The sequence below is a fragment of the Schistocerca nitens genome, chromosome 5 (assembly GCF_023898315.1).
Source record: "Schistocerca nitens isolate TAMUIC-IGC-003100 chromosome 5, iqSchNite1.1, whole genome shotgun sequence".
Taxonomy (NCBI): Eukaryota; Metazoa; Arthropoda; class Insecta; order Orthoptera; family Acrididae; genus Schistocerca; species Schistocerca nitens.
The window spans coordinates 357,922,679-358,491,431 of NC_064618.1; the positions used below are offsets into that span (position 1 = coordinate 357,922,679).

The 568,753-nt window shown below is 42.4% G+C and overlaps 1 protein-coding gene across 1 annotated transcript; it reads left to right on the forward strand.

The window, feature by feature from the left end:
- Window positions 1-306: 306 nt before the first annotated feature.
- LOC126260907 (uncharacterized) lies at window positions 307-472,741 on the forward strand (the record flags this gene model as incomplete). The annotated part of the gene is made up of 7 exons (XM_049958364.1): window positions 307-421; window positions 288,972-289,046; window positions 313,338-313,396; window positions 387,103-387,195; window positions 431,362-431,506; window positions 452,853-453,085; window positions 466,182-472,741. Coding segments are annotated over 7 exons (4,779 nt in total), but the record flags the coding sequence as incomplete, so codon positions are not given.
- Between the last annotated feature and the right edge of the window lie 96,012 nt (window positions 472,742-568,753).

Genomic DNA, 568,753 nt, shown 5'->3' on the forward strand with positions numbered 1-568,753 from the left:
AAACCCAGCGAGGCGCAGTACGATGTGTATAATGACAGAGGCGGAGGTCGGAGGGAAGGGGGAAGAGCATTCCGGCCCGTGGCTGCGAGAGGGCGCAGCGCAGCGGCAGCAAGGTGGGAGCGGCAGCGGCAGGTAGGGCGACCTTGGGCCGCGGCCCGGCCCGGCGCGCTCAGTGCGGCCCCAGCGCCCGTGCCATGAGTAGCTGCTAGCAGACGCTCGCCCGCTATGCGCTCGCCTCTTCCCGCCGCGGCCGCGCCGCTGCTTCTGCTGCTGCAGGCTGCCCGCGCGCAGGACGCCGCCGACGCCAGCTGCTCGTGTGGCGCCAGCGCGGCCGGCGCCGCCGTGGGCACGCTGGTGGCCGCTCTGGTCGTGGCCGGCGTCGCCCTCCTGCTCTGGAGGCTCTACTGGCGTGGCCGCCGCGGTGAGTCCGCGCCGCCGCTCTGTTTGTCAACACCCCCCACTGGCGGGGCGGCGGATACGCCCACGTCCCGCCCGCCTCACCTCGGGGGTTGCCCTCAGTCGCAGCTACGACCGACGGCAACCTCGAACGAACCGCGCCAGATGCGACTGACGTCATCACCCGCCTACTCTGTGCTAATTTTTACCGCGGCAAAAGACAATAATACTCTCAGTGAATCGGCAGTTATTCTTCTTTGTTCGTGGAGTTCGAAAGGAAGTGCGCAATGGGCGAGTAGTCGTTTCGAACGACCGCAGGTTGCTGTTGGCCACTACCAGCCACCGCCTTTCCCACTTACGAGGAGACCACCCGGCAATAGGATTTTTGTAATGTTTTGTATTTGTTAACATCAAGTATAGATTTAAGTGTCAGGAAGTCGTTTCTGAAAGTGTTTTTATGGAGTGTAACCATGTATGGAAGTGAAACGTGGACGATAAATGGTTTGGACAAGAAGAGAATAGAAGCTTTCGAAATGTGGTGCTACAGAAGAATGCTGAAGATTAGATAGGTAGATCACGTAACTAATGAGGAGGTACTGAATAGAATAGGGGAGAAGAGGAGTTTGTGGCACAACTTGACAAGAAGGGACCGGTTCGTAGGGCATGTTCTGAGGCATCAAGGGATCACAAATTTAGCATTGGAGGGCAGAGTGGAGGGTAAAAATCGTAGAGGGAGACCAAGAGATGAATACACCAAGCAGATTCAGAAGGATGTAGGTTGCAGTAAGTACTGGGAGATGAAGAAGCTTGCACAGGATAGAGTAGCATGGAGAGCTGCATCAAACCAGTCTCAGGACTATAGACCACAACAACAACAACAACAACAACAACATTGTATTTGTGGTACGTGAACTGAAATAACAATTAGTCTAAGCACTTCGATACAACTCTAAAAAAATCTCGAGAAAGTGACTTTGAAGATGAGTAACAGTTCACAAAAGTTAAGGCAATTTTGACGACTGGCCGGGCTTCTCGTTCAGTAACGTTGGAGAGCTGCAATCGGGTGCTCAATAGATCACTGGGTCGAGTCTCACTATGATCTTTTTTCCATTTTATTTTATTTTACTTTATTTTTTTCGTTCAGTTCAAATACCTGCATCATTTAAACATAAAATTGATCAATTGTATCCTAATTAACGCATACTTCATCATTATTTATGAAAATGCGTGTCTTCTTGAGAGGCCGAGCCGTTCTAGGTGCTTCAGTCTGGAACCGCGCGACCGCTACGGTCGCAGGTTCGAATCCTGATTAGGGCACGGATGTGTGTGATGTTAGGTTTAAGTAGTTCTAGGGGACTGATGACCTCAGATGTTAGTACCATAGTGCTCAGAGCCATTTGAAGCATGTCTTCTTGTTTCTGATTACATATTGCACACGAAGTTGCAAACACAAATCCTTCATTGCCGATATTTTATAAAATAATGTTAACAAATTTGTAATTTTTTTTAATTCAGACAGTCTTTATTAACAATCTTTTGTAAAATAGGGATAATTAAGAATTTTTTATTTGCACAGTGTGTGATATGTAATTAGGAACAAGACATGCGGTTTTCATGGATAATTATAATTAAATATGTCTTAGTTAGCATATATCTGACGAAAGCGAGTTTTGAACCAGCATTCCATAGATTACCCGAATAGCTTTCTCTGACGCTACCGAGTGACCAACAGTGCCCAATGGGAAAAATCTTCTTAACTTCTGTAAATTAAAGTTCCTCGCAAATCTTCGAAGTCGGTTTTCTTGAGAATTTTTGAGGGTTGCATCAAAATCCTTTGACTGATTGATATTTTATTTCCGAACTTCACGTATTATAATCATAAAACATTACAAAATTACGATTCTGGGTGGTTTCGTTTACAGCCAACACTTTTTGTCACTCACGGCACGGCAGTCTGTAGGAGGATGTGAAGTTGAAGTATAGTATTTTGCTGGCAGGCTGCTTTCACTGCTCTGTCAGCTTCGTCGTTCTCCTAGATTCCCACGTGTGCAGGGACTCCAGCAGAAGGCCACCTCTTTCGAAGGATGGAAGTGATCCTCTCTCGCCATCGTATCGGATACTGCACAGTGACGTAGGCATATCTCCTGCGCCAAGAAGACCCGCCGGAGTGCAGTGTCTGTGGCGTTACTCTCATGATCCACCGTGTTTTAATGTCCTGTGTCTTGTATGGTGACAAGAGGGAAGCCTTTGGCATACTGAGGGACTTCCCCCCGCCCCCTCCCCCGCCCCCGCCCCCATCTTATGTGCCTACGAAACAACAGCACGAAAATTGTTGCCGTTTTGTGTGACGCCGAGACTCCTGCCCAATTTAATTGAACGCAGGTTTTAATGAGTTTTCAGTGGCTGGATCATGCTTTTAGTTCCGCGATTCGTCCTTACTAACTTCCACTGTTTTATTAATTATTTTAACATATGACAATTGTACTACTAGATCTGTAAGAAATCGTATGTGACTTTCATATTGCAGCAACTATCGTTAAATAGTGTTTGCTTTTCGTTATAACAAGGTAATACTTACTTACCAGTATCACGATTTTTGAAAGGGTGCTCATGACCAAGCTGTTTAGCTCTCGACAGTTTTAAATCCAACCATCCATTCTTTATTCGTAAACAGTTTTTGTACGGTTTCGCAGTATTTACACGATTCAGAGTACAAGTAAGCGACTACACTTTACCGTAATAAAGTAACATTCCTTCCACATTTCGCATGATACGTGTTGTGTAAGAGAAACACCAGTAGCAAACGCAGGCACTCCTTGCAGGGAGGGAGCAGTGACCATTTAAGTTAACGTACAGATAAACAGCCATACGTCGCGTTTTATATGAATTATTGATTACTTTCACTCCTCGGACATGAGCATCGTCACATATTCATTGCCTCAATGGCAATTAGAGATTTAATCCGTTAAGAGATACTGCTAAATAAATATACCGTTGGAACTACAATGTAAGTTCTTTTTCTCCTCATTAATTAGAATGAATACTTACCTCCCCTTACCTCTCGGTGAACTTAGGAATAAATAAGAAATTAACCAGTTTTATTAGTTATTATTCACAAAGACTACATGCAGACAGGTAGTTACGCTGGCAAAAACATTGTGATTTAAAGGATTGAGTCACAATATGTAGTGTTGTTGATGATGATGATTATGATGATGGCTCTGAGCACTATGGGACTTAACTTCTGAGGTCATCAGTCACCTAGAACTTAGAGCTACTTAAACCTAACTAACCTAAGGACGTCACAAACATCCATGCCCGAGGCAGGATTCGAACCTGCGACTGTAGCGGTCGCACAGTTCCAGAACCGCTCGGCCACTTCGGCCGATGATGATGATGATGATGATGATGATCGGTGCCTTAAAGCTCTAACGTGTTGCCAGCAAGGCAATGAATATCTAACGATGCTCGCGTCTGGCTCGCGAAAGTAATCAATAAATCACATAATATTGTGGTTATTAAAATTCTCCGTGAATACTGTACCAGGAATCCGGTGGGGTTCAGTAGACGGTCTGGAAAAAGCTGCAAAAAGAAGTTAGCTGTCAAAAAATGGCAACTGCTTTCAGATAACACAAATTATTTATAGTAAAAAATCACTTTCTAAATACAGTAAACTTAGGCATAATAGCAGTGTAATCAAACCTCAATGTCTTTCTGGCGCAGAAACTTTAATTTGAAATAGAAAGAGGGATACTGAAGAAATTCTAAAGAAACAAAGAAAGATTATTAGGAATATATTAGGCCTCAAAATTACTGCTAGAGAAATTTATAGGCTAAGAAGTAGTAAGGAAATAGAATAATACACAGACATACATGGGGACGTGAGAAAACGAAGACTTAAAATTTTATGGGTACATTAAAGAATGGAAACCACTAGGTTGACAAAACAAATAGTAGAATTATACGAGAACAGAAGCAATGCCAGAACTGAGGCAATTAAATGGATCGTTGTGATTCAGGAGACTCTTAAAGTAGCCGATATAACTCAGGCAGACGTTACAGACAGAAAAACATCCAGACAAAAGATATTTGATTGGAACGTCGGTCAGGAGGAAATTGGAAAACGGATTGGAACACCGTGGTCTGATGAAAGAAAGAGATTCCATTCTGAAAGGATGAAACATATTCGGACACAAGGGAAGGCCAATCGTCAAAAGCGTTATTGATTTATTGTACCTCGCGTGGTCCTATTGGACCCATACTCGAATAAAAAAGAGTCGTGTGAAAAAAATCGCAATAGACGACCTGTGACTGTTTTATTTTAATGTTAAAAAAACTTGTAACTTTCCTAACAAACGTTTCCATATGAAGATGAGCTTCATAGGCTGAAAGCCCTTAATGGGAGGACTAATGAAACTAATTAGTGATTGCTGAGTTACATTAAACTAACGCAACCATCCTGTTTACTTTCATGACGATGGTGGAAAGTGACAGTTTTATGTGTGTGTGCTTATTCTATCTGAACTGCGAGAACGTAGCTAATGCCGTTATACGAATGGTTGTTACGCTAATTGATTCTTCCATTTCCACTTCGTAAAACAACTTCGCAGCTATAATGAAAAGCACAAAATTGTGCACGTGCTACAATATCAATTTATTCGGTTAATCGCTTTTTAGCTTTCAAGGTCATCATCCGATTATGATCGACAATCTTCATCAAAAGAGGATACAGAGTTTCATGACGACAACATTTATCATATAATGATGACCTTGTCATGCGAAAACTTTTTAACCAAATAAACTGATTCCGTAGAACATCCACATTTTCATGCTTTTCATTTATAACTAATGGTCGTTGTTTCTACCGGAACACTCCACTACACCGGTAGTTCAAAAATACCGCTGCTGCCTCAGAAGACCTCGTGATGGAATTGCGAAATGGAGTGAGTTTATGCAAGACAACTCGATAAAGTTGTGTTATCCATAGACAAGCCGGAACATTGTCCAGAAACTACGTCAGGTGCAATTTGTTTCTCCTACTTACGTATTTCATCTCCAGGAAGGAGAATAATGTGTACCTCTCAGGCCGCCCATCGTGTCCTTCTCATGTGTCGTATGTACATTAATAGCTCCACGTGTTCCTCCAAACCACAACGGAACACTGTGATGCCCTTATAATCGCGGACACTGGTCACGCTATACTCGGGAGTACTCCTGTTTATTTGTTTGCATCGGCAGCACTACAGAGCGAGACAGCGCCGCGCGGCTTCACTTGTTTGGGAGGGGAGGGTTCTCAGGATAGATAGCGGAGTGGTCCTATATGAGGATGACCGTGGACCTCTCATCGACGTTTCGTGTGTTGTGTCACTGACATAAGTGAAATTGCTTTTTTGTTTGCAGTGGCGGTGGAGACGTCTCTTGGAACTTTACTTTTGTATCTTGAAGCGGCTACCAACTCGGACATGTTTCACTAATTCAGATTGCTGCCATATAAGTCAACATTCATTTTATAATAGAACGGTGAATCTACTTGTACGTTTGATGTCTGCTGCAGATCTATGTAGCTCATGGCACAGGGTGCCTTTCAGGTGGAGGACTGGGAAAAGAAAAAGAGGGGGGGGGGGATGGAGGAGGAAATACCCGGGTTTGATGCGGCGATAATCGAAGAATTGCCACTGGCATCAGACGTCCACAGAAGTGATTGCAAACAGAGTGACATTTGTGCCAAGAATACCATTGGTGTCAATGACTCATATACTTATGAAGGGAGTAATATCCATTCGACTGTTTCTTAACCAACAGTGTTGCTTACGAACTCGAAATATAAAAGCATCGGAACATGTCTTCGATTCAGTGATTGGAACTGATAAGTAGTTGGTAACTGCAGAGTATAACTTGCTGTGATTCTAGGAGATTTGAGTAAGTTTGTAGTTACCTTGAGACGATTTGCCTCACTAGTTTTTACTATTACTGCCAAGAAAACATTTTAAAAAAACCTCAACGGTTTTTTGTACATAAGCATTTACTTAGTCAGAGTAGTGGCATCTTCGGTCACTGCTTGATGATAAAATTCATTTTTAAGGTTGCAAATCAAACTTTGTTTCGTTCCACTAATATTTATTACGAATCGTTTTCCGATGTGTTAGGTAATCACTAGCTAGCAATTGATGAACGTCCACAAAAGACTCTAGTATTCAAGAAACCGATCGTGGTCACTAAATGGAAACTAAACAGATGCACATACTCCTTGCTCATGACATTTGATAGGAAATATCAAATCTAGTGCTCATAACTTCTCATGTATCAAATATAACACAATACTTACGGGCTTAGTGTTTGCAACATTATCGGAAAGATGTTGCATTTCAGTATAAATATCAAATGAACTCTGATTCCTAATTTACATACGCATTGGCACAGAATTATTAGTCTGACTAGTGGCTAAACACCAATGATAATATTTCTGTATCACTGCGTATGTATTATTAGCAATTAGTCCACACGTGACATTTGCAGTGAAACGTGTCTCTTGTTCAGTGGCATATATTTACAATGCAACTTATGGACTCTAAACTTTTGCACATAGCTAAGCCATTATTGTAGCATATTTCATCCATAACATGAGTGATCAGCACTATGAACTCTATTTGACGTTTCTTACCTAGTGGTCGGCCGCGGTGGCCGTGCGGTTCTAGGCGCTGCAGTTCGGAACCGCGGGACTGCTACGGTCGCAGGTTCGAATCCTTCCTCGGGCATGGATGTGTGTGATGTCCTTAGGTTAGTTAGGTTTAAGTGGTTCTAAGTTCTAGGGGACTGATGACCACAGAAGTTAAGTCCCATAGTGTCAGAGCCATTTGAACCATTTTGAACCTTACCTAATGTCATGATCAAATATTATTTGTATTGCTAATATCATAGCGATCCAAGGTCTGCTTTCTTCTACACTGGTGCCTCTGGGGGTCAGTTGTTAACCGCTAATGACCTAGTTTCAGAAACAAGTTTTAGTGTAACAAAACGCAATTTGGTTGCTTTTCACCTTAAAAAATTTACTTACAATTCATAGCTGATTTCCAGTCTATGCCAATACTATATGGTGCTACACATTATTGCACTGCATTATTTAAAAGCAATGTTTATTAAAATTGCCATGCAGGTAACCAGTGTTTCACGAAGTTTAATGTGAACGCTGCTAGTTTTGTGCAATATTGTTAAAACATGATTTGCAGCTTACACTGCAATTAAAACAAATGTAAGGGAAAGAACGCACACTACCATAGGAATTCGGTAATGAATACGTTAGGGAACTGTATGTAGCATGGGAGCTAGAGGTGGGGTTGGATGTAGACGAGTTATGACTACACAGTATACAAAAATTTGGCGCCCCTTCTTCCGTTATTTATTTCATGTTAGAAATTCATGGAGTCTTAACTGTGAATGTTTTATGTTAGGCTTGACCATGACCTTTATTAATGTATATCTGAAAGCGCAAACTGCTATAACCAGTTACAAATATTGTGGTATTTTTCGCTAAGTATTTAGGAAGATTATGCAGCCGTCATCAGTGTATTTAGATCAGTTATTATGGCATGGATGAACTACATGTAAGTCTTTTGGATAACTTGATACTGTCTGGCAGCTGACGACAAAAGTTATTTTACTACAAAGTGTTATGGGTGGTCTGATTGCATATGTGAACAACCTTTCAGTGCTTGCAACTTTGTAATAAAATAGGCTATGCCATCTGCTGCCAAATAACGCCACACGTTGCCCGAAAGTCGCACATACAATAAATCCGAGCCTTGCTGTTCATAACTGATATAAATTCAGCTGTTGATCAAGGCAATCTTCCGAAACATGTTATGAAAAGACTAATAAATGTGAATGGTTACAGTAACTTGTAGTTTCAATTAAACCATGGAATTCATCTGAACCAATTGGCGAGAAAATATTGTTCAAAGACTATGGACATAAAGAGCGTAAGAGTATTAATGTAGATGCAACTACTACGAATGATGTTCAAATGTGTGTGAAATCTTATGGGACTTAACTGCTAAGGTCATCAGTCCCTGCGCTTACACACTACTTAACCTAAATTATCCTAAGGACAAACAGACACACTCATGCCCGAGGGAGGACTCGAACCTCCACCGGGACCAGCCGCACAGTCCATGACTGCAGTGCCCTAGACCGCCCGGCTTACCCCGCGCGGCCTACGAATGACGCTTCAGGGTGAACGTGAGGGTATTAATCGTATAAGCGCTACTACTGCGAATTATGCTTCAAGAACGCCGAAACCGACCAAGAAAGGGAACTATCCGGTGGTGGTTTCCTGCCGGAGCAGCCATGAAGCAGAGGCTCGGTACTGCTTGCTACAGGTGTGTGTAGGGACTGTGGGGCGCCCTTGTGATGGAATCGCGCCGGCCCGTGGCACGGGGTGCAGGCGGGGGTGGGGGTGGCGTGGTCGGCGTAGCGTGTCGCTGCACCTGCTGGTGCCTCCGTGGTCAGCGCTGTGGGAACAGCCCCGCGCTGCTCGCTTCCAAGTCTCCCACCTTCCTCTGTTAGGTATCTCGTCGCACAGCACTCCGCACACATATCCAAATTACACACCAATATCCTTAACGTCGGGAGCTGCAGAATTTGGCAGCACCCTCACGGACTGTTTTAAGTGGCACTAGGGTACACTATGTGATCAAAAGTATCCTTACACCCCCCCCCCAAAAAAAAAAACATACGTTTTTCATTTTAGGCGCATTGTGCTGCCACCTACCGCCAGGTACTCCATATCAGCGACCTCAGTAGTTATTAGACATCGTGAGAGAGTAGTATGGGGCGCTCCGCGGAACTCGCGGTTTTCGAACGTGCTCAGGTGATTGGCTGTCACTTGTGTCATACGTCTGGACGAGAGATTTCCACACTCCTAAAGATCCATAGGTTCACTGCTTTCGATGTGATAGTGAAGCGGAAATGTGAAGGGACACGTACAAAACAAAAACGTACAGGCCGACCCCGTTTGTTGACTGACAAGAGACCGCTAGCAGTTGAAGAGGGTCGTAATGTGTAATAGGCAGACATCTATCCAGACCATCACACAGGAATTCCAAACTGCATTAGGATCCACTGCAAGTACTACGACATTTAGGCGGGAGGTGAGAAAACTTGGATTTCATGGTCGAGCGGCTGCTCATAAGCCACACATCACACCGCAAAATGCCAAACGACGCCTCGCTTGGTGTAAGGAGCGTGAACATTGGACAATTGAACAGTGGAAAACGTAGTGTGGAGTGACGAATCACGGTACACAATGTGGCGATCCGATGGCAGGGTGTGGGTATGGCGAATGCCCGGTGAACGTCATCTGCCAGCGTGTGTAGTGCCAACAGTAAAATTCGGAGGCAGTAGTGTTGTGGTGTGGTTGTGTTTTTAATGGAGGCGGCTTTCACCCCTTGTTTTTTTGCTTGACACTATCACAGCAGAGACCTACATTGATTTTTTAAGCGAGTTTTCTTTTCCATATTCCTTTTCTTTTACATATTTCTTAGCAAAAGAACATGGTATTACCAGACTGGAGACTGCAATATACTACTAGAGAATGGATCGTGTTTGACACTGTGGAAGTGTGTGTGTAATAAATGCTAACAAACAGTATTTATAATGTGCCCCTCTGTACCCTGTGGCATTTTCTTGTAGGCGGTATAAATCATTGGACAGTTTGCAGGACAGTTATTGTGCTTTGTGTAACAGTGTTCTTCAGTTCGTTTTTTGGGGCAACAATAATTCATAAAAACTGACTGATGCACAACTTCCCGACAATCAAGTTTGAGAAAAGACCACAAATTATGTTCTGTCTGCATAGTTTTAATTTTTCACCTGTAAATTATTTGGAAATTCTTAACCCAGACGCTAACTAAGACAACATAAGTATTATACATAAGTGCTGAAGAGAATTCGGGAATGGCGATTGCATCTTTCAACACGATCGAGCACCTGTTCATAACGCACGGCCTATGGCGCAGTGCTTAGACGTCAAATAACATCCCTGTAACGGACTGGCCTGCAGAGTCCTAATGTAAATCCTATAGAGCACCTTTGGGATGTTTTGGAAAACCAACTTCGTGCCAGGCCTCACCGACCGACACCGATACCTCTCCTCAGTGCAGCACTCCATAAAGAATGGGCCGTCATTCCCCACGAAACCTTACAGCACTTGATTGAACGTATGCCTGCGAGAGTTGAAGGTGTCACCAAGGCTAAGGGCGGGCCAACACCATACTGAATTCCAGCTTTACCGATGGAGGTCGCCACGAACTTGTAATTTTCAGCCAGGTGTCGGCATACTTTGATCACATAGTGTATGTGCGCACTGAGGGGTTGTAGTGTTAGTGGTTCAATTGTCACGGTCAGCGGCGATCAGATGGTGCTCAGGAGATCGGTCTGTGCACCATCTGTGTTGACTTTGTAGGCAGTAACAGTCCTCAGTTTAGAGGTGACAGTGTTTGTAACAATCTTTCTAGGGTCCAAACATGCCCCGTCGACGAATACATTCTCCTGTAGAACAGCTTCAACCATTTTGTCGGGGTCGTACTATGGGCTTGCGGAAAGCTGGATGGGCGTATCGACGGGGCTGCTCCACATGCTGGGCACAGTGCATCGGTGGTTTGTCGTTGCTTTCAAACTGCGGTCTGCGGGACATTCCCACACCTGTGGAGCAGGTCCTAGACGTCCAGGCAGTACAGACAAACCTCGAGATCGATGCATTGTGCGAGCGGCAGTAACCGACCGAGTATCATACAGGGACAAAATGTTGCACCTGCTGTGTCGTCAGAGACTGTTGGGAGCCGTCTGCTTGCAGCAGGATTGGAAACACCTGTCTCTCTGGCCAGGCTGCCACTGACACCACGACACTACCAAGCACGACTACTCTGGTATCGTGTAAGTGTGTGAAAACTCAATTTCAAATCCCAACAAACTGTTGTACGCAGGTATTTGTACGACGATATTGTCAAATGTGGCTTAGGTATTGTAGTCATAGGAACAGAAATACAAAGATAAGGGTTTAACGTATCATCGATGACGAGGTACACAGATAGGAGAAGGATGGGGAATGAAATAGATCTTGTGCTTATCAAAGGAACCTCCCTGGTATTTCCTTAATCAGATTTGGGAAATCATGGGAAACGAAACTCTAGACGGTCGTTCTCCCGGATATGAGCTGTAACCTTGCTATCCCTTCAGTATTCTTGCGAGAGACCGTAATTAAATATACCTAATTATAGCAAATAGCTTGAATTCCCAAGAATATAAAGAAAAAGAACGTAGCAGAGTCTACAGCTAATCGTTATGATGATAAGCAAATGTGATGCTCTAACAACTACGGTATACAAATTTATGTAAATTTAAAAATTAATTTTGATTACAGAATGAGATTTTCACTCTGCAGCGGAGTGTGCGCTGATTTGAAACTTCCTGGCAGAATAAAACTGTGTGCCGGACCTAGACTCGAAGTCGGGACCTTTCCCTTTCGCGGGCAAGTGCTCTACCGTCTGAGCTACCCAAGCACGACTCACGCCCCGTCCTCACAACTTTACTTCTGCCAGTACCTCGTCTCCTAGAGCACTTGCCCGCGAAAGGCAAAGGTCCCGAGTTCGAGTCTCGGTCTGGCACACAGTTTTAATCTGCCAGGAAATTTCAAAATTTTGATTACTTAGCCGAGTTTCCTACTAATTATGAAACTGAAATTTTGTGAAATTTTTCTTATTGAGTGGAAATAATACTGTGACCAGACTACACAGTGGACACTCGTTTCTATATTGACTGATTTAGATTGAATCTGAAATTACATAACAATTAATGATACATGAGTGGTTGACAATGGTAGTTACATACGCTGGAGCTCAACTGAATATGCAGGCTATCACTGAACTGATATATTCATTTCGTATTATGTTCAGTACTTCAGAATTATTTAAAAACAAAATTCGCTGACTTATTGCCTCAGGCGACCCGCTAATGATTAATAAGCATGACCTCAGTATAATATTCGCTGCCACTGACTCAAGTAACAACTCTTCCATATGATGAAAACTGATTACCAAAAAACACAGTAATTAAGTGTAAAAGACTTCACAATCAGCAGCAACACATAAGACAACGCTGAAAGGATGAAAAGGAATATTCGATACTAGTTGTCGGATTTGATAAATATTGTGGGAAACATGCAACAATCGTTGGAAACAACGTGGGGATTATAACGGCATATCAATGGCGATTTTTTTCAAACGGGTTAAGTAACATATGAGTCTTTCACCACAACCAGATCTTTTTTGCTTTCACATTCGTTGGCTTCGCGAACTAAAATTAAAACTGTGGAAATACGCACCAGGTGACGTCACCACAGCCATTACCATTACGTCACTATACAACGCCGACGACTGTAGCCCGATTGAGGGCCGACTGCTGTTGGATCGCGCAGCTCGACGGACGGACGGGGAGTGTATTGTTGCCAGCTCCACACGATAGTTGGGGTATGCGCTTCTAAGGGCTACCCGCTTGATGAAATCATCACCCTCAGCGATAACAACTTGCAAAAACCAGAGCGCTCAGAGTACTAACTGAGTGCTCATTGGTTGTCGGAGAATGCGTGACGTGGTGCGCAGAACGAGCCTAAACTAGACATCCATTTTTCGTGACTTCATCTATAGTGCTTAATATTTCTCTTGACCCCGTCGAAATACGATAGTGAGGATCGATACAAAAAATTACTTAACATACGAAGTCGAATAATATGTCTGGTTTGGAGATTGGCATGTGCTATACCTATTCCAGATTCACTGCTTGTAGTAGTTCATTAACATGCCCTTTTTAAAAGAATCCTTAATATTGTCATAGTATCAAATTCATTAAAAGATTTGATTAACCAGCAATATTTCTTTATGAAAGTAAGAGAAAATTTTTACTTTACTTTATAGCAGATTTAATACTTTAATATGAAAATCTTTCTTTCTGTTTACAGTGTGACAGTTATTATGATGACAGGGTGTGGACCCAGCTTATGATAATGATGAGTTAGGTAAATAATTAACGTATTATTAATATTAAAGTTGTACACGTACGATATATTGTCCCATGAATTTTAGAGTCTAATTGTTTGAGACCTTACAGCCTGGGGTAAGGTAAAGCTGCTGGGGAGATGTAATAGTTCGGCGGCAACAATTACTTTAGCGCAGGCCCATTATTCCAGTTGTGGATAAGTTTCAATATGTTGTGATGCAGTTTGCTGGCCACACAGTATACTTAAGTTTTGTTGAAACTTCTTCATTAATTAACAGTGTGCTGTGGCCAATAAACTGCCTCACATTAAAACCTTACTACATGCATTGCCACCACTTCGCTACATATACACTCACAGAACACAAAAATATCATAAGTGCAAGGTCCGTGTTACGACACGAAAACAGCGAACGACACTAGCGCTTCAAGTGACCTAGCAATGAACTTTGAATACGAGAAATATGGTGGGAAAAATCCGTATTTTTAATTCGAAATACGCGGTTTAGATGACAATATCTTTTTTATTTATTCATCATCGATAGGCCTCGTAGTCTAGTAATCTTCCTGGGAACAGGAAGGATTTTTTGGCCTTGCAAAGTTATATATTCGAGCTATATGAATAAAAACGAAGATAATTTTGTAAATAACATTATGGTCACCTTCTGACGGTAAAATTATTTATTTGTAAAACCTGATAATTCACTTTCGACTGTGTGATAATTATCAAGTGAAAATAATTGAACTTTAGCACATGCAAAAACCTAAAAGTTATCTGACGTAACATGACGCAGAAACTGTTTCACCTCATTGTGTTCCTGATACTGCTACTTGTTTGTACTGCCCTCTTTGAACTTCATTGTAAAAGTGTTGCTCGTATTCTGCTAGATTATTACTCGCATTGGATGGAGTAAAGGATTCCATATTTATGACGATAGTAACTGTTCCCGAAAGAACAGATACCATTGATGACCCTGCAGCTTCTCTAGAATAAATGATAATTAATTGAAACCCTCAGCTGTCGACAGGTGTTGTTGATATACCTCGACGGGGACAGCTAAATATGTATGCCACGACCGGGACTTGAACCCGGTATCTCCTGCTTACAGGCAGACGCGCTATTCATCTGTGTCCACTGTGGCTCAGATGGATAGAGCGTCTGCCATGTAAGCAGGACATCCAAGGAGAATTCCATGGCAACAGCTTTGGGCAGAATTGGTATTCAGTTTTATTACGGTACATCTAGCCGCGGAATAAGTATGTAATTCTGCTTTGAATGGTGTTGCTTCTTACAACTGAGCATGCTTTGTAGTGTTAGTGGCTAGATCATTCTTCCTTGCTGATGCTAAAAATATTGTAATAGTTATGCGAAGTGTGTTCATATATTGTTAAGAGGTATTATAAACAATAAATTTTAGCAGAAACCATCCTCCCAATGGATATTTCAAAACAAATAATCTCTCATGACTAGTATGGAATTACGTTCACACTATACCTATACCATACAGTTCTATGTACCAGTTGACATCGCAGCAGCTGAGAAGAGTGCTCCACCTACCATCTTCGAAGGATGCCATGGGTCTGACGATGGTCATGTGATATGACCGAAACCGGTCACCTATGTTCTTGTAGCATACGTGGTGCGATCAAGACTGAATTTTCAAAATAAAAAATTTTTTGATGAAATAAATGTTTAACGATTTCTGAGTGCGTGATTAGGCAGGACCTAAGAGTATAACTTGAACGGCTGCCAGTGAAACGAGGAACAATAACATTCATGTTATTACTTGTCATAAATATTTCGCTGTTTATTTCCGAAAACGCGACGATTTCGGAGTATGTGGTTAGGACACCTTTAATTGTTGCGACTAAAACAAGCAGCAATAAAATTAATATTCTGCGTTTCCACTAATACCGGTAATACTTCTTGGTCGTTAAATTTTCAGCTTTCAACTCGAATGCACAACTTTTTTAATATTCACGTTTGCAAATAAAAAGCTTACCTACGTTTTCTTTGCTAGTCCATAAACGTGTACAATGAGGAGAGCCGCTAGGCATGCTATCGTACAGGTATCTTACGCATGTCAAACAAAGAAAACGGCTACTGAAATGTCAAAGAAATAGAACTGCATAGAGGCGTACCTCCATGCAGAATGGAGTTTGTGTTTTCTTAGCTTGCCAGTACATTAGTTTCATTGTAGTTTACTCATCTTCTCGCTTTCAAATCTTACCTATGATGCGTCATTCAGTGAGTGACCAATAGCAACAATTTACAGGGTAAAAAAAATATAATTTTTAAACATGTTTTTTTTTTTTAGTAATGATAGCCTAACCTGTGTACCATTTAGGCCTACCTTTCCAACAGTAGCCTGTTTACTTCTTTTCTCGGAATATTTCTCGTCAGTAATTCTGTCAGTTTTTCAGGAATAACAAAGCATATCATCACTGGAATGTACGTCTACTTTAATCATCTGCTTCATTTTACTTTCGAATTTCATTTTTAAGTTTTGAAAGTATAGAAGCCTATACCATGCTTTGAGGTATACCAATAGTGAGTTAGTTATTTTCATGTTCCACGTATCATTTGCACGATAACTCTTAATAATGTGGAACGAGTCATTTTAACATAAATTTATTGTAAATATGTCTCCATGCTGATCATTTATTAGTTTTTCTGTTTTTAAGTAATTAAAGATATTAATCAGTAATTCCTAGTCAACACCATTTACACGTTACAATAATAGTATTGTGGAGAATTGGAGGAGTTGTCAAAGAGAAATGTTTTCAGTTTAGTTTCAGATTTTGCTTTTGTATCTGTCAGGCATTTTATGTCATTGTGCAAATGATAAAAACTTTTGGTTGCAGCTTTGTGAACCCCTTTTTGTGCTGCAGACAGCCTTAATGTGGCGTAATGAAAGTCAATGCGCACTCGCGCATTCATACAATCATATACACATGACCGCTATCTCCAGCTGTTCTAGCCAGAATCTTCTTTAAAGAGGGGGAAAATGTGAACAATAAATAACTATAGGCGGGAGAAATCAGGGCATGAGATGCTGCACCAGCAAACTGAGCGGTCATTTAGCTGTGAGTTGTGCAGGGACAAGACCTCGACACAGTGTGGCTCGGACGTCGGAAGGTTGCCTGTTTGGAAGGCAATGAAAAACACAGGAAAGAATAAACGTAATCAGCGGAACCATGATTCGTGCACAGAAAAGAAAATATTGCTTGAACGCCTCCATTTACGAATGAAATGTGATTCCCTTAAGCTTTACATTGCATACGCAAGCTGGCATTTTTGACGAAACAACAACGTCTCCACACAACGAAAGCACCGGGTGCTATTTGGGATACGACCATAAAAGTCGATAGAAATCCGCAACGGTCGAAACTGGGAGCAGACACGTCAGAGTGACGTCACGGGGAAGTATCACCGCGGAGAACAATGGAGGCATAAATGCGGAGAACCTAACGTTTTGGGCTCTGCAAGGTGGCGGACGTCGGCATCAAGTTTGTGACGTAATGACAGCTCCTATCTTCTTTTCTTGCTTGCATGGAATATCTCCATAAAAGTTTGACCCCTGTGCACAGATTTATTTTCGCTCACTTTTCTCTCAGTCAAGAGGTGTCCAATCTGCATCAAAGCAAACTTCAGATTCTATTACCACACGAACTATATCTTTGATTTTATACAAAGCAAGATCCCTGACATTGAGAACGTGTCTATTTTAGAACACTTATAAAATCGTATTCAGTCACTAATAGGAAAGTTATTTGACAATGTCAATTCTGATTGTCGTTAACGAAGAAATGAAAGGAGATGTTTGCATTCATGATTGATTAACAATGAAACATACAAGATAAATATAACGTCTCAAAATGTGAAATAGTGTGTTCTAGTGTTACTTAGAGAGTCTTGCTACCGCACAACCTTACTCGTTTGTGGTGACTGAAGACTACGTTTTCGCGTTTTGTGAATTGTACAGTTTCACATTTCTGGTGTCTGTTCGAGATTACGATTTACATTACTGGCCATTAAAATTGCTACACCAAGAAGAAATGCAAATGATAAACGGGTATTCATTGGACAAATGCATTATACTGGACCTGACACGTGATTACATTTTCACGCAATTTGGGTGCATAGTTCCTGAGAAATCAGCATCCAGAACAACCACCTCTGGCCGTAATAACGGCCCTGATACGTCTGGGCATTGAGACAAACAGAGCTTGGATGGCGTGTATCGGTACAGCTGCCCATGCAGCTTCAACACGATACCACAGTTCATCAAGAGTAGTGACTGGCGTATTGTCACGAGCCAGTTGCTCGGCCACCATTGGCCAGACGTTTTCAATTGGTGAGAGATCTGGAGAATGTGCTAGCCAGGGCAGCAGACGAACATTTTCTGTATCCAGAAAGGCCCGTACAGGACCTGCAACATGCGGTCGTGCATTATCCTGGCGAAATGTAGGGTTTCGCAGGGATCGAATGAAGGGTAGAGCGTCGGGTCGTAACGCATCTGAAATGTAACGTCCACTGTTCTAAGTGCCGTCAATGCGAACAAGAGGTGACCGAGACGTGTAACCAATGGCACCCCATACCATCAAGCCGGGTGATAAGCCAGTATGGCGATGACGAATACATGCTTCCAATGTGCGTTCACCGTGATGTCGCCAAACACGGATGCGACCATAATGATGCTGTAAACACAACCTGGATTCATCCGAAAAAATGACGTTTCGCCATTCGTGCACCCAGGTTCGTCGTTGAGTACACCATCGCAGGCACTCCTTTCTGTGATGCAGCGTCGAGGGTAACCGCAGCCATGGTCTCCGATCTGATAGTCCATGCTGCTGCAAACGTCGTCGAACTGTTTGTGCAGATGGTTGTTGTCTTGCAAACGTCCTCATCTGTTGACTCAGGGATCGAGACGAGGCTGCACGATCCGTTACAGCCATGCGGATAAGATGCCTGTCATCTCGACTGCTAGTGATACGAGGCCGTTGGGATCCAGCACGGCGTTCCGTATGACCCTCCTGAACCCACCGATTCCATATTCTGCTAACAGTCATTGGATCTCGACCAACGCGAGCAGCAATGTCGCGATACGATAAACCGCAATCGCGATAGGCTACAATCCGACCTTTACCAAAGTCGGAAACGTGATGGTACGCATTTCTCCTCCTTACACGAGGCATCACAACAATGTTTCACCAGGCAACGCCGGTCAACTGCTCTTTGTGTATGAGAAATCGGTTGGAAACTTTCCTCATGTCAGTACGTTATAGGTGTCACCACCAGCGCCAACCTTGTGTGAATGCTCTGAAAAGCTAATCATTTGCATATCACAGCATCTTCCTCCTGTAGGTGAAATTTCGGGTCTGTAGCACGTCATCTTCGTGGTGTAGCAATTTTAATGGCCAGTAGTGTATAAGACCAGAAATGCTGCAGTTGACACATCTCTGCCTACAGCTCAACGCTTTGTTGTGAAGGTCATGTTCAGCAGTCGCTGACTCCTTTGAACGTTTTTTTTAATGACTGAAGGACTGTGCCATCTTCAATTACTTAGACTCATTTATTTGTGTAGTGATTGACTAGCTACTTAATGTGAAGTTTGCCTCTGTGTACTGCGTGTGGGAAGTTTTATGCTTGTGTTCCATCGAAATTCGCTCAGGAAAGAGACTGTGTAGCGTGGAGCCACGCGCGTCTGTCGGAATAATGTACGTGGGCGCCGCGGCGCGCCAGCGGCGTGCTGTACAGAGCCAACACCGACTCAAAGCAAGGCCTCGGCGCTTGTTCGTGACGTCACGTGAGCTAGGCACGGCGAACGCCAGGTCTGTTGCAGGCATCTCGTAATGGTGGTGTCTCCCTCTCTGACACAGGAAAACGTGAAACTATGGGCGGTAGTTGACCAACACACATTGTTCTGAGAGATTTCTGCAATCAATTAATTGTGCAATTCATTACACTTCTTAACAAATAGTGTACTCCTGAACTTAGATTTCCACCTGTTTTAAGGATTGACATACAAAAACAACTTCATGGACCAGCAGCAACAGAATTCGTGCTTCTTTACCTTATTTGTAAATCTGAGTTAGTTACGTTTGTACTGCGTTGCTTTTACAAGAAACTGTGAACATATTGGTGCTCTTCTTTCGGTATCTTGGTTGACTATGGGGTGCAGAACATGAATGTTAATGAAATATCTTGCGATTGTACACGTTGGGGGAGGGGGTGGTAGACAGAAGAAGAGGCAAAAGGGAGATACTTGTTTTACCAAATAAACTTTTTTATCTTGTTAAGTTTCTCCTTTCAGTTGCAAGAGGGGAATATTTATCTTTTCTAATGTGCATGTTTAAAAAACTTTAACCTCAGCAGTATTTTCGATGTATGAAGCTATTTTGTTTCCTGTTTAGAATTCCTTTCGTTGAAAACGACTGTAATCTAATGACTGGCAACAGTTGGACATTTACACATGTAAATTAGTTCACATTTCCAGTAACGATGTAAAACGAAAATAAATAAATAAAAGAAACGAGTTCATTGTAAGGTGGTTGGGTTAAGTTTCGATAACAAAATGGATCAAGTAAATATAGTTACTTGAATGTAAAATTTCCGAGTTTTGCAATGGGGCAAAGCATCTTCTCATATTGATCTACGTTGGTTTCGACAGGATTCAGTAATACAGAACTATGATCTTCATTTGTAGCTTTACGATAGTAAGAATATTTTTCATCTATATAAAACTGCAGAATCCAAAACAGTACCAAACATTTTGTCCAAAAATAGGAGATTTATAGTGATATGCACGCCCAGGCGTTTCTGCCTGCAACAGACCTGGCGTTCGCCGTGCCTAACTGACGTGACGTCACCAACAAGCGCCGAGGCCTTCCTTTGAGTCGATGTTGACAGAGCGCAGCAACGACGTGGGATCACAGCCACAGCCTCAGCCAGGCCGCCGTGCTGCGTAGCGCGCCTGCCGCCGCCGCCGCCGCCGTCGGTTTCTCCTTGACTGGCCGACTTCCGCGTCACGGACGAACCACCGTGCCCTTGTCAGGAGAAGGAGAAAAAAAAAGCTAAGGAAGCAGACCTGTAATATGCAAGTGTATCATTAGTCTCGAGCTCGATCCCGGCTGTCGTGCACCGAAGGACTTATTCGTAGCTTTCTGTGCGTGGTGTCGACTGCATGACGTGGTTAACCCTTGCATTATAGAATACATATGGCAGCTGACGAAGGCTCTATGTCGGAGCAGCTGTTTTCAGCGGTGAACTCAAACGAGGCAAATGGCTTTATCTACGCATATACCTATTCAGTATTTGATATACGCCGGCCGGTATGGCCGTGCGGTTCTAGGCGCTTTAGTCTGGAACCGCGTGACCGCTACGGTCGCAGGTTCGAATCCTGCCTCGGGCATGGATGTGTGTGATGTCCTTAGGTTAGTTAGGTTTAAGTAGTTCTAAGTTCTAGGGGACTGATGACCACAGATGTCAAGTCCCATAGTGCTCAGAGCCATTTGAACCATTTTTGAACTTGATATACAATGACTTTGTCCCTGGAACGGGCATTTGTCATTCTGGATGGAATTGCTTGAACGGTATAGTCTACTAAAATACGGTTTTTATCTAGCTGATTGTCTTCAAGTTGTCTCTGTTGTCTTCTTATAGAGGTATGATAATACCGCGGCTCCATTTTGTGCAAAGAACCATCACTGATACTACGATTTTGAAAATCTGTTGAATCTGTATCTATGAAACAAAAAAAGATCTGCACTTTGAATATTTGTATTTTAACTCTTTAAACATCGGAACAACAAAGCCTACAGTAATTTGCTTCCATGAGCTGCTTCCTACCTCATCACGCACACATGTCTCCATTTAACACTTCCCACCAGGTCTTCACAACGAAAAGGTACAAAGAGAATCTCTAAAAAAGTACAAAGACACTCTCTGGGCTAAAAAAGTTAACTCGTTTTCAAAGACCTTAACCGATAAATACCAAAACTTGGTAAATTTAGATTTACAGATTTTATCTTCAGTCTTCAAAATTTATTCTCAGTGCATTATATATTAATAGTTGTGCATAAGATAACGAATCTCAGCGGGTAAAGTTTTATATGAATATTTCGATTTATATAGTGAAATTATCTGTACCCGACGGTATCGAAACGGTAAGATTATATCTCAGGCTTGGTTACATCACAGCTACTGCTGTAAGTTACTGCTCTTCTGTGATTCAACGCCGACTCGTGTGGCCGAGCGGTTCTAGGCGCTTCAGTCTGGAACCGAGTGACCGCTACGGTCGCAGGTTCGAATCCTGCTTCGGGAATGGATGTGTGTGATGTCCTTAGGTTAGTTAGGTTTAAGTAGTTCTAAGTTCTAGGGGACTGATGACATATATTAAGTCCCATAGTGCTGAGAGCCATTTGAACCATTTGTGATTCAACCGTTTTTTAATTACCTTGATATTCTATAAACGTAGCTTGTAAGTTCAAGTAGTGGCTGTCTAAGTAAATTTGATGTATCTATATTCGACGTTATACAGGATGCGTCATAATTAATAGCAAAACTGACACGCTTGAAAGTACAGAATAGTAGAAGCAAAAAAGCTCCAGTAAACGTGGATCCGCAAGTGAACCGTTTACGAGATAATTGCGAATCGTGTGGTCACGAACAGCTACTTACTTCGCTACGAAATAACTGTCCTAGTCAGTACAAATGTTTTTGAAGTGTAAACTTTTTGATTAAGTGCTCGTGCGATTCGGCTCAAATTTAGGCCACGGTTTACCTTAAGAAGAAATGTAGCACGTTACATGTAACAGTTTATTGTACAGTCGCATATCTTAAATGAGGTGTTCCTCATGTCGTCCCTACATTTCAATGCGTAGTGCATTCGTCCCTGCAGTGTGATAGAATTCTTTCAGGCAACCCCTGTTCATCTCGTGAATCTTGAAACGACTGCAGTTTGCTGATACACTTCTTCAACCATTTCGACGGTAGAGTTGTACACTTCGCCTCTTAGTTGACAGCACACATGAAACTGGAAGGGCTTGAGGTCAAGTTGGCTGGGAAGCCAGTGTACAATCACTGCTCGACCAACCCATCTTGAACCATACCGGCAAGTTGTACGTCGTCTTACATTAGGACCAAAATCTGCAGTGAGCTATCATGAATCTACCAAACTCCTCAACTTCGTGAGAGGCGAATATCCTGAAGCACTCCTGGAACATCCCACCGCCATCGAGTTTTCTTGTAAGAATGTGTGGTTCAATGGGACGACGTGCTCATAACCACATATTCAATGAAAAATGTTCCTGATGTGGCGACGAACAACGCGTGGGTTTACGTCTAATTTGACTCAAGTTGCCGGCCGCGGTGGTCTAGCGGTTCAGGCGCTCAGTCCGGAACCGCGGGACTGCTACGGTCGCAGGTTCGAATCCTGCCTCGGGCATGGATGTGTGTGATGTCCTTAGGTTAGTTAGGTTTAAGTAGTTCTAAGTCCCATAGTGCTCAGAGCCATTTGAACCATTTTGACTCAAGTTAGATGGGAACTTAATCGAAAAGCTTTCATTTCAAATGTTTTTGTACTAACTACGACAGAATTCCGGATTAGTCCCCACTAGGATTTAGTGATAGTGACGAAAAGAATGAATAACCAACGAAAGGCTGACATTTTGCAAGTCGTAGCGCGGAATGTTAGAAGTCTGAACGTTGTAGGGGAGCTAGAAAATCTGAAAAAGTAAATGTAAGGACTGAGACTAGATAGTGTCAGCGAAGCGAAATGTAGAGAGATAACAAGTTTGTTGTCAGACGGATATACGGCGTTATCAACAGTGAAAAAAATGGTGTAACGGAAGTAGGATTCATTACGAATTGGAAGGCATGGCAGAGAATAAGTTACAGTGAACATCTCAGTGATAGTATTATTCTAACAGCAAACTAGCGCGGTTAACAATAAAACGGGTATACATGCTGACGTCCCAAGCATTAGATGAGGAGATAAAGAACTTATGTATGAGGATATTGAACGTGTAAGTCAGTATGGAAAAGGAGATGATAATCCAATAGTCATGGGAGGACTGGAACGCAGTAGTAGGGGAAGTAGCAGAAGAAAAAGTTGCGGGAGAATATGAGCTTGGTAGCAGGAACGAGAGACGAGAAAATCTAATAGAGTTCTGAAGGGGTTCTTGTTACGCCACGAAACAAAGCGCGATACAATTTAGATCACCGTCTGCAACGTGGGAAGAGATGGCGTGCTTCAGGCACCACGTCACAGGCCACTCCATACATCAAAAGCATAATACCGATAATCTTAAAATGGTTCAAATGGCTCTGAGCACTATGGGACTTAACATATGTGGTCATCAGTCCCCTAGAACTTAGAACTACTTAAACCTAACTAACCTAAGGACATCACACACATCCATGCCCGGGGCAGGATTCGAACCTGCGACCGTAGCAGTCGCGCGGTTCCGGACTGAGCGCCTAGAACCGCTCGGCCACTCCGGCCGGCCCGATAATCTTAAAGCACAGTTGAACTGTTCGGATGATAATAAGGCATGCAACACTACCAGTACAAATATGATTCACGAAATCAAATTTGAGCAAAATCTGGAATAACGGAAATGAATTTGGGATACGCCTCTATATCTGCGAAAAATCAGATTTTGCAGAAGTTAAATATACCTAAACTCGACAGTGAAGCCAGCAAAATTTAATGGTAAGCTATCTGAAGCAAGTCGTTTGAAACTATTAAGCGTATTAGCATGGTTTTGTCGGTGGTGTCACAATATGAAGACCACCACAATAAGATACATATAACCTTCATAAGCTACCGGTAACCTCTGGCCGAAATCTGGCCTAGGAGGAATACATCAGAAAAGCTGAACGACGGCAACATTTTTCCACTTACATTGTGTATTTATTAGGACCTATCCTTAGCTACTCAATAAGTTACAGTTTAAAAACCTATTTTCGAATGTTTACCCACAGCAGGTTGCCTTACACATGAAAATGGCGGGAAACTCAAACGATGTGCTACCTTTCGTTATAATTTAAAAATTATACTCTTCGTGACGGCTCGATAGTCAGCCACGCATTTAAGACAAAATATAACTTGTAAACAGTAACGAAAACTGGTGCACCGCGTAACTTTGCCGCCATTTTCATGTGTATGGCATCTTATTCTGGGTAAACAGTCGAATGTAACTTTCAACCCGAAACTTGTTGCGTATCTAAGAAGAGGTCTAAATGAATAAACAACCTACGAGGAAAAAAATTCGCCTTCATTCATTTTTCTTAGAATCTTTCCCGTTAGTAATTGTGGATATACAGATGCTTGTATTTCTGTGCTTTGAGAGCTGATACTTCCTAGAGTTAGAAGCGATGTTTCGACGTTTATTCTGAAGTTTTTCAGCTTTCCTTATCAGAAGACTTTTATTCGTGCATTATACTCCAAGTTTTACGCTGCAGATTTCATCTTTGGATCCGTGTGCATTGCATGATATCAAAGCAGCTGCACATTAGGGCTAAGCTGGCTGTGGTGCGGGTACCTTATACGAGGAGCTTGATAAATCGCAACGCTGTTATCTACACTCCTGGAAATTGAAATAAGAACACCGTGAATTCATTGTCCCAGGAAGGGGAAACTTTATTGACACATTCCTGGGGTCAGATACATCACATGATCACACTGACAGAACCACAGGCACATAGACACAGGCAACAGAGCATGCACAATGTCGGCACTAGTACAGTGTATATCCACCTTTCGCAGCAATGCAGGCTGCTATTCTCCCATGGAGACGATCGTAGAGATGCTGGATGTAGTCCTGTGGAACGGCTTGCCATGCCATTTCCACCTGGCGCCTCAGTTGGACCAGCGTTCGTGCTGGACGTGCAGACCGCGTGAGACGACGCTTCATCCAGTCCCAAACATGCTCAATGGGGGACAGATCCGGAGATCTTGCTGGCCAGGGTAGTTGACTTACACCTTCTAGAGCACGTTGGGTGGCACGGGATACATGCGGACGTGCATTGTCCTGTTGAAACAGCAAGTTCCCTTGCCGGTCTAGGAATGGTAGAACGATGGGTTCGATGACGGTTTGGATGTACCGTGCACTATTCAGTGTCCCCTCGACGATCACCAGTGGTGTACGGCCAGTGTAGGAGATCGCTCCCCACACCATGATGCCGGGTGTTGGCCCTGTGTGCCTCGGTCGTATGCAGTCCTGATTGTGGCGCTCACCTGCACGGCGCCAGACACGCATACGCCCATCATTGGCACCAAGGCAGAAGCGACTCTCATCGCTGAAGGCGACACGTCTCCATTCGTCCCTCCATTCACGCCTGTCGCGACACCACTGGAGGCGAGCTGCACGATGTTGGGGCGTGAGCGGAAGACGGCCTAACGGTGTGCGGGACCGTAGCCCAGCTTCATGGAGACGGTTGCGAATGGTCCTCGCCGATACCCCAGGAGCAACAGTGTCCCTAATTTGCTGGGAAGTGGCGGTGCGGTCCCCTACGGCACTGCGTAGGATCCTACGGTCTTGGCGTGCATCCGTGCGTCGCTGCGGTCCGGTCCCAGGTCGACGGGCACGTGCACCTTCCGCCGACCACTGGCGACAACATCGATGTACTGTGGAGACCTCACGCCCCACGTGTTGAGCAATTCGGCGGTACGTCCACCCGGCCTCCCGCATGCCCACTATACGCCCTCGCTCAAAGTCCGTCAACTGCACATACGGTTCACGTCCACGCTGTCGCGGCATGCTACCAGTGTTAAAGACTGCGATGGAGCTCCGTATGCCACGGCAAACTGGCTGACACTGACGGCGGCGGTGCACAAATGCTGCGCAGCTAGCGCCATTCGACGGCCAACACCGCGGTTCCTGGTGTGTCCGCTGTGCCGTGCGTGTGATCATTGCTTGTACAGCCCTCTCGCAGTGTCCGGAGCAAGTATGGTGGGTCTGACACACCGGTGTCAATGTGTTCTTTTTTGCATTTCCAGGAGTGTATAATTATAATATTGTTGTCGATACGGGGGCCGACAAATGTGTTTATCCTACAATAACTGACTGTACGAGGTTCTTACTAGTACAGATTCGAAGGCAGAATTTGAATAAGTGCCCCGGCTTGTTACGTATGCGCTATGGTGCTTGGAGTCCTGTTTGCTTCCTGCAAGACGTGTCTGAGTTTGACATTACGTCCTTGAGAAATCACATGTACTGTTGGCAGTTTTGAGGGCTCTGAGCGTTAGTAACATGTGTATCATCTAGTGGACGAGTTCTTACGTGTTAGTGAACGGATATCTAAATTTCTTTCGATGTTTTAGACCACATATTCACTGACTTGTCCAAACGAGCTAGCGTTTGGTTTCTGATTACTAATTACTTCAACAAAGACGTCATGCTAAACTTCATAACCTTCATCGGTTGTGCTTGCCAAGTTAAAACGGATTGATGAATAATAGTTCGAATCTTAATACCTGCCGTCCGTGCATAGTGTGCAAGTAATTTCGTAATCCCAGAACCTTGCGTGGAGTGATTCAAAACTTTGACCCAATACAGGATGTAACATCTCTCTCATGGACTAGTCTCTTGACTCCGGCGAAGATAGTAAAGAGCAATGGGAAGACAATGAACCACGGTCCGGTAAGAGACCTAAACTTTGATGCACACATTAAAACAACATATATCTTGCAATGGGTAGGACGATTCGGTATTATGTCTAGCCTATATTTCTTCTTTCTGTCGCTACTAAAAAAGTTGTAAACTCTGCAGCTGATGATTGTAGACTGGAGTCCACCAGCGCTACAGCGCATTTCGTACAACGTCGGCTTTGACAGGAATCGGATGCGGCAGCTGGCACGAAATGGAAAGCGCGCGTCTCGCGGGTCCTGGCTGCTCGGGTGAAAGCTCACAGAGGCCGCCTAGCGCGCGGCCGAGTACTCCCCTCCCACGCCATTCTCCCAGTCAGGCCATTGTGGAATACGACGGGCCGCAGAGGGGACGTCTCCTGAACTCAAACCGTCCCTACGTGATCGCTATCCCAAGGAAGGCATGCGTGCGTCTGCATAAGCATGTGTGTGTTTGTGTTTGTGTGTGTGTGTGTGTGTGTGTGTGTGTGTGTGTGTGTGTGTACAAATGGTTCAAATGGCTCTGAGCACTATGGGACTCAACTGCTGAGGTCATTAGTCCCCTAGAACTTAGAACTAGTTAAACCTAACTAACCTAAGGACATCACAAACATCCATGCCCGAGGCAGGATTCGAACCTGCGACCGTAGTGGTCTTGCGGTTCCAGACTGCAGCGCCTTTAACCGCACGGCCACTTCGGCCAGCTGTGTGTGTACAGCGTAGGCAGCCAGCGAAAATACTAGGCAGTGCTAACACACCTACATAATTATATTCTTTGCCTCAAACATTTAGGGTCAAAGTTTGTACTGAGTGCTTTGACGCTTTGAGACAAGGAACTAACACTCATAAATTAATACTGGGTTTTTAATTGACTTTATAGCAATAACAAAAACTCAAATCAGTTGTCAACTTGATGACCGTTAGTCTGAACGAATGTTTTCAAAATATGCACAAAATTTTGGCAATTATTTGCAAATACGCCTCATGTTTTAATAGACAGGACTCATACGAAACAGTTCTTCTTTAGTTCCAAAAAAGATTTCATGCAGCTACGACTTCAGGTAGCCCTTTAAAAAAAAAAAAGGAACAAAAGAGTGGACCTGCGTCATAGGAATGGGCCGCTAGATGCCACGAAAAGTGGACCCGCAAGTATAGAGGCGGGAAATGTTCTCTTGAGAGTGGAGAAGCAGTAACTGCAAAATGAGAAAGTCAGGAGAGCTCAGTGGTATGGACTAGTCATTGGTTGTCACCTTAGCAACAGATCCATCAGGGATACTTCAACCCTTATAAGGCTTCCCAAGTCGACCGTTGGTAGTGTCATTGTGAGATGGAAACGCGATGGAACCACCAAGGCTAAATAGAGACCAGGCAGATGTCATGGGGTCCTGCGAGCATTGTGAAGGGTGGTGGTAAATATTAGTATGAAATCAGCGGAAGGAATCACCCGAGAGTTCCGAACTATTACCAGCAGGTCAGTTAACCAACGGCTGTGCGCAGGAATTTAAAAAGAATGGGATACAGCGATCTGGAGCAGCTCCACATAAGCAACACATTTTTGTAGTCAGTACTAAGCGAGAGAGAGCGACGCCACTGGACAGTGGATGACTGGAAACGAGTCATTTGCAGTGACGAATGAGGATATAACCTCTCACTATGTGGCAATTGAATGGTAGGATTTGGCTTTGCCGAATGCCTGGACAACGGTACTTTCCATCATGCATAGTGATAACAGTGAAGTATGGAGAGTGGTGCAAGAGATGGAATGCTGCAACAGCAACACATCAAGGTATTCAAGATACTTTCGCCAGTCTACCAGGATTTGATCTAAAGAGAAGTAAGTGGACACGACAAAACAGGGTAAGAAACGGTCACGCTAGGTGCAATGCTGTGATGCACAAGTGGGCTCCGAGACTCTCCAGCCTGCGATTATGGTGATCAAGAACAAACCGTCCAGCATGCTGTCAGCGACTGCCCTCCGAGATAGTACGCAGGACCTTTCAATGATTTTAGGAATGCTGCTCCCGCTGCCATCAACTGGCTACATTCAATAGATATTGAACTCTGATTAAATATATACGTTTTAATTAGGTCCTAATGTTATGTTTAAATGTAATACTTTTAGTATTACCGAATTATTAACTTTAAGAACGTGAACATATTAACTTGGTGCCTAAATGCTTAAACGTTTATTGTAAACTGTGTTTTTTAATATTTGGTGGCGTCGCCATACCATGAATAAAATAGACAAGTACGGAGTAAGCGCTGTTAAGGATACGAGGGTATTTTTCGGGGCTGGGATGCAGTCCACTTACTAAGTTTAAGATAACGCTAAATACAGAAGGATGTGAACATATTTTACAGCATTGTACACTGCGTACAGTACAGGAACAATTCGGAGACAGTGATTGTATTACCATGAAAATTGTACCCTGCCAAAAAGCAGCGACTCTAAGGCAACGGTCTGTGAACAGTTACATTCCTGAAATGAACTAGCCTGCCCAGAATCCAGTGTGCGATTTGCAGGGGGGGGGGATGGGGGGATTTCCCCCACCCCCCTCTGCATCAGACCATCCCCTCCTCTGGCTTTAGTTTATGCATCCCAACCTGGGATGTTTATTTTCCACGCACTGGAGTAAAACTTTACATATAATTTAAATTTGTGGAGCCGAACACTGTTTTTAATACAGTCTTTCTATTAATACTATTAATATGTTTGCTTATTAATTTTGAAAGGTAGTAGTTAAGCATTTCAAAACATTTAGAATTAAATCATCATTCTCATTTTGTCATTGTTGCTTTCGTATAAGGTGCGTCATCCGTTTACTTGCGAGCTTGCGAGGGAAGTAGTGTCGCAGTCATACCGCAGCAGTCGTACCGCAGAGTTGGGTGAGCTGGGGGCTGAAATTCCCACCCCGGGCCCTGACACAGGGTGGTGACCGGCCCGGTACCTGTGCGAACATTTACCGTTAGGCCGCCTTTTGGCAACGGTATGGCGCGGAATAACGCTCCTGGGACGAAAGCACACATTACTAAATAACGCACCATCGTCTGCTTCGTGGACCTTCTTTAAATACTCTTCTCTTCCAGCATCGTTTTCTTTTCCTTTGGTTTTCATTTCCGTTGTTAGCTACATGTGCAAGTACCAATGGCCGCCGCTGCGATACTTTATCATCCTTTATACTGCAAGACCGACACATGTGTGGCACAAATTCTGTTGCTTTGGTATAAATTAACCTGCCGCATGCAACATACGCCGCAAGATGTTGCCTGTTGTAGCATGCTACAAGACGACGCACGCCACATTTCCGTAGCATGCCACAATGTTGCAAGACGTCGCCCCAGAGTAAACGAGGCTTTAGACCCAGGTCTGTATTGTATGTTGAATGTGATGTGTTGCGTACGAAACTAAAACCTGCAATCAGATTCGAAAGTCGTGCAAAACTGTGAAGAGGTGTCATCTTGCAGCAAGATAAAGCTCGCCCATATTCTGCCAAACGGACAGCCGACACAATAAAGAAGTTGAGATTCGAGGTGCTGGAACATCCACCATACAGTACAGACCTGGCTCCAAGTGATTTTCACATGTTTGGCCCTTAACGGAAGCACTACAGGGTTCAAATGGCTCTGAGCACTATGGGACTCAACATCTGAGGTCATTAGTCCCCTACAACTTAGAACTACTTAAACCTAACTAACCTAAGGACCTCACACACATCCATGCCCGAGGCAGGATTCGAACCTGCGACCGTAGCGGTCTCGCGGTTCCAGACTGCAGCGCCTAGAACCGCACGGCCACTTCAGCCGGCGCACTACAGGGAAGAAGATTTGAAAGTGATGAAGACATCATTGCTGTGGCGCAAAATTGGTTACAGATGCAACCGAAAAACGTATTTTCTGATGAAATTTAGAAAAAAGAAAAAAAAGTCGTAAAACGTCGGAAAAACTGCATTGAAGTTCAGGGAGGTTACGTAGAAAAATAACGCATGTTTCAGTTTTCTATCATCGGAATAAGTACAGCTTTTCACAAATGCGTCTTTACTTTTGGAATTCCCGTCGTATACCTGTAAGTAGATGATTTTGTAAATAAGCTTTACCTATAATGTACTTTTAAAGGTATAACAAGGAATGGCTTTTCTGATAGTGCATATGCGTGAATAGTGAGTTTCGGCATTAACATCTATTTATAAATAATTGTTTAACCATGGGTAACGCCATGGTCCAGGCTAGTAACATATGTAATTATACTAACCCCCTAAGACATCCACCCCACTGGCAAAAGCACAAATCGCACCCTGCCAGAATCCCGACCCAACACTAATGGTACACCTTTGGGATGAGTTAGAACATCGACTTCGCTGAAGACCGCAGCGTCGATTATGACTATCTTCTTGCGTTTCAGCTCCTGAGGAAATGGAGCTGTAAATCCTTTCAGACATTCAGACACCCCTCTGAAATTGTCTCCAGTAGTATTCAAGTAGCCAAAGGCGAAGAGTCGGCACACCCCATATTAATGTCCACCAAAATATGTCCGTATACTTTTGATCGGATAGTGCACATTGTACAGGGCCTGCCCTCCCGTTATGATTATGAGGGTGTCAGTTGTTCAGAAGTAAATGACGTCAATGTCGCGGTGGGACAAGGCCACATGTTGAGGCACTCAGACAGGCTGGCAGCAAATAAAAGTCCGTTTATTCTCTCTATTACATGAGCGTCGAAAGTGCGACTGTGGCTAAAATAGCGCACCCCTCATGTTAATCTGTGACCAGGCGCTTTATAATGGGCTGGGTTGTTTAGGGGAAGAGACAAGAGACCAAACTGCGAGGTCATCGGTCTCATAGGATTAGGGAAGGACGGGGAGGAAGTCGACCGTCCCCTTTCAAAAGAACTATCCCGGCATTTGTCTGGAGTGATTTAATGAAATTACGGAAGACCTAAATCTGAATGGCCGGACGCGGGATTCAGCCGTCATCCCTCCAATGAGAGTCCAGTGTGCTAACCACTGCGCCACCTCGCTCGGTTTTATAGTGCTTTAAAAAACTTTACTCTTTCAGTAGCTAGCTTGAGGTCTCCTGAAGGCTCATCTTCAGGTGGTTAGTTTTTACAGTCGTGTCACACTTTATACATGATGTAGCTACCTGCGTCTCCTTGCCAGCTACTAGCTGCATCTGGTATCACGTGTGGCGTGCCTGCAAATGTTAACCACCTGAAGATGAGCCTTCAGTAACTCTAAATCTAGGTAATGGAAGAGCAAATGTTTTAAAATGATTATAAAGTGACTATTTGCAGTGTTAATACAAAGAACCCACTCTATAAGATACTGTTGTCAGTAGAAAATTCGAGACCAGAAGTTGGTAGAAATTCGATACTGGTGATCTTAGACAAGCGCAGAATATCATTCCATAAACGGCTATTTCATTACTTCAAAACGCCATAGAGGTATGAGTTTCCTGCCACAATGAAGATGTGTGCCGGAGCGGGAGTCAAATCTGGGTCCGTTGCCTTTCGCGGGCAAGTGCTCTGCCGACTGAGCTACCTGTATCTACACACGATTCACGACGCGCCCTCACAGCTTTACTTCTGCCTGTACCTTTCTCCAGTCTTGCAAACGGTCCGACACACAGTTTTAAAATTACAGGATGTTTAATGTCAACGCAATTTCCGCTGCATAGAGAAAATTCATTCTGGGACCACAGTGGTAGAAAGGGCACTCATTCTCGAACCATACCAACAGCAGTAAGTTCGGGAGTGCGGTACCGCGCTGCGTAATCCATTGAAAGCATTGAAATCTGGGTTCAAGTCATTTGATCCAAACACTTGCACGCGTCATTTATGGCAGGAGTGTGAAAGCTGCTGCGCCAGTACTGTCCCGCAGCTGTGCGGTCAGCGTATCAGACTGCCATCTTAAATCAAATGGTTCAAATGGCTCTGAGCACTATGGGACTCAACTGCTCAGGTCATTAGTCCCCTAGAACTTAGAACTAGTTAAACCTAACTAACCTAAGGACATCACAAACATCCATGCCCGAGGCAGGATTCGAACCTGCGACCGTAGCGGTCCTGCGGTTCCAGACTGCAGCGCCTTTAACCGCACGGCCACTTCGGCCAGACTGCCATCTTAAATTCACTTCAGTACAGTACAGTTGATGAGGGACCGGAACAACAAACACTCAACAGCATGAAGCCAGCTGAGCAGCTACTTGAACGACAAGTATCGCCTCCAATATCTAGAATTATTTCATATGAATGCGTGGTATCTGTTCCTTCCGAAAGAACAGGCGCCACACATTCATATAATTGATTCACCTAGATGGGCAACGAATCCACCTTTTTCAGTGAAGATGCACAAATACGTCCGACCTCCTGCGGGAATGTCTGGGCAGCGAGCGTGGAGGACACGGGACAGGGTCTGCGGATAGACGGCGCTCGGTGGGAGTGTGTGTCGGCGGGGAGGCGTTCAAGTGGTTCAAATGGCTCTGAGCACTACGGGACTTGACATCTCAGGCCATCAGTCCCCTAGAACTTAGAACTACTTAAACCTAACTAACCTAAGGACATCACACACATCCATGCCCGAGACGGGATTCGAACCTGCGACCGTAGCGGTCTCGCGGTTCCAGACTGAAGCGCCTAGAACCGCTCGGCCACACCAGCCGGCCCGAGGAGGCGTGTCGTGACAGTCTGCTCAGTTGTCTGGGTGGCGCAGTGGTTAACGCACTGTCCAGTAAGCAGGAGATACCGCGTTCGAGTCCCAGTCTGGCACAAGTTTTCAGTCGTCGCCGCTGATTTCGCGTATTGTCACGATGCAACCGATATCACTAATAAGTCTCCCGGTGTACATGCCGCGTCAATTGAGGATAAAACTCCAAGCTTTCGACCACTACCTCCATGGTCGTCGTCAGGGCTGGTCCCTGACGTCGACCAATGGAGGTAGTGGTCGAAAGCTTGGAGTTTTATCCTCAATTGACGCGGCATGTACACCGAGAGACTTTTATTCAAGAAATACGTCGCGAAAGACTTCGTAGCGATATCACTAATACCTTTCCTTTCTCCTCCCCCCCCCCCCCCCCAACTCTCCACCTTCAATTTACATATATCTAGAAATCTGAAAATGTTTGGGAGAGCTGTGTGCTGACCACTAGACCCACCATGCAAATGATGCAGTGTGGCAGAGGATAACACGATGGCCGGTTAACACAGAGTGGTCCAAAAAAATGGTTCAAATGGCTCTGAGCACTATGGGACTTAACAGCTGAGGTCATCAGTCGCCTAGAACTTAGAACTACTTAAACCTAACTAACCTAAGGACATCACACAACACCCCCGCGTGATCCGCTGGTCCTGATAGCGGAGTTACTTAATTGATTTACCAGTACTACCCAGATCGTATTCTGCGAAGTATGCATTTTAAGAGCAAGTTGACGGCGTCTTGATGAATTTTTTCCCGCATAAAACCATCTACTGCGCCAACAATTTAGTTTTCTTTTGTGAACCCTGGCCAGCTCTTTTTGACTTTAACTACACATTTTCACGTAAGATTCTATCCACATCGAGAAGTTTGTTCCAGATGGGACAACACCTATTGCGAAAGATTCCTCTGCATCTTCGTTCGCCAGCCGTGGTGGCCGAACGGTTCTAGGCGCTGCAGTCTGGAACCGCGCGACCGCTACGGTCGCAGGTTCGAATCCTGCCTCAGGTATGGATGTGTGTGATGTCCTTAGGTTAGTTAGGTTTAAGTAGTTCTAAGTTCTAGGGGACTGATGATCTCAGAAGTTAAGTCCCATAGTGCTCAGAGCCATTTGAACCATTTTGAACCACCTTCGTTCATCTTGCTGGGAACTACAGGCTGCAGCGCCATACGTTTAAAGGTGTTTCTACAAGTTTCTGTACCGGAATGCCTCATCTTTTCCAGTCATGAATTGCTAACAATGGTAACTACGTCGTGAAAACATCCCAATACGACTGTTTATTGATTCATTAAGTCGATGTGGCTCGCAGTTGGTTATTCTGGAATGTAAGTAGTTCATAAACAAGCCCCTCGCATGTATGGCTCGTTATATTCTTCGTTTCCCTGAAATATTCATCTCTGACCTATGAATTTTTATCTCAAAATACTCTAGGATCCTTCAGCGCCTGTGTAATTGTGACACTAAAGGTTTGGCTCATTCTGCAAAAATCAATTAGCTGGATCAGTGTCATCGAGACAGTCTAACCGAAGGCATCAGGTTAGAATGCTTGTAGCCACTTTCGCTGCTCGTATATAATCGGCAAGAGAACAGAGGAGAAGTTTCAAATCAAAATACTGTACACTGGTCTTATATGTTAATTCTAACCCCGTCCACAGATTATTGTGGAGGGAGAGTATGTGATACTGCTAAAGGTTACTCCTCTACCGGACTGGGCCACAGAGCTAGAAAAATTTACTCTCTCACTCCGTAATTCAGTGCTAACCAAAACAGCACACCTCAAAAAGACGCGTCATTTATGAGACACTTCGTACTTTCCAAAGATCAAAGAAATTCATCAAATCTTGAAGCGGAAACGGCACGAAATTTACTAAAACGGTTCCAGTAAAACTTGGAAGCATCGCTCAGATATCCAAGCTAAAAAAGCTTGTGAGTTTGTGATGTAAATGAGGAAAAATATTTCAAGCTTAAAATTATTACTTTCTACTGTCTTCAGGCAACTGATACGGATATACCAAATCATCCTTCTTCACCAGCATAACACTCGACAATAGCTTCTGAAAGGGAAGATAAAGAATAAACACCGTTAGATCCTACAGCTAAAAATTTGATTTTCGCACAACATTACTCAAAAAATTTACTCAAATCATTAACATCAAAGAAATTGTTCCGTTCCGAAGGTGTCCTTCGACACATTCAAAAATGACTGCCGAGTGTGATTCATGAGGTAAACGTTTCATTCACAATTGAAGGCCGCTCAGCAGTTAGTTGTTCGTTAACGACGGCATAAAATGCAGCTCTTAAGCTGTCGCACCCTACGACGAAGAATAGGAAGCCTTCAAATGCCGCTAACATGGAAGCCATGACCGACAACATACTGCAGCACAAACATTCTGAAATGCAATTTAGCGACTACTCGGTTCGTGGCCCGCTGTTCGACACACCCCTTAATGTTACGTCTTTACGATTAATATACAGTCTGGAAAAATACAGTGTACACACACAGCCACAAATATCAACCATCTCTTCTGTTGCTTATTTGTGCAACAACACAGTTATAAATGTAAAGCACAATATGCGTGCCCTGCAGGATTAATTTATTTAGTTAGTTGGTTCTCGTGTTACAAGATCATCATCGTCATACTTTTAACGGACTATCGTCGACAAAAAAGTTAAAATGTTTGTAAACGACATTGGAAAAGATGTTACTCATCTAGAGTTAGGCACGAACACAGACTGCCACCTTTGACAGTGTCGTGGCAATACAACTGAAAAGTTAATAGTTGAACAGTAAATAAATACAAAGGAGTAAACCAGAAAAAATATTAACACTTAATTTACAATTTAAATTATATTGACAAAACGAAAAAATAAAATTTTTATTTCACAAAAATAATAAAGAACATATTGAGAAGTTATTACACATGGAAACTGAGAGAGACAGAGCAAAAGATACGTTGACAATTGTAACAACATTATACGTAGAGTACACAGGCAATTACAATAAAATAAATAAATACATGAAAATGAAGGATTAGAAAGGAACGGTCAGTGTGGAAAGGATTCGAAAACTGTGAGGATTTAGTGAAATTTAGAGGAGGGGAAATACTGAGCTTTGTTTGGTTATTTAATAAGGACTGTGGGCCAGATCTTTGTTAATTTCCACGGCTTGACCTACACTTCCAAAGAGCTTTTACCTCCACCTTCAGTTGGGTGTATCTCCTATGGAACGCATTTCCGGCCACATGTACGTAAGAGCTATTTTGCTCCTTATCCCATCACGGATCTTTTCCTGCAGTTTGTCCCCATTTAGCAAAATCATCCTGTGTTTGATGCGGGTATATCATAGGAGTCTACGTGCCTCAAGAACTGGGTGTGGGGCGAGTTTCTGGGCCCATGGACTCAGGTTAGGCCATCCGCGGCCATATGATGCGTTCAGGGAAGTCCCGTCGTAAGGTCAGTAGGGCTTTATGCCACCTCTCCCGTAATGGGATCGTGGTAATCATGGGCCTATACCCAGTTTATCCGGCCTTACGTAAAATCGCCAAGCAAGTCTAAGGCTACTATTCAGTCTCTTGTTGACCAGACTGCTATGGCAGGTGAAGATAGCAAAATGAAAGCAGACGTTTTAAATTCCACATTGTGTGTGTGTGTGTGTGTGTGTGTGTGTGTGTGTGTGTGTGTGAGTGAGTGAGTGAGTGAGTGAGAATTCCCAACGGACCAAACTGCTGCGGTCATCGGTCCCTAGCCTTACACACTATTTAACCTAAGTTAAACTATCTTATGATAAGAAAACACACACACACACACACACACGCACGCCTGAGGGAGGACTCGAACCTCTGATGGGAGTGGCTACGCAATCCGTGACATGGCGCCTCTAACCGAGCAGCAACTCCGCGTGGCAAATTCCACGTTCGAGTAATCGTTCACACAGGAGAATCGCACAAACATACAGTCATTTGGCCATCGGCCAGACTCCCGTATGGACGACATAGTAATAAGCATCCCTGGCATAGGGAAACAACAGAAAGAAAGATTTGAAAGCGATAAATCACTATGTCCGGATAGAATCCCAGTTAGATTTTACAAAGAGAACTCTACGGTGTTGGCCCCTTACCTAGCTTGCATTTATCGCGAATCTCTTGCCCAGGACAAAGTCCCAGCGACTGGAAAATGGCGCAGGCAGAACCGCAAAACTACAGACCAATATCCTCAACTTCCGTTTGCTGCAGAATCCTTGAAGGTATTCTCATTTTGAATATAATAAACTTTCGTGAGACTGAGAAGCTTATGTCTACGAATCAGCATGGTTTTAGAAGGCATCGCTCGTGTGAAACCCAGCTTGCCCTCTTCTCACATGATATACTGCCAGCTGTGGATGAACGGCAACAGGCAGATTCCAAGTTTCTATATTTCCGGAAAGCATTTGACACGATGCCCAACTGCAGTTTGTTAACGAAGGTACGACCGTACGGAATAGGCTCACAGATATGTGAGTGGCTCGAAGACTTCATAACTAATAGAACTCAGTATGTTTTCTTCGATAGCGAGTGTGCACCAGAGACAAGGATATCTTCAGGAGTGCCTCAGGGAAGTGTGATAGGAGCGCTGTTGTTCTCCAAATATATGTAAATGATTTGGTGGACAGCGTGAGCGATTGTTTGCTGATGATGCTGCGGCATATGCTAACGTGCCGAAGTTGAGTGACTGTAGGAAGATGCAAGACGAATTAGACAAAATTTCCCGTTGGTGGCTGCGCAGAGTGGCCGCGCGGTTTGAGGAGCCATGTCACAGATCGCGAGGCCCCTCCCGCCAGAGGTTCGAGTCCTCCCTCGGGCATGGATGTGTGTTTTGTTCTTAGCATAAGTTAGTTTAAGTAGTGTTTAAGTCTAGGGACCGAGGATCTCAGCAGTTTGGTCCCTCAGCAATTCATGCACATTTTCTAGTTGGTGTGATGAATGGCAGCTAGCTCTAAATGTGGAAAAACGTAAGCTATTGCTGACGAGTAGGAAGAAAAAACCTGTAATGTTTAGATACAGTAGTACTAGTGCCCAGCTTGACACAGTCAGGTCGTTTAAATATCTGGAAGTAACGTTTCAAAGTGATGTGAGATGGAACGAGCATGTGAAAATGGTGGTATTGAAGGCAAATGGACGACTTCGGTTTATTGGGAAAATTTTAGGAAAGAGTGCTTCACCTATAAAGGAGACCGCGTATAGGACGCTATTGCGACCTGTTCTTCAGTACTGCTCGAGTGTTTGAGACCCGTACCAGCTCGGATTGAAGGAAGACATCGAAACAATTCAGAGGCGGGCTGCTAGATTTGTTATCGGAGGTTTGAACAACAAGTAAATGTTTCGGAGATGCTTCGCAAACTCAAATGGCAATTCCTGGAGGAAACGTGACTTTTTTTCGAGAAACACTGTTGAGAAAATGTAGAGAACCGGCATTTGAACGTGACAGCCGAACGATTCTGCAGCCGCCAACATATACTACGCGTAAGGACCACGAAGATAAAATACGACAAATTAGGGCTCATATGGAGGCGTATAGATAGTCGTTTTTCCGTCCCTCCATTTGCGTGTGGAGCAGGAAAGGAAATGACTGTTAGTTGTACAGGGTACCCTCTGCCACGTGCCTTACGGCGGCTTGCGGAGTATCGATGCAGATCTGGATGTAGATCATTCCTCAACGAGCAGAAACATGCTGGTTAAGGAAGCACGACTTTACAAAGCTGGAACAAATAATTGGAAGTGTTTGCCAGAATGCGAGGCAAATAAAGAACCTAGCTCTTGAAACATAGCGGACAATGGGAAAGGCGTGTTGCATGGGTTCCTGCCTTCAATCGGAGAATGGTAAAAAATGAATTACTTTCAGCCAACTTGAGGGATAGTATATATCCTGACCGGCCACGGACGCTATCCGATGTATCTGTATCAGATAGTGGAACGGCCAGGACCAATCCGTAAATGTGTGCAGCAATGAGCACCAAGGAGGACATAGTTTTCGAATGCCCAATATACGCAAAAGTTATCTCCAGGGAGAGGCAAACTACTGAGACTCACAATATACACGAAGCTTTACGAGATGTGGACAAATGTAAGATATTTTGTGAACTAACGGGGAAAGTATCAACCCACGTCCTGCGATGTACGAAGTGGAAATACTGCAGCGTGACGAAAGATAGGGGAGAAAAACTATGTCTGCTTCTCAGCACGCATAGGCAGTAGCCAGAAGATACTTTATCCTGACTGTATTTTACGCCAGGGTGGAGTTGGCCGGCCTATGGTTCGGGGCGTTCCCCTCTGTATTGGATATTAAACCAATTGTGACTAGAAGGTTGTAGAGGTAAGGAGTGTTAGTGCTAGTAGACTTCCCCACCTAGCGTAATCTACGGATAGGATAGCGTCTAAAAATGGTGACAAAGTAGACTGTTTGCCTCTTCTAAACCTTCCGAAAAAGACAGATTAACTGCAAGGGCGATTTTGGTACTGGGAACCAGTAATAGTAAGCACCCGTAGCTTAATACGAGGGCAGTTCAATAAGTAATGCAACACATATTTTTCTCGACCAATTTTGGTTGAAAAAACCGGAAATTTCTTGTGGAATATTTTCAAACATTCCCGCTTCGTCTCGTATAGTTTCATTGACTTCCGACAGGTGGCAGCGCTGTACGAAGCTGTTAAAATGGTATCTGTAACGGATGTGCGTTGCAAACAACGGGCAGTGATCGAGTTTCTTTTGGCGGAAAACCAGGGCATCTCAGATATTCATAGGCGCTTGCAGAATGTCTACGGTGATCTGGCAGTGGACAAAAGCACGGTGAGTCGTTGGGCAAAGCGTGTGTCATCATCGCCGCAAGGTCAAGCATGACTGTCTGATCTCCCGCGTGCGGGCCGGCCGTACACAGCTGTGACTCCTGCAATGGCGGAGCGTGCGAACACACTCGTTCGAGATGATCGACGGATCACCATCAAACAACTGAGTGCTCAACTTGACATCTCTGTTGGTAGTGCTGTCACAATTGTTCACCAGTTGGGATATTCAAAGGTTTGTTCCCGCTGGGTCCCTCGTTGTCTAACCGAACACCATAAAGAGCAAAGGAGAACCATCTGTGCGGAATTGCTTGCTCGTCATGTGGCTGAGGGTGACAATTTCTTGTCAAAGATTGTTACAGGCGATGAAACATGGGTTCATCACTTCGAACCTGAAACAAAACGGCAATCAATGGAGTGGCGCCACACCCACTCCCCTACCAAGAAAAAGTTTAAAGCCATACCCTCAGCCGGTAAAGTCATGGTTAAAGTCTTCTGGGACGCTGAAGGGGTTATTCTGTTCGCTGTCCTTCCCCATGGTCAACCGATCAACTCTGAAGTGTATTGTGCTACTCTTCAGAAATTGAAGAAACGACTTCAGCGTGTTCGTAGGCACAAAAATCTGAACGAACTTCTCCTTCTTCATGACAACGCAAGACCTCACACAAGTCTTCGCACCCAAGAGGATCTCACAAAACTTCAGTGGACTGTTCTTCCTCATGCACCCTACAGCCCCGATCTCGCACCGTCGGATTTCCATATGTTTGGCCCAATGAAGGACGCAATCCGTGGGAGGCACTACGCGGATGATGAAGAAGTTATTGATTCAGTACGACGTTGGCTCCGACATTGACCAGTGGAATGGTACCGTGCAGGCATACAGGCCCTCATTACAAGGTGGCGTAAGGCCGTAGCATTGAATGGAGATTACGTTGAAAAATAGTGTTGTGTAGCTAAAAGATTGGGGAATAACCTGGTGTATTTCAATGCTGAATAAAAAAACCCCTGTTTCAGAAAAAAATGTGTTGCATTACTTATTTAACTGCCCTGGTAGCTATCTTTTCTTTTATTGATAAATGGTACTTATTTAATGAGACAGTGGTTTGTGCTAGGTGGTAGAACCCCGCCCACTTCCACGTATTTATGGACGTGTAGTGGCCTCTTTCAAAGGCTTGCCGAGAGGCGGGTCATATAAAGTAGAGATATAACGTCAAAGCAATACTGCTGTAATATTGATTAAAAGTTGTTAAGTGTTACTGTGTAGTATAGTAGTACAGTTGAAGGTCTGTTCCTTGTTTCAGCAGACTAGTACTGTATTGTTTAACGTAAAAACAGGATGTATTTAATTGTCATGGTTATCGCCAATTATGCAACCATAACAGGTCATTCCGCGCTGTACGCTACATTAAATTAAGTTGAGCATCAACTGGAAAACCGTGCATCGAGTGCCCTTCCTTTGGACCTCTTGAGGCAGTACGATATAATTTTGTAGCTTTCTGACTTAACTATAACTAAAGCATCATCCATGAAGAGCCCCGTGGACCTCCCAACGTTATTCACTAAATCATTTATGTATATTGATAACAATAATCTTCCTTGTGTTACTCCGAAAGATACTTTTACGTGAGGAGATTTCTCTCCTGAGAGTGACATTTCCTATTTTTTATTTATTTATTTTTGTCCAGTTTGCTTATTTAGTTTTAGTAGGAATTAGGGAAAAACTACACACACACACACACACACACACACACACACACACACACACATTATACATTATACACTGGTGTCCAAAATTAAAACAACAAACGGATTTTGGAAGGATGCGTTTATTGAGACACAAAACAGTGTAAACGTGTGATAGTAAAGCAGAAACAATGTAAAGAATACAGAACGTAAACAATTACAACATGCACAACACTAGGCAAAAATATTCTTCGTTGTTTTCAACTTAATTGATTTTCGCACACATTCCAACACCCGATTAATGTGCTCAGTATGGGATGCGACCGCCTCTGGCAACAATACAGACCTAGGAACGATGGGGCATGCTGTGAATGATGTCATCAATCTCATTTTGAGGCAATAACGCTCATTCTTCTTGCTGATCTACTCGCAAATCTTGGAGAGCGGTTGGTAGATGCTGACGCAACCTGTCTTCCTAGTGCATCTCAGACATGCTCTATGGCACTAAAATCAGGAGAGCGTGCAGGCTACGTCACGCGTGCAGTATCTTCCGTTTCCAAGAAAACATCAACCACCTGTGCTCTGTGAGGTCAAGCATTATCGTCCATCAATACAAAGTCCAGGCCCACAGTACCGCGCAACAACCGCACATGATGATGTTCCAAGGTTTCCTCACGATACAGGACAGCACAATTTTATAAAGACGTGTTCAAGTGATCATCATAGTCCATACCCACATCATGTTTGAGTTCCGAGATCGCGTTCCACGTTCCATCCAGATGCGAATCCGTCTAGAATAATTCTCCAGACCAAATCGCGACTCCTCTGTGAAACGCACGTTGTCCCACCGTTCGACGGCCCAGGTGGCTTGTTGACAACTCCTCTCTAGACGTTCCCTTCTATGAAGACGCGTCAGAGGTATACATACAGCAGCTCTCCGACAATAAAGGCGCTCCGTACAACGTTTGCCTCGATACAACACGTCCAGTGGGTGCTGCGAGGTCAGATGCCAGTTGCCAAGCAATACTAAGACTGTACCGTCGTGCCCTTGCAGCCAAATAACGGACCTTACATCCAACAGTTTGGTCCTCTCTTTCTGATATCACATGTGCTCGGTCCTGTCCTGATCTTTCGGGATACAGTTCCAGTCTCTGTAAACTGTCGCCACAACCAAGATAGAACAGAACGATGCACATAAGCCATGGGACCACAGTTTGTGACTGTCTTGCTTCCAACCTTCCTAAGGCCTTCCAGCGCAGAGAGTCTGTTAGGCGTCTTCTCTGTGCCACAATGCGCCGTTTGTGACTGTGTACACTGCGATTGTGGATGTGGGACTACACAAAAAACACTACCCAGTTTGATAGGTGCTTAGAAGTCATAGTTGGTGTGGTTGTCCGTTGACCGGGATGCCATCTTCCGTGTAGAAAACGATCTTATGGACGTCAGTTGACTGTTTGTACGATTGTATCGTGAATTAGACACAGGACGGGGTAATAACGGTTTGTTGCTTTAAGTTTGGACCAGGGTGATATTTGTGCTTTTACCAGTGGGGGGGGGGGATGTCTTAGGGGCTTACTATAATTACATATGTTACTAGCTTGGACCGCGGCGTTACCCATGGTTAAACAGTTATTTATAAATAGATGTTAATGCCGAAACTAACTATGCACGCGTATGCACTATCAGAAAAGCCATCCCTAGTTATATCTTTAAAAGTTCATTATAGGTAAATCTTATTTACAAAATCATCTACATACAGGTATACGACGGGAATTCAAAAAGTAAAGGCACATTTGTGAAAAGCTGTACTTAATCTGATGATGATAGAAAACTGAAACATGCGTTATTTTTCTACGTAACCTCCCTGGACTTAATGTAGTTTTCCCGACGTTTTACGAGTTTTTTTTATTATTATTTCATCAGAAAATATGTTTTTCGGTTGCATCTGTAACCAATTTTGCGCCACAGCAATGACGTCTTCATCACTTTCAAATCTTCCGCTAAGGGTCCAAACATGTGAAAATCACTTGGAGCCAGGTCTGTACTATATGGTGGATGTTCCAGCACCTCGAATCTCAACTTCTTTTTGTGTCGGCTGTCCGTTTGGCAGAATGTGGGCGAGCGTTATCTTGCTGCAAGATGACACCTCTTCACAGTTTTCCACGACGTTTGGATCTGATTGCAGGTTTTAGTTTCGTACGCTGCACATGACATCCACCATACAATACAGACCTGGCTCTAAAGCCTCGTTTACGCTGGGGCGACGTCTTGCAACATTGTGGCATGCTACGGAAATGTGGCGTGCGTCGCCTTGTAGGATGCTACAAAAGGCAACATCTTGCGTCGTATGTTGCATGCGGCAGGTTAATTTATACCAAAGCAACAGAATTTGTGCCACACGCGTGTCGGTCTTGCAGTATAAATGACGATAAAGTATCGCAGCGGCGGCCTACTTGGTACTTGCACATGCAGCTAACAACGGAAATGAAAACCAAAGGAAAAGAAAACGATGCTGGAAGAGAAGAGTATTTAAAGAAGGTCCACGAAATAGTATCCTAGGAACTAGAAGCACACGATGGTGCGTTATTTAGTAATATGTGCTTTCGTCCCAGGAGCGTTAGTCCGCGCCATACCGTTGCCAAAAGGTGGCCTAACGGTAAATGTTCGCACGGGCACCGGGCCGGCCACAACCCTGTGTGAGGGCCCGGGGTGGGAATTTCAGCCCCCAGCTCACCCAACTCTGCGGTACGACTGCTGCGGTATGACTGCGACACTACTTCCCTCGCAAGCTCGCAAGTAAACGGATGACGCATCTTAGACGAAAGCAACAATGACAACATGAGAATGGTGCTTTACTTCTAAATGTTTTGAAATGCTTAACTACTACATAACACTTTTTCAAAATTAATAAGCAAACATATTAATAGTATTGATTGCAGCTGTATTGTGTCCGCTACCGGGAGCGGACACAATCGAGCTGTATTAAAAACTTTCAGTGGTCGGCTCCACAAATTTAAATTATATGAGTTTTACTCCAGTGCATGGGAAATAAACATCCCAGGTTGGGATGCATAAACTAAAGCCAGAGGAGGGGATGGTCTTGTGCAGAGGGGGGGAAATCCCCCCCTGCAAATCGCACACTGATTTGGACACTAGTGTTTATAAAACCGATCACTAGGCTTGATGCGTGTACGAAGCAGCGGCGTGCACGCTGCCGCAGCCGTTATCGCACGAGAGACGCAGCCGAGCAGTTCGCCTCAGCTGTTGCAGCGTCGCCCGTGTAGCGACATCTCGTTGACGCTGCCCGCGGCACCAGAAAACGCACGGCTCTCCGCGCAGAGCGCAACCGTAATCATTTCTGGGAAGGCGCTGCGCTGCCAGCGGCCGGTAAGAATTCCTCCGCGTGACGTCGCCCGTCCTGTCGTGAGTGGGCTGACCGCTCGCTACACGTGGCCGCCGCCCGGCCGGCCACAGCTGACGGCCCTGTCGCCGCTTACCACACACCCGGCGCCACACTTCTTTTGTATCTTTACGTCCCTGTCCAAACAGCCTATTTGTGAGGACGTGCAAGCAGCTGGCATACACACAATCGAGATGTGAATGCCTTGTGACTAGAGCCTCCGATCGGGTAGACCGTTCGCCGGGTGCAAGTCTTTCGATTTGACGCCACTTCGGCGACTTGCCAGTCGGGAATCGAACCCGGGCCCTTAGGATTGACATTCTGTCGCGCTGAACACTCCGCTACCGGGAGCGGACACAATCGAGATGGTTGGTGGGAGGCATGTGGGTGAAGGGAGGGGGGCACGGTGAATGAGGAAATACACTGACGGAAAAATACCGCAACATCAAAGCAATAATAAATATAGAGCAATGAAATTTCAGAAACTCATTTCTCTAGTTAAAATATTTACGTGGTTATCACTGCAGTTAATGTAAGCGTGAGATAAGCCACTGCAAATGTGAAATACGTCAGTTACCGGTGTAACCGCCACAACGTTGAATGCAAGCACGCAGACGTGCATGCATTGTGTTGTCTAGGTGCCGGATGTCAGTTTGTGGGGTAGGGTTCCATGCCTGTTGCACTTCATCGGTCAACATATGGACTTTTAATGACGGTTGTGAATGAAGCTGGAGTTGTCGTCCAATGATGCCCCCATATATGCTCGATTGCAGACAGACCTGGTGATCGAGTAGGCGAAGGCAACAAGTAGAGCTGTAGACACTCTGTAGAGCACGTTCGGTTACAACAGCGATATGTGGGTGAGCGTTTTCTTATTGGAAAACACCCCTGGGGTGCTGTTCGTAACGGGTCGAATCACCAGATTTACGTACACACTTTCAGTCAGGGTGCGTGGGGTAACCACGACAGTGCTCCTCTTGTCATACGAAATCGAATACAAGGCCATAACTCGAGGTGAAGGTGGAGTGTGCCTAGTACCCAGACAGGTTGGCTGCAGGTCATCAGCTGGCCTCCTCCTAACTATCACTGGCAACGAGGCGGAACCAGCTTTCATCAGAAAACACAACAGACATCCACCCAGACCTGCAATGAGCCCTCGCGTGACACCACCGAAGTCGCAAGCGGCCGTGATTTCGGGTCAGCAGTGACGTGCAGTGCCTACATTCCTACCAAGTCTTTTTGCCGTATCGCAGAAGGAACGGCCAGCTTCTCATAGCCCTATTACACGACCTCATTCAACCCCAATGAGGTATTGATAATGGCGTCTTAAAGGCGTTCTTGACTAACGTCAACTCACCGCGTTCGATCACAAAGGTAACTAACGCTCACGGCCGTTACAGAATGCATTTAAAGCAAACTTGATTTGCGTCCTCATAGTGGCGCAACTAGCGCCATTCTTCTGCGACTAGTGCGAAATTTGAATAGACGGCAACTTTCAGATGTAGAAACACGCCTACCAGCTTTCTTTTATATTGCAAAACTCCTCCTTCTTGTTGCGATATTTTTCACATCAGTGTAATTTTTCAGGTTTCGTGACAAATGGCACTATGTATTATTAGTCAGTAGCCGTTACATGTTCTGCCTTTCTTTAAAGTGCCTTTTTTTCTCAGGCGTGGAAAGAGGTGTGGATAGGATGGAAGCAGCTGCCCCTCGTTGGATAAGCCTTCGACCATCCCACATAAACTCCACAACTTTTACCTGCATGTTGCGAGTGTAGTATCTGAATGCTACTATTAATTCAGCCCAAAGACTCGCTTCCTGGGTGTGAGTGTTGCTTGGGATTGGGCAACAGGGTTCAGGAGAAAAGGAGATAGTCAACTGATCTAAGTGGGAGGGAGTCTTGACCTACGTTTCTGATGTTCCCTTATTACAAAAGGCAAGACTTGGAGTATATACTGAAATGACAAACACCATGATTGTTTCACAACTTCTGGCTTTATTCAGAAACAGTATTACCTCCTGATATATACTTGCTCTAAGCATTGTACCCAAGAAGAGACCAAGTCTTTACACGGAGGCAGTGACCAACTAGCACCTTCCTATCTACATAAAACGGAACTCTCAGTGCTAATTGAGGCTGGACCCGCGACACGGCATGCAGAAATCCCTAGCTAAACGACTAGGAATCCATTAGCTGCGCTGCAACTACTGCAGATAACTCTGCTCAGCCCTACCTGGCTACTCTCTTTGGCTGCCTCTGCTGCTGCTGCTACTACTACTACTACTACTACCAATTTCCTAATCTGATTGCAATGTACCTCTCATTGCGACTCTTCCGAGTCATACTCAGTTCTCCTCTTCGTTCCCGCCGGTTCCTGACATGGTGGCGTATTGTCGAAGTGTCCTCACCATCTCATTGACTAATTGTGTACTATTCTTTGGAGGCTGAGCGGAGGGAGGAAGGCGTATGTCATTAAATCATGTCTTAGACTGCTATAGCAGGCTGTTCTTGACGTATAGGTGCTCCTTCAAAAGATTCGCTCCCTTTATCCCGCTATTATCCTCGCTCCTTGTCTGTAATTATATCACTCTTGTTTTACAAGTCTATATTGTTATCGCGATAAGTGACCGTTGCTACGCTTTCGCCTCTGGTCAGGACTTTTACCCATTGCATTTATGAGCCTCTGAAAGTTTATATAACTGATCTCCAAGGTTTGGATGTTGTTGCACACAAGTGGTCAGTATCTCGTAACTTTCCCTTTGTTATGTTTCGAATTAACAAGACTTGGCCATTTCCTATGGGTACGAAAAACATCCACGGTAACAGAAAACTGCTATAATTCAAAATGGCTCAAATGGCTCTGAGCACTAAGGGACTTAACATCTATGGTCATCAGTCCCCTAGACTTAGAACTACGTAAACCTAACTAACCTAGGGACATCACACACATCCATGCCCGAGGCAGGATTCGAACCTGCGACCGTAGCAGTCGCGCAGCTCCGGACTGAGCGCCTAGAACCGCTAGACCACCGCGGCCGGCTGCTATAATTCATTAAGGTAGCTATGGCCTGCTTGAAACTTTACACTTCTATGACAGGATGCTCCATAATAGAAATGTGGTACCACAATACGAAATGGCAAATAACATTTATTAAGAGTACAGGGTGATTCAAAAAGAATACCACAACTTTAGGAATTTAAAACTCTGCAACGACAAAAGGCAGAGCTAAGCACTATCTGTCGGCGAATTAAGGGAGCTATAAAGTTTCATTTAGTTGTACATTTGTTCGCTTGAGGCGCTGTTGACTAGGCGTCAGCGTCAGTTGATGCTAAGATGGCGACCGCTCAACAGAAAGCTTTTTGTGTTATTGAGTACGGCAGAAGTGAATCGACGACAGTTGTTCAGCGTGCATTTCGAACGAAGTATGGTGTTAAACCTCCTGATAGGTGGTGTATTAAACGTTGGTATAAACAGTTTACAGAGAATGGGTGTTTGTGCAAAGGGAAAAGTTCTGGACGGCCGAGAACGAGTGATGAAAATGTAGCACGCATCCAGCAAGCAGTAACTGGACTACAGTATCTGGAGATGTTAGAGAATTGGCTGTTCCCTCAGCTCGAACAAGAAGCACAACAATTCATATTTCAGCAGGATGGAGCATCACCACATTGGCACTTATCTGTCCATAACTACCTGAACGTCAACTACCCGAGGCGATGGATCGGCCGCCAGGCAGCCCGTGACAGAGCACTTCATCACTGGCCTCCAAGAAGCCCTGATCTTACCCCCTGCGATTTTTTCTTATGGGGGTATGTTAAGGATATGGTGTTTCGGCCACCTCTCCCAGCCACCATTGATGATTTGAAACGAGAAATAACAGCAGCTATCCAAACTGTTAAGCCTGATATGCTACAGAGAGTGTGGAACGAGTTGGAGTATCGGGTTGATATTGCTCGAGTGTCTGGAGGGGGCCATATTGAACATCTCTGAACTTGTTTTTCAGTGAAAAAAAACCTTTTTAAACACTCTTTGTAATGATGTATAACAGAAGGTTATATTATGTTTCTTTCATTAAATACACATTTTTAAAGTTGTGGTATTCTTTTTGAATCACCCTGTATATTAGAAAATGGTACTTAACTTGGTATAATGTGATGCATGCCACTTTATATCCTAAACCCAATACAATGAAATCTATATAACTTTATTGTCTCTTGGCAGGCTATGGTAAACTGATAGTGATGTTCTTGATAGTCCAGTTTCTCCATAAATAGTGAATGTTAAATCGAAAGGTGGTACTCAGAGTGGGCTCCAGGCATTGAACTGAACGTACTGACTGCTGGTTCATAACTGACTGAGTGGCTGTCGCATATCACGTTCTGGTGTCTGTCTGCGGAAGGATTTCCTTGCCCAACAGTGAAGTAGTCCTCGTTTGACAGCATTCTCTGCTGGAAGTCCACAGTATCGCCAGTTGTACATGACGCACTGCGGAAGGCGGCACAGAAGCAGGAAGAGGTCCAACCGGTAGCTTTAAACCAACGATGAGATTCACGCCGTGCACAAAACACACTTCAAAAGCCGCAGTCTGGTTATTTCACCATATTGTCATTGCACAATTTTCTCTGGGTGAATTCTTGCCTTTCTTTGATTTTCTTGACAGTTTCTGGTACGGAACTAGAGTCAACACTATTTAGTTGACTGTAGTACTTGTACCGTTTTCAAATTACTCACAAGTATGTGAACGTTAACGTGAGCCGATTGAAACAAGGAACTAATATGAGGCTGAAAATTTCCCACACATTTGTCGTCCACCAACGTTCAGAGGATTTGGCTGCCCCAATACCTGTACACGTTCTTCTACATGAATGGCAAATTGTGGAATTCAAATAGGGGAATTAGCGGATTCTTCCTAGACTTCCTTTTTTTACCTTTTTTAGATTGTGGAATTCTAGCAATGCCATCCCCGCCCCCTTCACAACAAGGTGATGTGCGTAAAGAACAGCGCATTTACTTTCCAAACAGACTAGGGTACGCTGTAGCAAAATCGATCCACTTTGATACCCAATGGCTTGGCACAGCCGACAGAAAAGTGTGATGGTCTATCACACCTGTTTCTAAAAGTGCAATTACGTACTGTGATTCCGTCACAGAAATGGAAGTATTAGACGCGAAGTAAACATACAAATACATATTTCTTGTTGATATGATGTATGTTTTGCATATAATTTCACTTTTCCCCGTTGGTCATGGTTTTCCACATAGGTGTCAATAAATTTTTTTTAGTCCTGGATAGGAAATTCATAACATATTAGTACCTCAATCACTTTATTTTCTCTTACTGTATCCCATAGTCTTCTGCCAAAGTCAAACTCTTCGTTCAACTACAAGTGAAAGGCTCATCACCGCCCAATGAGGGCGCTATAATTTTACACTCGAAGAGCTGTAACTGTTCCGTTGTGTATCCTGCACAGAAAATAAACAACAACATGGCATCATTACTTGCCGTTTCTTCCGGATAAAAATGTTCAAATGTGTGTGAAATCTTATGGGACTTAACTGCTAAGGTCATCAGTCCCTAAGCTTACACACTATTTAACCTTAATTATCCTAAGGACAAACACCCATGCCCGAGGGAGGACTCGAACCTCCGCCGGGACCAGCCGGCACAGTGCATGACTGCAGAGCCCTAGACAGCTCGGCTAATCCCGCAAGGCTCTTCCGAATAGCCTGGCACAACTTCTGTAATCGTAACAGTAGTCACATGCACTCATAGTGCATCTTGAGGCACAATTTCAACGAAAAGTACGCCTTTTCCATCTCGAAAATGGTTGTTACGATTTTTGGCGCGAAGCCGAAAGAACTTTTCTAGGGTGAAAACGGAGCACATGGTCGGATTGTGGCAAGGATGGGGAAGGAAATCATCTGTGCCCTTTCAAAGGAACCACCCCAGCATTTGCCAGGAGAAATTTTGGGAAATGACGGAAAACCTAAATCTGGACCGTCGTCCAGTGTGGTAACCACTGCATCACCTCTCTCTGCCAGACTGTGTAATGCACGAACGAAAGACATAGATTAAAAAATATTTTTTCGAACAATACATGTGTATTGTTCGATCAATGACAGAGAAGGTTCAAACAAGACGTGCGTGCTCCGACATAATTCCGTTTACTCAACTTTAATCACATAAACTGTCAAGAAAGAGCAGTGAGAAACAACAAGAAGTATGTTGCCCAACCTCGCTCACAAAATTCCGGCAGACTACGTTCAATAACAAGTCAACAGACACATTAATTGCTCCAAGCTATACATCTCGCAAAGTAATCACGACGACATAAATTAGGGAAATTAGAGTTCATACAGAGAGGTGTACTTCTTCCCACATGGGCTACCATACGCGAATGGAATAGGAAACTAAGTACCCTCCTCCAAACTCTGTACGGGGGCTAATTTTTCGTCTAGATGTAGTTATATAAATTGTGAGCGAGCTTATATTGTAATTTTAATATATGATACATGCGCACTTCGTTGTAACCTTGAAACTTACAAGAAAACGTGGCGTCATGTTTGGCTCTGATCAGAGTTGACTTATGAAGTTCGGAAATTATCAGGATAATACATACTGCAAATGGTGAACTACACTTACCCTATTCAAAAGCAGCCCGTGAATGTTTCTGTTGCTGTAACAGTTTAAAATACAGATCACCGAAAACTCTCGTCACAGATACCTTAAAGCGTAAAACAAAGTTAATGTCGGCGAATGTAGCTTACTTCACGTGTTTTCTACTGGCCTCTAATGGTATTAAAATCAGCTCCTTCCACGGAGAACCTGTGTTCGCCGTAGGCGATTAAAACACATGTTCTGCGAAAATAAAGGCGAGGACCATTTCAAGATATGATCGGCCATCTTCAATACAGGACAGTGACGTGAGCGTATGACGCGTTATGAGGCCATTATTTCTGTGGAGTCTTGAGTAATTCCGTCATTGTCCTTTTCTTTGTCGGTAACTCACTGGTTTAACTCAAGTATCTGCTTGCGAAAGCTAGCACTGGAGGGAAGCGTTCGGGTTGCTAAGTAGCCGGTGGGTGCAGCTGTTAACGTGGCGGCGGCGGCGGCACTGCGCATGCGTGCTGCGGCCAGGCCTGTGGTGCGCCTGTGCGGGGTGACCCTGAGTGTGTGGGGGGGAGGGGGGAGGGGCAGGGCACAGGTGGCAGCGCCGCATTCCTGCACACAGCGCCGCTCCGGCCGCCAGCGCGGTAAACAACGCGCCAGCGCTCTGCCAAATTACTACATACCGGCTGCGAAGCCTTCTACTCTTGTTCCATACACAAGGCGAAATTTGTGATTAGTTCGTGCAGAACTTAATTTTTTTGGGGATATTTAAGACTTAAATGCGGTATTCTCACGTGGTGAAGGAAGGTATCTCTTTTGAACGCTTCTCGTTTGCGTCACCTAATACTGGGATTTAGATATTTGTTTGTAGGATGCTGTCGGTTATTGCCTCCGCGACAACAAGAATGGAAACTATTTAATGTATCACCTTCTACATCTACATGGATACTCTGCAAATCACATTTAAGTGCCTGGCAGAGGGTTCATCGAACCACCTTCACAATTCTCTACTATTCCAATCTCGTATAGCGCGTGGAAAGAATGAACACCTATATCGTTTCGTACGATCTCTGATATCCCTTATTTTATCGTAGTGATCGTTCCGCCCTATGTAGGTCGGTGTCAACAAAATATTTTCGCATTCGGAGGAGAAAGTTGCTGATTGGAATTTCGTGAGAAGATTACGTCGCAACTAAAAACGCCTTTCTTTTAATGATTTCCAGCCCAAATCCTGTATCATTTCTGTGTTACTCTCTCCCATGTTTCGCAATAATACAAAACGTGTTGCCTTTCTTTAAACTTTTTCGATTTACTTCGTCAGTCCTACCTGGTAAGGGTTGGGTTGTTTGTGGGAAGAGATGTTTCTGAGCAATATGGGACTTAACTTCTGAGGTCATCAGTCCCCTAGAACTTAGAACTACTTAAACCTAACTAACCTAAGGACACCACACACATCCATGCCCGAAGCAGGATTCGAACCTGCGACCGTAGCGGTCGCGCGGTTCCAGATTGTAGCGCCTAGAACCGCTCGGCCACCCCGGTCGGCTTTGTGGGAAGAGACCAAACTGCGGGGTCATCGGTCACGTCGGATCAGGGAAGGACGGGGAAGGAAGTCGGCCGTGCCCTTTCAGCGGAACCATCCCGGCATTTGCCTGGAGCGATTTAGAGAAATCACGGAAAACCTAAATCAGGATGGCCGGACGCGGGATTGAACCATTGTCCTCCCAAATGCGAGTCCATTGTGCTACCTGGTAAGGATCCTACACCGCGCAGCAGTATTCTAAAAGAGGACGGACAAACGTAGTGTAGGCAGTCTCCGTCGTAGGTCTGTTACATTTTCTAAGTGTCCTGCCAATAAAATGCATCCTTTGGTTAGCCTTCCCCACAACATTTTCTGTGTTCTTTCCAATATAAGTTCTTCGTAATTGTAATACCTAGGTAGTTAGTTGAATTTAGGGCTTTTAGATTAGACTGATTTATTGTGTAACCAAAGTTAACGAGTTCCGTTTAGCACTCATGTGGATGACCTCACACTTATTTAGGGTCAACCACCATTTTTCGCACCATTCAGATATTTTTTTCTAAATCGTTTTGCAGTTTGTTTTGATCTTCTGATCACTTTATTAGTCGATAAACGGCAACGTTATCTGCAAACAACAGAAGACGGCTGCTCAGATTGCCTCCCACATCGTTTATATAGATAAGGAACAGCAAAGGGCCTATAACACTACCTTGGGGAACGCCAGAAATCACTTCTGTTTTATACGATGACTTTCCGTCAATTACTACGAACTGTGACCTCTCTGACAGGAAATCGCAAATCCAGTCACATAACTGGGACGATATTCCATAAGCATGCAATTTTACTGCGAGGCGCTTGTGTGGTACAGTGTCAAAAGCCTTCCGGAAATTCAGGAAGTGTCAAGCATTGTAAGCTGTGCCGCAAACTTACTCCGGCAATACGGGCGATGATGAGAATATTTACCTCGCAGCTTTCATTTTCATTGTCTGCTGGCCACAGAATTAATAGCTATCCATTATTAACACTGATACAACCATAAATACGCCACCACTCGGCATGCGCCGCACAACTGATGTATACTACAAAGATATTCACTCAAAGATATAACGTTCTTCGTCTGGAAACAGTTATTTCGTTCACCTGTACATAAGACAACATAATATTATGTACACACAAAAGAAAGAACCATTTCCAAAAGAAAAATGTTATAAATTTGAACTGAGGTATTTGTAACACACAGCAGTCGTACGAAACATGCTGGATGCTGGCACTCAATGTTTAAAGCTAATAGTAATTAATTCTACAGCTGATGAACAATGAAAATAGAAGAGCCAGCACCCAGCATTTCGTTACAAACATACATACCTATGTAATTTCTGCACACTACAGCTGAAGATGCACCTGAAAAGGCTCGAAATGCCGGCAGTGCAAGTAAACAAATACTTCATATGTGACTGGTTGCAGCTATCTGTATTTATACTCAGTTAATATAGAGCCAAAGTGTTCTACAGTATCCATAATGAGTAAGCTTGAAACGTTAATGATTCACATAGAACCAATATTATATGGCTGGAAACATCAAAAAGTTGTTCCACCATTTATAGGGGCGTACGTTCGGGAAAGCAACAATTTCTCTAAAAGTTCAAATAAAACTCACTCTTTTTATGTCACCTCACGACGCTTTTCGAGAGGTTATGCTCTCGTCTTCAGATGGAGCAATGATATTATGTTACACATTTACTAGCTGGAGGCTACTAGTTGTTTGTTGTGGTTTCATTTGCCACAAAAACATATAACAGGCATTTGTTAGAGAAATGTGTCGCTAGTTACTTACAATCTGTTCCAGTGCACACAACTCTGCGGTTTGTCATAAATATACATTTTAACTTAATTTTTCACACAGAACAGATCAGTAGCATAAACAAACAAAATGTTATAACGATATAAAGACACAATACACTTTCTCTTACAATATTTTGGCTGTGAACGTTACAGCCGTCTTTTTGGCGAGCCCGTGACAGTTCTGAGTGGCCGGCCGGGATGGCCGAGCGGTTCTAGGGTCTACAGCCCGGGACCGCGCGACCGCTAGGGTCGCAGGTTCGAATCCTGCCTTGGGTATGGATGTGTGTGATGTCCTTAGGTTAGTTAGGTTTAAGTAGTTCTAAATTCTAGGGGACTGATGACCTCAGCAGTTAAGTCTCACAGTGCTCAGAGCCGTTTGAACCAATTGAGTTCTGATTGACTTAGTGTGCCTGTTGAGACTATAAAATGCTAGAGCCTCGTGATACAAATCTATACAGTGCAATAAAATGCGCACAGGTACATGGCGCCCAGCGAAAGGAGTGCCTGATTTCAAAATGAAGTATCTCAAAAACTAAAGTCTATAGACTGTGCAACAAACGGCATGTTCGTTATAAGAGCTATAAGAAATATATATAGAAGTTTCGAAATAGTTCGAAAAGCTTTAATCGCATTACTAGTGCGCATAAATAATGCACTGCGGCTAAGAGCGATCAGTTCCACCCTTTGAAAGGAGGTTAGAATGCCGAAGGGACGGATTTAAATCACGCTTTTCATTGAACAAGTTTTTCTGGTGTTGGAATAACACGGTTTAGAATACAGTCCTACGGCAACAAGCAGCAGTTTTCGAACACGTTTTAATGTTCCAAAACGACGCGATGCGAAAACCATTCGCAAGCTCTTCGCCAAATTCCAACGGACAAGCAGCGTGACTGATCTAGCGGGGAATTTGGCACCAGGCATACTGTAGCTATTTCCGAATATGTCGTCAGGGTTTATGAAATCCATCCGAAAAATTGCAACAGAGACTGGTTTGAAGCGTTCCACCACGCAGAAAATCTACGGCAGAGCCTCGACACGTTTCCATTTAAAATTCAAACCTACTAGGCCATACCTTTACGAGCTGTGCTACGGAGGGCTGGCCATGCGAACCAGATGATTGGTAATGAAGGATTTGACGCTGGCTGCGTTTGGTTCACAGTTGAAGCTCAGTTCCACCCGAATGAAGTCTAGAATAAACATAACTGTAGATTTAGGGGTCCAGAAATCCCTATTGGTGTGTAGCGAAATCACTGTATTCTCTCAAAGTTACTGTTTGGGCTGCAGCATGTAGCAGAGGCATTATTGGCTTTTTTTCATGCGGAAAACTATCACTAGTAAACGCAATTTTAGAGCAATTTGTCGCGACAAAGTGCTTGAGGATCGACCAGGCATAGAGCGGTCATGCAAGCTGGGGCCAGATCACTTCTCACCGAACAGGTGTTTCGCTTTCTTAATGAATACTTCGGGAATAGAATCATTGCGTAGGATTGTTGCAAATTTACTGGCGCAGAGATGGATCGGCCTCAATATTCGCCCGGTCTGACCTCTTGTGACTATTTTTTATGGCGCACATTGAAAGTCACTGTGTATCAGAATCGTCCCACCAAGCTGGACGATCTTGGATTAGCGATTTGTGTGGCCTCGGAATTCATTTCGGCTGAGACGCTAGAGGCAAATTTCGTCGTTCGTCTGAGCACTTCCGTACTACGAGTGGTGGACATTTCGAAAAGATTGTGATGTGACAGCAAAGACTTCTTGCAGAGGATCAGTTTAATTACGCACGCTGATACTGTACGAACTGCACAACGTACAGCGCCATCTGTTAGCAGCTTTTCTATTTCGAGACTTCTTATAACTTCTGTATAAAATTCATGCAGCTTTGACAGTAAATGTACCTTTTGTAGCACTTGTCTGTCGATCTTAATTTTCGTCATATTTAATTCTGAAATCAGGGAATCCTTCACTGGACACCTTGTAACACAGTCAGCACAACAGTGCCAGTAGTACACGAAATTTAAGAGTCAAAAAATGGAAAAGTTCTAAAAACGTACAATAGCACCTAATAACTTGTCAGATCATATTGATAGCCGGGCGGTGTGGCCGTGCGGTCTAGGCTCTTCAGTCTGGAACCGCGTGACCGCTCCGGTCGCAGGTTCGAATCCTGCCTCGGGCATGGATGTGTGTGATGTCCTTAGGTTAGTTAGGTTTAAGTAGTTCTAAGTTCTAGGGGACTGATGACCACAGCAGTTGAGTCCCATAGCGCTCAGAGCCATTTGAACCATTTGATCATATTGATAGACGGTTTTGGAATGCCCTGTTTGTATACAATTCATGAAGATAGCATTCTATTATTTATATTTTTCGCATTCGTGTCACCTTTTCATTTATTTTAAATTCATGGTACATGTGTCTCAGTGTTTTTTATTTATCGTGTAAGTTAATGTTAAATTCTACTGGCTGAAGAGCGGGTACTACTTGTACCGCTGCCAATCCACTCTTCCAACCTCATCTACATGCGGCGAGGTGGAATGAAATAACAATAAATGAAAAAAAGAAGGAATGCAAGCAACGAAGAATGAGAATAAAAACTTCTTTGAGAATTCAGGGGTGTGAGAGGTGGTTTCCATAAAATGGAGGGAGCGGGGGTGGAGGATAAAAGTCTTCGTCTCGGCGGACCGCGGTGGCCACGTGGTTCTAGGCGCTGCAGTCCGGAACCGCGCGACTGCAACGGTCGCAGGCTCGAATCCTGCCTCGGGCATGGATGTGTGTGACGCCCTTAGGTTAGTTAGGTTTAAGTAGTTCTAATTTCTAGGGGGCTGATGACCTCAGATGTTAAATCCCATAGTGCTCACAGCCATTTTTTTTTTCTTCGTCTCGGCTTCCAGTCGTATTTTCACGGCCTCCTCGACCGTTAAAGCCCTATAGAATTAGGTTGTAGGCAAAATCTAACTTTTACTTAATCTGCGAAATGGGCAGTGGAAATAAAATGTTCAGCCACCGCAGATTTATTAGGTTATAGAAATCGAGTATACTGTTGGTGTTCGATGTTCCTTCCTTGTACTGTGAGTGGAATTTGCTCTGTATAACTGAGAAGGAATTTTGTAGCTTGCCGCCTTAAGTAAAAGCACATCATCTTTCGCAGATGCCAAAAACACCTTCGTCTCGGCTGGTGGGACGTTAATTCCTAATCTTCCTTCCTTCCTTCCTTCCTTCCTTTGCTACGGAATGGTTTTGTCGATGACTGACGTCGTAGTGTCAGCAGTGTAATGTGTTACAAATCCGCATTTAACTCCACAATGTATCTTAATATCACGTGGTTTTAGCATTTCAGTGTAAAAACAAGCACGCTTGGACACTCCGAATTAAGTTACCGAGTCACCTTGAAGATAACTGTGAAGATTTTCGAACCAGAAATATCGGTGAGTAAGTAGTTTTCCAGTTCCTGACGCACACCGAGCGAGAGGGCGCAGAGGTTAGCACAATGGACCCGCACTCGTGAGGACGACGGTTCAAACCCACGTCCGGCCATCATGATTTATGTTTTCCGTGATTTCCCTAAATCGCTTTTGGGAAATGCCGGGATGGTTCCTTTGCAAGGACACGGCCGGCTTCCTTCCCTAAGCCTATGGGACCGATGACCTCGCTGTTTGGTCCCTCCTCTCAAGTCAACCAACCAGCCAACTGGATGCACGGTCTAAAATGATGGAATATTCTACCCGCAGGGGAAGCTTTAAAAATCACATCAACAATGTACAGTAATTAGACAAGTCAAGCCCACTTGACTGATGTGGCACAAATGGACACAAGGTAAATTACTGAGAAAACAGAGAAAAAATACGAACTTATAACCGGTTTCACTTTCTGTTAATTGCCACCATTCGTGGTTTTCAGTTAACTTGTAGAATGAAGGCTTTCACGACCGGGTGACATTGCTGTTGATATACTTTCCGGGATGTGAGGTCGTGGTCCAAGAACTTTTCTGCTCCTTACGTTTCGTCCAGGACTGCGCTGGACTTCCTCAGAGGCGCTGCTCCGCTGAGTGTTGCCGACTGACTGGTCGGGTGTCTGAGAGCGACTTATATATTGTGAGAAAGGGGGCGTGGTTCAGGTGACACGTGATGAGCAGTGATAATCCATAGCAAAGATAAGGTTGACTATTGATGACCACCTTGTCAAAGATAAAAATTGTTAGTAATTTTGTAGAGCCACTGTCCATATATCGCTAAGTTTCATAGCCTCCTCTTTCCTATTAAAATTATCGTGATGTTTATAAATTTCAATAGCTTCTCTATATAGCCGTGGATAGTAATTTAACGTTGTAATAGAATTTTGCGTCCAAGGAATAGAAGACCAAAAGATAAGAATGAACCACAACCACAGAAAAATACAGTAGTTCTCCCTTTTACTAAAAAAGTAAAGATCGGATCGGTAAGATTTTACGAAAACATGACATAAAACCTGTCTTTAAACCAACAAAGAAAATAAGTCAAGTACTACGATCTATGAAGGATAAACGCCCTCCCCTGTCGACATGTGGTGTGTATAAAATTCCATGTACCTGTGGTAAATTTTATATTGGTACTACCAAAAGAAGCGTAAACACGCGACTGAAAGAGCATAAAAGTCTTTGTCGACTTGGAAAAATAGAAAAATCAGCTGTAGCGGAACATGCTCTTCAACCAGGCAACCACCAAGTGAAGTTTTCGGATACCGAAGTTTTATCTACAACATCACGATAATTTTAATAGGAAAGAGGAGGCTATGAAACTTTGCGATATATGGACAGTGGCTCTACAAAATTACTAACAATTTTTATCTTTGACAAGGTGGTAATCGATAGTCAACCTTATCTTTGCTATGGACTATCACTGCTCATCACGTGTCACCTGAACCACGCCCCCCTTTCTCACAATATATAAGTCGCTCTCAGACACCCAACCAGTCAGTCGGCAAGACTCAGCGGAGCAGCGCCTCTGAGGAAGTCCAGCGCAGTCCTGGACGAAACGTAAGGAGCAGAAAAGTTTCAGTTAACTGCCTCTTAATTGGAGAGCCAGCGACCGATTCAAAAATAATTTTTATTAGGAACTTACAGTCTTTATAGCAGTTAATGAGGTACTGCTTGCGGTTTCGTTAAATCTCCAGGCGACGGCGTGCTGTCTTCCAACACAGCCTGTGGCGGTAGAATGGTAGGCAACAACAGGATAAATCAAAGATATATCGGCATGACCTTGTGCATCACGAAGACGATATAAACGCGACCGTAACTCTACACATTCGTCCCTTAGTGGCTGTTCCTTTTTCATAGTTGTTTGCTCGCTCACGAAGATGACGACAGTCTCCAGGTCCAATAAAAACAAATCCGTTTTCGAAACAAATGTAATGTGATTTGAATTTCACCACAGTTAAACGTGAAGGACGTGAAACATCACTCAGGTGATCTCCGCGGCTCTTGCGAATGCACAGCGCGCGGCAGCCGGAGGCGCCGGTGAGGTACGCGCTGTGGTGCAATACGACATTCTGGGGCACGCTATCGCCTCGCAGCTGAGCGGAAGGGTCGTGTGTCAATGGGAGAATGGAGGATACAGAGGTGCGGCAGCTGTCAGGCCTAGACGTTCGTCATTCCAGTCACTGTGATAGGAAACGGTCGCATTAACAGGACAAAGGAAAGGGAATTGGCCTACTGGAATTGGACAAACATACTGAAACACCGAAAACAAACCGCAATACAATAAAATACGCTGTAGGAAACCCCGTTGGCATTCAAAACAACATACAATCGTCTCGGAATGGATAAATACAGTCGCTGTATGGTTTTCAAGGTAATGTTTTTTCCATTCTTCCTGCATAAGAGTGGCAAGTTCAGCTATTGCAGGTGTATAACCATCACACACCCTTCTCTCCGTCCGCCACAAAGGCTCAATAATAATGAGGTTTGCTGACTGCGGTGGCCAGGGGAAATGCGAAAATGTATCCGCACGCTCACAGAACTAGTCGTGGACAATGCGACCTGTGTGCATAGGGGCCCTGTCCTCTTGGAGCACGGCATCTCCATTTCTGAACAAACATTGCACCACGGCATGGACCTGACCTGCCAAAATCCTTTGCGGTAGTTTGACCTTTCGGAGTATCCATGGGGCTCACGGAACACCACGACACGGCTGTCCAAATCATCTCCGAACCCACGCCGTGTTTCACTCTTGGGGCGTATACGCGGCCTCAAGTTGGAAACAGTGTGAAACGAGACTCATCCAACCAGGTAACTTTCTTCCGTTGCTCCGCAGTCAAGGTTTCATGGCTTCAGCACCACATTTCCCTGTTACGGGCATTTGCTTCACTGATGAATGGTTCAAATGGCTCTGAGCACTATGGGACTTAACAACTGAGGTCATCAGTCCCCTAGAACTTAGAACTACTTAAACCTAACTAACCTAAGGACATCACACACATCCGTGCCCGAGGCAGGATTCGAACCTGCGACCGTAGCGGTCGCGCGGTTCCAGACTGAAGCGCCTAGAACCGCTCGGCCACACCGGCCGGCACTGATGAATGGTTTTGTAATTCCAGCGCGCCGTGCAATTCCCAGGTTGTGCAGCTCTCTTCATGTTATTTTAGTGTTGCTCACAGCTGACACTTGCAACGTATTAAGAGATTATTTATTTAGCGTATGGCCCTACACACATGGTTTACACTTATTACATTATGAAATTATATGATAAAATACACTATAAAATACATAAGTGAAGGATACATATTCAGATACAATATAATACATAAACACAATAAAAAGTGACATCACAGCAGATATTTTGCGTTACACAAGTCTTCAAATTTTGACGTCCAAATTGGCGATCCATTCGAGGCAGGGCGGTGTGGCGTTGAAGAAGTCAGCCCGACTACCCTGGTAGGCTCTTAATTCACAGTCCTGGGCGATGTGCTGTATTGTTTGATTAAGTGCCCCACAGTCACAGCTAGGGCTGGGAAGTTTTCCCCAGTTGTGTAATTGTGTGAACATAGTCCACGTCCTGTTAGGATTCTGTTTAGGCTTTTCCATAGCTCTCGTGGAAGTTCAAAGCCCTTAGGTTTCTCTTATGGACAGATTTAAGTTCACTGTTGTCAGGAGAGGCACTATCACTCCAGCTCTCGTGCCATTTAGTATCCATGCTGAAGTTGGCAGCTGACAGTTGTTGGGCCATTCTTAAAGGGGGATTTCTGGGGCGGAGTCGTGTTCTTTCCAAAGTTGGGACATCTTCATGGATAGGGAGTAGGGGGTTATTCATTATTTTTGTGTATTCCTTCGTCAGAGCTTCCTGTCTTCGCACGGAGGGTGGAGCTATATGACTAAGTGTTGGAAGCCAATATAATGGGGTAGTCTTTATGCATCCAGTTATGGTTCTCATAGCAGCGTTGAGCTGGGTATCCACCTTGTTTACATGCTTGCTGGTCGAGTGCAGAGGTTCGTAGTGTGTCTGCTGCTGCTCCCCAGTTAGCGCTGCAGAGCCTTTGAATGAGGCTGTTCCGTGAGCTTATTTTATTGGATACATTTTCCAGGTATCTTTTGAAGGATAATGTCCTATCTAGAGTGACCCCCAGTTACTTTGGATATGGCTGATATCGCAGATGACTGTTATTCATATGAAGCTTCAGCTGATATCCCGCTATTAAGAGAACTGCACAGGTGCCGTTCGTGACCAGGTAGAACAGCGGAACCTGAAGGCTTGGCTAGCATCTGCATTCATGCATGCGTTCCTCGAGGTATTTCCGTATTTTTCTCCAACCCCTGTACCTAACTACTTCCTCTAGATGAAGTTTCGCAGCGTTCATATTTTAACTGACAGTCTCGTATATTCCTAAATGAGAACAGAAATACACTTAGGAAGTCGAAGATTATTCCATTGTTTGTCAGAAAGCCACGAACACATAATGGCAATATTTTTGTCATCTGCATGTAGCTCTGTACATGTCTTTTTCTGTTCTGTCACTGCGATTTTATTTCTTTCAGCCAGTCTTTCCTCATATTACAAACAAAAGGACACAGAGGGGAGTAACAGCACAGCCGCGTTTATCGTTACCTTTCATCACTGCACACTAAGGTTCACTGCAAAATGATGCAGTCTTTAGATAAATAACAAAATTATTATTATGACGTATCAAAGTTTTAGAAAATAACTGTCGTGACTGGTCAGACAGCTTGCCTGCATAGCTCAGTGGTCAGCATGTCTGGCTACTATGCGGAGGACCTGGTTCGATTACCAGTATTGCCAAGGATATTTCCTTCGTGAGAGGACTGGAACGAGGTGCTCTCTGCCTTGTGGGGCCTACTGAGGAGCTGCTTGATTCAGAAGTAGCGTGTAAAAGATCGAGAAAGTCAACAACTACCCGGAAAGCGTCTATGCGGCAACCAAATGGCACTATTGACAGAGGATGACACCGTCGTCGCTTGGTCACCATTCGTTCAAGTGGGTCAAATAAAGTCTCAGTAACACTGAACTCATTTCTTAAATAAAACACGTTGGTGAGGGTTACAATACAATGCATGTCGCTCTCATGGTCGTTACAAACAGAACAGACCTGCTCCTTGCTCTGCTGAGCCATTCCCACTCCCACATGCCACGTCTGCCTACCGCAATGGGTAAATTCGCCAGCCAGCTGCAGCTGTGACCAAATTGGTACATTCTATATTTAGAATAAAGTTGTGTTTTGTATTGTCACAGCATCATCACGGTTAAAAAGAACAAATACAGAACACACAAAAATAATTAGAAAAGAAACCTCTTGCAATAAGAAATACGTCAACATCTTCATCTGCATCTATATAGATACTCCGCAAGTCACCGTGCGGCGTGTGGCGGAGCATACCCAGTACCACTAATCACTTCCTTCCCAGTTCCATTCGCAAATAGAGCGAGGGAAAAACGACTATCTATATGCGTCCGTATGAGCCCTAAATTGGCTTAGCTTAAGTACGTGGTCCTTTCGCGCAGTATATGTTGGCGGCAGTAGAATCTTTCGGCGCTCAGCTTCAAATACCGGTTCTCTATCTTCGTCAATAGTGATCCTCGAAAAGAACGTTGCATTCCCTCCAGTGATTTCCATTTGAGTTCCGTAAGCATCTCCGTAACACTTGCGTGTTGTTCAAACCTTCTGGTAGCAAATCTAGCCGCTCGCCTCTGAATTGCTTCGATGTCTTCCTTTATTCAGACTTGGTACGTATCTCAAACACTCGAGCAGTACTCAAGAATGTCACACTAGCGTCTTATAAGAGATCTCCTTTACAAATGAACCACACTCTGCTAGAATTCTCCCGATATATCGAAATCAACCATTGGCCTTTCCTACCACAGTCCCCACTAGCTCGTGCCATTTTATATCGCTTTGCAGCGTTACGTCCAGATATTTAAACGACTTGATAGTGTCAGGCAGTACATTACTGATCCTGTATATGAACATTACAGGTTTGTTTTCCCTACTCATCCGCATTAACTCACATTTTTCTACTTTCAGAGCTACATGTCATTCATCACTCCAACTAGATATTTTGTTTAAGTCGTCTTGTACCCTTTTAGAGTCACCCAACTTCGTCACTATGCTGTACACCACAGCATCGTCAGCTAACAACAGCAGACTCCTGCCCACCCTGTCCGCCAAATCATTTATGTATATGGAGAACCATCAACGGTCCTATCACGCTTTTCTGAGACACTACTGACGATACCACTGCCTCTGATGAACATTCGCCGTCGAGGGCAGCACACGGGGTTCTGTTACTTAAGAAGTCTTCGAGCCACTCACATATCTGTGAACCTACCACCTTTAACAGCCTGCGAAGGGGTGCCGTGTCAAATGCTTTCCGGAAATCGAGATATGTGAAATCTGTCTGATGCCCTCAGCCATAGTTCATATGCGAAAAGGGCAAGTTGAGTTTAGCACGAGCGATGCTTTCTAAAACCACCCTGATTCGTTAACGTGAGCTTCTCGGTCTCAAGAAAATTTATGAATTTCGAACCGAGAACATGTTCAGGAAATCTGCAGCAAACCGAAGTTAGGAACACTGGTCTGTAATTTTGCGGGTCCGTTCTTTTAACCTTCTTATCTACAGGCGTCACCTGCGATTTCTTCCAGCCTCTTGCGACTTTGCACTGGGCGACAGATTCGCGATAAGTTTAAGGTAGGTAAGGGGCCAATGCCTTAGAGTACAGCCCTAGAAAAAGAACTATCAGTGTGATTATAATGGATATCGTTCGCCCTTGTGGTATAGTGATGAACGTATCTCATTCCTCTTGATTATCATACGATTTATGAGTAATGACGCATCTAGTTTTCTTGTAACGATATCTATCCTCGCACCGCTTTATTCCTTTATTTTCCGTATATATCTCATAGATTGGCAGTCAAAACGTGATTCGGTATCTTATGAGGCCGTATTTGTGTTAGTAACAAAACAAATTATTAACCGATAGATTTGCTGTGAAAATTAAATGCGCTTGCACCTCGGGATCATCTACATCACCACCCAGTGGATTCTCCGCATCTGCTATCATCATATTTCAAGAGTAGATTTGGTGAAATTCGTTCCTTATTAGCGTTAGAAATTCGGATGTGTCCTAAAATGTGAAGAAAACCTAAATGCTTGCCACTGATATTTTCGTGATAACCATGCTAATGGTGGAAGACTTCGATTTATTGCGAGAATTGTGTAGAAAAACAGGAAAGAAGATGTCGTACAAATCTCTGTCGATTTATCATGTTTATTACTGCTCGAAAGTTCAAAATCTCTATCAAAAGTACTACAATGAAGAGAGAGGAGGACTTAAAAGACGTGCTGGTAGGTCACCTTCGCCGCGCGGGATTAGCCGAGCGGTCTTGGGCGCTGCAGTCATGGACTGTGCGGCTGGTCCCGGCGGAGGTTCGAGTCCTCCCTCGGGCATGGGTGTGTGTATTTGTCCTTAGGATTATTTACGTTAAGTAGTGTGTAAGCTTAGGGACTGATGACCTTAGCAGTTAAGTCCCATAAGATTTCACACACATTTGAACATTTTAGGTCACCTTCATAAACGTGGTGGCCTACGGCTTTCATTGAAGAAATTATGTTGCCTGCCGAGATGATTCCTAGAAAGAATAAAAAACCTACAGCCAGCCAAATCCTTAAAAATTTAAGGTGTTTTTCTAGATAGGGTATTCTGTCTTTTCTTTTGGCTTTTGTTTTGTCTGCTCTCCCCCTGCCTTCATCTTCTACTGAATTCTTCCAACTCTCTCCTCCATATTTATATGTTCGCCACAATTCTTCCATTATGACCTTTATTATAATCTTTGTCTATTTTTCATCGCCGCTAACTCTGAACAAATTTTAGTGAGAACTTATTGTTAGGTTTTGTATATTTTTTCTTGAAACGCCCATTGATTTTGTAACGTTTATAAATTGCTTTTTCTTCCACTCGTTGGTTTTTCTTTATTTCATTGTGTAGTTACCTGCAATTCGTCAGAAGTACGAGGGCTGTTTCTGTTTTCAGTCTCCGAACTGTCGCGAAATGGAAACCACAGTAAAAATCAAATATATTTTATTTGCAAACATTTAGCTGCATCTTCCAGTTACTTCTCTGCATAGTCGCCGATCCAACTTAGACGTTTTGTCCTAACTTGGTGCCAACTTTCTAATAACCTCGTTATAAAAGGCAATCACCTGTGATTCGCACTAATTCCATACGCTGGTTTGCAGCTCGTTGTCTGTTCCAAAATGCTGTCCTCATAACCTGTGGGTCATGTGAGCGGAAAGATAAAAATCAAAGGGTGCCAAGTCCGGGCTGTATGGTGGATGATCGATCACTTCCCATCGAGAACGAAGTGGGAGTGTCCTCGTTGCACCTGCAGCATGCTGCCAAAGTCTGTCATGAAGAAGAAAACGCATGACAGTTGCGTTATGTGGACTGCATGAAATCAGGCGAAACCGCTCAGCAGGAGGGAGACACTACTTTCTAGGCATCTTAAAGTCCCCACTGCGCGCTCAGAACTGAAAAGAGTGACGTCCGTACGAGAGACACTGCGCAACACATCTGGGCAAAGTTTTACCGGATTTCCACTGTGGTTTTAATTTTGCGAGCAACCGGAGGAAAAAAAGCTATATTGTGTCCTCCGCTACTTCCTAAAGAGTGCGAGTATTCGGTAGTTTCTTTTAATAAGCTTTCAGTTTTCGTGATGATAACATCAGCGACAGTAGGGCGTGAAATACACCCCTCGTTAACGTGGTTTTTCTGTACGAGAGCTCGTCTGTTGTGTTCTTTGTGCGTGTTTCGCTCGGGAGGTATCAAGTTTACAATCTACGTACATAATTCTGCAGAGCGTTAAGTAATGACGCTTACAAACAGCGAGGTAATAAGTACAAAATGTGAACGACGAAAGAATCTCATCTCACTGGTTTGCATTCTACAACACGACTCTTTCTACGCAGTGTAACAGAAAACATGTCATAAAAAAATGGTTCAAATGGTTCTGAGCACTATGGGACTCAACTGCTGAGGTCATTAGTCCCCTAGAACTTAGAACTAGTTAAACCTAACTAACCTAATGACATCACAAACATCCATGCCCGAGGCAGGATTCGAACCTGCGACCGTAGCGGTCTCGCGGTTCCAGGCTGCAGCGCCTTTAACCGCACGGCCACTTCGGTCGGCGAAAAACATGTCATATTTTTTACATCTTTGACCGTGGTGTTGATTACAGTTCTTCCTTTTATTGAATCTTATGCTTACTGATCACATGCCCTAGAAACATACTGTGTGAATTTTGTCTGGTGAACATAAGTGTTTCTTCTTAATGAAACAGTATTTCTGCTTGGGTAATCGTTATTATCTACAGATTGTCTACTCGATTGTGATAGACGAATTAAATCTTTGTATATTAGGATTGTTTCTTTAGATAATTCTAACTTTCTTCATATAGGCTTTCGCTAAGATTTTCGTGTAATCTAGAGCCCAAGTACGTATAAGTAGTCAAAAAATTTAGACATATGTTAAAAAGTAAGTAAATTGTTTATTGCTTCAAAAGCAATTCGTTTCGCATGCTTTTATAATTCGTCAAATATTTTGTCTTATTCAATCCGACATCACGAAAAGTAAAACTACAGGGTAGGGTAAATGAAAGTGGCCCGGACGAACTGAAAGGACTGGAGGGGAGTGTATGCATATAATCACACCTCGTGCCGCGCAGTTACTTCCAACATGATAGGGCAACTGCCCATGCGGAGTACATTTACACAAAACTTCACGCCTGACAGACTCGTCAGCAAATGTCTATCCGGCCGCGGCCCTAACTGTCCACCCAGGTCACCTGATCTGTCAGTGGGCGATTACTTTGTGTGGGGAGCCCCCAAGATGTATCGCAACGATCCTAGTAGTCTTCAAAACCTGCAGCAGAACATTTTTGAGGAGGCTGCAGCAATTCCAGCAGTCCAGTTTCTATCGCCTTCAGCAACATGTTGACCAGACCCCAAAAGCGCCAAGAGTTGAATGGTGGTAACTTTCAACATCTGCTATGGTCAGGTTAGTAATGTATTTCCTTTCCTGTGCTGTGTTCCTCTGTACCCGGAAACACTGTTCTCCAGCCCACTTTTATTTGCCCCACCCTGCACAACATTCATTTCATCACGACGAGTCTGTTCGTAAAACGCTAATCCTGGTGGTGGATGAGATGTTCACTGCCAGTATCTCGCTAGGAAGGGGAGAAAAGGTGGTGGTATAATTTTCCTGATCATCAGCTTTTGCAATAATATCCTGAATTAAATTCCAAACTTCTCTGCAGTGTCTCATGAAGTCATGTGACAATGTTAATGGCGATCCGTCCGAAGTAAGGGGACGCTAATCTCCGAGGCCCCCATGGTGCCATTCGAGAGGAGGCACCTATGTGTCGCTATCGGGTTTCACCTTCTCTTAGCACTATACAACACAAACGCAACACCATACTATACATGCGTCCAATACTCTAACCTATAGGCTTAAAGACGCCAATGTGCGCGAAGGAAGAACACAATTGCCGATAGGCTACTGAACCCTCCCCATGGGATGTCCCAGCTAACGATGCCATACGACATTTAGACATTTTTTACTCTTAAAACCATGTCTTTCACTTATAGTTCGTCCCGTAGCCAAAGTTTTTAACGCACAGTAGTACCGTTGTACTTGTCGGGAAAGACTCCTTGCGAACGCTAATGAAACCATCAGCGGCATATGGTTCAAATGGCTCTAAGCACTATGGGACTTAACATCTGAGGTCATCAGTCTCCTAGACTTAGAACTACTTAAACCTAACTAACCTAAGGACATCACACACATCCATGCCCGAGGCAGGATTCGAACCTGCGACCGTAGTAGCAGCGCGGTTCCGGACTGAAACGTCTAGAACCCCTCGGCCACAGCGGCCGGCAGCGGCATATGGTTCAAATGGCTCTGAGCACTATGGGACTCAACATCTTAGGTCATAAGTCCCCTAGAACTTAGAACTACTTAAACCTAACTAACCTAAGGACATCACACACACCCATGCCCGAGGCAGGATTCGAACCTGCGACCGCAGCAGTCCCGCGGTTCCGGACTGCAGCGCCAGAAGCGGCATATGGTCGGCATGGGATAGTGGGGATGTAAAATTCCTAACTTGGAGTTATAACACCAGTATAGCCAAGTAGAGAGGCGCAGGAGCAGAAAAAGTTTGGTTTAAGGCACTCTCTTGTCCTTGGGGTGGGAAACTGTCGCTAAAGGCGAAAGAATCAGCAATGATCAACGGCATGGAGGATTCAGAAGGCAATGGAAAGCACTGCATTACAGATTCAAATTGTACGTCCACAGGACGTGTGATCTTTAACCGAAAACCATTGGCAAAAGATTCTGGACTTGTCCCCCATTCGGATCTTTCGGAGGTGCTGCCATGGGGAAAGTTACCACGAGAAAAAGAACAACCAACGAAAGGATAATGTTCTTAGAGCCAGGGAGTGGAAGGACAGAAGCTTGAACGTGGTAGGGAAGCTATAAATCTGAAAATGGAAATGCAAAGGCTCAATGTAGATAGAGCATGGATCAGTGAAGTGAAATGGAAAGGAGACAAGGATTTCTGGTGAGATGAGCATAGGGTAATAGCAACAGAAAATGGTATAATGGGAGTAGAATTCTTTATGAATAGGAAGGTAGGGCAGAGAATATGTTACTGTGAACAGTTAAAAAAAAAAATGGCTCTGAGCACTATGGGACTTAACATCGGAGGTCATCAGTCCCCTAGAACTTAGAACTACTTAAACCTAACTAACCTAAGGACATCACACACATCCATGCCCAAGGCAGGATTCGAACCTGCGACCGTAGCGGTCACGCGGTTCCAAACTGAAGCGCTTAGAACCGCACGGCCACACCGGCCGGCTGAACAGTTCAGTGATAGCGTTTTTCTTATCAGAATCTACAGCAAACCAACACCGACAACGATAGTTCAGGTAGACATGCCGACATCGTAAGCTGCAGATGAAGAGAAAGAGAAAATATATGAGGATATTTAAAGGATAATACAGTACGTGAAGGAAGATGAAAATCTAATGGTCATGGGGGACTGGAATGCAGTTGTAGGGAAGGAGTAGAAGAAAAGGTTACATGAGAATATGATCTTGGGACAAGTAATGAGAGAGGAGAAAGGCTAATTGAGTTCTGTAATAAATTTCAGCTGGTAATAGCGAATACTCTACTCAAGAATCACAAGAGGAGAAGGTATACTTGGAAAAAGCTGGGTGATACGGGAAGATTTCAGTTAGACTGCATCATGGACCGACAGAGATTCTGAAGTCAAATACTGAATTGTAAGACTTACCCAGGAGCAGATACAGATTCATATCATAATGTAGTAATGATAGAGAATAGGCTGAAGTTTAAGAGATTAGTCAGAAAGAATCAATACTCAAAGAAGTGGGACACGGAAGTACTAAGGAATGACGAGATACGCTTGAAGTTCTCTAAGGATATAAATACAGTAATAAGGAGTAGCTCAGTAGGCAGTACAATTGAAGAGGAATGGAAATCTCTAAAAAGAGCAATCACATAAGTTGAAAAGGAAAACATAGGTACAAAGAAGGTAACGGCGAAGAAACAGTGGGTAACAGAAAAAAATACTTCAGTTGATCGATGAAAGAAGAAGGTACAAAATTGTTCTTGGAAATTCAGGAATTCAAGTCGCTGAGGAATGAAACAAATAGGAAGTGCAGGGAAGCTAAGATTTCCTGTGCAATTATGTTTTCATAAATCTTCATGTAATGGTAACAGTAGCGCTATTCCCCTGTAATTCTCACAGAGCGCCTTATTACCCTTCTTAAAGATAGCTACAATAAGTGCCTTTCTCCAATTACCACGAATCTTTCCAAATGTCCATCCTGCTCTCATTATTCTATAGACCTATTGAATTAAGATAGGTCCTGCGGCTTTGGCATTTCCGCTGGGATGTTAGCCACTGAAGGAGCTTTGCCATTTTTCATTAATTATCCAGTCGAAGCTATTTCGAATATTTCAGTCAACTGATGTGTCAGTGAAATGTGCCAACCTTTCATATCAAACGTCCCGTTATTGACTCAGTAGATTCTTCAATTCAAGCTATGTGGCGTAAAATCCTCTTGATCCCAGTGGTCTCAGCTACTTTAATGAATCATCTGAGAGTACGCACTTCAGTTCTGAAAGTCTGAAAAAGATAGAAAAAGAATAAATATCTGGTTAGTTATATAGCTTGATACAGTGGATCATTTTGTATCGTTGATTGTGTTGTGTATGCATCTCCGGTAGCACTCTGTCCCGGCGACCGCGAGCTATAATATTGGCGAGTTCGGCGGCAGCGCAGCGCGCGCCAAAGTATTGGTATCACCGGCTGGCTCTTATAAGCTTGAACAGATCCGGCGCCACACCAGCCGCAGACCGCAGAATCGCCACTTCGCGGGGTCCGCGTGTGGCCCGCGGCTAGGGGAAGGAAAAAAGCGCTAATCACCTGCTCGCCGTATCAAATTGCAGCCTACCACTGCTTTTGACTCTGTCAATGGCAGGCCTTCCTTTCCCCATTAAATGCCCGAGGAAACAGCGTAGATTCTTTCTAATTCCTATTCAATCTGTAGTTGTAAACTAACGTTAGGAGTATACTGAACAATGTATATGTTCAGATAACTTACGGGAATAGAGCCGGATGACGTAGTCGACAATCGCCGCTATTTCGACAGGTGACCTGTTATTTTCAAGGCACAACTGCAGCAAGTGAGCGCTGTGGAAGGGAATTTAAAACATCGGTTTTGCAGAGCAATTCCGGAAATATACAATGATGAGCCAAAACATTATGATCACCCACATAGTGGCTTTTCTGTCCGTCTTTGGAAGGAAATACATCACTGATTCTCTGTATCAAGGGTCCTACAGTTCGTTTGTAGGTTTGCAGAGGTGTGTGACATTAAATGTCTACGTACAGGTCATGTAATTAGCATTAATAACCGGTCGCTGGTATGCGTACGCGGTGATTGCTCTCCATAATGATGGGTTCCACAGGATTTACCTCAGTCGAATCTGGTCGCCGAGTCATCAACGTGAGTTCACTGTAATGCTCCTCAAACACTGTAATACGATTCTGGTAGCGAGACACGGACAATTATACTGCTGAAAGATGACACCGCCGTCGGGGAAGACATCAAGCATGAAGGGATGTATCTGGTTCGCAGCTGTCAGCTTATCTTCGATTCTACCACAGGTCCCATTCAAGCGCATGGTAACGTCTCCCATAGCATAATACTGCTTCCACCAGCCTGCGTCCGTGGTGCGCTGCACAGTAGCACGTGAACATTCGATCAACATCCCTGTTTTCGAGATACTCGTTGACTGGCTCTGATTAATAATAATGTGCCATTTGTCGCAGTCGCTTATCTCTCACGGATTTTCCCATTTGCAGGCCGTATCGCCGCTAGGATGATTTCCCGTCCGTGTCTGCTCCGCTTACAAACTTCTGTTACCGTATCTCCTACCCGCAACGGCACCAGATGACATCCAGCAGTGCAGTGGACTGTGGTCATAATGTTTTGGCTTGTTATTGTGTGTGTGTGTGTGTGTGTGTGTGTGTGTGTGTGTGTGTGTGTATGTGTGTGTGTGTGTGTGTGTGTGTGTATGTGTGTGTGTGTATGTACGCACACACAGTATACACTAGCGCCACCCACCACACAACCAAAGATGGCGGACGCCACACGTTATCTATAGTAAAAATTACTTAACTACGACTGCGCTAGCATTAACACCGCATAATTTAAGCAAAAATCTCCATCTGTGTTTGAAAGGTTATTGCTAATGTAATTTCAACTGCTTCTTTAATAACATCACCCCAATTGCTGGGAGCGCATGCCAGAAGCTGTGTTGTTACATTCCATAGGATGAGCGATGCCAGGACAGTTTTCTGCGATAGCCTATTTACCAGGCTGTTGTAAGCTTGTGTGACGCTTGTGCTCAGTACACCGGTCCTCCACGGTCCTGGCAATCTGACCAATATATGACATGCAACAGCTGCAAGAAATATGATAGACAACCGTCTTACGCGAGCCAAAATTATCCTTAACAGAACATAAAAGGACCCTAATCTTAGATAAGGATAGGAAAATACATTTTGCATCATATTTCCGCAAAATAAGACCAGTCTTATTGGAAATAGTCCCTGCGTAGAGCATGAAGTTCGTAGACCTTGACGCCAGCTCGGGATTATCATCACTCACACGGTTTACTGTCGGCAGGTAGCGCAACGCACGTCTGATTTGTGTTTCACTATATCCATTCTGGCGGAAGGTGACCTCATGGTGGGTTAATTCACCTGATAAACTCTCAGGATTTGAAATGACGTGAGCCTTGTGAAACAAGAATTGAAGTACCCTTCACGCTGAATCACATGGTGACAACTATCAGCCCGTAGATAAAAGTGAGTGTGGCTAGGCTTCCTATAACAGCTTGTCGCAACGTTCCATCGTCCTTCCTCCTGACCAAAACATCACAGAAGGGAAGGCAACCATTTTTTTCCACGTTCACGTGGACTGAATTCAGGGCCGGCCGCGGTGATCTCGCGGTTCTAGGCGCGCAGTCGGGAACCGCGCGACTGCTACGGTCGCAGGTTCGAATCCTGCCTCGGGCATGGATGTGTGTGATGTCCTTAGTTTAGTTAGGTTTAAGTAGTTCTAAGTTCTAGGGGACTGATGACCACAGCTGTTAAGTCCCATAGTGCTCAGAGCCATTTGAACCATTTGACTGAATTCAGGTGTTCTATAAAGGCGTTGAAATTCCCACTGGCAAAGGGCCAAACAACAAAAGTACCGTCTACAAAATTTCACATCGGTATTCCATCTGTCTGCTCACGGTACTGATCATTTAATAAAAACTAAGTGGAGGCCAACACTTGTCGAAATAGGTTCGTTAATTCGACACCAAAGCTAACCTCAATTAGCATTAATGAATCAGATAGAGGAACAAGTGTGAAGAGAGAGACCTTATGTGGCATGTCGTAAATTGATCAGACTTTCAGGACAGAGGAAGACTGGTGTACTGAGCATAAGAGTCAAACACGTTTATAATAGCCTAGCAAGTCTGCTATTGCACAACACTGTCTTGGCGCCCGTTATCCTATGGAAGATAACACGGAGATTCTGGCATGCACTTCCAGCTATTGGGATAGTGTTATTACAGAAGTACTGAAATTAAATAAGCAAGTAGCCTTGTATGTTTTTACTTAAAGTCTGCGTGGAATCCTGCTCTCTCCCTTGTCAAAAAGCAGAGCGTTAGGCTTACAAGGGGAGGCCGCCAATTGTGAAATTCAGATTCGATTCATACTGTGCATAATAAAAGCTCATGGCCAGAGGTGCAATGTGGCAAAGCACCAAGATGCACTTCTCAGCCGTTGTCGAGAAAATCGACAGTTAAAAGAAACCGTTGCGGTGAAATACTCTCTACGCTTAACAATTTTCTGCAGCGTCGTGGTGCAGCGGTAAGCGCTCGGGTTCGTAATCCGAAGGTCGCCGGATCGAATCTCGCGCCATGCAATTTTTTTTATTATTTGTTTTTTTTTTGTAACTCAAATGTATACACACACACACACACACACACACACATATATATATATATATATATATATATATATATATATATATATATATATATATATATATATACTTGAAATAAATCCAATCCATCGTCCACCACCAATTGTCTTCTTCGATTTTTGCCGATATGATACGATACGCGTGGTATGCATCAAACCTGACGAACGATAGAACAATTTTTCAGAATGTCAATCAGGTGTGTTTCCCAACAGATAATTTAAAAAACAATTGTTGTTGTAAAAACGCATCGTTTATGAGATGTGCTCGATGTCGTGCTGTTTTCTGCTTTCCATGTTTCAATGATAACTATCACTCTGGTTCGTGCGATACTCCAGCTACTTCTGGTCACTAATTGTTAATTATGTACGAGTGTATACCGAACTTATCAATAAATTGTATCCACTTGTATATTATTTGTGATATTGTGCTTTATTTCAAGTTTTATTTTTCCACGACAAACGACTTTCAACAACTTATTATATGCATAATTGTTGCAACTGATTGCCGGGAATTGTATGTATGTGTGTGTGTGTGTGTATACATTTGAATTACAAAAAAAAAAACAAATAATAAAAAAAGTTGCATGGCGTGGGATTCCATCCGGCGACCTTCAATCACGAACCCGAGCGCTTACCGCTGCGCCATGACGCTGCAGAAAACTATTAATCGTAGAGAGTATTTCACCGCAACGGTTTCTTTTAACTGTCGATTTTCTCGACAACGGCTGAGAAGTGCATCTTGGTGCTTTGCCACATTACACCTCTGGCCATGAGCTTTTATTATGCGCAGTAAGAATCGAATATGAATTTCACAATTGGCGGCGTCCCCTTGTTAGTGCTACATCACTCGTTGTTTAGTAATTCGCGCTAGCGACACCCTCTGGCGTCGGTCGTCTTTGACTATATGGTGGCACGACTGTTTAGAGAGAGACAGAAACAAACAGACAGAGAGAGAGAGAGAGAGAGAGAGAGAGAGAGAGAGAGTCTTACCTTTTCGGAACTGTTCTGCAAACCGATGTTTTACATTGCTTTGTACTGCGCTTATTTGCTGCAGTTTTGCGTTGAATATGATAGGACGCGCTCCTGTCGAAATATCGGCTCCTCTCGATGACCTCACCTGGCTGCGTTCCCGAAAGTTGTTTGAACACTGTATACGCCGCGTGAAACTCAGGTCCACGATGTGTGACGTGTTTGCTACGATCAGTTACGCAGAGAAGTGGCAAGTGACGTAGTAGTCTCTCGGAAAATTCCGGCTTTGCTTATCTGTCAAAAAACCTAAAAGCAACAGCATAAGCTCCCTGTCTTAACGAACTCTGGTGCAGCTGAAGGGGCACAGCGTCCATTAGGAATTAATGTAAGGATAAATGTCCACCTGCTGAGTGTTATTAGCGTTTTTAGCTGCAAGCTTATTGGCCTGCGGTATGAGCCAAAGAAGAACGACGAGAAGGTATCGTATCTCCTGAGAAAGCAATAGCCATATTGACATGTAGAAAGGCGGAAACTGTTCACACTACATGAGCCATGACCGCATTGGACCAAACAATGCAAGCATATATGCTAACTCTGTTACAAAATATCGTTGTCAGCTACTACCGACCCCACTTACACCTTTTGTGTGCGTTCTTTGGTATTCCATTCAACACCGTTCGTATAGATTTTTATATGGAAAAGTCACTCTTTGATAAAATGAAACGAATCTGAGGATGGGAAGGGTAATCATTTAAAAAAAATCAAGATTATAAAAAGTGCTCTATAAGAGCCACCCTCGCGATCTTTAATAAAATCTTTTACGCTAGAGTATGGTGGTGTGTTTGCTTTACTGATGACAACAGAGTTTGTGAAACGCAGGGTCTTCACATAAATTTCTCGAATAGTACTAAGACAGGCGAGTACCAGACAGAAACTTTCACTCTGCAGAGGATTGTGCTCTGATATGGAACTTCCTGACAGGTTAAAACTGTGTGTCGGACCGAGACTCAACTCGGTACTTTTACCTTTTGCTGAGGAGTGCTGTACCGACCGAGATACCCGAGCACGACTCACGCACGACCCTTCCTCACAGCTTTATTTCCGCCAGTACCTCGTCTCATTCCTTCCAGACTTCACAGACGCGAACCTTGCAAGACTAGCACTGCGGAAGAAGTTCGCAGGAGAGCTTCAGTGTCGAGACGAGATGAAACAAAATTATCTGCTCACATGGCTTGAACTCGTAGATTCACCAGTCCTTTACCATTTCATTAACGAATTACATGGCAGAATTATATTTTTTCATAAGAAGTAAATTTTGTAAAGATTGTTGCGAAAGTTAAAAGTGAGTTCCACAGTACAGTTTCTAAATGCTAGTCTTCTATATAACTCGTTAAGTTTAATTTATTTCATCATTCGATCATTAAAGTTTTATTTTGTGACGGTGTGTCACCGCATTGCACTTAGTGCACACAGCTACTCAAAGCTGAAAGTGTGAAGTGTTTACCATAGCTGCTTTTCCTTGCATTGCACTTGAGCGAGGTTTTCTTTAGCTGATTTCCTGCTTCACTGCACTGTAATATTCATCACTTCCGAGTTTCTGTTTTCGTTGAAAGGTGTCACGAAAGTTTGTAAGGACCAGTTTAACATCATTGTTAGGACAAAACAAGGTTATTGACAGCTAAGCATTGCATTTCAAAACTATCATCAGGGCCAGCTCAGTTAAAGTTTAGTTCAGATCTCACTTCTCAGATATTCTTACTCTTTCAGTACAGTGTTACGCGTTCGCATGTGTGTGGTTGAACGTTCAGAATTTTGCTTAGTTTGGGTAGGTAAATTTATAGGCCTTTTTGGGCATTTATTTTTTCAAAGTTAGGTTTGGAATTTTATGCAGGAATTTTAATCCGTTAGTTCTGTGTGTTAGTACTGCAGGACACGTACTGTGACGCGACCCATTGTAACGCTGTTCACTGCACAGCACAGTACAGAATTTCACAGGATAGCTTCTTCAGCATACAGCTTTAAAATTTGTAATTATTTTAGTAAAAGTTAACTGGGGCATGGTTACACAATTTCAAATGGATTTGCCGCCTCGTTTCATCAGATAGGGTATATGTAAGCGTATCACTTGCTATTATGCAAATTAAAGGTGGAAGGGGGAGAAAGGAAAGGAAAGGGAAGGGAAGGTACTAATGACACGAGCTGCATCAGGACTTTATGTGGAATCAGCGGCGAAGAGTGAAAATGTGTGTCGGACATGTCCGAAGGATAGACACCATGCAGTCATACATATCACTTGCACTGTTAGTTGACAAAACCTCTACAATACATACAAACACGAATAGAAGAAAACATTATCTACTCTGTAATAAACGATAGTCCCATATGAAACAAATCAGAGGATGATATCTTAGTGTTCCCTCCCCCCCCCCTCCTTTCCCCTCCTTCAAAGAGCACTCCGGGCGCTTTAGATGGTGTAAAACTAATACTAGACGCCGTGTGACTTTTCACGGCTGTCTTAAAATCACGGCAACACGGTGTACACGTGTCAGTCGGTTCTAAGGAATCAGCGCAGTAACATGTGTCGACGTGACGGTATCGCAGAAAGAAGCTATCGAATTTGAACGTGCGCATGAGCAGTACTTGAATGGAACTGCCTGGTGTGCTGGCGTATCAACACGGACTGTCCAACATGTCTACAAGCAATGGCGTACTCCTACTCAGCTGGCCGTAAAAAGTATACTAACCAACACGAACCGGAGAGGAGTGCTGCGCCTCGACAATGACAACTGACAGGAATTTCTGCAATCAGGGCGTGCCTGTTCGTGTCAACCACTTTCCGAGAGAACATTTCGAAGGAAATTGTACTAATGGATGCCCTGAGGGGGGTATCTCGCAAGAGGCCATTGCTCGCAGCGACAAATAAATTGCACCTCTTCGGAAGGCCAAACAACATAAAAACTGGACGTCAGCTGACCGGAGGCGGGTAATGTAACCATAAGCGTTGATGTTTTTCAGTTGATATAAGGTGCCGATTGGAACGACGGCCAATGAAGCGTTTAACCTGCACTGTATTGAGGGCGGAGCTTTGGTCGGAGGTTGTGCGATATTTTAAGAATGTCTTTCGTGGCACGATTTGGTCCAATAATTCAGGTTACCATAAACAGGACGTTCATCTGAAATTTCTCAATTACGGAATGTCACCCCTTTTTCTACATCTTCATGATATGTGTGCTGTGGACACTCCCATCTTCCAAGGTGACTGCAGCCGTCTACACTGCACACATCCGTCACTGGTTTGACGAACACTCGGGTGCGCTATCTTACTTCGAGTGACTCGCTAAATTGGCCAATCTGAACCCTATAGAAAGTGTCTGGAACTATTTGGAGCAGCCAGCGAAACGTAGCAGTCAGCATCCTTGCAATTTGGTAGCTCTATGGGAAATGATAATGGATCAGAGCGTTCAGCTGGATATATGATAATAACCCGGATGAAACTTGTGGATTGTTTTCCTCGCCGAAGTGAGGCATTATCAAGGCTAGAGGCGATGATATTCGGTAAGTACGTTTCATCTATTGAGAATGACAATTTTTTTGATGAATGTGCCTATTAGGCGTCAAAAAGGACTCGGTAAAGCGACGGAATCGCGAGCGTATTACCTAAAATGGAACCCGCGAGGTGTTTCTCGAAGCTCGGAGAGGACCCCCGGAGGAAGTGGATGCAAACTTACCATGTCCTGCGGGGGCCCACGTGACGCGTGGCAAAGCGAGGAGCTGATACGCTCTTATCTGCGAGAGGCGGCCCTGTGCAACTCCGCATTCCTGGGTCCAAAACACAGGGGGCTTTACCCCTTGTTGTTACTACGTAAACAACACTTGTCCACTTCTGTGCTTACAGTACAATCTTAGCAGCTACGCTGAAGTACAGGATGTTTAAAAAAAGGCATATTTGATTTCACGACACCATATCTTCTACGTGTATGAAGATAGAAACTTGGGGTGAATTTTAACTCGTGCATCAAAACAGAAATTATATCTTGAAGGCTGTTTTAAATTGCTGAACAGCGAGCTTGCCGGTCGGGGCGTCCCCCATGAAGCTGGCTCGCTCATTTATCACCCAATGTGCATCAGGTCGACATGGCGAAAATACAGCAATAAAAGGCACTTTTGTGTTCTGCATTTCATGTAGTGTACTTTAATTGCAACACCTTGGCGTGATTTTGATCGATAGTCTCGCACTGTACCTCCTACAGCACAAAACATTCTATGACAGCACCAGCAGTTTCAAAGACTGCTTGTTTGTGTAAGGATCGCCCCCTATGCTCGTTCAAGGTGTAGAGTAGTTTCAACTGAATTTTTGCACGCAATGTCAGCCGAGAGCTGTCTGACGCATTTAGCGGTGACATTGTGTTTCAAACCCTACAGTTGCTACAATTAAACGTTGCCCCACTGCAGACAGTTTACGAAGGTACGAGCATACGGAATAGGTTCCAGATATGTGACTGGCTCAAAGAGTTCCTAAATAGTAGAACTGAGTAAGTTGTCCTCGGTCCGCAGCTCGTGGTCGTGCGGTAGCGTTCTCGCTTCCCACGCCCGGGTTCCCGGGTTCGATTTCCGGCGGGGTGGGGGATTTTCTCTGCCTCGTGATGACTGGGTGTTGTGTGATGTCCTTAGGTTAGTTAGGTTTAAGTAGTTCTAAGTTCTAGGGGACTGATGACCATAGATGTTAAGTCCCATAGTGCTCAGAGCCATTTTTGAAGTTGTCCTCGACGGCGAGTGTTCACAGACAAGAGTCTCGTCAGGAGTGCCCCAGAGGAATGTGACGGAACGGCTCTTATTCTGTATTACATAAACGATCTGACAGGCAGTGTGAACTGTTTGCTGCTGATGCTGTGATGTACGGGAAGGTGCCGAAGATGAGCTACTATAGGACGATACAAGATGGCTAAAACAAAATTTCTAGTTGGCTTGATGAATTCCGGCTTACTCCAAATGAAGAAAAAATTAAGTTAATGCAGCTGAGTAGGAAAAACAGTCCCGTAACGTTCGAATGCAGCATTGGCAGTATTCTGCTTGGGACATCACGTCTATTACACATCTAGGGGTAACGTTGCAGAGAGATATGAAGTGGAACGAGGACATAAGGGCACTAGTAGCTAACGCGAAATGTCGACGTTAGTTTACTGGAAGAATTCTAGGAAAATGTGGTTCATCTGTAAAGGAGACCGCGTGTAGAAAAGTTGTGCGATTGTTTCTTGAGTACTGCTCGAGTATTGGGGATCCTCGTCAGGTCGGATTAATGGAAGACATCGAATCAATTCAGACGGTTTGTTACCTGTGTATTTGATAAGACGCGAGCATTGCGGGGATGCTTCGTGAATCCAAATGCGAATCCCTGGAGCGAAGACGATGTTCTTTTCCCGAAACACTATTGAGAATATTCAGAGAACCGCCATTTGCGACAGACTACAGAACGAAACTACTGTTGCCAACGTACATTTTGCATAAGAACCACGAAGATAACACAAAACAGGGCTCATGCGGAAGCATGTAGACAGTCGTTTTCCCCTCGGTCTGTAATCGAGTGGAACAGTACAGGAAATGAATAGTAGTGGCACAAGATACCCTCCACCATGTACCATACAGTATCTTGTGAATTATTTATGTACATGTATATGTAGGTATACAAGCCTTTCATGGTACTGATCAACTTGCAGAGCTTTTGTGAAAATAGGAAAGGAGACGGAAGACAGTCTTGTTTCAAATGTTTTTTTATTCCAGTGTTTGATCACAATATCAATTCTTTTGTCAATGACCGGTTTCAGTCAGTAATGACCATCCTCAGATCTTTTCTGGACCATGTTCTAAAGTAATAAGGCCATAATGTAGAAAAGATCTGAAGATGGTCATTACTGACTGAAACTGGTCATCGTCAAAAGAATTGATATTGTGATCAAAGACTGGAATAAAAAAACATTTGACAGTATTGAATCACTGTCCATACACGCGACTATGTCGCAGCTGGTGAGTTTTCTTTCAGATTTAGTATTGAGTGATGAGGATACGTTCTATTTATGTGGAGAAATGAAATGCTACAACTTAAGAATATTGGGACCACAGTCGCCACATACGACAGTCGAGCACGAAGGAAACTTCCCCAAGAAAAGTTTACCGTCCCTTCTTTTTTGTGGAAAAGACTGTTATGCCAATCACTTAGCTGTATATGTTGGAGATCACGTTTTCTTCACAACTGGGACATCATGTCGAAGATTTCAATATTCAGCAGGTGGAGCGTCATCGAACGGGCATCAATTGTAAGCGCATTTGTCAACAACCAGCTGCCTCGACAGTGCATCGTTCGTAATAGCCGCGTGGACTTCGCACTGCACCATTAGACGAGAGATCGCCTGATGCGATGCCTTTCTTTTTTTGTGGTTGTTTGTTAAAGAATCCGTCTTCGCGTCTCCCGATTCGACATTTTTAGATAAACAACATAACAAAACAACAGCGATGAATGCTGTATCTCCAGACATACCCTGAAGGTATGGGATGAGTTTGGCTTCAGTCGTGATCTTTGTAATGCTTCCGGTGGAGAGCACGAACAACATTTTTGAAGGGTCAATGAAACTTTTGATCCCTAGCGTAATCGTAAAACGTAGCCTAAGGTTGTATATGTAAAGCATTAAAAATACAGGCTTGTAATGTCTGACGGGTCCGATGCGTTAGTTCGACTTTCATTAATTGATTCATTGAACATATTGTCTCATTAAACATTCTTATTTTTTATTTTTATTTTTACACACACTTTGCTGTTTGAAGAAAGCGGGTAGGCTTGAGACGAAGAAATTAAGATTAGTGCTTAACATCCCGTCGACAATGTTATTAGAGGCTGACTGGGGAACAAAATCAGCCGTGTGGGCTTTAGAAGGTACCATCTTGACATTTGCTTCAAGTGGTTTTGTGGAATCTACGAGAAACCTAAATCTGGATGATCGAACATGGATGTGGATCACTGTCCCTCCCCTCCCCCCCCCCCCCACCTCTTCAGTGCTGCTCCGTTGTCTTACCAATGCTTTATCATGCTCTGTCGCCTCTAATTGTACGTCGATAGCATCACCCGCATTTCCTTTTTTAACATGGTTGCAATTTCTGAGGTACTAGCTGATCACGTTTTTTTACGAAACTCGTTTATCTTCTGGTGGTATATGTCTCTCTTTGTCGTCCTGTAAATACCTAGATTATCAACGAAACTCAAAAGTGTGGGGGGACTGAAAGAAGAGTGAAATAGCACTACATTTTGAATTTGCTAAGGCCCATTCCCACGGGCCAAAAAATGATAAACGTTTCTTTATTGGTAAAGTAGAAATCTGTCCGGCAATATGTTTTCGAGCATTTGAAGCTGAACAACGTTGCAACAATCCATCCTGAGTTGACGGATATGTACGGCAACAAAGCACCATCTTAAGACACAGCGCAGACGCTCCCAGTGTGGTCAAGCAAGTCTGAATGACGACGAACGAAGTGGCAGACAATCTCTCTATGAAGAACCAGGAATCGCAAGACAAGGGGAGGTCCTGGTGCGCGAAGACCGACGTATCACATTCGTTTCTACCTTCACCACAAAACTAGCAGAGTAAACATGCTTCTTCGCATTCAAGGCGCTACCTCGTGTCCACCACCGAGTGATGTGGCGCAGTGGTTAGCACACTGGACTCGCATTTGGGAGGACAACAGTTCAATCCCGCGTCCAGCCAGCCTGATTTAGGTTTTCCGTGATTTCCCTAAATCACTTCAGGCAAATGCCAGGATGGTCCATTTGAAAGGGCACGACCGACTTCCTTCCCTAATCCGATGGGACCGATGACCTTGCTGTTTGCTCCCTCCCTCCAAATCAACCAACCAACCAACCAACCGTGTCCACTTAAGGGCAACAGAGAACATCGTTACCTTAATGACGCCGACATTATGGGAAACTCCGAAAGAATGGAACATGACACAATTCATCCGTAGTAGAAATTCTTTTCTCCAGTTTGAAATTTTGTGATTTTTTTTCTCAGATGCCTACGATGTGTACAAAATCGTATCCCAAAGACATTCATCTTGATACATGTGCGGTGGCTGACCGTTTTTATCTGCCTTTCGTTGGAAACATTTTTCCTTGCTTGATTGCTTTGTAACAGTTAGCTACTTTTGGACCTTGCAAGTTCTTAAATTAAGAAAAATAAGTTTATGGTGCAGTCAGAGGCCGGCCAGAGTGGTCGAGCGGTTCTAGGCGCTACAGTCTGGAACCGCGCGACCGATACGGTCGTAGGTTCGAATCCTGCCTTGGGCATGGATGTGTGTGATGTCCTTAGGTTAGTTAGGTTTAAGTCGTAAGTCCAGGGGACTGATGACCTCAGCAGTTAAGTCCCATAGTGCTCAGAGCCATTTGAACCATTCTTCAGTCAGAGATGGAACAAAAACACATAATGGAACGTTTACATGGGCCACAGAAATTTCATATTGAGGACAGTATTGGCCGGCAGTGATGGCCGGCAGCTTTGCTGCCCACTCGAGCTGCAGCCATTTGCGTTGGGCTCTGAGCACTATGGGACTCAACTGCTGTGGTCATCTGTCCCCTAGAACTTAGAACTACTTAAACCTAATTAGCCTAAGGACATCACACACATCCATGCCCGAGGCAGGATTCGAACCTGCGACCGTAGCGGTCACACGGTTCCAGACTGAAGCGCCTAGAACAGCACGGCCACACCGGCCGGCCGACGAAGTTAACAAGAAAAAATAAAGCCTGGCTTTGTTGAAACGTTCTTTTTAAGTAAGCAAACTGCAAACCGTATCTCTTAACTATTGAACTGATGCTGGATACACACCTCTCCCAGAATTCTGAAAAACAATTTCGAATTACACTGTGGGAAATACTAAAACCAGTCACAAGTTTTTTCTTAGAAATGATTTCATTGTACAGTTATTATTTTCGGCCCTGAGTCCATCGTCAGACGGTAGCGTTGATTTCTTGACAAGTTTTACATTTGTCTCTTAAAATATTAGAAAATTTTTGTGATTACGTAGTTTACAAAAGATATTAAGTTGTATACGAGCTCTACACACTGTGCTTACTTCGTGAATAGCTGTCCTTCACATTTTATAAGACAGAGATTTGATTCTCTTTTTCGATCCATGCACATTTGTTTACATCGGCTGCTGATTTGATGTGTAAAAAGAACATCATATGTGTACAGATGTAACACACTTCTTGACCTACTGCCAAGATACTTCTTTGTAGTGCAGAACATTTTAAAGCTGTACATTTAATTATTTTGGTTTGAAAGCTGCTATTAATGGCCAATGAAGAATATTCTCTTCATCAATTAATTATTATTTCCTTCACGTTCAAATTATAATAGTAACATCTGAGGTCATTAGTCCCTAGAACTTAGAACTACTTAAACCTAACTAACCTAAGGACATTACACACATCCATGCCCGAGGCAGGATTCGAACCTGCGACCGTAGCAGTCGCACGGTTCCGGACTGAAACGCCTAGAACCGCTTGGCCACAGCGGCCGGCAGTTGTTGATTCAGCATGCAGTAAGGTTTACCGTGAATGTGGCAGTACATTTCTAATTCCTCTAACGAATTCATTTGTATTCTTTTGCCCATAAAATGTAATATTTCTCATTTTTCTTCGGTGCTTATCTTTGAGTTTCCGTGTTGCGCCAAGAGAGCAGCGGAAGTTGATTTATTTAGGTTGTAGTACCTGAGAACGTCTGTGTGTTCTCGGTGTCGCACGTTGAAACGCCTACCAATTCGACCAACGTGAAATTTGTTGCAACAAAAAAAAAAAAAAAAAAAAATGGTTCAAATGGTTCTGAGCACTATGGGACTTTACAGCTATGGTCATCAGTCCCCTAGAAGTTAGAACTACTTAAACCTAACTAACCTAAGGACATCACACAACACCCAGTCATCACGAGGTAGAGAAAATCCCTGACCCCGCCGGGAATCGAACCCGGGAAACCGGGCGCGGGAAGCGAGAACGCTACCGCACGACCACGAGCTGCGGACTGTTGCAACACAACAATTTAGTTTATACATGTTATACATCTTTCTTTAATTTACGAATAATTTTGTCTTTCAGTTTATTGTATGTGGACAAACAAATTTTGATATTTTTAGCACGGAATGAGTTCGCAATCTGATATGACACGTTACTAGAAAATAGTATGCAGCCATATTTCTCAGAGTTTTGAGGAGCTTTTTGGGCAAAAGTATCATTTGATGTGGTCTTAGAGCTACTTTGGTACTGTATTTTTTTAAATTCTGTTTTGAAGTTTATTGATGGTGTCAGAGCTGTAACCATTGTTGTGGCTTAAAAGTTTTGTTGGTCTTAGTTCTTTTACTTTATCTACAGTGCCCAGTGGGATTTCTTCCATTTTCTTGTGAATTGCCCTAAAATAGCCGGCAGCGGTGGTCTCGCGGTTCTAGGCGCGCAGTCCGGAACCGTGCGACTGCTACGGTCGCAGGTTCGAATCCTGCCTCGGGCTTGGATGTGTGTGATGTCCTTAGGTTAGTTAGGTTTAAGTAGTTCTAAGTTCTAGGGGACTGATGACCACAGCAGTTGAGTCCCATAGTGCTCAGAGCCATTTGAACCACTTTTTTGCCCTAAAATATCCCATTTAATGATGTTAATAGTTTTCAGTATATTTTAAATTTATGTTTATTGTTGCATTTTTAAATCAAGAAATTTATGCCAATATCAATTTCATGCTGAACAGTAAATTTTATGTTTTGGTGCAATCTGTTATGCTCTATCAATTTGGTCTAGTGTTCCATCAAACAAGTGTACCATCCATTTAACGTTTGTAATATATAATTTTTTTCTTTATTGTCATATTGACTTTGAAAAAATTAACAGCCGAGATAAACACACGAATCCGCCGCCTTGTTTTGATTTTAGCTCATAGATCAGCATGCATCGTAAAACAGTACCAAACCCCTCTTTTATAACACTTAGAGAAATTTTCGTGAAGTAAGTGCAATATATAGAGCTCATATATAATGTACAACCTTTTCAGAAATATGTGATCACAAAAACGTTACTATAATTTAGGACACAAATGTAAAACTTGTCAACAAGTCAACGGTATCGCCTGACGGTGGGCTCAGGCCCGAAACTAGTAATGGTACAATAAAATCATTTCTAAGAAAACTTGTATCTCCTTTGCAGTATTTTCTACGGTGTAATTTACGAAAACAGCTACGGTGTTCTGAAACCATGATGGATAAAGCGATACAGTTTAGATTATATCGTAAAAGCAATTGTTACGAGAATTGGTAAGACCAATACTAAAGTGAAAGACTGTATACCGCTTTAGAGCCAGATTGTCGATCACCTTTCAGTTTTTGGATGCTGGTGGTTCCTACCAGTTTCATGCACATCTTCAAAGTGCGCTTGCTCATCGATGCGCCTCTTAGTACCAGACATTTTCAACACTTTGATGGGAGGACTGAAGGTATTTATTTAAGTCTGAAGTAATATTCAAACGTTTATGGTAATATTTCATTGTGGTTCATCAGCACAGCGAGAGAATTACCAATTCCATAAATGTGATACATCTCTCATCATAGTTATACCATGAAAGTAATAAAAATAAGAACTGTTGGCAAGTTACCAATGACCACACATGACGAAGCTTAATAAATATGCAGAATGTATTTATACACACATTGCTGCAGGCTACTAAGACGGTAGTAATGAGAGTGTCTTTGTCAGATTGCTGTCTTTGTATTTATTGCTATCTATCTTCTGTAGCTCTGGTCACATCATGTTTATCAAAAGCATGGTTCGCTTGTTTGCCCTCTTCTGAATTCTTACAGGAAAAAAAATGTAGTTCCTCTACGTACGTAAGCAAACTTTCAAACTGAAGCGAAGTAATAACTCTTTGGCTGCTCAGATTACGTCCATGGCGGGCAACACCAGCGAAACCTCGACCATTCCTCGGCAACAAAAAACAATCTCTTCCATCTACAGTGTCGCGAAGTGTTATAGTATTACCGTGTGTTGCAGTAATATTGCAGCAATCATTACAGCCGCTCTATTGCAGCAACACTTTGCTGTTAAATATGACCCATGTAAACGCACCGTAAGTAATCTGTCGAACTTCAAAGGAGCATTAAAGATATATGAAATACTGGATAAAAAGACATGTTAACTGTGCCTCAATAAACACAGGTCTCAAAAAATGTGAAATATGGTGCGGTTTAAATTTCCAGTCTCATAGAACTGTACACAGTGAAGTTATTCTCTTATTCTCCTATTAGTGCATGACTGTTTATTTAGTACCGCTGTAAATATCAAATTACAAAATCTGGAGGTCAAGGGCTGAATCCCAGCTAGTTCTAATAATTGTGTGTCACTTATCACTTCTTTTACTCAGACAGTGGTTTCAGTATAAGAATAACGCCAGCTTCTAACAAAGTCCTGTGTCCAAGTTAGACCAGAGCCCCCCGCCCCAGATAACTGTCAAACAGTCTGAAGGTGCAATACGAGCATGTCTAGGGAACCACTGCGGTGTTCCGACCATTTTTCTGATTGGAGACGACCGTAAATTTTATCAGCCTGCATAGCTCGATGGATAACAGATTTACTGTTTTTATTAGCGATAAGAACTTACGCACTCATCGGCAACTGAGAAGTACGTACCAGTGAAAGAAAATGAATTGCGTTGAATAGATAATAAAGCGTGCCAGTCCACATCATTACAATAAATGGCTTACTTTATGTACCTAAATTGTAGCTGATATGGAGGCGTTTATCTACGAAGAAATCGGTTGCATATAATACCACTGCATTATAACCGATTAACGTAATATTCTTTACATCTAATTTCTGCGTTGAAACGAGCTCTTTGCGTCACACAAAAAAAGGCCTCAAACATAGATTGAAAATAAAGAAGAAAATAGGAATCGTGTGCGTGAATAACATACCAATTAAGCTAGTGTCAACAGTTTAGGCAGATTTTTCTCTTTTTATGTGGTGGGATTAGTTCATATTTGACGACCTGGTATAGACTCTTCGTGATTTCGCTACGTCACTCCGAGGTGCGCGGCAATAATTTACGCAGGCTTGGCGACTAGTTTGTTAGTCAGCTCAGAGTAATTACTTCGGCTTCCGTAGTTTAACTGTCGAGCGGACACTAAACACTGATTTTTGAACGCCAATACGTTAGAAGGGTGTTGAAGAGAATTAAATTGCTTGCTGGACTCTGACTTCAGTCCACCATTTGGTAACAGCCAGCCTTACTGTTTAGTTGAGTTCAACAGGAGGACACCATCAGGAATGATTAAAGTTAAGGCTTACAACATAAATGTAGAAAACTTCTGACACAGCAGTGACTGAAGTTTACTTTCTCTTGGGGAAAAATGGTAATTACTTACACTGAGTTCTAATTGTTTGGAAGCTGTAAAAACAGCAAATTTTTGTGTATAAATTTACACGTTAAGCTACTTTTAGAAATTACGGATAATGTTTTTACGTATATTTTCGTACAAACTTGTAAGTCTTCTAACTCTTGGTAGATGAATTCATGTGCCAGAGTTTTTTGATTTATTTGTTTACAGTGTCTAATCAGTAAGAATTTACTGGAATAGTTTTACGGTTTACGATTCCGTCGACGACCAGGTCACTAGTGACAGAGTACCATCTCGGATTGAAACAGGGAGGAACCAGAAAATCGGCCGTGACATTCTGACACTGCTCTTACGTGAGTTAAAAATCAAAGAAAAACTTAAATATGGACAGTGTGGGGATTTAAAACCCGCTTCTGCAGAGCACGAGACCAGCGCGTGAAGCAGAGTGGCCTCTGTTGGAGGCTAATGCTGTTGCTTTTACTAAACACGGCAATACGTAGCCGTGCTGAAAGTAGTACCTCCGAATTTTTCATGTGAAAACTTTTAAAGCTTTTTAAATAAAGCAAACGTTACTAACTTTCTATGTCTTTATTCTTCATGTCTACATATTTGCAGCTCTCTGCTGATAAAGGGCTCCTTATAACATGGTGTGTAACGTAACTTTGTAGGTGCGTGAAAAAAGCGTGCTGTAATCAAGTTTCGTAGTCAGAGAGTTCGTCCACACATGGAGCATCCTCTCCTTCAGCACGACTATGGCAGACCACACACGAGCGCTGCGACATCTGCAACAATCCGACGCCTTGTATTCATTGTCATCGATCTTCCCCCACGCAGTCACGACTTTGCTCCATCCCATTTTCATCTATCTCCAAAACTTAAATAACACCTTCGACTACGTCACTTTCGTAGTGATGCAGTGGTGCAAGCAGAGATGAGGTTGTGGATCCGTCGGCAAAGACATTCTACAGTGATAGTATCAACAAACTGGTCTCTCGTTGGGAAAAAGGTGTTCGTCGCCATGGTTACTATGTTGAAGAATAAATAGGTAGACACGAAGAATAAAGATGTATAATGATGATAAAGTTTGTTCCATTTAAATGCTTTAAGGGTTTTCACATATAAATTCCGGAGGCGTTACTTTTTAGCACGCCCTCGTAGTTACTTCTTTGGAACGTGCTAGGAGTACTGGTTACGCCATAGCCTTCGAGGTAAAAGAGGAATCGGTAGTGGTGCTTTGGAACAAATTACACTAAAGCATAAAGTCTTAGAGTCTGACAGCCACTTTTATGAAAGGCCCTAAGTGAGAGCTGACCTTGCAGACGTCTTCTGTGAACTGTCTACAAGGTTACTTGAGGGCCGCATACTTGGCCTTTGTTATTGTAACCTGGCACCTACCCCTTCCTTTACATTGTATGGCTTCGTAAATGATACAGTAAAGACGATCCTTGACAGCGTCAATAGGATCAGAAATAAAAAAGAAATACAAATATACTGGCCTGATCTATTTCTAACTTGGCTAAACTAAGGCATGCTTCAGGCACAAATACAGAACTCCAAATGATGTCCGTGACATGAGAGGATTGGGTGGCCTTGTTATCGCTCTGCATTTGCGGAGGAGATCGTGATTCGCATTACATAGCACAACCGAATTAGGTACTGACTACCCATCTTCATTACTTAACAGCCTGATTTTCATTAAATCACATGCTAATCATACTAATTTAAGGCTTCTTTGATTTCCGTTAATCCCTTCCATTAATTCTGAATGTTTCCTTCACATGTCCGTCATTGATTTCTTACAATAAAAGACCTGTTTCGTAGGCTGCTCTGAAATCAGCGTCTCCGGCCGGAAACCTTGGATAAAAACCACTCTAAAACAAGTTAACGGTTTTACAGTGCTTCTCGGTAGCTGCTCTGACAGCGTGGCTGGATGACAGCCGAAGGGGCCAGGGTTCGATTCCCTGCCGTGTCAGGGATTTGCTCGGCTCAGGGACTGGGTGCTGCGTTATCATCATTATCATCATCATCATTTCATCATCAGTGCCAAACAAGTACCCTACACACACACAGAGAGAGAGAGAGAGAGAGAGAGAGAGAGAAAAGGAGAGGGAGAGGGGGAGAGAGAGAGAGAGAGAGAGAGAGAGAGAGAGAGAGAGAGAGAGGGAGGGAGGTTGCACAGAGCCGTACCCTCGCGAATGTTCTCGTAATGCTTTCCAGGGCCGTAAATACCAAGGAAGGCACTCTTGATCAAGTCTATTACGAATCCATCATCATCAGTCATAAGGTTCACGTGTTATGATGATTGTCTCCGTACCATTTCGTGAGACGTTGCTTTATTCATACACGATATGTTGCAGCTAAACATACGAGGGCAGTTCAATAAGTAATGCAACACATTTTTTTTTTCTGAAACAGGGGTTGTTTTATTCAGCATTGAAATACACCAGGTTATTCCCCTATCTTTTAGCTACACAACACTATTTTTCAACGTAATCTCCATTCAATGCTACGGCCTTACGCCACCTTGAAATGAGGGCCTGTATGCCTGCATGGTACCATTCCACTGGTCGATGTCGGAGCCAACGTCGTACTGCATCAATAACTTCTTCATCATCCGCGTAGTGCGTCCCACGGATTGCGTCCTTCATTGGGCCAAACATATGGAAATCCGACGGTGCGAGATCGGGGCTGTAGGGTGCATGAGGAAGAACAGTCCACTGAAGTTTTGTGAGCTCCTCTCGGGTGCGAAGACTTGTGTGAGGTCTTGCGTTGTCATGAAGAAGGAGAAGTTCGTTCTGATTTTTGTGCCTACGAACACGCTGAAGTCGTTTCTTCAATTTCTGAAGAGTAGCACAATACACTTCAGAGTTGATCGTTTGACCATGGGGAAGGACATCGAACAGAATAACCCCTTCAGCGTCCCAGAAGACTGTAACCATGACTTTACCGGCTGAGGGTATGGCTTTAAACTTTTTCTTGGTAGGAGAGTGGGTGTGGCGCCACTCCATTGATTGCCGTTTTGTTTCAGGTTCGAAGTGATGAACCCATGTTTCATCGCCTGTAACAATCTTTGACAAGAAATTGTCACCCTCAGCCACATGACGAGCATGCAATTCCGCGCAGATGGTTCTCCTTTGCTCTTTATGGTGTTCGGTTAGACAACGAGGGACCCAACGGGAACAAACCTTTGAATATCCCAACTGGTGAACAATTGTGACAGCACTACCAACAAAGATGTCAAATTGAGGACTGAGTTGTTTGATGGTGATCCGTCGATCATCTCGAACGAGTGTGTTCGCACGCTCCGCCATTGCAGGAGCCACAGCTGTGCACGGCCGGCCCGCACGCGGGATATCAGACAGTCTTGCTTGACCTTGCGGCGATGATGACACACGCTTTGCCCAACGACTCACCGTGCTTTTGTCCACTGCCAGATCACCGTAGACATTCTGCAAGCGCCTATGAATATCTGAGATGCCCTGGTTTTCCGCCAAAAGAAACTCGATCACTGCCCGTTGTTTGCAACGCACATCCGTTACAGACGCCATTTTAACAGCTCCGTACAGGGCAGCCACCTGTCGGAAGTCAATGAAACTATACGAGACGAAGCGGGAATGTTTGAAAATATTCCACAAGAAATTTCCGGTTTTTTCAACCAAAATTGGCCGAGAAAAAAAATGTGTTGCATTACTTATTGAACTGCCCTCGTATGTACACCGACTTCCTTCGTTTCCTGGCTGTTCTTCTACTGTACACAGTACACGCTTTTTGTAAAATGTGGCATATCCTTTAGGGGTACCACAAGCTAATCACGAATAACACCCCCATACCCTAACAAATCCTCTTCCGTGCTTCAGTGTTAACAGTACAGAGGAAGGCAGGTATGGTTCTGGAGACATTCACCAAACCAAACCCTTCCTTCGATTTGCTACAGGGTATAGCCTGAATAATCACTCCAAATCACTCGTTCCCATTCATCCACTGTCCAGTGGCGACGCTCTTACAGCATCTCAAGCGCCATTTTGCATTAACTACAGAAATTTGTATCCCATCCTTCTTCGCTCTCTACACAGTCACTTTGCTAATCGGACTGCTAGTGCACTCTGGAACTCACGAGAGATTTTATCCACTGATTTCATGTGATTTTTTACAGTGATCGACAGTCCTTGTCCGTGAGTACGTGATGTGCACCTTGCCTTGGTTTAGATTAGATTACGTTGTTTTCGTTCCACAGACCCAAAAAATGAGATGATTCTTGCGGGTGTGGAACATGTCAGAAAGTATAACAAAAACATTTGAATACAATTCTTACTACCCTGATCATTTGTAAGAAGATTGTCGAAATTGGTGAATACAATGCGGTAAACTGGAACAGCTAACATTTACAGAATTAACACCCTATCAGAATCAAACATTGTTGTGCACTATTAATAAATTGATCATACACAAAATACCTAATCTTGACTGTTGTGACCAAGTGCTGTCAAAACTGAAATTTAACAGACATTTTTACTTTAGCTGGCTTAACAGTCTCTGTTAAGATATTCATGTATAGAGTAGGAGGAGTTGCCTATCAAAAAGTCTTTCGGACTCTGTTTAAACCGTGCTTTATCTGATATCAAGTTTTTAATGGCTGCTGGCAATTTATTGAAAATGTGTGTCCCTGAATATTGGACCCCTTTTCGTACCAAGGTATGTGATTTTAGGCCTTTATGTAGATTGTTCTTATTCCTAGTATTGATACTATGTACTGCGCTATTGGTTGGAAATAGAAACGTATTATTTGCAACAAATTTCATTAAGGAATACATACACTGAAAAGCAGTGGTTAGAATACAAAGTTCCTTGAACAGGTTTCTACATGATGTTCTTGAATTTACACCAGAAATGATTCTTATCACACGCTTTTGCACCATAAAAATTTTTGCTCGGTTTGATGAGCTACCCCAGAATGATTCCATATGACAGAATGAAAGTAAGCAAAGTACGCAAGCTTTTTAACATTTATATCTCCTACATTTGACATCATTCTCACTGCAAATACAGACTTGTTTAGGCGCTTAAGCAATTCTGTGGTATGCTCTTCCAAACTGAATTTATTATCGGGTTCCTTTCAGATTACGCTGATACAATAGCTCCCTACTTAGCAATCATATACAACCGTTCGCTCACCGATAGATCTGTACCTACAGATTGGAAAATTGCGCAGGTCGCACCAGTGTTTAAGAAGGGTAGTAGGAGTAATCCATCGAACTACAGACCTATATCATTGACGTCGGTTTGCAGTAGGGTTTTGGAGCATATACTGTGTTCAAACATTATGAATCACCTCGAAGGGAACGATCTATTGATACGTAATCAGCATGGTTTCAGAAAACATCGTTCTTGTGCAACGCAGCTAGCTCTTTATTCGCACGAAGGAATGACCGCTATCGACAGGGGATCTCAAGATGATTCCGTATTTCTAGATTTCCGGAAAGCTTTTGACACCGTTACTCACAAGCGACTTCTAATCAAGCTGCGGGCCTATGGGGTGTCGTCTCAGTTGTGCGACTGGATTCGTGATTTCCTGTCAGGAAGGTCGCAGTTCGTAGTAATAGACGGCAAATCATCGAGTAAAACTGAAGTGATATCATGTGTTCCCCAGGGAAGCGTCCTGGGACCTCTGCTGTTCCTGATCTATATAAATGACCTGGGTGACAATCTGAGCAGTTCTCTTAGGTTGTTCGCAGATAATGCTGTAATTTACCGTCTAGTAAGATCATCCGAAGACCAGTATCAGTTGCATATTTTGTTGAGCCCAACCTACATAGGTAGGAATGATCATCAAAATAAAATAAGAGAAATCAAGGCTCGAACAGAAAGGTTTAGGTGTTCGTTTTTCCCGCGCGCTGTTCGGGAGTGGAATGGTAGTATGATTGTGGTTCGATGAACCCTCTGCCAAGCACTTAAATGTGAATTGCAGAGTAATCATGTTGATGTGGATGTTGTAATCCCAGAAATTTAACACTGTCAACCTCTTCGATCTGCATATCTTCATGTGTTATACACATGCTGGAAGGAAATCTCTTACAGGTTCTGAACTGCACAAACTGGGTCTTCTCAAAGTTTAATGACAGTGAATTAGCTTTAAAACACTTGTTAATGTCAGTGAAAATTTATCAGCTGTTTCTAAATCTCTACTTGACTTTCTAGCCGGCCGGAGTGGCCGAAAGGTTCTAGGCGCTACAGTCTGGAACCGCGCGACCGCTACGGTCGCAGGTTCGAATCCTGCCTCGGGCATGGATGTGTGTGATGTCCTTAGGTTAGTTAGGTTAAAGTAGTTCTAAGTTCTAGGGGACTGATGACCTCAGATGTTAAGTCCCATAGTGCTCAGAGCCATTTTTTGACTTTCTACTTACTGCAATGTTTGTATCGTCTGCAAACAAAATAAACTTAGCATCTGGCACTGTAACACATGAGAGGTCATTAATGTACACAAAAAATGCAGTGGACTGAAGATGGAAACTTGAGGAACACCGCATGTTATTCATTCCCAGTCAGATGAAGACTGACTGCTTACTGCAAAGGTATTTCGCAATGACACGTTTTGTTTCCTGTTAGATAGATAATACTCAAACCATTTTGCAGCATTGTCGGTGACACCATAATATTCTAATTTACTTAAGAGAATTGTGTGGTTCGCACAGTCAAAGGCTTTTTAGAGGTCACAGAAAATGCTAGTAGTCTCTAATTTATTACCTAATGAATTAAATACATTCTCGCTGCAAGTGTAAATAGCTTTCTCTATATCAGAACCCTTAGGAAATCCAAACTGTGACTTGGAAAATATATTACTTGCAGTCAGATACTCTAGGAGACGCTTGAACACAACCTTTTCAAATATTTTTGAGAATGCCGGAAAAAGTGAAAATGGTCGATAGTTTGATGGTATCTCTTTATCCCGCTTTTTGTAAAGAGGCTTAACTTCAGCATATATTTAGCCAGTCTGGAAATGTTCCGCTGATAATAGATTGAGTACACAAATAACTTAAGACAGAACTCAACTCGCATGAGCACTCTTTGATTAACTTCATTGATATGTTATAATACCCACTGGAATACTTAGATTTTAAGGATTTTATGATGGATGCTACTTCTTTGGGAGACGTGAGTCTCATTTCCATTTTACTGGAGTTATTTTTAAGGACTGGTACTCCATTGCACTGTTCACTGAACCTGATAACCCCAAGCTGTCACTAACAGAAATGTTGCTCTTGTTTAAGAGGTTTGCAACAGTACATGCACTTGTTACCAAAGTCTCATTTACTTTTACAGCTGTATATTCCTCTTCGTTTGTGACCACACCTGTCTCTGTCTTCACTATATCCCATACAATTTTTATTTTGTTTCCTGTAATTATCTTTTCTCATAATAAAGCTGCTTCGGTTTCTGGATTACTTGCTTCAATATTTTGCTGTATTCTTTGTAATGCATTACAATTCTAACATCAGGGGTCTTTCTAGATAGTTTTTTCCCACATGATATCTTTATTCCTAGCGTAATCCACTGTTTGTTTTTTCACTTTGTGTGATTCGAGTTACCTTTATGGGAAAACAATTTCCAAAAGAGGAGGTAAATTTATTAATGAATGCTTTATATATTCCATTTGAGTCATAAGTATTGTAAACATCTATCCAGTTCATGTCTTTGGGCAATTTCCTGAACTTCTCAATTTTTAACTTATTTATTATCCTCCTGTACTCAAATTTAATAAATTTTTTATCCTGACAAGTTTCAACATTTAAAACAAGATGCTACATGTCTTGATCAGATAGCTTATTCACTACTGGTTTTGTGATATGACTTTTTTCTGTAGATTTGTCTACAAAGATATTATCAATAGCAGTCTCACAGCATTTACGTATCCTAGCAGCAAAGTTCACAGTAGGAACTAAATTGAATGATAATGTCACTGACTGCAATAACTGTTCACTGACAGAGCTTTTTAATAAATCCACGTTAAAATCACCAGCAACAATTATTTCCTTGTTTTTTTACTACGAGATGGGGCAGCAGAGCTTCCAGATTTTTTATGAAGAGGTTAAAATTTCCTGAAGGTGATCTGTATATACCTACTATTATAAAGGACTTATTATGAAATACTACTTGTGTTGCACAAGCTTCTAAGTGCTGCTTTCAGCAAAATTTATTAGTATCAATATTCTTGAAATCAAAACGGTTTCTGAGAAATGTGGCAACGCATCCATTCTCCATATTTGCTCTACAAATCTAAGAGGCCAACTTGAATCCTGTAAGATTTAACATATCTATACCAGAGTTCACATGATGTTCAGAGAGGCGGATTATATCAACTGTTTGCTCAACTGTAATTCTTCTTGGTTTAGTGGTGATTGTTCCTCCACGTTTCCACTTGAGAATCACATTACCAACCGTCGTCTTGGCAAATTTAGAAGAGTTGACATATCCCTGATGAATTCATTGCTCAGAAGATATCCAATGACTAGTCCACGTTAGAAGTAACAAAGAAGGGAAGGTCACTGTAGTTGTCGTGGAGAACAAAACCACTTTTTTAGTTACTGACTAGAAAGAACAACTCTTTGTAAAGTTGTAGCTGCTGTGCCACAATGGTATTGATAGGAGAGGGAGGAATAGGTGGGGCGGTGGTAGTTTTCCCCTCTCTACAAAAGCACATTGTTTATTTATCGCTCTGCGAGATCCGCAGTAGTCACAAGACGTCAGATGGGTTTGTATTAGCTGTTGCAGTAGATCATTTCTTTGTGTTGTGGCAGTGCGTTTACAGTGTTAGTAAGAGTTTCACCCTGGAAAAGTGAGACAGGTAGTTAAACTGTTGGTGGAGTACTTTGGTAATACAGAAGACGTACCTGTAGGTTATTTATGAACAAATAAAGAAACAGTTGACAGAAGATGATGCCATAATAGCAGAGGTTAATACACTTTTAATAGATGGAGAGGCATCAGATGGAAGAGGCGTAGATGAAGAGGCATCAGATGAAGAAAATGATAGTGCCATGGCAGTGAGGGATGAAGCAATGTCACCAGTAGCGGATTTTCAGGGAAGCAACGGTTCATCTTATCAGCCATCACCTACAAGGAAACCAACGACGTTTGTAGAAGAATCTCTAGCTGATGCGTACAAAATATGGGAAAAATAACCAAGGGGAAAAGATGGAAATATTGATCCTTTCCGTCTGTGTCGTCTTGGATTAGCAACTGATAATAGCGCCACGAGCCAAACGAGGATAATGGAATGTAGTCGAATTAAGTCGGGTGATGCTGAGGGAATTAGATTAGGAAATGAGACACTTAAAGTAGTAAAGGAGTTTTGCTATTTGGGGAGTAAAATAACTGATGATGGTCAAAGTAGAGAGGATATAAAATGTAGACTGGCAATGGCAAGGAAAGCGTTTCTGAAGAAGAGAAATTTCTTAATATCGAGTATAGATTTAAGTGTCAGGAAGTCGTTTCTGAAAGTATTTGTATGGAGTGTAGCCATGTATGGAAGTGAAACATGGACGATAAATAGTTTGGACAAGAAGAGAATAGAAGCTTTTGAAATGTGGTGCTACAGAAAAATGCTGAAGATTAGATGGGTAGATCACATAACTAATGAGGAAGTATTGAATAGGATTGGGGAGAAGAGAAGTTTGTGGCACAACTTGACTAGAAGAAGCGATTGGTTGGTAGGACATGTGTTGAGGCATCAAGGGATCACAAATTTAGCTTTGGAGGGCAGCGTGGAGGGTAATAATCGTAGAGGGAGACCAAGAGATGAATACACCAAGCAGATTCAGAAGGATGTAGGTTGCAGTAGGTACTGGGAGATGAAGGAGCTTGCACAGGATAGATTAGCATGGAGAGCTGCATCAAACCAGTCTCAGGACTGAAGACCACAACAACAACAATAGCGCCACGCCTGAAAATTACAACAGTGTTGGCACAGAAGACAAAAATAAAGGGCAAGACTGTTACAAATCTTTCAAAGCAGGTTAAAACAATTTCGTTCGTCAAACACAAAAATTGTGCATTATATGATAAATCGAGAATTACATGATCATTTTATAGCAGAGAGACAGGAAAACGCCACAATACATAACCACACATTGAGTCTTTGGCACTGAAAATAAAGGAAAGTATTGAACCCGACAATTCACTTCAGTTCAAAGCTTCCATCTCGTGGGTAAAGAAATTTAAATGTAAGACTGCTGCCAAGTAGCACACAAAGTTAGCAAACATTTGGTTGAAGGGGATGACGATACTCAACAAAAATGCTTATCAATTCGTGAGAGAAATCATCTGTTTCACAAAACGTCTCTGACAGGTCTAGTAATTAATGCCGACCACTCAAGATTTCATAAGGAGTTACAATCTGGATGGGCTCATGCAGTGAAGGAAAGTAAGCATGTATTCGGTACGGATGGGTCCATAGCGGCAACCTACACTCTTGCATGATAATGCCTAGGATTTCGATGTATGGTACCCAATCTGTAACATTGTATCGGAGCCCACCGGCCATTTTCCTGCAAATATGATGATAAATTTAGCGAATATCAGGGCGTTAGGTAACGAATCTGCTAGTACGACGAAGAGGGATTTAAAAGTTTTCCTAGAAGAAATAATGTGGTCAGATATACAAGAAAAACTAAATCTCTTCTTTTGGTCGGCTCAAGGACAGCCAACAGAGTGACGAACTAAACAACTCTACAGTTCATGAAGGCGTTGAATTCTTCAAAAAGCTAATTCCAGCAAAGTGCAAAGGCATTGTGCAACCTTCGTACATATAAAAATTTTGTGTATTTTTAACTTATAAAATTATTGTTTCTTCTTGTGTTAATGTGTGTTAAATCTTACGGGACTTAACTGTTAAGGTCATCAGTCCGTAAGCTTACACACTACTTAACCAAAATTATCCTAAGGACAAACACACAAACCCATGCCCGAGAGAGGACTCGAACCTCTCCCGGGACCAGCCGCAAAGTCCATGACTGCAGCGCCTCAGACCGCTCGGCTAATCCCCCGCGGCGTTTCTTCTGATAACAACATTAACATATAGCCTAGAGATCACTTCTTAAGCCTTCAATCGTTTGTGTTTTTCCAGTTCTGAGTGGCATGATTCTCCAAATTAATCAAACTTGCATTTTTTTCAAAGCGGCTACCTCAAAGACTTTCCTGGTGTATTTCAAACATCCTTGGAGTACTGTTTCGAAGGAGGATTAACAGAAGATGTTCCCATAATAACAGTGACCAACCTGCTTTCGTCAAACGTGAGCACTGCGAGAACTGTCTACGCACTGATCATGTTGTTTTTGTTGACTTGCATTTTCTTTTCTTCCGATAGTGTAGTCATATAAGTAACCTCTGTTACATTATTTCATATGATATTATCGACTATTTGTCTCAAATAATCCATTTGTGCAATAAATCATTCATACTTACAGTATCCTCATGGTAATTTATCTCCTTTTCTAATAATCCATAGCAGCTACAACTTTTATGATTTGCTCTATTAACTGCGCTGTGTATTAATGTAATTTTCGTGGCATCATACCGTGACTTTACCTTGCAAGCCGCCCTGACCGACCCATTCTGCTGTTACCGATTCTCTACTGACAACACAATACTCCCTTCTTCCACTTATTTTGGCTGGTCTGCCTCTCCTGACTTGTAGTGATGAATTCCGCGTTACATAGGGGTGTCCTGATACTTTGGATTACATATTGAAGTTGGAAACTGTCTTCTGTAATAGACATCTGACTTTTTAACTACAGGATGTGCTCCACGTAGTTACCAACCCATTCTTTCATGTCCTTCAGCAATCCTCCTCAAAACCCATGAACACTTACAAGGACAACTGGCTGCCGTTCAATTTGGTGAATTGCAGGGGACACTCTCCTGCAACGACTGCATATTGCCGGTGAGTATGGAATACGCCAATAACTTCTGGTCCATAGCCAGAAATAAAGGAGATGAGATTAAAGTCAATTGAACGAAGAGGTCATGTTATTGGAACTTTTTGACCAGTCCACCGCTCATAAACCGTTTTCGTTAGATACTTTCGCACGAAGTGTGGAAAACAGAATGCTGTTCCGTTCATGGCCACAGCCATTGTCTTTCGGCAAGGGCAACTTTTTTCCAATAGCGCAGGTAATTCACACGCAGAAATTGTCAGACAGCATCCGTTAATTTGTCCTGTAGAGTGTATGGCCCTAAGAGCATCTCATAAACAATTCCTGCCCACGCATTGGTATTAAAGCAAACCGGACGCCTTGTTTCCCTGACCGCTCGTGGAAATGCATCTGCCCACATGTGGTTTTTGTGTCAATTTATTCCACTCTGTGTGAATCCAATATCATCCGTAAATAGCATACAGGGTGTAAACTGCAGATCTTCAATTCTCCGTGTTAAAGTCCACTGACAAGCTGCACTCTGGCTCGGTGGCCTTGTGCTGCCTGAGAGCTTGTAAACTTGTTCCAGGACCATCTCGTACCCGCGGCAGCACTCGCTGCTCCGTATCCTGCTTGTGCTCTGGTGAGGTCTACTGCGACCCCTTGTGCTAGTTGTGAATGGCTCTGTGACTGCAAGTCGTTCCAACAACCGGCTGAATTTTTGTTTTCCAGATGGAACACCACGTTAAGGATGTTGTTCGGCGTACGTGGCGCGTGCCTGTCGATTAATGCCGTAGACTAAACTTCATAAGAACACCACTGGCATTTCGCGCGTGGGATAACGTGACTCCACTTCATTGTTGTTGTCGTGTTCTACGGATCACTAGTTGTTGTCATTGTGGTAATTGAATGCTACTATTCATTCAGTCCAAAAACCAACCATAGTTGCAGAAAAATGTTTCTTTACTATAGTTCCTTAAGCCGAGCGATACCACACCAAGGCCTATTCCATTACACGCGTCACCAGCGAGTGGGGGATGGACTTTCTGTCCACATTAAAAAAAATTTTTAAAATCCGTTTAATGTTGTTTAATTATATTACCAACATACTCTTTAAAGAGGTACTGATGTGTGAGCAGGGTCCAGAAAGTGAAAATACACTTTAGAACACTCTTAACAGTATCAACGCACTCTCAATAACGTGTACTACTGACTCAATGACCACCACAAAAATATAAAAAATGTAAATTTCGTTCATTTTTGTTGACTTTCACTCTCAACATACTTTTTAAACATAATTGTTGTGTAAATAGGGCTCTGAACCTGGAAATACTAAATACCACACTCGTTTGGGAAAGCAACATTTACTACTGAGACTTAAATTTTTGGTTAAATTTACAACATATGTGGAATCCAGTAGAAGAATTTATTTAAAAATAATGTTTTTTCTCAAAATTTTACAATATGAAGTAACTGACTAGATTACAATATGTACACTACTGGCCATTAAAATTGCTACAGCACGAATATGTGCTACAGACGCGAAATTTAACCGACGGGAAGATGATGCTGTGATATGTAAATGATTACCTTTACAAAGCATGCACACAAGGTTGGCGCCGGTGGCGACACCTACAACGTGCTGACATGAGGAAAGTTTCCAACCGATTTCTCATACACAAACAGCAGTTGACCGGCGTTGCCTGGTGAAACGTTGTTGTGATGCCTCATGTAAGGAGGAGAAATGCGTACCATCACGTTTCCGACTTTGATAAGAGTCGGATTGTAGCCTATCGCGATTGCGGTTTATCGTATAGCGACATAGCTGCTCGCGTTGGTCGAGATCCAATGACTGTTAGCAGAATATGGAATCGGTGGGTTCAGGAGGGTAATACGGAACGTCGTGCTGGATCCCAACGGCCTCGTATCGCTAGCAGTCGAGATGACAGGCATCTTATCCGCATGGCTGTAACGGATCGTGCAGCTACGTCTCGATCCCTGAGTCAACAGATGGGAACGTTTGCAAGACAACAACCATCTGCACGAACAGTTCGACGACGTTTGCAGCAGCATGGACTATCAGCTCGGAGACCATGGCTGCAGTTATCCTTGACGCTGCATCACAGACAGGAGCGCCTGCGACGGTGTACTCAACGACGAACCTGGGTGCACGAATGGCAAAACGTCATTTTTTTCGAATGAATCCAGGTTCTGTTTACAGCATCATGATGGACGCATCCGTGTTTGGCGACATCGCGGTGAACGCACGTTGGAAGCGTGTATTCGTCATCGCCATACTGGCGTATCACCCGGCGTGATGGTATGGGGTGCCATTGGTTACACGTCTCGGTCACCTCTTGTTCGCATTGACGGCACTTTGAACAGTGGACGTTACATTTCAGATGTGTTACGACCCGTGGCTCTACCCTTCATTCGATCCCTGCGAAACCCTACATTTCAGCATGATAATGTACGAACGGATGTTACAGGTCATGTACGGGCCTTTCTGGATACAGAAAATGTTCGACTGCTGCGCTGGCCAGCACATTCTCGAGATCTCTCACCAATTGAAAACGTCTGGTCAATGGTGGCCGAGCAACTGGCTCGTGACAATACGGCAGTCACTACTCTTGATGAACTGTGGTATCGTGTTGAAGCTGCATGGGCAGCTGTACCTGTACACGCCATCAAAGCTCTGTTTGACTCAATGCCCAGACGTATCTGGGCCGTTATTACGGCCAGAGGTGGTTGTTCTGGGTACTGATTTCTCAGGAACTATGCACCCAAATTGCGTGAAAACGTAATCACATGTCAGTTCTAGTATAATATATTTGTCAAATGAATACCCGTTTATCATCTGCATTTCTTCTTGGTGTAGCAATTTTAATGACCTGTAGTGACATTCACTCCACACTGAATGGTGGTAGCCCTTAGTCCAATCTTCCTAGGTTTCGTATCCCTATCTTGAAATCGGAGAATAAGAGCCTGGCGGTTACTATAGGGCGAGGATCAATCATCATCGCTCAAGTCGTCGACCTAGTCGTTGTAAACGAATCCTGCGTGAGCTGGGAACCATTAAAAGCAGATTCCGTGTGATCTAGCTGCTATGCGCACTGCTCAGATACTGATAAGTGTTCATAATGTGTGAGCGAGCGTTTCACATGACGCGGCTGAGCTGTTGGAGGGCCACCAGGTAGACGGAGGCGGCAGTGGAGAGCTGGGCGGCAGGAGGGGAGCGCCGGAGGCAGGGCCGTTTGGCCCTAATGGCCAGCTCCCAAGGCCGCCCGGCCACGCCGTGTAAACAGCGGCCACAGCGGGAGAGACCAGCAGGGCCCTGCCGCACCACCGCAGGTCACTGCACCCCTACCGGCATTCGGCTCACCCTTCCCGTTGCACTGTCCAAATGTCGATCTGCACGTCTGATTATGATATTGCATTAACATTGTAGCTGATTGAAGGCAATGAATGAGCACAGTTTTAGAAATCCAAAGGTGTAGCGTGTGGGTTGAATAGTAGTAGTCTTTTTATTAATAGTATGGCTCACGTGCAGTTCAAAAATATAGGTATATAACATTAGTGTATGTATATAACAAGAATACGAAAATACAGATATACATATAAAACTAACTAAATGTCATAAGAGTTGGATCATCAGCTTTCATGAGGTCGCTCCAAATCCCCTGATAGGAAAGAAATGGGCATTCATCTCTCATGTGCTTGATTGCCTAGTTCGGAGCCCAACAAGCCGGATTCTCTGTAGCACCTCATTCGTAAGGAGAGTCTGCGCATTGCCCATGTCTAGTGCGAGCTCTTTTCAGTTTGACCCATAGTTTCCTATGGAGTTTTGTGCCACCAGTACCACAGTTACACTTTCGGAACCACTCACGCTCTTCATGATTTTCAGTCAGTTGACAGTCCTGATCCCACAGGTCTCTCACCCTGGTATTACTGACATCTAGCTGTTCTGCTTGTCGTAGTGGTGGGTTTCTTGAACGGACACTATTTCGTCGTAGACTTGGAATGCCTTCCTGTATGGATAACTCCAAGTTCTCCTGTAGCTTGCGGTGTTCCCTAAGCAAGGCCTCACTTCTACGGATAGCGGGTGGACAGATGTTGCACAGCAGCGGAAGCCAATAAATCGGTGTTGGTCGGATTGTCCCAGTTATTAACCGCATAGTGTGGTTCAACTGGACGTCGATCAAGTTGGTGTGGCAGATGTTTAGCCACACCGAGGCAAAATATTCGGCTTCTGAGAAGACCAGCGCAATGGATAATGTGCGCAATGTATCTGCTTAAGCTTCCCATGTCATTTCGCACAATTTTTGAATAATGTTGTTACGAGATTTTATCGTGGCAGCAGTATTTTCAAGATGTTTTCTTTATGAAAGGGTGCGTTCAAGGATGACACCAGGGTACCTAGGGTACTTGTTATGGCAAAGAAAGTTTCCCCTTAAGTTTCACTCTAAGCTGCGCGTTTGCTTGTTTGTTATTCAGATAGAATGTACGAGTACATACTTCAATTTTACTTGTGCTGAGTTTAAGTCGTCAGATATAAAGTAGGAGCTCATAACAGCTAGATCTCCTGTGAGAATTGTCTCCGTTTGTCCGAGATCCTTGGTTCTACAAGCAAGAGCGATATCGTCCGCGTAGCAGAATTTTGTTGACCTGGTAATGGGAAGATCGGAGATATATAGGTTGAATAATAGGAGCGCTAAGACGGAGCCCACTTATAGATCAATGTCTGTTGATTATCATAATGTTGACGTGAGTTACAGTTTTTCGGCATCGGATTGTTTTTAGTAATTTGTATATTTCCTTCCAAAACTCTATCCACTAAGTCCCCTTTACGAACTCCTAGAAGCCTGCAACACGGTTTCTGAAACGCTCTGTATATTCATATACGTATTCTGAGAAGGATGGAACAGGTAATCGGCCATGTCTTTACAATAGGAAATATACCGGCATTTGCCTGAAGCAACTCAGGGACACTACGTAACCAAAATCAAGATAGCCAGTTGGGAGCTAGAGCCTGCATCCTCCCGAATACACGTACAGTCTCTTAAAAAACAGCGCAACCTATTTTTTACAATGCTGTTTTGTTTATACTTTCTTCCTAAGAAATTCTTTCGTTATATAGAAATCTTGTGCTACACTGCGTACGCTACACATAGTGTGAAAAGCTATTGCTGTACTGTTCATTCATTAAGTACTTTATTGCCATTCCTTTACATTACATTTCTTACCAAAATCATACTCGGTATTATGTAAGTAATACGTCATTGAAAAGAATACATTGCTTAACAGGTACATTTTAATTGTTTTTTTTGTAATGAATTCGTTTTAGCAATCTCTTTAAACTTTTTCGGCAGTTAATTCTGCAGTTTTATGCTTTGATTTATTCTTTCTTCGTAATTGTAATTTTAGTCTCTATTGGTTTTCGTGGTTATGGGCAGATCTGTTCGTGCAGTAGTTATCAAGGTTGTCCTACGTTCGAAACTTACTGGTAAATATACTTACACGTTACACCCTGTCAGTCGAAAAAGTTTCGAGACTGGATTAATAAAAAATAGAGAAAAATTAAGATGGTGGTTTTAAGGGTTCAAGTGTTCTACACTGTCTCCCCTCGCTTGAGTAAAACGCACAGGACGTTCATACAACAATGGGAAACTGTCAGAAAAGCCATTTTTTGGAATGTTATTCAACTCGCGCGTCATATTGGCTCGAATGTCTGTTATATCGTCAAAGCATTAACCATTCATGTAATTTTATGCACTTTTTGTGATATGTTCGTTTTAATAACACCACGTCTCGCCACTCTTCATGATTTTTCCAGAAAATATGTCTTCACGTTTTGCATTTCAATCAAGTCGCGGTAGGCGTCCATGGATCATTGCTTTTGCTCTGGAGTCAAGGTGTACCCGACGAACTTTGCACACAATTTTCAAGTCATTCTGGAGACTGTCTTAAACATTTGATTTAGAGACGATGCTCCATTTCAATTTGTGACACAACAACGTTTATATACTACGTCTGCACATCCACTATATTACTCTACATGCTCGCAACTGACTGGTGGAAAGCACATCTCCTGTTTACGTTAGTAAGTTCAAGCTGCCACCTACAGGGCTGAGCCGGCCGGTGTGGCCGTGCGCTTCTAGGCGCTTCAGTCTGGAACCGTGTGACCGCTACGGTCGCAGGTTCGAATCCTGCCTCGGGCATGGATGTGTGTGATGGCCTTAGGTTAGTTAGGTTTAAGTAGTTCTAAGTTAAGGGGACTGATGGCCACAGATGTTAAGTCCCATGGTGCTCAGAGCGAAATACTGGGCTGAAGTCGCTTATACGTCAGGAATAAAATCAATTTCGGTACTTTTTGGACAAGCAGTGTAGGCAAATTCCACAATGTTTTGAACAGATTTGTACAATGAGTCCAATTATTATTTGTGCTTATTATTCTTGTGGACTATTACTGAAGTTTGAAAATTCTCTTTATTTTTTGTGTTTGTCCCCCAGAAAAGAATTCCTTAGCTTAGCGTTGAGTACACATGAGTACAGTAAGTAACCAAATGTCATTGACCGTCCCACACTGATCACAGGACTCTAAGGACATAACAGACATAACATGGTGATAATATGTTCACTCTTAGTCATTCTGTATCTTTTATGCAATCAGTAGAGATGTCACGTACATTTAATGTCACAGTATCATTTTGCTCTTTCAAACTGAATTTCAATGCATTTGTTTTCTTATACGTAAATTTATTGCATACTGTCCAACTATCAACGTACTTGAGGATTTCATTTGCTGTCACTCCATGGAGTTTCCCAGGTTTTTCAGTGCCTGTAATGTTGTCATCAGCAAAGAGAATTTTTCTTAATGACTAAAGCTATTGAGGGAGCTATTGATGTGTGATTGCCATGTTTCTCATCATAGTGGGCAATTCGTTTTTCAATGAATTTGACTAAAAAAGATTGTAGACCGCTCAAATATACGCGTCATGCGTCATGTAAATTTCCAAGAGAGGCTGCTGGTCAGGTGTGGGTCCGAGGGAGGGTAGGGAAAGAGAGTTGTGATCGTGAGGGTCACGGTCCATCCAGAGAAACTTTGGGTAAAAGCTAAATTTTACAGAATAAAGTAGCACGAAAACTAAGAGTCGTGAAAATATCGAGGACTGGAACTTAACACAGGATATTTGGCAGTTGCTTTCCCTGATCAGGGAGCAGTGAGGAAAGTCAGAAAGCGGAAGACCCCCCAGTAGGGAAAAAAGTAACAGAACAACTGACTTCCCGAAACCGGATTACCCTCATTTACACTCTCGAATAGCCAAGGTCTGCAGATTAGTGTTCACAATCGTAGTGAAATATTGACGACTGTGCGTGCACACTTTGATATTACGTATATTGTGTATATTATGATGTTATTAAAGTTGTAAGAGTATGCTCCTATCATACTTCTTCCATTAATAGCGTGATACAAGTATTCTCAAATTTTTGGCCTTTATCTTTCAGAGGCTATATTTTTTTGAATTGCAAAAGAAATGATGTAAACAAATTATTATCAAAGTAAGACATGTTGTATAACAGTGGTACTTAAACAATTAAAACATTTTACATATTTTACTCTTATTAAAGCTGTATGCATATGAGGTAGGCTATAAGTAGGGTGACGGCAAGGTGTCCCCTCCCCCCGAACCTAACGCTGAGCCCGCGCCTACTGGAAGTAGTGGCAGACAGCATAGTTCATGGGTATCTGCAGCCGTAGACCATTAACCGTCAAGCAGAAAATGTATGATCGTAAACTGCAGAGCTATTCTAAACACTGAAGAGCTCTGTATTTCGAGTGGTGCGAGGTGGCCATGTGTACAGGGTGTTTCAATGTCTTTGAATCAATCGTCTAGAGGTTACAGATAACATCATGCGAAACAACTTTTGTTAGAGACAAAATGTTCACTGACACTTCCCGGCAATGCTAGAAGTCCTTTAGTATTCTCTGTCTCTGGGACGACGAGATTTCGCCGAACTACCAGATAGGCTACATACTGTCTACCCCATTTAACTGATGAGCGATTTTCAACAAGAAAATTATAAGAATAGCTTCTCTAAGCAGAGAAAGATACTGTAGAAGCGAATAAGGAGCTATGATTTTGCTCAGCCTACGTCCTTCCACACAAAGCAGATGTCTGTATTTTAGGCAACACATATCTTAAGAGTAAATAGAAGATGTTGTAGGAGGAAAGACTATACGTAAGCTAACCTTCTAAGTCTTTAGAATTCTAGGAATAATGCTAGAAACGATGCAAGGGAACTGTGGCCGTTCTTATTGCAAGATTACTCACACAAAAACTGTGGACTATAGAAGAAACGCGCCATCTCCGATGTGAAAATTTTTGGAGGATTTATAACTTACGAGACAATGTAAGTCACCTAACTGCTCTTTTACTATGACATATTTCGTTGTTCACAGGCATGCGTCATGTTATACGGAGCTGGCCGGTGTGGCCGTGCAGTTCTAGGCGCTTCAGTCTGGAACCGCGTGACCGCTACGGTCGCAGGTTCGAATCCTGCCTCGGGCAAGGATGTGTGTGATGTCCTTAGGTTAGTTAGGTTTAAGTAGTTCTAAGTTCTAGGAGATTGATGACCACAGATGTTAAGTCCCATATTGCTCAGAGCCATTTGAACCATTTGTTATACGGATCTCTCTTTTCGGAGACAGTACTCTCTTTATGGCTTACAATTCAGTGTCGATACTATATTCAGATCGTATAAAAATCTGGATTAAATCGAACTTGCCATATAGTAATTGGTGCTCGTGCAGTACACTGAAGAAAAGGAGAATGTTATTTGAGATACAAGATGTTTCCGTAAGAACGTGCAAAAATGTAACAGGACATAGAGGATGCTCCACTGAACAATTTGAGTTACGGAATCTGGGGTCGGAGAAGCCACCTTAAGGAGATAATAGGAATAAAATCACATTAAAGTGCAAATTTTATTTACAAATACCATCATTGACACACTGAACGTACCGTTTGTACTTATCTTACAAAATGTGCTGAAACTGACGGCCATCAACCTAAATGCAAGCATGACATCGGCGAACAAGATTCTGCCGCACCCTGACAAATATCCCTGGCTTTTTTCGGATCACACCACAGGCAGCTACAATTCTGGCAGCTAGTTCCATCTCCGTAGCCATTGGGATCTCATACACAAGTGACTTTAGATATCCCCATAGGAAGTAATCAAGGGTTTCAGGTCAGGTGACCTCGCAGGACATGGACTAGTATCTCCACTTCCAATTCAGCGAACTGGAAATACAGGATTGAGATGGTTGCTGACACCCATACTGGAGTGAGGCGGTGCACCGTCACGTTGTATCCACAGCCTCTCACGAACACAGCTAAGGGTACGTTCCCCAACAACTCAGGTAGAACTCTTTGCATGAACCTCAAGTACAGGTGGTGGCCATTCAGGCGGCCAAGTAGAACATTTGAGCCAATGAGAGTGTCGCCTACAATGCCGGCCCAGATTTTCACAGCAAAACGTACTTGATAGTGTGACTACTACAGCGTGACGGTTTTTCTCATCCCACACTTGGCTATTCCTGCTTTTAGAAATATCATAGCGATCAAAATGAGACCTCGTCAGTGAACAACACGATTTGGGGGGAAAATGGTCGATCAATCCATTACTGGAGCAACCACTGACACAATGCGACCCTTGTGCAAAGTCAGTCACAAGCATTGCATGGACTCGTTGTGGGTGATAGGGGTGTAATTGTTGTTCGTGGAGTACTCGCCACGGGCTAGTATGTGCAGAGCCCATTTCACGAGCAATACGACGAGTACTTGTAGTGGGGTCCGTTGCAACATGTTCCAGCACAACCTCTTTGAAAGGGGTGTGCGAGCGGTCCTTATGTTGCCAGCTCCCTCGTTTCTTCTTTCCAATGAACCAGTCTCCCGCATTCGTCGATCGATAGAAATAAGCACTCGTCGTGACTGATGATGCCTGTTAGGAAATCGTTCCCTGTACAGCATTTCAGCAGCGAGAGCACTGAAGCGTGCTTCTCGCCACACAAATTGCATCGCAGTGAGCTCTGCGAAATTGAACCGGTACTGCGCCAACGTTTTGTATTGTGCATCTCTGAACAGCACTGAGTAATGAATGGGTCTCTCGTGGGACAATGTAAATACGATACAACAGAGCCACCTTATGGACAAGAAAGTAAATGAAACCTGCATCATGACCTCCTTGTTTCCTTGCAGGAAATAAATAATGTACATGTAAATAAACAGCACAGTGGCAAATGGTTCAAATGGCTCTGAGCACTATGGGACTCAACTGCTGTGGTCATCAGTCCACTAGAACTTAGAACTACTTAAACCTAACTAACCTAAGGACATCACACACATCCATGCCCGAGGCCGGATTCGAACCTGCGACCGTAGCAGTCGCACGGTTCTGGACTGTGCGCCTAGAACCGTGAGACCACCGCGGCCGGCTGCACAGTACGTGTAAACTTGTACACATGCCAGTTGCAAATAAGCTGGGAAACAGTAACGCTAGGCAAGGTGGTAGACAAGTTTGCTTCCATATCTCCTTAAGCTGGCTTCTTGAAGCGAAGTTCCCTGCCTCAAATAGTTCAGTGGGTATTCTCTGTGTCCTGTTACATTTTTGCACGCTTTTATGGAACCACCGTGTACTTTGCAGTACTTTGTTCATCAGTTACGTGTGACAGCTGTGACGTGTACAGTATTCTGCCAGGCGAATGATGGAAATGGTAGTGATGTCAACGACGAATTAAGTGAATTGTAATTGAACTGGAATACTCTACGTGTGCTCAGCCATACAGATTCATACGCCACCGTGCATTCATATTGCAGAGGCCTTCATTAGTTTTCGCAATACCGCGAACGCTTTGTCATCGACAGGAAGTCCGAGATGACTCGTTAAAGAACAATGGAGTTACACGTACTCGCGATGTGTATCTGCTGTGTTTTATTTGGCGTTGCAAACTTCCCGATTGAAAAATTGCGGAAACAATCCAACAAACGTGGAGTATTCCGTTGACTAATGTGGGAGAAAGAAAAGAAAACGTACTACGGAAAATTCTGCCAACGATTTCGAGGACGTATTTTCAGGAAGTAAATATGAATCTGAGAACACGCTAATTGCATCTGCGTACCCCAGCATATAAATCTGAATCTGAGAACTTGCTATTTGCTACATACCTCATCGGCAACAACACAATGAAGAAGTCAGAACATGTAACGGACATGTATAGATGCTCAGACAGCACATTATTTTTATTCTCTGTCTTGAAATGAAAGGTTCTTCAGGAACACACCGTCATAGGAAGAAATTAAGTCGATACTTAATTAACAGCTTTTCCTTTAACAGTGAGCCTTAGGAACGATTTTATCCAAAGTTCATTTAAAGTTTTTCTTGATGGGTCGATATACATCTTTGTAATTACATTATTGGCAGCCGCTAACACTCACAAAAAGCTACGTATTTGAATAAGTAGTTACTGTTACAGGGGCTACAGTCTTCGTCCAAAAAGACATTGATATTTTCAGTTGCGTACCTTAAACCCAGTAAAAAAAAAAGTACGTTTTATAAAGTCCCTACATACCTTGCTGGCTATTCAAACCGCTTTCTTGTGACGTTAGACTAACTGTCTCTGTTCGAACTGTAATCATTTTACCCGTAATGTAGTTGTGAATGCACCGGGGGTGACAGTAGCGTACCGCCATCTAAGAGAGAGTCTTATGGTATTACTCGCTGAGAGATCCTATCCTCGTGTGTAAGAATTGTGCCTAAGTGTTTCTCTTGAGTGTTGGGGACTGTAGTAGCTGTGTGTGTAATATGTTATTTTCGGGTTGCATGATGATTAGAGAAGAGAGCGAAACTCGGTGCTGACACGTAGCCTCCCCCACGCAAATAACACAAAGAGAATCGCCGCTTTTAACATCCCCATTCGACGGACTGATCACCATTAACAGTGAAACATGCCCTCACTCCATGAGACAATACGGAGAGGTTTGTAATTCATTCGACAACCAGGATACGATCCACCTAACTCCGAGGTGAGCGACAGCGCGCAGGCGTGCATTAACGGCCTCGCTTACGGAGGCGGATGCAGTCGCTTTAACGGTCTGAAAGTTAAGAGATTCGTGTTAAGACTTGTTGGAACGCCCACCACTCTTAACATCTGATACTGTCAAACTTCCACCTATTCTCACATATAAAGAACATATGGCTGGTCGGTGGTTCGAATCCACTGGAACGCTCATGACAGCTGCAGACGGATATTTTGTAGAAGTTCCAGAATGGCACAAGGATGGAATATACTCTCAAGAAAAACCTTGGAAAAAGTTTATCGACTTAAAACGGGACTAAAAAGTAAGCCAAACAATGAGTGAATTTTGAACCTGATTACGTAGTACATTATTCGTAATCGGACAGACTTCTTAACCTCGCTCCTAAAGATGAACCACCCGATTTACATGCCTGAAACTATAAGGTAATTTTCAGCCAACAGTAAGATTTGACGATAATCTAGTTTGACGTATTAGGTAGTACAGAGCTGTATCACTTTTCAACATAATCTCCCCCAAGCACAAAGCAAGTCCTCCAGCGCTTAAAAAGTGCATAAATTCCTTTAGAAAAAAATATTTGAATGGTTCTCGTGGCAGTTGACAGTTGATGGCTGGAGTGCTGACACATTATCTGCGAATCCAGTAATGTTGGCAACTGATGGGTTATGCATGGGGATCGTATCAAAACAGCCTGAAGATGACGCAATGAAACGTCGAAACTGGTAGCGACAAAATAAAATAAAATCATAAGGACGGCTCTAGGTGTTTTTATTTCTTGTCACGAAACCAGAGATGTTCGCCGCTGAGGTCTGGGCGCTCTGACTCTCACAGATGTTACTTTATGACAGGGTGCATTGTCATGCTGATACAATCAACGTCTCTGAGCGAACCGCACCCTAACCACGTAAAATTCTCCGATACCATAAAACCATCTCAGTACTTCACTGTTGACACTATACGTTGTGCAAGGTAACGTCCTCCAGACATTCCTCATAGCCGAACCCTTCAACGGACTGCCACAGTGCATGGCGTGATTTATTACCCCACATCACTCGTTTCCAGTCATCTTTGTCCAGTGGAGTCGCTCTTTACATCAGCTTAAGCGCCGCTTAGCACTGACCACAGGAATGTGTCTTTTTATGAGAAGTTAATCGACCACTGCAAAAAGGTGGGAATTCAAGCAGATGGGACCTGGATAAACTGACTAAACCAGACGTTGTACAGAGTTTCAGGGAGAGCGTAAAGGAACAAATGGCAGGAATGGGGGAAAGAAATACAGTACAAGAAGAATGGGTAGCTTTGAGGGAGGAAGTAGTGAAGGCAGCAGACGATCAAGTAGGTAAAAAGACGAGGGCTAGTAGAAATCCTTGGGTAACAGAAGAAATATTGAACTTAATTCATGAAAGGAGAAAATATAAAAATGCAGTAAATGAAGCAGGCAAAAAGGAATACAAACGTCTCAAAAATGAGATCGACAGGAAGTGCAAAATGGCTAAACAGGGATGGCTAGAGGATAAATGTAAGTCTGTTGAGGCTTGTCTCACTAAGGGTAAGATAGATACTGCCTACAGGAAAATTAAAGAGACCTTTGGAGAGAAGAGAACCACTTGTATGAATATCAAGAGCTCAGATGGAAACCCAGTTCTAAGCAAAGAAGGGAAAGCAGAAAGGTGGAAGGAGTATATAGAGGGTCTATACAAGGGCGATGTACTTGAGGACAATATTATGGAAATGGAAGAGGATGTAGATGAAGATGAAATGGGAGATACGATACTGCGTGAAGAGTTTGACAGAGTACTGAAAGACCTGAGTCGAAACAAGGCCCCGGGAGTAGACAACATTCCATTAGAACTACTGACGGCCTTGGGATAGCCTGTCCTGACAAAACTCTACCATCTGGTGAGCAAGATGTATGAGACAGGCGAAATACCCTCAGACTTCAAGAAGAATATAATAATTCCAATCCCAAAGAAAGCAGGTGTTGACAGATGTGAAAATTACCGAACAATCAGTTTAATAAGTCACGGCTGCAAAATACTAATGCGAATTCTTTACAGACGAATGGAAAAACTAGTAGAAGCCGGCCTCGGGGTAGAGCAGTTTGGATTCCGTAGAAATGTTGGAACACGTGAGGCAATACTAACCTTACGACTTATCTTAGAAGAAAGATTAAGAAAAGGCAAACCCACGTTTCTAGCATTTGTAGACTTCGAGAAAGCTTTTGACAACGTTAACTGGAATACTCTCTTTCAAATTCTGAAGGTGGCAGGAGTAAAATACAGGGAGCGAAAGGCTATTTACGATTTGTACAGAAACCAGATGGCAGTTATAAGAGTCGAGGGACATGAAAGGGAAGCAGTGGTTGGGAAAGGAGTGAGACAGGGTTGTAGCCTATCCCCGATGTTATTCAATCCGTATATTGAGCAAGCAGTAAAGGAAACAAAAGAAAAGTTCAGAGTAGGTATTAAAATCCATGGAAAAGAAATAAAAACTTTGAGGTTCGCCGATGACATTGTAATTCTGTCAGAGACAGCAAAGGACTTGGAAGAGCAGTTGAACGGAATGGACAGTGTCTTGAAAGGAGGATATAAGATGAACATCAACAAAAGCAAAACGAGGATAATGGAATGTAGTCAAATTAAATCGGGTGATGCTGAGGGGATTAGATTAGGAAATGAGACACTTAAAGTTGTAAAGGAGTTTTGCTATTTAGGGAGTAAAATAACTGATGATGGTCGAAGTAGAGAGGATATAAAATGTAGACTGGCAATGGGAAGGAAATCGTTTCTGAAGAAGAGAAATTTGTTAACATCGAGTATAGATTTATGTGTCAGGAAGTCGTTTCTGAAAGTATTTGTATGGAGTGTAGCCTTGTATGGAAGTGAAACATGGACGATAACCAGTTTGGACAAGAAGAGAAAAGAAGCTTTCGAAATGTGGTGCTACAGAAGAATGCTGAAGATAAGGTGGGTAGATCACGTAACTAATGAGGAGGTATTGAATAGGATTGGGGAGAAGAGACGTTTGTGGCACAACTTGACTAGATGAAGGGATCGGTTGGTAGGACATGTTTTGAGGCATCAAGGGATCACAAATTTAGCATTGGAGGGCAGCGTGGAGGGTAAAAATCATAGAGGGAGACCAAGAGATGAATACACTAAGCAGATTCAGAAGGATGTAGGTTGCAGTAGGTACTGGGAGATGAAGAAGCTTGCACAGGATAGAGTAGCATGGACAGCTGCATCAAACCAGTCTCAGGACTGAAGACCACAACAACAAAAGTTCGGTAATTTTCACATTTGTCAACACCTGCTTTCTTTGGGATTGGAATTATTATATTCTTCTTGAAGTCTGAGGGTATTTCGCCTGTCTCATACATCTTGCTCACCAGATGGTAGAGTTTTGTCATGACTGGCTCTCCCAAGGCCATCAGTAGTTCTAATGGAATGTTGTCTACTCCCGGGGCCTTGTTTCGACTCAGGTCTTTTAGTGCTCTGTCAAACTCTTCACGCAGTATCTTATCTCCCATTTCATCTTCATCTACATCCTCTTCCATTTCCATAATGTTGTCCTCAAGTACATCGCCCTTGTATAAACCCTCTATATACTCCTTCCACCTTTCTGCCTTCCCTTCTTTGCTTAGAACTGGGTTTCCATCTGAGCTCTTGATATTCATACAAGTGGTTCTCTTCTCTCCAAAGGTCTCTTTAATTTTCCTGTAGGCAGTATCTATCTTACCCCTAGTGAGATAAGCCTTTACATCCTTACATTTGTCCTCTAGCCATCCCTGCTTAGCCATTTTGCACTTCCTGTCAATCTCATTTTTGAGACGTTTGTATTCCTTTTTGCCTGCTTCATTTACTGCATTTTTATATTTTCTCCTTTCATGAATTAAATTCAATATTTCTTCTGTTACCCAAGGATTTCTACTAGCCCTCGTCTTTTTACCTACTTGATCGTCTGCTGCCTTCACTACTTCATCCCTCAGAGCTACCCATTCTTCTTCTAGTGTATTTCTTTCCCCCATTCCTGTCAATTCTTCCCTTATGCTCTCCCTGAAACTCTCTAGAACCTCTGGTTCTTTCAGTTTATGCAGGTCCCATCTACTTAAATTCCCACCTTTTTGCAGTTTCTTGAGTTTCAATCTGCAGTTCATAACCAATAGATTGTGGTCAGAATCCACATCTGCCCCTGGAAATGTCTTACAATTTAAAACCTGGTTCCTAAATCTCTGTCTTACCATTATATAATCTGTCTGATACCTTTTAGTACCTCCAGGATTCTTCCATGTATACAACCTTCTTTTATGATTCTTGAACCAAGTGTTAGCTATGATGAAGTTGTGCTCTGTGCAAAATTCTATCAGGCGGCTTCCTCTTTCATTTCTTCCCCCCAATCCATATTCACCTACTATGTTTCCTTCTTTCCCTTTTCCTACTGACGAATTCCAGTCACCCATGACTATTAAATTTTCGTCTCCCTTTCACTACCTGAATAATTTCTGTTATCTCGTCATACATTTCATCAATTTCTTCATCATCTGCAGAGCTAGTTGGCATATAAACTTGTACTACTGTAGTAGGCATGGGCTTTGTGTCTATCTTGGCCACAATAATGCATTCACTATGCTGTTGGTAGTAGCTTACCCGCACTCCTATTTTTTTATTCATTATTAAACCTACTCCTGCATTACCCCTATTTGATTTTGTATTTATAACCCTGTATTCACCTGACCAAAAGTCTTGTTCCTCCTGCCACCGAACTTCACTAATTCCCACTATATCTAACTTTAACCTATCCATTTCCCTTTTTAAATTTTCTAACCTACCTGCCCGATTAAGGGATCTGACATTCCACGCTCCGATCCGTAGAACGCCAGTTTTCTTTCTCCTGATAACGACGTCCTCTTGAGGAAGCAGTGAAGGAAACAAAAGAAAAATCCGGAATGGGTATTAAAATCCATGGAGAAGAAATAAAAACTTTGAGGTTCGCCGATGACATTGTAATTACGTCAGAGACAGCAAAGGACTTGGAAGAGCATTTGAACGAAATGGCCAGTGTCTTGAAAGGAAAGTATAAGATGAACATCAACAAAAGCAAAACGAGGATAATGGAATGTAGTCGAATTAATTCGGGTGATGCCGAGGAATTAGATTAGGAAATGAGACACTTAAAGTAGTAAAGGAGTTTTGCTATTTGGGGAGTAAAATAACTGATGATGGTCGAAGTAGAGAGGATATAAAATGTAGACTGGCAATGGGAAGGAAAGCGTTTCTGAAGAAGATAAATTTGTTAACATCAAGTATAGATTTAAGTGTCAGGAAGTCGTTTCTGAAAGTATTTGTATGGAGTGTAGCCATGTATGGAAGTGAAACATGGGCGATAAATAGTTTGGACAAGAAGAGAAAAGAAGCTTTCGAAATGTGGTGCTACAGAAGAATGCTGAACATTAGATGGATAGATCACATAACTAATGAGGAGGTGTTGAATAGGATTTGGGAGACGAGAAGTTTGTGGCAAAACTTGACCAGAAGAATGGATCGGTTGGTAGGACATGTTCTGAGGCATCAAGGGATCACAAATTTAGTATTGGAGGGCAGCGTGGAGGGTAAAAATCGTAGAGGGAGACCAAGAGATGAATACACCAAGCAGATTCAGAAGGATGTAGGTTGCAGTAGGTACTGGGAGACGAAGAAGCTTGCACAGGAGAGAGAAGCATGGAGAGCTGCATCAAGCCAGTCTCAGGACTGAAGACCACAACAACAACAATCGAGCATTATACTCCATTTTTCGTAACTCCTTACGTGAAGTCATTGTGATAGCTGGATTGGTGGAAGCACTTCGGAACTCACAAGTGATTCCTTTCACGGATTTCATACGATTTCTTACAAGCACCTTCCGCAGTGCTCGACGGTCCCCGTCCGTCATTACATGGAGTCTGGCCGGTCTTGGTTTACCTGTGGTTCTTCCTTCGAGTTTCCAGTTCAGTCATATCATCAACAGTCTACTTGGGCAGCATAAGTATGGTTGAACCGTTCCTGATGGATGCGTTACTCCGGTGACATCTTTCGAAGTCACTGAACTGCCCTGACCGACCCACTCTGAAGACATCACGATACTCCCCGTCACTTTTCACACTGGCAGATGCTCTTCTTGTGACATCTAGTGATCAATTCCGCAATACATAGAGGTGTCCGTGCACTTTTGGTCACGTAGTACGTCGTTGGCAATCTGTCAAGCTGTGCCTTGCCGACTGTACGATTCAAATGTTCTCGGGGCGCTCTGAGGCGCTCTACAATTATACCTTCCTGCGTCGTGTGCTCTTCTTAGTAATTTAATATCTTTTTAGAGAAACAGTATTGAGAAAATTTAGAGACCCTGCATTTGAAACTCACAGCCGAGCGATTCTATTGCCGCCAACACACATTGCGCGTTAAGGACCAAGGAGATAAGATACGAGACATTAGGGCTCATACAGAGGCACATAGACTTTCGTTTTTCCCTCGCTCTATTTGCAAGTGGAACAGGAAAGGAAATGACAGGTAGTACCGGCCACCACGCACTGTACCGTGGCTTGCGTAGTATCTATGTAGATGTACGCTCATGCTCATAAATTAAGGATAATGCTGATACATAGTGAAACAACGCTCTGGTGGGCGGTTTGCGAGTTTAAATCACCTCGGGGTATGACCATGCTGTGCATCTGACCTGCGGTCATCGCACAGTGGCGCTGGCAGCAGTCCACATACGCAGAGGTGTGTTGGTGCACGTCAGAGTACGGTGCAGCGAGTAAGTGTGCAGACATTTTCAGACGTGCTAAGGGTGACTGTGTGTTGTAAATGGCTCAAAGAACCATATTGATGACGTTACGAGGAGTAGAATACTAGGGCGACTGGAAGCTGGTCAAACCTAGAAGGTCCGTGTGCCACGAAGTGTGATCTCAAGATTATGGCAACGATTCCAGCAGACAGGAAAAGTGCCCAAGCGCTAAAGTACGGGACGTCCACAGTGTACAACGCCACAAGAAGATGTTGTGGGGTGGGATTATGATTGGTGCACGTACACCCCTGCATGTCTTTGACAGAGGAACTGTAACATGTCAGGTTTATCGGGACGTTATTTTGCATCAGTATGTCTGCCTTTTCAGGGGTGCAGTGGGTCCCACCTTCCTCGTGATGGATGATAACGCACGGCCCCACAGTGCTGCCATCGTGGAGGAGTACCTTGAAACAGAAGATATCAGGCGAATGGAGTGGCCTGCCTGTTCGCCAGACCTAAACTCCATCGAGCACGTCTGAGATGCTCTCGGTCGACGTGTCGCTGCAAGTCTTCAAATCACTACGACACTTCAGGAGTTCCGAAAGGCACTGGTGCAAGAATGGGAGGCTATACCCCAACAGCTGCTAGACCACCTGATCCAAAGTATGCCAACCCGTTGTGCGGCCTGTGTACGTGTGCATGGTGATCATATCCCATATTGATGTCGGCGTACATGCGTAGGAAACAGTGGCGTTTTGTGGCACATGTGTTTCGAGACGGTTTTCTGAACTTATCACCAGTACCGTGGACTTACATATCTGTGTCGTGTGTGTTCCCTATGTGCCTGTGCTATTAGCGCCAGTTTTGTGTAGTGCCGCCTTGTGTGGCACCACATTCTGCAGTTATCCTTATGAGCGTGAGTGTAGATGTAGATTGATGGCAAAAGCTTTCAGCAGCAACAGGAGTGAAATCATGTCCTCGTTTTCCCGCGTATTCTACTATACGATTACTAAGACCGTGTGTCAAAACAAATTGCTCTGTCTAAAATTTCTGTCACGCTTTACTCGTAAGTGTTTAGTCCAAATAAGTTGGTTTTCAGTGCTCCGGTCGCTATTTCACGTGACCTGAGGTTCTAAATAAATTCAGTTCTTGACTGTTAGAAGTAAATTTATGTAGAAAATTAAGGAATGTGTAAAAAACAAGCAATGACTTGTGAGATCATAAATGAAACGACACAGTAATTTGGCACAACGTAACCATAGTGTTGCTGCTCAAAACTTCCACGTATGAATCAGCGGCGCTGCAGTAGCTTCCGTCTTCTGTGAATGTTTTTGAGTGCTGCAATAGCTTCCGTCTTCTGTGAATGTTTTTGAGTGGAACAGCAGCTAGCGTTGATAGACTGGGTAGCTGTCTTGATGAAATGGTGCAGAGGTATCATTTAGCTGACGAACCGTAGCAGAAACTGCGGCCCGGACAGACTCGCCATCCAGTAGGTTCAGTCAAGGACGGCGAGCGGCTGTCATGTGCGCTGGTGAGTGATATAAGGTGTTGCTGAATCGGAAGAAAATGACCGCGATCAGCTCCCAATTACGGATTGACCTCGCTGACGCACCGGAAGAGTGTGGTAATCGAGTACTGTGTGTAGATGGCTTCATGAGGGTAGTGTGGTGTCACCGCCAGACACCACACTTGCTAGGTGGTAACTTAAATCGGCCGCGGTCCTGTAGTACATGTCGGACCCGCGTGTCGCCACTGTGTAATCGCAATCCTAGCGCCACCACATGGCAGGTCACAAGACACGGACTAGACCTCGCCCCAGTTGTACGGACGACATTGCTTGCGACCAGAAGTACGACGCCTTCCTCTCATTTGCCGAGAGACAGATAGAATAGCCTTCAGCTTAGTCCATAGCTACTACCTAGCAAGGCGCCATTTGTATCAGTGCTTATAGCTTACTACTATTCAAGAGATGTATTCCAACAAGAGAATAAAAGTTAAGTAACATCTACGTACTTTTCTTCTTATTCATTAATAAGTCTCATGTTCCAGAACTTCAAGCCCGTCTGCGTTAGTTTAGCGTGCACCTAGCTACCTCATTGTGTCTATGCTGTATGAGCGACACAACAGGTAGAGTATAAGGCGAGAGGTGACCAGTCACATTGTCGCCATTCACCGTTCATCCCTCCAGGGGGACGTCTGCAGTGGGCACTGAACATGTACACAGGGCTGCATGTCAGTGGAGACGCGTTCCTTCCAGGCTTTACCACTGGTCTACCTTGCTAGGCAACAGCAGACGTGTTTCGAAGTGGTGTGAGTAGGGAAAACGTTGTCGTACACCGACCTTCTTGAAAGACACGGGCATGTATCTGTGTGAATTAAAATACCTTTAAAGGGATATATGGATATCCATGTCTTAGCACATTGAAATCAGATTGTGGATATCTATAGGACCGACATCTTCGATGCTTTTAGGAAGTGATTTCTTTCTCTAACCGTCTTCCAAGCTCTTGCTGGTCGAAAATAGAAAGTGTGTCTCACTGCTGATTTCTTATTGGTTGTGATGCATCTCTGCTTCGTCTTCTGTGATCCTACGATCAGACGTAATACTTACAACGGTGTCTTACATAATCTATTCCTTACGTATGTTTTTGAAATTGAGCTGGAATCAGAACAAGAGTAACGATTCCGTGGAATGTGAATAAAGCAAATGGCGGGAAACGGCAGACGGGCCTATTGCTATTGTCAGCCACCCGTGGTGTCACTCGACTGGCATGTCTCATCTACGTCTGATGACGTACCCCACTCCACGGTCCATTTTAAAAAATATTAGAGAGGTTGTTTTAGAGAACTGCACAAATGGGATCACTTGCAACACGACAAGGAATCGTGGTAACGGCGCAGTTTTCACAGCAAACATGGAAGAGCCAGTGCTGCGACGAGTAGAAAATGATTGTAAAACAAGTTTCGATGAAATGGAGCAGCTTAAGGCAGAAACTATCCTATTGGGTACTCAGCTCTGCAAAAGCAATTACTTTATACACATCAGGTCTCGGGTCACTGGATTATAGGTTTGTCAATGTAGTCTAGGACGGAGCACTGGAGATTTCACAGCGCGCATTTTTATTTGCACGCGCGCCGGTGTGTGTGTGTGTGTGTGTGTGTGTGTGTGTGTGTGTGTGTTACTTTTTTCCTACTTCAGAGATATTAACATTATCTTAGGAGCATGGAGGTATTAAGGGGAGATGACACTACAGACTAACGCTGCACATTCTTTTGAAGACGGCGCCGCCATGTTAGTATCCCCTAAACATTGGAAGATTACTGTTTACAGCTGCCTCTTGTTCTTAATATCTGTCGTGTCCACGCAACCGTTTTATTAAATAGTAAATATTACAGAGCTTTCGTGAATAACACAGTGTCAGAAAGGCATTTTCAGACGTTTTTCTGGTCTTAAAGGCACATTTGATCCAGTAATACGACGCATTGAAATGAATGTAACTTCATTTTTGATACACATTTCGAATAACTAAGAAGTGAAACATGTGATGTGAAAAGGCTGTTTTCGTGATCCATCATTTTCTTTAATGCGGAATGACGAAACTGATTTTTCGCCTATCCTGATAAGTCAGAACTCTATGACCACCTACCGAACAGTCGGTATGTCCACCTTTGACACGGATAACAGCAGCGTCGCACCAGAGCACGGAAGCAATGAGGCCTTGATAGGTCGCTGGAGGGAGTTGGCAGCACATATGCACTCACAAGTCCCCTAATTACCGCAAATTCCGGTGCCTCTTTCAGTCACATCCCAGAAGCGTTCGATCGGATTCAGATCGGCGTGGCGAGTTGGGGGACCAGCGCATCAGCTGGAACACGCCACTGTGTTCCTCGAACCATTCCATCACACCTGGCCTTGTGACATGGTGCATTATCTTGTTGAAAATGTCACTGCCGTCGGGAAACATGATCGCCATGAAGATATGTTGGAGACAGTCACCACAGCAGTCCTCGAACATACAACGTGTCATGCGGTTTCCGAAATGCATGCGCCGAGCCTCCGGGCCACCACAATCTGCCCTCAGTCAGAGAGACCGCGCGCCTTCCGCATTCTACACACGGGCCCCACGCTCACTGATACTACATGCACCGTGCGTCTGTCTGACTAGCAGTCATTCTCCACCAGGTGACACTGCTATCGCCTGGAAGGGTCTATATCGAGAGTAGGTCGGTAGTCATCATGTTATGGCTGGTCAGTATAGTGCTTACGCCTTCTTCGTGAAAATTCTGTGGACATATTTTACTACATCTGGATTGCAGCTCTCTACGAGTTGTACTTACAGGGAATCTAAAGCCAAATTGAAGAAATCAAACGACAACAGTAAAAGTAACCAGTGTAAGTAACACTCATGTACGGTATGTAAAAGAAAATATCGCTTGAACGAGTCCACTTACGAATGAAGTGATTCCTTTACATTTACGACTACAATCATAACTACTAATACACTTGTAAATGATGCAAGCTGGTGCTTTTTTTTAATCAAAACGCTTCCATCAGGAACTAATTTCTGCCTTATTAACATAGTGGTCGTAGACTTCAAGTTTGTGGTGTCAAGACAACTCCCCTTATTATACCTCCATGGTTAAAACCCTCCCAAAAATCTTAACATAATGTTTGTATCTCTGAAGCAAGGAAAAAAACATGCATAGAGACATATACAGACTCCATTAGCGCACGCGCGTGCACACACACACACACACACACACACACACACACACACACACACACACACAGAGAGAGAGAGAGAGAGAGAGAGAGAGAGAGAGAGAAATAGATAGGAACAATCGTTAGCCTGATATTTACTTACTTCGTTAGGTTGGCAACACCTAAACAGTAAGAAAAAAAGACCCTAAATAGACATGCAATTACGACAGAAATCACTCACAGTTCTTGTGGAAAAAATCTACATTTAGAGCCAAACTAGTGGTGGTGTTCCACTGTAGTTACTTTATGAAATTCTGACATTCCACTCATTTTCACATTCGTCAGACATCAGCAAAAACATCGTGTGAGTGCGTTAGCGTAACTAGAATAAATTAACGGGGTAGGAGTGGACCCTTATTCTACGACAGAGCACATCGTGTTTAGCTGTACAAAATTGGTTTATTTACTGTACTATTGTCAATGAAGCACATTGGTTTACATAGTGTGTGACATGACAATTTCAGGAGAATTGTCAAGACAAAGTGTTACGTCCTGATTAACAGAAATAACACTTAACACAACAACATCAAATTTAAATAGAAGGTTCTCTTAAAAGTTTTTTCTTACATCTAGACAGTGAAGCACTGTCTGAGTTAGCCAAATTACGCCAAATCATCCGATTTCAGGTTCTAAGTTCGATACTGTTAAGGATGACAGTCATATATATGGAAGATAGTTTTTGTGACAAGATATGCAAAAGATTACTCAAGATTGCTCTTGCTCACAGTGGACTGGACACAAGCTGGTGATCCAATATTTTTACACCTCTGCCAGATTTACCTTTAGCTGCGACGTGTTGTCGGCAGCATGGCTGCCATTGCCCTGTGAAAACCCTATAAAAAGCTAATCAAAATCCTTACTGGTTTTATCAGCTGAAACTGCCCATGTTTTTCGTTAGGTGAGAAAACATGCACTTATCACTAGTCTGGAAAATATGGTGATATACACACACGTATAGTTGGAGCAGCGTGTATACTTCAATGCCCTCTCAGTTCTCGCAAGAACAATTAACTACGTGGCTGTTTCGTTTCTCTGCTATCGGAGCTCAACAACTCTTCAGCTAATTTCTAGCTGAATGCCAGCCAGAGTGAATGCAGTGTTCACACAAAATTACTCTTTTTGCACCGTGCAGAGCGTGATGCGCCCTATTATACACTTGACGCTGGTTCAGAAGTGAGTCCCCAAAGTTTTCGGTATTCTGTCTTTCGTAGCAAACTGTCCCCCACCTGTGTCCTCTCGTGGTTCGCGTCACGGCTTTTTTAGACCAATGGAAGCATTTCTTTCATCTCGTGAAAACTGCACCACCAAACGCAAAGGGCACACCTTCAAACTGCGCCGTAATCTCGCCACTTCTACTCCTTCCAAGTTTAGTTCAGCCAATTGGACATTTTGTGCCCGCTCTTGACGCCTAAAAGTTATACATGTACATCACAAGAGCACCATGGACCTTTCACATGATCAGAAATGCGACTCTCTTTAACTGCGTCTTAGGCCTGTTTGCATCCATCTGGAAATTCTCCAACGTATTTTTATAAAGAATTTCTCCATCGCAGACAGCGCTTGGCCGTCACCTGCTTCTTTCGATGTACCGCCTGGTGCGTTCGCAGTCTCCCTCGCCCTGTTAAAAGCCTGTACGCGGGCTGTTGCCAGGTAACCCGAGTCCATCCCAGCAATTTTTTTCACCTTTCGCTCATTGACATGCAGGATTTGGGTTTAGTGTGTTAATACCGTCGAATCGAGTGTCATACCTTTTCCATTACATACTGTACATTTTGATAGGCAACTCTGCTCACTATCACCGAAGTATGTCATGTGACATATCCATCTACTCATTGCGACGTATAGAATCGCATGTAAGGTGTGAAATTAACATTCATTCAAGCTGCCACCTTACAAAATTTTTAACTACAAAACAAAAGTACTGTCACGTGAAAATATGTCTATGTTTTATAAATGAAGTGACAGGGGGAACGCAGATTTCAGTCGGAAAAACGAATAACGGTAAGTAGTAACAATTTTATTACTGCATAATTTAGGAGGTGAACTGTTTTCTAATTTATAAGCGTGGCATATAAAAACAAAACAGTATTATTGTAGATTAAATCCATTGAAGACGCCTAACTGTAAAAGGCGAAACACGTCTGGAACATAAATAAATTAAGATTGCAGCAAGCAAAAGGGTTTCGCATAATAAAACGTGTTATCAGAGTTATCAGCGGCGTACTGTCCACAGCTTTCCATGATATCTCGAGGATTCCGCAGCCAGAGGGTGCCACGTTGGCCCACCAGCAGTTCGCACCGGCTTTGCTGCTGCTTATGTCTCTGGTCCTGTGTCGGTAGCAGATCTCTAAAGAGTCACCTTTAATAGGTTTTGGACAGTAACCATTAACTCGCCGAAAAAAGTCTGTGATGCCCTTTCCAAATTATTCGGTTGCTTAAGTAGTCAGTAATGCTTGGGAACATTGCAGGAAACCCACAGTTCTCCTCTGGTCAAATTTCTAAGGCCTGTGCTTCCTTCGGTTGGGTTACGAAGTGTGGGGTGGGTATCCTCATCGTGTATATGACTTACTGAGGCAAGAAATGACAGAATGTAACATGCAAGCTTCTGTTAGAAATATTCTTTAATAACTTACAATTTCCCAGTGCCTCTAGTCATAAATATAAGAAACGTCCAATAAGTAATACAACACATTTTTTTCTGAAGGCAGTTTAGTTTGATTCAGAATTCCAGTACACCATATTAATTCCCACTCTGTTAGCTACAAAATCCTATTTTTCAACATAATTTCCATTCAATAGGGCGGCCTTACGCATCCTTACTTGGAGGACCTGCATGTCCGCATGGTACGACTCTGCTGTTCGACATCGGTGCCAACGTCTTCCCATCATTCACTTACTGCTTCCTGCGGAGGGAATACTTCATCGAACCAAACAGATGGAAGTCGGAAGGTGCGAGATTTGGGCTGTAGGGTGGATGAGGAGGAACAGTCCAATGAAGTTTTGTGAGCTCGTCTCGGGTGCGCAGACTTGTGTGTGGCCTCGCGTTGTCGTGGATAAGGGGAAGTTTGTCCGCATTTCTGTGGGGACGAACACGCTAAAGTCATTTCTTCGGTTTCCTGAGGGTAGTACGACACGCTTCAGAGTTGATGGTTGCACCACGAGGGAGGACACCAAACAGAACTTTCAGAGTCCCAGTAGAACGTTACCGTGACTTAACCGGCTGAGGGTGCGGCTTTGAACTTTTTCCTTGGAGGAGAGATGGTGTGGCGCCACTCCACGGATTGTCATTTTATTTCTGGTTCGAATCGATGAATCCGTGTTTCATCACCTGCGACGACGTTCGACGAAAAAGTGTTACGATCAGCCTCATCTGCAAGAAATTCCGCGCAGATGGTCCTTCGTTGCTGTTTGTGGTCTTCTGTTAGCCGACCAGGAACTAAGTGGGTACACGCCTTTGAGTATCCCAGCTGGTTGACGAGTGTGTCGGCACTATCAGTAGAGACTTGCAGCTGCGCAACGAGGTGTTTCATTGTGATCCGTCGATCACTTCAAATGAGTGTGTCCACATGTTCCGACACTGCAGGAAATCACAGTTGTGTGCAGCCGGCCTCTTGCATTTGCGAAGGAACATTGCATCGTAATTCTGAACAACACAGGCACTGCAATATCGTATTTATTCGCCGACACAGGGCAAGCGACTTTTAATTAAAATGTCTTCCATGTATAAAACTGTTTTAATCTGCCAGGGAGTTTCATATCAGCGCACACTCCGCTGCAGAGTGAAAATCTCATTTTGGATACGATTACAGGCTGTAGACACATGGCTGACGACATATAGAAGATTCGGTCTGGCCGTGGAGCGTCCTCCTATAGCCTAATTATAAGACAACCGCTCGAGATAAGCTGGAAATCTGGGTTAGAGTCCGGGTCAGGCAAATATTTTCATGGTCGTCATTCCATTATACAGCTGACGGTTGTCAACATTCGCAAGTGCGAATGCATTTCATGTAATAAAATTTACCTGATAATGCTGTTCGTGGCTACGTGCAGTCAGAATAATTTTTGGATCTCCCGAGTGACGGAGGGAGTGGCAGCCAGATCTGCTCTTCCTAACTGCACAGTTCTGTACCTTGCGATCGCGCAGAGGCGCGCCTGCGTGGTCTAGCCGAGTGAGTGTCTGGTAGTCGGAGCGGTGGGCTTCCGCGGCGCAGAAGTCTGCGTGTAATGGTGGCGTTCGCAGTCTACGCACGCGCGCCTCACGGTCGTTCGTCTGTCTATTGTGCTGTCAGGGGCGCGTAGCGGTGCCCCGGGAACGCAGTCGCGAGAAAACACTCATTTCCAGCTCGACGCCGGGAATACCTACGCACTTCTGCGTCGCAACTGCTAGTCATAGGTTCTGAATTCCAGGCAGCCTTCGAACCTGACAAGAAGCTAGTCTCTCTTCGGTTGCTGTTATCTCGGCGTGATTGATTACATCTTAATGCATTTTAAGTCTTCAGTTTCCTTTTTGCACGCAGTGTTTCGACTCTGATTTTTAAGGTGGAATTTGTAGTTCCCGCAGCTTGGGATGGTTCAAATGGCTCTGAGCACTATGGGACTTAACATCTATGGTCATCAGTCCCCTAGAACTTAGAACTACTTATACCTAACTAACCTAAGGACATCATACAACACCCAGTCATCACGAGCTTGGGATGTATAAGAGGTGATAGAAAAGTATTCTTTCTGAGGACATTTCTGCAGCTTATATGCAACGTAGCGCGACTCCGATGCGGTTATACAAGCACCAACATATAGGAAAAGAATTAATGTGGCATTTGTTTCTTTCCGATGTGCGTGCCGTAAATGTAGAAACGTGAACTATGGCGACGTGTTTATCTGATGCGTCTAAACATGGCCAACGAGCTGTTATTCTTTTCTTGGCTGCCGAAGGAGAAACACCGGTAGACATCCATCGGAGAATGAAGAACGAATCTGGAGAAATTACGGCATCCGGAAAAACTGCGGCAACGGGTGCTGCTGCTTAATGATAACGCACCTCCCCATATCGCAGACGTCACAACGCAGAAGTTACACAAATTCAAGTGTGAGACTCTCGAGGAATCCCTCCACCTATGGTCCTGATCTCTCTCCATGCGATTACGAGGTGCATTCAAGTTCTAGGGCCGCCGATTTTTTTTCTCCGGACTGGAAAGAGATAGAAACATGCGCATTGTTTTAAAATGAGGCCGCGTTCATTGTCAATACGTCCCAGAGATGGCAGCACCATACGGCAGATGGAATTTTACCGCCAGCGGCGAGAATGAGAACTGTTTTAAATACTTAAAATGGCGACGTTTTCCTTACTTGAACAGCATGCAATCATTTGTTTTCTGAATTTGCGTGGTGTGAAACCAATTGAAATTCATCGACAGTTGAAGGAGACATGTGGTGATGGAGTTATGGATGTGTCGAAAGTGCGTTCGTGGGTGCGACAGTTTAATGAAGGCAGAACATCGTGTGACAACAAACCGAAACAACCTCGGGCTCGCACAAGCTGGTCTGACGACATGATCGAGAAAGTGGAGAGAATTGTTTTGGGGGATCGCCGAATGACTGTTGAACAGATCGCCTCCAGAGTTGGCACTTCTGTGGGTTCTGTGCACACAATCCTGCATGACGACCTGAAAATGCGAAAAGTGTCATCCAGGTGGGTGCCACCAATGCTGACAGATGACCACATGGCTGCCCGTGTGGCATGTTGCCAAGCAATGTTGACGCGCAACGACAGCATGAATGGGACTTTCTTTTCGTCGGTTGTGACAATGGATGAGACGTGGATGCCATTTTTCAATCCAGAAACAAAGAGCCAGTCAGCTCAATGGAAGCACACAGATTCACCGCCACCAAAAAAATTTCGGGTAACCGCCAGTGCTGAAAAAATGATGGTGTCCATGTTCTGGGACAGCGAGGGCGTAATCCTTACCCATCGCGTTCCAAAGGGCACTACGGTAACAGGGGCATCCTACGAAAATGTTTTGAGGAACAAATTCCTTCCTGCACTGCAACAAAAACGTCCCAGAAGGGCTGCGCGTGTGCTGTTTCACCAAGACAACGCACCCGCACATCGAGCTAACGTTACGCAACAGTTTCTTCGTGATAACAACTTTGAAGTGATTCCTCATGCTCCCTACTCACTTGACCTGGCTCCTAGTGACTTTTTCCAATAATGAAAGACACTCTCCGTGTCCGCACATTCACCAGCCGTGCTGCTATTGCCTCAGCGATTTTCCAGTGGTCAAAACAGACTCCTAAAGAAGCCTTCGCCGCTGCCATGGAATCATGGCGTCAGCGTTGTGAAAAATGTGTACGTCTGCAGGGCGATTACGTCGAGAAGTAACGCCAGTTTCATCGATTTCGGGTGAGTAGTTAATTAGAAAAAAAAATCGGAGGCCTTAGAACTTGAATGCACCTCGTATCACGTCTTCGGTGTCTTGAAAAATGGCCTTGAAGTGTCGACGATTCCTGTCGGACGAGAATGTGTAGCAGGTGGTTGCGGACTTTTTCACGCAGCAGGATACGGTGTTTTACGAAACTCGTACCTTCAGCCTGGTGCGTTGGTGGGATGATTCCGTCAATGCTCGAGGCGATTTTGCCTGATAGACATAACAGTACTGGACTATACGGCATTCGAAAGAAAACTTTTGGTTTTCCCCCTTGTAGTTTGCCATTTTTTTTTTAATTCTTCATGCTGTATCATCTTAAGATATCTTTCTTGCTACTTCTGTTTTGGTGCCTGTTCTTAGTTTTCCTTGTTATTCGGTGGTACTCTTTCCTATTGCTGGAGGTTGTTGTATGTCCTACAGGACAACGTGCGAGGACACCCGCGCGGATATTTATACTGCTTGCCGCACTCATGTCAGTGATCTTCAGACTCGCTTCAACATAGAACAGACGCACCGTTCGCATAAAGTGCGATCGTATCTTAGACATTACAACGCAGCAACTTGGCGTAGCGACTGATATTGTTGCCCAGTACCAACAATGCACTGATAGCGCACTAGGCCATCACCGTAATTCTTCGTCATGAATATAAATTGCACAAACACGGAGTATTCAACTCCATTACTAATCCCAAAACGTGTCATTCATAGTCAGCTCAACATGCCAAAATACTCAGAAAATATCCCAGATAAACGTCCGAAATATTATCGTTAGATATCGCTTTCACCCTGCTCGTATCGTCCTAGTGTTACAATAGGCTAGCCAATCATCGCGGTTGTTTCCTACTTCAGCTAATATTCGGTGTAGAAAGACTGCACTGCGACCTTTAAGCTACTTGATCATCGTAAAAGGTGTACGGCACATTACCCGAATGTGTGTGAGGACGTGGATGTTGCAACGGTTTTCGCTTGCTTTGGCATGCGTTAAAGATGTAGGAGGGAGATACTCCTAGTCACGAGGCCGAAATTGTTGAGGGCACTCGAGCACAACAGCTAAAACACAGCGTTTCACAATGAATACTTGTTTAGTAACAACTCTCCAGAGAATCAAACAAGGAGATCCCAGTCCCTCCAACCCACCGATTTCGACGTGCTTGTTGGTTGGAGATTCGCTCAAAAGTAGCTCCCGTAAAACGAATTGGGTCACTACGCCTCCGTTTTCGAAAAAAATAAAGATCCAAGGCCATGACGCAGTATACCTGTATCCTACCAGGTTGAATCGTTACTCCTAAAACTCTCGAAAACTACGATATTTTATTTGTTCTTATTAAGCCCGAGATCGGATAATTTTCGAGAAATCGAAGAATTGGTGATTGTGAAGTGTTGCAGTTATACAGCTCTTGCTGTTTTGGGGCGTGGCATACTGGTAGGGCCTTCGCTCTTATCACGAGGAACCTGCGTGCCCTTGGGTTCGAATCTTTTTTCTTTTTGAATGAAGATTTTTACTCTTTCGGGGGAGAATGAAACCTTTCGCAAAAATTTATATATTGTTATTTAAAAAAAAATTATTGCGAAGAAAATAATGATCAGTACACGAACCATGCCGAACATTGACGACACTTGTTTGATATTCGGTGCAGATTATAGCTTTTTCTGAATTTTTGGCGTAAAACATCTTTTCTTCCACAGGAAATTTGAGGATAAAAAGCGATCCAAATATTATGCATTAGAATATTCTTAGTTTCCCTCTCTTTCTGTTTGTTGAAGATTAACTTATATTTTCCTGGGTGATATTCAACATAGAAAGGAGGAAAACAGAGAAATTCTATGCACCAAGTTATTTTCTTGCACCCACATTTCTACTGCCTAAGGTGCGTTGGGAAGCAAACTTGGTTTATATTTGTAAAGGTGCTTTTCCAGGCACTTGATTTTGACGAGTATCACGTATACGGAAACATAGTGTAAAATATTGTAGCTGGCAACTATGTATCAGGCTATGGATCTTCAAGTAAAAAAATATGGATGATCTTTATGCGATTGGAATCCACCTCGCCCGGTTGTTCCCTGTGATGTGAACGTAGGCCTAATATCGTTTGGACTCCGCCCCTTTCTCCTCAAGTGTACCTGCAACTGATCGAAATCACTAATTCTTCAATTTTTCGGAAACTATTCGACTAAACAAATACTTATTTCATATTTGTATCTTAGTTACGTTTTGCAGCTGACATTTACTCTGCCTGAGAGAGAAAAAAAGGAAGTATTCGGAAGACATGGTCGGATGTCAACATAACGTCGTACACGTACTCACCACCGTTGGGTATGTAAATGATTAGAGTTGCAATCCTCTGTGACACATATAATGGAGCATTAGTGTTGTTAGTGTTTAGTTTTGTTACCAGGCTTGGTAGGTTATATAATGTGAGACAGCGTTATCAGCACCTGGCAATTTGATTTGGGGCTCATAGTGGGCCTTCGTTTCGGCGGCTGGACGAATAGCGCAAAATGTAGATTTGCGGGGCATTCGGACATGGTAGTGACCCGGTGTTGGAATGCATGGGAAGGTGTGGGCAGAGATACTTGTCAAGGTTCCGGTCGATCACGTATGACCACCACAAGGAAGGATCGCCATATTGTGTTCGAAGTAGATACTAGCCCCTTCACATAAGCGCCATCGAGAACAAGTAAAGGACTCGCTGCAACATTCTGTGGCATTCTGCAGCAATTATCGGAAACAAGCGGTAAACAGTCTGTGGAATCACCGTCCCATACCTAGGCTGTCGCTAACCCCACAACACAAACTGCTGTGTTTTAGAGTAGTGCCGTGACGAGGAAGCGTGGCCTGATAAAGAATGGTGTCACATTGTGATCAGCTGTGAATCGTGGTTCTGCACTACATTGAACGACCGGCGACTATGGCGGCGACCTGGAGAGACGTCCTATTCTTTCAATGTTTAAGAGAGGAACGGAAGTGTGACTCCTGACATCACAATGTGGAAAACCATCTGGTATGACTTCACGTCACGGGCGACAGTGACTGAGGGAACTCCGACAGCACGACGACACGACGCGGACTTACTGCGTCATCAAGCGTTCTCTCTCATGCGACAGAATCGGTGCTGTTTTTCAACATAACAGTGTTCTGGATTCCAAGAGTGCTGTATTACTTGTAGTGCAGCTACCTTTGTTCGCCAGTTCGATATAGAAACAGGCAAAGTCGCAAGATTCGCTTTTTATTTAATTAATGACTATTTTCGGGTTACGTGAACCGATTTTCAAATTATCCAAACAGACAAAACTCTATTTTCTGGATAGCAGATAAACCATGTCAGGATTATAGATACACATATAAAGAAGTCAAGTTTAACCATGATCAGTGACATATGTTTGTGTGTCATGGTTCATGATTAAACTTGACCGTTATACGTATATGTACGAGGATTATTCGGAAAATAAGGAACGATCGGTCGCGAAATGGAAAGTACAGAAAAAAATCTGATGAAGCTTTGCACAAATGCGTGGGGTACTGTGTCTAGTACGCCTGTCGATCGCATTATGTAGCTATTTTCAGTTCTGAGCGCACAGTGAGAACGTAAAAGTGGCTAGAAATTAGCGACTCCAGCCAAGTATGAGGACCTGGTGAAAGATTTCGCCTGAAGCTATGCAATCCACATAACAGAACGGTCATGCGGTTCGTTCTACATGACAGTTCTCGGCCGCACTCTGCAGGGGCAATGAAGATACTCCTGCAGCGTTTTCGATGGGAAGTGTCTGATCACCCACAATACAGCCCGTAATTGCCTTCCCCTGAGGTTCATATCTGCTCAAATGAACCGCTTGCTATGAAGACAATATTTTGACACAGACAACGAGCTTCAGTCCAGACTAGAAAATCACCGAAAAGCACTGGCGGCTGTCTTCTATAACGAGGCAATTGAAAAGTTGGTACAACGTTAAGACAGATATCTAAGTCTGAGCGGAGACTGTGTAGAGAAGTAGCTGGAAGATGTAGCTAGCTGTTGTAAATAAAACAGTTTTTATTTTCATTGTGGTTTCCATTTCGCGAATTGTCGTTCTTTACTTTCCGAATAGCTCTCGTATAATCATGACATGCTTTATATGCTACCTCGGAAAATATTGTTTCGTCTGTCTGGACGATTTGAAAATGGATTCTGGCAGCACATAACTAGTCATCAATTAAATAAACAGTAAATCTTGAAACTTTGGCAGTTGCCATATCGATCAGGACAATCCTCGTCAACAACATGGCACGCGTGTCTGAAATGTCTACGTGGCGCTGGTGTGCTCCTGTGGGCAGCAAGATCCCCAGATCTGACCCCCATAGAACGTGTGTGCGACCGACTTGGATGTCAACTCCATCCCTTTGCCAGTATCCAGGACAAGAAGGACCAGCTGAAGCAGTTGTAGGTAGCTTGCATCAGAAGAGGCACATGGCTGTATGACACTCTTCCCAATCGAGTCAGTGCTTGCATCGAAGCCAGAGTGGGCTGCAATGTCATGCTAATACGTGGGCCCATACTGTAAGGTGCTTGTGAATTTGAATCGATTTGGTAATCGCTACAGTAACATCATACACCCTTTCAACCAGGGATGTTTCATGTAGTTGGCGCTTCACTTTTTTGTCAGGTAGTGTAGTTTCAGACAGTTGAACGTAAGGCGTATATTGTGGAAGCTGTGCAGCAGTGGAGAACCTAAATAAAGTGATATTTTAATCCAGTTAACAGCAAATAGTGCTGCACATTGCGGTGATTCGAAAATCCATTATGCTGTGGGTGTGATATTTACAGTTATATTTTTCTTGACATGTTCTGACGACTTCACTAGATCCAAAAACAAATCCTGCGTCCCGACTTTCTACCTCGACTTTTTTCGAAAAAGAAAACATAGTGACCTAAGTGGTCTGTAGAGGACATTTTCAGTGGCCCCCTACTATAGCTGAAACGGAACGAGAACATCCCTGGCAGCTCACAGCGGTGTCGCCATATTTTAAATGGGAAGCTCTAGCGCTACAGAAGAAAACAGTCAATCTACAGAGCTGTGACAACACTGCGGCGCTACGGCAGAGAAGTTTACAAAATCGCGACGTTATTGGTCGAGGTAGGTGCGCTCGGCCCCTGCGTCTATCAGAGATCAGTTTATTCCGACTCAACTGTAGTATGCCGAAGCTCGTGGAAATCCACGAGTCGCAGGGTCTGGCGTCATGATATAAGTTCTGTGTCACAGGCCCCTGCGTCTATCAGAGATCAGTTTATTCCGACTCAACTGTAGTATGCCGAAGCTCGTGGAAATCCACGAGTCGCAGGGTCTGGCGTCATGATATAAGTTCTGTGTCACACCCCTTTATATCTCCGTTTACCGTTGAGGTAATATTTGAGATAAAATTAGCTCTGAAACAGCAACTGGAAGGTCAAAGAATATCCTTGTTCCCCATGGGAATTAGCTACTGCCGGTGTGATGTTAGGGCTCGAAAATGAGTTGTCTGATGCACGTACTTGCTGCCGGGAATTTTGATGCGTGCCCACCCGAGCGCCAGACACGGCGCCAAAACAAAACGTCTACGTCGCCATCGCCGCCGCAGCCGTCGGTCCTCATTCCGAGAAGAGACTTTGCTTTGTATGCAAATGCAGATCAGCGAGCAACCTTCAGATTGGTCACAGCTGGCCCGGGCAGCCTCCGCGACGCCTTGGAGCTGAGTCTCGTCTGCAACTCCGCACGACACGCGCGGCCTGTTGCAATGGGAAAATTCCCTTGGCGTGTCACAGCGGTACGAGAGTCTAATCTGCTTGCCAGAAGAAACTGAAAATGTAAAATCAATTAATGGATATTCTGTTTCAGAACTGTGCGTGTGAGTGTGTGTGTGTGTGTGTGTGTGTGTGTGTGTGTGTGTGTCAGAGAGAGAGAGAGGGGGGGGGGGGGGGGAGAGTTCAGTGTTAGATCTACACGTCACGAGATGGGCTTGATCTTTGAGGAACCGATGAAGGTTTTAATCTGACAGACATTTCAGTGATTTTCCGCATCCAAACGCTACGTAACCTTTCCCAGTATCTCAAGTTCTGGCTTACACATTCAATCTGTATACACGCCCAACACAACAGAAATTATGGGCAAAATAGCCACACATGGTGCCTGTATACACCTTTGCACAGTTTTATAACAGTCTGTAAGTTGGAGCACATTTAACAGTTTTTTTCTTTTTTTCAAATGAAATGATGTCTCACGACTTGCGACGTAGACGCAGCAAAAATTTCCCAGTGATACAGCAAGATATTCATATGGTTTTTTCTTTTGTTTTATTCCAGTACGGGTTCATACTTTTTTTATGTACCAGCTTATTAATTTCAGTCAGTAACACCATCTTCAGACCTGAGTACACATACTTTGCTGATCAGATGGAGTCGGTATCAGCAAAAATAGTACAGCTACAATAATGAGCCAAACAAGGTTCGTTGGATGGATATGAAATGCAAGTATCACGTGCACTTTTGTAATAGACACTCTCATTCTATGAAGAATTTAAAATCAGGCTGCCATCAGCCACACAAATGGCGGCATTTAAAGAACCGCTGGTGCACTCGTATGCTGATCTAATATTTTTCATTTCAGAACCAATACAGTTGAAGTACATTCCATTATACAAGAACTAAGAGGCCGGCCACGGTGACCGAGCTGTTCTAGGCGCTTCAGTCCGTAACCGCGCGACTGCTACGGTCGCAGGTTCCAATCCTGCCTCGGGCATGCATGTGTGTGATGTCCTTAGGTTAGTTAGGTTTAAGTAGTTCTAAGTTCTAGGGGACTTATGACCTCAGCTGTTGAGTCCCATAGTGCTCAGAGCCATTTTAACCATTTTTGTACTAAGAGGTAAGTTTTGTTATGCACTTTTTGGCCGTTCATTTTTGTTGTGACGCGATTTAAATCTAGCTGGAAACATGACCGTAGTTCACACATGTTCGCTTTAACGTACATCAGTCAGTTTGGATAGATATTTAGATTTAATTACTCAAGTGCTGAGTGCAGTGATTCACGTACATGGATGGTCCAAAAAATATACATCGCTTGCCACACATTCTTTCTTCAGGAACTTTCTTCTAAATTTTAGCAGTTTAAGAACCAATTCATCTAAAAAAATGGTTCAAATGGCTCTGAGCACTATGGGACTTAACTTCTGAGGTCATCAGTCCCCTAGAACTTAGAACTGCTTAAACCTATCTAACCTAAAGACATCACACACATCCATGCTCGAGGCAGGATTCGAACCTGCGACTGTAGCGGTCGCGCGGTTCCAGACTGAAACGCCTAGAACCTCTCGGCCACACCGGCCGGCAACTCATCTCAGTCCTTTCTGTCTTTCGCCCTCTTTTGGTTCCAATAGATGCACCTTTACAGTTGCCGAATACTTTACAATTGGTGCTGATGTGAAACAGACAATTTCTCCAACATCAACATCGACTGAATTTTCCAGAAATAAAAATACAGATTTAAGTGCAGTCATATTACTAAATCTGCCATTTTGTTTCTTCTGCAAATGTTTCAGTACTTTTCTTCACACATCTGACGTGAGCGAATATTTTGGTCCCGGGATCTTAATTTGTTATGGAAGGTAAATACACTCCGTCCGAAATCAGAGATAAGTTTTCCACTCTCCTGCAATGAGACGTTTAGCCTTTGTAAATGCTGAACAACATCTATAATAAAACAATATGCAATAATCACTGTGAGTAGTCAATTTGAACAACAGCCAACGTGAGTAACTTAGAAGTAGATACCCTCCGTGTAGCGAAGCAGCTTACATCTCTTAATAAAATCAAGGCGTACGGTTCTGACTGTTTACTAAGCAGGTACCTCTCAGTGTATGCTGATACAATAGGTCCATATTTGATGTGTTAAGAGTATACATCAGATCGGTCGCTGAAGATCCGTATCCAAAGACTGGGAAGTCACTCAAGTCACACCAGTACCCATGAAAGAAAATATGCTGAATTGTAGATTCATACCGCTAACGTCGATTTGCAGCAGGATTTTGGAACATATACTGTGTTCGAACATTATGAGTTATTTCGAAGAAAATGATTTATTGAAAAACAGCCAAAGTGGATTCAGAAAATATCTTTCTTGTGATACACAACTAGCTATTTTTCTCGCGAAGTAATGAGTGCTATTGACAGTGAACGTAAAATTGTTTCCATACTTTTAGACTTCCAGAAGGCTTTTGAGACCGTATCTCACAAACAAGTTCTAATCAAATTGCGTGCCTATGGGCCACCGTCTCAATTGTATAACTGGATTCTACTGGAATAAACGTCACAGTTCGCAGTAATTGACGGAAAGTTATCGAGTAAAACAGAATATCCGGCGTTCCCAAAGGAAGTGTTGTAGACTCTTTGCTGTTCCTTATACAGGGTGTTTCAAAAATGACCGGTATATTTGAAACGGCAATAAAAACTAAACGAGCAGCGATAGAAATACACCGTTTGTTGCAATATGCTTGGGACAACAGTACATTTTCAGGCAGGCAAACTTTCGAAATTACAGTAGTTACAATTTTCAACAACAGATGGCGCTGCGGTCTGGGAAACTCTATAGTACGATATTTTCCACATATCCACCATGCGTAGCAATAATATGGCGTAGTCTCTGAATGAAATTACCCGAAACCTTTGACAACGTGTCTGGCGGAATGGCTTCACATGCAGATGAGATCTACTGCTTCAGCTGTTCAATTGTTTCTGGATTCTGGCGGTACACCTGGTCTTTCAAGTGTCCCCACAGAAAGAAGTCACAGGGGTTCATGTCTGGCGAATAGGGAGGCCAATCCACGCCGCCTCCTGTATGTTTCGGATAGCCCAAAGCAATCACACGATCATCGAAATATTCATTCAGGAAATTAAAGACGTCGGCCGTGCGATGTGGCCGGGCACCATCTTGCATAAACCACGAGGTGTTCGCAGTGTCGTCTAAGGCAGTTTGTACCGCCACAAATTCACGAAGAATGTCCAGATAGCGTGATGCAGTAATCGTTTCGGATCTGAAAAATGGGCCAATGATTCCTTTAGAAGAAATGGCGGCCCAGACCAGTACTTTTTGAGGATGCAGGGACGATGGGACTGCAACATGGGGCTTTTCGGTTCCCCATATGCGCCAGTTCTGTTTATTGACGAAGCCGTCCAGGTAAAAATAAGCTTCGTCAGTAAACCAAATGCTGCCCACATGCATATCGCTGTCATCAATCCTGTGCACTATATCGTTAGCGAATGTCTCTCGTGCAGCAATGGTAGCGGCGCTGAGGGGTTGCCGCGTTTGAATTTTGTATGGATAGAGGTGTAAACTCTGGCGCATGAGACGATACGTGGACGTTGGCGTCATTTGGACCGCAGCTGCAACACGGCGAACGGAAACCCGAGGCCGCTGTTGGATCACCTGCTGCACTAGCTGCGCGTTGCCCTCTGTGGTTGCCGTACGCGGTCGCCCTACCTTTCCAGCACGTTCATCCGTCACATTCCCAGTCCGTTGAAATTTTTCAAACAGATCCTTTATTGTATCGCTTTTCGGTCCTTTGGTTACATTAAACCTCCGTTGAAAACTTCGTCTTGTTGCAACAACACTGTGTTCTAGGCGGTGGAATTCCAACACCAGAAAAATCCTCTGTTCTAAGGAATAAACCATGTTGTCTACAGCACACTTGCACGTTGTGAACAGCACACGCTTACAGCAGAAAGACGACGTACAGAATGGCGCACCCACAGACTGCGTTGTCTTCTATATCTTTCACATCACTTGCAGCGCCATCTGTTGTTGAAAATTGTAACTACTGTAATTTCGAAAGTTTGTCCGCCTGAAAATGTACTGTTGTCCCAAGCATATTGCAACAAACGGTGTATTTCTATCGCTGCTCGTTTAGTTTTTATTGCCGTTTCAAATATACCGGTCATTTTTGAAACACCCTGTATATATAAACGATATAGGAGACAATCTGGGTAGCACTCTTAGACTGTTTGCAGATGGTGCTGTCATTTACCGTCTTATAAAGTCATCAGATGATCAAAACAAATTGCAAAACTACTTAAACAACATATCTCCGTGGTCCGAAAAGTGGCAGTTGACTTTAAGTAACCACATGAGAGCCAAAAGAAGTCCGCTAATTTCGGTCACACGATAAATCAAACAAATCTAAAGGCTGTAAATTCAACTAAATACTTAGGGATTGCAATTATGAATAACTGAAGTTCGAACGATTGCATAGATAATGTTGTGGGTAAAATAAACCAAAGACTATGATTTGTTGGCAGAAAGATAAGAAAATGAAACAAGTCTTCTGAAGAGACTGCGTACACTATGCTTGTACGTCGTACTGTAGAATACTGATGGGGGGCGTGGGATCCACGTCACACAGGATCGACATGAAGGGCATCGAAAAAGTTCAAAGAAGGGGCAGCTCGTTTTGTTCAGTCGCGAGGGAGCACCACGGATATGATACTTCAATTGGGGTGGCAGTCATTGAAACAATAGTGTTGCGCGGTGTGGGATCCTTACCAGACAGGACTGACTGAGTACACCAAGAAAGTTCAAACAAAGGCAGCACGTTTTGTATTATCGCGAAATATGGGAGAGTGTCACAGAAATGATACAGGATTTGGGATGGACATCATTAAAAGAAATGCGTTTCTCGCTGGGACGGAATTTTGTGAGAAGATCACCAACTTTCTCCTCCGAATGCGAAAATATTTTGTTGATACTGACTTACATAGGGAGGAACGATCACAAAGATAAAATAAGGGAAATCAGAGCTCGTACGGAGTGATATAGGTGCTCATTCTTTCCGCGCGCTATACGAGATTGGAATAATAGATAATTGTGAAGGTGGTTCGATGAACGATCTGCTGGCAGTTAAATGTGATTTGCAGAGTAGATGTAGATGAAAGCGTTTTTCGTAGTGGCAGGATCTTCTCATGAAATTTCAATTGCCAACTTTCTCCTCAGTGTGTGAAAATATTTTCTTAGTTCACACCTACATGAGGAGGAACGATCATCATAATAAAATAAGAGAAATCAGAGTTCACACAGAAAGATTTAGAAGTTCGTTTTTCTGCGTGATGTTTGAAGTGGAACAGTAGAGAAATACGAGTAGCTTGAAGGTGGCTTGATGAGCTCTCTGCCAGGCCCTTAGTTATGAAATGCAGAGAGATCATTTAGATGTGGATGTAGATGTAAAAGTAGGAAGTCAACGAAGGCCAGCACCACTCGCGGGTAACTCAGCGTTGGGACGGTAGTAGTTACGCATTTGTGGCGCCCACTCGGCGTGACGTCAGACGGCTACGGCGGCTGCGCGCGGCGCTCTTTTCGCACCCAATTACCGACCCGCGGGGTGTGTAATGGGAGCCACTGCGCCGCGTCCCGCCCACGCACTGCCAGCCACGCTGCGCGCGCACCTCGTGTCTCGGATGCCCGGCCCCGTCCAATCTGTGCGGCCCTCCCTACACGCCGGTGAAACTAAACACTGTGCCAATACATACACGCGCAGAAATTTTTATGTAACTCAGCATACTTTCTAATACAAAGCATTCTCTGGATTGAAATAACTTAAAAAACCGTCTTTACTCCATTTTAAGGATTTCAGTTTCATCATCGAACTGCTCACATACTTTTGTGTTAAAACAGTGTGTCTAGGTTTCCAGAGGTGTTCTTTGTAGATAAGTAGAAACCAACAATTTGAAAGTGAAGACAGCCATGTTGAAAAATAGGGCCTGGATTTCGAAACTCATGGTGGAGTATATTTGGATATGTACTCTCTTTTGTGTATATGTGTGTGTGTGTGTGTGTGTGAGCGCACACACACACACACACACACACACACACATACACAAACAAACAAAAGAGCGAGCGCGCGAGCGCGCGTGTGTGTGTTACGGAGAAAATCGGTCCGACAGAGCACAATACGTGTTTTTACTTACGTTCCATGAGTGCAAACAAAGAAGTCCCAAAGATATTCGAGCGTTGAAGATGTTACGGTTCCGGAACATGGTCATATACCAACGTACCCCTGTGTTTTTAATCTAGTTTATCAGTTATCTGCTAAATTTTCTCGATATCTCGTAGCTTTGTATCAATATTTCACAGTATGACGTATTTGACGCTTTTTTGTTTGTGCAACTAATATGCATTCATTTACCCCATGTAAGTTAAAATATGAAGTGTACTCTGTCCAATAAGAAACAATTAGTAAAAATACGGTTTACTAGTAACCTACTCTTTCCGATCACTTCGAGGCGATTCTTCGGAGAAGTAACTATGCGATTTGTATTTTAAATGGGGCTTTTCGCCGAGATCTGTAGACAGCCTCGCTCTGCTGTGTGGTATAAGATGTCAGGGAGGTAAGAGCCGGCGTGTGCGTCTGGGGATGTTCGTAGTTGTTGATTTTAAGTGCACATTTAATGAATACATTATCTGATCATCACAACCTTTGATCTTTTTTGCCATAAAAAGAATTTTAGAGAGAACGCAGAGAAGTCAATTTAGAGACCCATACGAGGGGCGTTTGAAAAGTCCCTGCAAAAATATAAAATACTTATGTGTTTGGTGTAAACCTTTTTTATTCTTCGACATAGTCTCCTTTTAGACTTATACACTTAGACCAACGCTGTTCTAATTTGTTGAACCCTTCCGAATAATAGGAATTGTCCAAGTCTGCAAAACAGCTATTAGTTGCTGCAATCGCTTCCTCCTTTGAATAAAATCTTTGTCCTGCCAGCCATTTCTTCACATTGGGGTACAAATAGTAGTCCGAGGGAGCCAAGTCTGGAGAATAGGGGGAATGTGAAACGAGTTGGAAACCTATTTTTATTAATTTTCCGACCATAACTGCTGAGGTGTGTGCTGGTGCATTGTCATGATGGAAAAGGACATTTTTGTGGTCCAATCGCCGGCGTTTTCTTGCAGCTCGGTTTTCAAACTGTCCAATAACGATGAATTATATGCACCTGTATTAGTTTTACCCGTTTCCAGATAGTCGATGAGGATTATCCCTTGCGAATCCCAAAAGACAGTCGCCATAACCTTTCCCGCCGAAGGAATGGTCTTCGCCTTTTTTGGTGCAGATCCTCCCTTGGTAACCCATTGTTTATATTGTTGTTTGGTCTCAGGAGTATAGTAATGTATCCATGTTTCATCCACAGTGATGAAACGACACTTAAAGTCCTGCGGATTCTTCATGAACACCTGCAAATCATCCTTCCAACACTTCACACGAATCCGGTTTTGGTCAAGCGTGAGCGATCGCGGAACCCATCTTGCGGATAGCTTTCTCATGTCCAAATGTTTATGCAAAATATTATGTACCCGTTCATTAGAGATGCCCACAGCACTAGCAATCTCACGCACCTTAACTCTTCTGTCATCCATCACCATATCATGGATTTTATCAATGATTTCTGGAGTCGTCACTGCTACAGAGCGTTCAGAATGTTCAGCATCACTTGTGCCCATATTGCCACTCCGAAAATTTTGAAACCACTTATAAACTGTTCTAATCGAAGGTGCAGAGTCAACGTAATGTTTATCAAGCTTCTCTTTAGTCTCCTGAAGCGTTTTGCTTTTGATAAAGTAATGTTTAATCACCACACGAAATTCTTTTTCGTCCATTTTTTGAAAAGAACTCGATTTCCTTGATTCACACGACTTCCAAACACAAAGAAATAGACCAATATGGCTGAAACTTGGTGTGCGTTCTTTACAAAGATGCTACTTACTAAACATGACCTCGATACGCGCCGGTGGTGCCATCTCGGACTTTGCACGGAATTTTCAAACGCCCCTCGTATAGCTTTTATTGACATCGGAAAAAGCTTTTAACACTGAACAGAAAGAAACTAAGGGGATATTGAGTAAGACTGTCCCCCGTACACATCTTATTGTAACTACATAAAGCTTGTACCTGGACACAAAAATAATAATACAAGTTGGTAATAATGAAGTTGAAGCAACCGCTACCAGTCTTAAACAAGACTGTTGCATGTTACCAACCTTATTTAATGTAAATGTAAATTACTTGATTAAGAACTGGAGACAACGTAGATCCAGGTCTTCTTAGGTCCTCAAGCAGCAGGTTGGTTAGCAGCAGTCCGACACGCATTTCTGCCTTCCTCTTGAGAGCGGTATTTTTTTCTTCTACTGCCCCTTCAATGATATCACCATGTCTCAGCAGATGGCCAACCCAAGTGTCCCTTCTGTGTTCGATTACCTTCGGAAGACATGGCTCCTCTTCCTCCACTCTGTGGAGCCCCTCTTCGTTTGACCTCTTGTCTGTCCAAGAAATCTTGAGCATTCTGCGGCAGCGCCACATCTCGAAGGCTGTTCTTTTATGTTTTGCTGCTTCTCCGAATGGCTCACTCCAAACAAACGTCTTTGTGACTTCATGAGGTTTCTCCTGATATGACATTTTGTGCTACAGGATGTGAAAAGGTTTCTTCTCTTGCTAACAACAGCTTTTGGTTGGTGGTTTCGGCTTGCAATATCCTTGCTTGACCTTCCTCCGTAACTGAGCTTTCTAGCTTTATATGCATACGAATTAACTTTAATACGGCGAGGGAAAAGAATTCATCAGTTTCTATAATTTTACAAGGCCATTGACCGGAAACCATGATAGCTGTGAAAATAAACTTAGGCCCTCTTATTTCGAATGCTTGTAAGAGTGGGCGAGGAAAACTTCAGGAAACTCCGATGACATTGGCTTGGGCACCTCGACCATCTGACACCAATAAATTCCAAATAAAACTAAACAAACGACAGCTTGAAGTTATCCCAGCTGGAACGAGCCTGAGTAATTTCGGCTCCGTCTAGTGGAATATACGTCTTGCCCTTTAACCTTTTCCGCCGTCATTAGCAACGCAACGAACAGCACTCGAATATCAACGAGTCTTACAACCAGTAAGAGCGCAGTGTTAAGCCACAGGCTCGCTACAGAAGATGACTATCGCCGGTCCCTGTCTTGCTGCAGTCAGTGGATGTGGGTATGTGACACCGCAGCGAAGAATTTACAAAGGAGTCTGAAGGCTGAGATGATTGGCTCTACTATTTGTGCATTCCTGAGTTATGTTCATCCATTCATAATCTTCCTCCGATAAACTACTTCTACACAACGTAAACCACCTTGCGGTGTTTGGCGGAGGGTACTTTGTGTACCACTGTCATTTCCTTTTACTGTGCCATTCAGCGATGATTCACGGGAAGAACGATTGCCTTACTCATATTGAATCTGATTCAGATTCATTTATTTTGCGATGATTCCTGATCATGAGAACCAAAGGCATCGAAGAAAGGTAATACGATTTACCCATATCTCTTTGTAGACTTCTTCGATCTGAAATGTCCGATAATCAATGATGTTACGGCTGTTAAAAGTTTCTAGCCCTGCAACTTCATCGACTTTAGGTCCTCGAACGAGGGCTACGGTTACCCAGCCATTACCGTGCTGCTGCCGGCCGGTGTGGCCGAGCGGTTCTAGGGGCTACAGTCTGGAACCGCTCGACCGCTACGGTCGCAGGTTCGAGTCCTGCCTCGGGCATGGATGTGTGTGATGTCCTTAGGTTAGTTAGGTTTAAGTAGTTCTAAGTACTAGGGGACTGATGACCTAAGAAGTTAAGTCCAATAGTGCTCAGAGCCATTTGAACCATTACCGTGCTGACTCATATAATTGTTGCTAAGGGTAAAGTTAAGAACTCCACCACAGAACACTGATGGAACATGCAGGATGACTTGTGCACCTACATAGTTCTCAGTATTAACAGAAATATTGTCTTTATACACTGTAAGGCGTGTGCGCCTTCTCCTTCATGGTCGTCCTCGAACGTCTCTGATTCTACCTTTATTGTCTTTTCTCGAGACACACGTAGGAGGTTCAATGTATCTGTTGAGAACTGTAGGAATGTACGCTCTCGGAACTTTAACAGTAGACGACACCGTGATGCAGAACGCCTCTCTTGCTGCGTGTGCTACTAGAGTTGGCTAAGCATCTCAATGACATTTCCGCGGTTACTAAATGAAACTGTAACGAAACGCGTTGTTCTCTTCTCTGTTTGCTTTATCAATCCCACCTGGTACAAATTCCAGGCTGACGAACGGTGGTATAATGAAGTACCTCCTCTGTGGGTAGACTGCGCTTTCTGAGGATTCTTCCAATGAATCTTTCTGGCAGCTGCCTTATCTGCGATTAGTTTTACGTGGTCATTTCACTTTAAATTGCTCCGTACGTATACTCCTGGATATTTTACGGACATGAGTCTTCCAGTGACTGCCTGAAATCGTGTAATCATACAATAGTTGGTATTTCTGCCCATTTATGCGCAATATGTTTCAATTATGTAGAGGGTTAACTGACAATCCCTGCAGGCAGAGTGGATCCTCTGGAGGTCTTCCTGAATTTCAATACAAATTTCTAGCGTTGCGATATCTCTTCATACGACAGCACCATCGTTGAAAGGCCTCATGCAACTACCATTGTTATACACTAGGTCATTTCTATACATTGTGAAAAGCAATGGTCCTGTACTGTAACACTCACCTGGGGTACGCTCGAAGTTACTTTTAAGTCTGAAGGTGCTGTATTCTGTTTGCTAGAAACTTTTCAATCCAATCACACAGCTGCTCTGATATTCCGTACGCAACCACGCAGCTGGTCCCATACCGTACGCTCGTATTTTGTTCATTAGGGGGCAGTGCGGAACTGCATCGAACGTACTTTGGAAGTAAAGAAACGGTATCAACCACTGAGCGCCGGTATCTACCGCTTTATGGGTTTGACACGATCGCTGTCAGCTGCGAGTAAAGGGACACACACGGTTGTACATTCCAGTGCCTTTCCAGTGTTTGGCGGTCTCCTTTGTCTCGGGCGACCGGTGAGGCGAGGTGACTGGGTGTGAAGTCTGCGGCAGCTAACTGGCCCGGGGCGACTGCAGCGGGCGGCCTTCAGACGGGACCACCAAATTACGCGCAGGGGCCTCCTTTCCCCCTCTCTGTCTCCTTGCTGGACCTCTCCTTGCAGGCTACGTGCCATCTCGATCCCTCCGCCTGTCTCACACATGGTGGCTGTACAGTGCCTGGTGACGCATTAGCCGTCATTTGTGGACGCTATGTTCACTTGCAGGAAGTGGTCCGCCTGCAGTCACCAACTCGAGCAGTTATCAACAGTGAAAGACCTAACAAGAACACTGATTTTACTGTCGTGCTCTAAGGTACATGTTTATCGGAGTTTTTCCTGCATCAGATTTGTTGGCAAATTCAAGCTTTCAACCACTTCGTCTTTCGTAATCTGCGGGAGATACCTTTCGTATTAATAGGCCGAGCAGTGCTTTGGTATTTAGTTGGCCAAAATACGAGGCGTGTGAGAAAGGTAATGAGACTGATAACACTCCGACCGATCTTTCAACGCTTTGTTGTTTTTGTTGTGTAGACCCCATTCCCTATGCCAGTCCGAGCTTCAGCTCCGTACAGCCAACAGGTGATTTTTGAAAACGCCATCCGTGAACTTTTGTTTTTGTTATGTGTTACAAAAATAGAACAGTGGAATTTAGAGCAACTTTATACCTTCAAGTTTTGTGTTAAACTCGGAGAATCCGCGAGTGTGATCTTCGAAAAGTTGAATCACTCCTATGGTAACCATTCCTTATCAAAAGAACAGGTTTTTTTGCTGGCACAAATCATTTTTGAAAAGCCGAGAACACGTTGAAAATCAACCTCGCTCAGGAAGACCTTCAACCGTAGAAACGTCGAACGTGAGCATGCTCTTGTGAGAGTGTTCCTCCAGGAGGAGCTGTCAATCAAGTGTTTTATGTGTTTTATGAAGATGTCCGTGAATGGCTAAGGAAAGGGTCGAGAGAGACAAGATATTGCAGTCAAGTCGATGCTGCATCATAACAACGCCCCTTGTCAATGCTGCCACTTTCGCCACGAAATTTTTGACCTCCAAAGGCATTCCTGTTGTTTCACAGCCTTCCTATTCACCTGACCTGAGTGCTTGTGACTTTTTACTTTTCCCGAAACTGAAAAACATCTCAAAAAGATGTCATTTAGTGACTCTGGAGGACATTCAGAAGAGTGGAGGACATGATAAACGCGCTATCAGTTGACGTCTTTCACCGCTGGTAGCAATACTGGGAACGAATACTCCGCCAGGTTCGCTGGTATATAGCTGCCGAAGGAAACTGCTCTGACGGAGACAATATTGTTGGTTGAAAGAAAAAATTGGTAGATAAAAATCAAGTCATCACTTTTCTTAATTTAATATATAAATTAAATTTTTTTAAGAATTAAATTGTGTGTAATTTTGTTTATTTTGAATTAATTTATTGTGGCTCCTTTACCACAAACAGGCCACTAAGTCACAGAATTTCCATGTATATCAGAGATTATCAATGGACGAACATTAATAGTGTTGCCGATTCCTATCAGCTTATTTCTCTGTAGCCCTTCAGCATCGACCGCCAGTTTCTGTGCATCACCAATGATACAGCAGCTGACCCACTTTAAAGTAGGTGTTTCACGTTCTGAACTCAACGGTTTCTTAGACATCAGAATGCCAGTAGGTGGATACATGGCACAAGATTTCTTTGTTCGTCAAGCATAACGGTATGTTTGTTTATGTGACCGTGTTCGGCAACAGCAGGTTTGTCGAAATCGCGGTACTTAATATGTCCAGCTTCCTGAAATCACACGTAGAGACGAAAGACACAGTGGAGGGCTGAGTTTATCACCAAATCTGACGCGGGAAGAAATCTTTGAAACATTTGAAGAGTGGTAAGTTATGTTATTTCTTTCATAGAACCATTTTCAGTGCTGTCTTGTTCTCGGTACTCTGTTGCCCATCGGTACTCTTGTTTCCTGGTGCCAAAAAAAAAAAAAAAAAATAGAGGAAATGTTTCAAACATTCATTACTAAAAGGCCCAGCAGTACATCTCTCTCGTGTTCATGGTGCAATGCATCAAGGTCTCCTCCACTTAGTTGATGCTCAGACTGATGAGTCAGCTAAACCCTTGAACCCTTCCATGTATTTCAAATGGAAACCACTGACTTCTGTGATATTAAAGATGCTACTGAAACATTATTGTCAATACAGATGAATATCACCTCCAAATATAGTACACATTCAATACACAGTGATTGTGTGAGAAGCAGGCACTGGTCAATACGAATAAATTTATTGTGTTTATTCGAATTGATCAGTGCCTGTTTCTCATATATTTACAGAGTATTAGATCTGTATTGTTTGAAATTAACTACGTGTATTGTGTATTTTCGTAAGATATTATACATATAGTAATGAACTTGTAGTGGCATTTTTACTAGCTTGAAAACGGTATTTAGCTGAAACAGGTTCGTGAATGAAATACAAGTCAGCATTCGTGTTACGCATGTTTCTTGAAACTTGTAATTAGTAGAAGAAAGTTCTTTATTTCCGTCTATGATCACAAACTCGTGGGGTCCTCAGAAGGCTACCGGTTTTGGTCAACAACGACCATCTTCAGATCTGCAGCAAACATGTGAGGAACAGAAATACAACTGGTGGGTTGAATACAGCTTAAAACAATAAAATAGTCCATATACATGTGAAAATTATGCGCTTTAAATATGACGAGGCATACTTGTTTTAAAAACATGTCGTAATATAATGTAGACACAGAGGTATCGTTAAAAGATAAACACAAACTCAGCTTAGTATCGTGACACTTATACAGGATGATTTCTTCCAACGTGCGCAAACTCTAGAGATGGATCGATCAGAGGATACGGAACACAAAAGGTCTTATGCCCGGAAACGCATAGTTTCCATGCTATTCAGTCATACTTTGTTATAGAGACTCCGGTCTAATACACGCTGTACTTTGTAGCTGCAGTTACAGTATGCATGTTTTTCTCAGAGGTTGGTACTGTTTCTCATACGTCATGCCCTAGCACCCTCTCATGCCATAGTAATGTCTGATTCACTTCTCTTGGTCCGCAGCTCGTGGTCGTGCGATAGCGTTCTCGCTTCCCGCTCCCGGGTTCGATTCCCGGCGGGGTCAGGAATTTTCTCTCCCTCGTGATGACTGGGTGTTGTGTGCTGTCCTTAGGTTAGTTAGGTTTAAGTAGTTCTAAGTTCTAGGGGACTGATGACCAGAGATGTCAAGTCCCATAGTGATCAGAGCCATTTGAACCACTTCTCTTGCTGACTCATCTTGTAGTGGATGTGATTCAGCGTTGTACATAATGGTTCCGTATTCGAATCGAGAGCTTGCCGACACAGTGTTTACTTAGAGAAAGGAAACAGCAACGGGCGGCAGGCAGCAAGTTTGTATCAGAAGATCTATCCCCTCCGACAACAACCGTAGCATTCAGTGTTTGCAACAGTGTTTCGCCGTTTGAGACAGGGTCGCTTCAGGAAGCAGGAATTCATGAAGGACATACCCGCAATGTTCGGACGTCAGGCTTGGAGGAAAATGTGATTAACACTGCGGAAGGCCACCGCCGTGTCAATAACAGGCAACTGGCCCACGAGTGCAGGGTAAGCCAGACGACCGCGTGAAACATTCTCCATGACAACTGCTATTACCTCCATCATTACAACGTCTGCAGGGCGTACTAGCGACAGACTTCCTACGTCGCAGCGGTATTGTCGGTGGTCTCTTCACCAGGCAACTACGATTCTGAGGTATGTGTCACCCATCCTATTCACACCTTTACGCGTAGTGGTATCTTCAACTTTCGTAAGTCATCTGTGGGATAACATGCAGAACCTCCGGGTATGGTGACAGCCAATTGTCAGCATCTGTGCAGCCGGAATGTGTGGGCTGGGATAACTGGCAACGGTATTCAAAAACCAGTCTTCCTTCCACGTCACCTAACAGGCCGGAACTATCGGCATTTCTTGCGGGTGACATTACTGGAAGAAGTGCCACTGATGATTTTAAGGGCTATGTGGCTGCTACATGACGGTGCTCCAGCCCCATTCGCCGTTAACCCCCAGGCGCGTCTCAGTCGTGTTTTCCCTGGTCGCTAGTTCAGACGAGGGAGTCCACTTTCATGGCCTGCTCGTTCACTGGTTCTCAACGCGTGCGATTTCTGATTATGGTGCCATCCCAAAAGTACCGCGTATGCAGAGCCCATTCCAGACGTGGAGACATTGGAGCAGCGTATTCATGCTACCTTTACACGTGTGAGACGGAACGTGCTATGGCGCGTACATGGATGCGTTGAGGCACATGGAAACCAATTTCAATACATACTGTAACTGTGGTTGAGTGGTATAGTTTTACATCAACTGCAAAAAGATACTAACCAACCATGGATTTGGTTGAAATTTGAGTTCAGTTAAATAGATACTAACGGAAATGTTCAGATTTCAGATGCATTTACACTGAGATGACAGAAGTCATTGGATACCTTGTAACCTCCCCCTCACTTATCGACCTTAATGACAGTGAAAAATTAAACCGCGTGTACCTAATGGAAATTTGGGAAAAGCAATCGTCACCGAAGTTAATCTGTCGGTAAAGAGGGAGGAAAGGGTTACATCTAAATGAAAGGAAAAATGCAAATGAAACTGGTGGAAATTAATTTTGAAAAGGGGTAAAGTTAATAAAGAAAGTAAATGTGCGGCCGTTACGTTAACAATTAACTAGCGGTAATTAGATGTTTGAGATTTGGGGGAAATTACGGTCGCCAGTCCTAAGGGCAATTACTATAGTAACTGAAAAAGAAAGGTTATTACACATATAATTAGCATTAGAAGCGTGGCAACTGAAGGTTGACACGTTTAGTGTGAAAACTGAAAGTTTCTCTACACTCTGACTTAATTTCGCAAAATAATTAATAAAACCGGAAAATTTAAAGTTAACTTGGTGACTGAAATTAAAAGTGAGCTTTGTTTCTGAAGCACATCGAAATTCAGTAAAATACGGTTAGTCTTGGGCTACCTCAACAATCATTTCAAAAGCTACTTGAATCTACGCAATTTAGAAATAAGAGATTTAACTTTGAACTTGAATTAAATGATTCTGAACAATTAACAATAGTAAAATTTAGTACGTACCAAGCTGAGCTGCAGTCACAGGTAAGCTAAAATATGCTAACAAAACTCGCACTCTTAATTTGTGCTTGTGTAATCTAAATATTGTAGGCAGCTATGAATACTTTAACTGAACTTTGATATTAAAGCAGTGAAATCGAATTATATTACTTTAATGCTGGCGTTTGAATTTCAACGACAGTCGGGTTCATTTCGGAAAAGGAAGGGACCATACAGTTCTAAAACTTTACGTGCTACCAGTCTTCCTTGTTGGTTGATTGAAGGTTTGAAGTCGTCGATCGAGGAGGTGCCGACAGTCACTCATTGTCGGCCGTCGCTGTTGCAGAAGCTGGGTGTTGGCGCGTCTTCTTCTCGACACGGTCTCCAGCCGAAACGGGCTCTTGATGTGAGCCAGCTAACGTTCCCGTCCGCGACACCATGTCAGAAACAAACATAGCAAGTCGAGCGCAATCACATGCTGCCAAACCCCGAAAGCGCTGCAGCTCGCGGGAGCGTCACACAACACACCTGCTCCACTGCACTACCCCAGCCAGACCCCCATCTGCCCGCGCTCCACGCGGCAGAGTTAACACTACCAAAGATCCTAAACACTTTCGTTCTTCACACGACCTATCGATGTATTCGTTCGATAGCATAGTTTTCCCTAGGCAAGACCCAGCGTAAAATACAAATAATATTTACAAAACAAACCACAAACCAATTATACATCGACATAAATGCATAAATATATATATATATATATATATATATATATATATATATATATATATAGTAAAACAATTACAATATATAAAGACACAGAAATGTCATATCTTGAGGTAACAAAACAAGGAAAAAAATTATAGTACAATAGATGGAAATAGGAGGATATGCATTTCCGGCGTTACAACCTCCTGACATCGTGTCGAACTTCCATTTTCCCGGCGTATGGCAGTAGCTCGACGTGGCGTGGACTCAGCAAGTCATAGGAAGACCTCTGCAGAAATATTGAGCCATGCTGCCTCTACAGGCGTCCATAACTGCGATAGTGTTGCCGGTGCAGCAGTTTCTCAGTGAAATGACTTCTCCATTACGTCGCATAAATGTTCGAAGGTAGTCATGTCGGGCCGTCTGGGTGACCAAACCATTCGTTTGAATTGTCCAGAATGTTCTTCAAACGGATCGCGAACAACTGTGTCCCGGTGATATGGCGCATTGTCATCCATAAAAATAGCATAGTTGAGTGGCTGCAAATAGTCTTTAAGTAGTGAAACAACCGTTTCAAGTCAAAGGTCGGTTCATTTGGACCAGAGGACCCAGTTGATTCCTTGTGAACACAGCCCACACCATTGTGGAGTCTGAAAAATGGTTCAAATGGCTCTGAGCGCTATGGGACCTAACTTCTGAGGTCATCAGTCCCCTAGAACTTAGAACTACTTAAACCTAACTAACCTAAGGACATCACAAACATCCATGCCCAAAGCAGGATTCGAACCTGCGACCGTAGCGGTCGCGCGGTTCCAGACTGTAGTGCCTAGAACCACTCGTTTTCTGACTTCAATGTAAGCCGTTAAATTGTGAGCGGTCTCCATAAATCACACAAAATTAGCCTACGGACGATTATTTATTTACGTCAGTACTGTAGATGTAAATGCTTGGGATCTAGTACTAGAGATGATTCTTCAGCAAAGTGATATTGAATACAACTAACTGTACGCAGAAATGTTGAGAATCTATGAATATCCTTATCTTTTAATCAGAATAATAATCATCGTTATTTTGTTAGCTTGCTCCTTCTTAAACATTAGTCGGTACTGAAATAAGTGTGAGGGATGTCGGGCGTCTTGGAGCCTACTCCTTGGCCGCGTATTTCTTCGCAGATGGCTGGCTCCGTGATGCAATATTTGCGCAACGGCGGTTTTTTTACTAGAAGTAAAACGCCGCCTAGTGACGGCTGTGGTTTTACATCGCAACAGCATTTAATAGAAACCGGAGTTGAGATGACATCAGAAGTCGATAGAGTCGATGGAAACGCAAAAACAAAACTGAAGAACATAGATTTGTGCTGAACATCCTGTGAGCTGTTTTAAAGAAATGCATTCTTCGTTTGTGTTTCCAGGTATTCGGACGACGCGCTCACCTAACATCAATGTATTCTGAGCTGCATGGTATAATTATTAAGAATCAAGGTTATCTCTCTCCATTTATCGAAAATTACCTTGAATTATTCATTGCAGAGAAGCGCAGCACAACACATCAATTTAATTAGTTGTTTTTCTCCGCATGTTATCGTGCATATGTGCGTGCGTCATAGAAAGTTGAACTGAATAATCAGATTTATTTATGAGGATAGAGGTTAATGCGAACATCGGAGGCGGTTAAACAGGCTTACAAAGCGTGAGGCGGCTTCTCTGTCTTCTGAATTCTTAAATACTCCCTTACGGATCAGTCTACAAGGTGAAAAGGTGGGCGAAAGCGTCGTACATCATCGTATCCTCCCAGTAGGTCGGTACAAACCTTAATGTTAGTTTTAATAAGAAAGTTAATGTCATTACGTGGAGGTTCGGGTTCGAATTTCTGATAATATTTATTCCTGTAATCTCACACTGTCTGCAGATTAGTCGCGTCGTACATCATAGGTCAAACACGAGCTTTTTCTGTTTTTCCTCCAACGAGGTGTTGACCGGAAATAGAGAATTCGAACCTATAAGTCGTCGTTTTGTCATTCTGCGGCTAGATACCTTTGCCACATTACCACCAAAATCGACAAAGAATCTGCCTCGGTAGCTGCGCAGTCAGCTCGGCGGATTGCTAAGCGAAGGGGCGCGGGCTGGACTCTCCGCTCGGAGACTGGGTGTTGTGTTGTCCTTACATTCGTATCGTCAAAATTGACATTAATATTGAGATGGATGGATGAGCACGGTCCTAAAACCAATAACTTGAAAAAAAATCGAAGGAGGCATTGTTACAAGAATGTTTTTCTGCTTGCCAGTTAAATGGTTCAAATGGCTCTGAGCACTATGGGACTTAACATCTGAGGTTATCAGTCCCCTAGAACTTAGAACTACTTAAACTAACTAACCTAAGGACATCACACACATCCATGCCCGAGGCAGGATTCGAACCTGCGACCGTAGCAGCCAGTTAAATACTACCATTTCTTTCCGTGTCATCATAACACAACGTTTATTGTACCCTCACTTTGTTGAGCCGTGAATACCTGTACAACGATAAAGATTTTAGTGATAGGTGTAATATGACCTGTTACTGAGACCCGACAACAAATCATATGTCAATACCAGCAAATAAATAAAATAATAACTGGTCAGAGGCAAAATTTCCGGGCAAGAAAGTTAACGTCGTTTCGGGAAATTGTCTACACATTTCCAGTAACACTATAGCAATGATGCATTTACGAATGTATGACTTCAAGATCGATGTTTCTGTGTTGTACTTCTGCAATCTCCATAGAGAATCTCTCAAAATTTAACCTAGAGAACTGTATCCAGCCTTGATGAATTACCAGAATAAGATGGATTCCAATGGGTTTCCGGCTCTCGATCCAGTCTGTCAAGCTAGCGGCCCACGTCTTAGCCTTCATGCATGTCGCTCCCTTTTAGGAATGTTCCACATCAAATTGAAAATAAAGGAGGCGTGATGACAAATCAATACTAGCCAGTACATCATAATCTGGAAACAATACTGCTCAGTATACCAGTCTCATTATTTTTATACGTCGTAAAGAGACGTGTGAGCTCAATATTCACTGCTGAAAGGTGCGTGGACTCATCTATTTTTGAATGATACAGCTGCTGATCATCAATAGTCTAATGATGTATACGACAACCTTTTCATCATACAGTGGTGTTTCGTGAGTGATATGGGGGTTTACACCAGCCCCGCATCTGCTGTTTTGTGAGTTAATGTAACCTGACAGATGGAACCACGCCTCATCTGTAAATCAAGTTACTGAGAGAATGTCTGGACGCTGAATAAGAAACTCCTGAAACCGTTGTCCGTAACGTATTCTTTTCTCACGATCTGTTGCTTGCATCATGTGCACCCTCTATGGGTGTAACGCTGATTTCTTCGCAGCTTTCAGTCTTGTGCCTTATGAAATGCCTCTCCCCTAGCTCAATCGACATAAAGATCTCCTTGGAGAGATCTCTAAGCATCTTCGAACATTATCAGTAACCTCTGCACTCATCGACAGTCTATGTTTACCACTGTCACTGTTTAGTTCACCAGTTGTCTCCTGCTTCCTTACAATCGATAGAACTGTTGCCTCTGACGAAACATCGCACGCATTGTATTCTCTTCGGAACGCCCGTTGTGTTGCAACCAATGAGTCCGGTTTCCAATATTTCTTCACAATTAAAACCCGCTCTCGAAGTGTGTACTGCATGTTTCTGCCATTTTAAGATTGCGAACGAACCACTGATACGCTCGTTATTGTCACACAGCCAGAACAACACCCACAGACTTCATAAACCGCGACCGACGAGTATACATGAGCCGCAAGCGCAGAAACATCATCAACTTACCAACAACGAGTGGTTCTTCTGATTTTCCCAGAGCTACAGAGATCATTAAAGCAATTTTCTCGTTTCTATGAGATTTTGGAAGGAAATTATGACCTAGTGAAGCAGTTCAGGATTATATGGGTCGCCCTGTACCACCTTCGCTGTCGTGTACAGCAAATAGAGAACTCATTCAGTAACCGATAGTGTCTTCACGAAACTAGTTCTTTAAATTAACACCGCTGTAGAATCGTGGGTTCAGTGGAAAGCCAGCGTATCTTGGAATAACACGTTAGAAACTGGAATTTTGAACAAGTAGTATTCTTGCACCTTGGTCAGAAGATACGGAAAGATGACGACCCGCCAGGAGCAGCCGCCTCCTGAATGCTCGAGGTGTCGCGATTGTGGGACAGTATTACCTCGAGAGCTGACCTCTTGACCCGTGGACTGCCTTAAAGGACACTCACCCACATCATTCTGTATGTATGTAACTGCGCTGCGCCTAGTTGCCTGTGAACTGTGGGCCTTCCTGCAGCTGAGGGGCTATTTTTTTATATTTCTACCCGGTTGTACTTTTGAGACTTTCTTCTCTTACCATTCACAATATCTTAACCGTGAACCGATATCCGGCTTTCATGCATTATGCAGTCAATGCCTGAGTTGACACTACACCTATGATGGGGGTGTTTAACCCACAGATATTGAAGATATCAGTGCATTCTTTCTTCCCTAGGTACTGTAGTAGGTCGTGCTACAACTATGATTACGCTTTTTTCCTGACTGTACGCAAATTATAGACTCATCAACACGAAGACGCCAACCAGCTATGTTATATTACTATATTAGTAGACTATAACAATTGGTATGTATTTAATGCATGTTACTTTATAATTTGGCATAGTACAATTAAGATTCTTGCATTGTACTAATATATTAACATACCATGTCATCATAACATAACGTTGATTGTACCCTCCAGCAGTCTGGAACCGCGTGACCGCTACGGTCGCAGGTTCGAATCCTGCCTCGGGCATGGCTGTGTGTGACGTCCTTAGGTTAGTTAGGTTTAAGTAGTTCTACGTTCTAGGGGACTGATGACCTCAGCAGATAAGTCCCATAGTGCTCAGAGCCATTTGAACCATTTTTTTGTTGAGCCATGAATACCTGTACAATGATAAAGATTTTAGCGCTAGGTGTAATACGACCTGTTACTGAGCCCCGCGCGCGACCGCTACGGTCGCAGGTTCGAATCCTGCCTCGGGCATGGATGTGTGTGTTGTCCTTAGGTTAGTTAGGTTTAAGTAGTTCTAAGTTCTAGGGGACTTATGACCTCAGCAGTTGAGTCCCATAGTGCTCAGAGCCATTTGAACCATTTGAACTGAGCCCCGACAACAAATCATATGTCAATACCAGCAAAAATGGTTCAAATGGCTCTGAGCACTATGGGACTCAACTGCTGAGGTCATAAGTCCCCTAGAACTTAGAACTACTTAAACCTAACTAACCTAAGGACATCACACACATCCATGCCCGAGGCAGGATTCGAATCTGCGACCGTATCGGTCGCTCGGTTCGAGACTGTAGCGCCTCGAACCTCACGGCCACTCCGGCCGGCAATACCAGCAAATAAATAAATTAATAACTGGTCAGAGGCAAATTTTCCGGGCAAGACAGTTAACATTGTTTCGGGAAATTGACTACACATTTCCAGTAACACTATAGTAATGATGCATTTACGAATGTATGACTTCAAGATCGATGGATCCTGTAATTAAGCTCAAAGTAACATAATAATGAGAAGTTATGTATACATTACCAGCTGACGAAAATGAGGAACCACCCACGGAAACTTAGATTATCATTATAAAACAGATATGATGAATACTTCTTCTCATATTTGGGTACACTCCAGACGAACCTGAGGGTTCCATTTGAAATTATAATTTTATGATAGTGAAATCGAACCATTTGAAGTCATGTTTTACGTTTAACTTACAATATTTACAATTTTAAAGTCACTCTTTTATTCTATACGTTCACGACCCGAACAACGAAGGCAACTTATTCCTCACTAGCGCGATCTGTCGCTAGTACTTCTACCTATGTGGACTTCTTAAGTGAGTTAAGTTATTCTTTGCTGTGTTTTATTGCAGCTAGCGTTAAACTTTGATACAGATCTACCAAGTTTTGGTGGGTGAATTTTTACTTTTGTCGACCGGTTGTGTTAAACACATAGGACAACAAATTAGTTACCCCCAACGATATATCGCATTAATATCGTGCAACACTACCTCCAGCGTTGACAGTGGCCTCCATTCGGCGAGAGATAGTGTCCGTAAGTGTTTTGAGGTACATCGTAACCGGCTGAAATCACTCATTCATGATGAGATCCCGTAGAGCAGTGGTGGCCAAGAACTCGGCTCGCGAGCTGTGCGTTGGCCCGCATGCCATACCGCTCAGTGAGACAGCATACACTCCTGGAAATTGAAATAAGAACACCGTGAATTCATTGTCCCAGGAAGGGGAAACTTTATTGACACATTCCTGGGGTCAGATACATCACATGATCACACTGACAGAACCACAGGCACATAGACACAGGCAACAGAGCATGCACAATGTCGGCACTAGTACAGTGTATATCCACCTTTCGCAGCAATGCAGGCTGCTATTCTCCCATGGAGACGATCGTAGAGATGCTGGATGTAGTCCTGTGGAACGGCTTGCCATGCCATTTCCACCTGGCGCCTCAGTTGGACCAGCGTTCGTGCTGGACGTGCAGACCGCGTGAGACGACGCTTCATCCAGTCCCAAACATGCTCAATGGGGGACAGATCCGGAGATCTTGCTGGCCAGGGTAGTTGACTTACACCTTCTAGAGCACGTTGGGTGGCACGGGATACATGCGGACGTGCATTGTCCTGTTGGAACAGCACGTTCCCTTGCCGGTCTAGGAATGGTAGAACGATGGGTTCGATGACGGTTTGGATGTACCGTGCACTATTCGGTGTCCCCTCGACGATTACCAGTGGTGTACGGCCAGTGTAGGAGATCGCTCCCCACACCATGATGCCGGGTGTTGGCCCTGTGTGCCTCGGTCGTATGCAGTCCTGATTGTGGCGCTCACCTGCACGGCGCCAAACACGCATACGACCATCATTGGCACCAAGGCAGAAGCGACTCTCATCGCTGAAGACGACACGTCTCCATTCGTCCCTCCATTCACGCCTGTCGCGACACTACTGGAGGCGGGCTGCACGATGTTGGGGCGTGAGCGGAAGACGGCCTAACGGTGTGCGGGACCGTAGCCCAGCTTCATGGAGACGGTTGCGAATGGTCCTCGCCGATACCCCAGGAGCAACAGTGTCCCTAATTTGCTGGGAAGTGGCGGTGCGGTCCCCTACGGCACTGCGTAGGATCCTACGGTCTTGGCGTGCATCCGTGCGTCGCTGCGGTCCGGTCCCAGGTCGACGGGCACGTGCACCTTCCGCCGACCACTGGCGACAACATCGATGTACTGTGGAGACCTCACGCCCCACGTGTTGAGCAATTCGGCGGTACGTCCACCCGGCCTCCCGCGTGCCCACTATACGCCCTCGCTCAAAGTCCGTCAACTGCACATACGGTTCACGTCCACGCTGTCGCGGCATGCTACCAGTGTTAAAGACTGCGATGGAGCTCCGTATGCCACGGCAAACTGGCTGACACTGACGGCGGCGGTGCACAAATGCTGCGCAGCTAGCGCCATTCGACGGCCAACACCGCGGTTCCTGGTGTGTCCGCTGTGCCGTGCGTGTGATCATTGCTTGTACAGCCCTCTCGCAGTGTCCGGAGCAAGTATGGTGGGTCTGACACACCGGTGTCAATGTGTTCTTTTTTCCATTTCCAGGAGTGTATTTTCCCTGCCGCCACGCCACTCTCTTTTAGCGGGAAGAGGGGTAAACGGCGAACGCGCCGTATTTAAATGGCAATGCAGATGTACTGCAAATAACTTGGTTTCATGTTTCTCAACAACACAATCGCAAACGAAACTAGTTATCGGCATTACTTAATATTTTTGATACGCTGAAGACATAATAAAATTTTTATCTTGGACAAACTGCCGGCATTAAGTTAGCCGGAGACGATTTCAAAGATTTTTACACGCTGGTTCCCCACGTAATCGTGATTTCCTTTTAAAAAACGACTTTCCACACATTTTCTGATCGAAATATTTTAAAACGTTTGCAAATTCATTATGGTGATGTGGAAACTCTCCCTGAGGAAACAATGTAGACGTCCTGGACAGTTACATCTTCACATGCACAGGGGCGCTTTATGCTGAAACAGCAAACGTCTCAAAAACAGTTGATGTAAGATTGACAGTGTCCTCAAAAACGATTAGAAAACTATCCTCGCAATTCTTTGAAGACCACAATGAATCCTTCATAACTCGCGTTTTCTTTAACGCCTGTGAGCTTAGGGAACTGGACTGCATTATTGTCAGAATTTGTCTCTTCTAAAATGCTATCTTCTTTTTAAATGCATCTGCATCAAATCAGAAATAAGTTGTATCTCGTCTTTCAATCTCTTACTGTTGGCGTTGTGCTGCCAAGTCCACTTAAAATGCGAGGTCTGCCATCCATTCCGTATGTCCTAATTTTCGCTCCTGCATTATTTTTCCTTCACAATTTCGACAATAGTAGGCTTTACATTGAAAAATCGTTCCACGCATGATTCTTGACTTAACCAACTTACTTCGGAGTAGTATATAAAGTCTTCATGCTCTTCGCTCAATTCCATCGAAAACTGTTACAACAGACAGTGAAATAATGCGTCCGACTTCAGAAATTCAATTCAGTTTCTTCACGTGCTCCATGCCTGCAAATTTAGAACAAAGTGTTTTTTGAAGTGCAGAGCAATGAACCTCGTTTGTCGATCGTTGTAAATTTTTCCTCTTTCTTCATCAAGTAAGACTTCTAGTTTTTTTTCTGCATAGTGTTGTAATGTTGTTTCATAGCAAATCTCCAGTATACGTCGATTACGCAACTGCGTAAGAGATACTGAGAATTCTCAGTCCTCTCTTCTGTCATTTACATTCATTTTTAAAGGTCTATGACGATAGATTGCTAGACTGCCTCTTTTTGTGGAAACAGCTACTGAACTTGGGAACATCTGTCACACCACGAACAAATAGCGAGAGTTAAACAGCGCTGACACCACGATTCTGCCGGACTGAAGAGAGTCGTGCCGGCCGAAAATTGTCGCACCGCAATACTAAATGAAATGTCGCGCTGTACCGAGTGCTTCCGCGAAGGAATGAGCAAAGCTGACACAGGACGAGAGTTGGAACGTCCGAGTCCGCACACTCTGCACGTGTGAAGTTTCGCACGACGTTGCCGGCCCTGCCGTAGAGGTACCAGACTGTGGGGCTGCTGATTCTTACATTTCAGCCGCTGCGCTGTTCCAAATAGCCCAAGACATTTTCTGTGGGGTTAAGATCGCGTGATTTAGCTGGCCAGTCGGCGAGCGACAGAAGCGTTTTGCCCCGTGAACACGGCCGTCACCACCTTAGAAGATGGGAATGTTCAAAGGATAATCATCACAAAGGTATAGAAGAAAAGGCAACACTAGGTCAGCAAGAATGTTGAAATATGCACCACAGTTCATAACTGTGGTAACCACAATGAGTGGCTACAACTCATGTTGCGAAAAACACTCCCAAAACATCAGAGAACCACCGCACAACTTCAACAACACCCTATTGTATTGGGCTATAGGTGCAACTCGACGCCTTCCAACATCTGAATGGAGAGAAAATGCAGACTCGTCGAACCACACTACAGACCTTCAGTCAGCTACTGTCCTGTCTGCCAATTGTTCGTCTCACTGAAAATCTGTAGCTCTTAAATATCCGTTGCGTACTGTTTCCTTCACATTATTCGCTCGGAAACTGGTTGAGACGCATTTGCATTCACAAACAGCGACTATTCTTGTCGGGTTTGAGTCCGACTGCATTAACAGGTCTTGACACTCATATCCTATCTCCGGCAGTTAACTGTTCTAATCCTTTTAAGTGACTGTGTGTTTGCACCATACCTTGTAGAAACCTTGGACAGTCCCATTGATACACGACCCACGGTGTCGTCATGATGATGCCCAAACAAGATAGATTCTGTGAATCTTCAGGTTTTGGCGGCGCAAAGACTGTTCCATGAAGTTTCGGGTGTGCAGCCGCAAGAAATCTCCTTCTTCTTCTAATATTTCGGCTGTATACCGTCCAGCCATCTTCAGAGTGAGTCGAAAATTGGCCACCAGAGGGGATAAGGGACTGAAATCATTGAAAATGAAACCGTCTGACATATTAGTTAGTTTTGATGTGGTGGCTTTATTTACAAAGGATCCCCTTCCAGAATCTCTACAACTTATTGAAAGAAGTTTTGACAAAGAGATTTCAGCTTTATTTAAACATGTTCTGACCTCCACATATTTCTTATTTAACAACGAATTTTTTGAACAGACGGACGGAGTCGCCATGGCTAGTCCCTTATCCCTTCTGGTGGCCAATTTATTTATGGAGGGCTTCGAGGAGAAGGCGCTTGAATCTTCTGACTTGAAACCCACGGTATTCTGGAGGTATGTTGATGACACCTTTGTAGTTTGGCCCCATGGTGAAGACAACTTGCAGGACTTCTTAAGACATCTGAACTCCCACCACGATCAAATAAAGTTCACAATGGGAATTGAAAAGGAGGGATGCCTTCCATTCTTAGATGTTTTGGTTCGGCGCAGAGAGGATGGCACTTTGGGACATGAAGTGTATAGGAAGCCGACGCACACCGATCTGTATTTACGTACAAATAGCTGCCACCATCCTGCCCACACAATGAGTGTTCTCGAACTTTGACCCACAGAGCGCATATTATTTCTGACGAAAGTAGTCTGCAAGATGAACTTTCCCACTTACAAAGAGTGTTTGAAGACAATGGGTACTCTCCACAACAAACACAGAGGGCACTGTAAATGAAACCGAAAGAGGCCACAAATAAAGCAGAAGAAGATGAAGAAACCTTTAAATCGATGGCCTTCCTGCCATATGTGGGTAGCCTCTCATCAAAAATAGGACGGATTCTCGGCAGACACAAAGTAAAAGTGATTTTTCGTCCTCCACCCAAGACAGCTGCACTCGTGGGCTCCGTCAAAGATGATTTGCTGCTCCGAAAATCTGGAGTTTACAAAATTCCACGTGAATGTGGCCTTTCTTACATCGGACAAACAACTCGTACTATCCAAGAAAGATGTACAGAACGCCGGAGGTACACACGGCTTTTACAACCTAACAAGTCGGCAGTGGCAGAGCACTGTATTGATAATGGTCACATTATGTTTTATGATAACGTCGAAATTTTGGCAACTACATCGTCCTTTTGGGACTCGATAGTGAAGTAGGCAATAGAAATTCGCTTGACGACGAATTTAATTAATAGAGATAGTGGTTTCAATTTTGATAAATCATGGAATCCGGCACTTGCTGTAATAAACTCACAAAGACGTCGTCACAGTGCAGCTCACAATGATACATCGATATGCCAACACAGATCGACTGCGGAGTCATAGATACAACTCGCGCATTATGCACGTCTCTGCCGCCGACCAACGTCTCTGGCGCATTTGCATCTGTGGTCGCATGCGCAGTCGCGCGGTACACGAGTATAAAGGGACGAAGTGAGCACTGGAGCGGCCACACCTCCCCTCTCTTTGCCCCCTTCTCTCCCCCGAGTCCTTTTACATTTCCCTCCTCTGCCTCCTCTCATTCCCTCTCGCGTCTGCCCTTCTCCCCCTTTTATTAGTCCTCTCCCTCCTTGGTTCCCCCCCTTTTTTTCGTTTTTTCCTCTCCTCCCTCCTTGTTTTTCCCCCTACTCCAGGTCCCCCCCCCCTTCTGCCTTGGATCGGGAGCGCCATCTTTGTGCCGCCATTTTCGTGCAGTGTTTTACGGTGTGGTTTTCCAGTGAGTGTTCCGTGTTGTGTCTTTTGGGAAGTGTAGAGAACAGCCATCATACTGTCGCTGGGAGTGCTCTTTTTAATCTCTTGCGAACAGAAACCAGACTGTCGCCATGTTTTTTAATTGTGTGTCTACTATGTTACTTGTCTGATTCCTGTGTATTTTAACAACATTGCCAACCCCTTTTGCTTTCTGTTTTAACTTTCCGCATTTTTACGCCATTATACACTTTAAGTCACCATTTTATCGCCTGTTTTTTCTTGTTTCTTTCTTCTTCCTTTATTTAAAAAAAAGTCTGTAGGCTGTAGAGCAGCGTAGTAAGCTGCTGCCAGCCCCCTTCGGGGGGAATTGAAAATCAATAAAGAAAAAAAACTGGAGCGGCAGTCTTTCTACTCACTCTGAAGATAGCTGGACGGTACACAGCCGGAATATTAGAAGAAGAAGAAGGAGATTTCTTGCGTCTGCACACCCGAAACTTAATGAAAGATAGATTCTTTCTGCCACTCTGTCTCACTGACCTATCTGACTCTGGTGTTTCCAAATTAGCGACTAACACACAACCCATCATTTCATTGCCGTGACCTACGCCAGTTGTGTATATCACCTGACCGCATGCTACCAGTTCCACACCATTTGCAGTTCGCCAAAGAGGCCAGTCCGTTGTTTTAAAGAAGCCTGACTAATATTTATTGTATCCGCCCTGTAGTCGTTTCATCCACACATCAGAGGGGCCAGGCGGCCATCCCCCAATGAGGAGGAAGTGCGTGAACGGCTCTCATCAAAACAGAGATATTTCCTTGTATGGCCCGCGCTGTTTACCATGGGGTTACATGTCGCCTCCACATTGACTGGGAGTGCCAACCTCGCCGTCGGCAGGGCACTATTTTGCTACTCCAGATCACATGCCCTCGCAGTGCCACGCTGATATCTATCCGCTCCCGAATATTTAGGCCACTACCGGACCGTGCGAAGTCATAGCGCTATTTTCTGATGACGCACCCTTTGTCACCAGTCGCGGAATGGCCAGCCCAGCGTCAGACGCCTCCAGGCCCAACAGGATGCCGTGACTGCTTGGTGTACGATAATACGGTACAACGTAATCCGGCCAAGACGGTAGCTGTCTAGTGGGAAACGGCCTTTACTTCCTGCCAATTTGAGATTACGTGGGCAAAATATCCTTTGTAATCCGATGATGACGTATCTGGGGTCACCTCAGATAAACAGTTTTTTCTCCATAAATACAGTGGGGCAATTCGGAACAAGGCGTAAGGGGTGGCCAAACACTTTTCCCATTTTTTAAAAGTGCTGAGTTGAGCACCACAGCGAAACTTCGGCTATACAAAGTGACGGTACTCTCCACGATCCTGGGGATTAACCAGCGACTCAAATCGGCCACATTCAAGTTCTCCAAAGCCCTTCGGTGAATACTGGGTGTCTGTAGGTACACTAGTATGATCGACCTACATGCAGAGCTCCGTCTGTACATGACCATGGAAGCAGTACGTAAACGGACGACGAAACTGCACTACAAGATTGATGTCCTGCGAGACTCTGCACATAATATACGAACTCTAGGCTGGACTGTTCGAGTCCCATGGCACAGACATAAGGTGCCACACTTTCCTTGGTAGAATACAATATGACGCCATTCCACCGATTGGGGGTGTCAGAGACTGACATATGGGCCCATATAAGTTGACCCCAAATGTGTACCGGCCGGGATGGCCGAGCGGTTCTAGGCGCTACAGTCTGGAACCGCGCGACCGCTATGGTCGGAGGTTAGAATCCTGCCTCGGGCATGGATGTGTGTGGTGTCCTTAGGTTAGTTAGGTTTAAGTAGTTCTAAGTTCTAGGGGACTGATGACCACAGCAGTTAAGTCCCATGGTGAACAGGGCCCTTTTGAACCTTGTCTTCCGTGACACACGCACTGGCGGATATTTGCGCCTGGCGGCTCCATTCGCGAGTAGCCGGCCTGCCTTGGCGATGTGTTGGGCGCGCAGCGCGCGGTCGTTCAACCGGCCTGCCTCTTGCTGGCTGTTGGCTGCTGCCTGCTGGCTGCCCCTGAGGTCCCCCTCCTTTCATGGAAGTCTACTTTCTACGGCCCACGCCGCCGACAGTATTGCGAAACTTGCCCACGGGGAGCGCTGGCCGCCGTAACAGCTGCCTAGCAAAAATACTCTACCTGCATCCCAGCCTGCTCCCCTGACATAGTCTGTCTTGTCCGTTGTCTGTTTGTGTGTATGATGCACGTCTGCCTTAGATATTTCACTGATCATACTGTAGACTAAGCCTTATGGCTGTGCCATTGGATTTACATGGCTCATTTTACTGTTGATTAATCCTTATGACTTCGTTTCTTTTTTCACATAATATGTAACACTTGTTATTACTTTTTCTGAGGAAGAACCTGTTGAAACCTAGCTAAAGGTTGAAGTTCGGCTGGTTGGGTGTATGTTTCTGATCGTATCCGTTCTCTGTAGGGCTATTCCAGGGTCAGATGAACACAGACTAGAGCCGTTCCGGTTCGCGAAACACGAAACCACTCTCCGCACCGCCCCCGAAACATACATAACAAGGATATATATATGGAGGGAGGGGGGACGGAGAATTCCTCTTAGATTTTTGCGATAATTTGCGTTACAACGCTCTCCGTGGAAACTATACGAGGTGATCCCCTGATGTTGTTACAGATTTTCATGAATGCTGCAGTCCATCCCTATAGCTGAGTAGTCAGCGCGGTAGAATGCCCTGCGAGGGGCCCAGTTTCTATTCCCGGCTGGGTCGAAGATTTCTTCCGCTCGGGGACTGGGTGTTGTGTTTTACTCATCTTCATATCATTGCCATCGACACTGAATTGGCGTCAACTAAAAAGATTTGCACCAGGCCACCGGTCTACCCGACGCGTGGACCTAGCCACACGACATTTCATTTCATTTCACGGGTGCTGCAGAAGGGTAAACGTGTCAACCGAGAAGGGGGTATAAGCGAAAATCGTCCCAAAAACTCTGACAGTAGACCTCTTCTGTTGCAGGCTCTTTGCTTTTGGTATTTTGGGAAGATGTGGTACACACCAAAACAAGAAAATATATCCGATAAACATGGGCACTAAAGTGCATGCCTTAACAGCTATGAGCACTTGTTCATTAGAAGAGATTTATTTGACAGTAGTGAGATCGAACAAATGTTCATAGCTCTTAAGGCATGTACTTCACAGCCCATGTTTACAGACTTTTTCTTGTTTTATTCCCATTCCCCCCCCCCCCCCCCCCCAAATAATGTAAGCAATAACTCGCAATAGCAGAAGTCCACTGTCAGAGGTATCAGAACGATTTTCGCTTATAGCTTCCGACTCGGTCGTTTTCGGAGCAGGGTCTCTCACCTCAAATTGATATGTTTACCCTTCTCCTCCACTCCCGAAAATTCTTAAAATCATCACGGAATACCAGTAGCTCGAAGTTCAAGGGACATCAGAAAAAATCGAATAATTGCGGGCTCGATTTAATAAAAATTTGACTTGTTTATTGTTGCCCGGACTAACCCAAATTTCAGCCTACGCCAGGGCATCGCAAACTTCTACCTGAATCTTGAAATGTCATTTCCTCCTCATTCAGGAATAAAATTCAAAGTATTGTGGAAACCAGAGCCTATTTCTCCGCTCTCTGTTGTTCATTCTGTGGCTCTTTAATAAACGAACATTTCTTGAAAAAGATCGAAATCATCGTCTCCCGAGCATTACCAGCCATGGTCACCGCTACCAAAAATTTCATGTACAACCTCTCACCATCTTCAGCGGTGTTCAACACCATCGTTACAACTTTGATTCATAGAGTTCTAAAACAACTAGTACTGTAGAGCAATTACTAATAATGAATTTTGAGGATGAATTACTAGTATCGAGCATTAGGTGCATACCACATTTATTGCAAAGAGGCTAATATTATAACAGTAGCCGTAGTAGAAAACAGAAAAAGATCATGTCATTTTACCTTTTGGTGTCGTCAGTGTCCAAGGGCAAATAGTTTCCATTCGCATACTCCAAAAAAGACGTCTGGGTTTGTAAGATATGATGAAATACTTCATTGAAATCCCACACATCTTATTACGAAATTAACTGTCATATCCAAAAAACTCACAAATCCTCGCATATAACTTGGCAAAATCTTGAAAAAGATCACTAATAGCACAAACTGTTCATTAAAATCCCATTCATTACCACCCTTGACTTAGCGACAACTACCAACAACAATTCTCTGCCACATGTTTTCAATCTAGTACCAAAGTAAACCATTATACAAACACAACTTTCGAAGATGTAACATTGATATTAAAATGTAACCTGTGACATTGATTCGTGTACGTTTAAAATCTTAATTTCATGCCTTATTACAAAGCATATTTTTTGTTAATATTCATAAGTAGTAAGTACAGTATCACATAAAAATCTGAAGTAAATCGGTGAGGACTGCCCGAGATTTCTGGTAACAAAGTTAAACAGCGTCTTCTGTTTATATAGTAGTATAGATCACTACAGTGTGGTGCCACTCATTTTTAAGAGTCAGAGACTCTTTTGAAAATCTTACAAAATTTGTAAGGATTCTAATAGTGTCTCTATCTGATTTCGATTAACAGCATCCGCCGCATCAAACACGTTATCACGTACTTTGCCAAATCTTTTATATTGTCTGTGAACATAAGCAGTCCCATTACTCTTCAACGTAGCAAGGTAGATGTTACTCCCGCTCCCCTCCCTCCCTCCCTCCCCCCACCCCCTACCCCCTCAACCCCTCCACTCACTATATATCCCCCATCCCCTCCAATGAACCACTGCTCTTTCGACGCTGCTTTAGAAGGACAGACGATGATTCACTAGAGTCTTCATGTACATGTTGAGACTTAACGTCTCGCTGTGTATCGACGTGATTACTGCGGTCAGAAGACTTCTGGAGCGTGATTGCCTGGTAGCTGAATTATTCCCTTCCAGAAGTTGACTGTATCAGTTGACCGTGGGCTTCAGCATGTCTCGCTGTGGCGATGAATAACATCAAGCGTTCTCGCATTGGCCACTGCGATTTCAAAGAGCACATTAGTTGTCTTCTGAAAGAAAGAAAGAAAATTAGGATTTAATGTCCCGTCGATGACATAATCGAATTTGGGAAGGAAAACACACGTGACGTCGTAGCAAACAAATAATCGTGAGTTAATAACGACCATCAAATGGGATACAGGGACTAGTGAACACTGTTGACGTAGCGAGACTGAATAACGTAACTCCTAAAACCTCCACAAATAAACGAAAGGCATACCTACTCTAAAAAGCAAGTAAAAATTCGCTTGACGCCTTCCTGAGGGACAATTTCCACTCCATTTCCAAATTAACAGTGTAAGTGTAGACCAGATGTGGCCTGAATTCAAAGAAATAATATCGACAGCAATTGATAGATTTATACCAAAAAATTAACAACGATGGAGCTGATCTCCCATGGTACACGAAACAGATCAGAACACTGTTGCAGAAACAACGAAAAACCGTGCCAAATTTAAACGAACGCAAAATCTCCAAGATCGGCGATCTTTTACGGAAGCTTGAATTTAAGCGCGGGCTTCAATGTGAGATGGTTATAAAAAGAAAATCCAAAGAGATTCTGGTCGTATGTAAAGTATGCTAGTGGCAAGACACAACCAACGCCTTCTCTGCGCGATAGCAGTGGAAGCACAATCAATGATAGAGCAGCTAAAGCAGGGTTTATAAAAATAGCCTTCCGAAATTCATTCACCAAAGAAGACGAAGTAAATATTCCACAATTCTAATCAAGAGCAGATGCCAACATGAACAACTTACAAGTGAAACTCACCTCTCAGATTTAGTGGTAAGGGAGCCCCGTGGACAGCCGTCAGAAACTGTACACAGATCAAACATGAAAACAGGAGGAAGGTATACTGAACGGTGAGAAATAAAGCAAAATAGAAACGGTGGACTGTCCAAGAACAATAGGTACAATAAGTTATAGAGTAGCTGGGAAGAGAAATGGCGTCGTAGTTACGTGATTACGGTGTTGGACCACCATGCGGGCAAGCCGTGTTAAAACCTCACTCGTGCGATTTTTTTTTCCTGCTGTTTGCTTTATTCAGATTTTTGTCTATGTCGTGGTGTAAAGTCCGTTTGCAACAGTGAGGTGTAAGGCATGGACTTAAATAACAGCTGATTCTGCACAACTATTCTATTAACAGCCGAAAGGAAGTGGCTTTCGAATGGCAAGCGTAAGCGTTTGATGACAAGGCGACAAGTCTACCCAATCCTTCACCGGAAAACACGTCTACTATGTCATACATGACATTAGTGACAGTACAAGTGTCAAATGATAGGAATCTCTTATCGACGCACCTAATTTTTATGATTGATAAGTGAGTGAGATATGCCTCCTTGTCCGATATAGTTGTTCCTCTGAATGTGAATGTGATCACTCCAAAGGAAATGGTGAAATACAATAGTTTGTCACATAAGCTGCAACAAATGAACGCCACAGTTTCACGAGCACATTGTATTGTAGAGAAATAGGGGAGAGAGTATCACGGACATGATATAGGATTTGGGGCGGAAATCATTAAAACAAAGGCGTTTCTCGTTGCAGCGGGATCTTCTCACGAAGTTTCAACACCAACTTTCCGCTACGAATCTGAAAATATTTTGGTGACATAGACCTGCATAGGGAGAAACGATCGTCATCGTAAAAAATAGTAATCAGTCCTCGCACGGAGAGATAAAGGTGTTCGTTTCTTGCACGTGGTATTCGAGCGTAGAATAATTGAATCATTGTCAAGGTGAGTCGATGAGCCCTCTGCCAGGAACTTAGGTGTGATTTGCAGAGTTTCCGTGTAAATGTAGACGTAGATATAGAAACCGAATGTATCCTTTTTTAAAAGAGCCATCGTGGTGTTTGCATTGAGTGCTAAGAGGAACCGTGGAACACTAAATGTCGATGGCTTGACGACGTTCAAACCGCCGTTTTCCAGAACACTAGCAGAGTTTCTTAATCACTGTGTCGCCGCGCTGCGGTGCGGTAAGCGCTAAGTTAAACCTGTTTCCAGTTCAACCATCTTTTTGATCGTCATTCGCAGTCTTGGTACAGTTTTACTGGAGTGAAATGTTTAGTTGGCAGTGCACTGTTGCGAATGGATATGATAACCTGCAGTAAGAAATGTGCTTAAATGTTTCTTTAAAATCCTAAATTAGTCTCTTTATCGCAGAACCCCGTTTCGTCGGTTCTAATGTGCATTTCACCTGGCAATGGCAATACAGACAAATGAGGCCACAATTATTTCGTCGCGTGACGAAATGTCTCAGTTCTTTAAGGTCCGTGTCAGAGATCTACCAGTACGGGACTCGATGCTAACTCAGTTGTAGACCTCTTTCCTGGCAGTTAATGCGACTTTCACCGCTATCGAGTGTTTCTCCTAGCGGAAAATTCCAAGTTATTCCGTAATTCGGCCTCCGTCAAATAGTCGCCTGTGACAATTTGTAAATGCCGAACGATTATGGGAAATGAATAAGTTTTTGTCTCTGTAGCAGATCCATGAACGTATTATTTATAGTGTTCTACTAGTGCAACGAGTGTAAATGTGGGTACAGCGATAAAGCTGAATCTCATCTTTGATCTGTTGACAATATAGTTGTTTCAATCAGAGACTGTGTGCAGAAACTTCCTCAAGCAGGTCAGGCCTGATGTCGATGTCTGTGGTTATATTGCTTCTCAACACAGAAAACGTCGCTGGAAGTGAACAGCTGTGTACTTTGGAAAGAAAAAAAAGGAGGAAAGACTTGAATTAAACGTCCTCCTGACGAAGAAGCTATTAGGGACGGTGTACAAGCTGAAATTTGGGAAGGATAGTGAAAGAAATCGACCGTGTCTTGTAAAAGGAACCGTTCCAGCATTGGTCTTAGTCAGTTTAGGGGAAATCATGACTGACTTACTTGACTTAATTCCTTTGGCCCCTATGGGGGAGCCGGCCGGTGTGGCCGTGCGGTTCTAGGCGCTTCAGTCTGGAACCGAGTGACCGCTACGGTCGCAGGTTCGAATCCTGCCTCGGGTATGGCTGTGTGTGATGTCCTTAGGTTAGTTAGGTTTAAGTACTTCTAAGTTCTAGGGGACAGATGACCTCAGATGTTAAGTCCCATAGTGCTCAGAGCCATTTGAACCATTTGAACGCTATGGGGGCATAGGGCATCCAGGAGAACTCGCCATCCGTCTCTGTCTTTGGCCATTTGCGTCAATTCCGCCCAGGACTTGCCAACTCTTTTTGCTTCCCCTTCCATTGTCCTCTTTTCAACCTGTATCAGCCTCCCTGCCTCTCTCAACGTCCTTACATTCCAGAAACCGATACGGGTTTTCCTTTTCAGGCCAAAGATCATATCCTTAAGATCCGTCCGGCTGTTTCTCCTTTTAGTTTCTGTGATGTGTTTTTTGGTGGTGCGGGTTATCAGCCCACAGCCCCCGAGTGTCCTGGTGGGGCTGCCACCTCATGGCTTAGACACCTGCCAAGGTTTTATTTCAAGGCCTTACCCCTTTGATAGCTTGTCTTCACCACGACTACAGAACGCTATCTATCCCTTCGCAGTAAGGCCTATGTGCATCAACGTTGTCCTGGTTTCCAAGGATCTTCTGCTGTACACATTAGGGGACTGTGTCTGCTGCCACACAATCACAAGGAGGAAAAGGAAAGGAAGGGAGTGTATAGGATGGGACAGAACAGAACAGGATAGGACAGGACAGGACAGGACACTAGACGGGACACCAGACGGGACGTTGTGAGGCACACTTTGTCTGGATCCTCTATGAAGGTTTGTCTGGCTTGGGAGGCCCTGCTGGTAGTTACACCATCGCCGGCATAACCCTCCACTTCATTGGATCACACAAACCCCCTCGCCCAAACGGACTGTCCGCGCCCGGGCTCCCGGGTTCGATTCCCGGCGGGGTCACGGATTTTCTCTGCCTCGTGATGACTGGGTGTTGTGTGATGTCCTTAGGTTAGTTAGGTTTAAGTAGTTCTAAGTTCTAGGGGACTGATGACCATAGATGTTAAGTCCCATAGTGCTCAGAGCCATTTGAACCAAACGGACAGTGTTTCGTTAAGGCGGTGTCTCCTGAGGGGAAGGGGAAACCATGGAAAACCTAAATGTGGACTGCTGATTGACTGTTTGAAGAACGTCGTCCCAACCTCGAGTCCAGTTTCCTGCCACTGCACCGCCACGCTGAATTCTCAACTTCGCTCTCGTCGACATGCCGTATGGAGAAATAACTTACTGACGGATCTAGTGCAGGGGATCATGTGGTGTAGTCGATGATATCTGCTCATACATGCTCACAATTTACACATCTAACAGATTTCAATTTAGATACTCCTCAACGTTCGTAACGCCACTGTGATGGAATTATGCACCGTTGGAAAGGTATGTGTGTTTCTCTGCTTCTAATGTGGAATATGGCATGAACCAATGTTCTAAGATTTCCTCGTAAAGTCGTCTTGCGTTAGTTCTCTCTGCAAAGAAAATAGGTCAAAGTTCATAACTCGGTTGTCACGTTCATCTTTAAATATAACGTGAAACCGATCATCATCACAAAATTTTGGAGATAGTTCAGGAAGCTTTTCAAGAGTATTTTGGTGTAAGGGAAGCTTGGTCTCCGATGGCTCGGTACGTAGTAACCTTATAACTTCGATTTATTCGGTTTGTTACCCAGTTACCTTTGTTTCTGTGAAATTAGCTTCACAACAGTAAAAAGCCTGTGAGATACAATCTCAAAAACATACAAGACAAATCACAGATTAGTGCAACAACGCTCAGATGAAACGCACTTCTGTCACAGTTCAGTCTGTTCTGTCACAGTACATTACAGTACGTAACAAATTCAGAAACGTTCCGTTACAGGTATTGCTCAAAATGTCGACTACGATCCCATTAGAGAGCACAGCGACGCGTCACTGTATGTGTTATACGCTCTAGTATCCCAGGAGTTTGACGCACTACTTAAGAGGCTGCGAAAATTCTAGCAACCAGGTTCATCTGAGTATAGAAAAAAAGTACAAAATGTGCCTACTCCCCGTCGTGTTGAAATCACATAAGGTGATGAATTCTCGTTGGCACATCTTCTAGGATCTGTGGGAGGCCATATTGAAAGACTGGTTTGCACACGGCTCCTTTCAGTTCACAGCAAAGTATGTAAAGTCTTGTCACATCATCGTTGACACCCATAAATTCATATGTAACTTGTGTTGATACAACAGACTCACCAGTGCATGTGGGCTTTTGTCGTCTGCTACACAGAACTCCCGTACTTAAAGTCTGCTGGCCGCTGTGGCCGAGCGGTTCTAGGCGCTTCAGTCCGGAACCGCGCCACTGCTACGGTCGCAGGTTCGAATCCTGCCTCGGGCATGGATGTGTGTGATGTCCTTATGATAGTTAGGTTTAAGTAGTTCTACGTCTAGGGGACTGACGACCTCAGATGTTAAGTCCCATAGTGCTTAGGGCCATTAGAACCATATGAAATTAAAGTCTGCAGAAATGCCGATCGTCCACTGTCAAATTTGTAACACTAAAACAAAATGTGGTTTGCATCAGCTTCTGACTCGGAATCACACTCACATGCAAGGGAATCATAAATGTTGATTCCTTGCAGAGGTACAGGAAACGAGGCGTGGTTAAAGCTGAGTTAAAGCTGATGGTGGAAACCTTAGATGGGTCCAAATGTGTCCTTTTAAACCACGGCCTTGTAAGAAACTGAAGTCGTAATGCCGCATAAGATCCCACTTTCGTTTATTGGAAGGCGTTCCACATCTCTTGCTATTGCCGTTTTCCGTGGCTCTTGACTTCACGTAAGTAGTCTGTATGAGATAATTTCAAATGGAGAACAGTTCCTGTAGATTCAGCTTCCTTCGGTCAGACGTGAGCTTCCTCATTATAGCGAATTCCAGTATGGACCGGCCTACACAGCAGAGTAATTGTTGCCCTCTCCATTTATAGCAAATATATCCCAGAACCACATCCAAAATATAACGTGGTCGCAGCAGCTTCGCGAAACGCTATTTTGTTAATATCTCTATGGCAACGCTTTCGTTTTTCCCTACAGCCGTTTGCGCTTTGCAGTTGAAAGCTGTCAAAAGCGCTGACAGGTGTCAGGGATTTCCTTAAGTTGACTCAACAGTCGGAGTGTCTTGGTAGTAAAGAATAAATGTATTAAAACTTTATGCATGTTGCGGGTTTTCCACGTATCTCATCGTTTATGAATTCATATCTCCTGAACTATCATAGGTAGGTGGTTCTTGTGATTGTTGCGTGATAGTGGGCCTAAGGGCCAGGTGTAACAAATTTGGTTGAAATCGATCCAGTGGTTTGGGAGGTGATGTGGAAAACACGCACAGGCACACACGCACGCGGTCGCGCGCGCATGTACACGTACATACATAAATACATTTTTATAATATGTATGGCTTCTCAAAACAGTCGTTTGGCTTGTATTCAAAGCTCATGCTACGCGCCGACTGCTGGTGCCATGATTGTCGCTAATCGCGTGTAACACATTCCCTTTCATGTCGGGTGTTTTGGCATACGTCGCACGGCCAGTACCTTCTATTCTAACATTGGAGAAACCGGTTTTCTTTGGCGCATGTGCACATTAATAAAAGTGCTGTGCTGTGGCTGCTGTCGCAGCGGAACAGTTATACATTGTGTCATTGTGCATCTCTTAAATTACATCCAGTGAACCCACGCAGGATGTGGATACCGTAGCATTAGTCATCAGTAAACCTATCATTATCGCTGTGTATCACAGTTATCTTACAACTATCTCTGCCTGAAAAACAAACCCGAGGCGTAACTGAGCAGTACTGAATGCAAGTGCGGATTCCGTTTGTCAGTAGCAAGTACTGTGTGTGATTACAACAAGTTCGTTTGTAAGCAAGATAAACAACGCACTTCATCGACATTTGTACTTTTTGCAGATACTCGTATTTTTAGTACAGTACAAAAGAAACAAACGAGATGCAGCTGCTCTGTAACGAGCCACTGGAAGCCATACGTCCCTTACATGAGAGTAGAAAATGTTCCAGAACAATCACCAACATTATGCCTGTGAAGATGGGGTTGTCGCTGCATAATACGGGTTCCTCGCCATCTGGAGTCCATTTACTGAATTTAACAGACCATTTCTTTATGTATTTATTTATACAGTTCACCTTCTTGATGACAACAATGGAACGTTACGTATAGTATCACATATGTGGGAATCTTCATGACAGTCCATTTATTTTTCATTACATTATTTTTTCCATTCTGAACATATTCTTAATGTTACAGTGTCTGTAGTACAATTTTCCCATCTTCATTTATTTCTAGTGCTATTGTAAGGTCTTAGGAGCAAAGAAAGAGTACCTAGCGCCTGGAAAGAATGTAATGAAAAATAAATGGACTGTCATGAAGATTCCCACACGTGTAATACTACAAGTAACGGTCCATTGTTGTCATCAAGAAGGTGGATTGTGATAAATAAATACATAAAGAAATAGTCTGTTAACTTCAGTAAGTGGACTCCAGATGGCGAGGAACCCGTGTTATGCAGCGACAGTCCCATCTTTACAGGCATAATGTTGGTGGTTGTTACGAGAATGGTCTTAGGACAGATTCACATTATTATAGGCACCTATCGTTGACGTCAATCTTTCGTAGATTTATGGAAGATGTTTTATGCTCAGGTATTTCGACATTTTTGGAGAACGAAAAACTCCTCTATAAAAATCAACATGGATTCCACTAGCAGAGACCTTGCTAAACTCGGCTCTCTCTGTTCCTCCATGAGATCTGTAGCGCTGCAGACAGCGGCGCTCAGGTAGATGCCGTGTTCCTTGACTTCAGCAAGGCATTTGACACCGTCTCGCACTGCCGGTTAATGAAAAAAAAACTAGTTTATCTAGTATCGGACCAGATTTGCGACTAGATTCAGGGCTTTCTTGCAGATGGAATTCAACACGTCGCTCTTAACGGTACAAAATCACAAAATCGACAGAGATAAAAGTAATTTCAGTAGTACCCCAAGGAAGTCTGACAGGACCGTTACGTCAGGTTTGTTTTAATCGGGAAAAGCATGCTCCACGACTGTATTAATGATAACCAAGATAGGACGAAGGTCAGTATCGGTCGTAAATTTATGATATGTTTATTGAGGATCGATTTCAGCTGTTGCGTGGCTATCTTCGGTCTAGCTATATCCGCATCATGGTGACTCGTCACAAATAAAATCGTGCATGGTACCACACACACTAAAAATAACTAACATTTAAACTGTTTATAACTCTAGTGTCACTGTGATAACATGTGCTATTTTGTTTGCGACGAGTCATCATGACTTGTATATAACTGCACTAAACATAGCTACACAGTAGCTTAAATCTGTCTGCAATAAACAGATTAAGACCGATGCTGTTCTTCATGTTATCTAGGACGGTTGTTAATTAAAATATAATCTAGTAGTAAATGTCTTTAGCTCCATAGGGCTGTTCGCAGATGATGCTGTTGTCTCTAAGAAGGTAGCGATGCCAGAAGACGATAGCGATTTGCAAAAAGGCCTGCAGAGAATTGATGAATGATGAAGGGACTGGCAGTTGACCCTGAACGTAAATAAATGTAAAATTTTGCATGTGTATACTTCGATTTAAACGCTGTTGAAGTTTTGTGTGTGTGTGGGAAAAGGAATCTTAAGGAAATGTAACTCGTCCACGAAGTAAGTGGCCCACATTTTTCAGTATTTTTCATCAGTCGGGGATGCTTATCAGATAGGGTTAATATGAGTGAGTGAGTGAGTGAGTGAGTGAGGGAGGGAGGGAGGGAGGGAAGAAGAGAGAGAGAGGGGGGGGGAGGGGGAGAGCTCCAACGACGAAGAGTGACGCGCTTAGTCACGGGTTCGCTTAGTAAGAGCGAGAGCGCTACAGAGATAAACTCCAGTGGTAAACGCTGCATGAGAGGCGTTGTACATCACGGAGAGATTTTCTATCGAAATTCCGAAAGAGTACGTTCCAAGAAGAGTCTGACAACACAATACTTCGTTCCACATCCGTCTAATGAAATGACCACAACGAGAAAATTTAAGATATTAGAGCTAACGTAGAGGTTAACCGAAAACCATTCTTCCCACACGCCATTCGCGAATGGAACATGGAGGGAGAAATAGTTAGTGGTATCAGAACTACACTCCGCCGCACACCGTTAGGTGGCTTGCGGAATATTGATGTACATACCTCTAACCTTTAGAAGGCTTCCTGTGCTTTTTTTGTAATTTTCTTATGGTATCTTTCTCCACTGTCAGTCGGGTCTTACTTTATTTTGACAGGAAAAGAGCCACATGTTTCGCTATTTAAAATTACCTTGACTGATTTTAGAGTTATCTTTATGTTTACTATCATTAGCACCGTTACAAAAGCATATACTATTACTACACTACGACAATAAAAATCCGAATTTCAACTGCCATCACCTTCACACACACACACACACACATACTTTAGAACAATCAGAATGAATCTTATCTAGTTTGTCTCTGCGTACTCACAAGATCGGTCAAGTTACCGGGTCCAGCAACGTCTTGGCTCACATGGTTCAAATGGCTCTAAGCGCTATGGGGCTTAACATCTGAGGTCATCAGTCCCCTAGACTTAGAAACTAATTAAACCTAACTAACCTAAGGACATCACACACATCCACGCACGAGGCAGGATTCGAACCTGCGACCGTAGCAGGCGCGCCGTTCCGGACTGAAGCGCCTTGAACCGCTCGGTCACACGGGTGACCCAGCAGCGTCTTGCCTCCAGACGACGTATCTGAGGGTATCTCCTATACACATATCAAAAAAAAGTTTTGTATCACTTCGGTTCCGAGCGTCCCTAAACCTGTACAGAAAATTGGAAGAGAGATCAACACAAACATCATTTCCGCCCTTTTTATTGCTCATGAAAACTACACATTGCATGTTGTACGACCATACAGCGAGACCTTCAGAGGTGGTGGTCCAGATTGCTGTACACACCGGTACCTCTAATACCCAGTAGCACGTCCTCTTGCATTGATGCTTGCTTGTATTCGTCGTGGCATACGATCTACAAGTTCATCAAGGCACTGTTGGTCCAGATTGTCCCACTCCTCAACGGTGATCCGGCGTAGATCCCTCACAGTGGTTGGTGGGTCACGTCGTCCATAAACAGCCCTTTTCAATCTATCCCAAGCACGTTCGATAGGGTTCATGTCGAGCGATGTCGTTATCCTGAAGGATGTCATTCATAAGACGTACACGATGGGGGTGCGAATTGTCGTCCTTGAAGACGAATGCCTCGCCAATATGCCGCCGATATGGTTGCACTATCGGTCGGAGGATGGCACGACCACCAGCGGCGTACGTTGGCCTCACATAATGCCACCCCGAAACAGCAGGGGACCTCCACCTTGTTGCACTCGCTGGACAGTGTGTCTAAGGCGTTCATCCTGACCGGGTTGCCTCCAAACACGTTTCCGACGATTGTCTGGTTGAAGGTATATGCGACACTCATCGGTGGAGAGAACGTGATGTCGATCCTGAGCTGTGCTATCGGCATGTTGCTGGGCCCATCTGTACCGCGCTGCATGGTGTTGTGGTTGCAATGATGGACCTCGCCATGGACGTCGAGAGTGAAGCTGCGCATCATGCGCCCTATTGCGCACAGTTTGAGTCGTAACACGACGTCCTGTACCGAGCGAGGTGGCGAAGTGGTCCGACACTGGACTCGCATTCGGGAGGAAGATGGTTCAATCCCGCGTCCGACCACCCTGATTTAGGTTTTCCGTGATTTCCCTAAATCGCTCCAGGCAAATGCCGGGATGGTTCCTTTGAAAGGGCACGGCCGACTTCCTTCACCATCCTTCCCTAATCCGATGAGACCGATGACCTCGCTGTCTGGTCTCCTTCCCCAAAACAACCCCAACGACGTCCTGTGGCCGCACGGAAAGCATTATTCAACATGGTGGCGTTGCTGTCAGGGTTCCTCCGAGCCATAATCGAAGGTAGTGGTCATCCACTGCAGTAGTAGCCCTTGGGCAGCCTGAACGAGGCATGTCTCTCTGTATCTCCTCCATGTCCGAACAACGTCGCTTTGGTTCACTCAGAGACACCTAGACACTTCCCTTGAGAGCCCTTCCTGGCACAAAGTAACAACGCGGACGCGATTGAACCGCGGTATTGACCGTCTAGGCATGTTTGAACTATGACAACAAGAGCCCTGTACCTCCCTCCCGGTGAAATGACTGGAACTGATCTGCTGTCGGACCCCCTCCGTCTAATAGGCGCTGCTCATGCATGGTTGTTTACATTTTTGGACGGGTTTAGTTACATCTCTGAACACTCAAAGGGACTGTGTCTGTGATACAGTATCCACATTCAACGTCTATCTTCAGGATTTCTGGGAACCGGGGTGATGCAAAACCTTTTTTGATGTGCGTATTTCACTGATACTTTTCTTTCCTCTTAGGTGCGCTTGGGGCTACCTATCTTCACTCCTCCGTTATTGGTCCAAGCGATCGTAGAGCATATCGGGCTTCGCTCCCGTTCTCTAGGGTCGCACAGAGGTCTCATTCGTTTCTGCTGTCGTGTCTGTTGGCTATAGTTAAACCTTGTTTTTTTTTTCTGACACAGCACCAGCAACATTAATATAAGGCATCAAAGTCCTCTTTACTCTATGCCGCAAAGAATTTTAAAGCCTTCCTACCAGTGCTTGGCACATCTTCAAGTAGGACGTGATATGTTGCGCCGACATCGAGGCAGTCATACATGGTCGTTGCCCTTTGATGACTTCTAACCAGGTATGTAGGGTCTTGCCCATATCCGGAAACGAAGTTGACTAGTCCTCTACTTGGCTCAAAACCTGCTATATGAAGCCTTTATTTCAGGAAGAAATTTGAACATCCTCCTTCTCGTGTCTGAGGAATTCCATCTCTGCTGCCATTCTGAAAATATTAAGTTTTCATTATTAACGAATTTATTGACCTAGAAGTTTGCATGTTTTTCATATTGTTTTTTCAGAGACAGTGGGGGAGACCGAGACTCGTTCCTCAGCTTGCCTCTGCCTGCCGCCTCTTCCGGTCGGCGGTGTGCCATGTGAATGGCGTTACGGCACGGCGCAGCTGGCGAGGGGACAGGAGACTAGAAAGCGCCGCTGCTTTCCAGGAAAGTGCGCGTCCGCGGCTGCCGCCTCCTTGACAAGTGTCTGCGCAAGGACGCGGCACGGCGTGAGCGTTTCCTACGCGTAGCCTGGCCGCTGGAACGCTTTGCGGGAACTGCCTGCACAGGCAAGCTATTTGCCGCAGAGTTCCCACGCAGCGAAAAGACGTAATGCCTCGCTGCTAGCCTACGAGTGCCTTGCAACGATGTGTGTGCAGCATCAGAAATACGAGTGGCATTCAATAAGTAACGCAACACATTTTTTTCTCTTCAAAATTTGACTGAAAAAAATGCAGAGGTTGTTGCGGGCATCGTGGAATACTGCCACTTCAGCCCCTGTAGTTTCACGAAGTTCCGATAGGTGACGGCGATATCCGTAGCCTCCAAAATTGCGTCTGTAAAGGAGGTGCGTTCCAAGCAGAGAGCAGTCATGTAATTTCTTTTGACGGGAAACCGGAGCGTCGCAGATATTCGTAGGCACTGCAGAATGTCTACAGAGACCTGGCAGTTAACAAAAGCACGGTGAGTCGTTGCGCAAGGCGTCTGTCACTATCGCAACAAGGCGTGCAAATCTGTCAAATCTCCCGCGTGCCGGCCGGCCGCACACTGCTCTCTCTCCTGCAGTGTTGGAACGTGCGGACACACTCTTTCGAGGTGATTGACGGATCAGAATCAAACACCTCGCTGTACAACTGGATGTCTGCGTTAACTTTCATTCACTAGTTGCGGTACTCAAAGGCTGTGCCCTCTAGGATCATCGCCACCTACGCACCTTCCGACTTCCATTTGTTTGACCTAATGAAGGATGCACTTCGCGGGAAGCAGTGCGTGGATGATGGGGAGGGAATTGATGCAGCAAGACGTTGGCTCCGACGTCGACCAGTAAATTGGTACCGTGCTGACATTTAGGCTCTCCAAGTAAGGTAACGTAAGAATGTCATATTCAACGGAGATTATGATGAAAAACACAGTTTTGCAGCCAGTAGAATCGGGAATAGTAAGATGTATTGGGATACTGAATTAAAGCAACATGCTTTCAGAAAATATGTGTTGTATTATTTATTGAACCCCCTCGTATTTCTGATGCTCGACACTCATCGTTGCAAGGCTGTCATGTGCTCGCAGCGAGGCACTAGGTCTGCACAGGTATCAGGACAGTCGTAATGTGTGAATTATCGCCTCGAAAAACTCGGTGAAGGTGTTAGGTCTCCTCTACACAACCACTTTTCCACAACTATTTTTTCCTACGACGGATGACTCGGTGGAGACTTTGGTTGTAGAAGTCGTCGTTCCAAAAACGCTGTCTACGTGGTGGTTTCTGCATAAGAGGAAAGAAGAAGTGCTCACTGGATCCCACGTACGGAGGATAGGTGTGTGAGGGAAGGGTCCCCTCCCTCCTCTCACACACCCCTCCACTGTATGCAAAATGTCGTATCCCATAGAAGCAGTATATTTGTGTACTGCACAATGAGCTGAGGCTTTGTAGTGGACAACTTCGTCTTTACAGCTTCCCATAAACTCACCAGATTTTGGTACTAACTTTCTGTGACCGTCAGCCGCTTGCGAACTTACGTAGACTGGGGGCGTCCACTTTTTATGAAAATCTCGCTGCCTCTGAGAGAGACTAATACAAGTGTCCCGGTAGGACGGAGGCATGGATTCTTGGGTTGCACACGCACTATGAAAGTAACAGAGAACAGGAAATGGTAAAATATTACTCAGCTTTGGTGGCGCTGGTTACAGCAATTGTAGAACGCAGGTTTAGCCCATCTGTCCTGCGTTGACTACAGTTCCACGAACACAAACTAAATGATGTTCTCTGATCCAAAGTCGGAAGAAAACTAATCTTCTGTTTTGGTGTACTATTCGAAGAATAGTTACAAACTTACAATACTCAGTTAAATGGTTTGACCGCATGCGATAATTCTATTCACAGTTCTACATCTACATTTATACTCCGCAAGCCACCCAACGGTGTGTTTCCACTGAAGATTAACCATTGTCTGCCTATCGGCCAACGTTTCTTTCTCACTCTACGGCCTAAATATAAGACGAAAGTTCTGCAGGAACTTCCTAGCAAGACTCTGGCTGACTTACAACTTGCAACTCCTGCTCGTGCACAGTTGCTTACACGCGCGTTTCAGGTGGCGCTGCCGCTCGTGGGGGCGTGATTCTCGCTGGCGGTATGATTGGTTTGCGCCCAGCGATGTTCCTACTTTCGTCGGATGTCCACGGTCCTTCTGGGACCAGCTGTCGCAACGTAATCGGTTAACATCACATCTTGATAGCCTCAAAACAATAGCAGCACCATGGGCGGAGATGGCTGTCTTAGCGTTTTTCAGCGATGGTGAATCGGCATGTTTCCTCTGCTAGATATGCTCATTTGTCTAGGGATCATAGTGATACTTCCGCAATCGTAAATGGCAAGTAGGCTTGAGGAAGTTCTCAGTATTGGCCTGACACAGCTGCAATATTTATGCTGCCGCACAGATTCTGTGGGCATTATCCAAGAGTTCGAGCAATCGCGGAACCCAACGGGTGGAAGTTTCTGTCATGTTCCAGATGTCGTGCAAACATGTTGAAATTGATCCAGAACGGATTTTTACTTTTTCCGCTATCGCCTCGACTCTAATACGCCGTTGTTGGAGCACGGGGCCTCCATTTCTGTTGCGATTCTTAGTTCTTCAGAGAGAGAGAGAGAGAGAGAGAGAGAGAGAGAGAGAGAGAGAGAGATGGTGTGCTCTTTCTCTGTTGATCCATCGTGGATACGGGGCAGCGACCAGTCAGATGTTTACCAAGAACAATCACCAGACAGTCGTAGGCTTTCAAAAGTCGTTACTTTATTTACATGATCATTTATGGCATCTCATTAACGCCATATTCAAGCCATTACGCATTCCATGTGTAGAGAATCGGATATATCGTCGGATGCATAGCTGGAGCCATGAGTGAGGTTTTTGAGGAGCGTGTAGTTCAAACATTTACAACAACATTTGTTGTGAAGTCTTCGAAGTACACGCTCTATGAAAACTTCACATATTTCTTAAGTACATATTTTACAATCAGAACATTCAGCTTAGTAGACTCCGCCCCTGTTTAAATTGAGTGTTGAAAGGTAAACACGTTATTTAATTGCTTAACAAGTAGCTTCGTAATACACAGTCATTGCAAATATAGAATTAAAGAGTTCTTACGGTGTTTACTCGACTGCCGCTTTACGATAAAGCTGGAATTTGCTGAAACCGATTAGCCACACTTGATATGTTGGGCACTTAACATCTTTATGATAATCAAATGCTGTCCTCTGCGGAAGCTGTAAGTCTCCCAATACAGAAGAATACTTTCGAATGAAAATTTCCTTTGGGATTAAGAGTGCCTAGAAATTTAAGCAATGTTCAGAAATCAACTGGATTTGGCTTGTACTACGTTAACGTATGAAAAGAAACAACAATAAATCTTCAGCATGAATGAAGATGGAAACATGGGGTGAATTTCAAGTGACGCCCAGATACTAAAAGTTTTCCTTGGCGCCAGTTCTGATTCATGGGATCCCAGCTGCGACTCCCTCTCTCGCTCATTCATTATTCACGGTGCGTTGAATCGAGACGACCACAACAAAGCAACAAAAGGCATTTTGCGTATCTCTTTCAACAGGTGTAATTCAGTCACAACTATGCGGCGTGATTTACGTATAGAGTGCGGCACTGCACCTCCTTCAGCTCAGCTCAAAACATGCGACAGCGGTACCAGCAATTTCAAGACATTGGTTCTTAATGTAAGAGGAAATTTGTAGGTGGCACCCGTGTGCTCGTTCAAGACGCGGAGCGCATTCAACAGTGTTTTGCACGTAGCCCACAGGAGCACGTAGCCGTCGTACCGTCCGACAGTTGACCGTTCCTCATGTGTGTTTGTGTGCCATGTTCTGCATCGATGATTCTGTTTCAAAAACACACTGGATGTTCCTCGTGCGCCCAGTATAAGCACTTTTAAGATTTGCGAAAAGTAAATCAAAACTGTGATCCTGAAAGTAATTTTAAAAAGTACCACATGGTTCTATGTGAATGCTTGTAGAAGATATAGCCTTGTGAAATCTGATGTTTCTTTTGAAAATGAAACTTGCGTAAGGCTTCTACACTGAGGTGTCAAAAGACGTGGGATACTTCCTGATATCGTGTCGGAACTCCTTTAGCTCGGCGTAGTGCAGAAACTCGACTTGGTGTGGACTCAACAACTCGTTGGAAGTCCCCTACAGAAATACTGAGCCATGCTGCCTCTATAGCCGTTCATAATTGCGAAGGTGTTGCCGGTACAGGATTTTAGAACGAGCTGATCTCTCGAATATGTCCCCTAAGTGTTCGATGGGATTCATGTCGGGCGATTTGGGTGGCCAAATCATTTGCTGGAATTGTTCAGAATGTTCTACAAACCATTCTCGAACAGTTGCGGCCTGGTGACATGGCGCACTGTCATCCACGTGGGCTGGTGACATGGACCATTTCATCCATAAATATTCCTTCTTTGTTGTCTCCAAGTAGCCGAACATAAACATGTATAGTCAATGGTCGGCTCAGTTGGACCAGAGGACCCAATCACATTCCATTTAAACATAGCCCACACCATTATGGGAGCCACTACCAGCTTTCACATATTCCAAGTAAACACAGCCCACACCACCCACACCATAATGGGAGCTACTACCAGCCTTCACAGTGTCTTGATGACCATTTGGGTCCATAGCTCTCCAGGATCTGCGCCACACTCGAACCCTATCGTCAGCTCTCATCAACTAAAATCGGGACTTACCTGAGTAGGCAACGGTTTTCCAGTAGTCTAGAGTCCAACCGGTATGCTCACGAGCCCAGGAGAGACGCTGCAGGCGATGTGTGCTGTTAGCAAAGGCACTCGCGGCGGTCGTCCGCTGGCATAGCCCATTAACGCCATATTTCGCCGCACTGTCCTGACGGATACGTTTGTCGTACGTCTCACATTGATTTCCGCGGTTATTTCACGCAGTCTTCACTTAAAACTTCCGGGCTGATAGGCAGTGGTCGAAGTATAAAACTCTCTCCTGACGTTTCGTCTCCGACTGCGGGAGCCATCCTCGGAGGTAAAGCGGCGAACGTCAGGAGAGAGTTTTATACTTCGACCACGGCCTATCAGCCCGGAAGTTTTAAGTGAAGATAATACCGGCCGTGAAAGCTTACATTGTATGATATTTCACGCAGTGTTGCTAGCACTGACAACGAAGCAAACGCCGCTGCTCTCGGTCGTTAAGCGAAGGCTGTCCATGGTGAGATGCAATGCCTGAAATTTGGTATTCTCGGCACCCTCTCGACTGTATGGATCTCGGAATATTGAATTTCGTAACGGTTTCAAATATGGAATGCCCATGCGTCTAGCTCCAACTGCAATTCCGCTTTCATTGTTAATTTCCGCCGTGCGGCCGTAATCACTTCCGAAACCTTTTCACGTGAATCACCTGAGTACATATGACAGCCTCGCCATTGCACTGCCCTTTTACACCTTGTGTGCGCGATACTGCCGCCATCTGTATACGCGCATATCGCCATCCCGTGACCTGTCACTTCAGTGTATACTCGTTCATGCAGAAGATATAGCCTTGGGAAATCAGATGTGTTTTTGTGAAACATGCAGTATTTTGCACTGGATGAAACCGGCGTGGTTTCGCAAATAATTGATATTTTTATTGTAACTACACAAGCCGTGTCTTTTAAGTGTATAATTGATTTTCATTTTTCCTTTCAAAATTTGTCAGTTACTTTTGCGAACTAACATCTCTAAGGCTCACATTCGGTTCTCCTTCATCGAAATGTCTTGGCTGAAACTCGTCTAGGGGTTGAACCGTACGTGTCGCATTATACGCTCTAAATTAGACACTTGTGACCCTTTGGTTAAATTGTCTGGCTGGTGACAAGTCTGCGAAATACAAAGTTAATATAACATATAATAACAGGAACAATAATATCGGGAACTAAATTAGCGACCCATAAATAATGTAGGGCACTCTGTTGCGATTTGGTTAGAATAATGTTTATTCAGAAAGCGAACTAATTGCGAAAGTGGTCATATTTAGAGTTACTGTTACACTCCAGTGCATATCCATTTGACACAGTTCGATCATTCACAATTTCATCGCGAAATAAAAGTTCACTACTCCACCTCGATATTTACACGAAAAGTTAAGAGTTCACACCAGGCGCGTAGCTGCTCACCACTCAGAGACTAAGTCTCACGATACCACACAACGCGAAATTTTCACTTCCTAGCTGCCTATAGACCGACTGTACGCTTTCGCGTCTCAATCCGAACTGTCCCCTTTGGTGTCTCGACCAGAACTGCCCTCTGCCCGTCTCCGACCGCGTTTCCCGCACACCGAACATCTTCGCTCAACTGACGCGCAGTTCCCTTTCCTGAAGCCGTCCATCTGATTGGTTACAGCTTATTCTACATTACTTTACATTTTAACATATTTAAATTATGATAGTTTGACCACATTCACGTTCTAAATAAAGTAACAATAATATCCATTACATAATAAACGTTAAATTCTTTTACATAAAACCAATACAATTTCTTTCTTAACTTTGAATGTCACGGCCAGTAGCCTTGCACCAATGTGCTTTCTGATAAATAAATAAAGAACACAAGTAACTATTATGCACTAAACTTTACAACAAATATTCTATTACCTAATGATTCAATAAGGTGTCATGCTGTCATCGTTTAATGTGATTTGTGTCGAGGAAATGATGATCTGATGCTTCACTGAAAATACTGATAATTTAAATTCACTATATCTTTTAAACAAATGAAGTTACAGAACTGATATTTACTACGTTTGTCATTTTAATGATGCGCTTCTATATGAAATGTCGATCGTTAAGATCGACCAAAGCGTTCAGAGTTCAGCATTTAGGTGTTTGTTACAGAACTTGTTAACTTGACTTTAACAATAAATCCTAAACTATTATAGATATGATACATATTCAATATTGGGGTCACATTAAAATTTATTGAGGATGGCAGATTAAAATTACTGTGGCTTGATTCCCTGTATTACTTCAGAATTAAATAGTTTTCATAAATCTTTCCCTTTATGGCCGATCTTAGTTCCGCCATATTTAACACTGTTACGTCTCCTTGGTCACAAAAGGTTTCTACTGGGTTTCCCTATGACGTAGGTTCTCGTCTGTCTCATTCGCACACTACAGCGCTTAAGCCTCAATAGACAATAGACGTCTGTGAGTTTCCATATCTCGTGGTGAATCTGCGCCCTTTGTGGCACGCGGTCCTGGACGACGGGGTTCGTTTCACAATCCCTGTAGGCTGACTCTTTCGGTCATATATTTAAATGAGAGCGCAATGCTCGTTAACACACACTTTCCACTATAGCGTAACGTGGTACGTATCCAGGAAATGATTAATAATTAGCCGTATGGTGTAACGCAGCCATCTGTAGATGAATAAAATGTTCGAAAACGGTTACATAAAAAAGGGGAAGGCTGTCATTAACCCTAAGGTTGGTTTGACCACCACAATTCTTTACAAGGTGTGGGCCTATAGGAAATGGAACGCCTTTGCCTCCCCTAACCTTTGACCTATTTATCCAGCCAATTATACGTAGACCTACGCTGTAATGTGGACTCGAAGCCATCGTAGGACTCGAAATAATACAATGTTTTGAAAATATGTTATTTATTTAGTGGATTTATCTCTCATAAAACGGATTTACCATACAACCAAATAACCCGAAGAAGCCGCCTACTGAGAAATACCAATTCTGTCTTCTCACGATCCTCCCCCTTCAGATGATAACCTCATCGGAGTACAAACAAGTGTCGGTGTACAAGAATGATCAAAAACCAAGTTACAAAATGTTGTTTATCCGGAGCCGTTCTTCCGCCGGCACCATTCCTCTAAGAGTCTAAGATATCACGCCGTGCGTGTGGAGATAATACTTTCGGCAGGTGACGAAGCAATTCTTTATCCCCAACAAAAGAAATTCGTTTGTAGTGTGACACTCATTAAGCTATACCTAATAAACATTTCACTGTGATGCGCAGTCAGCAACCTACTTCTCGTGTGCTGTTCTAGGTCTCCAGAAGTAATAGAGGTATTTGCTCAGGCAACGGCAAAGACAGTTGTTTAAGACTCGTTCAGAACTTCATCCACTGTTCCAATCCTAATAACTTTAAAATCGATTGTGGGTAGTACCGTAACTAAGAAGACCAGTACTCTTTCTGGGGATAGACTGTTGAGGTAAGAACGTCGTGTATTAATTCGTAGTTTACAAAAAAAGCTGAGGATATTTCTTCCGATAAGGGGGAAGACTGTTAGTATACTGATAAAATACTAAATATACACTAAATTCGGTTTCGTAATCGAGAGCACAGGTGTAAAATCTATTACATATGCTTTTAAAATGTGGCATCTGTTCAAAAAGTCTTCTTTAATATTTATTTTCTGTAACCTTTTTAACTGTCACGGTTCTTTTCACTAGCTTACAAAAATATTCCAGTTTTGGAGCAATGGGGATAAGAACAAAGTGAACCATGGTCAACTGTTACACTACGACCACTCTTCTCAGAATTGGTTAATTTTCGATAAGCACTTTTGTAGTTTACACCTGCGAAGACTGCAAGTTTTTGGTACCACTGGAAGTACTTTAGGTTAGTTAGTGATTACCGCCTACATGACAGCTTTAGGCATAGATGCTGCATCAGAGGTTCTTTTACAAATTTTGAGTGCATAAACCTTACACCAAAACTATGAAACTAAAAAAAAACCGAAGGAATGTCACACATTTGTTTACAGAACTCGCCGGGTCGTAGACTGCTACACATTTCCAAACAGCCGCGGAAGGTGCCGAATGGTTTCACACACTCCCATCAAACAATGATGTAAGTCTGCGTAAGGAATTTCTGCCGCATAAACCATTGGTTTTAGCTGGCCCATGGATAACAATCGAATAGATTGAAGGCAGGGAAGTGCGGACGATGGAACCGGTTCTTCCGTTCCAACTCATCAATGATGGGAGGTGTCATCCACTGCTTGTCGTTCAATGGCTGAAGTTTAATAACGTTGAGATTACAAATCCACCACTCCTGTTCAACAGTTTGTAATACACGTGTCCCTAAGGGTCTCTGCAATATGGAGTAAAGTATTCGGTCCGAAGTAAAATTATCCTGCAGTAACGATAACCGATTCGTCATTAACACACTTTTCTACTGATGACGTTAAACAATGTCTCTGTTAACTGAAATATTATTGAGTGGTCGATTTGAAATTCCAGTAGTTAGTTGTTCTGATTTCCTGTTCATTAATGTGCACAGTTAACTAAAACAAACTTAGAGTCGCCAGCTCGCTGCACTAGCAACTCTAGTACACTGAAATAATGACAATAGCAGCGTAACTCAGCTCATTTTGTTATTAGCATATGACACTACCCAACTTCTCACTGCACATTGACACAGCTATGAGATGGAAGTGTTACAACGAAAGGAAGGTTTCCTTTTTGGTTGTTAAACAGAATAGCTGCTCGAAACGCTGGCACTGCCCATTAACTTCTCATTAGCAAAAGGGTCGCGTCTAGCAGAATGTTACAACGTTACTCTCCTTAATGCTTACTGTTGGTTGCCTTCATTACACCTGCATGGGAATATGTTTGCATTTGCTCTTATACTGTATATTAGTTTCGAAAGTGGGGCAGTAATTGGCGTAGTGATTTTAGTAATAACTGTAGCGTAATGTTTACTGCAATACTTACGACGTTAATTTCGTTAATCAGTAACAAAAAATGTAAAATCGAAAACTGACATTCATGTTTTGACAGCTGAAAAGTAATGCCCTTTCAAGGTAAGAAGCAATGTCTAGTAAAAAAAGCCTGAAAACTATCATTAGGAACGTGGTAGTACCGACGGTTGCTAAAATCATTTAATCTGAGCATGACCAGTTACTTTTGTAAAATACATTTTGAATAGTCTTTCCAAGAAATTAAGGTTACTACCTTTTGGTTTCAGATAACGTAGATCACACTGTCATTATTATTTAATTGTTGTTCAATTGTGAGCAGTTAACTTAAGGCATTTCGTCTGTTTCAAACTAATCACAGGAACATTTTATTAGATTATAATTCGCTTATTTAAATAAGTTTCTGTCTCTTAATACAACACGGAATTTCACTTCAAGAAAGGAAGGATGCTATCATGAAAAATGTTCGGGTTGAAACATAACAATTACGATCACAATGAAAACCTGTAATTTGAACACTATAAGTTCTAAACGTCGGAATGTCTGTACAAACTCGAACGATAAACTGGTTAGATCTCATTTTGTGCTGAATAATCTCCTCAGGTGCTTTGGCGGATAACATTATGTAGCAATAAATGGTACAGGTTCTTCATGGCGTCGATTTACAATATACAGCATTGGGCCCAAGGTATGTTTTGTTGCCAATAAACTTGAAGTTTTGTACTGTGCGAACATAATTCAAAATACTGTCTGTCCACACAAAACCTTTTCATTGCAGCATAACGACGAACATCTCAGCAGTCTTTGACTGTAGTACATTCAACGTCCGAACCAGAGGCAGTCTAGTAACGGAAAGCAGCGGGGTGCCTCTCCAACAACTATTTTGCACGCAGATGCGTCCAAAGGCATTAATGAAGCCTACCGATTGATACTCTTACAGATAACGTTACACTCTTGACTATTCTAGTGTGTCTACATACAATACTTTAAACATGTATCTTTAATGTATTGACATATAGCTCTCTGAATCACTGAACATTAATAAAAGTATTCACATCGTGCACATTACAGGAAACTTATACGCAATACTAATCACACATTAAAGCGAAAAATCGGTAATCCACTGTGTTATGGTGTTACAAGATCATATGCTGCTTCTTATTTGTAGTGCCACAACCTATAGGAAGCCTGGATGCGTTTTCTGAATAAATTTCTTTCAGGCAGCTCTGAAAGCATTCCAAGAGGACATATAGATCTAGTAGTCAGTCATCAACAGTTCCAACACACTGAATTGTACAACGAGGATATTCAGCCGCACACAAATGGTAGTTCTGCAAAATTACTGTTCCAACTCTTGCAAATGTCACCTCATCTGTAAACACGACTGAAGATGTAAAGAACTTATTAATAGTTTCCGCAATACATTCCCGACAGAAGTTGCTCTGTGGCCAGTGACTGGCCTCCAAAGAACCCCACACATTCTTAAGATGAAGCGGATACATAATCTGCAGTTCAGAATAATCTCCTTCATATAGTGCTATTAGATGAGCCATATGCTACGGCAACTTCCCGTGCGACGACGTTTGGATCTTTACGTTATAATGATAGACTGTAAAGAAAATCTTCGGCCAGAGTTTTTGTTGCTCCTAACCTTGTCCCAGCAATGCAATGTTAAGCAACAGCAAAGACTGGACGACTCGGTTATCTTCTGTTTGGAAACACTTTCTGTACAGCACTGCAGCGTCATATCCTTTATAATTCGCTCGACCGTGCATAAATGTCCTACACATCTGCTCACGGAATGAGTATCCTGCCATTGTTATACAAGATACTAATCATGTAACACTTCCATGCCACAGTCTCCATTCAGACTAACCTCAAATGTACACTAATGTCATATGGAAATGTCTTCGTAGCAACATAATGCCATCGAGGATACAACAAAAAGGTTTTTACAAACATTTCTCAACATTGTTACTTAATTATTTATGAAAATTTGCATATAATGCGTTTAGAGCTTAAACCCAATAACTAAAGATTTTAACCAATGGTTGAAATTAATTTTATCTGGCAAACGCACGTTATTATCGCTGAAACCCATTCTTCTGGTGTATATTTTAATTTCAAGCGTCAGACCCGTATCCGAGAACACTTTAGCTGTTTTACATAAGAAACAGCCAACATTTCAGTAGTAGCCGAACACGCTAAAGAAACCTTCCGATTATCATCTTGGAGGAATAATATTACGTCACTGAATGAGTATGCAACTGAACAAGATGTTCATAGATATTATCATAGATTTTAAAATTTGTATCTGATTTCAGTATGACCAAATGATTCACTGATTATCATAACGCCAGCACCTTCCTTCACAATTCAGATTGAAGACAACCACTGTTGGCCAAGATCAGTGACTAGTATGGAGAGGGAGCTCCTTGGATTCCATAATATGCTGTGGCATATATTATATGAGTATTTCATCTCAAAACATACTGTATTTCATCACACACTGATATGTGTATTGCATCACGTATTACAGTTATAATTAAACTGACAGGGGGGGTTCTGAGTGGTGTGGTGTGGGCAGCATACATCGCGATAATAGCGTGCGTTTGCCAGATAAAATTAATTTCAACCACTGGTTAAAATCTTAATTATTGGGCTTAAGCTCTAAACGCATTATATGCAAATTTTCATAAATAGGTATGTTCATTAATCGGTGCACTCGTGGAGTACGCTGAAGAAAATAACAGTTCCACTTTCTGCCATCTAGCGAAAATATGGCGCTGTAAGTTGTCAGAATGTAGCGCGGATACAGGGAAAGGAGAGGAACGATAGGATAATGTTAACTATGGTTCTGGCACGTTTATCAGGATAAGATTACACGTTACAACATGTGTTCAATATGTTCTTGCAATTCAGCAACATGCTGCATCCATAGCACGGCATGGTTGACAGTTGCTCGCAGCATATCCGGTGTAATTAGAGCGATATGTCTTCGTATGGTATCCTTTAGATCAGGAAGAGTCCGGATACATCTCTGATAGACACGATCTTTCGGATATGCCCATAGCCAGAAGTCACCTGAATTTAGGTCGGGGGGGACCTGGAAGACCAAACATCGTGAAGTTGTGTAGAGACGATGCGGCCGTTACTGAAGATTTCACTTGGCAAGCGACTTGTGTTGTCGCCCAACCTTGCATTAAAATAGTGGTGTGAACACAGTTGCATTCTTGCATAACTGGAATCACTTGCTGCACAAGGAGGTTCTTATAACGTGTAGATGTCATTGTACATCTAACGGACGCAAGAGGTGTCATCTCCTTACAGAAAAATGGACCGAAAATGAAGGAGCTTGTGAAACCACACCGCACAGTCACGTAAGCTGAGTGCGGTGGATGTTCCTGCACAACATGTGCGACAGTTCTGTGCATTCACGGCACCGTGCGGAGTAAAATGTGCGTCGTTCCTCCAAAGAATACTCCCTGGACACATTTCATCCATTTCTATACGTACCAAAAAAAACGTAGGGCAAAATCACGACGTTGTAGCATATCTTAGATCTACATTCTGTATATTGAAGGAATACCAGTGTAAAATGAGACTCCAAATGTTTCAACCGTTGGGCAGAGAAGAGACAATTCCTGTAACCCACTGGCTGTGCGGTCGGCTATAGCTACAGGAACTTAATCAACAACTGCCATGGGAATGGGCCGCTTCCATCACCCAGCTGCACCACCTAATTCGCCAGATTCTTCAGATTTCTTGACCATATTCTTTAGCCCCTTTTATTGACATGGAGCCTCTTTGTAGCAGTGTCTTTCGGTGATATTCCCGCAAAGCAGCACTGCTATTGCTGCCGTTCTGATAAAACAACTTCACCAGTCCTTCTCGGTAGCCATTGCGTTTCGTACGGAAATTTCAGCCTTATTAACTCTTTACACCATCTGTCACTTTAGAGTACAAATCAACATGCGTCGCCAAGCGACAAACAGCATACTGATAAAACAGGAAACATTTCATATTCTGACTACTTACATCTCTATATTTTCACCCAGTGGTAGAAAGTGGAACTATTATTTTTTCAGTATACCCTGTGAACATATCAACGATCTTCCAGCCTCATGCGATCAATACCGTCTGCACTACAGTACTCGGAACACCGTCAATTTAATTATAACCATCCGGTACAACTAAGCGGGCATAGCCAGAGTCCTGATTTATGTATTGACGTTTCGGACTCTCGGACTCTACCTTACAATAGTGAAATCCTATATGTACCGCAAAAATAACCTACGCTAATAAACAGTGTGAAACGAAACTCATCGTACCACACTGCCTGTTATTTACATTAGTCAGTACCCAGGTTTTTTTATTGCTTGTGTCACTTTGCTACCCATTAGTGTGCAAGACATTTCGCAATATCAACTCTAACAAAAATTTTATGTTAATAAACTTCCCGTTTCTTTACATAGACACTGTATACCGTCGACAAGCCCTAATCTACATCTACATATATCCTCCACTAGCCACAAAACTGGGTGTGGCGGAGGGCACAATACACGACAAAGTCCTATTTCCCCCCGTCTGTTCCACTTGCGGATCGCGCGAGGGAAAAAGACTGTCTGAACGCCTCAGTATGAGCTCTAATTTACCTTATCTTTGAATGGTGATCATTGCGCGATTTGAAAATTCGTGATAATAATATACGTTCTACATTCTCGGCGAAGATCGGATTTCGGAATTTAGTGAACAACCCCTTCCGCTTAGCGCGCCTCTGTCTGCAAGTGTGTCCTACTTTAAACTTTCTACGATTTGTAACGCTCTCGCGATGGCTAAATTTACCAGTCTCGAATCTTGCCGCTCTTCTTTGGACCTTCTCAATCTCTTGAATCAGACCCAACTGGTAAGGGTCCCATACAGACGAACAATACTCTCAATACTCTAAGACTGGACGAACTAACGTACTGAAAGCTATTTCCTTTGTTGAAGGACTGCATCGCTTCAGGATTCTACCAATAAACCGCAATCTAGAGTTCGCCTTGCCCGTTACTTGTGTAATCTGATCATTCCATTTGAGATCATTTCGAATAGTCACATCCAGATATTTGTCCGCCCCCGGTAGCTGAGTGGTCAGCGCGACAGAATATCAAGCCTAAGGGCCCGGGTTCGATTCCCGGCTGGGTCGGAGATTTTCTCCGCTCAGGGACTGGGTGTTGTGTTGTCCTAACCATCATCATTTCATCCCCCTTGACACACAAGTCGCCGAAGTGACATCAAATCGTAAGACTTGCACCCGGCGAACGGTCTACGCGACGGGAGGCCCTAGTCACACGACACATCAAAGCCAGATACTTGGCGGATGTTATCGCTTCCAAAGACTGGGCATTTATATTGTACTCGTACATTAATGGGGATTTTCGCCTTATTATACGCAGTAGGTTACACTTACTAATATTGAGAGATAACTGCCAGTCATTACACCACGCATTTATTTTCTGCAAATCCTCATTGATTTGTTCACAACTTTCATGTGATACTATTTTCCTGAAGACTACAGCATCATCGGCAAACAGTCTAATACCGCTGTCAGTACCATCAACCAGATCGTTTATGTAAATCGTAAAAAGCAACGGACCTATCACACTGCCCTGGGGCAGTTGTATGTTTAAGGTAACAATCTTCTTTAATGACCTTCGACATGCACCAGTAAGTTTATTTTGTAGTTCTTCACAGTTGTGCTTAGCAGATAAGGTCTCATCATCATCGTATGCTGTCACGGCGATAAATACGTGGCTTAAGACACGTCTGGTACATTTGCCGCTGTAGCCACTGACTCATCAACTTTGAAGGTACAGACGATTTGCTTTTGTTGAAAGTCCACATGGTTCGATATCGACATTGAAATAAAATTTTATCAAAGACACACTACCTGTTTGCTTAAAACACTGCCAGGCTTGCTGTAGCACAGTTGGGAAATAATGACAATATGTTACAACTAAAGCAGTTTTGATTGTGCAGCTGATCGCAAAATTCTATTGTCCAGGAAACTGGGTGGTATGTATGAATATCTACTTTAGATTGTTAACGCTGTGGGATTTGTTGAGTGCAGGTTCTTACTTGCTACCTTCGGTGAAATTTTTTCCTTCATGCATACGTTTCGCGCTTATACAAACTCTATTCATCTTATGTCACTGAAGAGATTTAAATGTGTGTACTGCACTGAATAACTTTAAAAAGCACGAAAAACAAGTATTGCGAAAAATAATTATTTCTTTCAGTCGACAGGACGTAGAGTGCTGACCAGTGACTCTAAAGTTGATAGAAACGACTTGATTCCCGTAAAGTCGTCCCTTCTTTAGTGGCGAGCTTTTCTTATATTGAGGATGGCGTGACGGATGCAGGTGTGTAGCGCCGTCTCGGAAGCGGCTGCTTAGCCTACATTGAAGCGAGCGGCTTTCACAGTTACGCCAGTGTCTGAGGCAAGAAGTTCTTTCCATTCAGTCGCAATCGGACGCTCTGTTATTGCCGAGACTGAGCCGGAAATTTCAATAGGTCCCCGCCCGCTCACCCTGCCGACCGCTCGGTTTTATTTCCGAGGCGTCACGGCTCGTTAACGTCGGTCGTGAAAGAGACGCAACGGCTGCTCCAGCGGTTCGTTCCCCGACTGGAACGCGTAATTGCGATGGCCCAGAAAGGGACGACACGGCGCAGCACTAGGCGCCCGGTTCGCCGCTACACCGGACGCTTTTCCTCGTTACCCGAGGCGGGTAGAGAGGCAGCCGCGGGCCTGCAGAGACATACCAGCAACCAGAGTACCGTGAAAGCGGCGACATCACACTTGCGGCACGCGTATCACGAAAGCGAAACTGTTGCCCAACAACAGGCTACGTGTTCGGGGTCGCAGTCGACAGGTATAGGCTGGCGCGTCTTCCTCTCTCGAAGCCTTTCAGTTTCCCTTGGCTGCTCTCCTCCACGCCACATGATCTTATCATACGTATAGGTGACACATACTCGCTAATCCACAGTGACACGACGGCCAGCATGGGTCCATTCAGCAAATACCGGCTTGTGTGTGTCCAACTGTTCTTACTCCACCAGTGATCGAAAAGCTCATTTTGGCGCCGACCGTTACGCGTGGCGCGGGAAGCAATGAGTGGCTGGGTGTTAGACGTGCCGTGAGAAGTTTGATAAATCCATTAATGGTTGCAATTGTTCGTGGACGGGACTGAGAACTCATCAATATTAGAAGCGAGTTGTTAGCAAAGATCAATAGTAGCAATGGTTTCTTCAGAAAAGTAGTCACAGACCGAAATAAGAGTGAATGTCAACAGGTGTACGTAAAAATCTTAGAAACGTGTACCGTGGCTTGTACTAGAGACATCAAATCTTTCAGTTGTATGAAATCAGTGTATCCTTTCCAATCCTTTTCATGTCTGTTAAAACTAATTGCGCGTCAAGATTTTTAATGGCAATGTAGTGATTTTGATAGGGCACATATCGGTAGGCACACGGTCCCATTTTTAGTCTTCAGGTGCATGCTCTTTGTCAGTAATATGCCCATTCTAAGACGTGCAACATAAACACGTGGGTTTAGAAAGAAACTTGGCCGTGATAGATATGAATAAGCGAATAGCCATCTTACACGCTTCCCTCTTTCCGTGTTCCATTCGCGAATGGTTCGTGTTAAGAACGACTGCTGGCAAACTTCTGTGTGAGCTCGAATCCCTTTGATTTTACCTTCGTGCTTTCTCGCTAGATATGCAGGGTGTCCCAAGAAGGATGGTCAGTATTGGGGGATATGACAGGAACGCTCATTTGAAGTAAAAATGCTTCATAGAACAGATTTAATGTACACTTGTTTTTAGGCAACAGGCGCTCACATTTGTGTTCTATCCACCCAGCCTGTTTGACGTTTCATTCTAGCCCACTGGTGTCGAAGCATGTTTGAGCATTAAAGAGAATAGTTGTTTGCATGATAGGTGGACCTCAATTGCCATGACAGTAACTGTAACTAAACCCAAATATAGTCGCGAAATAGTTTTGCACAAAAAATACATTTATTGGTAAAACGATTCCTTGACTCGCTAACCAAACTCAAAATATATCATTTCGCTACTGATGGAAAGATTCTACAGAACAAAGCCCTCTAGAAAACAAACTAGTAATCACAACAGAGAAAATGTTTTAGGCATAATTTTCATTACAAAATTATTACCTAAAATATATTTTCGCTCTACGGACCAGCATGAAAATACTCAGTGATGTGGTGTCAAAGGTCCGAAATAGTTTTGGACGTTAAAAATATGCAGACCTGAGTTCCCACAATTTAGTGCGCAAATGCAGCTTCTTCAAAACCAAACGATGATTAAAACAAACATCCACATATATATTAAACATAGGAACAGCAGATGTCTTCGTTGTTGAGTGAAGAGTAGACACTAATTCATGGACAAAGCACTACATACAGCACTCGATTTTACATGAATCCTGTAACATTCACGCCAATGAAGATATTTCTCTGGGCTGTTATCTATACACCAATAGAGTGGAGGCCATAGTTCCTCTGCTTTAAGCTCTTCATTTTTTGCCTGCTGCATATGGGTAGTCGTCGGCCCGCCTCAGGCGACGTCTGTCTCACGGCATACCTGAGCGACACAGTAGAGGTGTTAGACGCCAAAAACATTACTCTGCTGTGTCTGTGGAGAGAGTCTGAAACAATTCAACAGTTCCCTGCCAACGAGTCGATGTAGCGTTAGACTCCCCGACCTGGTATGCGGCGAGCTGGAGCATGTCGTGTGTATTCTAGGCTTGGGGCCGCTGGAGTGGTTAGCGGTTAGCGTGCTCCAGAATGTAGGAAACGAGCATGCTTCTCACGGTGCTGCATTCTTCACGCACTGCAGCAGTCTTTTCCGCGCCAGATCGCAAGCTGACGCTGCATCGCAAGGTCAGATCAGAGGACGCTGCCGCTGCCACATCGCCAAGGTTTGCTACCTGTTCGATGCGCACTCAGGACTGCAATGTCAGAGTTTTCTCAACACGAAGCAGTGCCTAAGACACCTATAATGGCGCCGAGACCAAGGTGTCGCAGTAGTTGACACACTGCGCTCATATTCGGCGGGTAAAAAGTCGACCTTTTTGATTTAGACTGCTGTGTTTAGACGAAAGTTATTTTTCGATGAATGACGCCGTAGGTGATCCCTGCTGCTACCCCTCTTAAATCCGACCCATAACGTCGTCCTTGAAGGCGGGGCAGTGAGTCATTAAAATCTGAAATTTTCATCCTTCGTTCACCCTTTCTGTGCCGTTGTATGTTCAAACAGTGTGACCATCCGTATGTTGTTTTGTTTTCAAAAGTTTTCGGCGTTTGTGTCGGAGAAGTAACTACTAACATGCCAACACCTTCAGTACTCTCTTAGGCATGTGCGCGTAATTTTGGCTTCAGTCTCTTGAAATGGCCCTCCCATCGTGACGTCAGACTGATGTGCAAGTGAAAAGGTCGCTGTGTGATACGTTCTTCCCAAAGAGATGAGTGTGCTCTCTCTCTCTGTTCCATGCCACAACTCTAGCCGTCGCTTACACTCTTTTCTGACGACGATGGAGTAAGCGCGACGTTGGGCTCCTGTTTCTGGTGTTGGCTCTCCAAAATTATTTGCTCCGAAAAATGTCCCTGTCGTTGATTAACGCAACATTTGCCGGAGAACGACGTATCTGATTTTAAGTACAAGTTTTCTCATGCACTATTTACTCTTGTAATGATAGAAGTTACACGACGAGCTCGTTTCGGCGATTTGCCATTTTCAAGTGCGCTCTTAGCTGGTATGACGTGGTCCATATGGCATCTTGGAGCGTAAATGACGGCTGTCTATCCGTTATTATACTATGATGTTATTTATATGTTTACTTTTCTATTTGCGTGATGTCGTGAAGAAATTTTTGACAGCTTTCCTGACAGCTTCGGCTCCAGAAGACCTGTTAAAAAACATTACAAGATCACGCAAATAAAAAGTAAACATATAAATAATATCACATCATAACAAAAAGACAGTCGTCATTTAGCTCCAAGATGCCATATGGACCACGTCATACCAACTGAGACGTGCTCTTGATAATGACAAATCGCCGAAATGACCTCGTCGTGTAGCTTGTATCACTACGAGTAAATAAATAAACAAATAAATAACGAAACAAGAAACTTGTACTTAAAATAAAATATATCGTTCATTGAGCTCATGCCGGCTTCGAACCGACTAGAAAGGAAATAGTTGAATGTAACATTTTTCGTGTTTACTTTATGCAATCTACGATGTGTGTTCAAAAAGTAACGTGAATTTTGTAATTTGATCTATTGTATGAATTCGCATCGCTCGATTTTTCCTTGTGACGTTGGTAAATCCTATATCCGATGTGGCTATCAGTGTACAAATACTTTTCAGATATATTTACCAACATATCTGAAAACTATTTGAACAGTGTTAGCCACATCGGATATTTAGTCGTTGTCATCTGTCAAAAAGGTTTCGTATTATGTATAAAAATGGGTGAGAGAGTTTGCATTAAATTTTGCTGTAAGGACGGAATAAACTGCAACAAGGATATAGAAATGTTAAATATTGCTTTTGGTGAATCTGCTGTGAGTAGTCGGCCGGTGTGGCCGAGCGGTTCTAGGCGCTTCAGTTTGGAACCGCGCGACTGCTACGGTCGCAGGTTCGAATCCTGCCTCGGGCATAGATGTGTGTGATGTCCTTAGGTTAGTTAGGTTTAAGTAGTTCTAAGTTCAAGGGGACTGGTGACCTCAGATGTTAAGTCCCATAGTGCTCAGAGCTATTTGAACCATTTTTTGCTATGAAATGCGAGTTGTATAACGTTCCGGAAAAGCGACAAAAACGTTGTAGAAAACGAGTGCCCTGCACACCCCAGCACATCACCACCCGCTGAAATCGTGGAAAGAAGAAATGATTTTGAACGATTGCCAGTTCACAGAGTAGACACCTATCATGTTAGCATGTCAAATGTTTTCAGATGTTTTGGGTATGAAACGGATGGCAGCGAAATTTGTTCCAAAATTGTTGTATTTCGAACAAAAACAGCGGCAAATGCAACTTTCTCAGCTGCTTCTAGATGAAGCCAACAGCGATTCAGAACTACTGACACACGTCACAACAGATGATGCAACATAGGTTTACGGTTATGTCGTCGAAACTAAGGCACAGTCGTACCATTGTAATTACTCTGGATCGCCAAGAACGGAAAAAGTTCGACAAGAGCAAATTTAACTCCATCTTGGGTTCGGGAGCGGGGGGACAGCAGGTGTCGATGAAATGTAATATTACTGTACCAATTGCCATTATTTTGATTTTTGTTAAAAATGAAGTTCCTCCAGCTGTACTTAAAATTTTATATTTACTCCGCTACTAGTTTCGACGTTGCGTCAACGCCATCTTCAGGCCCGTACACTTTGATGAAATCAGTTGTGTGTGGCTCAGTCTAGAATGCCGCGGTGAGACCAACACATGCTCCACATGGATGGCGGGCAGTTATTGCCCGCCATCCATGTGGAGCACGTATTGGCAATGCTCACACCTCTCAGCATCCGCCTTCTTTGGCAGTGTAATTATCACATAACTGAGGAAGTTTCTAAACTCTCGTGTATACTGCATATCAGGTGGAAAAGTTTGGCATGCTAAGCTCAGCAAAAGATCTTAATAATTCTGAGGGTATGTCATCTATTTAACGTGCTTTGTTTCGACTTAAGTATTTCAGTGCCTTATCAAACTATTCTCAACGTAGTACACCTCCCACTTCATCTTTACGAGGGTATCCCACCGAAGTGTTACATGACTTTTGCTTCTTCGTAGTCTATATGAATGATTTAGGAGACAATTTGAGTATCTATTAGGAGATGTTTGCAGATGATGCTGTCGCTTACCGTTTAGTAAAATCAGTACGCTTGTCCGTCGTATCATGAAGTATTGCTAGGAGGTATCTTTTAAAACGTAGGACTGACGAACAACATCGAAAAAATTTTTAAAAAAAGGACAGATCGTTTTCTGTTATTGAGAAATAGGGATGGATAGTATCACGGATATGAACTCTCAACTGCGGAGGGAGAAACGATCACTGTAATAATAGAAATCAGAACTGGCACGAATGTTTTAGGTGTTAATTTTTTTCCACGTGTCATTCTAGAGGATAATAGTTGAGAAACAGTCTGAAAGTGATTCTATGAAGCCTCTGTCAAACACGTAAGTGTGAACTGCACAGCAGTCATGCGGATGTAGAGGTGGATGTAGGTCTAGGAACCACGGTATGCGGTCTGCTGGAAGCCACGATGAGACATGGCGCCTAGACGGAGACGGGGTCGGCAACCCGCGGTGCAAGCGTTCGCGTCAGACTGGGACGAGGCTGCTCCGTACGGCACACAGCACACACCGGCTGCCTGGCTGGCAGAGCTATACCGCGCCAAGTCCCGCCTGCCGCATTCCTCGTCTGGAGAAAGTGGAAGCGGCCGGCGGCATCACAGCCGGTAGATGCGTGTGCGTGCCATGCAACCGGTAAACACTCACACTGCTCCGCACCTGGTGGCGGCTGCGCGGCGAAGTAGCGAATGTGTGCGTCGTGCTTCTAATTGGTGACTACCGCTTAATTTACTAGCACAATGTGCACATTATACTAGGTGGGAACCCTCTAACAGTCTTCAAGCGCATTTTCTCTGGTGTTTCGGTAGGTATTAGCAAATTCGTCACTCCAGCGTATTCAATGGAGTTTGCCAGCACCCGTTCGCTGTTTGCTACCGCCACGGCGCAGCAGTGTCGAACTTATTCTGCATTCATACTCTGCACATCACTGCAAAGTGCAAGGCAAAGGGCACTTCTCATATACCTCTGGAACGTACCTTTCGTACGTCCTCGAAGCATCTACTGCGCCGCGCGATTCTTGGCAAGAATCGACGTGTTCTCAGTGCAAAGCGGCAGACGAGACCAGCTACGCGACATATTGCTCCGCATATTTTCTCGGAAATGTTTGTTGGCGTGTCCTGATTAATCCTCTGCACCGTTACACTTTCATATCTGTCGAAATAGGGTTCACCAGGCTTGTTCCGACAGCGAGACTTCTCACTATTCCAGAGTCAATAAGTAAGGCCCTGTAGCTTTTAACTACTCTCTGTTAGATTCCGAGATACGACGACTGGACTGGAGTACGTATATCACCAACAGTTAACACAGTTCCTGCAAATGGTTCTAGCGACCTTTACCGATAATTTCTACAACAGCAAAACAGGAAATTAGGTCAACGTCAATAGGTCGAGCCGGCCGGTGTGGCCGTGCGTTTCTAGGCGCTTCAGTCTGGAACCGCGTGAGCGCTACGGTCGCAGGTTCGAATCCTGCCTCGGGCATGGATGTGTGTGATGTCCTTAGGTTAGTTAGGTTTAAGTAGTTCTAAGTTCTAGGGGACTGATGACCACAGATGTTAAGTCCCATAGTGCTCAGAGCCATTTGAACCAATAGGTAGAAACATACCCATAAATGCATCACTCAAGCTTTCTGTGATAACAAATGGATTTTAAGTGCTTCAGTTTGTGGCGGCCCGATTACTTCGGCCGTCTCAAATTGCCTTACCCAGAGACCACGCGAAGTAGTCTCGTCATGATGGGAGTTACGTAGACAGCTGAGAAGGCAACCACTGGCCAGACAAGGGGATTTTGCATGTTTTAAAAGAAATGGATATATTTTGCAGAAAGCACAATGTAAGTTACGAGGAACCTCTGCTGGGAAAACGATGGTGAACCTACTAGCTTGTCGACAGCAGCTTGCTGCTGACTGCCGTACAGGAATTAGGCAGTCGCCAAAGACTCCATAACCTTGCTGGCGCACATTGAAATTATGTGAAATGTTATAAAAGAAAGTTCTGTTCTGATCTACATGTAACTTTGTAAAGATCTCAGCTGCCAGCTAGGTCTGAATTACATTGAATTTAAAGGAACCTGCTTGTAATGATCAAGAATAATGATCCAGAATCAATGATGGTGTTTTATTGCGCATTATTGTAGTTCTTTCGAGACAGCTCATTTGCGTCGAATTTAACCTGTGATGACTGTGATTTGTAGCTGAAACTTTCGTGATGTTCGAATGAATTGCGATCTATGGGTCAGTTTAAAGTCATAATCGAATATAGCCATCCATGTAGAGAGGCATAAACATTTTTTGTAAGTTGCATTCTGTTTATTCCGGGTAAGTGAATTACTCTTAGAAAGTGGTGATTTTCAGTCAATAATCGTAATGTTCTTGTTCGCTTTCGCCAGTTTCTGAGCAGTCAGGCAGAGCTATTAATTCAAGGTTGGGTTACCATCGTGAGATAGTGATTACGGGGATGATTATTCGGTCTCATAAACGTGTGGCATCTCCCTAGTGCCGATGACTTATACATGGTGCGCTAGCTTTTTACGGATCAGTTGATCTACAAACAACAACCTCACAAGAACAGCAGGCGCCCGGAGTATGTAAGAGTTCCGCCATAAATTAAACATCGACAACCCCGCTTCGTTCAGTGAACACTACCTCCAGCTAGCTAATATCTCCACACACTGATGTGTACCATTTCTACCGTCCCTTGTTTGTGTACAATGTACTCAAACCTTCAACTGAACGACCTATGTGGCTTTCGTAGTGTTTCCATTTGTTCACTCTTAACTCCAAGACGTGGACGAGTTACATTACCCCGGGTAACTGCATTGTGTGCTGGGACTGGAGAGTCAGTCAGTTTTTTGTTACGTTTTTAATATCGTCATGTTTACACGAATAGTACGCTGTGATATGTTTTTGAACAGATCTTGAAGAGGGAACGTGCATTACATAATAAATACAGTGTCCTGCATAAAAAATACTTACTGCTGTTCATATCTTCGTGACGAACAAAGTTATAAGATAGGCAGTCATGCTAGATAATATGGTAAACGATCTCCCGACCTTACTACTGTTGGTACTCACTCAGTTCGCTGAAGAGACTCTCCGTCTCATCAGTGGTCGACGAGTGACTGCAATTATCTCGCACTTACAACGGCAACTGACAATCACTGAGCGATGGGCCAAGGAAAACTCCATCTCTCTCAATGCCACCAAAACAAGGGCGGTAATGTTCACTCGGAAGCGTCTACTCTACGCGACCAACTAGTCCTTAAGGACCGAGAAATCCCTTGGACAAGCCATATCAAGGATTTAGGAGTCATACTGGATGCTAAAATACTGTTTAACCTTCCCATTCAGGACAAACGGCAGAAGATTTTACGGCTCATCGTACAACTCTATCCCCTTCCCCCGCCCCATCGCCGTGTACAAACTTGCAAGCAAACACTAACCTTCGCCTATACCGAGTAACAGCCCTCCCAGCAATACTCTGCGGGTGCACAAAGTGGGGGACAGCCGGTATCTCAAATCTCAAGCCCATTGAAACGCCCCAAAACAGACGCCTCCGTCTCATCCTAGAGGCCCCTAGATGAAGGTTTGCAGCCTTCAGGACGAGCTAAATCAACCAACGATCTGGGACTCCATTGCCCGCTTCACGCAGAGATTCACCGATAAAATCGAGGCCTTACGCCCCACATCTCCTTATCTGGAATACACGGGCTCTGTCCATCCCGAATACTGGCACCCGGTTAAAGTGCCTCGGGCTGTCATAGAAGTTCCACGATAACATGACACCTATACAAGAACCACCATAATAGAAGGGCTCAAGGTCAAACAGCCCACAGCCCTTATGATGAGTAAATAAAGATAATGTTTTCCCTCTACCTCACCCACAGAAGTCCAGCCACAAAGTCCGTAGCACTTCGCAGACCACACACTACACACACACACACACACACACACACACACACGGGACGGGGGGGGGGGGGGGGGACGAAGCTAAACATTCGCTTGATGATACATTTTTCTGTTTTCATTCTAGACAAAAAGTTATTTCGGGTGATCAAGATAAATGGGACACCCCGCATATATGGACTTCAAAGGAAGTGTAACATATTTTCAAAGAAGACAGTCATGGTCAAAATGAGAAAAAGCCCTGTAAACACTTGTCCGGAAACAAATACCTTTTGCCATATGGGTCATCCTTGTGTCGAGAACATCCATTATCCATTGATGTCTTCTTCCTACTGACGTTCATTGCTCACTTCTTATTGGTTATGTTCGTTTCTCCACATAGTCCTCTGACGGCGCTGCTACAGTCAAACATAAATGAGCCAGTCCCTACGTATCGTTTAGAAACTGTGCTGGGACCAGAACAAGATTAATGACACTGCTGATTGTGAACAACGTAAACTAAGTCATGCGGGAAATGGCAGACATGGTACCCTGTTATGATTTAACAAACGGTAGTCATCGACAGGCACATGTAACCTAAAAAAAAATTTTTAATCAGCAATTTTTTTCCAGCGATTTGGACTTGATGACACGGGAGCATTCGTAAGAACTGCATAGGATCGCAGAGGAAAAGGAACAAATGTTGCAAGGAGTAGAATCCTAAAAAGAAGTGGGCAAAACATGAAACTGCTGAAGGCAGGAAGCACGCTCTTGGGTGGAGTATTCTCTTCGACCAGTTACTTCATTTACATTACTCTCAGCACATGGAAGCTCTCAGGTCACAAGATCAGCGTGTCTACATTACTGTCAATGGATTATTAGACAGTGCGCTGATGATACGCGGGTCGCAGCTTTTATTTTATTTACAGATGAGGTAGTATATACCCAGAGCGGGATGATAAACTACCACAACCACCACATATGAGCAGAAGCAAATCAAAGTGCGATCATGTAAGCAGGACATCAGGTTCGTTTTAGTGTCAGTGGGAGGGTTGGAATTGTGGGTGCCAGACTCGTACAGCAGATTAACTGGTGCTGTTTAACAACAATTTCTGCATGGCAACGCCAGAAACTTGGGGAACGCCAGAAATCAATTCTGTTTTTCTCGATGACTTTCCGCCAATTACTACGAACTGTGACCTCTCTGACAGGAAATCACGAACCCAGTCACGTAGCTGATACGATATTCCATAAGCACGCAATTTCACTACAAGCCACTTGTGTAGCATAGTGTCAAAAGCCATCTGGAAATCTAGAAATGCGGAATCAATTTGAAATCCCTTGTCAATAGCACTCAACACTCCGTGTGAGTAAAGAGCCAGTTCTGTTTCACAAGAGCTATGTTTCCTGAATCCGTGCACGTTAATTATATGGGCCTGTAATTTAGTGGATTACTCCTACAACGTTTCTTGAATGTTGGTGAGGCCTGTGCAGCGTTCCAGTCTTTTTGGGTACGGATCTTTCGTCGAGCGAACGGTTGTATATGGCTATTAAGTATGTAGATGTTGTTGTTGTCGTTGTTGTTGTTGTGATCTTCAGTCCATATACTGGTTTGATGCACCTCTCCATGCTACTCTATCCTGTGCAAGCTTCTTCATCTCCCAGTACCAGTACCTACTGCAACCTACATCCTTCTGAATCTGCTTAATGTATTCATCTCTTGGTCTCCCTCTATGATTTTTACCCTCCACGTTGCCCTCCAATACTAAATTGGTGATCCCTTGATGTCTCAGAATATGCCCTACCAACCAATCCCTTCTTCTAGTCAAGTTGCGCCATAAATTTCTCCTCTCTCCAATTCTATTCAGTACCTCCTCATTAGTTATGTGATCTACCCATCTAATCTTCAGCATTCTTCTGTAGCACCACATTTCGAAAGCTTCTATTCTCTTCTTGTCCAAACTGGTTATCGTCCATGTTTCACTTCCATACATTGCTACACTCCATACAAATACTTTCAGAAACGACTTCCTGACACTTAAATCTATGCTCGATGTTAACAAATTTCTCTTCTTCAGAAACGCTTTCCTTGCCATTGCCAGTCTACATTTTATATCCTCTCTACTTCGACGATCATCAGTTATTTTGCTCCCCATATAGCATAACTCATTTACTACTTTAAGCGTCTCATTTCCTAATCTAATTCCCGCAGCATCACCCGATTTAATTCGACTACAGTCCATTATCCTCGTTTTGCTTTTGTTGATGTTCATCTTATATCCTCCTTTCAAGACACTGTCCATTTCGTTCAGCTGCTCTTCCAGATCCTTTGCTGTCTCTGACAGAATTACAATGTCATCGGCGAACCTCAACGTTTTTATTTCTTCTCCATGGATTTTAATTCCTACTCCGAATTTTTCTTTTGTTTCCTTTACTGCTTGCTCAATATACAGATTGAATAACATCGGGGATAGGCTACAACCCTGTCTCACTCCCTTCCCAACCACTGCTTCCCTTTCATGTCCCTCGGCTCTTATAACTGCCATCTGGTTTCTGTACAAATTGTAAATAGCCTTTCGCTCCCTGTATTTGACCCCTACCACCTTCAGAATTTGAAAGAGAGTATTCCAGTCAACATTGTCAAAAGCTTTCTCTAAGTCTACAAGTGCTATAAACGCAGGTTTGGCTTTCCTTAATTTATTTTCTAAGATACGTCGTAGGGTCAGTATTGCCTCACGTGTTCCACCATTTCTACGGAATCCAAACTGATCTTCCCCGAGGCCGGCTTCTACCAGTTTTTCCATTCGTCTGTAAAGAATTCGTGTTAGTATCTTTCAGCCGTGGCTTATTAAACTAATAGTTCGGTAAATGTTATTCATATAGAATTTGTTTCACTACTATAGCGTTATTAGACTGATAAGGCGTGCCGGTACGCCTCCTGTTGTTAAGCTAGTGCCGACTGCTAACAAACAGCGTCGAGCACAGCCAGAATGTACGGACGACCTGCTGTGGAGCGGAGTGGAATTGCACAAGCGGCGCCGTAATGGAGTCGTTTGCGTGCGGCTGCCTGGCGGCGTGACGACAGCGCGGGCCGCCCGCGGCGCTCGCTGGCGACCGTGGCGGGGACAAGAGGAGCTGCAGCCGTGCCAGTCTTCACCTAACAACGAGCCACCGCGCTAAACTAGGCCCCCCATCGGTCAGCCACTGTTCCTCTAAGGCCATCTGCCCTCTTATCAACTACATCCAAACACCGCTAGCCACTGTATGACGTGTGTGTGGGGGGGAGGGGGGACTTTGTAAATCAATGTCAGTTCCCCCTCTCCTGAACCAGTCGCGAATGTTCGCTGGGAGGACAGTTGTTGGTAATCCCCTGTTTATGTTGTTGTAATCATCAGTATAAATCTATTGGAAACTACATTGCATCCGAGATGCGACAATAAAGTAATGAGACTGATTTTTTTTGTAAGATGTGGCAACCGTGCAGGCTTGCGTAGGCAGAATATATTTAACCTTGGTCTATAAGCTGCTTCTAGTCCAAGTGGCACATCGATGCAACTGCTCATTCGTGAGTTGTGCTATAATAAGTTAACATGTGTTTGTGTCTCTCGTCACGGAAATGGAACCGCATAACATTGCGCGAAGGTATGCCATTTCTTTTTGCGTTAAATTGGGTGAAAACGCTACGACAACTTACGGTAAACTTCAGAAAGCTTTTGGAGAGGAGGTTATGTCAAGAGCCCAAGTTTTTCGTTGGCATAAAATGTTTAGTGAAGGCAGAACGAATGTTTAAGATGAAGACCGCAGTGGACGACCATCTCGAGAAACGGTTCGCCTAATAAAAATTGAAGATCTTGGTATGAGAAAGATTTGTGCAAAAATGGTCCTCAAAAATCTCACACCACAACAGCGAGAAACACGGAAAAATGTGGCAGCCGATCTGTTTGAGCAAACTGCAATCAATCCAGAATTGTTGAGCAGTGTTATCACTGGTGATGAAAGTTGTTTTTTTCAGTACGATTCAGAGACAAAACGTCAAAGTCTGCAATGATGCTCAAAGGGATCACCCAGACCAAAAAAAGCTCGCATGTCAGAGTCAAAAGTGAAATTCATGCTTGTGTGCTTCTTTGATTCCAAGGGAACTGCTCATCAAGAGTGGGTGCCTCCTGGACAAAAAGTTAACCAATATTACTACAAAGAAATTTTAGAAATGCTTCGTAAATGAGTTCTTCGTGTCCGTGCCAACATTGCTAATAATTGAATTCTGCATCACAATAATGCGCCATCCCATACTGCTCTGTCAGTACAGCAATTTTTAACCTCATTACCTTATTCACCAGATGTCGCTCCGTTTTTAGAGAAACGTCCCCTTAGAAAAATTTATGAATTACTGTGCTGATAAACCTCTTACGTTATTTGATTTTCAAACAGCTGAGCAAAACTGAACGTACTCAGACATTTCTCTCTCTACTTATTCTGATCATCACTAAACTGACACACAGTAACTTTTTTAGCCCAACGCAATCTGACTTTCAATAATCCCTACAAAAGAATGGCCATGACTAACAATAACCCATACCTTTCATGAATCACTTATCTCACAAAAATCTTCGTTACTCGAACTACTGCAATACAGCAAGCGCCAATACTGCGAGCTAAATAAAAGATTCTAACCACTGAAGTCACTAATTACTGATAGGCATAGTTAGCAAATGAAAGATTTTGATAGAGAACAAACAAAGTATTTACCCTCATAATGTTCAAAAGTTATCATATATATATATGTATCAGTTCATGATATCCAATATTACAAATTTACTCATTCTGATGCACACACGTCCAGATCGTTCGCTCTCAAAATTCTGCCATCTCTCTCGCCACGTCCACCACTGCTGGCGGCTCACCTCCAACTGCGCAACGCTACGCGCTGTTCACATCCAACTGCCGAACACTACAATAGCAAATATTACAACAATGCAAACCAGCCACAGACTTCACACAGCACAGTCAGTGATTTTCATATAGAGCGCTACGTGGCGTTACCAACATAAAAACCTAAACAGCCTACTTACACTACTCATTTGTCGCCAATAGCGTTACCTTTCCGTGGTGGATTTCTTCCCTGTTTATATGAATTATGTTACATTTATCTACGTTTCATTTGTCTCTCTCTCTCTCTCTCTCTCTCTCTCTCTCTCTCTCTCATGGACGTTATGCGTGAAAGTACACTGATGTGAGTAGGTAACTTTCCCTTTTTGTGTCATTGCCAGGTAAAATAGTTCGATAAAACTTGGACCATACCTAGTAAGAATTACTGCAGTATAGTACAGAAATAACACTTTTACTCAAATACAGTAATCACACTGAAGTCACCGCGATTCACGATGGAGATTTGAAAGAATGTCCAACATCGTGCTCCCATGCTGGCAACAAGGTCGGTAAGGAGTCCTCGTGGTAGGGCGTACCATTTCCGCAGCATCACTGTTGACAACTGCTGGACGGTCGTGGGTGCACGTGGACGTCCTCCAGCGTGTTTCTCCCCCGCAGCCTACACGTGGTCGATGGGATTTAAGTCAGGGAAACGGCCAGTCGAGTCCATTCGCCGAATATCCTCTCGTTCCGAGATCTGCTCCAACTGCGAAGCTCGATGCTGTAACCGCATCAAATTGTGCAATTGGAGGAGCTCTTGGAACGAGAGGATATTCGGCGAATGGACTCGACTGGCCGTTTCTCTGACTTAAATCCCACCGAGCTCTTGTGGGATGCGCTGGGGAGCCGTATTGCAGCACGTCCACACTCACCTATGACCATCCAGCAGGCGCCGGTGGACGAATGGAACCCACTACAACAAGAGCTTCTTACCAACCTTATTGTCAGCTTGGGAGCACGTTGCAGAGGATGTATGGCCGTCCGTGGTGATAACAAACCCTATTAAGTACCATGTCCCTACTTTTCTAATGCCCAGGGGACCATCATGAAACGTGATGACTTCAGTGCAATTAAAAGTGACGCATCAGTTCGTCCGGTTGCCTATTTCGTTCACTTACTTTCTGTACTATACTGTAGGAGTTCATCGTTATGTGCGACCTAAGTTTGATCGAGCTATGTTACTTGCCAGTCACAAGTCGTGCGAGAGGTACATTCGTCCTTAACTAACGCACACTAGTTTCGTATACGGAGGTACGACGTGGCTAGCTGCAGACATTTTCGTTACAAATGCGATTCGGGCCGGTGAGCACTGCTGCAGTGTGATGGGCCTCGAGCAGAGTGACACGATGCAGGTAGCCCGGCCGTGGCAGGTCCGCGCGCGACTTCCGGCAGCGCCTTATACAGGGCGCCAGTGGCGCGTGCCTTCCGCCGCATTCCTGGCGCCCGATACGACCGTCTCTCTAACTGCAGTCCTCACGCAGCCAGGCCTTAACTCACCGCCGCTGCAACTGCTGTTCTTTTACGACACATTCAGTTTCTCTTTGATCCATCTGGCGTTGATACTGAAGGCCACAAATGGAAAGAAATGTTAAAACACTGCATTTAAAAATTTATTTGCGTATGAAAATACTACAATACCGTATTTTACGGGCTATAAGACGCACTTTTTTCTTCTAAAAATTGCCTCCTAAATTCAAGGGAGTCTTATACTCGAAATGAATGTTAAAAATGTCCAATGTTTGATTCACAAGTCCCGCCAGTCTTAAAAATGGCCATATATTCGATGCCGCGGGAAACCTATCTCTGTCTGGTAACATTGGATTCAACTGGCAGCAGCAGTGCATCGATGCGACGAACATGAATTGCGGGGATTCACAGGCACGCTAACAGTGTCTCCCTCCAGCCCCGTCACCACATACCCAGAACACTGTCTAGCCTATGACGCATGACCGCAGTCTCCGGTGCCAGTGAACTTGAATTGAAAGTGATTTGTGTTATGGTAACGGTACAACGTCATTGCTAGTAGCTTGTTTCGTAATGAAAAAGAAAAAAGGTATTCGTATGATGCGGGCTATAAATTGAAAGTACCTAATGTATGAAGAGAATAACGATGGCGACGAAGAGGAAGAAGAAGAAGTACTAAGTAAGTTCGGATGACGATTTTCAGGGATTTTAAAGGTCAGCTCAGTGTTATAAACTAAGAATTGTTTTAGTCTGGCTTCGCAGTCTAATAATAAAAGTAGTAGTAATGTTATTTTCTAAAAAAATAGTTAAAAATTAAGGTGCTCTTTTAGTTCGTAGCGTCTTATGGTCTGTAGAATACCAATGCTTGACTGATGCATACAATCAAAAATTACAGATATCGATATTAACACCAGCGGAATTGAAAAACAATTAAGACTACTTAAAATGAACGAGATACCAGGCCACCAGTTAACTAATGCTAGATTTTATATTGAATATGCCGTGAAATCAGCACCTTTCTTAGCTCATATTTATTGAGAATCACTTCCGCAGCCAATACACTTCCCGTTCAAAGTTTCCGAGACTCATTTTATTCCTGACATACGAAGGCTATTCGAAAAGCAAGGTCCGATCGATCGCGAAATGGAAACCACAGTTAAAATCCGATGAAGCTTTGCATAGATGTGTTAGACAGTGTCTCTAGCATACCCAACGATCGCCTCACTTCACTCTTTTCAGTTCTGAGCGCACAGTGAGCACCTAAAGATGTCTAGGAAATACTGTCTCTCCAAGTATGAGTGCCTGTCAGAGATTTCGCCTGATTTCATGCAACGCACTAAATATAACTGTCATGTGTTTCGTTCTACGTGACAGTTCTCGGCCGCGCACTGCAGGAGCAATGAGGACTTTCCTGCAGGGTTTTCGATGGGAAGTGTTTGATCACTGACCATACGGCCTGAACTTGGCTCACACTCATTTTCATCTCTAATCACATGAACCTCTGCCTATGAGAACAGCATTTTGGCACAGACGACAAGCTCCAGATCAGCGCAGACACTAGGCAGAAAGCACAAGCGGTTGCTTTCTATGACGAAGGTATTGGAAAGTTGGTACAATGCCACGACAAATGACTCACGCATAGCGGAAAACATGTAGAGAAGTAGCTGAACGATGTAGCTAACTGTTGCATGTAAATCATTTTTTTTTGTTTTCGCTGTAGTTTCCATTTCACGGCCGATCGGACTTTACTTTCCGAACAACCCTCGTATAGGCGACGTCGGCGATGTAACTACTGTGGCAACTTGAACTAACAAGTGTAAACAACAGATGTGCATTCGACGAGTTAGTTGCGAGCAAGCAGTGTTAAGTAGTGAACGTGCGGCTATAGTGGCTCAGTGTTGCTGTGTGTCAGATCACAATGGTGCAAAATCTCTAAATCAAATATTGGAAGACATTCTCCATTCTGGAGGAGATAAAAGCGTGTGCAAAGTTTGTCGCGCACACCTTGACTTCCTAACAAAACAATGACCCGTCTTCCCCTGCCACGTTTTAATTCAAATGCAAAACGAGAAGAATTGTTTTCTGGTAAAAATCATCATGAGCGACAAAATTTGGTGTATCAGTACGATACTGTCACAGAACCACACAGTGCAGCAATTCACATGACCGACATTCAAAGCGCGAGTTGAATAACATTCCAAAGAAAGTGACGGGGGGATGGTAGAGGAAGGAGGAGAGGAGGCGGGGGGGGGGGGGGGGGAGGGGAAGACTAAGTAGACCACCTGAAGCATCAAAACCGTAATCTTAATTTTTTTCTATTTTTTTATTATTCGAGTGTCGATACTTTTTCGACAGACGTGTTGGACTGGAAAAGAGCGCACGTGAGTCCTGTTCACAGCAAGAAAGGGGAAAAGATCGGATGCACAGAACCGCAGACCAATATTGTTGACATGCATCTGTTACGGGATCCTAGATCGAATTCGAAGCTCAAACAATATGACAAGGCGGACTGAAAACTAGGCTCTCGGAAAGAACTAGCAGGGATTCAGAAAAAAAAACTCGGGTGAAACACAGCTTGCTTTATCATACAAGACATCTTTGCCAAGAACAGATGGATTCTGTCCTCCTAGCTTTCCAAAAGGCGTTCTACACTATATCACATCGTCGTCAACTGCTGTTCAAAAAACGATCTTCAGTACTTTCGCAAATACGTGATTGTCTCGATCTGTATTCCACTTATAGAACACAGTTAGTTATACTGGGTGACGGAAGCTCATAGAAAACAAAGTAATATTCTATGTGCCCCAAGGAAGCGTAATGTTATCGTCTAACATTTTCAATCAACATAAACTATTTATCACATAGGATCAACAGCACTGAAAGATGTTTCGCTGGTGATGCTGTCGTGTGAAGGAAAGTATGGTCGTTGGACGACGGTATGGAATTGTGGAAAATTAGGACAAAATTTCCACTTAGTGTTATGAACGGCAGCTCTCTTTAAGAGTGGAAAATATAAGGCATTGACTGAAACAAAGAGAAGGAACTCGCCAGTATCTAGTACAAGATTACTGGTGAACTCTTGAGTGTGTCATATCGTATAAGCATTTACGGGGAATACGGGAATACGGGATGATTACGAAAAATCAGTATTAGGAATGGGCAAATTGTTGCAGTTGGTCTGGGAAAGTTCGATGCATTCGTAAAGGAAATCTCATGCAATGCGCTAGTGCGACCAGTTCTAGAATATTGTTCCAATATTTGGAGTCCTTGTCAAGTAGACACTGCATTAGGCATCTAGCGCATTTAGTCAAGCACTAGGCAGCGGCTTACGGAGTACAAACATAGACGTAGAACGAGATGACGTAGTCGACCAGAAGGAGGATGTGTGAAGCTCTCAGAAACTATACTAACAAAATTCTATCCAAGGACGCATCTCAAAACTAAGTTTTGGTCGTATGCTAAGGCTGCCAGCGGCTCAGAAATTAGTATCCATATAGTTGTTGATGAGGCAGAAATCCAAACATAAACAGGAATCGAACGCTCCTTCACAAAGTATAATTAGATCTCTTCAGAAAATTAATAAAAGAAAGTCGTCTGCCGAAATAGGTCCATTTTTAGGATTCGTATAGAATCGCTCTACTGACGAAAGATCTGTGCCTAATACTCTAAATTTGCGCAGCTTACGCCAATACACGAAAATGAAATAGAAGCAACCCACAAAAGTATAGATCCCTTCCAGTAAAATCGATTTGTTGTAGGTTCAAATGGCTCTGAGCACTATGGGACTCAACATCTTAGGTCATAAGTCCCCTAGAACTTAGAACTACTTAAACCTAACTAACCTAAGGACATCACACACACCCATGCCCGAGGCAGGATTCGAACCTGCGACCGTAGCAGTCCCGCGGTTCCGGACTGCAGCGCCAGAACCGCTAGACCACCGCGGCCGGCTAATTTGTTGTAGGATTATGGAACATATATTGTGTTCAAACATTATTTGTCTCAATGAAAATGGTCCATTGACACAATCAGCACTGGATCACAATACATAGTTCTTGCACAACGCAACTGACTCTATATTCCCACGAATTAATGAGTGTTATCGGCAGGATATCTGCAGTTGATTCCATATTCCTAGATTCCTAGAAGACTTTATTTGATGCTGTTCTTTACAAGTTGTTCCAAATCGTATTGCGTGCCCATAGGATATCGGCTTTGTGATGAGACTGGATTTTATGCCAGAAAGGTCAAAATTCGTAGCAATTGACGGGGAGTCATCTAGTGGAACCGGAGTTATATCTGGCATTATATGCTCTTTGTTGGCATTATATGCTCTTTGCTGTTCTTGATCAATATAATAATAATTTAAGAGACAATCTGAGCAATCGCTCTTGGAATGTTTGCGGATGATGTCATCATTCACTGGCTAGAGAAATCAACCAACAGAAAGCCATAACGAATAATAATAAGAATTAGACAAAATATCTAAGTGGTGCAAAAAGTGCATATTGTTTTGGATAACAAGAAGTTCGATGCCCTTTGCATGAATAGTAGGTGGAACGCTTAAATATATGTTACGTGTTAAATGACAAAAAATTTGAGACAGTTCATCTGAATATCTGCGTATTATGGTTAGGAACAATTTATATTGGAAAGATCTTATACAAAATGTGATATGATAGACAAACCAAAGACTGTGTCTACAGGCAGAACACTTATAAGATGCAACAATTCGACGAAAGAAATTGCTTAAGTAGACTTGCCATCTTCGTCAAGAGTATTCCTGCGCATTACGGGATGATTACCAGAGAAGACTGACAGAAGACATCCAAAACAAAGACGAGTGACTCGTTTTCAGTTATCACGAAATATGGGAAAGAGTGTCACGGACACGAGACGTTGGGACGGCGCGAACGCAAGCGTAAATACCACTCACAGATTAGGCCTGTTCGGACTGGACGGCTGCTGTCTACAAGGCAGTGTGAAGAGTGATCTGTGATGGTGGGCCATGTGTTCAGAGTGTTGCCAATTCCTCCATCCGTCATGGACAGCAGATGAATCGTGGTTTGCTGCTGCTTCTTTATTCATACCGCTCCTTATTTGGCCTCCCAAGTGGTGTCAGTTCCAGACTTCCATATCTTAGCCAAATCTGAGGAGTTACCTGGAATCGAACCCGTATACTTCTGCACCGAAGGCAACGAAGCTAATACTGGGATTACAGTCTTTAAAACCACTCGATGGTATTGTTCTAATTTACAGACGCCGGCCGGTGTGGCCGTGTGGTTCTAGGCGCTTCAGTCTGGAAGCGCGTGACCGCTACGGTCGCAGGTTCGAATCCTGCCTCGGGCATGTATGTGTGTGATGTCCTTAGGTTAGTTAGGTTTAAGTAGTTCTAAGTTCTAGGGGACTGATGACCAGAGATGTTAAATCCCATAGTGCTCAGAGCCATTTAATTTACAGACCAGTGGTCATCAAACTGCTGCCCAACCAAATGTTCATGCGACCCGCGGTTCTCAGCCGTGTTTTATAACAAAATGCTGCCGGCAACTAACAGCAAAATCTAAAAACGTCAACACATATTAAGAGCTTGTTAGTAGTGCATTTTCCTTGCCCAGTAATGAACAAATATAGTGATATTTTAAGATATGTTTGATTTTGATTGACGTTGGTGAATTCGACCTTGAGCGAAGTAAAGTTTGCTGCTTACCTCAGGCGCAGAGTGGTACGTAGCGCGGCCATTGCGGGTTTAGTACAAGTGAGAGGGGGAATATTTTATTGTTTGTCTTCCAATGCAGACAAACTCACGACCATGCTCATCTAGCACCGATCGGTCAGTATGGTATAAATGTCAAACGGAAGTAACATGGATTCGTGAATGCGCATTATACAGACGATCGTCTTCAAATTACCAATTAATGGTAAGGTCGGTGGGGGGAGTCTGGTAAAGTGCTCAGGATGGCAAAAGTGGCCACTGCACATTTTTGGCCCAGAATAGCGCTGCTGCCTGCCAAGAAGTGGTCAGACAAGTTCTAATATACATCGCCACTGTTGTCAGTGAGACTGACAAAGAAAGCTTGTTCCGTTATTTTTTAGTAAAAACTGCTGTTTTTGAGTCCTCTAACGTAAGGTAAGTCATTCATATTATTCATGATACCTCACTTGTGTGAAGAGTAATAATTTTTTACAACATCAATATTCAAACAGAGTCTTTTGGCCTACAAATGTAGTTCTTTGTTATTTATTTCAGTTTGATAGTTTCTTCTGTGGATCAATAATGCACACATGGTGTCCGATCGCGGAAAGTGGTCAAAGTGTTTACTCCAATAAGAGTTAGTTGTTTCCAGCAAACACATATAAACAGATAAAACTGACTTCTAAACTCATGTATATTCAAAGCTGTCATCTGTCATTCTGTCCCTTTGTAACAATACTATATTAATTAAGTTATATTATTTAAAATCGCCTCTTCTGTTAAAAAATACAAAAGTCAGATACAGTTGCTTGGTATTGTTTCAGATACTATAGCGTGAATGTGGGTAGAAAATGTGCCTGAAAATCAGAAAAACAGGCATGGGTTCTTGTTGCGATGGCATGGCCACAGTACGCGCTTAGGTACGGAAAATTGTCATTATTTCAGCCTTCAGAAAAGTAGATTAATGTCCAGTATACTGTTTTCTTTTTCACTAACAGATATTTGGTGCCTCATAACACGTAGATTCATAATATGTGAGTGACAAGCTTCTACCAATAACGATGGTCTGGTGGAAATTTAATTTCCCTCCCCATCCCCTCGCCCGTACGCCCCTTCTTCCTATGCGGCCCCAGGTGCTGCCACACAATGTCAATATTGGCTCTTAATCAAAAACGTTTGACGACCACTTATCCAGGCCTTTCAGCCAGTTGGCCTCCAGAGCAGAATGAACACAGTTTGACTGGTCTTCTTCGCTTCCTGCCAGGAGTTTTCATAGTTCATTTCGAAAAGCTGCTGGAAAACACCAGCTGACACGGAAAGACACAAGCCTTTAAGTTACCCTAGAAGGCCACCACCACAGCCCACCTGGAAGGTTTCCAGAAAGGCCGATCCATAATCTCCAGAATGGACAAGGCCACCCCTTCCACTGGATACCGGAAATTGGCTATGGTATCCAGAATAGTCAAAGGATTAGCCTAACAACGCGGTTGAGAATGATATGTTACAGGCTTCTTGATCCTGAAAAGGTTTTCGATTCAGTGGCACAATAAACCTTGTTGAAGCAAATGCAAGAGAGATATCCAGTCAGGTTTGTGACATGATTGGTGATTGAGGAGTTTTCCGTAAGGAGAAGGTTGTCACGACGAGGAATTGTCCACAGATACTGAAAACTGCATGTCACAGGAATTTGTATAGTTTAGTTTACAGTTCTCTTTGTTATGTATGAAGAAGAATCAACAGTTATAACAATATCGTCAGAGTAGGAAAAAATATCAGCCTCACGCAGATTGCCAAATAGCGTATTATTTGTCTCTAGTTATGTCTGTCCCTTCATCGAATCTATTACTAAATGACTGATTTCTAATTCCTATAGCAGATGTATAAAAATTTGCTTTCGCTATTTTTGTGTACAGTATTTTTTTATAAATACACCGGACTGCATTTACGCAAGCCATTGCCCGTAACTAGTCTTCACGAAAAAAGAAAACTCCTGAATGAGATCTTTGCGTGTGCAGTCGTTTCAAATAAGTGTGATAGTATGCTACCTTGTAACAGATGCTATAATGTAACATTATTTTCTCCTCCTCGACCGCCTCCGTAGCCGAATATACGTACAGCGGGTATTTATTACCTCCGTGCCCCATCAACGACTGTCAGCCCGCAGTTCCTTCTGCTTCCGAAAGACAGATTTTCCACTTACCATGCTATAACATGGTTCAAGGACTTGACGACTGCATAGCTCTTCAGCGACGGGGCGCACTGCAAGCTCGATTTTTGGTACCATGCTTTGGATGTTTACACCGCACTTTAACGAAAGCCGTACTACCGCCGTCAGTTTGCTAATTACTTACAGTCTCATTTACGACCTCCCCCCCCCTCCCCTCTCTTCACTTGGGGCGTACTCGACATACGACATGCCTGACACCTCGTGACACATTTTCTCGGAATAGGACGGTGTAACAGCGTAGCGCCGGCCAGTAGACGGGAGACGCGCTCCAACAAGTGCACGCTACATCTAACTTATCTTTCTTTGTTTTCTCCTTTATTCCTGTTTCTTCTCATGCCCCCAACGCTAGCGGGCCTTGAGCCGTTTGAAAAGAATACCCTTATTGAGCACAACTTGCCATAATTTTTATATACGTAAAAAATCTTCTATACAATTCCTAACTTGACGCAGCGGTCGACATCGGTGATGTGGACGTTGTGGCCGGCTTCGACTTGAAACCTCTTCCCACGCGACTCCCCCCCCCCCACCCCCACCCCTACCTGACAATCGTTGTGCCACCTCTTGTGTTAATAATAGAAAAGGCAGAACGCTTTAACTAAAAAAACTCGCAAAAAAATAGCGTCGCTGTCTTCGGTGCGGAAAGACTCGGGTTCGAGTCTCGATACCTCCTCTGATTTTTTTCTCAGGGAGGTAGGTAGGTAGGTAGGTCTGTGACGCTGTGCAATCAGCTCTTGTGAGGCCAAATGAGGATCTGCTTGAATAAAGGATCATCGGCGCCAACAGGAAACATCTACTGGCAATAACAGCTGGGGGGATTGACGACGTGCTGTTTCACGACCATAGATTATCAGATTCTCTTAGCTCTCTGCTCAGTCTCCAAGCTCTTTACCCTGTCCACCCTCTGGTCCACCGGATTCAGGACTGTCTGCGCTTGCTCCACCTGGGGGGCGTCTCGGTGGCGTTCCTCTGGCTCCCGGGACACGTTGGTATCTGTGGAAATGAGGCGGCCGATATGGCGGCCAAGGCTGCAGTCTCTCTTCTTCGGCCAGCTATTCAATCGATTCCCTTCGCCGATCTACGGAGCGTTTTATGTCGTCGTGTTGTTCTTTTATGGCACGCACATTGGTCGACATTTCCCCATACTAAATTGCGGGACGTGAAAGCTCTTCCTTGTGCTTGGACCTCTTCCTCCCGAACGCGTCGTCGGGAGGAGGTAATTTTAACTAGACTCCGGATAGCCATCGACATCTTTTAAGCGGCGATCCTCCCCCACTCTGTCCCCACTGCTCTCAGCTGTGGACGGTAAGACACCTTTTAATTGAGTGCCCCTATTTTACTCCGTTACGTGCCCGTCTACAGCTGTCGCCTGATATATCGTCAATATTAGCAGATGACACGCGCTCGGCCGATCGCGTTCTCGAGTTTATTAGTGCCAGTGAAATGACGTCAGTCATTTGAAGCTTTTTTTGGGGACAACCAACCCCTTACTGTAGTCGATTTTTAAGCCTTCCTTCTGCTTTTAGTTTCTCCAATTTTTTGAGTTTCGCTCCCATTGCTGCTGGTTTCCATTTTCGGTTTTTACTGTTTCCTAATTCCCGGACCGGGCGCTAATGACCATAGCAGTTTTGCGCCCTAAAACAAACAAACAAAAAAAAAAAGACCATAGATCGCTCCTCATACTGCCTTGCAGCAGCAGTTGGCCAGTCGGAACAGACTCAAGGTGTGTGGCCTTACGTTTTTCGCCTCATTGTTTCGTTTCTATGAAGCCCGATGCGCAAGAGATTTTAATCATGTCTTTCGCTATCAACATATTGTCGACTGACTAGTTGGTGTCCGAAGTGCAGCGTGTGTGTCTCATCCTGTAACGCCGTCCATACGCCGTATGTGCAGTACCGCCAGGAGTAGCTTTCTGTCACCAGACTAGCCTCTCAATTATGGTCCTGACTGCTGCTAAATACGCGGTTTCACGCTGCTTAAATACATACGCGGGGAGGCAGGAAAATTGAAGCCCTGGAAACTACAGAGCAGAGAACTAGCTCAGATCTTCAGAAGCAACGCAGCCTGGAAAGAGCCATAAAGCAGCGCTTGGGCGGCCACGGTGATGCAGGCCGTATTCCCGGCGAGGACACGACTCGCGTGTCTATAGGCCGCGTCACCGCTACAAGTAAGGCAGCCGGGCTCCTCCCCTGATACTCACGTGCGATAAATACTGATGACTGACGGCTATTCCGTAGCAGAAACGCCGACACACATTTCTCAGAAAAACAACTTCTGGAATGTGGCCTGTACTTTTGTAATTGCGCTGTGTTGACTGTCCGCTCTGATGATACTCACTGCAAGTGATGAGTGCTGAGTTGCAGAGCGTTTCTGGTTACACGTGAAACCGTGGATCCCCCACACGACTGGCTGGCTAAGCTGGCTCTCAGATGGGAGGAGGGCGACGTTGAACTGCATCCAGTAGCATTGCTTGGGAAATCACCGCGGTGTTTATCTTACTTAATTGTGACTCTGTAACTTATATGATACCTGTTCCCTTCTGTGCGTGTAAGTAGAACATTGCTGATGGCGACATTTAATCTGCGGACCCTCTTCTACACGAAATGTTGATTGTAGTACTGGATTTTAGCCAAATACGTTGTCTGCCGCCGGTCGGGGTGGCCGAGCGGTTCTAGGCGCTACAGTCTGGAACCGCGCGACCGAAACGGTCGCAGGTTCGAAAACTGCCTCGGGCATGGATGTATGTGATGTCCTTAGGTTAGTTAGGTTTAAGTAGTTCTAAGTTCTAAGGGACTGATGACCTTATCAGTTAAGTCCCATAGTGCTCAGAGCCATTTGAACCACTTGTTGTCTGCCATCTACAGTAGATACCAATACAAATACGTATAACACTAAGGTAAGTAAACGTAAACTCCATCCACATGGCCTGGCCTGCACATCGGTACCGACTGATCGGCGTGTCATCCATTGCCAGTGGCGTCGTTGGGTACGATCTGGAAGGGCGCGGGTTTAGTATACCGCTCTCTCGGCCGATCTCAGTTTTCGCTATCTGGAACCGCTACTGTAGGGTCAAGTAGCTCCTCAATAGGCCTCACGAGACGGAATGCACCCCGTTCCATTCCTCCCACCGAGGAAAGTTCCCTGGAAGCACGCGGAATCGAACACGGGCCCCGCCCCTGGCTGTCAGCCGCGCTGACTACTCAGATACGTAGGCAGATATAAAAACTGCTATGCACAAATAATTATTTTAACCACCCCGCCAGAGCAATATCTTCAGTTTGTATCAAACAAATACTCGTATGATTGGTACAGCTTCAGCAAATCATTTCTAACTAGCGACTCACGTCGGCTTCGTACGGGTAGCACTAGTAACCACGACTGGACGACTTGTCTGCCTGTGGTAATAAATTATATACATAAACCTTCCACATGAGTCAGCCCACATACTAGTGGAAACAATATCAAAAACCCTCCAGTAGTTCAGGGGTTATCATTCACATACAGGCAGAAAACGGCGGCGTGGACTTTAATTTATTAGTATGTACAGATAAGAGTTTTTTTGAGAGAGCAATGTGAAGTTACCGAGTTGTCATAGCACTCCGCATTGCCAATGATAAATCGTATGCTACTGTAACCGTTTGGGCAGCAACTCGTGATTGTAACTGATGTACGACAAATGAACGACCTACAAAAACAGAGTTCAAATTGCATATAACTTGGCAACATTAACCCTGCATTTGCACGCTCTATTTTTTTCTACAAATGTTTATGAAAAGAAGCAAAAATCTTACGTACTAATACTCGTAGTATATACGCACTTATCAGTAAGAGTATAATGACAAATGTAGGAAGAAACGCGATACTTAGTATTTATCAATTAAAGTACAAAGAGTGATACATGGAATGGAAATGAACTTTGTGCAATAGATTAGGTACACGACAATACTCACAATACGAAAAACAGACCCTACCAAAAAGAAAGAGTGCAGTGTTGCAGCGTTTTCACTAACAGAGATTATATTGGTGTTCCATCCCGAGGATTTTTTATTTGATTACGTTTCAGTCAGTTACGATCATCTTCACATCATCACAGATTAATAAAATGGCATGAAAAACAAAATGGTTCGTATGGCTCTGAGTACTATGGGACTTAACATCTGAGGTCATCAGTCCCCTAGAACTTAGAACTTCTTAAACCTAACCGACCGAAGGACATCCACACATCCATGCCCGAGCCAAGATTCGAACCTGCGACCGTAGCTGTCGCGCGGTTCCAGACTGAAGCGCCTAGAACCTCTGGGCCACACCGGCCGGCTATAAAAATGGTTCAAATGGCTCTGAGCACTATGGGACTCAACTTCTGAAATCATTAGTCCCCCAGAACTTAGAACTAGTTAAACCTAACTAACCTAAGGACATCACACACATCCATGCCCGAGACAGGATTCGAACCTGCGACCGTATCGATCTCGCGGCTCCAGACTGCAGCGCCTAGAACCGCTATAAAAAAACACAATATGTTAATCCAAGAATAGCGGCATCGACGAACATAAAACGGTAAATCTGAAAGACAAATAATTGTACTTGACCCGTACGAAGGGATCACTGTCGACGTATTGTGTCATTGTCGACGTATTGTGTCAGACGCAGTTTGCCGGCGCCGACCCTATAGATGATATATGTCACCGTAGTAACTTAAAGACGGAAACTATCGAGGAACATCTGCCCATAATGATTAAAGTACAAGAATTGCTAAAATGTTGCCATACGGAAAAATATAGAAAAACCAAAAAGGATTTGATCCTTTTTTCACGAGTCTATTTACTCAATAGGAGAGCGTTACAGAAATGCTCAAATTTCGATTGGAAGCGGTTTGCGAAAGATCTTGTGTATTATAGACAACTTCACTCTCAAAATCGATAAAGTTCATATTTCATTACGCGCTAGGAAATATAACATTCTTCAAGTTAAGCCTTGCGTAATGACCACGAGTTTAAAATTAGAAAAACGATATTTCAGAGGGATACCGACAGTACTCCTTCACCCACTATATTCGCAGATTATACTAAATTAATCGTATTCCATGGATTACCTGGGGAGGAGTCTCAGGGATATAAGATGTACACTACTCGCTATGGAAACTCGAACACCAGGAAGGACAGTGAATAACGAAATGACACTTAATTTGCACATACAGTATAACAGGAAGGGTATATAATTAAATTTGTAGGAAGTAAGGTGATATATAGAGCGCTAAATATAGTACAGAGAGCTGCCACCTCCGGCGGCGGCAACAATGGCTGCATTTTGGCAGGGCATCGAGTAGAACTGAGAACGGATGACAGGCAAGGGGTACTTCGTTCTTTGTTAATTTAACTCTGTGTTAATGAGTCGTGGTGGCCGGCGAGTTGTGGCATGCTAGTCTTCGGCAACCCATGTTTTCAGTGGATGAAAGATCTGGAGAACGTGATAGAGAGAGCAACCGTCGAACACCCTCTGTATCGAGGTAGGTCAGTCGCAGACAACATGCAGTCCTGCGTTATCTTACTGAAAGATAACAGCACGGAAACTTCGAGCTAGGGTCCTTAACACGCCAGAAATGTAAATCCTGCCATGTAAGACAGAGGCGATCCAGCCATGTTTTATGTCCGTGTGATAATGACGAATACAATGCTTCTACACACGAATACGTTCATGCTGTACGCAGAACAGGGAAGCGTGAGAAGAGATGCCGTGGTGCAACTCCTGTGTACAGTATTGTTGGGATCATCACTATCGGCCCGACTCTCTCTGCTGCCGCGCCAACGGCAATCGGGGACAGTGATCGTTGCATATAACCATATGTGACGTACCTCTTCTTTCGGACACGTATAGATACGCTTCGACTGGCATACGACTATTTCAATGTGGATGCATACCATCGTTCATCCCCTTAGGCGAATACAGTGAGGCTGTAGTCAACGGGGAAAAATGCATAGAGTAACAATATCAGTGGAGAACATCACTTGGCAATGTGTTCATATGGCCGAGACGGTGAAGGTGACCGTTCGGGAGAAGCGGAGTCCAGATTTGAGTCCCGGTCCAATCATAAATTTTCAAGTGCAGATGTTGAATTATTTCAACGCCCAAAGAAGCTACGCCATACAACTGTCTGTGTAGACACTTGTGATGCTATAAATAAGCCAGTTGCCTGAATCAAGGTACGTGACGTGGTTGTATGGTTCTACGCAGGCAAGTGAATTGCATGTTTGTACTCTCGAGTGCTAATCGCGTGGGGGCCTTGAGATGCTACATGGCAATTAGTATGGGCTTGCCGAACCTACAGATTCCCTATTCACGTGACAGTTATCTTTCCTTATATGCAGAATGCAGTAGGCGTTGCTCCTACTTAATTTGCATGATTGCTCTGAAATATTGTAATTAACACGTCGAAGCAAGTAACTTCTTGCCAATTTGGCGTTTGTTGCATGATACCTTCAGTGTGTTGCATTTTTAATGGTGATCAATGTACATTTCATCTAAGTATAATCCAATGAATGGACTTAACGTTATGAAAAAGTATTGCATTGAGTACTGCAGTGCTAATCTTCACTGTCAAATAATATGAACCTTTAATTTCCATAGTATTTGGGACTGGTGAAGCAGAATGGGAGGCAGTCCTGAAATACCGTGTACCCACTATCACACATAACTTTAAACACACTTCCTTATTTTTTCTCAGTGATTTTATCTTCTACGTGTACGAGTGGTTTCCTTTATACCAGACACTTGTATTGATTATTGATTACAATATACTTGCTCACTCTGGTTCATCTTCAATAGTGCCATTTTCGATGAATATTTTTGAGTATCTGACAGTGTTATGTCCTATGTTCTCACGTGTTAGCTATGACTGCTAGTGACCTACATTAGTCTGTTTACCTATCCTTATTCTCAATATACAAGTACATCATAAAACTCGTCTTGTGCCTAAGTGGTGTGGATGGATGCTGTTGTAAATACAGAGCTGTACTGGCATTTATGATAGCCTCACACCCCAGTGGGAATGTAACACAGCTAATGGATAAGAGGCAGTCAAATGAAACCCAGATAGATGGAAAAAAAAGCAAGTGAACTATTTATTATTTGAAAAGTAATCGTCATAACTCTTAATACATCGATCCCACTGTGAGACAAAACGGTCAACGCTTGCGGTTGACTACGGAACCGTGCCTGTACCAAGGCTTGCAGCTCTTTCGTCCTAGCAAATCGACGGCAACTGTCTCCAGGACTCCAAAAATATGGGAACCGCATGGGGAGAGATCGAGAATCTATGGAGGATGTTTATAAGGGCTTCGCAGTGAAACTTTCGCATCGTAGTCGAAAGAACGTTGCCAGCATGTGGACGGGCATTATAGGCGCGCTTCTATTTTTGCAAAGTCTTCCCGTACCAATGTGCATTAATTGTGACGCATTGTTGCAGAACGTCAATGAGCAGCGGACCTTTGCAGTCAAAGAAAAAGTTCATCTTTACTCTCCCGGACGCTGTGCCCGTTCTTTGAATTGCGCTGAAGAAGCTTCGCTGGGAAACCCTTACACATCCTCCATACAGTACCGATCTCTCCCATGTGATTTTCATATTTTTGGAGTCCTGAAGAAAAACATTCATGGCCGTCGATTTGCTTCGAACAAACAGCTGCGGGCCTGGGTACAATCATGTTTTCGTAGGCAATCGCAAACATGTTTCCATGAAGGCATTAACCTTCACGTCTCACAATGGGATCAAAGTACTGTATTAACAGTCATGACGTATACTGCCGAAATAGTAAACAGTTTACTTACTTTTATGTCTCGTTTTCATTTGACTGTCCCTTATAATAGTGCTTGAAGGCAGGCTGTCAGACTTGGACAAATCGTAATTTGAATATCAGATCAATCGCTCAAATCCAGACATACAGCCTTTTGCTAGAAATGTGAAACTCGGTTCCGTTTATCATACGTTTTCCTGAAAGAACGGGGTGACTGTTATTTGTGATTGGAGCTGTAGAGAGGTAAAATTAGATTACGTTCCAACTACGATTAATAATTGACAGGTGACTCTATATATCAAGAGCTTTGAATGGTCTGATGCAAATTATCTTGAATTAAGCAAACTTGGTGAGTCCAGTATCTATAAAAACTCGTGAACTGTTTAAGAAAATGCTATGTAACGCCTACATGGGTCACACACTAAGAAGACTTCCTTCGGAGTGTAAACGGCCGGGACATATTTGCATTTGGCAGCTTCTTTTTCCCGAAACCATCCAACTGGATGCTATCACCTCAGTCTAGACTTACATCTATTCTCGGCAAGCCACCATACGGTGCGTAGCGGAGGGTACCTCTCGTACCACCATCTATTTCCTCCTCCAATTGCGAATGCCGCGTGGGAAAAAAGGCTGTTTATGGACATCCGCGCTAACTCTAATTTCTCAGATTTTCTCGTTGTGATGATTTCGAGAGACGTATGTCAGAGGAAGTAATATAGTGCCCGATTCTTTCCGAAGGACACACCGAACGTGGGGGCGCTGTGGATGCGTATTCGCGAGGACGACGCTTCAAATCCACGTCAGGCCACCCAGAGTTAGATTCTCCTGGCTTTCCGTAAATCACTTGAGGCAAATGCTGGGATGGATCCTTTGAAAGGACACGGCCGATTTCCTTCCCTTGTCCGAGCTGGCGCTTCATCTCTAATGACAACTTCCTCGACGGAACGTTAAACTCTAGTCTTGCTTCTTCCCTTCCGTCCTTCCGAAAGGCACTGTCTCAGAATTTCAATACAATTTCTGGCTGGCGCTGCGACCAGCCTACTCACCTGCAGGAAGCACGCACGCCCTGCCGGCACGGCGCCCCCTGCCCTTCCGCAACAGAGTCTGCAGTGCAGTCTGGCGCCGCGCCGCGTCAGCAGTCAGCACACAGCACACGGCTCCCGTTACAGCTCGTGCTGCTGCCGTGTGTCAGGCGCCACCTGTACAGTCAGTAAATAACACGCAGAAAACTGAAACGCCATTAACAAAAATCTTACTGAGCTTCATCATTGGGTACAGACTACTTTCTGCAGCTTTCGCCTTCCCCTTTCGCACATACACTGCACTCTCACACCATAGATTAACGCAACAACACATTTCTCCCTGTAGTATTACAGACAAAAAGATAGTTAGACTGTAAGGCAGCCAACATAATTATATGCGGGAGTAGAATAAGAAGTTCTAGGATCTCCTGCCGCGTTAAGTGATTAAAATTACACGAGCTTTCGGCCAAGCACTCGTGGGCCATTGTCAAGTGGTACGACTCCATGTGGGCTACGGGTACGCCCCTTACATACACTAGCTGCCGACTGTGACGTCACTGCCATTCGCGGCACCACCATACATGGGCATACTTCGATTCGGCGTTCGATGTGCCCACTCGAACCGCGCTATCGCTGGATCCCACCGCCTCTGTCTACGGTGTTATCGGTGATTCTCATTTCACAGTGCAAGAAGCCGTTTGTGTGACCCACAGAGAAGGTTTCGTCAAATTTTATGCGGTGACCGTTTTTAAAGTGTGCTCAGCTAAAGCAGATTTCTCCGGTTGGCATATTGGATAAAACCTCTCGCGATACTTCCTGCGTTGTTCCACTGTGCGAACCGTTTGTTCGACGTAAGACTGACCACTCGCAACGTTATCTTATAGACTTCAGGTGTTCTGAGGCCTGATACCTCTTTAACTGGTCTCAATATTCACGGATTTTTGTCAGAGGTCTGAAGATCGATTGGGTCCTGTGTTGTTTCAGCTGGCGGGTTATCTTTCCCGAACCGTAGCCACACAACGGCAGGAAGCAACTTTCTTTTTATGCTCCTTATCGGTGGTCCTATTACGATTCTCGCTTGAAATCACTTCATTTATTTTATGAACGTTATAACCGTTATTCCTGAAGACCTTCCGTAGATGCCTCAGCTCATGGGGCAGGTTATCAGCGTCTGATGTAATACTTCTTCATATACGAGGAGAGTGCGAATACTTTCCGAGCTAACAAAATAATAAGACATTTACTTTTATTTTACAAAATAATCTCCTCATAAGTCTATACACTTCTTCCAACGATACTGTCATTTCTTTAACCCGTTAAAATATTAACGTCTTTCTCTAAAAGTAGATGTTCACGAATGTGATGGCCTCTTCATGCGACGAGAATTTCTGTCGTCGGAGATCAGATTTTGCCGGGGGAACATAAAACAAAGTCGCTTTGGCCTAGATCTGATAAGTAAGGAGGGTGGTCAAGCAGTTGAAACCACAGTTCATGGATTTTTTCCATGGAAACCTCTTAAGTGTGAGACGGCGCTGAGTGAGATATCGTGACCCAGTGTGCAATCAGCTTTCTCATTTCCAAGTTTTCAGTCGGTATGTGACAGCCACGTTCTTTAGATATCCTCATAGCCTGTACTACCTCTCTCACCTTAATTCGACTGTTCTTTAGCTCTATTTGGTGAACTTGAGCAATGTTATGGTCAGTGATTGCAGTTTTTGGCCGTCCCAAACGATCATCGTCCCCAAGCTGGTACAGCCACGTTTAACTTCAGCTGCCCAAAATTTCACGGTATTAAAGTATGTTGCAGAGTCCCCGTACGCAGCTTCCGACTGGTGTTTAATTTTCGTAGCCGTATTGCCTTTCAAAAACATAAATCTAGTGATAGCTCGACACTCGACCTTGTCCATTTTCACAAATACTCTCACATCTCCTCACTAAAACGACTGTCAAACGACAACTGCGCGTCCAGAATGGCTGAAATTCTGGTGAATGCCGTACTACACATGAGCAAATTCCTCAGCTTTTGTTGACAGATGCTGCTGTCTTCATGTTGAGGTCGTAAACCTTTTACACCGCCCTCGTAGAGCTTTTCAGAAAATGAGCTGAACTTGAAATGACCATCAAATTTACCGTAATGGGCAGGAATATTGCCTTCCTTTCATTTTCGACGAAGGTTTATGCTCACCAGACAAAATTTTAGTTATCCACTTTGTAGGTCACACTGGTTGCTTTGGAGCGCTGTAGATAGTGTAGAATTGAAGCAGCCAAGTGGTGTTACGTGCCAGTCGGTCTTAAGGAACATGTTGTATGGGCCAGCATATAGCCGTGACCGAACGGCAGAACGGAGCTATTAAGTTTGGATGTGACACAGTGGGCCAGACGCCTGAAAACCTGGCAAAAATTTAAAAATCTGATACAATACGGCCAAAAATTGGTATAAAGTGGTTTCTGACCCTTCTGATAACGTATTTACATAAAAATTTAAAAAATTCAAAATGGCGAGTCCAATACTGTGGAAATAATCTGGAAAAAGTAATGGAGTGGCCAAAAATGTTCCCGGAGAACATTTATGATTTTAATGGTAAACTTTATTACAAAACTGCCTCTATTTCAGTAGTTATTATAGAAAATATAATAAGTAACAAAAATTTGAAGTTTATAAGTGTTCTTTATCTTCTTCCTCTTGTGTTTCTTGCTCTTCATTCCTTCTTCGTCTTCTTCCTCACCGACATTTTCGTATCCTCTTAATCATACCCAGCGTCTGATTCCTCGTAATCCTCTGCAGCAGGTACCAAGAGGGCAACAACTTCCCACGACAAAGTTTTCGCTTTTCTCGGAGCCGGTTTCCGCGAAGAAAAAACATAGGGATCCTTGTCGCAAGAAGTCTTCAGAACAAATTTTCCATATTTTTCGAGTGAAGACTTTCGGTCAGAGTCTGGGTGATACTGCCTTATTAGCTTGTTTGTCGATTCCTGCGCGCCTTCCGACATCTGATGGATTCGTAAAATTGTAATAATTATATTCCAATTTTGTTATAGGTTTTTAGCAATGTAACAGAAATAAGAATTGTATGACTATGTGTGCAATTTCATTTTATTAATATTTTAACTCTATTTTCTCAGCCGAAATAAAGGCATTCTGCAATGTTGCTTAAAAACGACTCAAAACCGAAGTTGCGGCTAGTAACCGGATCTAAGGCCGATTCTTGAAGATAATAGTACGTAATTAAGGATGGAATGAAACAGAAGGGGGAATGTCATGGTATCTAAAGCTTATCTCTCTCTTTTGATTGCGTTTTACAATTTCTTTTCTCGCTTTCCGGTAAGTAGTTAATTACCAAAAACCAGTTATTAACTGACGATTAAATATTGAAAGTAGTGTTTTTAATTATGCACTTACCTTCTGGAATACCCTCCATTTAAAAAAATCGGTTTGACTTCACTGATCAAAAATATTTCATCGAAGGGAGCAGTTCTTTCCAATCCCGACTAGCTCAGCGCACAGCTCACAAACGAATGCCGCGTTGGACCTGCAATTATACCTTTGGAAGGACCAGTTGGCAGCTTCTAAGACGGGATTCAATAATACCAGCATTACTCTAGCCACCCTATTAACTTCTTAACTCCGAACATTTTGTTTTATTTATGACCACTTTTTCTGGATTCTGGCCTACTGTGCGTGGCTGTGACCACAGAACACATGAATGAAATTGCGAACTGTCCAGCTTTTCCATAAGAAATCGTGTACCACTCGTAGCCATGCAACACTGCATAAGGACAGAGGTCGTAAAAAGATTGTAACAGACAGGGACAGGGGACGAGAATCACGGGTTGTCAGCGTCAATCGGTTTCAAACGCGATAGTAATTGCAGATGTCAGTGAACGCAGGTCGGTCTCAACAACTTACCTAGCAAACATTGCGAAGGGAACTGCATGGAATGGGCGCCTAACAAAAGGACATTGCTCACAGCGGCACGTAAACCTGCACGTCTTGAGTAGGCAAAACAGCACAGAAACTGGACAAGTTGACTGGTGACGTGTAGTTTGATTCGATTAGTTATGATTTTGCATTTTTCAAATGATGCAAGGCGTCAAGTACACCGATGGATCAACGAGGCGCTTATCCTGCAATGTGTACAGGATGTATTTGAGGCCGGAAGTGGTTCTCTGATGTTCTGGTTACCGACACCACGAAACAGAATGTTTATTTCAACAGTTCTGTGACAAAGTGTTGATCCCTCTCTCCTACGTCTTCATGCTGAGTATGCTATGAGTAGGTTCATATTCCATGATGACAACAGCCGTTTTAATACCGCTGCTTGCATACGTTCCTCATGTGATAATCACTCAGTCACTCCGTGGCAAGGCGACTGGCACATGAAACCATCCGGTTTTAAACCCGTAGAAGACTTCTAGAACTGTTTTAAATTCGGGGTGGGTGAGTCAAACGCAGCAGTCAGCATCCCCCAGTTTGGTAACTAGCCGTACATGGAATACCTGAAGAAACTTGTGGTCTCTCTTCCTAATCAGACTGATCCATTACCAAGGCTAGAGGCGGTATTGTACGGTGTCAGTGTGCTGTCTCTTGCGGCTGAGTACACTACAAGCGACTCAAAATCCATCACCCTGAGGGAAATATCCAAATCAGGTCAAATTTGCAGCAGACATTTACAGCGATATGCACATAATTAGTATTTCAGCGCTGGCGCCTATCCCGAGCGACCTGCAAGCTCTATGTCAAGGTGGAACACACGGCCTTGTGGAAGTACTGGTATTGTTCTTTCGTGCGGTTGTTTTGCCTAAGCAGCTTCGGTATGCCTCGTAGAAGACACCGAGCGTCTTTAGAGCACGTTTCGGAGTTCTACCGAGGAAGAATATTTGCCTGTAGGGATTGCAGATCCCTTCAGAGACATCGGTGATCGTCTTGGACGGAACCAAGAAACCGTGATGCGGATCTGTAATTGCTGGACACAGGAAGAAACTACTGACCGAGGGGACCGGGTGTACCCATCTAGTTGCAATACCACACGTGATGTCAGGCATATTGTGCGCATGGCAGTCATGGATCAAATGTCCAAATGTGTGTGAATTCCTAAGGGACCAAACTGCTGACGTCATCGGTCCCTCGACTTACACGATACTTAAACTAACTTAAACTAACGTACGCTAAAACAACACACACACCCATGCCCGAGGGAGGACTCGAACCTCCTGGGGGAGAGGCCGCACAATCCATGACATGACGCCTCAAGCCGCGCGGCCATTCCGGGTGGCAGTGATGGATCGCTCTGCCACATCACGAACCATATCCCTGTGTTGCGCAATAAGCAGTGTTCGCGCGTACCATTAGGCGTCGTTTGCAGCAGAGTGTACTGATGCAAGGCATCCATAGCTGCGTTTACCGCTGAGTCATCGCCACAGGCTTTTGCGCCGGCAATGGTGCGATGAACGATGTACATGGACAACTGAATGGAACTACATTGTTTTTACAGACGAATCCGGATTGTGCCTGCGGATTAGAGTATAGGGACACTGTGGTGAGAGACTATTGTACTGTTGCCTTATGCAATGCTATACTGGACCTCCACCCGGTATTATGGTTTGGAATGGTATTGGATTCCACTCCCGCACTACCCTAGTACGCATTGCCGAGCTTTAACTAGGCAGTGTCAGATCTCTGAAGTGATGGAGCCTGTTGTCCTCCCACAACTTCGAAGCTTGCCTAAGGCCATATTGCAGCAGGATAACGCGCAACCAAATGTGGCACGCAATGTTGAAGACTTCTTCGTCGACCATCGTATTGCATTTATGCCTTGGTTCCCTGTTCTCCCGATCTCTAGCCTATCGAAAACGTGTGATCGATGACTGAGGAACGACTGGCTCGGGATACACCACCCGCTGCTACACCAGATCAACTTTGGCAATATGTGGAAGCAGTATGAACTGCTATGCTCCAACAACACATCCAGAGCCTCTTTGATTCAATGACGAGGCGTGTAGAAGCGGTTGTAGCCAGCAATGGCGGCAACACTCAATACTGCTTTCATCATCTTCTTCACTTCACATGGCGCTGTATTTTCAGTCATGTGATCTTCCTACAATGCGTTATCTCCAAAATCAGCTTGGCTGTGATATCTCCGGTCTTTCTTGGTGCTCCATTTTGGATAGCCAGCGGTGCCATTTTTGGCGCAGTATGTTTATTTGTTTTAGCCTGTTCATTGCTGTGGACGTCATGCGATTGCGCAATCTATATGATAGCATAATACAAAAACGACAAGAGACATCGGGAATCGTCAAATGAGTTACCTATGCGAAAGCAAAAAAATTACGGGTGGACGTTAGCTCAGGCCCAGAGAATGAATTTCGTCATCGTCATCGACATCCATTGTGCACCGTACTCTGTACGACGTGCACATACACGAACCCTTCTTCAAATTTCAGTTACACTGGTATTGAAAACAAGAGACCATTTTCATAACATGTAAACATTTTGCAGAGGATTGTTGAAAACTGTCAGTATAGAAGTCTCGCTAATCTGATTAACGAAAGAGATGGAGAAAATTCAAAGTGATCTATCCGACTCGTCATGGAGACGTTTAATCGTTGCAAGAGCGCCACAAAAATGTTCGATAATCTACAATGGCCTCCGCGGCGCCAAATATTAAGTACGTCGTGTAAAATTTACTATAATAAATTCTATCACGTACTTTACAACAGGAGAGAAGAGACATATTACTTCCTCCCACGTACACTATACATCAAAACGTCTCTTTGTCTTACACATGTAACTAAAAGCCTCAGAAGTTCATATGTTACTATTACTGCGGGTCTTTCTAACATTATCCACAAAGTATTGATGCAGTGTAGGAAAGCCGGCTGGAGTGGCCGAGCGGTTCTAGGCGCTACAGTCTGGAGCCGCGCAACCGCTACGGTCGCAGGTTCGAATCCTGCCTCGTGCATGGATGTGTGTGATGTCCTTAGGTTAGTTAGGTTTAAGTAGTTCTAAGTTCTAGGGGACTGATGACCTCAGAAGTTAAGTCCCATAGTGCTCAGAGCCAGTGTAGGAAATATATTGATTATTACTCTTCTTGAAGCATTGTTACAGAGCTGTTGTCTTGTTTTTATCAATTTGATTTTATATGAATCCGTAGCTCAGTGTCATTTCAAAGATGTTCGTTGGAGTTCAGGTCCGGTTGTGCACAGTCCAGTCAAGTAAGTTCACCTGATTACTTTTTTTTCTTCAAGCCACCCTGCAGTCGCCCTTGCTTTGTGAAGAGGAATGTTGTCACACTGAGTCAACGTAGATCCAATAACTTAACTTTTACCACAATGTGGAGAGCTCACAGTAAGTCTGTAATGTGTTCATAAACATGTGGGCTCATTTTATATCCTATATTGTTCCGATCCATCATACCTCCTCTGCAAAATTTGACTATCATCAGATCATCATCGTGTAAATATAGCTCTCTATTCACTCAGTGGTACACACTTGTTTAGCTGAATGACTAGATTAATCAGACACTTTGTGAAGCTTAACGGAATTATAGATTAATCAGACACTTTGTGAAGCTTAACGGAATTAGCAATGAAGTAAAATTGAGACAGTGATGGATCGCAGCAATAAAAGGTCAGAATTAAGCACGGATAATATTACAGGAAATACAAGGTACAAAAAATATTTATCAAGGAAATTCGTGAATGGATAACTGACCATGTAGAAAAACCCAAGGAGACCGGGGCCAGTGGGCCTCTTGGTCTGCGACTAGGAGAAGAACCCATTCTGAGAGAACAAATGTATTGCGGACAGAAAGGCAAAAGCAAAATTTGGTACGCCCTTTGTTGTACACGGAGTGGTCCACTAGGGCCCAAATCTGAATCGTAATAATAATAATAATAATGCTTAGGCGATTTAGGCAGCGTTATTACAAAGTCCGTAATGATCGTTAACTCGGGCCAAGAATTTATTTCCCTTGTGATATGTTAAAGTATAGGTTTTTGCCAACAAATTCAGTGATGACCAGCAAAAATTCATGGAAAAAAATGTGAAAACTGCTGACGGATTAAGTAATTATTTTCTTTTCAGATTAATTTGGTTTGAAATACTATCAAATCCGACATACTTGAGTATTGTGTAAATGATTTGACATACTTCGTTCTCCTCCCTGCGTCGACTCAGCGTGAGCCCTGCAACGTCCTCTTCTCCGAAATTCGGCTGCTTGGAAAGAACTGGTCCGCTGCCGTCTTTCTTAAGCCGCTGCCAACGAAACGCTGTCGACCGTCACGAGTCCGTTAACAGTCCAGCGGCCGCCACCTTACCGGTCCTTGCCTTATCCTCGTCATAGGTATCACAAAAGATTAGTAACGGCTCCTTATTACATCGGAAGTTTCAGATCCGTCGATTTTTTAAGCTTTCCATTTGGGTCAAGTACAGCAGAAAAAATGGAAACTCACGTATTGTCTGAAGTAATGGATTTATTTCCAGAATGAGATTTACACTCTGCAGCGGAATGTGCGCTGATATGAAACTTCCTGGCAGATTGAAACTGTGTGCCCGACCGACACTCGAACTCGGGACCTTTGCCTTTCGCGGGCAAGTGCTCTACCATCTGAGCTACCGAAGCACGACTCACGCCCGGTCCTCACAGCTGGCAGAAGTAAAGCTGTGAGGACCGGGCGTGAGTCGTGCTTCGGTAGCTCAGATGGTAGAGCACTTGCCCGCGAAAAGCAAAGGTCCCAAGTTCGAGTCTCGGTCGGGCATACAGTTTTAATCTGCCAGGAAGTTTCATGGATTTATTTTCTCACAAATGCCTTGCTGAGTAGGCAGTGTGAAAGATTAATACACTTGGCACTCTTTAACAGAGACTGTGTCATTTTCTGGCGTATTTCATTCCACCATAAAGGGAGTCAACTCATTTTCGTATGCCACGTGCTGAACTACTAGGAAACGAAAGCACACCAATACGCCACTCATGAATACGCCACGGGTACTCTCACGACAAGCGGAGTGCAAATGAATTTTTAAATTCCTTGTCTTACTCCAAAATGTTTCTTACCTGTTTTCGATTTGTTATTAAGACATCTTCGATGGATTTCACCACTTAATAGTTTTAAAGACCAACTTCAAATAACAACACTGTATCAATTAACATTACTATTAGATATCTTTTTCTTGTCTGGAGCGCTAAGTGAACCTATGCACCAAAACGTGGTGACAAACTACATTGCTTAAATGTACTTGCCTGATAACAACTTTGTTTCTGTGACTATGTTCCGCAGAAAGTATATGTACGTAGGGACTTAAAAATTTTCATTGTCGTCAATCCATTTTACAGCAGATGGTAGTCCTTATTCGTAATTGCGAATTCATTTGATATACTAAATCAGGATGGCCGGACGCAGGTTTATACACGTGTCGTCCTGCGCTAAGACCATTGAGCAATAAGAGAGTAAGGCCCTGCATGTTCCGGGCTTCCTGCAGAAACAGTCCTCATGTGACACGAACAACAGGTGCTGCTGCAAAGTTGAAGCACGCGGTACAGTACTATTACTATGGGCAAAACTTGTAAGCTGCACACAGATTCACCTTGAAATCCTGGCCGTATATGGACTAAATGCAATTTCGCGTCCGGCCATAGCGAAATGGTGCCAATAATTTCACCAAGTCCGCACACGAATCAGTGATGCTGACCAGGACGGAAGGACAACATTATCGACCACATATAACAGTGTCGATGCAATCGAGGAACTGATTCGCAGCCGGCCGAAGTGGCCGTGCGGTTAAAGGCGCTGCAGTCTGGAACCGCAAGACCGCTGCGGTCGCAGGTTCGAATCCTGCCTCGGGCATGGATGTTTGTGATGTCCTTAGGTTAGTTAGGTTTAACTAGTTCTAAGTTCTAGGGGACTAATGACCTCAGCAGTTGAGTCCCATAGTGCTCAGAGCCATTTTTTGAACTGATTCGCAGCAATCGCAGGGAATGAGATTTTCCGACAATGAGGACCTTCATACAGCGGCTCTGGAATGTCTCTGTACAAACAAGCGGATTTCTATAGTAAGGTAACTGCACGATTGGTAGTGCGTTCCGACGGTTGTGTGCAGATACTTGGAGACTATGTTGAAAAACAGTATCACGTATCTGTGTCACATTGAAGTGTGGTGCAGACTTCAAGGAAGATGCTTGGCCTTTCGAAGTCCTCTCGATAATTGGAAACAGTCCACCACAAACTGAAGAGGTAGCGCATTGGTAGCACACTGGACTCGCATTTGGGAGGACGACGATTCAAAACTGCGTCCGGCCACCTGTGTTAAGGTTTTCAGTGATTTCCCTAAATCGCTTCGGGCAAATGCCGGGATCGTTCCTTTGAAATGGCACAGCCAACTTCTTTCCCCATCCTTCCCTAATCCAATGGGACTAATGACCTCGCTGTTTGGTCCTCTCCTCAAGTCAATCAACCAAGCAATCTGCCATAAAATATGGTGTGGTTTCAAGTCTACAAGCATAAGTTGGTTGGTTGATTTGCGGGAGGGGACCAAACAGTGAGATCATCGGCCCTATCGGCTTAGGGAAGGATGGGACAGGAAGTCGGCCGTCCCTTTTCAAAGGAACCATCCCGGAATTTGCCTGAAGCGATTTAGGGAAATCACGAAAACCTAAATCAGCGCAACGTCTGATCTGTACGGGAATACACACAATGGATTTACGAGTACAGGTCGTAGACGCATGGTTGACGACATATGGAAGTTTGGGCCTGGCCGTGAGTAGTACGCGGATAGCGAAATGGTAAGGCGACCGCTCGCGATAAGCGGGAAGCCCGGGTTCGAGTCCCAGTCCGGCACAAATTTTCATTGTCGTCATTCCATTCTACAGCTGATGGTAGGCCTTATTCGCAATTGCGAATTCATTTGATATACTAAATCAGGATGGCCGGACGCAGGTTTGAACCGTCGTCCTCCCGAATGCGAATCCAGTGTGCTAACCATTGAGCCACGTCGCTCTGTCTCAAGCGTAAGTAAATCAGAATTTTATTTTCCAGAAAAAATCCAGTGAGTATGATTTTAACAAACAAAGAACGTTAATAAATATTATATTGCAACGAGAAAATGGCGACTTCGAGTTATAAAAAATAATGTTTATGTGACTGATGCTTTACGAGCTTTTGGTGCGTTGTGCAATAGATAATGTGCATCTGGAGCTCTTTGATTCGTACAGTGAAATTCTCTTTACGATACTAATTCCATTTCCTTTAGATAGTCCTGATGAAACATCTGCGTGCAAGGACTACACCGATGTGGTTATTAATGTTATTTGCTACTCGGAAAAAAGGGAGCATTCCAGCTACTGTGAAATTTTAATGTAAATCTTCCTCGTTGCAGGAAAGAGCGATAAAAGTACATTATGTGCTGATATGACGACGGCAGAATTGGAGAAAACGTTGCACGAAGAAAACATCTTTGCGCCGTGTTGCCACTCTCCCTTCCTACCGGTGATGCCATTTTCTGCGCAGGGAAAATACTATCCATTTAACCGTTATTTTGTAAGCAAGGACATTGTATAAAATGTGCAGTTTCTTTGGCGAGAGAGGGAGAGAGGATGACATTACAATCAATAACACCTGTCCATTGTTTTCTCCTTTACACAAGCACCATGCAGGACATGACGATAGGTACCGCTTTCAATCTTCTGTAACATGAACTAAGAATAATACACTTCGAAAGTTTTTTTGCTATTAACGATAATTACCTCCCCTCGCAGTACGACAACACCGATGACGATGCAGAGGTCGTTTTCTTGAAGATTATCTTCCTGAATCCGAAGATTTAACCTAATGGCTCGTGATTCAGACAGAGGGAGATAGGTGTCCTTGAAACTCCTAGAAATAAAATATTTTTCTTCCACGAGATATGCACTTTTTATTTGTTATGCACGTATAGAACAAGTTACATCCGTATACCACGGCGGACGAGAACAGAACAGCTATGTTACAATCATTAAAGCAAGAGAGGTGGTGTTAAAAAAGTTGAAGGTATAGTGTTTTTTAATATTTCCTCCGCCCTGTCAATTTACACGAATGCGTCGTAGTACCTTTGGCCATTCAACTGGCGCTTGCATGCATTAATACGTTTCGTTTTTCTAGAAAGGTAAATGTTATAGGTACCTACACAGCATTCTGCCAGGAAAGTTGCCAATCTATAGAAACCTAGGAAGAACGTAAAGTACCTAGCGACTGGAAGAAAGCGCAGGTCGTTCCCATTTTCAAGAAGGGTCATAAATCAGATGCGAATAATTATAGGCCTATTTCGCTTACGTCAATCTGTTGTAGAATAATGGAACATGTTTTATGTTCTCGTATTATGACGTTCTTAGATAATACAAATCTCCTTCATCATAACCAACATGGATTCCGCAAACAGAGATCATGTGAAACTCAGCTCGCCCTATTTGTCCAAGAAATTCACAGTGCCGTAGACACTGGCGAGCAGATTGATGCCGTATTCCTGGACTTCAGGAAGGCATTTGATACGGTTCCGCACTTACGTTTAGTGAAAAAAATACGAGCTTATGGAATATCGGACCAGGTTTGTGATTGGATTCAGGATTTCCTAGAAGAAAGAACACAACATGTCATTCTTAACGGTTCAAAATCTGCAGATGTAGAGGTAATTTCGGGAGTACCGCAAGGAAGCGTGATAGGACCTTTTATTGTTTACAATATACATAAATGACTTAGTTGACAACATCGGTAGCTCCGTGAGGCTGTTTGCAGATGACACGGTTGTCTACAAGAAAGTAGCAACATCAGAAGACTCGTACGTACTCCAGGAAGACCTGCAGAGGATTAATGAATGGTGCGACAGCTGGCAGCTTTCCCTAAACGTAGATAAATGTAATATAATGCGCATACATAGGGGCAGAAATCCATTCCAGTACGATTATGCCATAGGTGGTAAATCATTGGAAGCGGTAACGACCGTAAAATACTTAGGAGTTACTATCCGGAGCGATCTGAAGTGGAATGATCACATAAAACAAATAGTGGGAAAAGCAGGCGCCAGGTTGAGATTCATAGGAAGAATTCTAAGAAAATGTGACTCATCGACGAAAGAAGTAGCTTACAAAACGCTTGTTCGTCCGATTCTTGAGTATTGCTCATCAGTATGGGACCCTTACCAGGTTGGATTAATAGAAGAGATAGACATGATCCAGCGAAAAGCAGCGCGATTCGTCATGGGGACATTTAGTCAGCGCGAGAGCGTTACGGAGATGCTGAACAAGCTCCAGTGGCGGACACTTCAAGAAAGGCGTTACGCAATACGGAGAGGTTTATTATCGAAATTACGAGAGAGCACATTCCGGGAAGAGATGGGCAACATATTACTACCGCCCACATATATCTCGCGTAATGATCACAACGAAAAGATCCGAGAAATTAGAGCAAATACGGAGACTTACAAGCAGTCGTTCTTCCCACGCACAATTCGTGAATGGAACAGGGAAGGGGGGATCAGATAGTGGTACAATAAGTACCCTCCGCCACACACCGTAAGGTGGCTCGCGGAGTATAGATGTAGATGTAGATGTAGATGGGGAAGTACATACTTCATCGATATTTGAAACTGGATTTCCAATGTTTCTGTTTACTTTCTGTTTATTTAGTTTGTATTTAAATGTTGTGCTGTTGTGTTGTAGTAAAGTGTAATATTTAAAATCACAGACATTCTGTAAAACGACAAATTTAAAACAATTTCGTGATATTACTAAATACACTGATCAGCCAGAACATTATGACCACCTATCTAGTAGCCGGTATGTCAGCCTTTGGCACGGATAACAGCGGCGACGCGTCGTGGCATGGAAGCACTGAGGTCTTGGTAGGTCGCTGGAGGGTATTGGTACCACATCTGCACACACAAGTCACCTAATTCCAGTAAATGCGAGGGGGCGCGGGGCAGAGGGGGGGGGGGATGAGGTCATGAGGTCTGACGCCACGTTCAATCACATCCCAGATGTGCTCGATCGGTTTCAGATCTGACGATTTGGCGGGCCAGCATATCAATTGGAAGTCGCCTCTGTGTTCCTCCAATCGCTCCATCACACTCCAGGCCTTGCGATATGACGCATTATATTGCTAAAAAATGCCACTGCCTCAGGAAACACGGTAGTCACTAAGGGGTGTACGCGGTCTGCAACCAGTGCACGATACTTCTTGGCCGTCATGATGCCTTGCACGGGCTCCACTGGACGCATGGATGCCCAGAGCATAATGGAGCTGCCGCCAGTTTGTCTCCTTCCTGCAGTATTGGTGTCAAGGACCTGTTCTCCTGGAAGACGAAGGATTCGCGCCCTCCCATCGGCATGATGAAGGAGGTATCGGGATTCATCAGACGATGCAAAGCTCTGCCACCGCGCCAACGTCCAGTGCCGATTCAGTCACAGTTGCCAATGTGGTGGTATTAATATCATGCATGGGTCATCGACGGCGGAGGCCCATCGTTAGGGGTCTTCGGTACACTGTGTGTTCAGACACACCTGTACTCTGCCCAGCATTAAAGTCTGATGTTAGTTCCGCCAGAGTTCACCGCCTGTCCTTTTTTACCAGTCTGCCCAGTCTAGGACGTCCGACATATGCAATGAGGGGTGGCTGCCCAACACCACGACTGCTGGACGTAGTTTCACTTACGTTTCGCCACTCGTTGGAGACACCACAGCACCCCTCAAACACCCGACAGATCGTGCAGTTTCCGAAATGTCGGTGCCGTGCCCCCGAGCCATTACAATTTGCCCTCAATCAAACTTAGATAGATCGCACTCCATTCCCATTCTAGACACGGACAGCACGTTCACTGATACTAAATGCACCGTGCGTGTGTCTGAGTAGCAGTAATTCCTCGCCAGGTGACGCTGCTATCGCCTGGACGGGGTTATATCGATAGTCGGTCGGTGGTCATAATGTTCTGGCTGATTACTGTATCAGATTTGAAGAACGTCAGAGAAAAATTTGAAATCCCAATATCAGCTGTGTGCAAACTTCTTTTGTATGTGTTACTTTTGTTACAAGGTGTTTGGATGGAACGGATGACAAAATAGTATTCTTAAGTCTTCTTTCGTGTACTTTTTTTACGTTTGCAAGAGCTCCTCTTTCCTTTCTCTTTTAAAATCTGTTATTCGCAGTTGGTACTTGGGACATGTGAAAGTGTACTTCACAGCTTTTGTCTCTAATGTGTCCTTATTCTGAGCTGTGTCAAAGTAATTTATCGTAAAAAAAAGTGTGGCCTGTGCTGCAATACCTAGCTCTTAGTCGAACAAATATGATTTGACTGACTGTCAAATTTCCAACGTGACAGAACAAATCTCGAAACAATAACTTATATTTACGGAACAATGGCCAGAGTGTGGTGGAAACCCCGTTTATGCCGATTTCGCCGCCGATACGTCTTGACATCTCCCGTCGGTACTTTGCTCTTTGAGTAGATTAAAGGCAAAGTGCGTTGACACTTGGGGTCGTACATGTGTTTATGTCGCGCTGGCGCTGGTAGGTGGTAGGTGTCTGGCGGCAGGCGGCACAGGAGTGGAGAAGAGAGCAGAACAGGTTCGTGGCCTCGGGTGACCGGCCTTGGGCAGCCGCCGTGGCCTCCTGTGTACATACAAACCACAGCCGGCCGAGCCGCGCGCAGCGGCGCGAACCCACCTCTCGGGCCATTTGCTGCACCATACGACGGCTTCCTCCTCACAAACACACACCAAACACTCTCGTGGGTTGCCACGTTAACTACTCTTTAACATTACTCATTAACCTTTTTCAAACTTGCTATCACACTGCCGTCAGACATTCGGAGTGGCTGCATTTTTAGTTACGAAATTTTGTATACTCAATCATTAAAAAGCTTTACATACAGAAAAGCACGTATTATACCACCAGAGAAAAATTCTCTTATCAAGGAGCAAAAAATTTGAAAATGTTCTTGTTTGTTTAAAAGACTCTTACTGAGAAGTGGGTTAAAAATTGCCTCCTGATTCTACATACCTCAGCATCTTTAAAAATTTTCCCAAAAATTTTGGTATGCAAACATATACGCGCTCTTTCTTTAACATGCAGCTCACCTCAAGCTCCCATAACTATAACTCACTTACACCCACTAGTCCATCGCTGTAAGTAGCTCATACTCATCCACTCCCACTTGCCCATTCCAAGTCATTCATTCAGCCCAACTCATTGTCATTTCATTATCTCTTGGCATCTCTCTGTCATTGTCACCTGTGTGACGGGCACAGTCCCCTTCGTTCTGTCGTACGGTCGTACTACTAAAGCCTCCTCTATCACTATCACTGTCTTCGTCTTGCCCTCTCTTACTGCTAATATCTCATTCCTTCCTTTCTTCCTTCCTACTACTCCTGCCTCTTCTCATTGTCACGATCTCTCTCTTCCTGATTTTCATATACTCTATCTCTCATTGTCACTTGCTCTCGCCCACTTCCTCTTCCTCTTCATTCCTTCCCTCCCCTGTCTCCTTCACGCTTTTTCTAGCATTGTTCTTTCACTGTCAACTACGTTCCACTGCCACTGTGTCCGTCTCTTTCTGTCGCACTGTCATTATCTCCTTCCCTCTTTGTGTGACACAACCGCTATCTACTATGTTCCAATATTTACTACTTTTCCGTCTCTCTGCCACTACCACTGTCTTCTTCTCTCTCAGCATAAAAAAAGCACGAATATTTTCGCATGCAAAAATTTTTGGAAAACTAGTTAAAGGTGCTGAGGAAGACAGAGTGACGCAACTGGTACCTCACTTTTCAGTCAGAATCTTTTAAACAAACAGGTACATATTCGCATTGTTCGCTACGGTCGCAGGTTCGAATCCTGCCTCGGGCATGGGTGTGTGTGATGTCCTTAGGTTAGTTAGGCTTAAGTAGTTCTAAGTTCTAGGGGACTTATGACCTACGATGTTGAGTCCCATAGTGCTCAGAGCCATTTGAACCAGCCATTCGCATTGTTTGTGCTCCGAGAGGAGCATTTTTCCTCTGCTTCCCTTCTTTCGAGTGCTGCAGCAGGCCATGTAACTCATTTGAAAAGAAATATATTGATCAGTAAAATTTAGATAGTTTACATAAGTGAAAGTGAAATATCGCAAAACTAATGTATCTGCTTGAGTACTACAACATGGAATTCTCAGACGAAAACAGAGACCCTTAACATCATATTTCTCCGTACTACATCGCTTTATAAGCTATGTCATCGCCTCAAACCGGATTTTACGTGTACAAGTGGGGTAACGTTCAACCACTGTAGTTCGGAAACGGATAAAGATAAGAAAAATATTTCAAGTTTTTTTGACATCAGGAAAAATTCCAGCTGTTTGCGGCGCATAGCCGTTTCGGAATCCGCGGCTGAGTTTCGGTTACCAAAAAAACAATTTTTGGGGTGTTTCTCAATAACGGCTAAAGATTTTTGGAAACTTGGAGATGGTTTTTCGAGATAAATGGCTACAGAACATACCGTTAAGGTTTGATCAATTTGCTTCAGCTACTTATTACTTAGATCGTGCCTCACTCCGGATTTTACGTGTAGAAGTAGGGTAATTGTGAACCTCTGTATCTTGGAAACGGATGAAGATATCAGAAAATTTTCGAGTTTGTATGAAGATCGAAATCTTAGCAATACACCACAAAAAAATTTAGCCATTTTCTGTGCATAGCCATCTTGGAATACTCAGCTGAGTTTTGGTTCCGCTGGTGACGGCGAAAATATAGTAAAATGTCATTTTTTGGGGGAACCACCTTTGACTAGCGTTGCCTCCATAAGTCTGATCAAGCCCGCAGTAGAACCACATCAACCGATTTACATTTGCCTAAGTAGGAAGAAGCGTGTAATTTTCATACTTTGGCCGTGCACTGTAGGGTAGTCACACCAAGACGATCCTTCTATTGGGAATACTAATGATCCCTAGCACAAGGACTATCCAAAACACTCTCCCCTGCCTTTTTTTATCACCAGCATAACCTGATGTACGAGCACTGGAAAATCCCGCCTTTTATGCGTGGCGTTGCGAGGTGCCGGGGCTAGCAGTGTATTTATCACTAAATTCTACTGGAATCCACATATGTCAATCATGCTCTAAGCCCCCCCTATTCTAACTCCGACTTTTGCTGTTGCACAAGGATAAGAAAAATACGCGAACTGACTCTAATCAACCCTGCCAGTGGAGTAGAAGAGAGTTTGGCACCTGCAATAATTTAATTTGATAAATAAGTTAAATAAACAAAGGTTTCATTAGCATAGTGAGGAATGATAGGGTTGCTCTATCGATTAACAGAATGAAAGTTCTGTCCAAAATAACAATAGGATTTATTAAGACTAATCACAAAATAATAAACAAAAACACAAACATTTTCAATAAATCAAATTGGCTCAAATTTGATACTCATACAAACACTGTAAAGGTGAAGTTGTCCCTGAACTAGATTGTGAGGTTTAAGACGAAGTGGTATGTGGAGCCAAATTCCTTGCCACTCAAATCTGAAGGGAGAGAGACAGCTAACCTAACAATAATTGCTGCTACTCAAGACAGAACACAGAAAAAAAAACGAACAGGCGCGCTCTGCTGAGCTCTGATTATCACCTAGGAAAATCCCTATCTGCCGGTGCTGCGGACATACATTACCAAAACTGTCTTCTTGGCTGCCAGAACACGATCTGGCGTACCGCAGGCGAGGGCTGGTTGCTTCGACGTCCTCGACCGAAAGGCGAGAGCCGACTACCCACAAGAGCACCCGTACAGGCCGAACACAGAACATTTCCGCCCCCACGACAGTGGCCGAGGTTAAACGTTCCAATCAGCAACTCGAAAACCGGCGGAAATTCCACTCCATTGCCGGAGCACTACCATTCCACCAATGGAGATTCTTGGCGCCAATTTCTGTGCTGATTTTGCTACGTCACGGCGCTATGCCCTGAGCAAACCAATCACCGTTACTATTTTGCAGAAAGTGCGGGAATTTTCCCGCCACAGCTGCCAGGGTACACAAGTCATTCCCACGCCTCGCTGGTAGCCCGCCAGAAAGTGTTTTCGCTAAGTTTCTCCGAAGTAACGGAACCTCTAGCCCAGCCGCTACTTCACACCCCAGCGGGCGTGTCTCTTGACAATGTCGGCGTCTGCAAAGCATTCACTCGACTGCCTCACACACGTCGGCTTAACCCGCCTGTCACCGGACCACCCGGGTGACGAGAGACGCTGCGTGGGGAGTCCGCGTGTGAAGGAATAGCAGCCCTCCACCGCATGCAAATAGAGAGGAGAGTCGTAAGATAGAAATATGAGAGGGGGCTCATGCCACCTCTCATAGCCCCTACGCCATTTTAGATTGTAATTGGTGAGCGGTTGGCTCACTTAGGAGCAAGGTAGTGAGTCAATCGCCCAAGAACAATCTCGCAACTGGCTCCACATGCCGCACTCTATAAAGAAAATCACTGCAACTGAAAAATGCAGCTCATAGAGGGAGGATTATTTATGATGCAGCCAACTTCACCTTCTTAATATGGAACACTAACACTCACATCACACATCCATACCCAGGGAGCCCCTTCCAAACACCGATTCACGCAGACATTCACGCTCTAAATATGGCCCGGGCATCTGAGCCAAATATGGAGCAGTTTATTCTTTACAATCAGAGTTGGAGTGCTCCGCAATTAAATGCCCAAGATGTTACAACAATTTTAATCATTAAACTAACCTGAACTCACTCACACATGATACTATTTAAGTTAACAATCTCTTTGTGAGCTTTCAGAATCTAATTACAACCTCCGATTCATTCTGTCTCCCTGCAGCAAGAATAACCTTTACAAAATGTTCCCTGAACTGATGGTCCATTCACAATGACAGTGGTGGTATCTGCTTCAGTTTATGGGGACTTCAGGCACACTGTTCGCATACACACAACAATAAATACAAAATACAAAAAAAAACATGGTGTGGAGAACAATACAGTAATTTGTAATAAGAATTATAGTGTAAAACACAAACACATACAAGGTATAACATACATTACAAAACCAACACTAGAGAAAGAAATTTAAGAAAGAAAAAAAAAAAGGTTCATGGGGCATCAAATTGTGCATGCACATTGCACAAAGTTCACGACTGTGCTGAGAATGAGGCACTAAATCACATTGTTAGAAATATCCGTAGCACTTCACTAATTACACAGTACTGACATCACATAAGGCTAAACGTCGGGTGTTGTTGCTACGTTGTGGCAACAGCAATAGGGAGTTCTGGAGTGTCTGCAGTACGCTGTTGAGATTGTAGTCAGACCCACGCATATGATCACGGCAGTACGGTAGGAAGACACAGTGATAGGCTCTCCTCACGTCGATTAATTGTCTCTGAGGTCTATTTGTTGGGATACATCACTAGTCTAGGTCTCTTCTCTCGCTGGACAGTACTTTACGTTTCCCAATATTGCAGTTCGACAAGGGATGATGGCACGTGGAGTGACTCCACAAGTGTGTGAGGTCATCCATACAGGATCGAACTAGGAGTGACGATTGCTAAAACTGCTCTCTAAAAGAGAGGAGAAGTTAGAAATGAGACCATACATTTGTTAGTGTGGCACGATACTGCTTTGTGTATGCAGATCAGCCAATGCTAGTGAGTTGTAAAAACCCAAACAGGTGAGTATATAGCGTCCCTTTCTGTCCTGAGGCACATGAGGCGCAGATTCTGACACGATATGTGATCTTCTTCGTGTACTCACGACAACGTGGTCTGCCGCAGGGAATCCCTCCAAACGGCTGCCGCGTCCGGAGAGCTAGCAGGCTGTCGCGTGTGGGTCGCGTGTCAGTGTCAACGGCCAGCCTCACTTTCGCTTGTGGCCTGGCGAGGGTCCCGCGTAATCCCTCAGGTATGCGGCCGGGTGACCGTCAGCCTGTGGACCGGATGTTCTCGCCCTTCACGTCAGGTGGGGTGCTGACGCTCTTTTCTTGCAGGTAGCCGTAGACCTCTTGTTCCCGCTCCGGCCGGCCTCCGCATTGCCACGATCCTCGTCATCTGCACAATTCTTACAAAAATCTTATGCCTAACTTTTTCCCATGACCTTCTATGTTATAATAAATTTACATAATGAAACATTGATGGTCTGTCATTTCAGACACTCTTATTTTACTTTTATAGTTATTAATCTATGGCAATCATTATAACATCTAATCTAGACATGGAAATAATTTATTTTGATATATGTGTAGAGACCGATCTCAGTATTGTACATGGTGTGTGATAACTGATGCTTTGTAATGGATGAACAACTAAATGTGCGGGCCCGCACTAATATTACTATTAATTATATAGATCGACAGTAGACATGCTCAAGAATTAACTACCATATGCCAACGATCTACATTCTATGTCTTCTAAATAAATTATATTATTATGCAGGCTGAAGTTTTACTGAGCTATAAAGAACATGCAACTATTGTACGTTCGAACATGCAACTATTGTACGTTCGAACATGCAACTATTGTACGTTCGCTCGCCGGTCGTCCCTCCATCTCGGGTCTGTGGTTTCATGATCTGAAAAATAACATCCCAACAGGCGCGCGCCAAACACAACACTTGTGGTAGAAAACCCGCACAATATTAATCTAGTTATTGTAAAAATCCTAAAGTTTAATTTATCCTAGAATATGGTACTCTATTATTATTATTATTACCTTTTTTTTTATACAATACTCTCACATAATTCCTGTTACGTTGAGATGTCTCGCTGCTCGCCGCTATTGACGACAGTGATGTGCGCGCCGTACGACATGGCCTCCGAGTTCTCACTACGCCTCACTGAAACTCCAGAGACTGGGTTAGCCATGGCTATACACGACAATAAATTTATAGTTGCAACTTCCTTCTCTATCTGATGCGGTTTTCGGGATCAAAGCACACCTTTCCAGAAGCAATGTAATATGACCAAGCCAGGGGTGGTTCCTGTTGAGGATTCAGTCGCCCAACACACGCCAGCTACACAGTATGTCACGAATATCCAAGTATAAGTCCCTGGTTATTCATCTGTGACAGTCACGAGCAGCACGCTAAATCCCCAACCAGCACATTGGCACGGTAGGCTTTATGCTCGCATTTCTCTCGTCTAGGGCACCATTGGAGTCAAACGCTCACAGGATCACCCCGACTTGCAAGACAACGATGCTGGCGCAGCTCTGCAAAAAAAACTATACTGCCCATTTCATCCTCGAAATCACGCAATATACCTCAATCTTGCAGTGCACTGACGCGTGCCTGCAAGCATTGGTATGAACGACTCACGAACTGGTTGTGGCCGCTATGGAGCGTATCACGACTTCTCAGAACGCTTCTAAGAGCACGTTCTTGTATGCGCCCGTTTGTGCGACATCTCGTCACTCATCTTTATCTCTTAACATGGACACCAGATAGGAAAGGACAAAAACATTGCTCATGGAAAGGTAGTGCCTCTTATCGCAACGACAGAGGAGATCCCGAACATAGACAAAAAAAATTAACACCAGTAAATTCTTATGCGAGAAAACGCAGCGTGTTAATACTTTAACAATCTTAATCTATTAATGCAACGATTATTGTTCCCCGAAGAAAGGTTCATATATTTGCCTATTCTACTATGTACACCACTTAAACTACTATTATTCCACGAACTTCTTTGTGTGAGAGATGTGGTGGAGTCCTATGGACTAGCGCCAATCCCTTGTCAGACTCCCCCTCCTCTGACGTGCCTTAGGATTTGCAGGTCTAATTTCAATCTCCTGGTTCTCCTGTGGTCCTTGATTTCGCTCTCTCCAGTTACGGTCGCTTTGCCGTTCGTTATTCCTCCTGTCCCAGATTCCTTGTCTAGATTGACCCTGTTCCCTGACGTCCTGGTTTCCGTGTCTCTGGTTTCCATAATCTTGAATTGCGTAACCTTGATTTCCGTAACCCTGGTTTCCTAACTGACGAGCGCGATTATGCGATCTGTTGTCGTCTGCCCTTGCTGGCCCGTGGTATTTGTTATTTTGCGCCTTCTTCCTGTCCTTTGCGTCTTGTTTATCGAAGACTACTTCGAGTTCGCGCAATAGACTCTTGAATGCTTCGATGTCAGATCCACACTTGCCGACAAGTGTCTGTTGATACCTAACAGGCAATTTGGAAAAACAAAATTTGATGATTTCTCCCTTGCTATATGGACTATCTAAAAACTGATTCTTCTTGAGTAAATCATCAAAAAATTTGGTTGCGCTCTTATGCCCGGACACTTCCAGTTCAGGACAAAATATTATTTCGTCTTTAATCCTGTCTTGCGTTTCCTTTGACCAGTAGATCCCCAGGAACGCATCAACAAATTCCTGATAAGTCTGACACGTCGCTGCCACACCCCGCATCTTTTCCGCTGCTTGGCCTTCGATGTGTCCACACATGAATTCTAATTTTGCCAGGGTTGGCCATGATGACGGTAATGAATTTGTAAACTGCATCACCCAGCTCTTGGGATGCATCGACCCTCCATTATCTCTGAACTTTTGGAATTTTAGTATCGACAGGAAGTGATTGTGATCAAAATCCTGTCCGATCCTCGCACTGGTGTTGTCACTCGTTTCCGATACTTGCACGTCTGCTGAGTGTCCTGATCTATCTTGCTGATAACTGTGATGTGCTACCTCTCTATCACAGTGGCAGTGGCACTCAGAATTCACTCTCCTAAGTGGGCTACAATTATTGGAGCTATTACTAGGTGTTTCTGCGTGTGCATTGTTAGTTCCGCACTCTGTCACTGGGCTAGAGCACGGCGGGCTTTTCCTCGGAGACACAATTCTGTGTACTCCATCATTGGTATCCGAACGCGCAGTGCTCGTGTGCCCGTTTCGCTCTAGTTTTGCTATCCGACTCTCTACTTCATTCATTCGTTTCGTGATGTTCGTAACCGCAATATTACCTTGGGTTTTTAAGAACGCTAGGGATTTTGAGTGGGCTTGTGTCGCACGTCGCAAGCGACCTGCGAGTTGAGAAGTTACTTTTGCAACTTTCATTGCCCCCAATGCTGCCGTTTTGGCTAGGCCTGCTACTTTTTGTGCTACCAGTGACATCTGTTTTGCTTCTCCACATTCTTTCTTTATTGTTAGTAATTCCCCACGAATTTTCCCTATATGCGAAATTATTGCCTGAGTGTCCTTCTTACGCTGTTCGTCAGCTTCTTCCTTCTCCTTCTTACGTTGTTCGTCAGCTTCTTCTTTCATTGATCGTAGGAAGCTCAGTATTGGGTTAATGTCATCTTTTTGATCCTCGTCACACATGGGCGATGTGACTCTGGACACCTGGGCGCTAGAGCTCTGACGTGACCGAGCTGGCCCCTGTCTGCTCTCGTTCGTTTGATTATAAACTTCTGCTGCCGTCTCGACCTGTGTGCCTGTCTCTGTTTCATCCTCTACCTCGCTATCATAATCACGGTCGCGACGTTGCTCTAAGATCGCGTCCAAATCACCGTCCTCATCAATGACCCTGTCGTCCTGTCCTGCTAAAAATATGCCCATCTCATCTCCGAACCTATCCCCGTCAGTAACGTGCCCCTTATCCATTACAGTATCCACTTTTGTTTTAGCTTCGCTCACTAATAGTCGTGCCTTACTTCTCGTGATCATTCATGAGAGACAAAATTTATCTAAAATACACAATAAAAATAATCTACTCCCTGTATTTTTTACACATAGACATAAAATTTCAACAACGCTGTTCCAACGCTGTAATTACAAGCACAATTTTATGTGGTACAGAAACCGCACACAAATCCGACAAAGTGCGATGTGGTACGGACACCACATCAACGAAACACAAAAAACAATGAACAAAAAAAATATGTACACTGAAAACAAAAACTGTAATCATGCGCCGCTACTTAAAACTAATCACGGAACTACCAGAAAAAAACTTGGGTATTAATCAATAAAAAAAATTAGAGAAAAAAAATTGAATGTTCGTACTAAAAATACTGTTTGTTAATCAGTGATTCTCAGGAAAGATCCGAGGCTAAGGGTCGCCATATTATGCGAGGTGCCGGGGCTAGCAGTGTATTTATCACTAAATTCTACTGGAATCCACATATGTCAATCATGCTCTAAGCCCCCCCTATTCTAACTCCGACTTTTGCTGTTGCACAAGGATAAGAAAAATACGCGAACTGACTCTAATCAACCCTGCCAGTGGAGTAGAAGAGAGTTTGGCACCTGCAATAATTTAATTTGATAAATAAGTTAAATAAACAAAGGTTTCATTAGCATAGTGAGGAATGATAGGGTTGCTCTATCGATTAACAGAATGAAAGTTCTGTCCAAAATAACAATAGGATTTATTAAGACTAATCACAAAATAATAAACAAAAACACAAACATTTTCAATAAATCAAATTGGCTCAAATTTGATACTCATACAAACACTGTAAAGGTGAAGTTGTCCCTGAACTAGATTGTGAGGTTTAAGACGAAGTGGTATGTGGAGCCAAATTCCTTGCCACTCAAATCTGAAGGGAGAGAGACAGCTAACCTAACAATAATTGCTGCTACTCAAGACAGAACACAGAAAAAAAAACGAACAGGCGCGCTCTGCTGAGCTCTGATTATCACCTAGGAAAATCCCTATCTGCCGGTGCTGCGGACATACATTACCAAAACTGTCTTCTTGGCTGCCAGAACACGATCTGGCGTACCGCAGGCGAGGGCTGGTTGCTTCGACGTCCTCGACCGAAAGGCGAGAGCCGACTACCCACAAGAGCACCCGTACAGGCCGAACACAGAACATTTCCGCCCCCACGACAGTGGCCGAGGTTAAACGTTCCAATCAGCAACTCGAAAACCGGCGGAAATTCCACTCCATTGCCGGAGCACTACCATTCCACCAATGGAGATTCTTGGCGCCAATTTCTGTGCTGATTTTGCTACGTCACGGCGCTATGCCCTGAGCAAACCAATCACCGTTACTATTTTGCAGAAAGTGCGGGAATTTTCCCGCCACAGCTGCCAGGGTACACAAGTCATTCCCACGCCTCGCTGGTAGCCCGCCAGAAAGTGTTTTCGCTAAGTTTCTCCGAAGTAACGGAACCTCTAGCCCAGCCGCTACTTCACACCCCAGCGGGCGTGTCTCTTGACAATGTCGGCGTCTGCAAAGCATTCACTCGACTGCCTCACACACGTCGGCTTAACCCGCCTGTCACCGGACCACCCGGGTGACGAGAGACGCTGCGTGGGGAGTCCGCGTGTGAAGGAATAGCAGCCCTCCACCGCATGCAAATAGAGAGGAGAGTCGTAAGATAGAAATATGAGAGGGGGCTCATGCCACCTCTCAGCGTTTTGGATGCATGCATACCGACGAGCGTTACAGAAAGCAAGATTTCAAAACAAGAGTAGAAAAACAAATGCCTATTACTGATGCTCACAGGACCAGGTATTAGTAACCGTAAAAGAGCTTCGGAGCTCTGCAGCTGGTGTGAAAGTGGTGCCAGGTGGCCATGAGACCCTCGATAGCTGTAACAAGTCATGGCAGTGAAATGGTGTGTAAGTGCCAGCTAGTTTTTTGCAATCAGTGCTGCAAGATGGGTCGACCTGACAGATTGACGGAAAGGAGCTATCGTGTATCGACGTGCCCATGACCACATGTATTGGTTTAACAAAGCAGACTGCTCAGCGTATCAGGGGATGGAGTACAACTCTCACCCGTGTAACACGGTGTGAGACAAATGGTCGTAAAAAGATCCAGCGGACAGCGACCGACGACAAGAATCTCGCCTTGTCGATGACAGACTGTTTCTAACATGACAGGGATTGATACTGTTGGTGAATGCAAAATCCATTTGAAGAGAGTGGGGTGTCTCGCACAAAGGTTTTGTTCACAGCTGCACATAAAACTGCACGTCCTCAGTGCGCCGAACTACAGACAAACTCGACAGTAGCGAATCGCGATTTTGCCTCTTTTTCAAAGTATGCAAGGCCGAATGAGATGTTCAACTCGTGGTCCATGGTGAGACCGGATGCCGGAAATTTGGTGTTCTTGACACACTCTTTACACTGTCGATCTCGAAATACTGAATTCCCTATTGATTTCCGAACTGGAATTTCCCAAGTTTATAGCTCCAACTACCATTCCGCATTCAAAGTCTGTTAATTCCCATCGTGCGGCCATTTCACATGAATCACCTGAGTACATATGGAAGTTCTGTTAATGCACTGCCCTTTCATATCTCCTGTACGTGATACTGCCACCATTTTTATACGTGCATTTCGCTATCCCATGACTTTTTCTCACCTCAGTGTATGTTTTCACGCATTCAGGGTCTAATATGGCAACAGTTGTGTTAATAGCTGGCCATGCATACGTATCTAGTTTTACGATCAATCACGCAGCGTTTCGCGCCTCGACTAGCTCACTATATCACTTGATTTCAGTTTTATACAAAACATCTAGTTCTATTCACAGACGGTGAAACGTAGCAATCAATGTCCGTCCAGTATGGTATCTTTAGGGAATCCCCTCGTCAGTGAGGGGCTTGATGTTACATACCTGAAGAAACTTGAGCGCTTTCCTCCTAGTCGTAGGGAAGCCATTATCAAGTGCAGATTTTGCGGATGACTTATTTGTCCAGTTATTTATTTTTTTTTCTTACTTATTTTTACTTATTTATTTTTTTAGTATTAATAATAGAAAACAGCAGCTCCTTAAGCTAGACACAGCAGTGTTGATACATGTGTGGGGAAGCAAAGTAAGTCTACATTTTTGAGGAAGGAAGACGAGCATGTTGTGCAGCCAGAATAAAATAAGAATCTTCCTTGTTTCTCGCTAACTCGGCAACAGCGTAAAAGGAAATTCCAAAAAACATAGAAGCAAATATACGTGATCTTAGTTGCGATATAGGGTGGATACCTATTTTTGTGTTGCCCTAATAGCTGAGAGTTCCAAAGCAAGTTACTGCGATGGCGTTTGATACAGAGATGCCGTTCATAAAAATTGTTTATTATGGTACAAATTTTCGTTGCTGGCCATGGCAAGGGGAGGAGATGTGTTAACGTACACATCCTGATCATCATAGGCTACGTCAAAGTACTCTGTTAAATTCCAAAACTCATTTTCTGTGCTTCTGTGCCACTATTCGTGGTGATCCGTTCTTAGAATGAGGACTCTAATTTTGGCATATCCCTGGTGTTATCCGCAAGAAGGCGGCTCGTGTCGGCACCTGGTTCCTACCTATCCCTTTCTCTTATGCATATCAGCGTAAAAACTCTCATCAAAGTCATCCACTCGACATATATATATATATATATATATATATATATATATATATATATATATATATATATATATATATATATATATATATATATAGCCCAATGACAAAACACTCCACTTCACTAGCACCTCACCTGGTACGTTAATGCAGGTTTCTCGTGTCCTATGACTATGCAATTGACTTTGACGCAATTCTCGTCCGTCTGTTGTGTTAAAATAGACCCCAGTTTTGCTGGATTTCTATGCAAAACTTTTAGTGAATGCTAAGATGTTCCCTTTGACTATTCGGCGGTGAATTTCCTCACTAATCTGCAAAACTAAATCAATTGTTTACGATCAACGGATTTTAAAATCTGTTTTTTAGGCTGTCCGATTCCCAACTTTTGGGTTATGAACGACGTGTAAATTGCTATCAGATGGACAAACAAGTCGGCAAACCTGTGGGTTCTTAACAACACCAATCCTCGAAGCGCCAGAGGCACTTGTCTCGTAGGCAGGCATCGTTCTGAGCAGTAATTGATGAATTCAGTATGTGATGCTGTTGTTCTTCCGTTACCTCTGAAGTGACTACGACTCTGGAACATACATCAGGTCTTACTTGAGGGTTAGCTTCTTATTAACTATTATTTTCAACTACAGTAATTAATAAGCCTGGAAACGTAACACAAAATGCGAGTACTTGTTCGTAACATAATACTCCAGCACTAGTTCTGTAATTCATGGTTGTTTGTGTCAGATGAATTTGTTGCGAAGTGCAGGGAAGCAAATAGCACCCCACCTTACTCAGTTAACGATAAACATTATGGAGAAAGACATTTGTAACTAAACTAGCGAGTGAAAACAATAACCTGCCGTTTCTATAAGTTTTCTATGTGTACGTACTTCGTACCCGATGTAAAACATCGTGCAATGTAGTGGACGAGCGAGAAAACTTAAAAAAATGTAACCACTTGTGCTGCCTGTCAGCACCTCCCATCTCTCGTCAGTCATATGAAGCACAGTTTATGGCAGCACTACTCTTATTTTCATTTTACAAAGTTTAGGAGACCTGGACTGTCTCCATTTGGTACAACGCTTGTGACAGGAAGATGAACACACACCATCACAGTATTCTCTGTGAAGATCGGCTGTCATTTTGTTTTAATCGACATCTTTAACCCCAAAGTTTCTTGTTAGAGACAAATTTTTACAACTCGGGCTCAGATAAGAGCTGTGTTATTCATTAATATTTGGCTTGGAATTTTAGGTAAGAGTTTTTCTGCTATAAGAAAAGCATATTCTATTAGTGAGAAGTAATAATGGTGCCATTACATTTCAGCACAGTCTCCTTCGAGTAAAGTAATCTGTATCTTTCACTTCATTTTGTTTTTGTTGTTGATATATTTAGCATCGCCACAAAACAAATCATACTTAAGACAAATAAGATATTTACACGACTGTTTGGGAAACATTTTTGATCTTGTTTTCGTGATTTAGATCTAAATCGCTCTTTTGTGGACATCTTGCATTTATGAATATTAAGCTGGATTTTTTAATTTCATTATCTTATCACCATCACCACCATAAGCATCATAATTAGAGGCGGGCTACTACGTGCATTGGAAAATCGTGGGCAGGAGGCATTTCTCATGGCTTTGTCATATGATGAGTTCTGGATATAGGTGAATGTATGGAAAGTCAAAACTAAGATATCCGGGATGTGACTTGAACTCGATGATTGCTCGAAACCATTCTAACGGTTTAGAGTAGTGGTATCTTGCTAATTCCGGACGTTCATTCCAACTGCAAATAGCCACCCAACTCAGATACCACATCTCATCATAATATGGCCGTCAACAAGTAACAGCTGGTTAATAAACCTTCGTCCAGGCTAATAAGTATACTTGGAAGTTTGAACACTTACTTTGGTATGTGTTGAGAAATAACATACAGTAATTTCGGAGTGATTAAATACGCTAGTGCATGTATTTTCCACACTTACTTAGGGGAATTGTGGGTTTCCCATTTTATCTTCAAAGCTCTTTCCGGAGTATAGCACAAGGTGCATTCCAGCAGCTTCTTACTCCTGTCTCTGTCATGTATCGCTGCCTGTAATTTTGCCTCTGAAAGCAACTGAGATTTAATTTGAGTTAATTTGTCTTTATTGCTAGAGCTGCCGTAGTAGCTGTAAACCAGACAAAAACAAACCAAATGAAACATCTAAATGAACACACTCAACGCTTATTAGTCGAAGGACTGGTGTGGTGTTTTGTGGCGTTCACAGAAGATGAATTACTACGACACCTCTTTTACGACGAAAATAAAACAAGCTATTATACTGCCGGTCTTCTTGATAAGCGTGGATAGCTAGCGCCTCAAGTCTTTAATTTTAATGTTCATTTCTCCGCTCTAACTCTTTCACACCCTCCCCTACCCCAATTGCAAGTAGGATTCGCACTCGAGAAAGTTGATTCAAATATAGTGCTTTTTTAGCAGAAAAATATTTTCCCCGCGAATAGTGGAATCTTTTTGGCAAAATTCATGCTTGATCCTTTCCTCAACCCTTCTGCAAGGCATGACTACCTGTCTACCAATGGAATGATCAACCTTTAAAAGAAAAAGTAAATGACTGATGCACAGATGTTCGCTTTAGTAATAAAATCACGCCACAGTAGGACTCACTTTTAAGGTTAAACACGACATATTGCGGTATGTAATGTCTTCTGTGGCTGCCATAGAAAGCAGGGTTTGCTTCCGCAACCTTGGCTTAGGTTTATTTTGCACGAAGTGAAAACACTTTCAGTATGTGCTTCTTCAGCTGAATGGAATTCCCTCTGTATATAACAAATTAATGTATTTTCCATTTTCCACATGAGAAATTATGTGAACATGACGACAGAATAACTTAGTACGAGCCATGCCGCCCACAGAAGCATCAAATATGGTTATTATAATTTCAATGATTTTGAATAATAGAAGCTGGCTGCCGTCGTTTCACAAGATATCATATAATCAAGATGAAAATAAATTATCATGTACATTAGCTGTAAACACGTATCATTCACGATGGTTAACTGCACACTTATAGTTAGTAATCTTTGGTTACGGCAATCATAGGTTCCTTCCTCGAAACATGTCGTTTGGTCAAGGCCGGCGAGGAAGTAAGTCCGGAATTTTCTCCATGCATGACGTATACAGCATTTCATTATTAGACCGTATGTTGTTGTTGTTGTCTTCAGTCCTGGCTCTGGTTTGATGCAGCTCTCCATGCTACTCTATCCTGTGCAAGCTTCTTCATCTCCCAGTACTTACTGCAACCTACATCCTTCTGAATCTGCTTAGTGTATTCATCTCTTGGTCTCCCTCTACGATTTTTACCCTCCACGCTGCCCTCCAATGCTAAATTGGTGATCCCTTGATGCCTCAGAACATATCCTACCAACCGGTCCCTTCTTCTTGTCAAGTTGTGCCACAAACTCCTCTTCTCCCCAATTCTATTCAATACCTCCTCATTAGTTATGTGATCTACCCATTAGACCGTATAGAGTTACCAAACTGCAAGGATGGTGACTGCTAAATTTCACCCGCTGTTCCAAATTGTCGCAATTATTTTCTATGTGATTAAGGTTGAGTGATTTGGCGGGCTATTGGACCACGATATTTAGCAGTAATTCATGTATTTGACCGATTGTCACTGACGACACACATCTCCTGTCCTTGTCAGTTCAGGATCTTCTTACGACCACTATTCTTAGTTCATGTTACATGGCTCCGTTTGGCATACCAGTGCTTGTCGACATACTGAACAGTCCACGTTGATACACCGACAAATCGGAAGACTTCTTTTATGGTGTGCTTATGGACACGTCCAAACACGACACTGCTCCACGTGGATCCGCCTTATTGCGCTGACCCCATAGAGCTGACGCTCGTGTACATACCACTTCGCTGCCATGCCTTACGTCGGCGGTAGAGCGTCGAAAGACCACCTGGCATCAGTTTTGCACCATTTACACGGACTAGAGTCATCTTATACGGGGGTGACTGGCTGGCTGTCCCCAGTTGAATAATTACCACAGAAATCTGCAATTATAGCAGGTCATAACACATCGCTAGATATCACTTATAACCCTGACTGTACAAGCTGCTGCTGATGATGCTGCGGCGGCGTCCATCCCAGAAGGCAGCCCTCCAACCGAGTGCTGACCGCCAAGATTCCGGGAGGAGGAGCAAAAAGAAGCAAGACCTCGATCCGGCTCCGGCAAGAACGCCGGTGGCTGGCCGCGCGGCCGCGCTCTCGTGTGCCCCTGAATTCCTCTGGACCGCACAGCTGAGCCGGCGATGCGCGGAGACGCGACGCGCAGGACCACGTGAATACATTACAGTCTGCAGATTCCAGATACCGTATAGTGTAAGGGAAATGATGACATCGTTATAACATCAGCCGACACAGCGAAGACCTGGCCATGGCGCCACTACCGTGGTGTTCGTGGTCTAGAAACAGGTGTACCAATAGTTTAACTACCCACATTGCAGTGGCTGTTCGGGCGTTAGGATTAGAATACAACGCGAAGGTATGTTACAATCATTCATAGCATCCATTTTATTTAAATCGTCCATATAAAGATAATTTACTCATTCCAAAACAAATACCCATCCAAAATTTACACACTTCTATATATTTTTCAAAATATTAATAATTGTTGCCCAAAAAAAAAAAAAACCAGAGGTTCTTAACATCAGAGCACCAGAACATATAACAACACAAATCACAGATTCTGGCCTATGTCTCTAACAATGAATATCTTACCAAAACTCAGAAAAACTCCCGCAACATCAACAAATTTAAAACAATTTCCCCAATGTTAATTTGAGTAGAATGCCAAAACAAGTATTAAAGAGCGAGCGAGGTGGCGCAGTGGTTAGCACACTGGACTCTCATTCGGGAAGACGACGGTTCAAGACTACGTCCGGTCCTCCTGATTCAGATTTTCCGTGATTCCCCTAAATCGCTTCAGGAAAATGTCGGGATGGCTCCTTGGAAAGATCTTATCCGGCTTCCTTCCATAATCTGATGGGACCGATGACCTCGCTGCTTGGGACCCTCCTCCGAATCACCCGATGAACCAAAATTTAAAACAACAAATGTAACAACACCTTCCACACAACTACAAAAGCATTAGATGAAGACTTAAATTCTATCAGTACAATACAAAACCATTCAGTAAAACAAAGGATAAAATTAACAATAACGACAGGTTGGCCGGGAAGTACATCTGTCGAAGTTTCAGCAACTATACGTCACACATTCCACATAAGCCGCCCATCTCTTAGCGGTCAGCGGGGTCACTGAAGCCAGTTTTCATCACGAAATGATCCAGATTCATAGTATCCATTTGAAAATGTTGCCTTTCCCTTAACGCAGTACGTTTCCAGCAACATGCGTAGTTTAGACACAAGCTAACAGAACATCATAAGATCGTACGCAAAGAAAGAGACGGAAAGTAGCGCTTGCTGCGCGACAATAATTTTTCATATCTCACCCAGAAAATAGAGGAATCTGAATGAGTAGAGAAATTCCTTGACCGCCTTTACGGTGTGGGGTCTTGCGTTGTCGCGGACTAGAATGACCCTGTAGATGATCTGTCCTGGTCGTTTCGATTTAATCGCTTTGCAAAGAGTGGTCAGGGGTCGAGAGAGTCGCTTCGCATTCACCGTTGTCCCATGCTGCAGCAAGTCGGTAAGAAAAGGGATCGTTTGGTCAGAGAAGCAAGCAAATTTTCCCACACTTGTCTGGACAGTCTTGGATTTTTGGGTGGCCACGACCTTGCATGCGTCCACTGGAAACTTTATCGTTGTGAGTCGGATTCGAAGTGATGACATCATATCTCGTCTCCAGCGACTAGTCGTGACAGGAAATTCCCTTTCTTGGTACAGCGCTGCAAATGTTCAGGAGAGAGTCCCACCCAGCGTGCTTCCTGTGCTGGTGAAGACTGCGAGCCACTCACTGGGCGTCCACTTCGCGAATTTTTTTTTTTCTTTGTCCGACCTCGTGACTGATGGTTTGCGGGACTTCGGACTTTCACTTACGTAATAAAATGAAACACCTGCAGCTATCGTTTTGATGTTATTATATTGCAACCAGCTTCAGTAACTCAATATACCGTTTTCAGGCCGTAACTGACGCTGAGGTATGGCTTCTGTAGAATGCTGTAAATGCGATGTTGTGTCTGCAGTCATCAGACACAATATCGCTTTTACAGTGTTCTAAGGAAACTAGTTTATAGCTGTTGACCACTGATGAGATTGTGTATACGATTGGAGTTCAACCACTCAGTGTCAGTTAAGGTCTAAAGATGGTGTATTCAGTCCCCTAAACTGGCTGCAATATAATAAAATAACATCAAACTGACGGCTGCTGGTGTTTCATTTGATTACGGTTACGAAATTCTGGTCTGCCCTCAATGATGGATTAACACTTCCGCCGCTAATACGGCCTCTGCTGCCGTAAGTGACCGGTCCTGGAATAATGAGGTCATCGACTTGCCGGGCAATGGCATCAGTAATGCAGTGTATTATTCTAAACCGCGCATCATCCGCCATAGATATCCCTCCTTCAATGGATCGCTTGTGCCACGCTTTGACGGTTTCAACGTACGTGCAATGCACTCCGAACACTTAAGCCGTTCTTAGATGAGTTTCCGTTCCCCGCACTCATTTTCTTTAATTTTGAAGCCTCCATTTCACTGTTTTTGAGCACGACTGAGTGTAGTGGATGGTCGACGTGTGCGCGATCTCGCTCTGTCGTCACATGGGTGCGTATCCGCGTCCCTCCAGCAGCGAGTTTTAGATCCTCAGAGCTGTTATACAGAGCGCACCTTCTTCTGCAGGCAGAAGACTGATTCGACTGAAAGAACAGACGAATTCTAACGAAAATAATCCAAGTGCATTCGCGATGCATTTCGTAAGCAACAAACACACGTCCGGAAATATTGACAATAAGCTCCACACCTTTCGTCATGCAAAGTAAGGGAAGCAAAAAATATTCTAGAAGAGGTAGAAATATTTAGTCATTTTAAAAATCAAACAGGCACATCAACTAATAAATTGAAATACAAAACAGTAACCATCTTCATAATTTTGCTGACATTTTTCTTAGTTCTAATGAAAACCAATGTAACAGTCCTATTCGTAGTGTCCACACTGACAGTTACGATTATTTATGTTGTCTATATACAAGATAAAATAAATTTTATGTTTTCTCGTTTTTAAATAAATTTATTTTTATTAGCTCTTTTGTTATTTTGAATGTACCCATGTGTATACATAGAACTTTAAAATTGTTAAGTTCCCTCAGTTTTATTCCTTGGTCAACGTTGTAGCTGTGCACACATCCCGCCTTATGTGCACCAGCTATCTATTAAACCATAAGAAGAGTTAAAACTGTAAGGTTTAGTCGAGAAAACACAAACCAGAAGCCTGAGCTCATTTATAAGTTACTGGAATACTACGATTCATCGACAACAGATTTTATTCCAGCGCTGCAGCTTCCATAAGGAAGAGGATATTGGGCTGTAGTAAAAAGCTTGGCTGTATAAGTTGTGTTGCAGTACCCAATGAAAATCGTCCTAGTAATGAATGTGTCATTATAGAAATGAAAGGAAATGTGAAAGCAGTTTGTGTAATGTGGAGCAAGAGGTACTGGCTAATAAGCAGAAGCAATTTACTCGAGCAGTAGAAGTATGCAGCTCGCAAACTTACGACATCGTAGTAGAAATGCAATATTGACTTTGGATAAAATACACCCCGGACAAGTACGAGTAGGAATTTCGCTCTGCAGGTTCCGTACAAACTTAATTTTGTGAACACACTGAGGTGACAAATGTCATGGAATACGTCCCGATATCGTGTAGGATCTCCTTTTTCCCGGCTTAGTGCAGCAACTCGATGTAACATGAAGTAAACAAGTCGCTGGAAGTACCCTGCAGAAGTATTGAGCCACACTGCCTCTGTAGCCGATCGCAATTACGAAACTGTTGCCGGTGCAGGATTGTGTGCACGAACTGACCTCTCGATTATGTCCCACAAATGTTCGATGGGATTCAGGTAAGTGCGATCTGGATGGCCAGATAATTCGCCCGGACTGTCTAGGATGTTCTCCAAATCAATCGCGAACAATTGTGGGCCAGTGACATGGCTCACTGTCATCCATAAAAGTTCCATTGTTGTTTGGGAACATGACATCCATGAATGGCTGCTAATAGACTATTAGTAGCCGAACGCAATCATTTCCAATCAATCATCGGTTCAGCTGGACCAGTGGACCTATAAACACAGCCCACACCATTATGGAGCAACCAGCAGCCTGCATAGTAGTGCCTTGTTGACAACTTGTGTCAATGATTTCATGGGGTCTGCGCCACCTCGCACCCTACCATCAGTTCTTACCAACTGAAATCAAGACTCATCTGACCAGGCTACCGTTTTCCAGTCGTCTAGGATCCAACCGATTTGGTCACGAGTCCAGTAGAGGCGCTGCAGGCGATGTCGTGCTGTTATCTATCCCACGACTTTTGTCACCTCAGTATGGATAGTTTATATAAAGGTTATATTGTAACAAATAAGCCGTCCGTCACAAATATTAAGTCAAAATTGACCTGGTTTCGACGCTACTATGAGCGTAGTCTTCGGAATTAGACTAACTGTACTAAAACATTAGGTATATAGTACATTAATAAAATTAAAGTTTGTACTGACTCGAAAAGATGCAGTACTTACAAGTCACATATTAAAAAAGATCTCAGCCGGAAAGGCGACGTCATGAACACTTGTGCGATGGCGAGCCGCTAAGGGCTGCTCGTACAATAGACAAGGGTTGCAACAAGGTTCTGATGAGTGAGTTCGCATGTATCAAAATATATGACAGAGGCGGTCGTATCTTTTGATTGCGCTGACTTAGAAGCTTAAACGTTTTACACGTCCAAAAACCGTAGAGCTTAGTATTTGGCATAAATTTCGACTTCGTACCGCTACCTGTTCCTGGGAGAAACAGGCGGATAGATAGGCGGCCAACAAAGTGATCGCATACGGGGTCCATTTTTATCGCTTGCGGTACAGAACCCGAAAAACTAAGGCGTAGATTATATCAGCTTGCGCATCATGTAAAAAAAATCAAAATGTTATGCACAAAAAACGAATTCTCTTATACACGAGCTCCTTTCGTAGCCCATAAAATGTCTAGACAATACTCTGTTTCAACCCCTGTAGCCACATGCATGTCTGGAGTGATGGAGAGTATTGTATCGGTAATTCTTCTGCGGGCATCGCCAAAGTCACGTACATATGGGCGTACACATCGTCTTCAACACAAGCGTACGTGAAACAGTCCACAGAGATGATGTCCGGAGATCATGGTTAGCACGTCCTATTCATCGCTGAGGAAATAGTATGTCCAGGAAGTCACGAACATATAAACTCAATTGCGTAGCGCACTTTCATGTAGAAAGTCCGCCGGCCGCTGTGGCCGAGCGGTTCTAGGCACTTTTCAGTCTGGAACGGCGCTGGTGCTACGGTCGCAAGTTCGAATCCTGCCTCGGGCATGGATGTGTGTGATGTGTGATGTCCTTAGGTTAATTAGGTTTAAGTAGTTCTAACTCTAGGGGACCGATGACCTCAGATGTTAAGTCCCATAGTGCTTATAGCCATTTGAATCTTTTTTTTTCCTAGAAAATCACATTTAACTGAAGGGGAAAAAGTTGAGGGACAGCAAATTGCTCAAGCATGTCCAGGTAAACGGTTCCTGTTGCTGTTTCCTCTATGAAGAAAAAAAATTGTTTTCCATCAGCGCACGCCACACATTCACCTTTCCGCTGTCTCTCAGACGTTTTCAAATACTGTGAAGGTTTCCCGAAACACAGATCCAAATGTTGTGTCGATTAACCTCCTCGCTTGTGAAAGTTGCCTTGTCGGAGGAGACATTTCCTAGATAGTTTGGGTTTTGCCCGATGCGGTCCAGTATCTCAATAGCAAATCCATGGCGAAGCTACAAGTCGTCCCACTTTACTGCTTGCACAATTTAAACTTTGTAAGGGTGCAAGCAAAGTCGTTTACGCAGCACCTTTTGTACTGTTGAGCGAGGAATTTCTAGCTCTCGTGATGCTAGGGGAGCTGACTTTTTTGGAAAGTGACTCGCGCTTCCTCTACCATTTCATCAGATGTGCGTTTTCTGCGAGGACTTGACTGTTTACACTTCCAGTGGTTAGGAACTTCTCATATCAAGCCTTAATCGTCTTAGCGTCTGATGACTCCCACTGAAATCCACATCGGAAATTTCTTTGGACGGCAGCGTTTGATTTCGTTTCTTCGTGCCACATCACGCATTTGGTTTCCTCTTGAGATGTAGTTGTTTCTCTGGTAATTATGTAGAAACTGAACCGAAACAAAAGTGATCGTTCAGGAAAAAACTACATACAACTTCTTGACTTGCTTTACATGAAGCCGCAAGCTGCGAGTATCCATGTCTCATAGGTTTTTGATTGCATTTGGAAATCAGGGAGATTTCACATGAGCATCGTGTATGACCTGAAACTCCCGTTTTCCCTCCCCCTCCCAACGTTCCCCCATTGCTAAACCACGCCCCTTACCCTGCCCTTCCCTTTTCCACGTCACACCCATTTTTATAAAATGGACAATCAGAGATCTTCTAAGCCAGCTGTTACACATAATTAGTTCTCTCAATCACATCTCGTCCAATTACATTTCGCAATTCCTCCCTACACCCCACTCCCCTTTTTTTGAAGTAAGCCAATCAGACAGCTTCCTGCAGCAATAGTGGGCGGGAGCATGACATAACTCTCACCCAATGGTAATGGAAAGTGCATAATTATCTACCATGTAAATTGGAAGAAGCATATACTTCGCGTGTCTGCACACAAGGAAATCCGTATACAGTGTATGCAACACAGTCTCTTACAAAGTAAGCCAGTTCACAAAGCTATGATGTGATATAAACAGGCAGTTACATACATTCATGGACGAAATACAATATTTTGTCTGCCATGCAGGTTCAAAATAAATTACTGTTTCGTAACACATCTGCAACCATAATCTTACAATGTCAGTTCTCTACATTTATCCAGCAAGTTGTTACTAAATCAGTTTTACGTCACTCCTTGTTGGGCATACATATGATGACCAGGTCTGTCTTCTTGAAAATGGCTCTATACTACAGTGGACTATCAGCTGGTGCTCTGATTACAAGACCAAATTTCAAGCACAGTGTCGTATTTAAAGAGAAACGGGTTGCTATTAATTTAAGTAGCCTTAGCGTTGTTTTCGACAAACCCATAGCTGTAGGAATAACTATTGTAGATATTTCTAAGACATTACTTGTAAATTTCCACTATGATAATACGTTGAAGAAATTTGAGCTAAAAAGTGTTAAAGTGTGTTAACTACACGGATAGCTTAATATATTCTGTATTCCGACATGACTTGCGTAAGGAGGGTGGCTAAAGTATAACTTACATGTTTACTGTACACTTTAATAAGCCATAGTCACCGTCTACAAAATTTTTTCTTTAAAAATAAAGGGTCACATTACTGGTTTCAACGAACTAAGTAGTCATTTTCAAATGTAAAACATCGGTTGGAGAATTTTTGATGGGACCATACACATGACGAAAATGTCCAGTCTGGTCTCATTATTTCTTGTGATTTTTGTCAGATGTAGGGTCGGAATTCCCATTATATATTCTCCAACTGATGTTTTACATTTGATAATGACGACGTAGTTCGTTGAAACCCTTTCTTCGTAAAGGATACTGTGGCTATGACTTCACTATTTTAGTGTCAAATAAACGTTTAAGCTTAATATATCATGTAACTACCTCAAATATCAATGATAATATAAAAGCGATGTGCGTAGATGGTCTGACATTTCGGGTTGTCCAGATAACATTTATGGCGTCTAGTGTGACAACAAAGAGAACGTTGGTTTAATGAAAGATGAGTTATTGGGGGACGCTGTTATAGAATTCATAGGACTGAAAGTAAAAATGGAACTCACAAAACTGTACGCAACGCGTGATCTGTAGAGCGAAAGCTTTGGGACGGTTATCAGCAAAGGAATTAAGCACTGATGATTATCAACAATATGAACTAAATAATGTTGATAAATCGACGGTTTAGTGTATAATTCGATCCAAGCTACATACAGTTTTCTCTATAAAGCGATGTAGGCATTACCGGCAAGACACGAGAAAAGCTTCAAAATCAATGATAAAGTGAGCTCTGTTGCATGGGGTCATTTTCGAGAACCCGACGTTAGTCGGCAGATGTGGGCAAAACAGCAGCGATTTAAAATTGATTGAACAGTAAAATACTGGTTTTTAGCGAAAATGAAATTGTAACCTACGTGTCATTGATGTATGAGAGATTTTAACTGAAACTGCAACTTACGCTAACTGATCAAAAGTATCCTAATATAAACATATGAGTGAACATTAATGTGGGTCGTGTCCACTATTCGCCTTTATGACGACCTTAACTGTGCTGAGGACACTTTCAATAAGGTATCTGAATGCCTGTGGAAGAGCAGGAGCCCTTTCTCCCTCAAGAGCCGACCCCAGAGAAAGGAGTGACATCGTGCACAGGGATCTGGAGCAGAGTCGACGTCCAGTCGAACACTGAAGCAGTTCGACAACCACAAACTTCTGAAAGGAAGTGCGATGGAGCACTGTCTTATAGGAAAACGAACTCTCCGCTGTTTTGCTTTGATTTTAGCGTAAGCCATTGTTGCAATATGTCCAGATACACGAAACCAGCCAGTTTTCTCCACAAAGAAATTGATCCACACATTTTTGAAGAGGACATGGGACAAAAGACGTTCACTTTACGTTAATCATAAATGTGTTGCACAAACTCGTTCAAATGGCTCTGAGCACTATGGGACTTAACTTCTGAGGTCATCAGTCCCCTAGAACTTAGAACTACTTGAACCTAACTAACCTAAGGACATCACACACATTCATGCCCGAGGCAGGATTCGAACCTGCGACCGTAGCGGTCGAACGGTACCAGACAGTAGCGCCTAGAACCGCTCGGCCACTCCGGCCGGCCACAATTTCGTGTGGATCTTTTCAGTGCCAAACACGCACGTTATGACGATTCGCGTTTCCAGACATATGACTGTGACTTTGTCTTGGAAACAATCTTCTGTGAAAACTGTCTCCTCCAAGAGCCGCTGCAAGTCATTGCGAAAGTCAGAACGACGCTCATTGTTCCGAATAGTCAGTGCGTGTAACAACTGCAGCCGGCATGGTTTCGGATGTAGACGTTTGCGTAGAATGCGCCAAAAAGTTGACAGCACTGTCTGCAGTTCTATACTCGCAAATGTCGTCAGATTCTTTGGATTCCTGACGAATAGTTCCCGCACACGTTGCACCTTCTCCGCTGGCCTGTTGTTTTGCCGGGATGTATGAAGACGAGTGCAGTCGAAAAACTCTACGCGATTATTGGAATAGCTCCCCTCACTGTTTGAGGGGCCTTTGTTCCCGATGCAGAGTGGGCGAAGCGGATCAGTTGTCTTCGTGACCTACTACATGGTTATAAAGTCGTCGATTAAAATTTAGTAAGAGCTTCATCGCTAGGATTCAATCACTGGAGGGAACACTGGACGCCAAACGAGTCGCCAGATGAACGAGTAACCTCCAGCTGCATATTCTTGCAAAGGAAGAGGAAGGAAACGGTCTCCGCTAAGCTGTTCGAAGATCACTCGATCGTATTAGGCTGGACGACTCTCGTTGCAAGACCAACAATCAAAACTGGAGCATCCTTCCGGCTGATGCAGACATGTCCTGCGAGTGCGAAACAACAAACGTTCCGGACCACTTGCTTATACAGGGTGGTCCATTGATCGTGACCGGGCCAAATATCTCACGGAATAAGCGTCAAACGAAAAAATTACAAAGAACGAAATTTGTCTAGCTTGAAGGGGGAAACCAGATGGCGCTATGGTTGGCCCGCTACATGGCGCTGCCATCGGTCAAACGGATATCAACTGCGTTTTTTTAAATAGGAACCCCCATTTTTTATTACATATTCGTGTAACACGTAAAGAAATATGAATGTTTTAGTTGGACCACTTTTTTTGCTTTGTGATAGATGGCGCTGTAATAGTCACAAACATATGGCTCACAATTTTTGGCGAACAGTTGGTAACAGGTAGGTTTTTTAAATTAAAGTACAGAACGTAGGTGCGCTTCAACATTATATTTCGGTTGTTCCAGTGTGATACATGTACCTTTGTGAACCTATCATTTCTGAGGACGCATGCTGTTACAGCGTGATTACCTGTAAATACCACATTAATGCAATAAATGCTCGAAATGATGTCCGTCAACCTCAATGCATTTGGCAATACGTGTAACGACATTCCTCTCAACAGCGAGTAGTTCGCCTTCCGTAATGTTCGCACATACATTGAAAATGCGCTGACGCATTATGTCAGGCGTTGCCGGTGGATCACGATAGCAAATATCCTTCAACTTTCCCCACAGAAATAAATCCGGGGACGTCAGATCCACCATGGTATGGTGCTTCGACGACCAATCCACCTGTCATAAAATATGCTATTCAATACCGCTTCAACCGCACGCGAGATGTGTGCCGGACATCCAGCATGTTGGAAGTACATTGCCATTCTGTCATGCAGTGAAATATCTTGGACTAACATCGGTAGAACATTACGTAGGAAATCGGCATACATTGCACCATTTAGATCGCCATCGATAAAATGGGGGCCAATTATCCTTCCTCCCATAACGCCGCACCATACATTAACCCGCCAAGGTCGCTGATGTTCCGCTTGTCGCAGCCATCGTGGATTTTCCGTTGCCCAGTAGTGCATATTATGCCGGTTTACGTTACCGCTGTTGGTGAATGACGCTTCGTCGCTAAATAGAACGCGTGCAAAAAATCTGTCATCGTCCCGTAATTTGTCTTGTGCCTAGTGGCAGAACTGTACACGACTTTCAAAGTCGTCGCCATGCAATTCCTGGTGCGTAGAAATATGGTATAGGTGCAATCGATGTTGATGTATCATTCTCAACACCGACGTTTTTGAGATTCCCGATTCTCGTGCAATTTGTTTGCTACTGATGTGCAGATTAGCCGCGACAGCAGCTAAAACACCTACTTGGGGGCATCATCATTTGTTGCAGGTCATGGTTGACTTTTCACATGTGGCTGAACACTTCCTGTTTCCTTAAATAACGTAACTATCCGGCGAACGGCCCGGACACTTGGATGATGTCGTCCAGGATACCAAGCAGCATACATAGGACACGCCCGTTGGACATTTTGATTATAATAGCCATACATCAACACGATATCGATCCGCAATTGGTAAACGGTCCATTTTAACACGGGTAATGTATCACGAAGCAAATACCGTCCGCACTGGCGGAATGTTACGTACTTATACGTTTGTGACTATTACAGCGCCATCTATCACAAAGCGAAAAAAGTGGTCCAACTAAAACAATCATATTTCTTTACGTACTACACGAATATGTAATAAAAAATTTATAAAGACGCAGTTGATATCCGTTTGACCTATGACAGCGCCGTCTAGCGGGCCTACCATAGCGCCGTCTGGTTTCCCCCTTCAAGCTAGACTAGTTTCGTTCTTTGTAGTTTTTTCGTTTGATGCTTATTTCGTGGGACATTTGGCCCGGTCACTGTCAATGGACCACCCTGTATATCACCAGTGGAATACCTTGCACAGCACATGACTGGACTTGGCAAATAACGAGGCCATTGGAGTTGCTGCATTTTGGAAATGCTGATCGGACACGGAAATGAATGAACGAGCTGCCAGTCTCACGGAATTTGTTGTATCACCGACGACTATTTTGTCTGTTGGTTCTTCTACCTGATGTTTGTTAAATAATAGTAGCTGAATCGTACAAAGACACAAAACGCACACATAGCTCCATTATACGCCATGTTATGATATGTCTGCTCTGAAATTACGCCGCAGCGTACAACACGAATCTAAACCTGGAGATCGTATTGACCTGGGGAGATGCTCTGTCCACTGATATGTATCAGTTTTCTGTTTTCTGTATGTCTCATAGTTCTCGTGCAGTCTCTTTCTGTAAACCCGGAGGGACTTACGAATAGCCCCGTATGATATGTAAACGTGTGACTAACTGTACGGAGAGAGCAGGGTCCAGTGACCGTTGCCAAAACGTGCGCAGCGAGAGGCGTGCAGCGGCGAGTGTGCACGGCGAGCGCTGGTTGCTGGTTTGCTGGTGGCCGGTGGCCGGGCGAGCGCCGAGCGGCGACTAAAGGTCAGGGCCGCTGGGCGTGTCTCGGTGTCACCTTGCCGCTGCTGGCCGGCCGCTCCTCAATGGGGCCCGCCTCACAGGCTGACACCCTCCCTGCTGTCCGGTCCATGATAGCAGCAGCCAACCCAAATATTCACTTTCCGTTTCTCAGCCTCCCTAGCCCAGCGCTACGCTCGTTCGCAGTGTGGAGCAGATGTCGGCAATTCTTCTCCGTGTCAGGCTAGGGGCAGCAGAGAGATGGCGCTATTTGGTATCCAGTGAACAACTGTTAACTAGAGACGTCTTTGTGCCACTAACGTACGAATTAATTGCCTTTTGTGGACGTCGTTTCTTCCACATTTTGCTTTTACTACATACTGACGTTTCTGTGATTGATATATAGGACAGTTGAAAATGAATATAGTGATTACAAACAACTGTCAGATTTTGTGACCGCGGTTATTCTTCAGCCACAGGCCCAAGTTACCCGTGTACTATTTCTTGGATGAGTTAGCTATAGCCAGTGCTTTATTTATGACGGAAAAAAACCAGTACCGTAGATTGTGAGATGTATGTACGATAGAACTTTTAGGAACAAAGGTGTTGAGCCGCTTTCTGTTCGCTTGCGGTTGAACAAACGAGATACGATTAAAGCATTCCGTATGTTTTTGACAGTTGTGAGAACCTTGGTGGAAATTATGAAAACCAAAGTCCGCCCCCGGTAGCTGAGTGGTCAGCGCGACAGACTGTCAATCCTAAGGGCCCGGGTCGGATATTTTCTCCGCTCAGGGACTGGGTGTTGTGTTGTCCTAATCATTATCATCATTTCACCTCCATCGACGCGCAAGTCGCCGAAGTGGCGTCAAATCGAAAGACTTGCACCAGGCGAGCGGTCTACCCGACGGGAGGCCCTCGTCACACGTCATTATTATTATTATTATTATTATTATTATGAAAACAAAACAATGTATCCCACAAATTAGCTACCATTGACAAACAACAGTGAATGTGGAAGATGATTTTCGCATCTGAATCTGATGATATAGCCTCTGTGTTAACAAAAAAGGTTTTTCTGAAGTTGTATGGGTCACCAATGACTCGTTTTGACACTCCAAAGTACGTGGAATCCTGACTGCTTCGTGACGGCACTCTGCTATGGACGTCAACAGCGAGGAAACAGAGGGAGTGTGGACGTAAAACGGAAACCTTTCAAAGCTTTGGACAGCTTAAAAAACTCTAATAATTTAAAACTTTTAAGTTTGCATCCCCCGTTTTGTTGCCCTTCATGGCAAGTCATCCTGGACTTACATTTCAGCAAGATAATGCCGCGCACGGCGAGAGTCCTATTGATTGTCTTCGTCCTTGTTAAACTCTACCTTGCCCAGCAAGGTAGCCGAATGTCTCCCTAACTCGGAACGTTTTGAGCAATATGGGCAGGGCCCTCCAACCACGGCAGCCGCTATGACCGAGCGGTTCTAAGCGCTTCAGTCCGGAACTGCGCTGCTGCTGCGGTCGCAGGTTCGAATCCTGCCTCGGGCATGGCTGAGTTTGATATCCTTAGGTTAGTTAGGTTTAAGTAGTTCTAAGTTAGGGGACTGATGACCACAGATATTATGTCCCATAGTGCTTAGAGCCATTTGAACCATTTTTGAACCTCCAACCACCAAGGCATTTTGACGATCTAACGCGCCAATTGGACAAAATTTGTCACGATATACCTAAGGAGGACACCCAACAACTTTATCGACCAAAGCCAAGTTGAATAACTTCTTGCATAATCACCAGAGGTGCACCGTCGCGTTGTTGGCTTGCAGTAGTTTGTCTGCATATGTACACCACATCAATACGTTTCCATTCCATTCTGACGCGCAGTTTCTCAAGTATCCCTTATTCTAATACACATTAAACAATGTATTCCGCTCTTTGCGGCGCGGTGTATGCCTAGCGGAGACTCATGTGCTCGGTGCAAATTCTGCCACGTAATTTCTCCTCAGCGATACCTACCTCCCCTGAACAATGTGACACGTAGCCGCTCACGAATGCAGTTGCAAAGTTCCCGACAGGGATCAGCTTATACTGGATAAGCTGAACAGTCCAGTTTGCTAGATTTGGCGCTAGATGCGCTAGAAGTGGCAAAACTGACGGTGTTCGATTGTTTCCTTGAGCAGTACCGTACGTTCCTCAGACCATTGAAAACAGCTGGTTTTCGGTTATCGATTGACTGATCCGCTCCATTAATAAACTATGGAATAGAGTTCATGCAGCATGAAATGGCGTACACATATATGTCATACAAACTCAATTCCGACTCGATACCAGGCGAGCTAGAGTCGTTGTTATTGTAAGAGACGTCTGCTCTGTGTACTAAATTTTACACCCCAGATACCCCCAAATCATCTGCAAATATAATCATATACTCCTCCCACTATGCTGAATAAATACAACATTCAAGATTTCATTATTTGCTGTGCTTCCTTGCCTTGGCAGTTGAATGACCCGCATTGTTTGGTACACTTCGCATCTGAAGTTCCGCAGATTATTTCAAATGGATATTTGCAGGTATCCATTTGAAACAATGGAACCTTCAGCGTCTTCTGTGTCAATTATTGGGTTATTTTTGTAGCGAAGTTTCTGGAGACTGCGACGTTGTGAGCCGCGAACAATCCCAGAGCTGCGTTCTATGCGTGGGCATTGCGATCTCTCTCCGGTTACTTCACGAGCCGCATGTAAGGACCGAGGCGGTCTGACTCACGGCCCCAAATCTGGTTGCGCGTGTGTAGCCTTTCTCCGTCTCCAAGCTACATCGAGTTACAGTGTCTGCAAGACTTTCAGGATCCTTACTGACAGAAAAACACGGCAGTGACGGGAGGCTATACCAGAATCTATGCGGTAGCGATTTCCGTTTCCTCATTAACCACCAGCAGTCAGCGATCATAGGTACGAAAGTTGTATTGCCTCTCGTTTACGAGCACTATATATATATATATATATATATATATATATATATATATATATATATATATATATATATATATATATATATAGGGTGTTTCAAAAATGACCGGTATATTTGTAACGGCAATACAAACTAAACGAGCAGCGATAGAAATACACCGTTTGTTGCAATATGCTTGGGACAACAGTACATTTTCAGGCAGACAAATTTTCGAAATTACAGTAGTTACAATTGTCAACAACAGATGGCGCTGCGGTCTGGGAAACTCTATAGTACGATATTTTCCACATATTCACCATGCGTAGCAATAATATGGCGTAGTCTCTGAATGAAATTACCCGAAACCTTTGACAACGTGTCTGGCGGAATGGCTTCACATGCAGATGAGATGTACTGCTTCAGCTGTTCAATTGTTTCTGGATTCTGGCGGTACACCTGGTCTTTCAAGTGTCCCCACAGAAAGAAGTCACAGGGGTTCATGTCTGGCGAATAGGGAGGCCAATCCACGCCGCCTCCTGTATGTTTCGGATAGCCCAAAGCAATCACACGATCATCGAAATATTCATTCAGGAAATTAAAGACGTCGGCCGTGCGATGTGGCCGGGCACCATCTTGCATAAACCACGAGTTGTTCGCAGTGTCGTCTAAGGCAGTTTGTACCGCCACAAATTCACGAAGAATGTCCAGATAGCGTGATGCAGTAATCGTTTCGGATCTGAAAAATGGGCCAATGATTCCTTTGGAAGAAATGGCGGCCCAGACCAGTACTTTTTGAGGATGCAGGGACGATGGGACCGCAACATGGGGCTTTTCGGTTCCCCATATGCGCTAGTTCTGTTTATTGACGAAGCCGTCCAGGCAAAAATAAGCTTCGTCAGTAAACCAAATGCTGCCCACATGCATATCGCCGTCATCAATCCTGTGCACTATATCGTTAGCGAATGTCTCTCGTGCAGCAATGGTAGCGGTGCTGAGGGGTTGCCGCGTTTGAATTTCGTATGGATAGAGGTGTAAACTCAGGCGCATGAGACGATACGTGGACGTTGGCGTCATTTGGACCGCAGCTGCAACACGGCGAACGGAAACCCGAGGCCGCTGTTGGATCACCTGCTGCACTAGCTGCGCGTTGCCCTCTGTGGTTGCCGTACGCGGTCGCCCTACCTTTCCAGCACGTTCATCCGTCACGTTCCCAGTCCGTTGAAATTTTGCAAACAGATCCTTTATTGTATCGCTTTTCGGTCCTTTGGTTACATTAAACCTCCGTTGAAAACTTCGTCTTGTTGCAACAACACTGTGTTCTAGGCGGTGGATTTCCAACACCAGAAAAATCCTCTGGTCTAAGGAATAAACCATGTTGTCTACAGCACACTTGCACGTTGTGAACAGCACACGCTTACAGCAGAAAGACGACGTACAGAATGGCGCACCCACAGACTGCGTTGTCTTCTATATCGTTCACATCACTTGCAGCGCCATCTGTTGTTGAAAATTGTAACTACTGTAATTTCGAAAGTTTGTCCGCCTGAAAATGTAGTGTTGTCCCAAGCATATTGCAACAAACGGTGTATTTCTATTGCTGCTCGTTTAGTTTTTATTGCCGTTTCAAATATACCGGTCATTTTTGAAATATACGTGGCTAGCGCGCGTGCGAGCGCGATTTTGTGTGTGGGCGTGCGAGCGTCCCGGATTCGACTCGAACCACTAACTTAGCTTAGTCGATGAGAGCATTGCCGAAGGTAAAATTTATAAGTTCCACCCTCGCTTATCTAACTTATGACGTGAGCGCCTCAGGAGAGGCAAATAACTGTAGAGCTAATCTTATAAAAAATGAGCTGGACTGCGGGGATTGAGTCATAATGCTACGTCTGGGAAGATATCTTTAGATGGATTATTGTTTTTGTTTTTATTGTTATTGTTGTGGACTCCGATCCGAAGGCTGGTTTGATGCAGATCTCCATGCTATTCCATCCTGTGCGAGCCTCTTTATCTCCGAATAACTACTGTAACCTACGTCCTTCAGAATCTGCTTACTGTATTCACCTTTTGGTCTCCCTCTACGATTTCTAACCCCGCACTTCACTCCAATAATAAAATGGTGATCTCTTGATGTCCCAGAATGTGTGCTGTCAACCGATTGCATCTTTTAGTCAAGTTATGCCATAAATTTCTTGTCTCTCCAATTCAGTTCAGTGAAACCTCATTACTAACGAGATCTACCCGTCTAATCATCAGAATTTTTCTGTAGCACCACATTTCAAAATCCTTTCTCTTCTTGTCTCCACTGCTTATCCTTTATGCACTGATGAGCCAAAACATTATGACCACCTACTTAATAGCTTGTTTGTCCGGCTTTAGACCGAAATATATCACTGATTCTGCGTATGAGGCATCCGACAGTTTGTTGATAGGTTTGCGGAGGTATTTGGCTTTAGATTTCTACGCTCAGGTCATGTAATTCGGGTAAATAACGGGCCGCTTATTTGCGTACGCGTGATGGTGTCCGATAGCGATCCGTATTGGTTCTATGGGATTTGAACTAGGCGAATTTGCTGTGTCGTCCGAACGAAACACAAACAGGACAAAAGCACCGCAGGTGCAAAGATGCGAGCTGGTACGTGCTATAGAGTCTCGCCATTTGCGGGCGGCGCTGAGGATGAAGAATCGACTCCGCCTCGGCAGATTACAATCCGCTAATGACCGGACGACAACGGACAGAAGCCTATTCGTAAGCCAGAAGAGCAGCTCTCGCCCACTTGGATATAGATCATCGTCCAGGGCTGACTTAGATAACTTCGTTTAGGGAACTCTTAAGAAGTGAAAAGACAGTTGCTGTAAATTGCATTTTTTATATAAGTTTATCTGTGATTATTTACACTTAGTCACTTAGAGCCTTTTCTGTGTTACAGTACATGTAGTATTCCAGACTTCATTGTTCAACCAGTCACAAAGATAATAAACCTTTTTAACTCATTGGTGTGACTGTTACTGATTTGTTGGAGTACTGTAGAACTTTCTTTCTCCTATCCTTTTACCTGACCCTGCGGCACAGCTGTGTAACAGTGGCAGGGAGAAATTGTCTTAGCGGTGTACTGCACCAGAAGCCGTTTCGCGAACTCACAGCCTCGGCCTCCACAGCAGCAGCGACGAGGCCTTCACAAAAGAATTTGGCCACCGAGATATCAATATGAGACCATTATGACACTCCTCAAACCACTGTAGCATCGTTCTGGCACCAAGAGACGGACAATTATACTGTAGAAAATTGACATCGCAGTCGGGGAAGACAACGAGATGAAGGGATGCAGGTGGTTCGCAGCTGTCAGCGTGTCTTCGATTACTACCAAAGGTCCAATGCAAGCGCAGGAGGATGTCTGCCATAGCGTAACACTGCTCCCACCAGCCTGCGTCCGTGGCGTGCTGCACGTTTCGAGCCGCCGTTCAACTCAATGATGGCGTTTCTGAAGACGACCATCGACCTAGTGGAGAAAAAATGTTATTCACCCAAAGAGCCGACACGTTTCCATTGATCGACGGTCGAATCCCGATGGTCCCATGCCCACTGCAATCGTAATTGACAATGCCGTTGTGTCAGCATGTGAACAGGTAGGGGTGGTCTGCTGCGGAGTGCCATATTCAGCAATGTACGGTGAACGTCGTGCTCCGAAACACTTGTGCGTGCACCAGCATTGTGCTTTTCCGGCGGAGATGCCAAAGATCACCATCTATCCTACTTTACAGAGTAGACAAGTCTCCGAATCCCACATCTTTTGAAGAGTCTTGGATGTCCAACCATTTAGCGCCTAGTGTTAGTGTCACTGTCCTTCTACCCCTTTCCACAGTAACTCGTGGACTTTCGACGAGCTTCGCCGTTTTTGAGTTACTCACTTACAGGCTCTGCGTAATAATGACCTGTCCTTTGTGGAAGTCGCCTATATTAATGGATTTCCTTATTTGGATCACATATCTTCGCCAAGGTGCTTCCCCGTCCGTGTATACTCCGCTTACACACTTTTGTTACTACGACACGCACCCCCAATGCCACCAGATGGCATGCAACTTTGCGGTGGGATTTGGTCATAATGTTTTGGCTTATCAGTGTATGACTTCCATTCACGGTTACACTCCAGAAAAGATTTTGTAACACTTAAATCTTTGTTCGGTGTTAATACATACCTCTTCTTCAAAAGCGCCTTTCTTGCCATTCCCAGTCTTCCTCTTATATCTTCTCTACTTCGACCATCATCAGTTATTTTGCTGTCCAAATAGTAAAACTCATGAAATGCTTATAGTATTTGAAAACAAGCAGTGATAATAAATTAAATATATCTTTTGTCTTTTATTTTTCTTTTATTTTGGCTCGAAAAATGTGTGAAAAATGTATTAGTGTGTAAAACTTTATCTTATTACAGCTTACAATAGCCTCCAACCCTCATTTACGTGTATTTTTGCTGGTGGCTGAACCTACCTCTCTATCTGCCCTCGCTCTCTACAGACTGATAATTATACACAACATGCAATACTGATAATTCAAAAACTTTAATTCGTCTATGGGAGAACGTAAGAAGATAGGCAACGATGCGTATACTATATTATCTGTGGCTAACATTAGTCAGGCAGAGGTAAATATCTAAGTTATTACTTGAAATTTAGTTAAAAAACTTCAGGGGGATGCTGCTACCCACGATGGAAGGCGGAAAGCCTATAAGATGTTGCGGGTCTCAACCTCAAGAGCCGGCTTGGCACACAGTTTTAATTTGTCAGGAAATTTCAAATAATGCACACTCGATTGCGGGTAAAATGTTTATTCTGTAATATGGTTGTCTAGAGATAAAGGCCCTCACAGGAATAATGAAGTTTGAAGTGTCATAGTGCACTGACTGAATGAGCGAAGCATCATGTCATGACAGTTTCGATCCGGTCTGCAACGAGTCATGAGTCTTCTGACTGATTTGAAGCGGCCCGCCACGACTTTCTTCCCTGTGCCCACTTCATCATCTCAGAGTACCACCTACGCGTAAAGTCCTCAGTTATTTGCTAGATATATTCTAATATCTGTCTCTCTCTCTCTCTCTCTCTCTCTCTCTCCCTCTCTCTCTCTCTACATATTTTACCTTCTACGGCTCGATGTAGTACCATGTATGTAATTCCCTTAGTCTCAACAAATTTATTATCATCCTGACCTTTATTCTTGTCATTTCTTCCACACATTCATTTCCTTTGGCTAGTTGTGCGGAGAACTTTCTCATTTTTTATCTTATCAGGCAATCTACTTTTCAACATCTCAATTCTTCGATTCTCTTCTTTCCCGGTTTTCCCACAGTTCACTATTCACATTCATGCGATGCTTCCATACGATGCTGCGCTTCAAACGCAAGTTGTCAAGAGTTTCTTCTTCAGACTGAGACCGGTGTTGCCCCACTTTGCACAAGGTAGTCTGCTTTTTATGTCATCCTTCCTTCGCCCCTCATGAACTATTTTGCTTCCAAGGTAGCGGAGTTCCTTCACTGCGTGTACATCAATGCCCCCAATTTCGAAATTAAATTTGTTGTTAATCCCATTTATGCTACTCATTGTTGTCGTCTTTCTTCGATTTTCTCTCAATCTGTATTCTGTGCTTCCGCATCTGTAACTGAGTAGTCAGCGTAGATGGCTGTCATGTGAGGGACCCAGTTTCGATTCCCGGTGCTGCCAAGGATTTCCTCGGCGGGCGGATTGGTACGGTGAGCACTCAGTCTCGTAATGCCAATTGAGAAGCTACCTGAATTAGAAGTAACGGCTGCACGGTGTGGAAAGTCGGCAAAACGGCCGGGAGAGCGGTGTGTTAGCCACATGCCCCTCCATACTGCATCTGCATGATGGCGCAAGGCATCGACGGCCGGTCGACATCGTTTGGGCCTTCAACACCTGGACAACGAGCTCACAGCTACACTCTGAACTCATTAGACTGTTCTATCCATTAAACAGATCATACAGCTCTTCCTCGCTTTCTTTGCAGATAGAAATGCCATCCAGGAATCTTAACATTGATATTATTTCACACTTCAGTGCCATTCCTATTTCTTTTACTTCCGTCACTACTTATTCAGTGTGTACTTGGAATAGCCGCGAACAATGGCAGAGATCAAGAGAATACAGAATTTCTTTGTTTAAGTCCAGTCAACGATCACAAACAAATTGTCGTCAGACTATCGATTTGCGTATCGGTAATGACCATCTACAGATCTCCCACTATGCGCCAAATTATGGTTCAAATGGCTCTGAGCACTATGGGACTCAACTGCTGTGGTCATAAGTCCCCTAGAACTTAGAACTACTTAAACCTAACTAACCTAAGGACATCACACACATCCATACCCGAGGCAGGATTCGAACCTGCGACCGTAGCGGTCGTACGGTTCCAGACTGTAGCGCCTTTAACCGCTCGGCCACTACGGCCGGCTGCGCCAAATTATGGAGAGTGGTTACTTTTGCTGGGCAGCACTGTCGTATATGCCATTTATAATCATTGCTGTCTTTCAGACCATATAACAATGGTATCCGAACTGAACAAGAAAACCTCGTGAAAGGCAATTCTGCACTTGTAGCGGCAACTACACAATTGTCTCCCGTGAGATTTTGATTCTTAGCTTGGATACTATTGCTCTCTGGTCTGGAGGACAGCAATCATTAAAAATGTCATATATGATAGGAGTGTTCAACGTGAGACCTTCAAAATGCAACCACTTCATAATTAACGTAATAAAATGAAACAACTGCTGCCCTCGTTTGATGTTATTTTATCATATGGCATCCAGTTTCGGTGACTCAATACACCGCCTCCAAGCCCTAGCAGATGCTGAGAGGGTGAACTCCGATCGAAAACAAAATGCCATCAGTGGTCAAAATCTACGAACTGGCTTCCGTAGAAAACGATGTTCTGTCTATGTATACTAGAAGGAATAAAACTGTACTCGATTTTAAGTCCATTGTCCAAGGCACTAAATTTCTTTGACTAGTTCAGGTTTCTTGGCGTATGGCACAGGCACAGTCACAGTAAGAAAATGGCTCCTTTGGTTAGTAAGAAATGATTTCTCTTAGAACTCAGTCTTCACCTCACCAGAATGCGTCCTAAGAACTAGTCTTATGAGAAAGAGGTGATCTGTTAAAACTACATTTCATTTCGAAGCCCATTCCTAAGATTAAGTCGCTAAATTAGGCAAAATTGACAGAACCTGTCGCACTGATTAATTACACTTTCCAACGTTAATTGCGTGGCAAGAGCCAATTTTTTTTAATAATCTCAAATTATGTCAAACTTACTTACCTTACAGGGTTATTATGAAGTAGGCAATAACTCGTAGTGTTTCCTTGAATACTTACATTGTCCAACAGCGAGCCTTTTTTTTTTTTTAACGAAGGAAATTTTTTCTAAGAATAGAATGCAAGGAAGAATTACGAAAATTTATATTTTTGTAGCTTTTCGGGCCTAAAAAAGACAACATATGATCCCCTAGTTTTAAGTATGTAGTACTTAATGTTTATCGCATTCTGTCCATATGACCGCATTTTTTTCTAATCTGGAACTAAACGTCTGAAGTTTGGCGTGACCACGTGCTACTCATTGCCAAATGGTCGCAGTTTCAATCTAGGTTCTTGGAAAAACCATTCGACAATGGCATCACGGAGATCACCCATTCAACATGTGGTATTTTCTGGAAATGGCATCTACGTAGACAACCAACAAGCATGTTGGGGCGTGTTCCCGCCTTACACAATAGTGGGTACTTATATAAAAGTCACTAGTCACTCTGCGTCAATAACTGTTCCACGCTGAAAACATCACATGAACAGTAGTTTCCTCCCTGTATACAAAGTCAGCCCCAAGCATTCAGTAAAGTTGGAGTATCAAGAGGATTTCTAACGAAGTTAGTTGCACGCGACGAGGTCAGTTTATCGCCCAGTATTTCTTGCCTCTACGTTGATTTTTTTCCAAATTGTAATATCAACGAATCCGAGGACTGTTTGGTACAAGTTTTGTAATTTCAAAGTATAAGGGGTGATCTAAAATTTTCCGTTCGAAGGCCGTATAGCCCAGAACCGGTATGCCAATCAAGTAAAATCATCGTGATAACTGCGGCAGTCATTCCACCGATGCACCAGCATGAAGATAGCCGTTTGGTAAAACATCGTGTCCTGTTGCGTCAAGAAGTCGTAAACGCCTGCTGCACATCCCCGTCCGGCAGGAAGCGTCGACCCTTCAAGGCGTTTTTTAGGGACTGAAGACGTGATAACCGCTTGGGGAGAGATGCTCGAGTGTCTCCTATTTGAATTGGGTAACTTCTGCATTACGACATTTACGATCTGGTGATGTGCGTTTTCACGAGACAGCAGCATCCCGTAGCGCACCATTCCACAATGGTGGTCTTCGACAGACATGCTGCCCTATACAAATTCTTCATTCTCCGATGGATGTCTGCTGATATTTGTCCTTCAGCAGCCAAGAAAAGAATAACAGCACGTTGGTCCTGTTTGGACGCATTCGGTGTTACCATCACCATAGTGAACGCTTCCGCATTTTCCACACGCACGTCGGAACGACACGAATGCCACAGTAATCCATCGATTACATGTCGATGCTTATATACCCGCATCGGAGTCGTGCTATGCTGCAAATACGCTACACCGCCCTCACATGAAAACTTTTTGGTGCCCCTTATACATTCGTTCATTCCTGCAGTCTTAACATTTTATTTGACATGTATTTTCCATTACGTATTTATTCATTTTTCTTAACCAGTTAAGCGTTGTATGAACCAATCCGTTTAAATTACAGTACTCATTTCATATTAAGGTGTATTTACTTGTAATATTATTGATTTCTTGGAGGCAATGGGCCCACCTGACGGGAGACTTATCATCGCTGTTTCAGGAAAACACTTGGTGCTGGTGACGGATTCAGAAGCCGCCGGAGACCAATACGCATTCGACAACCCGTGCTTCAGAGGTGAGTATGCAAAATACTTTGGTTGTAAAGCGGAGGTAGAATAAGTTAAACGGCAGCAACCCATGCAGAACGTAAATGCAAAATAACTTAAACAATCACATAAATTACTCAATGAGAAAACGAATATTACTTCTTTTATGATGAGAGACAGATCTTCCATTTTTTTCTTACAGTTCATTCTGGTTAAAGTAAAAATTACACACATTATTCCTTGCCGCGTCTCCAAGCAAGTATCCTTGCGAATTCACTCAAGGCTAACAATTTTGACAAATCAGTTACGTAGTTCGTTACTTTTTTTGTTAAATAGCGCTCAGAATTTTGTAAGGGAATTCAAATTAAGGGAGGAGAGCTAGAAATTTATGATCTGGCTTGACATTTTATTTCTGTCAGAGGCAGCCAGGTACTTGGGAGATCAGTTGAACGGAACAGACTGAGTCGTGAAAAGAAGTTATACTATGGACATAAAGTGAAAGTAGAGTAATGGAATACAGTAGAGTCAAGGCAAATGACAGGCTGAAACTAGTAGAGGTTTTTTTCTAATTGGATAGTAAAATATCTGACTACAGCAGAAGGAAAGAAGATATAAAATCTAGACCTAGAAAAAAGTATATGTTGACATTGAATAGAAATTTATATGTCAAGAAGTGCCATGAGAAAGTATTCTTTGGAGCTTATCCTTATACAGCAGAAGCTCTTGAAGTTTGGAGATACAGAAGAATGCTGCAGATAAGATGGGTAGATCGAGTAACTTCAAAGGAATAGAGAACCGAACTGGTGAGAAGAGAACTTTATGAGACAAACAGTCTAAAGCAAGTCATAGGTTCGAAATTGTTTAGGCATTCGCAGTCACTTGTTGACAAACTGTCTGTCTGGCTTCTATCTCGGGGTATCCGGTCAACGTGTGTTTGATAATTTTTCTGACGTTTCGCCAGCACGAGTGGCTGGCATTGTCAAAGCTACACCTCCATTGCGGAAGGTGACACTTTGGTGAAACGCCAGAAAAATCATCAAACAAACGTCGGCCGAAGAACCCGAGGCAGAAGCAAACAGGCAGTTTGTCAACTTATAGGTTGACAGAATACAATCTGAGGCAACGAGTAATGATTAATTTGGTAATGGAAGGAAATGAGAGGGAGGCAGGGTGGATAAAACTGCTGAAGCAACATCAAGGCTTGAAAACGGTAAAGAGGCTCAAATGCAAGAAAGTTGCAGTAGTTGTACAAGACAGTCTTGAATGGAATGCTGTGTCAAAGCAATCATCGTATTGATGACTATAACAGCAATTCCTCAGAAACTAAGAGCAGCTGGTGAGATATAGAAGAGCGGCAGATGTTAAATAATATCAAAGTAGCCAAAGTGAACACCTGATCATTCTATGACTCTATGTTGTCGTGATGAATGCTAGTTTCTGTAAGAAAACTGAACGGTCGACGAAGACAATTCTTGAAGATAAATTTAGTTACAGATAACTAAGGTTTCACAAGCCATCGAAGAACTCAACCTGAGACAATGTATCTCTTAAAGGAAAAGGAATAGATAAAGAGCTGCTGAATTTATGAACTGAATCTGGTGACACGAAGTTGAATAAAAAATTGGAAAATGTCATCGTCATACAGATGTCAAGAAAGACTGGTCAAATCAGTATAAGAGACGAAGTTATTAATCAGATTTAACAAATGATAATAGAATATCCGCAGCTTTTGCAATCTTAGCAGATTTTTTATTTATTCGTATGTCTATGGCCCCCTGTCGGACAGACTGTTCGCAAGGTGCCGGTCTTTCAATCTGACGCTACTTCGGCGATCTGCAGTCGATGAGGTTGATAGGATGGTGATGAGGACAGCACAACACCCAGTCCCTGGGCGAAGAAAATTCCCCGACCGAGCCGGGAAACGAACCCGGGCCCAAAGGATTGACAATTCGTCACGCTGACCATTCAGCCACCGGGGGCGGACATCTTAGCAGATGAAACAACTAATAAAATCCAGGAAAGAACAACTTTAATTTGTTTACGTTCCCCCATAAGAAACATGAAAATTCCTGGAAGAGTTTACATGCTTTGTGAAGTTAAAACTATAAGAAATTAGAATTATATGAATACCTTCAGCTGCTAACGGGCATGGACAGGTGAAAATGTGTGCCCCTACCGGGACTCGAACCCAGGATCTCCTGATTACATGGCAGACGCTCTATCCATCTGGGCCACCGAGGGCAGAGAGGATAGCGCGACTCCTGGGGCTACTCGCGCACGCCTCCTGCGAGACCCACATTCTCACCTTATATGTCCACACACTGCATTCGTAGTGTCCCACCCAAACACACTCATTACTCGTGGAAGACATTCTTACCAATTCCCGTAAGAGTTCGGGGAATATGTGTGCATCCGCACAGGAGGAGGAGGTCATGGTCGGTGTTGCCAAAACTATGTACTTATATGGATATGGTGTCGGTTCTTTCGGACATGTCCGATGATTTTTCTACAGTGGCATTTTAATGAGGCCGCTTCCAGTTACAAATGGAAAGTACAGTATTGTGTGTGTTCTACAGAATTAATTTATTCTATTAACTGATTTTCGGCTCAGAATGTTATCGTCAGATTTTATCTGACTACCCCCGCCAAAGAAGGTACAATATACTTGAAAAACATTGGAAAAGATAATATTGACGTACTAACGCAGAGAAAATGTGAACTTTGACATTGCAGCGGCAATTCAATTAAAAAAGTAAATCAGTAATAAATATAGGTGGACAAAATTAGTAAAACATTAATATCAAATTCGAGAAAACAGTGCCTGTATGAAAAATTTAAACTACATTAACAATCCCAGTCAAATGAAATTAGAACGTGACAAGTGTACTGAAGAATAGCTTGAAGGGGCGTTGACATTTGCAACAACAGAACATGTGGAGTACGTAGACAATCAGAATGAAATAAATAAATAGAGGGAAAACGGAAGACTGTAATGAAACAGATAGTGTGAGAAGCATTGGAAAACCGTGAAGATTAAGTGAAGTCTGGGTAATGTGTTTGGTTATTTGATATTAAATCAGGACTGTGCGCCTGTTTTTTGTTGATTTCCAGAATTTCCAACCAAATAAGTTTTTGGTCTTTGTTTGCCAAGTGGGGATATAAGATTGTGGCTCCTAGCTGTAGGCTTCAGTACAAGTCCAGCAAATGTGGAGTCTCGACTCTACAACTCGTTAATGTTCAGCCAACCTAGTTATATCTCTGTCTGATTGACCAATATATAACTTACCACCATCAGGACAAGTAATTTGGTGTACTCCAGTGTTAGCCAATAATTCAGACGGCCTTACCTTTACTATTAACATGCACTAGGCTGTGCTGTTTCTCACATAGTACAAAATTTTAAAATTTATCTTTGCACGTACAATTTTTTTATTCGGATTGTTAGTGTAATTTAAATTGTTACGTAGAAACTTTTATAGAGTTTAGTATTAATGTTTTTCTGGTTTATTCTTTTTATATTTATTAGCGGTTTACCTTGGCATTCTTAATTGCATTACCACTGCACTGTCAAAGATGATATTTATTCCGTGTTCGTATCTCACTCTTCAACGTTCTGTACAGTGTTGTTCCGAATATGGTACATTGTTTAATGACGACAAACAGTCTGATGCTGTCCCCGTAGGCCGCAAACCGGTTAACAAAATAATTTAATAATGTGCTTTCCATTTGTTACTGCTAAGTTGTTCTACCAAGAAGCGACGGAATATTCTGTTAATAAATAGATGTACATAGACAGAAGAAGAAGAAGAAGAAGAAGAAGAAGACGACGAAGCTGAAGCGTTCGATCAACATTTTTACCTATTAAATCAAACAATCTTGTGGTCGAAGGAGTAAATAATATACCAATAGTTAGATACATTACTGCCAATTTAAGAGATAATACGAACTTCTTGAGGATATCCACTAATTACAGAATTTTATGCTCCTAGTCCTTCGCGAAATTGAGAGATTAGATGGCAATAAATAAAGAATTCGAATATCAACCCAAAATTTCTCCACATGCGTCAGGGCGCTGGAAGTTACACCACTTGAGAATCAGTCTACCTGCTGCATATGGCATTTGCCAAATATTCGTTCATCGTTACATCAATTATAGAAATAAAACAGCCTCTGACAGGCACTTAAGTGTGAATTGCAGAGTAACCATGTAGATGTAGATTAGAACGAGTCGTTAATTTTATCCGAATAAAGAGCATGGTTATGGTCAAAGTGGGACAGTATACAAACAGAATCCTTGACCGACAGAAAGAATACTTCGTCATGGACGAATTAAACCGAAACGTCTTACAGGTAAGAACGACATCTTCAGCGGTCCGTTATTAGACTGTGTTAGTCACTAGTGGAGGACTTCATTACCATATTATCAGTAATTTGTCTAATATCTGGTCGCTCCAATGAGATGGAAACCAACTCAGAGTGTGGTGGCGGCTGTACCTGTGTGGCACGTATTTCGGCTTGCGGCGTCAGTGACCGCCCGGGTCGCGGCCAGCATGTCAAGTGGGGATGGCCGCTGGTCCAATGCAGGAAATAAACACTAGGTGGCAGTATTGATGGTTCGTATTTTTTCACTGAAGCCTATGCTATGCTGGGATTAGAGTACGACTGTTACATCGTTTCTCTGGACCTGGGAACTCTGATAGTGGGCGTTGCTGTCAGAGACAATTTTGGCTTTAATCGTAGGTGCTGATTGAAGCTCAATGTTACTTGTTGCCGTAACGTTTGCTCAATATTTTGTTTTCAGCCATCGACTTAGGTGTCTAACTAGGTACCCACACGCCACGTGCTACACAGAAATGACCTGCGTAGGTAAGGCTACGAGACAAAAACATCCATAATTGTTAGGTACTTAGGAACTCAGTTCATATCTAATATTTCTCCTGGACAAACTACATCCTTTGTAAATGATCTAACTGAAGGTAATTAGGAAAAGAAATAGTGCGGAATGTTATGCAAAGTTTCACGAATTATAAATTATCACCACAATCTATACGTTAAGTACAACATGTGGGAGTAAAAAATATTCTTATAGGGAACCGAAGGAAAAGTCGTCATTGACCGTTTAAGTTAAACCAATTTCGATAGATTTATTGCCCTTTAATACATAATTTATCCAGCACAGCGACTACCGATCGGCCCTCTAACTCACTATGGAGAAAGAGCATTAGCAGTGTGGTAAGTTTTTCTCAGTTACGCTACTGCATCGATTATGCACGGCTAGATCTCGGAGACACTAACAGCATCAGACAATGATGTAGAATAGCGCGTGCTTTATCCAGCATCAGTTTCGGGAGATCCTGTATGCGAGGTTTAAGTAGCATTTGAGATGAAGCGGTTATGTACTGGTAGATTAGACACACTCATTTAGCTCACTTCAGCTATTTGAGCAAAACCTTTTCCTGCTGATATTCAGAAGTTTTCAAAGCTTTCAAATGCAGTAAAATATAAAAAATTTTCACAGAAAGAATAATATGGACTCAACTAAATACACTCCTGGAAATTGAAATAAGAACACCGTGAATTCATTGTCCCAGGAAGGGGAAACTTTATTGACACATTCCTGGGGTCAGATACATCACATGATCACACTGACAGAACCACAGGCACATAGACACAGGCAACAGAGCATGCACAATGTCGGCACTAGTACAGTGTATATCCACCTTTCGCAGCAATGCAGGCTGCTATTCTCCCATGGAGACGATCGTAGAGATGCTGGATGTAGTCCTGTGGAACGGCTTGCCATGCCATTTCCACCTGGCGCCTCAGTTGGACCAGCGTTCGTGCTGGACGTGCAGACCGCGTGAGACGACGCTTCATCCAGTCCCAAACATGCTCAATGGGGGACAGATCCGGAGATCTTGCTGGCCAGGGTAGTTGACTTACACCTTCTAGAGCACGTTGGGTGGCACGGGATACATGCGGACGTGCATTGTCCTGTTGGAACAGCAAGTTCCCTTGCCGGTCTAGGAATGGTAGAACGATGGGTTCGATGACGGTTTGGATGTACCGTGCACTATTCAGTGTCCCCTCGACGATCACCAGTGGTGTACGGCCAGTGTAGGAGATCGCTCCCCACACCATGATGCCGGGTGTTGGCCCTGTGTGCCTCGGTCGTATGCAGTCCTGATTGTGGCGCTCACCTGCACGGCGCCAAACACGCATACGACCATCATTGGCACCAAGGCAGAAGCGACTCTCATCGCTGAAGACGACACGTCTCCATTCGTCCCTCCATTCACGCCTGTCGCGACACCACTGGAGGCGGGCTGCACGATGTTGGGGCGTGAGCGGAAGACGGCCTAACGGTGTGCGGGACCGTAGCCCAGCTTCATGGAGACGGTTGCGAATGGTCCTCGCCGATACCCCAGGAGCAACAGTGTCCCTAATTTGCTGGGAAGTGGCGGTGCGGTCCCCTACGGCACTGCGTAGGATCCTACGGTCTTGGCGTGCATCCGTGCGTCGCTGCGGTCCGGTCCCAGGTCGACGGGCACGTGCACCTTCCGCCGACCACTGGCGACAACATCGATGTACTGTGGAGACCTCACGCCCCACGTGTTGAGCAATTCGGCGGTACGTCCACCCGGCCTCCCGCATGCCCACTATACGCCCTCGCTCAAAGTCCGTCAACTGCACATACGGTTCACGTCCACGCTGTCGCGGCATGCTACCAGTGTTAAAGACTGCGATGGAGCTCCGTATGCCACGGCAAACTGGCTGACACTGACGGCGGCGGTGCACAAATGCTGCGCAGCTAGCGCCATTCGACGGCCAACACCGCGGTTCCTGGTGTGTCCGCTGTGCCGTGCGTGTGATCATTGCTTGTACAGCCCTCTCGCAGTGTCCGGAGCAAGTATGGTGGGTCTGACACACCGGTGTCAATGTGTTCTTTTTTCCATTTCCAGGAGTGTACAAATTCCTCTGCATACTATCACTTATCGGACAAGTGAATTCACTGAATCTTTTACGAAATATTAGTAATATCCTTGTCATGTGGGACACCCTGTATGTGAAGGTTTTTGAAGCGCATAAAGGAATGTGTATTTAGATCGTGCACACAAGAAGTGACTACAATTAGCAAAGGCATTCGTCAGGGATCTATACTGCGACCTTCTTTGTTTGACATTTAATCCGCTGCTGTTTTCAGGGAAGTATCGACGGAAGAAAGTAGCGGCACCATTATAAACGGAAAGATAATTAACAATATTAGTCCCGCAGATACACTGTTGTCTTAACAAATGATCTACCTGCGCTCCAACACTTGATAGACAATTCATTACAGGGCAGTGAAGAGTTTGGCCTGCATGTCAACTCTTCCAAGGCCAAAGTTGTAGTCTTGTCTAAGACAAGAACCTGAACAACTTTGTTAATAAAAATAAATAGGATTGAACAAGTATCCTCCTTGAAGTATTTGGGCACTGTGATGGATGTGCAGTGTGACTGCAAGAAAGAGATCAGATCTAGAATAGAACAGACCAGGAGCCAATTTATCAACATGAGAAAATTTTTATAAGATCGGCTCTTAGTTTGCAACTGAGAATGCGAATTATTCGTTGCTGCGTGTTCTCCATTTTTCTCTGTGGATGCGAAAGCTGGACCCCTGCCTGACCAGTGCCTACAGAAAATAATTGATGTTTTTGAAATGTGTCTCTATCGTCCTCTCTTACCTATACCTTGAGTGCCGAATATTTCAATCGAAGAAATCCATCAACGGATGAAAAAGCAAAAGGAACTACTGCTCACTATAAAACAAAGGAAAACTCAATATCTAGGACACATTATGAGAGGCAAAAGTACCAGTTATTACGGCTCATCATAGAAGAGCAAATGCAAGGGAAAAGGTCTATTGCAAGGCGAAGGAATTCGTGGTTAAAGGACATTCGGAGATGGTACAGATGCTTACCACTCTGCAGCGTCACGTCCAGAACTGGCTACGTGGTCTTCCAACCTCCATCGAGAAAGGCGCCTTAAGAAGAAATAGTCATAATTCGTCTCAAAGAGAAATGTACATCGCGCTTCAGCGTATTGTTTCAATAATCTCCTACAAGGGTTAGCTCCCAGCTCGTCAGATTTTGGAAGCAAAACGGGATATTTTTTTTACAGCGGGCTGTAGAAATATTTCTTCGTGTTGTCCTCGGAGATGCCGTGGCGTCGCGCGAGGTCTCCTTAGTGCCCTAAATCCACGCCCTCATACCACGTGCAGCACACAAGACGAATTACTCCGCGGGCTGCCCCGTTGATTGACAAGGAAACGCTTATCGACGGGCGGAGATCAATTTTATGCAGTGCTACTCTTACAAAATAGTCTTAATAAAGGTCTCTACTTTCGCTTTGACCCTTGAGTTAGGGTTAAAATTGTCACTGTTGCAAAACCAGTAATCAAAGCCCTGATGCCATCTGACTAAGCAATCAGAAAGATTCCAAGATCCGACCATTGCAGTGGAAAACGTACACGGTGAATAGACTGCCACCAGCTGGTTTCTTGCAACCTCTGCAGAAATTTTCACGAGGACACCAACAGAGAAGCTGCTGCGAACTATAAGGTCAAGAGTCACCCCAGATATAAATCACTTAAATTTTGCACGGCAAAGTTCATGAGTCTCAACTAAATCTCACCATATTTTTCCCTCCACATCACTTCTGTCTAACAGGTTGTTCCACTCTCTGAGCCAAGGCCTTCAGATACCACACTTACTAAGTCGCAACACACACCCAAAACATAAAAAGACGTCTAACTACCGTTTCACGCCAGCTAAGTCTTCTAAACTTTCCATTATAGTAGAATATCTTTATAGGTCACTGTGTACTGTCAGCCTCAGAAATATGAAAACCTTGTAATAAGTAGCTCCTTACCAGAGATCTCACGACTAACTGCCAATACTCCAAGTGGGGCTCCCGGCCGGTCAACTCCCTGAGTTCTCGAGGTACCAGCTGTTGTGTTGGTAGTGGAGGAGGTCAATAAACACAATCAGACGTAACATTAACATATTTATTTACACAGTTGTTGTTATTTTAGTCTTAAGTCAGAAGACTGCATCAAAATGCAGTTTGTCCATGCTACTCTGTCTTTTGCAAGCCTCTTCATCTCCGAATAACTAATGCAACTTACATCATTCCGAATCTGCTTACTGTATTTATCTCTTGGTCTCCCTCTGAGATTTTTACACCCCACAATTCCTTCCAATACTAAATGGTGATCCCTTGGTGTCTCATAATGTGTCCTATCAACAGACCAGTTTGTGCCAAAGATTTATTTTCTCCCAAATTCTGTTCAGTACCCCATCAGAAGTTACCTGATCAACCCAGCTTATCACCAGCATTATTCTGTAGTACCACATTTCAGAAGCTTCTATTTTCTTCTTGTCTGAACTATTTATCGTCCATGTTTCAAAAAAAAAAGTTCAAATGTGTGTGAAATCTTATGGGACTTAACTGCTAAGGTCATCAGTTCCTAAGCTTACACACTACTTAACCTAAATTGTCCTAAGGACAAACACACACACCCATGCCCGAGGGAGAACTCGAACCTCCGCCGGGACCAGCCGCACAGTCCACAAGTGCAGCGCCAGACCGCTCGGCTAATCCCGCGCGGCCGCCCATGTTTCACTTCGATACATGGATACATTCCATACAGATACTTTCAGAAAGGACTTCCTGACACTTAAATCTATATTTGATGTTAACAAATTTCTTTTCTTCGAAAACGCTTTTCTTTCCATAGCCAGTCTACATTTTATATCCTCTCTACCTCGACCATCGTAAGTTATTTTGCTTTTCAAATAGCAAAACTCACCTACTACTTTAAGTGTCGCATTTCCTAATCTAATCCGCTGAGCATCTCCTGATTTAATTACACTGCATTCAACTATCCTTGTTTCCTTGTTTTGCTTTTGCTAATGTTCATCTTATGCCCACCTTTCAAGGCACTGTCACTTCCGTTTAACTGCTCTTCCAGGAGCTTTGCTGTCCCTGACAGAATTACAATGTCATCGGCGAATCTCAACGTTTTTATTTATTTTTCTTGAACTTTAATTTCTACTCCAAATTTTTCTTTGGTTTCCTTTATTCCTTGCGCAAGTGCAGATTGAATAACATTGGGGATAGGCTACAACCCTGTCTCACTTCCTTCTCAAATACTGCTTCCGTTTCATGCCCATCGACTCTTATAACTTCCGTCTGGGTTCTACACAAGTTGCAAATAGCAACTGCAGGCTCATCATCAGATAGAGGTGTTACAGAAACATTTTATCGTGGGTCAAGTGTAGTTAGACGCTGTAGTGATGGGGCTGGCGAAAATGAAGGAAATTTAGTAATCCGTAACAAAAAATTTACGAAACGGAATCATGTTACGTTTTGATTACTTAAGTGCACTGCATCGTGGTATGCATAGCAAATTCTTTTCCATAATGTACAGTATCAGGTGTACATAAAAATATATACAGTATTTACCTGCACTTCGTTTCACACTTATTCACAGAACGTAAATACAAATAATATGCATACGATAGATAGAATGCTTTGCTACATCACGATGCATTGTCATACAAAGTAATTATTTACAATTACAGATAATAAACTTAAGTGAATCTTGCTAGCTCCAAGTATGTTCTTGTATTGACCTTTCTAATCCATATTCCCTGGAAATATGCTCGTTCAATAATACGAAAGAATTTAATTAAATACAAAAAGCTAACGAATGCAGAAATTTATGAACTCATGATGTGGCTTGAATTAATTCTCTTACGTAACTAGTTTTTCATTCAACAGCAAGTTTTACGTGCAAAACAGTGGTCTAGCTATGGATAGCAGCCTTGCTTGGTGCCATTTACACATATCTTGCAACGGGATTTCTTTTCAACTCATCCACAATTTACAAACAAAATTATGTATTATAAAAGATATGAGGATGACATAGTTACACTTTTCAACGGTCTAAAAGAAGAACAAAATAAACTAGCAATGAAATGAATAAAATGCACCCAGAATCAAATTCAGAGTTTAACATCAGACAACTGAAGGAATTAATTTCCTTGATATGCCTATTTCCAGTCATAGTAACAAGTAGACTTTCCAGATATAAAGGAAAGCCACTACCACTACTGTTCCCTTTAACAATACCTCATGCCGCCCAAACCAACATAAAACTGTTTTCTACAGCTTGTCTGGAAACTGTATACTCCACATGACCGTCAGCGAAGCAGATGCATGTAAGGAAATTAACATACCTAAATCTATAGTCCAAAATAATTCATATAATACTTCCCACATAAACACCCTAGTTGAAAAAGTTCACCGTAAACTTAAGCAACCACCATCACCACTAAAATATAAGAAAGAAATGCCAAGAGTTGTCTTTTTTCCATTCATTGGCAAAGTGTCATACAAACTTGTAAATCTTTTCAGATCATTTTACATAAAAATATCCTTCTACACAGACAATAATCTACATAATAAAATAGTTCATAATAATAAAGCCACTGAATAGTGTCATCAGAAGTCTGGCATATACAACGTCACATGCTCCTGTTCTTACTGTTATATAAGGCAAACTGGCAGAAATTTTGCAAACCCCTACAAAGAACATACAGATGCCCTTCGACTCAAAAACTTAAACATTGCATCACATATTGCTCATCACGAACACTCTGTTGAGGATATCAACGACAGTCTTTCTGTTCTACACATTGCTGAAAAAGGGTTACAGATGGAACAATTAGAGGTTTACATTCACAAGCTAAAACCACCTCAGGACATCCTTAACGAACAAAATGAATCAATGCAGAACCTTTTCTTCCGAAATTTTTAAGACATACTGGCTCCAGAACACCAAAAAAAAAGGCAATAATAAGACGCAATCATCCTCCTGCATAAATTATATTCTCTCAGTCTTGTAACAACTATGGCATTCTGTACAAAATTACTTAAAATTTCACTCTCTTAGTCATGAAATAATTGTGACATGCTGTAATTCATCCCCTCTTTAATTCCACAGCAAATAGTTTACTTTATTGGTTTATCTTTCGTGTAACTTTTTAATCCATATTACTTGTATAATGTCCATATAAGAACACTCCTGCAGCTAGCAAAATTCACTGAAATATATTATCTGTATTTGTAAACACAAATTTTGAATTACTATGCATCTCGGGCCAAAGATCGTGATGTATGCAATTCTTTGTATTTACATCCAGTGTTAACATTCTGTGAATAACTGGGAAACGAGGTTCAGCTAAATACTGTGATACTTGTGTGTACACTCGGCACTGCACATTACTGGAATGGATTTACTATATTACCACAATGCAATGCATCGCACGTGATCAAAAGTAACATTTTCTTTTCAGAAACGTGTTTTTAGCCGATTACTAAATTTTCGTCCTTTTCACCAGCTCCATCTCTGTAGCGTCTAGCTACACTTGGTCCACGATTTAATGTTCCTGCAATACCTCCACTGATGATCAGCCTGCAGTGGCTTGAAACTAGTTAATGGTACAATAAATCGAATCTAAAGTCTAAAAAAGCCACTGGCTGCATTTTATACGCAGATAAATCGCCAAGTTAAATCACATTTGCAGTTCGTCATGTATAATGGACATAATTAAAATAAAGTTCTTTTTCCCTGATTCGATTCAGTACCCCATTTCTTAATCGAATTACCCATCTAATCTTCAACGTTGTACTATAGCACCACATTTCAGAAGCTCCTGTCTCCTCTTGTCTGGACAACCTGTTGCACACGTTTCACTACCGTGCAAGGCTATACTGCAGATAAGTACCGTCAAAGACGACTTCCTGACACTTAAATTAATGTTCGATGTTAAAAACTCCTGTTTTTCGGAAATTCTGTGCTTGCTATTTTCAGTCTGCATTTTATATCCTCTCTACTTCGATCATTATCAATTATTTCACTGCCGAAATAACAAAACTCGGTTTTAGTTTCTCATCTCTCAGTCTCATTCCTTCAGCATCACCTTATTTAATTCGAGTACATTACATTATCATTGTTCACTTTTGTTGGTATTCTTCTTTTGAAGACACTATCCATTCAGTTTCACTGATATTCCAAGTCGTTTGCTCTACCTGACAGAATTGCAACATCACCGCCAAACATTAAAATTTTTATTTCTTCCTTATACGTAAGCAAACAGAAAAACTCATTGTATAAGGGGCGATAAAAAGTTTCCTTTCAAATGCCGCACAATCCAGAATCAGTATGCCAATCAAGTAAAATTGCTGTGAGCGTTGAGGCAATCATCCTACCGACGCACCAGACTGAGGAAGCCAGTTATATGGAACACCGTGTCCACCTGTGTGAAGAAGTCTGTAACTGTCTGCACCACGTCCTCGTCCGACAGGAACTATCGATTCTAAAGGTATTTTTTAAGGGACCGAAAGTGTGATAATCACATGGGGAGGACTATAGGACGGGTGATCGAGCACTTGATTTGGGGTAACTTCCGCGAAACGACATTCGCGATACGGGAACGTTCGTTTTCATGAAGCAGTAACCCCTTGCCGCACCATTCCACAATGGCAGTTTTCGACAGACATGCTTCCCCATACATAGTCTTCATTCCCCTATGGACGTCTACCAGTGTTTTTCCTTCGGCAGCCAAGAAAAGAATAAGAGCATGTTGATCGTGATTGGACCCATTCGATAATAACGTCGTCATAGTTCACGCTTCCGCATTTTCCGCACGCATGTCGGAAAGACAGGAATGCCACACTAACCCCCTTGCCTACATGTTGGTGCTTGTATACCCGCATCGGAGTCGCACTTCGTTGCATATATGCCCTAGCAGCGCCCTCAAACGGGAACTTCTTGATCGCCCCTTACATATTGACCATATTGATAGTAGCCGGCCGAAGTGGCCGTGCGGTTAAAGGCGCTGCAGTCTGGAACCGCAAGACCGCTACGGTCGCAGGTTCGAATCCTGCCTCGGGCATGGATGTTTGTGATGTCCTTAGGTTAGTTAGGTTTAACTAGTTCTAAGTTCTAGGGGACTAATGACCTCAGCAGTTGAGTCCCATAGTGCTCAGAGCCATTTTGATAGTAAATTGCTCTCCGCGTATCGATTTAACTCTTTGTTAGCAGTATCGTTTAAATCGTTGATGAGTATGCATGCTGATCTCGTTCGAGTCTGCTACGGCAGCAGTTGTGTGTTTAAATGACAGTGTATCATTACGAGGATATGAGTAAACACCTGAAAATTGAAATCATTTGATCGTGCGAAATAGATGACTAATCGTAATATAGCCAAGGAAGGAAAAGGAAGTGTCTTTCCACAGATTTGTGACTGCGGTACTTACGAAAAATAAACGTATTGAATTTGTGCAATAGTAGATCTTGGGCTATTTCTTATTCCGGTTTGGAGACGTGTATGTTTACTCAGCTTCGCAAAAAAAAAATCAGCGGCTGAGTTTTGTGTTACAAATTAGTCCTGGTAGAGCGCCTACATCGTCCTTCCAATTAGACTGCTTCAACTCTCAGGCAGCTGACGTTATATTGTCATTTGTAAGTCTACTGGTGCTATCTTAGTCGCTAAATACTTGCATTTTTCTCCTTAATTATTTGCCACATCTTTTTGTTTCCTTAGCGATGAAACGCCTCCATTAAGTGGTAATGCATGATGCGGACTGTACTGGCAGTACTAGATATGCGACAACATGATTCTCAACAGTTTGTACAATGAGACTGAGCTCGTATTTTATTTTGTTGTATATACACGCAAGGACTTTAAAACAAGATATTCAGAACATCTTAGAGCTCTAAAAACTGAAAGCTCTCATATTACATTAGACGACTACCTAATAGCCCACACCGAACACCCAACTAAAATAGAAACGGATTTTAAAAAAACCATAATCCAGCCACAGCCTTCGCCATCAACAGCAATAGAAGAAAACTTCCACATACAGAAGCCAGTAGCAGAAGGAAAAAAGATAATAAAAGAATACACTACACTGTGCAAAGGCACACTTTGTAGTAAAGACGACACAAACAGCTAAAAAGCGCGTACACACCCTCTGAGAGAGAGAGAGAGAGAGGGAGAAACTCACTTGAGAACAACGCAACATTGATTGGACACACAATGACGTTTGAACAGTGTTGTGACAAGTTGAAAAGTGTTATTTACAAACGAAATTTTGCGAAATTTATGTAATACTCGTTTGTGGTTCTTAATAACTCATGAGAACACAAATTACATAGTATTTGCCAAAGCAAAACGTAACTAATGACAAAAATCTTGATACAACGAAATTAACGTTAGATATGAAGTGATGAGTTAACTCGCCAACAAAAATCACATTAACTTCTTTTAGTTGCAGATTACAATCTACCAGTAGATGATAATGTACAGAGGGTTCTGCATAACTCGATAACGTAAAAATAATGTAATGACAACAATAAACAACGAGCGCTGATAGTCTCGGCGTTGAGCATCCGTAAGCATCAACACACACACACACACACACACACACACACACACACACACACACACACACACACACACACTAAACATAACTCTTTTAATCCTAATTTTCGTAAAATAGTTACCATTTAAAATATGTGCACATTTCACAGATCTCAATGAAGAAAACCCACTGATGATGGGACAAAAGTGCTGAAACATGTTTCGGCCATAGGAAAAAACAGTGTTTTGCATAACAAGGTGAAACTTCTACCCAATACTTTTACCTGCAAACTCGACAAATGTAAGTGAAGCAAATTCAGATGATGAGTACTTACCTTTGTTTCCAGGTTACAAATAATACTTCGGGACAGGCGTTTCTCGAACTTCTAAATATTATCAGTTCCTCGTATATATTGTCACTGTCATTTGTTCACACTTATGGTATGCCAGAACTGTTTACGGTTTGTTAACTACAACCCAGCTAGCCGTTTTGTGAGAAAACACTCACTACTCACCAATTCATGGCGCCATCGCGAACGTGCGGACTTTTTTCCCCTCTATTTTGCCACTAGTGCTGCCAACTGTCACGCTGCGACCTTCTTGCGATCAACTGAAATGGCGCTGTTGTAAGACCCTGGCCTCGAGTTCGGGAAGACAGCGGTTCTAATAGTGGCTTTGCCACACAGATTCGTGTATTTCCTAGCTTTTCTAATTCGCTCAGTGCAAATGTTGGGATCTTTCCTTTGGAAAGGGTATGGTAGATTTCCTTACCTAAGCTGCTCATGTACGCTATCTTATTTCCACCGCCTCTTTAATAACCGAATCTCAGAATGTTGAAGCCTATGACTGAACGTTTGTTGCATCAAACGGTATTTTGTGTCGTTGAAAGCTTGAGCTTTCATCCAGGAAAAAAACGAGACAATAAGTTCGATAATATATTATACAAAGCAATTTTATGAAGAAGCGTATCTCAAGAGGTTAAAGCTAATATTCGTCTATGAATATTAAGAATCGATAATTGTCAAATACGATGTTCTAATTGAATTTCACGATGAAGAAACCGGAACTAAAGTAACCAGAATGAAAATAATTGACTTTTTTGACAATAGTGACGAGTCGAGTGCGGATTGGAACTGTTTAAAAAATTGTGATTAAAAAGCTTTGTCATAACCATAATTTTATTGTTTAAACTATCTTTTCTGCCCATGTAATCCAAGGACGTTCATGCGCCCTCTACGAACATAATTGTTGATGTCAAGTGACCAAGTTGGAATGACGAATTGCTTTCGTAACAAGATACTGGACGTATTTTATTCGCTTTATTTTTTATTTTTTAATACTATTTTGTATTTATAAGGGACAACCAAAAAGTTTCCGTTTGAAGACATGGCTTCAGCGTATATGCAACGTGCACAACTCCGATACGGGTGCTCAGGCACCGACATGTAGGCAAGGGACGAGTGTGGCATCTTTTGACTTTCCGATGCGTGTGCGGTAAATGCAGAAACGTGTTCTGTGGCGACGTTATTATCAAATGTGTCCAAATAGGACAAACGTGCTGTTGTTCTTTCTTGCCTGCGAAAGGACAAGCGCCAGAAGACATCCATCGGAGAGTGAATGCGTATGGGGCAGCATGTCTGTTGAGGATCACTGCTGAGGAATGCTGCTGCTTCATGGGTAACGCCACGTCCCCTCACCGAAAATGTAGTAACGCAGAAGTACGCCATTTCAAATGAGTGACACTCGGGCACCCGCCCTATACAGTAGTCCTGATCACTCCCCATGAGATTACCACTCCTTCGATCTCTTAAAAATGTCCTTGAAGGGTCGACGATTCCTGTCGGACGAGGATGTGCAGCAAGCAGTTACAGACTTCTTCGCGCATTAGGACACGGTGTTTTACCAAATGGCCATCTTCAAAGAGAGAAGAAGAGGTGAATCTTGCATACACAGAAACATGGAACTGTTCTCCCACAAACTCACAGTTGCTTGCGCCTATAGCATCTTTTATGTATAATTGACAAGGCCAGCACATTCTGCCTAATTTGCCTTCATCTAGGTGGGGACAGACGCAGCCCTTATCAGTCCAGTCACATACGTTTTTTATTTCACCGTAAAATATTAATCTCAAAAGCAAAAGAGAGCATAATGAATCTCAAACGGCTGATGAGTGATGGGAAAGAGGTATCAAGTGGAAAAAAATGTTTTTATTAATCATTTTGTGAAAAATCTATTGCGTGTATATAAAAAAAATTTACATGTTCCACATCCACGAGGATCATCTCAGCACGGATCTATGGAACGAAAAACTAATCTAATCTACTTAAACCTGGGGCGTCATTGGGATGATGGCCTCAATGCTCACGGTGATTTTACCTGAGTGTCAGACTGATTCTGGACTGTACGGCCTTCGAGGGGAAACTTTTTGATTGCCGCTTATGATGTAATTTTTCCTTTTCAACTCTGATGGCTCATAAGAGTCGAAACCGGTAAACTATTGTAAGTCTATCCTTTGCTACCAATAAAAAAAACATTTACATAGAACTAGTTTGCAATTAATTTTATGCACTGGTTATGTGCCCATTCGAACACAGAACACACAGAATGGCAGTATTATCTCCAAATTTGGACATTGAGTAAAGCTGATCATCATTTTCACACTAACGTTGAAAGGACGGCGGTATCGCCGAGATGTACCATGCATTGAAGAATCGTAAAAGGTCTTATAATTATATTTTTCCAAAGCCTGCGTCTGATGCACGAGACAGCCATGAGAGAACTCATTTCCAGGACAAATGTTCATTCACACAGACAACTCTCAATTGTCTGCTTCTCAAGTAGCTTTCAAATCACATCAGCACAGGAATTAAAATATTAAACTGTCACTTTTTGTAAGTTGGATGTCAAAGCGGACAATTGCAAATGCTTCAGGTTATCTAATAATGTCAATGTCACAGCTGTACGATTGTTTTATGACATATTTCCGGACGTCAGGGTTCATTTAATCGCGTTTGCAATAACAAGGCAGAGTGGCTGATATTTATTTGTCATGTATTTTATATTTGTTCAAGTATTCAGTTATTCGTGGAAAACTGCTGACTGACCGTTCATCGTACGGTGATAAAAGGTTTTCGTTCTTAGAGAAACAACAAACGTTTCATTTCCTTTCAGTGAAGAGGTTTACGGTCGAAATTTCTAGAGCGTACTCTCGCAGAAGAACCTGGCGACATATTACTTCTTCCCGCACAGGTCGCCTGCAATGACGACAATGAGAAAACCAGAGATATTAGAGCTCATACGGAGATTTATCGATAGCTTTCCTACGCACCTTTCTTGAATGGAACTAGGAACGGAGGAAGAGTAGTGGTACCAGAAGTACTCTTCACCACACTCCGTAAGGTGGCTTGCTGAGTATAGATGTAGATTAATCCCATTCACAAGAGAAGATTATAAACTATTATTAATTCTGGTGGCTTGCTTTCTGTAACCTTCCTGAAAACTGTCATGCTGAGACGATAATTAATTTCTTCACGTTTTGTGTACTGCAACATGTTTTAAATGGAAAAGGTTTGTTTCTCGCTCACAGTTGTCACTGCAACAGTTGTGAACTTTGCATCTACATTAAAAATACAAGGGTCACTCCAAAAGAAATGCTCAGTGTTTCTACTTAAAAAAGCATCCAATTTATGTTACATACCTGTGACATATTTACAGTATGTTGATATATTTTTGAAAGAAAACCGTCATTTTTCCACATAATTAACCTCCCTTTCAACTGCCTTACGTCACAGTGGATCTAAGACCAGTACATATACACGCTAGAAGTCATGAGCCACGTTTGAACCGCTGTTTAGCACCCTTCACAAGGGGGTCACAGCTTGAAATTTTGTTGTGTGAAGGGATACCTTCAGGTTAACGAATAGATGGTAATCACATGGCCACGGATAAGATTTGTAGGGTGAGCGTATCAGAGTTGTCTGCCGAAGTTTTATGGTCTCTGTGGTGGTTTTCTCACATGTGGCCGAGCGCTATCACGAAACAGCAAAAAACGTCTTGTTCTTGCCGATGTTGTTGAGAGCGACACATTCTGGCAAGAAGTTTTTTAAGGGATCCACATATGTGGCGGAATTGATGGCATAATATACTCAAATAACATCCTTTCGAATAAAAGCACAGTAGCCATCACTTTTCTTAGTGAATGCGTAGTTTTGAAATTCTCCTTCTTGGGTGAGTCTTTATGATGCCATTCATTCCGCTGCCATTTCGTTTCCGGTTCAAAGTGATGCAAATGGGTTTCAATTCTCGCCACAACTTTTGTAAGGAAGTCATCTCCAGAAGTCTCATACTTTTCCCAAAGCACGCCGCACACTGTCTATTGTGTTTCTTTGTAGGCGTCCGTTAGCAGTCTCGGAATCTACCTGGCACAAACCTTTATCAACTTCAGCTGTCTCAATATTCTGCAAACACTCGCTTCTCCTCTCGATGAACGTCTTTATTCCGAAAAACGTTTCTCAGTCTCTTGTGAATGTTTGTCACTTCCTTGTTCTCACAACACAAGAAGTCTATAACAGCACGTTGCTACATGACGAACACAAAGTGCAGCATCCATCTTGACAGAATGCTACGATAGCGTGACTTGCGGAAAGACATTGAATTAATTTTGAAACAAATGGGAAAAAATTTTATATGATGGCAGTGTCAAGAGATCGTGCTTGCTGACGCATGGAAGAGTCCAAGGTCGTATAGGTCCGAGCGTCTCACGTACGATAGTGGCAAGAGCGTACAGAGAGCGCTTCGATTCAAGGAGAACCGCTGCCGTGGCTGACAACCTCCCGAGGATCGCCGTCGACTACTGCGGAGGGTTTGGTCGTACTGCAACAAATCACTCAACAATTCAAGGCTCCACAGTAACTGGCGAGCAACCGTACTGCACTGAAACGTTCCTTTCGTCCGCTCTCCAAACCTCCCTGGCGTCACACTATATGACTCGCGGCGGATCTCAGAAAACACAGACTCTGATATGGGTGGCGCGCGAGAAAATTTACGCGATGTGTTGTCCGCAGATTAAGTCGCAAACGTCTTCCGGCCGAACGATGCTCTGCACTGTAACACACTAATGTCGTCAGCCTTGCTTTGATGGGCGGAACGGGGTTAAAATCCTCGCCACGCCAGAGCCTATTAAAAACCATGTAGCTCTCCAACCACTCTCAAAAGGATTCCGAGATCCGACCGCTGAATTGATGTTAACCGCTGATAGTACGTACATCCCTCCAACCGTCTCCTATCAACTTCTGCCGATGATTTCCAGAACAAAACAGGAATACAGTTCAACATCGAAAACGGAAAAAATCACAAAAAAATAACTCACAAAATTTGCACGGAAACAAACAAACCTATTCGTATCAGTTAACCCTAGCGGAGTCCCTCACTTTTATCCATTACAAGTTCTAAATAGGAAGGTGCCCAAACAAAATTTTAAGCGCACACACGAAAATGCACTATCGAAAGCTCTGTAGGTTTTCCGTACAGGAAAAGTAGCCTCGTTGATCACAAGGGATCAAACTCCTGAAATGAGAAATGACAACCATTTTAAAACACAAACTCCGTTTCAGAGGTCCTGCCACTCAGCCGACTACTCGATTTTACCAACTCCAAACCGCTCCACGAAATTTCATTCCTGGCTGTCAGCCAGTCGGACTCAGTAGCCGCATGCAGGGAATTTCATTGACCATTTCCCTCTGGCGCTAATAACCACTGAAAAATGCTTCTCCCCGGCAGCTATTTTCAATAGCTTATTTTCCACGTACATTGGGAGGCACCTGACATCCTGGGACAATCAGCCGTTCATAACTCATCCTACGCTCTCCTCGACAACGCTTTTAGGTGGGTTAGGGTTGGTTCAAAGGGCTCTGAGCACTATGGGACTTAACATCTGAGGTCATCAGTCCCCTAGAACTTAGAACTACTTAAACCTAACTAACCTAAAGACATCACACACATCCATGCTCGAGGCAGGATTCGAACCTGCAACTGTAGCGGTCGCGCGGTTCCAGACGGAAGTGCGTAGAACCGCTCGGCCACACTGGCCGGCGTGGGTTAGGGAAAGACCAAATCATCAACAACAGATTGTAGAGTAGGCAATAGTCACAGGTGAGCTCACAGGTTCGGCTCGACCAGGAAATGATGTGTTACGACACCTTCCACAACCACTTGCTCGGTATGTGGTTCAGAAGCCACCACGTCACCTTTATATGTTGTTCACCTCACGCTACAAAGCACGCAGATAAGGGTGGACATATGGACACTGGCATTCGATGCTTGAGGCATGGGAAAAGGTAACCTGTGCTGATGAGTCGCAGCACACGTTGGTGTATGGCGATGGCAAGGTACGTCTACGTCAGCAACCACATGACACCATGCAGCCGAACCTTCAGCATGTCAGTACTCCGTGTTCCGACCGGGATTCGATCTCGCGACCACTCGGTTCCCAGGCATGTGCTGTATTTCTAGACCTCCAGGGCGACACAAAGCTGATCTGATATTATGTACTCTCGTGTTTTGCTCACTAGACGATACTGCGGAACTACGTCGAACGCCTTCCTTAAGTCACGGAATAAATCATCAATCTGGACGGTGTTATCTACTACCTTCTGGTTCTCTTGGTCGAGCAGAACGAGCGGGTTTTCGAACGATCGGTGATTACGGATTCCTAGAGAGAAGATTTTCGCCCTCCAGAAAGATCATAAGCATAAAATACGTTCCAAAATTTTACAACAGACTGACGTCGATGATAAACCTATAGTTGTTTGCGTCTATTCGACGACCCTTCTTCAAAACTGGAATGTGTGCATTTTTCAATCACTAGGAACGCTTCGCTCCTCCATCGACCTTAGTGGACAGCTGCTACAGGATGTCTCACTCGAAAGAGGGTCAACAAACATGTGTAGCAATTCCGGCGAAATTGCACTGTGTAATTTTTTACATTTGGCGTCGCAACATCGTTTGACTCAACAGTGTGTTTCCGCGCGTTGCTGTGGCTGGAGCTCAGTGTTCAGTGTCTAGTGACAATGTATCACTATTCTGTCGAACATCGCGTGTTATTTGTGAAACAATATTGGATTACTGGTTCCTTTAAGTCATGTCAGCGAACGTTTGTTGGACTGTTTGGTGACCAGTATATACCGTCTAAATGCTATATACAAAAGTTAGTGAACAAGATGGAGAGCTGTGGAACGGTGTTGGATCTTCACGGCGGAGACGGTCGCCATTATCGGAAGAAAAAGTTACTGACCTGAAACAACGACTGTTGGCCTCTCCTGAAAAGTCTGTTCGACGTTTATGTCGAGAATGTTGAATGGCATGGAGCACAAGTCAGAGAGCTGCGAAGAAAGCCAGCATGTATTCATAGAGGTTTACCGTTGCAGAGGAACTGAACGTCAATGACAAAGACAAACGCATTACACTTTGCCGTTGGTTTCAGCAATTTATTACTCAGTAGCCAGGTATATTGCAGTATACACGGTTCATTGGTGAGGCGTGGTTTCGCCTCTCTGGCTACGTGAACTCTCAGAATACTCGTTTGTGGCGTAATGAAAATCCCCACGCACTGGTAAAGCAACATCTGAATTCACAAAAGAATGGCTCGGTGCAATATCACAGCGTCGCATCTTCGGACCAATTTTTTTCGAGGCTACTGTGACAAGTGCAGTTTACATCGAAATGTTTCGGGAATTTGTGAACCAGTTAGACGATGAAGAATTTACCCTCGGCTGCTACCAACAGGATGGTGTCACATCCCACACATTTCAAGTGACCATAGCTGAGATCTAATCATTTTTCCGCGGCAGAGGGACTTAGAAAGGACTGTGACCCCCAAGGTCGCCTGCTTTAACACCAACTGACTATTTCCTCTAGGGTGGCAAAAGGCCAGGCCTACAGTAACAAACCACACAACTTGGAAGATTTAAGAGAGAACATCATCCTTAAATTCTAGGCAGTGGCACCCCGAGGCTCTGGCAGCAACATTCTAAAACCTGCAGCATTGTTTTCAAATGTGTTCACAAGTCAAGGGTGGTCACTTCTAGCACCTTTTGTGATTCACCCATGAACAAAGTATGACATTTTCATTTCATTTCATTTTCTGATTTTTGGACAAAGCCTTTAAGGGTAATTTAAGCAAATGTTTGCCGGCCAGTGTGGCCGAGCGGCTCTAGGCGCTTCAGTCTGGAACCGCATGACCGCTCCGGTCGCAGGTTCGAATCCTGCCTCGAGCATGGATGTATGTGATGTCCTTAGGTTAGTTAGGTTTAAGTAGTTCTAAGTTCTAGGGGACTGATGACCTCAGATGTTAAGTCCCATAGTGCTCAGAGCCATTGAAGCAAATGTTTGTTTCGAGTGAGACACCCTTAGAATAGCAGGAAGTTCTTTCACATACTCCATGGGGAAATTGTTTTTACATTAATTCAAGGCCTCCCCGATAGTAATGGGTTTCTTCCGGGACAGATTCATTAAATAATACTGAATTTTTCTAGAAAAATTAAATCCCAAATTCATGTCTTCTGCATCTGTTTCTTACATGACTTCAAGACGGGACATATGAAACTAACTGTACACTGGTACTACATTCATCCACTACAATCCACTACACGGAATAGCTCAATAAACACAAGCTTGTGATATAACCACTGTTCGACAGGGAAGCATCAAAACCTCTTAAACGCCCAACACAAATTTCATGTCTGAAGTGAACTAATTTTTCATCTGGAAAAGACTGCACATTTACATTCGATAACTAGCATGTACTTTGAACAAAGCTGTAATATGTGACGTTCACTTTGTCCTTTGCAGATGGGACGCCAATGGCGCACCTTGCTGCAGAGAAGGAAGCCGCCAAGGAGGATCAAAAGGTATGACTGAAATGTTACTTAAATATTCGTATTTTTGTGACTGTGAGTACAAGCTACGACGGTTGTGGTTATGAGATAAGGCTTTTCTTAGGATTTAGACACCCAGTGATTTTCTGTAGTGCTTCGGTTCTCTAGCGTAGCGTTTGATCAGGTTCAGATTAGGTATAGTGTTGAGTATGTGTCAGTAACATGCACAGTCAGAGTACTTAAAAACCTGTTCGGTCACTCTAGTATTTTACGTGGTAAAAGCAGGTATACTCTATAGTTGTGTATTCGTATACGCACGAGATCACCGTGAGAGACATGTAACTGGCAAGAAATAAAAACAATGTGAACAGGAGCAAACTAGAATTTCACATACTAGTGTAACTTATTACTATACAAAGCATCTTACGTAACATCAGACACAGAAGTTGAGTACTTTTTTTTTCACCTCGTTAGCGTCGCTGCTCGTTTTAAGCAGTATCTCAGGCATTATTCTCACCGTTGTATAATATTAACTTAAAATCTTACCTCTTGGCAGTCCTTTCGACAGTGAATTATTTTCCACTACTTGCTTTAGTATGCAGCAGTTAACAATCGCTTTAGAACAAGAGGGAGAAACGATTAGCTGTATACCAAAATTCAGGATATATCGTATTCATAGCTTTATTTGGCCCATCATCCGCATTGAATAAAAAGCAACTAATTTAGTAGAAATAAAAAGAACCGAGCTGCCAAATGACGTAAGAAACCTACATCATTACCACATCCTATAGCCGCCATAACTCCAAATTGATAAAAATGGAGAAGAGATGTATTCGTCAGCGCTGCTGTACTCATTTCCGTTTTATATTAGTGATTCTGGGTCATTCATCAATTGTGTTACTGATACTAGAACATCAGTAATTATTTCCTGTCTTGCATTTTTACGAATGGCAGCTAGGCGTGTTGTGGCTTATTCTTTAATGAAACATGTAAAGAGCAGCGGTCGGGCGTCCGAGACGGCTCAGATCTGTAGCGTGTGTACGCGTGACGCGCTTGCTCTGCGAGAACCTTATTTAATACTACTGGAGCTGCATATACAATCTAAGACAAAATACGGCGCACCACGAATGAATTAACCGAAGGGGACGAAAATCGGCAGATGTGATGTACAGGGTGATCAAAAAGTCAGTATAAATTTGAAAACTGAATAAATCATGGTATACTGTAGATAGAGAGGTACAAATTGACACACATGCTTGGAATGACATGGGGTTTTATTAGAACCAAAAAAAACTTACAAAAGTTCAAAAAATGTCCGACAGAGGCGCTTCATCTGATCAGAATAGCAATAATTAGCATAACAAAGTAAGACAAAGCAAAGATGATGTTCTTTACAGGAAATGCTCAATATGTCCACCATCATTGCTCAACAACAGCTGTAGTCGAGGAATAAAGTTGTGAACAGCACTGTAAAGCATGTCCGGAGTCATGGTGAGGCAGGTCTCCAGACACGTCTTCGTTGGTATTCGGGGCTCAGTTCAAAGCGGGACTCATCATTAAAGACAATTCTTCTCCAATCAATAAGATTCCAAGCCGAAGACGTGGATCCCTTTGCTTGTCATCCGCGGCACTCTCAATGAACAGCGGTATATCGATGGTATTCTACGCCCCGTTTTGTTGCCCTTCATGGCAAACCATCCTGGCCACAAGGCCGCCGGGTCTCTTCACAATTGACAACGTTTAGAGCATTATGGGCTGGACTCCCCAACCATTTCGGGATTTCGGCGACATAATGTGCCAAATGGACGGAATTTGGCACTGAGGACACTCAACAACTAAGTACCAAGCCAAATTACTGCTTGCATGAGGGCCAGAGGTGGCCAACGATTTATTGACTTAATTTGTGAAGCTATCTCTCTTAAATAAATCATACAATTTTTCGTAATCAGTTGATTATCTGCACGTGAACATCACATCTAGCTATTTCCGTCCAAATTGGATAATTCCTTCTTGGTGTGACTTTTTTCTTGTCTTAGAGTGTACCTGCAAATATTTTCTCTCATCGAAGAAAAAGAGATTTTTATTTAAATGCAGATTCATTCACCCACATTTACTTACATACTCCGTAAGCCACCATACGGAGCATGGAGGGGGATATCTTGTACCACTGCTAGTCATTCTCTTTCCTGTTCCATTCGAAAATAGAATGAGGTCTATATGCCTTCGAACAATCCCTAATGTCTCTTATCTTTTCGTGGTGATCGTTACGCGAGATATACGTTGCTGACACTGGAATCGTTCTGACTCAGTCACAAATGCCGGTTCTCTAAATTTTCTCAACAGTGTTTCGTGAAAAGAACTACTTCTTTCCTGTAGGGATTTCAGTTTGGGTTCGTAAAACATCTCCGTAATACTCGTCTCTTGATCGAACCTACCAGCAACAAATATAGCAGCCCGCCTCTGAAGTGCGTCGACGTCTTTCTTCGACTCGACGTGGTGTGGATCCCAAGTACTTGTATGGTTCTAAGGAATAGGTCACATAAGTGTTGTATACGCAGTCTTCTATGTAGATGAGCTTCATATTCCTAGAATTCTCCAAACAAACCCAAGTCGACCATTCGCCTCCCTATAAACGATCTTAACTGCTTGTGGTCATCTGTATTAACGTTCATTTTTCTACATTTAGAGCAAGCTACAATTCATCACACAAAACATTAATTCTGTACGCAACTTCCATGGATCATTCCTGACGATACACCGATTTCCTTCCCATCCCTGAAACATTCCGAACTTGTGTTCCTTCTCTGATGACCTCGATATTCCCACCTTCCGTCCTCCCTCCTGACGATACTTTTCATCGATAAACTCTCGCCATCCAGGACAACGTAATAGGGATCTATTATTTAAAAATCTGCAAATTCAGGCAAAATTTTGCGAAGTTTCTGTTAGTTTGTGGGCTGGGATTATTTAACTATATGCCTATTCCTACAATCCCGTTCGTGAGCGTTCAAAGAATTATTCAGCTCCGACTGAGGTGAAAAGTCCAACAAAGGAGCCTAGAGGAAAATGTGTAAATATGGATACCGTCTTTTGTTGTTGACTTAAAGGTACCTTCTTTCGTAAAAATTCTAAATCGTATACCTTCATTAACAACTACAACAAGTTTAATAAATGATGAGAGGCGAAACAATCATTAGTATCCATTATTTATATTCGAAAACAAAGATTTACAAAAAGCTTGTAAAAACTAAAAAAAGGGGATGTGAATATGGACATCCACAAAAAGTGCAAGAAATCTTTTGAAATATTTTAATGAAATTGGTTAAAACAATACAAAATGGTGGACTAGTCTACAAAAAGCAATTTTCATACATGTATGCATGAAATCTGAAATTATTTACAGTAATCGCAAACGTAAGGAGCTTCTTCAGCGCCAGCACGATCTATGTGTGCCCACATTTGGCACATAACACATTTAATTCACACCCCTCCTCCCCTGTCTTGAGAGAACTTTTCATCACAAAAGATGCAACTTGCATCGCTTGAGTCTGGTGTACCCCCATCGTTCACATCAAAGTCATTGTCGCTGTCCACAAGGGGCTGCAGGAGCCAGAAGAGTCCGATGATGAATTAGATAGTTCTGTGGAACAAATTTTTTGAAGGCTTTTGGATTTTTCACATCTGTCCGCAGGGCGGCCTCTAACCCCAGAGAAACTCAACGACTTCTTCTTGACAGTGCTTTTGTCTAGCGGCTGTGTCAACTGATTTTTGTATGGCGTTCCAGTGATGTGGCAGGCGGTTGCTGGTTCTCCTCTTAATGTTCGGGACAGGAGATATGTCGAATGGTGAAACTCCATTTGTTATCCCTGGTTTTCAGTCCTGATCGCCAGACTGCAGCGCTTCCCATACCCTTTTCGTGAGGGGTGCCCATAATTACACCTGTTCCCATTTTTACACATTTTCCTCTAATATTCAAATCCCCCAGTATGCTCAGCTGATACTCAGTTTAAACTGTGTATTTTAGACCCCGACTATATATCTGACATCAAATCTAAAGTTCATAGTCCTGATAGTGTATATAAATCCCAGAGAATAACTTTTCTACTCAGTTCTCGTAACAATTGCTCACATACAATACAATAAAAACTGCACTGCACATTATTCACAAAATCAGTATTCACACTTCAATAATTTCAGTCAAATGACTTCAGTCTATTCATGAGAACCACTAGATATTGTTAAAACACAAGTTTGTCTATATTCCCATATTTTTCGTATACTCGTAATGTCTCATATTTTCCTGTCTTCAAATATTCGACTCAAATTAACATTCAGTATAATAAACGATGTGGCCTGGCGCAACATAGCAACATTATATCAGTCTACTAGAGTAAAAGGATTGATGGTCTCAATATTTTTCATCATTTCTTGAATCACAGCAATGCCATCCCGATGCTCCTATGGGTCGTTCCATTATCGCCCTGCTTTTACCGCACATGCTGGTCACGCCAGGTACTTCTTTCCAGAGTACTGCGTGATGGCGTATTACTTTTTTTATAACAGTTTTCAAAACAGTTAGTACACGGTTAATCCCGACTCTTAATTTGATTCTGCCACTCAGCAACATAATAATAATAATAATAATAATAATAACATCAACAGCTTGCCTTACAACATAAACTTTTAAAACAACAAGTTCCTACATACAAGTATGCACCACAAAATGTACTGGAGAATGATGAATACAAATTATACTGGAACAGAACCATTATAACAGATAAAACAACGCCACATAACAAACCTGACATCATACTCACCAATAAAAAGAAGAAATTAACACAACTAATCGAAATATCCATACCCAATACAACAAATATACAAAAGAAAACAGGAGAAAAAATTGAAAAATACATCCAACTGGCTGAGGAAGTCAAAGACATGTGACATCAGGATAAAGTTGACATCATACCAATTATACTATCAACTACAGGAGTCATACCACACAATATCCACCAGTACACCAATGCAATACAGCTACATCCAACCATATATATACAACTACAGAAATCCGTAATTATTGATACATGTTCAATTACCCGAAAGTTCCTAAATGCAATATAACACATACCGTACAGTTAATAGGAAGTGACGCTTGATCAAGGTCCGCGTCACTTTCCATTCTTAACCAGACTTAACGTCTGAGAAAGTAAAGAAATAACAATAATAATATGAAAATACGCATATGTAAGACTGATAAAGACGGGCTGTCGACATTTAAATGTATGGCTGGTAAAGACGGCCTGTCGACATTTATATCATCTTTTTTTGCCAGTTATTGGGGTACCAATAGTTTATGGTGGATTTCGAACCACAACACAACTTCACACTTTTCACTTTACTGAATAATTGTCAGAGGTGAAACACGCGATAAGTGATTGGAAAACTCCCAGAACTTGCCGAAGATTGAACATCTGATTATTTAACTTGTAATCCCTGAACGAAACCCTATTTGCTTCATTTTATATTCCACATCTTTCATAATGTGACTCTTCTCAAAGGTAAATTTATATATTTTTAAAGATCATTCATTATATTTTGTCCTATTATTGAATGATGTATGTATCAAAAAAAGCTGTTTCGAACCTTCTCCCCAGATTAAAATTGTGTGCCGGACAGGGGTTCAAAACATCGAACCTTATCTATTGTCGGCAATACAGTTATCGGCTGAATTATCCCGGTACAACTCCCGAGCCGCCCTCATAACTTTCCTTTCGCCCACGACCTGTATCTTTCATCTGGAGTAAATCTGTACGTTTGAGGGTCTTTACGAAATTTTTTTTTTTTTTTTTGAATAATGATATCGCTGTCATGTAACTGTGTTTGTCAGAGAGTGAGAATGAGAGAAAAGAGAAGTGAGTGAATCTGTCAGTGTGAAGAATCGTGAATGAAAGTCATAATTATTAAAAAGGAATTTAAAATGCTCTGGGTCCCTGTGAGAATGGTAAGCGTGTTATTACATTTTGCGTGCTATAAGATTTAATCAATTTACTATGAGAACTACTCGCGAGAAAGCTGAATCATTAAAAATAAATAAAAAATATTCAGTCCGAATACTGGTTTGATGCAGCTCTCCAGGCTAGTCCATCCTGTACTAATCTCTTCATATGTGCATAAATACTGTAACCAAAATCCATTTGAATCTGCTTGCTCTAGTCAAATTTGAATCTCCCTCCACTCCTGGTACCCGCCACAGTTCCCTCCATTACAAAATTTGCTATTCCTTTATGCTTCAAAATATTTCCTTTGACCCCATCTCTTGTGTAAATCAAATTGTGTTATACTTATTTTCTCTCTGATAAATTTCGTACTGTCTCGTGAGTTATTTGATCTATCTATATCATCTTTAGAATTTTTCTGTAACAGAACATTTCAAAAGCTTTCATTCTCCTATTGCCTTTACTTCTTCAAGTCCACGTTTTACTTCCATGTAAGGCTAAGTTCTACATAGGTAGTTTCACAACACACTCTACAAATCTTAAATTTACTTTAAATGCAGACTGGCAAGAGCAAGAAAAACTTCTTTTTTTCGAAACTGAGAAATGTTAACAGATTTCTCAGTTTCGAAAAGTTTTTGTTGCTCTTGCCAGTCTGCATTTTACATCCTCTTACCTTCGGCCTTTGTCAGCTATTTTACTTCCCAATAACAAAACTTACGCTACTGTCTTTAGTGTCTCATTTCTAACCGAATTCCTTCATCATCGAATGTCTTACTTCATAACACTCCATTACACTTGTTTTACTCTTGTTGATATTCATATTAAAACTTCTTTTAAGACACCATCCATTCCGTTTAATTGCTCCCGTGTCTCTTGTTGCCAGAATAACAGTGACATCGACATACCTCAATGTTTTTATTTCTTCTCCCTGAACTTTGATTCCAATTCGAAACTTCTCCTTGGTTTCCTTTACTGTCCTTATTGGTCGCCCTATGCGCGGACTGATGATGAGTGGGCTGCAATGGCATCACACTAACTTATCAATTACTGCGTCCCTTTCATGTTCTTCGATCCTTATAACTCCTGTCTGTTTTCTGAGCAACTTACAGGAACGTTTCGCTCCCTATGTGTTATATCTGGCAGCTCCAGAATTTAAAAGAGTGTATATAGAGAAAACTGTGGTCTAATTCTGTATCAGTTCCAGAAAATGAAATGATCAGTACCATTACCAGTGATGCTGAAGAAATAGTGAACACGACACAATAGGGTGTTTCAAATACTGAAGAACAGAATGTGCACGATATTCCAAGTTCCAACTGTGGAAGCATTGAGCTATGAGAATCTAATGCCTTACAGGGAAGGAAATAAGGAATAAAGTCAAGGATTTGAACGTACAATAAAGCTGAAGACAATAACGATAGCCGAAGCCTTCCAAATAGTAGATGCGGTAATGGCTAATTTTGAAGGCAATGATCCTGAGTCGGAAGGAAGCCCTAAGGTAAAGACATCACGACATCACTGCTGAAGAAAAACAGTCAACAGTCGAACTTTGTTCTTATACAACTTGATGCTTATAACAGACCTCAAGCACCACTTCAACGGAAGTGCTATGTCTCCTCCAAAAATACTCACTGGCTGATAGCAACACCGCCGAAGTATTCTGATAGTTCTGGAGAAAGTTGTGAGATCTGATTTTATAAGGCTGGACTGTACATGTTCCGCGATCTTTTGAGAGTTTTGCACTAACATACGGTATTCTTATTTTCTTCATTTTCACCATTCAAATAGTTACAGAAATTTCATAATAATTGGTTTTGTGATTGTGTGAGATAGCCTAAATCTTTATTTTAGATACATAAATTGCTCCCATATTACATAATTTTTTTATACGTGGTATTTTCGCTTTTTCCCCCTTATTTTAAAAATGTACACCGAGTTCTACAAGTATCTGGAAAGGGGGAACGTTGGGGGGGGGGGGGGGGGGGGGGAACTGAAGAACCAACTAAGAGTTTTGCGGAGCCACGGGTAATGGCGGTCACGTAAGGAAGTGAAAATATCTTTCTTAAACATAGTAAGATATGTAGATGATCCACGTCATTTTTCTAAACAATCTTATACATGTTGAAGTGATATTTTAAAGGTTTTTTCAACTTGATTATTTCACCAGTAAAAAATGTTTTCGCAAACGTCGACAGCATTAACTGCTGTCTTGGGACGATGACAGTAAGTAGTTGCGGCCATTTAAAGCCATGTGCAATCTTATAATATACTCGTACGTGAAAGTGTTTAAAAACAATTGTATCATTGTATTTATTTTTCTTACAGTGTGTAGCCTAGGCTCCTAGATTTTTGTTATTAAAATACAGAATTACGTTATGTACGGTAAGGAAAAAGAGCACAGCAACATTCAGTTTCTTTGTTTCCTATCGCGTTAACCACACAATCAGCCATCAGCTCTGTCCTATGCACTGCATGCTTGATGAATCCATATTCCAGAAAAGGTGCATCATAATCAGAGCGGTCCCTGTATTCCAAATTTTTGTCAATAAAAACAAACTCCTTCCTTTTCTCCTAAATCGCCATTTTCAGATTCTTCTTGACGTTGTAGCTATCGTTCATTGGAAATGTCATATTCTGCATCAAATATTAATTTGTCCTACGTTTTCTCCTTTCCGTTTTGTTGTCGGTTTCATCTATTTTAAGTATGTCTATCTTCTTGTTTTTTTTATTCTTTTGTTGATTCAAGTTTTTCCTTCATTGGTGTTGGTCTAAACATTTCTGTGTGCTGTTTAGGTCTTGCAGCTTTGGAGTTTACCTTGTCTACCTCTGTGCTGCAAGTAGGTAATCAGGTAATCGTAAAACTACTCCTGTTAGTACCGCATTGCAGGTACTAACAATGCGGTTATTTTGTTAAGCGGTTAATTGAGAACTGATTAGGTAAAGTAATCTGGTCAGGATTTGCAACAATTACCAGTGTTGCAGTATTAAATCTAGATAGGGCTATTGACAGGATCATCAGTGGTAACCGATCTGTCATTTGACTTTTCGAACGTTGTTTCTGTCCTTAGTTCGGTTCACACAGAAATAGTGGAAAATGTTGAACAGGCCTTGTAAAAATTTCTTTACGTCACAGTATCCAGATTTTAAGGAAAGGTTTTGTTACCTGAGACATGAAGCCTTTAGCGTTCTGAAACCTTCGTTATAGAAACTGCCTCATTATCAGCTCTCACATTCAGCTGTAAACGTTCTGAACTCCTCTTAATTTCATAAGAAGTTCTTATGCGATTTCCAGGCATGTGGAACGAAGACAATGCCGGGAAGTAAACTGACTGCCATTACGCTGACAAGGAAACAGCACGAACTTGACCTCATATTTTTAAAAAAGCGCACTAGTAAGATATCGGGTCCAGCAATTTGGATGTACAGTTTTCAGACATTCCCGCGCACCGACTGTTTGTCACTCGCTCCGCCCCACTGCATCCGCCTAATGTTCGAACGCGAGGAACTGTACTGCGGATTGACAACGCCCTCCTATTCGCGGGATGTTAATGGCGAGGGAAGATGAGGGGGCAGGGGTCACGTCTGCCAAACATGGTTTGAAATTTTGTTCCAGAACACTTTATTTTGCGCGAAAGAAGTACCTAATATAACAAACATACCACATACGTGATCAGTATTGTTTTAACAGTATTCAATATAAATATGCCCCAACAGCAAAATGAATTAAAGTAAGCGACTGAGAAATGTCCATTAACCTCGCAAACAGAAGAAAACTGCAAAAAGTGGTGAAAATGGTTCGCTCAAACAGACGAATAACTATTCGACAGCTCATCGAAGAACTTAGCATCTCGTGCGGGTTCGAGCTAAGCACTTTAACCGATAATTTGCAAATGAGGCGAGTGAGCACCAAATTTGTTCCTAGACTTTTGAACCATGAACAGAAAATTTGTCGGTCAGTTTTCACAGAGTTGAAGGATCGTCTTGATTTACATCCGGAATTTATGTCCAATATTTTGAGATTAAACTTGGGTCTGTGTCCCTGAGAGTACAATTTCAATTTCAGAGTTCCCATGGAAAACGACTGAATCTCCTTGCTCTAAACAGGAGCGTCAGTCAAAATCGAATATCAAAGTCATGCTCCTTTTTTTCGCTATTGAGGATGTTGTGCTGTCAGAGTTCGTTCCAAGGAGAACAACTGTGAACGTTGAATTTTATAGAGTCGTACTGCAACGTCTGTGTAACTAAGTACGAAGAAAGAGATAAAAAAATGGGCCATTGGCTTCTTTCTTCATCACGACAACGCTCTGCGTCACACCTCACGGTTGATTGACGAGTTTTTGGCCGGAAAACGCGTTCTGTCTGTCTACATTCGCCTTACCCACAGATTTAGCACCGTACGACTTTTGGCTCTTCCAAAAATGTAATACCATGCTTAAAGGAAAGCGTTTTGAAACAATTCCTGGCACTGAGAGGGCCAAGACAGAGCAGCTGAACGTCCTGACAGCAGAAACCTCCCAGAAATGCTTCTAGTCATCGATTCAACGCTGGAATACGTCCATTGCTAGCTAAGGACAAAAATTTGAAGGAGATTAAATCATACTCCGTGCAAGGTAATTACTTTGTTTATAATAAAATTATTCGCCGAATTTTTGATCACACTTCGTAGTGCGTTATAGGAAGCTCCTACCATACTGGAGTTGGCCTATGCATCAGTGAGGGCCATTTCAGGATCCCCGCCACTATCCTAGTCTCCTGTATAGCAAAGGTTCAATTTATTTTGTTGGCTGCAAACAAAATTAATCGCCAAGTTAGTTGTACGGCTTGCCACAGTACTGCACCTCTCGGGTGCATGTTTCAGGGGATCCAGTGTAATCCACAAAGGTAAAATTTCCAAAGAAGTAATTAGGAGAGCTGCTATTAGCGCGTGAACCTGCCAGCTAGTCGTCCCGGACATGAGTCGCCAACCGTCCTGGCTCATTGTGTGTCAGCTTCGCTGTTCCCAGAATGTGTCACGGACTCGGACAAACACATTGCAGAACCCACTGGCTTATATTTCTGTGCTCTTGTTGAACCAATAAGTGTCCCGCCCACGACAAGACTCTACGTTTTCCTCTGAGAGGATCAGGTGGTGTGCTAGCTGCAGCTTGCAGCTTGCTGGCCCAGCCGTGGGATCGTACTGTTGTTAGAGATGTCTGAGCCGGCATCTGGAAGTTTGGGGTTTTGTGCAACCTACAGCTGATGTGCTGATCTTCCCTAATCCGTCTAAAGCGGTTTAAGCACCCTAGCAGACTGTGAGATCACCGTTGTTGCATTTCGATCTATACGGAAACACATACCTCTGCGAGGTGCGACATGTGTTTGAGTACTCTCTGTATTCAACTATGTGTTTTGAAGTTGCTTGTTATGAGCGCAGGAGTCGTTAAAGAGGAGTCCACAGGTGCTATCGATTGCGAACATTCGGTCGGAGGAAGCAGTCGAATGGTAGCCGTGAAGTCAGTGTTGCCAACTCAGTCGTTTTTCGGCTGATTTTGACAGATTTGTATTCCTAAAACTCGGAAAGTGATTTTCTCAGCCGACAGCCGGAAACCTGGCAGATTTATCGCATTGCTGACAGCTGGAAAACTGGCAGATTTCTCGCACTGCTGAATTTTAATAAACTAAATAATTTAACTAATTTAAATTAATTAACTTAATTCGCGTTGTTATTACAATATTAACGTCCAGACAAAACATTCCATTGAATTAATAATGGAATTAATATTATGGACGGGCTTTTGTAATAGATAATTTAATATATTGTTGAAAAACAGTATTCTGAATATTATAGTGTATTGCTTGACGTCTGACGCAACAGCAAACCATAGCGGGAGCATCGTGATTTCCTTGAATAAAGAATCGCTCTTGCTACTACACAGTCTGCAGTGCTGTAACAGCCATTCTTATAATCAACAATTCATTGGCAGTAGTCCCTAATTGTTTCCAGTGCATTTATTTAGGCTTTTTAACATTGAATAAGAGGACAGTTTTCTTAAACGTGTGTATGTACTGTTAAAAATACCGAAGAAATCCCCATACAGGGTGAACATTAACAAAACCGACAAACTGCAGTGACGGATTCCTGACTGGAAATGGAGGAAAAAAGGTCCAATGAACATGTGGCCGAAAATCGACGGTGTGCGTACAACGACAACGAATCGTCCGAGAACAAAGTACAGAGCTGCATCGCATCACCTCACAAAAGATGTTCGAAGTGGCATCTATGGGACGCAATGCACTCGTTGACACGTCGCGTCATGGACTGCCGCACTCTTTCGCACGTTTCGGCCTCTCTCCGAATAGCGTAATAGGCGTCGTGAACACGCTATTGAAGGGTATGCACATGAGGAACTGATTCAGCATTAACAACGCTTTTCAGATGTCCCCAGAGATAAAAATCCAGAGGGTCTAAGTTCGGTGACCTACCAGGCTACGCTGCAAGGCCTCAGAGTCCTATCCAGCGTCTGGGGAAGATGTTGAGGTATTGGCGAACTGTAATGTGGAAGTGGGGTGGTGCTCCGTCATGCAGAAACCACGCAATCAGTCGTATTGCGAAAGGCACATTCTCAAGCAGCCCATGCAGAGTATTCCGTAGGTAGTCAGGCACGTTCCTCTGTCGAGTTGTTGTGGAACAATAACCGGTCCAGGTATGCGCTCGCCGATAATCCCTGCCCACACATTGATGCTAAACCGATGCTGACGAGACGCCTCAACCATTCCCCAAGGATTGTCTGCAGCCCACAGATGACGATTATGCAGACTGATGATGCCAGCTGTGGTAAACGTTGCTTCGTCGGTAAAAAGTACTGACGACAGGAATTAAATAATTGTAATGGTCTGGTGCAAAAACCATCGACAAAATCCTTCCCGTAGAGATAATTCTGCGGCTGATAATCCTTGCACGCGTTGCAGCTGATAAGGATAGTAGTGGTTGTCATGAAGGTTACACATAAGCGCACTTTGGATTATACCATGTTGGTGGACCGCTTGCCTGGAGCTTGTAGTAGGGGTTATCTCAATATCCTGTAGAACCCGGTCCTCCAAATTTGGTGTAGGCACAGTCCGCCGCCTCCCTTCACATTCGTCTGTCTTAAAGGACCCATGATCACACAAACGCCCAAAAAGGACCTGTAAAAGTTGCATGATGTGGTTGGTGTATGTGAGGGTACTTGTTTTGGTATATCCGTGCTGGCTCTTGACCATTTCCATCTGCTTGGCCGTACACGAACACCATCTCGGATAGTTCCTGACTATAGCGCCTGGAACCGAACGGCCACTCCAGCCGGCCAGGTTTTTTAAAATTAAAATAAAGAACGTAGGTACTTTTGAACATTTCATTTCGGTTGCTCCAATGTGATACACGTACCTTTGTGAACTTATCATTTCTGAGAAAGCATGCTGTTACAGCGTGATTACCTGTAAATACCATATTAATGCAATAAATGCTCAAAATGATGTCCGTCAACCTCAATGCATTTGGTAATATGTGTAACGACATTCCTCTCAACAGCGAGTAGTTCGCCTTCCGTAATGGTCGCACATGCATTGGCAATGCGCTGACGCGTATTGTCAGGCGTTGTCGGTGGATCACGGTAGCTAATATCCTTCAGCTTTCCCCACAGAAAGAAATCCGAGGACGTCAGATCCGGTGAACGTGCGGGCCATGGTATGGTGCTTCGACGACCAATCCACCTGTCATGAAATATGCTATTCAATACCGCTTCAACCGCATGCGAGCTATGTGCCGGACACCCATCATGTTGGAAGTACATCGCCAGTCTGTCATGCAGTGAAACATCTTGTAGTAACATCGGTAGAGCATTACGTAGGAAATCAGCATACATTGAACCATTTAGATTGCCATCGATAAAATGGGGGCCAATTATTCTTCCTCCCATAACGCCGCACCATACGTTAACCCGCCAAAGTCGCTGATGTTCCACTTTTCGCAGCCATAGTGGATTTTCCGTTGCCCAATAGTGCATATTATGCCGGTTTACATTACCACTGTTGGTGAATGACGCTTCGTCGCTAAACAGAACGCGTGCAAAAAATCTGTCATCGTCCCGTAATTTCTCTTGTGCCCAGTGGCAGAACTGTACACGACGTTCAAAGTCGTCGTCACGCAATTCCTGGTGCATAGAAATATGGTACGGGTGCAGTCGATGTTGATGTAGCATTCTCAACACCGACGTTTTTGAGATTTCCGATTCTCACGCAATTTGTCTGCTACTGATGTGCGGATTAGCCGCGACAACTGCTAAAACACCTACTTGGGCATCATCATTTGTTGCAGGTAGTGGTTGACGTTTCACACATGGCTGATCACTTCCTGTTTCCTTAAATAACTTAAGCATCCGGCGAACGGTCCGGACACTTGGATGATGTAGTCCAGGATATCGGGCAGCATACATAGGACACACCCGTTGGGCACTTGATCACAATAGCCATACATCAACACGATATCGATCCGCAATTGGTAAACGGTCCATTTTAACACGGGTAATGTATCACGAAGCAAATACCGTCCGCACTGGCGGAATGTTACGTGATACCACGTACTTATACGTTTATGACTATTACAGCGCCATCTATCACAAAGCGAAAAAAGTGGTCCAACTAAAACATTAATATTTCTTTACGTACTACACGAATATGTAATAAAAATGGGGGTACCTATTTAAAAAACGCAGTTGATATCCGTTTGACAAGTTTCGTTCTTTGTAGTTTTTTCGTTATATATATATAACGAAAATATATATATATATATATATATATATATATATATATATATATATATATATATATATATATATATATATGTGTGTGTAATATATATATATAATTCCAGATTTAAGAATTTATGGAAGTTTAAGTTTTATTTGAATCTCATGGCATAATTTCGTTATTATAATCACATAAAGAATGTAGTAAATGGTTTAGTATGAACTTTCCAGTGGTTTTTTACTTAATAACTATGTGGTGTGCCATAAATGTAATGACTTTGAGGAGTGATGCAGCTGAATTTTGATATTATAAATAAATCAGACAACTTGCTGTGACACAGTGAGCGCCTGAGCTAGTTTCCAATATCCAGAGGAAAGAGTTTTTTTTTCTGTTTGAGATGAAGAGCCGGTCTTTCTATAATACGTCTAAATGAATCGTGGTCTGGCCGTTCTGAGCTCTCGCCTTGCTCGCTTCCTGTGTTATAAAAAACTAATAGTGACATACCGGTCCAGTGTGTTTAATAAAAACCACGCGACTGCTCATCACATAATTAAGAAACGGTCATTAATCTACAAGGAGAGGAGTAATGATATCATAGCGACGATAGTTAACTAGTGCCAATAAACGCATCAGGAAGGTTGGGAAAGTACTTCTGCTAAAAAGAGCAGATAAGCAGTAGTTCGCATCATACCTAATCAATGAATGGACATCATTTACTTCCATTTTGATCGACGTTGAGGAATTATGTGCTAAGTTGAAACCGCATTGTAAATCGCGCTCTGGAGAAGGGGAGATGTATGGCCAAGTAAGTGGATTAAAGATGGAAAAGGTCCGCCGTGGTTTAATAACAAAATTCGGAAAACGCTGAGGAAGTAGATTCAACTTGCCCATTTCTCGTACGACATCCTGCTAGCCATGGATGAAGGGCAACAGGTAGGTTCCCTGTTTCTAAATTTCCAGAAAGCGCTGCACACGGTGAGCCGCTGCAGACTGTTAACGGAGGTCGACGCATACGGAATAGATTCCGAGCTCGCTCTTACTCTCAATACACACAAAAATGATCTGGCGGACAGAGCGAGTAGCCAGCTGCGACTGTTTGCTGATAACGCTGTGGTGTATGAGAAGGTGTCGTCGATGAGTGACTCTCGGAGGGTACAAGATGATTTGGACAAAATTTCTATGGTTCAAATGGCTCTGAGCACTATGGGACTAAACATCTATGGTCATCAGTCCCCTAGAACTTAGAACTACTTAAACCTAACTAACCTAAGGACATCACACAACACCCAGCCATCACGAGGCAGAGAAAATCGCTGACCCCGCCGGGAATCGAACCCGGGAACCCGAGCGTGGGAAGCGAGAACGCTACCGCACGACCACGAGATGCGGGCGACAAAATTTCTAGATGTTGTGAAAGATGGCAGCTTCCTTTAAATGTAGAGAAATGTAAGTAAATGCGGATGAGCAGGAAAAACCATCCCACAGGTCTAATGTCCGGATACAGTATTAGTGGTGTGCTGCTTGACACTCACGTCAATCAAATATCTGGACGTCTCGTTGCAAAGCAACATGAAGTGGAACGAGCTCGTAAGAATGGTAATACGTTAGGCGAATGGTCTACTTCGGTTTATTGAGAGAATTTAAGGTAAGTGAGGTTCATCTGCAAAGTAGACCGTGTATAGAACACTAGTGTGACCCATTTTTTAGTACTGCTCGAGTCTTTGGGGTCGCCACCAGGTTGGATTAAAGGAGGACATCGAAGCAATTCAGAGGCGGGCTTCAGATTTGTTGCCGATATATTCGATCAACACGCGAGTATTACGTAGATACTCCGTGAACTCAAACGGAAGTATCTGGAAGTAAGACGACGTTTCTTTCGAGAAGCACTATTAAAATTTAGAAACTAGTAATTTGACACTGAATGAAGTACTATTCTGCTGCCGCCAACGTATTTCGACTAAGGACCATCAATGTAAGAGAGATTAGGGCTCTTACGGAGGCATATAGAGAATCGTTTCTCCTCTGTTCTATATGTGAGTGGAACAGGAAAGAAAATGACTAGTAGTGGTACAAGGTACCCATCACCATGCACCTTGAGACGGTCTGCGGAGTATGTATGTATGAATGTATGTGTGGATTTCACGTGGTTTATGGGTTATACAGGGTATTCCAAGAGGAATAGTAAATATTTTCAGAGGCGATAGTATGGACTACTTCAAATAAACCATTTCGTGTAAAATGGTTCCAGTTCTTATTGGTTACATAGTTACAGCTGGTTAAAGAGATAAGTATTCATTTCCGAGCTAGTACTCTATCTAGTTGCCATGGGTTTATTCCTCGGCTGACATTTTTGTTCTGAAGTTCAATTTGTGAAGTTACGCTTAAGTTGAAAAATGTTATTCAAATGTGTCTGTGATTTGTCGGGCAATGCTACCCCATCGATTAAGTAAACCACATGTATTGACAAATGGTGAGTTTGTCGGTATGATATATGTGCTCGGGTTGTGTAACGGAAACGCTGCTGTTACTTGTCAAGTACACGATTAGAATGTTATTGTTGGGTAGTTGCATACCACAGACTAATCCAATACTGTTACTGATGAAAGAGCTTTCACTCGTGACGGTATCAGTAACACTAGTAGCTACATCGGTGCTCATACGAAAACCCACAAGCCTTTGTGGCGGGACATGTTCAAGAATGATTCTCTGTAAATGTGTCGTTTGTCATGACAGAAAATCGCTTGACTGGGCCTGTTGTGCCATCAATCACGTCGTCTTACAGGGCCTCGTTATTTAGATTTCCTCGAAAACTAGCTTCCAGCAGTTACAGACGTTTCTTTCGCTACAGGGATGGGTATTTACTTTCGGCATTCTAATCGTCAGGTGACGCATCATCTATACCTAACATTCTCAGGAAAACGTATCGAGAGAAACGATCACATTTCTTGGCCACCCACGTCTCTGGACATTACCCCTTAAGATTTTTGCCCCTGAGGATGGTTGAAAGCGGAAATCTATGAAGAAACATAAAGACGAGAGAAGAATTGATCTTTGGGTTTATGAATAATACTGCCCTCATAAAAGAAACTAAGCGAACCCAGGAGAATTACAGTAGCGCTCCAAAGTATTTTGTAGAAAATATTAGTTACAATTACATAAAAATAAATGTGTAACAGAAAAAACTGCCAGTAGATAGTTGAAAAGTTGTTGTTGTTGTTGTTTTTGTGGTCTTCATTCCTGAGACTGGTTTGATGCAGCTCTCCATGCTTCTCTATCCTGTGCAAGCTGCTTCATCTCCCAGTACGTACTGCAACCTACATCCTTCTGAATCTGCTTAATGTATTCAACTCTTGGTCTCCCTCTACGATTTTTACCCTCCACGCTGCCCTCCAATACTAAATTGGTGATCCCTTGATGCCTCAGAACATGTCCTACCTACCGATCCCTTCTTCTAGTCAAGTTGTGCCACAAACTCCTCTTCTCCGCAGTTCTATTCAGTACCTCCTCATTACTTATGTGATCTACCCATCTAATCTAGTTGAAAAGTATGCAATTATAATCCATTCAGTACAAAACTACATCTCTTTCAAACAAAGTAATCTTGCATCAAAACAGAATTAACAGTTCCTTTGGCTGAATAGTAATTTGTAGGCCTAAGTATGTAATAATAAAACAAAAATATTTTGGAATTCAAAGCACAAATTAGTTTTCGTTGCCTACCCGTGGGCTTCGATCACAGCTGCACGTCTATTTGTCAAAGAATGCACAAACTTTTGCAGTACTTCAAGCGAAAGCTTTCGCCATTAGTCCAATAAAGTAGCAGCATATTTAGCCTTGTTTGAATACCATCCCAGAGGTATTTGATTGGATTTGGACCTGGCCTCGAGCTTGGCCACGCCAAAAGTTTGATTTTTTATATGAAAAGATTTTTTTTAAATGGTCGGAGGTGTTTTGAATCATTGTTCTGGTGAAATAACCAGTTGCGTGGCATATTCTTTTTCCCATGTTCTCCCATATTCTTTTTAAAATATCACTGTACAAGTAACGATAAATTTTGCCTTCTATTTGGACTAGAGAACCAATCCCACGTGTAGAAAAAATATCTCCACACCATGGCGCTGCCACCTCAGCGCTTAACGGTACTTTTCGTTGTCCCTTTGGTTTTTTGACTTAAATGTATACCTCACATCATCAGGAGAATATGCATTAAACTTACTTTCATCACTTCATTAGACGGTTAGCGTCCTAAGTTCGATGTTTCTTTGCAAATTCTACCCTGGCCTTCCTATTTTTTTAATTCGTGAGTGGTTTACGTGATGATCCTATACCATTTAAATTGCCTATCACTAGGCGACGTGTACAGTAGGTTCAGTCCATGATGCTGTTCCATATCATCCCTTATTTATCGCCGGCCGGTGTGGCATGCGGGTGTAGGCGCTTCAGTCTGGAACCGCGCGACCGCTACGGTCGCAGGTTCGAATCCTGCCTCGGGCATGGATGTGTGTGATGTCCTTAGGTTAGTTAGGTTTAATTAGTTGTAAGTTCTAGGCGACTGATGACCTCAGAAGTTAAGTCGCATAGTGCTCAGAGCCATTTTGAGCCTGATTTATCAAGCAGATGGACAAGCAATATTCAGTCCTGCCTCCCTGTTGTCTTTCAAGGATGACCTAACCTTGACTAATTAGCTGCTGTTCCTTTCTGTTTTTGTCGTCGACTCCACACACTTATTAGTTGCTGTGACATGCCCAAGTCTCTAGCAAGCCTAAACTGCAACTTCCCTTTCTTCAAAGCAGGCAAAAAAAAAAACAGCTTGTCTCAAATCAGCCGAGCATTCTTTGTGTTTTGGCATGCACCTAGTTGCCTCTGCAAACAGAAAAAGCACTGTCTGAACGCCTAAGTAACAACAGTTAATAAATAACATACCACCAAAGCAAGTTACAAAATACTTTTGGCCTAACGAAACATATACTTGCACTGTTATTGTATGATCTTACTTGTTTACTAGGTATGGAACCACAACTACGTGAAGCTCTTGATGGAGTGACAGTTATATGCGTTGCGCTGTTGTGACTGCTTGCAAACAACACTGACAACATAATACCGTAATTGCAAAATACTTTTGAGCGTTACTGTACATCTGGTGTTGTTAAGAGAATACGAAAATGCGCTATACTTAACACCTTCTGAGACAATTTTTTGGATCACATTCCAACAACTGTGTCTCTGTAACCAATAAAAACTGAGTATATGTTGTGTGGAGTCTTTTATTCTAGTCTGTCTCTTAAAAAATTACTATTCCTCCTGAAGCGCTACGTGTAACTAACAAACAGCAAACATGTGCTGCTAAGACTCGGGACCGTTGCGTCGGACGGTGCAGCTGAAACTTTTGCGCAACATTTCGATAGAGCATATGGTCACTAACTTCAGGGGATGTGGTCTGATGGTGGAACATCTCTGGAGTGCACTAACTGGCGCAGTGAAACAACAGACTGCCCAGACGCCACGACTAGTACCGCCCTTCTAGTTGTCATCAACCACCAACAGTCAACAGTCAACATACCACCCGACAACAACGATCACGCACTCCGTCGAAATGTTAAGGAAATTTTGGAAATTTGTGGTAAGGACTATGGGACCAAACTGCTGCCGGCCGGAGTGGCCGTGCGCTTCTAGGCGCTACAGTCTGGAATCGAGCGACCGCTACGGTCGCAGGTTCGAATCCTGCCTCGGGCATGGTTGTGTGTGGTGCCTTTAGGTTAGTTACGTTTAATTAGTTCTAAGTTCTAGGCGACTGATGACCTCAGAAGTTAAGTTGCATAGTGCTCAGAGCTATTTGAACCAAACTGCTGAGGTCATCGGTCCCTAGGCTTACGCACTACTTAATCTAACTTAAACTAACGACAACACACACCCCCTTGCTCGAGGGAGGACTCGAACCTCCGACAGGAGGAGCCGAGTGACCCGTGACAAGACGCTTCGGACCGCACGGCTAGAAATGTTAAACTGATATTTTAGCGACACTAGCAGACGAAATTCGCAAGAGTGTTAGTAATATTTCCTAGCTAGGGGGAGCTTCAAACATCGCAAATTTGTGTGAGTTCGGGGTTCCGTGAGGCGAGTCAGCTTCAATAAAATACTTCTACCACGTCTGGTGCAAAATATTTCAAGTCCGTCGAAGTGACGATAACAGCCATAAAGCTCTGCTATTTTACTACATGCTGCGATCTCACTCTCAGAAGAATATTATTTTTGTCTTAAGACAAACCCTGCTTCACGAGAGACAGACCTTTATATACTGAGGTGACGAAAGTCAAGGGATACCTCATAACATCGTATGAAATTACAATGGAATTCAGACCCTTAGCTGCTTACAGGCGTTGATAAATATCAACGGGGACAGTTGAAAATGTGTGCCCCGGCCGGGACTCCAACCCGGGATCTCCTGCTTACGTGGCAGACGCTCTACCCGATTTTTTTATCTCATTTTGTTCTTTATTGTTCGTCGAATTTGTTCGTGGCGGATGTCCGATGACACCCGTTCAGATTTTTCGTTGATCCGTTCACTCAGTATTTTTTTTATTACACAGGGTAGCTAAACCCTCTGACCGAACACACTGAGCTACCGTGCCGGCTTGTGTCCTCGATGGCTCAATCAATCCGATTGAACCATCTAGGACACAGAGGATAGTGGGACTGTAGGGACTTATCTCTGGCACGCTCCCCGTGAGACACACATTTCTAACTTACTGTCCACACACAACATTTGTAGTGCCCCTGCCCACTATACCCATTACTCGTGGCAGCCAGTCTACCGATTCCCGTGCAACGTGAGTGCATCCGCACTGAAAAAGATCATTGGCCGGTAAGCCTTATCTATATGAAGATGGTATATGTTCTTTCGGACATGTCCGAAAGAACAGATACCATATTCATAACGTCGTGTCGGACCTCCTTTTGCCTGGCTTAGTGCAGCAGCTCCACGCGGCATGGTCTCAGCAAGTCGTTGGAAGCTCCTTGCAGAAATACTGAACCATGCTGTCTCTATAGTCGTATATAATTGAGAAAATGTTGCTGGTGCAGCATGTTGTTCACTGACCTCTAGATTATGTCCCGTAAGTGGTCGATTGGATACTTATCAGGCGATCTGGGTGACCAAATCAGTCGCTCAAATTGTCGAGAATTTTCTTCAAACCATTCGTAAACAATTGTGGTTTGGTGATGTGACATAGTTATTTGGGAGCATAAAGTCCATGAATGGCTGCAAATGGTGTCCAAGTAACCTATCTCAACCGTTTCCAGTCAATGATCGGTTCACTTGGACCAGAGGTCCCAGTCCATCCCGCACCATGATGGAGCCAGCACCAGTTTGGACAGTGCCTTGTCGACAACTTGGGTCCAGGGCTTCACGTGGTCTGCGCCACACTCGAATCCTAGCATCAGCTCTTACGAACTGAAGTTGGCACTCATGTAACTGCTAGCGTTTAACCAATATGGTCACGAGCCCAGGGAGACGCATTGCAGGACGTGTAACAGCAAAGGCACTCGAGTAGGTCGTCTGCTGCCGCAGCCCATTACTGCCAAATTTCGCCTCACCGTCCTAGCGGAGAAGTTCGTGATACGTCCCACATTGATTTCTGAGGTTATTTCACGCAGTGCTGCATGGCTGTTAGCACTGTCAACTCTACTCAAACGCCGCTCCTCTCGGTCGTTAAGTGAAGGCTGTCGACCACTGCGGTGTCTATGGTGAGAGGTAATGCCTGAATTCCCTAGCTATTCCCAGAAACGGAATGTCCCATGCGTCTAGCTTCAACTACTGTTCCGCAATGAAAACCTTTTAATTCCCGTCATGCCGCTATAATCGTGTTGGAAACCTTTTCACATGGGAGTGTGATGTATCCAGAGCAACAGCCGGCCGGGTGGGGCAGGCAGCAGAGGCGGGCCGCGTGCCAGCCGGCATTCCTGCCGCCCCTACCCCTGCCCCCCCTTCTCCACAACCCCTTCCCCCCACCATGAGCCACTACTCCCACCACCCCTCCGCGTCCAGCACTCAGTCCTCAGCTCCCCCCCCCCACCCATCCTCCCAAGGCGTGCGGTGCATCACTGTCCGTGGCGCCACACGCACCTCAAGGACGCCCCACTGGTGGTGACGCCGCGATATCAGGACGCGAACGCACCGAATGACTCGGCGCACTAACCAACACACATGACTGGCTTTCTGGTTATCCTGAAAAGGTCCGGTCTCCCGCGGTTTCTCTTGAAAGATTTGACCCACCTGAACGTACAAAACACCAAGCTAGAAGCACAAGCTTCAGCATTCTTCATATCCTGCCTTACGCCAAAAGCTAGTCATCTTTGAAACACTCCAAATATACAGGGTGGTTATAATTAAACTTTCGCTTCTTGTACCGTTGTAAGCGTAGGACTATTTACGGTATGGGTAGGATTACAAGGATATTTATTTCATTACCTACCGCCTTGAAATGTAAGGTGGGTCGGATGCTTCTGAATCAAATAGCAAAGACTCCTCATTGTTACAGTCTTATTGGTTACAGTTGTTAATGCTTTTTTTTACATAATATAAAAAACATAATATATAAAGATTTCTCTGAGGTTACAGCGAATTGAATGCTTAACAATTGTTGAACTGGTTCCATATAATTTGTTACTACCTAGTTCATGAGAATATAATATACCAAACTTTATAGAAATGAAATTGAGACTGCGCGCTGCAGGATTTGAGTTGTTAGTACTGTTACTGCCATGACGTGGCGTTACGCACCGACACTTGTACGGCGACGTAAGGGTCAAACACAAGTATCAGTGTTGCTGCATCTGTCGAATATCGACGCATTAAAGGAATATAGAGAGGTCTTGTTTCCACATCAAGGTTGGAGAACACGATTCTCAAGTTCGAATCAGCAGGTGATTTGGGAATTGGTCCTGGGAGAGGTTGACGGCCAGTTGTTGAAGAAGTTACTGTTGCCGTGGCTGAGAATGCTGGACGCAAGTGCGCTCTGAGCAGTGCACAAGCTGAACATTCCATGGTCCACCGTTCGAAGAGTGCTGCGAACAGAAAATGGTATCTACAGGGCTATTACAAATGATTGAAGCGATTTCATAAATTCACTGTAGCTCCATTCATTGACATATGGTCACGACACACTACAGATACGTAGAAAAACTCATAAAGTTTTGTTCGGCTGAAGCCGCACTTCAGGTTTCTGCCGCCAGAGCGCTCGAGAGCGCAGTGAGACAAAATGGCGACAGGAGCCGAGAAGGCGTATGTCGTGCTTGAAATGCACTCATATCAGTCAGTCATAACAGTGCAACGACACTTCAGGACAAAGTTCAACAAAGATCCACCAACTGCTAACGCCATTCGGCGATGGTATGCGCAGTTTAAAGCTTCTGGATGCCTCTGTAAGGGGAAATCAACGGGTCAGCCTGCAGTGAGCGAAGAAACGGTTGAACGCGTGCGGGCAAGTTTCACACGTAGCCCGCAGAAGTCGACGAATAAAGCAAGCAGGGAGCTAAACGTACCACAGGATGGTGCTCCACCGCACTTCCATCATGATGTTCGGCATTTCTTAAACAGGAGATTGGAAAAACGATGGTTCGGTCGTTGTGGAGATCATGATCAGCAATTCATGTCATGGCCTCCACGCTCTCCCGACTTAACCCCATGCAATTTCTTTCTGTGGGGTTATGTGAAAGATTGTGTTTAAGCCTCCTCTACCAAGAAACGTGCCAGAACTGCGAGCTCGCATCAACGATGCTTTCGAACTCATTGATGGGGACATGCTGCGCCGAGTGTGAGAGGAACTTGATTATCGGCTTGATGTCTGCCGAATCACTAAAGGGGCACATATCGAACATTTGTGAATGCCTAAAAAACCTTTTTGAGTTTTTGTATGTGTGTGCAAAGCATTGTGAAAATATCTCAAATAATAAAGTTATTGTAGAGCTGTGAAATCGCTTCAATCATTTGTAATAACCCTGTATAGTGCGGTTCCTTGCTAGCATGCACATGGGCGTCACATTGAGCGGTGTTTGTCACCTGGAGTGTAAACGTGGTATACTGTTAATAAATGTAAGCCTCTCATATTGAAATTAAAATGTGTTTCTGTCAGTAGTTTATTCTTTATTTCTCTTCCTCGTGTTCTTACAGATGTTTCCACAAAGTTTCATTGCCCTACGATCAGCCTTTTTTCATGGGGGCCCTCTCAAGGAGGGCAAGTTTAATTATAATCACCCTCTACAGACACCAAAGAAAACAATCTGCGTCCACCCTAAATGATAACAATTACGACGTTTACAACAGAATCCCCACTATATTATTTTATCCATGCTTGATCTGTGAAGTCTGTGGCCGTTAATGATCGTCGGTGAATAACGCGACCAGCCGCGAATAGTTGTAAAATGCTTTGTTTCAGTGCCATAATTGGATACGGGGTATCACACTCATCCTCAGATGGATAACGTTTCCGATTACAATATATTTGAATCAGCAGCATTATGTCCGCTCTCAAAGTGCACAAGATGTCTGAGTATTTACCCCACCTTAAATGTAGTTTTGATTGTAAAAGCATGCGAATAAGCCTTCATTTATCTTGGGTCATTAACTCAAGGCTGGAAAAATGACTCTTTCCACGGGATATCGGAAACCAGCTCCGGCGTTAACAGTAACGAATAAGACAAACGGACGGGCACGGCCAGAGAATTATATATCACAAACTTTCTATGTAGTATTTATTTAAATAATCCCACCGCAGTGAAATGATGGATAAAAGTGAGTAGTTACAGTCACTTGTGTTCTTCAACCGTAAGGTGCATAGTTTTGAAATCACCCCCAGTGTCTTCTTATCGAACATGGTGGCACAGTGGTAAGACAATGGACTTGTATTCGGGAGGATGGTGGTTCAAATTCACGTTCAGGGATCCAGATTTAGATCTTCTGTGATTTCCCTAAGTCACTTACGGTGAATCACAGAATGATTCCTTTGAAATGGAGCTGGTCGTTCTTCTTCCTCTGTCTTCCCCAAGCGAAGCTTTCCGTCTTTAATGACCTCGACCTAACGGGACATTAAACTCTCTTCCTCTCTTTAGCATTTCCTTGTCCATGTCTCCCGACTCATCTGACAGAAGGCAAAAGCTATAATTCCCCAATATCCGAGTCACTTCGCACGATGTATTTAGTATGGAAAGCGGGGTAATCAAATGCAACAAATTTTTAACGAGAGATTTGCTAAAAAAATGGTCCTACGGGCTTCGTAAAAGTATTAGTAGAATAATACCAACTAATAATGGTTGTTTGCTTCCTTTATAAATCATGCAGTAAATGTGACTACTATCGATTTTCATGTAGTGTTGACGGATCGTTCGTCTCCCACACAATAAATGCCTAGATACTGTAATGTGTTGTGGCACACGTTATAATTACCTCTTACATTGTGGAAAGAACGTTGAGCACCGAACCTGTTTCAGTGAAGGCTGAAGAACGCTAACGAGTAGCTCTGCACGAAGAAACAGAAGGCAGTGACAACTCGGGTATTTCCCAGCAAACAGGGCGGTGGGTTGCGTAAGCAGCTGGAGACGAGGTACATAGCAAGAGGTACCGCGGAAGGTAGGTAGTCACAGCGATGTGCTCAAGCCGCTTGATGAAATACTGCAACCACACAAGCAAAGTTTCTAGTATTAGCCGCTGACATCAGGAGAGGCACGCAAAAATCTCAGCGTGTTAGCTTGTCAGGTACGCTAATGACGCTGAACTGCTGTTCTTACGTACATCTCATATAAACAACTTATCAAAACAGAAACACCTGAGTTAAGACGGCTGGAAAATAACACCATTAACGCTAAAGCTATACATACATTCCTAGGAAGAGTGCGCGACTCTTTGATACGCGACACAAATTATTCTGACTGGTGTCGTGTTTAACGGTAATTCTTCGAAAGCACTTTGTGACCTTCTTTGGAAAAAAAATGGTGCAAATGGCTCTGAGCACTATGGGACTCAACTGCTGTGGTCATTAGTCCCCTAGAACTTAGAACTACTTAAACCTAACTAACCTAAGGACATCACACACATCCATGCCCGAGGCAGGATTCGAACCTGCGACCGTAGCAGTCGCACGGTTCCGGACTGCGCGCCTAGAACCGCGAGACCACCGCGGCCGGCTGACCTTCTTTGGACCCGCCAGGTTAGCCGAGAGCGCTAATGCGCTGCTTCTTGGACTCGGGTAGGCGCGCTGGCCCCGGATCGAATCCGCCCGCCGGATTAACGACGAGGGCTGGTGTGCCGGCCAGCATGGATGTGGTTTTTACGCTGTTTCCCACATCCCTATAGGTGAATACCGGGCTGGTCCCCACGTCCCGCCCCAGTTACACGACTCACAGACATTTGAAACACATCCGCACTTTTCCATGATTTACACTAGACGCAGACAGATGGGGTACTATGATTCCGTCCCGGGGCGTACGGGATGGCGGCAGGAAGGGCATCCGGTCACCCCTTCACATTAACATGCCAAATCCGATTTAACCACGCCAACCCCGCGCACTATGCGGGACAAAGGCGATAGCGATAGATAGACTTTGTGACCTTCTTTGAGTAATGACAAATGTAATTTACATTTAGTGAATACGTATGTTCACCGACTAATCATCCAGTGATGTTAAGTCCCATAGTGCTCAGAGCCATTTGAACCATTTAATCATCCAGTCCGCATATGGTTGGTTTACAAGTTTGTGAAACTCGAGGTTCTGAATCTGAGACTACACAGTTCTGTCACCTTCCTGATGAAGTACGCTGTGTACACTTCTGCGGCAGTCTTCGGGCTAGCGCCCAAAAGTTATATGATAAAGAGCGAGATTTCGCGCTTCGCTCATAATGAAAGTACTAAATATGTAAACGCATTTACAGCCGAGTTGGAAATTCACTGTACAAACTCCTAGGACGTTTAGAGAGGGTTGAGTAGGAGGCAGTGATCGCTGAAGCACAAAGCATCTGCAAAAATGTATTTCACTCTCGTGCGTCTATTGAATAAAAGAACGGTAGCAGTTTATAATTCTAGCCCTTCCCTCACTTGTGACTCACTATCCAATACATTTATGAACTACCAGTGTTTACAACTAAAAGTGTAAATGCTTTGTGGCATTAATTCCATTCTGACGCTTAAATTGTAAAGGCTTTCTTAATTCGAACCCATTTGGCAACTTTCCTTTGTGACATACGTGTATTGTTTTTCACGGGTGTCTGTTTTAGCGTCAGTAACTAGACAGTGAGTGTGGAGTGTACAGGTGTGTTTGTGTTGTTGACGTGAAAGAGAGAGCAAGGTACGAAACTCCTTACTGCAACAGAACCTACTCTTCCCGAACAGCTAATCATGAAAGCAAATGAATTAACCTCCTGACATATTTTGGATATTTCTACTCAATAATATGTTCTGGAATAATTTTCGGGGGTAACTCACCACGTGGAAAGAAAACATTGATTGCAGAGGAGCGAGCAGTAAGAATTATATGTGCTGTTCGCCCACGGATGTCATGTAGGTATCTCTTCAAGGCATTAGGCATTTTATGATTCTAGGCTCTTCAGTCTGGAACCGCGCTGCTGCTAAGGTCGCAGGTTCGAATCCTACCTCGGGCGTGGATGTGTGAGATATCCTTAGGTTAGTTAGGTTTTAGTAGTTCTAAGTCTAGGGGACTGATGACATCAGATTTTAAGTCCCATAGTGATTAGAGCCATTTGAACCATTTTTTGAACTAGGCATTTTAACTTGCGCCGTCAGAGTAAATATATTCCCTAAAGAAATTTGTCATCCATTACAATTTAAGAGCAACAATGAGGTTCATACCAACAACATTAGAGGAAAAAATTACCTTGAAGCTTCCTGGCAAATTGAAACTGTGTGCCGGACTGAGACTCGAACTCGGGACCTTTGCCTTTCGCTTTCAAGTACCATCTGAGCTACCCAAGCACGACTCACGACCCGCGAAAGGCAAAGGTCCCGAGTCTCGGTCGGCACACAGTTTTAATCCGTCAGGAAGTTTCATATCAGCGCACACTCCGCTGCAGAGTCAAAATCTCATTCTGGAAAAATGACATTTATGAGCCATTATTAAAGCCGTCAGTGGCTGAGAAAGGAGTTCAATATGCATCAGCAAAAATCTTTGATCACTTGCCCAATAACATAAAATGTCTAACAGGTAGCATAGCAGATTTTAAATCCAACCTAAAATCATTTCTCCTGGACAACTCATTCGGTTCCACTGACGAACTTCAGTTTAAAAAATGATAGCCTGAAGAAAAGAATAAAACTTATTCTTAAGTGTAGTTGCATTAGTGGAACTAAACGATATACCATGAACCATATCCTGTAAAGTGACTCGTTCCACATAATTTCAATCAAAGAATCGTTCAAATGAAGCATGGAACATGTAACTAACTAGCAAGGACTAAGGGTACCACCGAATTTAAGGTCCCCATCCGACTGTGGATCGTTAATAATAGTGTCACAGAAATAAATAAAAACGATTAAACACGTCATTTTGCGTTACACTTTCATATTATAATGGCCATTTTTCCCGTCTACAAAACATGTTCGCTTCTCTCCCCACCCCCACCCCCACACCCCTCCCACCCCAAAGCTCCACAATGGATAACGCTAACACCTTTTTTTGTACTTTCAACATTGCAGCACAGTCAGCAATCGTGATAATCTAATATATAAGAAACTATCAGCCTCGATTGCGGTAATGAAACCAACCTTTACCTAGGTTTCAGCCCAAATAATTGAGCTTCTTCAGAAGATAAACCTGGGTCTATAATTTGTCTAAGAGAGCATGGTCTAGAAATAAAACTAAAACAGCCTGACCACGATTCTCGGCGGAGAGCTGGATTCGCTGCCTTGTGCGTCTGCTTGCCCGGGGCAGCATTTCGGGAGTGGTCTTTAGCAGGGTACAGGTAATTTCTTTTTCAGCTCTTCAACGGAGGTCATACGAGTTGCGGAAATCTTTTTCTTTAAGAAGAGCTACAGCCAATTATCGTACGTTGTCACATCTGGGCTTTTGGGCGGCTATATAAGAGTCGTCCACGTCCAATCCATAACGTAAACTGGTTGTCCAACCAGTCACGAACAAGAGTCCAGTAATGTCCAGGGGCACCAGCCTGTCACGTGACATCGTTGTTCAGAAGGCCGACTTCGTCGAGTTCAAGCAACAGCCAGAGAGATAACATCTGGAGCGACGATGACCACGTCATAGACCAGTTGAGAAAATACAGCCAGATGATAATGTCACTGGTAAGACTGGTCTATAGCATAACATGAGCAGTGTGTTGGTTAGTTTCTTCGTAATAATGAGGATTGTCTTTGGCCCAGATATAAACATTTCGAGACCGGGAGCTAAGATACGCAGTACATTCACCTGTAATCACGACATTACAGTGAGCAGCTAGTGCTGGAAAAGCTGCAAGTAACTATTCGCACGAATCACGTCGCGTAGTCGTATTACGGTCACTTAATTCATTGACACTGCCGTGTCGAAACTAACGGAAACCTTCTTTCTTCATCCAACGACGCATGTATGTTCTGGGAATGTTCATCTCTGCTGATAGCTTCCTTGTCGATTTTGCTAGTGATCGAAGCATCTACATTCACAGGATTACCCTGTGAGTCACAATTAAGTGCCTGGCAGAGGGTTCATCGAATCACCTTCGAGCTATTTCTCTACCGTTGTGTGTTGGAAAAACGAGCACTTAAATCTTTCTGTGCGAGCTCGGTTTTGTCTTATTTTATTGTGATCATTTCTCCCTATGTAGGTGAGTGCCAAAAAATATTTTCAAATCAGAGGAGAAAGCTGATGATTGAAATTTCACGAGAAGATCCTGCATCAACGAAAAATGCCTTTGTTTGAATTATTGCTACCCCATTCTCGTAACATGTCCGTGCCGCTCTTTTCCCCATTTCGCAATAGTAAAAAACAAGCTGTCCTTCTTTGAACTTTATCGATGTCCTCCGTCAGTCCCATCTGATGTGGATTCCAACTGCACAGCAGAACTCCAGAAGAGGGCGGACAAGCTTGATGTAAGCAGTCCCTTTAGTAGACCTGTCGAACCCTCTAAGTGTTCTGCCAGTAAATCGCAGTCTTTGATTTATTTTCCACACAACATTATCTATGTGATCGTTCCAGTTTAAGGTATTCGTAACTGTAATCCTTAAATATTTATTTGACTTTCCAGCTTTAAGATTTGTGTGATTTATCGTGTAACCGAAATTTAGTGATGCATTGTTGCATTTAAGCGTTCACTGATTTCATTATCGTTGTGTTTCCTAGGTCTTCCACTGCGTGGTGCATCTGTAATAGATGCAGTTGCAAAGTCCTTTCTTTCCAGTTTCCGAAGAGTAGTTCAAATGGTTCAAATGGCTCTGAGAACTATGGGACTTAACATCTACGGTCATCAGTCCCCTAGAACTTAGAACTACTTAAACCTAACTAACCTAAGGACATCACACAACACCCAGTCATCACGAGGCAGAGAAAATCCCTGACCCCGCCGGGAATCGAACCCGGGCGCGGGAACCGAGAACGCTACCGCACGACCACGAGCTGCGGACCCGAAGAGTAGTCTTTGTTGGAGCTTGTCTGCTAAAGCACTAATAAGTGTTCCCTAATTTCATCATATCTCTCGCCCGTTTGTTTCTTTTCATGCACCCATACGCTAAGGACATTCTTCAGTTGTGAATCTGCTTGGCTGCGCCATTACAACACAAATTTTTACAAAAGTTTACTCTGTAGCATTCGCCAGAACCACGAGCAAAACAACACGATCACTTGTCGTATTTTCATGGAGTGACGCCTCCAATGTTGTAAGATGATTCATAACAATTATCTCCTGCATTTTTGTAATTTGAGTGACCTCTTCCAAAAGACAGACGTACTGCAGGCACCCAGAATGCATTTCCAGAGCAATGTAACCGCGAAACTATATCTTAAGTTACATGAATACTTTCCGATCGTGACTTCTGACCCACTCTGTATACACCGTGTGTCTTGTTTGGAAACGAAATTGTTCCATTCCCTCACGGTACTTGTTGTTTACAATAACGCCCACTTAACTCTTTTTTCCTCAAGCTTGCAATTCGTACTGCTTTATTCAATCTCGAGTTTGTTTTTCCGGTAGTTTTAGTCGTACGCTAATAATGTAACGCAGCAGTATGTGCTGGGGTGGGTTTAAGGTGCAAGGGACACAAGCCGTCGCTTGGGGCCCAAGCTGAAAGGGGAGCCGTGATTGTCAGATTTCTGCACAGGACGTGTTACAATTAGTAGCGGCCGCCGGGGCGCTACGCTGAGAGGAGCGTCGAAGCACTAAATTCGTATCAGTGCGTATCACAATAAGCAGCGAAAACTGACACGGTTGAGAAAAAAAGGGGGAAGGGGGGGGCTCCAAATGATAAGTCGCTCGTGTGGAAAAAAAGGTTGAGTCGGCCCTGAGTCTTTATACTGATGGAGATTTGGCCTATATGCACCTCGTGTGTCAATTCATTGAATGCAAAGGAAGATGATGAGCTGTTTCCACAAGGACGGCAACCACATCACAGTACTTTGGCATCTGAGGTTTATTCTATACTGTGTGTTGCGTTGTGTGTCTTGGTGATTGCACGTTACAGGCTTTTTCACTGTTGTGAAGGTATTTGCATGGAGACAACGTTAAATGATGTAAGAAAGGGAACAACTCATAACTACATTATCGCTGAGAACCACAGGTCTCTTATACAAAAACGCTGAGACAATAGCCCTAAACAGCCGGAGAAATTTTGTCGTTGGCGTTCAAGGTAACTCTGGAGATGTCCCGGATGTCGGCAAACTTTTTTGCGCACAGACTGAACGTCAGCTGGCGGCTAATTTCCTAGAACAGAATTACACAGCTGATGGCTCACATCCGCATCCAGGATGAAACGGCACAACGGCATTCTTACGGTTCCTCGTCGATGAGATTTTCCTCATTCGTGTAAGTGAATGGCAGCAGCTGTCCATCTCACGGCCGTACACAACGCCCGTCATATAACGCGAAGAGATCAGCTTTCCCCAGACGGGTTGCGTTGTTTTGGGGAAGAGACCAAACAGCGAGGTCATTGGTCTCATCGGATGAGGGAAGGACGGGGAAGGAAGTCGGCCGTGCCCTTTCAAAGGAACCATCCCGGCATTTGCCTGGAGCGATTTAGGGAAATCACGGAAAACCTAAATCAGGATGGCCGGACGCGGGATTTCCCCAGACGGTTAAATACCCTGAAGCGCCAAAGAAACTGGTATAGGCATGCGTATTCAAATACAGAACCGGCCGGAGTGGCCGTGCGGTTCTGGGCGCTACAGTCTGGAGCCGAGCGACCGCTACCGTCGCAGGTTCGAATCCTGCCTCGGGCATGGATGTGTGTGATGTCCTTAGGTTAGTTAGGTTTAATTAGTTCTAAGTTCTAGGCGACTGATGACCTCAGACGTTAAGTCGCATAGTACTCAGAGCCATTTGAACCATTTTTTTTTTCAAATACAGATATGTAAACAGACAGAATACTGCGTTGTGGTCGGCAACGCATATATAAGACAAAAAGTGTGTGGCGCAGTTATTAGATCAGTTACTGCTGCTACAATGACAGGCTATCAAGACTTAAAGGAGTTTGAACGTGGTGTTATAGTTGGCGCACTAGCGATGGGACACAGCATCTCCGAAGTAGCGACGAAGTGGCGATTTTTCCGTACGACCATTTCACGAGTGTACCATGAATATCAGGAATCCAGTAAAACATCAAATCTGCGACATCGCTGCGGCCGGAAAAAGATCCTGCAAGAAGAGGGCCAACGCCGACTGAAGAGAAGCGTTCAACGTAACAGAAGTGCAACCCTCCACAAATTGCTGCAGATTTCAATGCTGGGCCTTCAACAACTGTCAGCGTGAGAACCATTCAACGAAACATCATCGATAAGGGCTTTCCAAGCCGAAGGCTCACTCGTATAACCATGACGACTGCACGATACAAAGCTTTACGCCTCGCCTGGCCCCGTCAACATCGACATTGGACTGTTGATGACTGGAAACATGTTGCCTGGTCGGAAAAGTCTCGTTTAAAATTGTATCGAGCGGATGAACATATACGGATATGGAGACAGCCTCATGAATCCATGGGCTCTCCGTGTCAGCAGAGGGCTGATCATGCTGGTGCAGGCTCTGTAATGGTGTGGAGCGTGTGCAGTTGGAGTGATATGTGACGCCTGAAACGTCTAGATTCTGAGAGGTGACACGTACTTAAGCATCGTATCTGATCACCTGCATCCATTCATGTCCGTTGCGCATTCCGACGGACTTAGGTAATTCCAGCATGACAGTGCGACACCCCACACGTCCAGAATTTCTGCGGGGTGGCTCCAAGAACACTTTTCTGAGTTTAAACACTTCCGCTAGCCACCAAACTCCCCAGATGTGAACATTAGTAAGCATATCTGGAATGCCTGGCATCATGCTGTTCAGAAGAGATCTCCACCTCCTCGTACTCTTACGGATTTATGAACAGCCCTGCAGGATTCATGGTGTCAATTCCCTCCAGCACTACTTCAGACATTAGTCGAGTCCATGCCACGTCGTGTTGCGGCACTTCTGCGTGCTCGCAGGGGCCCTACACGATATTAGGCAGGTGTACCAGTTTCTTTCGCTCTTCAGTGTATAAAGCACTCTTTTCAGTAGTGGACACTGAACGGCTGAAAGCAAGGGGAACTACTTATTGGACTGAACATTTAAAATATCACAAAAGATGACATGGGGTACGTAATTAGAGATTTTAATTCACTCTATTCATACTTGTGGTCTCCAGAGGGAGCTACAGGAGAAGGAGAAAACAGGAAAAGGAGAAAATGACGCTTGATTTCAGTTCAACAATTAAGACAAATTTGAAAAGGTAAAAGGTAAGCCAAGCGTTCAGGCAGCAAAGAACAGATTGTTTAAGGAGGAACAGTAGATATTTTAAGAGGTGATGGTATAGACTAATTGTAATAAAACAGTCCAAATAACTTACGTTCAATTTTCATTGGTCACAGAGATACAGTTTTTAGAACGTAAGCAAACAAATACTCACCGAAGTTGAAAGCTGATTATCGTAAATTCCACCTCCGACTTCAACGCAGTTTCGATTCTCTTGACAACACAACGTGCTGCTCTTCTGAAGTCGTCTTGACGTTCTTGTACGAGAACAGCGGTATTCACAATTCATCCCTGCGTTTACTTTTTCTTCGTAGCCTTCGCCTTTCAGTCTGCCCCACAGGGAAAAATCTGAAGGGGCATGGTCTGGGGACGTTGGTGGTCAAGAAACGTGACCGTATCATACCGGAACACAGAGCAGAAATAAAGCAATGCTGAGCTATGCCTTGTAAACAGCACTCGTGCAATCGACCAACTTGGTGTTTTTCGCTTGGTTACCACAACTTTTACATCTTCTAGGTCGAATCATCTTGTTCTAACTGTCCCTACATAATTGCTTCATATTCAGACAGAGCGTCTGTTTTACAAAACAAGGGAAACGAATCTGCGGACTCAGACTGCCTGAGATGAACAAGTGCGAAATAAATCTTCGATGCAGGTTAATGAGAAGCAAGAGGAAAATACGAGTAGACAATTCGCTCGTAACAATGTTAATACTCGAAATAGTTCAATCAAAATACACACATTTCCATTACACCTCGCACATTATTCTCCGCAGAACAAAGATTCAGCAACAAGGCAAATCTCCAACCAAACCTCACGAAGTCTATTTCTATTTAGATTGTGTGTTCAAAAAATCGAATTAACAACAGAAATTATACAATAGGTATATGCTGTTATTCTATCTGCTCAGATCGCAACTACGTTATTTCCTTGCTGCGAACGCCAGATGTTTGATGTAGTGTAGTGGAGTACTCAACACAAAAGGCTTCGTTAGCATGGTGTTTAAGCTAGGCGATCAGTAATATATCAACAGCTCATAACAGAACAGACCATTAGTCTACAGATCAGGTGTCGTGTTCAGATTGGCAATGTCAACAACATCTACACTAAACTACAGATCAGATGTAGCATATGAATTACCAGTACCAATATCTACACTAGATTACAGATTAGATGTAGCGTATGGATTGGAAATGCCAATTCTCTACGCTAGACTATAGATACATGGAGGACTGTCTCTTAACGTACGAGACTCTGTGTAATCTGTGATGTAACAGCAGTCGTGCTTTGATTTGGCGAGAAACCAGAACCTTGGATCATTCATAAAACATCTACACCTACACTCTGCAAGCCTTCTTGCGACACGCAGCGGAGAATACATACTGTGGCAGGTTCGTTTTCCCCCATCTTACCACAACTGCGGATGGTAAGAGAGAGGAGGTTGTGGGCATTCTCTGTATAAGCTCGAATTTCTCTAATTTTCTCGTCGTGTTCTTACGTGAAGAAAAACGTTTTTGACTAGTTTTGGAATTTTTATTACTGCGGAAATATGCCTTTTGGCAGTGGAATAGTATACCATTAGGTAGGAACACGTACCTCACTGCCATTCCAAATGGACGTCTCTCCTGCAGGTTTACAGAGCTGAAGTGCCTGATGTTAATGTTTTACTCCGTGTCACCGCAGAAGGTAATGATCTCACGCTACAAGAAGGCAATATTTGTTCATGCATGGTTCGTACAGTGGATGAATGTTTGAACAGCAAGCAGTTCAGCGAATCGAGTGGCTACGTCAGTCTCTCCACCTGAACGCTGCAGAGCACGTTTCGAATGCTCTAAGACACTTCGCTTTTTGTAGCTTTCCATTTGACACCCTAGTCGCGATGATAACAGCTCTGCAAGTCGAATGGGACACATTTAATTAACAGAATTGCATGTCACAGTTTGTTCCGTTTATCTGCTAGAGATAGTAATACTCTATATTTGATTTACTTGTGTCTTATCGAAGTGATACATGTACTGCTAACAGTCCCAAAACTGGCGTCTGACTTCTCGTTCAGAATGTAGTCTTCATTCTTTCCTTCTGATTTATTTATGAGCAAGATGTAGTTAACTTACACGGCTTACAGGAATCTAATACAAAGGAGTATCGACAATGTTAGAGAGGAATTCCCATAAACCAAGGTGAAGCACAGAGAAACAAATACGGCATATGCGTTTAAGATTTTTAGCAGACAACACTTAACATGAAAAATGGCGCCTAAGTGTTCATTAGGACACATACGTTTGCCGTTGTATACAGAGATGTATCCTCAGAAGAAAACATACATCACGAAGGAAAGTTCGATTGGCTGTTTGCGGAACGAAAATCAAAAAAATCTAATCTTACAACATCTCGGTTAATTTAATCATTTTATGAAATACTCTTGAGTATCAAGCCTAAGTCTTAAAATTTACAAAAGTTTTGGCATGCAGAAAGCTTAAATAGGACTTTAGATGTGATTTATACTAAGTTTGAACGGAGCCTGTGACTTTTGATGTTATCTCTCAAGAAAACGACCGTAATAACTCCGGTGGTGTCTGACGTGTTTGTACGAAGAGCGAAGATGCACGATTGACAATTATCACTAAAAACGGCACTTGACTTGGCTAGTAGTTACGTGTTTCTAACATGGCCCGAACTCAAATAAAAATGCATTCTCTCGAAGTGAAGTTTCATGTTTTCGACTCTTACAACTAGAGTCTGATTCCTGCACAGATCGTATATAACTGTTTGCTTCTTGTATTTTATTCCTGCTACGTCCTGAACTTCCGAGAATGTATTTAAGTCAACATAGACAAAACCATCGCTCTGAATCTACAAATGCCATAAATTTAGGTTTATCTTCTTCGTTCTACCTTCTAAAGTAAGTCGCACGGGTAGTATTGCATCACTTGTTCCTACTTTTCCCCGCAACCCAAACTGGTAATGCCAACGTCGAATATCAGTTTTCTCGTTCTTTTGAGACGATGCCTTTTTAAACTGATGGTTCCTTCTCCCACCTTTCAGTACCTGCCTTCTCTGATACTGCATTACATTCTTCCTGAAAGCTGAGGATATTTCACGTGTGCCGTATATTCTATATACTAAGTGGAACAGTCTATTGTGCTTTATTCTTCTAGGGAACTTAATAATTCCGTGGGAGTGTCCTCAGTTCCACGTACCTTGGTTCAACTTAGATCTTCCAGTACACTTGTAAATTCTCCTCGCAGTATAATATCTCCTGTCTCCTCTTCACGTACTTCCTCTTCTCTTTCCATAATACTGTCATAAAATTCATCCAGCTATTCCATATTTTCATCCCACCTTTCATCCGTCTTTTGACTGCTTAGCACTGACTTGCCATAAGAGCTCCTGATGTTCATTTAGCTGCCACTCTTCTCTCCAAAGTTTTCTTAAATGTTCCAAATACTTGACGTCTACATTCACTGTAGTCACATGTGCTTTTACAGTTTTACATTTCTCTTAGACTTATATAAATCCATTTAACAGCGAACTATGGCTGTTTAGCATGTCAATGGTGAATCAGTATAAGATTTCGGAGATCATTTTGACCATTTTCATGTGTCTGACACAGCCACTTCAACGCCCCATTACAGACAAAAGTGATCTATCTATTATGTGCAAAACTTAAGAAAGAAAGTAGCTTTCAAGTGATGTTTCGCTGTCAAGTAACGTAGCCCCATACGTAGAAAGAACTGCTGCAGTATAGTACAGAAGATAACTAATATACGAGTTGAGACGGACAGAAATAAAACTTTTATTCAAAGACAATAATTACAATGAAGTCACCACGATTCATGATGGTCCCCGGGCATTACAAAAGACAGGAGATGATTCTTAATAGGGTATGTGATCACCGCGAAGAGCAATGCATGCTCCCCACTGTCCTCCAATGCAGGACATACCGTCGTGTGAGGAGGGGTAACAACGCGTAATGAATTCAGGAACATTTCGAACATGATCGTGTGGGCTTTCCAAAACACTACGCACCCTCCGATTCAGAGTTGCAATGTTAAAAGTTTTGGCTGGTTTCGTTGCCTAGGGGCAATACTGCTCAGTCTACAGTATACGATAAGAATACACACATGAATCGAATAGTCAAAGGTTCTTATCACTCGGCACTTGCGAATTACGAATGTAACATATAAATTTATTAATCAAAGATTACAATTAAATAAAATCTGCAGGTACTATCTTAACGACTTTAAATGATGAGTACAATAGTAGAAGTACTTTTGAGAATGCGGTATATTTCTGCAATGCACATATCGGTGTCGATGGTCCAGCAATTAAATAAAATATAAGTTGAATAACTGGGAAACAATAGATTCCTAGCCGGCCGCGGTGGTCTCGCGGTTCTAGGCGCGCAGTCCGGAACCGCGCGACTGCTACGGTCGCAGGTTCGAATCCTGCCTCGGGCATGGATGTGTGTGATGTCCTTAGGTTAGTTAGGTTTAACTAGTTCTAAGTTCTAGGGGACTGATGACCTAAGATGTTAAGTCCCATAGTGCTCAGAGCCATTTGAACCAATAGATTCCTACGGCACGTAATTAGTTATGAGCAACAAGATAGCTCGCGAGATATTCACTTCTAAACGCACACTACGTCTTCACTGTAGAAGCCACGGAAATCTCGCAAGTGCACAAGCCGGCACTCCAAAGTATTTCTATCTGCCGCGACCACGCGCAAAACCGCTCCACACTCTCAAAGTCTGCCGCGACCGACCGTAGCTCTGTACTGTCCGCGTCCAGCACTCACTCCCGTGTCCTGTGCCGTACTCCCCATTCACGAGGGCTATGACTGGCTAGAGCGCTCGCGCCGTGTCTTCAAACCAATGCACAATCACAAACATAACGAAACATATTCGAAATACTGGATTTACATTTAAATACTACAAATTAAATAAATATTCCTACGCCTGGACCATAAACACGCTCTAACACACATTATTAAATACATAAATAATTAAACAAACATATATCAAAAGAAAGGAAGCAAAAGGTCGGCCAGAAGCCTAATGTCTCTGTGCTTTCTAAAACACACTAAATAATTGACCAGTTTCTTCATCAATAGCATATATCGGATATTAACAAAGACATAGATGAATCAATATATTTATAAGCATGCTGCTACCGTTTTTACGTGTAACTGTGGCGTACTTATCACCTGACGCGATCGATAGTAATCGGCCACTTTGACTGCCAATAACTCATGTACTATTCAAGTTACATGCCTGTAATTTATACCAATTTAGGTTTACACTAATAGCTTTCTAAAGACACGTAGATCGACGAAATCGGATGACGCGTTTAGAATTCATAAATTTGTTGCTGGGTGTTACTTGTATAATTTACCGTCAGCTACTAAACTTTAAAATAATAAAGATATTGAAAATGTGATTACACCATCAGAATCGTCGTGCAAATAGTAGTAATGTACATGTTTCTTTTTGAGGTATCATGATTCATCTGGATATTATAATTTCTATACGAACTGTGAAATGTCTGCCATGATGGTTTCACAAAGTCCGCCATCTTTGGCGCTCTCGGTATACAAGTCTCTTTCATAGACACAAAGCACCATCCTCGTCACAGCGGAATTCCCAGCCACGCGGCTGGACCATGCGCTGGAGTTACCACTCTCGTCCGGCTAACGTTCGGAACTACATGTTTGCTGCCGGGCCCCGGCTTTGACGAGCGTCCTGTGCGGCCACGCCAACTTAGAATATTTTCAGGGCGCCACAATTCGCCCGTTACCTCAAAAAAATGGTTCAAATGGCTCTAAGCACTATGGGACTTAACTTCTGAGGTTCAAAAATGGTTCAAATGGCTCTGAGCACTATGGGACTTAACTTCTGTGGTCATCAGTCCCCTAGAACTTAGAACTACTTAAACCTAACTAACCTAAGAACATAACACACATCCATGCCCGAGGCAGGATTCGAACCTGCAACGTAGCGGTCGCGCGGTTCCAGACTGTAGCGCCTAGAACCGCTCGGCCACTCCGGCCGGCAACTTCTGAGGTCATCAGTCCCCTATAACTTAGAACTAGTTAAACCTAACCAACCTAAGGACATCACACACATCCATGCTCGAAGCAAGATTCGAACCTGCGACCGTAGCGGTCGCGCGGTTCCAGACTGTAGCGCCTAGAACCGCTCGGCCACTCTGGCCGGCGCCCGTTACCTCACAGTCGTTTTGGTGGTCCAGATATTATGGTGTTAGAGGAATAATGTCGCATGGGCGTACTGACCTCCAGATCTTTGAACACTGTACGCTCACCGGTCAATGTTGTTGTGACACTACACTCCTCCCCATGAGCTTCTATTCAGGAATATATTCAGCTCTGACTTCAATTTTATGGATAGCAATACGCGATCGCATCGAACTGCGCAGGTGCAGTAGGTGTTTGAGCGAGAAGATACTCGGCGAATGGACTGGCCTGTCCGTTCCCTTGACTTAACTCCCATCGAGAACGTGTGGAACGCGTAGGGTGGGGAGGGGGGGGGGGGACGTACTGCAGCACGTTCACTTTCACCTACGACCATCCAGCAGTCGTCAAACGCACTCGCCGAGGAATGGAACGGCCTAAAACAAAAGCTCCTTAGCAACCATGTGGCCGGCATAAGATTACGTTGCAGAGCACGCACTGCCGTCCTTGTTGATGACACACTCCATTAAGACTAATGACCTACGTTTTTTAATGTCCAAGGGACTATCATAAATCGCGATGGCTTCAGTATAATTAAACAGGCCAACGAACCTTTTTTAAAACTTTTTTTACTTTGATAGCTGATCTTCATAAATTTTTATGCACTGAATCCAAATCTAGCCTTAATTTTTTTGTATCACCCGTAGTTTCCGAGCAAAATGCTTTTTATTATATAGTATAAAAATCCTATGCTATACGATCAATGGGGAAATTAATGAAACACTTTGTTACAACATAAGCATGGTTTGTATTTACACTTAGCTACTTAAAACAATGATATGTGTTAATAGAGGTTTCATACGTCAGCTGGAATTGGTTTGTATTTCCTTTCTATTTTTTCTTTGAAGCTTCTTGTGTAACTTTTTCTGCGATGACTCGCTTGCTGAACTTCTCAGTGAAGTGACCAACAGTAGTCCCCCATCATGTTGGTATTCCAGCGGCCTTGGTAGCGTTTTTCCATCACTGGTGAAAACGCTCTACTTGCTCCTCACTAACATTTCCCATATTGTCCGGGAAGTAATCAAGGTGACTGTTCAAAAAGTGAACTTTCAGGCTCATTAAACATCCTAAAGTTTTAAACTTCTTTAACATTGTAGCTATGATAGAAACATATTCTGTGTCTTTTTCATGTCCTAAGAACTTTGTAACGACTTTCTTGACTGATACCCATCCTTCTTTCTCATTTAAGGTCACTGTGGATTCAAAGTTAACATCAAACATCAATTTTCTAATGTCAGGCCCGACAAAGACGCCTTCTTTTAGTTTAGATTCTGAAAGGTGTGGAAACTTTTGGCAGAGTTACTTAAAACATGCTCCATCTTTAGGCAAAGCCTTTACAAACTGTTTCATTAGGCCTACCTTCATATGTAGAGGTGGTAGGAGTACGTTTTTTGGATCTACAAGGTTTTTGCAAACAATGTTCTTTTCATCAGGTTTTAAAGACTCCTTCACAGGCTAGTCCTTTCTGCACCAGTGTTGATTCCTAGCCCTACTGTCCCATTCACACAAGAAACATGGAAATTTGGTAAAGCCACCTTGCTGACCAAGGAGCATGCATGTTACTTTTAGATCTCCACATATCATCCAACCATAAGCAGAATAGCCCATTTTATTGAGCACTATTTATGGTTTTCATAGCTTTCTTTCATATGTACAGAATGTCCAACAGGTATAGATGCAGAAATGTTAACATTGTGCAATAAAACAGCCTTTAAACTAGTTTTGAATGAGTCAATAAACAGCCTCCAGTCTTCCTTTTTGTATTCAATACCAAACTCATTCACCAGACTGGGAATGTCTGAGCAGTACACTAAATCACCTTGTTGAAAAATCTTGGAAAACTACTTCTTCTCTTCTCTTTCTATACATGTATATGCTGGTTCCAACTGCCAATAAGTTCTTTTCTTTTCATCTAGAGCCAAGCAATTCAGCTTTTTCTTTCGTTAAGTCCAGATCCCTAACCAAATCGTTAAGCTCGATCTAAGTAAACAATTTGGGTTCTAGACTTTCTGTATTACAGTGGAATTCATCATCATCTGGTTCATCTAAATCACATTGCACATCAGAAAATACTTCTGTTCTGGTGATTCAGGAACCGGCAAATCTTCACCATGCACTAGTGGTCGGATGGCGGACTGAAGGTTAGGGTAGCTTATTACCTTCTTGTTTTTCGAATTATGAGCAGTAGTATCAACACTGCAAAAGTAGCAATCATCGGAATGATTTCTTGGCTCCCACCATATCATAGGAACAGCAAATCTAAAGGCTTTTTTTTCTCTTTTTTGGACCATTTTCGCAGATCTTCAACACACACACACACACACACACACACACACACACACACACACCTTATGCAACGCCGAAGATTTATCTTGTTCACCAAGTTTAGATCCAAAGTATGATAGATAAACCTTTTTCACAAAGTCTGTACTGTTTCTTTGGTGTTTTTTAATCACAAATTCACCACAAATATAACAAAAACTGCCAGTAGAGTTTTTACAACCACGATTGTACTGATCACATGTACAGGAAACGGGAAAGTGAGGTTAGGTTGACAGTAAACAAAACACCATCTGTTAACACAAAAATAGAAGCGATCTTTTTTGCCAGCAAATGTTTTTTAGCAGTGCTACTAAAGTCATCTAAATTCATTACGCCTCCTTTTTAAATTATTTTAGCTATATAAAAGCTGTTAAATTCTTTAAAAAATCGCTTAGATTTCATAAATTTTAAATGTGAAGAAATGGTGGATTATACAGTTTTTTAAGTATCATATTTGGATTTTCCACCTTAAAAAACAAGAATAAGGTTTTTTCCAGCAAAAAATTTTTCCATCATTGGCCTGTGTTATTGTCTCTGAATAAAAGTGTTGTTTCTGTACGTCTCATTGCATATTTCTTTCAGTTGCCTTCTGTACTATACTACAGCAGTTCTTTCTACGCAAAGTCAAAATTTCAGAGCTACATCATGCGAAAACTTTTCACACCCGTGTATTGCCGCATCTCTCACAATCAGTACCGCTGGAGACGCGCAGTACATAAACCGAGACAGATGTGGATCCCCTTCATCCCTATACCGTGTAACGCCTTCTCGGTATCTGATAATTGCTGCTAATCGCTGTAGCACGCACCTGAATAATGTTTCGGACATCAGTGTTCAACTTCCCTTTCCCAACGTCTTCTGTAGGCCGACGACTAAATTGCGTCGATGCTGCCCCTTTCGTATAGAGAATTGTCTCTGATGTATTCAGTGGGATACAAAGAAATGTTACTGCTCCAGAATGTGGCTCATTGCTAGTAGTCACAACTAAAGGGAATTTCGGAAGACAGAGTTGGTGACGTTACGGTCCTCAGACAGAAATTAGACGGATATGAGTTCTCCGTAGTTCAAATTAGCCTTTCTGTTTCAGTGAACTTGTAACCTCAATCAAAGAACCTATTACCACATACTTAAAAGATCACAGAGCTTAATCCAGATTTTACCAAACCAGAAGGTTTCGTGAAGTCCGTTATGCAGACTATAACATCGATCAATCCCGTGTATGTTGGCTCGTAATGCGTTCGGTGAAACAACGTAATCGACAGGTGAATAGATAATTTCAAGAGGACCCCAGCGGAGATAAGTTAGGCTGTTACGTGTAACAATACATGTCAATGACCCAGGGTGTTGCATATGGGAAGGTTACAACGCCAGGACACTGCAGAGGAATACGGAAGAATGCGCAGAGAATTGACGGTTGGTACCGAGACTGGCAGTTTACACATGACGTAAGTCAATGTAATGCACTGCACGTAAATAGGAAAAGATATCCGTTATTGTTCGATTACACAGTTGGCGATTAATTACTCGAATCGGTAACAACCGCACAAAACCTAGGTAACCGTCTGGAGCGAAGTAAAGTGGAATGATAACATAAAATTGACTACTGGAAAAGCAATTGTAAGATTGAGATTTACTGGAAGAACCTTAAGAAAATGCAATATTTCCACGAAGTAGCGTGTAGATCACCTGTTCGACCGACTTTTTGAGTATTGCTCATGAATTTGGGATCGTTAACAGGTTACATTAATAAAAGAGATAGAGAATATCCAACAAAGAGCGGCGCGTTTAGTCACGGGATCGTAACGAAACCGAGACAACGTTACAAATGTGCGCAACAAACCAGTAGCAGTCGCTACAAGAGTATCGTTGTGAATTATGGAGAGGTTTATTGTTGAATTTCCGAGAGCATTTATTCCAAGAAAAGACAGGAAACATAATACTTCCTTCAACATAAGTATCGCGAAAGAGCCACAACGAGAAAAGAACAAAAAAAACAAAAAACACAGAAATTAGAGCTCATACGAACGTATGTGGACAGCCATTCTTCGCATGCACCGTTCGTGAATGGAATAGGGAAGGAGGGTAAATGGATATTAGTAACAGAAGTACCTTCTGCCACACACCGTGTGTAGCGGAGTGTAGATGTATTGTAGTCCTCGACAACGATCCACTATTGATCACGCAGTAATGCGATTTTCAGCCATGTGTCTCGTACCTTCATCATCGTCTTTCGGGCGCATTTCTGATCGGAATTCCGTGTACACCGAAATTCCTGATACTGACGAACTCACCGAATAGTACACAACGATAATCTTGCGAAATGCGGCTCATCCTGCTAAGAGTAAACTTTGGTGCGCTCATTGTGATTGATGCAAATTGGCGTTATATGGCCGGCCGGAGTGGCCGTGCGGTTCTGGGCGCTACAGTCTGGAGCCGAGCGATCGCTACGGTCGCAGGTCCTAATCCTGCCTCGGGCATGGATGTGTGTGTTGTCCTTAAGTTAGTTAGGTTTAATTAGTTCTAAGTTCTAGGCGACTGATGACCTCAGAAGTTAAGTCGCATAGTGCTCAGAGCCATTTGAACCATTTTTGGCGTTTTACCAACTTTCGCCCAGTGAGCCTATACAACAGAACGTAGATCCTTCGCATACAAGCAACAAGACCGTCTTCTCCGCTGACTGACGCTTCATAGGGGTAAACAAAGCAACAGACTTGCCGAAGTCAGAAATCATCATTCACAATTGCTTCTTTTATTCCTTTTTTTTATTTTTTTTACGAGATTCATAACCCGTTTTACTCTGTGTTGCAATGTTAAGCATTTTTTGTATCCACTAAAATACAAGTAATTGTGGTAAACAAAGTAGCAGACACAAATTTCTACTGACTGTTGCTTTTCTCTTGATATTCGTAACCAGTTTCATTCTGTACTGTAATTTTCAATGCTTTTTTTCTTCCACTAAAATAACAGTGATTGTGTGTTTATATGAGTTCTCAGGTTATTTGTGAATGGTATGATGTTTCTTAAAGACTAGCAGCACACAATCATGCATAAGTATTCACACACCGTTACTGAAGTAGATAAAGAACTATTGGTAAATAGATATATGCGGATGAAACATGTAACGTACACACAAAAGCAAGCCAGCGTTGGCGGCAGTTTATGCTGTGATTACAAGCATTTGTGGCACAGTTGCTCACTTTCACTTCACTAAAAACAGTTAGGCGAAGACAATATATTGGCTGTTGATGTAGGTCAGGGACAGCAGCGATAGTTTTCCAAGTCTCCGCACCGCAGCTGGCGTCAGGCCGTCAGCAGAGCGTGGAAGGAAGCCAGGCGACAGAGTCACACCTCGGCTGCTCCCTCCGCAAATGAAAACATTGCACCGCACGGCCGAGCTGTCCAGCCAGCCGAGTTTTATGAGCCCCTTCCTAAATTTCTTGCTATATAAATATCTTTGGGTAGCCTTACCACCGTCTGTTACTGTATAAATCATTGTGCTTCACAAGCGGTATTTAGGTGGTGGACATGGCAGTGGTAGTAATAGTAGTAGTAGCAGTGTATAAATAAAATAGAGTAAATAAATAGCTTTCCTGTTGCCTTCACAAAAAAACAGTCTGTTTCCACATCTGAAAAATTGTTCACATGCCTCAAAGCACTATGGGACGTAACATCGGAGGCCATCAGTCCCCTAGACTTAGAACTACTTAAACCTAACTAACCTAAGGACATGACACACATCCATGCCAGAGGCAGGATTCGAACCTGCGACCGTAGCAGCAGTGCGGTTCCGGACTGAAGCGCCTAGAACCGCTAGGCCACAGCGGCCGGCTCCACACCTGAAAGTCTCGCTTAATCGTAATGCGGTAGTACTGAATTACGGAGTTGGCTGTTTCGGATCCTAGTTATCGAAAAGATTTTAATCGCAATAAATTCGTCGTAGAGTAGCATGCCATCGTTCCTGATCCCCACGTGGAAATGTGTGCATGAAATCCTACGGGAATTAACTGCTAAGGTCACTACTTTAACCCAAATTATACTAAGAACAAACACACACACACCCAAGCCCGAGGGAGGACTTGAACTTCCCCCGGGACCAGCCGCACAGTCCATGACTGCAGCGCCCTAGACCGCTCGTTTAATGCCGCGCATCTCCCCACGTGGATAAACTGCCAACTTTACTACATCTAATGTGACGAGAGCACACTATGATGATTTTACCATCGGATTACATCTACATCTACATCCATACTCCGCAAGCCACCTGATGGTGTGTGCGGAGGGTACCTTGAGTACCTCTATCGGTTTTCCCTTCTATTCCAGTGTCGTATTGTTCGTGGAAAGAAAGATTGTTGGTATGCCTCTGTGTGGGCTCTAATCTCTCTGATTTTATCCTCAAGGTCTCTTCGCGAGATATACATAGGAGGGAGCGATATACTGCTTGACTCCTCGGCGAAGGTATGTTCTCGAAACTTCTTGCAGAGTCTTCCACTGGAGTTTATCTATCATCTCCGTAACGCTTTCGCGATTACTAAATGATCCTATAACGAAGCGCGCTGCTCTTCGTTGGATCTTCTCTATTTCTTATATCAACCCTATCTGGTATGGATCCCACACCGGTGAGCAATATTCAAGCAGTGGACGAACAAGTGTACTGTAACCTACTTCCTTTGTTTTCGTACTGCATTTCCTTAGGATTCTTCCAATGAATCTCAGTCTGGCGTCTGCTTTACCGACGATTAATTTTATATGGCCATTCCATTTTAAATCACTCCTAATGCCTACTCCCAGATAATTTATGGAATTAACTGCTTCCAGTTGCTGACCTGGTATATTGTAGCTAAATGATAAAGGATCTTTCTTTATATGTATTCGCAGCACATTACACTTGTCTACATTGAGATTCAATTGCCATTCCCTACACCATGCGTCAATTCGTTGCAGATCCTCCTGCGTTTCAGTACAATTTTCCATTGTTACAACCTCTCGATATACTACAGCATCATCCGCAAAAAGCCTCACTGAACTTCCGATGTTATCCACAAGGTCATTTATATATATAGAGGATAGCAACGGTCCTACGACATTCCTCTGCGGCACACCTGAAATCACTCTGACTTCGGAAGACTTCTCTCCATTGAGAATGACATGCTGCGTTCTGTTCTCTAGGAATTCTTCAATTCAATCACACTATTGGTCTGATAGTCCATATGCTCTTTGTTCATTAAACGACTGTGGGGAATCGTATCAAATGCCTTGCGGAAGTCAAGAAACACGGCATCTACCTGGGAACTCGTGTCTACGGCCCTCTGAGTCTCGTGGACGAATAGCGCGAGCTGGGTTTCACACGATCGTCTTTTTCGAAACCCATGCTGATTTCTACAGAGTAGATTTCTAGTCTCCAGAAAAGTCATTACACTCGAACACAATACGTGTTCCAAAATTCTACAACTGTTCGACGTTAGAGACAGAGGTCTACAGTTCTGCACATCTGTTCGACGTCCCTTCTTGAAAACGGGGATGACCTGTGCCCTTTTCCAATCTTTTGGAACGCTACGCTCTTCTAGAGACCTACGGTACACCGCTGCAAGAAGGGGGTAAGTTCCTTCGCGTACTCTGTATAAAATCGAACTGGCATCCCATCAGGTCCTTTACTCTTTTGAGCAATTTTAATTGTTTTTCTATCCCTCTGTCATCTATTACGATATCTACCATTTTGTCATCTGTGAGACACTCTAGAGAAGGAACTACAGTGCACTCTTCCTCTGTGAAACAGCTTTGGAAAAAGACATTACTTGGCCGTGTGGTACTTTCTGATGTATCGTTTATTCTGGTTTCATATTGGTGTGTTCAGTGACAAGAGAAGAGGCCTGGGATGATTTACTGCTTAAATGCGTCTGCACCAGCTACTAATTGTCTTTAAGATTCTATAATACCGGTGGGCAACGGCCTTGCCGCAGTGGCTACACCGGTTCCCGTGAGATCACCGAAGTTAAGCGCTGTCGGGCGTGGCCGGCGCTTGGATGGGTCACCATCCCGCCGCCACGTGCTGTTGCCATTTTTCGGGGTGCACTCAGCCTCGTGATGCCAATTGAGGAGCTACTCGACCGATTAGTAGCGGCTTCGGTCAAAGAATACCGTCCTAACGGTCGGGAGTGCGGTGTGCTGACCACACGCCCCTCCTTATCCGCATCCTCCTCGGAAGATGACACGGCGGCCGGACGGTCCCGGAAGGGCCACTTGTGGCCTAAAGACGGAGCTTTTTTTTTTTTTATAATACCGGTGCGTTCGAAGAACGTTTCTTGATTCCATCCTGAAAATAAGTGCTCGGATTCTTTCTTTGAATGACTGATGTAAGTACAATCTGATGTGGATTACACACACCAGAGAAATACTTGACGTATACCTGCATTTGTTGATATGTGCGAGATAAGGCCTTTTACCAAAGACCTGTGAATCCATTACACGACAAACTACAGCTGCTCTTTGAACCGGAGGTGGCTAGTGTAACATTTCGGAGATCATTTCCATCATACCTCACGTTTCTGACAGAACCAATTATCTTTTTAGTAAGTAGTCTGATTTTTAGACAAACTGATGTACGTCATCTGTCTTCTGTACTCCTAAATCTATGCGCGAGTTTCACTTCATGAGAAGTTTAGGCTATCTTCCTACTAATGTTTCGATGCATTTACCCTCCCTTTAACTGAAAGTAGTTGATTTCATAGGTAACTCATTACTCGCATAGTCAGAAGACGATTTTTTTTTTACATTTCGTGAAATGCACATACGCTTTGTCAGTCGTGGATGCTAACGTGTACTGTTGCAGTGATACTCTACCCAGTAGTGGCTAGCTGGAAGTCTGTCATTCATTGCCGCGATTTGGTTTCCAAGGGAGGTAGCGGTAGTGATGTTGTTACCATAACGCACACAAACTTTCGATCTTAAAACGTAAGTGGCCGAGCGGTTCTAGGCGCTTCAGTCCGGAACCGCGCTGCTGCTGCGGTCGCAGGTTCGAATCCTGCCTCGGGCATGGATGTGTGTGGTGTCCATAGGTTAGTTAGGTTTAAGTAGTTCTAAGTCTAGCGGACTGATGACCTCATATATTAAGTCCCATAATGTTTAGAGCCATTTGAACCATTTTTTAAACCCAAACCTCCTCTCTGTGAGCTTAATGGTGACCGATTCGTCGGATAGGAGCATTAAGCTCGGCTGCCACTTGCTATTACTGGAGGGGACTATGCAATCTGTTGGACCAAGCTTGACCCGCTCCCTGTTTTCCCCTCTATGCCCATTCACAATAACACTACTTTACACACTACACAACAGCTCGCCCAAAGGCAACGCCTAATAACGCCACAGTGAACACGCTCACGGCAGAAACATGACTGGTGTATGTTACTGAATTGGATTTAATGAAGTTTATAGCTTCATGTTTGTCTACATGTTGCCGGCCGAAGTGGCCGAGCCGTTCTAGAAGCTACAGTCTGGAACCGCGTGACTGCTACAGTCGCAGGTTAGAATCCTGCCTCGGGCAGGGATGTGTGTGATGTCCTTAGGTTAGTTAGGTTTAAGTAGTTCTAAGTTCTAGGGTGCTGATGACCTCAGATGTTAAGTCCCATAGTGCTTAGAGCCATTTGAACCATTTTTGAATCTTCTCCACGACATTCCATTGACCATGGGGACGGTATTTAACGGCCGGTCTAGCACACGGTTTACCGCACCGATGTCTGTGCCCTGGTTGCACATATTGACGTGGAAAAGTATTTACCGCACCATAATGCTCCCGTATGCCTCAAATACTCTGTATCAAAGGCTAACGACAAGCATCCTAACTCAAAAAAGTTTTCTTGCATAACTGTGCCCGCTCGCACTGTTGCAGGCACATTAAATGGTTTCGTATTGGTTTGTAGCGTAAGTCAGGTATTGTCGAGTTGTCCTGCCATGGTTGAGTCTGCCCAATATCACTATGTCGTATTATTTTTTTGTGAATGCTGATGACCATTCATTTATGGACACGAGTGTAGCTTTCGATATGCTGGAGCACGTGGTGAACAACCGGTCATTGGCAATGAAAATGCATCGACAGTGAAGTCAATTCCACGCAGTTCCATTGTCGTCTTTATCACGCCACATTAAATTGTTATTATTATGATTATTGTTGTTATTATTATTATTATTACGAAATTAAGTTCTCGCAAAAAAATGTTACATGGGTTATCTGAAAAAATTGCTAGTGTAGTAGTGATAAATTAGTGAGTGATTCTAAACTACGTAACACAAACATTGAAACCCAGAAATTTTAAAATCATTTCGTCTAGCACTACTCTAATTTCTGAGAAGTGGATAGAAATACATAATATTCAATTTTAAATGGTTCAAATGGCTCTGAGCACTATGGGACTCAACATCTGTGGTCATAAGTCCCCTAGAACTTAGAACTACTTAAACCTAACTAACCTAAGGACATCACACACATCCATGCCCGAGGCGGGATTCGAACCTGCGACAGTAGCAGTCACGCGGTTCCTGACTGAGCGCCTAGAACCGCTAGACCGCCGCGGCCGGCTTCAATTTTAAAGTTGATTTCCGAAACTGAAAAGGTTTTCTGGCTGGTGATCGTCATTACATGTAAATGGGAACATCTGTTAGCTAAATTTGTTGTAAGTGATGTTAACTTTCTTTGTTGACCACACTGAATTGGAATTTTCTACATTTAATATTTTTCATTGCGGTCAAACATTCTGTTTAGGAGTGCCACGTTGTCTTTACGATATTAAGCTGATGTGTTAAAGCTCTAGTCTCAGAACTAACGAAGTGTGACAACGAAGCGTTCGCAATGTGATTCTATTGAAGCTTGTTGAAAAGTAACAACTTTTCTAACTTCAAAAAAATGAGAAAACGATAGAAAGTAACATACTTGCAACTACTAGGGAACGCATTAATTACACACGTAAAACCCACAATGTATTACAGGCCACTGAAGATGCATTGTAATTAAAGGAAGCAAAGCGCGTGTGGCAAAAAACAAACTGCCTTTCATTTAGTTGCAAAGATAGAGCATACCTCCAGGAAGTTGTCCACTTCTTTGAATGACCAGGAGGGAGCTCTTCTTCGGAACCATTCATTTTTCCATATGTCGACATTTGCCCCGTCACTTTGCTGTGGTGTTCCTGTAAGAGCTTCAACAGTTGCCAACAAGCTCTTTCTTGACTTCAGCAGAGGATGTGCTGGCTGACGGCCATATAAAAGGTGGGCTTCAGTAATCATATGCATCCATTCCTCACATCTAGCAGCTATCTCGCGTCTAATTTCATGAGGGGCTATGCCAAAAACACAGTGAAGTTAATCTACAGGTGTCGGGCTTCAACAATTCGTGATACTACGGCAGGTCTCATTAAGCGCTAAATCCATGTTTTGAATCATGACGACGTACATATTCAGCAATGGGGTAAAACAGCGCTATCGAGCTAGTTCTCACGGTGCGTGGGTGAGCTCCCCATGTGGTATCTGTCAGTTTCCGTACTATGTTGTTTCTGGAGGCACTTTCAGTTTCATGTTTAGGTATTGTTTCTTAAGTGTAAATAAGTGTACACTCCAGTGTCACACCCAGATATTCCGGAGTCCGACAGTGTTCAAGGGAAATTGCTTCCCAGATGATATGAAGGATTTTAGCTGTTTCTTCCTGAGATGGAATACAAAGGTCTGAGTTTCGGCAGGGTTCGGCAGCAGGTGGTTTTCATCATTGTAGATGTTCACAATTCTGTTCGCTGTCAACAAATTTCGATGACCAAAGACGTATACCAGTATGCTGTTCCTACCTCATGGCGAACTCGAATGGCGGCTGGTACTGCCCTCTTTGTCTTCGCTGTTGCTATATTCAGTCAGACCAATATGGCAATCCCCTTTTTTTTCTGGAATTTCGCAGTTTTCGTTGTTGATGGTACTAGTAAGTGATGGATTTACGTAAAATAGCAGTTTCTGGAAATTAGATACAAGCAGAACAGTTTATGACGGGATGTTCAGACGAGATGGATATTAAATGCACGCAAATACTGGTTTCATTCGTATAACATCGAACATCCAATGTATATTTCAATAAAAATGTGCGGTCACATGTTGTTTATTAAAAGCAAGGACTGATAGGTACTTTTGTCTCACACCGTCACCGCTTCCATTCTTCAACACTCGAAATCGAAAATTTCTTCGTCTGAAGAGGAGTATAGCATACCATACACAATCTGTAGCATTTCCGTTTAAACATTGCCCCTCGACCTCCGACAATCTGCGCTCACTTATTCCACCTTCCATGCTAATAGTTAATTCTTAGCACTCTCTACATCAACCTTCGGTGCCTCTCGTGTATCGTGCAACTAACCAGGCCGAAAAACATTATTTTTTTTAGCACAATTGTCTTTCAATTGTCCACATTCCCGATTCCTCTGAGGTTATATAGATATTACCCTTGCATAGCACTCATGCAATAGAAAATGTACAGTATTTTACACATAAATTCATGTATGTCACATTAAATGGATGGCATCGAAACAAGACAAGTCTACACCATACTACGCAAGCCACCTAACGGTGAACGGCGGGGGGTACTTCGGATAGCCCCTATCCTGCTCCACTCGCGAGTGACGCATGGCAAGAATGATTGTCGGTAAGCCTCTGAATTGGATCTAATTTCCCGAATTGTCTCGTCGTGATCATTTCTCGAGATGTATGTGGGAGGAAGTAATATTGTCGCAGAAGACGCTGATTAGCACAGCCACCGTGGTGTAGTGTTTGTGATGCAAGACTGTTGCATGGAGGGTCGTGAGTTCAGAACTCACCTGAACTGTAAAATTTTAATTTCTATATTCGGTTCGAGTGCATTCTAGAAGTATCCACAAATGTCAAGAATCATTGTACTGGAACGTTCTGTAACTGTATATACAGGGTGTTTCAAAAATGACCGGTATATTTGAAACGGCAATAAAAACTAAACGAGCAGCGATAGACATACACCGTTTGTTGCAATATGCTTGGGACAACAGTACATTTTCAGGCGGACAAACTTTCGAAATTACAGTAGTTACAATTTTCAACAACAGATGGCGCTGCAAGTGATGTGAAAGATATAGAAGACAACGCAGTCTGTGGGTGCGCCATTCTGTACGTCGTCTTTCTGCGGTAAGCGTGTGCTGTTCACAACGTGCAAGTGTGCTGTAGACAACATGGTTTATTCCCTAGAACAGAGGATTTTTCTGGTGTTGGAATTCCACCGCCTAGAACACAGTGTTGTTGCAACAAGACGAAGTTTTCAACGGAGGTTTAATGTAACCAAAGGACCGAAAAGCGATACAATAAAGGATCTGTTTGACAAATTTCAACGGACTGGGAACGTGACGGATGAACGTGCTGGAAAGGTAGGGCGACCGCGTACGGCAGCCACAGAGGGCAACGCGCAGCTAGTGCAGCAGGTGATCCAACAACGGCCTCGGGTTTCCGTTCGCCGTGTTGCAGCTGCAGTCCAAATGACGCCAACGTCCACGTATCGTCTCCTGCGCCAGAGTTTACACCTCTATCCATACAAAATTCAAACGCGGCAACCCCTCAGCGCTGCTACCATTGCTGCACGAGAGACATTCGCTAACGATATAGTGCACAGGATTGATGACGGCGATGTGCATGTGGGCAGCATTTGGTTTACTGACGAAGCTTATTTTTACCTGGACGGCTTCGTCAATAAACAGAACTGGCGCATATGGGGAACCGAAAAGCCCCATGTTGCAGTCCCATCGTCCCTGCATCCTCAAAAAGTACTGGTCTGGGCCGCCATTTCTTCCAAAGGAATCATTGGCCCATTTTTCAGATCCGAAACGATTACTGCATCACGCTATCTGGACATTCTTCGTGAATTTGTGGCGGTACAAACTGCCTTAGACGACACTGCGAACACCTCGTGGTTTATGCAAGATGGTGCCCGGCCACATCGCACGGCCGACGTCTTTAATTTCCTGAATGAATATTTCGATGATCGTGTGATTGCTTTGGGCTAACCGAAACATACAGAGGCGGCGTGGATTGGCCTCCCTATTCACCAGACATGAACCCCTGTGACTTCTTTCTGTGGGGACACTTGAAAGACCAGGTGTACCGCCAGAATCCAGAAACAATTGAACAGCTGAAGCAGTACATCTCATCTGCATGTGAAGCCATTCCGCCAGACACGTTGTCAAAGGTTTCGGGTAATTTCATTCAGAGACTACGCCATATTATTGCTACGCATGGTGGATATGTGGAAAATATCGTACTATAGAGTTTCCCAGACCGCAGCGCCATCTGTTGTTGAAAATTGTAACTACTGTAATTTCGAAAGTTTGTCCGCCTGAAAATGTACTGTTGTCCTAAGCATATTGCAACAAACGGTGTATTTCTATCGCTGCTCGTTTAGTTTTTATTGCCGTTTCAAATATACCGGTCATTTTTGAAACACCCTGTATATACCGTATGTGTTCTGGCCGGAGGCAGTTCGCTCCGTGCTATTGTATGTGGAAGTGCTGAATAAACCATTGTTAAGTGCAGTTAGTGTTCGTCATTTATCTAACTACACCTTCTTCTACGTGACAATATGTTGTCCAACTCTTCTACATTTACATCTCCATCTAAGTAGATACTCCACAAGTCATCATACGGCACGTGCGGAGTGCATCCCGTACCACTACTAGTCATTTCTTTCGCTATCTACTCGAAAATAGAAATTTCTATAATAAACCTCTCCGTGATGCGCAACACCTCTCTTGCAACGTCTGCCACTGGAGTTTGTTGAGCATCTCTGTGGCGCTCTCGAGCCGACTACAGATCCCGCGACGGAACCCGGCAGTAACTGTTGGACCTTCTCTCTGTCTTCTACCTCGTAAGGAAGCCACACTGGTAAGTAATACACAAGAATCGGTCGAACAAGCCCCTTATAAGCCACTTACTTCGCGGATTAGTTACATTTCCTTAAAATTCTTCCCGCGAATCACAGTCTGGCATCTACTTTTCCTATTATTAGTTTTATATGCTCATTTCACTTAAAGTCGCTCTGGATAGTTACTCCTAGATATCTGGCTGTAGATACTTTTGCCAGCAGTTTGCATCAATAGTGTGGTTGTGCAGCAGCGGATTTCTTTTCCTATATACAGGGTGTTACAAAAGGGTACGGCCAAATTTTCAGGAAACATTCCTCACACACAAATAAAGAAAAGATGTTATGTGGACATGTGTCCGGAAACGCTTGATTTCCATGCTAGAGCTCATTTTAGTTTCGTCAGTATGTACTGTACTTCCTCGATGCACCGCCAGTTGGCCCAATTGAAGGAAGGTAATGTTGACTTTGGTGCTTGTGTTGACATGCGACTCATTGCTCTACAGTACTAGCATCAAGCACATCAGTACGTAGCATCAACAGGTTAGTGTTCATCACGAACGTGGTTTTGCAATCAGTGCAATGTTTACAAATGCGGAGTTGGCAGATGCCCATTTGATATATGGATTAGCACGGGGCAATAGCCGTGGCGCGGTACGTTTGTATCGAGACAGATTTCCTGAACGAAGGTGTCCCGACAGGAAGACGTTCGAAGCAATTGATCGGCGTCTTAGAGAGCACGGAACATTCCAGCCTATGACCCGCGACTGGAGAAGACCTAGAACGACGAGGACACCTGCAATGGACGAGGAAATTCTTCGTGCAGTTGGCGATAACCCTAATGTCAGCGTCAGAGAAGTTGCTGCTGTACAAGGTAACGTTGACCACGTCACTGTATGGAGAGTGCTACGGGAGAACCAGTTGTTTCCGTACCATGTACAGCGTGTGCAGGCACTATCAGCAGCTGATCGGCCTCCACGAGTACACTTCTGCGAATGGTTCATCCACCAATGTGTCAATCCTCATTTCAGTGCAAATTTTCTCTTTACGGATGAAGCTTCATTCCAACGTGATCAAATTGTAAATTTTCACAATCGACATGTGTGGGCTGACGAGAGTCCGCACGCAATTGTGCAATCACCTCATCAACACAGATTTTCTGTGAACGTTTGGGCAGGCATTGTTGGTGATGTCTTGATTGGGTCCCATGTTCTTCCACCTACGCTCAATGGAGCACGTTATCATGATTTCATACGGGATACTCTACCTGTGCTGCTAGAACATGTGCCTTTACAAGTACGACACAACATGTGGTTCATGCACGATGGAGCTCCTGCACATTTCAGTCGAAGTGTTCGTACGCTTCTCAACAACAGATTCGGTAACCGATGGATTGGTAGAGGCGGACCAATTGCATGGCCTCCAGGCTCTCCTGACCTCAACCCTCTTGACTTTCATTTATGGTGGCATTTGAAAGCTCTTGTCTACGCAACCCCGGTACCAAATGTAGAGACTCTTCGTGCTCGTATTGTGGACGACTGTGATACAATACGCCATTCTCCAGGGCTGCATCAGCGCATCAGGGATTCCATGCGACGGAGGGTGGATGCATGTATCCTCGCTAACGGAGGACATTGTGAACATTTCCTGTAGCAAAGTGTTTGAAGTCACGCTGGTACGTTCTGTTGCTGTTATTTACATTCCATGATTAATGGGATTTGAAGAGAAGTAATAAAATGAGCTCTAACATGGAAAGTAAGCGTTTCCGGACACATGTCCACATAACATATTTTCTTTCTTTGTGTGTGAGGAATGTTTCCTGAAAGTTAGGCCGTACCTTTTTGTAAGACCCTGTAAGCGCAATATGTTACATATATGTGGAAAAGACACGAAAAGAATAATTGCACCTCAGTTCCTAAGGGAACCATAGATTACAGAGGAAAACAGAGATCAAAATATATCTAACAAATAATTGAGGCGGATTCACCAGGCAGAAGACTGAGGGCTGAAACAATCAGTTAAACATCGTGTATGAGACTGACGTATCTGCAACACCTCTGGTACGTGGGGCATGCAAACCACATGAAATTGGTTTGGTTATACTTTAAAAATAAAAGAATGTAATCGGATGACTAAATGGAAATAACTGAGAAGCGAAGAATGAGAGTTCTCTGGGTAATACGTGCGCAGTTTGAGGACAGTACGTATGCTGGAGAAGTGGGCGGCGGCTGAGTCATCCAGCTCACGGAAGACACACGTCGCCATGGTTTGGCGGCGCAGCAGCAAAACAGCTTTGCGGAGGGGCTGGGTGGGGCAGACGCACGCGGCGTCATTCTGCGACCTTGCCGCGACACGTCACGACGCCCCCAGCAAGGCAAATAGGACAACTGCGTCAGACGCTCCGCAGCAGTCTGTGAATGGCCATCCACGGCTGCGAAGCTCCCCGTGATGATAAGCTTTTTACTGATTTCTGGAGCGACTCCCAACTAGACGAACTTGGTGTCCGTGATATCTGACTCCAGTGGAAAAGAATACACTCTTACATTCATTGTGGCCTGGAACTAAACAGCCTCCGGAAGATATCTTGAGGAACTTTTTCCGTGCCTGAAATACGTACTGTGTCACTTCATGAAGCATGCTGGCTGGAGGCTGATATGAAAGAATACGTCTTCGCTTCGCATCCCGGACATGCTCTGTGTTTGACGAATCAGGGGACTGGGCAGGCCAGTTAAAGATCTGTACGTTCCTCAAAGCATCTGTGATGTGAACTGCATTTCCATTCATCTTTGTTGGTGATCCACCACCTAACTAACTAAATGGACCCTTTTTTAAATTACATTTTTGTAACAAATTTATAAAAGTCATACATTTTTATTACTGTTCCTTAAAATACTAGTATATGCTTATGACCTTAAAAAGGATATAAAAACTTAAAAATAAAAGTAAATCCCAGCGGAATGACAACAAAATTCCGTAGACTCTCTCCAAAATATCTTTGAAGAAATATGGATAAATGAAAGAATTCCAGATTAATGAAAGACTGCTCTCATTATCCACTGCGTTAGACAAGGTCCAAAACGGTCACCAGCAACTACAGAGGGCTCTCACTCCTAGACGTAACAGTCCTACTAAACAGGGCAGAATTCCAATTAGATCATCAAGTTAAAGAATACCAAGCGGGTATCAGGATGATGAGGTTGCTGATGTTTAGTTTGTGGGGCGCTCAACTGCGTGGTCATCAGCGCCCGTACAAAGTCCCAATTTGTACACTGACCAATTTTTACACAATCCAATCTAGCCAGTGTCAGAAATAATGGTGATCATCATGAAATGATGAGAACAACACAAAAACCCAGATCCTGAGCAGGGGTGTCTGGAAAGGAAGGTGCTGTCCAGAACAAATCCTAAACCTCAAAAATGTCGTGGCTTGCCAAAAATCAAGACCAAAATCACTTGTTATAACTGTCATTGACTTTTAAAAGGCATGCGACTCAACAGGCTGGAAATCCCTCATCTCTACACCAAAAGAATTAAATCTGGACAGAAAAACCACAAACCTAATCAGAGAAACACCAACACACACTCCACACTCAATTTCATAGCAGTACACTCTGACACTTTTCAGATAAAAACTGGTGTACGGCAAGAACATGGACCCTACCAGCTGCTATTTCACAGCGTCCTAGAAAAAGTAGTCAGACAGTGGAACACGAAGATCCATGGTGGAATCCGGCTAGGAACAAAACACACAAGCATCAAAGTCAATTATCTACCCTTTGCAGCTGACATGGGCCAACAAGCCGAAACCTGGGAAGAAACCAAAGAACAGACACTCGAATCACAAAAACAAGCAGCAACAATAGATCTCAAAATCTCCTTCGAAAAGACCAAGATAATGACAAACATAAAAAACACAAAAACATTTTAAAGTGGTAGAACAAAAAATAAAGTTCGTCAAAGAATTTAAATATCTTGGAGAATGGGTCAGCTGGAATGCTCTCGAGAAAAAGGAAATGTAATGTAGAAGAAGTAAATTGTAACTGTCCTACCAACTCACCAAAAACACGTAACAAAAAGTCCGTTTTTTGGAATGCAGAAATAAGACAGTATAATACAGTAACTAAACCGGAAGCCCTGTAAACAGATGAAACACTGTCCATCACCAACCGTGGCGCAGTTGGGAGGCTGGAGATCATTGAAAGGACGACATTAAGAAACATCCTTGATCCCAGATTCCGCAATCGACATCAGCAATGAAACTTTTTACCAAACTACGGAAAAACTCTGACACAACGAGGAAAAGCAGAATCGATATTTATAGACACATTCTCTGAATGAACCCAAATACATTGACAAAAACAAATTTTTAACTACTTCTGCACCAAAAAGCTATCAAATTGGTTTAAGGAAACGGAGAAGGAAATCACAGAAAAACAGGCTCATAGATAAAACTGCAAAAAAAAAAAAAAAGCTGAAGACAAGAAAAAGAGATTCCAAGTCAAAATGAAAACCAAACGGATGATCTAAATCTCTGGAGAAGAAAGGAAAGCAATTTCAAAGAGAGCGAAACAATACTGGGCTAATAGAAAGGCACAGAGCATTAAAAACTGATAAAGTACCGTGAAGTCGGGTGAAACGAAAGAAGAAAAAGAAGAACGTTAGATTTTGAAACTAGATAAATGTAACCCATGGCTGACTAGGAAGAAACATAAAGAAAGAAAAAGTCTAGGACAGAATGTGCAAGAGTCCGCCACGAATTCCATTTGAGATTTAAGGGCCTATTGTTTTATAATTTCTATTCAGTTCTGATGTAATCTAAACTCTTGCATTGTTTCCACGTTCCTGGTTATTGTATTTAATATCTATCTGTGTCTACTACTATTTCTATACTATAGACATTGCAGGTATAACGTGCCTATTTAGGGCACGACGTGGCAAGGTTATAGCTACCTGTGGTGTACAGATGTTATTTCTTAGTGTCTTTTGTTTGCATTCACTTGGCCATCGATATTTGATGCTGTGTGCTCCATTTAGAATTCTATTTCGTCGCTCATTAACTGTCAATTTTCACTGTCAGGGCATATGGTTTCCGTTTTATTCTGTGTCAGCTACATCCAATAGGTCAGGTTCATCTCGGATGATTGTCGGTCTAGTTCGACTGCACAGTGTAGTTTCTATGTATTTGTCGTATCCATTTGCCTGGATCTCTTGTGGATTCGTAGATGTCGTCGTACTTGCTGCACGCACCATTATTCCATGAGTTGTAGACGTACCTGCCTCCAGAATCGCTACTTCTTGCTATCTTTCAACAGGTCGTCTGCAAGTACTTTGGCGCCTATTTCACTGCCACAAACAGAAATAAGGCTCATCAGTGTCACCACAGAATACCATTCAAGGCTCCAGTTGATTCTGGCTTAACACAGTACAATCTTTTGTTGTCTGTTGTGTGGTGTCAAAGGTAAACGATGCGTGGCAGTCCGAGCTTTCAAACCAGCATCCAGTACTCTAGGAGTATGTTGTGTCTGCAGTTGGAGGCGGCGTGTACTAGGTAGACAGACACTAATACATATAGCTGCATAGCTAAAATTCAGGCACATGCAATTTACAACATTCACATGTAGTAAATTTGACAAAGACAATAACTGATGCTTTACTTCTGTTGAAATTATAGCTGCTTCTAGTTATTGATGATAGCGGCGCAGGCGTCGATGGCAGGATTCCAAGTTTCGGCGAGTCCTCTTCGGCTCTCCGCGTGCGCCGACTTAGGAGGTGCGGAAGAATGCAATTTGCTCCGCTGATATGAAATTTGTTAAGCCTATGTAATAGTACCAGGTTAAACTAATGTACGCACTGAATTGTCAAAACAAAGTGTAGTGCGACACTTCCAGTGTTGTAATGGCTGTCTAGTAATGTTTCGAAAGCCAATAAATTTTAAAAAAAGTTGCTCCGTTATGGACATTATCATTAGCGTTGACGCCTATCTTGATATGAAGCATCACGCGTCGGTTTTGCGGCGAGTGACAGAGAATCTGCAGCGAGCACGGCGCCCCCTGGCGGCAAACGAGCTACCATATTCGACTGACTATGGGGTGGGGGGGGGGGGGGGGGCGCTCTTGCATAATCCTGTGCAGCCGGCATAAACCAGGGGCGGCCAAGATTTCGGCTCGAGGGCCATGCAGGGGCCCGATTGCCAAAGTGGTCAGGCTCGCAGCACGTTTACAACTCAGCCTGTCGCTTATGCAGATTGAGAATACTCATCCATCTCTTCTGCCTTTCTCGTTCACTTTAAAGAATTGTGAAGGCAGATCGCCAGATTGCCTCTTTTTGTGCAAACATCCACTGCACCTGCGAACGTCCTTCATGCCATGAACAAACAGTGAAGGGTAAACAGCACTGCTACCACAATTCAGGCGAGATCAGAGAGTTGTGCCAATCGAAAAATGACGCGCCGAATGCTAAATGAAATTCCGTGCTGTCCCGACTGCTTCCGTACCCGTAAGCGGCCCGCACACGCTGCACGCGTGAAGTTTTGCACGCCACGGCCGGCCCTGGCATAAACTCAGCCGAGTCTACATAGCATCATATAGACAGCTAGTTATGTTCGACGATGTCTAGTTGGTTTTGTTTGTGTCTCTCGACGATGCTAACCTGGCTTCATTGTATAAGGACATGTTTAAAACAGATCTGTAGATGTACACCAATGAAATAAATCGATAGTCTGAAGACAATTTTTGTAATCATAGGCTGGAACAAAAGGTACAAATTCTACACTTCCTGGATCATTGTTTTTATCTGCGGCTGCGTCGCACCCTGTGGTTCCAGTAGTCTGTTTCCTACTGTTGGTGATGACACTCTTCCTGCAATCTCCACCCGGTTATCATCTGCTGTTGTCATCTATTCGTCAGAGCCAGCCGAAGAATTCAACTATCTTCTCGTGGTGTGGTCCTTCTGCAGCGACCTGTATCTGTTCTTCTGGCCACACCGTTCTCCAGAGCCCATTTCGCCACAACTGGCACTGCAGTCGTTGTCAGTATGATGCCCCTATGTTCCTCATACCAATGACTCGGCTTTTCTCAGAATCTGAAATATGGCAGTGTACAACACGTGCCCAAACTCTGGACATGTTGCGTTACGATCTCCATCATTCTTATGTAGAAATGGCTTTTTTGTACATGGGAAATAAGCTCGCATAAAGGCGACATTTAAATCAGCACATTCGACGGCCATGGAAGTACCAGTTTGGTAACGTACTATCAAGGTGATGACAGTGCAGCACTTCCCATTTTCGCCAGGGTAGCTCTGTACTGACAATTCCAATTTGACGGAATAACAGTGAAGAGTATCAAGCATTGCCCCAGAATGATTTCTAAAATATAATGATGACTTTCAGTACTCCGCTGTAAAGCACGTTGTTTTTCTTCCTTCTTTTGTTTCAGTTTTAAGAATCACTTTGCAATAAACGAAAATGCACTACAAGAGAGGGAAGGTAGCAGGGGAAGTCCCGTAGCGACAAAGCGAGTTGATGCCACAGTAAGAACAAGGCACTACTGTTTGACTCGAAAAGAATTTATATCCCTGTCCATATATATCCTGGCTCTGATTTTACGTGTTTTTCTTCTCACACTTCAAGTGAATATCGGTCTCACCTTCAAGTGATTATCGGTATGGTACACTCAGCACATCCTCGACTTGATTGTGTATGTCCGTCCTCGACCAGCTGAGCAAAGTGTCTAGGTCTACAGGTCCCACTTAAGCGAGGATGGTGTGGCGTATATTTACTGTAAAGTAAACCCGTCATAGGAAACGTACTGCTGCGCAGTTCAAGTACTCTAATCGCTTACAACATTAGTCAGTGTATTCACTTGTAACTGCTCGTCCGTATCTCAGGCGGCGTAGTTTGAAAAGAGAAAAGCTTTGATCTGATCAATTTCTTTTTTTTTTTTTTTTTCGCTATCTGGGATACGTAATCGTTATTTACAGATTATGTTCCTGGAAAATAACAAAAATCTGCGAAGCAGTGAATTAAAGAAAAACTTCTACAAGGTTATAATTTACGTAAATAATTTTAATTTTGGATGTATGTCCTTTATCTAAGCAGTGTAAAAAATAAATACGTTTGCGCGAGCAGATAAATATTAATTGCCTTATTAATTTTCTTCTACCAACAGACTAATCTAAAAACGCTCCCATGATCCTATATCCTATATTCCAGCAGAAAAATGAGAGTTTAGAAAGGGTAATGATAAAGTTTTAATTACAACTTGGAAAACTTGAAGATACGAGACAAATATCTTGTTCGTTAAGGGGGGTAGGACGTCAAACGGGCCGACTTGGAGCAGGAGAGGCATCACACGACATTTTAATTTTCAGTGTCTATACTTTTACAAATAAATTCATAAAACTTTGTCAGCATCACCAGGAGGCAATCAGGATTCACACTCATTGCAGTGGAAGTTCGAAAACATAAGAAAATAAATTTTTTTACGTGTGAAATTTCATCATTTTTCACTTACTAATTGTTGCATTTGTTGCTAAAGGTACACTTTTCTTCGTAAGTTAGAGAGATTCTTCGATGAATTTTCCACAGCATACATACCATACTTACAGGTGTATGAAACTCTAGAATTTATTTAATTTATGAAAAAACGAATGATCTGTTGTATTTTAAACTTCATGTTTAGAAAAAACACAAATTTTGTAGTTAATTACATCAATTTTTACCACAGTTTTTAATAAGTATCGTTTGTATGCTGTGCAAAATTCATCGAACCATCTCTCTTACTTATGAAGAAAAGTGTACCTGTAGCAACAAATGCTGCCATTAGTAAGTGAAAAAAATGATGAAATTTCACATGTAAAAAAAAAATTACTTCGTTATGTTTTAGAACTTCCACTGCTATGAGTGTGAATTCTGAATCCTTCCTGGTCATGCTGTCAAAGTCTTATGAATTTATTTGTAAAAGTATAGACAGTGGAAATTAAAATGTCCTGTGGTGCCTCTCCTGCTCCAAGTCGGCCCGTTTGACGTCCTACCCCCCTTAACTGCAGTTCTGATACACACTGAAATCCCCGTGCAAAGGCACTGCATCGCGAGGAGTTAAGTGAGTTGCAGGACTGCATACCACATATGTACCTGTAAATAAACGATAAAATTAATTTCGTGGTGCATAGTGATGACCTTTTCTGCTAGAATATAGAATCTGTATAGTGGTAATTGGAGCTAGTCTTTAGGTTAGTTTGTGAATGGAAGGAATCGAATAAAGGAATTGATATTCAAGTCATAGAAGGCTCATACTCAGAGAATGAGCGTAGAGGAGCAGATGCAGGACACCTGCTAGCCGTTCCAGGCAGGGTCCTGGTGCAGGTGGTTTGACGGTGCCTTCTTCCGACCTGCTATGAAGTGTCGAGTGTGTATCTGTCGTGAATGACTGTGATGAGCGTTTCTGCAGTTCTGTGTCGTCCGAACAAGACACAGTCAGGACAAAAGCACCGAAGGCGCAGGGATGCGATCTGGTGCCAGAGCCATAGAGACTCGCCACTTGCGCGAGTTCCACCAGCGCCACGGGCTGCGCTCAGGATGAAAGATATCGACTTCGCCTCGGCCAATTGCCGGCCGAGTACAATCCGCCAATGACCGGACGACAATGGACAGAAGCCTACTCGGAACATACAAGAGCAGCTCTCGTCTACTTGGTTATAGATCATCGTCCAGGGCTGACTTAGACAGGGAATGTCGTTTCATCAACTCTTAGAAGTGAACAGACAGTTGTTGTACATTGTATTTGCTATGCACTGTGAAGTTTACCTACGATTATTTGCACTAAGCCATTGAGGGCCTTTTTATGTTATATTACATGCAATGTTGCAGACTTCATTATTGAACAAGTCACAAATATAAGTAAACCCTTTTAACTTATTTGTGTGACTTTGTTACTAGTTTGTTGGAGTATTGTAGAACCTTCGTTCTCCTATCCTGTTACCTGACCCTGGGGCGCAGCTGTGTAATATGGCAGGGAGAAATTGCCTTAGCGCTGCACTGCACCAGAAGCCGTTTCACGAAATCACAAACTCGGCCTACCGTAACAACAGTGGTAACTCGGCCTCCACAGTACTAGCGACGTGGCCTTTACAAAACTGGTGACGAGGGCTTACAAAAACAATGTAATGCTAGGTTTGTGTTGCTGTGGTGAACTGAAGCGAGAAGGTGAAACGCGGTGTCGGCACGTAGCCTACTCCTCTCGTATAGCACAAAGGGGGTCGCCGAGCTTAACGCCCCCATTCGACGGACGGATTATCATCAGCAGTGTCACATGCCCTCACTCCATGAGACCCTTCGGAGAGATTTTGAATGCAATCCGGGTAGTTGGCGCAAACTTTGGTGATCAGGAACCTTACACCACCACCTCTCCTCAGCTTGCCACCCAAACGTTAATAGTGAAAATTTGCTACCACCGGGATTCTAATGGGTTTATCTGCAAGCCCAGTGCCACCGCTCAGGCGTGCGTTAGCGACCTTGACTAAGGAGGTGGGTAGCTGATATTATTTATACTGTATTTATAAGATAAGGGCTGATAAATTCGGTAGTGTCGGGAGGGTGCTGTGATTTTTTTTTTTTTTTCCTTCAAAGGAGCCAAAAGGGCTGTTTGAGATCCGACTCATTAAAGGTTTGCAGTTATTTTCAGTCAAATGCCCCAGCAGGCTACAAATGAACTTAATATTGTTGGATTAGGAGAGTGAGAAAATGAAAGATGATAGGTTAGAATGTTCAAGATCCCACCATGATTGTCATTCCAGATGCGAGGTTGACAGGAAGACAGAAGGAAGCCCGATTGGAAACGTTTGGGAGGGAACTTCCAGTCCCGGCATTTGCCTGATAACGAAAGGAAACTTTCCAAAAATTTTGGTCATAATCGGGGGATTGGGGTTGTTTTACTGTACTTTCTGGGACAAGGAGACCCTCTATGCAAGTGATTAAACAACTATATCGCGTAGCACAAAGAAAAATTCTCATATAGTTACTTGTCTTACTGCTAAACACCATATAAACTGACAAAATACTGGGTGTTTCAGGTGAAGCAGTAAATATTTTAGGAATTAACAATGTAAACTTACTCGAATAAAACAAACGATATAAAAGTTGCTCAACTTTTATTGATTACAGAGATACAGCTGTTAGAGTGTAACCCAAATAAATATCCCCAGAAGGTATATGGCTCTGAGCACTATGGGACTTGACTTCTGAGGTCATCAGTCCCCTAGAACTTAGAACTACTTAAACCTTCTAACATAAGGACATCACACACATCCATGCCCGAGGCAGGATTCGAACCTACGACCGTAGCGGTCGCGCGGTTCCAGACTGTAGCGCCTAGAACCGCTTGGCCACCCCGGCCGGCCCCAGAAGGTATAAACCAAATGCAGATTATAAAGTTCAGTTTCATGAAGTCCACCTCCTACTTCGATGCACTTTCGGATTCTCTTTACACTGTCACGTGTAGCTCTTACAATGACTTGTTAGCGTTCTGTTATGGAGGCAGCAGTATTCATAAAACTAACACTCAATTCCTGTTTTGCGTATACTATTCCTTTGTAGACTTCGACTTTCAGTCGTCCATAGAGACAAAACTCTGAAGAGGTAAAGACGTTGGTGACCAAGAAACGTGACAATTTCTACCGATCCATCTTCCAGGGAATGTCAGATTTAGCTAAGGTGTCGTCTTGGCGACCACAGTGCGCAAGGGTCCCGTCATGCTGGAAGAACATACCCATCCTTGTAGCCAAAGGAACCTCTTTCATTAATACTGGAAGGTCGTTTTCAAGAAAGTGTAGATAATAGGACCATGTAAGACGATGTGGTAACACACCAGGTCTTATCAACTGATTGTTTATCGTACCACACCGCCCGTTTACAGAGAAGCTTTCTTTGAAGTGAGTCGCCACAAAGGCATGTGGCTTTTCGTCAGACCAACTATGTCAGTTACGAGTGTTGTTGATATCGTTACAAGTGGCTTCATCAGTATCAATGTCGTTACTCGGCGTTTTGCGAACAGGCAGCGCCAAAATTCCAGTCGTCTACTTTCATCTCCAACTCGAAGGTGTTGAATCCGCTCTAAATGACAACAACAGAGGCCGTGCATACGTAATGTGCCATATATTTTTATATATGGAACACAGCTACGTGTAGAAAGTCTGCGTGTGCCAGTTGAAGAACTACATCAGTGGTCGTTAAACTTTTTTGGTCAAGAATCTATACTGACATTATGGGGAGGCCGCAAATGTACCGATCTTGTTGATTAAATCCTTCCAAGTGTTTGCTACCTTTTATTAATTCTATCGCGACAAGATCGTTTAGCCATTTTTTCCAATTTTAAGTGATCCTTCAACGATGGTTCAATTTTTCGTAAAAATGTCGATGAAATTATGTTGCCTACGTCTATAGACATAAGCTACAAAGTGTCTTAAGTAGCAAAAAATGGAAAGAATTTATGTAATATATATTTCTTCAACCTAATATTGCTGTGGGTCTATCAGAAAGAAAACTTTTGGATCATCATCAACTCGTAATCTACATAAATTAGCATGTTGTGAGCCTCCAACAGACTATCTGTAGTAAGGAAGCGTTAAGTTGACTGCAGAGTACGAAGAACCGATCGTTTGAAGTCGGCACCACTAGGAACACTCAGTGTCGAATATATTCTGTTTCCCTCAGCAGCCCCAAAGATGTGACACTGTAATTTCCTGACGAAGTGTGAGCAGATGATTGATTAATAACAGTGCTTGTGCTTGTATCTAAGAGCATGATGCATTGTGAGACACGATCAAGATCGTTACTAAATGTTTTGAATGTCATTTTTCTTCTACTCATTGCGTTGTACTACAATAACCTTAATTTAATTTCATGTTGCTTGCTATAAATATGCACAGCTTTTGAAGATGGCCACCTCTAATGTACATACATGTCTCCATATTACTTCCGTTTGAAATGCTTTCCCTTGCAGATGATCGATACAGGTCACATAGGGTAGTTGTGTTGTCAGCATTGGAGGACAAAAATGAAACATTTTCCCTCTCACGATCTCTGCCGTGTTGCTTACGCCTCTGACCCTGAGATAAGCGGTCATTTTACTTAGCTCACTACCGAACCAACGTCAATTACGTTTTCATAAGTATTTTTGTTTGTTGCTGAGCAGAAAAAACTATACTGTTCAGAAGCTCTTAACGTTAGCTGTCGTTCTGGATATAGCTGTTGGCTGCTGGATGCACATTTATTATCATAAAATAAGACTGAGAATCGTGGGTCGCACGAATACTTGGTTAGGGTCGCATGCGGCCCGCGGGCCGCAGTTTCGCGACCGCTGTACTACATTCTACCAACTGTTTATTTGCACCATCAGATCAAATAAGACTACTGGGCACTGCACCGGTCTCGCGTAATCTAATCAAGTCAAGAATAAACTCTCTTGAAGCTGGTACTCTGCGATTAGTAAATCGTCTATCATATTCTCTGCAAGCAGCAGGAGCGATTCCTTTACAAAATCTGAAAATACACCGTCCATTCACATTAGAACGACCACTGCCTATGTTCGACATCACCGTGCAATAACCACTCGCATGTGGCAGCACTGGCAGAGGATCGTATACAAAGCGTCCCAGGGGGATGAGGGATACATTGCACCTGACTTCCAAAAGGGCACGATCATTGGCTTTCAGACCAAGGTGGAAGCATTTCCCCCGCGCGGAGGGGCCGCGCGGTTAGAGACGCCATGTCACGATTCGCGCGGCTCCTCCCGCTGGAGGAACGAGTCCTGCCTCTGGCATGCGCGCGCGCGCGTCTGTCTGTGTGTGTGTGTGTGTGTGTGTGTGTGTGTGTGTGTGTGTGTGCATGTGTTGTCCTTAACATAAGTTAGTTTAAGTAGTGTGTAAGTCTAGGGACCGATGACCTCAGCAGATTGGTCCCTTAGGAATTCACACACATTTAGACATTTTTTGAAGCATTTCCGAAATGATTAGGTTTGTAAACTGTTCTCGTGCCGCTGCGATTAAAGTTACTGTGCAAGGCAAAATGGCAAATCCATAACCAGCATCGAGGTAAATGTCGTGCACTACGGGTCATAGATGACAGAGCTGAACGACGGCTCGGAAATGTGTACGGGCGAATAGGCAAGCAACTATTAAGCAACTGACTGCCCAAATGAACCAAGGGGCTATCGATAGTGTCCCTCAACGACCGTTCAGCGACTGTTAAACAGGTGGCAGTTTCAGGTGGCTCCATCGGACAGAAAGCAAATACCCTGCAACAGTCGGAAGGGTCAGGCCGGAGGACGGAGCGTTACGGTCTGGGGAATGTTTTCGCTGCATCGTCTGCGTGATTTCGTCATTTTGGGAGTCACAATGGATCAAGACAAGCATGCATCTATCCTTGAGTACCATGTCCTTTCCTCATGCTGTTTGTTTTTCCTCAATATGATGGCATCTACCAGCAGGACAATGCAACGTGTCACACAGTTCACAGCGTGCGCGCATGGTTCGAAGAGCACCAAAATGTGTATACCGTACTCCCCCGACCACCAAACTCCCCGGCTTTAAAACCAATCGTGAATCTGTGGGTCCACCTCTGTCGGACTGTTCGCGCCATGGATCCGCTGTCGAGAAACCTACCACAGCTGACTACGGCATTGGAGTCTTCAAGACTCCTCCAGAAACTTACTGACCCTCTTCCTGCACATGTAGCAGCGGTCCGCGCCGTAAAAGGTGGTTGTTGAGGCTTCCGACAGGTAGTCACATTAATGCGACTGGACAGTGTAAGTGCCATATTGGCACACTCACCATTTGTAAATACGTGTAGCATACTTAACACGTTAACTATCACGAGGCTGCCGGCGGCAACGGCAGTCTTCTGCTGTGGTACCTGGCGGCCGCGTGGCAGTCAACGATGAACTATACAGTAGAAATGGCCAACAGTCACAGTTGAATAATTCAGTTATTTAAAGTCAAGCACAGCTTCAGAACTCCAACTTCAAAATAAAAATTACAGGTGATAAATAAATGCATAGCAACTGGAGAGTGAAAAATTATCTCTGTAACCAATAAAAACTGGAGAATTAGTCTATGGTAAAATATTTACTATTGCTTCTGAAGCACCCTGTATATAGCCTATATCGTATCGCTGTAATTAAGTAATTTACAAAGCGTGTGAGAAAAGTTGTGAGATTGACGACAATGTGAGCTACCTGGCGACGCTGTGCCGTGCTGCTTATATGTAGGTCGGAGTGTTCATCTTTTCCAGATGCTCAGTCCAAATTTCAGTTCCGTATAGCAGTAGGGAGAGGTGGGTGATATACAATATTTACAAGAGCCAAGAGGGAATAATAAGAACGAAATGCTCGGATTAAAAAGGGTATAAGACAGGGATGTAGTCTTTCGCCCCTACTGTCTAATCTGAACATCGAAGAAGCAATGACGGAAATGAAAGAAATATTGAAGACTGGGATTAAAATTCGGGGTGGAAAGATATCAGTGATAAGATTCGGTGATGATATTGAGTGAATTTGAAGAAGAATTAGATGATCTGCTGAATAGAATGAACAGTGTAATGAGTGCAAAATATGGATTGAGAGTAAATCGAAGGAGACGAAAGTAATGAGAAGTAACAGAAATGGGAACAGCGAGAAACTTAATATTAGGACTGATGGCCACGAAGTAGATGAAGTTAAGGAATTCCACTACCTAGTCAGCAAAATAACCAATGACGGACAGACCAAGGAGGACATCAAAGGCAGTCTAGAACTGGCAAAAAGAACAGTCCTGGCCAGGAGAAGTCTACTAGTATCAAACAAAGCCCTTAATTTGAGGAAGAAATTTCTGAGAACGTACATTTGTAGCACAACATTGTATGGTAGTGAAACATGGACTGTGGGAAAACCGGAAAAGAACAAAATCTAAGCACTTGAGATGAGGTGCTACAGAAGAATGTTGAAAATCAGGTGCATTGATAAGGTAACGAACGAGGAGATTCTGTGCGGAATCGGAGAGGAAAGGAATATGTGGAAAAATTGACAAGAAGAAGGGACACGATGACTGGACATCTGTTAAGACATCAGGGAATGACTTCCATGATACTAGAGGGAGTTGTAGAGGGCAAAAACTGTAAAGGAAGCCAGAGATTGGAATATATACAGCAAATAAATGAGGACGTAGGTTGCAAGTGCTACTCCACTGAGATGTAGAGGTTGACACAAGAGAGGAATTCGTGGCGAGGCGCATCAAATGAAGCAGTGTTTTTGTTTGTTAAGAAAATGGATCAGCAACGTTATGCAATCAAGTTTAACATAAAACTTGGGCAAACCGTGAGTGTGCCTTTGAAGAGTTGAGACAAGCATATGGGGAACGTCCCTTGCTAAGAGCGCAGGTTTTTCGCTTGCACCAATGATTTTTGGATGGCTGAGAACACCTTGAAGATGAACCTCCCTCGGAGGACCTTCAACTTCAAACACCGACGGAAAGTCAAAAGCGTGCGCGCTCTTGAGGGTGAGGCTGATGTTTACAATAAGGATGATGTGTGACCTGTTAAACTTAAGCACTTTCACCATACATCAAATTTTGAACGAAGATTTACTCATGCGACAGCTTTGCGCCGAAATGGTGCCGAAAAACCTCGCAACTGAGCGGAAACACAACTGAAGACACGTGTGCGTTTATTTTCTTGAGAGCATTTCCAATGACCACAAATGGCTCAGTCGTGTGATCACAGGTGATGAGTTCTGGATTTCTGAGTAAAATCCTGAGACAAAGCTGCAAATTAGAGAAGTGGCACACTGAGACATCTAGACGCAAAAACCTCGAGTGAACAAATATTAAAACAATGCTGATTTGCTTTCTTTGACAATAGTGGTATCGCCCACAAATAATTTGTTCCCCAGGTCAAAACTTCACCAAGTATTTGACAAAGATGTGCTTGAAACGCTTAGGAAACGGTGAATCTAGTGAGACTCGACATTGCATACGAGTCGGTGCTGCATCATGACAATGCCCCATGTCACACGGCAACTTCCGTCACAAAATTTTTGAGCAAAGAGCATTCCTGTTGTCCCATAGCTCCGCTATTCATATGATCTGAGACCTTGTTACTTCTTACTTTTTCCGAAGTTGAAAAATGTCTTAAAAGAACGTCATTTGGGGCTCTAGAGAACATTCAAAAAATGTGACCGATATAGTAAAGACCCTCCCAGTTTCTTCCAAAACTGGGATCAAAGATTCCACCTGTGTATAGCGAACGAAGAGAACTACTTTGAAGCGGACAGTATTTTGTTAAAAAAGGAATACCTTGGGTAGATAAAAATCAATCTCATTACTTTTCTTATACACCTCGTAGAACGAGAAATAATAATGTTAATAATCTCAGGTGAGGCTATTAGATAGCTTCCGTTTTTATACGTGTTTTTTGAATGAAATTTGCACAAACACTGGCGTCATGATGTGTCAGTGAGCCATGAGAGTGCCTGAAGTGTTGGCTGCTGGTGGTGACGCGCCTTGTCTCGTCCTGTTGCAGGCGCGATGGGCGTCCGGGTGGAGCCCGCTAGGAGCGCTGGTGGCAGGCAAGGCGGCCGAGAAGCGGCGCGCCTTCGACGACTCCTTCATTGGGGTGAGTACTGAGTAACAGCTTGCGGCCTGTGCTACACTTCCATGGTCTCAGTCAACTTACTTAGCTGTTTTACTAAATAGCCGAAATATCATGAAGCCTGTGTTAATCAAGTCATGTAAAGTGAAACATGAAATTATGGGAACTCAGGTCCGCCTATTATGAGGACAAATATTTTTTTTTTCTTCTTCTTCTTTTTCTTCTTCTTCTTCTTCAAGTCCCAAAAGCTTTCAGAACATTCGTGTCAACATCAGTCCGTACCTTTATTCACATCTACAACTTAGAAACCTTTCAACAGCCAAGATCGCATAAAATATATGTATATTTTTTTCAATGTAAAATAACCGGTTTCAACATGCTATCCTGTCATCTTCACGTCTTCAAATCTTTTGTTGTAAAAGATGTTCATTTTACGTTGACCTCACGCACAAGATGTCAAGTGCATAAAAATAGCACTTTATAAAAGGTCTGTCATCGCTAAAACAAGAGATTTTAAAACCTGAAGACGACAGCATAGTCTGTTGAAATCAGTTATCTTAAATTAAATAAAAAATATATTTCATGCGATCTTTGCTGTTGAATGGTTTTTAACAGATAAACAGATCGCCCTTCAGCTCTCGCAGAATGAGAAAATTCAATCAATGTTCTGACTCCAATCACCCAGTCCAAATAGCTAGGCATAGAAACTTGAAATACTGAGAAGACGTTGATCTTATACTGCAGGCGTCGTTTAAGAAGCGATTTTTCGAAATTTAACCTCTAAGGCAGTTTTAAAGCTGGACCTACGAAAATTGATTTTTGGTTTCTCAGTCAGAAATAAAGAAATATGGATTTCAGCATATTTGGAAATTCAACCGCTATGGGGGTAAAATGGTAGGTGAAGGTCTTCTTTGAAAATAAATCATTATAAAGAACTACTAAAGTATTCTTAAAGCTACATCTATGAAAATTGGTACTTGACTTCTCCGTTAGAAATAAAACAATGCATGTTTTAGGAAACTCAACTCCATAATGCAGTGAAACAAGATATGAAAAATTTTATGAAACTGTTTCATCATTAAACCATTTTCAAAGCTACATCTATAAAAATTTGTAGTTTCTTCTCCATCAGAAATAAAAGAAACACGTATTTCACTGTTTTTGGAAATTCATCGCCTAAGGGAGTACAATAGGGAGTGAAAATTTTTAAGAAAATATTTCGTTACAATAAAAATTTCTTAAAGGTAAATAAATGAAAATGGCTGTTTCACTTCTCAGTTACATGTAAAGAAATATGTTGGGAATGAAAGTTTCTATGGAAGTATCACCCCAAGAACGCAAAAGACATAACAACAAAGATTTTGGACTCCAGCTACCAGAATCGCTTTTTGGTCTGAAGTACATTCGGAAAAGACAATGCGCCTGTGGCCTTAATTAGCGTGAAAAGTATATAAGGTGTTGCAATTTGTGAACAATATAAAAATTCGATGGAAGAAAGACAAAAATATCTGTTCAGAGGGCGCGAAGCGAGAGGAAACATATTTTACGTACTGTTACTACGAAAATTAAGTCTAAAACGTTTTATGTCCAATGTGATTATTACATCATTTTCTAGAATGTCATTTTCTGTAGGACCTTATTTATACAGATTTCCATCTGCAACAAAATTATGTTAATGTTAGGTTGGTTGGCGAATTAACAAACCACATTACCTATAAACAAAGTTCAGATTATGTATCACAACGATTATGAAAACTGACATTGACATGGACCAAACACACAGCAGAAACGTAAACATTGTGTTGTCTGATGTCTGCTTGCGAGTGTAATTCATGGAAACATGTAGCGTGTTTCTGAGTGTATCCCTCCGCAAGTGAGCATGCAGATGAAGATAGGTTACAGCAAAGATAACTGTAAGTAATCATAAAACACAGTCGTGAAACATTTTCGCGCATCAAAATTACGTTTGTAGATAAAGTGATATGTTAACTCACCAACCAACCTCACATTAACATCGTTTCGTTGCAGATGGCAAACTATATATGTAATGAGGGTCCTCCAGAACCAAAGTTCTAGTGAATGATGTAACAATAACAACAGACATAAATTGCTATTAGGTCTAATTTTCGTTCCAATAATTACTACTTATACATGTTTGCATTTTACGTACCTGAATAAAAGAACCAACATTGCTGCCGAAGCTTGTTTGGACATCAAAAATAATAGTGGATAATACCTGTAGTTTAATCTGTAATTATGGTTACTTTTTGAGCTTCAAAACTAAACCGAAATTAATCCAGGAAACCTACAGGTACTAAATAATTCATGTCATTTATAAAATGTCCCCATCAGCATGGGGAGAAATCACAAAGGACATTCCATAACGCACGCCCATGATTCCTTTGTTGGTCTTGTTCTCTGCGAATGATACGCTGTTTTATTTGCATTATCAAACAAAATTAGCTCTTATCTGTCCTTAGCTTGTAGAGTTTCAATGAAAACTCTGCAGACAACAGAATACTTAATCTGTTCAAGAACATGTAATGGATGGAGAAAGCAATGGCCTTCTTAAATGGGACCATGCATGCAACTGAGTGTTTTATGAGACCCGTGGAAGACGAAAATCAAGACGGCCAGCAGGTGTTTTTCTTCTCTATTTCCGAGTAAATTGGAATTTACTAACATTTTGCATTTTGCGAATCTAAAGATGTTGTCGTGGCTAAGACGTCTCTTCTAAGGCGGTTAATCTGACCTCGTTTAAAGCACCCCAAAATATTCCACAACATCTACACATGGCCTTCTTAAATGGGACCATTTTGGACTCCAGCTACCAGAATCGCTTTTTGGTCTGAAGTACATTCGGAAAAGACAATGCGCCTGTGGCCTCAATTAGCGTGAAAAGTATATAAGGTGTTGCAATTTCACCATACCCAGCACTCTGATCTTTTCGTTTCTCCGAACTACTTTTCTTCTTCTTGTGCCTGTTCGACTAGTGGCGTTGCCATGGACATGCGTCAATATCATCCCCCAATCACTGTAGGTGATGCGAACGTATTGCCTGTTGAACTACGGATTATTGGATAGTTAAGTTGCCGGTGCCTTTCAGGTCCACTTTGAGCATTTTAAAACTAAAAAAGGTCGGCGTTCAGGAAATATGATTCGCCCTTCCTCTAACGATGAAGACATTTCTTCATTTCCGTCTGTTCCGAAGAAGAAAGTTAAAATATATTCAGCTTTCAACAAAAGCTGGTTAGAAAACAAAGATTTTTCTACAAGGATGATGAAAGAAAACGACGAGTGTATGATTTGTCCCGCCTTGTTTTTCATGCTATTTGAAGGAATAAAAATTGTAGTGAATCATCAGAAGACACAAAAACACATTGTGACACAACAGCAGTGTGGTAAAAATAAAACAATTACAATTTCCTTTATGAAGAAACATATACCTGAAGAAGATGGCGTGATACGTGCTGAAGTTGCATCTGCTCATCACAGCGTGAAACGCAGCCTTAACTACATTCCGTTACCATATGAAATGGCATCATTTGCATCTAAAATGTCGTGTGGAAGAACTAATGCAAGGGTTATCTCGGAGAATGTTCTTGGACTATGCAGTCAGGACGTAGTCATAGGCGAGCTTCATAAAGTACTTTTTTTTCTATGTTCCCGGATGCTTCAGACCGAGGAAATATAAAAACTTTTCCTTATGCAGTTCAATACTTTTATGTTAACCACGGTATACGTCAGAGATCACCAGACCTTTATGAAGGCTCCAAAGAAATCCACAAAGATATTTTACATGCAGTAAAGAACGTTACAGGATCTAGTGGCTTTCGTCTGAATCAAGCAAGTGCATATAGTGCAGACAACGTTCCAGTGAACTATGGGGAAAAAATTTGGTTTTTGTGTTACTGAAAAACGAAAATGTCATGTCATAAATAATCTTGTAAAACATGTTCTTAAAATATTTCATTACTATGCAGAGGAATTAGTTCTAAAAATATAAAGTAAATTTGGCTCGTCTACATCAACTTTTCAGTCACTGACAGAAATTTCAGAGTTTGTGAAGATACGGCTTAAGGAAATATCACATGACGTCGGTAAGTCTCGCTGCCTCCTACAATTCATAGCGCTGGATACTGCTGGGCTGCCTTGAGTCATATTTTATTTCAAAGGGGGAGGCAGATGTTAAGAGATCGATTAGGCAGTTTGTGACATAAAATGTCTAGCATGATGTTGAAGAAACTAAACATTCACTTTGTGAATGCTATCTACGTTTTCTGCAGCATATTTTGGGCCTGTTTGAAACTGCAGTTAGAGCACTGGAAAACAGTTGAGTTAGACAGAATAACAAGGGACCGTAAGAGCAAACCAGAGAGCAGGAAAAAAGATAAATTCTAAGGAATGAAAGTTCGTGAAACCCTGGCAGAAGTTCCAAAGTCGCAGAGTTTGAGTTTTTCAAATGACGCTCAATCTTTCTTGTCACGTTGCATTGATTATTAGTCCCAAACCTATGACTTTTCTGAGAACAATGTGTTCAATCTGCTACCAAGTTTTTCGCCTAAAAAACAAGGAGAGTTTCATCTGTAATGGCGGTATGTTTTATAGGTTACCAACAAACTGAATCTCAACTTGCATAAGATAAGTGATTTCCGGAAATGGATATGCTGGACGTAAGGTAAAGCAGAAGACGAGATTTGGGTAGATCTCTTCAAGCAGCATACCACAATTGACATCTCCCATTCCCAATTGCTTGGACTTATGTCATACAGACACCACATACACACAATTAAGGCGAAGACGGCCAATGATCTCTTCAGCGCGGTTGCACACCAGACTGTAACTCTTACGGGAATCGGCGAAATGCCGCGAGTATTGAAGATAATGGGCAAGGGGCTCTAAATTTTTCGTGTTGAGAATTTGGGTCTGACGGGAAGCGTGCTAGCGTAATCCGCGTAGTTGCGAGGCCCACTGTGTCCGGATGCAGGAGGATCTGCAGCGAATTGCTGCATGGTGCAGGGAATGGCAATTGAGTCTCAATGTAGACAAGTGTAATGTGCTGCGAATACATAGAAAGATAGATCCCTTATCATTTAGCTACAATATATCAGGTCAGCAACTGGAAGCAGTTAATTCCATAAATTATCTGGGAGTAGGCATTAAGAGTGATTTAAAATGGAATGATCATATAAAGTTGACCGTTGGTAAAGCAGATGCCAGACTGAGATTCATTGGAAGAATCCTAAGGAAATGCAATCCGAAAACAAAGGAAGTAGGTTACAGTACACTTGTTCGCCCACTGCTTGAATACTGCTCAGCAGTGTGGGATCCGTACCAGATAGGGTTGATAGAAGAGATAAAGAAGATCCAACGGAGAGCAGCGCGCTTCGTTACAGGATCATTTAGTAATCGCGAAAGCGTTACGGAGATGATAGATAAACTCCAGTGGAAGACTCTGCAGGAGAGACGCTCAGTAGCTCGGTACGGGCTTTTGTTGACGTTTCGAGAACATACCCCCCCCATGAACCATGGACCTTGCCGTTGGTGGGGAGGCTTGTGTGCCTCATCGATACAGATAGCCGTACCGTAGGTACAACCATAACGGAGGGGTATCTGTTGAGAGGCCAGACAAACGTGTGGTTCCTGAAGAGGGGCAGCAGCCTTTTCAGTAGCTGCAAGGGCAACAGTCTGGATGATTGACTGATCTGGCCTTGTAACAATAACCAAAACGGCCTTGCTGTGCTGGTACTGCGAACGGCTGAAAGCAACGGGAAACTACGGCCGTAATTTTTCCCGAGGGCATGCAGCTTTACTGTATGATTAAATGATGATGGCGTCCTCTTGGGTAAAATATTCCGGAGGTAAAATAGTCCCCCATTCGGATCTCCGGGCGGGGACTACTCAAGAGGATGTCATTATCAGGAGAAAGAAAACTGGCGTTCTACGGATCGGAGCGTGGAATGTCAGGTCCCTTAATCGGGCAGGTAGGTTAGAAAATTTGAAAAGGGAAATGGATAGGTTAAAGTTAGATATAGTGGGAATTAGTGAAGTTCGGTGGCAGGAGGAACAAGACTTCTGGTCAGGGGACTACAGGGTTATAAACACAAAGTCAAATAGGGGTAATGCAGGAGTAGGTTTAATAATGAATAGGAAAATAGGAACGCGGGTAAGCTACTACAAACAGCTTAGTGAACGCATTATTGTGGCCAAGATAGATACGAAGCCCACACCTACTACAGTAGTACAAGTTTATATGCCAACTAGCTCTGCAGATGACGAAGAAATTGAAGAAATGTATGATGAAATAAAAGAAATGATTCAGATTGTGAAGGGAGATGAAAATTTAATAGTTATGGGTGACTGGAATTCCAGTGTAGGAAAAGGGAGAGAAGGAAACATAGTAGGTGAATATGGATTGGGGCTAAGAAATGAAAGAGGAAGCCGCCTGGTAGAATTTTGCACAGAGCACAATTTAATCATAGCTAACACTTGGTTTAAGAATCATGATAGAAGGTTGTATACATGGAAGAACCCTGGAGATACTAAAAGGTATCAGATTGATTATATAATGGTAAGACAGAGATTTAGGAACCAGGTTTTAAATTGTAAGACATTTCCAGGGGCAGATGTGGACTCTGACCACAATCTATTGGTTATGACCTGTAGATTAAAACTGAAGAAACTGCAAAAAGGTGGGAATTTAAGGAGATGGGACCTGGATAAACTGAAAGAACCAGAGGTTGTACAGAGTTTCAGGGAGAGCATAAGGGAACAATTGACAGGAATGGGGGAAAGAAATACAGTAGAAGAAGAATGGGTAGCTTTGAGGGATGAAGTAGTGAAGGCAGCAGAGTATCAAGTAGGTAAAAAGACGAGTGCTAGTAGAAATCCTTGGGTAACAGAAGAAATATTGAATTTAATTGATGAAAGGAGAAAATATAAAAATGCAGTAAATGAAGCAGGCAAAAAGGAATACAAACGTCTCAAAAATGAGATCAACAGGAAGTGCAAAATGGCTAAGCAGGGATGGCTAGAGGACAAATGTAAGGATGTAGAGGCTTATCTTACTAGGGGTAAGATAGATACTGCCTACAGGAAAATTAAAGAGACCTTTGGAGATAAGAGAACCACTTGTATGAACATCAAGAGCTCAGATGGAAACCCAGTTCTAAGCAAAGAAGGGAAAGCAGAAAGGTGGAAGGAGTATATAGAGGGTCTATACAAGGGCGATGTACTTGAGGACAATATTATGGAAATGGAAGAGGATGTAGATGAAGATGAAATGGGAGATACGATACTGCGTGAAGAGTTTGACAGAGCACTGAAAGACCTGAGTCGAAACAAGGCCCCCGGAGTAGACAACATTCCATTGGAACTACTGACGGCCTTGGGAGAGCCAGTCCTGACAAAACTCTACCATCTGGTGAGCAAGATGTATGAAACAGGCGAAATACCCTCAGACTTCAAGAAGAATATAATAATTCCAATCCCAAAGAAAGCAGGTGTTGACAGATGTGAAAATTACCGAACAATCAGTTTAATAAGCCACAGCTGCAAAATACTAACACGAATTCTTTACAGACGAATGGAAAAACTAGTAGAAGCCGACCTCGGGGAAGATCAGTTTGGATTCCGTAGAAATACTGGGACACGTGAGGCAATACTGACCTTACGACTTATCTTAGAAGAAAGATTAAGGAAAGGCAAACCTACGTTTCTAGCATTTGTAGACTTAGAGAAAGCTTTTGACAATGTTGACTGGAATACTCTCTTTCAAATTCTAAAGGTGGCAGGGGTAAAATACAGGGAGCGAAAGGCTATTTACAATTTGTACAGAAACCAGATGGCAGTTATAAGAGTCGAGGGACATGAAAGGGAAGCAGTGGTTGGGAAGGGAGTAAGACAGGGTTGTAGCCTCTCCCCGATGTTATTCAATCTGTATATTGAGCAAGCAGTAAAGGAAACAAAAGAAAAATTCGGAGTAGGTATTAAAATCCATGGAGAAGAAATAAAAACTTTGAGGTTCGCCGATGACATTGTAATTCTGTCAGAGACAGCAAAGGACTTGGAAGAGCAGTTGAATGGAATGGATGGTGTCTTGAAGGGAGGATATAAGATGAACATCAACAAAAGCAAAACGAGGATAATGGAATGTAGTCGAATTAAGTCGGGTGATGTTGAGGGTATTAGATTAGGAAATGAGACACTTAAAGTAGTAAAGGAGTTTTGCTATTTGGGGAGCAAAATAACTGATGATGGTCGAAGTAGAGAGGATATAAAATGTAGACTGGCAATGGCAAGGAAAGCGTTTCTGAAGAAGAGAAATTTGTTAACATCGAGTATAGATTTAAGTGTCAGGAAGTCTTTTCTGAAAGTATTTGTATGGAGTGTAGCCATGTATGGAAGTGAAACATGGACGATAAATAGTTTGGACAAGAAGAGAATAGAAGCTTTCGAAATGTGGTGCTACAGAAGAATGCTGAAGATTAGATGGGTAGATCACATAACTAATGAGGAGGTACTGAATAGGATTGGGGAGAAGAGGAGTTTGTGGCACAACTTGACCAGAAGAAGGGATCGGTTGGTAGGACATGTTCTGAGGCATCAAGGGATCACCAATTTAGTATTGGAGGGCAGCGTGGAGGGTAAAAATCGTAGGGGGAGACCAAGAGATGCATACACTAAGCAGATTCAGAAGGATGTAGGTTGCAGTAGGTACTGGGAGATGAAGAAGCTTGCACAGGATAGAGTAGCATGGAGAGCTGCATCAAACCAGTCTCAGGACTGAAGACCACAACAACAACAACCTTCACCGAAGAGTCAAGCAGTATATTGCTCCCTCCTACGTATATCTCGCGAGGTGACCGTGAGGATAAAATCAGAGAGATTAGAGGCCACACAGAGGCATACCGACAATCCTTCTTTCCACGAACAATACGAGACTAGAATAGAAGGGAGAACCGATAGAGGTACTCAAGGTACCCTCCGCCACACACCGTCGGGTGGCTTGCGGAGTATGGATGTAGATGTACATGGTTTAGTGGTCAGAGCAACCGCCAAGTAAGTAAGAGACCCGCGTTCTAAGCCCGATCCGTCACAAATTTTCAACTTTCCCCATTGATTCACATCAATGCCCACTCGCAGCCAATGTCTGTAATTCATTTGTGTTCTAATGCCTAGTCGCTGTTGGGTCAAAAATAGTGTGTTTTTTTTTCGGACATGTCAGAAAAAACAGACACCACATGTATATTATGTCATACGTATTTCCAGTTCTTACCAGTAAATCATTTGCTGAAAGAATATTCAGTATGATGAAGAACCAGTGCTCAGAAAAAAGAAATCGGACGTCCGTGGCCCTAGTGAAAAGAGACTACAAATAAAAGTGAACTGTTCTGAAAGTTATGTTTAATTCTTGAATTTTCTGAAGAAGAGAAGGGACAGTGCACGACTACTGAAAGCAACAAAGAGCAACACAATATGCATTCGAAAACACATTACAGTGACCTTGTTACAGTTGAACATTTACTACAAGAATTTTTCCGCCTTTTTTATATGAACTTTGAATTAAACTTATTATATTCCCAGTAGATGTTCATTTAAAAATTCATTTCATGTTTGAATGGCAAATCCCTACATTACGAATTAGAATTACAAGGAGACTACGCTATTTTTTTGTGTTAACACGATATTAAAACTCAATTTTGATATGTTTAGAAATTATATGTACCACAAATTGGTTATATTACTTATGACATTTGTAATAAACCAATAACATTTTCTTCATTCTGTATGATCGCGAATGACTTCTTGAAAGATGACATCCGTGCTGGCTACTGAAACTATGTCTGTTGCCATGTTACTGCAAGCATAATTCTAATTTTTAGGTGTGCTTGGACACCATTTAGTGCATGTACGATCCTAAAAACAATGCATTTGAAATTCGTAGCTCGTTGATTACAAATATTTCGCTTATGGCCTGTTAGTAGATATACAACAAGAGAAATGCGTGTGATTGTCGTAAAAGATTTACCGAGGCCTTTAAATTGCCTGTAAACTCTACTATGCACTTGTGCATGTTTATTAGCATCGCAACTCCTTAGACTTTTGAGACTCTAAAGAACACAAAGACATGGATGGGATCTGCATGTGTGAAAGCGACGCGTGGACACTTCACATCGTGAAATCCTGCCAGATGCAGCAGTAAGTTGCTCCATTGGTATCGAGAGAGTTGTAGTAAACATCGACTGAATCCATGGTCTTTCATATAACCGTCCCTGTAATCTTCACTTACAACGAAAACTACGAGTATGGGTAGTCCTGTAGAGTAGCTCATCCTAATAGTAAAGATGTGTTCTTTTAACCTGAAGTCATTTGTCATGGCACTTTTCAGGCTTCGTGCCATATTTTCAAAACTTTACCTGAAAGAACAATCATGAGAAGTCTTTCAGTAACCGAAATCCTCATCTGATGAAAAGTCGCTTATCCTTGAATAACGATGTGAGCCTCTGAAGAGCAGATCAGGCGGCCGCGGTAAGTGCAAAGTAAAAGTAAGTACGTGGCGATATTACAGGACGATCATCAACGACGAAAAGTGTGTCGTGCCCAGCGTCACACACTGTGCTATAAAAGCAAAGTTATTTTTCCCATTTTCCTATATCAACAAATAGCACTGCGACAGAGTTTCATAAAACTGATAAGTGTGTTGCTGTGCGCCTGCAGCAAGACTACTACTCAACCACGATGTTATCGTTCTTGACTACCCATTGCCGTTATCGGAAACCCACTGTGACGTTACAGTAAATAATTATCGTGTCCATTTTTTGACTGTCGTATACGCTCTGGAAGTCCGAATAGTTTCAAGGACAAGTTGTCTGTTCGTTCGTACAGCAGACCGCGTCCTGATGGGCCTCAAGCGCGCTCCCCCGAGACTTCAGTCACTGTTTCTGATTACAGCTCAAACTTCATGTGGCGCAAGATCACAGGAGGTGTATCTGTACAGCACTTGGAAGGGGCCTCGCATTGCCCGGGCTCGACAGCCACACTGCCTGTTTTCTTCATTTTCTTCTTCTATTTTTTAAGGGTTAGCTCATAACAGTTCTGATGTGAAAATAATAATTCTGTTTAGGTTAAAACTGTGTGCCAGACTGGGACTCAAACATGGGACCTTCGCCTTTAGTGGGCAAGTGCTCTACCAGTTGAGCTACCCAAGTACGATTCACAAGGTTTACTTCCACCAGAACCTCATTTACTACCTTCAAAACTTTGCAGAGGTTCTTCCACATACCTTACGCGACTAGCACTCCTGGAAGAAAGGATACTGTGGAGACTTGGTTTGGCCACAGCGTGGTGGATCCTTTCCAGAATGAATTTTCACTCTGCGGCAGAATATGCCCTGATCGATCCCATTGCATCATTATACAGTGTATTTTAAGCACTGGCCATACATCAATGACCTAAAATTGTATATTCTAAGGTATTACGAATGCAGTCGTCATGATTCTACTTTATTAAATCAAAATTTCTCTATTATAAATAGGCACAAAAGCTATTGTGTACTTTGCTCTGCTACCGATTTTTAAGAATTTGTCACCATATTGTCGACACGGATTATTTCCTTTACGTTACTAAGAAATCTAGTCTAAAACTATTTTTCGCTTTACCCTCGCACCAAAGAACTTACAACAGGAATACTTCCTACATCTGACAGCTGTGCGTTTTAATTAACGTTTGTGATAATCCAGCTTACTAAGTGCTGTTTCTTCGGTCCTGTGTTATATTCCTTTTGTGATGTTCCAGTCACAAGAAGGACGTGGCGGTATGACCAACATATATTTTAAACGTTAACTTCAGAAAGGCGTTCGAGAGAGAAGCGGAAAAATATGGTATTGCATGGAGGGAGGAGTGAATTCTTATGAGAGTGTGGAGACATACCTCTTCCGTCCATAAAGTTCCGAGACTGATCCTGTTTCTGGCGTCAGCGCAGTAAATATGGCGGCAGCTTGAATGAACAATTGTAAACACATACCCGTATTCGGCCAGTCAGCTGTGAGGACGGAGTGTTAAATATTTGTTCTGCAACCGTGGTGTGTCGACATTGTTGTGTCATAAACCTCAATGGAGTAACATCTCTAAATCAAGTTTACGACAAGAGAACGGTGTATTTGTGTCGCGCACCTTGACTCCTGAACAAAAACAATGTCGTATAGGTGTCTGCTGTGACTTGATTGACTTGCAAAATGTCGACAACTCTTTTCTGCAGATAATTATCACAGGTGACGAGACTTGGTGTTAGCAACATTAACGTACCACAAAACGACGAAGTGCAGAAATTCATAGGAAGGCTCAACGCCTGGACGTCATAACCGACATTCAAGCCAGTGAGACAATCGAGTCGAACAACATCCCAAAAAAGAACTTTTCTTAGTTTTAAGTGGTTGTATGAACGTTCTGCGAGCTGTTCTCAAGGTGGAGGGAGACTGTGCAGAACACCTGAAGCCCTGAAACCATCATCTTAATGTTTCTCCATTTTTTGAATACAGACTAGAAACTTTTTGGACCGACGAGGCATGATACAAATTTCCGACGCAAGGAATCTTATGTCTTCTTCTCTATTTTTTAAATATAAATGCCTTTCTGTGCGTGTTTTGTGTAAATTGGGTGATTAATGATGATATCTACACGGTGAAGAGAAAATGCCACACGTAGCAGTCGGCAGCGTTTCTTCATCGCAATTCAAGACAAAAATATATGTAGAAAAACCTAGTCTCGCGATTAGTTTTAATAGAAATACGATTTCAAAAAAAGGAGGCTCTGGAAATGCTGTAACTGCGTGCAACGTGGCCAAGAACAGGTAGTTCCAGAGCTGTTTCATTAACTCTGGCCGGCCTGAGTGGCCGTGCGGTTCTAGGCGCTACAGTCTGGAACCGAGCGACCGCTACGGTCGCAGGTTCGAATCCTGCCTCGGGCATGGATGTGTGTGATGTCCTTAGGTTAGTTAGGTTTAATTAGTTCTAAGTTCTAGGCGACTGATGACCTCAGAGGTTAAGTCGCATAGTGCTCAGAGCCATTTGAACCATTGCCATTAACTCTGTGAGTTGAGGCAATGCCATGGGGAACAGACTCACTGATGTTCGAGTCGCGATTGAGTCGAACTACTTCTTTTTTTTTTCAGTCAAAGCATGAAACTGTATCTAGTTTAGACCTCCGCAATGCGGTATCTTGTGTATTTCAGTTACTGTTGTCTTTATTTGAACATTAAGACATAACATGAATTTCTTACAGACGTAAACGACCACTTCGTTCGTACATGACAAATAAAACCAGTAGAAAAGAACATTGAATACAGTGACATCGTCTATATCTAGTGAGGTACAAAAAATGTAATAGGTAAGCTACTCTAGATTGCACATTATGCTACCACAATAATTTCATTCTGTACCTTCGATGTCCAGGCTTATCTTCACAGAGCTGTTACGTACACGTACAAGGAACGTTTACTTTGGGAAAGACGTCAAAGCGACCACCTTGCATTTTCAAACACTTCGCTACTCGATGGATCACCCTTTGCTGGACCCTACGGAACGCACCTGCGTCCACCATTTGCCAAATGGCATGCACGCGAACTTTTACGTCATATATATCCATGGGTGGAGTACTATAAACTTGTTCCTTCAAGTGTCCCCACAAACAAAAATCTATTGGATTAAGGTCCGGGGAACGTGGGGGCTTGAACATTGGGCCTCCATGACCAATCCATCACCCGTGAAATGCTTCATTTAAGTAGTTACGCACATTCCTTCCAAAGTGTGGCGGTGCACCACCATGTTGAAACCATAGCTGTCGCCGAACACCAAGTGAAATGTTTTCTAATGGGCCAGGCAAAGTACGAGGGTAATCCCAAAAGTGAGGTCACCTATTTTTTTATAAGTACATAGACCTGTTTATTTCTACAATGGCTCACATCAGTTTACAGCTTGGACATTTAGCTATTTTTCGACATAATCAGCATTTCTGTCGATGCATTTTTGTAGACGCTGTGGCAGTTTTCGTATGCCCATGTCATACCAGCTCGCCGCCATGCTTTTCCTGGACTCAATTGTCAGGGGTGACGAACACTGGGCATACCACTTTACATCTGAGACCAAGCAACAATCACGCCAGTGGCGGCATCCTTCTTCGCCAGAGCCGCTGAAATTCAAACAAACACAGTCTGCCGGTAAAGTCATGACAACCGTGTTTTGGGATCGGAAAGGGGTATTGTTGGTCGACTTTATGCCCACTGGGACCACAATTAACGCTGACAGGTACTGTGAGACTCTGAAAAAAAAACTCAAACGGGCAATCCAGAACTGGAGAAGAGGAATGTTGAGCAAGGGAGTACACATTCTCCATGACAACGTTCGCCCACACATCGCTCGGCAAACCGTTGTTCTCCTGCAACAGTTTCAGTGGAACATAATCACCCACTCACCCTATAGTTCTTACTTGGCGCCCAGTGACTATCACCTGTTCCCTAAGTTAAAAGAACAGTTGACCAGAAAGCGATTCAGCTCCGATGACGAGGTGAAAGAAGAGGTTCATATCTCTCTGAACAGCATGGCGGCGAGCTGGTATGACATGGGCATACAAAAACTGCCACAGCATCTACAAAAATGCATCGACAGAAATGGTGATTATGTCGAAAAATAGCTAAATGTTCAAGCTGTAAACTGGTGTAAATAAATGTGGAAATAAACAGGTCTATGTACTTATAAAAGAATAGGAGACCTTACTTTTGGGATTACCCACGTTTTAGAAAGAAGGGTACAATACAGGGGGGCGTGCAACTTTCCCTCCCAAGATCCCAGCCCACAGGTTTATGCCAAAGAGTGCATGAAAGCCATGTTCACGGGTGGCATGTGGATTGTGTTCCGGCCAATAATGGCTGTTGTGGAGGTTGAAAATGCTTTCACGAGTGAAGCTAGATTTGTCAGTCCTTATCACGCAAATTATTAAATATTTATTATTTTCCACTTGATGCAAAAGCCCTTCGCAAACCTGTATACGTCGAGTGCAGTCTTCTGGTCTCTGGTGCTGAGTTAAGGTGTGATGATGTGGATGCAGTTCTTCGTTGTGCAACACCTCAACAACCAGTCTCTAAGATATCTGGAAATGCCGTGCAATATCGAGGGTACTTCGTCGAGGTGATCAGTGAAGGTCTCAAGAACTGCGTCTTCTGTTAGTGGAGCACATCTAGGCCGTGGAAGACCCCTTGTCCATTACCTGTGGACGAAGATTACCAGCTTCCCGAAGGCATTGCTCCAAGAGATGAAAAACATACCTACCGGAATGGAGCCTTAGAGGGCACCGTGTAGCATAAGCACGAGCAGCTGCTGCTTTGTTGTCGGGTGCACGCGACGCCGAAGGCATATCGACGTACTCATCGTTTGTGTACTCAATCGGGGAGCCGCCCTACGTGAACTTGACAAGACGTTTTGTGCACTGCGCAGTTAGTAGACACATGCATACAGTTTAACGGATCGCACTGTCATCTGACAGCCTCGGGCATGGATGTGTGTGATGTCCTTAGGTTAGTTAGGTTTAAGTAGTTCTAAGTTCTAGGGGACTGATGACCTCAGATGTTAAGTCCCATAGTGCTCAGAGGCATTTGGTTTGTCATCTGAAAGGCTATTGTTATGTGATAAAATGCTGTCCTTCTTATGAACGACGAGAACCAGAGAACGAACGCCGAACCATAGCTCTATGGTGGATGTAGGTTTGATGTCCCGCAGTCAACTCATTGAGATACTACGGGTGATAAACGTTTCTCTGTACATTCCGATGCACTGCACGATATGACTGTTATCAACTCCTCGTTTGCATACATGTGTTTCGAAAAGCATCCGATCTGATTTTGCTGGATGAACTTTTATCTTGAACCTGGATGAGGATTCGTATGCCGACCCCCAAGTGTGGCGGTTTTTCTTCGCCCTATAGAGGAGGATATATGAGTGTTGAAATGTATCTGCGTGTTACTGTGACAAGTGAACGTGTTATTTTTTATATTTTTCCGGTTTCTGTAACTCTTAACTGAAGGAGGGACGTCATCTCTCACATTTTCTCGGTCAGTTTGATTAACGACGTACTTCCGAGTGTTCAGCCGAGTTCCTTCCATTTTATGCCCGATATTTCTACGACCTGCCCATACGTCCAGGCAGCTTGTACGTAACAGCACAACGCGCAGCACCTAAAGGAGATGTCTGGGTGGGTCGGCGAAATATCGTGCATAAAATGGAAACAACAACTCAGTTCAACTACTGGAAGTACACTATTCAGACCTGAACTCTTACCCAGCGCACAAGTGCCTATGTGAGAGCTGGTGGCCGACTCGGAACGACTTGGGGTCGAATCGAGATAGCAGTCACCTCCACGGTACGACAATCTTGAAACGTTGCTGCATAGCCTACTCAGTGGGTTAACACTTTTCGTATTGGGAAGGGACACAAAATAGGAAGCAACATTTAAGTATTAATTTGCTTAAGTGTAATGCTTTTTCCTTGCTACGCTAATGGAGACAATAAAAGTGAACTGTGATGGGTAGTTGCAGTGCCGTGACTAGCGTTTACTGTGTTAGTGGTACAAAGATCAAAGTGAATAGCAGTACTTAGGGCTACAAACAGTGAAATAAAATTTTTAGTTACATTTACAAATTGTATGGCAGTAAAGTGATACACTTAGAAAGGATGAGTACATTGTGATGAATAGTGGCCCCACAGTTCATCGGTGCTTCAGGTTTCACGCGGCCATAAACCGGCTCTGCACGGACTGTGAATTCTGTCATTGTTAGAAACATATGGTTCCCAGGTTCTTATAAGATTTCTCTTACTCTACAAGGGGATGAGTTTTTATCAGATCTTCCCAGCACCGGCTTGTATAATTCAGAACTCTGGTGAGTTATGTGATTAAACTGTGGAAGAGTAGCATGTGCAGATCATGAGGTTCTTCCGTATCTCATTAAATAGTAAACCTTTTTCTATCTAAAACCAGGAACAAAACTACAGTTCTTGACTTGTCGAATGTAGCAGCATGCGATCTTGGACTTATTTTTCCTCATTTACGTCTCACCATCTTCATCAGAAATATGCGCGGCAGGAAAAAAGTGCCAAACCGTCTCGTAGAAGACTTGAAGGAACTTAGCGTTCAGAAAATAGGTTTCAGAAAATGGGTTTCAGTTTCCGACAGTATCTGAAGTTAGTAGGAACGTGTGAGATACCTTCAAAGCTACTAAAATTAGTTGAGCGTTCAAAGAGCAACAGAGAGTGTAAGATTTACTTTTTTTTTTTTTTTTTTTTTTGTTCACGCGCCCAGACGGGATTTGTATGCCTTCTAGCACTACCCTTCTGGTGTCCAATTCAGATTAGGATAATCTGCAGCAGAATAAAAATAAAAATGAAACTGTACTGGATGAAAATCAGTCGACGACGGTAGTGTCGTAGGGAAAGTTGTGAAACCACATTCGAGAGGAGTGACGTTCCAATCCCTCTGCGGCCGACTTAAATATGTTCCCATAGTTTCCTTAACTTAGTACTGGCGAATATTGGGACAGTTCCTTCAACGAGGGTAGGGCTTGTTTCTTCTCTGTCCTTCTCCAGCTGAGCTAACGCTCGTGACTGATAACTGTACGGCACGTAGACGTCAGAGTAAGCACTCTTCGAAATCTGGTACGAAATACAATCGCTCGTCTCAGAGGGAATTCAATCCGTGAAAGAAATATTCAGGGTAATATGCAGTGTACCAATGCTAAGATTCGCCCTTCCGACCACAGTAAAAATCCGTTGGGTATAATGAACAAACTACGTATTAAGCTGAAAATTTGGGTTAAGAATAACAAAAAGTGATGGAGAGTAACATAAAAGAGTATAACAAGTTATAAAACATCAGACTTGGGGAAAAGTGACTTGATAAAATCCAAAGAGCAATATGCCACCATTACTGAAGGCTCCGAAGTGGCATTTGATTGTACTTCGGAAGTTTGACACAACCTGCTCGAGGATGAGAGGACGGTAACGTTTTAACACTGCTCCTGTCAAACACACCACGTCATTGTGCTGTTCTGCGGATCGACAGTTCCTATTCATAAGACTGTTACGAACCATTCGTCTTGTTAGCAAAACGGATACTGAATCATTAAACTTTTACTCTAAACTCATGTCCATTGTCTACATCAGTATGATTCAGTATCGTGGGCACGAATATACACTTGTATTCATTATGACACGGAAGCAAATGTCCTCAGAATGTCATTCTGAGGATTTTCTTGCCATGCCTGAAACACATGTTGTCTAATTTCATGAAAATTTCTGGTTGTAGGCTGGTGTGAAAGTATATGTCTTCCTATCACGTTCCAAACATGCTCTATGGGTGACAAATCAAGAGAACTGGTAGATCAGTCACGGAACCACATATACCTCAAGGCGTTTTCTGTGCGAACTGCAGTTATTGGGGGTCTTGCTTTATCCTGCTGGAATATGCCCTTTGGCTCCCTCGTTATGAAGGTATGGCAACAGGATTTCCCATTCTGACCATGCATTGGCATCCCTACAATACTTACCAAATGAGCTCTGCTGTCATATCCAGTAGCTACCGACAACGTGCTTAATGGAGTTGGAGAGGTATGACTATCGAGAATCCGTGCTTCCTGTGAACGTTCAGCCGATCGTCTAAGGACACGTCGGCGTCGATCTGACTGCCACAAACAGAACCGAGACTCATGCTGCTGTGTCCCACATGACCCTGGCTTCATACCATACAAGCCTTTTTTTCTGTGGTTCGTTGTTAACGGTAATTTCTTCTAGAAGGACCCTCTGATTACTGTTATTGCCTCATTGTTGTGCTATCTTGTCACCACTTGTTCCGCAGTCGTTGCACTGTAGGCAACTGTCTGTGCATTTGTCGGTGTGATGCTAATAAGTCTGTCGTACCAATGGTTCGATCTCTCCCGAAGTTCTACAGATGGTGATAAGCTGCACATGCACGTTCTCTGGGCATGCTGTGTAGTGATGTCAACCTGAAAAGGTCAAGTAACGTAAGACACACCCACTTTCCATCTGCATGAATAGGTTTTTTCTGTATTGAAAATAAGCTCGTTTAAATATGAAACTACAGTCAACATATCGCACAGAAATGCGAAACTGTTAATTTTGGTAGCGGTCGGTCATGATACTAATGGTGCATCGCTTTCAATTATGCTAGTGAACGATCTTTCTGTCATTAGAGCGCAATTAAGCGTCTGAGAAGCAGGCTGCACTGCAACACACGCCCCCCCCCCTCCCCCCTGCGGGTATTTCAGTACCCGTTTGAGCAGTGCGCTTACGAAAGAAAGACTGCGCGCGACAAACAGCACACTAAGTTTGTGCAATAAGCAACTAATGGTCGACAGCAGACGTGGATTGTGCCGTATAAAAAGATTCCGCGTTGTTAGTGGCTCCTTTTCTCTGCCCTATAGTTAGGGAGTGTGAGGGGAGGAAGCGATATTTTTGATTGAATCTGTACGTGGCACGAAAATACCGGAAAATCGAAATGAAAATCCGCTCCGCCAGTAAAACTGATTTGTACATTACGTAGCTGGATGTTGCAACACATCCGTTCTTTAATAATTAATTATTATTAACATTTTTCATGTTAGTAGAGCCGTGTTCCCGCTCAAGGATGTCAGCAATTAACCTTCACCTTGTTAGCTTTCCTTCACTTTTATTTCACCAGAAACAGAAATCAGCTGTTTGTACCGGTGCTAAGTTTGTGATAAATTACAATAGAGTTAACTAGTACAGAAGAACGTTTCTCTCCATCTTGTGATAATCTCCTACAATGTTCACTTTATCTGTCTGACACACGAAACGTATCCAATAATTCTTAATAATTTTGCATCTAGGCAGACTCCTGATTTGTCATCAGCCCTCTCAACCGCTGACACTCTGTTTGCGTTGTGCGTGCTCTTTCGTACGTAATGCCCACAACCTTACACCGCCCGGACACTTAATTCGCATCTTCTCCGAGACTTATCTTCTTTTAGTTGTCTTTCGCATTGTGCTTTATGTTGACATCTTATAACTCAGTACTTACTTGCAGCTCAGCAGAAGAGCGTTTTCCTTGCGTTTTCTACGATCACTTTACTTCAACGTAGTTGGTTAAAATGTTATTGGGATGCAATTTTTATACAAAAATAAATAGTCAAGCCGTTGAACGACTTTTAATGACAGTTGAAACTAGAAACAAATGATTCTGCTGTGAACCACGCATTCTACAGGGTGAAAAGTATTTAAACCGACAAACTCTGGGAGGTTGTAGGGGACATCAAAACAAATATTTTTCCCTAATGTCATTTTTTCCTATAAGGAGTATTTAAACCGGTAGAGGAAGATTTCTCAGGCGGCAAATTAATTAAACCAACAAACACTTTTCCATTTTTTATGACCAAGAAACAACAATTTAGTACAACCCAATTTCAATTACACTAGATTTTCAAAAATGCCTCCATTGACACGTAAACAAAGGTTACACCGTCGGATCATGTTCTGTCTGACACGGGCAAAAACTCCAGGAGTCTCCTGAATCGTTCCTTCTGCTGCAACCAAATCCTCTTATGATGCAACAGGGGTTGCGTGAACAAGGTTGCGCATTTCTCCCCACACAAAAAAGTCCAGAGGGGACATATCTGGGGATCGAGCAGGCCATGGTACAGGACCACCTCTGCCAATCCTTGTTTCTGGGAACCGTCGGTCCAGGAATCGACGCACACGACTGAAATGTGCCGGCGCCCCGTGATGTTGGAACCACATGCGTTGTCTTGTAGGGAGCGGGACGTCTTCCAGCAATTCTGGCAATTCTCTGGCGAGAAAAATGTAATAGTGCCTGCCATTTAATGGCCTAGGTAGCAGATACGGCCCAATTAATCAGTCCCCAACAACATCGACCCACACATTAACGAAGAACCGCACTTGATGAGCGCTAGTAACTGTGGCATGTGGGTTATCCTCACTCCAAACATGCGAATTGTTATGTTGAAGACTCCATCACGCCCGAACGTTGCTTCATCAGTAAACAACACAGAAGATGGAAATGTAGGATGCATTTCACACTGTTCTAGGTACCACTGCGGAAACTAGGCTCTGGGTGGACAATCACCTGGTTCCAGGTTGTGGGCACGCTGTAAGTGAAATGGACGTAACAATTGCTCTCGAAGGACTGTTCTTACATTCATCTGATTCGTCGCCATGTTACGTGCAATTGCACGAGTGCTGATTGAAGGATCCCGCTCCACATGCTGCAAGAGAACTGTCTCAAATTGCAGCGTTCTTGCCATACGATGGCGTCCCTGTCCAGGTAATCTGCTGAATGACCCTGTCTCACGCAGACGTTGGTACACAGCAGCAAAGGTCGTATGATGCGGGATACGGCGGTTAGGATATTGTTGTTGATAAACCCGCGGTGCAGCTCGTCCGTTCTGATGCACTACGTAGTACGCACCAACCATATCAGTGTACTCACTCCAGGTGTATCACTCCATTAGTGAACAGAGACAATGCACTACTACTCGGGTGGGCAGCAGTCGCCTACAACTGAAGAGCGTAACACGCCCTCTAACAACTGAAGAGCGTAATTCGGCCTCCACCGGTTTAAATAATCCTCATAGGAAAAAATGACATTAGGGAAAAATATTTGTTTTGATGTCCCCTACAACCTCCCAGAGTTTGTCGGTTTAAATACTTTTCACCCTGTATAGCTTGCACGTACAAAATATACTATTATTTTCCATTGAGAGCTACCACATGGCTGACCAATTTTCGTTTCGAAACGCCCTAGATAGGGATTGCGCTGTGAAATACACCTTCACGTAAGGTGCGTCTGTAATTTTGTTAGCGACATTTGCTGTACATATCATGCGGTTAGCACAATATCGTATAAGTAGTACATTCGATAATCAAAACAAATTGCTGTAAGCAAGCACACCGGACCTAAAATTACACCTCCGGAAGACGTCATGGCAATACCGGTAACGTCGCCTCTAGCCTTGATAACGGTCATAGTTCGGTGCGGACGAGAGCCCACAAGTTTCTTCATATATGCCACAACCAGGTAAAGCTTCTCATTGGTGATTAGATCCCGTAGAGTTACCAACTTGTGGGGCGTTGAAAATTTTTCACCCGCTGTTCCAAATTGTTCGACACATTACATCTCCGTGATATTGAGACTGGGTGATTTAACGGGTCATTGGAGGTGTGACAGGGTGCCGCAATGTCCGTCAAGCCAGGAAGTACGCGTGCAGCCCTATGAATGCGGCTGTTGTCTCCTGTGATGCCGGTCCATAGCATTCTCATCACGAACATGTAGAAAAAAGGTAACACTTTAACACCGGGAACGTTCCTGGTTGTTTGTTAGCGTATCCTCAATTGGGATTGTTCCATCTTTTCCGTCTTTATAGCTGTTGACTATCTATCCGAACGTGGCTCAACGGCGATAGTTTCGATTCGTTTCGAAAGCGTTTTAACCAGTTGGCTAAATCAGTTCCTCTCAATCGCACCAACCCCATTGACTTCTCCGACGCCAATTTTTGCAGTTAGTAACAAAACTGTAAAGTACGCATTCTCTCCGATATTTAATGGATGTGTGTGTTTCCGACGATTGTTTGGGAATCGTGTAATCAGACAATAATGGGAATTTCCGCCTATTTATACATTTGTTAATGTTGGGGGTCCACTGCCAACACATGCACCAGGCGTCGATCCCCTACAGTTCTTTCTCTATTTCACTACAACTTTCTTGTGATTTCTCTACATTCAATAAAATCATTCACCACAGCTTCATGGAGCTTTCGACGTTATCCTCTAGGTCATTTATACAGGGTGTTCATTTTAAATGAAGAAACTAAAACATCTCGAGAACTACCCATTGGAGCAAAACAGTTATAATTCCAATTTGCTTGTCTTGGAGGGGGACATCGAACGATAGTACACTCTACCAGCCACCCCGTGGGTGGCGGGGGCAACTTTGAAATCTTCAAGGGGAAACCCGGTTTTTTATTGCAAATTACGATTTTACGGCAGCGTCTACATACCCTTTGTCTGAAGCATTCTCTTCGTTTCGCCACAGATGGCGTTGTAATTTGAGGAACGGAAATGGGTACACAATCACAATTTACGACATGCTTCTCCATGGCCCTTTCAAAATGGTTCAAATGGCTCTGAGCACTATGGGACTCAACATCTTAGGTCATAAGTCCCCTAGAACTTAGAACTACTTAAACCTAACTAACCTAAGGACATCACACACACCCATGCCCGAGGCGGGATTCGAACCCGCGACCGTAGCAGTCCCGCGGCTCCGGACTGCAGCGCCAGAACCGCTAGACCACCGCGGCCGGCCCATGGCCCTTACCTCCATGCTGCGTGGATGGGACAGGCCAGTATTTCGTAACTTCTAATTGGAAACCCCATTCGCAACGTTGTATTCCTCCGACATATCAAGCAGGGGGACTATTCGACGCCTCACTGTGGCCGTGCCTCGAAGCGAATACTGCTCTACTTTTCCAATTAGCCTACGTGTTCAAACGTAGTACCGCCAACTTCAATACACTTAGTGATACCCTTATCAAGTGATCTTGCCCGGGAAAAAAGCGTATCTACGGGATTGTCAGTACAGTTCTTCCTGATGCTGTCTACATGTCTTCACGGCCTGTTGGCATTTGCTGGTACACCTTTATCTTTTAAATATCCCCAAAGAAAGAAATCCGGTGACGTCAAATCCGGCGACCTAGCGGGCCACCTTTTCCGATCCACCGATCAGTGTAAACACGGTCTAATATCTCCCGAGCTTCAGTTGCGTAACGCTCTGGGCAACAGTCACGCTAAAACCAGATTAGTTGTCGAACGCCCAAGATAACACCCTGCAGTAGTACCGGTAGTTCATGTTCCAAAAACATTCGATATTTGCGTCCATTCAACGTGCCGTCGATAAAATATGGCCTAATGAGTTTGTTCCCCATGATGCCACACCATACGTTAACCGACCAACGGTGTTGGTGGTCAACATGCCGTAACCAGTGGGGATTGTCTACACTCCACTAATGCATGTTATTCCACGGTTTGTTGATGTAGACTCACCAGAAAATACATTATGCGATCAAAAGTATCCGGACACCCCCAAAAACATACTTCTTTCAGATTAGGTGCATTGTGTTGCCGCCTACTGCCAGGTATTCCGTATCAGCGACCTCAGTTGTCATTAGACATCGTGGGAAAGCAGAATGGGGCGCTCCGCGGAACTCACGAACTTCCAACGTGGTCAAGTGATTGGGTGTCACTTGTGTCATACGCCTGTACGTGAGATTTCCACAATCCTAAACATCCCTAGGTCCACTTTTTCCGATGTAATAGTGCCGCGGAAACGTGAAGGGACACGTACTTCACAAAACCGTTCAGGCCGACCCCGTCTCTTGACTGACAGAGACCACCGACAGTTGAAGTGGGTCGTAATGTGTAATAGACAGACATCTATCCACACAATCACACACGGATTCCAAACTGCATCAGGATCCACTGCAAGTACTACGACATTTAGGCAGGGGGTGAGAAAACTTGCATTTCATGGTTGAGCGGCTGCTCATAAGCCACATATCACTCCAGTAAATGCCAAACGACGCCTCGCTTGGCGTAAGGAGCGTAAACATTGGACGATCGAACAGTGGAAAAACGTTGTGTGGAGTGACTAATCACGATACATAATGTGGCGATCCGATGACAGGGTGTGGGTATGGCGAATGCCCGGTGAACGTCCTTTGCCAGGGTGTGTAGTGTCAACAGTAAAATTCGGAGGCAGTGGTGTTATGGTGTGATCATGTTTTTCATGGAGGGTTCTTGCACCCCTTGTTGTTTTGCGTGGCACTATCGCAGCACAGGCCTACATTGATGTTTTAAGCACCTTCATGTTTCCCAATTGCATCTTTCAACATGATCGAGCATCTGTTCATAATGCAAGGCCTGTGGCGAAGTGGTTACACGATAGTAACACCCCTGTAATGGACTGGCCTGCACATAGTCCTGACCTGAATCCTATAGAACACCTTTGAGATGTTTTTGAACACCGACTTCGTACCAGGCCTCACCGACCGACTTCGATACCTCTCCTCAGTGCAGCACTCCGTGAAGAATGGACTGCCATTCCCCAAGAAACCGTCCAGCGCCTGGTTGAACGTATGACTGCGAGCTTGGAATCTGTCATCAAGGCTAAGGGTGGGTCAACACCATATTGAATTCCAGCATTACCGATGGAGGGCGCCATGAAATGGTAAGTCATTTTCAGCCAGGTGTCCGGATACTTTTGATCACATAGTGTAGTACCATGGCGAAGAATGTGGGGGTCGTTTGCATTTGTTGACTTACCCGTTCACCAAATTCTTCCCGGTTATGAGAATCGGCGCCATGAAATTCTTGATACAGTGACACGTGGTACGGATGATACTTATGATGATGCACTATTGTTATAATACTAACTACAGACACACCGAAGTCGCAGTGTAATTTCTGAGCGCTTGTCCGTCTGTTGTGGTGCACTGCCACTAGTACAGTTGTTTCATCAGCTTCTCCTGTAAGACGTTTGCTTAGCACATTTCATTAGCCTCTTCTGTAACACGTTTCCTCCGTTTTCTTTTGCCGGTCTATAAGCTACCATCTGACATAAAGGTGTTCACAGCCTTGTAAAAGAACTATCGAGACCGAGCTTAAAACGCTCGGCATACGAGGCAACCACAGCCTCAACATCTCTCCTGCAGTCTCCGTAAATCAGGAGCATTTCAATTTTTTCTTCTGTGGCTGTAACATGCATCGTCCACTTGCACGTCTGTACTCCAAATGATGGGTAGCTGTGCATGTAAAAACACTACGCAAGTATTGTAATGTTCGGAGTCGCTATCTGTTCTACGTGTGCACGATAAGTGAGCTCCGGTCGCAGTGTACTGCCCGTTATCATGATACGTCGTAGTTCGCTACACGGCCACGGTGGCGCGTCGATCAGTCCCCTGTTTGATATATGAGAGGAATACAACGCTTTGAACGGGTTTTCCAATTAGAAGTTATGAAATACTGGTCTGTTCTGCCCTCGCAGCATGGAAGTGGCCGTTGGATATTCAAGGACCATTGAGTAGCAGTCGTAAAGTAAGATTGTGTACCCATTTCTATTCATCCGAATGCAGCGCCATCTGTGGCGAAACGAAGAGAACGCTTCAGATAAAACGTATGTAGGTTTTTGCCGTAGAATCACAATTTGCAATAAGAAAACAGGGGTTCCCCTTGAAGATTTCAAAATTGCTCCCCGCCATCCACGCACGGGATGGGGTGGCGGGTCGAGTTCGGTATCACTGGATGTCACCCTCCGAGACAAACAAATTGGAACCCTAACGTTTTTTGATCACACGGGTGGTTTTCGAGATATTTCAATGTCTTCAGTTAAAATGAACATCCTGTACACATTGTGAACAGTAATGGTCCTATGATAGTTACTTCTACGTTTGAAGGTTTATCTCAAAAAAATGGCTCTGAGCACTATGGGACTCAACTGCTGAGGTCATTAGTCCCCTAGAACTTAGAACTAGTTAAACCTAACTAACCTAATGACATCACAAACATCCATGCCCGAGGCAGGATTCGAACCTGCGACCGTAGCGGTCTAGCGGTTCCAGACTGCAGCGCCTTTAACCGCACGGCCACTTCGGCCGGCAGTTTATCTCAGTTAAGTGTGACACAATGTGTTCTGTTATGGTATGTTGATAATTTCTAGCTTTGTACCGTCTAATTACAAATGAATTAAATACAATTTTCGTGCCATACGCGTTTCGTCTTTATTCATTGCAAGGCATCTTCAGTGGCAGGTTTCTTGGATGTTGTCCTACATGTGTTATTGTTCCGTTTTGGGGACTGTTCTTCTTCTTATAATGGCTGTCCGAAATTTTATTTTACAGACTTCACAGCACTAGGAACAGAACACCTGCTTTGATGCTAACAAATGTTCAGTTCCTGGTGCTGTGAAATCTGAAAATCAAAATTTCAGGTGGTAATTATACGAACAACAACAGCGCTAAAAACTGAACAGAAACACAACATATAGAACAACATCCACGAAGCCTGCTACTGAAGATATCTTGCAAAGAACAAAAGCGAAACGCGTATGGCACGAAAATTGTGCTTCACTCAGTTGTAATTAGACGATACAAAGATAAAAATTAACAAAATTTCGAAATATTTTACCCAACTGAGGACGAAAGGACTGTTAAAGTTGAAGATACTGTTTTCTGTTTGCTTGGAACGCCTCAATCTAATCATTGTATTTGTCCATTGCTCGTATTTTGTTAGTCGGGCGATGGTGTATATTTGTATTGACCGCCTACTGGCAGTCACGGAACGCGGCATCAACCTGGGCGCCGTTACGTACTGCCTTCTGCGTTTTACGGACGAACAGAGATAGCTGCGTAACACATGCACTGAAGAGCCAAAGAAATTGGTGCACCTGCCTGATGCCGTGTAGGGTCCCCGCGAGCCAACAGACGTGCCGCAACACGACATGGCATGGACTCGACTAATGTCTAAAGTAGTGCTGGAGGGAATTGACACCACAAATCCTGCAGAGCTGTCCATAAGTCCATAAGAGTACGAGGGGGTGGAGATCTCTTCTGAACAACACGCTGCAAGACATCCCAGATATGCTCGATAATGTTCATGTATGGGGAGTCTGGTGGCCAGTGGAAATGTTTAAACTCAGAAGAGTGTTCCTGGAGCCACTCTGTAGCAATTATGGACGGATGTAGTGTCGCATTTTCCTGCTAGAATTTCCCAAGTCCGTCGGAATGCACAATGGGCATGAATGGATGCAAGTGATCAGACAGGGTGCTGACATACGTGGCACCTGTCACTTAGCGGGGGTCCCATATCACTCCAACTGCACACTCCCCACACCATTACAGAGCGGGGGTCCCATATCACTCCAACTGCACACTCCCCACACCATTACAGAGCCTGCACCAGCTTGAACAGTTCCCTGCTGACATGCAGGATCAATGGATTTATGAGGTTGTCTCCATACCCGTAGACGTCCATCTGCTCGTTACAATTTGAAACGAGACTCGTCCGACCAGGCAACATGTTTTCTATCAACAATCCAATGTCGGTGTTGATGGGCACAGGCGAGGCGTAAAGCTTTGTGTCGCGTATTCATCAAGGGTATACGGTGGGCCTTCAGCTACAAAAGGCCATATCGATGATGTTTTGTTGAATGGTTCGCACGTTGACGCTTGTTGACGTCCGAGCATTGAAATTTGCAGCAGTTTTCGGAAGGCTTGCACTTCTGTTACGTTGAATGATTCTTCTCAGTCGTCGTTGATCCCGTTCTTGCAGGATCTTTTTACGGCCGCAGCAATGTCGGAGATTTGATGTTTTACCGGATTCCTGATATTCACGGTACACTCGTGGAAATAGTCGTACGGGAAATGCCCCACTTCATCGCTACCCCGAAGATGCTCTGTCCCATCGCTCGTGCACCGACTGTAATACCACATTCAAACTCATTTAAATCTTGATAACCTGCCGTTGTAGCAGCAGTAATCGATCTAACAACTTCACCAGACACTTATTGTCTCATTTAGGCGTTTCCGACAGCTGCGCCGTATTCTACCTGTTTACATATCTCTGTATTTGAATACGCATGTCTACAACAGTTTCTTTGGCGCTTCAGCTTAAGACCCATCTCAAATCCGGGCCGACCGCGTGATCTCTCTCTGATAACCTCATCCTCGACGGTACAGTAAACCCTTAAAAAATACTCACACACGTGTGAACTCATCCTCTGCGGCGAAGAGGAAGGCGGAAGGCGTCGGCGTGCAAACTTCCTGGCCACGGGCGCTGTGTCACCGACCCGCGGGTACCGCCCTCTCGACGCTGCGCCCAAGCAGCGAAGACTTGCAGGTATACGCCCTTAGATCTGAGCACTTAGCACCTGCGTTGTTCGTCCATAAGATGCAGAAAGCAGTAAGTATCGGCGCCCACGCTGATGTGTTCCATGACTTCCGGATTGCCGTCGATACAGTAGAGCCTATACAGCATCGCCTAATGAACAAAATATGAGCGTTCAGAATATCAGACAGGCTTTATGACTGGATTGCGCGGTTCCTAGCAAATAGAACACAGCATATCACACTTAATGTAGACAAGTCTTCAGATTTAAAAGTACACTACTGGCCATTAAAATTGCAACACCACGAAGATGACGCGCTACAGACGCGAAATTTAACCTACAGGAAGAAGATGCTGTGATATTCAAACGATTAGCTTCTCAGAGCATTCACACAAGGTTGGCACCGCTGGCGACAACTACAACGTGCTGACATGAGGAAAGTTTCCAACCGATTTCTCATACACAAACAGCAGTTGACCAGTCAGTGTTGCCTGGTGAAACGTTGTTGTGATTCCTCGTGTAAGAAGGAGAAATTCGTACCGTCACGTTTCCGACTTTGATAAAGCTCGGATTGTACCCTATCACGATTGCGACATTGCTGCTCGCATTGGTCGAGATCCAATGACTGTTAGCAGAATATGGAATCGGTGGGTTCAGGAGGGTAGTACGGAACGCCGTGCTGGATCCCAACGGCCTCGTATCACTAGCAGTCGAGATGACAGGCATCTTATCCGCATGGCTGTAACGGATCGTGCAGCTACGTCTCGATCCCTGAGCCAACAGATGGGGACGTTTGTAAGACAACGACCATCTGGACGAACAGTTCAACGAAGTTTGCTGCAGCATGGACTATCAGCTCGGAGACCATGGTTGCGGTTACCCTTGACGCTGCATCACAGACAGGAGCGCCTGCGATGGTGTACTCAACGACGAACCTGGGTGCACGAATGGCAAAACGTCATTTTTTCGGATGAATCCAGGTTCTGTTTACAGCATCATGATGGTCGCATCCGTATTTGGCGACATCTCGGTGAACGCACATTGAAGCGCGTATTCGTCATCGCCATACTGGCGTATCACCCGGCGTGCCATTGGTTACACGTCTCGGTCACCTCTTGTTCGCACTGACGACATTTTGAACACTGGACGTTACATTTCAGATGTGTTACTACCCGTGGCTTTACCCTTCATTCGATCCCTACGAAACCCTACATTTCAGCAGGATAATGCACGACCGCATGTTGCAGGTCCTTTACGGCCCTTTCTGGATACAGAAAATGTTCGACTGCTGCCCTGGCCAGCACATTCTCCAGATCTCTCACCAATTGAAAACGTCTGGTCAATGGTGGCCGAACAACTGGCTCGTCACAATACGCCAGTCACTACTCTTGATGAACTGTGGTATCGTGTTGAAGCTGCATGGGCAGCTGTACCTGTACACGCCATCCAAGCTCTGTTTGACTCAATGCCCAGGCGTATGAAGGCCTTTATTAAGGCCAGAGGTCGTTCTTCTGGGTACTGATTTCTCAGGATCTATGCACCCAAATTGCGTGAAAATGTAATCACATGTCAGTTCTAGTATAATATATTTGTCCAATGAATACCTGTTTATCATCTGCATTTCTTCTTGGTGTAGCAATGTTAATGGCCAGTAGTGTAACTTCAGACGTACATCAAGGCTGTTATAGGACAACTAAAATTCACGAAGTACACAGCCTGACCAAAAAAGTGAGGCACTCAGAACACATGATCGGATGTCAGCATGTATACACGCCGTCGGCAGGTATGTAAATGATTAGAGCTGCAGTTCTCTGTGACAGGTAGTGCACGATTAATAACAACAGCCCTGACACACGAGTTGCCAAGATCTATCCGGCGTGTGTTACACGTACCACAGTCGCGTTGTACGCCCATTCCATGCGGGGCCGTCTTCCACTCTTCAGTACTTTCAGACTCTTCAGCCATGTCAAATGCGTCATCAGATTCAATTAGAAGGTCAGCCGTCACCAGCTTAATAATTTTCTGCTGTAGTAATTTCTGTTTTCGAAATTTTACTGCTAAAGGTAGGAAAGGTGATACCATAGTGCTGCCATGTGAAGCACTGTTGTCATTATCGTCATCATCAGCATCATCCTTCACATTATGCATTGTATTAACTACAGAGATCACCACTGAATTACGTTCCGTTAAGACGGTACGTGATAAACGTCCAATTGGCGTCAAGTGCACTACATGCTTGGATATGTAAGCGATTAACATTTCAGCACAAGTGCTGCAAATCTCTCACCCATTGAAACCATCCAGTCAGGCATATCCAGGAGATTAGCACGCCACGACTTGCCGGCAACTACGACTGATGAATTGGGTTTCTGTTTCAACATTCAACTGACCGATGTAACATGTGTTCTGTATCTGCATGTGTAAACTATTTATATGTTCTCCTGTTTCATTTGTGGGGTATATATCATCTTAATATCTATACCAGTACAAGACGTTATGTTTTTTTCGTTTCTGTTACCAATGTTAAAATCCTGATTTTAATGTATTTCATTAAGATGTTTGCTAGTATGTACGAAACTGAAAAGTCAAAACAACCTTCGGTGAAAATAAAAGCAAGGGCTGTAACATTAAGACTGAAATGCAAATTCCACACTGTTAAATGCAGTGGAGGGAGCGGCTAGGTGGAAAGATTACATTGAGGGCCTCTATGAGGAGATGACTTTGTAGAAGATGAAACAGCGTTTAGAAGAGTTCTGAAAGACTTAAAATCTAAGAAGGCAGGAGGAATAGATAATATTCCATCCGAATTTCAAAAATCATTGGGGAACATTGCAGCAAAGCGATTATTCACGTTGGTGTGCAGAATGTATGAGACTGGGGATAAACCATCTCACTTTCAGAAAAACATCGTCCACACAAATCACAAGATTGCAAGAGCCGACAAATGCGAAAATTTTCGCACAACCAGCTTAACAGCTCATGCATCCAAGTGCTGACAACAATAATATGCAGAAGAAAGGAAGAAAAAATTGAGAATCTCTTAGATGACAATCAGTTTGGCTTTAGGGAAGGCAAATGCACCGGAGAACAGTTCTCACGTCGCAGTTGACAACGGAAGCAAGACTGAAGAAAAATCAAGACATCTTCAAAGGATTTGTTGACTTGGAAAAAGCGTTTGACAATCTACACTCCTGGAAATTGAAATAAGAACACCGTGAATTCATTGTCCCAGGAAGTGGAAACTTTATTGACACATTCCTGGGGTCAGATACATCACATGATCACACTGACAGAACCACAGGCACATAGAAACAGGCAACAGAGCATGCACAATGTCGGCACTAGTACAGTGTATATCCACCTTTCGCAGCAATGCAGGCTGCCATTCTCCCATGGAGACGATCGTAGAGATGCTGGATGTAGTCCTGTGGAACGGCTTGCCATGCCATTTCCACCTGGCGCCTCAGTTGGACCAGCGTTCGTGCTGGACGTGCAGACCGCGTGAGACGACGCTTCATCCAGTCCCAAACATGCTCAATGGGGGACAGATCCGGAGATCTTGCTGGCCAGGGTAGTTGACTTACACCTTCTAGAGCACGTTGGGTGGCACGGGATACATGCGGACGTGCATTGTCCTGTTGGAACAGCAAGTTCCCTTGCCGGTCTAGGAATGGTAGAACGATGGGTTCGATGACGGTTTGGATGTACCGTGCACTATTCAGTGTCCCCTCGACGATCACCAGTGGTGTACGGCCAGTGTAGGAGATCGCTCCCCACACCATGATGCCGGGTGTTGGCCCTGTGTGCCTCGGTCGTATGCAGTCCTGATTGTGGCGCTCACCTGCACGGCGCCAAACACGCATACGACCATCATTGGCACCAAGGCAGAAGCGACTCTCATCGCTGAAGACGACACGTCTCCATTCGTCCCTCCATTCACGCCTGTCGCGACACCACTGGAGGCGGGCTGCACGATGTTGAGGCGTGAGCGGAAGACGGCCTAACGGTGTGCGGGACCGTAGCCCAGCTTCATGGAGACGGTTGCGAATGGTCCTCGCCGATACCCCAGGAGCAACAGTGTCCCTAATTTGCTGGGAAGTGGCGGTGCGGTCCCCTACGGCACTGCGTAGGATCCTACGGTCTTGGCGTGCATCCGTGCGTCGCTGCGGTCCGGTCCCAGGTCGACGGGCACGTGCACCTTCCGCCGACCACTGGCGACAACATCGATGTACTGTGGAGACCTCACGCCCCACGTGTTGAGCAATTCGGCGGTACGTCCACCCGGCCTCCCGCATGCCCACTATACGCCCTCGCTCAAAGTCCGTCAACTGCACATACGGTTCACGTCCACGCTGTCGCGGCATGCTACCAGTGTTAAAGACTGCGATGGAGCTCCGTATGCCACGGCAAACTGGCTGACACTGACAGCGGCGGTGCACAAATGCTGCGCAGCTAGCGCCATTCGACGGCCAACACCGCGGTTCCTGGTGTGTCCGCTGTGCCGTGCGTGTGATCATTGCTTGTACAGCCCTCTCGCAGTGTCCGGAGCAAGTATGGTGGGTCTGACACACCGGTGTCAATGTGTTCTTTTTTTCCATTTCCAGGAGTGTATAATGGTACAAGATATTCGAAATCCTGAGAAAAATAGGGATAAGCTATAGAGAAAGAACGGTAATGTAGACTATGCACGATAACTATGGGGGAACAATAAGAATGGAAGACCAAGAACGAAGTGCACAGACAGGGATGTAGTCTTTCGTCCCTACTGTTTAATCTATACGTCGAAGAAGCAATGACGGAAATAAATGAAAGTATCATTGATGGGTTTAAAATTCAAGGGGAAAGAATCTCAATGATACGATTCGCTGATGAGATTGCTATCCTCAGTGAAAGTGACGAAGAATTACAGGATATACTGAATGGAATGAACAGTCTAATGAGTACAGAATATCGATTGAGAGTAAATCGAAGAAAGATAATAGTAATGAGAAGTAACAAAAACGAGAACAGCGAGAAATTTAACTTCATAATTAGTGAGCACGAAGTAGATGAAGTTACAGAATTCTGCTACCTCGATAGCAAAATAACCGAGGATGGACGGAGCAAAGAGGACATGAAAAGCAGGCTAGCACTGGCAAAAAGCCCGTTCCTGACCAAGAGAAGTCTGTTAGTACCGAACTTAGGCATTAATTTGAGGAAGGAATTTCTCAGAATGTACCTTTGGATCACAGCGTTGTATGGTAGTGAAACAAGGGCTGCGGGAAAACCGAAAAAGAAGAGAATCGAAGCATTTGAGGTGTGGTGCTACAGAAGACTGTCGAAAATTAGGTTGACTGATGAGGTAAAACATGACGAGATTCTCCGCAGAATCGATGAGGGAAGTAATATATAGAAAACACTGACAAGAAGAAGGGACAGGAAGACAGAACGTCTGTTAAGACATCACGGAATAACTACCGTGGTACTGCAGGGGGCTGTAGAGGATAAAAACTGTAGAGAAAAACAGAGACTGGGATACATACAGCAAACAACTGAGGAAGTAGGTTGCAAGAGCTATTCTCAATTGAGGAGGTTGTCACAGGAGAGGAATTGGTGACTAGTCGCATCAAATCAGTCTGAAAACTGATGACTTCCTTTGATGATCTGTATCAGTTAACCTGTGGTATTATAGGGGCTTTGTGGGTATCCTGTCAGTTATTTTACGATGTAGATTGCAGAACACCCCTAAGCAAAAAAACTAAACATGATCAATGTAGTGCAAAACATTGGAATGACGTATCAGGATGAGTCATCCCAATCATTGCAATTCTATTCCAAGCCGAGTTCGAGCCGTTGTTGCTGCAACATGTGGCAGGTTTCTGTGCTGAATTCCACATCATGAATACTCACAAATCACATAAAAATTTAATCATGAATGCTTCCTGCTATGCTGTACACATACAATGAGCAAAATTGCAGTTTTACTGGCTATCACTGTGCATGCGTACTGCATCCACCCCATAGCCCTGACCTCGCTCTCCTTGGCGTTTTTCTGGTTCAGTTACTAAAGGTAAAGTACTGTGAAGTTAGACATGAGAGAAATTTGATGTCGTATTTAAAGAGTGTGAGGCGTTTGTACAGGGGTAGAAAAAAATAATATACGAACACCACGAGAAACGCAGGCTTGAACATAAATGCAGATGCTAGCCAAACCTTCAAACCGTGCTGCTGTATTTGACCAAGAACGGCACCTGTATAATGTCCTCAGTACACTGCAACGGTCAGAACAGCTTTCTGCTTAATTGTGAGTGCATTATGTCAAAGCTATGGGACTTCGAACGTGGGCGTGTTGTTTGTGCTCGTATGGTGGGCGCTTCCATAAGTGTTTGGTGTATCAAAAGGCATAGAATTGAAGATTTATACAGCATACAGAAACAGCGGCATAACTTCATCCGCTAAGTCACATGGCGTACAAAAATGTGTGTTGAGTGACCGTGGCGGACGGTCATTGAAGAGCATTGGGACGAAAGGTAAGAGAACAAAAGCTGCAGATGTCGCTGCAGAACAGAATGTCGCACTCGCGAAACCTGTCAGCACCGAGAACACGAAGGGAGCTCCAGAAGCACTGGGTTACAGTACGAGCTGGCATTCCAAAGCCGCTAACCAGCGATGCAAACGTCGGTAACAAGAAAACATGGTGAAACCAGGACTGTGGAGCAATAGAAGAATGTCATTTGGTCGGATCAGTCTTATTTCACACCGTTTCCAACTGCTGGCCGAGTTTATGTCCCAAGAATGTTGATGTGAGCGGCAACAACGTGGTATTGCGTGGGCCCCATGGTTACTCTGCAAGGTCGCATTCCTGCCAAGCATATTGTGAAAATTCTGGCTGATCACGTCCATCTCACGGTAGAATGTTTGTTGTATGTCAGACGCCGGACCACCTATTCACGCAGCTCTCATCGTACAGGACTAATTTTGTGAGCACGAGGCTGAATTGTCGCATCTTCCCTGGCCACACAGACACCAGATCTCAAAATTATTGACTCTTTGCGATCTGCTTCCGAGAGAAGGATGCGTAGTCGCTATCCACCTCCATCATCGTTATCTGAAATTTGCACAATTTTACGGGCAGAATGGTTTAAGACTCCCTTGAAAACAATACAGGACCTGTATTTATCCATCCCGAGCCGATTGGAAATTGTTTTGAATGCCAGCGGGTTTGATATACCGTATTAGGCTTGGTAATGTGTTGTGTTTGTGGTTTTTCGGTATTTTTATGCAACCTTGTAAATCTCATACAATCAGTCTGTGACGCGTTAACTACGAGTACTTGCCAACCGAATAAAGTATTGGAAAATGCAGCAAGATTTTGACAAGATATTAATCTGGTGCAAAGATATGCAGCTAACTCTAAATATGTGAAAGGTAAAGCTGTGCGTTTTACCAAATATAAAACTGCAGTTGTCTTTGTCTGGGCAGCTAATGAATCGCAACTGGTGTCACACGTCACAGACATTTGGTAGCAGCAATGCACAGGGATATGAAGTGGAACGAGGAAAAAGTTTAACTAAACCGCATTCTTCGGTGTATTGCCTCGTACCCTGCATTTCTCTTTGAAAATCACGTACACAATGCTTATTGAAAGGCTGCTCAACTGTCTGAGATGTATAGCGGGAGACGTTTAACATGAAGGTTCGGAGTCAATTCTCCGTTCCCGTAGATAAATGATCAACGTGGCTGACTCCTATACGAAGGACCCAGGTTCGTTTCCCGGCACTGATAGGGACGCTTCCTTGGTGGGAGAGGACTGATGCAGAGGACTGGTACGCATGCACTCAGCCTCACGATGCGAACTGAGGAGCTACTTGATCGAGAAGTGGTTACAAGGTCTGCTAACCGGAAAACGGCCAGGACAACGGTGTGCTGACCCTACAGTCCACCATGCCGCATCTCGATGACACCATTCGCTAAGGATGACACGGCGGCCGGAAGAGTCAGATTGGTTCCCGTCTGTGGCCAGAATCGCGGTGCTTTTCTGCTTTCCTGCGGAGTTACTTACAATAGTATGTTTGATTTGTGAGAGAGTGTCACAGAAACGTTGAAAAATCTGCAGGTGCAAACATCCCAGGAAAAACACGCATCAGATATTACGGAAACTAACACACCGTGTAATAGAATGTACACTATGTAGATATAGGTGGGTGTATAACAAGAATGTCTCAACTTCCTCTTACAGTGTAAATACAGCTTTGTTTTTTGGTTGCTGTTGCCCAGAACTTCTCTTTATAAAGACTTTTTCAAGTTTTCAAGCAGCGGTTGTCACAATCGTCGTTAATAATTCATGAAACTTGAATGCTGTCACATTATTTAATAATATTTCGAGCGTATCGCAAGAAACAGAATTTTAAAGGAAGCTTTCCGACTTATAAAGTTACTTTGATACTTTTTTTTTTTTTTTCATACTTGAGCCCAGGGATAGGCTTGAAAATGCATTCGGCTTCTGGGTCACTGATCAAATCAGCAGTCAATAAATTTTACATTAACAATCAGAATTACTGCTTATACTCTGTTGTACTGACAAGGGCATAGAATGAAAGTGAAACAGTTAAATTCGTTTTTCACCCACCCACCCACCATCACTACTTCCTTCTTCCATCGTCTCCACCTTAACCGCCAAAAGAAAAAGTAATACAACGTAAACGCTGTGGTAAGAATCATACTGAGCAAGAGCTTCATAAATAAATGAAATATTTTCATTAGTCAGTCATCCGCATATTCTGTGGGTCGTAATCGCGGCCTCTTGCTATTATGTGGAACGAGTCCGATTTACAGTTGTAGCACACTGCCTCAGTTGAAAACTATGGCAATATGCTGACCATTTACAACATGGTATTGTTTTTTTTTTACATGTGTACAGTGATTTATGCTTTACCACGTTCGTTTTCTCTGTCCTGGATAGTGTACATCATTTCTCTTTCGAGTTTACTGCATCGAGCTGTGCAGTATACCTTGTGGAGTAGCGGTTGGCGTCGTTCGTTGTCATGTTGCAGGTCACTAGTTCAAACACCATCACCAGTAAATATTGGTTATTTAGTATTTATCATTTCTAGAAGGCTCTCAACATTTCTTATGTTTGAACCGTTCGCATATTCTGGAATGTTCCATGGTTGTACAAATAACAGCACTCTTCGTCCATGAGTTCAGTTCTATTGTACCATTGTACCTGTACGTCGGTGTCAGTAATAAACGTGCCTTCAGTGATAAGTATTGTACGAGGACGTGCTGAAAAGTAATGCCTCCGAACTTTTTACGTGAAAACTCTTAAAGCTTCTTAAATAAAACAAACCTTATGAATATTTGACATTTTTGTTCTTCATATCTATATATTTATTTTTTATTGTAGTCTGTAGGTACATGGTGAAAGCCCCCAGGATATCCTAAAGTTAAACTTTATTAAAAACAAAAAAATGAAACACCGATCGACCATAAGCATTGGCAAAGACATTAATTATGAATGCGTGGTAAGGTGCAGACAAATGAAGAAAAAAAACCATCATTCATTTTTCCTTGTACATCAGTATTAAGTATTTTTACTGAAGTGAAGTGGAACCAAGTAAGGAGGATTTTGTTATTTTTGACACGCACTGTTGTCCTTGAAGTCTGCTGCCTGGTCTACAATTGAAATGTAAAAGTACGATTAGCCAAAAATCGTACAGCAGAACATTTCTAATAATGCAATTGTAATTTGCTTTAAATTAATTTTTCTTTCCATTCATAGTATTATTATTATTATTATTTTTATAAAATAATAATAATAATAATAATAATAATAATAATATCACATTAGTCACGCTGGCGATGAACACATCTCTCCCAACGAGAGACCAAGTTTTTTTTCATACTGTCACTGCAGAATGTTTGACTTCGTTGACGGAGCCACCACAACACCTCTGCTTACACCGCTTCAACACTGTCAAAGTCAAGTGCTCGAAGGCGCTCCTTACGTTTTGGAAACAGATGAAAATCGAGACTGTATGGAGGCTGACAGTGCGCCCAAGTCATCAGATGGTTGCAGATGTCGCAGCGCTCATGTGTGGTCTGACATTGTCAAGCTGAAGCAGAGGTTTCTCGGTGTGTGGACAATCTCTTCGAATGCGAATGCGAAACTCGTTTGAAGCACGCTGTTTCTCACGCACCGACGTAGTTAAGTTAACCACCTCCATGTTAGACGCTACACCTCGGAGCCCACTGGCGGTAGGGGAATGCAAACACACTGAAGCGCCAAAGAAACTGGTATAAGCATGCCTGCTCAAATACAGAGATATGTAAACAGGCAGAATACGGCGCTGCGGTCGACTAAGCCCATATAAGACAACAAGTGTCTGGCGTAGTTGTTTGATCGTTTGTTGCTCCTACAATGGCAGGTTATCTGGATTTAAGTAAGTTTTAACGTGTTGTTACAGTCGGAGCACGAACAATGGGGCACAGCATCTCCGAGGTAGCAATGAAGTGGAGATTTTCCCGTACGGCCATTTCACGGTTGTACCATGAATATCATGAAACCGGTAAAATATCAAATCTCCGACATCTCTGCGGCCGGAAAAAGATCCTGCAAAAACGAGACCAACGACGACTGAAGAGAACTGTTCAACGTGACAGAAGAGCAAACCTTCCTAAAATTGCTGCAGATTTCAATGCTGGGGCATCAACAAGCATCAGCGTGCGAAACATTCAACGAAACGTCATCGATATGGGCTTTTGGAGCCGACGGGCCTCTTGTCTATCTTTGATGGCTGCATGTTGTTGTTGTTGTTGTGGTCTTCAGTCCTGAGACCGGTTTGATGCAGCTCTCCATGCTACTCTATCCTGTGTGAGCTTCTTCATCTCCCACTACCTACTGCAACCTACATCCTTCTGTATTTCCTTAGTGTACTCATCTCTTGGTCTACCTCTACGATTTTTACCCTCCACGCTGCCCTCCAGTACTAAATTGGTGATCCCTTGATGCCCCAGAACATGTCCTACCAACCGATCCCTTCTTCTAGTCAAGTTGTGCCACAAACTTCTCTTCTCCCCAATCCTATTCAATACTTCCTCATTAGTTATGTGATCTACCCATCTAATCTTCAGCATTCTTCTGTAGCACCACATTTCAAAAGCTTCTATTCTCTTCTTGTCCAAACTATTTATCGTCCATGTTTCACTTTCATACATAGCTACACTCCATGCAAATACTTTCAAAAATGACTTCCTGATACTTAAATCTATACTCCATGTTAGCAAATTTCTCTTGACTGCATAACCCAATGCTTTACGCCTCGCCTGGCCCTGTCAACACTGGCATTGGTCTGTTGATGCCTGGAACATGTTGCCTGGTCGGAGGAGTCTCGTTTAAAATTGTATCGAGCAGATGGACGTGTACAGGTACGGAGACAACCTCATGAATCCATGACCCTGCATATCAGCAGGGGACTGTTCAAGCTGGTGGAGGCTCCGTAATGGTGTCGGGCGTTTACAGTTGGAGTGATATGGGACCCCTGATACGTCTAGATACGACTCTGACAGGTGACACATACGTAAGCATTACTTGCAGCCATTCATCTCCATTGTGGATTCCGACGGACTTGGGCAATTCCAGTAGGACAATGTGACACCCCACACGTCCAGAATTTCAGGAGAGTCGCTCCAGGAACACTTTTCTCAGTTTAAACACTTCCGCTAGCCACCAAACTCCCCAGACGTGAACATTAGTATGCATATCTGGAATGCCTGGCATCATGCTGTTCAGAAGAGATCTCCACACCGTCGTACTTTTACGGATTTATGGAGTCATGGTGTCAGTTCCCTCCAGCACTACTACAGACGCTAGTCGAGTCCATGTCACGTCTTGTTGCGGCACTTCTGCGTGCTCGCAGGGCCCCTACACGATATTAAGCAGGTGTACCAGTTTCTTTGGCTCTTCAATGTATGTAGAAATGAAGAATAAAAGTGGAGAATGTTTACACCATTTGTTTTATTTAAAAAGGTTTAAGAGTTTCCACATAAAAATTCGTAAACATTACTTTTCAGCACGTTCTCGTATTTCATAAACTACCCTGCTTTCGAATTTGGACTTGACTGTGGAAACGACGTGACAGTACTTCATCTACATCTACATCTACATTCATACTCCGCAAGCCACCCAACGGTGTGTGGCGGAGGGCACTTTACGTGCCACTGTCATTACCTCCCTTTCCTGTTCCAGTCGCGTATGGTTCGCGGGAAGAACGACTGTCTGAAAGCCTCCGTGCGCGCTCTAATCTCTCTAATTTTACATTCGTGATCTCCTCGGGAGGTATAAGTAGGGGGAAGCAATATACTCGATACCTCATCCAGAAACGCACCCTCTCGAAACCTGGCGAGCAAGCTACACCGCGATGCAGAGCGCCTCTCTTGCAGAGTCTGCCACTTGAGTTTATTAAACATCGCCGTAACGCTATCACGGTTACCAAATAACCCTGTGACGAAACGCGCCGCTCTTCTTTGGATCTTCTCTATCTCCTCCGTCAACCCGATCTGGTACGGATCCCACACTGATGAGCAATACTCAAGTATAGGTCGAACGAGTGTTTTGTAAGCCACCTCCTTTGTTGATGGACTACATTTTCTAAGCACTCTCCCAATGAATCTCAACCTGGTACCCGCCTTACCAACAATTAATTTTATATGATCATTCCACTTCAAATCGTTCCGTACGCATACTCCCAGATATTTTACAGAAGTAACTGCTACCAGTGTTTGTTCCGCTATCATATAATCATACAATAAAGGATCCTTCTTTCTATGAATTCGCAATACATTACATTTGTCTATGTTAAGGGACAGTTGCCACTCCCTGCACCAAGTGCCTATCCGCTGCAGATCTTCCTGCATTTCGCTACAATTTTCTAATGCTGCAACTTCTCTGTATACTACAGCATCATCCGCGAAAAGCCGCATGGAACTTCCGACACTATCTACTAGGTCATTTATATATATTGTGAAAAGCAATGGTCCCATAACACTTCCCTGTGGCACGCCAGAGGTTACCTTAACGTCTGTAGACGTCTCTCCATTGATAATGTTACTGCATTTAATTGATGACAATAACGTTCATAAGGGAGACATCGATATCCCAACTGCTTAAAGAGCTCTCTACAGGAGTGTACACGATATATTATCCTTACTACATGCCTCTGTACAACAGAAAACTATTTCCTCCATCACGATGATACGATGCCATAAAAAATTCTCTAATGGAAATAGCAAAAGTAAGTGAACTCTTTGATATTTTCATATAGTAAATTTTATATTATCCGCAACTTAAAATTTAGTGAGCTTAAAAGTTTAAGATTATCTCTAACATCTCTTCAGGTTCTTATCAACGTAAACATCAAAGAATTCATAATATTATGTACCTTTTGTTGATTTACCCCAGTTTGCATTATTTCCAATGGTGTGATCACATCTTATGCAAAACTGGTTAGGATGTATTGTGATTACATCTTGAACCGTGAATTTACTTTCAAACCTTTTCTTAAGAATTTACTTTGTTTACTAACGATTCATCAAGAACATTAACACATTTAATCACACTGTGTGAGCGTGGAAGTAGTTGCCAGTGGGTAACTGATGAAAAAAAAATAAATTTCTTTCAATAGATGGAAATTTTATTTCTAAAAGCCTTTTTTTTAAACAGATTTACAATTATAATCAGAAAGCACCCTCAAAATATCAAGTTACAATTTTATTCAAAGGCAGAAAGAACAAATATTGACCGTATGAGCTTTCAGGCTGAGAACCTTGCCGTTGCCTTTTGATACGGTCGTAGTCACGACCGCTCACAACAACCTCTTATAGTCTGCACTGGTGCAAATCTGCAACACACCAGATTACTTTAAACTAAAACTTTTAACAACTCACGCAAGCACATAAACTATGCACCCAGTAGGTGGGATGGAAATGGTACAAAACACTAACATTAGAAAAATTAACTTGCCACCGAAGGTGCAACTTGATTTAAAAAAAAAAAAAAAATCTCACGGTGGAAGGGTGGCAGCTTTATATACTAAAATGACCATTTAAATAAAAACCCATGAAATGCAGTCTTACATAAAATATACAAACATGCTCTACATTACACATATACCGCCTCTCCAGATGATAGGCAAGATAAAAACATATTTCAGGAATTTGGCCGTTACACTTCAAGGAATAAATTCGTTAACACCGAATCCGACAAACATGACAAAGGCAGCTATTAACGTACGGCAGACCGACAGACAGACACTAACTGCCTAATAAATGCGGACGAGAGACCGACCAAGAACACAAGTAGAATTTAACAAGTAAATGAAACAACATATCACGAATCACTTAACTTTTAATAAACTGCGATGTCTGGCGAAGAACTAGCGCAGCACGCCCAAAACGCTCTGCCGAACCGTCCGCTGCCAGCCGCTTCAACGGACGCAGGAAGGCGCGCCGATCTCCCGTCTCACGGCGTCGCAGCTCGCGCCGGCCAGACCGATGTCGTGGGTTGACTCTTGTTGCTCTCGTGTCGGCCGCGAAGCCACTACCCCTCGCTGTACGGCGCGGGCCACTGGACTGACGTGGCGACCTCACATGCGCCGACGCTCAAGACGGACAAGTCATCCTGTGTCTCAGTGCGCGACCGACCGACCAACCGACCAACCGATCGATCCAACCGCCAATGACCATTGCTTGAACAGACTCGAGCAGACTGGTGGCCTAACACATACTAGCACTCCGGACGACAGACAGACAGACAGACAGACAGACACTGACTGCCCCACACTGACCCGGCTGACCAACTGACCAGACTCCCCGCCTAGCGAGCTCATAGCGCCCCTTAAATGCACGTGAACAGGCAACCTTTTCCCTTTTCCACCAGAGGGAGACACCAAAGCTGCGATTGCCACAGCGGCGCCACCGCCAGAAACGGAGGGCGACTGCTTCACACAACGCGCTACGGCGCGCTCTTCAAAACAGCAATTTTTCCCACGGCTCACATCTAAATTTGGCGACAGAGCATTTCCAGTTACTTAGAAGCCGGAATTTTCAAGGAAAATACTTTTTTCTTTTTTTTTTTCGAGAAATTTGTGCTACAGAACGTACGTGTACGTACATACATTTCAAATAGTCACAACTGATTTTTGTGGCTAAAGTCTTAGGAGATGACTGTTGTGTTTACAGGAGCCTCATATCCGCATAGTTTCGCTACGGAGCCACGACTTCACCGGCCTGGGCTTCACGGTGTGCGGCAACATGAGAGACGGCATCTTCGTCAAGGACGTGCTGCACCGCGGGCCCGCTTCCGAGTCAGGTCGGATAGCACCAGGTACGTTCTTCGGTCACCTACAACGAGCTTTCAGCTGGACTAGGACCAAATGCAGCAAATGTCGCCAATCTTACAGAATAAACATGGGCTAGTAGATAAAACCACACAACTCATCTATAGCTATTTTTCATTTTTTGCTGCTTTCCCAGGTGAAAAAAACTGCTATGCTTTACAAACTTGCAGGGTCAACCCGAACTCCATAGACTTTTTTTCTGATATTTTTCAGGGATACTTTTTGAGTATTTTGCTATGGGCGAAACAGGTATTGTTGGGCCCATACGCTGGAAAATATTATAATTTAATTTATTCCATACAGTTTTAATCGGACAAATGTTAACTAGGCAGATTAAAACTGTGTGCCGGGCCGAGACTCGAACTCGGTACCTTTGCCTTTCGCGGGCAAGCGGCCAAGTCCTATATCCTTTCTTCCACGAGTGCTAGTTGTGCAAGGTTCGCAGAAGAGCTTCTGTGAAGTTTGGAAGGTAGGAGACGGGGTACTGGCAGAATTGAAGCTGTGAGGACGGGTCGTGAGTCGTGCTTGGGTAGCTCAGATGGTAGAGCACTTGCCCGCGCAAGGCAAAGGTTCCGAGTTAGAGTCTCGGTCCGGCACACAGTTTTAATCTGCCAGGAAGTTTCATATCAGCGCACACTCCGCTGCAGAGTGAAAATCTCATTCTAAATGCTAACTAATTTGGAACCAAACGAGTAGTTCCTAGCTTATGAAGTAGGAGTGATCCTGAGAACAGAAATGTTAAGCACTATTTTAAAAAAATTATTTATTTTACTAAATACCCAAAGGCTGGTAATTTCACATCACAATTACAGACACCTATCAGACTCTATGCAAAGGTTTCTTTTACCTGGAAAACCATGACTGTTTAAATTTATATTTACAGAAGACTTAGCATTAAAACCAAATATCAAAAAATTTAAATAACTTTATAGTAGATTAAAATGTCAACTTTAAAACCTTCAAAACTAGCATAAATTTTAAAATTTCTTTAGGCAAACTCTAAGATAAATTTTGAGAAAACAAATATTCACAATTATCAACAAATCAAATCACTTGAAAGATAAGAAATGCAATGGCAAGTAGGCCAGTCCCTTTTACAATAAGGGATTAACTTCAGACTGGACAATCGGCGGTTGTCACTCGTCCATGCCACCTCTATGGCTGTTACTTTGGCCATACATCAACACAATTTCCACACATAATAATAACAACTCCTGCAACACAACAACTATTAAGCACTTATAACAATCAAGCAACGTGAATAAAATGTCTTGGCCCTTAATAACATGAGAACTAGGCTTTTAATTTACACCAAAACTGCTTCTTAACTAGAGAAGGAGCAAGAGAAGTTAATTGCCAAACCAACTGACCAATTTAAATATTAAAACAAAACACAACACCTCAGTTACTAGGTACAATTTAAAAAAAGGAGTTCACGTTATGAAAAAATTTACTTAAAAAGACAAAAAGCTCGGCAAATTCAAGTGACAAATTTAAATATGAATAAACAGCACCTCACTTGCTTGGTGCACTACACCTTTTTAAAATTGAAGGTGGTCTTTCTGTCGTACTACGCGGGCACTGGAACGCGATTGATGTCTGGTAACCAGTTCAGCGAACTTCAGACAAGTTTGCTTTAGTACAAATTTTTAGGACAGGATTAGTGATTACCAGATGTTAAACTTTCACTGCGTCCTTCGTCGCTACTACCGGAATGTTTTTTTTTTTTTTTTTTTAAATTGAGTTTCGATTCCCCCCTAAGAGGGCGGGCTGGCAGCAGCTTAGTATGCCGCTCTTCAGCCTACAGAATTTGTTTTAAAAAAATGAAGATAATAAATAATAAAAGCAGGTGATAAAATTGGTGACTTAAATGGTAAAATGGCGGAAAGTTGTGGAACTTAAAACATAAAACAAAGGGTTGGTGATGCTAATGAAATACACAAGAAGCAGACAGGTAAAATAATAGACATACAATTAAAAAACACTGCGACAGTCTGGTTTCTGTTCACAAGAGATATAAAAATCATACCCAGCGACAGCATGATTTCTGTTCGCAACACTTTGGAAAGACTCACAACACTGAACACTCACTTGAACACTGCACTAAAAAGTTGGCAAAAATATGACACACCACATCCAAGGGCAGACGGGGGGAAACCTGGACAGATGGTGGGAAAGAAAAGGGGGGAAGGAAAGGAAAAAAACAAAGTGGGGGGGGGGAGTGGGAGAAGGAGCTGATGGAGGATCAGGACTCATAAGAAGGGGGGAGAGGCTGTGCAGATGCGACAGGGAGTGGGGAAAGGCAGAAGAGGGGAATGCAAAAGGACTCTTGGGGAGGGGGAGAGAAGGGAGGCAGAGAGAGGGTAGGCGGATAAAAAACGGGATGGAAGGGGGGGAAGAGGGAGCCTGGGGAAAAGACAGAGGAAAGGAGGGGGAGATGAGGGTCAGAGTTAATAGGAGGGATAAATGGAGGGAGAGATGGCATCACCTGGAGGGGGAGACCAGAATACTATTCTCATATACATTAGCCGCACTAAACGACCCATCTAAGGTTGAACACATTGCACACACTAGGATCAATAACTTGTTCCGCAACCTGTCTCCGGTACAGTGTTTTAAATGGGAAGTAAACAGCAACTGCTTTGGTGAAAGTGCGATCCACACGTGTAACTGAGCCAAGCTAACATGTGCCAGTTGCAGACCGCTGCGACACTACGTACTCCACTCAGTTTGGCAGAACCCAGCCCACACGTACAACCATCTGTCCATGTAGGACGCCACACACAGCTGCTCTGTGTAAGGCTAGTTGCACTATGGCTTCACCTCTTATCTACTCGAGAAAGCGCTCATTCTGCCGTTGCTCTCTCTCTCTCTCTCTCTCTCTCTCTCTCTCTCTCTCTCTCTCCCCCTCTCCCCTCCCTCTCTCTGTCTCCCTCTGACTGTCTGACACTGTCTTCTTCCTTTGTCTGTCTTGTCTGAATAGGTCAGTGTGTCGACTGCGATTGAAAATGAAGCAAACTGAGTGTCGTGTTGTTATTAAAAATTTTCATTTGAAGGATTGGACTGCTGCACAAATCAAAATAGAATTGGATGAAAGTCACACAGCCTCTGCACCATCACTGAAGACCATTTACTTTGGATTTACGAATTTAAACATGATTGGACAAGCACTGAAGACGAAGCGCACTCTGACTGTCCAGTTGAGGTCACTACAAAGGAAACCATTGTCAAAATCCATGATGAAGACAGCCGAATAAAAATTCGTGAGATTGCTTAGTTTGTAGGCACCTCAAATGAGAGAGCGCATAATATTCGACATGGAGAACTGACGAAGAAGTTTTGTGCAGGGTGGGTGCCGCGATTGCTCACAGTCGGCCACAAGCATCTGGCACAGCATTTGAACACAATGTCGGTGACGTCGAACCGCAATCCGCAAGACGTTTTGCTCCGATTTGTGACTTTTGATTAAACCTGGATCCGTCATTACACACCAGTCAAATGGCTCTGAGCACTATGCAACTTAACTTCTGATGTCATCGGTCGCCTAGAACTTAGAACTAATTAAACCTAACTAACCTAAAGACATCACACACATCCATGCCCGAGGCAGGATTCGAACCTGCGACCGTAGCAGTTGCTCGGTTCCAGACTGTAGCGCCTAGAACCACACGGCCACTCCGGCCGGCACACACCAGAGTGAAAACGGCAGCCAAAACAATGGAAAAGGGGTGGTGAGAGTGCACCGAAGAATGCAAACAGGATTTTGTCACCTGCTGAGGTGATGGCAACTGTTTTTTGAGATTCCCAAGGAATATTCCTCTTAGATTGCTTGGAAAATGGCGGAATCATAAACAGATCCTATTAGGCTTCACTGTTGGATCATTTGAAATTTGCATTGTCTGAAAAAATATCAAGACTGGTATGAAGAAAAGTTTTTGTAAAATGAGTCTTTCATATAGTGTTCATTAAAAAAAATGACGAACATTCCACTTGGGACCTTTGGAATGGTATGTTAGCTTATTTGTTTGAGTTTTAAATATTTGTCATGTATTATTGTTTTTCTGGCATGTTCTACATTCTGAATGACCTCCTGTTTACGGATCAATTGGAATGAAAGTAAATCTAATCTAATCTAAGAAGCAACCCACAGTGTCTTTGTCGTCAACAGACTCTGAATTTGTAGCCTTAAGCAAGGCATCTAGTGAGGCATGTTGGCTCAGTAATTTGTATCATAGTCTTTCTGGCAGTCAAAGCCATGTTGTATTTTATGAAGATAATATGCCAGTAATAAGCGTTTGCAAGAACCTAAAGTTCCATTATAAACCAAAGCATACAAATGTAAAATTTTTGCTTGTGAGAAAGTGTCTACTAAGAAAATTATATAAAGCACATTAGCACAAATGATCAACAAATTGTTGTTCTAACAAAGGTACTAGGTAAAATAAAATTTGAAAAATTGAGAGGCTTGTTAGGACTTACTTAGAGCTTGTAATTTGTTACTGTAACACTGTAATTAACGTTGAGGGAGGGTGTTAATGCTTCAGTGTTAATGTTATCTTGAAGAAGCAATACTGTTTTAGAGTTGTGTTACCTCCCATTCTTTAGATGCTTTGGCTTTTGATTTTTATTCAGTGTGTGTGTCGTTGTGTGCCATTAGTTGTAAGCTGTTTTGTAGAATTCCAATCGAGAATAGCAGCCAACATGAGTAACGTAGAAGTCGATGTCCCTCGGTGTAGTGAAGCAGCTTAAAACACTTGCTAAAGGCAAGTCTTCTGGTACCCTCGTGCTTAGCAGTCGTATACAACCGATCGGTCTGCGAAACATCAGAAAAATTGCGCGGGGCCCCAACAATACCCAAGAAATGAAGTAAGAGTAAATCGCTGAATTACAGACCCATGTCACTGACATCGATTTTCAGTAGGATTCTGGAACGAATACTACGTTCGAAGGCTATGAATTACCTTGAAGAACACGATCTATTAATACACAGTCAGCACGGGTTCAGAAAATATGGTCCTTGCCCAGAGGGCTTTTGACACCTCACAATCGGCTTATAGGCAAACCACATGCCAACGGGGTATCGTCGCAGTTGTGCGACTAGATTCTTTGATTTCCTGTCAGAAAGGTAACAGTTCGTAATAATTGGCGGAAATGTAATCAAGAAATACGGAAGTGATATCTGGTGTTCCCCAAGATCATTTGCGGTTCTTAGTCTGTTTGGACGATTTAGAAACCAATATGAGCAACCCCCTTACATTGTTTGAAGATGATGCTGTTGTTTACTGACTAGTGAAGTCATCAGAAGATCAAAACCATTTGCAAAATGGTTTAAACAAGATACCGTATGGTGCAAAAAGCGGCAATTTACCTTGAATAATGAAAAGTGTTAGCTCATCCACATGAGCAAAGGAACCAATTAAATTTCGGTTATACTATACACCACACAAATCTAAGGCCTGTCAGTTCAACTAAATAAGTTGGGTTGGGTTGATTGGGGGAAGAGGCCAAACTGCGAGGTCATCGGTCTAAAAAAAAAATGGTTCAAATGGCTCTGAACACTATGGGACCGAACTTCTGAGGTCATCAGTCCCCTAGAACTTAGAACTATTTAAACCTAACTAACCTAAGAACTTCACACACACCCATGCCCGAGGCAGGATTCGAACCTGCGACCGTAGCGGCCGCGCGGTTCCAGACTGTAGCGCCTAGAACTGCTCGGCCACCGCGGCCGGCGTTATCGGTCTCATAGGTTTAAGGAAGGACGGGGAAGGAAGTCGTCCATGCCCTTTCAGAGGAACCACCCCGGCATTTGCCTGGAGCGATTTAAGGAAATCACGGAAAACCTAAATCAGGATGGCCGGACGCGCGACTGAACCGTCGTCCTCCCGAATACGAGTCCAGTGTAATTAAATAAGCAATGATTTCAATTAGGAACAACTTAAATGGGAACGATTACATAGAAAATGTTGTGGGGAAGGCGAATCAGACTACATTTTAATGGTAGAACACTTAGAAGAGGCAACGGATATACAAAAAAGACTCCCTTAACTACGATTGTCCGTCCTCCTCTGCAGTATTGCTGTATTCCAGATATGATTGACGAAGTTCATCGAAAAAGTTCAAACGAGGGCAGCTCGTTTTTTACTATCGTGAAATAGGGGAAGAATGCCACAGTGTGGGTGGCAGTTGCTGAACCAAGAACTTTTCGTTGCGACGAGATCTTCTCACGAAATTTCAGTCACCAACTTTCTCCTCCGAATGCGAAAATAGTTTGTTCTTGACCATGTATGTAGGGAGAAAGACACACTAATAAAATAATAGAAATCAGAGCTAACACAGAAAGGTTTAACTGTTAGTTTTCCCCATGCGACGTTTGGCAGTACTAGGATAGAAGAAATATATAAAGTTGGTTTGAAGAACGCTCTGCCAGGCCCTTAAATATGAACTTCAGAGTAGTCATGTAGGTGCAGATGCAGATGATGCTATAATCTTCAGGAAGGTCGCAACGCCAGAAGACTGTAGCGAAATGCAGGAAGGTCTGCAGAGTGTCGATGACTGTGTAAGGATAGTCAGATGGCCCTGGATTTATACCTATAAATGTAGTGTATTGTCCATAAATAATTGAAGAACATCTATTGTTAGATTGCGTTACTGACCATTAGCCTAGAAGCAGTGTGAACATAAAACGCCTAGAAGTAACTGTCCAGAGAGACCTAACGGATACTGACAGTTTACACTGATGAGCCAAAGAAACTGGTACACGTGCCTAATATCATGCAGGTCTCCGCGAGCACACAATAGTGTCGCAAAACGACGTGGCAGGGAGTCGACTGATGTCTGAAGTAGTGCTGGAGGGAATTGACACCATGAATCCTGCATGGCTTTCCATAAATCCGTAAGAGTATGAGGGGGTGGTGATCTCTTCTGAAGCACATTGCAAGATATCCCAAATATGCTTAATGAGGTATATGTCTGGGGAGTTTGGTGGGCAGCGGAAGTGATTAAACTCATAAGAGTGTTCCTGGAGCCACTCTGTAGCACTTCTGGGCTTGTGAAGTGTCACATTGTCCTTCTGGAATTTCCCAAGTCCATCGGAATGCACAATGGACATGAATCGATGCTGGTGATAAGACAGGATGCTTATGTACGTTCCACCTGTCAAAGTCATGTCTAAATGTATCAGGGGCCCCCCACACGATTACACAGCCTCCACCAGCTTGAACAGTCTCCTGCTGACATGCAGGGTCCATGGATTGATGAGGTTGTCTCCATACCTGTACACGTACATCCGTATTGGAATCTGCAGCAATTTGCGGAACAGTTGCACTTCTGTCATGTTGAGAGATTCTCTTCGGTCATCATTGGTCCCATTCTTGGAGGATATTTTTCCGGTCGCAGTGATATCAGAGATTTGATGTTGTACCAGATTCTGAATATTCATGGTAAACTCGTGAAATGGTCGTACGGAAAAATCTCCACTTCATTGCTACGTCAGAGATGCTGTGTCCCATGGTTCATCCGTCGATTATAACACCACATTCAAACTTACTTAAATCTTGATAACCTGCCATTGTAGCAGCAATAACCGATCTTACAACTGCGCCTGAGACTTGTTATCTTTGATAGGCGTTGCCGACTGCAGCTCCTTATTCTGCCTGTTTACATGTCTCTGTATTTGAATATGGATGCCTATACCAGTTTCTTTGACTCTTCAGTGTCAAACCAGTTGTAGGAACAGCAGATGGCAGGCTGAGACTCATCTGAAGAAATTTAAGTAAGTGTAGTTCATCTACAGAAGAAGTAGCACTCAAAAATTTTGTTTGACCAATTGTTGCGCATTGCTCATAAGACTGGAGTTCCTATTGTATTAATGGAAGACATAGAGAAGAGACAATGAACAGTGACACGATTTATCATGGGATTCTTTTGTAAACATGTGAGCATTATAGAGATGTTCAACAAAGTCTAGTGACAGATGTTACAAGAGAGATGATAGGTATCACCGAGAGATTTAATGTTGAAATTGTGAGAGCATAGGTTTCAAGAAGGACCAGAAAATATAATACTTCCTATCACATAAGTATTAAATGGACAACGATGAGAATATCATAAAAATTAGAATTACTACAGGAGTTTCCTGTGCACCAGTCATGAACGGAACAAGGATTAATGGTAGAAGAAGAACCCTCTTTCACACATCACACAGTGTCTTGTGAGGTGTAGGAGTGAATGCAGATGTAGAAACCTTCACATTGTATCTCTCTTTACAGATTTCTACTCAGTTTCCCATTTGTTGAATTTATACTTCTTCTGATCATCTATTTTTACTTTGAATACTCATCCATTCATTCTGGGAACATTCCTCATCAGTGCCACATCCTTGCTAGGACTGCTCGTGAAGTTTTAATAAACTTATTATTTTCTTGTTGGTTTGTATGTATGTATCTGCAGTTGTGGTTCTCATTTAGATTCCCATGCTATTAATTGTAGCAAGCTGCTAGAGGAGTAAAAAAAGGGTAGTACATTGATTAAGTGGAGATGGGTTGCCCTATGTTGCTTTCAGCCATCTAGCGATTTTCTGCAGTTCTGTATGGACAGGGTCAGTTTAAGGCCCAAGGAAAACAAGACGTCACGTGGAGGAAACGACAAGCTCCATAACTGTAAGATTTGTGCAGAGGGTTGTATCACAGTTAGCAGTGGCCACTTGGGTGCCAAGCTGAAATGGACCCCAAGGGTGCCCAAGTACAAGATTTGTATACAGTGCATGCCACAATTTGTAGCAAACACTGATACAGGTGTATGACGGCAAATGGGAGTTTGGGATCAAATGATAATTTACTTGTATGGAAAAATGATCTTGAACTGACCTTGGATATGGGGATTTTGATGTGTACTAGAATTGCAGGCAAGTACCTGAAAACAAACAAAATATTGTTTCCAATGTAATTGGATAGATAAAAAAATCTATTCACCAAGCAGCGACATGAGAACACACACACACACACATACATAAAAAAAATGAGATTTTACTTAAGAAAGCTTTCAGGGCCAATGGTTCCTTCTCCCAGCAGACGTGTTGAAGGGGAAAGAAGAAAGGTGGATGAAATGGATTGGAGAGTTTTACGAAAAGGGGTAGTGTAATATTATTACAAATTTTACCTAGATCTAGGGATATTGGATCACCTTTGTTCATAGAGCTCCCTAAACCAGAGAAACTAAAATATTAATCTTATATAAGGAGGAATTTAGCAAAGTAAATTTAGAGTTGTTTTGTGATAAGTTAAGTGTTATAAGCTGGCATTTAGACCACTGTGATTCAAGTAACAAAAATTTTGATAAATTTCTAAATTGTTTTTTGGGTGTAAACATTTCCCCCAAAATCTAATCAAAAGATAGGAACAAACGAAATTGTATTACACCAGGCATAAGTGCCAGAAAGAGACAGGTGCACAATGAGCTCATAGTAAATAGAAACCCTAATTTTGTAACTTATGTTAAGCGCTATAAGACTATATTCAAAAAAATGATACTGTCAGAAAAAAAACTGACAAATAGTATATTCATAAACAAACAAAGAAATAAAACAATGGCAGTCTGTTCTGTTGTGAAATCAGAGTTGGGAGTCGATGTTAAAAGTCAAGAATTTTCTCAAATTAGGTTTTAGGGTTATATTATTTTAAATCGAGTTCAAATGTCAAACTGCTTCAATGATTTCCTTGTCAATACAGCAAAATCTGACGTAGACATGGCAGCCCATCAGGACAACATGATTTTCAGGCATAGAGACGACATACAAAACATTTCTTTTAAAAAATTAGGAAAATCACTCAGAAAGATGTGGTAGACACAATATTATCATTAAAAAACAAAAATTGAGCTGGATGGGGGGAATACCGTTCACAGTAATCAAGGCATTACGCCATATTATTTCATACCAACTGACTTATTGTAAACCAGTCCTTTGAACATGGTTCTTTCCCATATGTCCTAAAATATTCAGAGATTAAGCCATAATTTAAAAAGGGATCATCAGATGATATGGGAAACTACCAGCCTATCTCTCTCCTTCCTGTTTTTTTCCAAAATATTTGAAAAACTTGTGCCAAAACAACTAGAAAATATCCTGACAGTAAATGAAATTATTTGTAAAAATCAGTTTGGTTTTCAAAGAGGAAAAAGCACTATAAATGCCATCAGAGAATTTACAGAAGAAATAAGCACATCACTAGACCAGGATACAAAAGTCTCAGGAATATTCTATGATTTAACGAATGCCTTTGACTCGGTGAACCTCTCATTATTACTTCACAAACTGAAGAGCTATGGGATCAAAGATACTGCATTAGAGTGGTTCAACTCTTATCTGACAGAAACGAAACAAAGATTTATTTTAACATCAAATTCAGCTAACTACTACTCTGAATGGAAAACAATTTCCCAAGGAGTTCCACAGGGCTCAGTACTGGGTCCTTACATGTTCTTACTGTATATAAATGATTTATCATTAAATATTCATACTCACTCAGTCTTGTTCACAGTTGACACCTCAGTCCTGATAGAAAATGATACAATAGAAAAGATTCCAGATAATAAAGAAAATGTTCTGAGGAAACTGCAATCCTCGTTCCATAAAAATCGACTGAAGTTCAATGTCACTAAGACCCAGATAATGCAATTTGTCTCTAAATTGTCAGCAATATGTCCTGTACAAATAGCCCATAATAATCAACTGATGACAGAAGTGAGCTATGTGAAATTCTTGGGACTAAAACTCAATAAAAGTTTAAATTGGAAGACTGCTTCTTCAGAAGAAACATGTGTGCCACCACAAAAACGAGTCATGTCGCCCATTGTTCAAGAAATTAAAAATACTATCAATTACTTCAGTGTACATTTTTGAAATTTTGATTTTTGTATATAATAATCAACATAATCTTCAAAAGCTCCATTTTAAGCACAGCTATGGTACCCATCACAAGGAAAACTTCAAATTTCCTTTGTATTACTTAAAGCTTTACGCTCAGACACCACTGCAAATGGGGCTAAAAATAAATAACAAATTAAAAGGAAGAAACATATTAACAGTGGACCTTGGTTTGCTGAAAATTTTACTCCTAAATATTTTAACAGAGAAAAGTTACTGTACCACTGAAAAATTCATGGAAGACAGTCTGACGCTTTGAACAATAGAAATCTGTAGCTAATATTGCAGTCTTGTCTGTGTGCAACAAAGGAAATTGGTAAACAGTTAATTTATATTAAATATTGTACTGTTGCATTATCCTAAAAATAGTGTAGAAAGAATTTCTGTAAATAATTATACATTATACACTCCTGGAAATGGAAAAAAGAACACATTGACACCGGTGTGTCAGACCCACCATACTTGCTCCGGACACTGCGAGAGGGCTGTACAAGCAATGATCACACGCACGGCACAGCGGACACACCAGGAACCGCGGTGTTGGCCGTCGAATGGCGCTAGCTGCGCAGCATTTGTGCACCGCCGCCGTCAGTGTCAGCCAGTTTGCCGTGGCATACGGAGCTCCATCGCAGTCTTTAACACTGGTAGCATGCCGCGACAGCGTGGACGTGAACCGTATGTGCAGTTGACGGACTTTGAGCGAGGGCGTATAGTGGGCATGCGGGAGGCCGGGTGGACGTACCGCCGAATTGCTCAACACGTGGGGCATGAGGTCTCCACAGTACATCGATGTTGTCGCCAGTGGTCGGCGGAAGGTGCACGTGCCCGTCGACCTGGGACCGGACCGCAGCGACGCACGGATGCACGCCAAGACCGTAGGATCCTACGCAGGGCCGTAGGGGACCGCACCGCCACTTCCCAGCAAATTAGGGACACTGTTGCTCCTGGGGTATCGGCGAGGACCATTCACAACTGTCTCCATGAAGCTGGGCTACGGTCCCGCACACCGTTAGGCCGTCTTCCGCTCACGCCCCAACATCGTGCAGCCCGCCTCCAGTGGTGTCTCGACAGGCGTGAATGGAGGGACGAATGGAGACGTGTCTTCTTCAGCGATGAGAGTCACTTCTGCCTTGGTGCCAATGATGGTCGTATGCGTGTTTGGTGCCATGCAGGTGAGCGCCACAATCAGGACTGCATACGACCGAGGCACACAGGGCCAACACCCGGCATCATGGTGTGGGGAGCGATCTCCTACACTGGCCGTACACCATTGGTGATCGTCGAGGGGACACTGAATAGTGCATGGTACATCCAAACCGTCATCGAACCCATCGTTCTACCATTCCTAGACCGGCAAGGGAACTTGCTGTTCCAACAGGACAATGCACGTCCGCATGTATCCCATGCCACCCAACGTGCTCTAGAAGGTGTAAGTCAACTACCCTGGCCAGCAAGATCTCCGGATCTGTCTCCCATTGAGCATGTTTGGGACTGGATGAAGCGTCGTCTCACGCGGTCTGCACGTCCAGCACGAACGCTGGTCCAACTGAGGCGCCAGGTGGAAATGGCATGGCAAGCCGTTCCACAGGACTACATCCAGCATCTCTACGATCGTCTCCATGGGAGAATAGCAGCCTGCATTGCTGCGAAAGGTGGATATACACTGTACTAGTGCCGACATTGTGCATGCTCTGTTGCCTGTGTCTATGTGCCTGTGGTTCTGTCAGTGTGATCATGTGATGTATCTGACCCCAGGAATGTGTCAATAAAGTTTCCCCTTCCTGGGACAATGAATTCACGGTGTTCTTATTTCAATTTCCAGGAGTGTATTTTTGCTAAACTTGACGTGTCTCCTGTACAACAGATAATATGATATGTACAATGTATGTAATGAGACTAATAAATCACATTTCTAAGCTTAATTCAGCTCCTTGGTTAGTTTATCAATGTTTTTACTCCACTGTAACATGTGATCCAACTGCACCCCAAGAAATATTACATGTAGTGAATTTTTCATGTATCATATGACTATTAATGTCTGTTTCTGGTGCTAGGTTGTCTTTGTCTTTCCTTTTCTTTTTTTCCGACTTGTTAAAACTAGTTAATATGAATTTCTGTGGGATTACGAATAACATGCTTGTGTCACCAACAAACATACTAGTTACTTAACCACCCTTTAAAGTAACTAGAAGTTCATTTACATAGATTAAGAACAAAAACGGACCTCTTGTGATCCTTGGGTAATCCAAAATGTTAAGTCCCTCCCATTTTGAGGTTAATTTCATGCTTTTGTCACAGTCTGTCAAGGAGATCCTCAATTTTCCTTATGAAACTAAGACTCCATCCATGCAAGATGGATACCAGTAATGTTCTAACATTTCAGTTTGTCAAACAGAATTTTGTAGTCAACACATTGAAAGGCTTTGATAAGGCTACAAAACATATCAACAGGATAACTTTTCTTGTTTACCTGTGCTTAGACTTATCTGTAAGACCTTGTATTTCTTTCGCTGTGGAGAATCCTTTTTGAAAATCAAACCCAGAGGCATTTGTTAACTTCACCTTAGTTAAGTTAATCTTCGTTTTACCATAGACCACTTTCTAAACACTTTTCATATATCAATCAATCAATCTCTTTTATTCATCCATTAACAATATACATTGTATGGATGTAGTCAATTACAGTATAGTTTCTTATCTTTAATTTGTTTCAAAAACTTGGATAATAAATACAAATATTTTATATCAGTATATATAATTTTCTTTATTGTAGAAGGCAAAGCACTAAAAAGTATTTTGGGCTGGTAGTTTACACTTTTTTGGTAGAGTGCTCCTTTGTGGGTGTGTCTGAAAATCATCCCTGTTCCTTTTTTCATGGTTATGAACGTGTTTATTTAATGTTGAAAATTCCTAGTGAGTTTTCAAAAGGCATACACATTAATAGATGTATAAGCTTGGAAGAGTCATTTTTTTTAATTCTTTAAATATATCCCTGCCTGACACTCTGCAGGGAACCCCTTTCATTATTCTAATAGCCCTTTTTTGAAGTTTGGAAGCTTGTTTTGCCGTACCTGTACTTCCCCAGAAGATCATGCCATATCTAAGTAAACTGTTCATGTAAGCATAATAGGCACACAGCAATGATTCAATGTTGCAACATTCCTGAACCATTCATAGCACATAACAGCATTTGCTTAATTTTTTACTCAAAACTTCTAGATGATTTTCCCATCTCAAGTTCTCCTCCACCCTCCTGAGGAATTTTGTGTTTGGAGCTTGTGCAATAAAATAGTTCCCTAACTCAGCTTTTACTCTTCTTCTAGCTTCACTTTTAATATTACTGAAATTCATCAATACTGGTTTATCCTTATTTATGATCAAAGCATTATCACTAAACCATTTTCCTGTCTCATTTATTGTCCTAGACACACTCTGCTGTAGATCATCCTCATTGTATCCTTTTATAAAAATGCTAGTGTTATCAGCAAACATCACTGTTTTGCAACTGTCAGTTGGTTTGGCAAATTGTTTATGCCCACCAAGAACAACAGAGGGTCTAACACAGAACTCTGGGGCACTCCATAGCCAGTTTTTTTTTTTTTTTTTTTTTTTTTTTTTTTTTTTTTTTTTTTAAATCTGGAAGATACTCTTTGCCTTCATGACATATTTGTACTTTCTGTTGTCTATCAGAGAGATAAGACTTGAACCATTAGAAGGCAAGTCCCCGGACCCCATAACATTCTAGTTTCATAAGCAATAACTCATGGCTGATTAAATCAAATGCTTTAGATAAATCTAAGAATATTCTGCAACTTAATTCGTTCTTGTCCAAGGCATTTAGAACCATTTTCATGAATTGGAAGACTGCCGTTTCTGTTGATCTGTTCTTTCTAAACCCATTTTGAGCATTACCCAGTATTAATAATGTCAGTTAGTTGAGTATATAAACGGGTAGAACTATGTTTGATTACCTTGTCTGAAATTCCGCCAATACCACAAGGCATTTTATTTTTTAGTTTATTAATATCATTTGTAACTTCACAGTCTGTTACTGGGTACAGAAACATTGTCTTTTCACAAGTTGGTACTTTTATGTTTTTGTTGTTTGAATTGCACAGACTTTTAATTAGGTTCGGTGCTATGTTCACATAATGTTCATTGAATATATTGGCTACCTGTTGAGCATCTTCTATCACTTTACCCTCACTTTTAATTTTGAAATTATGGGTCTTGGTTTTACATTTTCCTATGCTATTGTTTATAATCTTCCAAATTGATTTTGATTTATTGCTTCCCTTATCAATGTATGAATCATTGCTTAGCCTTTTTACTGCCTTTAAAACTTTCCTATAGATCCTTCTATATTTCCTGTAGTATGGTTTTATTGTTGTTTTTATTTTAGCATGTTTGCTTAGGTTTCTAAGGGAGGTTGCTGATTTTTTAATCCCTTGTGCTACCCATGTGTTTGTCTTCTCACTGACTTTAATTCTTTTTAACAGGAATGCTACATCATAGCAATATTTATAATCAGTGAGAAAACTGTCATACTTTTTGTCTGCATCATCAGTTTGTTCTATGCCCCACTGCACCCTTTTTAGCGTACTATTAAATACCCTTATGTTGTTTGCATTAATAAGTCTTCTTTGTGCACATTTTTTAGTGACTGTGTATTTCTTATTGTTCTTATTCCTTATCATCATTTTTAAAGCCATATGGTCAGAAAAACCTGTATCTGTTACTTCAACACTGTACTCACAGCTTTGTTTGTTGGTACATATCTGATCAAGTGTTGTTTCAGATCCATCCCCATATCTGGTAAATTCCTGCACTGTAGGTTGCATGTTGTATGTGTTAAACATATTTAATAATTGTACCTTGTTCTTTTTACCTTTGTTAAAATGAATGTTAAAATCCCCAAGAACTATTGTGCATTTTGACCTGCCTCTCAATTTATTTAAAAGATCAATATAATAGAGGGAAACATTCCACGTGGGAAAAATATATGTAAAAACAAAGATGATGTGACTTACCAAACGAAAGCGCTGGCAGGTCGATAGACACACAAACAAACACAAACACACACACAAAATTCAAGCTTTCGCAACAAACTGTTGCCTCATCAGGAAAGAGGGGAAGGAGAGGGAAAGACGAAAGGATGTGGGTTTTAAGGGAGGGGTAAGGAGTCATTCCAATCCCGGGAGCAGAAAGACTTACCTTAGGGGGAAAAAAGGACAGGTATACACTCACACACACGCACATATCCATCCACACATATACAGACACAAGCAGACATATGCTTGTGTCTGTATATGTGTGGATGGATATGTGCGTGTGTGCGAGTGTATACCTGTCCTTTTTTCCCCCTAAGGTAAGTCTTTCCGCTCCCGGGATTGGAATGACTCCTTACCCTCTCCCTTAAAACCCACATCCTTTCGTCTTTCCCTCTCCTTCCCCTCTTTCCTGATGAGGCAACAGTTTGTTGTGAAAGCTTGAATTTTGTGTGTGTGTTTGTGTTTGTTTGTGTGTCTATCGACCTGCCAGCGCTTTCGTTCGGTAAGTCACATCATCTTTGTTTTTACATACATTTAAAAGATCATCTATATAATATAATAATTGGGTAAAGTCAACCAATGGGTACCTATAGATGCAAGCAATAATAGTTGGACAGTCTGTAAGTCGCAAATACAACATTCAAAATTTTTTTCTGTGCACTTCACTTTGCTAAGTTTTACCTCCTTAGATTTAACATTACTTCTAACATAGATGCATACACTTCCACATTCATAAGTTTCCCTGCAATTTAAAGTTTGTTATTGCCAATGTATTGATTGTTTTTGATAAAAGTGGAAATACACTGACGAAAAAAAAAAAAAAAAAATCACAACACCGAGAAGGAGTTACGTATTTCTACATCTGAAAGATGATGTGTATTCAAATTTCACACCAGCCACTTAAGAGTGGCACTGTAGTGCCATTATGAGGATGCAAATCATATTTGCTTTAAATATATGCTCAGATGGTCTGAACATCAGTTACCTTTAAGATTGGATATGCCAAAAATGCCTTTGAGATGACTAATATGCTATTATCAACACCTCACTGAGTTTTAATTATATCATGTAATAGGGCTATGACAAGCTGGATGTTCCTTCTGCAATATTGCAGAAAGACTTTTTCAGGAACTTAGCCCCTGTACATGATTGCTGGCAGCATGGTCTGGGGATGTACAGTCACAAGAAGACCATACTCTGAATGGCCATGTGCACTACCAAGAGGAAAGACCATCATGTTCAGCACATGGCCCTGGCACATCGTACTCCATCTGCAGCAGCAAATTAAGCAGCAGTTGGCACCACATTAATTCAATGGATAGTTACAAATCAGTTACTTCTAGGATAGTTCTGAGCCAGATGGCCTGTAGCTTGCATTCCTCTGACCCCAAACTAACTCCTTTTGTGACTTCAGTGGTGTCAAGTGAGACTCATAGGAGGGCAGGGTGGAGGTCTGCTGTGTTTTCTGATGAAAGCTGGTTCTGCCTCATTGCCAGTGATGGCCTCAAGTTGATTAGAAGGAAGCCAGTTGAGGGCGTGCAACCAACCAGTCTGCATGCTAAACACACTGGACCTACACTTGGAATTCTGGTCTGGGGTGCAATTTTGTATGACAGCAGGAGCACTCTTATAGTTATTTCATGCATCTTGACTTCATATTTGTATATTAATCTTTCATTCAACCCGTTGTGCAACCATTCATGAACAGCATTCCATGGGATGTTTTCCAACATGATAACGCTTACCCACGTACCACTGTTATAACCCAACATGCTGTACAGAGTGTTGACTTGTTGCCTTGGCCTGTTCAATCACCATATCTGTCTCCATTCAAGCATGCATTGGGGGAATCATCAGACAACAACTCCAGTGTCACCCACAACCAGCATTAACCATCCCTGTATTGACAGATCAAGTGGAACTCCATCCCACAAACTGACATCTGACAGCTGTACAACACAATGATGCGCATTTGCATTCTTGTGTTCAACATTCTTGCAGTTACACAAGTTATTACTGTACCAGTATTTCACATTTGCAATGGCTTATCTCATGCTTTTATTAATCTGTGATCTTACAATGTTAATTACTCAAATATGTTACCTAGTCAAATGTATTACTGAAATTTTTTTACTCTACATTATTTATTCTTTGGTGTTGCAATTTTTTCCATCAGTGTAGATCTGTAATTAATGATGCTTTTCTTACTTCCAATGTTGTAGATGAGTACTACTACAGCATATTTAAATCTATCAGGCAATTTGAGCTGAGTCTTGAGTGATTAAAAAGAGTAGCTTAAGGGGAATCCTACTTATCTGATTAAAGGATCTACCATTCCTTTTTTCAGGTCCATAAAATGGTAGTTCTTTTCTCCTGAGTAGTCCCCACCTAGCAGTCCAGAGGAGGGGACTAGTCTACCTTTGAAATATTTTAGCCAAGAAAACTCCATCATCAGTAATTGTAAGCCATACAGTATAGCTGCAGGTCCCCAGGAAATATATGGCTGTAATTTCCCCTTGCTTTCAGTCACTCACAGTACTTACATGGCCAGCTGTGAGAGCAGGACATGAGTTGTGCTTGGATAGCTCAGTCGTTATCCCACTTAACTCACAAAAGTCAAAGGTCTGAGGTTGGAGTCCCAGTCTGGCACACAGTTGTAATCTGCCAGGAAGTTTCATAATAAGCACTTGTTGGTTTATATTACAAGGCCAGATGAGTCATTTGTCCAAACTAGTCCCCTTGCAACTACTGAAAACGCTACTGCCCCTCTTCAGAACCATGTGTTAATCTGGTCTTTAATTAGATATCCCTCTGATGCCTACAGTATGGCTATCTGTATCACGGCGGAATGCAAGCCATCTGACTTTGTCAGTACAACTGTTCATTTGACTTAAAGCACATTTCACTCCTTCTATAATTTAATTTAGCCTTGAGGGAGTTTCACCTTTCTGATGGGATAGAAGAAACTTGATACATGAATGAATGATTTACGTACAGCCATTCAAATGTCTATGTGCTATGCATACAATTCATCTGACTTTCTCTGTTGATATTGATAGATCTCACATTCCATTCAATAATTTTAATTATGTTTTAGGTCACAACCAAAGATGTTGTACATATTTTGCATAGTGTCAATCCTTAGGCATCTTCATAGCTTGGCAGATAACCATTCATTGAATGAGTTGCTACCTGCACGATTTTGTTAACAATCTTATAAGTATAAGTTATCATGTCTTCTTGAAATAATTGGTTTTCACTTTGGTGACAGCAAGGTAATATGGATTTTGTGATACAGGTGTTAATGCTTGTATTAAGAAGGTAACATTATGATGCTGCAGATTTCAGACTCTTGACAAATTTTTATTGCCGCATCATGTATAATGGTTTGTTAGAATTTACTGTTGAGATTGGAAGGTAATTTTATTTGCTGTGTTGACAGCTGAACTTCAGTTGTTGTTTGCTGGTATGTTTTTGTCACAAGAATTTGTGGTCTGTTGCATAATAACAGGTGCAGTACTATACATGTTCCATTCATGATGTAGTGTTACATTAGAGGTAGCATTGAGCACAATATCAAGCCATGAGTTCATTAACAGATTTCTATTTCATCCTCTACAAATTTCCATTGCTGTGACCTAGTTGACTGACAGTTATGTCTGGAGTGTTCTCTGGCAAAAGCAGCTCATCATGGTTAGCTCTGACACTGTTTGCTATTTTGTCCATAAGTAAGGCAAGTAGCACTGCAGCTAATATACTTGGTACAAAGGTCTGAAACAGGCCCCCATGAGAACTGAGGAGGTAGAGATTAGCATTTAACATCCTGTCAACAATAAGGTCATTAGAGATGGAGCACAAGCTCAGGTTAGGAAGGATGGAAAAGGAAATCAGCCTTGAACTTTCAAAGGAAACATCCTGGCATTTGCTCGAAGCAATTTAGGGAAATTAAGGAAAATCTAAATAGTCGGACATTTGGACATGGATTTTATCCATCATTGTCCTGAATGTGAGTCCAGTGTGCTAAACACTGTGCCAACGAGCTCTTTAAGAATTGACAATGTCAAGATATTCACACTAAAATTAAAAACCTGCAATCATAAGTCACTACTTCTGTAAATTATAAGATTCTGGCTTCAGCTGCCAGAGACTGTGGTCATGTGTGTGTGAATTGCATTTGTTTAAGTCTGTGTGTTTGCGTGTGTCTGTCATCTATTTTTGACAAAGGCCTTGTTGGCCAAAAACTTATTTTATGATAGTCTTTCTGTTGTGCCTATCTGTGACTCAGCATCTCCACTGTATGGTGTGTAGCAACTTTGTTTCATAAATTTGCTACATTCCATCCTGGATTTTCCACTGTTTGAAATTATAATGTTATGTACTTTCAAGGATTGAAGATTCCTGCTGGCTGTGTGATAAGTTGCAGTGTTTATCATAAGCAGCCCTTTATCTTACAGCATGGATGTAATTACTGTATGACACATCTCAGGGTTGTCATATATATGTTGAAACAGCAATGAGAGGTACACACTAGTTATTTAATATAATTGAGGAAGTAGTATAATTTTATCATGGTGACAGTTTTCCTGTTAACTATAATGTTGTTAAATTTAGTGAGTGACCACAAAAATAGTATGAGCCCATGACAAGTTGAATAATGAGTCAATCACGTGTTAGTGAGCCAAGAGACATGTTCATATGATCTAATTGGTGGTGCAATGACTGCAAAAGGCAGGAATTTTGAACTGAGATTCTAGCCTGGTACCCAAATCCTGATCTGCTACCTTTATGATCTGACAATTTTACTGACAGACTCTTCCAGTAAAGTGACACGTCGTGTAATAGAGAGGTGCACCTGCAACAAAAAAGCTCATATTCAGTATCACTATTCTAGCCTGTTCTAGCCCTTGATGTTCTACAATAAAATATTTCCTGGAAATTCAATTCAATTGGATCCTTTAATTCACTTGGGATACAGTTAAATTTTAAGAAAGTAGTGATATGGAGCATAAACCAAATGTATTCCATAGATGTAGCACAGAATTATTGCCATATTTTTAAGAATTTGGACAACCTTCTTTATTTTTAGGCTATACACTGATACAGGAACCATTGGAGCTTAATTCTTACTTGGGAAGTCAAAGGGAACATAAATTAAAATGTCCAGCTATATTAGGTGTTATAGACATCACATAAATGATTTTCACTTTGCATCACAAAGTTCCTATGTGCCTGAATCTAATTGAAAGTCATTACTAAACTTGAAATTAATTTCAAATAAAGCATTATCATGAATTTATTATTATTAACTCATAGTAATTTAGAAGAGTCTAAAAACCTTAATTTGTACTTCATTTACAGGTGACAGGATTGATAGCGTCCGCATCAGTTTTCGCCACATGGTGTTTGAAGATGCACTGACTATTCTTAGCTATGCTTCTCCATATGATGTTCAACTTGAGGTAGAAAATGCTACAACATCACGACCAAGTACTCTTATCAGGACAAAGAGGATGTCTGGCTCAAGTGTTGGTCCAGCAGACAGAATATGTCATCCATTTTATAGAAGCCAGTCAATCGCAGATTTAGCGCAGGTATGTACCTTCAACCACTGATGAATTTTGATGATTAAAGGTACCTTCTATATGGGAGAGCTGCAGAGATAGTTACCTTTTGTTGACTCTTTTATAGACTGTTTTTATTGTCTCTCAGATACTTTAATTCACTTAAAATGTGGTTAAATTTTAAGAAAGTAGTGGCACACAGCATAGACCTCTTCAATCCAAACGTATTCCATAGATGTAGCACTGAATGATAGCCACATTTCTAATTTTGACATCCCTCTTTATTTTTAGGGTGCTGTACCTCACTTGGTAAAAACAGAACCCTTGTAGGCTCATTTATTGTCCATCTGTTGGTCTGTCTGTCCAACTGCTAAGACCCTCTTTTCTCAGAAGGAGTATCAAGTTGAAATTTGTATCACATACTAAGGCAGTGGTGGATATAGGAAAACCTCAAGGAGGGGGCACTAAAGATATTTTGAGCTTCCGTTACTTTTACTGTCACATGCAAAGTTTAAGAAAGTTTTATTTAAACTGATTATACACGTATAAAAGACAATGCCATCTTATGATATAAAAAAAGTTACAATTGTGGTTCTCTTCCTCAAATGATGAATTCTGTTGTGGTTGTTGTTGTTGTGTTGGTGGTGGTCTTCAGTCCAGAGACTGGTTTGATGTAGCTCTCCATGCTACTCCATCCTGTGCAAGCTTCTTCATCTCCTAGTACCTACTGCAACCTACATCCTTCTGAATCTGCTTAATGTATTCATCTTTTGGTCTCCCTCTGCGATTTTTACCTTTCACGCTGCCCTCCAATACTAAATTGGTGATCCCTTGATGCCTCGGAACATGTCCTACCAACCGATCCCTTCTTCTAGTCAAGTTGTGCCACAAACTCCTCTTCTCCCCAATTCTATTCAATACCTCCTCATTAGTTATGCGATCTACCCATCTAATCTTCAGCATTCTTCTGTAGCACCACATTTCGAAAGCTTCTATTCTCTTCTTGTCCAAACTATTTATCACCCATGTTTCACTTCCATACATGGCTACACTCCATACAAATACTTTCAGAAACGACTTCCTGACACTTAAATCTATACTCGATGTTAACAAATTTCTCTTCTTCAGAAATGCTTTTCTTGCCATTGCCAGTCTACATTTTATATCCTCTCTACTTCAACGATCATCAGTTATTTTGCTCCCCAAATAGCAAAACTCCTTTACTGCTTTAAGTGTCTCATTTCCTAATATAATTTCCTCAGCATCATCTGATTTAATTCGACTACATTCCATTATCCTCATTTTGCTTTTGTTGATGTTAATCTTATATGAATGCTATGTGCCTATTATTCTTGGCAAATTGGTTATGCTTCTGAATGTGAACTAGCTTCCTATTGGGCAAATAGTCAGTATTTATAATGCTATGTATCGAAGATTCTTTGTACAAGAAAACAGTAGAATATTTGCGACTTTTCTCAAACAAATGGCAGACAAAATAATATATCGGCGTCATTAGAATGGCCACGACTTTTCTTGTAGGAATGTGTTAGCTATCTATGTGCCAGACAGAAATGTATAAAATATGATGACATCAACACGCGTGCTACTTAGGGCACTACAACTACTTGATAACTCGATTGAGTAGAGTCGACTGAAAAAAGAAACAAACGAATAGCATATGGGCTGACTGGCAGGACAGCACGGGTAGCAATGCCGGCGACCCCGCAAGACGGGGCTGCGTGCTCTGCATGGCTCTCATATGTATCCACCACTGTACAAAGGACTATGGTTCCTTCGCAGTGTAAAAAATTTAAGCTTCTAAGTCAATACAATAAAAAGATATGGGCATTTATGTCACATATTTTAATACTTGCAGACTCACTTTTCAAAACCTGTAGGGTAGTGCCAGTTGACCAAGAATCATGAAATTTGGCAAGGAGCAAAGTTTCACAGTGCAAGTAAATGGAAAAAAATCTGAAAATTGTTAATTTACAATTAGATCACTTTTTTGCCATCACTACCTTACATTGTATTCATAATCCATCAAAAATCTCATGACCTACTGTTGGGATTTTGATCTGGTTTTCAGGAACAGGTGGACTGATTCATGAGAAAGGCTTTTGTATATAACTTACAAATATTTTATGGTTATTGGCTGGGGTACGATTAAGTGAAGTGATCTGCCACTGTGAAAGTAATGTCTTTTCTATCTAGCTGTGATAGGTGTAATGCTGCCAAACAACCATGCCATGCCAGTACTAGCATCACAGATCCTTTATGAACTGTTCATTCTACATACAAATGTTCCCTGACAGTCTGTGCCTACATGTACAGCATCTGTAATGCTTCAAAGCTAATAAATACTGGTAACTGATGCAGGATTCCACTTCCCTTGTTTGAGAAGAGGTTTCAATATCCCATAAAATATAACCCTTCCACAGAACAATTTAACACTCGTGTAACAATAACATCCCTACAGCTGGCTGTACTGTTTTCTTGTGTTGAGACTTCTGTCAAGTCTTAGCGGTAATCACAGCAGGGACAAGAGCAGATGAAGTAATGCATCTGCAATCACCAATCAGCATAGCATGTTAGTATAACTCCAAAATTAATAAAATGCATGAAAAATTACTATAGCAAATGTGAAATTGTACAAAAATTTAAAATTTAATTTGAAACACACTCAAAAGTTTGGATCTCCTGGGACTGATATCTTGTCAGTATTGATATCGACAACAGGCAAAAATCATTGGGATGAACAACCTATACACACAATTAAGTTTGTACAGAACCCTGGGAGTGCAAGTCATACTTGCTCTCTCTCTCTCTCTCTCTCACACACACACACACACACACACACACACACACACACACACACACACACACACACACACACACACACACACACACACACACACACAACTTTTTTTACTTAGTGTGAAAAAGCTGCACCATGTAAAGAATTCTAAAATACAATATTTTTGAGTTTCTTTAAACTAGAAAAATTATTCCTATGTTAAGTGGCTTATGTACACTAGTACCGGATTGCAGAATGTTTATAGCTTCAGATGGCATTACGTTCATTAAAAGATCCCACACACCAAGAAACACTCTTAATGTGGCTGAACAGCATACTTCATTTCAACATTCTAAGTGCAATGTAAAATAGGGATCATTTGAAAATGATGACAGATAGATATTACCTGCTAATGATTCACCATGTACTCAAGTAAACAGCAGAAAGTAGATATATGGTGAGGTATAGGTGGTGTTGTAACCCACAAATAAAAGCACATTGTCACTGCTAGAACAAGTTACTTTTTTATGCAAGTACAATACAGAACAAGTGATTACAATGTTTGTGGTGCCATGTGGCAAGGAAACAGTATCAGAGTTTAATGAAGAAGTAAGCCACATGAGGAGCCAGAGTTGAATGAGAGCAAGTGCCAGTAAGCACTTGCATACATAGGTGCACATGGCATGGGGTGCTGAATGTGCCTGCATAGTCATGATGCGCTGTCACCCAAATCACCTCCTAGCAGCACTGATGGAGATGCCAGCCAGTGCATGAACATAGGTGATAGTTTGCTGGTTACCCCACCCATTCATCCCTGTGGGAGCAACAAGTTGCACCTCAGCACGCAACCCATGCCAAGCTGGGCATCCGGGCAGTGCCCTGCACTAGGTCAATAGGCCAATATCATTTGGGTGCTGGATGGCCACTCCAGCTTGACCAGCTCCTGATCAGCACGGACAGGATTGTATGGCCAGAAGGTTCCCGTGCAGCAGCATGGCCAGCATTGTGGTGGCTCTGTCACAGGTAGTGACATGACACACCATGTCTGTGTTGGGACCTGGCATGGAAGTAAACAGTAGAGGTTGGGGCAGCACCAACGGAGCCAATACCACAGCATGATTGTCTGCTGACATCTGGTCCATCTCAGGCAGCCTACAAACAGAGCAAGATGAAAGTGGGACCATGTGCAATGCACAGGGGAGGGAGGGTGAAGGCAGGAACAGCTCGGGAGCAGGAAGCAAGGAAGCAGAGTGTGTGACAGAGGAGTGATGAAGGACACTGGTGACATAGTTACTGCCAGAGGATCCACAGGAGGGGCGGCCAGGCCCCTGCTGCAGGTGCAGCTGATTTTGATGGCATGTCACTGTCCAGACCCCAATGTCCAATGTGAAAACACAACAATCTCGCTGCTGCTGGATGACCACTGAAATCCATCTGTTCTGGCACCTGAATTCCCACTCAAGCACGAGGCTGCCCAGCCAAAAATGGGGAGATGGCATCACGGATGTCCCCTCAGGTGATGGCAGCATGAGGTGGAGAATCATGTTGGTCTGACAGCTCTGGAGGAGTTCTGCCAGTCCCTTCCCCCTATTGACGTCAACCTATATGAACCCAAAAAAAGAGCCTCATTTAGAGAAACATCAGCCACATATTTCCACATCTGTGTCTTGAACATGTGTATGAGGCTTTTGGCATCAATGGGGTGAAAAGGTGGTGATGGCAGATGGTGAATGGCATTGTGGCAGAAGAAAGTGGTGGGAACAGAACTGTGGTCCATTGTCCAACACCAGTGTGAGAGGACGACCTTCTATAGTGAAAATTCTGCTGAGCATGGCAGCTGTGACTTCTGCACTTATTTGTTGAGGGATTCCAACACACAGAAAGTTGGAGTGTGCATCAATGACAATCAACCATGTCGTATCCAAGAAGGATCCTCCAAAGTCAACATGAACCTGCTCCCAAGTGCAAGAGGGTATTGGCCACAAACAAAATGTCTGGCAGGGTGTCATATGCTGTTGTTCACACCAAGAACAGCTGTGATCAAGATACTCGACTTGCTATTCAATACCCAGCTAGTACACATGGTGCTGGGTGAGTCATTTGGTCCCAACCCCAGTGGGCCTTGTGTAGGAGCTGTAGGATTGTTGGGCACAAAGGTTGCAATGGGACCACCCAGGGAGGCTGTTGGCCAGTATTGAGGAGGATAATGCTGTCCACCAGGATGAGCCAGTGAAGATGAGAATTGTGGTGCAATGGGTTGGCGTTCCAACCGAGAATGTGGCCAGCCCAGCCTTTTTGGATGTACTGCCACACTTTCATAATAGAGAAAGTGTACATTGCCTGTGGACCCTCTTTGTCCAAGTGGAAGTACCACAAAATTTCATCTTTGTTGAACTCTGGTTCAGGTCCTTTTGGGAGATAGGAAAGGGTGTCCACATTGGCCTGTTCTGTGGTGTTGTGGTAGTGAATTTCATAATGATACCTGTTAAGAAAAAGTGCCCAGCATTGGAGGATTGGAAGCTGTGGGCAGTCCTCTCCAGGAGCTTTGCTGATGGGCTGAAGAGAGAAAGTAATGGCTTATTATATGTGATGAGGTAAAACTTTTCTGTAGAAGAAAACATGGAATTTCTTCAGTGTGGTGATAATTGCAAGGGCCTCTGTTTTGATTTGCAAAAATTTATTTTGCATGGTATTGAGTGTCTTTGATTGGATGTTCTGAGCTGTGTATGTCTCTGTGAGCCAGGACAGCCCCCAGGCCCCGGTCAGATGTGTCCATTGTCACCACCAACTGTTTGCCCAGGTGACACATGGCAAGACAGGCAGCTGATATGAGGGCCTGCTTCAGAGCCCTGAAAGACTGCTTGGACAGTTCTGAGCAGACAAAAGTGGCAACCTACTTCTGTAAATTCTTCGGTGTCTGTGCAATCAACGCCATACCCAGGATGAATTTGCCATAATATGTGATCTTCCCCATGAAAGATTGGAGCTGCTTTAGATTTATGGGATGAGGAAGTGCAAGGATGGCTTCAGCCACCTTCTGTGTGCACTGAATACCATTGCAGGAGATGACATTTCCTAGATATTCCATCAATGGTTGAAAGAAAACACTTCTCAAGATTGCATTTGAAGCCTGCAGACTGGAGAGCATGAAAAGCCGCCTCAAGTTTGCTAAGTGTTCTGCCCTTCTACAATTACTACAATTTTGTCAAAGTATTTTATGCAGCTGAGGACACCCTCTGACAGTTGTTCAAGGGGTCTTTGAAAAATTGCTGGGGTGCTGGGCACCCCAAAAACTAAGCATTGCAACCAATATGACCCATCCAGCATGTTGACTATGAGGACTTTTTGTGATTCTTCATCCAGAGTAAGCTGTAAGCAAAGGTTCAGTAAGATCAGTTTTTTAAAAAATGCTGTCCTGTTAGTGCCAAGAAAAGTTTGTCAGGTTTTGGAATGAGGTACATGTCAATCCTCACTGAGAATTAATGGTAACCATAAAATCTCCACACAGGCACAATTTTCCCAGTGGTCTTTTTATAATAACTAAGGGTGTTTCCCACTCACTCACAAACAGTGGTTTAATGACATCCAAGGCTATCAACCTGTCTAGTTATTTTTGAGGCATTCTGATATGTGAATGACATGGGTGATGTGCAGAAGAAGGGGGGACGTGCTCAAGCCTTTAAAGTGATGTGAGCCACAAAGTTTGTCGCCTTAACAAGTGACCCAGAGAAAATCTCAGAGTATTCCTTACTGAGGTCATCCAGTTCATGAAATGATGTTTGTTCCAAGACCAGGTGGGCAGAGTCCTTGATGACAAATCTGAAGGCTGAGTAAGCATTGAGACTCAAAAGATTCTCTGTGTGTCACACAAAGTGAGTATGACAAAGTTTATGAGGTGACACACCTGGGCTGGAGGATGTTGACAAAATAACATTAATGACCAGTTGGTCCTGATGTGGTGCATGTCATTTATCCCAAGCATGACTGACTGACATGAGATCTCCTTCTATCTGGCATGCATTGCACTGTGCCCACCTATCAGGGCAGTCATCTTGATATGTTTTCGAAAACGTTCCCACCACGAAAGTAGAATGTGCTGGTCAGGGGACCAAGATTGCTTTCCTCGTTTTTGAGACTGGGTTGGAGGCCAGCAGTTGCCACATTTGCTACTTCAGATAGGTTGGATTCATTTTCTGGGTCTGAAGCAACAGGCACTATGTCACCCCCCATTATCTAACCACCTGCTCACAGCATGGGAAACTTCACAGGATTGAGCTACTTTTGACATGTCCTCCAACAAAGGGTCATCAGAGTCTATAGCTTTCTGCCATATTTCTTCATAAGGAGCCCCTGAATGATGGCATTCTGAATCATCACTTTGGCATACATTTCTTTATGTACAGGAGATACAAAATGGCATTTCCTACTGAGTCCCTGCAGTTCAGGCACTCATTCACAGTAGGATTGGTTTGCCTGTTTATGATACTGTTAAAACTCCACAAGGGGTACAATGACATGGTAGTGGTGGTGAAAGTAGGCACAGAACAAAACACATATTTTGTCAAAGGACAGATGCACCAGTTCCATGAGAGGGTCCAGTTTGCACAAAATCTGGTTTGCACTCAGCACTTTGATCATGTTGGGATCCATTACCTGGAACATGGTGAAAAACAATCAGTAGTGTTTCTTCTAGGCCTGCCACTCTTTTGCTATTCATCGAAAGTTGGGATGGTGGAAGAGTTAAGGCTGACTGTCAGGAGAGCAGAGCCTCCTAACATTACTGTCCCCTGCTTTTGGAGAAATCGCTGGAGCATCACTTCCATTGACACATCTGGTGAGGCAGCCTGGGGTACAGGGTCCATGATTGCAAAACGAGCATGAAAAAATGCATATGACCATCACCAATTGTGTTGCATCCCACAACATAAAAATGTACCATCACTGTTAGAACAAGTATTTTTTTGGATTGTAGGTACAAGATAGAACAAGCAAATATAATGTTCATGGTGCCATGTGGCAAGAAAGAAGTAACTCAGTTTAATGATGTAATAAGTCATACGCAGAGCCACAGCTGAATAGAGCAAGCCTGAGTTAGTGCTCACCTACTTAGGTACACGTGGCGGGGGGAACTGAATTGACTGCACAGTTATTGTGTGCTGTCACCTAACCACTATGCTGCTCCCTAACGATCACTGACAGAGCTGTCAGCTGGTGGCCAATGCTTCAGTGGTAGTTCTGTAGTTGCCACAGATTGCAAATAGCAATCTTTTACATAACAACTGTGGTCAGTTTTACAAAATGCACACCATTCACATGTAGAAGATACTGAACAAGGTTTCAGTTTATACACATTGTATATTAAAAAAATGGCTACGGTTCATGTCAAAATTTCAATCTCCTTGTAAGTTGCAAAACATTAACCATTATCAGTTAGGCATATAATATTTATGCAGAGACTAATAATGTTATAAAACTGTGATGAAAAATGAAGGGAAGTTACATGCAACTCAGTCCAAACTAGCAGCTCAACATAGATACAAGCCATGAATTTTGCTGCTAACTATAATTTTTGGTTGTGGTTTGATTGGAAATTACTTCTTGTGTCATAAGAAGCTGGAGTATCCCTGCAGTTCTGTCTGAAATTAATGAGTTAATAACCACCACATGAAGAAAACTGTATGAGTTCAAGAAAGAACAAGAAAGGGAATTTATTAGAATCATAGTTGTGAAACAAATACTGCCTTCAACAATTATGTGGTAAATATAATTTGCTCTTACTCCCTTCTATTTGCATACTTTAGAGTGCATTATTCCTCTTGGAAATTTTGTGGTACCAAAATCAACATCACATGGAAACATTGACAAATTATATGATTGCAGTTTTGTGAATTCCTGACAAATTACAAATGTTTGCAGTGCCGAGATTCAAATTTACATTACTGTATGCAGTGGGCAATGCTCTTGCCATCTGAGCTTTAAGAGCATACATCACAGTCTGTTTCCTTCCCTAAGTCTGCTTTTCTGATTCCACAGACAGCACCAGTTTCTGAGCAGAGGCCAAGGAAGAAAAAATGTGATGGAAAGCAATTAAGCTATATCCTGTGGGTTGTTACCATTCTACTTGACTAAAAATACAAAGACAAATAATAAGAAAACAATTACATACAAAAATGCAAAATAGTGTACTGAAGCACCTCCCTCCCCATGAACCATGGACCTTGCCATTGGTGGGGAGGCTTGCGTGCCTCAGCAATACAGATAGCTGTACAGTAGGTGCAGTAATAACAGAGAGGTATCTGTTGGGAAGCAAGATAAATGTATGGTTCCTGAAGAAGGCAGCAGTCTTTGCGGTAGCTGCAGGGTAACAGTCTGGATGATTGACTGATCTGGCCTTGTAACATTAACCAAAACGGCCTTACTGTGCTGGTACTGCGAACGGCTGAAAGCAAGGGGAAGCTACAGCTGTAATTTTTCCCAAGGTCATGCAGCTTTATTGTATGATTAAATTATCATGGCATCCTCTTGGGTAAAATATTCCAGAAGTAAAATAGTCCCCCATTTGGATCCCCAGATGGAGACTACTCAGGAGAACATCGTTATCAGGAGAAAAAAATTGCGGGTCTACAGATCGGAGCATGGAATGTCAAATCCCTTAATCGAGGAGGTAGGTTAGAAAATTTAAAAAGGGAAATGGATAGGTTAAAGTTAGATATAGTGGGAATTAGTGAAGTTCGTTGGCAGGAGTAACAATACTTCTAGTCAGGTGAATACAGGTTTATAAATACAAAATCAAATAGAGGTAATGCAGGAGTAGGTTTAATAACGAATAAAAAAGTAGGAGCATGTATAAGCTGCTACAAACAGCATAGAGAACACATTATTGTAGCCAAGATAGACACGAAGCCCACACCTACCACATTAATACTAGTTTATATGCCAACCAGCTCCGCAGATGATGAAGAGATTGAAGAAACATATGATGCAATAAAAGAAATTATTCAGATAGTGAAGGAGTCAAAAATTTAATAGTCATGGGGGACTGGAATTTGATAGCAGGAAAAGGAAGAGATGGAAAAGTAGTAGGTGAATATGGAATGGGGTTAGGAATGAAACAGGAAGCCACCTGGTAGAATTTTTCACAGAGAATAACTTAATCATAGCTAACACTTGTTTTAAGAATCATGAAAGAAGGTTACATATGTGGAAGGGGCCTGGAGAAACTGGAAGGTTTCAGATTGATTATATAATGTTAAGACAGAGATTTAGGAACCAGGTTTTAAATTTTAAGACATTCCCAGTGCAGCAGTGAACTCCGATCATAATTTATTGGTTATGAACTGTAGATTAAAACTAAAGAAACTGCAAAAAGGTGGGAATATAAGGAGATGGGACCTGGCTAAACTGAAAATACCAGAGGCTGTGGAGAGTTTCAGAGAGAGTATTAGGGAACGATTGACAAGAACGGGGGAAAGAAATACAGTAGAAGAAGAATGGGTAGCTTTGAAAGATTAAATAGTGAAGGCAGTAGAGGATCAAATAGGTAAAAAGACAAGGTCTAGTAGAAATCCTTGGGTAACAGAGGAGATGTTGAATTTAATTGATGAAAGGAGAAAATACAAAAATGCAGTAAATGAAGCACGCAAAAAGGAATACAAATGTCTCAAAAATTAGATCAAGAGGAAGAGCAAAATGGCTAAGCTGGGATAGCTAGAGGACAAATGTAAAGAATGTTGAGGCATATATAACTAGGGGTAAGGTAGATACTGTCTACAGGAAAATTAAAGAGACCTTTGGAGAAAAAAGAGCCACCTGTATGAATACCAACAGTTCAGATGGAATACCAGTTCTAAGCAAAGAAGGGAAAGCAAAAAGGTAGAAGGAGTATATAGAGGGTCTTTATGAGGGCAACATACTTAAGGAAAATATTGTGGAAATGGAAGAGGACATAGATGAAGATGAAATTGGAGGTATGATATTGCGTGAAGAATTTGACAGAGCACTGTAAGACCTAAGTCGAAACAAGGCTCTGAAAGTAGACAACATTCCATTAGAACTACTGATAGCCTTGGGAGAGTCAGCCATGACAAAACTGTACCATCTGGTGAGCAAGATGTATGAGACAGGTGAAATACCCTCAGACAACTCAAATCCCAAAGAAAGCAGGTGTTGACAGATGTGAAAATTACCGAACTATCAATTTAATAAGTCACAGCTGCAAAATACTAACATGAATTCTTTACAGACAAATGGAAAAACTGGTAGAAGCCGACCTACAGGAAGATCAGTTTGGATTCAACAGAAATGTTGGAATACATGAGGCAGTACTGACCCTACAACTTATTTTGGGAGATAGGTTAAGGAAAGGGAAACCTATGTTTATATCATTTATAGACTTGGAGAAAGCTTTTGACAACGTTGACTGGAATACCCTCTTTCAAATTCTAAAGGTGGCAAGGGTCAAATACAGGGAGCAAAAGGCTATTTACAATTTGTACAGAAACCAGATGGCAGTTCAATAGTCGTGGACATGAAAGGGAAGCAGTAGTTGAGAAGGGAGTGAGACAGGGTTGTAGCCTATCACTAATGTTATTCAGTCTGTATACTGAGCAAGCAGAAAAGGAAACAAAAGAAAAATTTGGAGTAGGAATTAAAGTTCAGGAAAGTGAAATAAAAACTTTGAGGTTTATCGATGATATTGTAATTCTGTCAGAGACGGCAAAAGACTTGGAGGAGCGATTGAACGGAATGGACAGTGTCTTGAAGGAGAATATAATATGAACGTCAACAAAAGCTGAATGAGGATAATGGAATGCAGTTGAATTAAATCAAGTAGTGCTGAGGGAATTAGATGAGGGAATGAGACACCCAAAGTAGTAGGTGAGCTTTGCTATTAGAGCAGCAATTGATGATGGTCAAAGTAGAGAGGATATAAAATGTAGACTGGCAATGGCAAAGAAAGCATTTCTGAAGAAGATAAATTTGTTACCATTGAGTGTAGATTTAAGAATCAGGAATCCTTTCTGAAAACATTCGTATGGAGTGTAGCCATATATGGAACTGAAACATGGATGATAAATAGTTTAGACAAGAAGAGAATAGAAGCTTTTAAAATGTGGTGCTACAGAAGAATGCTCAAGATTAGATGGGTAGATCATGTAACTAATGAGGAGGTACTGAATAGAATTGGGGAGAAGAGGAATTTGTGGCACAACTTGACTAGGTGAAGATATCGGTTGGTGGGACACATTCTGAGGCATCAAGGGATAACCAATTTTGTATTGGTGGAAAACATGGAGGGTAAAAATTGTAGAGTGAGACCAAGAGATGAATACACTAAGCACATTCAGAAGGATGTAGGTTGCAGTAGTTACTCCGAGAAGAAGAACCTTGCATAGGATAGAGTAGCATGGAGAGCTGTATCAAACCAGTTTCTGGACTGAAGACCAAAACAACAATAAAGCACCTGTTAGACATCAGCATCTGCTGCAACAAATCTTGAAATTAGTGGCTTCATGCATCAGAAGAAATAAATTTTGTACACTATACAAAAATAGCAGTAACTACATCACATTGTTATTCCTTTCCTGACTGATTATAAGCAAAGGTCAATATTTTATTTGGGCAGCAACAAATCCCCATATGTCTGTTTTGAAAGTTCCCATTAAATCAGTCACATTTTTTATTCATAGAGGTAAAACTTTATGTTATTAATCATCTCTTTTCTATTTCCTTGCTTGTAATTTTGCTCTTTGGCTGTGCAAATGAAAAATTAAAATGAAAAATTTTCCTTATGTCTCATCAATTGCAGCAGAAACTGAAACTGGTTTTCTATATGTAGTAAATTAAATTAATATAAAAATTTTGTTTTGCCTCTTTCTTCATTAATTATTTTACATATATGTGTTTAAGACTATTGTAAAATAATAATATATTTGCTCAAATTGTAATCTGCACTGAAGCTAGAGTTGTAAATGTAGACGGATGTAACAGTTGCTCAAATTGTAATTTGCACTATAGCTGAAATTGTAAATGTATACTGATGTATCCAATGTGTGTCTAAACAGTGCCGCAAGGAAAATAAATAAATAAATAATACATTCAAATATCTGTGAGCATTTTGCAAAATCTTTTAATAAAATCAGTTCTTGTTCAATTTAGAACTCTAACAGTAATCTAGATTCTTCATTTGTGTTTCATTAGATGATACAGGACATTATTTTGATGACAGCAGCTTGTTATGAAAAATAAGCATTATTGTAGTTGATCATGAGGGTACTGAAAATGTGGTAGAAACTTTTTGTAATATTAATCATCCTCATTTTGTTGCAGATTGGCAAGGATAGTCTGAAACGAGGTCATAACATGGCCGGCACTACAAGATCACCAAAAATATCAAAATCTGACTCTTTCAATGACTCTGGAGTTGGAGATTACCCAACACTGAAGGTGACAAATTCACCAAAAAGTTCTCTGGCAAGGAAAGATGTGACAAAACCAGATAAAGGTGCTCGATTAAGTCCTACTTCTGGAGTTGTGGTAAAACCTGAGAGAATAAAAAAAGTGGTTGGAAAGACAACAGTGATTGCAAATAAATCTTCAATAGATGAGCCAGATGGTTCACTTGAGACTGTAAATAAATATCAGAAGTTTGGTGTCAGAGTATTGCCTGAGTCATCAGATTCGCTGAAAAATGTTAGTGCATCAGTTCAAGACAATGTTGAAGTTAACAAAGAACAACAGACTGTAAGGCAAGGTACAGTCCCAGATATTGTATATACTACTGCTGTTGAACCAGAGCGCCATCAGAATGAAAAGAATATAATGCTAGAAAAAGTGGTTACAAGAAGTGGAAGTAATGAGGAGGACAATAACACAGGCAATAATTCATCTTCAAATAGAGCAAAGCACAGTGAAAGTGTAAATGTAAAAAATAGCCTACCTGATGATAGTGTACAAACAGCAAATTCTTTAATTTATGATGAGAGAGCAATTGATGTTGGACCAGTCACAGAGCATCAAGAACCAACTGCTTCTTTTAAACAAGATGCAAAAAAAGAAGTTGAAAAACTTTATTCAAAGAGCACAGATAGTGACACCTCACCTGAAGGTACAAAAGAACACAATGTTAAATTATTTCTTAGCAAAGGTCTGCAGAATCTTAAAGAAAAGCTACATCCAGATAGAAGAAAGAATAATTCATCTGAAATTCCTTCCTTGAGTGGTAATGAAGTGAAAAATAAAATGACCAGCATGCAGAGTGGCTGTTTTTCCTCAGACAGTGAAGAGATTGATGATGATAGAATATTTTCACTGGAAGGTGAGTCTAAGAAAACAGAAAAGAAACTGAGGAAAGACAACAGCTCAGAAGTAAAGGAGATCCATTGTAATTTTGAAGTGCCAACAGACATTCCAGAAGAAGTACAAAGAGCTGCAATGGCTGCTCGTTCCAATAGAAAAGCACCTGCCATTGCTACAGCTGTTGCAAATGCATCATTAAGCGACCTTAACAAGATAAGTGACAGCAAAGCAAATGAATCAAGGAAAAGTTTGAGTGAAGACAGTTCAAGCGATTATGAAGCAATGCCAGGAATTGCATCTGATAGCTTAGGAAGACCACCTAAAAGACACAACAAAAGGAAAGCTCCCCTTCCCCCTGCGGAGGACTATGAAGGAGGTAACAACAGAATAAGGGAGTCTGGAGACCCTGCATTAAGACATAAAATTACAGGAATAGAAAGCCCAACTTCTGCTTTTAGTTCAGAGGAAAATCAAGCTATTAACAATGTCAATGGTTCTGAAGTGCCTGACAGCTCAGTAGTTGGAAATGTTGCAACACATACTAAAAGAAATCTTGTTAAGGATTTTGGTGGATGTGAAGATAAATCACCAGAAACTTTTACTCTTGTACCGAACATTCCAGGTGGCACCACTCAAAAGACTGGCCATGACATTTCTGGAAAAGATATTACTAATATAACAGTTAATATAAATTCAGCTGAGACTGTTCAGTCCTTTGTCCCAAAGGCAAATGTTCATGGTGATGTGGGAAATACTAACATACACAATGGTGTAATTCCTGCTGACAGCAGTTCTAGTGGTACATCAACAATGGAAACGAGGAACCTCGACTATGACAGTGTCAACATAAGTAACACAAACTCTGATTCTGATTCAGACCTTGAGAGGATTGAAGCAGACTGTGGCTATGAAGGCAAGAAAAACAAGAAAGGAGGCACAACAATTGAGCTCAATTCCTCTCATATCACAATTCATCATAGTCCATCAAACACAACTCAAGTCTGTACAGAGATTGAAAGTGAAAGTACTCGTAAGGCCGCATCACTAGGAGATCTTTCAAGACTTGACACTGAACAGCCAATGAGTATTCTAGAGAGAGCAGTGTCACTTGATCTGGCAGAAGGTGGAACACCAATTGGCACAAAAAAGAGGAAAGCACCACTCCCACCAGGTGAAGACTATCTTGGAACTACTCAAGATGGTGAGGAAGGTGTCTCCTACAAAAAAGAACCAAGACTAGATGGTGCAATGGACACTTTCCAAAGACAGCGTTTAAAAAAATCATCAGACTGGGGTACCTTAGAAGAAGCTCTAAAACAGAGTGAAAATTTCCTGAGTAAACCAAGCCACCCTAAAGATGGGAAGGAATTTTTAGAAATTTCTAAAGAGTATACATCTGACGAATTGTCTGATGCAAACAGCAAACTTATACCATCAAATGAGTTTTCATTGTCTGATTCACAAGTGTTGCAAGAAGGTATGAGCAAAACAAGAACAAGCAGTCACTCTTTACCTGATGCAGTTTCTCAAGAATTTAATATGACAGCTACTGGAACTGTAAATTTTGACAACACAACACCAGTGAAAGCTAGCGGCTCTTATGTAAGTGAACCTAATGAAATTAAAGACCAGCAACAGAAAATGGTGCTTCACATAGAAGCAGATTTACAGGAAGGAACTGATAGTATCCCTGGCTCTCAAATGAATTTATCATCATCATCAGACCAACAGAGCAGTTCAGGAATATCTTATTCTCTTCAGCCAGAGTTAAAAGATACTCCTTCAAGACCAATGAGGCTGGCAAGTTCTAAGAAAGTCATGAACACTGATCCTCCTTCTTTAAAACTGGATTCTTACAAACAAATGCCATCTGGTGTTTTGAGTTCAACTCCTCTCACAAAAAGAGGAATTCCAAATAAAGATCAAGAAAATTCATTTATGGATATAATGAATTCTTCTCCAATTTCACATGAAAAGGGCATAAGTCTACAAAGCACTGCTGGAGATAATCAACTCCCTCCACATAGTGAAGGCAGTTTTGATACCACTATAGTGACAGATTCAAGGACACACAACATTTCTTCAGATATAGCATCTAAAAGTAACACAGTCTCAACTACAGACCCTTTTATGACAGCAACAAGTAGTGTCCAGGCATCCATTGGTGGAATACTCAGTCAAGAAGATCTAATGTGGAGTAAAGAAACACCACCACCAGACTTGCCAACAACACCTGTACCTGTATTAAGTCAGGTATCTTCCTTTGTTCCTTCTTCTACTTCTATGACATACATTACAGAAATTCAAGTAGTTACAAGTGATGATGGCACTAAGCCTAAACACACACTATCTGACATCAGCCAGTCTTCTGGCATGTCAGTACCAGCATCTTTGCATCTAGATAAAGGCTCTCCTAAAATTACATACCAGGGTGTATCTACAAATCCACATTCTTCAGCAAAATTAGAAATTAATGAAGCTGAAATTGATACATCAGATATGTCGTACCAACAGTCAAAAAACAATGTAACAATAACAGCTATTAAGGCAGACATAGCATCAGACAATGCAACACGAGAAACCAGACAAAGCTTGCATATAGCGCCAAATAACAATACGAACAGCGTAGTAGATAGAAAAGGTAAACTTCCAAGGCCACCTGTACCACCACGCAAATCAGAAATATTGTCATTAATGTCTTCAAACAATGTTGCTCAAGCTGTCATGCATCAAGACATACAGCCCTCGACAAGTACAGTGGAAAGACCACACACAGTCACTCAAAGTGCACAGGGTGACAGCAGTGGCAGATTCATCACATTTTCAACACTAACACCAAGAGGTGGACTAGGAACTGAGGGCAATGTTGGTAGACACAACAGCAGTTTTGAGCAGTGGGTGTTTTTGGATGAAGGGAATAGAGAGACTCCAACAAAACACAATGGACTAGAAAGAGCTATTGGAAATGTGAATGACTCACCCATAATGAAACATTCCTCATTTCTTACATTCCCAAATAACGGAGCAAGTAGATCACAATCTGTTACCCATATTTCATTTGACACTAAAAAAGAGAGCACAGATAACTGAAATCAATGAAAATTCTTTTTTTTACTTCCATGTTATTAAAAAAAATTGAATACTGAATTAAACTGATGCAGTGTACTTCATAGATGACAACTTATTAAAGAGGTAACTCGCTTGAATTACCAAAGTTTAGTGGGAGTCACGTTCAGTTAAGAAAGTAAAATGTCTGTGTATATTTTTCATTATACAAACTTTTTTTTTATTGTGAAATATTCTCATTCACCAATACTGATGAGGGACAAATATCTTCTACAGGAAGCCTTTGTTGAAATAACAGTGAACTGAATTCCTCATTTTTCACTAAAGATAGTGTATACTGTGCTAAGCACATTTTAAGTATGACACGTGAAATGTGTCATGAATGCTATTATAACTAAGTTAGTTGTGTCTGCATTTTAGAAGTTATTGTTGAAACTGAAGGTGCTAATTTTAAAAACTGTGTTTAATTGATGACACAGACACATATGTTACAACCTCATTTTTTTCTATACATAATTCTTCATTAATGTGAGCTAAGAGTTTTACTTATGTGGTTCTAAGCATTCTTTCTCTGATTATAGAAATGTATACTATGTATACTTACTTTTTGCTGGCATTATCCTTTTGGAGAGTACTTAACACAAAACTGTGAATTAAGACAAGTGTTTTGTTTTTTATAAAAATGTTAAAGTACTTACTATCTAAAATTAATTTCATGTAAAAGCTGCAGTTTGAGGAAGAAAACTTAAGAATCCTTATTGTGCTTATCCACTTATGAAAGAAAGTATTCTAAAAGAAAGAAATGTATCTGTTTGTTTATATTCCACTTCAGAGTTTTACTTGAAAATGAATTCATTTTAATTTCCCTTTTGATCAATAACCTACACACAGTTAGTTTCACAGACACTACTTCAACTCTAAAATCTCAGTGTGTGCCAGTGAGTCCTTGTGTAAATGTTAAAAAAGAGAATGTAAGTGTACAGTTCTCATTCCAGTGTTTTCATTAATTGTACAGAATTTTCATTCATCAATATTGTTACAAACTACTGTACAGATTAGAAGTATTTCAGTACAAATTTAAGGTTTGTAATAACTTTTTTCTGCAAAAAATAAATATACTTTCAACAAATACAATGAAAACTTCCTTTAATCAGGATATTAAATGTAGAAGCATATAAGATGACTTACAGATTTTAAAAGACAGTAGGTAGAAAATGCTAAGCCATATGTAGGGTGTTTAACATGAAAAAAGTCTAATTGACTGCAAGCCAAATATGGGAAAAGAACAAGAACTGGTGGAACAAGCAAATAAGCACTTGTGTTTACAAGAACAACAGACCAGAAACATAATCTATAGAAAACAAAATAAATCTTACAAAGTGTAGTCAGGCAGGTGTGAAAACCATTCCACTGACAGCATTAGCTGCATCAGTGTCAGAAATGGAACTGGATTGCTTTTCATGACACACAATAAATGTCTATAGATTTTCCTTTATTTTTTGTGGTCCTAGATAAAAAGGTTCATTAGTTACATTTTTTTTTTTACATTTGTATAATTGCTGTCCCAATTTTCACATCACCCAAATGAAATTCTTTTTCTTTGTCACACGGTATAATTTGCTGCTTAAGCATTTGCTAGATCTCACTAAAACTTGTTTTATATTATCTGCACACCTTTTTGCCATCTTTTTGTCTGTAGCTGAATGTCTAGTGGTTATCATTACTGCCCCTAGGCCATGGGGTTCGATTCCCAGTCTGTTCAGAGATTTTCATGATCATCAATGAATGAGTTGCCAAAATGGCATCAAATAGTAATACTTGCAACAGACAGTCAAACAACTCTGGACAAGGTCTCTGGCCATTACTTAATTTCATTTCTCCTCTTGTAATTAAGTCACTACTAGTTTCTTCAAAAATATTCAGTTCTCCTTCACTTCTTCTCTGTGTGCTGGTGTGATATAATCAACATTATCTAGGTATGTAAAATTCATAAGCAAATTCTGATGACATTAACTATGAGAGGTTTAGAAAGTTAACAATTACTTAAACGTGATATTTTTACCTAACTTCTTATGAATGACCTTCTTTAATTGAAGAGACTTGTTTCTTGATACATCCGTAACCTTATTTGAACAATCAAAATAAGAAGGAAATTTTAAGAGACAGCTTGAAACCAGTTCCTCATGCATCTGTCCCTGTCAGATCAAATCAAATCAGTCCCACCATAGTCTTGCTGGCACCCTGCGTATGTACTAAGTATTTTATCACACCTACAAATTATTGTGTAACTACAACTTTACTTAAGAAAATTTGAATTTGACCAATCGCTCTCTCTGTCTAATATGCGAGATATATATTAAGTAACTAAGTCTTTCTATGGTGTACAAAAGTGATGATAATTGTGGACAGAGACTACCATGACTGAAAACTGAAGAAATATGTAATAAATGTGTTTGTACAGCTTATTTTTCTTATAACAGATACTGTATATAAATATATACGAAATATAATCAAACTTTTTTAAATGTGTTGTTTTTTAATGATTTTTTTTTTTACCAGTACGCATCCAGTTAACCCCTGTTTTCTCTCTCTGGTATACATTAGCTTTACAATTTAGACACCCAGTAGCACCAATACAAAGATTATTTTTAATCCACAGCTACTCTATAAGTTTGTTACACTGTGACATTTGCAACTGTAGCATTATATACTCCACTCTGACCCTTTTCCATTGTTAGAAATGGTATACTAAACCAATCTCAGTTGTACCATCAATTTCAACATTGCATAGTAGTGTGAACTGTTTACTGCTATGGGCCAACTGTGAAATGTACCCAATTACCCCCTCCCCCCCATCCTTCCCTACACACATATTGCCTATATTATTAATAATGAGGTAATATATCAAAGTTGGAATTAATAATATGTAACGCAAAATAAAAATTATCATCATGAGTAAAAATTAACATAAGGTAAACAAAAGTAAAGAGAATATCAAAAAAACCTTGAATTTAGTAAACTTGTATTTCTCCTTTGAAGTTTAGATAGGTAGTACGAAAACTGAGAAGTCTGTAACAGTTGGAACAAATGGGCTAGCCTTTAACTTGTATTCTTTGTAAAAGTCATAATTTAAATTGTTTAAGAGTGCAAGGTTGATAATTAAAAAAAAATAAATAAATAAAAAAGATACTAATACAGAAAAGTACTGTTGAGGGAAATGGCAACAAGGGACAGGATAGGACACCAGGTGCACTTAGTGTGTATACCTGGCGGCCTCATTCAGCATGTTGAGGAGGCTATTCCGACAGCCATTGAGGGTTGCGTTTTTTGGGGAAGGAGACCAAACAGTGAGGTCATCAGTCTCATTGGATTAGGGAAGGAAGGAAGTTGGCTATGCCCTTTCAAAGGAACCATCCCAGCATTTGCCTGAAGCGATTTAGGGAAATCATGGAAAACCTAAAACAGGATGGCCGGACACGGGATTGAACCATCGTCCTCCTGAAGCCATTGAGGAAACAGGGTGCAACCAACTGCAGATTGAATTAGAATAAGAATCTTTATTAGCCGTTCAGTATTTTCTCATACAATGGGCTTCATCAATAAGTTCAATTACAGTATAAAGATGGTTATATTCTCATAACAATGTATATATAAATTGTATGAATGCTAGTGTAGTACAATAGCACACATTTGGAATTTTATATATTGTTAATTTTACAATAAAAAAGAAAACATTATACAAATTTATATTAAGTGGGGAGTATTCATGTTGATGACATTATGTCATTATCACATACATATTGATAACACTATGCATTATCCTAAGATATTGATGCAAATATAGAGAACTCAAAATGATCTATTATGCCTATATGTTAGATATTGTTTTTCCAAATTTAGGTCCTGCTACGGGCAGATGTACCTTTCTCTATGTTAAAACAGCAAATCTGCCATAATATAATCTTTATATTCATCAACTGAGTAATATGCTTTACCTTTGAGCCATTGACTCAATGCTGTCTTAAATTTAATTTTAGATAATGTTTGTACAGTTTTAGGGAGCATATTAAACAGTTCAAGGCCTACATATTTATAACTATTATGTATCTTGGACAATCTAGAGTACGGCAGATCAAGTGTGTGGTTTCGTCTTGTATTATGGGTGTGGACAGATGACCTAAGGGGATATTGAGCTATGTTTTCTTTTGTGTCTAATAAGCAATAATAGATGTACAAACAAGTAACTGCCATGATGTTAAGTTTTTTGAAATGTTCCCTGCATGAATCCCTAGGAGATAAACCCACTATACATCAAAGAGCCCTTTCTTCTTCTTCTTCTTCTTCTTTTTTTGCCATCTGAAAATTGGTACTGAATTGGGAGAATTTCCCCAAAGCAGAATACCATATGAAAGATGGGGGTGGATATAAGCAAAATATGAATGCAGGTAAGTTTTGGCTGACATTATTCCTAAGCTTATAAAGTATGAACATAGCACGTGCAAGTTTAGAACAGCTGTATGTGATATGTTTATCCTAGCTAAGTTTCTGGTCAATTATCATTCCTAACAGTTTAAAGACTTATTTTCTTTGTTTGATACCTTCAAATTAAAGAATATTTCCCCAGTTTTTGTTTCATTTATGTATAGGGAGTGTGCACTAAACCAATGAATCGATTTTTCAAATATTATATTATTTTTTTCTCATACAGATTCAAGAGTTTGTCCTGAATTGATAAAAGTTGTATCATCTGCATAGAGGACTGTTTTACAGGGTAAATTGTGCTGCACGGAACAAATGAGGTCATACTTGGGTCGTCCCAGCAGCTGCCACAGAAGGCTGAGAAGACCAGCCTTGTGCATTGAGTTTCAGCAAAACATATAATTTGCAGCATTATCCCCAGAACTGATCATGGTTCTGAGCTGAGTGGAAGGACTGGTTCTGTGACAAGCCAGGCTGTGATTTCCTGGACTTATGCTATTGGCTTAAGAACTCTAGCATCCCCCTAAATGGGTCAAGTACGCACTACACATCAGAGGCTGCTACTCAGATAGCTGACTGTGTGAGGGTGCCCACAATGGATTCTTAGATTAGGCAACTCTCTATCCAATCCTGATAACAGCTGTAGGATAGCGAGGAGTATCAGTGTAAGATTGAAAGAAATGCCTCCCACAGAAGAGAGTATTAAAATCCTAATGGTTAATTGCCAAAGCATTCACAACGAAGTGCCAGAGTTTGAAGCACTGCTGAAAAGGTGTGGAGCTCACCTAATACTGGGTACAGAAAGCTGGTTGAAGCCTGAAACTGATAGCAGTGAGATTTCTCGGGAAAATTTAATTGTATATTGAAAGGATTGGATGAAGGGAAATGGAGGGAGTGCATTGTTGCAGTAGACAAGAAACTCATATCCACCAAGACAGAAATTGAACCTGCAAATGGGATTGTTTTGACAAGACTCAGTATCAGTAATGGACATAAAATGAGAATTGGATCCTTCTATAACCCACCAGACTCATCTCCTGATGTCGCCAAAAACTTTAGAGAAAACCACAGTTCACTTGTAAGTAAGTACCCCAATCATACTGTAATCATCTGATGGGACTTTAATCATACAACACATGTAGTTTTGTTAGTGGTGGATGTGAAAACACATCTCTTGAAACATTACTAAATGCCTTCTCTGAAATCTACATGGAACTAATGGCAACAAATAGACCTGTCGTCTTTGAGGACGTCCACATTGAAACTGCTATCAGTGACCATGACATGGTTGTGGCAGTATCAATTACCAAAGTACAAAGGACAACTAAAACAAGCAGAAAGATATGTACAGTTAACTAGATAACATATCAGTAGTGTCATATTTCATGGCTCAAGTTTAAAGGAATAGTTGACTGTGCACTGGATAGAAATGTTCCCAATAGAATAGTTCATAATGGGAGGGACCCTCCATGGTATATAGTCACTGTAAAGAAACTTATAAAGAAACAGAGATTACTGCATAATAGGTGTAAAATAAAATATAGGGCTATAGAAAGAGAGACGGTGAATGAAATGCATTTGGCTGTCGAGAGAGCAATGCATGATGCTTTCAATGACTACCACAGCAGACTATTTTCAAATGATATTTTACAAGACCCAAACTAATTCTGGTCATATGTAAAGGCTGTTAGTGGCACCAAGGTTAGTGCCCAGTCACTAGTGGATGAGACAGGGACTGAAATCGAGGATAGCAAAGCAAAAGTTGAAATGCTTAATTGCATTTTCAAATGCTCCTTCACACAGGAAAACCTATTATAACTGCCATAATTTAATCCTTATACCACTGAAAACATGAACGAAATAAGTAGTAATGTCAGTGGTGTTGAGAAACAGCTGAAATCATTAAAACTGAAGAAAGCTCCATGGCCCGATGGAATCCCTACCTGATTCTATACTGAATTTGCCACTGAGCTATTCCCTCTTATAACTATAATCTATAGTAGGTCCCTCAAACAAAAAACTGTGCCCAGCACACGTCACACCTGTCTACAAGATGGGTGGTAGCAGTGATCCACAAAACTATCATCCATTGTCCTTGACATCGATTTGTTATAGAATCTTAGAACAGGTTCTGAGCTCAAACATAGTGATGTATCTTGAATAGAATCACCTCCTCAATGCCAACCAGCATGGAATTCTAAAACACTGATCATGTGAAACCCATCTCGCACTTTTGTCACATGACATACTGGAAGCTCTAGATCAAGGCAGTGAGGTAGTTGCTGTATTTCTGGATTTCCAAAAACCATTTGACTCAGTACCACACCTATGCTTAATGTCAAAAGTATGATCATATGGGGTATCAAGTGAAATTTGTGACTGGATTTAGGACTTTTTGGTAGGGAGAACACAACATGTTATCTTGGATGGAGAGTCATTGTCAGATGTAGAAGTAACCAGGTGTGCAACAGGGAAGTGTGTTGGGACCCTTGCTGTTCATGTTGTATATTAATGACCTTGCAGATGACATTAATGGTAACCTCAGACTTTTTGCAGATGATGATGTAGTTATCTACAATGAAGTATTGTCTGAAAGAAGCTGCATAAATATTCAGTCAGATCTTGATATGATTTCAAAATGGTGCAAAGAGTGACAACTTGGTATAAATGTTAAGATATGTAAAATTGTCCACTACACAAAATGAAAAAATATAGTAAACAATGACTATAATATCAGTGAGTCACTGCTGGAATCGGCCAACTCAAACACCTGGGTATAACATTTTGTACAGAAATGAAGTTGTGGGTAAAGCAGGTGATAGGCTTCAGTTTATGGGTATGGGGAAGTGCAATCCAACTGCAAAGGATATTGCTTACAAATCACTCACGCGACCAGTTCTTGAATATTGCTGAAGTGAGTAGGATACATCTCAAAAGGACTAATTGGTGATACGGAACATATACAGAATAAGACAGTGCAAACGAACACTGGTTTGTCTGATCCATAGGAGAGTGCCACAGAGATACTGAAGGAACTGGCAGACTCTTAAAGATAAACAAGAAAGTCTGTGAATAAAATTTCAAGAACTTGCTTTAAATGATGACTCTAGGAATGTACTACAACCCCCTTCACATCACTCATAAAGAGATTATGCACTGAGGCATTAAAGCTCTGTATGTGAATGGAATGGGGAAGAAATCCTAATAACTGGTACAATGGGATGTGCCCTCTGCCATGCACCTCATGGTTGTTTGCAGAGTACAGATGTAGATGTAGATGTATAAGTTGTGAGATAAGATTGGTATGTCTCTACAATGTACACAGCATCTGCTTTCTGAAGTAAAGTTATGGAATAATTCAAGCGTAGCTTGTGTTTCACCTTTACCTGAATATCACAGTAATTTGTAGTTATATGTAACGTATTTCCTATGTTTATGCACATTTTACCTGCAATATTTTCCCCTTTGTCAATAAGGCAGATTTTTGGCTTGTTGACTGTTTAGGGAATCTGTAGTTCTTGTCACAATTGCTTCCCAAATTATTACTCTAGGTTACTGCAAGAGAGAGGAATCTACTAAAATTGTTGTAATCATTACACTTAAAATAAAACATTTTCTTTAAAACCTACTGCTCTCACCATGGGTCTATTGGTTTCACAGAGAAATAACTTCTGGCAGCCTCTCATCCACCTCTCTCCTTGTGGTTAAACATATCACAGAGGAATATCCCCTGCAGCATCTCTCCTTATGGCACTTCACAGAGTTTGGCAGCCACTCTCCATAGGGCAAAGAATTTTTCAGTGAAATACCCAGTAGTGGCATCTCTATGTGGGGAAAAAAAGGAAAAGACAGCAGGCTTTCTCAGTAGAGTTCAGTGTTTTGCAGAGGAATAGCTACTTGCAGCCTGTCTCTGTGGGGCCAATACTTTGAAGAGAAATATGTAGCAAAGACCTCTCTCCATGCAGTTAAGCACTTTGTAGAGAAATAGCTACTGGTGACATCTCTCTCTGTGACTAAGAGGTTCCCAGAAAAATGACTACAGGAGACCCCCTTTGTGGGGCTCCTTTTTATTGCTTTCAACCTGCTCTCTCAACCTATCAGTACTCTTGTTTTGTTCTTTAGCACTAGTTTTGATTTTATCTGATATGATCTTACCTAATAGTCTGTTATTAATCTTGATATAAGCCTCTATTATTTTAAATTTTTCTATATTTCTAATCTCCATTTCTTCAAATTGTCTCCTATGAGTAGCTCCCATCTCTTCAAATTGTACTCTATTCTTCTTGAGTTCCTTTTTATTAGCCTTTAGACTTCTATGATGTTCTCTTGCAATTGCACTGTTTACTTCCCCATGGCCAGTGTTAATTCTATTACCCTGTTTTGTAATTGACCTAACACTTCACTGGTCAACCTGAATTGAACAAGCCATGTAAGCAGAAGAAGGACCTGACACAAGTGGCTGAACCACATCACTACCGGTTGCGTTCTCACTCATGACAATACTACAGGTTATGTGATTGTTAGTAGCAGCATCACTAACTGTCATAGTCTCTAATCAATGCCTGAGCCAAACTACTGGATCACTGTCAAGTAGAGTATCACTTCTCTGGAAAGCATCGCTAATAAAACTTCTGAATCAAAATTATCAGACAATGAGAAGTCCAGGATGTAATAACAACTATATTATGAAAAGGATAGATTGCTACTCATCCTGTAGAAGATATACTGAATCACAGACACATACAACAGAAAGAGTGCTTTACATTTAAGACTTCAGCCAAAAATGCCTTCTTCTGAAATGCAAGTAGAGAACACCCACAAATTCACACAAGCGCAACTCGCACACACATGACCACTGTCTCTGATGACTGTGTGCTGTGGCTGAACTGCAGACTACAGCTGTGCCTGACAGGAGCAGTAGTCTGGCGTGGGTGGTGGGGGTAAGGTGGAGAATGGGGCAGAGATGGGGAGGTATAACACAGTACGGTTGGAGGAAGGTGTAGTGCTGGTTGTGGGAGCATGCAGGATGTGCTGGGGATACAGTAGAGCTGCTAGGTACAGTCAGGAGCTAGTGGGTGGTGGGTGGGGAGGGGGGAGGGGGAGGGAGGGGGGGGGAGAAGCAGAGAAAGGGAAACAGACTAGTGTCAGGCTGTGTAGTGCTGGAGTGGGAACAGGGAAGGGGACAAGTAATTGGAGGACAGGAAGTAGCACAGGTTGAGGCCAGGGGGATTATGGGAATGTAGGACTTAGTGCAAGGAGAATTCCCACCTACACAGTTCAGTAAATCTGAAGTTAGTGGGAAGGATCCATGTGGTGCAGGCTGTGATTGAAGTGACTGAAGTAAAGCACATCATGTTGTGCAGCATGTTCAACAACTGGGTAGTCCAGCTGTCTCTTGGCCATAGTTTGTTGGTGGCTATTCATACAAACAGACTGCTTGTTAGTTATAATGCCCATGTAGAAAGCAGCACAGTGATTCCAGCTTATTTTGGGGATCACATGACTGCTTTCGCAGTTGGTTCTGCCTTTGATGGGATGGGAGTTGCCTGCGACCAGACTGGAGTAGGTGGTGGTGGGAGGAGTTAAGGGTCAGGTCTTGCATCTTGGCTATTGCAGGGATATGAACCATGAAGAAGAAGTTGGGAGGAGGGGTGGAGTAGGGATGAACATGGATATTTCATAGGTTCAGTGGAGAGTGGAATACTACGTTTGGAGGGATGGTGAGGATAGTGGGTAAGATATTCCTCATTTCAGGGCACCATTAGAGGTAGTCAAAATGCTAGTTCAGAATGTGATTCAGGTACTCCAGTCTTGTGTGGTACTGAGTCATGGGAAGGGTGCTTCTTTGAGGCCATATGGTGGGTAAGTGGGAGTGGTAGATGGCTGGAGAGACAATGCATGGTAGATTTGTTTCCTTATAAGTCTGGGAGGGTTTTTTCGGTCTGTAAAGGCCTCAGTGAGACCCTTGGTATATTCAGTTGAATCAAATGGGGGAGAAGGTGTTGAGGTTCTGGAGGAATTAGCTAGGGAGTCCTCACCCTCAGTCTAGATTATGAAGATGTTATCAATGAATCTGAACCAGGTGAGAGGTTTGGGATTCTGGGCAGTTAGAAGGATTCCTTTAGATGGCCTATGAATAGGTTGACATAGGATGGTGTCATTCAGGTGCCCATTTCTGTACCATAGATTTGTTCCTAGGTGAAGCCTTCAAAGGAGAAATAACTATGGGTGAGGATATAGTTGGTCATGGTGACCAGGAAGGAGGTTGTAGATTTGGAGTCAGTCAGAAAATGGGAAATTTATTGTGGCGTAACAGCATGGCCATCAGCATTGGGGGTGTTAGTGTAGATGGGGGTGCTACCCACAGTGATGAGCAGGACACCATAGGGTAAAGGAACAGGAACTGTGGAAAGTCTGTGGAGGAAATTGTTCATGTCTTTTACAAGGGTTGGAACTGTAATAGTCGAAACTATTTATTTACAGCTCGTACAAAATAGACACATGTTTCAAAGTTTTACTGACCTTCAAATTTGTCAGGTCCTGCAGAAAGTGTCATCACTTCTGTCTCTAAGCTGGTTGTAGGTTGTGATCCAAAAATTAACAGCATAGACAGAAGTGATGACACTTTCTGCAGGATATGACCATCATTTTACAGGACAATGCTCAAGCACATACAGTGCAAGCTGTTACTGATTTGTTTGACTTATGGGGCTGCTAAGTGCTTTACCACCCACTGCACTTCCCTGATTTAAGCCCTTGTGAGTTCAACCCAATTTGTAAACTGAAGGAAACACTTCACAGCATTTGCTTCAGAACTGCTGCAAATTTGTCAGGCAATAGACGGCGCTGCTTGCACTGTCAACACAACTGGCACTGCTAAGAGTATCCGACGACTTCCACATCACTGGCAATGGGTTATACACAATATTGGTGACTACTTTGAAGGTCAGTAAGACTTTGAAACATTTATCTATTTTGTATGAGCTGTAAATAAATAGTTGCCACTATTAAAGTGCCAACCCTCATATATAGGATGGTAGGTTACAGTTAATAGGCTGAAAGTTTGGCTCTATAAGAGCAACGAGTCTCTCTGTGGGGATACAGGAACTTGCCACAACAGGGTATCCTGCATGTCTGGTTTTATGGGCTTTAGGAAGGATGTAGAAGGTAGGAGTGTGGGAAGCGGTAGGTGTTAGGGGAGAGAGAGATTCAGCGGAGAGGTACTGGGATTGGCATAAGAGTTTGAGGAGAGACTAGAAATCCTATTGAATTTTTGAAATGGGATCACAGTGGCAAGGTTTATAGGTGGATGAATCTGACACCTGTTGCAGTGTCCCCACCAGGTAATCTCTGTGGTTCAAAATCACTGTGGTGGGGCCTTTCTTGGCAAAAAGGATTAGAAGGTCAGGATCAATTTTTAGGTGATGAATTGCATTTGTTTCTCTATATGTAAGGTTGGTTTCCATGCTGAGGGATTTGGGGATGATGGTGAAGCAAGGTTTAAGGTTTGGAAATTCTGAAAAGTTAACAGAGGGAGATTTGGATGCACTAGGGGTAGATCATGGTTAGTTGGCTGAGTAAACTGAGACAGGTGGATTTCAGTGTTGGTTTTAGATTGAGTCTCATTGACAGGGTTGTTGGTGAAAAAGGTTTCCACTGTAGGGGCCAGAGGAAGGAGAGAGGGTTTTTAACAAGTCCAGTATGATTGAATTTGATAGTGGGGCAAAGGGTAAGGTGTTTTGCAAGAACTGATACTTCTATGGACGAAGGCTTTTCATGTAAGGTTCAAGATTATGTTTTAGTTCTGTGTAGCTTCTGAATTTTGTATAGTGGTAAGAAGGAATTACTGAGGTTGTGGTAAATATAGTGGGTCTGTGAGAGAGAGTTTGTCAGCTATGAAGGCATTAGGGTGAGGTTTGGAGGCTCTCGTACAAGTGGTGGATAGTGGAAGTCCAATGCAGGAGTAGGTTGGAGAGATTTTTGAGATGACATTGTGCATGCTGCTTTAGTTCCTGGAGGGCATGATTTTCAATCTGAGAGATGTGATTTAGGATTGCAGAGCAGGAGAATTTTATGGATGGAGAAGATGTACTGCAAGGATGTTTTGGCATGATTTACATGGTTTTGCAGGAAAAAGTTGGTGAGGGATATGGACTGAGAACATTTTGATAAATAGAGGCCACAAATCAAAATGATCTATTACTCATGATTCTTCTCTTCCTCTACTCCTATCAAAACGTATTCTCCTTACACTAATACTAAAAAACAGGTTTATGTTGCACAATGTTCTTTATTAGCTCAAGAACAGTGCATTTTGCCTGGATAGGACCATAAACACAGTCTGGAGAAAACCATCAGGAACAATGAGCAGTACAGAACAGAAGGAGAAAATGAGAGAGCCAAGTTACCTCATGAGCCTTAGTAATAAAACAGTCATAACATCGCAGAACAAGACCATGTGCACAAGCTATAAATATGTCCCCAGAACAAAATGGTGCCAGAGGGCCATTCACATACACACAGAGCATACATATGAATGATAAGAGCACTAACAAAATGTTGGGCTAGTAGCAATGACAGGCACTAAGTGGTGCTGCAATTGGGGGGGTGCATTGCAGTAACAGAAAAAAATTGTAAAATAATAATCAACTGATTAACAATCAACTATAGACTATATTGGAATAAAAAATGCAAGTATAAGCAATTTAAGATGCATAAAATCAAAAACTGTGTATTGAGGCGTAAATGGAATAGCTCATAGGTGCAAGCACAGTACAATAAAAGTAAAATTTGTAAAAGGAATAGTAAATGAAAAGACTGAAAATAAATATGAAGCTAAAATGAAACAGTGAAAATATAAATAAAGTACAATACAATATATGTGATAAATAACAGAGGCCTTGGTCATAAAGAACAAGAGGGCCTAAAAAGTCGTAAATTCCTTAAAAATAGGAAACATAGAATCATAAAAAACTTAATTTTTATTGGTCAACTGACATTAAGCAATGTATCCTTCTTAGTACACATGCATAATTATCAATTTCAATCTTTTCATGAAGGTTGAGTCTCTTCCCTTTGGGAACGTGTTATAAAATCTTTAGGTTCCCGCATGTGGGTGGTTGGGGGCCACTGGATTTGAGACGTTCAGTGGAGGCAGAGTTATGTTTAACCTGCTCCTTCCCTGTGAGTAGATGTCCCTGAAACATAATTTTAAAGCCCTTCCCATCTGGCCAGTGTAAGCTGTTTGACATTCACAGCATTCAAAATTATATATTCCAGAGGCAGCATATGTTATTGTTTTGGGGACACTCATTGTGAATATAATAATATTGGATAATAAACACTATTCTTACATTTTGACCCCAAAAAAGTTTAGCTAGACCATAAGACACATTACCAAAAAAGTGGAAGCTTGGCAAATTTGCATTCTGAGATACATGGCTAAGAGTAGTTCCTTGGTCACGTGGCAGTGTTTTTCATATACAGGATGGCCAAGACAAAAGTAGCCAGTGTAAGTATAAATGAAGTGCAGTGAAATTACATAAATGAAGAGCTGAAATGGACTTAACATTTACTTATAATGAAAAATACAGTTATAGGCGATGCTGGCAGTTATCCCCTGCAACATCAATACACAGCTGTGCACGTCTAGGAATATTCAAGATACACCCAGTGCAAAGTTTGGATATCAATGACAGCAATGTCATGGCTGATGTCTTTCAGTTCTGTATTGTGTGTGGATTTGTTCATAGTGATCCCACATGGAAAAATCACATGTTGTTATATCTGGCAAATATGGTGGCCGTAAATGTTTGCTGACAGTTCAATTTTTCAGGGAGACATCATGGACTCATTCCACAGATACCTTAGACATGTGACATGTTGCCCCATCTTGCTGGAAGTATTGGTACTGTCTTTCATATACAGTAAATTGAGCACAAAATGTATCACAGTTTTCCATATGTGCAGCAATGTTGAGGATAAAGTCAAAAAATATTGGTCCAGCAATGTGTGCTCCTATTACATTGCATCAAACACTGATTCTTTCACTGTGGAGTGGTTGCTGACACACTGTGCTAATGAGATTTTCACTCTGCAGCAGAGTGTGTGCTGGTATGAAACTTCCTGGCAGATTAAAACTGTGTGCCCGACTGAGACTCGAACTCGGGACCTTTGCCTTTCGCGGGCAAGTGCTGTACCATTTGAGCTACCGAAGCATGACTCACGCCCGGTCCTCACAGCTTTACTTCTGCCAGTATCTCGTCTCCTACCTTCCAAACTTTAGTCCTGCATGGTTCACAGGAGAGCTTCTGTAAAGTCTGGAAGGTAGGAGATGAAATACTGGCAGAAGTAAAGCTGTGAGGACCGGGCGTGAGTCGTGCTCAAATGGTAGAGCACTTGCCCGCGAAAGGCAAAGGTCCCGAGTTTGAGTCTCGGTCGGGTACACAGTTTTAATCTGCCAGGAAGTTTCACAGTGTTAATGTTCGCTGTTGCACAGCACCTCATGTTCTGTGAATTCACATGACTGGAAAGACGAAACTGTGCTTCATCACCATGTAATTGAAAGGGTCTAATGAACCATCATTGATGTTATTCAGAAGCCATGTGCAGAAATCTACACATTTCTGAATGTCATCCTTCCATAATTACTGCATAGCCATCACATGATATAACTTCAAATTAAGACTTTTCAATATCCACTGGCAAATCCTCCTCCTTACATGTGTGCCTGTTGGATCAACTTAAGTATAGACTTCTTTGGGCTCTGAATAATTCTTTGGCGAAACTAAGGAATTCTTTATTGTTTTACATTTTGCACAGATCCATAGGTGTTCTAATTTTTATACAGACTCTGTATGGTTATCTTTGCTGGTAGTTCTCTATTTGGATACTTGACCTTGAGAATTTCATGAATTTCCTTAATTGAATCTGTTTTCATATATGCTTCCACAATTTCAATTCTTTTTCCTATTGAGAAAGTCATTTGCAGACCACAAAGAGAAACATCTAACTTCACTGATGAAATAAACTGAAATGCTAACAATCAATTATTGCATAACACTGTCTATTGTCAAAGCTCTTTACTCTATTTCAGAAGTTGAAATATTGTATTCACATTCAAAGGGGAGGTGTGCTATTTTTAACAGCGCCACAGTGTATAATTCGTCAGTTATAGAGGGTCTGTACCCATTATTAAAAGCAACATATTTAAGGTTTTCCAAATCCTTTGTAATGAGTTCTACACTAAGATGAATTTAAGTCTTATGATGTATCATAGATCTAAAATAACTCATCTTGTACTTATGAGGATGACATGACATGGCATGCATAAAAGAGCTGCTTGTAGAAGTCTTACAGTAAACATTAAATTTTAGGGGAAATATGAGGATGATTCACATGAAAACTTTAAAAGTGTTATTATATTTTTAATGGTAACAATGAAAATGTCTTTTTTCAACATTGTCTCTCTGATGTTGAATGCACATATTCCACCACTTCAAAAGTGCATACATACCACGATGAAAGAATTGTTTTGGTTGTGTGTGTATCTAGTTGTGCACCTCTTCATCACTTCTGCTTCTTAGAGTGCACTGAACAGGTGAAGGTTTCTAGGAGTGGGGTCTGGTGAATAAGGAGGATGTACCAGGCATTCAGATTTAATTTCCTGAATAGTCCCAACTGTCTTACAGGCTGTATGCAGTCGAGCATTGTCATGCTGTAACAATAGTCCTGAAGTCAGAAGTCCTTGTTGTTTACTCCTGATTGTAGGGCAAAGTTGACTTTTCAGCATGTCTGAATAAGAACTATTGGTTACCACCAGCCCCCTATTCAATATTATGCTCCAAAATTACTGCATTTGCATTCCAGAAGATAATGAGAATGGCTGTTCCAGCTGACTGCTGAGTGCACAATTTTTTTAGTTTTGGTGATGACCTATGGCGCCATTCCTAGATTGACCTTTTTGTTTCTAGTCAGTGATAATGGATCTATGTCTCAACACCTGTAACAGATTTTTGCAGAAATGCATCACCTTCTACGTAGAAATGATGCAAAAGTTCTTCACAGGCAACAACATGACGGTCTTTCAATTTGGCAGTCAACTAATGCAGCACCCATCCTGCAAACATCTTATTGCAGTGCAGTACATTGTGAACAATATTCTATGCTGAGCTATTGCTAATCATCAAACTTGTGGCTGTTTCATTCAGAGTAAGGTGTCTGTTCTGCTTTAAAAGCTCCTCCACTAACTCAGTGGTCTCATCTGTCACTATGTGATGAACATGCTGTGCTCTAGGGACATCCTCCACAGAATGGCAACAAATAGACCTGATCTCTTTGAGGATGTCCACATCAAAACTGGTGTCAGTGACTATGACATGGTTGTGGCAACAATGATTACCAAAGTACAAAGGACAACTAAAACAAGCAGAAAGATGTGTACAGTTAACTAAATAACATATCATTAGTGTCATATCTCATGGCTTAAGTTTAAAAGCATGCACTGGATAGATATGTACCCAATAGAACAGTTCATAACAGAAGGGGCCCTCCATGGTATACAGTCACTGTAAAGAAATTTCTAAGGAAACAGATGCAAAACAAAGCAAAGGGCTATAGATAGAGAGATGCTAAATGAAATGCATTTGGCTGTCAAGAAGGCAATACATGAAGTCTTTAGTGACTACCATATCAGAATTTTGTCAGCTACTCTTTCACAAAACCCAAAGAAATCCTGGTGATGTGCAAAGGCCATTAGTGGCAACAAAGCGTGTCCAGACACTCACAGATGAGACAGGAATTGAAATTTAGGGTATCAAAGCAAAAGCAGAAATGCTTAGTTCCATTTTAAATGCTGCTTTACAAAGGAAAACCTACGAAAACTGCCTCAGTTTAATTTTCATACCTCTGTAAAGATGAGTGAAATACACTCATGCTCATAAATTAAGGATAATGCTGATACATGGTGAAACAACGCTCTGGTGGGTGGTTTTCGGGTTGAAACTAGCTCAGGGTATGACCGTGACCGTGCAGTGCATTTGACCTGCGATCATTGCATAGTGGTGCTGGCAGCAGTCCACATACACAGAGGTGCGTTGGTGCATGCCAGAGTACGGTGCAGCGAGTAAGTGTGCAGACGTTTTCAGATATGCTATATGGTGACTGTGTGTTGAAAATGGCTCAAAGAGTACACATTGATGACGTTATGAGGGGTAGAATACTAGGGCAACTGGAGGCTGGCCACACACAGCATGTCATAGCACGGGCCCTCCATGTGCCACAAAGTGTGATCTCAAGATTATGGCAATGATTCCAGCAGACAGGAAATGTGTAGAGGCACTACAGTACAGGACATTCACAGAGTACAACACCACAAGAAGACCGATATCTCAACATCATTGCCCGCAGACGGCCACAGAGTATAGTCTGAACAGTGATTTTCGCCGGGTTTTCATCTGGCATGAACCAGGAACTGGATACCAACTCCTTAATGTCCATGAAAGGGACCTGTATGAAGGTCATGGTTTGATGGTGTGGGGTGGGATTATGATTGGTGCATGTACACCCCTGCATGTCTTTGCCAGAGGAACTGTAACAGGTCAGGCGTAATGGGACGTCATTTTGCACCAGTATGTCTGCCTTTTCAGGGGTGCAGTGGGTCTCACCTTCCTCCTGACAGATGGGGTACCTTGAAACAGAAGATATCAGGTGAATGGAGTGGCCTGCCTCTTCTCCAGACCTAAACTGATTGAGCAAGTCTAGAATGCTCTCGGTTGATGTATCGCTGCACGTCTTCAAACTCCTATGACACTTCAGGAGCTCTGACAGGCACTGGTGCAAGAATGGGAGGGTGTGCCCCAGCAGCTGCTCGACCACATGATCCAGCGTATGCCAACTTGTTGTGCAGCCTATGTACGTGTGCATGGTGATCATATCCCATATTGATGTCAGAATACAGGTGCAGGAAACAGTGGCAATTTGTAGCACATGTGTTTCAGGATGGTTTTCTCAACTTATCACCAATACTATGGACTTACAGATCTGTGTCGTGTGTGTCCTATGCGCCATTGCTATTAGTGCCAGTTTTATGTAGTGCCACATTGTGTGGCACAACATTCTGCAATTATCCTTAATTTATGAGCATGAGTGTAGATACTAGTGTCAGTGGCATTCAGAAACAGGTGAAATCATTAAAACCAAACAAAGCTTCAGGGCCCAATGGAATCCCTATCAGATTTTATACTGAATTTGTGGCTGAGTTAGCCCCTCTTTTAAATGTGATCTGTCACAGATCCCTCAAACAAACAAAAAATTATATCTGGTAGTTAGAAGAAAACACAGGCCACACCCATTTACAAAAATGGTTCTAGGAGTGAGCCACAAAACTACCATCCAATTTCCTTGACATCAGTTTGTTGTAGAGTCTTAGAATGTGCTCTGAGTTCAAACATAATGAGGTATTGTGAACAGAATGACCACCTCAACACCAACCAGCATGGATTCCAAAAACACTAATCATGTGAAACCCAACACACACTTCTCTCACATGACATACAGAAGGCTTTGGATCAAGGCAGTCAGGCAGATGTAGTAGTTCTTAATTTCTGGAAAGCATTTGACTCAGTACCACATCTACACTTATTATCAAAAGCACAATCGTGTGAGGTATCAAGCAAGAAAAAACAGATAATTTCAAAGAAGTACTTGTACACAAATTTTATATCCATTAAGAATGTAAACTACTAACGAATTATGTGTGTTCAGTGATCTATAACGGAAAGACAAATGGAAATGAGACACATGGAAAAAAGTATATAAAATATTTATTATTTTAAAAGTAGTCACTATAACTGTTAATAAATCTATCCCACTGTGAGACAAGGTGGTCAGTGCCTTCATGGAAAACTGTGTATGGTTGCCTATGGAACTGTGATTGTACTCAGGCATGCATCTCTTTGTCTGAAGCAAACTAACAGCCACAAAAGTCTTTCATAAAGAATCCAAAACTAAGTAAATTGCATGAGGAAAGATCAGGACAGTTTGGAAGATGTGCAAGGGCTGCCCAGCAGAACTGTTGTATTGTTAATCAACCTAGGCAACATGTGTGCAGTCTACATCCTGCAACAGAACGAGGCTCTCTGTCAACATTCTTGGGCATTTGGGTTTGACGGTGCACTTCTGTTTTCGCACAGTGCCTACATATTGCAGTGCATTAATTATGGCACCATGTTACAGTAAGTGAATGACCCTCGAAGTCAAAGGAAGAGTTCCTGGAGCTGCCTGTGACTTCAACTACACAGCAGAAGTTTCACTGGGAAGCTCTTACACATCCTCCATACAGTCCCAGTCTCTCCCCATTTCTCTCTCTTCCTCATTTTCGGAGCCCTGAAAGAAAAACACTCATTGCCATCAACTTGCTCTGGACAAAGTGGTGCACATCAGGGTACAGTCATGGTTCTGTAGAGAACCGTTAACATTTTTCCATGGAGGCATCAACCATCCTGTTTCACAGTGGGATGAATGTATTAACAGCTATGGTGATTATTTTTGAAACATTAAACAGTCTGTACTAAACATTCTCAGAGTTCTTGCCACATGAGATGAAAATAAAACTTCAAGCTCTTAACAATTAACACCATATTTGTCAGGAGTAACAGTCAAGTGATGGATATAACTAATGAAAGCTTGAATTTTCACCCTGAACTAATGTAAAGGAACTCCGAGAATGTTTTATACATCAGTGCCATTACCAAAGACTTCATTCTCAATAAAGAGTTTACTTACATTTTTCCATCTTTCTCGTTTTCATTTGACTGCCCCTTATAGCTCACTAAACTCATACATTTCATTAGCAGTTCACATTTTTACAGAGATATTCAAACTTATGTACCAGTATTTCTATGAAATTATCTCATCATTCTTGTTTTGTCTTGGAATCCAGTTGTTGCTGTTGCTATTGTTGTTGTTGTTGTTGTTGTTGTTGTTGTTGTGCTCTTAAGTCCAAAGGCTGGTTTGATGCAGCTCTCCATGCTATTCTAACATATGCAAGCCTCTTCATCTCTGAGTAACTACTACAGCCTACATCCTTCTGAATCTGCTTACTGTATTCATCTCTCAGTCTCCCTCTACAATTTTTATCTCCCTTGCTTTGCACCAGCACTAAATTGCTGATCTCTTGAAGCCTTAGAATGTATCCCACCAGTCAACATCTTCTTCTAGTCAGGTTGTACCACAAATTTCTCTTCTCCCTCATTCTATTCAGTACCACCTCAGTAGCTATGTGGTCTACCCATCTAATCTTCAGTTTTCTTCTGTATCACTGCATTTCAAAAGCTTCTATTCTCTTCTTGTCTAAAGTGTTTATCATCCATGTTTCACTTCCGTACATGGCTACACTCCATACAAATACTTTCAGAAAGGACTTGAATCTATTCTCGATGTTAACAAACTTCTCTTCAGAAATGCTTTTATTGTCACAGACAGTCTACATTTTATATCCTTCCTAGTTTGACCATCATAAGTTATTTTGCTTCCCAAATAGAAAAACTCATCTACTAATCTAATTCCCTTAGCATTACCTGATTTAATTTGACTATATTTCATTATCTGCATTTTGCTTTTGTTGATGTTCATCCTATTCCTCCTTTCAAGACACAGTCCATTCCATTGAACTGCTCTTCCTAGTCCTTTACTGTCTCTGACAGAATTACTATGTCATCAACAAACCTCAAAGTTTTTATTTCACCTCCCTGAACTTTAATTCCTGCTCCAAATGTTTCTTTTGTTTCCTTTACTGCTTGCTCAATATACAGATTGAATAACATCAGCGATAGGCTGCAACCCTGTCTCACTCCCTTCTCAACCACTGCTTCCCTTTCATGCCCACAACTCTTATAGCTGCCATCTGGTTTCTGTACAAATTGTAAGTAGCCTTTTGCTCCCTGTATTTGACTCTTGTCACCTTTAGAATTTGAAAGAGAGTATTCCACTCAATGTTGTCAGAAGCTTTCTCTAAGTCTACAAATGCTATAAACATAGGTTTGCCTTTCCTTAACCTACCTTCTACGAGAAGTTTTAGGTTCACTATTGTCTTGCATGTTCCTACATTTCTACAGAATCAAAGTTGTCTTCCCCAAGGTCAGCTTCTACCAGTTTTTCCATTCTTCTGTAAAGGATTCATGTTAGTATTTTACAACTGTGACTTATTAAACTAATAGTTTGGTAATTTTCACACTTGTCAGCACCTCCTTTATTTGGAACTCGAATTATTACAAAAACTTATTACATTCTTCTTAACGTTCCAGGGTATTTCACCTGTCTCATACATCTTGCTCACCGGGTGGAAGAGTTTTGTTGTGACTCGCTCTCCCAAGGCTATCAATAGCTCCAGTGGAATGTTGTCTACTCCCAGGGCATTAGAAAATAATGCAAATATTAGCTGAATAACATTTTAAAACCCTCTGACACAAAATAGTAATCATACACCATGCTTGTTGACACAGCAACAAACCAGGCTGGTATGATGCAACAAATGATATTAGAGCCCTGATGTGGGTCATGCCTTATCCCACCCCTAACCTGCACACAACAGACCGAAGTCTTTGTGGTCTGTCACTTTGCTTTGGGCAGTCAGTAATTAAAAATGAAAGTTTTGAGCATTGTGTGACAAGTGAGCTTAAACTATTTATGCATGTGTTTAATTACTAAACTGTTGCATTTACAAAAACTATGCAATTAAGGCATGCAGCTTTACTGTATGGCAGATTCAGAAGGATGTAGGCTGCAGTAGGTACTGGGAGATGAAGAAGCTTGCACAGGATAGAGTAGCATGGAGAGCTGCATCAAACCAGTCTCAGGACTGAAGACCACAACAACAACATGCAATGAAGATGTCAGAAATCTCTTTCACGGTTTGTTTTTCATGTAAATAAAATTGGAAGATTGCAGTTTTGTTAGTGAGGAGCATGACAAGAGATCCCGTGAAACGTTACTAAGTGCCTTTCCTGAATACTATCTAGAACAGATGGTTCAGAACCCACTCACAATTGTAATATTTTAGATGTAATGCCAACAAAGACCTGACCTCTTTGAGGATGTCCATATTTAAACTGGTACCAGTCACTATGACACAGTTGTGGCAATAATGATTACCAAAATACAAGGGGCAACTAAAACAAATAGAAAGCTATGTATGTTCAGTAAACTAGAAGAGACAGCAGTAGTGTCATATCACAAAGAGGAACTTGAAACTTTCAGCACAATACAGGAGCATCTGGAGGAAATATGACTCAAGTTTAAAAGAATAGTTCACCATGCACTTGACAGATACATACCCAATAGAACAGTTCATAATGGAAGGGCCCCTTCATGGTATACAGTCACTGTAAAGAAACTTCTAAGGAAACAGATGCAAAAAAAAGCATAGGGCTATAGATAGAAATGAAATGTATTTGGCTGTCATGAGAGCAATGCGTGAAGCCTTTAGTGACTTACATATCAGATTAGATTATATTACATTAGATTCAGTTTTTGTTCCATAGACCCAAAAAAATTAGATGAATCTCATGGGTGTGGAACATGTCAGAACATATAACATAAAACATTTGAATATAATACTTACTACCCTGATCATTTGTCAGGTGACTGTTAAAATAGGTGATTACAATGTGGTAATTTATTATTTACAGAATTAACACACTGTCAGAATGAAACACTGTTATGCACTATTAATAAATTTATCACACACAAAGTACCTAATCTTGTCTGTTGTGAACAAGTACTGTCAAAACTGAAATCGAACAGACATTTTTACTTAAGATAGCTTAAGAGGCTCTGTTAAGGTATTCATCTATAGAGTAGAAGGAGTTTTCAATCAAAAAGTCTTTCAGACTCTGTTTAAACTGTGTTTTATCTGAAACCAAGTTTTTAATGGTTGCTGGCAATTTATTGAAAATGTGTGTTCCTGAATATTGGACCCCTTTTTGGACCAAGGTAAGTGATTTTATGGCTTTATGTTGATTATTCTTAATCCTAGTATTGATATTATGCATTGAGTTATTGGTTGAAAATACAGATATATTACTTGCAACAAATTCCATTAAGGAATAAATATACTGAGAATCAGTGGTTAGAATACAAAGTTCCTTGAACAGGGCTCTACATGATGTTCTTGAATTTACACCACAAATGATTCTTACCACACACTTTTGCACCCTAAAAACTTTTGCTCGGTTTGATGAGTTACCCCAGAATATGATCCTGTATCATATAATACAATGAAAGTCAGCAAAGTATGCAATGTCAAATATGCTCTCTCACAAAACTGAAAGAAATTCTTGTCATGTGTAAAGGCGTAGGTGGCATCAACGATAGTATCTAGACACTCATCGATGAGACAGGAACTGAAATTGAAGGCAGCAAAGCAAAAGCAGAAATGCTTAATTCCATTTTAAATGCTCCTTTCCAAAGTAAAACTCTGGAAAAGTCCCCAATTTAATTTTCATGCCTCTGAAAAGATGAGTGTAACAGATATTGGTTTCATTGAGAAACAGGTGAAATCATTAAAACTGAACAAAGCTCCAGGATCTGATGGAATCCCCACACATTCTATACCGAATTTGTGTCTGAGGTAGCCCCTCTTTTAACTATCATCTGGCACAGATCCCTCAAACAAAAAAGTTGTTGGAAGAAAGAACAGACCCACAACCATCTACAAAAAGGGTACTAGCAGAAACTACTGTCCAATATCCTTAGCATCAGTTTCTTCTAGGGCCTGAGAACATATTTTGAGGCAAAGCATAATGAGGTATCTTGAACAGAATGACCTCCTCAAAGCCAACCAGCATGGATTCCAAAAACACTGATCATCTGAAACCCTGAAACCTAACACACTTTTCTCACATAACACACTGAATGCTTTGGATCACGGCACTCAAGTAACTGTAGTATTTCTTGATTTCTGGAAAGTTTGCCTTAGTACCATAACTATGTCTAGTATCAAAAGCACAATCATATGGGGTATCAACCATAATTTGTGACTGGATTGAGGATCTCTTGGTAGTGACGTTGCAGCAAGTTATCTTGGATGGAGAGTCACTGACAGATGTAGAAGTAACTTTGGGTGCTCCCCAGGGAAGTGCATTGGTACGCTTCATAATCTCATTTGTTGATTGTCACTGTCTTTATGGTTAACTCTTTTAATGAGCTTCGAGAGGAGTAAGCTTTACAATAAACTTTTTACTTATTTTCTTTTCTCGTAGTTGGCTCCAGTTATTCATGTCTAGGAACTGATTCTTGAAGCTGAAATTTCTGGCATTATACATTCTCATGGTTCCAATTGACGTAATAATTCTTGAAGTAAGCCCGGTCTGTAATTTCTGTTTTCATGTTAATTTTATTCAATCACACTTGTCTATATCACACTGTCTTTACAATTTTCACTTCAACAAAGCTGAAAATTACATTGTTCTTCCAAAAAATAAAAACACATCCAATCACATCCAAGACAGGCCCACTACTACTTCACTCTGCAGTACTAACAATATTCCAAGGGATTACAAATTTTCTTGACAAATGACTTTCTATTAATTTTTATAAATGAATCCAGAAATAAACATAACAAATAGTGTTAGATTGTGTAAGTGATAACAGAAATTTTAAATGTGTCAAATATTTCATAATTTTAAATATTTCTAAAAAAAAAATTTCAACTATATATTCAGAGCTAGTACATATTGATTGTAATAAAGAAAATAACATGATTTCTTTTTACAGATTTTAGTTTGAATTACAACACATTGTGTACAAAATCATACGAAATTCTTTTAGAAAAAGAGCTGAGATATTATTAATCTATTCAAAATTCATAAATATTTTTGGTATCGATAATGTCTGTTGAGAAAAAATAATGCTAGAGGAGGGTGTACCTTTACGTCCTCTCTCACAAAATTTGGAAAAAATGTGTTTACTATCAGGTTTTCCAAATGGTGTACAAAATTATGCCAAAAGATGGAATACAGATGTATAGAAGTATCTGATACATAACATATTACAGAAAATATAAGAAAAATGTCTGCTACACAAGTCATAATTTATACATATATCAGAACATGGTGTTCAGATTTTCAGGTCTGTGGAACATTCTGTCACAAGACAGTTGATGCAAAGTCAAAACTACAACATTACAACACTAGACTATAGAAATATGTGCAGTGACAATGTAAAGTACTAGAATTACAAATTGTAAGTTTACATTCATAAAATCACACCTTCAAAATCTTCAAAAGAGAAGAGAGAAAAATTCAGAGCCTGAATGTACAATGAGTGAGCCGACCCCAAAAAGTCACAACAACAGGTACAGACCAGAAGAATATACTCAATCATGAGTAGGAATATAGCACAAAATCAATCAGCCACATAGACCAAAGGATTTAAGTGTATGTTGACTCATGAAAGTACAAAGTAATGAAAACATATTAGGGCCTAAGCTTACAATATGTTGACCGACCCATGGATCCAAACCACCCTGGGTACAGAGTGGCAAAAAATGTTTGACACAATAAAATAAATAAAGTTCAAAATCATATCAATAAGTTCAATCACATGTAAAGAGCAATTAAAAGAAGCATCTAGCCTCAATCGGTAGTTGTGCACTCACCTTGAGTACACGCACACATTTGTGGTGACCACAGAGTTAAGCATGAGTTTGCCTACTCAGGTTCCAACGAGGGACAATATTGCGGTACTCAGGATAAATACAGGTAATCAGAGTCATAAATAGCTTTGAATGATGATATAATAGAGTAGCTGCAGGACCAAAACCAGTGTATGAAATCACATATGTATATATCTTGTTATACTGCCTATACTAGTAAATGTCTTCCACACTATTTGCTAACTGTTCATGCAAACTAACCTATGTACATAGCGGCCTAAAAGATTAATTTAAAATTGATATAAAAAATAAATACTTATTTCAAGTTGTGTAATATGAATCCCCCTACTTAAAAATACATCCATTTACATGGATTAACAATGTCCATGCCAGCGATAGTTTTTCTAAGCAAATAATTCCATGAATTCTTCATATAGGATGATTTTTTTGTTAACAATTTATGAATCTCAGACACAACACTGATGAAGTTGACAGGTGCTTGAGTACATTACTCAGCACCCATGATCTCTTGTATGTCAACTAGACCAGCAAGGGTACAGCTATAAAGCAGTGTTGCAGTGGATCCCCTCACATCTTTCAGTTTCCTCCCTAGAGTTCTCATCACATGTTCCAATGGATAGGTAACTTCCTGTTGAGCATTCACACCAAATCCTGAAACATTGTTTTGTGTACTAAATATGCTGTTTAATACCTACCTCACATCACTCAGTGTATGCTCTCCCTATTTATATTCCAAAAGCTAGTATATAGGCTTTACATCAGATAGGATTAAAAGGTGTTCACATATGAAACTTTAATAAACTGAGCTAAATGCAATGAAAAAATGAACTAATAATGAGATACACACAGGTATACTAAGATACTATTGCTAATTTTTTACACTATGAAAACTCATTACTACAAATTTAATGGCATTGTCCCATTTAAAATTGTAAAAGGATCTACTCTTTTAGTCTCATGGCATAAATGTATCAAATCCTAAAGCACAAATCTATTACAAAATGTAATTATATGGCTGTATGAATCTGTAAACATAGTATAGCATAGATTTCAACTCAGTCAATAGATAAGACACAACTTTAGAAATCACTTCATCTTATATACTACATTCCTGACAAACAAAACACAATTGTGTAGTTGCATAAATCTGCAAACATAGTGTATATTTTCTTCCAGATTAGGGATCATTATACATCCATGTTCAACAGTTTTGTCTTCTATACTAAACATTAATAGTACTTGACAATTTACATACTTGCTTTGCTTACCTGTAGCTCCTCTTATCTTTACACCTACAATGGGCACTTCAACAAAATTCTTACTATGTTTAATCTTGTCTCTAAATTGTTCAGATATACCACAAATCAGGCTACCTATATCAATCAAACAATTAGCTTCCCACAGATCAATCTTAATTTTAATGTAAGGACACCCAAAATCTGAATCATGTTCTCTGTTGTCAGAAACTTCATGTAAAAGACCACTTTCAATTTCATAAAATGCTACATCCACACTGTCTTTACAGGGTTTAAACAACTTTACTTCTATCATAGCATTACTTTGGTTATTCATGTTGTCAGGTGAGGATTTCAAAATTAAACTTCCTGCTTAGATTTTCTTTCACTTCATTCCACCAATTGGGATACAAATTTTGACTAACTATCTAACAGTCTTTGGGTGACAGGACAGACAGTGTGGTACTGGGGTGCAAGACTCACGCAACTCTCACAGTTGACTCACGTATTGCGTGCAGCCAATCTTCTTCTCAGGTCAGATGGCTGCGTCGATCTTCACGAACTCTTCTTCTCTAAAGACTATAGGTGGTTAAGGCAATTTCAAAACAGACTTCTTTTCTACTCTTGAAATGATTCTCTACTCTCAGGATACTTTTGTTTAACTCTGTTATATTTTCATCTCCACAGTAAAACAACTTCACAAGCATTCAACTCTCATGAGTCAACCACGTCTTAGATCATTAGAAACTAACAGATACAATTATAATGTGTTTGGTTTAATAACCACTATAAAACCAGTTCTTGCTTCTCACAAGTCCAACACCTGAAAGTCAAATGTTAGAGTCTTTTGTTCAATACATAATTCATTTGTTCACAACAATACAGTTGTTACACCATCAAGGAATAGAGCGTGCTTGCTCTTTGTACTGGACATACGGCTTCTCAGGTGCACACTGCAAACACTGGTCCATGCCGCGTGACCGTCACTATTGCCGTATTCTTCCAATACACATCCATCCTGCACACACAGAAACCGGAGGCGAGGTAGATACATCCTCACTCTCTCACCCTCGTACTTAAAATATCGGGTGTTCGAGATGATGGAAAGCCAAGTATCTCTAGAATTTACACCGAAATTCTCAAGGCACAACAACCACGGCTAAGTTATTCAAGAATGCACACTTATCTATGTTATCATCAATCTGGTCCCAAACAAACTCCAAAAAGTTTTCACCTTATGGATAACTCAACATTACTGGATCTTTACTGTGCATGACATAAATGTAAAACTGTTTTGACTGGACTGGTTTCCATTACTTTCTCTCACACCATCACATACATCACTTACCTTACCTGTATTGTCAACATCATTCACAAATAACTCTGAAACTTCATTATTCTTAAACTTCACAAATACCTGATACTCCTCCTCCTCATCATCATCATCATTGTCATCATTATATTCTTCCAAAACTACTTCACCAACAACATCATTAACAACACAAATATCATCTTTGTCAAAGTCACTTACCTCAGCTACATTCATTTGCAATAAGCTACCAGTCTCAGACTCACCAACCTCAGCCATTTCACAACTCTCATTCACATGTTCATCAAACATATCACCTAGTTCAGATCCAATACAGTCATCACCTTATTTACATACATCAATAACAAAGAGAAGAAATCATTAGTACATACTACATCATAATGCTCACTAGTCTCTCTTTCTGGTTTGTGATTAGCACCTACATCACCATAATTAAACATAGTATCCCAAAACTTTTGATCAAAACATGAATGAGAAATCTGAAATCCCTTCTGTTCAATTTCACATACATGTGTCATACCATTAACACTGTTATTATTGTCTAGTTGTAAGTGTAACTTGAGGGTCTTGTGCTTATTGAGTTTCCTCGCTCTAAAACTGTGGACTTTCATTGGTGCGGACTGCCATTTCCCAAGTAGTTACCTCTATGATTGTTTCTTCTACTAAATTGCCCATGGTTATCCCCATTATTCCCAATCTGCTGATGCTCAAAATTTCTGTCTCTATTAATATTTTGATCCTGATATAAGTTACCATTATCTCTGTTTCTGTAATTATTCCCATTGTGATTTTTATCATTTTGATTATTATGGTACATACTTCTTTTTACTGCCCTATCCAGCCTGTCAACATATCATAAAAATTGTTCAAGACAATCATCTGGTCCATGTACTAAATATCACTGCAAATTTCCTGGTAATCTCCTTTTAAGTGCATCAATCAATGTCATTTTGTCAAATGGTTTGTCAAGGTGTGTTAATTTTTTAAGTTGATTCTTACAAAACTCTTTCAAAGTACTGTCCATATTACTATAATTAGAACCATTTAAAAATTCACTTTTAATTCTCCCCTGTTCAGCTTCTGACCAAAATTGATTTAAAAAACTTTTTTTCAAAACTTTGATATGTTTCCCACTGATTTAAATTTAAATTTAGCCATGTTAGAGCTTTGCCTTCAAGACATCTTTTAACAAATTTAAGTTTTTGATTGTCACTCATGCCAGACACAAAACTATCTCTACAGTGAAACAGAAAATCCACTGGATGTAAATTGTCCAATGGAAAACTTTCGATGGAGAGTTGGACCATGCGATACAGATTTTTGTGAATTAATTTTCCTGAACTGCTGAAATTTTTTGATCTAAAACATTTACATTAGATTGGATATTGTTTTCAACATTTAAAATGTTTTGGTCTAAACTGGTGATGTTTTGTTCCATTTTTTCTGCTACAGCCTTTTCTTCAACTCAGATGTCATTAACATTCTTCAATTGTCTTGCCGATTCACTTACTAGCTCATTTTCCAAAGTAATAATTTATTTTCTAAAACATCAACTTTTTCATTCACACTTTTTAACCCCTTTGACAACCTATTTTTTAGCTCTGAAGCCTGATTACTAAGTTGGTCTATTTGGTATTGTACCCTATCCATTTTACTGTTGTTTCCAATTTTCTGGTGATTTAATTGTCCTTGTAGTGAAGTAAATTTCCTATCATTATCTGTTCTTATTTCAGTTAACTGATCATTAACTGCACTAAATTTTCTATTGTTATCTACCTTCACTTCATCTAGTTTTGCCAAAATTAACTGCAAAATATTAGTTCTTACTGTTTCTTTGCTGACTACTATTTCACTCGGCTCAGACCAGTCCTAACTGCATTGTACAGCTTTCACTTCTACACCACACCTATTCTCATCTCCATTCATTTCAGTAACAAGCACATGAGCCCACAAACAAATTAATTTTGCAAATAGATTGCACTTATCTATCCTTTTTTATGTCCCTGGTTGTAGTTGTAAAGTCCTCTTTTATTCAATGTGGTCTAAATGATTAATGGAAAATGTCATATAAAGATGTGAAACAAATACTAACAAAGAGATAGAGGGGCTGGCCAGTACTTACCTCAGCTCAGTACATCCGATAGATACACAAATCAGAACAGAAAATTTATGTTCCTAGCTTTCAGAACTTGTTTCCTTTGTCAGGGAGGAGAGAGAGGAAAAAAGGGAAGAAGGGAAAGTGGATTCAGTTACTCACTACGCAGGTTATGAAGCAACAGGGAAACCTGGGTTGTGAGTAACTGAATCCACTTTCCCTTCTCCCCTTTTTTCCCCTCTCCCCTCCCTGACGAAGGAAAAAAGTTCTGAAAGCTAGGAACGTAAATTTTCTGTTCTGTTTTGTGTATCTATCGGCTGTACTGACCATTCAATCTGGTCTGTCCTTTTTGGTAGTACATCATCACTGTTCACATGATTTACTTTGTTGGGCGGCTCTTGGTCTTCTTTCTCCAGATGATAGTAAATCCATTCATTTATAAACTGTAAATGACACAAATCACTCTCCCTTTTTCTGCAACAGACAAAGCTTCATCATCAGTCAGCTGATCTTGGACAGTGCCACCACTTATAATCAACCCCTCACTAACATCATTTGATGGTTGCAACTGTCTTTATGGTTAACTCTTTTAATAAGCTTTGAGAGGAATAAGATTTATAATAAACTTTTTACCTATGTTATTTTCTCATAGTTGGCTCTAGTTTTTCATGTCTAGGGGCTGATTCTTGAAGCTGAAATTTTTGAATTATAGGGTCTCGTGGTTCCAACTGACAATAATAATTTTTAAAGTAAGCCTGCTCTGTAATTTCTGTTTTCACATTAATTTTATTCTCTCACTTTTTTCTATAACACACTGTCTTTACAATTTCCACTTAAACAAAACCGAAAATTATATTGTTCCTCCAAAAAATAAAAACACGTCCCATCACATCTGATGCATGCCCACTACTAACTACTTTGCTCTGCGATACCAACAATATTCCAAAGGGCTTACAAATTTTCTTGACAAATGACTTTATATTAATTTATATCATTATTTTATAAATGAATCCAGAAGCAAACATAACAAATAGTGTTAGATTGTGTAATTAATAACAGAAATTTTAAGTGTGCCAAATATTTTGTGATTTCAAATATTTAAAAAAAAAATTAATTTCAGCTATACATTCAGAGCTAGTACATATCGAATGTAATAAAAAAATTAAGTTATTTCTTACCAATTTTAGTTTGAATTACAACACATTATGTACAAAATCGTGTGAAATTCTTTTAGAAAGGCAGCTATGATATTACTAACCTATTCAAAATCCGTAAATATTTTGGTGTTAATAACTTCTGTTGAGGAAAAGTAATGCTAGACGAGGGTGTCCCTTTACACCTTGCTGTTCATGTTGTGCGTTAATGACTTTCCAGACAATACTAATAGTAACCTCAGACTTTTTCCAGATAATGCAGCTATCTGTATTGAAGTACTGTCTGAAAGAAGCTGCATAAATACTGAAATGGATAGATAAATCTACTCACTAAGCGGCAGCAGGAGACTACACACACAAAAAAGTCCAACCTTTACAAGCTTTTGGAGCCAGTGGCTCCTTCTTCTGGCAGAAGAGTTGAAGGGGAAGGAAGAGGTGCAAAGGAAAAAGTTTGGAAAGGTTAGGAAAAGGGGTACAGTTCAGAAAAGTCACCCAGAACCCTGGGTCAGGGGAGACTTACTGGGATGAGAAGGAAAGGCTCAAGTCTTTCCTTCTCATCCCATGCAGTAAGTCTCCCCTGCCCTGGGGTTCTGGGTGACTTTTCTGTATCATACCCCTTTTCCTAAACCACTCCAGTCCTTTTCCTTAACCCCACTTCCCTCCTCTTCAACTCTTCCCCAGAAGAAGGAGCCACTAGCTCCAAAAGCTTGTAAAAGTTAAACCTTTTTGTGTGTGTGTTCTCCTGTTGTCACTTCATAAGTAGATTTTTTATCAATTATTTACATTATATTGTCAATAATTGTTGCATAAATACTGAGTGAGATCTTGATACAACTTCAAAGTGGTGCAAAGTTTGACAACTTGCTTTACATGTTCAGAAATATTATATACGCACTTCACAAAACAGAACAAAATTAGGGCTTTTATGACTATAATATTAGTGAGTCCCTGTTGTAATCTATCAGCTTCCACAAATACTTGGGTAACACTTTGCAGTAATATTAAATGGAATGATCACATAAGCCCAGTCGTGGGTGAAGCAAGTGCAGACTTTGCCTCATTGCTACAATCCTGAGGAAATGCAATCAGTTTACAAAGCAGATTGCTTATAAATCACTCTTTCAACCCATCCTAGGATATTACTAAAGTGTGTGGGACACATATCAAATAGGAATAACAGGGGATTTCGAACATATACAAAGAAGGGCAGCACAAATTGTCACAGATTTATTCAATTCATCAAAGAGTGTCACAGAGATGTTTAAGAAACTGTATTGACAGACTCTTGAAGGTAGACATAAATGATTCTGAGAAAGCCTATTTATGTAGTTTCAAGAACCAAATTTAAAAGATGATTCTAGGAATACACTACAACCCCCTGTTCCCCCCTCCGCCCCACTACCCCTCCCACCCTCCACCCCCCCCCCCCCCTCTCCCATGTATTTGTCCAATAAGGATCATGAGGACAAGATTAGATTAATTACAGCACATACAGAGGCATTCAAAAAATCATTCTTACTCCAATCCACATGTGACCTTCACCTGCTTGATTTCTTCATTGATAGCCATTGGTGTCAGTGTACTGCATTGTTATACTGGCTGAAAAATGAGGGGGTGGAAGTTCAACACTGGCTACTGTAAATGATGCAGCCAACAGTTGCACAATTGTGTTCCACAGTTCCTTACTTTCACTGTTCACAACCCCCAATATTACACAATGATATGGCCAGTTCACTAATGGTAAATGTTGATAAAACTCATTAATAGGCTGCAGGCAACAACAGCTTACTGCTACAATAGTTTGCTGTAGAACATCTATGAGCAGTAAAAACCTAACTATACAGTTCACAGTTCTTGCAGAATAATACAGTACATGTGACAATATTTTTCAAATAAATTAAGTAGACATTGTCATTAATTGTTCTAGCACATGGCCCATTTGTGTTACATTTATTTCACTGTTAAGTTGATGCATTGTTGTAACTCTAAACAATACAGGTTTCAGGTCTGAAGATCAGCTGTGGACTGGCTGTCTTGTGACCAAAAATCGGTCCTTTATACATCCTCACAATAACAGGCACTGAAACCATGCATTGTTTGATGTTTAAGTTACAGAAATTACAATTAAAACATACCTCATTCAATTAACTGAATACATCAAAAAATCCTTCTTTTTAACAGTTCCTTCTACCACAAAGGTAGGCCAAATTATTTGTTTAAATAATTAAATTAACAGATATAGTTATACAAACAATACTTTTGATAAATCTGGTAATTAGTTTGGAATTAATTAAGGGTTGGCTTTGAAAATAAGTTTTCGAACAGAGTCAAATAAAAACTTTAAGAATCTTAGTAGTTCTTCTTCCAAATATTTATAATTAGTACAGAATTTATATTTGTTTATAAGTCAACAATAGAAGCTAAGTCACAAAACAATTACTGATTTCGCCCTATAATGATTAGTAGCAAAAGATACTAATTCGGAATGGTCAAAATAAATTAGAAAATTAATTACATACACAAAACTAAGCACAAAACTAGACCTGGTGCTATATTCCTTAAGACTGAGGGCCAACCTTTCTCTTTTATGGAAATGCAGATTATACTCATGCATGTTAATGGTAATTGGGCAAAAATGAAAATATAATTAATTTAAGGAGTCAGGTGGCAAAACAAGAGATTCCAGCTTGCTTCATCACACACACACATCAATGGGCCAAGAAAAATCCCTAGTAACTAGTACAGCAGGATGTACCCTATTCCATGCACTTAACAGTTTCTTGCAGAGTATAGATGCAGATGCAAATGCAGATGCAGACGCAGATGTGAATGTAGAAGAGGTAGTGGGATGGGGCCCATCCAGACAAAAAAATAAAAAAAGCTTATTCCTCCAATACTTTTGCACCTGATCTGTAGTTTACAATTTTTGACAGTTGTAATTACAAATTTTTGAATTATTATGCATAATCATAATAGTTTCATTTTTTTGTGTTTGTAGTTTGGTTGTGCTAAGAAGGCAGTTTACTGTCTGCTATTGGATTTTTGTATTACAGACATGGACACTATAGTTCAGGCTTTAATTACATGGGAAGCAGTGAACCAATGAGTTATCCAATATTTGTCTTGTTTAATTCTGTGTTAGGACATATGAAGGAATTTGGTTTTTATATTCACTAACTATTTTTTATTTACGATTATAGCATGGAGTGTCTTGATTTTGGGCATCTTTGTTAGGAACTGCTCACTTTAAAACTCTTGAAATGTATTAATTCGGTGTTAATGAAATTTTAGTAGGTTACAGGCACATGTATTGCCAATGTAAATCTCAACTTACAGAATGTTTCAATCACATTTTTTTTTTTTTATAATTTTTCTAATGCAATCTCAGTACAAACATATAACAGAAAGGATGTGCTTGATTTGAAGCTCTCTTTTTGTGGTAATCTGAAACTACAACCTTTGGGACAATACACTGTGATATCAATTTTATAAAGAGTAATGCCTAAAGCACAATTTTATTCTGTGATCTGGAGTAATACTGAAGAGTGGTTGTGTGAATATTGAACCATGTAGAAGGTGCTGCACCAAAATGCTGACTATCTATTGGCTAAAACTATCGATGATACAGTTACAGTCAACTTAAATTATAGTTAATCTAACTTGTCTTGAGACTTGAGTTCCACAGTATACAGAGAAGGAAGGGATGAGCACTTTTTCAGCGATGGATGTTGCAGTGAAGGGTGAGAGGGGTGGGGGAAGATTTCCCTCAGTGCTGACAAGATCCACATCTAGTGATACATCCTGACCACTTGTAGTGATAGTGTGATAGAAGTTATGTACAGAAATAACAAGGTTTTGTGACTATGTTTTATAACAACATTCATGTTCACACACCATTATTATTTCAATGAATATGAAATATGAAATTTATTTATTTTGATACCACAGCAAAAGGTCAAACAATAAGCAGTTCACTGTGCAATGGCTACAGCAGCACCACTAAGTATAGATTGGCAGCAGTATCACTCATCACAAAAACTTTTGAATTCATTGACAAGTTCACTGAGTTAGGTGGTGCAGTGGTTAGCACACTGGACTCGCATTCAGGAGGATGACGGTTCAATCCCGTCTCCAGCCATCCTGATTTAGGTTTTCCATGATTTCCCTAAATCATTTCAGGCAAATGCCGGGATGGTTCCTTTGAAAGGGCACGGCCGATTTCCTTCCCAATCCTTCCCTAACCCGAGCTTGCGCTCCGTCTTTAATGACCTCGTTGTCGACGGGACATTAAACACTAACCACCACTACCACCATTGACAAGTTCCCAGCATGACTATGGGAGTTAGGCCTCAAAAAAAGTTGGACAGAATATATGTCAGCAATATTGCTTGTAGATGATCACCATATTTAATGCACTAATCTTAAGTAATGTAGATATAAATCTTATGGATTTCTCTTCATTTCTCCAACCATGTTTTCTCTGAAACATGTGTTTTGAGGCATAGGAATTTACAACTTTGGAATGACAAAGTTGCAGAAACTGAAATATATTTTATGTAAACAGTACAAAAATTTAATTTTGATTGCATTCACATTGCATAAAAGCCACATATTAAAAAAAATTTAAGCCAATCTTACCAAAATTTTAACAACATTGTAGAAATCCTTGTCCATAAGAAAGGAAGCAGACTTTCTCTGTGTTGAACAATGAATTTAAACAAATTACTTAGATTCTTGTACAGAAAAATGAATACAAATTATACAAAAATTTTACATACTACATTTTTTGTAATACCATCAACATTATTTCTTTAAGAAGAGCTATACCCTATTTATATTATCAGTATCCTTCTCAGTAATACAGAAATTGCACTAATGCTGGGTGTTACTGGAGGACTTCTATGATTGGTGCATTTACAGTCTGTTACAGCTAAGTTACCAGCATCATGTAATATATAAGCACTACAGAGATATCATTGACAGAAAAATATCTGTAATAAATTAGCAGACTGTGATTAATTGACCACCCCTGCAGCTAGTTTTATGTCAGAAAAAATAGATTCGTGTTTATGTAGTATTTTATTTTAATTCTTTTCTTTCTTTTACAGCCAGGATGGATTTGTCTCTGGCTATGTCCATGCAAGAATCCTGGAGATACTAGAAGATATCAGATAGATTATATAATGATAAGATAGAGATTTAGGAACCAGGTTTTAAATTGTAAGACATTTCCAGGGGCAGATGTGGACTCTGACCACAATCTATTGGTTATGAACTGTAGATTAAAACTGAAGAAACTGCAAAAAGGTGGGAATTTAAGGAGATGGGACCTGGATAAACTGAAAGAACCAGAGGTTATACAGGGTTTCAGAGAGAGCATAAGGGAACAATTGGCAGGAATGGGGGAAAGAAATACAGTAGTCGAAGAATGGGTAGCTTTGAGGGATGAAATAGTGAAGGCAGCAGAGGATCAAATAGGTAAAAAGACGAGGGCTAGTAGAAACCCTTGGGTAACAGAAGAGATATTGGTTTAATTGTTGAAAGGAGAAAATATAAAAATGCAGTAAATGAAGCAGGCAAAAGGAATACAAACGTCTCAAAAATGAGATCAACAGGAAGTGCAAAATGGCTAAGCAGGGATGGCTAGAGGACAACTGTAAGGATGTAAAGGCTTATCTCACTAAGGGTAAGATAGATACTGCCTACAAGAAAATTAAAGAGACCTTTGGAGAACGGAGAACCACTTGCATGAATATCAAGAGCTTTGATGGAAATCCAGTTCTAAGCAAAGAAGGGAAAGCAGAAAGGTGGAAGGAGTATATAGAGGGTTTATACAAGGGTGATGTACTTGAAGACAATATTATGGAAATGGAAGAGGATGTAGATGAAGATGAAATGGGAGATATGATACTGCATGAGGAATTTGACAGAGCACTGAAAGACCTGAGTCGAAACAAGGCCCCTGGAGTACACACATTCCATTAGAACTACTGATAGCCTTGGGAGAGCCAGTCCTGACAAAACTCTACCATCTGGTGAGCAAGATGTATGAGACAGGTGAAATACCCTCAGATTTCAAGAAAAATATAATAATTCCAATCCCAAAGAAAGCAGGTGTTGACAGATGTGAAAATTACTGAACTATCAGTTTAATAAGTCACAGCTGCAAAATACTAATGTGAATTCTTTGCAGATGAATGGAAAAACTGATAGAAGCTGACCTTGGGGAAGATCAGTTTGGATTCTGTAGAAATGTAGGAACACTTGAGGCAATACTGACCCTACGACTTATCTTAGAAGAAAGATTATGAAAAGGCAAACCTATGTTTCTAGCATTTGTAGACTTAGAGAAAGCTTTTGACAATGTTGATTGGAATACTCTCTTTCAAATTCTGAAGGTGACAGGGGTAAAATACAGGGAGTGAAAGGCTATTTACAATTTGTACAGAAATCAGATGGCAGTTATAAGAGTTGAGGGGTATGAAAAGGTAGCAGTGGTTGGGAAGGGAGTGAGACAGGGTTATAGCCTATCCCCAATGTTATTCAATCTGTATATTGAGCAAGCAGTAAAGGAAACAAAAGAAAAGTTCAGAGTAGGTATTAAAATCCACGGAAATTAATAAAAACTTTGAGGTTCGCCGATGACATTGTAATTCTGTCAGACACAGCAAAGGACTTGGAAGAGCAGTTGAATGGAATGGACAGTGTCTTGAAAGGAGGATATAAGATGAACATCAACAAAAGCAAAATGAGGATAATGAAATGTAGTTGAATTAAGTCGGGTGATGCTGAGGTAATTAGATTAGGAAATGAGACACTTAAAGTAGTAACGGAGTTTTGCTATATGGGGAGCAAAATAACTGATGATGGTCGAAGTAGAGAGGATATAAAATGTAGACTGGCAATGGCAAAGAAAGCGTTTCTGAGGAAGAGAAATTTGTTAACATCGAGTATAGATTTAAATGTCAGGAAGTCGTTACTGAAAGTATTTGTATGGAGTGTAGCCATGTATGGAAGTGAAACATGGACGATAAATAGTTTGGACAAGAAGAGAATAGAAGCTTTCAAAATGTGGTGCTACAGAAGAATGCTGAAGATTAGATGGATAGATCACATAACTAATGAGGAGGTATTGAATAGAATTGGGGAGAAGAGGGGTTTGTGGCACAACTTGACTAGAAGAAGGGATCGGTTAACGGTAGGACATGTTCTGAGACATCGAGGGATCACCAAATTTAGTATTGGAGGGCAGTGTGGAGGGTAAAAATCGAAGAGGGAGACCAAGAGATGAATACACTTAACAGATATAGAAGGATGTAGGTTGCAGTAGGTACTGGGAGATGAAGAAGCTTGCACAGGATAGAGTAGCATGGAGAGCTGTATCAAACCAGTCTCAGGACTGAAGACCACAACAACAACATGTCCATTGATTATGATATTGGGAGATATGTCAGTCATCCTGCAACCAATAATGAGTAAAGGTTAAAAGTATTAAAAGGGCCTAGGATGCCACTGAATAATTTCATCATTGGCAGAAAAAACCTTTCTTTTCAACATCATTGGATTACCAAGTACTCATGGCCTGCAGTTCAAACTTCTTGCAGTGATCATTTTGCAAGTATGTATTTTACTTGGAAAAATTCAAGGTAGCCATGCTCATCAAGAAGCTGGAGATTTTGTTAGTAAGCCATTTACTAATCGGAAGAAAGCTTTAGAGAGCTTTTATCGCCATGTCTATATGAACCATCAGAAATTCACTGTTAAACAGGCAGAAAATTTTGTAAAGTTTATGGATGGTAAAGCACTTGATGTTATGGAGTCCATCAGTGTGGGAAATAACAAAATTTCTTAAGAGAACAGAAAAACTATTGTGGAAGCAATTCTTCCGTGCAGAAGACAAGAAATTGCCTTAAGAGAATGCAATAATTATGGAGAATGCCACACATAATAATATCAAACAATGGAAAATCCAGGATGGGATGTAACAATATTATGGGAAGGAAGGTTGCTACTCACCATATAGTGGAGATGCTGAGTCTCAGATAGACACAACAAAAAGACTTTCACAATTACAGCTTTCGACCATTTGCCTTCATCAACAATACACACACACACACACACACAGGCGTGGATAGTGTGGTGGGGATGGCGGACAGTGAAGTGCTGCAGGTTAGATGGAGGGCTGGGGAGAGGTGGGGAGGGGGAGGGGTCAGAAGTAGTGGAAAGGGAGAGAAATAAAAAGAATGGGTGTGGTGGTGGAATGATGGCTGTGTAGTGCTGGAGTGGGAACAGAGAAGGGGCTGGATGGGTGAGGACAGTGACTAACGAAGGTTGAGTCCAGGTGGGTTATGGAAATGTATAATGTATAGCAGGGAAAGTTCCCCCCCCATTCCCCCCCTCCCTCCCTCCCCCTCCCCCCCTCCCCCCCTCCCCCCCTGTGCAGTTCAGAAAAGCTGGTGTTGGTGGGAAGGATACATATGGCACAGGCTGCGAAGCCCTAATTGAAATAAAGGATGTCATATTTGGTAGCTTGCTCAGCCACACATAGTTGTCACTTCTGCAGGGACAAGCAGTACCTCTCTAAATATACCGAGGATATCACTGAAGCCTTCACTGACCGGAATTATCCTCCAAATCTAGTACAAAGAAAAATCATCCTGCCTTATCTTTCCAGTCCCACCAGCTCCCAAAGTCCCACCATCTGGCCACAGAGGAGCATTCCCCTTGTAACTCAGTACCACCCAGGACAATGAGATAAGGGATTGGGAGCAGGGATTGTGTAGGGATGGATTGGGATATTGTGTAGGTTTGGTGGATGGCAGAATACCACTGTGGGAGGGGTGGGAAGGATAGTGGACAGGACACTTCTCATTTTAGGTCATGATGAGAGGTAATCAAAACCATGGGGAAGAATGTAATTCAGTTGCTCCAGTCCTGGGTGGTACTGAGTTATCAAGGGGAATGGTCTTCTGTGGCCAGACAGTGGGACTTTGGGAGGTGGTGGGACTGGAAAGATAAGTCATGTGAGATTTGTCTTTGTACTAGAGTAGGAGGATAATTCCAGTCAGTGAAGGCTTCAGTGAGACCCTCAGTATATTTGGAGAGGGACTGCTTGTTGCTGCAGATGTGACAGCCATGGGCGGCTAGGCTGTATGGAAGGGACTTCTTGGTATGGAATGGGTGGCAGCTATTGAAGTGGTTGTAATGCTGGTGGTTAGTAAGTTTGATTTGGACAGAGGTACTGATGTAGCCATCTTTGAGGTGGAGGTCACCATCTAGGAAGGTGGCTTGTTGGGTAGAGTAGGACCAGGTGAAGCACATTGGGGAGAAGTTGTCGAGATTCTGGAGGAATGTGGGTAGGGTGTGCTCATCTTCAATCCAGACAGCAAAGATGTCATCAACAAATCTGTAACATAATAACAGTAATTTTAAAGCATTACTTCATGTTTATACTTGGCCTGGCAATGAAGCAATTATAAATCAATTATTTACACAAAGCATCCACAGTACAGCCATGTATACCTCTTCAGGAATTCAGAATGAAGTTTTTGAAAAATATGCTATTCATATGCAAATATTTAAAAGGATGAAAGAGAGGCTGGTTGTTTTAATGTACTGGGTGACAGAACAGAAGCCATATCACAGACAGCAACTAGCATCATGTTTATGGTATGTAGTCTGCTCATCTGGAAACTAGATTATCAGCAAGGGTGCACATATGTGGAGGGCAAGGTTAGTTAACAACCCCTCCCCCCCCCCCCCCCCCCCTCCAGCTTTCATGGGAAAGGAAAAAAATATAGTGTAATCAGGTGTTTTTCTTTTGAGAAAGATATTTAAAAGCCAGTGTTCTGCAGATTTTTAACTAGATCAGAACTGGAACTTTTTTGTGGCTACTTACAAGTTGTCAAGTTGTGATCCGTCTTTTAAATGTTAAAAATACTCCATACTGCCAGGTCTAGGAGCCCCCCTCCCCAACAAACTACTGTATGGATGCCCATGATTATCAGAGAGGATTTTCTTGAGTCTATCTGTGTAGAAAACATTTCATCTCAAACACTGGCAATGATGATTATAATGCATGTCTTATCTTATAATTTTGATATGGATAAACTGATTGGACAAGGTTTTGATGCTACTGCAGTTATGAGCAACCAGTTACAAAGTGTGACAACAATAGTTACAGAACAATAATTTAGCTCTAGTGCATTCATATGAGATGCCTATGATAAGGGACTGTCCTGGAATTATAAAAAGTACTGTAAACTTTGTTCAAGTATCTCCTCTTCAGGACAATCTTTTAAAGAAAACAGCAGATCAAATTACCTCATCTCATTCAATGCCTATCTCACTTTGTAAAATATGGTGGACTGAAATGTGTTTGGCTATCGAAAACTTTGTAGAAATGCTCCCTGTAGCACTTTCAACACTTGAGACACTTCAAGTTTCTGCTAGTAGTGGTATCAACAATCAAGCATACCAAGCATATTGCTAGTTCTACAAGGGTGAGTCATATGAAAACCTTAAATTATTATTATTATTTTCGATTATTCCCATTTAAGAGAGCGTTTGAACTTGAATTCCTTTATGATGATTGTTTATGTTTTTTCTGAGCCCAAATTTTCTTCATGTGTTCACTGTGTTGTTTCTTTCGCTCCGCTGTCCATTTGCATCCTGGTCTCTTCTGTGCTGTGGTGTCAAATTTATGTTTTTTGATGATGTTCCTGAATTCAGTTCTATTTTTTGCATCGTTTACTGTTATGTGTGCTTGTCTGAGGTCCTCTTCAACTTCTTTTATCCATTTTGTTTTTCCTCTGCCTGAGTTGATGACTTTAAGAATTCGCTTTGAAATTCTGTTTTCATTCATCCTGTGGATATGTCCGTAGAACTGCATTCTTCTTTTCCTTATTGTATCCGTAATCTTGTCTGTGTATTTATATAATTCTGATGTTGGTCTCTTCTTCCAGATTCCTTGCTCTTGTATTGGGCCAAAAATTTTCCTGAGAATTTTCCTTTCTTGTTTCTCTATTTCTTTGATTTTAGTTTGCCCACCTATTTATGTTGTTTCAGATGCATACAGTGCGTCCAGAAGTATGACAGTGTTGTAGTGCCTCAATTTTGCGTTAATGGATATGGACTTTTTGTTATAATAGTTCCACGTGAGTTTATATGCTTTCTGTAGTTCTTTTATTCTTTCCTCATTGGCCTTTAGGTTGATCCCTGATGGCTGGATGATTTCTCCCAGGTACTTAAAATGTGGTACTTGTACGATTTTCCCATGGGTTGTCACAATAGGCAATTTGTCTTGTGGCACTCTTTCTATGTACTGGGTTTTCTCATATGAGATTTGCAGGCCAGTTCTTTGTGCAATTTCGTGTAACTTCTCTATGATGTTAGTGGCTTCTTTTCTATTATTTGTGAGGATTGCAAGGTCATCTGCAAAAGCTAAACACTTCACATTGAATCTATTATCTTTTCTAATGCCAATTTGGATTCCTTTGACTTCTTTTTCCCATGTCCTGATGATTTTTTCAAGAATGATATTAAAGAGTAATGGTGAAAGTCCATCACCCTGTCGCACTCCAGTTTGGATTACAAATGGTTCCGAGATATCCGCCATAAATTTAACCTTGGAGACAGTGTCAGTTAATGTTTCCTGAATGATTGCTCTTGTCTTTCTGTCAATGCTGAATTCTTCCAGCGTCTTGCAGAGCACTACTCTGTCTATTGAGTCGTAGGCCTTTTTAAAATCTACAAAAGTAACCACTGTGTTTCGGGTGTTTCTCATCTGGAGAATCATTTTCAGATTCCAGATCTGCTCTATGCATGATCATCCCTTGCGAAAACCAGCCTGGTATTCTCTCCTATTTGTGGGTCAGCTTGTTCTTCTAATCTATTCATGAGAACTTTTGATAGGATTTTATGTGTGACCGGTACAAGTGAGATACCCCTGTAATTATTTGGTTCAGTTTTGTCCCCTTTTTTGTGTAGTGGATGGATGAGTGTGCATTTCCATTCAGATGGGATCTGTTCTGTTTCCCAAATGTTTAATATGATTTTGTGAATTTTTCCTGTTAATCTTTAATCATTTAGTTTCCATAGTTCTGCAATAATTCCATCTTCTCCTGGGGCTCTATTGTTTTTCAGTGTCTTGATAATTTCTACTATTTCGTTGATGGTTGGCAATTTAGCATCAGGATTTGGTGTAGACGTCTCGTAGTGAATGTCCTCTGTAGGTCTTTTGCAGTTGAGAAGTTTGTTGAAATAGTCTGCGAGGATTTGACAGTTATTCTTCGTGTTAGTTTATAGTGAACCATCCGGTTTCTTGAAGCAAAGATTGGGTGGCTGGTATCCTGCAATATGTTCTTTAAACATCTTATAAAAATTCCTGGTGTTGTTCTTCTTAAAGTCTTGTTCTATCTCATCTAGTCACCATTTGTCATAATTTCTTTTTTCCCTCCGAATAGTTTTCGATGTTTGTTTTCGGATTACTAGAAATTGTTGCCATTTTTCTGATGTTTCGTGACTATTGAAGTTTTTCCAGGCATTGGTCCTTTCTTCTATTCCTTGGTCACATATTATATTCCACCGCCTGTGTTTTCTCCTTCTCGGGGGTTGACCCAATTTCATTGTGGATTTGAGGACGTCCACAAGTTCTGTCCAGTTTGTGGTGTTTGTCTGACTAATTTCCTGTGAAATGTTTTCCTTGTTGAGTTTTATGTATTCGGGGTCTGGTCTCAGCACTTTGTTTAGTTTTGGCTTTTTTCTATTGGGTTGTAATCTGGTCTTTATCTGTAGAAGATAGTGGTCTAAGTCAAAAAATCCTCTTCTCGTTTTCACATTCAGAATTTCTGCTGTGTTACTCTTGGAGATGGCCACATGGTCTATCTGGAATTCACCCAACATTGTGTTGGGCAACTTCCAAGTATACAGTTTCTTGTTGGGTTTTTTGAATTGTGTTGACATAATTACGAGGCTGAAATTTTCGCAAAAGCTTATCAATCTTTCCCCATTCTTGTTAGTTCTCTTGTGAGCTGTATGGATTCCGGTGATTTTCCTGTATTTTTTCTCTTTACCTAATTGTGCGTTAAAGTTGCCTAACAAGATTATTACATGGTGTTTGGCAATTTTGTTTGTCATCTCTTCAAGGTCATTTCAGAAGTCATCCACTTTCTGGCGGTTCTTCTTGTTATAGTTATTTGTGGGTGGGTGTGCATTGATCAAGGTATATGCTTTGTTGGCCGATTTGACAGAGAGCGTTGATATACGTTCTGAGGCAGACTGGAAGTCAATGACAGAGTCACTGATAGATTTGTGGACTGCAAAACATTAAATATTTTTTTAAATATTATTTATTGTGCAGAAGTGGTGCAAAGCTGTATCACTTTTCAGCATAATCTCCCCCACACTCAATGAAAGTCCTCCAGAGCCTACAAATTGCATAAATTCCTTTAGAAAAAAATTCTTTTGGTAGTCCGCGCAACCACTCATGCACCGTGTGGCGTACCTCTTCATCAGAACAGAACTTCTTTCCTCCCATTGCATCTCTGAGTGGTCCAAACATATGGAAATCACTTGGGACAAGGTCTGGTGACTATGGTGGATGAGGAAGACACTCAAAATGCAGGTCTGTGATTGTTGCAACTGTTGTATGGGTAGTGTGGGGCCTTGCTTTGTTATGTTGGAAAAGGACACCTGCTGACAGCAATCCACATCACTTTGATTTGATTGCAGGCCACAGATGATTTTTTAGGAGATCTGTGTATGATGCACTGGTAACAGTGGTCCCTCTAGACATGTAATGCTTCAAAATGACACCTCTTTCGTCCCAAAAGAGAGTCAGCATAACATTCCCTGCTGATGGTTCGGTTTCAAACTTCTTTGATTTTGGTGATGAGGTATGGCACCATTCCTTGCTCGCTCTCTTCATTTCTGGTTGGTAGAAGTGAAGCCAGGTTTTGTCCCCAGTAACTATTCTTGCAAGGAACCCATCAACTTCTCGTTCAAAGCCCCGAAGAAGTTTTTCACAAGCATCAACACATCATTGTCTCATTTCAGGAGTCAGCTGCCATGGCACCCATCTTGCAGACACTTTGTGAAACTGGAGCAAATCATGCACAATGTGGTGTGCTGACCCATGACTAATCTGTAAACATGCTGCAGTGTCATTCAGTGTCACTCAGCGGTTTTCCTTCACTACAGCTTCAATGGCTGCAATGTTCTGTGGAGTCACAACTCGTGCCTGACCTGGGCGAGGAGCATCTTCCACTGAAGTCACACCATTTGCAAACTTTCTGCTCCATTCATAGACTTGCTACTGTGACAAACATGAATTACCATACTGAACCTTCATTCGTCAATGAATTTCAATAGGTTTTAACCTTCACTATGCAAAAACCGAATAACAGAATGCTGTTCTTCCCTGATTCAAGTAGCAAGTGGGACCATCTTTATACTGATACTGTGATGGCATGTGTGCATTTGCACTATGCTGCCACCTAAAGGGCATTCTGCATGCTTTTTGTAGCACGCTTACCAACTTACAGGATAACGGCGCAAAATTTTGATTTGTTATTACAAATTTAAGGTTTTCATTTGTCTCACCCTCATACTAAAAAGGTCAATGTAGACTCGATGAACACTTGCAGTTACGCAAAAACAGTAAAAACTACTTTACAAAATGTTTGGAACGAAAGTAGTTCTTAATCCTTTTCTAGGAAGCAAATCAGATGAACTGAAGTAACATAGTTGTTCCAAGAATGGCTGGAAGGTAAACCCAGAACAGCAAGGTAGCAGGAGAAAGTGCCAGAATATATTACCATCAAAATATATTGTAACCTGTTATTGACCATGTGATTACAGAACCTGTTGCTTATTTTATACCTCATGAAGAAATAATCAAAGAGATTCAGATGCTTCTGCCTGATAAAACCAATAATGAATACAACACAAAAATGTCTTAAAAATAGAACAAATATTTTGGGGGAGGGGGGGGGGGGGGAATATAGGCACAATACTTCTGAGTGAATATGAGATATGAAACAATCATGGGAAATGTGCATTGTAAAAACCTGCCACTGCAGTAGAAGCTACTGATCAGCGTTATGAACAGTTTTTTCCTGTAATAATAAAATCTTCATATCATTTTAGCCACACTCCCATTGCTGACTGTGACCCCTGAAAGATGTTTCTCCACTCTAAAGAAGTTAAAAACTTAATTTAGAAATAAAATGGGAGAGAAAATACTTACTGGTCTTGCTCTAATGACTGTTCGTCAGGATCTGGCAGTGTGGCTAGATTCTGAAGATCAATAAGATGTACATGGTTAAATATAATACTTTAAATTATGGCCATTATTGTTATTTATTAAGTTACATTAACTTACAACCTAAAGTTAAAGCTAAATGCCAAAGCACCACAAACTTAAATATTAACCCATTAGCGCCGTGCATTGCCATATGGCACTTTTTTAAAATCGTTGATTTCACAACATCAATGAAACAAGAGTGTTGGAAGCACTGGATTCCATTCTGCAAGACTGTAAAGATCACTAAAATGCAACAGTTTTAACAATGCATTTAAATTCTGCGGCACAAGCAGTGCTGGAAGTCATTGTTTGCTGAATGACGAAGAAAAATGGAGTATAAGTTCGAGTAAGTATGTTTTACACAGTAACTTATGATATATAATTTGGTTTTTTAGTATGGTTGTGCTTTAAATACTCACATATATATTCTTTGGAGGTTATTGCTTGCTGTGAAATAAATTATGTTCATTTAAGCCGTTTGAACTTCGGTGTTGTCATATGGCAACGCTAGGCGCTTGTACTCACAAGGGAACCTCCCCATCGCAACCCCCTCAGATTTAATTATAAGTTGGTAGAGTGGATAGGCCTTGAAAAACTGAACACAGATCAATCGAGAAAAAAGGAAGAAGTTGTGTGGAACTATGAAAAAAATCAGCAAAATATACGAAATGAGTAGTTCACGTGCAACATATGCAACTTCAAGGGTGATGTGAAATCAGGAGCGCCGTGGTCCTGTGGTTAGTATGAGCAGCTGCGGAGCTAGAGGTCCTTGGATCAAGTCCTCCCCCGAGCGAAAAATTTACTTTCTTTATTTTCGCAAAGTTATGATCTGTCCGTTCGTTCATTGACGTCTCTGTTCACTGTAATAAGTTTAGTGTCTGTGTTTTGCGACCGCACCACAAAACCATGCGATTAATAGACGAAAGGATGTGCCTCTCCAATGGGAACCGAAAACATTTCATCGCAAGGTCATAGGTCAACCGATTCCTCCACAGGAAAACAAGTCTGATATATTCTATACGATACTGTTGACGGCATGTGCGTCACATGACAGTAATATGTTGTCGACCCACCTAACTTGTACACTTGGCGAATGGGTAAAAAGATTCTTCTACCTTGCCCGATTTAGTTTTGCTTGTGGATGTGATTATCACTCCCAAAAAAGTAATCGCATCGGACGGACAGACGGACAGATAATAATTGTCTGAATACAAAAAATTAAAATTTTCAGTCGAGGGAAGACTTGAACCAAGGACCTCTGACTCCACAGCTTCTCACGCTAACCACAGGACCACGGCGCTCCTGACTGCACAGTACCCATGAAGTTCCATATATTGCACGCGGACTACTCAGTTCGTATATTTTGCTAATTTTTTTCATAGTTCCACACAACTTCTTCCTGTTTTCTCGATTGATCTGTGTTCAGTTTTTCAAGGCCTATCCACTCTACCAACTTATAATTAAATCTGAGGGGGGTGCAATGGGGAGGTTCCCTTGTCAGTAAAAGGACAAATTTTCTCTTTTTTGTTTCAGAAGATGTTTCTCACTTCCTGAGGCGCTGGAGATTCTTTATAATGGCGATATTGAAGGTGATGTGTTTGTTGAGCCCCAAAATTATTTTCCAAGAAAGATCAGGGATATTTTGAGGCAGCAATAGAGAAGAATGAGGGACTATTGTACTTGCCGTGGCTGGACAACTCAGTTGTCACAATGATCTCTTCTTCATGTGGTTCACAAGAAATTGGCCAAGTCAAGTGATTCTTGCAACTAAAAAAGCGAAATATAATGATTCCCAGACCAAAACTGGTAGCCAAATATAATACATATATGGGAGGTACTGATCAGGTGGATCAGAATCTAGCATGCTATCGCATTGCAATATGAAGCAAGAAATGTTACTAGTGTCTCTTTACATGGATGTTAGATGTCGCCATGCAAAACAGTTGGATTTTGTATAATAAAGCAGTAAACCAAACTATTTCTCAGCTTGATTTCAAGAGAGAAGTAGCAACAGTGTACTTGCAAAGACACCAAACTTTACCAAAAGGAGCCGGGAGACCATCTGCATCAAGGGCATGTTCTGACAGCCGCATATCAGATTCAATTAGGTTTGATAAGACTGACCACCTCGTCCAGCACACAGAAGGAAAGAAGAAGAAAAGGTGTGCACACAAGGACGGTAAATCTATTGTGAGAACAATGTGTTCAAAGTGCAATGTGGGATTGTGTATTGACTGTTTTATTCCATTTCATGTAAAATAATGCTGAGTTCAATATTTGATTTTTGAATATTAATTGTACTGTGTTATAAAGTATCAGTTGTATGATGAAGACTGAATAATACATTTGCACAAAACTTGTATATGTAATAAGAAATTTCAATGACCTACTTATTTTAGTTGAAGTTGTAATCCATATAAATTTAGGTAGTGAAAGCCCCCAGCGTTGCCATATAGCAACATCAAATATCTCGCTAATGGTGGTAATGACTTTCATCGAAACAACTCTGTTGTGTAATTTATGCCTTTTACAGACATAATAACGCAATTTAAAAAAAAAAAAATCATGAAAACATTAATTCCAGCACTAATGGGTTAATAAAGACTAATATAATAATATTACAACATTGTATTATATAATTAATTATATATTTTGATAATATATAATCACCTTTAGTTTTAACTTTGTTACTTTGGTCACAAATAAATCCCTTAAAACCTAAATTTCATATGTTTTATTAAATGAAGCTAACAAACTCATCATCACTGATTTCATCCAAATTTATACTATACACAGGGTTTGGCCAGAAATTAAAGTGGCAGAAGTGGGAACGCCAGATGAACAAACATTTAAGAAAAATAGCATTTTTGGTGTGGGTTGGTGCAGCAGAAAGAGTATAGAACAGTACTCCAAGTGTCATGGAATTGACTTCCTATGCAAAAACGTTTTTGCACTTTTTTATTTTAAATAATTATATCACTTACACTGCTAACAAACCAAGTTAGTACTCAATATATTGTATTTATTAACATCTTTGTAAAATCCATGAAAAAGAGAGGCAAAGGCAATTTGGGATTGTAAATAATTTCAAGAAGTGATTTACACCTTCCACAAGGCCCCAAAAGCTCTGTAAATAACTTTCCATAAAGGGATGATAATTAAATCATACAGGTTTGCCCCTTCAGTTAGTTTCATTTTGTCCTTCAAGCAGCCCTCGTTAGCTGCAAGTGAATTATAAGTTATGGTGAATATCACCCCAGGACATATAAATCACTGACTAAATTAATAAAAGAATCTAATTTTATATACAAAGTTTTTGTGTGTGCCTTGTAAACCCTACTTGGAAATTTATTTGCAATCCCAAATTATCTTTTGCCTTTGATTTTCACACCTTTACCAAAAATGCTAATACATACAATATATTGAGCATTATTTCAGTTTATTCACAGTATAAGTAATGTAAAAATTGAAAAGAAAAAAACTTATGTAGGATCTTGATCCTACAGCCCTCAAATTACTGCCCTGAAGCATTTCCATTGTGCCAACTGCTGCCTGGGAACTATTCCAACATAAATGGCTTATGCGTCACCTAACCTGCATCAAAAAATGCTATTTTTTCTAAACATTTGGCATTCTGGATCTCCCACTCTTGTCACTTTCATTTCTTATGAAACCCTACATGTAACATAAATTTGAACAAGTAGATGTGGCCTTCTTATTAGATTAATTATAATTTTCTGCAACTTTACTTGTGTGTGATAAGGATTCTAATATGTTTGTAGGATTTGTAATTTGCAATTGATTGTTTTTATTGCAGTTCACAGCAGTACCTTTTCATGTAGTGAACAAAGCTACAGGCAAAATCTAGTTTACCTTTCTAAAGGGCAGTGTTGGACACCTCGCATGTCAAAGTTATAGGTATGTCAGTGATCTGAAACATTACTCTTTTTTGTAAATAGGAGTGACTTCTGCTCTTTTCCAGTCTTCACTGCACAAACAATTCCTGATACATATGAGATACAAAAGGGGCTAAATCCATCGTATCTTCAATGGAAAAATAACCAAAATTCTGTCAGGTTCAGAGGGCCTCTTCAGTTTAAGTAGCCTTACTTCTTTTTTCAATAACAAGGGCACTTAAACAGATATCACTCTTTTTAAAATCTATGTGACAGTCAAACACTTGTATCATCTTTCATGAATACACTTTTAAATACTTGTAAATGTAGAATTTAGTATTCCTACTTTCTGTGTAGTGTCTTCAGTTTTGACACTAGACAAATCCACGAGATATTTAGTGGAAGGTTAATTACTATTAGGACTACAACTTTGCTTCCACCATTTTTTTCAGAGTTTGAGGCATTATTGTGAAAAACTTAAAAAAGTCATGATTCAAAGTCTTGGCCATCACTAGCCACCACTTTTTCCCAACTCTCTGGCAACATACGTACCCCATGTTGTGAGAATTGGGAGTCTTTTGAGGTGATCCATGAATCAATCCAATTTTGCACTTGTTCATATGACCAGAGGTGCTGGTCAGCCAAGCAGTATGCTGCTGATCAAAAAAGGTGGTAGTCAGAGGGAGCAATGTCTGAAGAATGCAGGAAGTCAGGTAGTACTTGCCATTTTAACATTTTGGTGGGTTTCGTGATAGGGTTGAGCATTGTCCTGCTGCAAAATCATGTTTTTATATCTATCTGTGTAACGGGGCTGTTTGTCTTTCAGTGTTCATCTCAAATCATTCAATTGCCATCAGTAACAAGCCCCTGTGATTGATCCTGTCAGTTTCAGTAGCTTTTAAAATGTTCTATTTTCCACTGCCATGCCACTCTTTGCCATCAAAATCATTGGCCTTGAAGCACTGAAATCATTCCCTGCAACTTCTTTCAGTAATAAGTGCCTTACCATAGGTCTTACCCAGCATTTTATGAGACTCTGCAACAGATTTTTTGATTTTAAAGTAAAAAATTAAAACTTCCCACAAATGATGATGATTGTGGCTCTTAGGTGGACATAATCAGGAATAGCTTTATGATACAATCACAAATCAAATAATATTTTGATTGTGGTGTGTTAAGCTTTAGGCCCTTCTTACAGATGCATAATTTGCTACTAATTTTTCTCTATCATCATCCCTGCAATCTATTTTCTAGCACAGTATAGTAATCTCTGTGAAATGTACCAATGAACCAGGCTGGTTCTTTGTCATCTTTTATTACTGTACTTGGAATGTAATTATCCAGACTGTAGTTCATAGTGCCTTTAAGCTCTGAGTTTGCCTAATGTTAATGAAATGATCTCAGTATGTCTTTTTAATAATAGTTTTATATCAGTCTGACCAAACACAAATACTTTCCCAGCTTGCTTTTTGACCTTTTTGCCTTTGGTGACCATGTTTCTGTGGTAGTTTCATGGTCCAAAAACATTAGGCTGTTTGTAATTAGAAGATCTAGACTATTTGTATGTGGGTTGTCAGACTTGTTGCTCAAAGCAGTTGTCAGACAAAGTTCCCTGAGTCGTGCTTGGATAGCTCTGTTGGTAGAGTACTTGCCTACAAAAGGCAAAGGTCCCAGGTTTGAGTCGTGGCCTGGTACACAGTTTTAATCCACCAGGAAATTTCATATCAATGATTACTCCACAACCCCCAGGCCAAGGTTAAGCCATCCCTCTGCAATATTCGTTCTTCCAGGACTGCTAGTCCTGCAAGTTTCACCGAAGAACTTCCATGAAGTTTGGAAGGTAGAAGGTGAGGTACTGATGAAAATAACAGTGCGAGGGCAGGTTGTGAGTCATACTTGGGTAGTTCAGTCAGTAGAGCACATACTTATGAAAGGCAAAGGTCCATGGTTTGAGTCCTGGTCTGGCACACAGCTGTAATCTGTCAGGAAGTTTAAAAAAATTCTGATATCTAAATGAGTTGACAGATTCTAATTGTGACTCCATGAAATTATAGCCATTTTATACCAAGTTTGGTTTTTCCCTTTTTATTGTGAATATTTAAACCAAGTTTCCAGTCTCTACACCACTTTGAAATCTTGTCAAGGTCTGACTGAATATGTGTACAGCTATGTTCAAACAATCCTCCATTATAGATAACAGCATCATCTGCTAAAAGTCTGAGGTTACTTTTAATATTGTCACCCATGTAATTAATATTCAATATAAACAGCAAGGAGACCAACATATGTCCATACTATAAAATTTTGTAAATGTCTGGAGCAATAGCTGTAGAATGAAATCTTTTCCTAGACATAGAAAACAGCCAGTCAGTTGCAAATTTTTTAAAATTATTATGGAGGTGAAATTTTATATCCAACTGATGCCTTTTGGCTTTATTTCAGCTTACCTCTGCCACAACATGTAATCCAGTTGACAATATTTCATTCTGAAGAAGACGCTTTTATAAATGTTGAAACCATGGTACAGGGGTTTTGAAACCTTTCATTTTGCAACTGATTCACTGTCTTCTGTTTCTAGAAGAAAACACTTCCTCGTGATATTTTACAGCTACCAAAACTGGAATGACAGTCACCTGTTATTGCTCATAATTTGCAAGCATTTCTAATTTTGTGGTGATGTCCAAGACAGAAAACAACAAAACCACATTGCCTGACCAAAAAAAAGTGAGGCACCAGGAAACATGACTTGATGTCGGTGTAACTTCATACATGACATACCAGCAGCAGGTGTGTAAATGACTGAAGTTGCAATTCTCTGTGACTGGTAGCATGACACCAAAGTGCATTAGTTTTTTTCATGTTTGCCATTGTTACTAGTCCTGGTAGGGCCTATAAGGAACATGATCAGCATCAGTGCTGAATTTCCATTGTGAAGGACATGGAGAAATAACATTGTGTTCAGTGATGAAATATGGTTCTGTGCTACCCTGGACGACTATCATCAGTTGACATGTTGGTAATCTAGGGAGTTGTCTTCTTCCAGCATTTTGGAGAGGCATAGCAATGTTACTCCTAGTATCATGCTATGAGAAGCCATTGGGCATGACATCAGGTCTTAGTTCATAGTAAGTTAGGGAATTCTGATTGGCGCAATTGTATTTTACAGACATCCTATATCTTCATGTGTTACTTCTCGTACTACAGTGTTGTGGTGCCATTTTTCAGTAGGACAATGCTCATTCATGTATGGCACCTGTGTGTATGAACTGTTTATGTGATGTTGAGGTACTCTTCTGATCAACAAGATCCACAGATCTGTTCCCAATAGAACATGTGTGGGGCCAGATAGGTTGCGATATTTGTGGGCCAGCTTGCCTTAGTGTAGGATACAACAGCTGTATCATATCCTTCCAAATCAAACTGGAGTATGCATCCTGGACAGAAGATGTGCATCATCATAGTGATAATTGGGATCATATTGCCAAATTCATTGTAAATTTGATTCAATTTTATAATCACCAAAAAACATCACATTTGCATCCTCACAGAGGTGAGGCTTGAAATATGAATGGACATCATCTTCCAGATTTAGTAAGATACCTACCAACTTTTATTTATGTTGCACATCTCCTTCTTGGTGTTGCAATTTTTTTCCATCAGTGAAGTTATTATTTTGTTGAGCTGTCAATTACATTGATCATCTGTTGTGAAATGCATAATGAAGCAATTTCTGGTTGATTGCAGGAACTACCTAGAACTTGCAAAAGGCATTTTCATGAGACATTTAAGAACATACAATATAAATATCTTAGTTTTACTGTCATAGACATATTGTACAAACTCACAATTATGTTGTTCAAAGTACAAGTATGTAGTGGGTGGACATGTGAGGAAGATATTGTTCATGCATTGTTTTACAAGCTGTAGCATCCACCACATTGTCACACATTATTGCTAATATTTGGGGGGGGGGGGGGAGGATAATTATTGGTAACGTACGTAATTAGTATTACAGTTTATGAAATACTGGTAATAATAATGATCTTTTAAAAATAATTTAGTTTCCTGACCAAAACACAATCAAAGCCTTTTATTTTTACTCCTCAGCAGGTAACTAGCCCCGGTTGAGAACCACTGTCCTATGTGCTATGGCACCATTAGGGTACTGTAAAGAATTGACCTGGGGTCTTCGCATAGCAGTCAGAAATGCTGTCAGCTCGCTATAGAGGTGTACTACCCAGTACAATAACATTTTTTTTTTCAACTGTTATGCATAAAAGAATAGTGCTGGATGCAAAGTACAGTCATTGAGGGTTAGACATAGAACACTGTGGGTGATTTAGACGAGGAATTTCACTCATAGTTCATCGCTTGCTTTCTGTTACCTTCACTTCCACACAGAGTATGGTGTCAGACTCAGCAATATTATTAGGAAAATGATTTCTAAATCATAAGTGGGATCATTTACACAGTTAAGGATACATCACTGCTAAAAATTAACTGTGGCCATAAATTTAAAGTAACCTTGTTTTTAATTGTTAGCAAATGACATTTTAAAAATAACATTAAGTTTGCTGTGTGAGACTACAAATATTTCAATATATTTAAAACGTTCTTCGCAACTCTGACAAAGAAGGTAGACAATGTAATATTTCATTATAGCATCAATTTCTGAAATGATAATAACCAATAAAGACCATTTCATTTGAATCCCAAACTGATGGACAGTCTGTAATAAAGTCACAACAAATTGTGATGCATGAGTTTCATCTTTTCAGTAAAATGACACTTAAACACAGGTCACTTGCAATTAACAATGATGGAACAAAAAAGGGTATGCATTGGTATAAAAGACAGTTTGTCAATCAAAAGTGACAAAGATTAAAAATGAAAATGTGCCGAAGGCATTAAAACCTTATATACATGCATACAGACAATCGAAGATAACCATCACAACAAGCTACACAACACAATTTTCCCACTCTTGTTTGATAATGGTTTGCAATTAGTCTGAAACTTTTCTTTTGAAAGTGCTTTTTTGATCACGTCTGCTAATCAATCTTCTGACTTGGCACAGTATTTAATCACAAACATTTTCTAATCTTCCAGAGATGCACCTTTGAGCACAAGCTATTGATATGGCAGTCTGTGTAAGCATGTGAGGGCAAGCCTAGTTGTGAACCTTCCTGTCAGATTAAAACTGTGAGCCAGACCAAGACTCGAACTCAGGACCTTTGCCTTTCGTGAGCAAGCGCTCTACCACTGAGCTACCCAAGCATGACTCACAACCCATCCTCAAAGCTTCAGTTCTGCCAGCACCTTGTCTCCTACCTTCCAAACTTCAAAGAAGCTCTTCTGCACACCTTGCAGAACTAGTATCCCTGGAAGAAAGGATATTGCAGAGGCATGGCTTAGGCACAGCCTGGGGGATGTTTCCAGAATGAAATTTTCACTCTGCCGTGGAGGTCCTGAGTTCGAGTCTCAGTCAGGCTCACAGTTTTAATCTGCCAGGAAGTTTCATATCAGCGCACACTCCGCTGCAGAGTGAGAATCTCATTCTGAAGCCTATTTGTGATAAGATACCTTTCAATGATTGGTTTAGGAAGCATATTGAAGCATATAAGGAGGTTTTTGAGCTGAGTGCTTGAACCATAGTCCCAAATAGTTTCAACTGAAATTTCAAAGCAAATCAAAGAAGATGGTGATGGTGCCATGGAAGGCTAGTGAAAAAGATCATCTCCTGGTTTTGTTATTATGTGACCATTCCATATGCAACATATGCTGCTCGAAAAAGGTAGCAAGAGGCATTCTGTGCACAGAATGTATGTGTTGGTATTACGATAAGTGCATCAAAATTAATCTGAAATTCATAAACAATGGAGACCAGTGGCAATGCCATACACGTGTCGAACATTTAGCAGAAAACAATTTAAAAGTCTCCATAACCCTTCAAGAAAAGGAAATTAGAACATTAAAATAAGAACTAGCTGCAATACACTCTGAACACAAGGATCTCTTGAACAAACTCAAAATACTGAGGGAGAAACTGTCTGCTGAGTACATAACAATGAGCAATCTCAAGGTTCTGTTGGCATTCCAGGAAGGGAAAAACAATGCTTTAAAGGAAGAACTGGCTGCGGCCCACACAGAACATGAAGAAATAAAAAAGAAAATGGCTACAGTGGATAGTGATCAACAAAATACTCTTGTAATGTGTTCATGTGACTTACGTGTGACCAGGAATACTGGAAATAACAAGCTGGTTATTGGAAATAAGGAATGTGATTTTAGTGCTACAATCGATCGCTCCAGTAAGGATGTAGGCCTATGTAACACAGCAGCTCAAAAGGTAAAGAGCAACCAAGTCTAATATCAGGTAAGACAATCATACGTCAGAAAATGATGCAAACACAACTTTCAAACACATGTTTATCCACCAATGATACCCAAAACAAAGTGGAAATGATTAAAAAATTCCGTGAAAAACAAAAAAACCAGTGAACAAAAGTTTAAGGTAAACATCTTGGGCAACAGCCAAGCCCACAATATATAGAAATTCCTAAATGAAGGTGACCACATTCAGAGTTTTGGTTACGTCTATCCCCAATCAGATGCAAGTGTTGTCCTAAAAAACATTGATCAAAACTCTCCAAAAACATGCACCTCTGACATTGTTGTAATTGCAGCAGGAACAAACGACATCACCTGCAACAACAGCCAGAATCTACTAAAAACACTAAGAAACATACTACCATGCATTTCATCAAAGAAAGTGTTTCTAGTTGGCGTACCATTTAGACATGACCTTCCAAACAGGTCACGGGGAAACACAGATGTAGCAAACACAAACTCACAAATCTATAAACTCTGTTCAAAATTCGCAAATGTCACTGTAATTGAAGCTAGCAAATTTTGCAGAGAACACTACACATGACTTGGGTTCTACTTGAACAACCTTGGCAGGAGAGAAATTGCAAATCCCGTATCACAATCTGTAGAGCAAATCAAAGGGCAAAGCAATCCTATAATACCTCTTAGATTTAAGGAACAAAACGTAACTTTAAAAAACCTTGCACCCAAAGACAAAACCAGTGTAAACCATACAGGTTACGTCAATGAGGGTAGGATGTTAAATCTAGAAATTTTTTTGTGGCCAAGCCCCCTACCTCTGAAGAGGCGATAAAAAAGAGCTGTCAGTGTTCACATACATACAACTTCTCCATATACCACCAAAATGTGCAGTCAATAACAAACAAGCTTGCAGAAATCAAACTGCTATTCACAACAGACCTACAATATGTAAATGTCATTTGCATTACAGAACATTGGCTGAAACCAGACCAAATTAGTTCAGCTAGTATACCTGGTTACACATTAGCTTCCCACTACTGCAGGAAAAGCCAGAAAGATGGAGGTGCTGCCATATTTATAAAAAATTCCATAAACTATAGAAGTTTAGACCAGTTTGACCACTTAAATAAAGAAAACAATTTTGAGGCAGCTGTAGTCGAAATTCTAGAAACAAATATAATCATAACATGTATCTATCATTCTCCAACAGGCAATGAATGTGTCTTCCTAAAAAAACCTTGAAATACTCCTAAACAAACTTCACCAAAACAAAAAGGTACTAATTTTATGTGGTGATTTCAATGTTTATTTCCAGTCTACAGGGCGTGTGAAAGGATCCCTACTGAACCTCTCTAACTCATTCAGTCTGAATCCCACAGTAACATTACCCACAAGGTGCAAAAACAACACCAAAACCACACTTGACCAGATATTTGTAAACTGTCCCTACCACAGAGTCGAACCTCTGGACACAGGCTAAAGTGATCACTGTGGCCAAGTCCTATACCTTACAAATGTTCTCTCCTTAGACTGCAACAACAAATACACAACTAAAGTAAGAAACTACAGCAAAGAAAACATGAAAATCTTCAATGATTCCTTAGCTGCAGAAACATGGAACAAAATATATGAAGCAGACGATATAGGCAACAAAATGGAATCATTTCTAAACACATTTCTATATCACTTCAGTATTGCCTTTCCTCTTAAACTCAAATTCACCACATCAAAATAATCCAGTAAGAAGCCATGGATAACAACTGGTATAAAGATTTGCTGCAGAAGGAAGAGAGATCTGTTGAAGCATCTAAAAAATAACAACACCTCCCCCACCCCATCTGAAGAAAGATATATCAAGCAATATGTCAAAATCCTTAAAAAAGTCATAGCACTAGCCAAGCAGACAGCAAATGACAACTCTGTGGACACACCCTCAAACAAAACCAAGGCAGTGTGGAACATTATAAGGAAAGAAACAAATCAACAGCCATGTAAACATGAAAACACTATCCTGATCCACAACAACACCAGAGTTACTAATCCACAAGAAATTGCAAATATTTTCAACAATTACTATGAAAATATTGTTAAAAATCTGTTTCAAAGCTTCAACAAACCCACACCCAACAGACAAAACAAAATAAAAACTCCTGTAGAGTCTATATTCTTCAGGGAAACTACTCCTGAAAAAATTGTACGAAGTGCAAAGTACCTCAAGAATAAATTCTCATCTGGAATCGATGACATCCCAGATTTTATCATCAAAAACTGTATAAACAAAATAGCTCTCCCACTCTCAAATGTGTACAACTCATCGTTGATGGTAGGTACATTTCCAAAATGCATGAAAGTGGCTAAAGTCATCCCAGTCTTTAAGAAAGGTGAAAAACTCAACACAGAAAATTACAGACTCAAAATGCTGTCACCTGTGTTTGGTAGACTTTTGGAGAGATTAGTTCACCAAAGACTAATAAATTTTCTTGATAAGAACCAGATACTATCTGATGCTCAGCACGGTTTCAGAAAAAACAAATCCATGAGAACTGCCATATATGAGTATTTACACTCCAGCCTAGATGCTCTAGACAAAAAACAAAAAGCAGTTGTGATCTTCCTAGATCTGTCCAAGGCATTTGATGTCATAGACCACAAGATTCTTCTCAACGAACTGGAGTCATATGGCATCAGAGGCACCCCACTAAACTGGTTCAGCTCATACCTGACAAATAGGAAACAAAAAGTGTCAATAAAATGTAACAACCAAGGACATATCAAAACATACTACTCTGACTATTGTAATATTACACAAGGTGTGCCCCAAGGCTCAATACTTGGACCAGTGCTCTTCCTTGTGTACATAAATGACCTACCGTCAAACATCAATGCCAGCACCAGTACACTCTTCGCAGATGATAACAAGCAAAAATGAACATGAACTCAAAGTGGCCATAAATGGAAATACAGACAAACTTGGTGATTGGTTTGAGAAAAACAAGCTCAAAGTTAACACAAAGAAAACCAATTACCTAAACTTTCACATAAGATAAAATAAAATTATGCCTGATATGAAATTACACTGTTCCCAAACATCCTCAAATACAGAAACAAGATTTCTAGGCCTATGGATTCAGGATAATCTAAAATGGCAAACACACATTAATAAAACTAACAGTAAGCTAAACCAAGTGTGCTATGCCCTATGAATCCTCGCATACTGCACAAGCCCAAAAACTGTTCACACAGACTACTACGCACAATTCCACAGTGTAATGCAGTATGGTATTATATTCTGGGGAGACTCTACACATAGCCCAAACATTCTCCTCACCCAAAAGAGAGCTATAAGAATAATGAACAAGGCAAAGCCGACTGATAGCTGCAGACCTCTCTTCCAAAAGTTGCTCATCCTACCCCTTGGCAGCCTGTATATACTAGAACTATGCAAATTTAGTAATATTACAAAATTTAATGAAAATGTAAATATCCATGACTATGGTACTAGACAGAAAATGGAACTCCATGTTAAAGAAATGTGTGTGCACCTCTGCCTTTAAAAACTCTCCCTTCAACAAAGGCATTAAAATATACAATAGCATGACATCAGAAATAAAAAACAGGAAGTCCCTGAATGTATTTAATAAAAAATTAAAATCATTCCTACTTTATCATTGTTTCTACAGTGCAAGTGAATTTCTGCTCCCTGTGGGTGGAAAGAAACATGAAACAAATTGCAGCAATGAATTTTGTAAAGAGTAAAACATTAATGCAAGTATGTGCAAAAATCTTGCATCTATGTCATCTGCTACTAAGCAAATTAAGTGCAGAAAGAATATCCAACCAGGTACTGTTGTGTATATGTGTTAGAGGAATATAGCACTAAAATACAAATGTGTAACTAAGTATGTAATTTGTGTGTTCATAAATTTGCGTGTCCATAACTTCTCAGAAAATATGTATGTAAGCTCATGTTTGTGTAAACTTTTGGCATATTACTTCATGCCAGCAAATTATCACAATGTCTAACATCAAATGTATGTTTGTGCATCACCATGTGCATGTAAATAAAATAGCAATCTCAAGACATGTAGTCTTCAGCAAAAATGACACAAGTTATCCTGAAGAACTCATGACTAAGAATACTACACATGAGTGCAACTTCCCAATATAAGTAGAAGGAAATGACGATCAACAACCTGTTGCAAACAGAGATACAGAGATAAATTTGCACTAGACCAAGTATCTTACGCTACTGGTATTTCTCATCTAGGACTGAATCTTAGAAACAGTGATGAACTTTGCCCCCAGTTCATTTCCAGAATTACATGGCTGGAATAGCAGCCATTGATGAGCCACAAACCTTTGAGGAGGTGCTGGTATCAAGAGAGTATGACAAGTGATACAAATCAATGAGAGTGATGCAAATCACTGAAAGTGATGCAGATCAATGAAAGATGAAATGTTCTTATTGCCCCTCAATATAATCTGGTATTACTGGATCCATCTCCAGTTACTTGAATGTTTACAAAATAAAGTATTAACTAGAGGTTGGCATAATGAGGTGTAAAGGTATATAATCTCCCATTAACCTGGACTTTATAAAGGAGAAACTATTTAATTTGTTGTTAGGTATGAACCAGCTCATATCCTTTTGCTTTTGGTTTGAGTGTCACAGACACAAAGCAATGTTATGTGAAATGTGCCCTTCACAGTTACAAACTGCAACAATATAGTTTCATGAAAAAGCCTGAAGATTTCAATAGTGATATGCAAATCAGAGAAAAGTCATTATAGACTGAAGTAGCCTCCTTTATACGGGAACCGAAAGTTTGTTGACTTCTATATTTAAAACAGCTTTATTCATATAATTGTATGTTTTATGCTGGCATTGATGGCCAATAAATGTTCTAACTGCAGCTATAGATAAATTTAATGAAGAATTCAAGATTAATTTTGATGTTGTGGTTGGTGAGCCCAGTAACTTCTTAGAATTGGAAATCAGTTGAGACAGTGAAAGTAAAGAATTACGCATCTATCAAAGGGCTTATTAGTCATTTCTCAGAAAAATTCAACACATACAGTCTGGACACCTGTACCATCATAAAATCATTTGACCATCACACATGGAGAACCTAGTAATAGGCATCCTTGGTGTAGAGAAGCAACAGAAAGAGTTGAAAACAATAAATCATCTGGTCCAAATGGATTCCCAATTCAGTTTTACAGAGAGTACTCTATGGCATTGGCTTCTTACTTAGTTTGCACTTAATGTGTGTCTCTCACCCAGCACAAAGTCCCAAGTGACTGGAAAAAAGCACAGGTAGATAAGAAGGGTAAAAGAACATACCTGCAAAATTTTAGACCAATATCCTTAGATTGGAGTTCTTGAACATATTCTCAGTTCAAACATAAAAAGTTTCGTTGAGACTTAAAAGCTTCTGCTCACAAATAAACTTGAATATAAAGAGCATTGCTACTGTGAAACTCAGCTTGCCCTTTTCTTGTATGATGATGATGAGTCCCATACTTCTTTAGAGAGCGTAGGGGAGCGACAAGGGAGACCCGCGCCGCCTTACTGGGCAAGGTCCTAGTGGAGGTGGTTTGCCATCGCCTTCCTCCGACCGTAATGGGGATGAATGATGATGATGAGGATGACACAACAACACCCAGTCATCTTGAGGCAGGAAAAATCCCTGACCCCGCCGGGAATCGAACCCGGGACCCCGTGCTCGGGAAGCGAGAACGCTACCGTGAGACCACGAGTTGCGGACCTTTCCTTGTATAATGTCCTGGAAAATATGGATACAGGGCAACAGATAGATTCCATATTCCCAGATTTCAAGAAAGTGTCTGACACAGTGTCCCACTACAGGCTCTTAATGAAGGTATGAGCATGTGGAATAGGTTACTAGATATGGGAGTGACTTGAAGAAGACTTCTCAAGTAATGGAACCCAGTATGTTGTCCTTGATGGCAGGTGTTCATCAGACACAACATTATCATCAGGACCGCACCAGGGAAGTGTGATAGGATCACTCTTAGTCTCTATATATATAAATGACCTTACAGAAAGAGTGATCAGCAATCTGGGGCTGTTTGCTGACTACACTGTGCTGCACAGGAAGGTGTCATCACTTGGGGATAGGGGTGGGGGGTGGAGTGACTGTAGGAGCATACAAGATGACTTAGATAATTTTTTTAATTTATTTGTTGAGTGGCAGCTTGCTTAAAATGTACATTAATGCACACGAATACGAAAAACAACCTCATAATGTTCAAATTACTAGTATGCTGTTTGACACAGTCATTGTTAAAATTGTTATTGTTGTGATCTTCAGTCTGAAGACTGGATTGATGCAACTCTTCATGTTACTCTATCCTGTGCAAGCCTCTTCATCTCTGAATAACTACTGTAACATACATCCTTGTGACTCTGCTTACTGTATTCATCTCTTTGTCTATCTGTATGATTTTTACTCCCCACACTTCCCTCCAGTACTAAACTGGTGATCCCTTGATGTCTCAGAATGTGTCCTGTCAACTGATCCCTTCTTTCAGTCAAGTTCTGCCACAAATTTCTTGTCTTCCCAATTCTATTCATTACCTCCTCATTAGCTAAGTTATCTACCCATCTAATCTTCAGCATCCTTCTGTATCACCACATGTTGAAGCTTCTATTCTCTTCTTGTCTAAACTGTTTGTCCTCCATGTCTCGCTCACATACATGGCTACACTCCAGACAAATACCTTCAGAGAAGACTTTCTAACACTTAAGTCTATATTCAGTGTTAAAAAATGTCTCATCTTGAGAAATGCTTTTCTTGCCATTGGCAGTCTACATTTTATGTCTTCTCTACTTCAACCATCATCATTTATTTTGTTGCCCAAATAGCAAAACTCACCTACTACTTTAAGTGTCTCATTTCATATCCTCTCTATTTCAGCCATTGTTGGTTATTTTCCTGGAGAACTCATCTACTACTTTAGTGTCTCAGGCCCTAATCTAATTCCCTCAGCATCACCTGATTCTATTCAATTGTATTCCATTACTGCTATTTTGCTTTTGCTGATGTTCATCTTATATCCTGCTCTCAAGATACTGTCCATTCTGTTCAACTGCTGTCCCAAGTTCTTTGCTATCTCTGGTAGAATTGCAATGTCAGTGTCAAAGGTCAAAAAAGCTTTTATTTCACCTCCCTGAACTTTAATTCCTAATTCAAATTTTTCTTTGGTTTTCATTACTGTTTGCTCATTGTACAGACTGAGTAACATTGGGATAGGCTACAACCCTGTCTCACTGCCTCCTCAACCACCACTTTCCTTTAAAGCTCGTTGACACTTATAACTGCCATCTAGTTTCTGTGGAAGTTGTAAATAGCCTTTCACTCCCAGAATTTTACTCCTGCTACCTTCAGAATTTCAAAGACAGTGTTCCAGTCAACATTGTCAAAACTCTCTCTAATTCTACAGATGGTATAAACATAAGTTTGCTTTCCTTAACCTATCTTCTAAGATAAGTCAAAGGTCAGTATCGCCTTGCATGTTCCTACATTTCTCCAGAATCCCAACTTATTTTGCCAAGGTCAGCTTCTGACAGTCTTTCCATTCTTCTGTAAAGAATTTGAGTTAGTATTTTGCAATCATGATGCAAACTGATAGTTCAGGAATATTCACATATATCAGCACCTGCATCCTTTGGAATTGGAATTATTATATTCTTTTTGAGGTCTGAGTGTATTTTGCCTGTCTCATATATCTTGTATGCCAGATGGAAGAGTTTGGTCACAACTGACTCTTGCAAGCTATCAGTAGCTCTGAAGGAATATCGTTCACTCCTGGGGCCTTGTTTCGACTTAGGTCTTTCAATGCCCGGTCAGATTCTTCTTGCAGCATCATATCTCCCATCTCATCTTTATCTACATCCTCTACCATTTCTACAATATTACCTACAATATTACCCCTGTATAGATCTTCTTTATACTCCTTCCACCATTCAGCCTTCCCTTCTTTGCTTACCACTGGTTTTCCATCTAAGCTCTTGATATTCATACAGTTGCTTCTCCTTTCTCCAAAACCATTCTTAATATTCCTGTTAGTGGCATCTATCTTTCCCTTAGTGAAACATGCTTCTAAATATTTACATTTGCCCCTTAGCCATTCATTCCTACTTAACCATTTTGCACTTCCTATCAGTCTCATTTTGTAAACATTTATATTCCCTTTCACCTGTTTCATTTGCTTCATTTTTATATTTTTTCCTTTCATCAATTAAATTCTGTTGTTACCCAAGCACACTGTAACTTTATTACATGAAAAAGCATAAACACATGAGAGACAAAGTACATACAACAGACCACGCACAAGTGGCTGATGGAGCTTTGCACTCCCACCTATATAGTTATTAGCTATAAAACGGGGTGCAGTCAGCAGGCTGCTCACGGAACTGCTGTTTTACGAGCAGGTCTGGTGGCCTGTAGTGGCAAAATGAAGCACAAACTTAACATGTGAACTATGAAGTGGCACACACGCAAATTTGGTAGTTACACTCCTCTTCCTTTGTGAAGAAGTGCTCACACCCATTCCTTCTGCCATTGACAATGGATGTTGAGTCACGCTTGCTGCCACCAGCAGGTGGGGTCGGAAGTGGCACAAGTGTGGCCAAATGTGATGACTGCCCCCCTGTGAGAGATCATATGACAGGACAGGCAATGCTGGTGTGGCTTCCATTCCAACAACCAAGTCCAACCCCAGTGAAGGAGACCACAGTGAAGATGGGGTGTCCAGGTGGCAGTGGCCGTGATGGAGGGGGCAGTGTTGGCTGCGGCAGTGTGTGAGCTTGGGTTCTGCCTTGTACCTAGACAGCCGAAGGGGGCACCCACAGCAGAGGAGACAGTTGTGAACAGTGGAGGTGGAGAAGGCAAGGGCACAGGCTATGATATAGGAGACATCCAGGCACATGGAGGGTGCGAGGGGAGCAGAGGCACTCCTGGTGCACAGCCACCCATTTAAAATCATTGCTGGTTGAAACGTTGTGATGACTTTCTCCCAGCAGTGCAGACAATGCAGAGGCATCAGCCATGTTGACTCTCAATGTCTGCCGGCACCCAGTTCAGTTGGCGGCTAAAACTGTGAGCCTAAACAGCTGTGCCAGGCTGGAAGCTTTGTGGTGCGGGCATCAGTTGATGTCCTGGTGTTGGTTGAAGCAGATGTAGCAGGATATGGGGCTGAAGACTGTGCAACAACTCTGCTAGACTCTTACCTCCAACAGCAATAAATCTACAAGAACTGAGGAAGCAGTCAAGAGCCACTTCTGGTGGCACATCTGAAATGTATTATTTCATCTGACACTTAAATGTTCATACTAATCATTCTGCTTTCTCATGTGATTGAGAGTGGAAAGGAGGAACCATGACATTGTGAACACAACATCTTTTACACAAATCTTCAAATTTCTGAGATATGAACTGGGAGCCATTGTCTGTAACTAACATATATGGAAGATCTTAAGATGCAAAAATTTTTGACAGAGCTGAATTTATTTATTTATTTATTTATTATTTGTCCTGTAGATAATACATTTTGTACAGCAAAGCATATCAGGACAAGTTAATTTGAAAATCATGTTAAGACAGTGTATGATGAGAGATGATAGTAGTGGTACAAAACTCACATAGCAGAATACATATATGATATACAGACAAAATATAAAAAAGGTGGTGTGATGAGAGATGACAGTGATGGTACATACTACACATAGCAGAATATAAATAAGATACAATAATTAAATTATCTTACTAAGTAGAAATCTCTACAAATGCATAAACATTTTGTTTCAAGATATTCATCTATAGAATAGAAACAGTGATTTAGTAGTAATCCCTTTAATTTAATTCTCATTTTTTTGGAGTTTTGCTTGTTTTTATGTCTGTTGGGAGGTGGTTGTATATTTTAATGCTCATACACTTAACCCTATTAGCGTATAATTTTGTCTTCTGAGCTATAATTTGTAACTGGATTTTGTTTCTGGTGTCATGTGTGGCAGTCTGCACTTCTGTGGAAGGATTCCAAGTGCTGTACTGTAAAACAAGCTAGTTTCATTCTATAGAGGCATATGGCAGTGACACGATTTTTAACTGTTGAAAAAGTGGTTTACAGTGTTCAGGCGCTTTTTTCTTTCTTGTCTCTCTCTCTCTCTATATATATATATAAAGATGATGTGACTTACCAAATGAAAGTGCTGGCAGGTCGACAGACACACAAACAAACACAAACATACACACAGAATTCAAGCTTTCGCAACAAACTGTTGCCTCATCATGAAAGAAGGAAGGAGAGGAAAAGACGAAAGGATGTGGGTTTTAAGGGAGAGGGTAAGGAGTCATTCCAATCCCGGGAGCGGAAAGACTTACCTTAGGGGGAAAAAAGGACGGGTATACACTCGCACACACACACATATCCATCCACACATATACAGACACAAGCAGACATATTTAAAGAGGTCTTTAAATATGTCTGTGTCTGTATATGTGTGGATGGATATGTGTGTGTGTGCGCGAGTGTATACTCGTCCTTTTTTCCCCCTAAGGTAAGTCTTTCCGCTCCCGGGATTGGAATGACTCCTTACCCTCTCCCTTAAAACCCACATCCTTTCGTCTTTCCCTCTCCTTCCCTCTTTTCTGATGGGGCAACAGTTTGTTGCAAAAGCTTGAATTCTGTGTGTATGTTTGTGTTTGTTTGTGTGTCTGTCGACCTGCCAGCACTTTCATTTGGTAAGTCACATCATCTTTGTTTTTAGATATATTTTTCCTACGTGGAATGTTTCCCTCTATATATATATATATATATATATATATATATATATATATATATATATATATATATATATATAAAGATGATGTGACTTACCGAACGAAAGCGCTGGCAGGTCGATAGACACACAAACAAATACAAACACACACACAAAATTCAAGCTTTTGCAACAAACTGTTGCCTCATCAGGAAAGAGGGAAGGAGAAGGAAAGACGAAAGGATGTGGGTTTTAGGGGAGAGGGTAAGGAGTCATTCCAATCCCGGGAGCGGAAAGACTTACCTTAGGGGGAAAAAAAGGACGGGTATACACTCGCGCACACACACACACATATCCATCCACACATATACAGACACAAGCAGACATCTCACAAGCAGACATATTTAAAGACAAAGAGTTTGGGCAGAGATGTCAGTTGAGGCAGAAGTGAAGAGGCAAAGATGATGTTGAATGACAGGTGAGGTATGAGTGGCGGCAACTTGAAACTAGCGGAGATTGAGGCCTGGTGGGTAACGGGAAGAGAGGATATATTGAAGAGCAAGTTCCCATCTCCGGAGTTCGGATAGGTTGGTGTTGGTGGGAAGTATCCAGATAACCCGGACGGTGTAACACTGTGCCAAGATGTGCTGGCCGTGCACCAAGGCATGTTTAGCCACAGGGTGATCGTCATTACCAACAAACACTGTCTGCCTGTGTCCATTCATGCGAATGGACAGTTTATTGCTGGTCATTCCCACATAGAATGCATCACAGTGTAGGAAGGTCAGTTGGTAAATCACGTGGGTGCTTTCACATGTGGCTCTGCCTTTGATCGTGTACACCTTCCGGGTTACAGGATTGGAGCAGGTGGTGGTGGGAGGGTGCATGGGACAGGTTTTACACCGGGGGCGGTTACAAGGATAGGAGCCAGAGGGTAGGGAAGGTGGTTTGGGGATTTCATAGGGATGAACTAACAGGTTACGAAGGTTAGGTGGACGGCGGAAAGACACTCTTGGTGGAGAGGGGAGGATTTCATGAAAGATGGATCTCATTTCAGGGCAGGATTTGAGGAAGTCGTATCCCTGCTGGAGAGCCACATTCAGAAGCTGGTCCAGTTCCGGAAAGTATCCTGTCACAAGTGGGGCACTTTTGTGGTTCTTCTGTGGGGGATTCTGGATTCGAGGGGATGAGGAGGTGGCTCTGGTTATTTGCTTCTGTACCAGGTCAGGAGGGTAGTTGCGGTATGTGAAAGCTGTTTTCAGGTTGTGGGTGTAATGGTTCAGGGATTCCGGACTGGAGCAGATTCATTTGCCACGAAGACCTAGGCTGTAGGGAAGGGACCGTTTGATGTGGAATGGGTGGCAGCTGTCATAATGGAGGTACTGTTGCTTGTTGGTGGGTTTGATGTGGACGGACGTGTGAAGCTGGCCATTGGACAGGTGGAGGTCAATGTCAAGGAAAGTGGCATGGGATTTGGAGTAGGACCAGGTGAATCTGATGGAGCCAAAGGAGTTGAGGTTGGAGAGGAAATTCTGGAGTTCTTCTTCACTGTGAGTCCAGATCATGAAGATGTCATCAATAAATCTGTACCAAACTTTGGGTTGGCAGGCCTGGGTAACCAAGAAGGCTTCCTCTAAGTGACCCATGAATAGGTTGGCGTACGAGGGGGCCATCCTGGTACCCATGGCTGTTCCCTTTAATTGTTGGTATGTCTGGCCTTCAAAAGTGAAGAAGTTGTGGGTCAGGATGAAGCTGGCTAAGGTGATGAGGAAAGAGGTTTTAGGTAGGGTGGCAGGTGATCGGCGTGAAAGGAAGTGCTCCATCGCAGCGAGGCCCTGGACGTGTGGAATATTTGTGTATAAGGAAGTGGCATCAATGGTTACAAGGATGGTTTCCGGGGGTAACAGATTGGGTAAGGATTCCAGGCGTTCGAGAAAGTGGTTGGTGTCTTTGATGAAGGATGGGAGACTGCATGTAATGGGTTGAAGGTGTTGATCTACGTAGGCAGAGATACGTTCTGTGGGGGCTTGGTAACCAGCTACAATGGGGCGGCCGGGATGATTGGGTTTGTGGATTTTAGGAAGAAGGTAGAAGGTAGGGGTGCGGGGTGTCGGTGGGGTCAGGAGGTTGATGGAGTCAGGTGAAAGGTTTTGCAGGGGGCCTAAGGTTCTGAGGATTCCAAGGTGGTACTTGATCGTCGGAAGTATGTGGCTGAGGGACTGCGTCAGCTTTCAGACAACACCACATACAAAGTTTGCCAAGGTAACCCCATTCCCGGTGTCCAGGCGGAGCTTCAAGGAATCCTCAGAACCTTAGGCCCCTGCAAAACCTTTCACCTTCCGGCGGACAAGGGTTCCATGACCGTGGTACTTGATCATTGGGAGTATGTGGCTGAGTGACTGCGTCAGCTTTCAGACAACACCACATACAAAGTTTGCCAAGGTAATCCCATTCCTGATGTCCAGGCAGAGCTTCAAGGAATCCTCAGAACCTTAGGCCCCCTACAAATCCTTTCATCAACCTCCTGACCCCACCGACACATCACACCCCTACCTTCTACCTTCTTCCTAAAATTCACAAACCCAATCATCCCGGCCGCCCCATTGTAGCTGGTTATCAAGCCCCCACAGAACTTATCTGTGCCTACGTAGATCAACACCTTCAACCCATTATGTGCAGTCTCCCATCCTTCATCAAAGACACCAACCACTTTCTCGAACGCCTGGAATCCTTACCCAATCTGTTACCCCCGGAAACCATCTTTGTAACCATTGGTGCCACTTCCTTATACACAAATATTCCACACGTCCAGGGCCTCGCTGCGATGGAGCACTTCCTTTCACGCCGATCACCTGCCACCCTACCTAAAACCTCTTTCCTCATTACCTTAGCCAGCTTCATCCTGACCCACAACTTCTTCACTTTTGAAGGCCAGACATACCAACAATTAAAGGGAACAGCCATGGGTACCAGGATGGCCCCCTCATATGCCAACCTATTCATGGGTTGCTTAGAGGAAGCCTTCTTGGTTACCCAGGCCTGCCAACCCAAAGTTTGGTACAGATTTATTGATGACATCTTCATGATCTGGATTCACAGTGAAGAAGAACTCCAGAATTTCCTTTCCAACCTCAACTCCTTTGGTTCCATCAGATTCACCTGGTCCTACTCCAAATCCCACCCCACTTTCCTTGACATTGACCTCCATCTGTCCAATGGCCAGCTTCACACGTCCGTCCACATCAAACCCACCAACAAGCAACAGTACCTCCATTATGACAGCTGCCACCCATTCCACATCAAACGGTCCCTTCCCTACAGCCTAGGTCTTCGTGGCAAACGAATCTGCTCCAGTGCAGAATCCCTGAACCATTACACCAACAACCTGAAAACAGCTTTCGCATCCCGCAACTACCCTCCCGACCTGGTACGGAAGCAAATAACCAGAGCCACTTCCTCATCCCCTCAAACCCAGAGCCTCCCACAGGAGAACCACAAGAGTGCCCCACTTGTGACAGGATACTTTCCGGGACTGGATCAGACTCTGAATGTGGCTCTCCAGCAGGGATACGACTTCTTCAAATCCTGCCCTGAAATGAGATCCATCCTTCATGAAATCATCCCCACTCCACCAAGAGTGTCTTTCTGCCATCCACCTAACCTTCGTAACCTCTTAGTTCATCCCTATGAAATCCCCAAACCACCTTCCCTATCCTCTGCCTCCTACCCTTGTAACTGCCCCCCGGTGTAAAACCTGTCCCATGCACCCTCCCACCACCACCTATTCCAGTTCTGTAACCCGGAAGGTGTACACGATCAAAGGCAGAGCCACGTGTGAAAGCACCCACGTGACTTACCAACTGACCTGCCTACACTGTGAAGCTTTCTATGTGGGAATGACCAGCAACAAACTGTCCATTCGCATGAATGGACACAGGCAGACAATGTTTGTTGGTAATGAGGATCACCCTGTGGCTAAACATGCCTTGGTGCACGTCCAGCACATCGTGGCACAGTGTTACACCGTCCGGGTTATCTGGATACTTCCCACTAACACCAACCTGTCAGAACTCCGGAGATGGGAACTTGCCCTTCAGTATATCCTCTCTTCTCGTTATCCACCAGGCCTCAACCTCTGCTAATTTCAAGTTGCCTCTGCTCATACCTCACCTGTCTTTCAACAACATCTTTGCCTCTGTACTTCCGCCTCGACTGACATCTCTGCCCAAACTCTTTGCCTTTACAAATGTCTGCTTGTGTCTGTGTGTGTGTGTGTGTGTGTGTGTGTGTGTGTGTGTGTGTGTGTGTGTGTGTGTGTGTAGCTGTCCTTTTTTCCCCTTAAGGTAAGTCTTTCCGCTCCCGGGATTGGAATGACTCGTTACCCTCTCCCTTGAAACCCACATCCTTTCGTCTTTCGCTCTTTCCTGATGAAGCAACCATTGGTTGCGAAAGCTTGAATTTTGTGTGTATGTTTGTGTTTGTTTGTGTGTCTATCAACCTGCCAGCACTTTCGTTTGGTAAGTCACATCTTCTTTGTTTTCAGATATAAAGTATAATTACTGATTGATATGTTAAAACTAAATATGTTCCAAGACTGATTTTATGATTTGACCACCCAGAACACTCTCAGTTTCTCCATGAAAACCTGCACGCATTAACCAGATGTTCAATGCTTGCAAAGAAATGTTGTCTTGGCTGAGGTTGTTCACAAGTTTCTCAGGCACTTCTATACTAAGCCAGCCTTTTATCCCAAAGTCAGTTATTTCTTAGACCTTGGCAGTGCTCTGGATTCTTTTGTCAGACTGAGTGAAGTTTGATTAATATCTGTGTCTATTACTGCTTCATAGATTGATGAGATGCTGTTGTAAAAATACTGCTTCAAATTCCAAAGTAGTTGTGCCCCCCCCCCCCCCTCTTCCTCCCCCTCCCACCGACCCTGCTGCTGCTTGATGTCTACTAGCCATCTGCCTCCTTTCTCACATGGTATACTTAGTCTTACAGCAGATGATTATGTATGACTGATGCCAAATTCATGAAGATTCCCATATTTTCCTCTGTATTTCTTCCAGGTCTTTTTTTTTTTTTTTTTTTTTTCTTTTTTTCTTTTTTCTTTTTTTTTTTTTTTTTTTTAAATGAGGCCAAAACTGTAAGTTAGTATGAGAACTGTGCAAGTATTAATAGTATTGAAGGGTTTTCTCCCATTTAGTAGTTTACATTTCAAGCTACGGAAGTTCTGTTGATGCATGGACTAGTAATTCTTTTTATGGTTTCACCATCTTTCTTGCAAGACACCTAAATGCTTTAAGGTGCCATATTCATTGATGGGTACGATTATTTTTACATCACTCATCCTAAAATCCAATTGGATCTTGCTCTACCAAATGTTTATTCTCCTGCCTTTGTCCAGGCCAAAAGTCTTGCTTATGTTTCTAGAAACTTGTCTACTTCTTTTATGCAGTGGGTAATCTGTATTCCTGTTGGGGCATATAATTTAATGTTAATGACATACATCGTATGATCTGACATAGAGCTTAAATTGTTGCTGATTTTGACAGTAAATCCACATCCATTTGAAGTGAGTATAAATGAAAGTGGACAGAGTGTTAAACAAAACCATAAAGGGTTTAAACTGGCCTCTTGAAATATGCCTCTCTTGATCCAAATTTGCTCTGGTATCATTTTATTGTTGCCTCTGAGGTGTAAATGTGTGTTCCAATAGTGTAACATGGGTAAGAGTGTACTGATGACTTAACTGTTTATCTTGTAAAGCTGTAGAATTTTAATAAGCAATGTGTGAGAAAGGAAACAATTACTTTCTTGTAACCAACATAGGTCACAAATGTGTTACATTTTTTATCTGCTGTTTCTCTAGCAGGACACAATCTATGATGAGCTGTTCTTTGTAGCTTCTTTTTTTTTTTCCTCACATGGCCTTTCCACCCCTCAGCCAGTACTTTGACTGCATCAGGCATTATTTTACTTATATGTGATGCCACACTTTATATATTGTGCATAAGCACGTGATAGGGAAGTATTTGGAGGGGTTTGTTGTTTCCTTCTTTACGTAGGTGTGTTTTGCCCTGCATCAGATATTTCGGTACATCTGGCTGTTTAATAAAAATACTGAAATGCTTAATGAAGTGGATATGAGTTGAGTTGAAGCAATTATGACATCAATTTTGTATGTAGTCTGAGCCTGGTGCTTTTCAAATTAATATTTATGCTGTTGCTGTTGCAACACTGGCATTTCCCATTCTCTCTTTTCCAGTTCCTGCATATATTTTGTTCTTTCCCCCTCAGTTTTAATCCAGGTATTGTGTCGATATGGAAGACCAGAAGAATTTCACTTCCTGCTGATCAGTGATCTTGTGTTGTTGGTTGATTGATTTGCTAAGTTGTCGGTAATATGTTTTTGGTTGGTGTTGACCAAATTGTTCCATTGTCTGCTTTTTTTGAGGTTCGTTATGTCACTTAAGTCTTTTGCCCTTTGCACTAAGTTTTTGTTTCAGTGTATTTAATATATGATTCACCTATAGTGAATTAATGTATGGAGCACAGAAACACATAACAGAAAACAGCATTCACACAACTTTCAAGCACAGTTCCTTTCTTAGCAATAGTAAACACATCTAAACACACCACTGCATAGACACCCAAACGCACATTCCTGTGACCACTTACTTACATTCAATTATTGACAGCAGTTGCCTGAGCTGACAGAGGTGGGGAGGCAGTTGGGAAGGACGCAAGGAGGGGGTGCTGGGAAAGAGGTAATGTTCGGAAAGATGACTTCATGGCAACACAACAACATGAAATGAGTTCCGAGGGTGCACCCAAAAAACATAAGAGATGTAGTAAGAGGGAGGGGGAAAAGGGGAGCAAAGTGAAGATGAAGAGGGAGAAAGGGAGGGGAAAAGAGTGGTGGAAGAAGGCAGTGTATGATATGGATGGAGAAGGAATGGTGTGGACAGAAGAGAGTACAGTAGGAAAAATGTATGGTGGGGCAGTGGGGATGAGTTAGCGGAGGTTTAGGCCATGAGGATTGCGAGAGTGCAGGACGTGTTGAAGAGACAATTCCCATCTGCATAGTTCAGAGAAAGTTGTGTTGTGCGGAGGTGCCAAGTGTATTTGGCAACTGGATGGTCAACTTTGTGATTTGCCACAGTTTGGTGGTGGCAATTCATGAGAACAGACAGTTAATTAACTGGCATGCCAACATGGAATGCTGTACAATAACTGCAGCATAGCTGATACATAACATGGTTGCTTTCACACATGGCCCTGCTTTTTATAGGATAGAAAGTGACTTTGACTGGACTGCAGTAGGCAGTGATGAGTGGGTGGGTGTTGTAGTGATTCGAGAATTTCTGTGTAAATTCTAGAACCACTCTGCCTTCTACCGTCTCAAACACACGGTATTCTGGATATGAGTGTGGGATGGTAGAATCCTACCTACTGCACATCACATGTTTGTGTGTGCAGGTTTAAAATCAGTCACGGGAAGAAAGTAGACGCAGTGGTCGGACAGCACTGACAAGTACCTGTCGGGCAATCCATAGATGTTTCAGTGAGTGTGTAAGGAAGAACCATGGAGTTTATATGAAGCTCTGTGCTTATTGTGTCATTGACTATTGTTATAAAAACAAGAACAGTAGAAAAAGTACTCTTGTAGACTCTTGACGCAACCTTGTTAGAGGCAAGACTCATTTCATGATTCATGTTAAGAAAGGTCATGGTATTCAAGCCAACTTTCTTTTAACTGTAACTCAATTTGTTTCTAATGTCCGACTGTACGAGAGATTTGCAGGAAGTTACCAATTCATGTGGAAAGTGAAACTTTTATTGTGTATGGAGGTCAAATACATCGGTAGTTGAAAAGTAAAGTTTGTATGTCTACTTATTTCATAAGTAGAATGAGTCTAAAAATTCCTGTACCTAGCGTTATTCGATGAAGAAGAAGTCAAGAGGGTTTCCAGTAGCTGACTATTCAGTAAAGAAGAGTGGCTGCAAATTCCAAGTAAGTCACCTCATAAAGAAATGGAAGGTGGTTTGGGGAATAAGCCGATATAACCCTGATCCACACACACACACTTTAAGTCGTCAGAACGTTAGAACCTGGCAACCATGACAGGACTGAGGAAACAGGAATTTTAAGTCAAAAATGAGAGAAGAAGCTGTTATGTGTTGCCATGGCAACCAAACATAATAACACAAGGGAATTACTCTGAGACATTGAATGTGTTAAAGTCTCCATTGGAGCAAAATTTAAATGGAAAAACATTGAAGAAATGAAAAATTCACAACAATAAAAATAGTAAAGAAGATTGTATTTGTCTAAGAAGAAGTACGCATAGAATGCTTCAGCTAATAAGATCCAGTGTGGGGAGTATACAGCTCTCACACACATCGTAAGGACACAGACGCAGAAACCAAAATACATCCAACATCGCCAGCACCAGCTGCTGTTCACTGGTGCTGACCTGCCTTCACATCCACTCACCTACGCAATAAGAATTCTACACCGGATGAGCGTGAAACAAAACTTGATTACTTTTGTATGAAGTGGTACAAGATACTGTCGAGTGAACCGTTATTGTGTAATTATCATACACTCCTGGAAATGGAAAAAAGAACGCATTGACACCGGTGTGTCAGACCCACCATACTTGCTCCGGACACTGCGAGAGGGCTGTACAAGCAATGATCACACGCACGGCACAGCGGACACACCAGGAACCGCGGTGTTGGCCGTCGAATGGCGCTAGCTGCGCAGCATTTGTGCACCGCCGCCGTCAGTGTCAGCCAGTTTGCCGTGGCATACGGAGCTCCATCGCAGTCTTTAACACTGGTAGCATGCCGCGACAGCGTGGACGTGAACCGTATGTGCAGTTGACGGACTTTGAGCGAGGGCGTATAGTGGGCATGTGGGAGGCCGGGTGGACGTACCGCCAAATTGCTCAACATGTGGGGCGTGAGGTCTCCACAGTACATCGATGTTGTCGCCAGTGGTCGGCGGAAGGTGCACGTGCCCGTTGACCTGGGACTGGACCGCAGCGACGCACGGATGCACGCCAAGACCGTAGGATCCTACGCAGTGCCGTAGGGGACCACACCGCCACTTCCCAGCAAATTAGGGACACTGTTGCTCCTGGGGTATCGGCGAGGACCATTCGCAACCGTCTCCATGAAGCTGGACTACGGTCCCGCACACCGTTAGGCCGTCTTCCGCTCACGCCCCAACATCGTGCAGCCCGCCTCCAGTGGCGTCGCGACAGGCGTGAATGGAGGGACGAATGGAGACGTGTCGTCTTCAGCGATGAGAGTCGCTTCTGCCTTGGTGCCAATGATGGTCGTATGCGTGTTTGGCACCGTGCAGGTGAGCGCCACAATCAGGACTGCATACGACCGAGGCACACAGGGCCAACACCCGGCATCATGGTGTGGGGAGCGATCTACACTGGCCGTAGACCACTGGTGATCGTCGAGGGGACACTGAATAGTGCACGGTACATCCAAACCATCATCGAACCCATCGTTCTACCATTCCTAGACTGGCAAGGGAACTTGCTGTTCCAACAGGACAATGCACGTCCGCATGTATCCCGTGCCACCCAACGTGCTCTAGAAGGTGTAAGTCAACTACCCTGGCCAGCAAGATCTCCGGATCTGTCCCCCATTGAGCATGTTTGGGACTGGATGAAGCGTCGTCTCACGCGGTCTGCACGTCCAGCACGAACGCTGGTCCAACTGAGGCGCCAGGTGGAAATGGCATGGCAAGCCATTCCACAGGACTACATCCAGCATCTCTACGATCGTCTCCATGGGAGAATAGCAGCCTGCATTGCTGCAAAAGGTGGATATACACTGTACTAGTGCCGACATTGTGCATGCTCTGTTGCCTGTGTCTATGTGCCTGTGGTTCTGTCAGTGTGATCATGTGATGTATCTGACCCCAGGAATGTGTCAATAAAGTTTCCCCTTCCTGGGACAATGAATTCACGGTGTTCTTATTTCAATTTCCAGGAGTGTATTTAAAGTTAGTTTTAAATGCTTACAAGAGCTAAGGCATATAAAAGTATGGAAAATATATAACAGTTTGGGGAAACTCAAGCCCAAGCTATGGCCATGAAAATTAGGAAAGAAGTGCCTGACTGGGCTGAGTTGATAAATTTAATCAAAGCTCAGAGTCTTAAGTTGAACTCATTAAATTCTCAATTAAATGCTCAGAGTGCAACTCGAAGTAAAGAAGTAGACTTGGTAAATTCTCAATTAAGTACTCAAACGACAAATTTATGTTTGTTTAAGGCCAAACTCGACTCTCAAAGGAAGGAATTTAGTAATCTATGTGGAGGCATGTGTGCTGTGAAGACTGAATTTGACACCATTAGTAATAAGGTATAGAATTTAAAAGTAGATATAAAGAATGAGTTGACAAATTCTTTGGCCACTCATATAAATCATATGTTTACTGACCTCAGTCAGAAACAGAATGATACTTTTCAAGATTTATTGAAAATTTTAGAACTTGAGGTTGAGAACAAATTTAATAATGCAGAATCAGAACTTATTGAAAAGTTAGGATCTCTTGAAAACGTGTACAATATTAAATGTAATGATGTAGGACAGGGAATGAATACTTTGAAAGAGAGTGTAGATAAGCATAATGAATTAATGTCAATTATTCAATTGCAAATTACAAGTATTAATACACAGGTAGATAATGTAGAAAGGAATTTCAAAGAGAAAATAGCTAACTCCAATTTTATAAATGTAATTAGTTTGGAAGAACAATTTGGTGAAATTACAGATCGAAAGGCTACCGAGAAAGTAACATCTGGAACGTATCACCTATTCCTTCTTCCCTAACGATATGTTCTGCAAACTAAATGTAATGAAGTCATGCGGTGTTTTGATTTGAAATTAATAGACCAACTGGAAAAGGCAGCTGAAAATGTGGTTCAGGAAACCCCTACACACCTTGACCTAAATGTAATGAAGACAGATGTCGGTCACTTTAGCTGGAGACAAATCCAAAAGGAATTGTTGGATGAATTTGAGGAACCACCTGTACAACCTAGAATAAGCCACCCTATAATACTAGTAAATATATTAGGTATCAATGTACATTGTCTCTTAGACAGTGGCAGTGTGGGGAGTGCGTTGTCTCAGTCCTTCTTTGATGCATTACCTAGTAAAGATAAGCTTACAGTAGTGAGGGTATCAGGACTGAGAATAATTGGTGCTACTGGCAAGGTGTCAAAAATGGTAAAGCAAGAAGCTTTGCTACCCTTTAATATTAATGGTAATGTAATTGATCATCCATGCTTAATAGTAAACAATCTCAGTATCGAGGTTCTAATTGGCATAGATTTCTTATCAAATTATCAACGTGTTGTTGACTTTGAAAGAAGCCAGTTAAAAATGGTCTTGCCAATAACCGTAGTAATTATGGTACTACCAGCCGGAGTGGCTGTGCGGTTCTAGGCGCTACAGTCTGGAGCTGAGCGACCGCTCCAGTCGCAGGTTCGAATCCTGCCTCGGGCATGGATGTGTGTGATGTCCTTAGGTTAGTTAGGTTTAATTAGTTCTAAGTTCTAGGCGACTGATGACCTCAGAAGTTAAATCGCATAGTGCTCAGAGCCATTTGAACCAATTATGGTACCATTTATTGACAAACACATAGTAACTAATGATGAGACTTGGGAGCTACTTATATGAGTTCTGAAAAATAGAAGGTATTGTGACAAAGATGTTGAACTTAGTAAAGGTAGGTTGAACACAGCAGAAGCAGAAACAAAGAAATTCATGTTCGTATACCAAGGACCTTTCAGGATTATAGGAAAACCACATGCAAATGCATATAGGCTGGAGTACCCAAAGAGTAAAAAAGTATTAGGTCTCAGAAACGTGACTGACCTAAAGAAATTCATAGGTAGTGAATGAATTCTGTAGGGAGGAGGTTGTTCTGTAACCTCTATGCAGTGCTGCAGCTGTGCAGTCCCAGCTGTGTGAGATCGTCTTTCCCCCTTTTCAGGTCTCACTCTTTCTTAATCTTTCCTATCCACAAGATTTTGATTTCTTCTTCCCATTACAAATCATGCAAATATTGCCAGTAACAAACCATGAGTTCTGTAACCATTCTATTCACCGATTAGTGAAGAAACTACTGGATGTGACAAACCTAATAGTGACAAGTAAACTATAGAGAGGTATGAAGCAATGAAGATGTAAATGTATCTGCGTAACAAGTATGTATATATACATTTTAGGAAGAATGTTGGTAATACTATAAGTACAAAGTGTTGTTTTACTGGAAATGGTTCCACAGTAATATTAAAAAAATATGCAAATTCATTTGTAAGCAGAAGTGAAGTGGCAATGAGACCTATTGTCTGCATTCAAGCTAACTAGTAAATAGTAGAAGTGATTGCTTAATGGTATGGAATATATGCAGATAAGTTGTAACGATGAACCCACCTTGTATAGCAAGGAATGGCAATAATAATGGAATTTAACAGTGTTTGTGGTTGAGACGTGAAGGACAACTCCTTGTAGTATTTATGAGGTTGGAGCTGGCCATTATTTTGGTGTAGTGTGTGCTAGGACACACCTACACATATTAAGGTTATGAGTTGGAAGCATGAGTGCGACCGTAGGTACCCTTACATTAGATGAGACAAAGCAGCACATGGTGTCCTATAGGTTTAAAGAATTTAGCATAACGCATATCCATGATTACTTAATGCACTTTAGTGGTAGTAGAGAGAGACTACCTGTGGTTTCAGCATCCGATCGAGTGGAAAAGTGAGCAAACTGATCAGCTGGAATACACCATAGAAATGACACCAATGTGCTATCCTGTGCTTTAAATTGTTAATCGAGTGAGTATTACATAAGTACATACACTAGCAATGTAACTGAATAACATAACTGCAGGCGTGAAACATTATTAACAGCTCAGCATAATTAAACTTCAATGGAATGTGGAACTGACACAGCAGCGAAAGACCAACAAGTTAATATAGTATGAACTAATCATAGTGTGTGAACTCCTATTACCACAAGTTACTGAAATGTACAGAAAAGTTAAAAATGACAACTAATAATTAAGTATACTCATACCGTCTCTAAGAAGGAAGATGAGTCAGCCTGTAAATAAATACAGATGTATCAGGGATGTACCAAGCATTGGTTCAGTGTTTCGGCCCAGAAATAATAATTTCATATTTAAAGGTTTCATGATTGTATGTCTTGGGCATACAAGTAACCATGAGATTGAAATAGAAAACCATTCTGTTAACTTTGTTTCAGTAACGAGTGAGAGGTAAAATGTATATATCCCCATTTCATTGTGACCCTCCCTTAGTTATTAAATGAACGGAGTCTGAGGCACTCTCTTTCTTTCTTTTTTTTTTTTTTTTTTTTTTTTTTTTCCACAGGACAAACCAGATAATGGCAGCCTGGTAGCTGCGTGAAAGCATGGAATGACTTGGACACAACTCACAGTGACCCCTCCCCTTTCCTCGTTGTAGTATAGAGTGGACGTGAAGGGTGCACACCATAGCAACTTCCCCCCTCTACCCTTGTGAATCGAAATGCAGAACACCAGCCAAAGCGGCTACAACAATGTATGTAATAGTGGAAGTGTTGTGATTCGTGAAGTTCTCTTTCAGGTGTAGAAAAGACTGCTAAGATTTCATTATTTATTTATGTAACAAGCACAACCATGTCATTTTCTTTGTACCTATGTGTGTAAAAATATCTACAGACAATTTGATAGGTTTAAGATTTTCACATAATTAAGTGAAACTTCAGCCAGATATTTTCATAATTTTACATGTTTATGTGATTATGTATTTGAGGCAATATGTATGCCAAATTGTTTCACTGATTTTCGAAACTACTTAAAATTTTGAGTGATTTTCTAGGCAGTATCATGCTGTCTGTTTAATACCTGTTTCATGAATAATTTAATATGCAAGCCATTAGTGCCATGAATTTTGCAGACATGCAATTTATGTATGTTACAGACATTCTTATCAGTTTTGCAATTTTTCTGAAGAGGCAGTGAACTTGCCAGCAATCTAAATAATTGAAGTAGATAATAAGTTTTCTTTTAATATTTCTAAATGTTTAAATTTCAATTTTTCCATTTTCGTAGGGAGTTAAGCTTTACTCTTGCTTCCCTTTTTTGTAATTAATTTTTTTTTTCATTTACATTAAAAAAATTAAGTAGAGGATGATGTAGGGAAGCAGCCGACTCATGCCATATAGGAATTCATATGCTTTCCATTGTGTCTAGTCCGCTCTAACTGGTTATGACGTCACAAATGTTGCGCAATACTTTAAAAGTAAAGCAAATGATCTGAAGAGTTAATAGCATGTCAGGAGTGATGCTAAAATAATAATGTGTTAAGTTTCAGTTTAGTAACTTTAACAGTTTTCGAAATTTGGATGTTTAACGTAAAAATCATCGGTGCAACCTGAAGGAGCTAGAAACCTCAAAATTTACATTCAGATTCCTTTCACATTGTAACTCAATGGAAACAGCATGCTGGATCTCACAAAGTAATATTTTGGTTGAAATTCATGATTTTCTGTTTTTGTGTCCTAAGAGTATGGGAGCAAGATAGATTAAGTAAGTGATTAGATAAAGCTAGGATGTTTAGATTTAGGTAGAATGGAGGTACGCTATAATAACAAAGATGTGAGAGGTTTCCAAAAGATAGCTATTAAACTATAGTTGTAGCGTCTCTCCAAAGGGCAAGTTCAGAGCTCATCTATTGTGTGCAGTGCAACTAAAATAATTCTCTCACCAAAAGTATTTAACCTAGCCTCATCAGAATTTTATTACAGATACTTACCTGTGTGCTGATAGCAGAATTAAATTGAGAGCTTCATTGGCCTTCAGCAAATGAAGCAATTAATTATTTAGTAACTTGAAGTGGTGCTTTATTAGCCCGAGCGGCTAGTTAGGGAGGCAAAGTTTGTCGGCTGCGCCTTTGGTGGTCCGCACTGTGGCTATATAAATAAGAGCATGCAAGCTAGAGTCAGGCCCCAGTTCTCTTCTAGATTCGTATCAGCATGCACTCCGTGTCAGAAACTGCGTCGCGTCTGTGCAGTTGCAAGGAATAGCCTTGGATGACATGCACGTAACAATGAGTTCGCATTGTGGTAAAATGTTAATTGTGGAACGACTTCAGTGATTTATTCTCAGTTTGCGTATGTCATATTTTCACGTGTTGCTGCAGGACAGACCTTCTGTCATTACTAGCATAGCGTTTGATGAGTATTAACATCAAATTTTGGGGAGCATTCACTTTGAACATTTACATTGATAATGATTATTGAACAGTTTCATTATCTAGGGATAATAGTATCAGAAATAGACTCTGAACAGCTCTGATAGTACAATAGCTGATAGAAGAATTGATAGGGTAAACATGTGTCTGGAAATTTATGCTTTATCGTTTTCAGAATATAGTGAAAACTGATATAGTGAACTGCATTTTCTATGAATCCCAGACATCATCCTAAATCCTCAGTGTAATGAACTTCAATGATCAATAAATTTATTTCTCCATCAGAGTGGGCACAGTGAACTTTAATTGCAGGCATCACGTTTTTGCTAATCACTTTCTGGTTGTCAACATTGTAGTTAGAGAGCCTGTGTTGAGAACGGCAAAATATGAAAGTAATAAATTTTCCATCCACCACCCCACATTACCGTTATTGCCAGTGACTGGAGTATACATAATAGGGATAATGGGAACAGAAAGTAAACTTGTAAAATACGAAACTCAAGTGAACTGCAGTATTGGAAATATGTTATTTCATCAAATGCTATTAATAGTAGAGAATATTAATAGAGATGTACTGTTCGGCTTAGATTGGTTTTTAGAGTTTAATGTCATCTTAAACTTTGACAGACATCTTCTTTGTTTTGGTAGAGGGGACAGTAGATGCTGGACACCATTTTTGAAAAATGGTCACATTGAGGGACAAACAACTGAGTGTCGGTGTCTGTGATTAACAGCTATAGCTCAATTATCACCAAAAATCGATAATGTGGATCAAGGAAAACATCAAACTGATATACAAGACAAAGCTAATGAATCCCTAATCTTAACGGATCAACAAAGGCGAGATTTATATAAAATTTTAATGGAGTATTAAGTGGTATTTTACGATTGTCCAGGTAACATCAGCAACTATATCTGTAAGTTCAAAACCAAAGATGACACTCCCTTCTTTTGCAAACCATATCATATACCAGTGAGTCTGAACAAAGCAGTTTGGGATGAGATTAACAATATGATTGATAATAATATTATAGAATGAAGTTCCAGTGTAATGAATAATCCTCTGGTCGTGGTGAAGAAAGCTACATGTGGGGTATTATTAGTCTTAGACGCTCGTACATTGAATCAACATATAGAGACGGAGAGAGATCGACTGATTAATAGTGACGAATTGTTATCGAAATTTGAAAAGGCAAGATTATTTAGCACAATGGTCTTGACCATGGGATATTGGCAGATAAAATTACATCCAGTATCCAAAAAGTATACAGCCTTTTTGTTTGATGGAAAATCATATTATTTCAATGTATTGTCATTCAGACTTAATATCTCTGTGTCCGTATTTATACGTGCATTAGATTAAGCACTAGGGAGAGACTTGTTGAAGGATCTGATAATATACATAGATGATATCCTAATAGTATCAGCTACTTGGGAGGAACATTGTCTAATTTTGTGCAAGACTCTGAAAAATTTCAAGAGAAAGGTATTACGGTGAAGCTGTCAAAATCATTTTTTGTGCACCAAGAACTTAAGTTCTTAGGTCATATTATAAGGGTAAAGGGAATTAGACCAGACCCTGAACACGTAAAAGCTATCAAAAGATGTCCACACCCCAGAAATGTAACACAATGAAAAGAATTTATAGGTACGGCCGGATACTAACGACGGTATGTACGAGGGCAAGAGTTAAATGATCCGAGAACACATTTATTAAGAAAGGGAGTACTGTTGACTTGGGATCAAGGTAGAAATGACACGTTTGAAAAATTTGAAAGAGCGCTTGTTGATTCACCCATATTACATCATCTAGTTATGGGCGAACTGTTTAAACTTTCAACAGATGCAACTGATTACGGTGTTGCTGCTGAACTTTTCCATGGATAATGGGATCCAAGTGATGTAGAACACAGAACCATACCTTTTGCTAGCCGTAGCCTAAATAAGCATGAATTAAATTACACAGCTACCGAAAAGGAACTATTGACGATTGTGTGGAGTATTCAAAAGTTTCAAACACTAGTATGGGGATCAGAAATCCATATTTATACAAATCATCAAGCTTTATCCTTTCTGATGAGTAGTCGATTACTACACAGTAGGTTGATGTGATGGATGCTTTTCCTACAGGAATATGATATTAAGATACAATACATAAAAGGTTCCAAAAATATTGTACCTGATGCTTTCTTGAGGCTACCTGTAGGAATGGAAGAATTAAAATGTATGGAAGGACCTGCAGTTATTTTTGCCATTAATTTTCTGTCAGCAGAATATCCTAACATCGTTGTAAAGGAAATGGTTCAAAGAATAACAGGGAATATCCATCATGAGCCTTATTTCACAAAAATAGTTTCTGTGTATCCAGAACTTGTTACCTCCTAATCAATTAGGAAAATGGGCTAAATGGAAAGAATATGCTGTGGAACTGGATGCAGAAATAAAAAATCTACATTGAATTCCAGAAAATTATCAAACTTTCGTAGAGACCCTCCAAAAGATTTCTCGAAGACACATACCCCGAGGCTGCAGAGAGCATTTCATCCCAGGTCTCTCTGGCGAATCAAAGAACATCCTGAGGGAGTACGAAATGCTTTACGAGCAGGACCCCTTTAGTGAAGAAGTAGTCCAATGTGGAGAAACACTAATGGAAATGATTAGTGAATCAAGACAAAGGAAATGGGTCGAAACTCTGGAAAGAATGGATATGACCCACAGCAGCAAAGTCGTTTGGAACTTAATAAAAAAACTTAATTGAGACTTTGGGACAGCTAAACAATGCTCTTCAGTAACACCCAATCAAATTGCCCATCAGCTCCTACTAAATGGAAAACCCAACAAGAAATGTCAGAAAATAAAAATCGGCAGAATTCAGAGTCAAGAGTCAAGCATGTTCAAAATACCATTTACCATGAAGGATCTTAACCATGGAATGAACTCAATGAAAAACGGGAAAGCACCGGGAGTTGACGATATATGCGTGGAACAGATCAAACAGCTCAGACCTAGTGCCAAGCAATGGATCCTGCAGCTCTTTAATCATTGATTAAAAACGTGTAAGATCCCAAAGATGTGGAGGAAATCAAAGGTAGTGGCGCTACTAAAACCTGGGAGAGACGCAGGTCAACCGAAGAACTACCGCCCAATAGCACTCCTGTGCCATCTGTACAAACTGTACGAACGAATAATCCTAAACCGCATAGCAAATATCGCAGACAAAAGCTCATTCCCCAACAGGCTGGATTCAGACCCGGGAAATCATGCACCAGTCAAATCCTAGCACTCACAGAACACATAGAGGAAGGGTTTGAAAACAAACAAATAACAGGTGTAGCATTGGTGGACTTAAGTTCTGCATACGACACCGTCAACCACAGAAAGCTCATGGAAAAACTGTACTGTACATTTAAGGATCATCAGTTCACAAGAATAATTAAATCTCTGCTGCAAAACAGACAGTTCTATGTCATGCTGGACGGAAAAAAAAAGCCGATGGTGTCGACAAAAGAACGGTCTCACCCAGGGCACTGTGCTGGCTCCCTACTATTTAACATATACACCAATGATCAACCAATACCGGAACATACTACCCATTTCTTGTATGCCGATGATCTGGCCATTACAGCGCAAGGAAATAGCTTCGAGCAAGTAGAAGGGAAATTAGAAAGCTCGCTACATGTAATGTCTGAATACTATAAAGAGAACTCCCTCAAACCAAATCCATCTAAGACACATGTTAGCGCTTTCCACCTCTGCACAAAACAGGCAAACAGGAAGCTGAACGTCACCTGGAATGGCAACAAACTGGACCATATGGACAAACCAACATACCTTGGTGTTGTGCAGGATAGATCACTGACGTACAGATATCACTGTGAAAAAACCTGACAAAAAGTTGCTGCCAGGAACAATATTTTAAGAAAACTGATGAATAGTAAATGGGGAGCTAGTCCGACTGCATTACGAACAACTGCTCAAGCACTTTGCTTCTCTACAGCAGAATATGCATGCCCTGTATGGTCCCGATCCACACATGCCAAAAAAGTCACAGGCTAACAACAGGATGCATGAAACCCACTCCACTTGGGAAAATATACAAAGCAGCAGGATTCTCATCTCATGAATCCCGAAAAAATGCACACGAACATACAGAAAAATTTAAACAGATTTTCAACGAGCGCCACCCGCTGCATGGTTCTTCATGTGGACGTAGCAGACTTAAATCCCGCAAGAGATTTCTCACTAGTGAATTGGACGAAGGACTACCCTGCCTCACGAGAAATACCCAGCAGCAGTACATCAAGCTGGAACATTTGGAGAACACTGAACCACATCAGAACAGGCGTAGCACCAGTTAAAGCAAACCTAGTCAAATGGGGCTTCAAGGACGAAGGAGACAACAAATGTGACTGTGATGAAGTTCAGGATATGGAACACCTTCTATAGTGTTCCATCTGCCCCACAAGGTGTACCCTTGATGAACTATGGCTTGAGAAGAGAGAAACATTGGACATGGCCCAACATTGGGCTGAAAGGCTTTGAAACAAATCTCCGGACACGAAAAAGTGAAGTAAGTAGGAAAATGGAAAATTACAGATCATTACTTGTTTTGGAGAGACAGCGAAACATCACAGTGGTGATGCTTATGTATTCCGAAGGTAATTGAAGACGAACTTGTGTGGTATGTTCACACAGGATATCGACACTTCGGAATCAAAAAATGTATATACCATATGAATAAGTTTCATTATTTCAAGAAACTAGGGCGTAATATAGCATCTTTGATTAGAACCTGTGAAACTTGCCAGAAAGTAAAAGAGAATAACACTTATGTGAAATACAAAATGTACTCTATAATTCCTAAGTCATAACACGACCTCACAGCGGCAGATATTTTGGGTCAATTTCACAAGGAAAGGGAAGAGTATCATATATTTTGGTTGTCATAGAATGTTGGTCAAAATACACTAATGGCCATTAAAATTGCTACACCACAAAGATGACATGCTACAGACGTGAAATTTAACTGACAGGAAGAAGATGCTGTGATACGCAAATGATTAGATTTTCAGAGCATTCACACAAGGTTGGCGCCGGTGGCGACAACTACAACGTGCTGACATGAGGAAAGTTTCCAACAGATTTCTCATACACAAACAACAGTTGACCAGCATTGCCTGGTGAAACAGTGTTGTGATGCCTCGTGTAAGGAGGAGAAATGCGTACCATCACGTTTCCGACTTTGATAAAGGTCGGATTGTAGCCTATTGCGATTGCGGTTTATCGTATCGCGACATTGCTGCTCGCGTTTGTCGAGATCCAATGACTGTTAGCAGAATACGGAATCGTTGGGTTCAGGGGGGTAATACGGAACGTCATGCTGGATCCCAACGGCCTCGTATCACTAGCAGTCGAGATGACAGGCATCTTATCCGCATGGCTGTAACGGATCGTGCAGCCACGTCTCAATCACTGAGTCAACAGATGGGGACGTTTGAAAGACAACAACCATCTGCACGAACAGTTTGACGATGTTTGCAGCAGCATGGACTATCAGCTCGGAGACCATGGCTGCGGTTACCCTTGATGCTGCATCATAGACAGGAGCGCCTGCCGTGGAGTACTCAATGACGAACCTGGGTGCACGAATGGCAAAACGTCATTTTTTCAGATAAATCCAGGTTCTGTTTACAGCATCATGATGGTCGCATCCGTGTTTGGCAACATCGCGGTGAACACACATTGGAAGCGTGTATTCGTCATCGCCATACTGGCGTGATAGTATGGGGTGCCATTGGTTACACGTCTCGGTTACCTCTTGTTCGCATTGACGGCACTTTGAACAGTGGACGTTACATTTCAAATGTGTTATGACCTGTAGCTTAACCCTTCATTCAGTCCCTGCGAAACCCTACATTTCAGCAGTATAATGCACGACTGCTTGTTGCAGGTCCCGTACGGGCCTTCCTGGATACAGAAAATGTTCGACTGCTGCCCTGGCCAGCACATTCTCCAGATCCAATTGAAAATGTCTGGTCAATGGTGGCCGAGCAATTGGTTTGTCACAATACGCCAGTCACTACCCTTGGAGAACTGTGGTATCGTGTTGAAGCTGCATGGGCATCTGTACCTGTACACGCCATCCAGGCTCTGTTTGACTCAATGCCCAGGCATATCAAGGCCGTTATTAAGGCCAGAAGTGGTTGTTCTGGGTACTGATTCCTCAGGATCTATGCACCCAAACTGTGTGAAAATGTAATCACGTCAGTTCTAGTATAATATATTTGTCCAATGAATGCCTGTTTATCATCTGCATTTCTTCTTGGTGTAGCAATTTTAATGGCCAGTAGCGTATGTTAAACTGTATCCCATTAAAAGAGTACATACATGGATGGTTTTACACTGTTTACAACAATACTTTCTAGAAGTAGGTCAACCAAAACAGATTCTTATGGATAACGGACCACAATTTGTGAGTAACGAATTCAGAGAATTCCTAGTGTGGAAAGGTATTCGACAAGTGTTAATATCCAATTATAACCTGTTATCAAATCCGTGTGAAGGAGTAATAAAGGAAATTGGAAATTTATGTCGTACTTACTGCCATGAAAAACATACTTCGTGGGCAATGAAAATTAAGGACTTTGAACTTATCCTAAATGAATTACCCCATTTATCGACTGGTTTGATACCTTTAGAAGTCATAGGCAACCTTTCGTAGGAGAACCTCTAATTAAGTGTTTTAATTGGCCTGAACAACCTAGTGTCAATTAAGAAGTAAATCCGGAAATAGTTTCTAAAAATTTAATTGAAAAGGTGCTACAATGAGTAAGTAAGCATAACGAAATGGCTGTGGAGCCTCAGTAACAAGTTGATGACCTGGTTCTTATAAAACATCATCTTCCCAGCTCAACTCTGAAGAAAGAGACTCATAAGTTTTTCCAAAAATATCAGGGACCATACCAGGTAGAAACGGTGGTCCATCCTAAGACGTTACTTTTAGTTGATCCCACAACTGGATTAAAGAAGGGTAAATACAATGTAAAAGATGTAAAATTATATATCCCCCAGGGACGTTAACATTCAAAGTTAACAGGCGGAGTAACGACCATCAGATCCCGAGTTGTTTTCAATGTTTTTTTCCATATACTTTCCTGCAGCGAATTCCTTTAAAATCTAGAACTATTCTGTAATATTATTGCTTAGAAAATCAGATATGACTATGAAATAGAGAACAACTTAAGAGAATCACAGAAAAAAGTGATACCTAGATTAAATAAACTAAATAGAGTATTATATTTGTGGAAAACATAATAAGATGTGACTAGCTGAACAACTGTTATACCATAGTGTACACATTTTCTATTTTGTATAGAGTATTTTATATCTTTTATGAGACTTGATATAGATGGGAGCGCTTGTATAAATTTTGAAAGGGGTGGGTATTGTAGCTAAAAGAATGATTTACAAGAACAGATGAATCATGATCAACACAAAACACACATCACACCTTTCAAACAACCCTCACAAACAAGTGTGCCTGATTTTTCATCATTTGCATTTCCATAGGGTTGCTAGTATTTCCTTTGGGGACCTCACAGGGTGAAGATGAGACAAGTCCGTTCGGTAGGAGATGATATGCACACATATATAGGAAGTTATGATGATTATACATCGAATAGACATAAGAAGAGGTGCACATACATAACGAACAACTGTAAAGTAGTAATGAGTAATGGATAAGTAAGAGAGAGACATGAGCAAAGAAAAAAAATGAAAGTAGGAGTAGAATTAGTCATGTTGATCATCAAGAAACATCAGCATAATGACTACTCTGATGAACTGAAGGATTGTGGGACATAAATAGTATATTGAAAATATAGAAGTTGATAAGCGGAGGAGGACTCTAGGGAGTAAATGATATATTAAAATGAATGTGAAGTTTAAAATAGATTTATATCTCTACTGGAAGATAATTATGGTATACATAGAAATGTATACTAGGGTAATGAACAGTGAGGCCTACTCAGAAAGGATAAGGGGGGCATACCCGGCATTCGCTAAGTATAAGGGGCAGGTGTACCTACATGGAGATAGGACGATCTGTGGCCTACAAAACAGGGATGTTTTGTAAGGAGTGTACCTACCAGAACGGAAAGAGGAATTGCTTTCATAAGGCCAACCCACAAGCAAGAAATAGGTGCTCATCCTAGGAGAAGGGAACAGTATTGTGACAAAAGTCACAAATTTTACAGGGATTATTCTGGGGGAGGGGGGGGGGGTGAATTCTATGAATGACTAGCATTATGTTTTATGGAACTGAATGAGGGTCAAAAGAACACTTTCATTTCGTCCAGAGTTCCTCCACGCTACAAATAATGAAAATAGTACATACCAGGAAAACAGTAGTACAAAAGATAAGAATAGAAAATAGTTTATTCATGTGTCATAAACACCTGAAGTTTACGATTGGGAAAAAAAAAGGAAAATAAAGAAAAGAAAAAGAGTCCTCACAATTCCTAAAAATTAGTACAGCTGACTAACACCATAAGTAAATGCTCATGCCTTAATACCAAAGTAAAATAAGATAAGAGTAAAGAAACAGTAAGCAAAAGATTGTTCATGAGAGGACAGAGAATTGTTATGGAAAGGATAGTTATGTATATAAACATATGTATGAAATTTAAACTGTTAAGATATGAAATGTTATTATGAGTGATATTATTTGCATAATGAGTATGTATAAAATATTGCATGTTCGATCTGAGGGGGGGGATATTTATGATTCGATAATTTCCGTGTAAATTCTAGAACCACTCATCCTTCTACTATCTTGAACACACAATATTCTGGATATGAGTGTGGGATGGTTAAATCCTACCTAATGCCCATCACATGTTTGTGTGTGCAGGTTTAAAATCAGTCACAGGAAGGAAGTAGACGTGGTGGTCAGACAGCACTGACAAGTACCTGTTGGGCAATCCATAGATGTTTTAGTGAATATTGTCACATCCTGTCTTAGGTGGGAGAAGGAAAAAGGAGTTACTGGTCAGTCTGCGCTCCCAAGTGGTACAGAGCAGAAGGCAGAAGGACAATTCACAGTGAAGGCATTTGATTGTTTTCTTTCATCTGAGCCAACACTGGTACAGGTATTTACTAGAAATGCAGGTGATGAGACTCGGTACGGAACTCGTTGTGGAGACTCTTGCACGAACAGGGTTTTGAAATAGTTGTTTATTCGAGGCAGGACTAACTAATACACTGGAGGCTAGTTCTAGGGTTAGAAAAAACATCAATAACACTGTTACAACAGAAGCCAGTGCAGAAGTCCCAGGAGTGGATGCTAACCACAATAGCAAACACTAACAGCATCTTAAGGCAACAACTTAGTTGCAAAACAAAACATACTGAATGTGACACTGTTCACTGAGGCACTCCAAGTGAGAGAGCAGACTTACGTGCAGCTGGAATCGACAGACGCTGATTTGGTGCCCAGATCATCTGACTGAGAACCCCGCCAAAATGCGGAATCTAGGGGTTTTAAAGAGTCATGTGGGGCCACTGTTTTTCCCACTTAAAGCCACCCAGTGAATCCAGTAGGTCTCTTGTAGGTGCCTGCCAATCATGGTTTAGTTAGGTCCCCTCTACTGCTGCTAAGGCGGGGATGTTAATGCAGTTGCATTAAGTCCGTATTTGGTATCAATATTGTTCAGCTGAAAGCTAAACATAACTGCTCTGCCAAATAAAGCTTGCAACATTATTGTTATACGTCATTTAGATCTACCCCTTGGGCTCCCCAGAGTAGGGACTGCTTGGTCAACAGTTTTTGGTGTTTTTGCTCTCTTTCTAACACTTGTGAGCCTACTGATGCTGCTGTTCTCAGGGCTGGTATCAAGCTGGCTGTATACGCTAGTATGTGCCTGTTGGTTACAAAGTTCTACGGTGGCAACCTACTACAGCATCTAGACACATATGAAGTTACATCTTCTTGAAGAGTAATTAGCGCCCTGGGACCGCGTCTGGGGGCGTCTACATTTTCGCAAGGCTCTCCCCTTACGGTTTACTTCATATGACAATATCTCTCCTAGTTTCGTCTGCCCTCAGCCTCGTCTCTGCTTCCGCACCTTGGAACACCTGTCCTCCTTTCTCACAGCTTCAAGATAACATTACAGTAGCAAGGAATAATCAATATATTACAGTGTGTAAGGAAGAACCATGGGTTTTATATGAAGCTCTGTGCTTATTGTGTCATTGACTGTTGTTATAAAAACATTACCAGTTGAAAAAGTACTCTTGTAGGCTCATGACGCAACCTTGTTGGAGGAAAGATTCATTTTATGATTCATGTTAAGAAAGGTCATGGTATTCAAGCCAACTTTCTTTTAACTGTAACTCAATTTGTTTCTAACGTCAACCGTATGAGAGACCTGCAAGAAGGTACATATTCATGTGGAAACTGAAATTTTTATTGTGTATGGAGCTCAAATACATCATTAGTTGAAAAGTAAAGTTTGTATGTCTACTTATTTCATAAGTAGAATGAGTCTAAAAATTCCTGTACCTTGCATTATTCGACAGAGAAGAAGTCAAGAGGGTTTCCAGCAGCTGGCTACCCAGTAAAGAAGAGTGGCTGCAAATTCCAAGTAAGTCACCTCATAAAGAAGTGGAAGGGGGTTTGGGGGATTAAGCCGATATAACCCAGATCCACACTCACACTTTAAGTCGTCAGAACGTTTGACTGTATGGGACAGATCTGGCAGCTGTGCGGTCCGCAAGGGAATGATCCATAGGACACTGGATTGGGAGCAGAACTGGAATCAGGATGGACAAGTATATCCTGTTGGTTGGGTGGGTGGGTGGCAGAACACTACTTTGAGGAATGTGAGTAGGGTTTTGGGTAGGATATCCCTCATCACAGGGCTTGACGAGAGGTAGTCAAAGATCTGGTGGAGGATGAGGGATGTGGTTGAGCTTTTCAAGGCTAAGATACTGTTGGTGGTTAGTGTGCTTGATATGGACAGTCATATTGATAGAACCATCTGAGAGGTGGAAACTGACAGGTAGGGAGGTGACTTGATAAGTTGAGAAGGACCAGGTGAAGTGGATTTGGCAATGTGTGTTCCAGTTATGGAGGAGAGAATAAAGATTGTCCTTGCCAAGAGCCAAGATCATGAAAATGTCATCAGTGAATCTGCAGAAGACAGCAGGCCTCTTTCCAGTTATCCTCACCTTGAGTCCTTCCCTACTGCGCCCCCACATCCTCAGCTAAGGCAACTGCTTACAATACTTGAGTATCGATAATTAGTTTTGCCACTGCCACGGGTGTGTGTGTTTGGGTGTCTGTGTGTGTTAGTTTGTGTACTGCTGCTAGAAAAAGAGCTAACGCTCAAAAGATAGTATGAATGCTGTTTTCTGTTATTTATTTCAGTGCTCCATGCATCAATCTGCTTTAGGTTAGTCATTGTGTTTTCCTTATTACATTTACTGCTCCATTCAGGAATTTCCATTATTGTTTAATGTATCAAATATGTGTTGACTGTCAGGGTTATGACCTGCACATTTTATTACCTTCACCTTTATTTTAGTGACATTTTTCATGACTCTTTTTCTTTTATTTCCATTGATAAACCGGTACACTCGCCTAAATCCTCTGTCAAAATCTGTATGATGGCCAGACAGAAAGTAATACCATTTCTTTTCTCTTTCATTAAGTTGGTAATGTAATAACTTCCACAACTCATCTTCTATAGGCTACTACAGAAAATCATCCTACACTCAACAGATGTCAGCACTGTACACATTCAGAAAACGGCCAACACTGTCATACTTATAGGACAGCATTCTGAGAATGAAGTCCTCACTGCAGGAAGAGAAATGCTCAACTACATTCATGAAAGGCTGAAAATTGTGTATGGAGATGCTATAGTGGAAATCAGCACAGGAGATGATGGATTCATTGCTGTAGAGAAACAGAAGGGCAAACACAGATGGTCAACACAAAGGGGAGAAGCCAGCCAGCAACTGCAGTGACTTCACATAATAGCCATCATGTCAACAAAATCATCTGCCATCACACCATCAGACTTCCATCCCCAGATCATTCCAAGCAGCTCACCAGGAGCATCCCTCTGAAAATGCAGACACACTGAAAAATTTTGTATGGCAGTGGTTGAGGAAGTAGGACCATCATTTTTACCAACAGGTATACATTGTCTTGTGTCAAGGTGAAAAGAACCATGGGTGAAGAAGGTGATTATATTGAAAAGTGACAGTGAATGTTTAAGTTGTTATGCTATGTATATGACATTTGCTTTTCTTGTCAAAATAAAACAAAATAAAAAGGGGTGGGCGAGAGTGAGGGAAGACATTACTTTCTGACTGACCTTTGTGTATCATTAGTGAGAACATGTTACCAATGGTGGTATGCAGTGTGAATGAATATGTTCCCATATACCGCCGCTATCTTCTTATCTGCTGATCTCGCGGCTGAAATGGCTGCTGCATAGAGAGCTGTCTGAACTTCATTGAAACTATGATGTATTTTGCAGTAGGTACTTTTGCAGAATGGTGGTGTTTAAAATCCGAAAAATTTTAATCTAAGGTTTCCAGAGCACTGCTGAAGTTTTCAATTTTTTCATCAGCCAGTTCCAAGTGCACTGTTCCTTCCATTCTGTATGAGTTATAGTTTGGTATTCATGATTAACTTCTGTGTTATTCAAAGGTAAAATTGTCTCCTGGGTATTATTAGTGATTTGATTATTTTGTACAATTTGAACAGTATCTTTTCTAATGTTGTTCAGAGTTAGTATTGGTATCATGTTCCTTACTACAATTTCATGTCTTTGATCTGCAATTCTCTATTATGTGGGTTTCAAAGTAAGGTTCTGCTTAATAAATTTCACATGTAGCTCTGTTCTGCAGTTGATGAGATTATTATGAGTTTAGCAATTAAATAATGCTAGAGCATAATGAATGCATTCATATCATTGGCCCATTTTGTGCACACTCATAGTTTGAATGCCTTAGCAGGTGGCATCTGAGATGTGGTCAAATGCAATGCAGGCAAGTGGTGGTAGATGGTTCTGGTAAACCAAAGAGAGCTGATCTGGAACCATTCCCACTACTGCTGGCTTGTATACTGTCACCATCAGTGGCAGCTCCAGAGGTACCCTGGCATTCTCCAAGCAGTACTTTTTTTTCAAAGACTTCTTTTACTCTCCATTTTACTGAGATGTGTTTTACATCTAGTGCGAGGTGTGATAAACTTGTCTGCAAAAAGACAAATCAGGCTTTCTATGACCACTGACTGTAATACATGTGCCTTCTCCACTGCTGAGCCCTGTTACTCACTAAGCAGTTACAATTCCTTGTTAAAGGTTTTTTCTTCTCTTGGGTAGTTTTGGTCTGCCCAGAGTATTTCATTTCCTTGGTGCCATCCTTATCTGTCAGTGCCAACTTTAAATCTACCCAATAGATGAGTTGTTGCTGTTGTTGTTGTTGTTGTTGTTAAGTAAATGAAGATAAATATGAAGTATTGACCTTACTTCCTTAATGTGGATAACATGCTGTTAAAGGTCAGGTAGTACTTCAAAAATTCCACTGGAAAGACTGCTGAGTAAAAGTACTATCAATTCCATACTGAAAATTAAGGAATGACAACTTCAGTATGGATGAATGTCCATTGAGAGAATAATTATGGGACACACAGCCAGGTCTCTGTGACCAGTGGACAAAAAGTGACTATGTTGCCATCATCAGGTAACCTGATTGACTGCTGACTAGCAAACCATGGGGCTTCTATCTCCATCTCCTCACCTCATTCACCCAACTGCCTCCAGCCATCTGTGAAAGTCTGTTGTCACTCCACCTGATGCTTGTGCCTGGGGGATGTGCTGAGGACTGGTTTTTGTCAGAACAGTTACACAAAATGATAAATTTGGGAAGCAGTATGCCCAACACTGATAGCGCAGCTAGAGGTAACAGAAGTGGAATTGTTACTACTGCACTTCTTCCGTACAGTGGCATGTATCTAAAAAAGATTCTACAGAGACTGTGTTAAAACTGCCCACCTACCAAAAGCACAGGAACTACATAGTAGAGTGAATGACGGCCTCAGACTGCAAATCTGGAATGTATCAGATCCCATGCCAATGTGGCATCACATCTAGTGGGTTGATGGTGTGCGTTATTAAAGATCACTGCTGCAAACATGAGCCACATACTCAACTACTGTAGCCAAACACATTCACAGTTGTAAAGCTACAGAGCAAGGACAACAAAGGCACAAAATTCTTACATAGGTAGGCAAGTATATAGATCAGAGTTTAATGTCCCTTTAACAACAAGGTCATTAAGGATGGAGCACAAGTTTGGATTATCAAGGGATGCTGAAAGAAACTGGCCATGCCTTTTTCAGAGGGATCATCCCAGTATATGCTGTAAGCGATTTGGGAAGATCACAGAAAACCTAATTAGGGTCACCAGATGGGGATTTGGACCTTTGTTCTCCTGAATGCGAGTCTAGTGTGCTAACCACCAAGCCATCTCACTTGGCACAAAGGTTGTGAAACAAAACTAAAACTAATGGAATTGTATCACAAAAGAATCAATTGAGATGTAACATACAACTAAATCAATTGTGATGGGGGTTACAACTTTAGCAAGGCCTGGGAACTTCTACCTGGATTAATTAAAAGTCGTACAGAGCTTCCCTGCAACAATAATGATGAGCAAGGTGACCAGCCAAACATCTTCCCAAGCCACCAAAATGATCAGTGACATCTATATCATTGCTGTCATGGATATGCTGTGCATTAGATGCACCCCTGCGAACAAACCTCCAATGGATTGGCAACAGCCCCACTAGGGCTACTGGAGCAGAGTCAAAGGAGGGGTGGTGAAGGGGACATTGAAATAAAAGCACTACACACATCCT